The sequence below is a fragment of the Phyllobates terribilis genome, unplaced genomic scaffold, assembly GCF_046119375.1.
Source record: "Phyllobates terribilis strain yellow unplaced genomic scaffold, ASM4611937v1 Scaffold_4__5_contigs__length_816908805, whole genome shotgun sequence".
Classification (NCBI taxonomy): Eukaryota; Metazoa; Chordata; class Amphibia; order Anura; family Dendrobatidae; genus Phyllobates; species Phyllobates terribilis.
In genome coordinates, this window is record NW_027362764.1 from 463,293,680 (window position 1) to 463,870,395 (window position 576,716).

Sequence of the window (576,716 nt, forward strand, 5' to 3'; positions counted from 1 at the left end):
TATGTCATGAAAAGTATAATAATAATGATAATAAAGAAGAGTTTTAGGGTAAAGAAGGTTATAGAGGTTTTGAAGTTGTGTCAACCTACAAGAAAAAATGGTTTGTAGGTTACATCTCAATATGTGGTTAAAGATTTGTAAGGCTTACACAACTTTTGGATATTTTGTTGTTTTGGTTTTATTTTTTTTATGCAAATTGCATCTTCAGAGAAAAAGAGGACTTGAACTCTATAGCGCCACTTATTGGAAGCAGCAATCCTACAAGTCACAATCAACCCTTTAACGAGTCGTGCAATATGACTTAGAATAAAAGGCAAATCAGAATCTCAATTTGCAGACATGGTGTTTCGGGCTGTTGGCCCTCATCAGTGCAAAGTATGAGAACTGATTAGGCTAGGTGAGAGGCTCTGGACTGAGGTCTAAGGGGTAATGTTTCTCCTTGTGGAGAGTGACATACCGGCTCTGGCATGCCAAGGTAAGGAGGCTTATTCGCAATGCAATGCTCCTCTGGGAAATGTAATATTTTTTTATGTTAACTTTGGGCAGAATAGCAAAGTGTTTTTTCAGCTTGATAACAAAAAAGGCAAGAGAGGTCTATTGGGTAGAGTTGGCACAAATCAATTAACATGAACTGCCTTAGAACTGCCTCCTACCTCCCAGCGTCTGTGGTTCTTTATTGTTTAGCCTGCCTGGCATGATATCATCGCAGCATCGTGCCAGGCCAACTAATCAAAAAAAGAGCCGCAGAGGCTGTCAGGTAAGATGCAGTTGTCAGAGGTCCCATCCAGTAGCCAGAGATTGCTAACGTGGCCTATGGACTAAGTTCTGTGAATCGATTTGCACCAATCCTAATATTAGGATTAAAGAACAGAATTAGCTATACTCATCTCGGGTATTCGTTCAACATTCCAGCGCTGCTGCTCCAACTGTCTCTGCTGGATGCAAAGCGATGATGTCTCAACCACCAAACTATTGACCCTGTAGCCAATCAGTGGCCACAGCAATCAGGTGACTGGTGGTCGTGATGTCATCTCTTTCAGTCTGGTGGAGACCTTTGGGATAACTGCTCTGACATGGAAAGCAGTTTCCTGGGTATAGCTTCTTTTGTTCTTTTTTCCAGATTCCTTCCCCCTGTCACTTTTTTTTAAAGCTGTAAAACCCTTTTAAAAACAGACTAGGTATAGATTTAACATCACTTAAACTAAAATATCATAAAAATATTAGTAAAACAAAGAGGACCAAAGAAAGAAAAGTCAGATAGAAAGTCAGGACAATATTTATGAAGGTATTGCACGAATGTGATAAAACTCTGCACATCAGGTCTCCCAGTTTTTGGCAAGTCACAGATTTCTCCAAACTTCAGTTTTTAAAAATATCTAAAATTGTTTAAAACTCCAGGCTCTAAGTGTTCTATCTGTAATGCAGCTATAATGTTCACCTGCTCTAGTGCTGTCCCAAAATGTTCAGCTACTGGCAAGAAGTATTCATTTACATTACAAGTGTACTGAATGTGCGAATTTATCCTGATTCAGATTTTTTCTATCCTTAGCTATAAGGCTATGTTCACACACGTTGTGTTTTTTTTCTGCTGAAAATCTGCTGCTAACTTTTCTCTGGCAGGAAAACAGCTGCGGAAAAAACGCGCATATTTGCTGCATATCTACTGCGTATTTTGCTGCGTATTTTTGACCACCCATTCACCTATGGGTGAAAAACGCAGCAAAATACGCAACACAAAATACGCACGTTTCTGCTGAAAGAAGTGACATGTCACTTCTTTCAGCGTTTTTCTATTCACTGAAAATACACAGCAAACAAAAAACAACATGTGGGAACAGCGAATTCTGCTTTCTCATACACTTTGCTGGTACTGCCAGACTCAGCTGAAAAAATCTGCTGCAAATACGCATCAAAACACAACATGTGTGCACATACCCTAAATATAATTTAAAGAGGTTAGCCTAGAATCACCTATCTGCACGTATGCAGCTGGCTGCACTGGAGGTCGCAAACTATGCACTCTCGACTGCTCTTCTCCAGAGAATGTCCGATCCACTATTTCTGGACAAAAACCTCCCTCAGGTAAAAAAGAAAAGAAAAACTTCACCCTGGCAGTGCAGGGCTATAGGTCTCCCTCAGGAATAGAAAACTACACTGAAACCACACTGAGGCGTATAGAGAGGTTCCTCCTTTTGTTCTGTAGGCTTCATGTTCCTGGGGTTGGATCCTCTCTCTCTGACGATGTTGTCAAGGTGTAAGGAAAATATAGTTTAATGAGGTTAGCCTGAAATTACCTATCTGCACTTACAGTATACAGCCGGCTGAAATAAAGCATCAAATAATACTTCCCTCAGAAGCAGCAAATATCACGATGCGAAAAAAAAACAATGCTTCCCAAATGCCTGGTAAGAAGGAACCTGCGCCTCACCCACACTTTGAGAAATATTGTCTTAGAACAATGCATCCTACATATACGTGTATGTATGTATGTATTTTTCATGAATTAATGAATGACTATATATATATATATATATATATATATATATATATATATATATATATATATATATACAGTGGTGGTCAAAAGTATTGGCTCCCCTGCAATTCTGTCAGATAATACTCAGTTTCTTCCTGAAAATGATTGCAATCACAAATTCTTTGGTATTATTATCATCTTTATTTAATTTGTCTTCAATGAAAAACACAAAAAGAATTGTCCTAAAGCCAAATTGGATATAATTCCACACCAAATCTAAAAAAGGGGGTGGACAAAAGTATTGGCACTGTTTGAAAAATCATGTGATGCTTCTCTAATTCGTGTAATTATCAGCACCTGTAACTCACCTGTGGCATCTAACAGGTGTTGGCAATAACTAAATCACACTTGCAGCCAGTTAACATGGATTAAAGTTGACTCAACCTCTGTCCTGTGTCCTTGTGTGTACCACATTGAGCATGGAGAAAAGAAAGTAACCAAAGAACTGTCTGAGGACTTGAGAAACCAAATTGTGAGGAAGCATGAGCAATCTCAAGGCTACAAGTCCATCTCCAAAGACCTGAATGTTCCTATGTCTTCCATGCGCAGTGTCATCAAGAAGTTTAAAGCCCATGGCACTGTGGCTAACCTCCCTAGATGTGGACGGAAAAGAAAAATTGACGAGAGATTTCAACGCAAGATTGTGCGGATGGAGGATAAAGAACCTCGACTAACATCCAAACAAGTTCAAGCTGCCCTGCAGTCTGATGGTACAACAGTGTCAACCCGTACTATCCATCGGCATCTGAATGAAAAGGGACTGTATGGTAGGATACCCAGGAAGACCCCACTTCTTACCCCGAGACATAAAAAAGCCAGGCTGGAGTTTGCCAAAACTTACCTGAGAAAGCCTAAAACGTTTTGGAAGAATGTTCTCTGGTCAGATGAGACAAAAGTAGAGCTTTTTGGGAACAATCATCAACATAGAGTGTACAGGAAAAAAAAAGAGGCATTCAAAGAAAAGAACACGGTCCCTACAGTCAAACATGGCAGAGGTTCCCTGATGTTTTAGGGTTGCTTTGCTGCCTCTGGCACTGGACTGCTTGACCGTGTGCATGGCATTATGAAGTCTGAAGACTACCAACAAATTTTGCAGCATAATGTAGGGCCCAGTGTGAGAAAGCTGGGTCTCCCTCAGAGGTCATGGGTCTTCCAGCAGGACAATGACCCAAAACACACTTCCAAAAGCACTATAAAATGGTTTGAGAGAAAGCACTGGAGACTTCTAAGGTGGCCAGCAATGAGTCCAGACCTGAATCCCATAGAACACCTGTGGAGAGATCTCAAAATGGCAGTTTGGAGAAGGCACCCTTCAAATATCAGGGACCTGGAGCAGTTTGCCAAAGAAGAATGGTCTAGAATTCCAGCAGAGCATTGTAAGAAACTCATTGATGGTTACCGGAAGCGGTTGTTCGCAGTTATTTTGGCTAAAGGTTGTGCAACCAAGTATTAGGCTGAGGGTGCCAATACTTTTGTCTGGCCCATTTTTGGAGTTTTGTGTGAAATGATCCATGATTTGATTTTTGCTTCATTCTCTTTTGTGTTTTTTCCTTGCAAGCAAATTAAATGAAGATAATAATACCAAAGAATTTGTGATTGCAATCATTTCAGGAAGAAACTGAGTATTATCTGACAGAACTGCAGGGGTGCCAATACTTTTGGCCACCACTGTATATATATATGTATATATATATATATATATATATATGTATGTGCATATCCCACACTGTTAATTATACAGATACAGACATTTATATGCTGTACAGCTGGATCTTCTTCAATCACTGTAAGGTGCTGGGGTGTAACGTTTGTACAAAAACAGCAGCCATAAGGGTTGTGGGGTTGTGCATAGGACTCATTGCCTGGAGGTGCTAATGACATCTATTGCTGCTTCCTTGAGGTTTTGAAGCCTGCAGGTAGAGCGTACTGCCAATACTCTTCCTCAATTACTGCATGAAACCTGGAATAGTTAATTTACTGGAAACCTAGCCAGGCCCAATATATTATCAGAAATCATTGGGCTGCACACAACAGTACCAGGTGTACTGCCATCATGGCAGAACAATCAAATCTATACCTAATTGAAGTAAGGCTATGTGCCCACGATGCAGAAATGCTCAGGATTTTTTCCTGAGTGTTTCTGCATCTCCCTGGCAGAAAAAAACGCATGCGCATTGTACATGCGTATTGTACATGCGGATTGTACATGCGTTTTCCTGCCAGGGACATGCGGATGTGAAGCGTTCTTCACATGCATTTCCGCATGCGGGTTGACAAGCGCTTTCCAAGCGATTTTAGCATCACTTGGAAAGTGCTTGACAACTTGGTCACACTATATAAATCCATGCAAACAGCATGGATTTATATAGTGTGACCCGAGAGAATGTCAAAAAATAAAAAATAAATCTATACTTACCCTCTGATGGCCCGCGCTGTCTTGCTTCACGGTCCCGGCTGCCGGCAGCGGTACACTGAAGGACCTGCCAACGTCAGCGTCGCGTTACCCGTCACATGACTATGACGTCAGCGCGCAGGTCCTTCAGTACATCGCGAACTGCCGGCAAGTGAGGAGGAGCGCACCGGGGGCCGTCAGAAGGTAAGTATATATTTATTTTTTATTTTATTCTTTTTTTTAAAGTTTTCTATGGTACCCAGGTCTGGAGGAGAGTCTCCTCTCCTCTAGACCTGGGTACCATCCGCACATTAGAACGCATGGAATGTGCATCTACATCTACAGTGATGCGTAATCCATGCGATCTAATGCAAGTCAATGGCGGCGAAAACGCATCACTTCCGCAAAATAATTGGTAGTGCTGCATTTTTTTCCGCAATGATAATCCGCAGCGGAAATTTCCGCAGCATGTGCACAGCACATGCGGATTATCATTGGGGAACATGGCTGGCCTTCTACCAGGCGTTTTTTAAGCATTTCTGCAGCGTTTTTGCCGCTGCGGAAATGCTTAAAAAACGCATCGTGGGCACACAGCCTAAAACCTCAATGAACTTTAGAACCTTTATCAAATAGTGCTGAGGCTTTGTACATTTGTAAATGCGGAGGCTTTATAACCAAGAACTGACAGACTGTATTGTTCTAGTATTGCTGTAGCTTGTAACTAGACTTGTGAGTAGTTCCAATCCAATACGTTTTTGACATTTCATTCAGAGATTGTTATTCTCTATTTATTATCTGCCATTGATTTGCTTACTTTTTGGAGTAGTAAATATGTAATTTGTATCACTTACAACAAGCTCAATAAAGAAATGTGAACTTCTCCATTCATCTCCTTACAACCAAACCCTATTCTACAGAGGTGAGCTTGCCAGAGGTGGGACCCAGGCATTTATGGTACATGCCTGATATGGATTTGTTCAGTAGTGCACAATTAAGTGTGTGATTCTCTGAACTATTTTGAAGAGCCAAACATGGCCAGTATCCTTCACAATGCCAAGTGTTTCCATTCTAAAGAGTTGCATTAGTCATCCTTATTGTCACCAAACAAAGCTATTGACAACAATGAAACAAGTAAACTACAATTGAGATAATGTAAATGATTGGCTGAATTGTTTGCATGTTAACCAGGTGGCCACTACACATGTGGTGTTAATGTTTAATGGCTACCATTCACTTGTTTCTAAAACCTTATTCAAAACAGGCTGAGTTTATATGTAATACAATAGATATCACTTTATGGATTTCAAGGAAATATTGAGAACATTTTAAAATTATTAAGAGGATATCATCAGCGGAATTTCATGGTTGGATTTTCAAGAACTGTTGAGTAAACCTGAGCGAAGAAGGGATGTAATATCTTCTTTACCTTTTGGAGGGTACAGTACACCACAAGCATGCTACCCTAAACTGCTGCGATCTACAGAATATTGGCTATACAGGAATAATAATTCCCAAGGAGGAAATATATCTCCAGAGACCATGGAGCAAACATCCTCCAGAGCAGGGGTGGGGAACCTCAGGCCCATGGGCCGTTTATGGCCCTCTATGACCTTTTATCCGCCCCCTGGGCAGATTCCCAGGGATCACAGTGCTTGGGTCGGCAACTGTATTTTGATGGCCACCAACCCATTAATTTCTTCTAGCTCTTCCAGGACCCATTGAAGCACAGGCAGGTGCGAAACGGCCATCATCCTTTCCAAGTGCTCCATCCTTCTCTGCAGCCAGTTTTAACATGTTGTTTTGAATAAAATTCTGGATTTTACAGGACCGGTGAGTGCCACTTTTTTTCTTTATATACTATTTCATGGACTTGATTAGGTGAGCACACGGTACCTTTAGGCTTGAGTGCTCTGTCCTAATACTATTTTATACAAAAAACACATGGGTTGTTGGTGCCAGCTTCTTTTTTTATTGCATATATATGTGTGTTTAGGCTTTATAGGCACTGAGCAGTGTGTTTCCACCTCGGCTCAAGCTTTTCGTTATGGAGCCTGATGAAGACCTGGTAGAAACACATAGCTCAATGTCAATAAAGTCCATAAACATGTATAATCTTATGGTTGCCACTTTTGATTTCTGTAGATCTGAGATTCCTGGTGGTGGTTTTGAGAGCCTCTGTAATTCCTCTAGCTGGTGAACACACAAATTGGCCAATTTGTGTGTTATGTACTTTCATTTTATAAGTATAGACTATACAGCAGCCATGCAGTCGGACAGCATGATGGCTCAGTGGTTAACATTGTAACCTTACAGCGCTGGTGTCCTGGGGTCAAACACACCCATGACAATATCTGTAAGGAGTTTGTATGTTCTCCCCATGTTTGTGTGGGTTTCTTTCTACACTCCAAAGACATACGGATAGGGATTTTAGATTGTCAGCCCCAATGGGGACCGTGATGATATCTGTAAAACGTAGTAGAATTAATGGTGCTATATAAGTAAGTAAAAATAAATGAATAAATGCAGTTTATATTTCACATATTCAATGTTTTCATACATTTTCACACATACCGAGTGCTGTTGAACTCCTTGGATTAAACCTACCTATATCTGTGATCAATGACATATGTAATGTTTCAGATAGACGTCTTTGGAAAAAACATAATGTGAATATAAGACAAACTGAACATATGGTCCCACATACAGAAGTTTGACTGAATCAGTTACATCTTCATTGATTAGCTCCTCTGCTTACAGAAAAATCTGCAGAAAATGTTGAAAGGTGAAAGGCTTTGGAGGCAGTGGAGTAAACAGTTTTGAATTTAGAAGAAAAATATGTGCTAGAAGAAAACAATCTCTCCATGAGAGGTTCACAGCGACCAAGGTGCATTATAATCACTGTTGCAGAAAGTCAAATATACGAATAGGCTTCATACAGAATTCTCCACTCATGAGCTGAACATATAGGTCAAACACATTCGGCTTTTTAGTTGTATAGGGCATGCTGACATTTTCAAAAGTGTACGTTAAAATCACTGCAAAAAATGAGGCTGGATTAAAAAATTCACTGAGGCATAGAAGCAAGGTGAACTTTTGACTGTCAATCTACCACCCTCACGCTCTTAACTCTTAATTCTGAATTCCACAGTATAGAACAGTGAACAGTTCCGGAGAACATGGAGTTACATATCTGAGCTCCTTCTTGTAATATTAATCTCAATTCTGACAGTGGCACAAAGGGGTCAGAGGTTCCTATAGATAGTTCTGCCACTTCAGAGTGATTGATAGGAAGTCTGAACACACTTGACGTGTGCGGTGTCTCTTGTTTAAACAGAATTCATAGTGGTATCCAGCAGTAAGGTTCACTGAATATTTACGAGTCATTTTACTATCACGTTTATGATGCATTTGGTGTGCTCTAATATATCTTACATACTATTATTTTTATACATGTATTACTATTTTTATTTAGTACTTTAGCTACAATTAAACTAAATTAGGACATATAATAGTTTTGTGCACTGTATATTAATGCCAAAATATATTGATGTGAATGTCTAACATGACTAGAAGATTGCACCAAATGTATAATGCCAGGTGCGTCGTGTCATTACAGTTGGTGCAATGTGCGCCAGTTTTTCCAGACAGTAATCCCTCAAGGATGGAAAGAATAACAAGCAAATACATTTTGGAACAAATCAAGCCAGACATGAAACTCAAAGTAAGGATCACCAAGCTACGACTTTTCTAATTTGGACACATCATATGAAGACAGCAATCACTAGAGAAGGACATCCTGGTCGGAAAAATAGAAAGAACAAGGCGAAGAGGAAGACCAGCAATTCGATGGCTTGACTTGATATTATCAAGATAACGGTGGAGAAGATCCTGCTGGACCTATCTAGGCTTGCACAAGATCGATCTTCCAACAGATCATCCTTCCAGTCGCCATGGCTCAAGATCAAGCTGAAGGCCATTAAAAAAAAATCATCTATAGTAATTAGTATGTGTTGCCCTCTAAGTAAATAGATAAAACATCTTTACAAAAGCTCCCCATGTGGAAAGTATATTATCATGCCACCATATAAACTGTTTTAATAAGGTTAGTGCTATTCCTTCTATGTACACCAACCCAGAAAGACAAAACAAAGCCGATGGCTTAACCGTAGTTTGCAGTGTTAAATTCTGACAACTAGTGATTGCCAATGTGATTGGTTGCGGTTCATAACTCAATCAATGTTGGATTTCTGCTTGTAGGTTATGTTACATACAGCTTTGCCCACATAGACTTTAGTGTCAATCATGTTTGACTTGTGAACTGTCGTAACCTGTCTACAATTTGGCCATAATTTTACAGCCAAACAACAGCTTTAAGAAAGTCATGTGACAGCAGATGGGAAACAAGTCAATCAAATGTTTTTGAGTAACTTTTCTAAGAATTGCTGTCGCGCAACCAGGAGCCATCCAGCATTAGAAAAACGTGTCTGTTTTCTCCCATGGTACACTGATCAGCAACCTGATAAAAATTGTAGTTTCTCCATGTGATGCCTATGTAAATACGTTTATGCCCCCAAAAAAGCTAAAAGTATTCCAGAGGTGAGCATAGGCCTAAAAGTATTAACATACATTTTTCTGGCTAATATGGTATCACAATATAGTTTCTATTGTACATCATCCATGTGATGCCAAAACAGGTCAGAATTCTCGAGACATTGACTGAGAGTGTCCTGTGGTTTCAGGCATCTTAGAAGATTATCACCTCTTCACAGAATACTTCATAACTTACTGATCACTGGGGGTCTACCCACTTCCATGATCCCAAGAACAGTGCTGTGAAATGCCCTGTTAGAATTGAGCAGTGGCCATAGATGCTCTATTCTAACAATGCAATTTAAGAGCTCAGTTTTCGGGATGAATGAGGGCTCCAGCAGTCGGCCACCAGCATTCAGCAAGTTATCACCTGTGAAAGGGAGCAGAGCCCGGCTCTGGAGCTGAGACACATGCGTATAAGCTATATTCCATATCAGTGAATAGTTCACTACACTGAGATGCAACATGGAGAAATCAAGTGTCCACAAAATTGGGTTATAACTGTGCAATGTTTTTGGGGACTTCCTCCTTCTTTAATCTTAAAGAAAGAGGAGATTCCCCAAAACATCAAGCTTGAAAAGGGGGAGATCCTGCAAAACATCATGCTTGAAGAAGGGGGAGGTTTCCTGAAATGTTGCACAGTTATGTGGACGCTTGATTCCTCCATGCAGCCTCGCCTTATCTAGGGTGAACTGTTCCCACATTCAGAATACAGTGAAGCCTGGAAACAAAGTGCACATTGGGCGATTATGGTGAAAGAAAATACCCAATGTGCACTTTGTTTCCATGCTTTGCTGTATTCTAAATAACCAATAATTAGATGTATGTGCAATAATTAATATGAAGCATTTTTTAAAAAAAAAGAAGCTAAGAAGTTCTCTACAAATGTCTTCTATTTAAAATGAGTTGCACCCAGGATGCCAGTTCAACAACTATAAAGAAGAAATAATATTCTAAAATGTACTCTTATTAGTAATAATAGGGGTTATTGCTTACTTATTTTCATTAACACTATACATATTCTAGACTAAAAAAAATAGGACATGTAATGAGTTTAACATATTATTTGCTTCCAGCAATAAGCTTCTGGAATGAAGCAAAAAGTTGATCTCTGGGCCTTGATATCATACTGTGCAGCCTACAATTTCAGGAACAAAGCTATGCCATATTTTGCCAACCACACGTGCCAGCACTCCTACTAGGCATGTGTTATATAAAACTTGCTAATGAAATTAATTCAGAATAAAATAATTAACAATTCTATAAAATGTAACTGAATTTACACGTTAGGTTTGACATTTCCTATTTTGCAGCGTTAGCAGTTTGCTTTGTTATGGGCCATTTTACCCATGGCCAGTTAGCCGGCCGCAGTGATGTTACACACATGTAAAGAATTGTTTTGCATCCATTGTCTGCATGTATATAAAATATTCCTATTAATCCACAACTCTCCAACTCTGTAATATCTAAGTGATGAACATGAGCTAGTAAATTTTTATATTATTCGGGACCTCTATTATGGCCTGTGATGAGAAAACAAACCAGAGCAGCACTTGCCAGAAAACATGAGGTCAGCATGACTATTCTGGGGAAGCACAATTCTTATTCTTTCCAAAGAGACTTAATGTTCTTCAATTGCTAAATAATGGATATTGAGTAATCTCAGCCAATTCACAGTGCAACAAAAGCCTTTGTAAATTGAAATAAACGGCAATTTATTTGCACATTCATTTTATACTTAGCTTTTTGTAACTATAGTGGTACCTAAAAATTGAAAATTCTTTTTTTTCTTTAATATTAAAAATTAAATTAGAGACCTCAAAGGGAAATTATTGACTCATTACTAGTTGGTGAAATTTCAAATGTAGCAAAAGCCTCCAGCTAAGTTCATCAATGAAGAAAATATTCTCCTAGATTTGCAACAAAGAACATTTTGTCATGTCATATATACACGACACATGTCTCATTCAGTAGCACAACATCTGATGACATGGTGTCCATACAATTACAATAGATATAATATCATGGTAACACAGCCCAGCGCCTACATCAGTGGAATATACAGTAGCCCAGAAATACTCAGCCACCCTGAATTACGTAAGAAGTATAAGCGAACGATTGCTGATCACACACTGGGATTTTATCGATACTATGTTATTTTTAGACAGTGAAATCTTAGGGGCAGAGTCATCAGATAGTTTGCAGCAGAAAAGTGGTAATTTTGCAATTTTTTTAATGAAATCCACAGTTTCTCAAAAATGTTATGACTTAGTTGTTTTCATGCCAGCTCCAGCAACTTAAAAAAAAAATTGGCAGCGCTTTACTGAGGGGCGCAGGGGCGCAGCCCGCCAAATACCATATTTTTCGGACTATAAGATGCACTTTTTTCCTCCAAAATTTTGGAGGAAAGTGGGGGGTGCGTCTTATAGTCCAAATATATATGCATACTATGGCTGTGGGTGATGGGCGGTGTGAGGGGAGCGGCTGCGGGGGATAAGCGGGGCACAGGAGGCAGCAGCCACCTGCTGGAGCCTACACTGTGCTCGCTGCGTAAAAAAATAAATATTGACTGCTCCCCACGCCCATGACCGTGGAGAACAGTGAATATTCATTTTCCTTAATAGCGTCACACTGTACCCGCAGCGCGGCTCCTGCTGCGCTCGGCGGTCATGTGTGCCCGCTATTAAAGACCATGAATATTCACTACAATACACTCCCATGAGTTGTAGTGAATATTCATGCTCTTTATAGCGGGCACATGAAACCGCAGAGCCACAGTAGGAGCCGCGCTGCGGGTGCAGTGTCCGCGCTATTAAGGTGAGTGAATGGCCACTGCTCCCCAAGCACACAGTCCCGGCCATATATACCAGGATGGGGGATATTAACATAATTGGGGGACATTACCCCTGTAACAGTGTCAGCAGCAGACCCCCTTCCCCTTAACAGTGCTTCATGACCACATTTTTTGCTTAACTTTTTTTTCTATTTTCCTCCTCTAAAACGTAGGTGCGTCTTATGGTCCGGTGCGTCTTATAGTTTTAAAAATACGATAGATTATAATTTGCTCTATGAAAGTGACAAAAATTAGAACAGATATGTACTCCAGGCTATGATTGCACAACACATCTGAGGCTGGTGTACTACTGCTGAAAGATGATCCAAATTCATTAAGAAATACATGCCTCTTAATTCATTGGGCACATCAATACTGGCTTACAAAATTCCAATTTTCATTAATCGGCCCCTTTGACTTGACTTTGGCTTAACCGCTTCTTGATATCCAAAGTATGTGTACTTTGCAGCGGTCAAGGAGTTTTCATAAAGCATCAGATACAGTTGAAGCCAGAAGTTTACATACACTATATAAAAAGACACATATGCATGTTTTTCTCAATATCTGACATGAAATCAGAATAAACTTTTCCCGTTTTAGGTCAATTAGGATTACCATCATTTTTAATATTTGCCAAATGCCATAATAGTGAGAGAAAGAGAACGTTTTATGGCATTTTTATTACTTGCTGCAAAGTCAAATGATAACATACATTTCATTAGCATTTGATGCAATTGCCCTTAAACTGAATGACCTGGGTCAAACATTTGGGATATCCTTCCACAAGCTTCTCACAATAGTTGGTCGGAATTTGGGCCCATTCCTCCTGACAAAACTGGTGCAACTGATCCAGGTTTGTAGGTCACCTGCCTTTTTAGCTTTGCCCATAAATTTTCAATAGGATTGAGATCTGGGCTTTGTGATCACTAATCCAAATCATTGACTTTGTTATCCTTAAACCACCGTTTTGGCAGTATGTTTCGGGTCATTGTCCATTTGAAAGATCCATTTCCGCTTAAGCTTTAACTTCATGGCTGATGTCTTGAGATGTTGCTTCAGTATTGCCACATAATCTTCTTTTCTCATGAAGCAATCTATTTTGTGAAGTGCACCAGTCTCTCCTGCAGCAAAACAACCCCAAAACATGATACTGCCACCGCCGTGTTTCATAGTTGGGATGGTGTTCTTAGGCTTCCAAGCTTCTCCCTTTTTCCTCCAAATGTAACGATGGTCATTATGCCCAAAAAGTTAAATTTTAGTTTAATCAGACCACAGGACATGTCTTCAAAAATTAAGGTCTTTGTTCCTGTGTGCATTTGCAAACATTAAGCTGGCTTTTTTATGTTTCTTTTGGAGTAATGGCTTCTTCCTGGCAAAGTGGCCTTTCAGCCCATGTTGACACAGTACTCGTTTCACTGTGGTTGTTCACACAATCTTACCAGCTTCCGCCATCATCTTCACAAGGTCTTTTGCTTTTGTTCTTGGGTTGATATGCACATGTTGGACCAAAGTGTTAGAACTCTCCTGCTAGGTTTTTTTTAGTTTGCTGGTCACATGACCATTTTTGCCTATTTAATCCGGCTCCGCCCTCCTGGCCTTGCTGGACTTCATTGTATTTACTACTCTTGAGCTAGCTTGGTACTCTGTTGCCGTTCTCTGTTAGTTTTGCTAGGTCTTCTGACCTCTATGCTTTTTGTTGTGTGTTTGTCTTTGACTGCTACTATTTCTGCTAGGAGGTGTCCAACTTATCCCAGTCCCTAGTTCTTGTAGGGATCCCTCCCTCACATCTATAGGTCTTCGTACAGACTAGCCGAGGACTTTAGCGGGTCTGATCGCAGGATCAGGTTCCCCGTTACATTGTAGGGATCTAGTTTAGTTCTATTGTAGGGACAGATCTCCTGTCTTTCCTTAGTCCCTGTAGCAGATCATAACAGTAAGTCCAGCCCTAAAAGAAAAAAAAAGAAAAAAAAATTTCTCTAAGGAAAGACCTCCAGTTTTCCATCATGGTCTCGGTTCAAGATTTGGCTCAACGCTTGCAGGGACTCTCTCTGGAGGTGGCCAAGCTCCAACAACACGTGAGTAGCTGTTCTGGAGCACATTTTGTGGAACCAAAGGTACGTCTGCCTGATTTATTTTTTGGCGAACAACAAGATTTTTTTTCTTTTAAAAATGCTTGTTTATTGTATTTTCGTTTGAGACCCGGATCCTCTGGTGATGAATCACAGTGCATAGGGTTCATAATGTCACTTTTGCGCAAAGATCCTCAGGGATGGGCCTTCTCTCTCCAACCTAGTGATCCGTGCTTTAGATCAGTGGATAGTTTTTTTTCTGCTTTGGGTTTGTTGTATGATGATCCTGATCGTGTCTCATCTGCTGAGTCTGAATTGAGAAGTTTGAGGCAGGGATCAGGTAATGTGGAAAAATATTGTTCTCACTTCCGTCGGTGGTCTGCCCAGGTGGGGTGGAACGATTCAGCTTTGAAAAGCTTGTTTCTTGCAGGGCTAGGTGAAAGGGTTAAGGATTTACTGATTGCTTATCCCACACCTGGAAACTTGCAGGAGGCAATGCAATTAGCTATACGGGTGGACAGGAGACTGCGTGCAAGGGTTAATGAGAGCAAATCCTCTGCTATGTCAGCTCCGAGTCCTGAGAGGGTCTGTGCTGACAATGGAGAGCCGATGGAGATTGGGGCGATGGCACCCCGCTCTCAGGAAAAAGACCGCAGGCTTTCTGAAGGCTTGTGCTTCTATTGCGGAAATTCTGGTCATTTTATTAAGAACTGTGTGCTTCGTATGAAGAAAGAAAAAAAAATGGTCAGTCATGCACGTATTGCCTGTTTAAATTCTAAGGGAGTATTCCTATCTGCCACTACTGCTGCTCAGGATGAATTAATTGAATTTCGGGTATTTGTGGATTGTGGTTCTACTCTGAATGTGATTGATGGGGGATTCTTGGAAAAACTTAGATTAGAACCTAAAACTTTGTCATCCCCTATTGCTGTGGTTTCTGTTGATGGCTCTCCCTTGAAGAGTGTTACTCATAAGGTCTGTGAATTTCCCCTCACTATTAATGGTATTCATCAAGAGAATTTGGATTTGGTGGTATTGGATAATTTGCCTTCTCCAGTAATATTGGGGTTACCCTGGTTAAAATTGCACAATCCTGTACTGGATTGGTCTACCAATGAAATTAAGTCCTGGAGCCCTAAGTGTTATGACAAGTGTTGTAACGGACGTATTGCTGCGGTGGAAAAAGGGGAATTACCTGTACCTATTCAGGATTTTTGGAGAGTTTTTTCTGAGGAGGAGTCACAAATTTTGCCTCCCCATAGAGACTATGATTGTACCATTGAATTTGTCCCTGGAGCGACTCTTCCTAAAAGTCGTTTATTTAATCTTACTATTCCTGAGAGAAAGGCTTTGGAGGAATACATACAGACAAGCTTGGCCGCCGGTCACATTAGGCCTTCCAAGTCTCCTGTGGCTGTTGGATTTTTTTTTGTAAAAAAAAAAGATGGCGGTTTACGTCCTTGTCTGGACTTTCGTGAGATTAATAAAATTACTGTACGCAATCCTTACCCACTGCCATTGATTCCTGATTTATTTAACCAGTTAGTGGGGGCCAAGTGGTTCTCTAAAATTGATCTCCGGGGGGCATACAATTTGTTGCGCATGAAGGAGGGTGATGAATGGAAGACTGCTTTTAACACTCCTGTGGGTCATTTTGAGAATCTGGTGATGCCTTTTGGTCTTACCAATGCTCCAGCATTTTTTCAGAATCTTATTAATGACATCCTTAGACCTTTAATCGGCAAAAATGTGGTTGTGTATTTGGATGACATTCTGATTTATTCGCCTGATCTGGAGTCTCATTGGCGGAGCGTACGTGAGGTATTACAGTTATTAATGGACAATTCGCTTTTTGCTAAGCTGGAGAAATGTGAGTTCGCTGTACAGAGAATTAGTTTTTTGGGCTACATTATCTCCAGTGAAGGTTTTGAGATGGACCCGGTTAAAGTTCAAGCTGTGCAGGAATGGCCTAGGCCTATTGGTTTGAAATCGATACAGAGGTTTTTGGGTTTCGCCAATTATTACAGAAAATTAATAAAAAAAATTTCTATTATTGTCAAACCGCTGACCGATCTCACCAGGAAAGGTGCTAATGCGGTTCAGTGGACTTCTGAGGCCATTGAAGCTTTTGTGTTTCTAAAGGAGAGGTTCACCTCTGCTCACATCCTTATGCAGCCTGATGTGACTAAGCCGTTTTTGGTTGAGGTTGATGCTTCTTCGGTGGGGGTCGGTGCGGTGTTGTCTCAGGAAAACAAGGATGGAGTACATCCCTGTGCTTTTTTTTCAAAAAAATTTTCTGAGACTGAACTTAATTACGATATTGGTAATCGGGAATTGCTGGCGATTAAACTCGCATTTGAACACTGGCGTCACCTCTTGGAAGGTGCTGAATTTCCCATTCAGGTTTTCACTGATTATAAAAATCTGATCCAACTTGATGCTGCCAAGCGCTTGAATGCCCGTCAGGCTAGGTGGGCACTTTTTTTCTCGCGGTTTAATTTTTCCGTTACTTACATCCCGGGTACCAAGAATGTTAAAGCGGATGCTTTGTCTCGCAGCTTTTCTCCCATGGTCGGTGTTGAGGAGGAAGAGGAGAGCATTTTACAAGAAGGTGTTGTGATTGCTGCTTTGGACTCCGTTTTGGAGGATGAGATTCTTAAAGCTCAAGAGAATGCCCCATCTAACACTCCCCATGGGAGGTTGTTTGTGCCTAGGACCTTTAGGAGAGATTTGTTTGTTGAGTGTCATGAGTCTCGGTTGGCAGGTCATCCAGGAATTTCTGAGACCAAGAGACTTGTGGGTCGCAGTTTTTGGTGGCCTGGATGGCAGAAGGAAGTCATTAAGTGGGTGCGCCAATGTACTGTGTGTGCTAGATCCAAGTCTTCACATGCTCCTGCTGCGGGGTTGCTTTGCCCTCTGGAGGTTCCTAGTGCACCTTGGACACATCTGGCTATGGACTTTATTACTGACCTTCCCCCCTCTGAAGGTTTCACGGTCATCTGGGTGGTCGTGGACCGTTTTAGCAAGATGTGTCACTTGGTTCTCTTCATCAAACTGCCTTGCGCTAAGACACTCGCTAAGGCCTTTGTCAAGGAAATTGTCAGACTACATGGTGTTCCTACTGACATTGTTTCTGATAGGGGACCTCAGTTCGTGGCTCGTTTTTGGCGTGCCTTTTGTGACAGGTTGGGAGTTCATTTGTCGTTTTCATCCGGATATCATCCTGAGTCTAATGGCCAGACAGAAAGGAAGAACCAGGATGTTGAGCAGTTCTTGCGTTGTTTTGTGGCAGACAATCAAGAGGGGTGGTCTGAGTTTCTGCCACTTGCTGAATTTGCTCTGAACAATCATACATCTTCTTCTGCTGGTTGTTCGCCTTTTTTTTGTTGTTCTGGGAGACATCCGTCTTTTGGGTCATTCTCCAAATTGGTTTCGGCTGTGCCTGAGGAGGAGAGTTTTTCCAGTGATTTGGAGAGAGTTTGGACGGATGTGCGTGGTAATCTTCAGGAGGCTAACAAAAAATCTAAGAGGTAATTTGATAGGAAACAGCAAGAGGTTTTGTTTGCTGTTGGTGACATGGTTTGGTTGTCCTCTAAGAATCTGCGATTGAGGATTCCTTCTAAAAAATTGGGTCCCAAGTTCGTAGGGCCCTTTAAGGTGCATCAGATAGTTAACCAATCTGCTGTTAGGTTGGAGGTTCCTACGTCCTGGAAGATTAACCCGGTGTTTCATGTTTCTCTGTTGAAAAAAGCTGATGTGTCGGATGGTGACGCCTCTGCCACTGTTGCTCCGGTGGTGGAGGACGGGGAATATGAAATTTCCCGCATCCTAAATTCTAGACGGTATAGAGGGAGTTTGCAGTATCTCGTCGCTTGGAAGGGTTTCGGACCTGAGGATAACTCATGGGTGAGGGCGGATGATGTTTCTGCTTCCAGACTTGTCAGAGCGTTTCACAGAAGGTTTCCTGGTAAGCCTGGGCCTAGGGGATCCGGAGGATCCTCTTAGAAGAGGGGGTACTGTTAGAACTCTCCTGTTAGGTTTTTTTTAGTTTGCTGGTCACATGACCATTTTTGCCTATTTAATCCGGCTCCGCCCTCCTGGCCTTGCTGGACTTCATTGTATTTACTACTCTTGAGCTAGCTTGGTACTCTGTTGCCGTTCTCTGTTAGTTTTGCTAGGTCTTCTGACCTCTATGCTTTTTGTTGTGTGTTTGTCTTTGACTGCTACTATTTCTGCTAGGAGGTATCCAACTTATCCCAGTCCCTAGTTCTTGTAGGGATCCCTCCCTCACATCTATAGGTCTTCGTACAGACTAGCCGAGGACTTTAGCGGGTCTGATCGCAGGATCAGGTTCCCCGTTACATCGTAGGGATCTAGTTTAGTTCTATTGTAGGGACAGATCTCCTGTCTTTCCTTAGTCCCTGTAGCAGATCATAACACAAAGCATGTTCATCTCTGAGACACAGAACCCGTCTCCTTCCTGAGCGGTATGATGGCTGGACATTCCCATCTTGTTTGTACTTGAGTATAATTGTTTGTACAGATGAACGAGGCACCATCAGGTATCTTGAAATTGTACCCAAGGATGAACCAGACTTGTGCAAGTCCACAATTCTCTTCCTGATATCTTGATTTCTTTAGACTTTCCCATGATGCTACACAAAGAAGCAGTGTGTTTCAGGTGTGCATTAAAATACATCCACAGGTGTGTCTCTAATTAACTCAGATGTTGCCAAAAAAATCAGAAGCTTCCAAACACATGACATCATCATATGGGTGTAACATACCTGGCGGCGTCCTTGCATGGTGGTCCATCTCCCACTGTGCAAGAGGGCGCACTTGATCTCCTGTCCAGAATGTCTCTCTGGCTTCCCTCCATGCTGTCTGTTTGTGTCTGTCTCTGCTGCTTAAGGGCGGCGCCCGATCACTTCCTGTCTTTTGTACCTGCTGTGGGTCACACCCCTTGTGCGTCCTCAGCCTATTGCTGTCTGACACTTGGTATATAGCTCAGCAGCTCCCTTCTATCCCTGCCTGAGCATATGTGTTTCTTTCAGTGTGTGCTTGCACTCTGAAGTTGCCAGGTCCCGTTCCTGTTTCCCTGTCCGCCTTTCCTGGAGGCTGTATTTCCAGGCCTGTCTGAACTGTGTCCTGTATTTCTCCTGCCTTGCGGTGTCAGCTCCCGTGTCTGAACTGTGTCCTGTTTGTCTCCTGCTTTACGGTATTAGTTCCCGTGTCTGAACTAAGTCCTGTATTTCTCCTGCCTTGCGGTGTCTGCTCCCGTGTCTGAACTGTGTCCTGTATGTCTCCTGCTTTGCGGTATTAGTTCCCGTGTCTGAACTTAGTCTTTTCTGTGTTCTCTTGTCTGTCCTGTCTGAACACGCTCCTAGCCTGTTCCTCCCGCCTTCTAGGGGCTGATTACCTAGACCCGCTCCTGTATCCCGCTGCAGTGTCGGTCTCCTCCGTACACTCAGTTCCAGTCTGAACTCTCTCCTATCCTTTACCTGTTTTGTCTATGTCCATTCCCTTCCTTTTCCTGCAGAGTCTGAACTCGTACCTAACTCCTGCCAGTTGTCTCTGTACTTCCGTTTGTGAGTTTGTGGTCCACTCGCTACTTCACTGCAAGTACCCTGTGGGTGTCTGGCTCTGTCTTTCCCTTCCTGTCTGTTCCGTGTGAACAGAGTCCTGTCCTGCCCTGCTTCTGCCCGCTGCTCCGGCAGTCCTGTCCTGCCCTGCTTCTGCCCGCTGCTCCGGCAGTCCTGTCCTGCCCTGCCTGTACCCCTCTGCCTGTAATGTTCCTGAGTCCCAGTGTGTACTGGGCCCTATCCTGCCTGTATTGTTCCTGAGTCCCAGTGTGTACTGGGCCCTATCCTGCCTGTATTGTTCCTGAGTCCCGGTGTGTACTGGGTTCTATCCCGCCTGTGTTCCTACCTGCTAGTGCCTCCTGCCTGCACTCTAGCTGTGCTTGCCTTTACCCCCCTGCCTGCATACCCGCCTGCCTGCATACCAGTCGTGCCTGCCTATACCCTCCAGTCTGTGTGCCTGCCTACCAGCCTGTTCCTGTATTCCCTGTGTGGGTCAACAGCCGTGTCCGGGGTCTGTCCTGGAGTAGCACCTGGTCCCTCTGCTCGGTTCCTCCTTGGTGCACTGGCGTCGTATGCCGTCGTGCGACCCTGGTCGGATCGGGTGAATACTTAGTCACGCCCCTCCAGGCATACACTCTCCGGCACGGTCCAGTGGAATCACTACCAATCACACGCACACGCCGCTTAGCCCGGGCGTGTGCATAACAGCATGCTCAGGCCATGGTTCCCGTTGAGCCCCACGGCCTTCGCTCTTTGAGAAGTTTTTCCAGCGAATATATGCATTAAAATAAATAAATAAATTTTTTTTCCCTTAGCTGAGTTCCAGGCGAATTACGCACCGTCCAGATGGATCTATCAGCTCTCGTTCCTGCGGATCCGCCACGTTACTATGGGGATCCAAGACAGTGTCGTGCATTTGTGGAGCAATGCATGCTACACTTTAAGGCCTACCCTCTTTATTTTCCTTCCGATTGGGCTAAAGTGGCCTTTATGATGTCTTACCTGGCGGGGGATGCCTTGGAATGGATCAACCCCCTATATGAGACACAGGATCCGATCCTCCGGGACCTAATGGCCTTCCTGGTGGCCTTTCTAATGGTCTTCGATGATCCTAACCCGGAGGCTCCTGCTGAAGCTTCACTTCCCAATATCCCGGAGCAGCCCCAATGGGTAATGTGTGTGGGTAGCGTAATAGTTCTCCAGCCCAATGAGACTACTGCCCACCCAGAATCCTCACAGGGTGACTACGCTTTCCGGAATACTTCTCCCAACCTCAAGAGGCAGTCCAGACGTGCTAGACTTAGAGGCAAGCAGTCACGCCTGGGTCTGTCCTCCCTGAGACCTCCTGAACCCTTCGGGGTGCTACCTGGTAACGAAAGGACAGAGACTCTCCTATACTCTGTACCTGATACCTCGCTCGCTTCGTCCAGTGAGTCCAACCTAGTGTACTCCGAAGCAGAGGTTACTCCCGAGTCTCTACACCCCTCCGACCAGGCGGAGGACCTCCAGTTGTGTTCAGAACCCTTCGGGGTGCCACCTGGTGGTGAATGGACAGAGACTTTCCTATACTCGGTACCCGATACCTCGCCTGCTTCCTCCAGTGAGTCCGACCTAGTGTTCTCCGAAGCAGAAGTTACTCCCGAGTCTCTACACCCCTCCGACCAGGCGGAGGACCTCCAGTTGTGTTTAGAACCCTTCGGGGTGCCACCTGGTGGTGAATGGACAGAGACTTTCCTATTTCCTGTACCTGATACCTCGCCTGCTTCCTCCAGTGAGTCCGACCTAGTGTTCTCCGAAGCAGAAGTTACTCCCGAGTCTCTACACCCCTCCGACCAGGCGGAGGACCTCCAGTTGTGTTTAGAACCCTTTGGGGTGCCACCTGGTGGTGAATGGACAGAGACTTTCCTATTTCCTGTACCTGATACCTCGCCTGCTTCCTCCAGTGAGTCCGACCTAGTGTTCTCCGAAGCAGAAGTTACTCCCGAGTCTCTACACCCCTCCGACCAGGCGGAGGACCTCCAGTTGTGTTTAGAACCCTTCGGGGTGCCACCTGGTGGTGAATGGACAGAGACTTTCCTATTTCCTGTACCTGATACCTCGCCGGCTTCCTCCAGTGAGTCCGACCTAGTGTACTCTGAAGCAGATGTTTTCTCTGAGCCTCTGTACTCTTCTGACCCGGCGGAGGACCTCCAGTTGTTTCCTGAATCCTCCGGGGTACCACCAGATAACAAAGAGACAGTGACTTTTCCTCATTATGTACCTGATAACCCGTCTATTTCTTCCTGTGAGCTTGACAAGATGTACCTCGAAGCAGAGATTACCCTCAAGTCTCTGTTCCCCTCCAACCCAGTGAACGACTGGTCCTCGAATTCCCTGCGGAAGATTCTGGCAGGCCTGAAGAAGAGGGGGCGTAAGGGGGGAGGTACTGTAACATACCTGGCGGCGTCCTTGCATGGTGGTCCATCTCCCACTGTGCAAGAGGGCGCACTTGATCTCCTGTCCAGAATGTCTCTCTGGCTTCCCTCCATGCTGTCTGTTTGTGTCTGTCTCTGCTGCTTAAGGGCGGCGCCCGATCACTTCCTGTCTTTTGTACCTGCTGTGGGTCACACCCCTTGTGCGTCCTCAGCCTATTGCTGTCTGACACTTGGTATATAGCTCAGCAGCTCCCTTCTATCCCTGCCTGAGCATATGTGTTTCTTTCAGTGTGTGCTTGCACTCTGAAGTTGCCAGGTCCCGTTCCTGTTTCCCTGTCCGCCTTTCCTGGAGGCTGTATTTCCAGGCCTGTCTGAACTGTGTCCTGTATTTCTCCTGCCTTGCGGTGTCAGCTCCCGTGTCTGAACTGTGTCCTGTTTGTCTCCTGCTTTACGGTATTAGTTCCCGTGTCTGAACTAAGTCCTGTATTTCTCCTGCCTTGCGGTGTCTGCTCCCGTGTCTGAACTGTGTCCTGTATGTCTCCTGCTTTGCGGTATTAGTTCCCGTGTCTGAACTTAGTCTTTTCTGTGTTCTCTTGTCTGTCCTGTCTGAACACGCTCCTAGCCTGTTCCTCCCGCCTTCTAGGGGCTGATTACCTAGACCCGCTCCTGTATCCCGCTGCAGTGTCGGTCTCCTCCGTACACTCAGTTCCAGTCTGAACTCTCTCCTATCCTTTACCTGTTTTGTCTATGTCCATTCCCTTCCTTTTCCTGCAGAGTCTGAACTCGTACCTAACTCCTGCCAGTTGTCTCTGTACTTCCGTTTGTGAGTTTGTGGTCCACTCGCTACTTCACTGCAAGTACCCTGTGGGTGTCTGGCTCTGTCTTTCCCTTCCTGTCTGTTCCGTGTGAACAGAGTCCTGTCCTGCCCTGCTTCTGCCCGCTGCTCCGGCAGTCCTGTCCTGCCCTGCTTCTGCCCGCTGCTCCGGCAGTCCTGTCCTGCCCTGCCTGTACCCCTCTGCCTGTAATGTTCCTGAGTCCCAGTGTGTACTGGGCCCTATCCTGCCTGTATTGTTCCTGAGTCCCAGTGTGTACTGGGCCCTATCCTGCCTGTATTGTTCCTGAGTCCCGGTGTGTACTGGGTTCTATCCCGCCTGTGTTCCTACCTGCTAGTGCCTCCTGCCTGCACTCTAGCTGTGCTTGCCTTTACCCCCCTGCCTGCATACCCGCCTGCCTGCATACCAGTCGTGCCTGCCTATACCCTCCAGTCTGTGTGCCTGCCTACCAGCCTGTTCCTGTATTCCCTGTGTGGGTCAACAGCCGTGTCCGGGGTCTGTCCTGGAGTAGCACCTGGTCCCTCTGCTCGGTTCCTCCTTGGTGCACTGGCGTCGTATGCCGTCGTGCGACCCTGGTCGGATCGGGTGAATACTTAGTCACGCCCCTCCAGGCATACACTCTCCGGCACGGTCCAGTGGAATCACTACCAATCACACGCACACGCCGCTTAGCCCGGGCGTGTGCATAACAATGGGCAGTCCAGAATTGGCATAGTAATCTTAGTGTATGTAAACTATTGACTTTGAAGTAAGTAGTAAAAATGCCTTAAAACATTCTCTCTCTCTCATTATTCTGGCATTTGGCAAATATTAAAATTTATGGTAATCCTAATTGACCTAAAACTGGAAAGGTTTATTCCGATTTCATGTCAGATATTGAGAAAAACATTCATATGTGTCTTTTTATATAGTATATAAAACCTACAAAAGACAAAAGACAAAAATATATCTCATACCCTACCATCATTATATATAAATGTAAAGCAAAGTTGCATAATAAATATAGGGTACTTAGTGAACTATTTTTGATCAAAAAAAGTATACAAGCCGTCCCACCAGCGGCAAGGTGACCCTAAATTGGGACGGTACCTATACTGCCTATATTAAAAACCTTACTGTATATCAAAGTTGAAGCAATGCATATAAAAGGGTAGACAAATAGGACCGGGTCCCAACTCCAGACCACCCAGGCCCGTGGTAAGCTACATATATACCAGTCAGCTCAACAAAGGGGATGCCACACCCTTAAATTGCACAGAATGCAAACAAGACAAAAAAACAGGCAATGTGAACTGAGGTCTAAGATGGTAGACATGCAAGAAATAGGAGCATGTTCACACTAGCAAAAAAGAAACAAAACCTACAAAAGACAAAAGATAAAAATATATCTCATACCCTACCATCATTATATATAAATGTAAAGCAAAGTTGCATAATAAATATAGGGTACTTAGTGAACTATTTTTGATCAAAAAAAGTATACAAGCCGTCCCACCAGCGGCAAGGTGACCCTAAATTGGGACGGTACCTATACTGCCTATATTAAAAACCTTACTGTATATCAAAGTTGAAGCAATGCATATAAAAGGGTAGACAAATAGGACCGGGTCCCAACTCCAGACCACCCAGGCCCGTGGTAAGCTACATATATACCAGTCAGCTCAACAAAGGGGATGCCACACCCTTAAATTGCACAGAATGCAAACAAGACAAAAAACCAGGCAATGTGAACTGAGGTCTAAGATGGTAGACATGCAAGAAATAGGAGCATGTTCACACTAGCAAAAAAGAAACAAAACCTACAAAAGACAAAAGACAAAAATATATCTCATACCCTACCATCATTATATATAAATGTAAAGCAAAGTTGCATAATAAATATAGGGTACTTAGTGAACTATTTTTGATCAAAAAAAGTATACAAGCCGTCCCACCAGCGGCAAGGTGACCCTAAATTGGGACGGTACCTATACTGCCTATATTAAAAACCTTACTGTATATCAAAGTTGAAGCAATGCATATAAAAGGGTAGACAAATAGGACCGGGTCCCAACTCCAGACCACCCAGGCCCGTGGTAAGCTACATATATACCAGTCAGCTCAACAAAGGGGATGCCACACCCTTAAATTGCACAGAATGCAAACAAGACAAAAAACCAGGCAATGTGAACTGAGGTCTAAGATGGTAGACATGCAAGAAATAGGAGCATGTTCACACTAGCAAAAAAGAAACAAAACCTACAAAAGACAAAAGACAAAAATATATCTCATACCCTACCATCATTATATATAAATGTAAAGCAAAGTTGCATAATAAATATAGGGTACTTAGTGAACTATTTTTGATCAAAAAAAGTATACAAGCCGTCCCACCAGCGGCAAGGTGACCCTAAATTGGGACGGTACCTATACTGCCTATATTAAAAACCTTACTGTATATCAAAGTTGAAGCAATGCATATAAAAGGGTAGACAAATAGGACCGGGTCCCAACTCCAGACCACCCAGGCCCGTGGTAAGCTACATATATACCAGTCAGCTCAACAAAGGGGATGCCACACCCTTAAATTGCACAGAATGCAAACAAGACAAAAAACCAGGCAATGTGAACTGAGGTCTAAGATGGTAGACATGCAAGAAATAGGAGCATGTTCACACTAGCAAAAAAGAAACAAAACCTACAAAAGACAAAAATATATCTCATACCCTACCATCATTATATATAAATGTAAAGCAAAGTTGCATAATAAATATAGGGTACTTAGTGAACTATTTTTGATCAAAAAAAGTATACAAGCCGTCCCACCAGCGGCAAGGTGACCTTAAATTGGGACGGTACCTATACTGCCTATATTAAAAACCTTACTGTATATCAAAGTTGAAGCAATGCATATAAAAGGGTAGACAAATAGGACCGGGTCCCAACTCCAGACCACCCAGGCCCGTGGTAAGCTACATATATACCAGTCAGCTCAACAAAGGGGATGCCACACCCTTAAATTGCACAGAATGCAAACAAGACAAAAAACCAGGCAATGTGAACTGAGGTCTAAGATGGTAGACATGCAAGAAATAGGAGCATGTTCACACTAGCAAAAAAGAAACAAAACCTACAAAAGACAAAAGACAAAAATATATCTCATACCCTACCATCATTATATATAAATGTAAAGCAAAGTTGCATAATAAATATAGGGTACTTAGTGAACTATTTTTGATCAAAAAAAGTATACAAGCCGTCCCACCAGCGGCAAGGTGACCCTAAATTGGGACGGTACCTATACTGCCTATATTAAAAACCTTACTGTATATCAAAGTTGAAGCAATGCATATAAAAGGGTAGACAAATAGGACCGGGTCCCAACTCCAGACCACCCAGGCCCGTGGTAAGCTACATATATACCAGTCAGCTCAACAAAGGGTATGCCACACCCTTAAATTGCACAGAATGCAAACAAGACAAAAAAACAGGCAATGTGAACTGAGGTCTAAGATGGTAGACATGCAAGAAATAGGAGCATGTTCACACTAGCAAAAAAGAAACAAAACCTACAAAAGACAAAAGACAAAAATATATCTCATACCCTACCATCATTATATATAAATGTAAAGCAAAGTTGCATAATAAATATAGGGTACTTAGTGAACTATTTTTGATCAAAAAAAGTATACAAGCCGTCCCACCAGCGGCAAGGTGACCCTAAATTGGGACGGTACCTATACTGCCTATATTAAAAACCTTACTGTATATCAAAGTTGAAGCAATGCATATAAAAGGGTAGACAAATAGGACCGGGTCCCAACTCCAGACCACCCAGGCCCGTGGTAAGCTACATATATACCAGTCAGCTCAACAAAGGGGATGCCACACCCTTAAATTGCACAGAATGCAAACAAGACAAAAAACCAGGCAATGTGAACTGAGGTCTAAGATGGTAGACATGCAAGAAATAGGAGCATGTTCACACTAGCAAAAAAGAAACAAAACCTACAAAAGACAAAAGACAAAAATATATCTCATACCCTACCATCATTATATATAAATGTAAAGCAAAGTTGCATAATAAATATAGGGTACTTAGTGAACTATTTTTGATCAAAAAAAGTATACAAGCCGTCCCACCAGCGGCAAGGTGACCCTAAATTGGGACGGTATCTATACTGCCTATATTAAAAACCTTACTGTATATCAAAGTTGAAGCAATGCATATAAAAGGGTAGACAAATAGGACCGGGTCCCAACTCCAGACCACCCAGGCCCGTGGTAAGCTACATATATACCAGTCAGCTCAACAAAGGGGATGCCACACCCTTAAATTGCACAGAATGCAAACAAGACAAAAAACCAGGCAATGTGAACTGAGGTCTAAGATGGTAGACATGCAAGAAATAGGAGCATGTTCACACTAGCAAAAAAGAAACAAAACCTACAAAAGACAAAAGACAAAAATATATCTCATACCCTACCATCATTATATATAAATGTAAAGCAAAGTTGCATAATAAATATAGGGTACTTAGTGAACTATTTTTGATCAAAAAAAGTATACAAGCCGTCCCACCAGCGGCAAGGTGACCCTAAATTGGGACGGTACCTATACTGCCTATATTAAAAACCTTACTGTATATCAAAGTTGAAGCAATGCATATAAAAGGGTAGACAAATAGGACCGGGTCCCAACTCCAGACCACCCAGGCCCGTGGTAAGCTACATATATACCAGTCAGCTCAACAAAGGGGATGCCACACCCTTAAATTGCACAGAGGCAAACAAGACAAAAAAACAGGCAATGTGAACTGAGGTCTAAGATGGTAGACATGCAAGAAATAGGAGCATGTTCACACTAGCAAAAAAGAAACAAAACCTACAAAAGACAAAAGACAAAAATATATCTCATACCCTACCATCATTATATATAAATGTAAAGCAAAGTTGCATAATAAATATAGGGTACTTAGTGAACTATTTTTGATCAAAAAAAGTATACAAGCCGTCCCACCAGCGGCAAGGTGACCCTAAATTGGGACGGTACCTATACTGCCTATATTAAAAACCTTACTGTATATCAAAGTTGAAGCAATGCATATAAAAGGGTAGACAAATAGGACCGGGTCCCAACTCCAGACCACCCAGGCCCGTGGTAAGCTACATATATACCAGTCAGCTCAACAAAGGGGATGCCACACCCTTAAATTGCACAGAATGCAAACAAGACAAAAAACCAGGCAATGTGAACTGAGGTCTAAGATGGTAGACATGCAAGAAATAGGAGCATGTTCACACTAGCAAAAAAGAAACAAAACCTACAAAAGACAAAAGACAAAAATATATCTCATACCCTACCATCATTATATATAAATGTAAAGCAAAGTTGCATAATAAATATAGGGTACTTAGTGAACTATTTTTGATCAAAAAAAGTATACAAGCCGTCCCACCAGCGGCAAGGTGACCCTAAATTGGGACGGTACCTATACTGCCTATATTAAAAACCTTACTGTATATCAAAGTTGAAGCAATGCATATAAAAGGGTAGACAAATAGGACCGGGTCCCAACTCCAGACCACCCAGGCCCGTGGTAAGCTACATATATACCAGTCAGCTCAACAAAGGGGATGCCACACCCTTAAATTGCACAGAATGCAAACAAGACAAAAAACCAGGCAATGTGAACTGAGGTCTAAGATGGTAGACATGCAAGAAATAGGAGCATGTTCACACTAGCAAAAAAGAAACAAAACCTACAAAAGACAAAAGACAAAAATATATCTCATACCCTACCATCATTATATATAAATGTAAAGCAAAGTTGCATAATAAATATAGGGTACTTAGTGAACTATTTTTGATCAAAAAAAGTATACAAGCCGTCCCACCAGCGGCAAGGTGACCCTAAATTGGGACGGTACCTATACTGCCTATATTAAAAACCTTACTGTATATCAAAGTTGAAGCAATGCATATAAAAGGGTAGACAAATAGGACCGGGTCCCAACTCCAGACCACCCAGGCCCGTGGTAAGCTACATATATACCAGTCAGCTCAACAAAGGGGATGCCACACCCTTAAATTGCACAGAATGCAAACAAGACAAAAAACCAGGCAATGTGAACTGAGGTCTAAGATGGTAGACATGCAAGAAATAGGAGCATGTTCACACTAGCAAAAAAGAAACAAAACCTACAAAAGACAAAAGACAAAAATATATCTCATACCCTACCATCATTATATATAAATGTAAAGCAAAGTTGCATAATAAATATAGGGTACTTAGTGAACTATTTTTGATCAAAAAAAGTATACAAGCCGTCCCACCAGCGGCAAGGTGACCCTAAATTGGGACGGTACCTATACTGCCTATATTAAAAACCTTACTGTATATCAAAGTTGAAGCAATGCATATAAAAGGGTAGACAAATAGGACCGGGTCCCAACTCCAGACCACCCAGGCCCGTGGTAAGCTACATATATACCAGTCAGCTCAACAAAGGGGATGCCACACCCTTAAATTGCACAGAATGCAAACAAGACAAAAAACCAGGCAATGTGAACTGAGGTCTAAGATGGTAGACATGCAAGAAATAGGAGCATGTTCACACTAGCAAAAAAGAAACAAAACCTACAAAAGACAAAAGACAAAAATATATCTCATACCCTACCATCATTATATATAAATGTAAAGCAAAGTTGCATAATAAATATAGGGTACTTAGTGAACTATTTTTGATCAAAAAAAGTATACAAGCCGTCCCACCAGCGGCAAGGTGACCCTAAATTGGGACGGTACCTATACTGCCTATATTAAAAACCTTACTGTATATCAAAGTTGAAGCAATGCATATAAAAGGGTAGACAAATAGGACCGGGTCCCAACTCCAGACCACCCAGGCCCGTGGTAAGCTACATATATACCAGTCAGCTCAACAAAGGGGATGCCACACCCTTAAATTGCACAGAATGCAAACAAGACAAAAAACCAGGCAATGTGAACTGAGGTCTAAGATGGTAGACATGCAAGAAATAGGAGCATGTTCACACTAGCAAAAAAGAAACAAAACCTACAAAAGACAAAAGACAAAAATATATCTCATACCCTACCATCATTATATATAAATGTAAAGCAAAGTTGCATAATAAATATAGGGTACTTAGTGAACTATTTTTGATCAAAAAAAGTATACAAGCCGTCCCACCAGCGGCAAGGTGACCCTAAATTGGGACGGTACCTATACTGCCTATATTAAAAACCTTACTGTATATCAAAGTTGAAGCAATGCATATAAAAGGGTAGACAAATAGGACCGGGTCCCAACTCCAGACCACCCAGGCCCGTGGTAAGCTACATATATACCAGTCAGCTCAACAAAGGGGATGCCACACCCTTAAATTGCACAGAATGCAAACAAGACAAAAAACCAGGCAATGTGAACTGAGGTCTAAGATGGTAGACATGCAAGAAATAGGAGCATGTTCACACTAGCAAAAAAGAAACAAAACCTACAAAAGACAAAAATATATCTCATACCCTACCATCATTATATATAAATGTAAAGCAAAGTTGCATAATAAATATAGGGTACTTAGTGAACTATTTTTGATCAAAAAAAGTATACAAGCCGTCCCACCAGCGGCAAGGTGACCTTAAATTGGGACGGTACCTATACTGCCTATATTAAAAACCTTACTGTATATCAAAGTTGAAGCAATGCATATAAAAGGGTAGACAAATAGGACCGGGTCCCAACTCCAGACCACCCAGGCCCGTGGTAAGCTACATATATACCAGTCAGCTCAACAAAGGGGATGCCACACCCTTAAATTGCACAGAATGCAAACAAGACAAAAAACCAGGCAATGTGAACTGAGGTCTAAGATGGTAGACATGCAAGAAATAGGAGCATGTTCACACTAGCAAAAAAGAAACAAAACCTACAAAAGACAAAAGACAAAAATATATCTCATACCCTACCATCATTATATATAAATGTAAAGCAAAGTTGCATAATAAATATAGGGTACTTAGTGAACTATTTTTGATCAAAAAAAGTATACAAGCCGTCCCACCAGCGGCAAGGTGACCCTAAATTGGGACGGTACCTATACTGCCTATATTAAAAACCTTACTGTATATCAAAGTTGAAGCAATGCATATAAAAGGGTAGACAAATAGGACCGGGTCCCAACTCCAGACCACCCAGGCCCGTGGTAAGCTACATATATACCAGTCAGCTCAACAAAGGGTATGCCACACCCTTAAATTGCACAGAATGCAAACAAGACAAAAAAACAGGCAATGTGAACTGAGGTCTAAGATGGTAGACATGCAAGAAATAGGAGCATGTTCACACTAGCAAAAAAGAAACAAAACCTACAAAAGACAAAAGACAAAAATATATCTCATACCCTACCATCATTATATATAAATGTAAAGCAAAGTTGCATAATAAATATAGGGTACTTAGTGAACTATTTTTGATCAAAAAAAGTATACAAGCCGTCCCACCAGCGGCAAGGTGACCCTAAATTGGGACGGTACCTATACTGCCTATATTAAAAACCTTACTGTATATCAAAGTTGAAGCAATGCATATAAAAGGGTAGACAAATAGGACCGGGTCCCAACTCCAGACCACCCAGGCCCGTGGTAAGCTACATATATACCAGTCAGCTCAACAAAGGGGATGCCACACCCTTAAATTGCACAGAATGCAAACAAGACAAAAAACCAGGCAATGTGAACTGAGGTCTAAGATGGTAGACATGCAAGAAATAGGAGCATGTTCACACTAGCAAAAAAGAAACAAAACCTACAAAAGACAAAAGACAAAAATATATCTCATACCCTACCATCATTATATATAAATGTAAAGCAAAGTTGCATAATAAATATAGGGTACTTAGTGAACTATTTTTGATCAAAAAAAGTATACAAGCCGTCCCACCAGCGGCAAGGTGACCCTAAATTGGGACGGTATCTATACTGCCTATATTAAAAACCTTACTGTATATCAAAGTTGAAGCAATGCATATAAAAGGGTAGACAAATAGGACCGGGTCCCAACTCCAGACCACCCAGGCCCGTGGTAAGCTACATATATACCAGTCAGCTCAACAAAGGGGATGCCACACCCTTAAATTGCACAGAATGCAAACAAGACAAAAAACCAGGCAATGTGAACTGAGGTCTAAGATGGTAGACATGCAAGAAATAGGAGCATGTTCACACTAGCAAAAAAGAAACAAAACCTACAAAAGACAAAAGACAAAAATATATCTCATACCCTACCATCATTATATATAAATGTAAAGCAAAGTTGCATAATAAATATAGGGTACTTAGTGAACTATTTTTGATCAAAAAAAGTATACAAGCCGTCCCACCAGCGGCAAGGTGACCCTAAATTGGGACGGTACCTATACTGCCTATATTAAAAACCTTACTGTATATCAAAGTTGAAGCAATGCATATAAAAGGGTAGACAAATAGGACCGGGTCCCAACTCCAGACCACCCAGGCCCGTGGTAAGCTACATATATACCAGTCAGCTCAACAAAGGGGATGCCACACCCTTAAATTGCACAGAGGCAAACAAGACAAAAAAACAGGCAATGTGAACTGAGGTCTAAGATGGTAGACATGCAAGAAATAGGAGCATGTTCACACTAGCAAAAAAGAAACAAAACCTACAAAAGACAAAAGACAAAAATATATCTCATACCCTACCATCATTATATATAAATGTAAAGCAAAGTTGCATAATAAATATAGGGTACTTAGTGAACTATTTTTGATCAAAAAAAGTATACAAGCCGTCCCACCAGCGGCAAGGTGACCCTAAATTGGGACGGTACCTATACTGCCTATATTAAAAACCTTACTGTATATCAAAGTTGAAGCAATGCATATAAAAGGGTAGACAAATAGGACCGGGTCCCAACTCCAGACCACCCAGGCCCGTGGTAAGCTACATATATACCAGTCAGCTCAACAAAGGGGATGCCACACCCTTAAATTGCACAGAATGCAAACAAGACAAAAAACCAGGCAATGTGAACTGAGGTCTAAGATGGTAGACATGCAAGAAATAGGAGCATGTTCACACTAGCAAAAAAGAAACAAAACCTACAAAAGACAAAAGACAAAAATATATCTCATACCCTACCATCATTATATATAAATGTAAAGCAAAGTTGCATAATAAATATAGGGTACTTAGTGAACTATTTTTGATCAAAAAAAGTATACAAGCCGTCCCACCAGCGGCAAGGTGACCCTAAATTGGGACGGTACCTATACTGCCTATATTAAAAACCTTACTGTATATCAAAGTTGAAGCAATGCATATAAAAGGGTAGACAAATAGGACCGGGTCCCAACTCCAGACCACCCAGGCCCGTGGTAAGCTACATATATACCAGTCAGCTCAACAAAGGGGATGCCACACCCTTAAATTGCACAGAATGCAAACAAGACAAAAAACCAGGCAATGTGAACTGAGGTCTAAGATGGTAGACATGCAAGAAATAGGAGCATGTTCACACTAGCAAAAAAGAAACAAAACCTACAAAAGACAAAAGACAAAAATATATCTCATACCCTACCATCATTATATATAAATGTAAAGCAAAGTTGCATAATAAATATAGGGTACTTAGTGAACTATTTTTGATCAAAAAAAGTATACAAGCCGTCCCACCAGCGGCAAGGTGACCCTAAATTGGGACGGTACCTATACTGCCTATATTAAAAACCTTACTGTATATCAAAGTTGAAGCAATGCATATAAAAGGGTAGACAAATAGGACCGGGTCCCAACTCCAGACCACCCAGGCCCGTGGTAAGCTACATATATACCAGTCAGCTCAACAAAGGGGATGCCACACCCTTAAATTGCACAGAATGCAAACAAGACAAAAAACCAGGCAATGTGAACTGAGGTCTAAGATGGTAGACATGCAAGAAATAGGAGCATGTTCACACTAGCAAAAAAGAAACAAAACCTACAAAAGACAAAAGACAAAAATATATCTCATACCCTACCATCATTATATATAAATGTAAAGCAAAGTTGCATAATAAATATAGGGTACTTAGTGAACTATTTTTGATCAAAAAAAGTATACAAGCCGTCCCACCAGCGGCAAGGTGACCCTAAATTGGGACGGTACCTATACTGCCTATATTAAAAACCTTACTGTATATCAAAGTTGAAGCAATGCATATAAAAGGGTAGACAAATAGGACCGGGTCCCAACTCCAGACCACCCAGGCCCGTGGTAAGCTACATATATACCAGTCAGCTCAACAAAGGGGATGCCACACCCTTAAATTGCACAGAATGCAAACAAGACAAAAAACCAGGCAATGTGAACTGAGGTCTAAGATGGTAGACATGCAAGAAATAGGAGCATGTTCACACTAGCAAAAAAGAAACAAAACCTACAAAAGACAAAAGACAAAAATATATCTCATACCCTACCATCATTATATATAAATGTAAAGCAAAGTTGCATAATAAATATAGGGTACTTAGTGAACTATTTTTGATCAAAAAAAGTATACAAGCCGTCCCACCAGCGGCAAGGTGACCCTAAATTGGGACGGTACCTATACTGCCTATATTAAAAACCTTACTGTATATCAAAGTTGAAGCAATGCATATAAAAGGGTAGACAAATAGGACCGGGTCCCAACTCCAGACCACCCAGGCCCGTGGTAAGCTACATATATACCAGTCAGCTCAACAAAGGGGATGCCACACCCTTAAATTGCACAGAATGCAAACAAGACAAAAAACCAGGCAATGTGAACTGAGGTCTAAGATGGTAGACATGCAAGAAATAGGAGCATGTTCACACTAGCAAAAAAGAAACAAAACCTACAAAAGACAAAAGACAAAAATATATCTCATACCCTACCATCATTATATATAAATGTAAAGCAAAGTTGCATAATAAATATAGGGTACTTAGTGAACTATTTTTGATCAAAAAAAGTATACAAGCCGTCCCACCAGCGGCAAGGTGACCCTAAATTGGGACGGTACCTATACTGCCTATATTAAAAACCTTACTGTATATCAAAGTTGAAGCAATGCATATAAAAGGGTAGACAAATAGGACCGGGTCCCAACTCCAGACCACCCAGGCCCGTGGTAAGCTACATATATACCAGTCAGCTCAACAAAGGGGATGCCACACCCTTAAATTGCACAGAATGCAAACAAGACAAAAAACCAGGCAATGTGAACTGAGGTCTAAGATGGTAGACATGCAAGAAATAGGAGCATGTTCACACTAGCAAAAAAGAAACAAAACCTACAAAAGACAAAAGACAAAAATATATCTCATACCCTACCATCATTATATATAAATGTAAAGCAAAGTTGCATAATAAATATAGGGTACTTAGTGAACTATTTTTGATCAAAAAAAAGTATACAAGCCGTCCCACCAGCGGCAAGGTGACCCTAAATTGGGACGGTACCTATACTGCCTATATTAAAAACCTTACTGTATATCAAAGTTGAAGCAATGCATATAAAAGGGTAGACAAATAGGACCGGGTCCCAACTCCAGACCACCCAGGCCCGTGGTAAGCTACATATATACCAGTCAGCTCAACAAAGGGGATGCCACACCCTTAAATTGCACAGAATGCAAACAAGACAAAAAACCAGGCAATGTGAACTGAGGTCTAAGATGGTAGACATGCAAGAAATAGGAGCATGTTCACACTAGCAAAAAAGAAACAAAACCTACAAAAGACAAAAGACAAAAATATATCTCATACCCTACCATCATTATATATAAATGTAAAGCAAAGTTGCATAATAAATATAGGGTACTTAGTGAACTATTTTTGATCAAAAAAAGTATACAAGCCGTCCCACCAGCGGCAAGGTGACCCTAAATTGGGACGGTACCTATACTGCCTATATTAAAAACCTTACTGTATATCAAAGTTGAAGCAATGCATATAAAAGGGTAGACAAATAGGACCGGGTCCCAACTCCAGACCACCCAGGCCCGTGGTAAGCTACATATATACCAGTCAGCTCAACAAAGGGGATGCCACACCCTTAAATTGCACAGAATGCAAACAAGACAAAAAACCAGGCAATGTGAACTGAGGTCTAAGATGGTAGACATGCAAGAAATAGGAGCATGTTCACACTAGCAAAAAAGAAACAAAACCTACAAAAGACAAAAGACAAAAATATATCTCATACCCTACCATCATTATATATAAATGTAAAGCAAAGTTGCATAATAAATATAGGGTACTTAGTGAACTATTTTTGATCAAAAAAAGTATACAAGCCGTCCCACCAGCGGCAAGGTGACCCTAAATTGGGACGGTACCTATACTGCCTATATTAAAAACCTTACTGTATATCAAAGTTGAAGCAATGCATATAAAAGGGTAGACAAATAGGACCGGGTCCCAACTCCAGACCACCCAGGCCCGTGGTAAGCTACATATATACCAGTCAGCTCAACAAAGGGGATGCCACACCCTTAAATTGCACAGAATGCAAACAAGACAAAAAACCAGGCAATGTGAACTGAGGTCTAAGATGGTAGACATGCAAGAAATAGGAGCATGTTCACACTAGCAAAAAAGAAACAAAACCTACAAAAGACAAAAGACAAAAATATATCTCATACCCTACCATCATTATATATAAATGTAAAGCAAAGTTGCATAATAAATATAGGGTACTTAGTGAACTATTTTTGATCAAAAAAAGTATACAAGCCGTCCCACCAGCGGCAAGGTGACCCTAAATTGGGACGGTACCTATACTGCCTATATTAAAAACCTTACTGTATATCAAAGTTGAAGCAATGCATATAAAAGGGTAGACAAATAGGACCGGGTCCCAACTCCAGACCACCGAGGCCCGTGGTAAGCTACATATATACCAGTCAGCTCAACAAAGGGGATGCCACACCCTTAAATTGCACAGAATGCAAACAAGACAAAAAACCAGGCAATGTGAACTGAGGTCTAAGATGGTAGACATGCAAGAAATAGGAGCATGTTCACACTAGCAAAAAAGAAACAAAACCTACAAAAGACAAAAATATATCTCATACCCTACCATCATTATATATAAATGTAAAGCAAAGTTGCATAATAAATATAGGGTACTTAGTGAACTATTTTTGATCAAAAAAAGTATACAAGCCGTCCCACCAGCGGCAAGGTGACCCTAAATTGGGACGGTACCTATACTGCCTATATTAAAAACCTTACTGTATATCAAAGTTGAAGCAATGCATATAAAAGGGTAGACAAATAGGACCGGGTCCCAACTCCAGACCACCCAGGCCCGTGGTAAGCTACATATATACCAGTCAGCTCAACAAAGGGGATGCCACACCCTTAAATTGCACAGAATGCAAACAAGACAAAAAACCAGGCAATGTGAACTGAGGTCTAAGATGGTAGACATGCAAGAAATAGGAGCATGTTCACACTAGCAAAAAAGAAACAAAACCTACAAAAGACAAAAGACAAAAATATATCTCATACCCTACCATCATTATATATAAATGTAAAGCAAAGTTGCATAATAAATATAGGGTACTTAGTGAACTATTTTTGATCAAAAAAAGTATACAAGCCGTCCCACCAGCGGCAAGGTGACCCTAAATTGGGACGGTACCTATACTGCCTATATTAAAAACCTTACTGTATATCAAAGTTGAAGCAATGCATATAAAAGGGTAGACAAATAGGACCGGGTCCCAACTCCAGACCACCCAGGCCCGTGGTAAGCTACATATATACCAGTCAGCTCAACAAAGGGGATGCCACACCCTTAAATTGCACAGAATGCAAACAAGACAAAAAACCAGGCAATGTGAACTGAGGTCTAAGATGGTAGACATGCAAGAAATAGGAGCATGTTCACACTAGCAAAAAAGAAACAAAACCTACAAAAGACAAAAGACAAAAATATATCTCATACCCTACCATCATTATATATAAATGTAAAGCAAAGTTGCATAATAAATATAGGGTACTTAGTGAACTATTTTTGATCAAAAAAAGTATACAAGCCGTCCCACCAGCGGCAAGGTGACCCTAAATTGGGACGGTACCTATACTGCCTATATTAAAAACCTTACTGTATATCAAAGTAATATACAATATAGGCAGTATAGGTACCGTCCCAATTTAGGGTCACCTTGCCGCTGGTGGGACGGCTTGTATACTTTTTTTGATCAAAAATAGTTCACTAAGTACCCTATATTTATTATGCAACTTTGCTTTACATTTATATATAATGATGGTAGGGTATGAGATATATTTTTGTCTTTTGTCTTTTGTAGGTTTTGTTTCTTTTTTGCTAGTGTGAACATGCTCCTATTTCTTGCATGTCTACCATCTTAGACCTCAGTTCACATTGCCTGGTTTTTTGTCTTGTTTGCATTCTGTGCAATTTAAGGGTGTGGCATCCCCTTTGTTGAGCTGACTGGTATATATGTAGCTTACCACGGGCCTGGGTGGTCTGGAGTTGGGACCCGGTCCTATTTGTCTACCCTTTTATATGCATTGCTTCAACTTTGATATACAGTAAGGTTTTTAATATAGGCAGTATATGTACCGTCCCAATTTAGGGTCACCTTGCCGCTGGTGGGACGACTTGTATACTTTTTTGATCAAAAATAGTTCACTAAGTACCCTATATTTATTATGCAACTTTGCTTTACATTTATATATAATGATGGTAGGGTATGAGATATATTTTTGTCTTTTGTCTTTTGTAGGTTTTGTTTCTTTTTTGCTAGTGTGAACATGCTCCTATTTCTTGCATGTCTACCATCTTAGACCTCAGTTCACATTGCCTGGTTTTTTGTCTTGTTTGCATTCTGTGCAATTTAAGGGTGTGGCATCCCCTTTGTTGAGCTGACTGGTATATATGTAGCTTACCACGGGCCTGGGTGGTCTGGAGTTGGGACCCGGTCCTATTTGTCTACCCTTTTATATGCATTGCTTCAACTTTGATATACAGTAAGGTTTTTAATATAGGCAGTATAGGTACCGTCCCAATTTAGGGTCACCTTGCCGCTGGTGGGACGGCTTGTATACTTTTTTTGATCAAAAATAGTTCACTAAGTACCCTATATTTATTATGCAACTTTGCTTTACATTTATATATAATGATGGTAGGGTATGAGATATATTTTTGTCTTTTGTCTTTTGTAGGTTTTGTTTCTTTTTTGCTAGTGTGAACATGCTCCTATTTCTTGCATGTCTACCATCTTAGACCTCAGTTCACATTGCCTGGTTTTTTGTCTTGTTTGCATTCTGTGCAATTTAAGGGTGTGGCATCCCCTTTGTTGAGCTGACTGGTATATATGTAGCTTACCACGGGCCTGGGTGGTCTGGAGTTGGGACCCGGTCCTATTTGTCTACCCTTTTATATGCATTGCTTCAACTTTGATATACAGTAAGGTTTTTAATATAGGCAGTATAGGTACCGTCCCAATTTAGGGTCACCTTGCCGCTGGTGGGACGGCTTGTATACTTTTTTTGATCAAAAATAGTTCACTAAGTACCCTATATTTATTATGCAACTTTGCTTTACATTTATATATAATGATGGTAGGGTATGAGATATATTTTTGTCTTTTGTCTTTTGTAGGTTTTGTTTCTTTTTTGCCAGTGTGAACATGCTCCTATTTCTTGCATGTCTACCATCTTAGACCTCAGTTCACATTGCCTGGTTTTTTGTCTTGTTTGCATTCTGTGCAATTTAAGGGTGTGGCATCCCCTTTGTTGAGCTGACTGGTATATATGTAGCTTACCACGGGCCTGGGTGGTCTGGAGTTGGGACCCGGTCCTATTTGTCTACCCTTTTATATGCATTGCTTCAACTTTGATATACAGTAAGGTTTTTAATATAGGCAGTATAGGTACCGTCCCAATTTAGGGTCACCTTGCCGCTGGTGGGACGGCTTGTATACTTTTTTTGATCAAAAATAGTTCACTAAGTACCCTATATTTATTATGCAACTTTGCTTTACATTTATATATAATGATGGTAGGGTATGAGATATATTTTTGTCTTTTGTCTTTTGTAGGTTTTGTTTCTTTTTTGCTAGTGTGAACATGCTCCTATTTCTTGCATGTCTACCATCTTAGACCTCAGTTCACATTGCCTGGTTTTATATAGTATATGTAAACTTCTGGTTTCAACTATACAAACGGCATGGACAAGGAGACGGCTCAGAAACTGAACTGGTGCCATCAGCAGTAAGTGTCAGCTGTACATTATAACTAATACTCGAATGCAACAGCGGTGATCAGTGCTAGCACGCATCATGGTGGGTTAACCCCTTACGTGCCGTGGTCAATCGCTACGAGGACATATAGATGGCTTTGAGAGGGAGGGGGCTCCCTTTTTCACTCCATCAGCACACCGATGCCAAAGGTTGTCATGGCAACAATGATATCTTAGTCTGCCGTGAACAGTAAGCAGGCCTCCTGTTCATGTAAAACGGATGGGTCTAAAACCCTGCAATACTTAAAGGGGTTTTGCAATGAACAAAGAAAATTGTAATAAATAGGTCTTGAAATTAAAAAGTTGAAAAATATTCCTATGCTGAGATAATCTTATAAATGTGCCTGTTAGAATCTATGCTGTTTTACTATCGGCCATCTTGTTGTGCTTTGCTGGCTTCTAGTCTTTTCCGCTGGTGCTGGGTGTCTTGGTCATGTGATCTCTTCACTCTTTATTACTCAGCAGCTGTCTCCCATTCCCCGCTGGACATCAGTGTTTGTTACGCTTGTGCTCTGGCTAAGTTGCCTTGTTAAGTTCTTTGTGCTTCGGACAATTAATATCCTGGGACTTCTTGTTCCACCAGTTTTGTTCCCTTTAATCTTCGTTTCTGCAACTAACTTTTCTGTTAAGAGGTCTCCTGTTTTTGCTCCCAGTCCTTAGATCTTTTAGGGATCCCTTTCCCCTTCCTTCAGATCTTTGTTTGAGTTCAGTGCAGGAGTTTCGGTGGGGCTATTCACAAGGAATAGGGCACCCACTCCAGTGTAGGGTTAAGCTGAGTCTCAGTGCAGGGATAGCTTTTCCCTCCTATTCCTTATTTCTAAGTTGCAGAACATAACAGTATGTCCAGCCCCGTTTAAAAAAAAAGAGTTGTTTTTTTTTTCGTTTTATTTTCTCCTTTCCTCTTCCAGAGTTTTCTTCAGTAAGTACCAATAAGGAGCTTGCACAATGCTTGAAAGGATTGACTCTGAAAGTGGCCGGTCTTCAGCAGTGCGTGAGTAAATACCCTGCAGAACACTATGAAGAATCTAAGGTAGGATTACCTGAGTGTTTCTCGGGGAAACGACAGGATTTTTTTTCATTGTTTGTTGTATTTTCGGCTCAGATCTAGATCTTCTGGGAGTGAACTACAGCGTGTAGGGATTATTATGTCTCTATTGCAGAAAGAACTTCAAATCTGGGCATTTTCCTTGTCTCCTGATGATCATTGTCTGAGGTCTGTGGAGGCATTTTTTGATGCCGTGGGTTTGCTGTATGATGATCCTGATCGGGTTACATCAGCTGAGGCAGAGCTCAGTCGTCTCAAACAGAGTTCTCTTGATGCTGAGAGTTATTGCACCCTGTTCAGACGATGGTCTGCAGAGGTCAGGTGGAACGACTCTTCACTCAAGTTTCAGTTTCTGGCAGGCTTGAGTGAAAGGGTTAAAGATTTGCTCATTGCATTCCCTGCACCTGATACTTTGCAAGTTGCCATGCAGTTAGCTATCCGTGCGGATAGAAGGTTGAGGGCCAGACAGAATGAGGAGAAGTTTCCTGTATTGCTGGATTCTGTTTCTCACGATATTCCTGCCGACACTGGGAAACCTATTCAGGTGGGGGCAATGTCATCCTGTTCCAAGGAGAGGACAGGAGGTTCTCTGAGGGACTTTGCTTGTATTGCGGTAAGCTGATAATTTTTTAAAGCAATGCGAGGTTCGCTTAAGGAAAGTAAAAAAAATGGTCAGTAGAAATAACACTCCCGTTCGCATTCTGATTTTACATTCTGCTGGGGTGTTTTTTCCTGGTAATACCACCTGTCAGGGTCATTCGATTGAGCTTCAGGTTATGGTGGATTGTGGTTCTGCACTTAATTTGATTGATCAACAATTTCTTGAAAAGTATAAGTTTGATTCTGAACCTTTGTCGTCTCCTTTTCCTGTGGTGGCGATTGATAATACTCCCCTGGAGCATGGGAGCATTCTTCGAAAGGTCTCTGGGTTTCCGCTTACTATGAATATGGAACATCAGGAGCAGATTGACTTATTTGTACTTGCTAAGTTGCCTTCCCCGGTCGTCCTGGGGTTGCCCTGGTTAAAAGTGCATAATCCTTTGCTGGACTGGTCGTCTGGTTCCATAAGATCCTGGGTACAGGGGTGTTATGGTAAGTGTTGTAATGTTCACATTGTGGCTGTTGTGAAGGGGGAGTTACCTGAACCCATTCAGGATTTTTGGAGGGTTTTTTCGGAGGTGGAGTCGAATGCTTTACCATCTCATAGAGATTACGATTGTGCTATTGACTTTGTCCCTGATGCTAAGCTCCCTAAGAGTCGGTTGTTTAATCTGACAATTCCCGATAGGGAGGCTTTGAAGGAGTACCTTCAGACTAGTTTAGCTGCAGGTCACATAAGACCCTCTAAGTCTTCTGTGGTGGTTGGGTTCTTTTTTGTCAAAAAGAAGGATGGGGGTCTTAGGCCATGTCTGGATTTTCGGGAGATTAATAAGATCACTGTGCGCAATCCTTACCCGTTACCACTTATTCCAGATTTGTTTAACCAATTGACCGGAGCTAAATGGTTTTCTAAGATTGACCTTCGTGGGGCATATAATTTGCTGCGGGTGAAGGACGGAGATGAATGGAAGACAGATTTTAACACCCCTGAAGGTCATTTTGAGTGTTTGGTGATGCCTTTTGGGCTTACTAACGCCCCTTCATTTTTTCAAAATTTCATCAATGACATTCTGAGACCCTTGATAGGTAGGAGTGTTATTGTTTATCTGGATAACATTTTGATTTATTCATCGGATCTTGAGTCTCATTGGCAGCGAGTCCGCGTAGTTCTTCAGATACTGAGAGATAACACACTCTTTGCTAAATTGGAGAAGTGTCAGTTTGCTGTCCAGAAAATTAGTTTTTTGGGTTACTTTGTCTCTTGTGATGGTTTTGAGATGGAACCGGTGAAAGTTCAGGCTGTGCTGGAGTGGCCGAGGCCAGAGGGTTTGTAGTCCGTACAGAGGTTTTTGGGGTTTGCCAATTATTACAGGAAATTCACAAAGAATTTCTCTGTCATCGCTAAACCCATTACTGATCTCACCAAGAAGGGTGCTAATACAGTCCAATGGTCCACTGAGGCTATTGAAGCTTTTGAGCATCTCAAGGAGAGGTTCAACTCTGCTCCTGTTTTTATCCAGACGGATGAGACCAAGCCATTTTTGATTGAGATGGATGCCTCATCTATAGGCGTAGGGGCAGTTCTGTCCCAGGAGGGTGAGGATGGGGTGCATCTCTGTGCTTTCTTTTCAAAAAAAAATTCTGAGACAGAGCTCAACTATGATGCTGGGAATCATGAGTTGTTGGCTATTAAACTCGTGTTCGAGCATTAGCGACATTTTTTGGAGGGGGCTCGACATCCTATACAGGTTTTCACTGATCATAACAATTTGATGTATCTGGACGCAGCTAAACATTTGAATGCCCATCAGGCTAGGTGGGCACTGTTTTTTGCCCGGTTCAATTTTTCCGTAACCTTTGTCCCGGGGACAAAGGATGTTAGGGCTGACGCTTTGTCTCGTAGTTTCTCTCCAGTGGTGAATGCTGAGAGGGAGGAGTGTATTTTGCAGAGAGGAGTTGTGGTGGCCGCATTGGATTCAGAGTTGGAGAATAGCATCCTAGGAGCTCAGAGTGCGGCACCAACTAACACTCCGTATGGTAAATTGTTTGTGCCTAGAACCTTGAGGAGAGCGTTGTTTGTTGAATGTCATGAGTCTCGGTTGGCGGGTCACCCAGAGATTTCGGAAACTAGGAAGTCTATCGGTCGGAGTTTCTGGTGGCCAGGGTGGCAAAGGGAAGTCATCAAGTGGGTGCGTCAGTGTTCTGTGTGTGCTAGGTCGAAGGCCTCTCACGCTCCGGCTGCGGGATTGCTGTGCCCCTTGGAAGTTCCTAGTTCGCCATGGACGCCTTGGACACACCTTGCCATGGATTTTATCTCCGATCTGCCTTTATCGGATTGTTTTTCTGTCATCTGGGTTGTTGTGAACCAGTTTAGTAAAATGTGTCATCTGGTTCCATTCAACAAGTTACCTTGCGCCAAGACTCTTGCTAAGGCTTTTGTGAAGGAGATTGTCAGGCTCCATGGTGTTCCCACGGACATTGTTTCCGATAGAGGACCACAGTTTGTGGCTCGCTTTTGGTGTGCTTTTTGTGACAGATTGAAAATTCATTTGTCATTCTCATTGGGGTATCATCCAAAGTCCAATGGACAGACTGAAAGGTAGAACCAGGATGTCGAGCAGTTTTTGAGATGTTTTGTGGCAGACAATCAGGAAATGTGGTCAGAATTTCTACCACTTGCGGAGTTTGCCCTTAATAATCATACTTCTTCCTCGGCTGGTTGTTCTCCTTTTTTTTGTTGTACTGGCAGGTATCCATCTTTTGGTCCATTTTCCAAAGTTGGGACTTCTGTACCGGAGGAGGACAATTTTTCTGGTGATTTGGAGAGGGTTTGGACCACTGTACATCTGAACCTTAAAGAGGCTAACAGGAGATCAACAATGTATTTTGACAAAAAAAAGAAAGGAGTCCTTGTTTGCTGTTGGGGATATGGTTTGGTTGTCCTCTAGCAATCTTCGTTTGAAAATTCCTTCTCAAAAACTGGGGCCTAAATTTGTGGGTCCTTTCAAAGTGGTTCAGATTGTCAACTCGGCAGCGGTGAGGTTGGGCATTCCCTCGTCCTGGAGGATTAATTCTGTGTTTCATGTGTCATTACTTAAGAAGGCGGACACGCCTGATAAGCAGGCAAAGCCTACTGTTCCTCCTGTTGATGAGGACGGTGAATTTGAGAATTCTCGCATTTTGGATTCTAGGTGGCATAGAGGAAGATTACAGTATCTTGTGTCCTGGAGAGGTTTCGGCTCCAAGGATAATTCCTGGGTGAAGGCCGAGGATGTCTCGGCCTTAAGGCTAATTAAGGCTTTTCACAGGAGATTTCCTGGTAAGATCCGAAGGATCCTCGTAAAAGGGGAGGTACTGTTAGAATCTATGTTGTTTTACTATCGGCCATCTTGTTGTGGTTTGCTGGCTTCTAGTCTTGTCCTCTGGTGCTGGGTGTCTTTGTCACGTGATCTCTTCACTCTTTATTACTCAGCACCTGTCTCCTATTCCCCACTGGACATCAGTGTTGTTACGCTTGTGCTCTGGCTAAGTTGCCTTGTTAAATTCTTTGTGCTTTGGACAATTGATATCCTGGGACAAATTGTTCCACCAGTTTTGTTCCCTTTAATCTTCGTTTCTGCAGCTAACTTTTCTGTTAAGAGGTCTCCTGTTTTTGCTCCCAGTCCTTAGATCTTTTAGGGATCCCTTTGCCCTTCCTTCAGGTCTTCGTTTGAGTTCAGTGCAGGAGTTTCGGTGGGGCTATTCACAAGGAATAGGGCACCCACTACAGCATAGGGTTAAGCTGAGTCTCAGTGCAGGGACAGCTTTTCCATCCTATTCCTTAGTTCTAAATTGCAGAACATAACAGTGCCCCTGCTGTGTACTGTGTAATGGCTGTGTCTGACCGTGTACAGAACATGGTCTGATCATACACAGCTCCTGGGCAGGGGAGGAAGGATTATTTCTATGAGGTAAAGCTTTTGCTGCTTGCTTTTAAAAATGTTTTGCCTCACAGAAAGCAGCCTGAAGGGCATAAAATGTAAACGTTTGAAAATTCCAAATTGTTTTTTTTACACATTTCAGATATTTTCATAAATAAATGCAAATCATATCAAACAAAATGGACTACTAAGGCATCACTTAGACGTCAGTGATTTTACTGGCACACAAAAACCAGACCAAGCTTCGTCTGTATTTTGAATCAGATTTTCATCAGTGTATCAGTTTTTACCATCAGTGCTTCATCAATCATTTGCTCATATGAAAAAATAAAGAAACTGCAAACCTCCAATTTATTGCAATGTTAATCATGGATGGACAACACACGAATGCACCTGTGTGCTGACCAGATTTTGACGGATCCATAGACTTGTAAGGGTAATTTTGATCCGTGATTTGCATCAAATAAGGACACAGTTCTCAAGGACAAGTGAACAGCACCATAGATTATAATGGATGCATGTTCTATCTGTGAAAAACAGGGCTCGAACACGTACATGAAGTCTGAATGAGGCCTAGCATAAAGTACAATGTCTCATGAAAAAAAAAAAATCTCAGAATAACTGGAAGAAACATTCTAAAGGTATTACCACATAAAGTGACCTATTAGATTTGACAAATGGGCTCAGTTAGGAAGATCGAAATTGACTTTGGCAGTAAGGGGTTAAAAAACAGCAAATGTATCAAAGTGGTTCATGCTGTTTGATAAATCTGGTGTTTTTTAAGACTGTCTATTCTAGGTTTATACTGCTTTTTAATTTACTTACTTTGTAGCAGAAATGTATTCCACAATTCTGGTGCATTTTTTGGTGCACGGTGTTGCACAATAGGCTTTTGTGGCGCCCCTGCGAGTTCAGTCGCCACAGAGGTACTGCATCTCACCCAGAGGTGTGGTGCCCCACTCTCAGGTAAGGATGAGGTACTGCCTGGGACCCACCCACCTGCATCAAACACTACACCATTCCAGACCAGCAGGCAGGGGCAAGATGCAAGTGTACAATGCTGAGCCTTGCCCCCTGGCTGGAAGGCGGGGAACCAAGTGAGGGGGAACCATGTAGTGGGTGTGGGTGGAGGAAGTAATTCAAGGGAGCACCTTCAGTAGGAGTATAAGAAGGGAACCATCTTGAAGGAGACAGGTCAGTCTGAGGAGAGAGTCAGAGGAGAGTGAGTTGGGAGCAGGAGCTCTGTAGGAGATCTGCTGAGGGGGAGCAGGCCTAGTCTGGGAGGAGAACAGGAGAACAGACTGAGAGAGGACGGGAGCAGAGGGAAGGCTCCAAGAGGAACAGAGGGGATCCCAGGGTCACGGGAAGTGCAGGAAGGCACCCGTGCGCATGAATCTACATGGACGTGGAGGGATCAGGCCGCAGAGGGGACCGGCCCCTAACTAGTGGAGAACTACAAGGCTCAGCTAGATAACCGGAGGCTACTGTACTTTCAAGGTGCAGTTGCTCAAAACCACAATTATATCGCCAAAAAGGTGGCAGCATAGGATCCAGGGGACTGCAGGTCACCCGACAAGATCCGAGGCTGCTGGCTTGGGACACTGATTGTGAGGTGCAGGGCAGGAGGGTGAGAGCCAGCGCAGGAAGACGACAGAGGAAGGCACATAGAACGGAGTCCGGTTAAGTACTCCTGAGATACTTGAGAGATTGCTGAACCCCTTCCTTGGTGAACGCAGGACGACGTGGGAGGTTACACATTGGCGCTGGTAACCTGGAGTCTTGAACAACTGTGAGTAAAACCTTGAAGACTGCACCCCACTGTGTCCTAGAATTATTGCTGCGCCATCACCAGCCCTGCACTACACAGCACCAGCAACCTCTACCTCACAACATCACTATTTCCTGCCCTGGGGCTAAGCTCTGCCTGTGGAGAGCTGAACCAACTCTGCTGCGTCACCATCAGCTCCAGAGGATCTGCACCGCAGCGGCGGTCCTATATAGCCGCATACCACAGGTGGCGTTGTGGCACCCCAGGGGTCTGGTTTCCACAGTAATAGCAGTATTACGTCTGTGAGCAGGTGGGAGGTCTCCTGGGCAGGAATCCTAAGCATGCCACACCTCCTGCCCAGTCCTGGGAGGGGAAGAACTTCCCCTACATAAACTGGGGCTGAGGCAGGGTTAGAGAGAGGAGTTCCAGACAGAGACGGAGTCTGGTCTGGACACCCAGAAACAGGGACAGAGAGACATCAGGAGCTCTGTAGGAGCCAAGGAGAAGCGCCAGGGGCTGGAGCTGTGCAGAGCTCGCCCTGGGAGAAGGTACTAAAACCGGACACAGGAGTCCGAGGCTGTGGGGACTAAGATATACCCAGCAGCAGAATCCATCCGGCAGGGGATTCCAGGTCCTCTGGCCATAAAAGCCCGGAGGCTCAGTCACAACGAAGGGACCAGCACCGCCATCCCGGAGCGGAGGCTAACAGGAGGCCCCAGGTCACCAGCCATACGGGTGAGCACCACACGGTATACCCAGGGACGTGGGCTACTGGTAACCGCCGAAAGCAGGGTAGCCAGGAAGGGTACAGACTAACGGGAAGGCCTACAACTCCACCTGGCCAGGGGAACTCCGGCTTGCTCGCAGACTAACCAGGCCCCAACTACTAGCCAGTACTCCCGGGGGAATTTGCCTTGTACCATCAGTAAAGGCCCTGAACTGTACCCTCGCGTCTCCGTGCTTCCTTGTCGCACCGTTAGTGCTGGGACATCCACACCATCACTCCCAACATCACCCACATCCGCTGCCCTGAGGCCATACCTCTCCCGTTGGGGGTTATATCAACATTGCTGCACACCTATACCACCGGCCTCAGCGGTCTGCCCTGCAGCGGCGGTTTCATAACCGCATTCAACGGGTGGCGTAGTCGGACACTAATACCATCATACCAATAACTGCCACTTAGTTTGACCACCCTGGGCGCGGACCGGGTCACCGCCACACGAAGACTACTACCCCCATCGGATCCGGCTCCGGGTATCCCCCGCGCGCACGCGCGCCGCACTACAGCACTGGCCCAGGGGGTGAGTCAACTTTGGCGTAGTCGGCAGGATTACGTGCCCGCAACCACCGGGTACTGCGTGCCTGAAAAAGGAGACTTTTATACTTACCTGTGGTGAAGTTTCCCGCCGTCCGGAGTCGTTTCCCGCCATCTGGAGCCGATTCCCTCCATCCGACGCCATCTTCTGCCTTCTTCCCGCCATCCGTGGAGTTTTCCCGCCATTGGACACCATCCTGAGGGCGCCGCGCGGGAAGAAGAGGGGCGTGGACTCCGAAAGCCCGCGAGAACTGAAGCCCCGCCTCACGTCCGGACGTTGCGTAAGGTCCTGGAAGGAGCCCAGCAGACGCCGACGTCACAGGAGCGCGACGGAAGGTCCTCAACCCTGACGATCCACTGCGGAGCCGCGGCCTACGGAAGAGGATCATCGCAAGGTAGGCCACGGTCCACTAGGGGGGAGGAGGATGTCGGATACGGAGGAGAGCTTCACCGCCTCAGCCGCCGCCAGCGCCACCGCTGCTGCGGTCATGCCTTTCACCATGCCCTATATCCCGGGGGCAGCCTGGCTACCCCAGTACTCAGGGGAGTCACATACCCTAAATGACTTCAGAGAAAGGCTGGATAGCCTCTTCCAGGTGTATCCCCTCACGGAGGCGCAAAAAGTGAGCATCCTGGTGGCCCAATTAATCGGGGCAGCCCAAAGGGAGGTAAAGTCCTGGCCACCTGGGAGGAAGAGGACTGTCAGAGACATACTAACCCGGCTGAAAGACACATTTGACACCCGCACCTCAGCCGAAATAAAACTAAGATTTTATGGGTGCAAACAACGGGCACATGAGAGTATAAGAGACTATGCTCTAAACCTACAAGAGGCCCTGAGAGCCATTAAGCAGGCAGACCCTGACAGCGTGGGAAATGAAGATAAGCTGTTGACTGAACAATTCATTGAGGGTCTACTGTGCAATGCCCACCGGACCCAGTTGCGGGCAATGGCCTTACAGGACCCTGACCTGGACTTTGCACAGTTCAAGGACAGAGCCATCCGGGTGCTCCGAGAACCGGCACCAGGTGGCGCTGTGACCCACAGGCGCCCTGCTATCACTTATCACCAGGAGACGGCGCCCTTGTCTGCAAGACCTGTGGGAGCTGATGCGCAGGCTTTAAACAGTGACCCGGCTACAGACCTGCACCATCAGGTCCAAGAGCTAACTAAAAGCGTTGCCGCGCTAACCCGAACTGTGTAGTCTTTACAGGTTTCTACTGCAGGAAAGATCGAGCTGGCATCCGGACCGGAGGACATCCCGTGGCGCCGACCAAGGAGGACCCCACCGGCCAGAGGAAGACCCAGCGATCGATACAACGAGGACGGACGACCTATTTGCCGCCGCTGCAATCAACCCGGACATGTGGCAAGGTACTGTCATTTAAACGGGCACAACCTGGGGTAGAGGGCCAACCCCCAGGCATAAGACCATCAGGCCCATCAAACTGGCGTGATAAATACGTAGGGGGACGTCCAATCTTGCCTGTGGTACTGGATGGCATTCCTATGAGTGCCCTACTAGACACTGGGTCACAGGTCACCACCATCCCGTACGTGCTCTTCAAGCAGTACTGGAATGATTCGGACATAACCCGCTACCCAGACGACGACCTGAGTATCATCGCCAGCAATGGTCAGCCCGTGCCGCAGGTGGGATTCAAGGAGGTGACCATTAAAATCGGTAAAGTCGAACTGGCGGCACAAGGACTGATTATAGTGGACATAGACCGTCATGAGAGTCACCCTAGAATCACCCTGGGAACCAATGTAATTGAAAATTGTCTTGCAGAGGTGATTCTCATTTTACAGCAGGTTGCCAAGAACGCCAGTTCCGGCCAGCAGCGTGTGCTCCAAAAAGAGATCCGGGCACTGATGAAGCGGCAACAGGTGGAACTATCTGGTGGTGAGATAGGTAGCGTGAGAATGTGTGACCCGTTCCCTATTGCCATGCCCCCAAAAAGTGAGATGATGATTTGGTGCCGGGCAGCTATTGGTCTAAGAGGTAGAGACTACCAAGCAATGGTAGAACCCGTCTACTCAGACAGTAGGCCCACCATTTTGACAGCACGGGGGGTGGTCGATGTACGCCATGGGAGGGTGCCCGTTCGCATCATAAATATCGGTGAGAGAGAAGTACACCTGCCCCGGTATGCCACGCTAGCTAAATTGTTCACCATAAACCAGAATTCTGTACAGGCCGTGGAACCCTTGCCTCCATCTCAACCAGAGGAAGGTAACGGCTCTAAGAAACCAGTGGAGGACTGGTGTCAGCAACTACATCTGGGTACTGACTCCACTCCCTCACACCAGAAACAAGGAGTCTATCGGGTGGTTCAAGAGTACGAGAGAGTGTTTAGTAAACACCCGTTAGACTTCGGGCGAGTAAAGGGGGTAGAACACCACATCCCCACGGGAGACCATCCTCCCATAAAGGAGAGATACCGACCCGTACCCCCTGCACACTACCAACACGCCAAGGGGATGGTTAGAGACATGAAGGAGGCTGGGGTAATCAGGGACAGTTGTAGCCCCTGGGCAGCTCCACTAGTCTTAGTGAAAAAGAAGGACAACACTATGAGAATGTGTGTAGACTACAGGAAGGTCAACCGTATCACACACAAAGATGCGTACCCGTTACCAAGGATAGAAGAGTCCTTAGCTGCATTAAAATCTGCTAACTTCTTCTCTACTTTGGATCTCACTAGCGGGTACTGGCAGGTTCCTGTAGCAGAGGCAGACCGAGAGAAGACCGCATTCACCACCCCGATGGGTCTCAGCGAATTTAACTGTATGCCGTTCGGGCTCTGCAACGCACCAGGAACCTTCCAACGGTTGATGGAATGCTGTCTGGGACACCGGAACTTCGAGACGGTCCTGTTATACCTGAACGATGTCATCGTCTATTCCAAGACCTACGAGGACCACCTGAAACACCTGGCAGAAGTGTTCGAAGCTCTGGCAAACTACGGCCTAAAGGTGAAACCCTCCAAGTGTCACCTCCTGAAACCAAAGGTGCAATACCTGGGACACGTGGTGAGTGCTGACGGAGTGGCTCCTGACCCTGATAAGATCACCGTGATTAAGGACTGGCCAAGACCCTCCAGCATAAAGGAAGTGCGGCAGTTCCTCGGGTTGGTAGGCTACTACCGAAGATTCATTCCCGGTTTCACCAAAATGGCAGCCCCTATGCAGGACCTCCTGATAGGTCAATCTCGAAAAGCCAGAAACCAGAAGCCGCCCTTCAGGTGGGAAAAGCTGGAAGAGGAGTCCTTTTGCCAGCTGAAGATGGCCCTCATGGGGGATGAAATCCTGGCATATCCAGACTACAGCCAGCCCTTTATCCTCCACACGGACGCAAGTAACATCGGGCTAGGAGCCGTGCTGTCCCAGATCCAGCAAGGAAAAGAACGAGTAATCGCTTACGCTAGCCGAAAGCTACGACCCACCGAGAGGAACCCTGAGAATTATAGCTCATTCAAGCTGGAGTTCCTGGCAGTAGTGTGGGCAGTGACCGAACGTTTCAAGCATTACCTTGCCTCCTCCAAATTCATCGTGTACACGGATAACAACCCGTTGACACACCTGGACACTGCAAGGCTCGGTGCTCTGGAACAGAGATGGATGGCTCGCCTGTCCAACTTTGAATTCACCATCAAATACCGGGCAGGACGCTCAAATGCCAACGCGGATGCCCTGTCTAGAATGCCGAACTTACCGGACGTAGGGGAAGATCCAGAAGATCTGGAAGAAGTTGAGCTCCCTGCGTTCCACCGTCATGGGATTACCCTGTATTCCCACTGTGTGAAGGACAGGCGCTCCGCGACGTTCAATCCCTTGCCCCACTACAACTGGGCGGAGACGCAAGACAGTGATCCTGCAGTCCGTCTGGTGAAGGAAATGCTGAGCCAAGCCGATGCCAGTCTGGACCCAGACGCCCCAGAGGAGACTAAGCAACTGTGGAAGGAGAAAAGTAGGCTGTTCCTCTACAGGGAGAAGTTGTGCCGGAGAATGGTTAACTCTCGAACACATGAGTTGACCTGGCAGGTAGTGGTCCCCAGACGAGACGCGGCTATGATTCTGGAGGCGTACCACAACGGAGCAGGACATTTCGGGTGGAAGAAGCTGGAGTTCTTATTGCGTGAACGGTTCTACTGGGTAGGCATGAGAGGAGCCATCGGAAGGACCGTGCCAGCCAGAAGACTCCCTTGCAGCCCATCATCACCCGACAGCCACTGGAACTGGTAGCCCTGGACCATGTGAAACTGGCTCCAAGCAGATCTGGGTATGTCTACGCCCTCACAATCGTAGATCATTACTCCCGGTTCCTGGTGGTGGTCCCGGTCAAGGACTTAACGGCTCAAACAGCAGCTAGAGCCTTCCAGCAGCACTTCTGCCGTCCACACGGGTACCCGGACCAAGTGCTGACAGACCAAGGGCCAGCCTTCGAAGCGGAAGTCTTCCAGGAGTTCTGCAACCTGTATGGCTGCACGAAGATAAGAACAACGCCCTATCACCCACAGACTAATGGACTCTGCGAGAAGATGAACCAGGTGGTGATAGACCTCCTGAAAACATTGCCCCTGGAAGAACGTAGTCTGTGGCCTGAGAAGCTGCCTGATCTGGTGGACCTATACAACCACATCCCTGTAGGTTCTACCAACTGTACCCCGGCTTACCTAATGAGAGCGAGGCCTGGTAAGCTGCCTATTGACCTGGATATGGGAGTCCTGACGCCCAAGGACACCTCGCCAGAGGCAGACTGGGATACAGGACGGCAGCAGCAGTATCGGAAAGTGCAGGAGAGCGTGGAGCGAAGTCTGTCTCAAGCTAGAGAAAGGCAAGAGAGGGCTTATAATCAGTATGCTCCCGCTGTTCCCCTGGTACCTGGAGAGCAGGTCTTGAAGAGGAAAAGACGGCTCCACAAGTTGGACGACCAGTGGGAGAAGGACCCGTACACCGTACTGCCATCAAGCCATGAGAACCCAGAGATTTGCGTGATCAGTAAAGATGGAGGAGAAACCACAGCCGTTGTCTCCAGAGACCACCTGAAGAAGTGTCCCGAGCAGCTGCAAAACCCTGAAGAAGAAGATCAAGAAAACCCTCGACCCGCAGAGGAAAGGGAAGAAATGATCAGGACTGTACTCGGAGACTTCCCCCGGTCTTGGACACAAGTAAACGGTGTTGTCGTGGTACCCGTCCTCACCTTTCTCCAGCCAGCCCCGCAAGTGCCTACAGAGGAACCAGTAGAGCTGGAAGAGCAGCCGGCCCAAGAGGCAGAAGAGTCCACGCCAGCAGTACAGGAGGATCAACCCTCTGCTAGTAGTGAGCCTGCCGTGCCCCTAGTGAGCCAAAGAGTGCGCAGAAAGCTGCCCAGCCTGCCCATAACACCTCCTACACCCTGTAGTGCAGGACCAGTTAGTGAGCTCCGTAGGTCCACTAGGGTTACCAGAGGCCAGATGCCCGTACATTGGAGAATCTAAGTTGGCTAGTTGCTTTAACTATTTTATGTTTACCTGTTTTGTTGTAGCCGTTGCTAATTATGTTTTTCAGTTACAGATTTCTTTATATGGACTGACAGGTTATGGACAGTGAGTAACCGGAACTCTGTTGTAAATATGTTTGGAGCGTAACCCAGGAATGGACTAAAGACTGTGAAAGACTCGGGGCAGGACAGACACCTACCTGGTTACGGCTCCCTGTTCTTTGGTGAAATGGACACCCTTATTGCTTCCCGGTTACGGACACGCCGTGATCATCTCATGTATTTAATTGTTATTGTTTATACCCTGTTATGTTTAGTCCGGGAGTACTAAATTTCACTAGGGGGGAATGTGGCACCCCAGGGGTCTGGTTTCCACAGTAATAGCAGTATTACGTCTGTGAGTAGGTGGGAGGTCTCCTGGGCAGGAATCCTAAGCATGCCACACCTCCTGCCCAGTCCTGGGAGGGGAAGAACTTCCCCTACATAAACTGGGGCTGAGGCAGGGTTAGAGAGAGGAGTTCCAGACAGAGACGGAGTCTGGTCTGGACACGCAGAAACAGGGACAGAGAGACATCAGGAGCTCTGTAGGAGCCAAGGAGAAGCGCCAGGGGCTGGAGCTGTGCAGAGCTCGCCCTGGGAGAAGGTACTAAAACCGGACACAGGAGTCCGAGGCTGTGGGGACTAAGATATACCCAGCAGCAGAATCCATCCGGCAGGGGATTCCAGGTCCTCTGGCCATAAAAGCCCGGAGGCTCAGTCACAACGAAGGGACCAGCACCGCCATCCCGGAGCGGAGGCTAACAGGAGGCCCCAGGTCACCAGCCATACGGGTGAGCACCACACGGTATACCCAGGGACGTGGGCTACTTGTAACCGCCGAAAGCAGGGTAGCCAGGAAGGGTACAGACTAACGGGAAGGCCTACAACTCCACCTGGCCAGGGGAACTCCGGCTTGCTCGCAGACTAACCAGGCCCCAACTACTAGCCAGTACTCCCGGGGGAATTTGCCTTGTACGATCAGTAAAGGCCCTGAACTGTACCCTCGCGTCTCCGTGCTTCCTTGTCGCACCGTTAGTGCTGGGACATCCACACCATCACTCCCAACATCACCCACATCCGCTGCCCTGAGGCCATACCTCTCCCGTTGGGGGTTATATCAACATTGCTGCACACCTATACCACCGGCCTCAGCGGTCTGCCCTGCAGCGGCGGTTTCATAACCGCATTCAACGGGTGGCGTAGTCGGACACTAATACCATCATACCAATAACTGCCACTTAGTTTGACCACCCTGGGCGCAGACCGGGTCACCGCCACACGAAGACTACTACCCCCATCGGATCCGGCTCCGGGTATCCCCCGCGCGCACGCGCGCCGCACTACAGCACTGGCCCAGGGGGTGAGTCAGCGTCACGAACATTATATCTAAAAACTTCATTCCCCTATTACTTTATTCCCCTTTTATTGACCGCCCTGGGTCACGGACCGGGTCACTGGTCACTGCCACTGTGACATCCCCCAGCATCGACCGGCCCGGCTACCGAGTACCCCACGGCCCAGGGGGCGCGTCACTTTTCCAATAAACTTCTTTCAGCATAGCCATGCTCCCCCTCTTGTCGGACATGGAGAAAATAGAGAAATATAGGAAATGACTAAAACACATAATACATATGGTGTAAGCCATGAAAGACACATAGGGTGGTCTTCTAATAATTGGAAATACTGTATGTGTTTTAAACTTCAAAACACAATAAACCTTGCAGTACAAGAAAGCTACATGCTCAAGAAATCTAGGGCAATTTGCACCAACAAAACTGTGTTATAACACCTATACTGGGATCTGCTGTCACATTTGGCCTTTTGTACATGGAGCTAACTACCAAGTATTTCTTGGTACATCCTTTTTGGCAAGGGTGGGAAAATGGGGTTGAAAAGATAGGGAAAGTTAATTTTATTTTTGCACAAAATGTATGACAAAGGAAAAAATGGCAATGGAGACCGATGGGGTAGTGTAAGGGTAGTGAAAGTGCACTTGGGGACACTTTTAAAGTTTTCCCAATTTTTCACACTGACTGACCTTCACTTCTTAAAGTAATGATGGCCACTCATTTTTCTTTACTTAGCTGCTTTTTTCTTGTCATAATACAAATTCTATAAATCTATTCAGTAGGACTATCAGCTGTGTATCCACCAGACTTCTGCACAACACAACTGATGGTCCCAACTCCCAACCCCATTTATAAGGCAAGAAATCCCAATTATTAAACCTGACAGGGCACACCTGTGAAGTGAAAACCATTTCCGGTGACTACCTCTTGAAGCTCATCAAGAGAATGCCAAGAGTGTGCAAAGCAGTCATCAAAGCAAAAGGTGGCTACTTTGAAGAACCTAGAATATAAGACATATTTTCAGTTGTTTCACACTTTTTTGTTAAGTATATAATTCCACATGTGTTAATTCATAGTTTTGATGCCTTCAGTGTGAATGTACAATTTTCATAGTCATGAAAATACAGAAAAATCTTTAAATGAGAAGGTGTGTCCAAACTTTTGGTCTGTACTGTAGATGCATAAATATGAAGACAGCACTCCTCTTTGAAAAAAGTTATTTATTAGCTCATAAGAGCTGATGCGACGTTTCGGCTCCAAACGTGAGCCTTTTTCAAGCCCTTGAGAAAGGCTCACATTTGGCTTGAGAAAGGCTCACATTTGGAGTCGAAATGTCGCATCAGCCCTTATAGGCTAATAAATAACTTTTTTAAGCTTTTTTTCAAAGAGGAGTGCTGTCTTCATATTTTTGCATCTATTTAATAGGTTTGGTATTTCCCTGGAGGACTTGTACCCATTAAGTATTGTATGTTTGCTGGTGCTGCTTCTTCTTTTTATATATATATACATACAAGTATATATATATGTATATATATATATATATATATATATATATATATATAAATACATATATATACTGCTCAAAACTAGTTTTGAGCGATACCTTCCGATATCGGGAAATATCGGATTGGATCGGACCGATACCCAAAAAGTATCGGATATCGCCGATTCCGATACCGGAAACCAATGCAAGTCAATGGGACAGAAATATCGGAATGAAAATAAACCCTTTCTTTCCTTGTAGGTTAATTCTACATGAAGGAAAACAACTAAGAATAATGTAGAATGTATTGAGGGAGGTGGGGGAGACAATAAAGGCATAGAGGTTTAGCCCAATCAAATGGAATAGCAGGAATTAATATTTTTTTTAAGACGTTCTGAGTTACGGAAATATTGACTATGTTAAGTATTTTTATATTTTGTCAGATATTTATGTTTCACTAGTTCCATGCTCTTCACCTTCTTTTTTACTTCTCCCATACTTTCTCCTTCATCATCCTCAGCATCAGCATCTTTTTCATCAACTTCTTCTTCACCTTCTTCATCTTCTTCTTTTTCACCTTCTTCGTATTATTCTTTTTTTTTACATTCTTCAAATTCTTCTTATTCAACTATTATTCTTCTTCATATTCTACTTCTTCATCTTCTTCATATTCTTCTTCTTCATCATATTCTTATTTGTGACAGGCATTCCTGTAGTTGCTATCTATAAAAGTTTGAACATTACACCTTTCGTTCTGCCCGTCACAAAAGATTTACAACAGGATTTGTCCTCGTTCAGTTTGGCCTGCAGCAGCAGGTCTTTTCCAGGGGCACCACGAGGAGGAACGGACTCACCCCCATACACTGCTTAGTCATCTTCTGCTTATAATTTAGATATTATCTTTTGCTCTGATTTTTTAGTCTTATGCTTAATGTTCTTCCGCTTTTTGTTCTGCAGCTTCTTGTACTTCTGCTTCTTGGTTTTATGTCTCTTGTTCTTCTGTATCTTGGTGGTTGTCTTCTCTTCTTTGTCCTCTTGGTCAACTTCTTCAGGGTCATCTTCTTGGTCTTCTTCGGGGTGGTCTTCAGGGTCGTCGTCTTCGGGGTCCTCGTCTTCAGGGTCCTCGTCTTCGGGGTCCTCGTCTTCTTCGGGGTGGTCTTCAGGGTCCTCGTCTTCTTCGGGGTGGTCTTCAGGGTCCTCGTCTTCAGGGTCGACGTCTTCGGGGTCCTCGTCTTCTTCGGGTTGGTCTTCAGGGTCCTCGTCTTCAGGGTCCTCGTCAGGGAGATCCAGAGTGATTACCAAGAACCATTTCCAAAAGCTTGAACTTGGAAATGTAGCAGAAGGTACAAGAAGGCTGAGGAACTACCGAGAACCAGCTGACGGTACTGGAACCCGGATGGGTAGCAGAAGGTACAAGAGCCAATGGAACTACCGAAGACCAGCTGACGGTACTGGAACTCGGTTACTAAGCAGGAGGTACCTGTGCCAGAAAGCACTACCAAGGACCAGCAGACGTTGGTGGAACTTGGATACCGAGAAGGAGGCACCTAATCCAAAGGCACTACCGAGAACCAGCTGACGGTACTGGAACCCGGATGGGTAGTAGAAGGTACAAGAGCAAATGGAACTACCGAGAACCAGCTGACGGTACTGGAACCCGGATGGGTAGCTGAAGGTACAAGAGCCAATGGAACTACCAAAGACCAGCTGACGGTACTGGAACTCGGTTACTAAGCAGGAGGTACCTGTGCCAGAAAGCACTACCAAGGACCAGCAGACATTGGTGGAACTTGGATACCGAGAAGGAGGCACCTAATCCAAAGGCACTGCCGAGAACCAGCTGACGGTACTGGAACCCGGATGGGTAGCAGAAGGTACCCATGAAAAAAAAAGTTTCAAGGCCGCAAGCCGGCCGCAGTTACCAAAACCCACAGTCCTACAGGGGGTGCTTGTCCTATTGGCACTATGGAACCAGCCTTCATTGCCAGATCCCGCAGCCCACATAGGAGTCACCTAAACTGCAGGCACCATAGAGTCGGCTAACCCGACCGCAACACGACAGGACAACGCATTGGAGGCAAAGTGACGTTGACACTACCCGGAAACAGCTGGCGTGCTGGAGCCAGGCTGGGCAGGAGGGAGTACCCGTGCCAAAGACACTGCTAGGAAACAGCTGGCGGTGCTGAAACCCAGGGTAAATACTAAAAACAGAGGAGCCAGAGGTGTAATTGGAGCAGGTTTTAAATCAGTAGTACAGTGGATGTGGACAAAGCAGGAGAATTTACCGGACACACAGCTGGGGAACAGCTGACGTTACTGAACCCCAATAACACTGGAGCAAGCGTAGACGGCACTTCCGAGCGCCAACTGGCGGTGTTGGAGCTCAGGGATAATACTGAAAACAGAGGAGCCAGAGGTGTAATTGGAGCAAGTTTTAAATCAGTAGTACAGTGGATGTGGACAAAGCAGGAGAATTTGCCGGACACACAGCTGGGGAACAGCTGACGTTACTGAACCCCAATAACACTGGAGCAAGCGTAGACTGTGCAGACGGCACTTCTGAGCAGCAACTAGCGGTATTGGAGCCCAGGGTAAATACTAAAAACAGAGGAGCCAGAGGTGTAATTGGAGCAACTTTAAAATCTGTAGTGGTGAGAATGTGGACAGAGCAGGAGAAATTGGCGTCCGCACAGCAGGGGAACAGCTGACATTACTGAACCCCAATAACATGGCAGCAAGTGTTGACTGTGCAGACGGCACTTCCGAGCGCCAACTGGCGGTGTTGGAGCTCAGGGATAATACTGAAAACAGAGGAGCCAGAGGTGTAATTGGAGCAACTTTAAAATCTGTAGTGGTGAGAATGTGGACAGAGCAGGTGAAATTGCCGTCCGCACAGCAGGGGAACAGCTGACGTTACTGAACCCCAATAACATGGCATCAAGTGTTGACTGTGCAGACGGCACTTCCGAGCGCCAACTGGCGGTGTTGGAGCTCAGGGATAATACTGAAAACAGAGGAGCCAGAGGTGTAATTGGAGCAACTTTAAAATCTGTAGTGGTGAGAATGTGGACAGAGCAGGAGAAATTTCCGTCCGCACAGCAGGGGAACAGCTGACATTACTGAACCCCAATAACACGGCAGCAAGTGTTGACTGTGCAGACGGCACTTCCGAGCGCCAACTGGCGGTGTTGGAGCTCAGGGATAATACTGAAAACAGAAGAGCCAGAGGTGTAATTGGAGCATCTTTAAAATCTGTAGTGGTAAGATTGTGGACAGAGCAGGAGAAATTGCCGTCCGCACAGCAGGGGAACAGCTGACGTTACTGAACCCCAATAACACGGCAGCAAGTGTTGACTGTGAAGTTGACGCGCCCCCTGGGCCTGCGTTGTGCAGGGGAACCCGGAACCGGGCCTGTTGTAGAATGCTGGGGGTTGTAGTCTCCGTGTGGCGGTGACCCGGTCCGTGCCCAGGGTGGTCAAACCAGTGGCAGTCTTAATGTATAGCAAATGTCCGACTACGCCACCCGTGGATTGCGGTCAGTGGGGACCGCCGCTGCGCTGCCGACCGCTGAGGCTGATGTTGTCTGCGCAGCCGAGTATGGGATAACTCCCCACGGGAGAAGTATTGCCTCAGGGCAGCTAATGTGAGAGATGATGGGAGTGATGGTGTGAGGGTCCCAGTGCTAATGGTGCTGGTGCGGCAAGGAATCACAGAGATGTGAGGTGCAGTTCAGGGTCTTTACTGATGGTACAAGGCAGACCCTCCCGGGAGTACTGGCTAGTATAAGGGGCCTGGTCAGTCTGCGAGCAAGCAGGAGTTCCCCTGGCCAGGTGGAGTTGTAGGCCTCCCCGTTTATCTGCACTCTTCCTGGCTATCTTGCTGTCAGCGGTTACAAGTAGCCCACGTCCTTGAGTATACCGTGTGGTGCTCACCCGTATGGCTGGTGACTTGGGGCCTTCTGTTAGCCTCCGCTCCTGGATGGCGGCGCTGGTCCCTTCTTTGTGACTGAGCCTCCGGGCTTCTATGGCCAGAGGACCTGGAATCCCCTGCCGGCTGGTTTCTGCTGCTGGGTATATATCAGTCCCCACAGCCTCGGACTCCTGTGTCCGGTTTTAGTAACTTCAGCCAGGGCGAGCTATATCTCTGCTCACAGCCCCTGGCCTTCAGCTGCTGCTCCTACAGAGCTCCTGTTGTCACTTTCCCTCTCCAGGCTCTGTCTGCTCTGCTTGTTCTGCAGGCTCTGTCTCACCTAATCCCGCCCCAGACCCAGTTTATAAGGGCAGATTCCTCCCCTCCCAGGTCTGGGTGGGCCGTGTTGCATGCTTAGGGCTCCTGACCAGAGAAACCTCCCACTTGCTCTCAGACATAATATCTCTATTACTGTGGCAACCAGACCCCTGGGGTGTCACACAGACGGCACTTCCGAGCGCCAACTGGCGGTGTTGGAGCTCAGGGATAATACTGAAAACAGAGGAGCCAGAGGTGTAATTGGAGCAAGTTTTAAATCAGTAGTACAGTGGATGTGGACAAAGCAGGAGAATTTGCCGGACACACAGCTGGGGAACAGCTGACGTTACTGAACCCCAATAACACTGGAGCAAGCGTTGACTGTGCAGACGGCACTTCTGAGCAGCAAATAGCGGTATTGGAGCCCAGGGTAAATACTAAAAACAGAGGAGCCAGAGGTGTAATTGGAGCAACTTTAAAATCTGTAGTGGTGAGAATGTGGACAGAGCAGGAGAAATTGCCGTCCGCACAACAGGGGAACAGCTGACGTTACTGAACCCCAATAACACGGCGGCAAGTGTTGACTGTGCAGATGGCACTTCTGAGCGCCAACTGGTGGTGTTGGAGCTCAGGAATTACAGTTCAGGTGGTAGAAACATGAACACAACAGGAGACCTGGATACTGTTGCCAACCAATTATTTATTCTGGAAGAGGACTGGCAAATTCATGAGAGATCCAGGCCTTGTTCATTTTGAGAAAAGTAAGCCGGTCAACGTTATCGGAGGATAGTCGCATGCGACGGTCTGTTAGTACACCACCTGCGGCACTAAAGACGCGTTCCGATAATACACTAGCAGCAGGGCAAGCTAGCACCTCCAATGCATACTGACTAAGCTCTGGCCATGTATCCAGCTTACAGACCCAAAACTTGAAGGGAGAAGAGCCGTCTGGGAGTACACTAAGAGGGCAAGACATGTAGTCTGTCACCATCTGACGGAAACGTTGCCTCCTGCTGACTGGAGCCGTCTTTGATGGTGTAGACATTTGTGGCGGCGGGGACACAAAACTTTGCCACATTTTGGCCATACTGGTCTTGCCTTGTGCTGGGGCGCTGCTTCTGCTCCCTCTTTGTGCAGAGCTTCCTCCACTGCCTCGACGCACTGAGCTGCTTTGTAAAGCACTAGCAGCACTGCTCTCGGTTGGAATGGAGAACATGATGGAATGCACCAGTGCGTCTTGGTACTCCCGCATTTTACGCTCCCGGTTCAACGGTGTTATGAGGCTTTGTAAGTTGTCCCGGTAGCGAGGATCTAGGAGGGTGGACACCAAATAATCAGCCGTGTTGAGAATGTGGGCGATGCGGTGGTCATTTCTCAGGCATTGCAGCATGAAATCAACCATGTGCTGCAGACTGCCAACTAGCCAAGAAACACTGTCCCCTGCTTGAGGCGTGATCTCTGCCTGCTCTGCATCACCCCAACCTCGCTCTAGATACTGACTACTAGAGCATTGTGTACCTCCCTCCTCTGGACAGATGTCTTCCTCATCCATTGACTCCTCCTCATCCTCCTCACAAAGTGTCCCATGCCTAGGCCTTTGTGAGGAACCACATTGCGCAGACTGTAGAGAAGCAGATGGCATTTGTGACTCCTCATCCTCCACCTCTTCCAAAACCTCCTCCCTTAGTGCTTGCAGTGTTTTTTCAAGCAGGCAGATAAGGGGGAGAGTCATGCTGACTAGTGCATCATCTGCACTCGCCATCCGCGTGGAATAATCGAAGGCACGCAAAACGTGGCAAATGTCCTTCATAGAGGCCCACTCAGTGGTGGTGAAGAGTGAACGGCGCGCACTGCGACTTGTTTGCGCCTGCTGCAGCTGGTACTCCATTACTGCTGCCTGCTGCTCACACAACCTCTCCAACATATGTAACGTTGAATTCCACCTGGTGGGTAGGTCACATATGATGCGATGTTCCGGAAGATGTAATCGGCGCTGCAGAGCTGCAATGCGTGATCTTGCGTTGCTGGAACTCCGCAAGTGAGCGCTCTCTATGCAGACCTTGTGAAGCAGTGCATCAAGATCCGGATAGTCCCTCAAAAAACTCTGCATGACCAAGTTGAGCACATGTGCTAGACATGGGATGTGGGTGAGGTTGCCTAGGCCCAGAGCTGCCACCAGATTTCGGCCATTGTCACACACTACCATGCCTGGCTGGAGATTCGCTGGCACAAACCACACGTCGCTCTGCTGCTTGATGGCATTCCAGAGCTCCTGCGCTGTGTGGCTTCGATTCCCCAAAGAAATTAATTTTAATACGGCCTGTTGACGTTTGGCCACGGCTGTGCTCATATCGGTCATCATAACAGGTAACCGTTCACGGGTCGATGTGGAGGTAGACCATGACGGCTCCTGCAGCGCTGATTCAGAGGAACTGGAGTATGAGGAGGAGTCAATGTGTACAGACTGGATTCCTGCAATCCTTGGAGTTGGCAGAACACGTACAGCGCCACTCTCAAGATCTGCTCCACAACATTTACCCAATGGGCAGTGAGCGAAAGGTATCGTCCCTGTCCATGCTTACTGGTCCACGCATCGGTGGTCAGGTGGACCTTGCTACTGACGGCGTTTTGTAGCGCATGTTTAATTTTTCCCTCCACATGATGTTGCAGGGCAGGGACGGCTTGCCTGCTGAAATAAAAGCGGCTGGGCACGATGTATTGTGAGACTGCCAATGCCATAAAGTTACGGAAGGTGTCAGTCTCCACCAGCCTGAATGATAGCATTTCAAGGGCCAGTAGTTTAGCAATGCCAGCATTCAGAGCCTGTGCTCGGGGGTGGTTTGCAGAGTATGGGTGCCTTTTCTCCCATGCCTGTGCTAACGATGGCTGCAGACTGGCCTGGGAGTGTGAGGATGACTGGGAAAGTGGTGCTGTGGGTGGAATTACACTGTGTCTCTGTACAACAGTGCCAAAGATTCTTCCATGGCCATCCTGTGAGGAAGCCGAACCAGCTGTGTGTGAGCTGGAGGAAGAGGCTACAACACGAGCTGAAGAGGTGGTAGGTGGCGCTGTAGGTTGGCCTAGGTCTTCAGTGTATTTTTGTAACTCCACCACGTGCTTGGTCCGCACATGTTTCCACATATTTGTGGTATTGAGGTTGCTGACACTTTTCCCTCTTTTCACCTTCTGATTACACAGCTTGCATTTGACAAAGCAAATGTCATCTGCAACTGTGTCAAAAAAGGACCAGGCACTGCAAGTCTTGGGAGCGCCCGCTTTGGATTTTGGAAGAGCCATGCTCCTAATGGGTGCCGAAGTGGAGGCTACAGGCAACCAAGTCTGCCCCCTCCCTCTCCCTCCTTTTTGGGCTGTTCGGGGAATCTCTTCCTCAGAGCTGCTCCCACCACCTTCCTGTCCCTCACACCATGATGGGTCAAGGACCTCATCATCTGCACCACCCTCTTCAAACAACTGCTTCTCCTGGGTAGTCTCGACAGCACAGTACGCACCAGAAAGTGGCACCTGAGTCTCATTATCAGATGCGTACTGAGGTGTGCTGCTGACCATAGGCACTGGCCCACCCGCCTCTTCAGATTCAGAGAGACAAAACGGTTGCGCATCACTGCATACTAACTCTTCTTCAAATTCTCGAATTCTGCTTGGCTGGCCCCCTCTTTCCAAGCCAAGAGATTCAGAGAACAGAAGTAGAGATGGCTCCTGTCCAGGGCTCTCTGACTGACTGGGCAATTTGGCAGGTGGTAAAGAGACAGATGGGTGCTCTTCAGTGCTCAGGACCTGAGAGGATCTGGAACTAATTGAAGTCGATGCGTTAGCTGCCATCCATCCGACAACGGCTTCAATTTGGTCCTCCCGCAGCAGTGGGGTACGGCTAGCTCCTGCAAAGCTGCGCATAAAGGACTGTTCCCTGGTAAAACTGGGGGATGCTGAGTCACTGGTGCCCGCAGCAGGCACAGAATCCCCACGTCCTCTCCCTGCAGGCACAGAATCCTCACGTCCTCTCCCTGCAGAAACTCCATGCCCACGTCCACGACCACAACCACATGCCTTACTCCCTGCCTTCTTCATCTTGGTAGACTGATAAAGATAGGCAGAAAAGTACTAAGGGCTTAGTGTGCTTATTCCTGAACAGCTGCTAACAGGTATAAGAAACACTAATTTTATAAAGTGTGGACTAGACTTTAATATGAGCTAATGTGGCCTACACAACTGTAAAGTGGAGTGTTTGATGAACTTTATTTAGGCTTTTTTTGTCACAAAAAGACACTGGATGTGCCCAAAGATGTAATACCGATAGTATCACAAACTTTTTGTAGCTATTACAATGTAGGAAGGTAACCTACAATGCAATAGATGAGGCTACAAAAATAGGCTAATACTAATCTGGCTGGGGCTGCAGGGCACAATGCTGCAGAAAGGCTCCTCTAACTACTCCTATATAGTGTGTTTGGAACCAATGTATCTGAATACGGATGGAACCACCACACTAATAGGAGAAATCAGGATAAATTATGAATTGGCAAAAAAGGACAATGTATGAGGCAGTGACACACGCTGAGTGCACTACAACCAGACGTGGCTGAAGCACACACTACAGGGTGAGCTGCACTCACACACACAGACTTTGCAGACAGCGGTGAACAGTGCAGATGCAGAGCACTGTGCACTAGCGCTGCAAGACAAAAAAAATTTCTCTATCTACTCCTATATAGTGTGTTTGGAACCAATTTAGCTGAATACGGATGGAACCACCACACTAATAGGAGATATCAGGAAAAATTATGAATTGGCAAAAAAGGACAATGTATGAGGCAGTGACACACACTGAGTGCACTACAACCAGACGTGGTTGAAGCACACACTACAGGGTGAGCGGCACTCACACACACAGACCTTGCAGAAAGCGGTGAACAGCACATAGAACTGTGCACTAGCGCTGCAAGGCACAGCGATTTATAAAGTAGCTTGGGTAAAGCAGAATAGACCAAATAGGTAGCTAAAACTGTCCCTCAGAACAACAGCGTCCTATCCCTAACTGAATTCACAGTAGAGTGAGCTCAAAATGGCGGCGGCGGCTTTTATAGTGCATCATGACATCATTTCAGCAGCCAATCACAGCCATGCCATTAGTTAAGATGCCTACATGCCTAACAGGATGTGCCCACACTTCTTAGGATCCTCATTGGCTGAATAAAATGAAACTGGCTCATTGCATTATGGGAACTTCCGATTCAGGTATACGATATTGCAAAAGTATCGGAATTAAGTATCGGAATTCCGATACCGCGAATATCGGCCGATACCCGATATTTCAGTATCGGAATGCTCAACACTACTCAAATCATAAATGAAACACTTAAACAACACAATGTAACTCTGCGTCAATCACACTTCTGTGAAATCAACCTGTCCAGTTATGAAGCAACACTGATTGTGAATCAATTTCTCCTGCTGTTGTGCAAATGAAACAGACAGCAGATAAAAATGATAGGCAATTAGCAAGACAACCCCTATAAAGGAGTGGTTCTGCAGGTGGTGACCACAGACCATTTCTCTGTTCTCATCAGACTGTTGCTTTGGTCCTTTTTGCATTTTGTCATTGCTCTCATCCCTAGAGTTACAGTGGCATGAAGCGGTGTCTACAGTACAATCCACAGAAGTTGCTCAGGTAGTGCAGCTCATCCAGGATGGCACATCAATGTGAGCTGTGACAAGAAAGGTAGCTGTGTCTGTCAGCACAGTGTCCAGAGCATGGAGGAGATACCAGGAGACAGACCAATACACCAGGAGACGTTAAGGGGGCCATTGGAAGGCAACAACCCAGCAGTAGGACTGCTACCTCCGCCTTTGTGCAAGAAGGAACAGGAGGTGCAGTGCCAGAGCCCTGCAAAATGACCTCCAGCAGGCCACTAACATCCATGTGTCTGCTCAAACTGTCAGAAACAGACTCCATGAGGGCCCGACGTTCACAAGTGGGTGTTGGGCTTACAGCCCAACACCATGCAGGGCGATTGGCATTTGCCAGAGAACCCTAAGATTGACAGATTTTACATTGGCACCCAGTGCTTTTCACGGATGAGAGCAGGTTCACACTGAGCACATGTGACAGACGTGACAGAGTCTGGAGACGTTGTGGAGAACATTCTGCTGTCTGTAACATTCTCCAGTATGACCGGTTTGGCAGTGGGTCAGTAATGGTGTGGGGAGGCATTTCTTGGGAGGGTTGCACAACCATCCATGTGCTAGCCAGAGGTACCCTGACTGCCATTGGGTACCAGGATGAGATTCTCAGATCCATTGTGAGACCATATGCTGGTGCTGTGGACCCTGGGTTCCTTCTGATGCATGACAATGCTAGGCCTTATGTGGCTGAAGTGTGTCAGCAATTCCTGCATGATGAAGGCATTGATGCTTTGGACTGGCCTGCCCATTCCATAGACCTGAATCCAATTGAGTACATCTGGGACATCATATCTCGTTCCATCCACCAACACCACGTTGCACCACAGACTGTCCAGGAGTTGACTGATTCTTTAATCCAGGTCTGGGAGGAGATCCCTCAGGAGAACATCCGGTGTCTCATCAGGAGCATGCCCAGGTGTTGTAGGGAGGTCATACAGGCATGTGAAGGCCACACAAACTACGGAGCATCATTTCCTTGTCTTGAGGCATTTCCACTGAAGTTGGATCAGCCTGTAATTTGATTTTAGACTCTGATTTTGAGAATCATATCAAATCCAGACCTCCATGGGATATTAATTTTTGATTTACATTGATCATTTTTAGGTTTTATTGTTCTCAACGCATTCCACTATGTAATGAATAAAGATTTGCAACTGGAATATTTCATTCAGTGATATCTCGGATGTGGTATTTTAGTGTTCCCTTTATTTTTTTGAACAGTGTATATATACATATATTTAGAGAGAAACAGAGATACACACACTGTAGATACACAGTGTAAATATTTAAATGTTTTTTTTCCCCAACTCAGTGTCATTAACTTGCATTCTGTATATTGCCCATAGGCAACCGTGTTAACTTTTTCAGGCATATCTCAGGTCGATGGATAAGAGATAAGAGAGAATCTGTAGTAAGAGGGAATGATCCACTGTGTCGAAGGCAGATGACAGGTCTAGGAGAAGGAGGACAGAGTAGTGTCGCTTGGATTTGGTGGTTAGTAAGTCGTTGGTGACTTTAGTCAGGGCAGTTTCAGTAGAATGGTGCAGTCAGAAGCCAGATTGGAGGCGGTCAAAGAGAGAGTAGGAAGAGAGGTGGGAGGACAGTTCAAAGTGGACATGTTGTTCCAGAAGTTTTGAGGCGTAGGGGAGGAGTGATATGGGGCAATAGCTAAACAGAGAGGATGGGTTGAGGGATGGCTTTTTGAGGATGGGTGTGATCGAGGCATGTTTGAAGCATGAGGGGAAAACACCAGTTGTTAGTGACAGGTTGAAAAGGTGGGCTAGGGTTGGGATGAAGACTGTGGTGAGGTTAGGCATGAGGTGGGACAGGATTGGGTCAAGTTCACAGGTGGTGAGGTGTGATTTGGAAAGTAAAGAGGAAACTTGATTTTCCGTAATGGTGGAGAAGCTGGTTTTGGAGGAGGAGGATTGAGTAGGTGTGAGGAGGGGCTGGGGGGACTTTAGGCAAAAGCTTTGTCTGATGGTGTCTATCTTTTGCTTGAAGAATGAGGCAAAGTCTTCGGCTGAGATGAGAGGAGAGGGAGGAGGCGCTGGGGGATGGAGGAGAGAATTGAAAGTGTTGAATATTTGTTTGGGGTTGTGTGACAGGGAGGATATGAGAGATGAGAAGTATGTTTGTTTTGCAGCAGTAAGTGTGGACTTGAAAGTAGTGAGGGACTGTTTGAATGCGATGAAGTGCTCATTGGAGTGAGACCTTTTCCATCTACGCTCAGCAACCCTGGAGGCGCATCGCAGCTCTTTGGTTAGCCTGGTGTGCCAGGGTTGCCTGTTGATTGTGCGAGCTTTGGTATGTGTGAGGGGGCGACCGAATTAAGGGCTGCAGCTGTTGTGGTAAAAATGGCAGCAAAATCCGCGTCATGTAAGGAACTGATGTCTGTAAGAGGGAGGAGGGATTCAGAGAGTGAGTGTAGATCAAGGTGTTTAAGATTTCTGCGAGGGTACACAAGTTTGTGGAGTGGGGATTGTTGCCCTGGAGAGGAGCGGGTGGAGAATGTAAGTAGGTTGTTTTCAGAAAGAGGGAGAGGTGAGTTGGAGAGGTTAGATAGGGAACAGAGGCGGGTGAAGATGAGGTCCAGTGTGTGGCCATCTGTGTGAGTGCGGGCAGAAGACCATTGAGCAAGGTCGAAGGAGGAAGTGAGGAATAGAAGCTTAGAGGCAGCTGAGAGGGAAGTGTCAATAGGGATGTTGAAGTCACCCATGATGATGGTGGGGATGTCAGCGGAAAGGAAATGAAGTGGTGAAATGGTCTAGGAAGGTGTTGACTGGTTCTGGAGGACGGTATATGATGGCCAGTTAGAGGTTGGAGGGGGAGTAGATGCGCACACAGTGCACCTCAAAAGAGGGGAGAGTAACAGTGGGGGGCAGTGGGATTTGGGTGATGGAGCAGTTGTCTGATAGGAGAAAACCTACTCCTCCACCATGCTTGCCATTGGGGCGGGAGGTGTGGGAAAGGTGGAATCCACCATATGAAAGTGCAGCTGGAGAGCGAGAGTCAGAGGGGGTGAGCCAGGTTTCAGTGATGCCGAGGAAGGAAAGTGTAACGGGTCTGGGAGGTGGAACCTCTGTGCAACTATACAAGGGGGCAGTCCTTGTAAGGAAGCGGGTGGCTCCCAGGGAAGACGGGCAGGTAGTCACGGCAAGTGACAGGGACAGTCTCTGGGTAGAGGGGCAGGTAGTCACGGCAAGTGACAGGGACAGTCTCTGGGTAGTAGGACGGGTACTCACGGCAAGTGACAGGAACAGTCTCTGGGTAGAAGGACAGAAGGCAGGTGGCTGGTGAGTGCTCCCAGGTGAGCGGGCGAGAGTCTCTGGATGGGCAGGTGGTCACGGCAAGTGACCGCAGAGCCTCCAGGTAGGCTAGCAGACAGGTAGCAGGTGAGCGCTCCCAGGTGAGCAGGCAAGAGTCTCTGGACAGGCAGGTGGTCACGGCAAGTGACGGCGGAGCCTCCAGGTAGGCTAGCAGACAGGTAGCAGGTGAGCGCTCCCAGGTGAGCAGGCAAGAGTCTCTGGACAGGCAGGTGGTCACGGCAAGTGACGGCGGAGCCTCCAGGTAGGCTAGCAGGCAGGTAGCAGATCAGCGCTCCCAGGTGAGCGGGCAGGCTGGTCCATAGACAGACTGACAGGTGTCGGAAGGCAGACCGTCGGACCGCAGGCTAGCAAGCAGGTAAACGGATATCAGGCAGGTATCAAGCAGGAATCAGGTAACTGGCTGGTAACTGGTAACGGGACCTGAGGGCTGAAGCAGAGTGAAGGCTTTGCAACAACATTGCTCGGGCACCTCCATTTTGGAGGAGGTGCCTTATATATGGGAGGTCCTCCGGCAATTGGCCGGGGACTCCTTAGGACGGCGCGCGCGGTCCCTTTAAGAGAGGGGGAGCGCGCGCGCGCCCTAAGCACACTGCCGGGGAAGGAGCGCGTGCCGGAAGCAGCGGGGAGAGAAGCGCTGGAGGACGCCGCGCCAGGAGCGGGGAGGTGAGAGGGACGGCATCTCTGCCTAGTACGGGGCAGAGACGCCGATGCTACAGTACCCCCCCCCTTTAGGCACCCTCTTTTTTTGGTCAGAAAGAAATTTTTCAAGGAGAAGCGGGGCGTTGATGTTCTCCCTGGGTTCCCAAGTTCTCTCCTCAGGACCAAACCCCCTCCAATCTACCAGAAAAAAGGTCTTTCCTCTTACCCTCTTGGAGGCCAGAATACTCTCTACCTCAAAGACGTCATCAGCGGAAACCGGAGCAGGAGGAGCACCTGGATTATTGGAAAAAGAGTTAAAGACAACGGGTTTGAGGAGAGATACGTGGAAGGAGTTGGGAATCCGTAGGGTGGCCGGGAGTTTTAATTTGTAGGCCACAGGGTTAATTTGCCTGAGGACTTCGAAGGGATCGATGAATCGAGGGCCCAGCTTGTAGGAGGGTACTTTGAGCCGCACATGTTTGGACGAGAGCCAAACCTTGTCTCCCGGATGGAATTGAGGCGGATCCAGACGTCTCTTATCAGCATATCTCTTCATCCGCTCAGAGGACAGAAGAAGAGCGGACCTGGTACTCTCCCAAATAGTAGAAAATTCGCTGACAAGAGACTCCGCAGCAGGGTTGTCCACAGAAACGGAGACGGGAAGCGGAATCCGGGGGTGCTGGCCATAGACAATAAAGAACGGGGACTTGGAAGAGGATTCGCTCTCGTGGTTATTATAAGAGAACTCGGCCCAAGGAAGGAGGTCCACCCAATCAGAATGGTGGGCATTAACAAAGTGCCGGAGATAGCTGGTAAGGATCTGATTGATCCGCTCCACTTGACCATTGGACTGAGGGTGGTAAGCGGAGAAGTCCAGGGTGACGTCCAGCAGTTTACATGTGGCTCTCCAGAAGCGTGAGGTAAACTGAACCCCTCGATCCGACACGATGTGGAGGGGTAGGCCAAGGAGACGGAAGATATGGTGAATAAAGTCCTTAGCCAGCTCAGGTGCAGACGGAAGACCAGGCAGGGGAATGAAGTGGGCCATTTTAGAGAAGCGGTCCGCGACCACCCAAATGACAGTACACCCAGCAGAGACAGGAAGATCGGTAATGAAGTCCATAGCGATGTGTTGCCACGGGGCAACGGGTATGGGAAGCGGCAGGAGATGACCAGCTGGTAAGTGTCTGGGAATTTTGTTGCGGCCACAAGAAGAACAGGCAGAGACGAAGTCTACCACATCCTTACGCAGGGTAGACCACCAGTAATGCCGGAAAATGAGTAGGAAGGTCTTCTTTTGGCCGGCATGGTCAGCTAGTTTAGAAGAATGACCCCAGCGAAGAACCCTCTCACGGTCTGGAGGCGCCACGAACGTCTTGCCGGGTGGAAGACGAGTCAAATCCAAGGGGGCCACATTCATCACCTTGGAGGGGTCGATAATGTGCATAGGCTCCTCCTCTTGGTCGGAGGACAGGAAGGATCGGGACAAGGCATCAGCTTTGACATTTTTGTCCGCCGGGCGGAAATGAAGGATGAAATCGAAGCGGGCAAAGAACAAAGACCACCGGGCCTGACGTGGATTAAGTCTCTGGGCATTTTGGAGATATGCCAGGTTCTTGTGATCCGTATAGATGATCACCGGTTATAGAGCCCCTTCAAGCAGGTAACGCCACTCCTCCAGCGCCAATTTAACGGCAAGTAGTTCTCGGTCTCCTATGGAGTAATTGCGCTCAGAGGAGGAGAAGATTTTAGAGAAAAAGCCAAAGGGTACCATTCTCCCGGAGGAAGACTTCTGGGTGAGCACAGCTCCGGCTCCAGAGGAGGAGGCATCAACCTCCAGGAAGAACTGTTTGTTGCAGTTCGGACGGTGCAGCACAGGGGCAGAGGAGAAGGCTTGTTTCAGGGAAAGGAAGGCCTCCTCAGCTTCGGATGACCATACCTTGGGATTTGCTCCCTTACGGGTGAGCACAGATATGGGCGCAGTCCGTGACGAGAAGTGAGGAATGAAGAGACGAAAGTAATTAGCGAAGCCCAGGAATCGCTGTATCGCCTCCAAGCCCTCCGGACGAGGCCACTTTAGGACAGCAGAGAGCTTCTTGGGATCCATTCGCAAGCCTGTCTGGGAGATAACATAGCCCAGGAAAGGAAGAGAGGTCTTCTCAAAAAGGCACTTCTCGTATTTAGCATAGAGGTGGTTCTGCCTGAGCCTAAGCAGGACCTGACGAACATCCCTCCGGTGTGTGGGAAGATCCGGAGTTAAGACCAAGATGTCGTCCAGGTATACCACCACGCAGGAGTAAAGAAGGTCATGGAAGATGTCGTTGACCAGTTCTTGGAAGACGGCGGGAGCATTGCAGAGACCGAAGGGCATCACACGGTACTCATAGTGTCCGTCCCCGGTATTAAATGCTGTTTTCCACTCGTCTCCCTGACGGATAAGGACCAGGTTATACGCTCCAAGTAGATACAGCTTGGAGAAGATCCTGGCGCCTTTAAGACGATCAAATAACTCAGAGATGAGCGGAAGGGGGTATTTATTTTTAACCGTGATCAGATTGAGTCCTCTATAGTCAATACAGGGGCGTAGCGAGCCGTCTTTCTTTTTGACAAAGAAGAATCCGGCTCCAGCCGGGGAGGTAGATTTTTGGATAAATCCCCTAGCCAGATTCTCTTCAATGTACTCAGACATGGCCCGGGTCTCGGCTGCAGACAACGGGTAGATACGCCCACGGGGAGGAGTGGTGCCAGGTACCAGGTCGATCGGGCAGTCATATGGCCTATGGGGTGGCAACGTCTCTGCTTCCTTCTTACCGAAGACGTCCGCATAGGGCCAGTAAGGAGTCGGGAGACCTGGTAAATTAGCTGGAGTTGGCGAAGGGCGAGCTGGGCGGACCAGAACCAGGCAGGTCCTATGGCAGTCTGGACCCCATCGGAGTACTTCACCGGATCGCCAGTTCAATACGGGTTCGTGTGTCTGGAGCCAAGGTAGACCTAGCAACAGGGAGTGAGAAAGTCCGGACAACACATGGAAAGAGATTTCCTCAGAGTGCAGCATTCCCACCTGCAGGGTTATGGGTTCAGTGACGAGCAGGATGGTCTCCGAGAGAAGTCTTCCATCCACGGAGGCGACTGATAATGGTTCAGCCAGGGACTTGGTAGGAATACGGTATCTCTCTAGCAGAGACAGGGAGATGAGGTTTCCAGCAGCTCCAGAATCCAGGTGGGCGAGTTCAAAGTGACGGTTTTCTCCCCAAGCAATAGAGACCGGTAAAGTCAGAGACGGAGAGGGCTTACTTTTATCTAGGACGACCTCTCCGAGCGGTCCTAGACACTGGCGTTTCCTGGCTTCTCCGGGCAGGAACGGATGAAGTGCTCCACACTGCCACAATAGAAACAGCTTCCCTCGGCTCGGCGAGATTCTTGGCGAGATCTGACCATCTTGGTCTGGTCGATCTGCAAAGGTTCAGGCGAGAGCGCCCGCGGAGTGACCGATTGAGAGGCAGGTCTCAGGGAAGTAGGAGCAGAGCAAGAAAAGTCTTTTTCCCAGGTAGTCTCTTTGGCACGTTCTTGGAACCGGATGCCAATCCGGGTAGCTAGTGACACCAGGTCATCCAGAGTGGTAGGAATGTCCCGACCAGCTAACTCGTCCTTAATCCGACCGGAAAGACCCTCCCAGAAGACGGACACCAGAGCTTCATTTTCCCAGGCAAGCTCAGAAGCGAGGGTGCGGAACCGTATGGCATATTGGCCCACGGTGAGACTCCCTTGGCGGTGACGTAGCAGAGAGGAGGCAGAAGAGGTTTTCTGTCCAGGTTCATCGAAGACTTTCCGGAAAGCAGCGAAGAAAGACGGCAGGTCGGACACCAGGGGATCCCCTCTCTCCCACAGGGGATTTAGCCATGCCAGTGCCTCCCCAGTGAGATGGGACATGATGAAGGCCACCTTGGCCCGGTCGGAGATGAACTGGTATGCCAATAGCTCAAAGTGCAGGGTGCACTGGTTTATGAAACCCCGAGCTAAAGTAGGTTCGCCGGCAAAGCGTGGAGGTGCCAGAAGCCGAGGTCCATAGTCGGGTACCAGGAAGGGACTGGATTGCGGTATCGCAGGAATGGGCACGGCTGGACCAGAGGTAGACATAGACAAGTCACACAATGCACCTAGACGAGAGTTAACGGACCGTAGATAGGACAGTACCACCTCCTGCTGAGTTTTCTGACGTAAGACTTCCTGGTGCAGATCGGAGATCTGGGGGCCACCGGGTTCCATGGCCCGAGCAAACTGTAACGGGTCTGGGAGGTGGAACCTCTGTGCAACTATACAAGGGGGCAGTCCTTGTAAGGAAGCGGGTGGCTCCCAGGGAAGACGGGCAGGTAGTCATGGCAAGTGACAGGGACAGTCTCTGGGTAGAGGGGCAGGTAGTCATGGCAAGTGACAGGGACAGTCTCTGGGTAGTAGGACGGGTACTCACGGCAAGTGACAGGGACAGTCTCTGGGTAGAAGGACAGCAGGCAGGTGGCTGGTGAGCACTCCCAGGTGAGCAGGCGAGAGTCTCTGGACGGGCAGGTGGTCACGACAAGTGACGGCAGAGCCTCCAGGTAGGCTAGCAGACAGGTAGCAGGTGAGCGCTCCCAGGTGAGCAGGCAAGAGTCTCTGGACAGGCAGGTGGTCACGGCAAGTGACGGCGGAGCCTCCAGGTAGGCTAGCAGACAGGTAGCAGGTGAGCGCTCCCAGGTGAGCAGGCAAGAGTCTCTGGACAGGCAGGTGGTCACGGCAAGTGACGGCGGAGCCTCCAGGTAGGCTAGCAGGCAGGTAGCAGATGAGCACTCCCAGGTGAGCGGGCAGGCTGGTCCATAGACAGACTGACAGGTGTCGGAAGGCAGACCGTCGGACCGCAGGCTAGCAAGCAGGTAAACGGATATCAGGCAGGTATCAAGCAGGAATCTGGCAGGTAACTGGCTGGTAACTGGTAACGGCTTTGCAACAACATTGCTCGGGCACCTCCATTTTGGAGGAGGTGCCTTATATATGGGAGGTCCTCCGGCAATTGGCCGGGGACTCCTTAGGACGGCGCGCGCGGTCCGTTTAAGAGAGGGGGAGTGCGCGCGCGCCCTAAGCACACTGCCGGGGAAGGAGCGCGTGCCGGAAGCAGCGGGGAGAGAAGCGCTGGAGGACGCCGCGCCAGGAGCGGGGAGGTGAGAGGGACGGCGTCTCTGCCTAGTACGGGGCAGAGACGCCGATGCTACAGAAAGTTTGCTAGTGGTGAAAAGATCATGGATGTAGGAAAGTTTGTTACAGATGGAGCGAGCGTTCCATAGAGCTCCTGTTAGTGCGACTGCGGAAGCGGGGGCTGGGCGGATGTGTATGAGGTTAGAAGGGTTGTGAGAGTTTGTGATGATCGTGGATAGGAGGTGGAAGTGACTGTGGGGATGTGGTGAGGAGGGCCAGGATTTGGAGAGATGTTGCCAGCAGTGAGGAGGAGAAGAGAAAGTGTTAGTAGGTGGAAGCAGGAGAGAGCATGAGGTGGCTGTCTGTGCTTAGAGACACAGGATTGAATGTTGAGGAATAGTTCAGAGGAAGAGGTGAGATGAATGGGGAGGATGGAGGGAGAGATGAAGAGTTCATTTCTGGGTGTAGGGATTAGGGGTGGTTGTAAAAAGTGAAGGATTAAGGGGTTGAGAGTGAAAGCAAACACAAACATTGTTTACAGTATTAAGAATCCAGTTCCCTTCAGGTTCAATTCAGGTATAATTCAGATCTCACACTTAAGTAATGGGACACTTAAGGTGATGGACTGCCATTGCCCTCTTTTCCAAGTCCATGACACTCACAAAGATAGTCGAACATATCTTCTTATATTTGTTGCCATAGACCATAACGGAGTGGCGGAATGCACATGCGACAAGCTGCTCTACTCAACCACTGGCTGCATCTTGTAGCTAGTGGTGAACATAGTCACATCAGTGGCACCAACATAGATCTAACAATTATCCAGTGCATATCCATTAAATAGGTCATCATTTATGTAAACTTGAATACCTGTGTTTAAACAGGAAATCTAAAATTAGCATCTGAATCTTGTTGGTTAGGCAGCATATGACTTAGATTCATGTGTTGCACAATGAGCAGTTTAAATCCCTGACAAGTGCACAGAGAAACACACAGTTCTCATTTTTAAAACAGCCAACTAAGCAGAAGTGGTGCTCATCAAACACGCTCTAGTTTCAGATTCTGAATACCAGTTATTGCCATACTTGGGAATTTATGTGGAGGTTTTGCAGAAATTTAAATGATCTGTCAGTGGCACTGGATAAAACAAAGGCTGTGCAAATAACACTAGTACAAAAGTTTTCTATTAGAGATGTATAAATCAAGTCTGTTATAAATACAGTGCCTTGAAATAGTATTCATACCCCATGAGCTTTTCCACATTTTTTCACATTACATCCACAAACTTAAAAGTTTTTCATTTTAATTTTATCTGATTTACCTACACAAAGTAGCAAGTATTTGTGAAATGTAAAGGAAATGATATATGGTTTTCTAATTATTTTAAAAATATCAATTTGTGATAAAATTCTGACATGCATTTGTATTCACCCCCTTGATGAATACTTTGTAGGACCACCTTTCGCTGCAATTACTGCTGCAAGTCTTTTGGGGTACATCTCTACCAGCTTTGCACATCTAGAGGCTGATTTTTTTGCCCATTCTTCTTTGTAAATCAGCTCTAGCTCAGTGAGATTGGATTTAGAGCATCTGTGAATAGCAATTTTCAAGTCTTACCACAAATTCTCAATGTGATTTAGGTCTGGACTGTGACTCGGCCATTCACACACATGAATATGCTTTGATCTAAACCATTCCATTGTAGCTCTGGCAGTATGTTTAGGGTCATTGCCCTGCTGGAATGTAAACCTACATCCCAGTCTTAAGTCTTATACAGTCTCTAACAGGTTTTCCACCAGGATTGCCCTGTATTTAGCTCCATCCATCTTCTCATCAACGTTGACCAGCTTCCCTGTCCCTGCTGAAGAAAAGCTTCCCCACATGATGATGCTTCCACCACGTTGTTTGATGGTGGGGATGGTGTTTTTAGGATGATGTGCAGTGTTTGTTTTCCGCCACACATAGCGTTTTGCATTTAGCCCAAGATGTTCTACTTTGATCTCATCTCACCTTCCTCCACATGATTGCTGTGTTCCCTACATGGCTTTTTGCAAACTGCAAACAGGATTTTTTTATGGTTTGCTTTCAAAAATGGCTTTCTTCTTGTAACTCTTCCAAAAGCCAAGATTTGTGGAGTATACAATTAATAGTTGTCCTGAGGACAGATTCTACTGAGTTGTAGATATCTGCAGCTCCTCCAGAGTGACCAAAGGCCTCTTGGCTACTTTTCTAATTAGTTTAGGATGTCAGTTTAGGTGGATGGTAATGTCTTAGTAGGTTTGCAGTTGTCGCATATGTCTTCCATTTTTGAATGATGGATTGAACAGTGCTCTGTGACATGTTCAAAGCTTGAGCTATGTTTTATAACCTAAACCTGTTTTACTCTTTTCCAAAGCTTTGTCAGCTTTCTCCACACCTGTCTGGTGTGTTCCATGGTTTTCATGTTGCTGCTTGATCCATAATGTTCTCAATCAAATATTCGAGGCCTTCAAAGAACAGCTGTAGTTATACAATACCTCCCAGCTTTTGAAGAAGAGAAAGAGGGACAGATCATGCAAATTTTGGTCACACCCCTGGTCACACCCCAATCCACGCCCATTTACCATTTCTTTCTCCCCTGGCAGGAGGAGTTGTCAGAGGGGTGCTGGTAATGAGGGGCATTCAGCAGACACCCGAGACTGCAGAGCGCAGACCCAAATCAAGGACTGTCCACTGTATCCAGGACAGTTGGGACTAGAGATAAGCGGATGGATTCTTGGGTCTCTGGTCCAGCATCCAGGTCAGTGCTACCTGGCGGCTGGACGGGAGGCCGCAAATCTCTAATGTTCCAGTGTCCCCGGCTGCTTTTGATCACTCGGGGCAGCGCAACGTCATCTGTGCATCTTGCTCTAGTTGGGATCTGTGGATTATTTTTTGTTCCCTCATTCACAGTCGGAGGCGCCAGAACTTTCTCATCTTTATGTAGCTTTACTATACGACATCTTGCTTTTTTGTGCCTGTAAGGCCGTGTTCACATGTCCCAATCCTGATATGCATGGCCGCCTCATCCCCATTCCTGGTATGCATGGCCCCCTCATCCCCAGTCCTGGTATGCATGGCCCCCTAATCCCCATTCCTGGTATGCCTGGCCCCCTCATCCCCAATCCTGGTATGCCTGGCCCTCTCATTCCCAACCCTGGAATGCCTGGCCCCCTCATCCCCAACCCTGGTATGCCTGGCCCCCTCATCCCCAACCCTGATATGCATGGCTTCTTCATCCCAAATCCTGGTATGCATGGCCCTTTCATCCCAAATCCTGGTATGCATGGCCCTTTCATCCCCAATCCTGGTATGCATGGCCCTTTCATCCCCAATCCTGAAATGCATGGCCCTTTAATCCCCAATCCTGGTATGCATGGCCCTTTCATCCCCAATCCTGGTATGCATGACCCCCTCATCCCCAATCCTGGTATGCATGGCCCCCTCATCCCCAATCCTGGTATGCAAGGCCCCCCTATCCTGGTATACATGGACCCCCATCACTGCACACATGAAAAAAATAGACACTTCTACTCACCTTCCTTCCCTCTGCTCCAGCGCTGTGTCCTATTCTTACAGCAGCAGCTCACCTCAGCATCTGAGCAGCGCATGACATTACTGCCATGTGCCCTCAGACCCTGATGTGAGTTGTAGGGGTATTCACTTCTCTCCATGCCGGGAGTATGGGCGTGGAGAAGAGTGAATAGCCCTCAAAGCAGGACAGTCCCGCGGAAAACGGGACGATTGGGAGCTATAGTTATACTGAGAATAAATTACGCACATGTGGACACAATTAACTAATTATGTGACTTCTGGAAACAATTGGTCACTCAGGATTTTATTTAGGGGTATCAGACTACAGGCACGTCATAATTTTCAGATTTAAATTGTTTAGATATTTAGAAAACCATGTATCATTTCCTTTACACTTCAGAAATACTGTCTACTTTGTGTTGGTATATCACATAAAATCACACTAAAATACAAAATAAGTTTAAGTTTGTGGGTGCAACCCATGTATTCCAAGTCACCACCAATGCACACGCATAAACGAGTTTCGGACTATGAGTCCTCATTCATTCGCAATGAGTAAGTACTAAGGACTCATAGTCCGAAACACGTCTGTGTTATTTATGCCGTGTGGATTGTTGGTGACTTGGAATACATGGTTTTATATTTAAACTTACAATAAAAGAATTTGTTTTTACTTCATCCGGATGCTGGATTCCCTCCTCCCTTTTTCATGGCTACACTGTGGCACAGCAGTCTTTTAAGGGCAGCGGAGTTGAAAATTTGGGTAAGCTGACGTTCTTCGTTAATTCCCTAATGAAAAAATGTGAGAAAGGTCATGGGGTATGAATACGTTTTCAAGGCACTGTATATGGAGAATGAATTGTAACTTTTGCATTTTAAAACTTGTAGGTAAACAAGAACAATGTCAGATTTACATCAAAGCAGCTGAAAATGTCACCATTTGTGCACCACAAAAAAAACAAACAGAAATTAAGTTTTCTCTTTACAAATCAGTTCTAGAATTGCTGCTATTGATGCATTGATTATGTACTATATGTGAACGATCTCCCACTGATGTAGATATAAAGCACAAGTAAACGAATGTCATGCATTTGATTTTAGTAATTCGATGTAAATATTAATTAGAGAAATATTTTTGCTAATATTTTTAATGGTGTGCTATTTATTATTTATATTAAAACCTATTACTAGGTAAGCCATATTGCAAGCACACCCTGTATTGTGTGTATGGACCAAGGCTTCCCAAACCTTTTCTACTTGAGCTTATCTAGCTAATCCATTGTGATGCTGGGGGCACAAAGCAGCACCCAAATTACCTCTGTCATAGCACCAAAGACTGTATAAGTAATAACTCCTAGCATTATCATCATCTAATACCAAACTGAGTTTATTGACAAACCAATGTGGTCGACTATTAAGGGTGAATTTACACACACAGAATATACAGTGCATTTACTGTCCCTGACAGAAGTTATGTCGCTTATCCATGTTATGTAAATAAAAGCTTATAACCTGACGTTAAATTTATCCATTGGTTTTATAAATTACTCTTTTGAAAGCTGAAACCCTCCCAAATTTGGTTTGGGTTAAGAAAATAATTTGGCATCAATGCTGAAATATTGATCATTTAATGAACACAGAATGGTCAGATTTTGGCAAGACAAAAGTTTTGTCGCCCACAGAAAGTAATGTGATATTCAAACAAATAATTATCTTAAAATACAAATATATGTTGCATAACATTGGTGAATGAAGTTGTGCTGTTATTAGAGTCATATTTAATATTTTGTGTGACTTCCATGAGCTTGAAGGACTGCATCCATGCGGTTCAACAAAGATTCATACAATTTATTAATGAAGTTATCAGGAATAGCAGAGAATGCAGTCTTACATGCCTTCCAGAGTTCATCTAGATTCTTTGGTTTTGTCTTCCAAGCTTCCTCTTTCATCCTACCCCAAACATGCTCAATGATGGTCATGTCTGGTGCCTGGGCTGGCCAGTCCTTGAGCACCTTGATCTTTTTTGCCTGGAGGAACTTTGTTGTAGAGATGGATGTATGAGATGGAGCACCATCCTGCTGCAGAATTTGACCCCTTTTATGATTTGGAATGTAAGAGGTAGCTAATACTTCTTGATATTTTAGGTTATTGATATTGCCTTCCAGCTTGCAAATGTTTTGCACACCCCCATACTGAATGTAACCCCAGACCATGATCTTTCCACCACCAAATGTAACTGTTTTCTGGGTGTATTTTGGATCCATACAGGCTCCAGTAGGTCTCCTGCAGTATTTGAGGTGGCTGTGGTGTAATTCTACTGAAGATTCATCAGAGAAATCCACCTTCTGCCACTTTTCCAGCGTCCATCTGTTTAGCAGGCTGTGGGACTTTGCAAATGCTTTTTATTTGCCTTTTGTTTAGTGTTGGCTTCTGGGCACTGATTCGACCATGGAGGCCATTTTGAGACAGAATCCTACAAACTGTTCTAGTTGACACAGGGACTTGAGGTGACAAGACCTGTTGGAGCTCTGCTGCAGTGGAAGAGGGGCTTGCTTTGGATTTTCTAACCAACAAACGTTCCTCCTGAGCAGTTGTCTTGCCGGGTATGCTGGACCTGGGCTTGTCAAACACATCTCCAGTCTCTTCAAATCTTTTTTAAAATCTTTGTACTTGATGCTGAGACACATTAAAGGTGCCAGCCACCTCTGCAGTGGATCTGTCTTCAGCCTCTTGATAATCAAGGCTTTGGTCGCAGGGTGGATTTTTTGGCATGTTGTCAGAGCTCAAGTTGCAGTTAAAGTGAAGGTCTGGGGTGCTGGGTTTCTTTTTATACACACCCAATAATTAACTGATCATTTACTGAGCACTGGTGAGGATGTAAACTAGGAATTGGGTGCATTATATCACCAGGCGACAAAACTTTTGTCTTGCCAAAATCTGACCATTCTGTGTTCATTAAATGATCAATATTTCAGCATTGATGCCAATTTATATTCTTAACCTAAACCAAATTTGGGAGGGTTTCAGCTTTCAAAATAGTAATTTATAAAACCAATGGATGAATTTAACGTCAGGTTATAAGATTTTATTTACATAACATGGACAAGCGACATAACTTCTGTCAGGGACTGTAGACTAGGTTTTAAAAACGTTATGCAATTACAAAGGAAGGGAATTAATCCACAGCAAGTGAATTTGTATGCAAGTCGCAATTTTCACAGTCGATGTCTCCCTAGGCAGGTTTTGTCAAATACAAAATCTAGAATAAAATATGCATCAATGCATACAGGTTTTGAAGTGGATTTCATGAGGTAAATAGGTTGCATGTCTTACAGCCCCTGACCAGAGATCAGGGTGTGGCAGGGAAGAAGCCTTATCTAGACCACCAGAGCACAAAGGAGATGGTAGCAGCTTGTCCACCTTCTAATAATAATAATGGGATGTTTCCAAACCTATATAGTAAGTGAAATACAGAAAAATCAGATTACAGCCCCATATACACATTACATTTAATCTTGTAGTAATGTCCCCATTCTGGTCCTCATCTTGTAGTAATGTCCTCATCCTGGTCCTCATCTTGTAGTAATGTCCCCATCCTGGTCCTCATCTTGTAGTAATGTCCTCATCCTGGTCCTCATCTCGTAGTAATGTCCCTATCCTGGTCCTCAACTGAAAAATCCTAGAGGTTAGGACCATCCCGATTGTGGTACACCTTGACGCTGGTAGAAAGGCTTTTACGTTTGTTTTTTTTTTAATCAAAAATGGTGCTTACTAAGTACATTGTTATTTATGTGCACTATTGATTTTACTTATTTACTTACAGCAGGGTATATGTTTATTTTGTTTCTGTCTTGGGTTTTGTCTATTTGATGGCCAGTGTGAACATGCTTCTATTTTGAATGCATACCAACTTATACTTTATTTCATTTTTTTTCAGTTGCCATATTTTTCGGACTATAAGACGCACTTTTTTCCTCCAAAATTTTGGAAGAAAGTGTGGGGGGGGTGTCTTATAGTCCAAATACTATATACATGGCTGTGCATGGTGGTGGGTGTGGGGGAGCGGCAGCGGGGGATCAGCGGGGCAAAGGAGGCAGCAGCCACCTGCTGCAGCCTACGCTGTGCCCGCTACTAAAGAAAATGAATATTCCCTGCTCCCCACGCCCATGGGAAGCCCATGGGCATGGAGAGCAATGAATATTCATTTTTCTTAATAGCCGGCACACTGAAGCCGCAGCACGGCTCCTGCTGCCGCTCTGCGGTCTGTGTGCCCGCTATTAAAGCTCATGAATATTCTCTACAACCCACTCCCATGGGTTGTAGTGAATATCCATGGTCTTTAATAGCAGGCACTCTGACCGCAGAGCGACAGCAGGAGCCGCGCTGCGGTACAGTGTGCGCGCTATTGAACAGACTGAATGGTCACTGCTCCCCACGCACAGAGTCCCGGCGTGGGGAGCAGTGACTATTCCAGCACAGCATCTCACACTGTGTGAGGGCGCATGGCAGGGAAGCCATGCGCGCCCTGCCATGCGTGGCTCACACAGTGAGAGTGTCGGCAGCAGAGTGGGACAGTGCTGGAGGAGAGAGGAGGTGAGTATGATTGTTTATTTTATTTTTTGTAGGCAGCGTGATGGGGGCTCAGAGAGTGCCATGCATACCAGGATGGGGGCTAAGAGTGTGCCATGCATACCAGGATGGGGCTCAAGGGATGCCATGTATACCAGGGTGGGGCTCAGAGGATGCCATGCATACCAGGATGGGGGCTCAGAGGTTGCCATGAATATCAGGATGGGGGCTCAGAGGGTGCCATGCATACCAGGATGGGGGCTCAAGGGGTGCCATGCATACCAGGATGGGGGCTCAGAGGGTGCCATGCATACCAGGATGGGGGCTCAAGGGGTGCCAAGCATACCGGGATGGGGGCTCAAGGGGTGCCATGCATAACAGGATGGGGGCTCAAGGGGTGCCATGCATACCAGGATGGGGGCACAAGGGGTGCCATGCATACCAGGATGGGGCTCAGAGGGTGCCATGCATACCAGGATGGGGGCTCAGAGGGTGCCATGCATACCAGGATGGGGGCTCAAGGGGTGCCATGCATACCAGGATGGGGGCTCAAGGGGTGCCATGCATACAAGGATGGGGGTTTAAGGGGTGCCATGCATACCAGGATGGGGGCTCAAGGGGTGCCATGCATAACAGGATGGGGTATCAAGGGGTGCCATGCATACCAGGATGGGGGCTCAAGGGGTGCCATGCATACCAGGATGGGGGCTCAAGGGGTGCCATGCATACCAGGATGGGGGATAAAGGGGTGCCATGCATACCAGGATGGGGAATCAAGGGGTGTCATGAATACCAAGATGGGGTATAAAGGGGTGCCATGCATACGAGGATGGGGGATCAAGGGGTACCATGCATACCAGGATGGGGATGAGGGCCAGGTATACCAGGATGGGATGGGAGCCACTTATACCAGGAAGGAGGGGCCATACATACCAGGATGGAGGATATTAACAGAATTGGGGGACATTACCCCAATACCAGTGTCAGTAGCAGACCCCCTCTTCCATAACAGGGCATCATGACCACATTTTTTGCTTAAATTTTTTTTCCTATTTTCCTCCTTTAAAACCTAGGTGCGTCTTATGGTCCGGTGCGTCTTATAGTCTGAAAAATACGTTAAGTTTCAGTTTCTGCATTTAGTACAGGTAAGGGTGTAGCCTCCCTTTCTTTGAGCTGAACATTATGTGTATATAGCTTCCTATTTTGTTGAGTACTCCTATTTGGGACCCAGTCCTGCTCGGCCCTTATTCACATTGACGTCACTTTGATTAATGGTAAGGTTATAATACCAGAGGTCAGGACCATCCTGATTTATGTATACATTGTCACTGGTAGGATGGCTTTTACGCTTTTTTTTTTACCAAAAACAGAGTTTAATAAGTACCCTATGTTATTTATATGCACTACTGCTTTTACTTATTTACTAACAGCAGGGTATATATTCATTTTGTTTCTGTCTTGGGTTTTGTCTGTTTAATGGCCAGTGAAAACATGCTCCAATTCTGCATGCATACCAACTTATGCTCCAGTTCATTTTTTTCGGTTAAGTTTCTGGTCCTAAATGTCCCGATCTTGGTCCTCGTCTTATAATTATGTATCCCATCCTGGTCGCCATCTTGTAGTAATGTCCCCATCTTGGTGCTCATCTTGCAGTAATATCCTCTATCCTGGTCCTCATCTTGCAGTAATGTCCCCATCTTGGTCCTCGTCTTATAATAATGTCCCCCATCCTGGTCCCCATCTTGTAGTAATGTCCCCATCCTGTAGTAATGGTAGTAACGTCTCCATTCTGGTCCCCATCTTGCAGTTATTTCCCCATCCTGATCCCCATTTTGCAGTAATGAAGCCATTCTGGTCCTGATGTTGCAGTAATGTCCCCATCCTGATCCCCATTTTGGAGTAATGACCCCATCTTGGTCCTCATGTCGCTCTTCACATACACATAATTAAAAATAAAAACCTGACCTGACCTTGCTCCTTCTTCTTCTCCTCCACAGCCGGGCAGCGCATTGCACCTCCTCTTCTCCTCCACAGTTGGGGGTTCAGTCATCGTTCTGAGAATACACCGCAGCCGCTGTATCCGCGCCCCCGGCACTGACTGACACTCCTTCTGCATTGGGGCTCAGCTGTCAGTCAGGGCAGGGGGCATGGTTACAGCGCCTGCTCTGTATTCTCAGGGCGATGACTGAACTTGCGGCGCCCCCTTGCTCCTTGGTGACGGAGCCATTTTCTGTAATGATACAGATGGAGTCACAGTATGCTCTGTCGGACATCAGTCAGACAGTTGCCTGCATCTTGGTGCCCAGCACTAATAGGCGTATACGGCCAAAACTTATGTCCGACAGAGTACACTGTGACTCCATTTGCATCATTATCACCCTGATCCCGTTTTGCGGGGGTTCAACGGAGACGCTGAATGTATGCCAAAATGCCATGTGAACATAGCCTAAGATTGCAAAGACCGAGTGTGAATTTCCACAGTTGAATTAATTGAGATGTTACATATCTGTCTAAAATCCATAACCAGCTTCGTCAAGACAAAGAAGCGTGAATAATTGATTTAATTATGTCTGTGCATACACTTATTGGGAAGAGTACAAATTACTGTTGGTCTGCAGTGAATAATCTTGTACGTTATACTCACATAAGGATTACAGGTAAGATGAAACCACATAAGAGATCTCAGAAGTTAATGACTAATTTGCTGTGCATTTTAATGAATCTATCATACATTTCATCATTCACTGATAATAATATTTACTCAGGTTCAAAGGGCGATTAACATCGGTAGTTAATTCAGGCATGGAAGGCATACATTATTTAGCACCATTTATCTGTGTTAGGTCTCATAATTATGGCATGCAAGGAGATGCGCTGTGATTCAATTAATTCTTTATCACAAGGCAGGGACTCTGGTGGGATATATATAAAAGCATGTGAATCTGAATACTGTATCAATGTTTATCTCCTGAAGCCACAATATCTGGCCTGGCGCTGTAACTGAGCAAATATGACGACTTCACCACTTTCCATTTACAGAGCGAATGTGTCAAACAATATTGTGCCATCTATTAATGTCGTGCATGGGTAAACTATCTCGGTAATAACACACTGTGAACCCCCAGGACGCCTCGCTTTCTGTTCTTTCACTGAACCATTGCCAATTACAACACATATGAGGATTCACTTCTGGAATTGATAACAACTGATAACAGTAAGAGTATCTTGGCTGCAAATCCTTGCATTTCCAAGATAGCAAATGGCTGGATCTCACAGTTCACTTCCAAGCAACTTAAAGCTATGGTTATATGGGAATACCATACAAAGAAAACGTTTATAAAAGCATAGGATTCTTAGTTTCAATTATAAAGATGCGGATGCTCCAGGATAAAAACTGAAAAGACGCAAGAAGTATATGACCCTGCAAAAATATGCCCTGCATCGTGTACATTTCATGAGATTGTGGATAAGCAATGAATATTACCAGCTGTCACAGCAAACAAAAAATATCACAGTGTTAAGATGGATAAAACGTAGCACCATAGACCCCATTTAATCCTTTAGTTCACCAAACCCCTTTTCGCCTGGACGATTTTCCATTTTTGCATTTTCATTTTTTTCCTCTTCTTCCTTAGCCATAACTTTTTTTCTATTTATTTTTCTGTCCAAAAAGCCATTATGAGGGCTTGATTTTTGCAAGATGAATTATAGTTTTTTTTTTAACAATACTTTTTATTGAAATTTTCACTTTATACAACTGTATTCCAACTATTGGACTCTGGATACATTAAGGTACATCTCTCGCAAAGGTAACATCGTTGATCAATAGTATTATTCCGGATTTTTGAATATCATGTTCAGTGAGAAAAGAAAAAAAACAAAAAAAAAACAAAACAGAAAACAGTTTAACAGAATAATCCCCAACTGCCCTCCCTCATCCCAGACATACAGGAATACCTATGTACAGCGACCTTGTTAGTTCTGTCTTTATTTATTTCAGTGTCTTATAGCTCCTCTCACCTATGCGACACGTTCTATAGCTTCCTTCCCTTCCACATTTGGATCAGCAATTTTTAACCTCCCCAATGTTCCACTCATGTCTTCTACTATATACCAGCTAGTACACAGAAATGGCTTCACAGCTCCTTGAATTTCCTCATTTGTGTAATACTTCAATAGAAAACCCCTCCACTTTGTCATGAGTGCTTTTACATTTGTTTCCCTATCACGCTCGACTTCCAGCTTTTCCGTGCGAAACAGGGCTTTCAATTGGGCTATGATTTCGGACTTGGAATAGAGTCAGACAACCAATGTTTTAATAATCTTCTTTTAGCTATTAAACACAATGTATGGAACATTGGGGCCAAAACATTCCCACCCTTCTGCTGTGCATTTTCTTCAGTACCCCAAAAATGAAAAAGAAACGGTAGCGGATGTAGATCTATATTGTGGACGCCTAAGTTCTCTAGTATATTTTTTGTATCCATCCAAAATTTTTGCACTTTGGGGCAGCTCCACAGACCGTGCAGTAGGGTAGAACTTTTGAGCTTGCACTTTGGGCAGTGTGTCAGGCGGTCTATCATATTTTTGGAAACTGGTATATTAAAGGCTATAATTGCTCTATGCATAATTCTGAATTGCGTGTCTCTCCAGGTCTCACCCAATATGTTTTTACGCACCGCCTGCCAACCTAATAGAATTTTTTCCCCAATTTCTACCCCTTCTATTTGACTTTCCCAAGACCCAAATATTTGTTTCACATCTGCCCTCACAAGGATTTCTTTAATACCTTTATATATTGCAGAAACACTGTGATGCGAACTTGCCCGGTTTAGCAGCAGGGTATCCATTGCATTCCTTTTTGTTTCTTCCCTGACATTTATCAAGTGAACCATCACTGTCTTTCTTATCTGTTCAAATTGTAGGTATTGTAGCTTTTAAGATTAAATTTTGAGATGGTCTCCTCTTCAGATAGCCACCTGTTTTCCTTCTCATGTAGTAGGTTAGCAACCTTATATATCCCCTTTATTTTCCAATCTTGGAAAAGCTTGTTTTCCCCTATTTGTCTTAGTGCTGGATTAATCCACAGAGGCTAGTCCCTAGATATTCTCCATGATAATTTTAGTCGCTTTCTAATTTCCTTCCATGTTGCTATCGTGTCCCGGTATATTATTGAATTCTTAATTTTGCTAGGTAGTAAATTTAAAGGTGTATGTAGCAGGGCGACTAAGTTCCAGGGCCCTGCATAATGTTTTTCCAGGTTCGTGTCAGAATATTTACTAGTATCTTTCAACCAGTCTATTATGTGTCTAGATATGCATGCCAGATTGTACCCTCTTATGTCTGGTAGATTGGCACCTCCCTCATTCCTTGCTGCCATCAATGTTTTCAGTTTTATCCGAGGTCTCCGACCCTTCCATATGAATTTCCTAATAGAAGAATTTATCCTTTTAACATCTACATGTTTTAAAAGAGTTGATATAGTTTGCAGCGGGTACATGAGTTTTGCAGTGCTCATCATTTTTATTAGGTGTATCCTACCTAATAGGCTCAGGGGCAAGTTTTGTCATCTTTCTAGTTCTTGCTGTATTTTAGATATAATTGGGGGAAAGTTTAAGTTACACACTGACTCTGGTCTCCTACCCAGTTTGATGCCCAAATAGGTTATGTATGCTCCTGCTATCGGTATATCATGCAGCTCTTTTCTCACTGTGTGCCCTCTTCCTTTTTCTTTTAATTCCAGTATTTCACACTTATTTTTGTTTTGCGTAAACCCTGAGCATTTCCCAAAAGCCTCCAGAAGTTTGAACACTCTTGGTAAATCTCTTTCTACCTCTGCCATATAAAGTATTATGTCATCCGCAAAGTACGAGGCCTTAATCTTCTCGTCTCCTATTTTCAGCCCTTCAAATACTTCATACTGCTGCAGATAGCATGACAAAGGTTCAAGTGCTAAATTACATATAAGTGGCGACAAAGGGCAGCCCTGGCGTGTTCCTTTTTCCAACAGGAAGCTAGCGGAAAGGTGCCCAGGGGTTTGAATTTTCGCCATGGGATTATTGTATAGGGCTTTTATAAGGTTTCTAAATTTGCCCATCACCCCCATTTTGTCTAGGACTTGTTTTAACCAGGACCATTTCACCTTGTCAAATGCCTTCTCTGCATCTAATGTAACTAAGGCCGGGTCTTTACTCTTATTGTCTCCATTCCTTACTGTGTCTAATGCTAGTAATGTACGCCTGATGTTTGTGACTGCGCTACTGCCCTTTACAAAGCCCACTTGTGCTGGTGACACTAGTGTCGGGAGTATTTCTGCTAGCCTGTTCGCCATCAGTTTGGATATAATTTTAATATCCTGATTTATCAGGGATATAGGTCTGTAGGCCGCTGGATCCTCCCCATCCTTCCCTTCTTTTGGTATCAAACTTATATAGGCCATGTTGGTTCCCCCCTACAATTCATTCACCACCCTGTAACAACTCGTTATACCATTTAGTCAAAATAGGAGCTACTTGATGGGATGACCTTAAAAAATCGCCTGTGAACCCATCAGGCCCAGTGGCTTTACTGCCCGGTAGACCTCCAATAGTGCTTTTCACTTCTTCCTCTGTTACCGGCGCATTTAACATGTTCAGTTGTGACTCAGTTACGGCAGGCATTTTAATTTTGCTGAGGAAAGTCGTTCCCATACCCTCCTCGCAGCCATCTTCTGAGTATAAAGCAGCATAGATTTCCCTTAAGACACGGCTTATCTCTCTGGGATTATCTACAGCTATCCCCTTCTCGTTCTTAAGTTTCGGTATGCCTTTCCTCCCCTGTCTTCCTTTTGCTAAGTTTGCCAGTAGCCGTCCCGCTTTATCCCCAAACCTCCTTAGTTCAATTTCCATTTGTGACTTCCTAAATCCTTCATTCTTCTCCGCCCATTCATCAAAGTTTTTTTTGGCCTCCTTCCCATCTTCCCTTGCCCTTTCCGTTTTTAATTGTTGGAAGAGTACGTACTTTCTCCTCAGATCACCGCTAACCTCTTCGTATTTTGTGCTCACTTTTTTCTTCAGTGTATGGACATATGCCATCAGTCTCCCTCTCAGAATAGCTTTCCCTGCTTCCCAGAATGTTTGTGTCTTTAATTTGTCTGATGAATTGTGGAAAGTGTATTCCTCCCACCATTGCTGTAGTGTAATGATAAAATGTTGCTCTCTAAGAAGAAAGGCAGGGAATTTCCATATATAGTCTGTCCCTTTTGGGTATTTTTCTAGGAGGTTTATCGAGGTTGGCGCATGGTTCGAAATAACCAGTTCCTCTATTTTAGTCTCCCTGCACCTATATAGCAATTCTCTACTGACAAGAAGATAGTCAATCCTGGACCAAGTCTGATGCGGGTGGGAAAAGTGTGTGAATTCTCGCTCAATGGGGAATTCCATGCGCCATACGTCTGATAAATCTGTGTCGGCTATCAAGTCAGCTAGCAGAGTTGATTTCCCATTCGGTCTAAGTTTTGCAGCCCCTAAACTTTGTCTGTCCTCCTCCTCACAGTGAGTATTGTTAAAGTCACCTCCAATTACTATTTTCTTGGTCGTATTTTGCAGTAAACTAGTGAGCAGATGTTCGAAGAATTGTTTCTGGTTTGCGTTTGGTGCATAAGCATTAATTATACTCAGCTCCCCCTCATTCCCTTCAAGCTGTAGCATTATATACCTTCCCTCTGCGTCGTGTTCTACCTGTGTCACTTTGTATGTAAGGTTTTTGTGCAGCAATATTAACACCCCCGCCTTCCTCCCTTCTCATTCCGATCCATAAGCCTCCCCCACCCACAGTTTTTTCATTCTAAACAAGTCTTCCTTCCTCAGATGGGTTTCCTGCAACAGTGCTATGTCTGTTTTTAACTTTTTTAAGTGTCTTAGAACCATCATTCTCTTGGTTGGGGCTCTGAGCCCCTTTACGTTCCACGAGACTATCCGCATACTATGTGTTTTATCACTTCTGGATTATAGATTGAACTGACACTCCTTAATACTTTTGTTCCTTCCTGTACTTGAGCAGCATTCTGTATGTCTTTCCCTTTAATAAACCTTCCCTTAACATTAACATATAACAACATATAAACAAACAATGACGTCTTCATCTTTGTGACCTCCTTTTTTCTGGCAGCTTCTCCCCATATGCTCCTCCCCGGCATTTTGTTATTACTAAATCATGTTTCTGCTCTTTAAATGATCACCCCCTCAAGTCAGAAAAATCAAGAGAGTCCATGGGTTGCCAGATTTTTTGAGATCTCTCTTTCTTAAAATGTTATACCCTCCCATATGGTCCACTAATCTTAACCAGAGTCCGCAGCCGGGGATCCCCTAAGATTTTGGGGCGATCTTAGTCTTTGGGTTTGCGCTGCTGACTTCCGTCCCACAGATTCTTCATCCGCCTCTGCGTCCTGTTCCGTTCTTCTCTCCCGTCGTGGCGAAGCCCTTCTCCTTTTCTTTTGGTCCATCTTTTTCAACCATCCTGGAAACATACTCCTCTGCCTCCGCCGGGTTCTGAAAGCTCTTTACCAGTCCGTCCGCCTGCCGTACTTTCAGGGTGGCTGGGTACACAAGCTGAAATTGGATTCGGCCATGGAATAGCTTTGAGCAGCAGTTGCTGAACATCCTCCTCCTTTTAGTGACCTCTGCGGAGTAATCATTAAAGATAATAATTTTGTGGCCTTGGAAGTTTAGCGGTTCTTTACGCCTTCTGAAGGCACGCACAATAGCCTCTTTATCATTAAAATCTAGGTATTTGGCGATGGCTTGCCTGGGTCTCTGATTCGTTTCTGGTTCTGTGGCAGTACTTGGCCTAGGCGGCCCTATTCTGTGCGCTCTTTCCACTCTCATTTTTGACGCTAAGCCCAGAGCTGATGGCAGATCCTCCTCAAATAGCCTCTGAAGTTGTCCAGGCTTTATCGCTTCAGGCAGGCCCACTACGCGTACGTTGTTTCTGCGTGACCGGTTCTCTAGGTCCTCAATGCGGTCAGCCATAATGTACACTTGTTTCTGCAGTAGGTTAACATCCTTTTCTATGTGCTCAGTTTTATCCTCCACTTTCCTTGTTCTGTCCTCAGCTTCATCCAGTCTCTGCCCATGCTGTGTAATGTCCTCTTTAAGGGCTGCCAGTGACTGCTGTATTGTGCTGGCTAGAGAGGCAGTGATCTCTGGGACAAGGTGTTTTGCTACTTCTTGTGCCAAATCCTTATAGTTCATGCTGTCAGAGTTTATTGCACCAGCCACCAGTGATAGCTTCTCACACTGATCTGCTTTTCTGATCATTTGGCAATGATCTACCTCTCTGACACCAGCATCAGCTTGCATATCCTCCCCTGAAACTGCCTCGCTCCCCCTCTCCATTTGCTGTGAGTGTTCAGTATGCTTGCCTTTATCAGCGTCGGCCATCTTATCTCCTCTTTGCTCTCCACACTTCTTGCCTGTTACCGGGATTTTACAGCCACTTCTGAGGATGTACCGGTCCATGTGCAGCCAGGTACTTTCACACTATCTTCAGGACCCTCTGCCCAGCGTCTCTGTATGTTTTTATGTGCCTGAGGGGGTGGTAATCACCGGGGCTTTGCAGAGCTCTCAGTCTTCAATCCTCCTTAGCCAGGGCCGGATCCGGAAGTCCCATGAATTATAGTTTTAATGACACATTTCATTTTATTACTATACAATGTAAAGGAAAACAGGAAAAATATTCAAAATGCAGTGAAATTGTGCAAAAAATGAAATTCTGTAATTGTCTTTTGGGGGTTTGTTTTGACGGCGTTTATTGTGCAGTAGAAGTGACCTGTGAGCATGATTCTCCATGTCAGTACGAGTATGGTGATACCAAACTTGTAATCTCTGATAGCAGTATATACAGAGCAGGCCTGGGGAGGGCGTAATGATCCACACGTCCACTGACTGCCTGCAATGCGATTGCAGGGTGCCAATGGTCTGCTGAAGACTACCATGCCTACCATGATGGTGCTCATATGAAAACCAGCCTGTAGCTGCTGTTTATTGGAGAATGTGATTTTTACTGTATGCTGCAATACTGTGATACTGCAGTATGAAGTACGAATGATCAGATATTTTTATTTAGTTATTTTTTGAAGTGGCAAAAAAAAATGTGCTTGTGTCGCCATTTTCTAAGGGACTTGAACCAGCAATCATCTAATCGTTTGTGCTACATACTGCAATAACACAGTATTACAGTATGTAGTAAAAATCAGGTCTCCAATAAACAGCAGCCACAGGCTGATCTTCATAAGGGCATCATCATGTTAGGCATTGGAGTCTTCAGCAAACCCAAAGCTCAAGGCTGCCATAGCAAACCATTGACACCCTGATCACATTGCAGGCAGTCGGTGGATGTGTGGATCGGTGTCCCTCCCCAGGTCATGCAATGTAAGTACTGGAAAAACCTATGACGTAACAGTATGTGATGTGTCATGAAGGGGTTAATCTCCCAAGGGGTTTGGATTTTGATGCTATAATCCAATTATGGCTGCATGTAAAAAAATAAAAAAAATTAAAATTGATGGCATTATGATCAACTCACAATTAAGTAGGTTTTCAAAAAGTACCGGGATATTACTCTTTAAAATTCTTTTCTGGGCCCTCGATACCCTGTTCTTTGCTAGATGATTCGTTTCATATTGGCATCACAGATGACATCATTGAGCTGTATTCTTAATAATAGGGCATGGTGGGGATAAGAGGAGAATTTGAAAGGTACATACCTTGGCTCAGATAACAAAGCACTGGGATATCACGGCACAAAACTGTATAACTTGACAACTGCCTATAAAATGTTAATCCTTAAAATAAGATAACCTTCTGTGACAAATCATCAAGATGGTGCATTATGGATTATGATAACCTTCGTCACATCTGTACGTTTTTGTTTCTATTTCAGGCACCTACATTACTATTTTTTGGGTTAAATTCAATATCGAGAAGAGTAGAAGGTAAAACAGTTTTGTGTGTCATCGTTCAAATGAAGCATTAACTATAAAATCTCTTTTACTATTAAAATCCACTTTCAAGTTTCCATTCCATCCAGCGATGGTCCATTAGGTATCTTCACTGTACATAAAGGGTAATAACTATGTAACAGATTGTCATATTCCATTTCCTTAAAGGTAGGAAATATTCTTAATAGATATCACTAATCTTAATGGAATACCGCACTATAAATCTAATTGTCTTTTTTTGTCTACAAACTAAACTAGGAAATGAGAACCTACCCTAACGGGCCACATACACAATGGATAGCTGTCGGCGCACATTGGTTTGGCCGATCACTCAGCCGGAAGCTCTCTTGACTCCTCCATACACAGTAGTGCTCGCTACGCTTACTCCGGTGTTCTTTTTGAGAGAGCCAATGCCAGAATCCTCTGACGACGGCTTATCTCACTGAGAACAAAAGGATCAGAAGTCCGAAAATCGGACATGCTGGATCCTTATTTCCCTTGACATCGTCTGTTGTGGGAGATTCCCATACAAATTGAACTGTCGGCCGAACCTGTTGTTATCAGTGGGTTCAGCCGACATTAGTGTAATGTGTATGAGGGCCTTAAGTCTAACATATATGACTCCCCTGTATGCATAAATATCCTTAAAGGTTAACAGCAGAGCTCACTAAGCCAAACTTTATACAACTTTATTCTATCATAACAACTATGCATGCTTCCTCTAAAACATATTCTTTTTATTATTAAGACACAGATATAGTAATATATATAATAGACAGATGTAATCCTGGTCTCTCAGAGCTTCATATACTGTCCCGTTCCAAAGATTTCAAGGAAAATAAGATAAATCCAAAACATGCAAAAGCAGTGAGGTATTGATCTCACGTTGTTGCGTTGTGCTATGAGTGGGTACAGCACCACGGAAAGCGATAGATCATCAGGGGGCTTCTAGTCACTGTAGTCCGAATGAGGGAAACGTACAACTCACTTTTCAATCAAAACGTAATGTCACATGTGATATTAAGGAAAATAAGTTGCAAGTGTCATGTCGATCAGGAGATTGAGGTAGTATGTCAGCAGGGTAAGGAAGGACTGGAAGAAATCGTTTCTCTCTGACCACTCTCTATTATTAGTGGGTGCAACAACATCAGGACCCACATTACTTTGTTTTAATTTTACACTCTATTTTTATTGTTTTCTTTAAAAAAAAAAACAAAAAAAACAAAGATTATATAGTATACCTAAGTTAGGAAGGTATCCAACAACATACATACCGGCCAAAAAGATAGTATACTCAAGACACTATGCATAAAGAACCTCTAAAAAGGACCTGTCATCACGTTTAAAAGGGCCAACGTTTTCACTATTATTTTATTCCCTCTCCTCGGCTGAATATGTCGTCGTTTTTCTTTTTTAATTCTGCCACATGGTTCCAGAGATATGGGTCTTGTTATTTATTGCTAATTCTTATGGTGTTTATTAAGTGGGGGCGTGTCTTTAGACTCCTATGCAACGCCCCCTTGGTAAAAAAACATAAAAATTAGCATATTGGGTACCTAAATAAAAAGGTCCATATGTATGGAACAGTATGGCGGATTAAAAAAAAGAAAAACAACAAAATACTCAGAAGATCAGTGGGAATAAAATAAAGGGAAAAACTAGGGTCTTTTGATCTAGTGAAAGGTCCTCTTTAAACTAGAATTGGTTAAGAATACTCGCATGTGGCAGTGGCAAGGGTTTATAGGCTACGACAGAGACGTTCAAGCAGTTCTTAGAATGTCAGGACACGGGACTTTCTTGATAAAAAAAGTGTTTAGAGTGGACCCATGGTGGCAGAGTTTTGAGGGTGATTAATCACTTGCTTAGCCCTAAGGGGGCAGATTATATTCCGAGCACTTCTCACGATGACCTTTCCACAATAATTTTACCGGACTGTTAAAAGTCAACCAATGACTGGCATACAGAGGCTACTAACATAACAGGACTAAACAACAATGTCACACAAATGTGTATATATTACAATTTTGGTAATAACTCTGGTAACAAGCCTCAGCTGCCAGGCCTGTGATGTATTTTTTGGTAGGTGACACACCCTGAGGCCAGCAATGATCATAGGGGTGATATATTTGTCATGAAGGGTAATATGTCCTGCTTTCTTCACTTGTCATCCTACTTCCACTGTACACTAGTAAAGTGCAGTTCTTCCATTAATGTACATTGATTAACATAGAACACTGTGTTTGATGTACATTTCTTTCACTCGAGGCTATACTGTAAATTTGCTACTCAAGCCATGTAATTAATGAAAAGCATCCAGCAATTCAATGCTGGCTTCAGCTGAGTGAAGAAACCGGGCAATCTAATGAATAGAACTAAAGAATGAGGTTAAAATAGAAGGCGACTAATTAATTTGCTTGGCTGTCAATTCTGTCTACACCAAGGCTTTTAAGGCTTTTTTTTCCTTATTCCAAAGATGATCCGTTTTATCCAGGAGTAATCTGCAGACTCTTGAAAGCGGTCCACATTTCATGAGAAACTATAGCATTAGTGTATATTTTCATTGATTTATTTACTAGGAATGGATGAAGAAAAATGTTATACATTGTGACGACACCATGGAGGTTTTTTGGAGTTATTATTTAAAGAGAGCTTGACAGCTGACACGTGCTGCTCGATCCACAGGCAGCATGCATCAGACACTGGCTGTGTGATTTCAGCCATGTATGTTGGACTCTGAAGCGTTTTGGCATTTCAGAAGAAAACATACTGTAAAAGCTGCAAGGGACCAAGCCGCATGGAAGATTAGTTGGACAGGTGGGTCCTTGGCTGCTTCTCCCCACCCACTGCCCTAGAGGGACATGTCTCTCCTGTTACACGTGCAAAGGGAGAAACCTGTCATTCCAGGAGAGTGGGTGGAGAGAAGACGCCGAAGACCCACCTATTCAACTAATCATCCATGCGGCTTTGAGTCCAGGCTGGCTTTCAAAGTATGTTTTTCTCTGAAACACCGCAGCATTTCAGAGTCAAACATACTTATCTCAGATCATACAGCCAGTGCTGGATATATGGATTGGGCAGCACATTTTAGCTGTCAGGTTCCCTTTAAAGTGGAATTTGTCACCAGATTTCATAACAAAAACAGCATACATTATAAAATAAATCTTCTAGATCTGATGAGGTTGGTGTACTTACTATGAAAATCAGTCGCAATTGCTGTACAATCATGATATTAAAATAAGCAGTTCCAAGTAGAATTGCCCATTTCCACATCAGAATTGAGGACTTTTAAAAAGAATTATACACCCATTCTGGTGTGGATTTTCACAGTAAGTAGACCAACCTCATCCAGTCTCGTATAAATCTGGCAAGAGATCAGGTATAATATGAAATATTAATCAATTAACTAATTAGGTATAAGTCAGCTCAGCAAATATGGAGCCTAATCAGAAACCAATTTGTTTTTGCAAATTAAATATTTTACTATTTGATGTGTTATAATTCTGCAAATAATAACTGGCTAGCAATGTCTATTGGACTCTTTTAGGGAGTGTTTTTGAGATGTGTATATAGAGATTTTAGCTTTTGCCATATGCCACATCAACGTTTGGCTGTCAAATTTGTCATGTAACCCTTTTAGTATTTTTTTCTTAAAGGAAACAGTTCACCATACATTAGAATATCATTGGTGTTATTCTAAAAAGAAATGTCGAATATATGAGCCACTTTTAAGGGATGCAATATATTTTTGTATCCTACACTGCCAGCATAAATTAAAATGCAAGTGTTGCAAGCACTGACGAGTAGGTGGTAAGCAACAAGTAAGTGTGGGGCAACTCTCTAGACTTACTCACTTGGGCCCCTCAAAGGCATTCCATGATAGCAGCCCTGCGGACACAGTTTTAGAGTTCCACCAAATTGGTGAAGCCTCTTTATGCTTAATCATATTTTTTTATCAAGTACAAAATATTGGGGAGATTTATTAAACTAAATTCTGTCACAAAATGAGCAAAGAAAATGATTTAGACATGCTTGTAACCTTGTTTATTATGGATTTAGACACTTTTTGTTCAATAAGGGAGGGGGGGGCTTAGCCAGAAATGGTTGTGGTTTAACAAAAAAAGGGGAATGGCTTATCATGTGACATCATGTGGCAAAAATTGCACCAACATTTCTGGCACAAAATAAGCAAATATAGAATAGACAGTCTGAAGATGCACAAAATGTATCATCCAGTATGAGGCACTTTGCAATTTGGTGCAATTTAAGAATGTCTAGTCTAAGTTTAGAAAGTGGATAGGGTTAGTTAATCTGTCCCATCGTGTTATACCAGGGGCGGACACAGACTGTAGTGGGCCCCTGTGCAAGAAATTTTTGGGGGCCCCCCCCCCTGCCCTTCATAAGGCAACAAAGTTATGTAAACATAACCCCCCCATGTGCAGCTCTCATCCCCCCCATGTGCAGCTCACCCCCCCGTGCATCTCTCATCCCCCCCGTGCATCTCTCATCCCCCCCCCGTGCATCTCTCATCCCCCCCATGTGCATCTCTCATCCCCCCCATGTGCATCTCTCATCCCCCCCATGTGCATCTCTCACCCCCCCATGTGCATCTCTCACCCCCCCCCATGTGCATCTCTCACCCCCCCCATGTGCATCTCTCACCCCCCATGTGCATCTCTCACCCCCCCATGTGCATCTCTCACCCCCCCATGTGCATCTCTCACCCCCCCATGTGCATCTCTCACCCCCCCATGTGCATCTCTCACCCCCCCATGTGCATCTCTCACCCCCCCATGTGCATCTCTCACCCCCCCATGTGCATCTCTCACCCCCCCATGTGCATCTCTCACCCCCCCCATGTGCATCTCTCACCCCCCCATGTGCATCTCTCACCCCCCCCATGTGCATCTCTCACCCCCCCCATGTGCATCTCTCACCCCCCCATGTGCATCTCTCACCCCCCCATGTGCATCTCTCACCCCCCCATGTGCATCTCTCACCCCCCCCATGTGCATCTCTCACCCCCCCATGTGCATCTCTCACCCCCCCATGTGCATCTCTCACCCCCCATGTGCATCTCTCACCCCCCCATGTGCATCTCTCACCCCCATGTGCATCTCTCACCCCCCATGTGCATCTCTCACCCCCCCATGTGCATCTCTCACCCCCCCATGTGCATCTCTCACCCCCCCCATGTGCATCTCTCACCCCCCCCATGTGCATCTCTCACCCCCCCCATGTGCATCTCTCACCCCCCCCCCATGTGCATCTCTGATTCCCCCCACTCCTGGTTAATTAATTGTATTTAAAAAAAAATAAAACTTGTTATACTTACCCCCATGCGATCCCTGCAGAATCCTGGTGCTCGTCAACGTCGCTGCCACCACGTTCTCCTGACGTTCGGCCATGTGACGGTGCCACATACATAGCCATCAGCTTTTGTTTTGGCCAAAAGATTTTTAAAGCCGCCACCACGACAAGGTAGACTCTTCTGGCCGGGCCCTACTCTAACCTATTAAAATTTTCTTAAAATATCCAATACTCTTTTTAGATATATGTTTATTTAGTTTTCTTTAAGGGAATGTGTCATATACATTTTTTTTTAAAATGACCAATAATACCACATACAGGGAATACCGCCACACCATGACCAGACCACATATTACCACAACATAATGACCGAATAATACCACACAGAAGGGAGAAAAACTGCCACACCATGACCAGACCACATATTACCACCACATTACTAATATTACCATAAGTGTCATTATACACGGGAGCTCTATACATGGTATGTATAATGTAAGTGTCCAGGTAATCTAGTGATCACCAGTGACATTATACACAGGAGCTCTGTATATAGTGTCAGTGTACAGGTAATACAGTGATCACCAGTGACATTATACACAGGAGCTCTGTATATAGTGTACAGGTAATACAGTGATCACCAGTGACATTATACACAGGAGCTCTGTATATAGTGTACAGGTAATACAGTGATCACCAGTCACATTATACACAGGAGCCCGGTACATAGTATATAGTGTAAGTGTACATGTAATACACTGACTCACTGGTGACGTCTCTAGGTGAAGTCCTTCAGCTACGCTTTTCTCCTTCATCCAGCACAGACCGCCATCACGTCTTCCAGCCAGGACTCGTCTCTGCATAAAATAACACAGTTATCTAGAGCACATTCCCCAACTTCTACATTACGCAGCTGAATACAGACGTGCATCCACCATCAATATATGGTTAGTTATTACGCCACCTACCATTCCAAATATAAATTGTAATCCACCACGGTGCCCCCATTAACTGTAAATAGGCACTCAATATATAATTTAATTAGAACCTCTACTCTTTCCGCCAATTTGTTACCAGTTACACTCCTGCATCCGCAAAGCCCCCTACTCTATGCCTCCTGCTCCCCGCATTCATTATTTATATGCACCCCCTGCCCCAATTCATTATATCATGTCCGTGCTCTCCCCACCCCATCATCATTTATCATTTACTCTCCCCCACCCCACATTCATTATGTGCAGCTCATTATCCCCCTACTCCCAATTCCCCCATGTGCAGCTCTCAAACCCCCCCATGTGCACATCTCTCACCACCCTCCCCCACATGTGCACCTCTCTCATCCCCCTCCCCCACATGTGAACCTCTCTCATCCCCCTCCCCCACATGTGCACCTCTCTCATCCCCCTCCCCCACATGTGCACCTCTCTCATCCCCCTCCCCCACATGTGCACCTCTCTCATCCCCCTCCCCCACATGTGCACCTCTCTCATCCCCCTCCCCCACATGTGCACCTCTCTCATCCCCCTCCCCCACATGTGCACCTCTCTCATCCCCCTCCCCCACATGTGCACCTCTCTCATCCCCCTCCCCCACATGTGCACCTCTCTCATCCCCCTCCCCCACATGTGCACCTCTCTCATCCCCCTCCCCCACATGTGCATCTCTCATCTCCCCCCCCACATGTGCATCTCTCATCCCCCCCCCCACATGTGCATCTCTCATCTCCCCCCCCCACATGTGCATCTCTCATCTCCCCCCCCCACATGTGCATCTCTCATCTCCCCCCCCCACATGTGCATCTCTTATCTCCCCCCCCACATGTGCATCTCTTATCTCCCCCCCACATGTGCATCTCTTATCTCCCCCCCACATGTGCATCTCTCATCCCCCCCCCACATGTGCATCTCTCATCTCCCCCCCCACATGTGCATCTCTTATCTCCCCCCCCCACATGTGCATCTCTTATCTCCCCCCCACATGTGCATCTCTTACCCCCCCCACATGTGCATCTCTCATCTCCCCCCCCACATGTGCATCTCTTACCCCCCCCACATGTGCATCTCTCACCCCCCCCACATGTGCATCTCCCATTCCCCCCCCCCCACATGTGCATCTCCCATTCCCCCCACTCCTAGTTAATTGTGTTTTAAAAAAAATAAAACTTGTTATACTTACCTCCATGCAATCCCTGCAGAATCCTGGCGCTCGTCCAAATCGCTGACACCAGGTTCTCCTGACTTATGGCCATGTGACGGCGCCGTCACATGACCGGAAGTCAGGGGAATCATGAAGGCGCTGCCACGGCAGCGCAGCGCAGCGCTGAGATGTCCCGGACCCGGCGCTTAGCATGGGGCCGGGGGCCCCATGAGGCGAGAGATGCACAAGAGGGGGGCCCCCAACGGGGCTCCGAGGGGGCCCCTACCGGCCGGGCCCCATACTGGAGTCATGCCCTGATGGCGGCCCTGCTGGAGGCTGGAGGGGCCCCCTCTCCCTCGGGGCCCCCGTTCAATGAACCGGCTGCACGGGCGGTAGTTCCGCCCCTGTGTTATACCTACCAACAATTATTACCATTCCAGCTGGCAGCACGGTGGCTCAGTGGTTAGCACCATTGCTCTAAAGCACTGGGGTCCTGGACTCAAATCCCACCAAGCACAACATCTGTAAGGAGTGTGTATGTTCTCCCCGTGTTTGCGTGGGTTTCCTCCGGGGTCTCCGGTTTCCTCCCACACTCCAAAGACATACTGATTGGGAATCTAGATTGTGAGCCCCAATGGGGACAGTGATGATAATATCTGTAAAGCGCTGAGGAAATTATTGGTGTTATGTAAGTAAAATAAAAAAACCGGCAGCTTGTCTCAGAGCCCAAATGGGAAAATATCCAGTGCAATGGTTGCATTTTTTTTTGCAGCAAAGTCTATTCAGACCTGTATATGGTGGTAAAATATAGTATATAGAATTAATACATTAACCAAATAGTGGCAAGCCAATCCTGAGTTATGGCAGATGACCTATAATATGCAGACATACTTTTTATCCATACATTCTGCTCAGATGTAAGAATTTCAGAAACAAAGATAAAAGACAAACCTCAAAAATAAAAATAATGCTATTGTTTAATCATCAACATATAAAAGTTCAAACAGTACAATATATAAATGCAAAACCATGTACCTTTATTATTAACACCCTTAACAACTGTTACAAGTATACAGTACATATGACAATCATATTGACCTCCACTGAGTTCCATCATTCAGGTCACATTGCCTTTAATAAATTATACCCAGCAGCATTGTATGTGCTATGCAATGTAAAAAGACATAACGCAAACGGAAGCTGAGGAACATACAAAAACCCCATGACGTACACTGATCAGCCATAGCATTAAAACTGATTGATGAAGTGAATAACAAATTAGGCAGAAAGTAAACATTCATTTATTGAGGTTGATATATAGGATATGTTGAAACATGGGCAAGTCTAAGGATTTTAGCAACTTTCATAGTATCGTAATTTTTAAGGTTGATTGTAGACATAAGTCCATCGAGTGCAACCTTTACACTAAGGCCATGACCGCACTATCAATATTCGATCAGTATTTCTCAGGACTGGGAGCCAAAACCAGGAGTGGGAGTCTTGACAGACTACAAGACTTGGCCAGGGAATCTCCAAAATGGCAGGTCTCGCGGGGTGTTCGTGGTTTGAAGTGGTTAGTATCTACCAAAAGTGGTCCAAGAAAGGATCACTGATGTATGGAAAATGAGTGGTCACTCGACCGATTCCACTGATGAGCACCTGGAATTTACTGTAGATTGCTTAAAGGGAATCTGTCAGAAGGTTTTCGCCATGGAATCGGAAAGCTGCATGATGTAGGGACAGAGACCCTGATTCCAGCTATGTATCACTTACTGGACTGCTTGATGCTGTTTTGATAGAATCCCTGTTTTCTCTGCTGTAGATGTAGTGGTCAGAATGCTGAGCCCCGTGTAACCCCGCCCACACTACTGATTGGCAGCTTTTTGCGCACACTGTGCATTGTCAGTAAGCTGCCAATCACTGGTGCGGGCGGGGTTAGATAGATTAGCTGGACTGTCTGGCACGCGATGCCTAGTCCTGCAGTGATAATCTCCAGCTGATAAAACATTTAATATATTGAAACTACAGCACACAGCCCAATAAGTGACACATCTCGGCCTCAGGCAGTATGCCCCTACATTATGCTGCTAAGATTAAATAGCGAAAACCTGCTGACAGATTTTTTTTTTTAAAGTTATTACTGGATGCCTTCAGAGAGCTTGTGGTAGTCAGATCTTCACCAGCCACAGCTGTTTTGACAGCGCAAAGCGGCCTCCATAATATAATGGCTGACTGATCAGCGTACATCCTTTATGTAGACAAGCAGTGTATTGGACCCATTAGGTAATGATATTATTCTAGCGCCACACCAATCACCAATCCTATGGCAAGCATGTGCTCGGCAGAGTTAGACATTTGGACCATGGGGCTACTGGAAAGAATGAACTGCAGTCCAGCATTAGGCTAGGGCTCCATGGCCCCAGAGTGCCCCACAATTCACCACTTTCCTGCAACTCCCCAACCACCAATGGAAAAAAAAGCAAGATCCACCCATGAGTAATACTGGAATTTTATGGCAACATGTGGGTGACTCCATGCTGATGTAGTGGCCTAGCTTTATATTTTGCCCTTGTGTCTGTAAGGATACACCAGGCTTCCATTCATGGGTTCCTCATAGGCACCTGCAACATTAACAAACAAGGGTGATGGAGTTCTTCTCTCTTACAAGGTGAAATAATCACCAGTCCTCACATGGAGGAATGTAAGAGCATAAACTACTTCCACAAATGCCCCCTCCTCCGCTAGGCACACTACTTATCAGCTGGGATGGTTAGGGCACATTATCGTACTAGTGATAGGTCAGATATCTGGAGTCTAGGTGCTGGCATCGAGCAGTGCACTTGGTGTATCCATTCTAGGCTGAGTGATAATGGACGGAGGAGCTTGTTGACTGTCAGGGATCGTGGTGCTTCTTTTTTCTTCTAAACGCTATCTTCTTGGATGTCATCCAATAGACCAAACCACTCAGAAGCATCAGGAATATGGTCATAGACATCACAATGACATAATGGCTGATACTGAAAAATGAAAATATACAGATTAGTAACTGCATTACAAGGGAAAGACATTCAAATTGGATATTTAAAGGGCTCCGCAACTTTATCTTTATTTTAAAGGGAATCTGTCACCAAGTTCTTGCTACCTAATCTGAGAGCAGCATAATGAAGAGACCCTGATTCCAGAGATGTGTCACTTACTGGGCTGCTTGGTGTAGTTTTCTCAGCAAAAGATAATCACTAGAATACTAGTTGGCCCGCCCGCTATCAGGTAATTCAACTACGCCTCCACCACCTGATTGGAAGCATTCTGCCTATGCACAGTGCACACAGAAAGCTGCTAATCTGTGGTGTGGTCAGGTTATATAGAGTTCAGCATTCAGAGAACTGGTAGATCTGCAGCAGATAAAACCGTTTTTAATCAAAACTGCAGTAAGCCCCCCGAGTAAGTGATACATCGCTGGAATCAGGGTCTCTGCCTCTACATCATGATGCTCTCAGATTAGGTAGCAAAAACTCAGCAATAAATTCCCTTTAACAAATGTGTTTGGAATATGATTGTGCCACATTTACTAATATATACGTATCACAGATTGTCTTCCTGTTCTTGTCAGTGCAGCCTTCCTCACAGACTGCACAGCTCATCTGTCCATATAATGGCTGCTCATGGAGGAGCATCTGCCCAGTCCATCAACCTCCTCCAATTAAAAAAACCCTCGCATGAGCAGGCTGCCCTTCAATAGGAGGAGGCTGATAAACTGGTCTGGTCACATGAAGGTCCATAAGCAGCCATTCTAAGATTGAAGTGATGGTCAGTCTAAGAGTTGGCAGCACTGACAAGTGCAGGAAGAGAACCCATAATACATATACAGTACAGACCAAAAGTTTGGACACACCTTCTCATTTAAAGATTTTTCTGTATTTTCATGACTTTGAAAATTGTACATTCACACTGAAGGCATCAAAACTATGAAATAACACATGTGGAATTATATACTTAACAAAAAAGTGTGAAACAACTGAAAATATGTCTTATATTCTAGGTTCTTCAAAGTAGCCACCTTTTGCTTTGATGACTGCTTTGCACACTCTTGGCATTCTCTTGATGAGCTTCAAGAGGTAGTCACCGGAAATGGTTTTCACTTCACAGGTGTGCCCTGTCAGGTTTAATAAGTGGGATTTCTTGCCTTATAAATGGGGTTGGGACCATCAGTTGTGTTGTGCAGAAGTCAGGTGGATACACTGCTGATAGTCCTACTGAATAGACTGTTAGAATTTGTATTATGGCAAGAAAAAAGCAGCTATGTAAAGAAAAACGAGTGGCCATCATTACTTTAAGAAATGAAGGTCAGTCAGTGTGAAAAATTGGGCAAACTTTGAAAGTGTCCCCAAGTGCAGTTGCAAAAACCATCAAGCGCTACAAAGAAACTGGCTCACATGAGGACCGCCCCAGGAAAGGAAGACCAAGAATCACCTCTGCTTCTGAGGATAAGTTTATCCGAGTCACCAGCCTCAGAAATCGCAGGTTAACAGCAGCTCAGATTAGAGACCAGGTCAATGGCACAGAGAGTTCTAGCACCAGACACATCTCTTCAACAACTGTTAAGAGGAGACTTTGTGCAGCAGGCCTTCATGGTAAAATAGCTCCCAGGAAACCACTGCTAAGGACAGGCAACAAGCAGAAGAGACTTTTTGGGCTAAAGAACACAAGAAATGGACATTAGACCAGTGGAAATCTGTGCTTTGGTCTGATGAGTCCAAATTTGAGATCTATGGTTCCAACCACCGTGTCTTTGTGCGACGCAGAAAAGGTGAACAGATGGACTCTACATGCCTGGTTCCTACCGTGAAGCATGGAGAAGGAGGTGTGATGGTGTGGGGGTGCTTTGCTGGTGACACTGTTGGGGATTTATTCAAAATTGAAGGCATACTGAACCAGAATGGCTACCACAGCATCTTGCAGCGGCATGCTATTCCATCCAGTTTGCGTTTAGTTGGACCATCATTTATTTTTCAACAGGACAATGACCCCCCAAACACACCTCCAGGCTGTGTAAGGGCTATTTGACCAAGAAGGAGAGTGATGGGGTGCTACGCCAGATGACCTGGCCTCCACAGTCACCAGATCTGAAACCAATCGAGATGGTTTGGGGTGAGCAGGACCGCAGAGTGAAGGCAAAAGGGCCAACAAGTGCTAAGCATCTCTGGGAATTCCTTCAAGATTGTTGGAAGACCATTTCCGGTGACTACTTCTTGAAGCTCAACAAGATAATGCCAAGAGTGTGCAAAGCAGTCATCAAAGCAAAAGGTGGCTACTTTGAAGAACCTAGAATATAAGACATATTTTCAGTTGTTTCACACTTTTTTGTTAAGTATATAATTCCACATGTGTTAATTCATAGTTTTGATGCCTTCAGTGTGAATGTACAATTTTCATAGTCAAGAAAATACAGAAAAATCTTTAAATGAGAAGATGTGTCCAAACTTTTGGTCTGTACTGTACATATCACTGACTGTAAGCAAATGATCTGGACAAAAAACAGATGTCCATAAGTGGTTTAATAAAGCCCTTGCTAATGCGATATGTGCAGAAACAGAACACTGGTATATGAAAGGAAATATTACATCATCTCCACTAATGCACTGCTTTATACTGTTGCACCATATTCACATGTAGCATATACAGTATAGTACCACAAAATCATGTAATTCTTATACCTGACCAACAAAATGTAGTCCATTAATGTTATCATCTATTCAGAACCAGAACAGTGTCACATCAGCTTTCTAGTAGACCACGCCATTAGCTCCTATAGAGCCTCTCAGGCTTTACAAAGGGTTAACTGTCTAAATGAGCTGTAATATTGCCATGTTGTGATATGTATTAACCCCTTTTACAACCCAAGGTGGTTGGCACGTTAATGACCAGGCCAATTTTTACAATTCTGACCACTGTCACTATATGAGGTAATTACTCTGGAATGCTTCAACGGATCCCCCTGATTCTGAGACTGTTTTTTCGTGACATATTGTGCTTCATAATTGTGGTAAAATTTCTTCGATATCACTTGCGTTTATTTGTGAAAAAAACAGAAATTTGGCGAAAATGTAGAAAATTTAGCAATTTTCAAAATTTGAATTTTTATGCCCTTAAATCAGAGAGATATGTCACACAAAATAGTTAATAAATAACATTTCCCACATGTCTACTTTACATCAGCACAATTTTGGAACCAACATTTTTTTTATTAGGGAGCTATAAGGCTTAAAAGTTGACCAGCGATTTCTGATTTTTCCAACAAAATTTACAAAACCATTTTTTAGGGACCACATCATATTTGAAGTCACTTTGAGAGGTCTTTATGACAGAAAATACCCCAAAGTGACACCATTCTAAAAACTGCACCCCTCAAGGTGCTCAAAACCACATTCAAGAACTTTATTAACCCTTCAGGTGCTTCACAGGAATTTTTGGAATGTGGAAGGAAAAAAATGAACATTTAACTTTTTTCACAAAAATGTTACTTTAGACCCAATTTTTTTTATTTTCACAGGGGTAACAGGAAAAAATGGACCCCAAAATGTGTTGTGCAATTTCCCCTGAGCACGCAGATACCCCATATGTGGGGGAAAACCACTGTTTGGGCGCACGGCAGGGTTTGGAAGGGAAGGAGCGCCATTAGACTTTTTGAATGTAAAATTTGCTTGAATAATTGGGGACGCCATGTTGAGTTTGGGGACCCCCTGATGTGCCTAAACAGTGGAAACCCCCCACAAGTGACACCATCTTGGAAACTAGACCCCTCAGGGAACTTATCTAGATGTGTGGTGAGCACCCTGAACCCCCAAGTGTTTTACAGAAGTTTATAACATGAAGCCGTGAAAATAAAAAAATCTAACTTTTTCCACAAAAATTATGTTTTAGCCCCAATTTTTTTTATTTTTACAAGGTTAAGAGGAGAAAAAGGACCCCAAAAACTTCTGTGCAATTTCTCCTGAGTACGCCAATACCCCATATGTGGGGAAAATACAGTGTTTGAGTGCACGGCAGGGTTCAGAAGGGAAGGAGCACTGTGTTGTGTGACTTTTTGAATGCAAAATTGGCTGGAATCGAGAGCGGACGCCATGTCGCGTTTGGAGAGCCCCTGATGTGACTAAGTAGTGGAAACCCCCCACAAGTGACCCCATTTTGGAAACTACACCCCTCAAGGATTTTATCAAGTGAACATTTTGAACCCAGAGGTACGACACATTTGATAACATTAGGTCATCATATTGAATAAGTTGTCATTAGTCTTGAGCGCAAGTGCTCTCTACTTGAGTTTGCATCAGGTACTCAGGTATGCACCATATATCGTGCATGCTTGAGTGACATGCTCGAGTGCAAGCCCGCACGTTTCACGGTTATTAGACACAAAAAAAAAACATGTGGGGATCGCTCGTGCATGGCAGGCAATCCCCACAAGGTTTATTTTGGCCGCGAAGCATATGGGGCGGAGACTCGAGCACCCGCGATACTCAATGCATACCCGAGCACCCGATGCAAACTCAAGTAGCAAGCACTTGCGCTCAACACTAGTCGCCATATCATCTTTTTTTTTTTTACTTTTAAAAAAAATCCCAACCCTAACCCTAACCCCAACCCTAACCCTAACCCCAACCCTAGCACAACCCTAACCCGAGAGTTTATTTTTTACGCCGTTCCTCGTGCGGTATAAGTGATTAGACTACTTTATTCTTCGGATCAGTGCGATTACAGCGATACCAGAATCATATCGGGTTTTTATGATTGACAGCTGTCACACAATAAAAGACATTTTTTTTTGTAAAATCTAGTTTTTGCATCGCCATATTTTGAGAGCTATAATTTTTCCATATTTTGGCCGACAGAGTCATGTGATGGCTTGTTTTTTGCGGATGAGTTGACGTTTTTATTGGTGCCATTTTCAGGCACGTGACATTTTTTGATCGCTATTCCGATTTTTGGGAGGCAGAATAAGCAAAAAACAACAATTCAGGAATTTTTTTTTTATGCTGTTCCGCCTGTGGTAAAATTGATAAGGTAGCTTTATTCTCCGGGTCAGTACGTTTACAGCGGTATCACATTTATATAGTTTTTCTATGTTTTGGCGCTTTTACACAATAAAAGCTATTTTATAGAAAAAATTATTTTTTTGCATCGCTTTATTCTGAGAGCTATAACTTTTTGATTTTTCGGATGATGTAGCTGTATGGCGGCTTGTTGTTTGCGGGACAAGATTACGTTTTCAGCGGTACCATTTTTATTTATATTCGTCTTTTTGATCGCGTGTTATTTCATTTTTGCTTGGCAGTATGATGATAAAGCATTGTTTTTTGCTTCGTTTTTTATTTATTTTTTTTTTACCGTGTTTTAAAGGAGTTAACTAGTGGGACAGTTTTATAGGTCAGGTCGTTCCGGACGCCGCGATACCAAATATGTGTACTTTTATTGTTTTGTTTTTTTTAATAATATTTATTGATGGGTACATTATATTTTTATTTTTGGTGGATTAATTCTTTTATTTTTATTTTTTTTATATATTTTTACAATTTTTTTTTTTTTTTTCACTTTCTGACACTTTTTTTACTTTTATTCTTTATTCTATGGGACTTTCACTTTTTTTATTCTGATTGCCTGTATAGCATAGGGATGGAGCACCATCCCTGTGCTATACAGGCTGTCAGCGCTGCAGATTCAGAAGATATTTTGGTCATGCACTGCGCATGACCAAAATATCTTCCTGCTGTCTGGTGACCCGGATGTTATCATGACGACATCGGGTCGTCATGGCAACATCCGGAAAGCCGCGGCAGACAGCGCTGGAGGCTGGCATGAGAGGTGAGTATCACGATCACCTCCCCTTGCCACTGCAATGCTGCAATCGACTTCAATTGCAGCATTGCGGGGGTTAATGTGCCGGGAGCGGTGCGGGACCGCTCCCAGCACATAGCACCGGGTGTCAGCTGTGACAATCAGCTGATACCCGGCGGCGATCGCGCCCGCACAACCTGTGTGCGGGCGCAATCGCAAAGACGTACTAGTACGTGTCTGCCTCTTAAATCCCAGGGCACAGATACGTATTTGTACATCTTGGGCTTTAAAGGAGTTAAAGGGGTTGTCCAGGATTGGCCCCTGACTGCAGACTTGTGAATCCTCACAGCTTAGCGCGCACGGTCAGGGTTCTCTGGTACCGATGAATTGAGTGAGGCTGTGCACATCTCGGAATGTGACCAGGAGTATGCATATCATATACCTGTGGTCACATGACCACTATCTCGCCAATGGTACCAAGGAATCCTGACAGCATGCACTGTGCACACTATAAGGATTAACACGTCTATAGTCACATAAAGCGATTGCAGACTTTCGTGCCAAACCACTTTAACATAAAATACATTTTCATTATAGAACTGGACACAAGTGCTGTTGGAGACTTTAAGGGTATGTAGTCAGTGTGCACAGAGTATACAAGAACTATGTAGTGATGTGACTGCTTAAAATAAAGCTACATACATCTTTAAAAAAATAATGATTAAAAAATAGTCAAATCAAATTAATAAAGTAAATATTATTTATTAGGACTTGAGTGGGCAGAATACTAAATTAGTAGAGAAAATAAGAGAGCAGAAAAGGTAAGGAGCTGACTGACTGTAAGCAAATGATCTTAACAAAAAAGAGATGTCCATAAGTGGTTTAATAAAGCCCTTGCTAATGCGATATGTGCAGAAACAGAACGCTGGTATATGAAATAAATATTAGAACATCTCCACTAATGCACTGCTTTACACTGTTGCACCATATTCACATGTGGCATACAAAGTACTGTACAAAAGTTTAAGGCAGGTGCGGAAAAAAAAACTGCTGAAATCCAATGGCCGGAGGAGATCAAGCAAGGAACCGAAAGCAGTAAGAGAAGTCCTTGGAGATAGCAAAGGAGTTGTAGGAAACACTCTGGAGATGAGTGAGAACAATCTGGATAAGACAGTTCAGGAGCTGGAGACTGGAACTAAAACTAAGGTCACGGCCCCACTATCAGTATTTTTTCTCAGGAGTGGGAGCCAAAACCAGGACTGGGTGATAATTACAGAATTGGTGACTTGTTTCTATTATACCTTTTCTGATTGTTCCTCACCTGGTTTTGGCTCCCACTCCTGAGAAAAAATACTGATCGAATACTGACCAAATACTGATAGTGGGGCCGTGGTCTAACAACTAAAAACACTACTCAAGCAATGAGTGAGGGATCTATGTGCCTTTACGTAGGCCCAAACAGGAAACAAGATGGATTCCACAGGTTCAGAATCTGCCATTTTAGTAAAGGGCACTTGCAAAACACAACACCAGCTTCCAGTGGTAAGGAGTGGAAATGCAGCACAATTATCAAAGTGAACAATAGCTGCCACTAGTGGTCAAACTGCAGAACGACAACAGGAATCTTGACAGCTGCAAAGTAAGAATTATTTAAAAAAACTGAAGTGTTAATAGTTTATTTTTATCAATTAACACAATGCAATGTGAATGAACAAAAGAGAAATGAAAATAAAATCAATATTTTGAGTGTACACCCTTGGCCTTTAAAATGGCATCAATGCATAAATTCTCTTAGGTACACTTAGGGTATGTGCACACGGTCAGGAAACGCAGCGGATTGGACACAGTGCACATGTGCTGCGTGCAAACCGCAGCGCTCCACATTACAAGCAAAGTGGATGGGATTTCAAAACATCCCATGCCCACTATTCGTCTCCGTGCACCTGCAGATCACCCATGGACATGTAGTGCGTCTTTCCAGAACGCAGCATGTCAATTTCTCTTGCGGAGATGCTGGTCTCTGCAAGAGAAATTAGATCAGTATATTGATTGTGGTGAATCTGCATGATTCAATGAACACGTAGATTCACCTGTGTGCAGCGCTTTGGACGCAGCATAAAGTATACTGTGTTCAAAGCGCTGACAGTACGGATAGTGTGCACATACCCTTACAATCAGTTTTTGAAAGAATTCAGCAGAATTTGGAGACGTGACCATAGATCTTCTGTGCATGTAGGTTTGTGCAAATTCTTCCGTTTCTTCTTGTTAATCCCACATAAACTCAATGCTTAGATCAGGGCTCTATGGGGGCCATATAATCACTTCCAGAACACCTTGTTCTTCTTTACCCTAAAGACGGTTCCTAATGATATTGGCTGCCTCTTTGGGGTCGTTGTTCTGCTGCAGATATATTTGGAGCCAATCAGAAGCCTCCAAGATGATATTGCATGATGGATATGTATCTGTCTGCATTTCTCAGCATTGAGGACACCATTAATCTTGACCAAATCCCCAACTCAATATGTTAAAATGCAACCTCAAACTTACAAGGATCCTCCACCATACTTCACTGTTCTTGCAGACACACATTATTGTACTGCTCTCCAGAGGACAAATGGCCTTCTGTTACAAATATTTTAGTGGTATCTAAAGATAAACATTTCTCCTTGTGGAGAATGATATGCCTAGCCAGGCATGCCAATGTGAGGAGGCTTGTAAGCCTTGCACTGTTGCTCTGGGAAATTAAATATGCAAATTTCCTCTTCAGCGAGGAAGAGGACTAGAACTCTAGTGCCACCTATTGGAAGTAGCAATCCTTAATGTCAATATCAATGCTTTAACAAGCCTTGCTGTATAACTTAGGATAAAAGCCAAACACTGTGTCTATAAACTGAGATTTTACTTAGGCTTTTATCTTAAGTCATGTGATAAGGCTTGTTAAAGAGTCAATATTGACTTTTAGGATTGCTGCTTCCAATAGGTGGCACTAGAGTTCAAGTCCTCTTCCTCTCTAAAGAGACAATTTGTATAGACAAATATTTTAAATTTTGATTCATCACTCCAGAGCACCTGCTGCCATTTTTCTGCATACCAGTTCCTATGTTTTCGTGGTTACCAAGTCAAAGGCATGGGTTTTGGAAGCAATTCTTCCATAAAGACAACTTCCCGCCAGACATCTCTAAACAGTAGATAGGTGTAGCTTGGCACCACTGGTTTCTGCCAGTTCTAAGTTAATGGTACTCTGCTGGACATCTTTCGATTTCGAAGGGAAGTAAGCATGATGTATATTTCATCTGATGCACTGTTTATTTGGCCAACAACTGTGACTATGGTCCTCAACCTTATCCAATTCTTGGTGTCCACAATGCTGAGAAACACAGGAAGATACTTATACATACTTATTAGTATACACAAAAGATAATGATATTGCATGATGCATAAGTAAGTATATGATTGGCTCCAAATTTATTCTGCAGCAGAACAATGACCCCAAACATACAGCCAATGTTATTAAGAACTATCTTCAGCGTAAAAAAGAACAATTAGAATTTGCACAAGCCTACATCCACAGATTTGTGGTTAGTTCTCCAAGATGTTTGGAATATCCTCCTTGCTGAGTTCTTCCAAAAACTGTGCGCAAGTGTACCTAGAGCACGTGATAAACTCTGGCCCGCAGGCTTATCACATTTGGCCTGCGGGGAAATATCTGCAGGCTGATAACATTTGGCCCGCGAGGAAGGCAGTCCTTCCAGCCCCGTCCTGCTGTCTGAAGGAGCTGCGTCAGAGACAAACAAGTGCCCTGTGCACAGTGACTGTAATACTACTTGCCAGCACTTCTTCAGACCGCCCACTGCACTGTCCAATCGGAGAAGAGAAGTCCCAGCAGGTGACAAGACAAGAGATGCTTCTGTGTAAGGATAGATAAGACCTTTCCTCTGTACATCCCCATATGACCTCAGCTTGCCTCTGCTTGGAAGGAGGGGTGGGAGATTTGTACTGGCTCCTGCCACTGCCATTCAGATAACACACCAGGGATTCCTCACACCTACTGCTCTCCTGGGCTGAAGATTACAGCTGCTGTAGTTTTTGCTTTCGTTTTCATTCTCATACCACTTCTTTTTTCCTTTGCTACATTCCTGAGGCTTTTTAGGTCAGTCTTGTCAAATTGCTAGTGTGCTTAAGGGTATGTGCACATGATGCAGAAATGCTCAGGATTTTTTCCTGAGCGTTTCTGCATCTCTCTGGCAGGAAAAAACGCATGCGGATTGTACATGCGGTTTCCTGCCAGGGACATGCGGAAATGAAGCGGTCTTCACTTTCATTTCCGCATGCGGGTTGACAAGCGCTTCCCAAGCGATTTTAGCATCACTTGGAAAGTGCTTGTCAACTTCACACTATATAAATCCATGCAAACAGCATGGATTTATATAGTGTGTGAATGTCAAAAAATAAAAAATAAATCTATACTTTACCCTCTGATGGCCCCCGGTGTCCTGCTTCATCGGTCCCGGCTGCCGGCAGTGAAGACTGTAGGACCTTCCGACGTCAGCGTCACGTGACCCGTCACATGACTCTGACGTCAGCGAAGATCCTTCATTCAACCGCGAAGTGCGCGGGAAGCCGGCAGGACGCAGCGCGGGCCATCAGAAGGTGAGAATATATATATTTTTTATTTTATTCTTTTTTTTTTAATGGTACCTGGGTCTGGATGAGAGTCCTCTCATCCATACCCGGGTACCATCCGCACATTAGACCGCATGAAAAGCGCATCAACATATACAGTGATGCGGATTCCATGCGGTCTAATGCAAGTCAATGGCGGCAAAAGAGCAGCGTTTCCGCAAAATTAATTGACATGCTGCGGATTTTTGACCGCAGCGTTTACGCTGCGGAAAAATCCGCATCATGGGCACAGCACATGCGGATTTCAATTGGGGAACATTGCTGCCCTTCTACCATGCGTTTTTCATGCTTTTCCGCGGCGTTTACGCAACTGCAAAAACGCCGCGGAAACGCATGAAAAACGCATCGTGTGAACTCAGCCTAAATGTTACTTGTATTCTTCAAGATCCAAAATTCGCCATCTTCAAAGGCACCATAGAAAGACACCCAGCATAATCCCTCCCCTTCCTCCTCCTCCTCTCTCCCATACACATGTTCTGTAGCAAAGCACACTACAGGAGGAAGCAGGTCCTGCATAAAGTAAATAGAGTGGAGTTGCGTACCTAAATACTAGTATATTGCACAAGGCTGGAAACAGTCTAGTCAGGTTCTGGCCAGGAGTTTGTATATCGGTTACTTACGGTCACGTGACCGTCGTTTCCGGAACTGACCCAGAAAACTCCTCACAGCACAAGTCTGTAGTCACACAGAGTGACTGCAGACTTTTCATTTTAGACCGGACAACACCTTAAAACCCCTTCACAACATATGACGTACATGTACATCGCACATGCCAAAAACTCTGGCTTGCGGCAGTCCCCCCCCAATCATACTGTATGGAGGACTATGTGGTACCCATCATACTGTATGGAGGACTATGTGACTGACACCCATTATTCTGTATGGAGGACTATGTGACAGACGCCCATTATTCTGTATGGAGGACTATGTGGGGCCCATTATTCTGTATGGAGGACTATGCGGGGCCCATTATTCTGTATGGAGGACTATGCGGGGCACATTATTCTGTATGGAGGCTTATGTGGGGCCCATTATTCTGTATGGAGGACTATGTGGGGCCCATTATTCTGTATGGAGGACTATGTGGGGCCCATTATTCTGTATGGAGGACTATGCGGGGCTTATTATTCTGTATGGAGGACTATGTGACAGACGCCCATTATTCTGTATGGAGGACTATGTGGGGCCAATTTATACTGTATGGAGCACTATGTGGGGCCCATTATTCTTTATGGAAGACTATGTGGGGCCATTATTCTGTATGGAGGACTATGTGTGGCCCATTATTCTGTATGGAGGACTGTGTGGGGCCCATTATTGTGCATGGAGGACTATGTGGAGCCCATTATTGTGTATGGAGGACTATGTGGGGCCCATTATTGTGTATGGAGGACTATGTGGGGCCCATTATTCTGTATGGAGGACTATGTGGGGCCCATTATTCTGTATGGAGGACTATGTGAGGCCCATTATTCTGTATGGAGGACTATGTGGGGCTCATTATTCTGTATGAAGGAATATGTGGGGCCCACTATTGTGTATGGAGGACTATGTGGTACCCATCATACTGTAGGGAGGACTATGTGGGGCCCATTATACTGTATGAAGCACTATGTGGGGCCCATTATACTGTATGGAGCACTATGTGGTGCCCATTATTCTGCATGGAGGACTATATGGGGCCCATTATTCTGTATGGAAGACTGTGTGGGGCCCATTATTGTGCATGGAGGACTATGTGGAGCCCATTATACTGTATGGAGGACTATGTGGTGCCCATTATTCTGTATGGAGGACTATGTGGGCCCATTATTCTGTATGGAAGACTGTGTGGGGCCCATTATTGTGCATGGAGGACTATGTGGAGCCCATTATCGTGTATGGAGGACTATGTGGTGCCCATTATACTGTATGGAGAACTATGTGGGGCCCATTATACTGTGTGGAGGGCTGTTAATAAATATCAAGATTGGCCCGAGACTTTGTCCAAGTTTTTTATTTTGGCCCTCTCTGTATTTGAATTTGACATCCCTGACCTAGAAGAAATTATAATTTGATGCTGTTTTGAAGGCAAAGGACGATCACTCCAAATATTGATTTGACTTAGATTTCACTTTTGTTCATTCACTTTGCTTTTCAGAAATTAATGAAAATAAACAATTTTAAAATGTCAATTTTTTAAAGCATTTTTCCACACCTGCCTAAACCATTTGCACAGTACTGTATGTTGTACAAAATTCACTTAGATGTGAAGGTATGCTGCAGTTGTTTTCCAGGTTTGCCATGAACTTAACGCATTTTAACATAAAATGTAAACTCTGTAGCAAATCCGCATGTGACACAGACCACCACTGCTATGTGTGAATATGGCTTTACTGATCAGTGAGTATCAATGAATGGAACGTGATACCATGAGAAATGTTGTGTTCCATTCAATGGACCTCTGCACCTAATCACTGATATCATTACTGCTGGTCCCTGGTAAGACCACCATAGTGCTAGAGCATAGGAAAAGTAAACCAGTTACAAATAATGGGTCTATGTGGGTTTACACAAACACAAATGTTTCCATTTACCAACAGCAAATAGAGTTCTTAAAAATTAAGTAGACTTCATTCACTTTTTTTTTACATAATGCCACTATAAATGATGACAATAGAAGATTGTAATCAATGTTATACTCGCGACACTAGTGGTTGTTGCTTATTTCTGTATCAGTATCAAGAGACATTTACAATTTGTTTCTGTTCAGAAAGGTCATTTTTTTATACCCAACACTGACAAATATTTCTCATTGTGCTACAAAAGCCTTTTCAAATGGGAGAGAAACTTGTTATCAAGCAATCTGCGGGCACAGAGCCACATGAAAGGTCACTGATATAACGTTGACTTTATGGATATATACAATTATATGCTAGCCAGTCTTTCCATGGGAGTTAATAACCTTCTCAGAACCTTGGACATCCAAAACCAAAACAGTTGAGGGAGATGGAAGGTCAATGCTGTACAACACCATAAATGTGAAATGAAGGTTTTTATGGAGTCGGATAACTGAGGGAGGTCAAAGGCTAATCAAACAAAAATTGCCCTGACAGCACACTTTCCATTTCCTTAAGATGAAGGACACCAAATTATCTGAGATGACTTCTTCTAGACATGAGCCTTTTGTAATGGTAATATATCAATTAATTCGCTCTACTGGTTAGTTTAGCATTTTCTTGGAAGTTAAAAGGTTTCATTGTCCCTCAGCTCTTCAATTTCAGATAGGTGGCTTAAAGAACAAATGGATTTTAACTTATTATATGTTCACTGGGTTCCTAGCACTATAAAGTGTTAATTATGGTCCTAATAAATAAATTATCCAATTAACTTACTGGTAAAGCCCTCCATCACCTAAGACGTTTAAGGATGGTTATAATTCTCACCAAAATCCCATTCCCTCCCATGTCAGACAATTGTAGATCTAGGAAGCTGGGATATTTGGGGCTATTTGGAGTCTGATACACAATGGCAATTTTCTTTCCATTACTAATATAAGATAGCTCTGCATGTTAAAACATAACCATTGTGTATATTTCAAAAATCAAAAATACACATGAAAATAAGAAGCTTTGTAATATATCTTATCAGAGTAATCGGCTTCTTTCTCCTGCTGGACTGATCATTCATTCTCAATTTCGGAGGTTAAAATCAATACTCAGTGAAGACAGAATTTCGCATTACCGACTAGATATGACAGTCGGTGCTTTTAAAATTTTATTTTAGGGAGAAACTAGAAGCAGGCATGCTGTTGCAAGTTCTCCTAAAGTCAAAGTTAGAGTTTTTCATAGAATGTTATGAGCATCAACTGCCATCTCCTATCTAAGTAGTGGGAAAATCTGTATTCACTGAAGACAGATTTTACTCAATTGGAAATTCTGAGAATTAATGATCAGTCCAGGAGGAGAATGAAGCAAACTTCTTTTTAAACAATAAGTTTTTATTAGAATTTTTCAAACATAAAGGAAAAAGGACATCAGATACATCACATACAATATTTAAGGCCCCGTCACACTTAGCGACGCTGCAACGATCCCGACAACGATACGACCTGTCAGGGATCGTTGCTGCGTCGCTATGTGGTCGCTGGTGAACTGTCAAACAGGCAGGCTCACCAACGATCAGGGGAGCAGCGACATCGTGGAAAGAATCTTTCCACGATGTCCTGCTCCTGGTTACGAGCCTGCTGAAGCAGGAGCAGGCTGGTAACTATGGTAAACATCGGGTTACTAGGGGCACACGCGCTCCTAGTAACCCATTGTTTATCATGGTTACCACTCTGCTACAGTGAGCGGGAGGTTACCGCTCACTTTAGCCGGCTCGTAACCATAATAAACAACGGGTTACTAGGTGCGCGTGTGCCCCTAGTAACCCGATGTTTACCATAGTTACCAGCCTGATCACTGCTCCCACTGGTCACACACAGCGATGTGTGCTGACCAGCGGGAGAGCAACGACCAAAAAATGGTCCAGGACACTTTGCAGCGATCAGCGACCTCACAGCAGGGGCCTGATCGTTGCAAAGTGTCACACATAGCGACATCGCTGGTGAGGTCGCTGTTGCGTCACCAAAACCGTGACACAGCAGCGATCTCGCTAGCGATCTCGCTATGTGAGACGGGGCTTTTAGTGTACAATAATGCTTCTGATAGCAAGTAGCAAGGAAACTTTAATGTCATGAACCTGAGGAACAATAGAGGAAGGGTAGTAGGATATCAGCCAATCTCTCAAATGTGGAAGGGAGAGGAGGGGGGGGGGGGGGGGGAGTAAACCAGGGAAGGGTATATTGTCCAAAATGGATACCGTCAGGAATTATACATAGAGAAGGAACTAAGTCCAGTTTCTACAAAAGCAAGAAGTGTGGAGTAATGGTAATCATGAACATATTATACTCAAGAATCTTGGTTAAGAAAAAATGCTTTAACTTCCGGCCATGCAGACCTTTTTTTAAAACGTCCCATGACAGAATCATTTCATAGGAATTATATGAATCGACTCTCCACCAGATGTCATCCGTTGATGGAGCAGAGTGGGATTTCCACTTAGAAGCAAGGGCTAGTCTGGCCGCAGTTAATATAAAGGAACAGAGCCATTTATTTTTGTACGGGAGATCGGTAATGCCTATGTTCAGTAAGGCTAATGCTGGATTCATTGGGATGTCAGTTCCAGCACAGTATGATAATATCTTATATATCTCCTTCCAAAAGCAATTTAATTTAGAGCAAGACCACCAAGAATGCAAGAATGTGCCGGTTTCTCCACAATTTTTCCGGCATAAAGGGGATGCTCCCTGGGAAAGGTGAGCTATACGGTTTGGGGGTAAATACCAACGGAGTTGGATTTTTTTTTGCAATTTCTAGGTGGTTTATGCAAGACGAACCTTTAATGGGCCAGGACAGAGCTAATTGCCATTGTTCATAAGTGAACGAAGTGCCCAAATCTGATTCCCATTTAACCATGTACGGGAGCTTAGTATTGTCAGAGGGAGAATTTAGATAATTATATGCTACCGAGACACCCCTGGAGAATCCCTTCTACCCTAAGATAAAATGTTGCATTGTGGATGGAGCCAGTCGAGACATAATTGCTGGAGAAGAGGATAAAAAACTCTTCAGTTGAATATAGGAAAAGAGAAGATTGCTGGGGAGTTGATATATGGAAGAAAGTTCATCAAACGTTTTGATAGAACTAGCTGAAAACATAGACTGCAAATTAGGAATGCCGTGATCTTCCCAATGATGGAATTGGGAGAATGGGACCACCAAATCAACGCTCCTAAACGAGATATATTTCAACGGAATGTGTATAATCCTTTTAAAAATCAACTCTCTCCATATTTTAAGAGCGTGTATTATTGTAGGGAGAGAGCAAGTTTGAGACCCCGGGAGCAGAAATGAAGAAGACTTCTCTAATAGGATAAGATATATTCAGATTTAAGATAAAAAAATAAAACAATGAGTATTATGTAGAAAAATGTGAGTACTATGTAACAACATCCTTTTGAACCAACTGATTTCTTAAAGGATCTAGAAAATGTTTGTGAAGGGGTCTGGCTCCCACAGACAGATGAGGAGAAGAAAACACAATCTTCATGTGAATAAGTTGTAGTAGATGTAGATGATATGAGGCCAGGTCATAGGAGTAAGTAGAACAGTTATTGTCAATTGGAGACAGGTCTCAGGCTGGTAAGATATGACAACTTAAAAAAAAACAGAGAAAGGTGTAGGATGTTCCTTCAGTATAATCCTTTTGCAAAAGTATACAAAGGTGGTAATGCACTAAACTGTCAGTAAGGTAGTATGAACCTTGGGTATTGATGCGTTTTTACCAATACATTTGAATTGATGAATAACACTGCAAAAACACTGAAAGAATTTAAATCCTGCACATTTGAAAAAAACCCTAGAAAAAAATCATGGGCGTATGATATAGTGATGTTTATTTAGGGAGACTGCAGCTTTCTCTTATATATGCCTTTATGCTACATATGCTACTACATAATTTATATGACTCACAAAAGAAATTAGGGCAGACTTTCATTTCAATGAATTATAATATTTACTTCTGTACAGCTCCAGATAGCCTGGAATGTGTGGACAATGCAAAGTACTGGAAAAGGATGGCAAAACCAAGAATGTTTCTGGGTTATGTTGGTGAATGTTTGATGAGGAATTTCATTTTTTTTTAACATGCAGCCTCCACCTAAGTTCTTACATGACCCACTTTCTTTCGTGAGTATTCATTAAATGGGAAAATGAACGAAGCAGGAGCATGTGTAAAAGACAGGAGACTATTAGCACAGAGTACTAGATGCTGACAGCTATTATTACACTGTAATTCACTACCACTTCCCTACATTAGTGTCGGAAAGGGGAAAGAACAGTGATAAAGCCGAATGAATGACCAGCAGGCTTTGTGCACGTCTTGTATAAACCACTTTTAAACAACCACTTGTCAGCTCTATACAACTTAACTATTTCTTCTCAGGAAAAACACCAATGAAGTGAGGATAAACACATAGTCCCGATTCATCAAGACCGGCACTTTTCACACCAGTCTACATAAGGGGGGTGGGGTGGAGTGCGAGGCTTCTGATTCATTAAGAGGCTCACATCTGTTATTGGATCGGTCAAGGCTCTAAGTGGCGTGCACCTCAGCCCCTGCTAGAGTACGATCTGTGGCGTAGCAAACTCCACCGCTCCTCATGAATTTGATGAGTGGGAGACACCGTGCCCCTTCACGCCCCAGCTCAGCCTACTCCGTTGGAGCAGAGTAAAAACAGCATGAAAACGCCAAAATTCACAAACATTTTGCGACTTTTCAAAGTATTGTGTGCCAGAATATTGCCATGAAAGCTTTGATGAATCAGGCCCAAATAGTTACAATTCAGCACACAACTGGAAACGTCCCAGCAGTCATAATAGGTTTCATTTTTTGCTTTCCTCTAAGACTGTACCTTGTTCCAATGTCTAACCAGCTTCCATAATCTTTAACCAAGAAGAAAAAGTGCTGCAAAAAGAACACAAAAACACATTATTAGAATAACCATAAGAATATACTGAACATAGGAGGCTGGAAGATGACCATGCACATTACTTAAACACACTCATTTTTACCAGGAAAGGATGATGATCACATGTATTTGGGGTCTCTCAGATGATCCTTTCATCCAACAGGAGATAAGCATATGACTGGTAGTGGCTTATTCTTTACTCCCCACTGGGTGTAGAGAGAGAAAACCTATCACTAATGTGCATCACCTACCCACAGCATAGGTGATCAGTGTATGATCGGTAGGATCCTGACAGCTGGAGCGCCCACCAATTGAGAGAACAGGGGTCCTATGCCCCCTGTGAATGGAGCCATAGTTTGCTTTGTCACACATAGGCACTACCACTTTCACCGAATAGTATAGAGCTTTGATAACTAGGGATGAGCGGACCCATGGAAGTTCGGGTTCTCGTACCCCACCTTTATTCAAAAAAAGTTGCAACTTTGCAACGGACTTCCGGGTGAAGTCCATGTTTGGCATTTAGTTCCGGACACTAACTATCAGGAATAAACGTCATCTCTAATGATAACACATGCACACTTCAGTTCTATTCACAAGGGACTTTGGTATCGCCATTATCAGGATCACTGAGGATTCCAGCAGTTGGATCATTTAGCACCTATTTTGTAGATAGGTGATGAATGTTGTTTGTGGGATAACCTCTTTAATTGAGCACATAAAAATAAGACAAACTAGAAGATTCCATATGTATATAGTGGATACACACATCAATAAATCTGTATTTTATCAATCTCCATGCTGTTCATTAGCTTGTACCCATAACAGTGGCATGTAGAAGTTTGGGCACCCCTGGTCAAAATTACTGTTATTGTGAACAGTTAAGCAAGTTGAAGATGAAATGATCTCTAAAAGGCTTAAAGATAAAGATGACACATTTCCTTTGTATTTTAGGCAAAAAAAAAAAATTGTCATTTTTTTATATTTTAAAAATTATAAAAAGGAAAATGGGTTGATGCAAAATTTGGGCACCCTGCATGGTTTGTACCTAGTAGCATCTCGTTTTGCAAGTATCACAGCTTGTAAACGCTTTTTGTAGCCAGTCAAGAGTCTTTCAATTTTTGTTTGAGGGATTTTCATCCATTCTTCCATGGAAAATTCTTCTAGTTCTGACTAGGTGTGTCCAAACTTTTACATGCCACTATAGTTTCACTTTGGCTACTGAGCCTAATAATAGACCAGCATGCCCAGATGACTCTCCCAAGTCAGAAAATAAAACAGATAAGAAAAAAATAATCTATTGGTTAAATATTAAAAAAATAATATGGCTGATATATTTCCTTTAATGCATGTAATACAAAAGATAGTTACAATATTCCATAAAGCCTCAGAAACCGCCTGTCAGTGAAATCTATCATTTTAAGTTAATAAAATATTACATTTCACTGGAGCAGTCTTCACAGAGTACCTGTCACCAGATCTTTAGGCTGCTCTGCATTATTATCCTATAGCAATGCCCCCTTAGCATAGACCATAAATATAAAAAGACCCATATCTCTGGAACCGTATGACGGATTTAAAAAGCAAAGAAGAAAAGTCATACTCATGGGTGCACAAAGAATAAATTGAGGGGAGAAACTGGGCACTTTTGACCAGGCGAAAAGTCCTATTTAAAAAGATGAACATTTTATATTTGGATAGTTGTTTTTTTTTAGATTTCACAATTAACAATAAATGATCAACACGTTATTCCTGAAATATGTGTAAATACATCTCTGAGTATAAATATATATATATGTGCAATTTCTTGCCTGCAGATATTTGTCAGGTAGTTTATATTGCTTTTCCTTCCAGACTGAAAAAACCCTCAGTGATGATAGTGTAACAAATCCTGAAGCATGCCACAGGGAAATGCATTTAAATGGTTTAAATGAACACTAAGCTCTAAATTACCATACTCCAAAGTTGGAAAATTATCCACAGTACACAGGCATTCCTGGCTCTATCAATTATAAAGTCATAAAACCCTCAAAGATAAGTAATTATTTTTAAATGTGTTCTCTGTAGATTACGGTTATACTGATGCTAACCTAATCTCAGATTGGAATATAAATGTAGCAACCATTATATGTTTTAAATATTTGTACAAGATAAAGAAATCAATATATTGAGAGTTTACCAAAATCCTGTAAACAATTATTTAAGCATGTGTCATCATTAAGATGTCTCTGTGGAATTATTTTGAAGGGATTTAAGGAGTTGTCCGTTTACAAAAATATATATCTTTGGATAAGTTCTTAATATAAATACATAAAAGTTACTATATCAATTGTATTTGCAAAGATGCCCTGATGTTCAGATCTGCCGTCTTTGCAGATTCGATAACTTCACCTCCAAATTGGAGAGCGTTTCCTGTTCTGCACATCATCAGCGCTGTGTGAAGGGGGCTAGCTGCTACATGTCAGAATCTAAGTCAACCAACCCACTTCTTTGTCTGCTGATATCATAAGATGGGGACAATTTCCTTAATGCAAGTATATTAATAAATTTTACAGTGGTGTGAAAAAGTGTTTGCCCCCTTCCTGATTTCTTATTATTTTGCCACTTAAATGCTCCAGATCACAAAACAAATGTAAATATTAGACAAAGATAACACAAGTAAACACAAAATACAGTTTTTAAATGAAGGTCTTTATTAAGAGAGAAAGAAATCCAAACTTAGGCTATGTGCCCACGTTGCAGAAATGAAGCAGAAAATTTCTGCTTCATTTCTGCAAGTCCTCTCCCGGAAAAACACATGCGGAATTCCGCACGCGTTTATCGCGCGTTTATCGCGCGTTTTCCACATGCGGAATTGCCTTGCGTTTTTTATGCATTGGACAAAGGCAATTCCGCTTGCGGAAACGCAAAATTAATTGACATGCTGCGGATTTTTGAACGCAGCATAAACGCTGCGGAAAAATCCGCAGCATGTGCATAGAACTTGCGGAATCCCATTGGGGACCATGGGGTGTGGATTACCAAGCGTTTTACAAGCGTTTCCGCTGCGGAAATTCCGTATCAAAAACGCTTGTAATCCGCAACGTGGGCACGCAGCCTTACAGGGCCCTGTATGAAAAAGTGATAGCCTCCCCCTCTTAAAACATAAATTAACTGTCGTTTATCGCGTCTTTGGGAAGCTGAGTTCATTTCCCTAGCCACACCCATTCCTGATTACTGCCATACCTGTTCCCTATCAAGAAATCACTTAAATAGGACCAGTCTTACATAGTGAAGTAAACCAAAAGATCCTCAAAAACTAGACATCATGCTGCGATCCAAAGAAATTCAGGAACAAATGAGAAACAAAGTAATTGAGCTCTATCAGTCTGGAAAAGGTTATAAAGCCATTTCTAAAGACTTGGGATGCCACCGAACCACAGTGAGAGCCATTGTCCACAAATAGCGAAAACATGGAACAGTAGTGAATCTTCCCAGGAGTGGCAGGCTGACCAAAATTACCCCAAGAGCGCAGCGTCAACTCATCCAAGAGGTCACAAAAGACCCCACAACAACATCCAAAGAACTGTAGGCCTCACTTGCCTCAGTTAAGGTCAGTGTTCATTACTCCACCATCAGAAATACTCTGGGCAAAATGGCATGCATGGCAGAGTTCCAAGACAAAAACCATTACTGAGCAAAAAGAACATAAAGGCTTGTCTCAGTTGTGCCAGAACATATCTTGATGATCGCCAAGACTTTTGGGAGAATACTCTGTGGACTGACGAGACAAAAGTTTAAATTTTTGGAAGGTGTATGTCCCATTACATCTGGCGTAGAAATAACACAGCATTTCAGAAAAGGAACATCATACCAACAGTAAAATATGGTGGTGGTAGTGTGATGGTCTGGGGCTGTTTTGCTGCTTCAGGACCTGGAAGACTTGCTGTGGCAAATGAAACCATGAATTCTGCTGTCTACCAAAAAATCCTGAAGGAGAGTGTCCGGCCATCTGTTTGTGACCTCAAGATAAAGTGCACTTGGCTTATGCAGCAGGACAATGATCTAAAACACACCAGCAAGTCCACCTTTGAATGGCTTAAGAAAAACACAAATTAAGACTTAGGAGTGGCCTAGTTAAAGTCCTGATCTTAATCTGATTGAGATGCTGTGGCATGACCTTAAAAAGGCAGCTCATGCTCGGAAACCCTCCAATGTGGATGAATTACAACAATTTTGCAAAGATGAGTGGGACAAAATTCCTCCAGAAAGTTGTAAAAGACTCATTGCCAGTTATCGCAAATGCTTGATTGCAGTTGTTGCTGCTAAGGGTGGTCCACCAAGTTATTAGGTTTAGGGAGTAATCACTCTTTCACACAGGGCCCTGTAGGTTTGGATTTCTTTTTCCCTCATAAATAAAGTCCTTCATTTAAAAACTGCATTTTGTGTTTACTTGAATTATCTTTGTCTAATATTTAAATTTGTTTTGTGATCTGAAACATATAAGTGTGACAAACATGCAAAAGAATAAGAAGGGGGCAAACAGTTTTTCACACTACTGTATGTATTTCTATTAGTAACACATGTAAAGTTATTTCTTTTTTTTTCATTTTACACCTTAACCACCAATATGCTATTTTACTAACCTGCCAGCGGTAATCTACAGTAGACCTTGCTGCATCCGCTACGATCGGAATTAGGACTAATCATTGCCATTCAACTCCCCATATGCCTTTCAGTAGTGACAGCAGCATCTAGATGATTAACAGGCAGCCCCTATGACCACATCTGCACCCTGTGATGTGTGGTCCCTATATTTGTCACGACAACCTATAGTTAAATAATGGCGGGGTCTGCTCGATATGCTGGCCTCTTAGAATGTTGGCAAGAGGCCAGCATTTGCTTGAAAAAAAATATATTTCTTTTACATTTCATTCATACCACTTTGTGTTAATTACCATGAAGTACCTGAAAGGTTAACAAACTTTTTACCATTTTGAATACTTTGAGGGGTGTCATCTTTAAAATAGTATCATTTTTGGGGGTTTTCCAATATATATGTCCCTAAAGATCACTTTAAAACTGAATAGGTCCCTAAAAAAGAATAGATTTAGTAAATTTCCTAAAAAAAAAAAATGAAAAATTGCTGCTATACTATTAACGTTTCTAAAATACTAACAGAATAAAAGGACATGGGATAAAGGGAAATGTTATTTATTAACTTTTTTTGTGTAGTAAGACTAAAGGTATAAGCATTCAACGTTTGAAAACTGTTAATTTTTCGAAATTTTTGAGAAATTTCAGATATTTTTTAGAAGTAAACAAATTGTATTGACTAAAATTTACCAGTGAAATAAAGTCCAATGTGTTAGGGATGCAAAACTGAACTGAAATAGCAGTGGCCCAGTTAAACTGGTGCTACTTCCAATAAGGTGAGTGCACAGAAATGCCTTAGTGTGACTGTGGATTATAAGAAGGGGACCTTCTGCAAGATTACAGAAAAATCAAGAAATATAAAACCACACATCTTCGATGCCTCACTTTCCTAAATGCTACTCTTTTGCCTCTTTAAGGGGTTGTCCGATACATAGAATGTCCTGTATAAATATACAGTTGAAACCAGAAGTTTACATACACTATATAAAAGACACATATGCATGTTTTTCTCAATATCAGACATGAAATCAGAATAAACCTTTCCCGTTTTAGGTCAATCAGGATTACCATAATTTTTAATATTTTCCAAATGCCCGAATAATGAGAGAGAAAGAGAATGTTTTGTTTCAACTTTGTGTTTTCATAAAAAAGACATTGTCATTCATTTTGCAAATAAATGAGGTAGAGTCAGAGTGGAGAGACAATGATATGGAAAATAAACAGTAACAGTAAAGGGAGTAAATATATAACTCTAGAGTTCTCTCTTCGATCTTGAAGTGAAACGTAGGATGTAAACAGAGCTCCACATGGCAAGGTGAACATTCCTCACAGGTACACAATATCTGTCATTATTACAGGTTAGTGAGAACATAGCAATGAACTTCCAAACATAGAAGGGTTATAGACGGAAACGTTCTCTAAACAGGTCCCATAATCCCCATATTTTTTCTAAACCATCTCCAGTGTTGTGAAGGTTAGCAGTCATTTTTTCCATAAGGTGGATGTCACTTATTCTAGCGTAAAGGTCAGAAATCGCGGGGGCAATGGGTTTTTGCCAGAATAACGGGATCAAACATTTAGCAGCCGTCAGTAAATGCAGTAATAATTTACTTTTTGATTTTTCTAGTCCTCTGGGGGGGGGGGGGGGATTCAGCATATATATATGTGGGTCTAGGGGTATATAAACCCCATATATAAACCCCAAGGACGTCACTTAGTAACCAGTAGTAGTATGTGATACCAGTGCATCAGGATCTTTATCTGGTTTTCTTTATAAAGGGTGTTGGCAGAGGATTTGTAGGACCGAGACCAAATCATTTGCCATTGTTGGGTAGTTAGCGTATGGCCTAGCCAGCTTTCCCATCTGGACATGTAGGAGTGTTGGACATTAAGTAATGGGGTTGGGGTTTGCAAAATAGAATATATGTCTGAGATTAGTCCCTTGGTCGAAGGGATGCCGGCGCATAACTGCTCAAATCTAGATGGGGTGAGGGATTCAGGTGGGCCAAAATTAGATCTGAAATAGTGGATTATCTGCTGGTATGAGTAGAATAAGGTGCGTGGTAGTTTGTATTTATCAGCCAGATCAGTAAAAGGTTTAAATTTCCTGGTCAGAGGGTCCACCAGATCCTTAAAACAAAAAAGACCTGCATTTGCCAAAGTGGCAACCATTCCTGCAGAGAAGAGATATGGTAGATGTGGATTATACAGGAATGGGGTCATGAAGGATGAATGGGGCGCTAGCTGAAATTTCATCCTCGAGGACCTCTAAATCTCCCAGGTGAATGCCATAGGGCCTAAAAGTGCTGTTGTGGGTATGTCATTAGGTGGACCCCATATCAGGGACGCCGGGTGATAGGGGGCCAAGCACAGCTTTTGAATTTCCGTCCATTTATTGTAGGCGAGAAGTTTTGACCAGGAGGGGATATGGCGCAAGTGGGTCGCGTAGTAATATTTAACGATATCAGGGCAATTTAATCCTGCTTGCGATTTAGGGGCACATAGTACCGATCTAGGAATACGGTGGCGGCCGGAATGCCAAATAAATCTTAATATCATGGATTGGATTGTTTTAAGCGTACTCATCGGTATTTTAACTGGGATAGTTTCAAATAGGTATAAGAATCTGGGCAATATAGACATTTTAATTGAGGCTATTTTTCCCAGGAATGAGATTGGTAAAGAGGACCATTGTTTAAGACGTCTCTCGGTATCTCTAATTAATGGGGGGAAGTTTGCCTTGAACATTTCTCCATATCTAGGGGTGATACATATACCAAAGTATTTAATGGAGGACAAACCCCAGGCAAATCTATATGATTGCTGTAGGCAAGTGAGTCTCTGTTCCGTGATGTTAAGTGGTGGAGCTTCAGTCTTTCCCGAATTTATTTTATATCCAAACAGTTTAGAATAGACATCCAGTGTCTTTTGCAAATTAGGGAGAGATATTAAGGGGTTCGTCAGGGGCAGCATAAAGTCGTCAGCAAAGAGGGTAATTTTAAAGTCTTTGCTCCCAATCCGGATCCCAGTGATGTCTGGGTTAATACGGATCTGGGCTGCCAGGGGTTCAATGCTGAGTACATAGAGTAAAGGGGAGAGAGGACATCCCTGGCGAGTCCCATTACTTATGGGGAGACGTTGGGAGTGGGCATGAGGCAGACGGACAGTTGTTTCAGGGCAAGAGTAGAGAGCTGTAAGGGCGGTAACAAAGGGCCCCGACAGGCCAAAATGGCGTAGGGTAGAAAACATAAATGTCCAATCCAGCCTATCGAAGGCCTTCTCTGCGTCTAGGCCTAGAAGAAGTGCCTCGTCACCTCTTCTATTCACCACATCTATCAAGTCCAGAATGCGTCTCGTGTTATCTCCTGCCTGACGGAAACGCACGAAACCCACCTGATCTTTATGAATTAACTGCGGGAGCCAGGCATTCAATCTCTCCGCTAGGATTTTTGTAAAAATCTTAAGGTCAGAATTCAAAAGACTGATAGGTCGATAGCTCGAACATTCCATAGGGTCCTTGCCTTCTTTGGGGATTACCGTGATATATGAGTGGAGCATAGCGGCAGGGATTGGACCTCCCTTTAGAAAACTGTTAAATAAAGCAGCCATATGTTGTGAGAGTAGGGACACATAGGTTTTATATATAAGTACGGAAGACCATCTGGCCCAGGGGTTTTAGAGGTAGGTAGGTTTTTAATCATTTCTTCAATCTTCTCAGTCGAGATTAATCTATTTAAATCTAACAGTGCGTCAGGGGAGAGTTTAGGGAGACGGCATGAGGTCAAAAAGTCTCCCAAAAAAGCGTCTGCAGGAGGAGAGGAAGGAGGTATAGTAGGGGGTAGGGAATAAAGGGCAGAATAGTAATCGTAGAAGGCACGAGCCATCCCATCAGGGTCCTAGTTTATTAGTCCCTGGGAGTTTCTGATACCATATGGGGCATTCGTGTACGCTTTTTCCTTTAACTGTCTCACCAAAATAGTATGAGCTTTGTTCCCATATTCATACTACTTTTGACGGGAAAAGCGTAAGAGCTTTTCCACCTTTCTCAGGGACAGGTCTTTCAATTTAGTTCTGAGATCTATCACTTCCTTCAGATCTCTGAGGTTGGGTCGCGCAATGAGTTTGACTTCAGCGGATTTAAGCTTAGCTTCGTAGAGAGAGTGTTGCAATTTAGCATCTTTTTTCAGACGGGAGGCTAGCGCTAAGCATTCTCCTCTGAAAACTGCTTTATGCGCTTCCCACAGAGAAGTGAGTGAAGGGGCTGTAGGTGTATTTTCAGCAGAATAATGTAACAGGGAAGTCTTCAGGATGTCATTCGTCATGTTATTTGTCAGAAGGAATTCGTTAAGACGCCAGTGTGTAAGTTTCGTCCGGGTGGATAAGATCTCAAGATCCATCGTCAGGGGGGCGTGGTCAGACCAAGAGATAGTCCCTCTAGTCACCCGCTTCAGGAATCGTAGCGTCATCACGTTACCAAAAAAGTAGTCTATTCGACTATGGGACTGATGAGGGTGAGAGTAAAATGTAAATTACCTAGCTGTCGGGTTATCTACTCTCCACAAGTCGTAGAGTCCATGTTTACGTAGTAATCTCCGGAATTGCAAAGAGCCGTGTACACTTCTCCGAAGTGAGTCAGGGGTGGGTCGAATGTAGAATCTCTCAGAGTGATCAGAAAAAGCAAGATTAAAATCCCCACCAATAATGTGCATGCAATTCCGGTCAGGATTGAGTTTATTCAGGACAGAGGTGAGGAAGGATATCTGACCGGTATTAGGGGCGTATATATTGCATAAGAGAACCTGGATACCGTCAATGTCTCCCATACGTATTATGTATCGTCCTAGTGGGTCTAGACAAGTAGTCCGGATCTGGAGTCTACAGTGCTGGGAAATCAGGACAGCTACCCCTGCCTTTTTCGATTGTGAGGACGCCGAGTAAGCTCAGGGGAACCAGTTTTGTGCAAATTTAAATGTTCCAGTGTTAGTCAAATGGGTCTCTTGTAGAAATATGACCTCAGCGTTAGATTCCCTCATTTCTTTCAGGGCAAATCTCCACTTAATAGGGGAATTGAGACCTTTAACATTCAAAGTGAGTAATCTAATCATATTTGAAGTTAATACGACCCTGCGGTGGAGGTTTACGTTTCAATTGGGAAGTCTCTCGAATTTCTACTATCGTATTTAGAGGAACTCTCGATACAGTAACATAGTTGACGTATTTAAAACCTAGAGGGAAAATAACATGTATAGAAATAACCAAGTGTAGTAACATTACAAATATAGTTGTTAACCAGGTACCAAGCAACTTTGGACCGAGTACAAGAGTAGGACCTTTGGATTGGAAAATCCTAGCATAGACGGGTTATAAATATTCTGCTACCCCTTTTTAGGGGGGTGCGAATAATTAGGGTCCGTTCTCCTATCGGGGGATAGACAAGTCACCACTGGGAGTAACAAAGGAAGAAATATGTTCTAATGGGTTCTTCCACCCCAGGGATGTTAACAGGATCGAGCCCACCAGTATGGGGAGATAAGGTATAGCTCAATAATGGAGACCCCTCCAGGAGGGAGGGAAAGGGAAGGGTGGTAGGGTTAGAGAATGGAGATAAAGAGGCAGGAAGAGGAAAAAAAAAAGGGAGGGGTTAAGGGATGGGGAGTAAAGATAAGGTAGAGAGAGGGAAAAAAAAAAAAAAAGAGGGGAGGGGGAAAAGGAGCGGGGGGAAGGGAGGAAAGAGGAAAAGGAAATAAAAAGAAAGGGATAATATAGGGGAAATTTATGCAACGCAGGTGACATCCTGAAAGAGAAAGAATTGGATGAGTAAAACCATTACTAAAGTTGCAGTTTTCAGGCGCTTCTGTTCACGTTTCCCGCTCGTCTTTTCCTCAAGGAGACCGACTGCCAGGTTGGCCGGAGGGGCGCGCAGAACGTTGGAATCATCCAGTCCGGTAGATCCGGTGCGTCAAGGTTGAAGGCTTTACAGAAAGCAGGCAGATCTTCCGGTATCTCAGTGTCACATCCGTGGTGCCCTGTCGTGCCGACAAGCAAAATGGAAAACCCCATTTGTAGGGAATGTTTTTGTCTCGTAATAGATTAAGGAGGGGTTTCAATGCACGGCGACGCTGAAGTGTAATCCAAGACAAATCTTGAAAGAGATCGACCTTGGTTCCCTTGAAAGTAGGCTGTTTGGAAGCATATGCCTTGGCCATTATTTCCTCTTTCAGGCGAAAGTCAGTAATATGACAAATAACGTTTCTCGGGGTTCCTTTGAGATTTTTTGCTTTCAGTGCTCTATGGGCTCTGTCCATAGATATAGGCTGGTCCAGAGGGCGGCGGAGAATAGAGTTGAAGATTGTTTGGAGGGTACTCACTACATCCTCTTTTTCACGGACTTGGTCTTCGACATGACGCTGTAAGTCCCCAATAATTTTTGTCTGCGAGGTCACCATAGATTGCAATTGGCCAATGACCTGTCTTGCAGCGGTGTGATCCTCTTATAATTGGTGGAACCTGTGGGACAGTTCAGCTACCTCTTTGCGCACTGCTGCAACCTCAGTGCGACAGGCGTTTTTTACTTCTTGAACAAGATTTTGAAAGTCCTTTTTTGTAGGGAGATGTTGAATGAATGCCCACCAATCCTGAGGGGGTTGCATTGGGGTGGAGGAATTAGTGGCTTGGAGAGGGGGTGTAAGATCACAGATATAAAGAATGTCTAAGAGGGACTCATGTTGCGAAGTAATAGCCTCAGTGCCAACCTCTCCATCTTCAGACGCAGGCCAGCGTTGGGGAGTCAGTTTAGGGGCTTTAGGTCCTCTCTGCGGCCTGGCGGGATCCAAGAAAGCCCTCTCCAGCTGATGCAAAGAATGGGCTTCCCCTGACAAACCGGGGACAGGAGAGGGAAGCAATGGTGGTCTGGGCTCAGATGCTGAGGCACGGGCCACAGCAGTAGTATGGCCAGGGGGATAGCACACTCCCATCCCGGGGCTGCTATTTGAGGCGACCGATCCACAATCCCAGCAGGGATTTCCCCCGGAGCCTCCCTCGGCCCCCCCATTAGATTCCATGTTCGGGTGGAGATCCATCAGATAGCGTGGGGGGGGGGGAGGGGGGGTCCATTCTCACCTCCGGCGTCTCCATCCAGTCGGCATGTGATGGTGCAGCAGCCGAATCCAGACCCTCGGAGCGCTGCGGCAGGCTCTGTCCCCGCCAGTCTCTCTGCTCTCCCCCCGCCGTCTCTATGTTACAGGCGGGAGATCAGACGAAGGAGAAGGGCGGAGCCATGGCGTCCCGCGCCATCTTGGTGGACGAGCGCAGCGAGGACTCACCATGTTGTCCCTCAGCTTCTGGAGGGTAGCCTCCCTCCGAACCGGTCTGCGGGCCACTGGCCCGGAAGCAGCGAGGCTCACCGATTTAATGGTGAGTGGCAGGCAGATTGCTATCGGGATCCGGGTGATCTGTCGGCATGTCAGTGCCGCTGTATGGCGGGGACGGCGGGGAGGTTCCCCGGGCCTCCTGTCTAAAGAAGTCGTCCAGGGTCAACGGCGTCGGCGCCTCTGGGCCCTTGGGGGTCTTGGGCTGCCGTTTTTTCCCCATGGTCGGCGAAGTGCTGAAATTAAAAGTGCAAATTTAAGTTCTGGGGTATGGAGCTCTCCTCACCCATGTCTTCCCATGTGGACTTCCGGTCACGCCCCCTCAAAAGAGAATGTTTTAAGACATTTTTATTACTTACTACAAAGTCAAAAGTTTACATACACTAAGATTACTATACCTTTAAACAATTCTGGACTGCCCATCTAATGATGTTGTGTGTTTGGAAGCTTCGGATAGGTTTTTTGGCAACATCTGAGTTAATTAGAGACACACCTGTGGATGTATTTTAATGCACACCTGAAACACACTGCTTCTTTGTGTAGCATCATGGGAAAGTCTAAAGAAATCAGCCAAAATATCAGGAAGAGAATTGTGGACTTGCACAAGTCTGGCTCATCCTTGGGTACAATTTCAAGATAACTGAAGGTGCCTCGTTCATCTGTACAAACATTTATACGCAAGTACAAACAAGATGGGAATGTCCAGGCATCATAAAGCTCAGGAAGGAAAGGTTCTGTGTCCCATAGATGAACGTGCTTTGGTCCGGCATGTGCATATCAACCCAAGGACAAAAGCAAAAGACCTTGCGAAGATGATGGCGGAAGTTGGTAAGATTGTGCCAATAACCACAGAGAAACAAGTACTATATCAACATGGGCTGAAAGGCCACTCTGCCAGGAAGAAGCCATTACTCCAAAAGAAACATTAAAAAAAACAGATTAATGTTTGCAAATGCACACGGAAGCAAATACCTTAATTTTTGGAGACATGTCCTGTGGTCTGATGAAACTAAAATTGAACTTTTTGGGCATAATGACCATCGTTACGTTTGGAGGAAAAAGGGAGTAGCTTGGAAGCCTAAGAACACCATCCCAACTGTGAAACACGGGGAGTAGCAGCATCATGTTGTGGGGTTGTTTTGCTGCAGGAGGGACCGGTGCACTTCACAAAATAGTTGGTATCATAAGAAAAGAAGATTATGTGGTAATACTGAAGCAACATCTGAAGATATCAGCCAGGAAGTTAAAGCTTGGGAGGAAATGGGTCTTCCAAATGGACAATAACCCAAAGCATACTGCCAAAATGGTAATATAGTGGCTTAAGGATGTTAAGGATGTTTTGGAGTGGCCATCACAAAGCCCTGATCTCAATCCTATTTAAAATTTATGGGCAAAGCTGAAAAGGCAGGTGAGAGCAAGGCGACCTACAAACCTGGATCAATTACACTAGTTTTGTCAGGAGGAATGGGCCCAAACTATTGTGAGAAGCTTGTGAAAGGATATCCCAAACGTTTGACCCAAGTCATTCAGTTTAAGGGCAATGGTACCAAATACTTATGAAATGTATGTAAACTTTTGACTTTGCAGTAAGTAATAAAAATGCCTTAAAACATTCTCTCTCATTATTCTGCCATTTGGCAAATATTAAAAATTATGGTAATCCTAATTGACCTAAAACAGGAAAGGTTTATTCTGATTTCATGTCAGATATTGAGAAAAACATGTATACAGTTGTACTCCAAAGTTTACATTCCCCAGCACAATTTTTAATTACTTGGCCTTGTTCCAGAGAATATGAATGATAATAAAAAAAATTTTCTCCACTCATGGTTATTGGTTGGGTGAAGCCATTTATTGTCAAACTACTGTGTTTTCTCTTTTTAAATCTTAATGACAACCAAAAACATCCAAATGACCCTGATCAAAAGTTCACATACCCCAGTTCTTAGTACCGTATATTGCCCCCTCTAACATCAATGACAGCTTGAAGTCTTTTGTGGTAGTTGTGGATGAGGTTCTCTATTTTCTCAGATGGTAAAGCTACCCATTCTTCTTGGCAAAAAGCCTCCAGTTCCTGTAAATTCCTGGGCTGTCTAGCATGAACTGCATGCTTGAGATCTCCCCAGAGTGGCTCAATGATATTGAGGTGAGGAGACTGAGATGGCCACTCCAGAACCTTCACTTTGTTCTGCTGTAGCCAATGACAAGTCGACTTGGCCTTGTGTTTTGGATCGTTGTCATTTTGGAACGTCCAAGTACGTCCCATGCGCAGCTTCCGGGATGATGTGTGCAAATTTGCCTCTAGTATTTGCAGATAATGTGCTGCATTCATCTTTCCTTCGACTTTTACTAAGTTTCCTGTGCCTTTGTAGCTCATACATCCCCAAAACATCAGCGATCCACCTCCGTGCTTTACTGTAGGAATGGTGTTCCTTTCATCATAGGCCTTGTTGACCTCTCTTCAAATGTAACGTTTATGGTTGTGGCCAAAAAGTTTAATTTTGGTCTCATCATTCCAAATAACGTTGTTCCAGAAGTTTTGAGGCTTGTCTCTGTGCTGTTTCGCGTATTGTAGACGAGATACTTTGTGGCATTTGTGCAGATACCGCTATTCACATTCACTGATTTGTGCAGTAATGGCTTTCTTCTGGTGACTAGACCATGCAGCCCATTTTTCTTCAAGTGCCTCCTTATTGTGCATCTTGAAACAGCCACTCCGCTAGTTTTCAGAGAGTCCTGAATTTCAGCTGATGTTATTTGTGGGTTTTTCTTTGCATCCCGAACAATTTTCCTGGCAGATGTGGCAGAAATTTTTGTTGGTCTACCTGATTGTGGCTTGGTTTTTACAGAGCCCCTGATTTTCCATTTGTTAATCACAGTTTGAACGCTGTTGACTGGCATTATCAATTCCTTGGATATTTTTTTGTATCCCGTTCCTGTGTTATACAGTTCAACTACCTTTTCCCGTAGATCCGTTGACAATTCGTTTTGCTTTCCCCATGACTCACAATCCAGAAACGTCAGTGGCTGGATGAAAGATGCAAGAGTCTGTCTGGATCCCTCAAACTCACTCAGCTTTTATGCAGATACACTGATTACAAGCAAACAGGTCACAGGTGAGGATGTTACCTTTAGTAGCCATTCAAACCCATTTGTGTCAAATTCTGGGCATGTTATCAGGTCAAAATCACCAGGGTATGTGAACTTTTGATCAGGGTCATTTGGATGTTTTTGGTTGCATTAAATAATGACAATAAATGGCTTCACCCAACCAATAACCATGAGTGGAGAAAACGTTTTTTTTGTTATCATTTATATTCTCTGAAACAAGGCCAAGAAAGGAAAAATTCTGCCGGGGTATGTAAACTTTTGAGCACAACTGTATGTGTCTTTTTATATAGTGTATGTAAACTTCTGGTTTCAACTGTATATTTTTAACCATGAATAGTTTTTAGTAGCTTAGAAATTCTTGACTTTGCAAAAAAAAAAAAAAAATACATTTTTGTGGTGCCATTTTTCAAGACCCATAATTATCATGCTGTCTGTGTGAGGGCTTGTTTTTCACTTTATTATTTCGGGTACGTAAAACATTTTGATAGCTTTTTGTTGGAATTATTGGAGAAGATATGGAGACCAACAAAACAACTTTGGTGTTTTGCTTTGTTTTCTTAATGTAATTTACCATATTGGTTACCATATTTTTCTGACTATAAGACGCACTTTTTTTCCTCCAAATTTTGGGGGGTAAATGGGGTGTGTCTTATAGTCCGAATGTACCCATTATAATTATAGTGCTCACTGTTTTGTGGTGTGGGAGCGGAGGCGGCAGAGGCATCGGAGGCGGCTGGGACGGCGATGCAGCAGGGTTACACAGCAAGGTGCGGCGGCAGCAGCATGTCTGTGGGCGCCGCCATGAATTCACTATGGCCACGCTAGACAGGAGGAGATGGTCAGTCTCCAGTCCACATCACATGCTGCAGTGACGTTACAAAGAGGCAGGGCCAGGGATGACTGCGCGCTGTGCCGGTCTGTGTTGTCCTGGCCCTGCCTCTTTGTAAAGTCACTGCAGCATGTGATGTGGACTGGAGACTGCCCATCTCCTCCTGTCTAGGGCGGCCATAGTGAAGTCATGGCGGCGCCCACAGACATGCTGCTGCCGCCCCTCCTTGCTGTGTAACCCTGCTGCATCGCCGCCCCAGCTGCCTCTGACCATGGTGAATTGATGTCATCGCCGCAGATCTTAGGCAGCTTCATGAAGTGTGACCCCGCTCCCTGCCTATCGTGGGTCCAGAGCAAGAGAGGCAAGCATTATAATGCTGAAGTGAAATCAAGCACATTAAACACTGTACCACTCCTGTGGCAAACTATAACTCCCAGGAGTTATAGTTATCCTCAAGGCAACCACGTGACATACTGTAAATGTGGTGAACAATAACGCTCAGCATGTCATAAGAGCTGAAGGACATGCTGAGAGTTATAGTTATCCTCAGGGCAACAACATGACATAAATTCGTACCTATGGGATCTGAAAGAGGACCTACAATACGTGGCTGAAGTCATACAGGCAGTACCTGCCACAATGTTTGCTTCAAAAGTTTTTTCCCATTATTATCCACCTCTAAAATCTAGGTGTGTCTTATGGTCAGGTGCGTCTTATAGTCCGAAAAATACGGTAAATATTTTTATAATTTTATAGATTGGAATTACCAATTTGAAAATACTATTTTTTGCCTAATTTTTTACATTTATTTTTAACTGGGAAAAAGGTCGTGATTTAAATTTTTTACTTTTTTTTTTTTTTTTTATTTCTGCAAACTTTTTTTTACACTTTATTTTTTAGTCCCCATGGGACATTTGATCGCCTGTACTATATATTAAAAATACATCAGAACTGCAGTACATAGTGAAAATCACAATCTGCTATGCAGCACAGCCTGTGGCTGGGATCCTCAGGAGTAGCAAGATGTCTTAAACTGGGGTATTCAGTAGGCCACCAGCTACAATGGATATCCATTAGCACTCTAAGATCATGTGGAGGTGTTTGATGGGCACTCGAATGTATGTGCCACAATGAATGCATGACTAAAATGCCACTGTCATAGATTGACAGCGACATTTGAGGGGTTAAACAGAAGCAGTCAAGAGCTAGATCTCTTATCGCTGCTGTTAGAGGCAAGTGCCGGCTATACAATTTTGCAGACAACTGCCCTGTGGAGTGGGCAAAGCTCTTGGACCTGTAATAGTACACCATGGAGCCAGAAGAGGTTAAAGAAAAATTTTGAAAAAGCAAAGGTTGCATTTTAATTATGGGAGATAAATAAGAGGGTTGTCCCTTTTCACTTAAAGAGGACCTATCATATCCATACATATTATGGTATATTACAGTAAGGAGACTGTAGATATAAATAAGCATGAAATAAATTACCTTTGGAAGAATTACCTGCGTTATAAAATGAGAGAATCACAGTTATGGGAGCAGCCATCTTGGGATTGGCAGCTCAGCGTGCTGTGTTCTGAGACACGCCCCCAGAGGCTGGCTACTAGGCAGCGCCTCTGCTAAGCAGCAGTGTAGTGACCCTAAGAGCTCATTTAATCAAATGGTTGTAATAGAAAGGGGGACAATCTATATAAAGGGGTCTCCTGTCTATATATACTATGTGCAGAGCCAGAGAGAGGACTACAGAGTAACCACAGCATGCGTCACCCATATCTGCTAATAAAATCCACATTTACATCTCCTGGCTAGAAATGGAGCAAGTTGAATAATAGAGTTGAAGCAGCGCTCCAGTGGAAATAAGTGAAAAAGGCCGATTTTATCCATCCAGATCAGATGGGGGAATAAAGTCTATATCACTTATTTTCAGTGAAGTGCTGCTTCTATTCTATTTTTTCCTAATTTGAAGGTTTTTGGCTGGTTGCTGATAATTTTCCATATACACTGCATTGTGAAAGTATTTGCCCCCTTGAACTTTTCTACCTTTTGCCACATTTCTGGCTTCAAACATAAAGATATAAAATTCTATTTTTGGGGGGAAGAATCAACAAGTGGGACACAATCGTGAAGTGGAACGAAATTAATTGGATATTTTAAACTTTTTTAACAAATTAAAAACTGAAAAGTGGGGCGTGCAATATTATTCGGCCCCCTTGAGTTAATACTTTGTAGCGCCACCTTTTGCTGCGATTACAGCTGCAAGTCGCTCGGGGTATGTCTGTATCAGTTTTGCACATCGAGAGGCTGAAATTCTTGCCCATTCTTCCTTGCAAAACAGCTCGAGCTCATTGAGGTTGGATGGAGGGCGTTTGTGAACAGCAGTTTTCAGCTCTTTCCACAGATTCTCGATTGGATTCAGGTCTGGACTTTGACTTGGCCATTCTAACACCTGGATACGTTTATTTTTGAACCATTCCATTGTAGATTTAGCTTTATGTTTGGGATCATTGTCTTGTTGGAAGATAAATCTCCGTCCCAGTCTCAGGTCTTTTGCAGACTCCAACAGGTTTTCTTCAAGAATGGCTCCGTCCATCTTTCCATCAATTTTAACCATCTTCCCTGTCCCTGCTGAAGAAAAGCAGGCCCAAACCATGATGCTGCCACCACCATGTTTGACAGTGGGGATGGTGTTTTGAGGGTGATGAGCTGTGTTGCTTTTACGCCAAACATATCGTTTTACATTGTGGCCAAAAAGTTCGATTTTGGTTTCATCTGACCAGAGCACCTTATTCCACATGTTTGGTGTGTCTCCCAGGTGGCTTGTGGCAAACTTCAAACGAGACTTTTTATGGATATCTTTGAGAAATGGCTTTCTTCTTGCCACTCTTCCATAAAGGCCAGATTTGTACAGTGTACGAATGATTGTTGTCCTATGGTCAGACTCTCACACCTCAGCTGTAGATCTCTGCAGTTCATCCAGAGTGATCATGGGCCTTTTGGCTGCATCTCTGATCATTCTTCTCCTTGTTCGAGATGAAAGTTTAGAGGGATGGCCGGCTCTTGGTAGATTTGCAGTGGTGTGATACACCTTCCATTTCAATATGATCGCTTGCACAGTGCTCCTTGAGATGTTTAAAACTTGGGAAATCTTTTTGTATCCAAATCAGGCTTTAAACTTCGTCAAACAGTATCTCGGACCTGCCTGGTGTGTTCCTTGATCTTCATGATGCTCTCTGCACTTGAAACAGACTATCACAGAGCAGGTGCATTTATAGGAGACTTGATTACACACAGGAGGATTCTATTTATCATTACCAGTCATTTAGGACAACATTGGATCATTCAGAGATCCTCACTCAACTTCTGGAGTGAGTTTGCTGCACTGAAAGTAAAGGGGCCGAATAATATTGCACGCCCCACTTTTCAGTTTTTAATTTGTTAAAAAAGTTTAAAATATCCAATAAATTTCGTTCCACTTCACGATGGTGTCCCACTTGTTGATTCTTCCCCCCAAAAAATAGAATTTTATATCTTTATGTTTGAAGCCAGAAATGTGGCAAAAGGTAGAAAAGTTCAAGGGGGCCAAATACTTTCACAATGCACTGTATCTTTCTATATAGCAAAAAAAATGGCAGGCAGCACTCCAAAAGGTCTTTGAAAAAACATGGACTTTATTAGCCCGGTGTGGCGATGTTTTGTTTGCGCACAACCTTCATCACTGCTTGATCACTGAACCGCAACCGAAACGTCGCCACACCGGGCTAATAAAGTCCATATTTTGTCAAAGACCTTTTGGAGTGCTACCTGCCATTTTTTTGCTACAATGTCTATAGTTATGGATATCTGTTTGGGGGCCTTGCACCCGATATTTTGAAGATATGGTGCTGTTCCAATTTTGACTCTCTATATCTATAGATTTATATATAGCGCAACTTTATGTAACTCCACATTATGTTTGAGCCCCTCTGTCCATATAACACACGTATGCTTATATATGCAGAAGTCTCTCTTTTTATATATAAACATGTATGTGTACACAAATATACCTGTGTAATATATAGAAGTTTATATATTACACAGGTATATTCACATCTCTATGAGATACATAAACATATATATATATGCGTGTGTATGCATATATATAGATATATATATATATATATATCTCTCAAGAGAGCGCTACATATACATGTATTATGTAGACAGAGACTCAACCATATTGTGCAGTTACATAAAATACCGCTATCTTTAGCTTTCTCTCTCTCTATATATATATATATACATACATACGCACACATTTTATATTATATTATATATATATACACACGCATATATTATATATGTAGCATCGGCGTCCCTGCCCCCTGCTAGGCAGGGACGCCGTCCCTCTCACCTCCGCGCTCCTCACGTGGGCCCCTCCAGCGCTCCTGTCTCTGTCGGCGCAGCTGCGTCCCTGCCCCATATCAGACAGGGACACCGTCTCTGAGCCCCGGCTCCTGGCACGGCTTCTCCCTGCGCTCCGTTCCCTGCTGTGGCCGGCGCGCGTTCCTCCTACAGCAGAGTGCTTAGGGCGTGCGTGCACTCCCCCCCCCTCTTAAAGGGACAGCGCGCGTCTTCCTAAAGAGTCCCCGGCCAATGGCCAGAGGACTTCCCACATTTAAGGCACCTCCTCCAAAATGGAGGTGCCCGAGCAAAGTTGTTTGCACTGTGTCTGATCTGTGCTTCAGCCCTCAGGTTCTGCTGCTAGCCTGACTTCTCGTCCTGCCTGCCAGCCTGTTATCTGCCCATTACCTGCCGAGCCTGCCAGCCTGCTCACCTGGAGCGCTCACCTGTTATCTGCCTGTTACCTGCCTTGGCTATCTGTCCGCTCAACTGGGAGCATCCGCCTGCCTTGTCTGTCAGACCGCTCACCTGGGAGCATCCGCCTGCCTTGTCTGTCAGACCGCTCACCTGGGAGCGCCCACCAGTTACCTGCCAGTTACCTGCCTTGCCTGTCTGCCTGCTCACCTGGGAGCGCCCACCTGTTACCAGCCTCTTCTGTCTGCCCGCTCACCTGGGAGCACCCACCTGTTACCTGCCAGTTTCCGGCCTCGTCTGGCTGCCGGCTCACCTGGGAGCGCCCATCAGTTACCTGCCAGTTACCCGCCTCGTCTGTCTGCCCGCTCACCTGGGAGCACCTGCCTGTTTCCTGCCAGCCTGCCTGGAGACCCTGCCGTCACTTGCTGTGACCACCTTCGGGTAAACCTAAAGCCTGTTACTTGCCCTGCTTTCTTGAACTGTGCCCACCTGTCTGCTACCAGAGACTTCCGCCTGCTTGCCGTGTCCATCCGCCATACCGGTCAGTCCCAGCCATCTGACCCGTGGGAGCCACCTGCTCTCTTACAAGGTCGTCCCCAGAGTAGCACCTGGTCCCTCTGCTCGGATCCTCCCTGGTCACGGTGTCGTTTGCTGTCGTACGACCAGGGTCGGTTCGGGTGGATACTTAGTCACGCCCCTCTGGGTCCCTCCTTGCACCTCGGCACAGAGGTTCCACCACCCGGACCCGTAACAATATATATATATACACATAAGCGCATACACATATATATATATATATATATATATAAATATATTATATATACACACACACAAACCTACATATACAGTATAAATACACATATATATGTGTGTATATATATATATATATATATATATATGCGTGTATGTGTGTATATATATATGCATGTGAGTATATACAGTACAGACCAAAAGTTTGGACACACCTTCTCATTTAAAGATTTTTCTGTATTTTCTTGACTACCTCCTTTTGCTTTGATGACTGCTTTGCACATTCTTGGCATTCTCTTGATGAGCTTCAAGAGGTAGCCACCGGAAATGGTCTTCCAACAATCTTGAAGGAGTTCCCAGAGATGCTTAGCACTTGTTGGCCTTTTTGCCTTCACTCTGCGGTCCAGCTCACCCCAAACCATCTCGATTGGGTTCAGGTCTGGTGACTGTGGAGTCCAGGTCATCTGGCGTAGCACCCCATCACTCTCCTTCTTGGTTAAATAGCCCTTACACAGCCTGGAGGTGTGTTTGGGGTCATTGTCCTGTTGAAAAATAAATGATGGTCCAACTAAACGCAAACTGGATGGAATAGCATGCCACTGAAAGACGCTGTGGTAGCCATGCTGGTTCAGTATGCCTTCAATTTTGAATAAATCCCCAACAGTGTCACCAGCAAAGCATCACCACACCATCACACCTCCTCCTCCATGCTTCACGGTGGGAACCAGGCATGTAGAGTCCATCCGTTCACCTTTTCTGCGTCGCACAAAGACATGGTGGTTGGAACCAAAGATCTCAAATTTGGACTCATCAGACCAAAGCACATATTTCCTCTGGTCTGATGTCCATTCCTTGTGTTCTTTAGCCCAAACAAGTCTCTTCTGCTTGTTGCCTGTCCTTAGCAGTGGTTTCCTAGCAGCTATTTTACCATGAAGGCCTGCTGCACAAAGTCTCCTCTTAACAGTTGTTGTAGAGATGTGTCTGCTGCTAGAACTTTGCGTGGCATTGACCTGGTCTCTAATCGGAGTTGCTGTTAACCTGCGATTTCTGAGGCTGGTGACTCGGATAAACTGATCCTCAGAAGCAGAGGTGACTCTTGGTCTTCCTTTCCTGGGGCGGTCCTCATGTGAGCCAGTTTCTTTTAGCGCTTGATTGTTTTTGCAACTGCACTTGGGGACACTTTCAAAGTTTGCCCAATTTTTCGGACTGACTGACCTTCATTTCTTAAAGTAATGATGGCCACTCGTTTTTCTTTACTTAGCTGCTTTTTTCTTGTCATAATACAAATTCTAACAGTCTATTCAGTAGGACTATCAGCTGCATATCCACCTGACTTCTGCACAACACAACTGATGGTCCCAACCCCAGTTATAAGTCAAGAAATCCCACTTATTAAACCTGACAGGGCACACCTGTGAAGGGAAAACCATTTCCGGTGACTACCTCTTGAAACTCATCAAGAGAATGCCAAGAGTGTGCAAAGCAGTCATCAAAGCAAAAGGTGGCTACTTTGAAGAACCTAGAATATAAGACATATTTTCAGTTTTTTCACACTTTTTTGTTAAGTATATAATTCCACATGTGTTAATTCATAGTTTTGATGCCTTCAGTGTGAATGTACAATTTTCAAAGTCATGAAAATACAGAAAAATCTTTAAATGAGAAGGTGTGTCCAAACTTTTGGTCTGTACTGTATATATATGCATGCGTGTGTATATATATATATATATATATATATATATATATACACACACATGTGTGTATATATACACTGCTCAAAAAAATAAAGGGAACACTTAAACAACAGAATATAACTCCAAGCAAATCAAACTTCTATTAAATCAAACTGTCCACTTAGCAAGCAACAGTGATTGACAATCAATTTCACATGCTGTTGTGCAAATGGAAAAGACAATAGATGGAAATTATTGGCAATTATCAAGACACCCTCAAAAAAGGAGTGGTTCTGCAGGTGGGGACCACAGACCACATCTCAGTACCAATGCTTTCTGGCTGATGTTTTGGTCACTTTTGAATGGTGGTTGTGCTTTCACACTCACGGTAGCATGAGACGGACTCTACAACACACAGAAGTTGCTCAGGTAGTGCAGCTCATCCAGGATGGCACATCAATGCGAGCTGTGGCAAGAAGGTTTGCTGAGTCTGTCAGCGTAGTCTCCAGAGGCTGGAGGCGCTACCAGGAGAAAGGCAAGTACACCAGGAAACGTGGAGGGGGCTGTAGGAGGGCAACAACCCAGCAGCAGGACCGCTGCCTCCGCCGTTGTGCAAGGAGGAACAGGAGGAGAACTGCCAGAGCCCTGCAAAATGACCTTCAGCAGGCCACAAATGTGCATGTGTCTGCACAAACAGAAACCGACTCCATGAGGGTGGTATGAGGGCCCGATGTTCATAGATGGGGGTTGTGCTCACAGCCCAACACTGTGCAGGACGCTTGGCATTTACCACAGAACACCAGGATTGGCAAAGTCGCCACTGGCGCCCTGTGCTCTTTACAGATGAAAGCAGGTTCACATCAAGCACATGTGACAGACATGAGTCTGGAGACGCCGTGGAGAGCGATCTGCTACCTGCAACATCCTTCAGCATGACCGGTTTGGCAGTGGGTCAGTAATGGTGTGGGGTGGCATTTCTTTGGAGGGCCGCACAGACCTCCATGTGCTCGTCAGAGGTAGCCTGACTGCCATTAGGTACCGAGAGGAGATCCTCAGACCCCTTGTGAGACCATATGCTGGTGCGGTTGGCCCTGGGTTCCTCCTAATGCAGGACAATGCCAGACCTCATGTGGCTGGAGTGTGTCAGCAGTTCTTGCAAGATGAAGGCATTGAAGCTATGGACTGGCCGGCCCGTTCCCCAGACCTGAATCTGATTGAGCACATCTGGGGACATCATGTCTCGCTCCATCCACCAATAGACTGGCACATGGAGGCCACACACAATACTGAGCCTCATTTTGACTTGTTTTAAGGACATTACATCAAAGTTGGATCAGCCTGTAGTGTGTTTTTCCCCTTTAATTTTGGGAGTGACTCCAAATCCAGGCCTCCATTGGTTAATAAATTTGATTTCCATTGATGATTTTTGTGTGATTTTGTTGTCAGCACATTCAACTTTGTACAGAACAAAGTATTCAATGAGAATATTTCATTCATTCAGATCTAAGATGTGTTATTTGAGTGTTCCTTTTATTTTTTTGAGCAGATTATATATGCATGTATATATACACACATAAATACATGCACACACTGCATACAGGTGTACAGATATATAGAAATACCCACACTTCACATATACAGTTAGGTCCATATATATTTGGACAGAGACAACATTTTTCTAATTTTGGTTCTAGACATTACCACAATGAATTTTAAACAAAACAATTCAGATGCAGTTGAAGTTCAGACTTTCAGCTTTCATTTGAGGGTATCCACATTAAAATTGGATGAAGGGTTTAGGAGTTTCAGCTCCTTAACATGTTTTTAAAGAGACCAAAAGTAATTGGACAGATTAAATAATTGTAAATAAAATGTTAATTTCTAGTACTTGGTTGAAAACCCTTTGTTGGCAATGACTGCCTGAAGTCTTGAACTCATGGACATCACCAAACGCTGTGTTTCCTCCTTTTTGATGCTCTGCCAGGCCTTCACTGAGGTGGTTTTCAGTTGCTGTTTGTTTGTGGGCCTTTGTCTGAAGTTTAGTCTTTAACAAGTGAAATGCATGCTCAATTGGGTTGAGATCAGGTGACTGACTTGGCCATTCAAGAATATTCCACTTCTTTGCTTTAATTAACTCCTGGGTTGCTTTGGCTTTATGTTTTGGGTCATTGTCCATCTGTGGTAAGAATAAACGACCAATCAGTTTGGCGGCATTTGGCTGTATCTGAGCACACAGTATGGCTCTGAATACATCAGAATTAATTCGGCTTCTTCTGTCCTGTGTCACATCATCAATAAACACTAGTGACCCAGTGCCACTGGCAGCCATGCATGCCCAAGCCATCACACTGCCTCTGCCGTGTTTTACAGATGATGTGGTATGCTTTGGATCATGAGCTGTACCACGCCTTCGCCATACTTTTCTCTTTCCATCATTCTGGTAGAGGTTGATCTTGGTTTCATCTGTCCAAAGAATGTTCTTCCAGAACTGTGCTGGCTTTTTTAGATGTTTTTTTTTAGCAAAGTCCAGTCTAGCCTTTTTATTCTTGATGCTTATGAGTGGCTTGCACCGTGCAGTGAACCCTCTGTATTTACTTTCATGCAGTCTTCTCTTTATGGTAGATTTGGATATTGATACGGTTACCTCCTGGAGAGTGTTGTTCACTTGGTTGGCTGTTGTGAATGGATTTCTCTTCACCATGGAGATTATTCTGCGATCATCCACCACTGTTGTCTTCCGTGGGCGCCCAGGTCTTTTTGCATTGATGAGTTCACCAGTGCTTTCTTTCTTTCTCAGGATGTACCAAACTGTAGATTTTGCCACTCTTAATATTGTAGCAATTTCTCGGATGTTTTTTTTCTGTTTTTGCAGCTTAAGGATGTCTTGTTTCACCTGCATGGAGAGCTCCTTTGACCGCATGTTTACTTCACAGCAAAACCTTCCAAATGCAAGCACCACACCTCAAATCAACTCCAGGCCTTTTATCTGCTTAATTGAGAATGACATAACGAAGGGATTGCCCACACCTGTCCATGAAATAGCCTTAGAATCAATTGTCCGATTACTTTTGGTCCCTTTACAAACAGGGTGGCACATGTTAAGGAGCTGAAACTCCTAAACCCTTCATCCAATTTTAATGTGGATACCCTCAAATGAAAGCTGAAAGACTGAACTTCAACTGCATCTGAATTGTTTTGTTTAAAATTAATTGTGGCAATGTCTAGAACCAAAATTAGAAAAATGTTGTCTCTGCCCAAATATATATGGACCTAACTGTATATACACTTGCACTGCACACATATATACACATGGTGCATATATATATATATATATATATATATATACACATAGACACTGCATATATGTTTACATACGGTTCTCATATGCACCATACACTCATGCATGCACTTTTCACATATATGCACACATTTCACACATGTATACACACAATTATACATACACTGACCATATGAAATATATAACAACCCTCTTTTCTGGCACATATCTTCCTCAGCGTTTAGCTTCTGTTGCTGGCAACATCTTTCTCCTTTCAAGGTGTTTGTGGTGACAGTGGGCGAGGGGCACAAACAATCACTACAGGCTTCATTGTTGGACAGTGTGAGCAAGAGAACTGGGAGGTGAAGGAGGAAACACAAGAGTAGTCTCCAGCTCACTGCCTGGTGACTTTTGGAGCACAGCACAGCACATACCCACAGCTGCAGGCTGGACTGACCACATGCACCTCAGTCACAGTGCCTGGGCTCAGATTGGCAAACTGCGTTCACTTTCCTTGATGCATTGCATCATGGGAGAGTGATGTCAGCACAGCAGAGAAGGGGGGATTCCCCTCCCTGGAAGTCGGCTCAGTTGAGTGGAGGCTCCTGCCAAGAAAGGGAGTTTTTCTCTCACTTGGTATATGCCTTGTTTATAATGTTTTGGTCAAACAATAATGGTTACATCTGTATTTAATTTAAATAATAAAAAATTTAGCGATAGTGACGAAATTTAAAGCGCACCTAAGTACAGTTGGGCATAAGAAAACACACCAGGCCGTACTAACCTTCCTCAGATCCACCGCTGAGTTTCCGACACTGCTCCTAGTGTCTGGCATTGGCTACAATGGTGATGTCACATCAACAGCACAGCAGCCAATCAGTGAGCTCAGCAGCTCCACCACTGTAGACAGAAAGTCCTGCTCACTAATTGGCTTCCACGCTGTCGTCATGATGTCAGCGCCTCAGCCACTGCCAGAACACGAGAACAGCAGTGGAGACTCAATAGTGGACCTGGGTATGGTGAATACAGCACAATATGTTTTATTTTTATCCCAAACGGCGCTCAAGAACAAACATTAACTTAAAGACGACAACCCCTTTAACCCCTTTACCCCCCAAAGTGGTTTGCACGTTAATGACCAGGCCAATTTTTACAATTCTGACCACTGTCACTTTATGAGGTGATAACTCTGGAACGCTTCAACGGATCCCCCTGATTCTGAGAAAGTTTTTTCGTGACATATTGTACTACATGATAGTGGTAACATTTCTTCGATATAACTTGCATTTCAGGGTTAATGTGCAGGGAGCGGTGCGGCATCGCTCCTTGCACATAGTACTGGGTGTCAGCTGTGACAATCAGCTGACACCAGGATGCGATCGTACCGGCATAGCCTGTGTGCGGGCAAAATCGCCAGGGCATACTAATACGTATCTGGTCCATAAGGCCCAAGGCGCAGATACATATTAGTATGCCTTGGGCCGGAAAAGGGTTAAAGGATCTGGCATTTGGTTCTAGCAAAGAACTGCAATGCATTATGGAGTCTGACTTGACCAACGCTTGTCTGGCATTGATCAGGTCTTATAAATTCTTACTAGAAAATTTAGAGGTAGAGAAACCTGTCATCTGATTCATGCTGCCAGAGCCAGGGGCAGCATAAATCAGTCTGTCTGCACAATTGTAGCCAGGTACATAGCATTTCAGAGAGTACATACTTTGAAAAGTTGACTGAGGACTTTATGTCACAGACGCTTTGTCTGAGGCTGGTCAAGGCAACTTCTCCCTGCCGTGAACCCTATGGCTGACATGTCTTTCCCTATGCATATACATTTACTCACATTCACAGTCACAGTCTAGGGGAGCTGGTTGGCAAGAAGCTGCCAAAAACATGCACATTATACAGATTATTCAAAGTATATTTCCTCTGAAACACCACAACGTTTCAGAGTAGAACATTCCTGGGCAGAGACAGATGGCCATATTTCTAGTGCGAGGATTGCATCGTAAACCTCGTATTGGCTGTCTGCTCTCCTGACCTGAGCTTGACAGCTACATAGAAATCCATCACGCTGTCATGCTCAGGTCAGGAGAGGTGCCCAAGAGTCTGTTCAGTGCGATGTGATCCTCCCACGAGCTATACAGCAGTCTGTCTCTGCCCTAAACCTCGTATTGGCTGTCTGCTCTCCTGACCTGAGCTTGACAGCTGCATAGAAATCCATCACGCTGTCATGCTCAGGTCAGGAGAGGTGTCGGCCAGTCCATTCAGTGCGATGCGATCCTCCCACGAGCTATACGGCAGTCTGTCTCTGCCCTTAATGTCAGATTCTTGTAGCCTGAATTAGATGACAGGTTCCCTTTAACGTACACAATTATAAAAGTATAATAAATAGAAATGTCTAATTACTTCTTTAACACTAATATAAGAATGTGTGCACCTTCACTGCAAATATTCCTTCACTAACACCTCACTTCTTTTCTTTGCAAAAAAGCAATGTAAAAATATTGATTCTCCTTTTAAAACTGCCTATTCCACTTTCATAAGATACATGCAGATTGAGAATCAGTCCAAATTATGTTCGAAAATATTTCCTTCAACATAATGAAAACGAAATACAATTGAAATGCCCTCCTGGACCTTTGTTCTTGCAACACAGTATTTATGGACCGAGACTGATTAGAAGAATTTATTGAGAGAGTTTCAGCTTGCGCTCGTCCAATTCTACAAAACAAACACAAATGCCTCCATGCACTAATGTTCTGAATATTGTCAAATGAAATATTGCCTTCTGGCGTTACTGGCGCAGAATATCAAACTGGGACTTACCAGAGACATAATGTCCGATATCACAAGAACAATGAGAAACAAGCTGAAAGAGACAAAGCAAAATATTACTTCTGCATATAAAGACAGTGTGTAAATCTCTATACTGTGCACATCACTGGCTACAATGGTGACTGATCCTCAGCCGTAACACACAGAGGGGCGCTGGCATTACACTAGGGTAGTGATATCGGTCATGGTAACTCATACATTAATGAATAATTCAATAATTACTACACAAAAATCACTCATCGTACGGCGTTAATATTATGAAGGGCTGACATCAAAAATTGCTTTAAAAATGTAGAAGTATCCATTATTAGTTAGAGCAATAATGAAACTTCAGTCAGTCTGTTCTACTTACAAAGATATTGGCTTTTTTTCCATTTGTGACAACCGGAAGTGCAGCCATACAGGTTGTAGCCTTTGAGCTCTTCAGAAAATGATGGTAAATTGTCATTTTATCGGCATGTATCAATAAGGCCACATGCACACATTCAGTATTTGGTCAGTTTTTTACATCAGTATTTGTAAGCCAAAACCAGGAGTGGGTGATAAATACAGAAGTGGTGACGTTTCTATGATACTTTTCCTCTGCTTGTTCCACTCCTGGTTCTGGCTTATAAATACTGAGGTAAAATACTGACCAAATACTGAATGTGTGAACCTGGCCTAAAAGTTGTAGCATCAGATTATGGGAAACAAATGTGAAAGTGACAACCAATATGGCTGCCTTTCTTCTAGTCATATTGCCAATACGCCCAAGTTTTGGGTGAAAATAGTCTTATGTACAGTGAAACCTTTTTGAAATGACCTAAATAGCTGGAAAAATGGTCTTCAAGAAATGTTCTTTAATAAAAAGGATGGTCCTCCAAAACAAGGCAGCTTATACACATAGGAAAACATGGACTAGATCGGGAGTGGTCTTTTAATAAAGGTGGTCATTGGCTGTATGTGCATTGCTACACGACCTAATAGTGATTCTTGTAAATTAATCCGCCGCACTTATAAAACATGCATTCCAGATTGTTAGATGAGGGAACCTCACCTCATACAGATAGAAAGAGAATATAATGAAAATAGGTGGCACCATTACTCTAGTGTCTGACACGATACCTGAAATAGTTAAATATTGCATACAAATACAGCAATAATTAAAGTAAGACATTACCAATATGCATATAAAGCTACCATTCTGTTCTATCATAGCGGTTAGCTGTATTAAAGGGGTTGTCAACTACCTGGACAACTCCTTTTCACATGACATCATCCCCCTTGTAAAATAAAATAACTTATACTCACCTCCCAGTAATATTGGCACTGAATCTCCAGGGCTCGCATGACATTGTTATACCAAGTGAGCCTTGTAGCCAATCAGTGACTGCTAATCGGCTGCTGCGCTCTCACTAATTTCACCTCTCCGAGTAAAGTGAGAGCGCAGCAGCCCAATAGCGGCCACTGACTGGCTGCCAGGCTCATGGGCATACCAATGGTACATGTGCTCAAGGGGACCTGGCAGCGGTGCGGGAGATGAGTATATGTTATTTTCATTTTACAAGGACGACTTCATTTAAAAAAAAAGTTATCCATGTAGTGCCTAACTATTCTACCTAGATTAGTTACCCAATTCCAGAATGTCGTCCCTTCGTAAAGAAATGCAGAGGAACAATCACAGGCAGCAGGAATGAGAGTGCGGATATATCGATGGGGAAAAAACCTCATAGCTTCTGGAAGAAGGGGAGGAAAAAACAAAAGCGCAAAAACAAAAAAGAAAATCACCTGATCCTTACTGGGTTAAGGCGCTGTGCACTAAGCTGGCTGTGGCCAGTTGTCACTGAAATTTATTGTTTTAGAGTTAACATTCTTCCTTTGTCAGCCATCTTACCCAGAAAATGACACCCTCAGGAGGTCAGCAGCTGGGTGGCGCAAAAGAATAAAGGCTTTGTGTAAAATCCACTCTAAAGAGGTTAGGAGGGCCGGGGTTTGGTGCTTTGATGGGGCATGGATTAACTGAGAAGTGGGCAGGGCTGAGCCAAGGAGCGCTACCAGCTAATAGACTGTGCCGGTGTCTCACCTGCAGAAGAAAGCTGGGAAGTATGACAATGGGATTCCTGGTAAGTGTGTAGGAGGCTTGTAATTAGTGATGTGTGCCGTGTTAATGTCCAATGTATGAGTGCCATGTAAAGTATGTGGCATGTGTCTATTGTATGACTGGCATGCATGTGGTATATGTCTAGTGTATGATTAGAATGTGTCTAGTGCGTAATTGGCACGTACGTGGCAGGCGTCTGGTGAGTGACTGGCACGTACGTGGCAGGCGTCTGGTGAGTGACTGGCACGTACGTGGCAGGCGTCTGGTGAGTGACTGGCACGTACGTGGCAGGCGTCTGGTGAGTGACTGGCACGTACGTGGCAGGCGTCTGGTGAGTGACTGGCACGTACGTGGCAGGCGTCTGGTGAGTGACTGGCACGTACGTGGCAGGCGTCTGGTGAGTGACTGGCACGTACGTGGCAGGCGTCTGGTGAGTGACTGGCACGTACGTGGCAGGCGTCTGGTGAGTGACTGGCACGTACGTGGCAGGCGTCTGGTGAGTGACTGGCACGTACGTGGCAGGCGTCTGGTGAGTGACTGGCACGTACGTGGCAGGCGTCTGGTGAGTGACTGGCACGTACGTGGCAGGCGTCTGGTGAGTGACTGGCACGTACGTGGCAGGCGTCTGGTGAGTGACTGGCACGTACGTGGCAGGCGTCTGGTGAGTGACTGGCACGTACGTGGCAGGCGTCTGGTGAGTGACTGGCACGTACGTGGCAGGCGTCTGGTGAGTGACTGGCACGTACGTGGCAGGCGTCTGGTGAGTGACTGGCACGTACGTGGCAGGCGTCTGGTGAGTGACTGGCACGTACGTGGCAGGCGTCTGGTGAGTGACTGGCACGTACGTGGCAGGCGTCTGGTGAGTGACTGGCACGTACGTGGCAGGCGTCTGGTGAGTGACTGGCACGTACGTGGCAGGCGTCTGGTGAGTGACTGGCACGTACGTGGCAGGCGTCTGGTGAGTGACTGGCACGTACGTGGCAGGCGTCTGGTGAGTGACTGGCACGTACGTGGCAGGCGTCTGGTGAGTGACTGGCACGTACGTGGCAGGCGTCTGGTGAGTGACTGGCACGTACGTGGCAGGCGTCTGGTGAGTGACTGGCACGTACGTGGCAGGCGTCTGGTGAGTGACTGGCACGTACGTGGCAGGCGTCTGGTGAGTGACTGACACGTACGTGGCATGTGTCTGGTGAGTGACTGGCATGTGTCTGGTGAGTGACTGGCACGTACGTGGCATGTGTCTGGTGAGTGACTGGCACGTACGTGGCATGTGTCTAGTGAGTGACTGGCAAGTACGTGGCATGTGTCTGGTGAGTGACTGACACGTACGTGGCATGTGTCTGGTGAGTGACTGGCATGTGTCTGGTGAGTGACTGGTGTATATGTTATGTGTGTCTAGTGAAGGACTGGAATATATATGTGGTATGTGTCTAGTATGTCACTGGCATGTGTCTAGTATGTCACTGGCATGTGTCTAGTGTGTGACTAGTATATATGTGACGTGTGTCTAGTGAAGGACTGGAATATATATGTGGTATGTGTCTAGTGTGTGACTGGCATGTGTTTAGTGTGTGACTAGTGTATATGTGACGTGTGTCTAGTGAAGGACTGGAATACATATGTGGTATGTGACTAGAGCCTATCTGATATGTGTGGTATGTGTTTCATGTTTTACACTGCCGTATCCCACATTGCTTCTGCTTGCGCAGGGGTAGTGTCACTGACACGTTCCCTTTGAAGGGAATCTGTCACCAGGTTTTTACTACATGTGTCTGGTGAGTGACTGGACTGGGATGTAAATGACGTGTCTAGTGTGTGACTGGCATGTCTGTACTGAGTGACTGGCACGTGTCTAGTGGGTCACTGGCATGTGTCTAGTGTGTCACTAGTGTATATGTGACGTGCGTCTAGTGAAGGACTGGAATAAATATGTGGTATGTGTCTACTGTGTCTAGGCCTATCTGATATGTGTGGTATGTGTTTCATGATTACACTGCCGTATCCCACACTGCTTCTGCTTGCGCAGGGGTAGTGTCACTGACAGGTTCCCTTTGAAGGGAATCTGTCACCAGGTTTTACTACCTCATTTAAGAGTTGCATAATGTAGGAAAGGAGACTCTGATTCCAGCGATGTGTCACTTAGTTTACTAGGTGTAGCAATTGTGACACAATCAGAGCGTTTAGATGTAGCGTCTAGCAGAGCTCAGTCCACCCACACCGTAGCTTTCTGTGTACATTATATATAGACAGTGAGCTGCTTATCAGACGAGGTGGTATGGTTGGACCAGGGATTCCTAGTAAGTAAACAGCAGCACACAGCCTAATAAGTGACACATCACTGAAATCAGTTTCTCAGCTGCTACCTCATGCTGTCCTCAGATTACATAGCAAAAACCTGCTGACAGATTCTCTTTAACTCCCCCATCTTGTATTTCTGGGTTGTGAAAAACATGAAATCCAAGCTACACTACGGCAATCTACAGTAATTGGCACACTTTTTTTCTATTGGCAGACTAACTTCCATTTGATACGCTAATAAAAACAAGCATGTTATCAAATAATCATCTGGCCATGCAGTTGTCCTGGGAGAAAGATGAGCACTGGCCAATATTTCCATTTTGAATGAGCTGCCATTCACCTCCCAGGCACAGCACCTGACTATTAGCTCTCATCGCTCCTTTCAGGTTGTGCCTGCTGTGCTTGAACCATGTAACTGCTGTGACACCAACCGAATGCATCCAGATACATTGTAGGCCGCTTCTCCATGCAATCATAGCCACACATAAAGCTAAACACACTCCGCTGCTAGAATGTTTTACATCATAATAAGGAAAGCTGTTTCATTATAGCAATACGGGATAAGATGGACGAAGTCCACAGGCAAACACAGTTGTCGCATTATTACGTTACTAACCTTAGCATAATGGCTATTCTCATCCAGATATTTGATATTCTTATAGAAATATTATAGTTACTTAAAGCGAACCAGTCGCTCAATATATGCTGCCCAAACTACAGGCGGCATGAAGCACTCTGGAACAAGCGATAGTAGTATGGATGAACAAAAACAATTTATTTTTTAATTTTATTTTTTTAAGGTGTTCACTGAGAAAGATAAATAAGCACATAATGCTAAACAATGCTTCAACCACAGTTTTTTTTCCAGATTAAATCATTTTTTATTGTAAAACCTAGGATTTTTGGGAGGGGGGCTGTCTTCTTTGACTTCAGTAGTGCTGTAAATTACAATATTTTGTCAGTGCTTGAGATCTGATTGGCTATACTATATTGCAGACCTGAAGGTTTTAGTCAGGCCTCCAGTTAACATAGCAGACTATCAGCATTCCACATGATCACGCTGTGTGACAGAGGGAAAACTGACCTTCTGCCAAACTCCTCATGTGCCACAGTAACTATTAACAGTGGCATATGAGGGGTTAAACTGCTAGGATAGGAAAGAATACTGGTCCTAGCAGTTACAGCACGAGCCCGGCCGCGTACAGCACGAGCCCGGCCGCGTACAGCACGAGCCCGGCCGCGTACAGCACGAGCCCGGCCGCGTACAGCACGAGCCCGGCCGCGTACAGCACGAGCCCGGCCGCGTACAGCACGAGCCCGGCCGCGTACAGCACGAGCCCGGCCGCGTACAGCACGAGCCCGGCCGCGTACAGCACGAGCCCGGCCGCGTACATCAGTCTGGTTCCTGCAGCTAATTGCACTGGTACAAAAGCTGTTCTGTACGAACAGCATGACAGATACAGTGCCTACAAGTAGTATTCAACCCCCTGCAGATTTAGCTGGTTTGATAAGATGCAAATAAGTTAGAGCCTTTAAACTGCAAACGAGAGTAGGTTTTATGAACAGAAGCATAAATCTTACAAACCAAAAAGTTATGTTGCTCAGTTGAATTTTATTAAATTTTAAACATAAAAGTGTGGGTCAATTATTATACAACCCCTATGTTTAATATTTTGTGGAATAACCCTTGTTTGCAATTACAGCTAATAATCGTCTTTTATAAGACCTGATCAGGCCGGCACAGGTCTGTGGAGTTATCTTGGCCCACTCCTCCATGCAGATCTTCTCCAAGTTATCTAGGTTCTTTGGGTGTCTCATGTGGACTTTATTCTTGAGCTCCTTCCACAAGTTTTCAATTGGGTTAAGGTCAGGAGACTGACTAGGCCACTCCAACACCTTGACTTTTTCCCTCTTGAACCAGGCCTTGGTTTTCTTGGCTGTGTGCTTTGGGTCGTTGTCTTGTTGGAAGATGAAATTACGACCCATCTTAAGATCCTTGATGGAGGAGCGGAGGTTCTTGGCCAAAATCTCCAGGTAGGCCGTGCTATCCATCTTCCCATGGATGCGGACCAGAAACAGCCCCACAGCATGATGCTGCCACCACCATGCTTGACTGTAGGGATGGTATTCTTGGGGTCGTATGCAGTGCCATCCAGTCTCCAAACGTCACGTGTGTGGCTGGCACCAAAGATCTCGATCTTGGTCTCATCAGACCATAGAACCTTGAACCAGTCTGTCTCAGAGTCCTCCAAGTGATCATGAGCAAACTGTAGACGAGCCTTGACATGACGCTTTGAAAGTAAAGGTACCATACAGGCTCGTCTGGAACGGAGACCATTGCGGTGGAGTACGTTACTTATGGTATTGACTGAAACCAATGTCCCCACTGCCATGAGTTCTTCCCGGAGCTCCTTCCTCGTCGTCCTTGGGTTAGCCTTGACTCTTCGGACAAGCCTGGCCTCGGCACGGGAGGACACTTTCAAAGGCTGTCCAGGCCGTGGAAGGCTAACAGTAGTTCCATAAGCCTTCCACTTACGGATGATGCTCCCAACAGTGGAGACAGGTAGGCCCAACTCCTTGGAAAGGGTTTTGTACCCCTTGCTAGCCTTGTGACCCTCCACGATCTTGTCTCTGATGGCCTTGGAATGCTCCTTTGTCTTTTCCATGTTGACCATGTCTGAGTGCTGTTCACAAGTTTGGGGAGGGTCTTAAATTGTCAGAAAAGGCTGGCGAAAGAGATCTTTAATCCACACATGTGAAGCTCATTATTCTTGGTGCCTGAACTACTTCTTAATACTTTAGGGGGACCAAACAGAATTCTTGTGGTTTGAGGGGTTGAATAATAAATGACACTCTGAATTAACTTTTAACGTTTTAAAAAAAAAAAAAAAAAAAAAAAAAATTTGCTGCAGTGCATTTCCCACTTTCAGGCTGATCTACAGTACAAATGTCACAATGCCAAGTTAATTCCGCATGTGTCAACCAGCTAAATCTGCAGGGGGTTGAATACTACTTGTAGGCACTGTATATCCATCACAAAGTGACATTAGCTTGCTACAAATATATACAGGTGGATCTCACTAAATTAGAATATCATCAAAAAGTTAATTTATTTCAGTTCTTCAATACAAAAAGTGAAACTCATATTATATAGAGTCATTACAACCAGAGTGATCTATTTCAAGTGTTTATTTCTGTTAATGTTGATGATTATGGCTTACAGCCAATGAAAAAAGTGATTATCTCAGTAAATTAGAATACTTTATAACAACAGCTTGAAAAATGTTTTTAAAATCCAAAATGTATGTTCAGTAAATACACTCAATACTTGGTCGGGGCTCCTTTTGCATGAATTATTTTATTAATGCGGCGTGACATGTAGGCAATCAGCCTGTGGCATTGCTGAGGTGTTATGGAAGCCCAGGTTGCTTTGATAGCAGCCTTCAGCTCGTCTGCGTTGTTGGGTCTGGTGTCTCTCATCTTCCTCTTGACAATACCCCATAGATTCTCTATGGGGTTAAGGTCAGGCGAGTTTGCTGGCCAATGAAGCACAGTGATCCAGTTGTTTTTAAACCAGGTATTGGTACTTTTGAATGAAACTTCCATCTCCAAAAAGCTTGTTGGCAGAGGGAAGCATGAAGTGCTCTAAAATTTCCTGGTAGACGGCTGCGCTGAATTTGGTCTTGATAAAACACAGTGGACCTACACCAGCAGATGACATGGCTCCCCAAACCATCACTGATTGTGGAAACTTCACACTAGATCTCAAGCAGCTTGGATTGTGGCCTCTCCACTCTTCCTCCAGACTCTGGGACCTTGATTTCCAAATGAAAATTGGAACTCTGGGACCTTGTGGAGTGTCAATGACAGCCTTCTGGACATCTGTCAAGTCAGCAGTCTTCCCTATGATTGTGGAGCCTACTGAAACAGACTAAGGGACCTTTTTAAACGCTTAGGAAGCCTTTGCAGGTGTTTTTTGTTAATTATTGTAATTTGCTGAGATAATGACTTTTGTGTTTTCAACGGCTGTAAGCCATAATCATCAACATTGACAGAAATGAACACTTGAAATAGATCACTCTGTTTGACATTACTAAATAATATGCAGAATATGCCTGTTATCACATTGTTTTTATACTACGTTATCATATTATTTGATATTACATGCTATTGGCGCAATCACTAAATTCCATCAGTACTGCTTTCCAAAAACAGCAGCATGTGTCCTGATAGAGGCGGACAGCTCCATATAAAGTAGCCAGAAATATTTAAAAAACAAGCTCCTGTTATTTTGGATACAGTTTTGTTATTGATACAAATAATCGTGGTAGATTTACATTATAATTCGGCATGTCATTGCAGGAAGCAGTGCTTCTGAGGACTGAAGATACCATCTGGTTTACAAAGCACATGTTCTCCACACACAGCGAAAAAAGTGTACAAAACAAGGCGGATTGTCTTCTCTGCATACAAAACAGAGGGATGAAGCAGCCGCACCAACAATCCATGTATGACTGGGTTGACAGGAATTGACTCATATTTCATGTACTATCAAACTTAGATGAGAGTCGCACAAAATATCATGAAGAGTGCATTCACCCAACATTAGTCATGGTGTGGACAACAGACCTTTTCAATAGTGCAAGTATTTTTTCCTTATTTAAATGCATGCATTTTTTACTTTAAATTATTTTACCAATTGGTTTTCATGAAAAATTTTGCACCATTGGACTTCGCAAGCTTTTGTGTTGGCCAGTTATTACTGGCTGCAGAATGAATTAACTGAGGAGCCATCAGCGAGCTTGTTCGGATAGAGTTTGTAAGTCTCGATTCACATTTGTATATCTGCAGACGTATGAGTTGGACGTATGCAACAAAATCAACTGCGTGCCATATGTCTAAGTACATGTACCTGAATTTCGACATATACATTGAATGTATGTAATATATCTATGTACTTTTAAAAAAAAAAAAAAATAATTACATTTTTTATCTTTTCTCAACTAGTTTATATTGGTATAGACCGGAAAACAGAAAACATATATTTTAGACTTATTAAAGTATTCCACTATAAATTTCAATATGTCTTCTATTGAGAATAATAGGGGAGTAAATTGTCTTTCATACATTTTTTTGGAACCTCAAGCTAAGTTTTTCCATTAAAAAAAACCCTGCAATATGATGTAAACTGAACAAAACCGAATAAAAAAAACACACATTTTGGTTTTCACAAAGTTTTCTCTTTCACTGTTTTTAGATCTTTTAGTCAGATGTCTCTATGGTTACTGAAGAACCGCTCTTATAAACTTCTGTGAAGCACTCCGAGTTCAAGGTGCTCACCACACATCTAGATAAGTTCCCTGAGGGGTCTAGTTTCCAAAATGGTGTCACTTGTGGGGGGTTTCCACTGTTTAGGCACATCAGAGGCTCTCCAAACACAACATGGCTTCCGCTAATTATTCAACCAAATTTTACATTCAAAAACAGTGGTTTTCCCCCACATATGGGGTATCTGCGTGTTCAAGAGAAATTGCACAACAAATTTTGGGGTCCATTTTTTCCTGTTACCCTTGCGAAAATAAAAAAATTTGGATCTAAAGCAAAAATTTCTACATTTCTGTTTTTTTCAGTGAAGATGGGGGCAGTGTGTACTTTAATGAGAAAAAAAATGAACTTTTTAGAATTTACCAAATGGCTGCAATGAAACAAAGAGTGAAAAATTTAAAGGGGTCTGAATACTTTCCGTACCCACGGTATGACGCCAGAGACTTTGGAAAGTCTTTGTTCACATCTTGATTAAAATAAAACTCAAATTTGAAATGAAAGTAACATTAAAAATGAATGTGTAAATTAACAAAGAAATATAGTTGCCTTCATTGTAAGTTTATATGTGTGTGTCAAGTCTGTGTACTGTCCACACGGACCCGTAAAGTTTCACTGATCCATTCACACATCTGTTTTAAAAATGGATCCAAGTGTCTAGTCGGTAAGATTTTAAGGGGCCAAGTCTGATCCACAAAATGGATAAGAATAGGCTTGCTCTATGGAGATAATTATAAAACAAATGAAACCAAGAAGACATACACAGTACTTCAGTGTTCTACCCTTGCGCCACGTTCAGATATTCAGTATTTGGTCGGTATTTTACATCAGTATTTGTAAGCCAAAACCAGGAGTGGAACAATCAGAGGAAAAGTATAATAGAAACACGTCACCAGTTCTGCATTTATTACCCACTCCTGATTTTGGCCACAAATACTGATGTCAAATACTGAACGTGTCCTCAGTCTGCAAATTCTGCATATTCATATGGCAGTCTTCTAGAAATCCTTCAGAGGACACATTGGTTAATCTGCTGACCAGATCTCTCTTCAGCTGGTGGCCATTTGAAGTCTCTTTCCTAATGGCCCCCACATTGCTCTACAAACAGTATAATGGTCCCCACATCCAACATAGCCCTCCAAACAAATAGTATATTACCCCCCACTTAGTCCTGCAAACAGTATAATGGTCCCCACATAGTCCTGCAAACAGTGTAATGGGCCTCACATAGTCCTCCATACAGAATAATGGGCCCCACATAGTCCTCCATACAGAATAATGGGTCCCACATAGTCCTCCATACAGAATAATGGGTCCCACATAGTCCTCCATACAGAATAATGGATCCCACATAGTCCTCCATACAGAATAATGGATCCCACATAGTCCTCCATACAGAATAATGGGCCCACATAGTCCTCCATACAGAATAATGGCCCCCACATAGTCCTGCAAACAGTATAATGGCCCCCACATAGTCGTGAAAACAGTATAATGGCCCCCACATAGTCCTGCAAACAGTATAATGGCCCCATATATTCCTCCATACAGTATAATGGGTCCCACATAGTCCTGCAAACAATATAACGGCTTCTTCACATAGTCCTAAAAACAGTACAATGGCCTCCATATAGTCCTGCAAACAGTATGATGGGCCCCACATATTCCTCCATACAGTATAATGAGCCCCACATATTCCTCCATACAGTATAATGGGCCCCACATATTCTTCCATACAAGATAATGGGACCCAAACAGTCCTCCATACAGTATTATGAGCCCCACATACTCCTCCATACAGTATTATGGGGTCCACATAGTCCTCCATATAGTATTATGAAGCCCACATAGTCTTCCATACAGTATTATTGGCCCCATATAGTCCTTCATACGGCATTATGGGCCCTATATAGTCCTCCATACAGTATTATGGGCCCCATATAGTCCTCCATACAGTATTATGGGCCCCATATAGTCCTCCATACAGTATTATGGGCCCCATATAGTCCTCCATACAATATTATGGGCCCCATATAGTCCTCCATACAGTATTATGGGCCCCATAATACCTACATACAGTATTATGGGCCCCATATAATCATCAATACATTAATATGGGCCTCATATAGTCCTCCATACAGTATTAGGAGTCCCATATAGACCTCCATACAGTATTAAGTGACCCATATAGTCCTATATACATTATTATGGGTCCCATATAGTCCTCCATACATTACTATAGGTCCCATGTAGTTCTCCATACAGTATAATGTGCCCCACATTAGAAATAAATACTCACCTCTCCCTGTTCCCCCCGCTGCTCCGGTCTATGCAGCGCATCTTCTGACCCACTGCACAGCTCAGCACCGAGGGCGCACTGTAGTGACGTCATTACGCCCTCTGCGCTGAGAAATCACAGAGCTGAGACGAAGAGGTGGAAGAGGGAGGGTCAGTTGATGGCTCCCTCTCCCATCATTGATTTTAACTGTATCGGCACCAGGATGCCGATACAGCTGAAAGTATGATGCCGGGCGGGAGGAGGCTCAGGGCCAGCACTGGCACCGGGTCCCCCGACTCACAGGTTCCGTAGTGGCCACGTGGTCTGCCACCGTTAGTGGTACGCCACTGGATGAAGGGTAAGTAAAGCTCAGTTTGTTTTTTTTAATCCTACCTAACCCTGGGGGCAGAAGTTTTTTGAAAGCCGACAACCCCTTTAAACTTGTCAGCTAGTCAGTGTTAGAATACCAAAATAAATAACAGAATTATAAGGAACATTATTAAGCCAAAAGGTAGAAAACTAGATAAATATAGCTACTGTAATGCAATCCGTGTGTTCAATTCTCAGTGCAGTAATGTGGATGAACACATGAATTCCTGATAAGAAATGTCGCCTTAGTATTCAGTCATGAGATGTGCAATGTTTATAAAGCTGTAGTGGAAGATTAAATAAAATAGTCTAGCAGGATATTAGGTTCTGAAGGATTCCACCCTGTAACCTCAATCTACAAAGGCAGGACTGTTTCTACTGAGCATCTAATGCCTACTTTCTTTGACTACATAATATTTATCTCCCCGCTACACCACAAGCTGCTGGAAACAGCAGGACTCTTCCAGATCAAATATACCTTTATCTGGCCAGTGAGGCTCTGACCCAGCCTGCTATAATACCTTCAAACAATAGTGTGTGCCACCTGCCTTGTCCACGTGTTAAACTAAATTACGCTTTTATGGACATTGCCTTTCCTTTCTGGGGAGGCTGGTCCCTTGAGGACATGGTAAAACTACTAGAGAACATGATCTTCTACATCTATGGAATGCTACTTGTTTTAAAGTGCATCTATAATTCCAGGAGACTCTCCCGGTCATGTGTACATGAGGAATAACACTATCTCTGGCAATTATATGACTTGCAAAGTTGACAAAAAGATTGGCCTGACCCTGGAACAGTGGTCACATCGGTAGTCAGTGCCAACCTCCTCCTACCTGCCGGGATTGCCAGAGCTTCTTGTGATCAGCAGGCCCAGCGCAATGTCATCTTTGCAGCATGATGTCACAACGAGCCTACCAATTAGAGGCATTAGGTATGATGGCAGGTAGGAGGAGGTTAACAAGTCTCTGGTCCAGTGTGCATGAATTACCAACCCCGCTGCTGGACCAGTGAATCTTTTTGTTCATTGATTGTTATTCTGCATTCTTCACCAGTTTTCCCATTGATAGGCTCTCTTAACTTTTATCTGTCTCTGTCCTAATGGATAGAAACTAGATGCTATGATGTCTACCATACACAATACAAAGTGACATTCCTGCTTTTCTACATAGCATGCTCTCAAAAGCATCAGTATTTAGGAAATTACAGCAGTACTGAGCAGCGTAGCTGTAAATCCAGCACTGGGGTGGGGTTTACAGTTACAAGAAAGCAGCAGTATTGTCTGTGTGTGAAGATGTGCCTTTCTCCCTCACTCTGCTCCTCAAACATCCTCTCTTATCCCCTTTTTCATGGAATTCAATAAGCAGCATGTAGAGTAATATGATCTCTGAATGAGAGGATGGATTTTAGCTGTATTACAAAGTTTCTTATATTCACTTGTTTTATGGATTTATGCAGTCTGCAGAAATGTCAGTTAAAAGACATTGAAAGCATGGTCTAGTAAAAAGTGAATGTCTTCACAAACGTTGCCTTTTGAGCTATTTCTCCTACAATTTAATTTAAAAAAGTAGGGTTTTTCACATTATATTCAAATGTGTATGAGTTATCTTGGTCCAGTATCAGCTGGATTTCCAATAGACAAAGTAACAGTAATGATTATAGTATCCAGTGTGACAGGTATCTCTTTATCAAGGACTGTGCTCTTTTATGAATTAATAAATATTTATATTCCCTATGAAACAATAGTTCTGGTTTATCTTTCCTTGTAACCCTGCCTTATGCCATTTCACTGTTATTCCTCCGAGAAATGTATGACAACTGGGTGTTACTATTCGTCTGATCATTTATTGAACACTGTCAGATTGAGAAGATGCATAAATAAAGTTATAATAAAGATATTTTATGGCTATGTGCCCACGTTGCATTTATGAAGCAGAAAATTTCTGCTGCATAAATGCAAGTCCTCTCCCGGAAAAACGCATGCGGAATTCCGCACGCGTTTATCGCGCATTTTTCACGCGTTTTCCACATGCGGAATTGCCTTGCGTTTTTTATGCATTGGACTAAGGCAATTCCGCTTGCGGAAACGCAAAATTAAATGACATGCTGCGGATTTTTGAACGCGGCATAAACGCTGCGGAAAAATCCGCAGCATGTGCATAGAACTTGCGGAATCCCATTGGGGACCATGGGGTGCGGATATACATGCGTTTTTCAAGCGTTTACGCTGCGGAAATTCCGCAGCATATACGCTTGAAAAATGCTACGTGGGCACACAGCCTATCGGGCACTTATCCCAGGTGCAAAGAATCCATACTATTTAATTGGTTTATTTACTTGTTTTATTAGCCCATGTATTGAGTTCTTCGGGAATACATTTCTCAATTTGGAACAAGGCCCAATGAAATGATCTGATTTTCATGTATTTCTTGCACTTGAATCAGATCCACTAACAGTTGAACACAATAAGGATCACACAACCCAACAAGGTGAGAGCAGAAGTAGGGGATCTATGTCGGGATTACCAATCCCTCACTAGAAATACTACATATTAAGTGTTTTCTCTATTTATGTCTTCTTCAAACAAATAGATTGTGTAAAAGCCAGCTGTCCTGTTACTGAGCTCCAGCACCATGCCAGCATCCTCCTCCTGCCTCGGCCAGCTCCCTCTATTCTTCTGTGTGTTAGGTTACCAGGGTAATACAGAACATGGCTGGGATACCACTTTCTTTATAGTACGGCGCAGGCCACGGGGCACTTGGTGCCAAACTCATCTCTGCTATATCGATGAGTCAATCTCTCATGTTCTGCTTACAGCTCTGCACTGGACTCTATGACAAATTCAGCTCTGCTATACTGCTGTCAGCTGTGCATAGGATTTTGTGATAAACTCAGCTTCGCTACATCGCTGGCTCATATCCTGCTGTTCTTCCGTCAGCTCCGTATTGGACTTCTGTAAATTCAGCTCTGCTACTTTGCTTTGCGGGTTCAGTCCTGGTTTAGAACCTCCTGTGTAAATCAGCTCTACTCCAGGTTCCACATTGAGGAGTCTCCTCTGGTTCCTTGTCAACTACAACTGTATTGCCTGTTGCCATTTTTTCAACTTTCCTTCATCAGATCCTTTTATTTAGTTTGCTTTTCCGATCACCAGTCTCTTATTGCTGACTCCATTGTTCCATCTGGATTCCCATACTGCAGCATCATCATCATCAGTCTGGGCTAAATGATAACTGCTCATTCAGATCGAGGGCATAACATATCCATTTATTCATCAATGTAGAGACTTCCCTTGTTCCATAACTGTTATATCATGGGAATACAAGTATTTACCCAAACAAGTAGATGTGGAGATTTTGGATTGCTATGCAAACTCCTGTGTCCTATATTTCACTGTGATTATTTTGTGAATATAGTTAGTTATGATGACTTTGTGCATCTGCATTAAAATACTACACTATTTTACATATTATAAAGGAACCTGTTGGACTGCACGAATAGTATAATATGGAGTACTAAATTAAGTATTAAATATGGAGTTCACAAAACAGTGGAAACGAGTAATGTATTAGAAATCTGGAAGTTCCCTGCATTGTCAAGTGGTGCTGGGCCTTCTTCACTCTCATGACTGGCAGAAGCCCCAAAGGTCAGACCCCAACGATCATAAGTGACATATCCTAGCAATACGCAATTACATCATAAAAGGTATGTGCACATGTTGAGTATTTGCAGCAGATTTTTCAGCACCCAAAAGTATTGCAAGAAATAAATGCAGCATAAAACACATGCGGTTTTGACGCTTTTAATGTGTTTTTACCCCATTTATTTAAATGGGTAAAAAGCGCTGAAAGAATTGATATGTGGATTTGAAACCCCAAAACAATATTTCTAATCTGCATCAAGGAAAAAATAAGCAGCTTATGCATGAGATTTCATAAATCTTATTCAATTTGCTGGTACTGCAAAAAAAAAATAGAAAAACATGCAAAGAAATACAGCATATGAACAAGCCCTAAAGTGGAAAAAATTATTTTAGAAATGGCTTTTCAAAGGTAACCAACTCTTTTTAGATACTCCTCCTGTGACAGGGTCTTATGTAAATTTTATCAACCCCTTTTAAACATGTATTTAGCAGTTACACAAAGTAATTTTCTTCAATGAACCATAATTTTTATAAATCTGATTTCTGATGTGTACTTTCTTATGTATGTTACAAATATCCATATATAACGTAAGCTGTCTCCTGGCTTCCTCCATCATTTCTACTATCTAAACTACTGTATTAGATACCTTTTCTAAATTTCTGTCTTCTACCGTTAGCTCCTTTTATAAAGGGAAAATGAAGATATAATTGTAGTGAAGTTAATTACACTTTATGATCACAAGTGCAAGAGAAACACATTAAAAAGGTAAATTATATTCTTAAAGAATAAGTATTTTGTCTCGGATAGTCAGCAATAAAGTCACTATTTGGCAAAAAGGATCTCCATTTTAGTTTGGATCATCTGTAAATCTAAGTAATAGCTTTCTTGCTGTTTAGAAGTGCGCAGTTTAAGAGAGTGATTTCAGTAGTATGGCTAGTAATTCTGGTAAAGAATTAGACTACAGTGAGATAATGTATCCTTTTGGAGCAAATCAATGCCAGGCAGAGCTCATCATCTAGCTCAAGTTTTAGAGTAATACTGGGATTAAGCGTGCCGGCCCCGGCCATCAACCATGCAAGCTGGTTGGTTGTCATTTAATGGCCTGTTTAGACAGCACAACCCCAATAAGAGGAGCACAAAATGACCATTAAAGGGAACATGTCAGGAACTTCTACACCACAAACCCATTTATATGTCTGTTGCCCTTTAAAAGATAACCAAGGTGATCTCTTTATGACCCCAAAGCAATGCTCCAGCGAGAAATCTTGTTTTGAAGTTCTGTATACAGTGCCTTGAAAAAGTATTCATACCCTGTGATCTTTTCCACATTTTTTAACGTTTCACCCAAACTTATAAGTACAGTATTGTATTAGGATTCTATGTTCTACACCAACAGAAAGTAGCAAGTATTTGTGAAAAAAACAATACATGGTTTTCTACAAATTTTAAAAATATAAGTCTGAAAATTGTAACGTGCATTTGTTGAATACAAATTGTAGTTGCCCTTTGTACCCCTAAAGAAAATCCTGAATGACCAATTGCCTCCAGTAGTCATATAATTGGCAAACTGAGTCCACCTGTGTGTCATTTATTCTCAGTATAACTACAGCTGTTCTGTGAAGGCCTCAGAGGTTTGTTTGAGAACAATAGGGATCAAACAGCATCATGAAAATGAAGAACCACACAAGACAGGTCAGGGTTAAAGTTGCAGAGAAGAGTAAAGCAGGGTTAGGTTTAAAGGTAAAAAAAAAATATAGCCGGAGCTCTGAACATCTCATGGAGCACTGTTCAATCTATCATCCAAAAATGAAAGGAGTTTGGCACAACTGCAAACCTACCAAGACATGACCATTCACCTAGACCAGTGATTTTCAACCAGTGTTCTGCGGCACACTAGTGTGCCGCGACACATGGTCGGGTGTGCCGCGGGGAAAGTTCCCCAAACTATGGTGCCCCCTGTGTTTTGTTTCCCGGCAATGCGCTCGATGCGCAGTCACGCCTTCTTACAATGTAGGAGACGTGTACAATAACACATGCGCAAGCTTTGAACCTCGCGCGACTTAATGACGTCACCGAGGCCGGCGCGTCATCCTGAGAGCGGAGAGACTCTCGCATTTGCCCGCCGCCAAGGTAATGCCCGCCAATAATGCCGACTATATGAGCTTTTGCCTGAGTATATGAACTGTTGGCAGAATACTCAGCATATGAGCTGGTACTTTTAGTACTCCAGCAGTATACTGCATATAACAATGAGAAATGTAAAATGAGAAATACTATAGTCATGAGGCTGGAGTACTACAAGTACCAGCTCATATGCTGAGTATATGAGCGGGCACTTGTACTCTGGCCTCATGGCCATAGTACTTCTCATTGTACCCCTTTATATTGCAGTATATGAGCCACATAATAATCAGCACCATATACTGTGGCGCTGTACAGTGCACATCACCACAGTATATGATGCTGATAATCATGTGCTCATATACGTGGGACTGTATTTATGAGGTTACATGGGATTGAATATATGAGGGGGTTATCCTTTTTGATTTCACTTTTTTAAAATAAATAATTTATTGAAAGGACTTCTGCCAGGCATATTTCACTCTTGAGGGCTAAAAAAGTAGCTCTTGTGGTGGTAAGAAGCTGATTTAAAACCCCCAAGAGTGAACTCCGTGAGAGTTGTATGTATGGAATAATAAATGATATTAGTACCATTCTTCAGCAGTCATGTCCTGCTTGAATTGACTCTAGTGGCGTAGCACTTGGCAGCCGGCTCTATTCTACTTATAGAGAAAGCTGAGTGCTACGTCACTAGTGTCAATTCAAGCAGGAAATGCAGACCGTAGTAATATAAGTTATTATCACACACATACAGCTCTCGCGAAGTTCACTCTTGGGGGGTTTAAATCAGCTTCTTGTCACCACGAGAGCTGCTTTTAAGCCCTCAGGAATGAAATATGCCTAGCAGAGGTCCTTTAAGTGTGGCAGATAATGTAATACTCTTCTATTTTAGTGTGTGGCTGCGCACACTATCTCAGCAGTGATGGAGAAGTATTTGAGAATGGAAAAGGCAAATGTCGAACAGGACCCTGGACACAATTCTAACCCAAATGAAGGCCCTAGTATGAGAGTTCGACAAAAGAAAAAAGACAAGTCGGTGAGCTCAAGGCAATACAGCGAAAGCTATCTTTCATTTGGATTTACTTCCACTGGGGATGCGACAGCACCAACACCACTGTGCTTGGTGTGTGGTGAGAAGCTTTCCAATAGCGCTATGGTGCCAAGCAAACTTAAACGCCATCTCCAAACGAAACACCCTTCCGTTCAAAATAAACCGATGGAGTATTTTGTACGCTTACGTACAAACAATGAGAAAGGGGCAACTTTTTTGAGAAAAAGCACAAAGGTAAATGAGAGAGCCCTCAAAGCTAGCTACCTTGTTGCTGAACTCATAGCTAAATCGAAAAAGTCCCACACTGTGGCAGAAACATTAATACTACCAGCTTGTAAAGCTATTGTAAATGAGATGCTTGGCCCTGAAGCAGCTAAAGAGATAGCTAAAGTGCCTCTCCCTGATAACACAATTGCCAGACGGATTGATGACTGGTCTGCGGACATTGAAACAGTTGTTTTGGAAAAGGTGCGCATCAGTAAGAAATTTGCCTTGCAACTTGATGAGTCGACATTATCAGTGGACATTGTCAGTTGTTGGCCAATGTGCATTTTGTGGATGGTGAAGCCATTAGAGAAAACTTCCTATTTTGCAAGGCACTGACAGAAAAATCAACAGGAGAGGCAATATTCCAAGTCACATCGGAATATCTTGATAAAAGTGGACTTACATGGGAAAACTGCACAGGTGTCTGCACTGATGGAGCCGCAGCCATGGTCGGGCGCATCAAAGGCTTTGTAAGTAGGGTTAAAGAAATAAACCCAGATGTTCTTGCTACCCACTGTTTCTTGCACCGTGAGGCCCTCATTGCAAAGACCTTACCAGCAGATCTAGCTCCTGTGTTGGATGATGTTGTGCGCATAGTGAACTTTGTGAAGACGCGACCTTTGAGATGTCGCTTATTTGCGTCTTTGTGTACAGAAATGGGAGCGGAACATAAAATCTTATTGCTCCACACGGAGGTCAGGTGGCTGTCACGCGGCAAAGTGCTGGCCCGTGTGTATGAGTTGCGAGAGGAACTTAAAATATTTCTTACAAACGAGAGGTCCGATTATCCAAAGCTGCTTGCAAGTGATGAGTGGTGTGCAAAGCTGGCATACCTGGCTGATATATTTCAATATCTGAATGAACTAAACACACGGATGTAAGGTCGAAATGAAAACCTGCTTACAAGCACTGATAAAATGAACGGATTCCGTTTAAAGGTGCAGCTCTGGCAACAACATGTGCAGGGTGGCAACCTTCAGATGTTCCCACTCACCGAGAAACTGCATGATGACAATACTGCTGCAATGTGCGAAGCGATTGGCAGACATTTGAAAACTCTTGAGGAGAAGTTATCGTTCTATTTCTCTTCAGCCTTCACAGAATGCCTTGACTGGGTTAAGGACCCATACAGCTCATTATCCGTTGCTGGAAAGGACATGACTTTAAAGGAGCAAGAGGAACTCGTTGAACTGAAGCAAGATCGCGGTTTAAAGCTAAAGTTTGCTGATCTTCCTTTGGACAGTTTTTGGTTATCTGTTGCCAAGGAGTTTCCCATTCTGGCCAACAAAGCTATGTTGACATTGCTCCCATTTTCAACCACATATCTATGTGAGCTGGGCTTCTCAAGCTTGACTGCGATAAAAAATAAAAACAGGGAGAAACTGAGAACTGTTGAGGAAGAGCTTTGTGTGTGTCTTTCCACCATTCCTGCCAGGATATCCCTTTTGTGTTTATCGAAACAGGCCCAGGTTTCACACTGAGTGAGTAAAATAAATTTAGAATCTATATTATTAACTATATGTATAATATGACTGTTTTAGTGTCATTTTGTGCTATTTTGGTTGGTGGTGTGCCCCAGGATTTTCTAAGTATAAAAAGTGTGCCGCGGCTCAAAAAAGGTTGAAAATCACTGACCTAGACGGACATCCCAAACTATGAGGGCACTAATAACAAAAGCAGCCAAGAGGCCCATGGTCACTCTGGAGGAGCTACAGAGATCCTCAGCTCAGGTGGGAGAATCTGTCTACAGGACAACAATCAGTCAAATACTCCTCAAATCTGGCCTTTATGGAAGAGTGGCAATAATAAAGACATTTTTTGACAGCAATCTATAAGCAGTTGCGTTTGCAGTTTCCAAAAAGCCATGTAGGGGACACAGTTAGCATGTGGAAGAAGGTGCTCTAGTCAGATGAGACCAAAGTAGAACTTTTTAGGCTAAATGCAAAACACTGTGTGTGGCGGAAAATGAATTCTGCACATCACCCTGAAAACATCATCCTCACAGTCAAATATGGTGGTGGCAGCATCAAAGCATATTCATGTGTTTGAATGGCCCAGTAAAAGTCCAGACTTAAATCCCAATGAAAATCTGTGACAAGATGTGAAAATTGCTGTTCATAGATGCTCTCCATCCAATCTCATTGAGCTAGAGCTAGTGTGCAAAGAATGGGAAAAAATTTCAGCCTCTAGATGTGCAAAACTGGTAGAGACATACCCCAAAAGACTTACAACAGTAATTGCAGTGAATGGTGTTCCTACAAAATATTGACTCAATGGCTGAAAACAAATAATTATCACAATTTTCATATTTATATTTTTAAATATTTAGAAAACCATGTATCATTTCCTTTACACTTCAGAAAAACTTGCTACTTTGTGTTGGTATATCACATAAAATCAAAATGTGACTGATCCCATCAATTCAGTGACCTGCCTCCTTTTAAAAATTCCATGCCGCCATCATTGTGTGGGCAGTGCATGCGCAGAGAGAGTCGGCGTCCCGTGTGCTCTGAATTGAGCCAAAGTCTCGATATGCGTATGTGCTGCCTCCAGCGCCATTTTATTGAAGTCCTGCATACAGGACGCAGACTCACACTGAGCACGATCTGCCCACACAATGATGGCGGCAGCGGCGTGGAATTTTAAAAAGGCAGGATACTGAACAATCAGAGGCTGCATATTACATCACTTCACATATATGTCCTCTACTTAACATTGCGCACACTAATGAAGGTCGCATTTGATCAAAATGTTTGTGCCTTTGTACTACTTTCTCATCATTAAATATTCAATATTATCTGAGTTTATTTGAGTGCCAAGTTTATCTTTACATTGGCTTTGGACCCTACTTGAGCACCAGCAACTTCCAGGCAGGAGTGCCGTAGTTTGTCTATAATAATAACAATAATCTTTATTTTTATATAGCGCTAACATATTCCGCAGCGCTTTACATACATTATCGTCGCTGTCCCCATCGGGGCTCACAATCTAGATTCCCTATCAGTATGTCTTTGGAGTGTGGGAGGAAACCGGAGAACCCGGAGGAAACCCACGCAAACACGGGGAGAACATACAAACTGCTTGCAGATGTTGTCCTTGGTGGGATTTGAACCCAGGACCCCAGCGCTGCAAGGCTGCAGTGCTAACCACTGAGCCACCGTGCCGCCCACTACTGAATAATCAGTGACCTGCACAAGAAGCAGAAGGGTCTGGTGGAGGGGCCAGAGAACCAGAAGACCCTGCCCCTACGTCCCGCCCCGAAGCACAACGGAGCACAGAAGACGTCATTTTATGAAAACTTCACAAGGTGAGTATTCAGCAGCCACTGAGCAGATCCCTTCACATCAGTTATCAGATGACTCAGGATCACAGCACAATTATAGCCATGCCTTTAGTTTATAGGGCTAAATCCTGCTGACAGGTTCTCTTTAACCATTGCAACAGTCCAGACAGCCCTACACAAATGACTAACATGAAGACGACATTTTAGCCTAAATAATCTCTAGAATATTTACATTAGGAAAATTTGTTCAACAATGCACTACTATCGTAAGCGCCCGAATATGGATGTCAAAGTTACAAATTATACAAGCTCTAAACAGAGTAATTATGAATGCTTAACACATAATATATACAGTCATAAGAAAAAACAGGTACACCCACTTTGAATTCTATGGTATTATGTATCAAGACATTTATCAAACATTTGGATACAGCCTCAGATGAACATGTGACAAATTAAAAAATTAAATACACGCCATGAATCAATAGCTTTTTATATTTCCTTGAGCAGCAATGAAATAAAATAATCATCTATATGTCTCTCACATTGTTTTTGAGTCATTTTGTCCCACTCTTCTTTACAACGTTTATTAAGTTCTTTGAGGTTTGTAGACATTAATTTATGCACGGCTCTTTTATAGGAATTTGTCATGAGGATTAAACCTCCTAAGACATCTATATGGACATATAGGTAATAGGAAGCTGAATAAAATGACATTTTGATATCTGCGATCCGATGTCTTATGCCAGAGATATCCTCGTTTTTCTTATGTCAATGAGCTTTCCAGGCTACGGGGCGGACACTGATCTACATGAGAATCTGACTCCAGAGATTATTTGACATGAAGGGGGCGTTACCAGTGTGAGACATGTAATGCCTGACAGTCTGCTCTGCTGATATACATGTCCTACACTGGCAAAGACCCCTGTGGGCACCTGTGTGATGTGACCTCCAGAATAACCACCAGTTAGGTGGTCAACAGAAGCGCAGAAGTGAGTGAAACGGCCATCGCTTTAGCATCTCCATCTCCCCAGTTATATCTTGGTCTTAGGCTTGGTCTACACATTGACTTTGGCCGGGATAGTCGTCCACCTGCTGCTACATCGTGATGCTATAATAAGTGAATGAAGTCGCATACACATTACCGCGACAAGCAAGTCACAAAAAATCCAACTGAGTCTGACTTTTTGTGATTTATTTGTTGTGGTCGCAGTATTGTAGATGTCACTATGCAACCACATTCATTTCCACAGCACGGCGATGTACCGTAGCATCAAGTGGACGACTGCCGTGGCCAAAGTCACTGTGCAGCCCTAGCCTAAATTACTCTAAGAATAAAAGAAGATGGAAGGGTCTGGTGAGGGCCACGGTTTTTTACTCAAAGGAGAATTGAGATTAACTGAATTGTTTGAAGTTTAGCGCAACCCCGATTAACCCCTAGAGGACTGCACATAAAAGGTTACTTGATAAAACAAATCTCCACTTAAACTAATGCCGGTCATATGTTTTTCATGGTACATTTATAATCATATTGGGAGGAAGTCATGAGTATGAATAATATTTCCATCATAAATATTTAGCCCTGGGACACTAAACTAGATAACTACTGTGCATTACCAATGGCTGGCTTTTCAAGTACCTTTTAGAGGAAATCTGGGCTGAGATCTGAACGGTTTCAAATGAGCACATCACCAAAATGAAAGGGATGAGAATCTGTAAAACACAAGGGTGAAAGTTAGAAGAGAAATCTTCTCAAAGCTTTATTGCAAGGGCTCTCGATCGACTCTAACTCGTCACTGAATGACGGGGCAGGTTCTCATTGTTCTGCATGAATAATTTACCACATTAGAAATATTTCAAATTAATGTGCCCTTCTTCAACATATTCATAGTTACACAGACACCAGAATGAATACAGGAATTTAAGCTCTTTTATACGCACTGATTAATGCATGAGAAGACACAATTTGTGGCTTAAGAGAAAGTATGCATTAGATTCCTAAAGAATGAGATGCAGGCGAAGGAAAACCTCTTATCCGAATCCTTCAATCAAGACCTATAGTAATCCCACAGTAAATTTCTATACTGTTTCCTTAGAATAATTTCATAGGTTTTTTTTTTTTACAAAGGTTAGTAGGAATAGCAAAGTAATTTGAAATGTAACTTCACTCTGGACACCATTTTTATTGTATTTTCAAGTGGAAATAATCCCATGTAAAGCAGAGTACAGCCTGCATCCAGACCTTTACTCACAATTCTGAGGGCCTCCAAGCCATTGTTCATTGCTGGATTAATATCTGAACATAGAAACGAGTAGCCAACATGTTCCACCGTTCTTCTTAATTACAAAAGCCAAAGCATGAACATAATATCCCTTATTCAACACAAGTGACAACGTAAGAACATTCTTCACCAATGGAAAGTCTCCTAGATGATCCATGAGGGAACACCTAAGATTGTATTCTGACAGAAAAAGTAAAACGTAATGGAAAAAAAGGAATGGAATTATACTATATTTGATATTAATTACCTTTCCTTAGGAAAGGACAATAAATATCAGATTGTGGAAGTTGGCACCCCCATAATCACCTCCTTCACATTCATACAGTTGCTGTGATTTGTACTACAAGCGCTATCCTATTTAAAGGGGTTTTCCCATAAATAAAGTAGATTTTAATCAATAGATCTTGGAATAAAAATAAGTTCCACAATTGGTTGTGTTAAAAAAAATGTTCCTGTGCTGAGACAATCTTATAAATGTTCCCCTGCTGTGTACTGTGAAAGGCTGTGTGCCCACGATGCGTTTTTTAAGCGCTTCCGCAGTGGCAATAACACTGCAGAAAAGCTTAAAAAATGCATGGTAGAAGACCTGCCATGTTCCCCAATGATAATCCGCATGTGCTGTGCACATGCTGCGGAAATTTCCGTTGCGGGTTATCATTGCGGAAAAAAATGCAGCACTACCAATTATTTTGCGGAAAAGCTGCGTTTTCACCGCCACTGACTTGCATTGGAACACATGGATTACGCATCACTGCATCTGTAGATGCGGAATTCATGCGTTTCAATGTGCGGATGGTACTCGGGTCGGGAGAAGAGGAGACTCTCCTCCGGACCCGGGTACCATAGAACCTTTAAAAAAAAGAATAAAATAAAAAATAAATATTATATTTACCTTCTGATGGCCCCCGATGCGCTTGTCTTCGCTTGCCAGCAGATCGCGGTGGACTGAAGGACCTGCGCTGACGTCATTTAGTCATGTGACGGGTCACGCAACCCCTGACGTCGGCAGGTCCTTCAGTGTACCGCGAGCTGCCGGCAAGCCAGGAAGGATGGAATAAAGACTCCGGAGCCAATCAGAAGGTAAGTATAGATTTATTTGTTACCATTCTTTACGGTCACACTATATAAATCCATGCCGTTTCCCTGGCAGGAAAAAAGCATGTACAATCCGCATGCGTTTTTTCTGCATTTCTGCATCATGGGCACATAGCCTAATGGCTGTGTCTGACTGTGCAGGAACATGGTCTGATCATACCACAGCTCCTGGGCAGGGGAGGAAGCAAACGACAATACAGACATTACAGCAGGGGATCACAGCTGATTCTTTTTGTGAGGTAAAACATTTCCCTGCCTGTTTTAAGCACTGCTTTACCTCAAAGAAAGAATCAGCTGTGATCCCGTGCGGTAATGTCAGTATACTTTTTTGCTCATTTCCTCATTTGTTGAATATCTCCACCAGGCCCTCCGTCTCCCGATGGTATACCGATGTCCAGAGCTGTGTAATCTGGAGAGCTTTACACAACTCCTTCATTACCTTGGACATAAAGGGAGTTCCCTGGTCAGCCAGGATCTCCTTTGGCAGGCCTGTCCGGGAGAAAATATGTACTAGTTCTCTGGCTATACTCCTGGCGAAGGAGTTTCTCAGTGGTACTGCCTCCGGATACTGAGTGGCAAAGTCTAGCACTACCAGGATGTATTGGTGTCCCCTGGCAGACTTAACCAAGGGCCCGACAAGGTCCATGGCAATCAGGTCAAATGGGACCTCTATAATAGGTAATGGTACTAGAGGGCTTCGGAAGTGGGACACGGGAGCAATTAGCTGACAGGTGGGGCAGGACCAGCAGTAATTAACAATCTCTCTGTGACATCCAGGCCAGTAGAACCTTTGCAGGATGCGCTCTTGGTTTTTTTTTACTCCCAGATGCCCACCCAAGATATGAGAATGGGCCAGGTCTAACACCCTACGCTATAGGGACCCGGCACCACCAACTACTCTACCACTTCCCCTCTTGGACTAGTCACCTGATAAAGTAGTTCCTCATTTAGTGTGAAATATGGGAACCTGGTGTCAGCCCCCAGCTCTAGAGAAACCCAATTTATCAAAGACACATTATCAAATGCATTTTTCAATGTGGGATTCTGCATCTGAGCAGTTCCAAAATCTCCCCCAGAAACCTCAGGAATCTCGGCCTCTTGTGTCACCGTCTCGTCCTAGTCACTGGCAAGGACACACAGGGGGGAATTTATCGGCCTCAGACAGCGTTGGGGATTCAACATTGTGGAACCGGCTCCTTCCTGAATCACATGGTATGCCTGCTTTCTGCCATAAGTCCCAGAACAGGCTAAAGTTCTGCCCTATTATTACTGGGTGTAGCAGGTCTTTAACTACTCCCACCTCATGGGACTCAGCGCTGCAGTTAGTTTTTATAGCCACTCTGGAAACATGGTAGTCTTTGGTGTCCCATTGAATACAGCGGACACCCACGTTTTTCTCGGGAATCAACTGGTGGGGGAGTGTGGCCCTTATCAGAGTCACCAAACTCCCTGAGTCCAAGAGTCTTGTCACCAGTATTCCACTTATTGTTACGGGACATGCCTGCGGGCCCCTCACCGGGCTGACAGTCCACACTGCAGGCTGGATGGGCATACTACGAACGGCGCCTCCCCACGCTTCAGTCCATCTGTTCGAAGGACAAAGGAAAACGGGCGGCTATGTGTCCAAGACCGTGACATCTCCAACAGGTCAAGTCCTTACCAGCAACTTTTGGCAACCCCTCAGCGACCCCTTGGGACCTCAAACTCTCCCAAGTGGTGGCTTTACTACCCCTCTTTTGAGATTCAAGCTCCTTCTAAATACCCCAGTACGGGCATGCAACACCTGGTAAATTTTTACTAGGCCTACCATCTGCATTTTGGGGGTCCCCCTGGGCAACCCAGGTCTGCACAGGGAGTGGATAAATCTGTCCATTACGACCCGCTCTACCATCTGAGCTGGGGTGGAGGCCTCCGGCTGCAATCATTTTGATGTTTGATTTTGATATCTGATCATGTCCTAAAATGGACACTGTACCCTAGGCATCTCTCCTTCTCCCACTCATTGGTAACCCTCATTTTCAACATGAAAATTCTTAAGTGGTCTTTTATTGGTGGTACTCTCAAAGTATAACATCTATTAAACACTTGGTCCACTTAGAGGAACGTCGTATGTACACAATAGAGGAGATGCAGTCTAAATACCCTACCGTCATATTCCCTTCTTTCTAAAATCTACAAAGTAAGATTTAATATACATAAGGGGGCCTTCATTTTAAATGATCGTGGCAAAAACGCCAATTAAAGAATGCATGGCTAGTAATTACCACAAGCCTACTCAGCATTAAATATAATAATAGGAGAAACAGAGTACATATGGGCATAAAAACAATATAGCTTTATTAGATATCAAATATAAAAAGGGCCACGACAGGTGGCGACATGAAGTAGTAATAGATTACAAAATGCAGCACATAGTCATATGAATACAGGATATATATACTTTGAGAAAAATTTCCTCAGGAAAAAAGAGGAAAAGGGGGCAAGCACAAAAGGATATAAGACACACCATGCAAATGCACCGCTCCATACAAGTGTACGGGTAAATATGCAGTGTCAATGTAAATATCAGATGTCGCTTACCAAACGCAATAATAGATAAAAGTAAGAGACAGGCCAAGGACCAGGAGAGACAGAGATACCAGGTGGCCCTAATTGGAGCCTCGACGCGCGTTTCGCCCCTGGATAGAGGGCTTTCTCAAGAGGCATTTAAGTAATAAAGATACTAGAACATCTTTCTGAGCAGGAGTGGAGACCATGCCTGCTTAGATGGTTCACTAAATCTAATTTCTCGTCTGGCCAAATAGCCACCAACTACAAATTCATACATGTTCCCCTGGATTATGAGTAATACCAGTTTCCACTAACAAAATGGCAGATCGAGGATCCTAACTTGTCCTGCAGCACCATTCTGAAAGATCTAGATCAAGCACACAAATTCCTCCCTTCAGCTCGCTTTATAGAAATGAGGCTGAAAATCTGTCATAGATCCTATTTAACCCATCAAAAAGGTCAGAGAATGGGGCTCCTCCATGTGTTTTAAGTACCACTCCCCTGAAGTCAATTTGTTCTATTGTTTGTGGACATGCCCGGTCAATCAGCCCTTTTGGGTCAGAGTGCGACAATTAACAACCCCGCATGTGACAAACTTTTCTCCTGATGAGCCTCTATGGGTCATCTTTGGATATTTAAAGCCAGATAATTATACATGCTCTCCAGGGGCCCGTAAACTACAACATTTGGTTGCACCAGCCGGTATTAAAGCCATGCTGCAGGTATGAATCCACAACCAAGCTCCTCCTTTCAAGATCTTTCTAGACAAACTGTCGTTTCTGCTTCAGATGGATTGGGCTGAGGCCTCCTTGTATAAGGAGGGAAGGGTGTAGTCCTTTTTTGAAACTTGGGAAAGTTTCATCTCCCTGCTTCCACAACGCATTCAGGATGACATTAAAACTTGTTTTCAACCAACAGTGTGGTATCAAGAGCAATTATTATTAGGAGAAGCGCCTATATAGAAATATTCTTGGGAGAACCACTGTGTGGAGATGCTTCTGGGTGTTGGAGGTCTGCTCTGGTGTCGGTGGGTCCTGCACAACTCTTAAAGAGAGTTTAAGGTTATACACCCATGTTGGGTGATTAATATGCAAGAGATGTACCTGTTTCAGACATTTCCTCATTTCTCCTTTCCCTCCCTCCCTCCGAGTTTTTAGTTTATTTTCCTTTTAAATCAATGTAATTGTGCCTTGAATAGGTACTTTGCTACCCACCATCTCATAACAGCATATCATACATATGATAGTAGGCTTTGGTTAATCATTGTCATTAGTATATATGCTTTGGGTAATATTTACATTGATGTATGTACATTTTTCTATTAAAAAAAACAAGGTTTAAAAAAAAATATTCAGGATTATTAACTTTTTGGATTGACTGACAGAACTTTAGTTGTTCAATAATAAAATAATTCATCAAAAATACAAATTGCCGAATAATTGTGAACACATTGTATATGAGAATAACCATACAGCCAACATGTAATATGGTATAATTTTTAACTGAAAGTACTGAATAACTTATTGAAGAAATGTGATTCATAGTGTCTGAATGTAATGTGATAATTATAGCTGGATTTAACTATTAGAGGAAGAATGATACTACAATTTAATCAGTTATACTGAAATACACTGCTCAAAAAAATAAAGGGAACACTTAAACAACAGAATATAACTCCAAGTAAATCAAACTTCTGTGAAATCAAACTGTCCACTTAGGAAGCAACACTGATTGACAATCAATTTCACATGCTGTTGGGCAACTGGAATAGACAATAGATGGAAATTATTGGCAATTATCAAGACACCCTCAATAAAGGAGTGGTTCTGCAGGTGGGGACCACAGACCACATCTCAGTACCAATGCTTTCTGGCTGATGTTTTGGTCACTTTTGAATGTTGGTTGTGCTTTCACACTCGTGGTAGCATGAGACGGACTCTACAACCCACAGAAGTTGTTCAGGTAGTGCAGCTCATCCAGGATGGCACATCAATGTGAGCTGTGTCAAAAAGGTTTGCTGTGTGTCAGCGTAGTGTCCAGAGGCTGGAGGCGCTACCAGGAGACAGGCCAGTACAACAGGAGACGTGGAAGGGGCCGTAGGAGGGCAACAACCCAGCAGCAGGACAGCTACCTCCGCATTTGTGCAAGGAGGAACAGGAGGTGCACTGCTAGAGCCCTGCAAAATGACCTCCAGCAGGCCACAAATGTGCATGTGTCTGCACAAACGGTTAGAAACCGACTCCATGAGGGTGGTATGAGGGTCAGAAGTCCACAGACGGGGGTTGTGCTCACAGCCCAACACCGTGCAGGACCCTTTGCGTTTGACACAGAACACCAGGACTGGCAAAGTCGCCACTGGCACCCTGTGCTCTTCACAGATGAAAGCAGGTTCACACTGAGCACATGTGACAGACGTGACAGAGTCTGGAGACGCCATGGAGAGCGATCTGCTGCCTGAAACATCCTTCAGCATGACCGGTTTGGCAGTGGGTCAGTAATGGTGCGGGGTGGCATTTCTTTGGAGGGCCGCACAGCCCTCCATGTGCTCGCCAGAGGTAGCCTGACTGCCATTAGGTACCGAGATGAGATCCTCAGACCCCTTGTGAGACCATATGCTGGTGCGGTTGGCCCTGGGTTCCTCCTAATGCAGGACAATGCCAGACCTCATGTGGCTGGAGTGTGTCAGCAGTTCCTGCAAGATGAAGGCATTGAAGCTATGGACTGGCCTGCCCATTCCCCAGACCTGAATCCGACTTAGCACATCTGGGACATCATGTCTAGGTCCATCCACCAACGTCACGTTGCACCACAGACTTTTCAGGAGTTGGCGGATGCTTTAGTCCAGGTCTGGGAGGAGATCCCACAGGAGGACCATCTGCATCCTCATCAGGAGCATGCCCAGGCATTGTAGGGAGGTCATACAGGCACGTGGAGTCCACACACAATACTGAGCCTCATTTTGACTTGTTTTAAGGACATTACATCAAAGTTGGATCAGCCTGTAGTGTGTTTTTCCACTTTAATTTTGGGGGTGACTCCAAATCCAGGCCTTCATTGGTTAATAAATTTGATTTCCATTGATGATTTTTGTGTGATTTTGTTGTCAGCACATTCAATTTTGTACAGAACAAAGTATTCAATGAGAATATTTCATTCATTCAGATCTAGGATGTGTTATTTGAGTGTTCCCTTTATTTTTTTGGGCAGTGTATAATTACACAATCAAAGAAAGTCACCCTCCTACCTTCCACATCATCAAGGCGCCCATCACAAAAGGGTTAAACACAGTAAGGAAGCAATATACAGAAGCCGGGTCAAAACTGAGAAAGAATTAAAAAAACAGGTAGAATAGTGACAACCATGGAACAAATACTTATAAATAATAATTATAAAATTGCTATAAATAAACTCTAAATTTACCTTCAGCACAATATATGGGTATTGCACTTACCTAAAAACTTAATGTAGAAGAAAATAAAAAAAGTAATGACTAAACTATGCTTCAGAAAGACCCGCTTAAAGTGATTGTTCAAGGTCAACAATTACTGGACCAAGATGGTAAATGCCATAAAATAAAAAGATGAGAATTAGTTACCTGTTGAATTCCCATTGCCCCAGCGCTCCCTGCAGGTTTCTGTGTATATTACACTTGAAGAAAAGATGTCATGTCCTGCAGAAAATGAATGGAGCAGCAGCGCCAAAGCGCTCCATTCACACTAAGGGCAAAGCACCTTCATTCTGATGATGGTTGGGGGTCCCAAAAGTTGGTCCCTAAGCATCAGACATTTATCCCTTATTCTGTGAATAGGTGGTGGGTGGTAATTGAGGTACAACCCCTTTAACACGTTACCATGTCATGATGCATATATCAGTCATGAACCGGTGCCAGTTCCCACACCATGACAGATATGCCATCATGATAATCTGGGGAGTACTGCCCACTTTATTTACAAAATTATAGAATTCTAGCTGGAGACCGGCTGTACTGCACAGCCAGACTCTTGCTGCAATTGAACAGTACCAGAGTTACCTCTAGTAATAGTATAACCCATTGGACCTGTCACCAAGAAGAAAGTGGACAGTTTTTGAACATTGGACTTATTTTGTTCCCACTATTCACATGAGCATTCTGCCTCTTTTTGTTTTAATCAGCCAGAGCTATGGTACAATTTTTTTTATTTTTACCAAGGGGGCATTGCTCACAGATTCTCTGTTAGCGTGTGTTTAGACTGCTCTGCATTATTACCCTGTGAGTCACGCCCCCTAGGTAAAGACTATTAAAATAAGCACTAAATAAAAAGGCCGGTATCTCTGGAACCATATTGAAAAAAAAGATAATAATAATAATAATACTCAGGGGAGCAGCTGGTATATAGTATTTGCAAAAAGTGGCCACTTTTGACATGGTCACAGGTCCTCTTTAAATGCAGCGATCAAAAGGAACTGTAGTGCCCAAGATGTTTCACAGATGAAGGAGGATCACTGTCAATCCGTTGCCCCCATCGACATGATCACAGAGTGTCAGTGATTAACCATAACAAGCCTGGGGCTTAACAATGGCCCTCAGGCGAATGGCCCTTAGGTCTGCCATCAGTATCTGCCTATTAAGCCATACCAGAGGCGTGGCATAATAGGTTATAGTATAGCACTGACAGGTTATAGTGCTTTGGAATACTATTGTGTGAATAAACTGAAATGTACTGCATGTAACATAATTCTGCAAACAATTTCAAATTTTTAAACAATTTGAAAAAAGAAGAAAACCAATTCTTCGCTATGAACACATTTTTGCTTTGAAATGCTCTCTCAAAGAGGTTCTCCAAGAATGTGATAAAAATGGCAGCAGTCACATATTTCAAGCTGCAACCCATCTTAGTCACATGTCAGAATGGATTGTGATCTGAAGAAACACCTCTGAAAACATGTCTCAATTGTTAGAGGAGCAGCATCGCAAACAAACATAACTGATCTGCTCACTCAGCCAAAAAGTAGGAGAACAAAAAAAAAACCTTCTCCTCGGCTGACTGAACACAATAGGCTGGATGGAAACAAAAGCCCATTGTGATCAGTCAGCTGAGAAGTTTTTTTTTTCTCCTACTCTGGCTTAGTGAGATCAGTGTAAATACTTTTATGCCCAAAAATGACACAAGTATTCTCGGAGTGATACATTTATTGGCTAACCAGAAACAAATATATATATATATATATATATATATATATATATATATATATATATATATATATATATATATATATATATATATATATGCAAGCTTTCAGAGCTCAGAGGCTCCTTCTTCAAGCAATATTACAAAATGAATTGATAATACAAAAGGCACAACATTTAAGTGATGTTACAGCAAGACATTTGTTCATGAGGTGTAAGGGGTGATGCCTCCTAATGATAAGTCAAAGAGATCAAATTTAAGGGTTTTTAGTTGCAAATGGCAACTCTGTGGGAATGTTTAATCATCTGGAGACCTTGTGGAGGTGTGAATAGAATCCATGCAGTGAGTCATAAATCCAGGTGTTAGATTGAGTCCTGTTGTTAAGGAATTGAACATTCTAATCAATTTGAAGTCCCAAAATTTTCTCTCTCTGTCGCCCTTGAAATGACCTTAAAGTATTAAAACTTTTAGATCTGACAAACAGTGTCCCGGGCCAGAGAAATGTTTTCCCACAGGCGTGTCCAGTTCATTCTTAATTGTGTGTCTGTGTAAATTCATTCTCGTTTGCAGTTTTTGCATAGTTTCTCCAATATAAACTCCTTCTGGGCACCTTGTACATTGTATCATGTTCATCACATTGGAGGATGTACATGAAAAGACATCCATGATTTTGTAGTCCTGATATGTGTTAGGTATGCAGACTCTATTTGATGGTAATAAGTGGGTACCAGTTTTGCATTTTTTTGTTTTTACATGGGAATGTGCCCGTCACTGATGGTGATGAGAGAACACTTCTGACAAGGAGATTCCTTAAGTTAGGGGGCTGTTTGTAGGAGAGAAGTGGTAGTTCTGGGAATATTTCTTTCAGTTTGTGGTCTCTGTGGAATATGGGTTGCAGATCAGCACTAATTTTCCTTAGGGTGTTTTCACATTGCGATCTGTGTCCCCGTCGGGGCATACGTCCTAAATCGTGGAAGGTCAGCAGATCATCTGTTGAGCCTGTCCAGATTATTAGCATTATTAGCATCAATGTAGCAGAAGTAAGCTAGAGGTTTTATAGAGCAAGATGACAAAAACTCCTCCTCTAGGTATGTTCACTCACGATGCTGTTCCTCTGACATCGACACACATTTGTTGAGCAGTGTTTCTTCAGGTTACAAGTACAACCTGTCCTGACACGTGATTGTGATGGGTTACAGCTTGAAATGTGTGACAGTGACCATTTTAATCACATTCACAGAGAACCCCTCTGGATGTACATTGCAATGTTCATTATTTAATTAAATATGTTCATTTTTCATTACTAAATTTCATTTCTGTACAGAGACTCCATTAACAATTTTAACCGTTATCTAAGGCTAGGTTTACATTTATGCGATAATGGAAGCCACTGCATTCTGTTGGATCTGTTGAATGATATGAAAAAAAAAATTCCCAATGCAGAACAGAGCCTAAACAGTGCAAAAATGATTCACCTCGTCCCCCGAGTACATATACCGCAATTCTAATTCACAGGAAAGTTCCTACAGAACATCAATATTCTTGTGGAGGAACAGAAACCTGTTACTTGGTTATAAACAGAAAGCATGGAAAGATTTGCACTAAGTATTTCTGATAGTCCAGTAATTATACTGTATAATAACAAGATAAAAAGGTTGCAATAACGCCTGCAGCTCTGGTAAAGAATCAATAGGCTCCTCTCTTTTATCTCATACTGCTGGTATTTGACACTACATTAGACCAATAATGGATTCTAAACTAAGAGTTTCATTCCTGTTCACATTTTGTTTTATCTTATTTTTTTTTTACAATACCTGTTAACTGACGCTATATTTCCAGTCCCAAAAAAAGCTGTGACTATAAAGAACATCTAACAGAACATTAAGGAAAATTTGTATTAAGCAGAGGCAGCTGACGCAGCCCAAAAGTAGCCTGTGCTATGACTAAGACAGCTATATTGTATTATCCCCCTGACACTGATAAGTGGCCAAATAGAGGTAATTATTTACCGGCCATCACTTCCCTCACCTCCACCGCAGTGTAGTGGGAGATGGAACATGTTTTATAGAAATCGTTACAAGAACATCATTTATAGACGGAAAGTTACAAACCAAAGAGATTATGTGCGTGCTGTGTCTTTAATGGGGAAATACAATATGTGTATTTTAATTAAAAGATCACTTCTAAGAAAACCCCACAAATAAAAGAATAATTATTGAATGGCTAAAATAACACAATGTGAAAACAAAAGCTTGAACACTATGACTTGTAACTGCATTGGAAAAAATGTTAATTATATTTACACAGTCATGATGGGGGGAGTTATTGGTGGTCTTATTACAACTAATCTAGAATTTTCTATATTCATTGGAAAGCAATAATTCTATTGGTTGTTATGGTTTAGCAAATATACTTTCCCATAGAAATTCTCACTTGTAATCAAGATGACTTGTGTCAGTGCAGTCCCAAGGCGTATAAGTAATAAAATATAAAGCAGAATATACCAGGGAAGTTGTATGACAGCAATAAAGAAATTGAAGATAATTGCAAGTCTGCATAGCACAGCTTCTTGTAGACAACGAAGGTTAGTGCCAAATTTCTGCCCCTCTCTGCATTGGGCTAACGTTTGCACAGTGCCTGTGAAATGCATGCTGCTGCATAGGGCTAGGATTCTCCTAGGCTTTGGACTTTCGCAGTCTTGCACCCTGATCTCAATTAAGTATTAGCCACATAACCATAGACTTTGATACAGATATGATTTGGTTAAACATCCTTAAGATGAGCCGGTCACCAGAGCTGGTGTCTGCACACATGGTGATGCCCATGAGCAGAATATTCTTTTCTAAAAAGTAAGTTATAAGTAGCATGGAGAAAAAAGGACGCTGCAATAATGTGGACTTGGTCAGTGACTTGGAATGATGTCTGTATCTGGAGGTTCTCTTAATATTTAAATGGGTGTTCTCAAATTTTTGCGTTGCTTTAATTAGTTTGAGAACATGAAAATGAGCAAGTTTGCAATTGACATTTTTTTTCCATCTTTTGCAATTGACATTTTTTTTCTATCTGCTGTCATTCTCCTGCAATAAGAGATTTTATCTTTTATAGTGTACAGCTGGTTTCCATGGAGTCTGTCCTCTAGTGACTGGCTGAGAGTGCTCAGTAGTTACATTCCTGGAGAGGGGTTAACTCCTAACATACCAGTCAGCTCTCTCCAGCACACTGATTTCAATATAACACTTAGATGATCACCTCCCTCCTCTCCCTTTCATTTTCTGAAGAGATAGTTATAAAATAACCAGCTTTCACAGCAGGTTTGCTAATCACGGGTCTCTGGTCTCCTAGTCTACTGTCTGGACCTCTGTGCTTGTTCAAATGCCCTATTAGTTCTATGTGTAAATAATGTGATTAGTACACGACTGATAAATCATATAACTATTGAGGTTACCAAAAAACTGGGCACTTACTCGCCATTGATGTTTCCAAGCTGATTTTGTAATTATAAATAAGCAGTCTAATAATAATAAAAGAATGTGGCAAAAGCATGAAAAAACCCACAACATACAGTACAGACCAAAAGTTTGGACACACCTTCTCATTTAAAGATTTTTCTGTATTTTCATGACTATGAAAATTGTACATTCACACTGAAGGCATCAAAACTATGAATTAACAAATGTGGAATTATATACTTAACAAAAAAGTGTGAAACAACTGAAAATATGTCTTATATTCTAGGTTCTTCAAAGTAGCCACCTTTTGATTTGATGACTGCTTTGCACACTCTTGGCATTCGCTTGATGAGCTTCAAGAGGTAGTCACCGGAAATGGTTTTCACTTCACAGGTGTGCCCTGTCAGGTTTAATAAGTGGGATTTCTTGCCTTATAAATGGGGTTGGGACCATCAGTTGTGTTGTGCAGAAGTCAGGTGGATGCACAGCTGATAGTCCTACTGAATAGACTGTTAGAATTTGTATTATGGCAAGAAAAAAGCAGCTAAGTATAGAAAAACGAGTGCCATCATTACTTTATGAAATGAAGGTCAGTCAGTCTGAAAAATTGGTCAAACTTTGAAAGTGTCCCCAAGTGCAGTTGCAAAAACCATCAAGCGCTACAAAGAAACTGGCTCACATGAGGACCGCCCCAGGAAAGGAAGACCAAGAGTCACCTCTGCTTCTGAGGATAAGTTTGTCCGAGTCACCAGCCTCAGAAATCGTAGGTTAACAGCAGCTCAGATTAGAGACCAGGTCAATGCCACACAGAGTTCTAGCAGCAGACACATCTCTACAACAACTGTTAAGAGGAGACTTTGTGCAGCAGGCCTTCATGGTAAAATAGCTGCTAGGAAACCACTGCTAAGGACAGGCAACAAGCAGAAGATACTTGTTTGGGCTAAAGAACACAAGGAATGGACATTAGACCAGTGGAAATCTGTGCTTTGGTCTGATGAGTCCAAATTTGAGATCTTTGGCTCCAACCACCGTGTCTTTGTGCGACGCAGAAAAGGTGAACGGATGGACTCTACATGCCTGGTTCCCACCGTGAAGAATGGAGGAGGAGGTGTGATGGGGTGGGGGGTGCTTTGCTTTGAGGCATACTGAACCAGCATGGCTACCACAGCATCTTGCAGCGGCATGCTATTCCATCCGGTTTGCGTTTAGTTGGACCATCATTTATTTTTCAACAGGACAATGACCCCAAACACACCTCCAGGCTGTGTAAGGGCTATTTGACCAAGAAGTAGAGTGATGGGGTGCTACGCCAGATGACCTGGCCTCCACAGTCACCAGGCCTGAACCCAATCAAGATGGTTTGGGGTGAGCTGGACCGCAGAGTGAAGGCAAAAGGGCCAAGTGCTAAGCATCTCTGGGAACTCCTTCAAGATTGTTGGAAGACCATTTCCGGTGACTACCTCTTGAAGCTCATCAAGAGTGTGCAAAGCAGTCATCAAAGCAAAAGGTGGCTACTTTGAAGAACCTAGAATATAAGACACATTTTCAGTTGTTTCACACTTTTTTGTTAAGTATATAATTCCACATGTGTTAATTCATAGTTTTGATGCCTTCAGTGTGAATGTACAATTTTCATAGTCATGAAAATACAGAAAAATCTTTAAATGAGAAGGTGTATCCAAACTTTTGGTCTGTACTGTATATTAAGATATACTAGTTAAACATCAATTTCACTATAAAAATACTGTATATATTTTCCATTATAGACATTATTCCACACACAGAAAGGATACCAAAAAGAAAGCTCTCCGAGTGTCATCCAGATTCAGTTGTCGAAACTGAGTTATATCAGCGCTGCAGGAGAAGTCAATACAGTTAAGCTGTGGAGGAAACAAGAGAAAATCAATGTGATGTGTCATTCTAGTCACTTTTAATAAAGGCATATGAATTCTGCTCTCAGTAAACCATGAAACGGACATGTGTCAGTTAGAAGAACCAAGAAAAAGGACGTTCAATTCAGCAGTGAAGATGATGGAAAACGTCATGAAGAACAGTGTGAGAGATCCATCACATCAGAAAGATAAAAACTGGACATCTAATGCAGGAATCTGGTCACAAGTTTATTGTCACTAGGTTTTGTGAACATAAAGTTAGAATACGAGCTTTGTATATATTACACCTGACTAAAATATGCCCTGTATTAAGCAGTAGTATAGCCGGTGGGAAGTCCGGGGTGAGAGGCCCCACCGTGGTGCTCATGCGGTTTCCTGTCACATCTGAGAGATAACTAGCCTGGTGGACTCGTCATGATTTGGAGTCAGAGGAGTATTTTATTTTGCAGCCACTAATGGCACTATCACTTTTTAAAAGCACTTGGGAATTTGTAACTTTAAAATGGAATTAAGAACATTATTACATTTGTGGAGAATTTGAGAAGTTACGGTAATTTATTTTATTTTTTTGGGGTGAGGCGACTACTATTAGCTGGGTACTCAAGGGACATCATTATTTTGGGGGGCACTCAGAACATTACTAATAGTTAAGAAGGCATTATTACTTTTCAGGGGACAATATTACTTATTTAATAAGCTCTTAATAGAAATCTACTGCTGTATAAGAGGTACTCAGGGCATTATTATTTTATGAGGGGACACTAAGGACACTGATACTTTATACTGGGGCACTTAGGACATTATTACTTTATAAGTGCAATCTGAAGATTTTACTTTGTAAGGGGAACTTGAAGCTGTTATGACTTCTCTGACCTTGATCTGTCCCTGCCTGACCGTGGAGGTTGGCACCTCGGGATAACGCAATGGCGCCCCCACTCGATGGCGGCTCACCCTGAATGTCCTTAGCAGCTCCTAGTATCACTAAAGTAGCACGTAAGGAATAAAGGAATCACACACATAACAAATGCAACCAACTTAAGCTATAGTAGTGTGAATGAATCCAACAAGGACTATAACTAGCAGGAAACACCAGCAGGCGAAGGAATATAAAGCTGCACCCGAAAGGTGATAGGGCAGACAAACTGAGTAAATGAAAACCACTTGTTACCCAAAACCAACAGGAAAAAAAGATAGAACTAAAACACCCAAAGAAAAGGAGTATCTGATGTGGCTCAGCGGCAAGAGACGCAGACCACAGAACACAGGATCAATGGCTCGAATCCAGACACATGACAGAAGCATTATTATTTTGCAAGAGGTATAAATGGAATTACAACCATTAAAAGGGGCACACATGGGGATTTTACTTTATAACATCTGGGGGACAATATAAGCATTATTATCTGCCATCATCGTTTTCAGGGACATGTCTCTATAACACAATTTTTGGAGTAATTATAGTAATAATATCAATGATTTTGAAGCCCAGAATTTGAGGGCATCGTGCCACACTGGACTTACAGTTATGGAGTGAGATGGAACAGCAACAGGTGTAGAATTGGGAATAGCAGCAGGATGGGAAAATTGTGAGTTGGGAATAGATGGGTGGTGTTGGAAATAGGAGAAGTCTAGTGTCTCTGTGTTGCAAACTCGGCAGGCAAGTGGTGGCTGCAAGAAATCAACATGGTGATCTAAACCATTTGGAAAAGATGTGAAAAGTGACTCCCATCAGAAAGGATGTCACATATAAGTCATTATACTTGACTGTACAGTAATCTCTAAAGTTTGAAGCACTTTTATCAACCACTATAAGGTCAATTTATAATGGCAATATTGCTCTTGGTGTTTGTATCGTGGCTCATTTTTATTCGATAAAAACATTGTCATCTGCTGAGGTGCCCAATTACCCAACTAAGACTAGGATGCACCTCTGAAGTTATAAACATGTTACCAGAGTAGGTGACCTGCTCATATTTGTTTCGCTCCCCTGAACTGTACCCTTAGTTACGCCTCTGAAGTAATAAACCATATAGAGCGCACTGGGTAATTTCTACAACTCCCATAGAGTTGTATAAAGCAGCTGGAGCGCATGCTGAACATTGTAACAATGTGAATGTATATACAGGAAAATTGTCTGCAACACTTCCACACTACAATGGACGAACGACGTGACTCCATATGCCCTTATTAGTGAGATGGAGACCCCTGTTACCTAATGTTTATCACCTACTATTCTGATGATTAATCATGATTATTAAAGGAAACCTCCTATAATTGGCTTCCCTTGAAATTTTCCCTATTGTAAACTCCATAACAGTGAACAAAAACACTTCACTACCTGCACAGCAATAATTCACAACCTGGACAAAATTTCCATTAAGGATACTTTTTTTTTTCATTCAATTTTCTAACAAAAAAAGAATCAATGGCTGACAAGTTGCCGTTTTTTTCGGACTATAAGACACACTTTTTTCCTCCAAAGTTTTGGAGGAAAATGGCGGGTGCATCTTATAGTCCGAATGTTAGGGGGTGGGGGTGTGTATATATATATATGAATATTCATGCTCCTTAATAGCGGCACACAGTGTATCCGCAGCACAGCTCCTGCTACTGCCGGGCGATCGCGTGTGCCCGCTATTAACCCCTTCAGGACCCAGCCTATTTTGACCCTAAAGACCTTGGCATTTTTGTCAATTCTGACCAGTGTCCCTTTACGAAGTAAAAACTCTGGAACACTTCAACGGATCCTAGCGATTCTGAGACTGTTTCTTTGTGACATATTGTGCTTCATGTTAGTATTAAATTTAGGTCGATAATATTTGCGTTTATTTGTGAAAAAATCAAAAATCGGGCAAAAATTTTGAAATTTTCAAATTTTGAATTTTTATTCTGCTAAACCAGAGAGTGATGTGACACAAAATAGTTTATAAATAACATTTCCCACATCTCTACTTTACATCAGCACAATTTTGGAAGAAAAAAAATTTTGGGGTAGGAAGCTTGAAGGGTTCAAAGCGCATCAGCAATTTATCTTTTTTCCAGCAAAATTTACAAAACCATTTTTTTTAGTGACCACATCACATTTGAAGTCCTTTTGAGGGGTGTACATGACAGAAAACACCCAAAAGTGACACCATTCCAAAAACTGCACCCCCTCAAGCTACTCAAAACTACATTCAAGAAGATTATTAATCCTTCAGGTGCATCACAGGAACTAAAGTAACATGGAAGAAAAAAATTAACATTTTAATTTTTCTAACAAAAATTTTCTTTTAGCCTAAATTTTTTAATTTTCACATGGGTAACAGGAAAAAATGCATCCTAAAATTTGTTGGGCAATTTCTCCTGAGTACACCGATACCTCATATGTGGTCATAAACCACTGTTTGGGTGCACGGCAGGGCTCAGAAGGGAAGGAGCGCCATTTCACTTTTTGAATGGAAAATTAGCTCAAAAGTCAAATTTTTGTGAAAAAAAAGTACTTTTTCATTTTCACAGATCAATTTGTGAAGCACCTGGGGGTTTAAAGTGCTGACTATGCACCTAGGTAAGTTCCCTGGGGGGTCTAGTTTCCAATATGGGGTCACTTGTGGGGGTGCTCCAATGTTTAGGCACACAGGGGCTCTCCAAACGCAACATGGTGTCCGCTAACAATTTGAGCCGATTTTCCATTCAATTTGTTAGCGGACACCATGTCGTGTGGGTGGTGAGCATTTTGAACCCCCCCAAGTGCTTCACAAATTAATCCGTAAATATGAATAAAGAAAATTTTTGTGGAAATTTTTTTTTTTTTTTTTACGAATCAATTTGTGAAGCACCTGGGGGTTCAAAATGCTCACCACCATCTAGATAAGTTCCCTGGGGGGTCTAGTTTCCAAAATGGGGTCACTTGTGGGGGAGCTCCAATGTTTAGGCACACAGGGGCTCTCCAAACGCAACATGGTTCCAATTTGTTAGTGGACACCATGTCGTGTTTGGAGAGCCCCTGTGTGCCTAAACATTGGAGCTCACCCACAAGTGACCCCATTTTGGAAACTAGACCCCCCAAGGAACCTAACTAGATGCATAGTGAGCACTTGGAACCCCCAGGTGCTTCACAAATTGATTCATAAAAATTAAAAAGTTTTTTTTTTCCACAAAATTTTTTTTTCATTTTTACGGATTCATTTGTGAAGCACCTGGGTGTTCAAAATGCTCACCACCCATCTAGATATGTTCCCTGGGCTCAAATTGTTAGCGGACACCATGTTGCGTTTGGAGAGCCCCTGTGTGCCTAAACATTGGAGCTCCCCCACAAGTGACCCCATTTTGGAAACTAGACCCTCCAGGGAACTTATTTAGATGGGTGGTGAGCATTTTGAACCCCCAGGTGCTTCACAAATTAATCCGTAAAAATGAAAAAAGAAAATTTTTGTGGAAAAAAATACTTTTTCATTTTTATGAATCAATTTGTGAAGCACCTGGGGGTTCCAAGTGCTCACTATGCATCTAGATAGGTGCCTTGGGGGTCTAGTTTCCAAAATAGGGTCACTTGTGGGGGAGCTCCAATGTTTAGGCACACAGGGGCTCTCCAAACACGACATGGTGTCCGCTAACAAATTGGAATCATGTCACATTTGGGGGGTAGGAGGCCGGCAGCATCAGAGGGGGTGATCACTGGGGCAGAAAGGTGAGCAGGAGCCGGCAGCAGCAGGGGGTGATCACTGGGTTTGCGGGGGGGGGGGATGATCACTGGGATGGGGGGATGATCACTGGGATGGGGGGTTGTTCACTGGGAGGGGGGGTGATCACTGGGAGGGGGGGTGATCACTGGGAGGGGGGGTGATCACTGGGAGGGGGGGTGATTACTGGGAGGGGGGGGTGGTCACTGGGACGGGACGGGGGGTGGTCACTGGGACGGGACGGGGGGGTGGTCACTGGGACGGGACGGGGGGGTGGTCACTGGGATGACGGGGGGGGTGATCACTGGGATGACGGGGGGGGTGATCACTGGGATGGGGGAAGATCACTGGGAGGGATGGTGGGTGATCACAGGCGCAGGGGATTCACAGTGAGCCTGCTGCTGCCTGTGATCACCATACACCGGCAGGCAGAAGGAGAGCACCAGCCGGTGGATGAAGACGTGGGAGAGGGAGCGGAGGTCGGAGTGCAGGTATGAAATTAGACTGGGGTGGAGGAGGGGGGGTGGAGGGGGTTGGACAGGGGGTCGGGGGAGTGTGGGCTGGAATCAGACAAGGGGGGGTAATATTACCGGCGGAGGATCGGCGGCGACGGATCAGTGGCGGCGGCAGCAGCAGATCAGTGGGTGACCAAGCTCCACAGCTTTCACGGACGGGAGGAAGCTGTGGATCTTGGTCAGCCACTGTAAAAACGACACCCTCCACATCTGATTGGAGGGCTAGCGTCACATGGACACTAGAGCCAATCAGATCTGGGAGGGGGGGGTCGTGACAGAGCTGACACTCCCCCCAGCCAATGGCTGATGCTATATGCATCAGGCCATGCCCAGATCATAAATATTTCACCTATTTCCATTGGTGAAATATTTAATTCATTCCGATTGGCAGTTTCACTAAAGTGAAAGTGAAACTGCCAATCGGAGGGGTCCTAGGCACGGGGGGGTTAATCCACCCCCCGTGGGGTCAACTACAGGTTATCCAGTTGCAGTAGCAACTGTGACACCTGAGCGACCCCTCTCGCAGGCGCTGCAGTGGCGCGATCCCTCCATGTCACAGACGCTGTGACATGGGTCGAGAACACACCGATTTCCATGTCACAGATGCTGTGATACGGGTCGGGAAGGGGTTAAAGGGCATGAATATTCACCCCCTCTCCAAGCCCATGGGCGTGGGGAGGGGGTGAATATTCATGCCATTTAATAGCGAGCACACAGGATCATCACGCGATCACCCAGCAGCAGCAGGAGCCGCGCTGCAGCTACACTGTGTGCCGGCTATTAAGGAGCATGAAGTCACTGCTCCCCGCGCATACAGTCCCGGCTTTGAGAGCAGTGATTTCCGGCAGCTGATCTCTCCTTGTGAGCCGCGCATGGCAGTGACAGCATGCGCGGCTCACATGGCGAGATCAGTGTGGGCAGACAGGACGCAGCGCTGAAGCAGAGAGAAGAAAGTAGGAGTGTTTATTTTTTTTATGTGCATTGTGATGGGGATTAGGGGGACCATGCATACTAGGATAAGGATGAGGGGGCATACATACCAGGATAAGGATGAGTGGACCATACATACCAGGGTAAGGATGAGGGGGCCATACATACCAGGATAAGGATGAGGGGCCATACATACCAGGATAAGGATGAGGGGGATCATAAATACCAGGATAAGGATGAGGGGGCCATACATACCAGGATAAGGATGAGGGGCCATACATACCAGGATAAGGATGAGGGGGATCATAAATACCAGGATAAGGATGAGGGGGATCATACATACCAGGATAAGGATAAGGGGGATCATACATACCAGGATAAGGATAAGGGGGATCATACATACCAGGATAAGGATGAGGGGTATCATACATACCAGGATAAGGATGAGGGGTATCATACATATCAGGATAAGGATGAGGGAGTCATGCATATCAGGATAAGGATGAGGGGGTCATGCATACCAGGATAAGGATGAGGGGGCCATGCATACCAGTATAAGGATGAGGGGGCCATGCATACCAGGATAACAATGAGGGGTGCCATGCATACCAGTATAAGGATGTGGTGTGCCATGCATATCAGGATAGGGATGAGGGGTGCCATGCATACCAGGATAGGGATGAGAGGTGCCATGCATACCAGGATAGGGATGAGGGGTGCCATGCACACCAGGATAGGGATGAGGGGTGCCATGCATACCAGGATAGGGATGAAGGGTGCCATGCATACCAGGATAGGGATGAGGGGTGACAAGCATACCAGGATAAGGATGAGGGGTGCCATGCATATCAGGATGGAGGGGTGCCATGCATAGCAGGAAGGATGGGGATGGGGGCCAAGTATAATAGGAAGGGGGTGGCATATCTACCAGGATGGGGGATATTATCAGAATTGGGGGACATTACCCCTATACCAGTGTCAGCAGTAGACCCGCTCCCCCTTAACAGTGCATCGTGACCACATTTTTTGCTTACATTTTTTTCTATTTTCCTCCTCTAAAACCTAGGTGTGTCTTATGGTCTGGTGCGTCTCATAGTCCGAAAAATACGGTACTTGAAGTAGAAAAGGAATCCGTCATCCAAGACAATTATTTACAGCAATTGCTAACATTTGTTAATGTGAACAGAACATTAGCCAATCCAAACTGGACAGGCTGGTAATTGTGACAGTGTAAGATTTGGAGGATTGCTTTGCAACATGGCAAAAATTGTTTGCATGTTGAAAATAAGCAGCTTGGTGCAGTTTTTTTTAATCTGTAAAAGTGAAACATTACAATGCACCAAGCCATTAATGACCATAGTGTTTTATTGTTTTCAGCGGTTTACAATCCACTTTGTTTTTTTCTAGACATACACACAATAGAGATGTCCTATTTACAAGGTATGACACATACTATCATGACATTTGATCTCATACAGATTAGGTTAAACAGAAGATGAATGATAAAATTAAAGCATTGGAAGGAGATAAGGTTAACTATATTTTTGTGAGAATTTGTGTTCTACTAATTCTATAGTTTTACACATCGAGATAAAATTAAAAAAAAAAATCAGGTTCTTAAAAGGTGTTAAAATTCAGAAAATACAACCTCAGAGAAACAAAATCACATGACAAATTACATTGTGTCATTATGTAGGCCAAAATGCAGAAGCAGAGTGAGAAAAAGTAGGTACAACCTTCCAACTTCCATAGGAATTAAGAAACTAAAAAGTAGCCAGGTTGTTTATCTGCAAGTATGACCAACTCTATAAAAGCAGAAGTTTGGGAATTTGCTGGCCTGGCGCATTCAGTCATGTGTGTTAATGCAATGCCAGAGAGGAAAGACATCATCAATGATCTTAAAGAGCACCTGTCAGAAGGACTGCGCTTAGTAAACCACATACACTGTCAGGTGGGCACCGTTACACTGAGTAAAATGATACCTTGGTTGACGAAAACAGTCCTGTGGTTCTTGTGTAATATTTATTTTCATTTCTGACATAATGATATGCTCGTGCTTCAGGCGGCCTTTGGGGAGGGGCTTTATCTTGTGCTCTGCTTATGTATTCATACTTCTGCCTTCTGACAGGTCACTGTGCTTTCAGTGACCTGCCTACTATTTTACATACTGCCTGTGTAATTTGTGTGCCACACATGAAATTTGCCTGCACCAAAATGGCCCCCGCTGCCCGCGCAGTATCATCTCTCGGTAGGATCCTGATTGCAAGTTTGTAGGGCCAATATTTACTATTAGAGGCACAATGTTTTTTATCACCATATTATGTAGGGACTATAAGATAGGCTGAAGCATAGCTTTTTTTAAAAAAAAAAAAAAAAAAACAGTACCATGACCCCTTTAGGTGCGTTTCTTCATTGAAATCAAAATAAACTTATTCAAAGAGAATGAAAAGGTTATTTGGATTTTTTATCAAAATATACTTTAAAATTGACAGCAATTCCTTCAACATTTAGGCCCTCTGTAAATGTTCACAAATTTTGTCCCATAAAAGGTACCTGCTATAGTACAGTAAATAGCCAACAAGGGAACATCTATGCAGCAGGAAAAAAATAAATAAATGTGAGCACGCCATGTCTTCATGCACAATCAAGCGAATTAGCCTCTTAGAATGGGGCAAATCCTCATGCTGATCCACATCATATCAAACTGCATATCTGTGGCAGAAAACTGGATTGTTGTTGGACTGAAAGTGTTAATCTGGATACTCTAATATTTAATCACGTTTGATTGTTATGAATGTATCTAAAAGGAATTCGGATCCTTTAACTTTATATATATTTTAGACGGACTTAAAAAAATGCATTAAACAGAACAGCCAGTATAACATTCTGTCGACCATAGAAATGGTTAATAAAAAAAAAGGGGGAATTGATTTTAGAAATGAGCAATCAACACTCGGAACAAAATCTGAAATGTGTGATCACTAACATTCTCTATTTACCATTTTTGCAAACGTAGGATCATATGAGGAACAGCTGTATGAGCATGATTGTTGTGAAGAAGACTAAAGGCAGCGTGGCATAAATTTACTAAAATTATGTTTTAAATGAAAAATAGGGATAAATATAAATAGTGGCATATTTATAGCCGCTACCTATTCGTTTCAAGTTTTCTCTTGTTAATCATTAGAGATGTGCAAATCAATTCAATGCAAATCCAATTTGTGTTGAATTTTTACAAATTTTCTAAACCTGGCAAATTTGAACAATATGCCATTGACTCTGCATGAAAATACTACCGCCCACAATAACTGCAATTGAAGGTCTCACTGAATTGCTACCTCCAAACCACACTACACTATTATTTCAGTGACTTTTGGCTGAAGACCACAATCCATATCTACATGTAAAATAGAAAAACATTCTAAAATCTGCAAAATCACATTACTCCAATAATTACAGATGAGATTTTTTTGTAATGTGATAAGGTTTTTGTTTAATTTATTTTTTTCAATTTACCATAATCACCATCTAAATTAAAGAAAAAAAAATCAGAAATCATGCAATTTCTACACAAGCCCATCTAATACTAGACTACACATATATACTTCCTGACAGACAGGACTGCAATGAAAGGTATCTCTATATACAGTAGATGACACATGATCAGCCGCCGATCTTGACGAGGGGGCGTATAGAAGTCAGACGCTCCGGATTCATTTAGCAACTTTTTAAAGGGCTTTAAACCCGAATTCTGGCAAAATAGTTTTGATAAATCAGGGCCATAGTTCTTACATGTCAGGTAACGCCTGCTTTTCATTAAGATAGGCTCTTCTTCAGATAAACTACTCCCACATTGTTAGGCAAGGTGTAAAAAGTGTCTAAAACATATAACTAAGAAAAACAGTTATTGGGGGCATGTAGCTTGAATAATCTCCACCATTGTGCATGGGACAATGAAGGATGCAGCTACTTTTGTACTTTGTTTTTTCATTGTTGCATTCCAAGAGCCATAATTCTTTTTTTTCCCATGAACATAGCACATGAGGGCTTGTCTTTTGCAGGATGAGTTGTGTTTTCGAGTACACACAATGTTTTATATTCTTAGTCTACTGATACAGGGTGACTTTGCCTGCGCTGTCAAAGATCGCTCTATGCTGCTGCTACATTTTACCATAATGTAGGTGTATGGGGTTGCGTTGGGACACAACAGCTGTGACAAGCAAAATCCAAAAATTCCAACTGGTTCCCACTCTTTGCGACCCCATTGACCTGCATTACTCTGTGATGTAGTAGCAGCAGAGCTTTGGGAATCTCTGGAGGAGTGACCTGTGTTGGGGCCAAAGTTGCTGTCTAGCCTCAGACATTCTTAAGGTCTTTTTAATTGGAACAATCATGATTGTTTGACCACTTTTTATTCAGTGTTAAAGCATGTTTTATGAAGTCACAGTGCCTGTGCTGGGGGAATTCATAAGTCTGCAGTCACACACAGAGACTGCAGACTTATCAGTATTGATCGGACAACCCCTTTAACTAATCGGCACTACAAGAGTGAAGAATGGGTACTAACCAAAGCATTTAATGGGTTAAAAGGTCAGGATCAGAAGTTTCTCTGTCAATTCCTACTAGGCTCCTGCTATTCATTGCACAGGCTCAGCTTTTGTACCCTTGTGAATCCATTATGGACATGTATAGCATGACACCTTCTGAGACCGCATTCTATGACGTACATTTACATGCATTAGGGGATAACATGATGTGCATTTTTTATAACACAGTGTCTACGATTATTTGGTTGTCAATAATGGCTGTTGTATGAATTCTCCAATATAATCCGAGCAATAAAGTATTACATATTAAGGAAGAATGCATTCATTTCTGTGTATTTCCAGGTGCAAATTGATAAAAAATCTCGTTCGTACCCATATGTAAATAGACGGGCTATAGTAGGCTACAATCTTTCTCAAGATTTCCCACTTTGTCATTCCAATAAGCCGTAAAGAATATGAGAAGATCACTAGAAGGCAGTGAACATTTGATATTCTGCAGGCCTACACCCTATAACGTGACCTTTATGAAAGACCAGAAAGCCAATGATCTCACAAGTAAACAAACATATTGAACGGCCTGAAGGTGAAACTAATAAAGGTGTTTGCTTCTTTCTTAGAAGTGCCTAAGCTATGAGAACCACAAAGCTATACCTAAAACCAGTGCAAACAAATACTTAACAAAATGTGAGAAGTGAAATCAGTCTAGAATCACTCCTTACTGTAGCACCCTGGGCAGAAACTGGAAAAGCTGCATCACCAAATCCATATTATTTGCAATGGTGACAAGTAAATTCCAATCAATTCATCATGGGAGAACTTCAACATCGGATCAAAGCACTTTCACTCTACATAGCCACTTTCATGTTTTAGTTTTTCAATTAGTCATTGTGTATACTGGTATATGTTTGGCCTCTTGCTTATAGTACAATCATACAGTTTCTAGTTTTTGCTAATTTGTGTTTTTTCATTTTTGAATTTTAAGCTTATGTATGCTTCCTTTGAATTGACTAAAATAGTAAAAGTTAATATTGTTTCGGAGCATTGCAAGTTATCTTTCTTATCATAACCTCTTACATTTCTGGGACTTCTCTACAGTACCTAATAATCTGATATCATCACATGTATCATTTTAAAAAATGATACATGAAAGATGCCAGGCATCTGCCTGTCCAGGATCAGGCAGCATCTATCAGCTGACAGGTTCTGCTTAAACGGGATATCCGGGACTTCACAAAAAAAAGTCAGTGCCTCCCCCCTGTGTTTTATGGGAAGCTCACAAGGCAGTGATGAGGGGTCACTTCATTATGGAGGGAACTAGAATTAAAAAAAATACTAACTATTTACATTCTAGACTCGCCTCTCAACTTAAAAGCTAGGGAAAAAAATTGGTAGCTCCACCGTCTAAGAGAACCCTGAGAAAGTTGATTGCTACTAGAGACAGGATGAAAGACTTATCTATGCGAAAAGACGAGAAGTTACCTCTCTACTTCAAACAAAAATATTATGAGAAAGGTAATACAGCCCATACGCTTCTAGCTAGCCAACTGAAGGATCACTCTGTGACTTCAACCCCTCAGGCTCTCAGAGAGGAGAAGGGTAGAATTCAGTATAACCCTTCTAAAATATCAGAACTATTTTATAACTTTTATAAAAATCTATATAACCTCCAGGAGACCCTCCTGACGAATCAGAAACGACGGGCCCACTTATTGAATAGTTATCGGACTAAACTTAAATTATCAGTCCTTTCTCCAGAGGCAGTGAGATCCCTGAATAAACCAATAACTGATGAAGAGATTTTGGAAATCTTAAGAGACCTTGCGCTGGGTAAGTCTCCGGGACCAGATGGCCTGACTTACCTGTATTCTAAAACCTACAGTACAGACCAAAAGTTTGGACACACCTTCTCATTTAAAGATTTTTCTGTATTTTCATGACTTTGAAAATTGTACATTCACACTGAAGGCATCAAAACTATGAATTAACACATGTGCAATTATATGCTTAACAAAAAAAGTGTGAAACAACTGAAAATATGTCTTATATTCTAGGTTCCTCAAAGTAGCCACCTTTTGCTTTGATGACTGCTTTGCACACTCTTGGCATTCTCTTGATGAGCTTCAAGAGGTAGTCACCGGAAATGGTTTTCACTTCACAGGTGTGCCCTGTCAGGTTTAATAAGTGGGATTTCTTGCCTTATAAATGGGTTGGGACCATCAGTTGTGTTGTGCAGAAGTCAGGTGGATACACAGCTGATAGTCCTACTGAAAAGACTGTTAGAATTTGTATTATGGCAAGAAAAAAGCAGCTAAGTAAAGAAAAACAAGTGGCCATCATTACTTTAAGAAATGAAGGTCAGTCAGTCCGAAAAATTGGGCAAACTTTGAAAGTGTCCCCAAGTGCAGTTGCAAAAACTATCAAGCGCTACAAGGAACTGGCTCACATGAGGACCGCCCCAGGAAAGGAAGACCAAGAGTCACCTCTGCTTCTGAGGATAAGTATATCCGAGTCACCAGCCTCAGAAATCGCAGGTTAACAGCAGCTCAAATGTCACACAGAGTTCTAGCAGCAGACACATCTCTTCAACAACTGTTAAGAGGAGACTTTGTGCAGCAAGCCTTCATGGTAAAATAGCTGCTAGGAAACCACTGCTAAGGACAGGCAACAAGCAGAAGAGACTTGTTTGGGCTAAAGAACACAAGGAATGGACATTAGACCAGTGGAAATCTGTGCTTTGGTCTGAGGAGTCCAAATTTGAGATCTTTGGTCCCAACCACCGTGTCTTTGTGCGACGCAGAAAAGGTGAACGGATGGACTCTACATGCCTGGTTCCCACCGTGAAGCATGGAGGAGGAGGTGTGATGGTGTGGGGGTGCTATGCTGGTGACACTGTTGGGGATTTATTCAAAAATTGAAGGCATACTGAACCAGCATGGCTACCACAGCATCTTGCAGCAGCATGCTATTCCATCCGGTTTGCGTTTAGTTGGACCATCATTTATTTTTCAACAGGACAATGACCCCAAACACACCTCCAGGCTGTGTAAGGGCTATTTGACCAAGAAGGAGAGTGATGGGGTGCTACGCCACATGACCTGGCCTCCACAGTCACCAGACCTGAACCCAATCGAGATGGTTTGGGGTGAGCTGGACCGCAGAGTGAAGGCAAAAGGGCCAACAAGTGCTAAGCATCTCTGGGAACTCCTTCAAGATTGTTGCAAGACCATTTCCGGTGATTACATCTTGAAGCTCATCAAGAGAATGCCAAGAGTGTGCAAAGCAGTCATCAAAGCAAAAAGTGGCTACTTTGAAGAACCTAGAATATAAGACATATTTTCAGTTGTTTCACACTTTTTTGTTAAGTATATAATTCCACATGTGTTAATTCATAGTTTTGATGCCTTCAGTGTGAATGTACAATTTTCAAAATCATGAAAATACAGAAAAAATCTTTAAATGAGGCGTGTCCAAACTTTTGGTCTGTACTGTATATGGACAAATTGACTCCTCGCATGTCTAAGATGTTTAATTCCTTCATGGAACGTTCACCTATCCCTGATACCCTATCTCATTCTTATACTCTTAGTATTCATTCCCAAGTCAGGCAGAGACAAGTTAGACTGCTCTAATTGTAGACCTATTGCCCTCCTTAATTCAGACCTGAAAATATTCACTTGCCTTCTGGCCAATAGACTTAATTACTGGCTCCCACAATTAATACATAAGGATCAGGTGGGATTTGTCCCTTTCTGTCAGGGGGGGCAACACCAGGAGAGACGTTGATTTGATAGATGTGGCAAATAGAAACAAAAAACAGGCACTTCTCCTAAGCCTTGATGCACAGGAGGCCTTTGACCGCCTTAACTGGTCTTTTATGTTTGAGACGGTAGGAGTATTTGGAATATCTGGATCATTCCTCACTGCACTAAGGGCACATTACAAATCCCCTTCTGCGTCGGTCAAACTATGTCTATGCTCATCTCCTAACTTTAAAATAGCTAATGGTATCGTCCCTCTTATTCGCATTATGCATTGAACTATTAGCTGTGGCTGTTCGCAACAATCCCAATATCTCAGGGGTGGATGTTAAAGATAGGTTGGCTCCTATTCACCCGAACTCCTTTCTATGGACAGCTCACCCTGTCAAGATACAACTCCCCTCCTGGGGCCCATTCAGTTCACAAGAGAAATTTGGCTAACCAGTAATAAGAGGTTTGGGCTTTTCAATTCACCAATGATCTCTTTCATCTATCAACCACTAATTCCCAATAGTCTGGACTCTGCGATGGTCCACCTGTGGATTACAGTGGATCTGTTTAGATATGCGGATGTAGTAGATATAGATTCATTTGAAATTTTTTCACTCGATTATATGAAATCTAAATTTTCACTAACCAATGGGGAATGTTTTCAATTCCTTCAAATTAAGCATTTAGCATTCTCTCTTTTTGGTTCTATGAAGGTCTCTAGCTTGATAGATTTTGAAAACCTAAGCAGGTGGGGACCATCAACCAAGGGATTGATTTCTGACATTTATAGAATTCTTAAAACTCAAATGCAGATCCTCCGACTAAACACTCCTATATGGTAAAATGGGAGACCCTATCAAACAAGGAAATTTCGCCCCGGTGTTGGCAGGCTATCGAGAATAAGGCAGCTAAAACCTCCATATGCACTTTGTATAAGGAGAACCAATACAAATTCCTGATGTTCTGGTATCATACTCCGGAACTCCTGCATGAGTTCAATCCTCAGTTTCTGGATGTCTACTCGCGTTGTGGCTCCTCAGGGGGCTCTCAGTTTCACATCTTTTGGACTTGTCCTATACTTGCAAGGTTCTGGGATTCAGTTAAATCTCTTCTACAAAGGGTTCTATTTGCTGAAATTCCATTAGACCCATTAATTTATTTACTGAACATTTCCTCTAAGGGGATGGGCAAGAACTCTGCTCTGCTTCTTCTGCACATGCTAATGGCGGACGGTGATTGATAGCACTCCATTGGAAACAGAATAGCCCTCCCTCCAATCAGGACCCTGTGAGTAGAATCTCTGACATTAGGAGAATGGAGTACATGACCGCTATTTTGAATGCTAAAGTGAACCTTTTTTACACTATTTGGGCTCCCTGGGACTATTTTTGGGCAAAACATAATAGCTGAGACCTTAACTCCACCCTTTTCCCTTCCCTTTTTTCCCTTGTCGTGTAAAAGTCTTTTGTCTATTTGTCGTTTCTGACACATGATGTGTACTATTAAGGGGTTGGATGGCTTGCATAATTTTGCAATCATTGCCTGGGAGCTCTATTTGGGAGGGTGGTTGGGACCTCTAAAGGTTTTCCATTGTATTATACTGTATATTCTGGAAACCTCCTGCTTATTCATGCATTTTTTATATTATCTAACCCAAATGTTCACTATGTTATATGTTGAATGTTAAATTCTATATATTTCAATAAAAATTACAGTTTAAAAAAAAAAACAAAGTCCCTAAGCACTAACAGGCAGGTAGTTGCTACCTAGCTGTCTGTTGTGCCCAAATCCAATCTTCGCCGGCACAGACTTCCGCTGACATCACGTCAACAGAGCAGCAGTTTGTCTTCCTGTTGACAGGGCGGGACTACTGGTGCCATGCTGATTGACAGCCGGCTCTCTGCTGCCTAATTGGGGGAAGCCGTCTGTCAATCAGCATGACACCAGTAGTCCCGCCCCATCAACAGGAAGAGAAACCACTGCTCTGTTGACAGGGAGCAGCTGAATTTCCGGCAGGAGCAGTCAATGACCGGTGACGGGTACAACAGTCCTCTGTTGGTAACTACCTGCCTGTTAGTGCTTAGGCACATTTTTTTTAAAGTCCCGGATATCCCCTTTAAGCATGACTGGAAAACAAAGAATTATTACTATGCTCAAAATTCCCTCTCATTTTGGTGGCCAATATTTGTCATGCTGACTATTCCCCCAATGTTTTCTCACTGTAGAATATTTTGGAGCAATAGAAATGATTATTTTTTATTACATACAACGCTTACCTTTTGCTTGAATGAAAGCCCTTGTTTTACTAGAGTTTCCTGCTCTATAAATATCCACACAAACATTAGACATGACAGCGCCACAGGGAAAAGGGCTTCATACCTACGTTACACAGGAGAAAGTGGAAAGGGTGAGCGGCTTACAGTGGAGTGATTAAGAACAACAAAGGAGGACTCCTACCAACAGCGAAAATTCTTAAAGTTATTACTCTATTTATAAATAATATCACAAACCTATAAATAGAAGATAAAAAAACAACATTAACAATATAGCTCAATTAAAAAATATTCAAGCCGGTTTCCTAATGCGTGATGATTGTTCTTTGTTTGCCTTTGTTTAACTTTCTATCATATCAAAAATGCAATCAAAATCATAATTACATGTATTATTTTCAATCTGGTCAAAAATCAAAGGTCCAGCCAAAGAATTAACTGTTATAGCCAACATCAATATACTAATTAAAGCTTGATGACGTTTAAACTTTGTATACGCTGTTATATGCATAAGAGTTAGGGAAAAAGTCACTTGTCTGTGGGTTGTGTCTGATATTGCAGCAAAGCTCTTGTATAGGGCTAAGCGGCAATACAAGATACATAGCAATGCGGTGTCTTTTTTTCATACAACTTTTTTTTCTATTCAGAGTAAAAGATAAGGACATTTTTAGAGGTATTTTTTCTTACCTAAAGCATGGATAAAACCCATTTTTGCAATTGAGTTTCAATAAAAACTTTGAATAGTTTGCCTCCTGCATTCTCTATCTATTAATGTACAAAATAAGTTAACTGTGAATCTGTCAGTGAGCTCATTCTGACAGCAGCATTTGTAGCTCTATTTTGTCTTCTTTCAGAGTCCTCTAAGCTGTTTTATGACCACATCAAATTTCTGCTCAACTTTCATATGGTCATAAAACAACATAAAGTAGCTCTGGAGAAGAAAGATTTACAAATTCTGCTGTCAGAGTATGGTCACTGATGGAGCCACAGTTAACTCATTCTGAAGCCAGCAGTGTTTAACAATACATAGAACCTGTAGAAGCCAAAAGGCTCAAGATATTAAATTTAACACTATTACAAAAAAAGATTTGAAGCACAAAATACAACAATTGAAGTAAAGAAAAATGCCAGAGAAATGTCCGTATACTTTAAAATTTAGGCTACACAGAGACTTTGTAACAAGACATTGTAATTTTAAATTTCAAGTAACAATTATGGTCCGTAGGAATAAACGGAGTTACACGTGCAATATATCTGAGATTTAATAATAATAAGGCATTGACTAAAAGAGTTGTCCACTACTGGACAACCCCTAAGTAATGGGACCAGGGAAATGTAAAAAGTACAACATTGATACCTCCTGAATCATCGGCGCTTCTCTTACACCGTGCTTCACCCCCATCAGGTTTCCAGCCATCAGCACTCATCAGGGGCATTCACAAGAGCACTGAAGTTAATGTGGCCACTGATTGGCTGGTTTGCTAAAATTTAGCGTAAAGCTATGTTCACACTAGGCGTTTTTTCAGCATTTTTTTTTTTCTGCAGCAAAACCGGATCTCTTGGCAGGAAAGCAGCTGGGTCAAAAACGCAGGTTTTGGTGCGTTTTTTCAGGATCCCAAAGCTCAGCTTTGCTTCCACCACAGAAGCATGAACACAGGTCACCAATGCAAGACATATGTGAAATCATATTAACAAGAATTACAAATGTAACAGTGGGAGGCGGTGAATTGTTCAGGAATAGTTTTTCTAGGATACTGGTAGTGCATTGAGTTTGTAGGACACTATTTATTTTCACACTATGGTCTGCCATTGAGTTGCTCAGAGATTGTTTAATTTCCCACCTCCGTGTGCCACAGGTATTGTTCAATCTCTCACCTAGTTCAGCCAGTGTTTACACTTTACACACATCTAATTTAATTAAACTGTTCTAATCCAAACTGCCATATCAGGTGACCAAGACAAGATGGTAAAATCACAAAAATAAATGAGTTTCACATACTGCTGTACTTTTTTTTTCACTAAAAACGCAGCAAAACCTGATAAGCTATGTTCACACTAGCCGTTTTTTTCACCACCCATTACTTTCAATGGGTGAAAAACGCTGAAAGAAGTAACATCCTCTATTGAGCAAACAAACATGCAAAGCACAAAATACGGATGACACAAAAACCAATCTGTGTGCATGAGATTTCTGAAATCTCATAGACTTTTCTGGTACTGTAAAACGCAGCAGAAAATTTGCATAAAAAAAAAATCCTGAAAAAACACCAAGTGTGAATATAGCCTAAGATGGAAGAAATCAGAGCACGGCATGTACTGTAATAGTGCAGCTGATCCAGGAGTACCATTTTTTCTTCAATTTCCCAGACTACTTAATGAAGATTCATCCGGTAGTGGACAATCCCCTTAATGTTTAAGTGGCTGATGGAAACAGGTTAGTACTAAAAACCCAATTTAAGATATGTGACACTTCAAGTTCAAGCTGTCGTGCTACAAAAACTCTGTGTGTAGCCCCAGCCTTAGTGCTTCAGTACTTTAGTTTTAAATCAGCAGTATCAGTTAACAGACTTGACATTTCTGAAGGTTAAATCCTATAAATTTGGAAAATTTGATTAATTTTGAAGGTGGGAAATCAAGGCACTCACTGGTCCAATCTATACTGTAGTTTGTTTCAACTATATAACAAACTAGACAAGAACTGTCAGTTTGCAGTGTTTGATGATTACTATTTTGCTAACCAATTGATTAAACACTTATCGAATGATCACAATTTATATACTACAATAAAGGGTTATTCCCAAAATCACAATGTGGTCTTATAATAATGTAAATCTGCTATTTTGCACATATCATCAACCAAAGGATGCCCCTCCAGGCTCTATTTACCTACAGTTGCCATTGATCTGCCAGCTGGCTTTCAACATAGCTCTGCTATTCTTCACCGACAAATGAGCGTATTCTATGTTTAGAATAAACGCTATACTTCTGTGCACTGTATAGTCTTGTGCACAACACTGCCTGAATGATTTTATGTTCTGCCATCCACATCAACATAGCTGCAAGTGTATTTTACATAATTGTTTTGTTAGCTGGTTTCTTGCAGTACTCAACTGTCCTGTACTCTGCTTTGTCTCCACTATTGAGTTTTAAATAACAAAACACAGCGCAGTTCACAGCTGAGACAAGCAGGGCTGGGCTGTGTTTGATGCTAGATGCAGATAGAGCAGTGATGTGAAACTGCAAATGCCAGTCTGTTGATGCATATGGCAGAAGATAATCCTTTGGCATATGCATAAATAGAGGAGAATTAGCAATTTCATATAACTGACCTGTCGCAGAAGGCATAAAACATAGTTCAGACTTGTTTGTCTTAGTCGGCCCAGCTATTTCAAGCTCTGTATTCAATACAGAGCGGAGTGGAGTATGGGACAGTTGAGCTCTGCTGGAAACTAGCTATGATATAAACACACACATGCAGCTATGTAGATGTCAGTAGAAGAAATCTTTCAGGCACAGTTGTGTTCAGGTTCATAGAGGGCACAGAAGCATAGTGTGTTTTTTAAATGTAGATTAGCTTGATGATTGGTCAAATATCTGTTGTGGAAGCAATAAAACTGAGCAAAGTATATTTCAGCTTAACTGGAATCCAGAGCTGTTTTACACATTCATCAGTCAGTTGGCATCCAGCACAGCTCAGTCATCAACTCAAACAGGTCAGGCTGGTCAGGAGCACACAGTGGAAGGAGGGAGTGTTCTGCAGAACTGAAGAGAAGCAGGGTGCTGCTTTGAAATGTACTTAAAGCTGTGTAAGAACAAGACTGCCCATTTAGCTATGTGTAGCTGGATGCACAGATGGTCAATGGATATGAAGAAAGAAAACAAAGGTACAAAAAATAATTTTTATGTTGGGCTTGGTCTGCATGTTAACAATAAGTATGCATTTCCTGCGCTTTGTGAAAAAGAATGTGATTGTGGGAATAACCCTAACACCTTGTACTGTGAAGGTAATAAAATCTAGAGTAAATTACCTAAATGTTTGCCAAATCAAACACCAAATTTGATCGCAAGATTGAATTTTAAATCTACAATACAACTCAAAATAACTGAAAAACATTACCCTGTACTAAGCAGAAGATAGGAGGACATGAAAGAAAGAAAAATGCTCAGGAGCCGCTGGAACAGGAACGTGGAACTGAGTAATGGCACAACTAAGGAAAAAGCTGAAAAAGAAAAGAGAGTGGTATTATTAGAACCCATCACATTTCATTACATCATCCCTGCCAAACATTATGCAGATCGGCAATTAAACAAAAAGCAGAGCATAAATCTCTGCGTTCTGCCCGTTATCCTTGTTTACTTGTGCTTACCCCGAGCCAAGTGGCCTGATCTGATAGAAAACATACGGGAAATCAGATAAATGCTGTAAAGTTCTTTCGTACCTTTCTCAGACATGAAGACAGAGCTGTCTCATTCAATAAAAAATTCCTAACAGCAAGAGGCATACCACATTCGGTTTAATGTGATTACACCATGTTTCTGCTCGCTAATTGCTTTTAACATCAGCAATAAGGTGCGGTAAGGACACCCTGCCTGCTGAGTGGCAGCAGAAGGATAGACTCATGTTATTTTTGGAAAATGTACTTAAAAAGGCACATAATTCAGATGAGACAGCACAGCATAAATATTCTCTGTGCCTAGATGTCCTCATAAAAGCATTCTTGATTTTAACTCTCTTTTGAACAAGCTTTGATAATGTCATTTCTTAAAGGTGTTGTGTAGTTTGGAATTCTTACATTGTGAATACCCATAAACTCCGTTGACCATGGATTGGCTTGCTGCCTAAAACACTCCGTTCAGCCTATTATGTGGGGAATTTGAAGAGGAAATACTAATTATAACAGCAGGTCATGCACCTAAATCAATGATCTGTGATTGATGTCTATCGGGTCTCTGTATCCACAGAATAGGAAGACCCACTTGTTACTTTCCACTTCTCAAAGGATAGCAATACTCCAACTCATAAATAAAGGTGGTCATAACATCACTCCCATTAGCCTGTAGATTATGTACACATTTCCTATGCTGGATCTGAAATTAAAATAAACCTCTTACATACTACAATATCTTCCATATTAGCAAGATATACAATATTCATTAGGGAAATCCTGGCTTTGGGGTAATAGTACATGTTTGCCACAAATCTGCTTTATAGAACAATTGTAAGTATTCTACAGCAATTTGGTGAAATCTAGGATATGTTATCCATGAACAGTAATATTAAACAGAAAATCAAGCTTCTTAATCTATTGGCGCATTAAGTAATACACATGGGTGACCACTGTTCTGTTCACTTCTATGGGGCTGATGGAGATGGCTTCGTAATATCCATATCTAATATAGAGGTCAGGCATGAAAACTACACTCTATTCACACAGAGGTGTCTTAGACGTTTGTTCCAGTAATTAGTGAGGATTCCATTGGTTGGACAACCAACAATTATACATATATCACCTATCCTGTCGCCCATAAGACCTATTTCAGGGGTCAGAATAGTTAAGTCTAAGGCTCCTTTTTCACAGCTCACTTTTTTCGGTATGTCTTTTTAGATCAGATCGTGATACAGTAGAATAACGGAACAATCTCCAAGGAAATATTAGTTAAAGGGAATCTATCAGCAGGTTTTTGCTATGTAATCTGAAGGAAGCAGGAGATAGAGGCAGAAACACTGAATTCAGGGATGTATCACTTGTCAAAGTTCGTGCGGTTTACTAACTGTGAAGGATTTATCACTAAGAGATTAACAATGCTGTCTACACTAGTCCAGCCACGCCCCCTTCTGTGATAGGTAGCTCACTGTCTATAGACTTTATACACAGAGAGCCTAGTGGGTGCGGGGTTTGCTTTCTCAGCTCTGCTTCATTGCTACATCTAAAAGCTCTGATTGTGTCAGAACGGCTGCACCCAGTAAACTAAGTGATGCATTGTTGGATTCAGCTTCTCTTGTCGAATGACAGATTCCCTTTAATGTGTCTTTCTCATATCACTCATGTGTAGTGTTGAGCGATACCTTCCGATATCGGGAAATATCGGATCGGATTGGATCGGACCGATACCGAAAAAGTATCGGATATCGCCGATTCCGATACCGGAAACCAATGCAAGTCAATGGGACATAAATATCGGAATTAAAATAAACCCTTTCTTTCCTTGTAGGTTATTTCTACATGAAGGAAAACAACTAAGAATAATGTAGAATGTATTGGGGGAGGTGGGGGAGACAATAAAGGCATAGAGGTTTAGCCCAGTCAAATGGAATAGCAGGAATTAATATTTTTTTATTATGTTCTGAGTTACGGAAATATTAACTATGTTAAGTATTTTTATATTTTGTCAGATATTTATGTTTCACTACTTCCATGCTCTTCACCTTCTTTTTTACTTCTCCCACACTTTCTCCTTCATCATCCTCAGCATCTTTTTCATCCACTTCTTCTTCACCTTCTTCTTCTTCACCTTCTTCGTATTATTCTTTTTTTTACATTCTTCATATTCTACTTCTTCATCTTCTTCATATTCTTCTTCTTCATCATATTCTTATTTGTGACAGGCATTCCTGTAGTTGTTATCTATAAAAGGTTGGACATTACACCTTTCGTTCTGCCCGTCACAAAAGATTTACAACAGGATTTGTCCGCGTTCAGTTTGGCCTGCAGCAGCAGGTCTTTTCCAGGGGCACCACGAGGAGGAACGGACTCACCCCCATACACTGCTTAGTCATCTTCTGCTTATAATTTAGATATTATCTTTTGCTCTGATTTTTAGTCTTATGCTTAATGTTCTTCCGCTTTTTGTTCTGCAGCTTCTTGTATTTCTGCTTCTTGGTTTTCTGTCTCTTGTTTTTCTGTATCTTGGTGCTTGTCTTCTCTTCTTTGTCTTCTTGGTCAACTTCTTCAGGGTCATCTTCTTGGTCTTCTTCGGGGTGGTCTTCAGGGTCGTCGTCTTCGGGGGTCCTCGTCTTCGGGGTCCTCGTCTTCTTCGGGTTGGTCTTCTGGGTCCTCGTCTTCGGGGTCCTCGTCTTCTTCGGGGTGGTCTTCAGGGTCCTCGTCTTCTTCGGGGTGGTCTTCAGGGTCCTCGTCTTCTTCGGGGTGGTCTTCAGGGTCCTCGTCTTCAGGGTCATTGTCTTCGGGGTCCTCGTCTTCTTAGGGTTGGTCTTCAGGGTCCTCGTCAGGGAGATCCAGAGTGATTACCAAGAACCATTTCAAAAAGCTTGAACTTGGAAATGTAGCAGAAGGTACAAGAAAGCTGAGGAACTACCGAGGACCAGCTGACGGTACTGGAACCCGGATGGATAGCAGAAGGTACAAGAGCCAATGGAACTACCGAGGACCAGCTGATGTTACTGGAACTCGGTTACTAAGCAGGAGGTACCTGTGCCAGAAAGCACTACCAAGGACCAGCAGACGTTGGTGGAACTTGGATACCGAGAAGGAGGCACCTAATCCAAAGGCACTGCCGAGAACCAGCTGACGGTACTGGAACCCGGATGGGTAGCAGAAGGTACAAGAGCCAATGGAACTACCGAGGACCAGCTGATGTTACTGGAACCCGGATGGGTAGCAGAAGGTACAAGAGCCAATGGAACTACCGAGGACCAGCTGATGTTACTGGAACTCGGTTACTAAGCAGGAGGTACCTGTGCCAGAAAGCACTACCAAGGACCAGCAGACGTTGGTGGAACTTGGATACCGAGAAGGAGGCACCTAATCCAAAGGCACTGCCGAGAACCAGCTGACGGTACTGGAACCCGGATGGGTAGCAGAAGGTACCCATGTAAAAAAAAAGTTCAAGGCCGCGAGCCGGCCGCAGTTACCAAAACCCACAGTCCTACAGAGGGTGCTTGTCCTATTGGCACTATGGAACCAGCCTTCATTGCCAGATCCCGCAGCCCACATAGGAGTCACCTAAACTGCAGGCACCATAGAGTCGGCTAACCCGACCGCAACACGACAGGACAACGCATTGGAGGCAAAGTGACGTTGACACTACCCGGAAACAGCTGGCGTGCTGGAACCAGGCTGGGCAGGAGGGAGTACCCGTGCCAAAGACACTGCCGAGAACCAGCTGACGGTACTGGAACCCGGATGGGTAGCAGAAGATACAAGAGCAAATGGAACTACCGAGGACCAGCTGACGGTACTGGAACCCGGATGGGTAGCAGAAGGTACAAGAGCCAATGGAACTACCGAGGACCAGCTGATGTTACTGGAACTCGGTTACTAAGCAGGAGGTACCTGTGCCAGAAAGCACTACCAAGGACCAGCAGACGTTGGTGGAACTTGGATACCGAGAAGGAGGCACCTAATCCAAAGGCACTGCCGAGAACCAGCTGACGGTACTGGAACCCGGATGGGTAGCAGAAGATACAAGAGCAAATGGAACTACCGAGGACCAGCTGACGGTACTGGAACCCGGATGGGTAGCAGAAGGTACAAGAGCCAATGGAACTACCGAGGACCAGCTGATGTTACTGGAACTCGGTTACTAAGCAGGAGGTACCTGTGCCAGAAAGCACTACCAAGGACCAGCAGACGTTGGTGGAACTTGGATACCGAGAAGGAGGCACCTAATCCAAAGGCACTGCCGAGAACCAGCTGACGGTACTGGAACCCGGATGGGTAGCAGAAGGTACCCATGTAAAAAAAAAGTTCAAGGCCGCGAGCCGGCCGCAGTTACCAAAACCCACAGTCCTACAGAGGGTGCTTGTCCTATTGGCACTATGGAACCAGCCTTCATTGCCAGATCCCGCAGCCCACATAGGAGTCACCTAAACTGCAGGCACCATAGAGTCGGCTAACCCGACCGCAACACGACAGGACAACGCATTGGAGGCAAAGTGACGTTGACACTACCCGGAAACAGCTGGCGTGCTGGAACCAGGCTGGGCAGGAGGGAGTACCCGTGCCAAAGACACTGCCGAGAACCAGCTGACGGTACTGGAACCCGGATGGGTAGCAGAAGGTACAAGAGCCAATGGAACTGCAGAGAACCAGCTGGCGGTGCTGGAGCCCAGGGTAAATACTAAAAACAGAAGAGCCAGAGGTGTATTTGGAGGAGGTTTTAAATCCGTACTACAGTGGATGTGGACAAAGCAGGAGAATTTGCCGGACACACAGCTGGGGATCAGCTGACGTTACTGAATCCCAATAACACTGGAGCAAGCGTTGACTGTGCAGACGGCAGTTCTGAGCAGCAACTAGCGGTATTGGAGCCCAGGGTAAATACTAAAAACGGAGGAGCCAGAGGTGTAATTGGAGCAAGTTTTAAATAAGTAGCACAGTGAATATGGACAGAGCAGGAGAAATTGCCGTGAACACAGCAGGGGAACAGCTGACGTTACCGAACCCCAATAACACCGCAGCAAGTGTTGACTGTGCAGACGGCACTTCCGAGCGCCAACTGGCGGTGCTGGAGCCCAGGGATAAGAATGAAAACAGAGGAGCCAGAGGTGTAATTGGAGCAACTTTAAAATCTGTAGTAGTGAGAATGTGGACAGAGCAGGAGAAATTGCCGTCCGCACAGCAGGGGAACAGCTGACGTTACTGAACCCCAATAACATGGTAGCAAGTGTTGACTGTGCAGACAGCACTTCCGAGCGCCAACTGGCGGTGCTGGAGCCCAGGGATAAGAATGAAAACAGAGGAGCCAGAGGTGTAATTCGAGCAACTTTAAAATCTGTAGTAGTGAGAATGTGGACAGAGCAGGAGAAATTGCCGTCCGCACAGCAGGGGAACAGCTGACGTTACTGAACCCCAATAACATGGTAGCAAGTGTTGACTGTGCAAACGGCACTTCCGAGCGCCAACTGGCGGTGCTGGAGCCCAGGGATAAGAATGAAAACAGAGGAGCCAGAGGTGTAATTCGAGCAACTTTAAAATGTGTAGTACAGTGGATGTGGACAAAGCAGGAGAAATTGCCGTCCGCACAGCAGGAGAACAGCTGACGTTACTGAACCCCAATAACACGGCAGCAAGTGTTGACTGTGCAGACGGCACTTCCGAGCGCCAACTGGCGGTGCTGGAGCCCAGGGATAAGAATGAAAACAGAGGAGCCAGAGGTGTAATTCGAGCAACTTTAAAATGTGTAGTACAGTGGATTTGGACAAAGCAGGAGAAATTGCCGTCCGCACAGCAGGAGAACAGCTGACGTTACTGAACCCCAATAACACGGCAGCAAGTGTTGACTGTGCAGACGGCACTTCCGTGCGCCAACTGGCGGTGTTGGAGCTCAGGGATAATACTGAAAACAGAGGAGCCAGAGGTGTAATTGGAGCAACTTTAAAATCTGTAGTAGTGAGAATGTGGACAGAGCAGGAGAAATTGCCGTCCGCACAGCAGGGGAACAGCTGACGTTACTGAACCCCAATAACATGGTAGCAAGTGTTGACTGTGCAGACAGCACTTCCGAGCGCCAACTGGCGGTGCTGGAGCCCAGGGATAAGAATGAAAACAGAGGAGCCAGAGGAGTAATTGGAGCAACTTTAAAATGTGTAGTACAGTGGATGTGGACAAATCAGGAGAAATTGCCGTCCGCACAGCAGGAGAACAGCTGACGTTACTGAACCCCAATAACACGGCAGCAAGTGTTGACTGTGCAGACGGCACTTCCGAGCGCCAACTGGCGGTGTTGGAGCTCAGGGATTACAGTTCAGGTGGTAGAAACATGAACAGAACAGGAGACCTGGATACTGTTGCCAACCAATTATTTATTCTGGAAGAGGACTGGCAAATTCATGAGAGATCCAGGCCTTGTTCATTTTGAGAAAAGTAAGCCGGTCAACGTTATCGGAGGATAGTCGCATGCGACGGTCTGTTAGTACACCACCTGCGGCACTAAAGACGCGTTCCGATAATACACTAGCAGCAGGGCAAGCTAGCACCTCCAGTGCATACTGACTAAGCTCTGGCCATGTATCCAGCTTACAGACCCAAAACTTGAAGGGAGAAGAGCCGTCTGGGAGTACACTAAGAGGGCAAGACATGTAGTCTGTCACCATCTGACGGAAACGTTGCCTCCTGCTGACTGGAGCTGTCTGTGATGGTGTAGACATTTGTGGCGGCGGGGACACAAAACTTTGCCACATTTCGGCCATACTGGTCTTGCCTTGTGCTGAGGCGCTGCTTCTGCTCCCTCTTTGTGCAGAGCTTCCTCCACTGCCTCGACGCACTGAGCTGCTTTGTAAAGCACTAGCAGCACTGCTCTCGGTTGGAATGGAGAACATGATGGAATGCACCAGTGCGTCTTGGTACTCCCGCATTTTACGCTCCCGGTTCAATGGTGTTATGAGGCTTTGTAAGTTGTCCCGGTAGCGAGGATCTAGGAGGGTGGACACCCAATAATCAGCCGTGTTGAGAATGTGGGCGATGCGGCGGTCGTTTCTGAAGCACTGCAGCATGAAATCAACCATGTGCTGCAGACTGCCAACTGGCCAAGAAACGCTGTCCCCTGCTTGAGGCGTGATCTCTGCCTGCTCTGCATCACCCCACCCTCGCTCTAGATACTGACTACTAGAGCATTGTGTACCTCCCTCCTCTGGACAGATGTCTTCCTCATCCATTGACTCCTCCTCATCCTCCTCACAAAGTGTCCCCTGCCTAGGCCTTTGTGAGGAACCACGTTGCGCAGACTGTAGAGAAGCAGATGGCATTTGTGACTCCTCATCCTCCACCTCTTCCAAAACCTCGTCCCTTAGTGCTTGCAGTGTTTTTTCAAGCAGGCAGATAAGGGGGATAGTCATGCTGACTAGTGCATCATCTGCACTCGCCATCCGCGTGGAATAATCGAAGGCACGCAAAACGTGGCAAATGTCCTTCATAGAGGCCCACTCAGTGGTGGTGAAGTGTGAACGGCGCGCACTGCGACTTGTTTGCGCCTGCTGCAGCTGGTACTCCATTACTGCTGCCTGCTGCTCACACAACCTCTCCAACATATGTAACGTTGAATTCCACCTGGTGGGTAGGTCACATATGATGCGATGTTCCGGAAGACATAATCGGCGCTGCAGAGCTGCAATGCGTGATCTTGCATTGCTGGAACGCCGCAAGTGAGCGCACTCTATGCGGACCTTGTGAAGCAGTGCATCAAGATCCGGATAGTCCCTCAAAAAACTCTGCACGACCAAGTTGAGCACATGTGCCAGACATGGGATGTGAGTGAGGTTGCCTAGGCCCAGAGCTGCCACCAGATTTCGGCCATTGTCACACACTACCATGCCTGGCTGGAGATTCGCTGGCACAAACCACACGTCACTCTGCTGCTTGATGGCATTCCAGAGCTCCTGCGCTGTGTGGCTTCGATTCCCCAAAGAAATTAATTTTAATACGGCCTGTTGACGTTTGGCCACGGCTGTGCTCATATCGGTCATCATAACAGGTAACCGTTCACGGGTCGATGTGGAGGTAGACCGTGACGGCTCCTGCAGCGCTGATTCAGAGGAACTGGAGTATGAGGAGGAGTCAATGTGTACAGACTGGATTCCTGCAATCCTTGGAGTTGGCAGAACACGTACAGCGCCACTCTCAAGATCTGTACCCGGCTCCACAACATTTACCCAATGGGCAGTGAGGGAAAGGTATCGTCCCTGTCCATGCTTACTGGTCCACGCATCGGTGGTCAGGTGGACCTTGCTACTGACGGCGTTTTGTAGCGCATGTTTAATTTTTCCCTCCACATGATGTTGCAGGGCAGGGACGGCTTGCCTGCTGAAATAAAAGCGGCTGGGCACGTTGTATTGTGGGACTGCCAATGCCATAAAGTTACGGAATGTGTCAGTCTCCACCAGCCTGAATGATAGCATTTCAAGGGCCAGTAGTTTAGCAATGCCAGCATTCAGAGCCTGTGCTCGGGGGTGGTTTGCCGAGTATGGGCGCCTTTTCTCCCATGCCTGTGCTAATGATGGCTGTAGACTGGCCTGGGAGTGTGAGGATGACTGGGAAAGTGGTGCTGTGGGTGGAATTACACTGTGTCTCTGTACAACAGTGCCAGAGATTCTTCCATGGCGATCCTGTGAGGAAGCCGAACCAGCTGTGTGTGAGCTGGAGGAAGAGGCTACAACACGAGCTGAAGAGGTGGTAGGTGGCGCTGTAGGTTGGCCTAGGTCTTCAGTGTGTTTGTGTAACTCCACCACGTGCTTGGTCCGCACATGTTTCCACATATTTGTGGTATTGAGGTTGCTGACACTTTTCCCTCTTTTCACCTTCTGATTACACAGCTTGCATTTGACAAAGCAAATGTCATCTGCAACTGTGTCAAAAAAGGACCAGGCACTGCAAGTCTTGGGAGCGCCCGCTTTGGATTTTGGAAGAGCCATGCTCCTAATGGGTGCCGAAGTGGAGGCTACAGGCAACCAAGTCTGCCCCCTCCCTCTCCCTCCTTTTTGGGCCGTTCGGGGAATCTCTTCCTCAGAGCTGCTCCCACCACCTTCCTGTCCCTCACGCCATGATGGGTCAAGGACCTCATCATCTACACCACCCTCTTCAAACAACTGCTTCTCCTGGGTAGTCTCGACAGCACAGTACGCACCAGAAAGTGGCACCTGAGTCTCATCATCAGATGCGTACTGAGGTGTGCTGCTGACCATAGGCACTGGCCCACCCGCCTCTTCAGATTCAGAGAGACAAAACGGTTGCGCATCACTGCATACTACCTCTTCTTCAAATTCTCGAATTCTGCTTGGCTGGCCCCCTCTTTCCAAGCCAAGAGATTCAGAGAACAGAAGTAGAGATGGCTCCTGTCCAGGGCTCTCTGACTGCCTGGGCAATTTGGCAGGTGGTGAAGAGACAGATGGGTGCTCTTCAGTGCTCAGGACCTGAGAGGATCTGGAACTAATTGAAGTCGATGCGTTAGCTGCCATCCATCCGACAACGGCTTCAATTTGGTCCTCGCGCAGCAGTGGGGTACGGCTAGCTCCTACAAAGCTGCGCATAAAGGACTGTTCCCTGGTAAAACTGGGGGATGCTGAGTCACTGGTGCCCGCAGCAGGCACAGAATCCCCACGTCCTCTCCCTGCAGGCACAGAATCCTCACGTCCTCTCCCTGCAGAAACTCCACGCCCACGCCCACGACCACGACCACGACCACGACCACATGCCTTACTCCCTGCCTTCTTCATCTTGGTAGACTGATAAAGATAGGCAGAAAAGTACTAAGGGCTTAGTGTGCTTATTCCTGAACAGCTGCTAACAGGTATAAGAAACACTAATTTTATAAAGTGTGGACTAGACTTTAATATGAGCTAATGTGGCCTACACAACTGTAAAGTGGAGTGTTTGGTGAACTTTATTTAGGTTTTTTTTGTCACAAAAAGACACTGGATGTGCCTAAAGATGTAATAACGATAGTATCACAAACTTTTTGTAGCTATTACAATGTAGGAAGGTAACCTACAATGCAATAGATGAGGCTGCAAAAAATAGGCTAATACTAATCTGGCTGGGGCTGCAGGGCCCAATGCTGCAGAAAGGCTCCTCTATCTACTCCTATATAGTGTGTTTGGAATCAATTTAGCTGAATATGGATGGAACCACCACACTAATAGGAGATATCAGGAAAAATTATGAATTGGCAATAAAGGACAATGTATGAGGCAGTGACACACACTGAGTGCACTACAACCAGACGGGGTTGAAGCACACACTACAGGGTGAGCTGCACTCACACACCAGACCTTGCAGACAGCGGTGAACAGTACAGATGCAGAGCACTGTGCACTAGTGCTGCAAGACGGAAAAAAAATTCTCTATCTACTCCTATATAGTGTGTTTGGAACCAATTTAGCTGAATACAGATGGAACCACCACACTAATAGGAGATATCAGGAAAAATTATGAATTGGCAATAAAGGACAATGTATGAGGCAGTGACACACACTGAGTGCACTACAACCAGACGGGGTTGAAGCACACACTACAGGGTGAGCTGCACTCACACACCAGACCTTGCAGACAGCGGTGAACAGTACAGATGCAGAGCACTGTGCACTAGTGCTGCAAGACGGAAAAAAATTTCTCTATCTACTCCTATATAGTGTGTTTGGAACCAATTTAGCTGAATACAGATGGAACCACCACACTAATAGGAGATATCAGGAAAAATTATGAATTGGCAATAAAGGACAATGTATGAGGCAGTGACACACACTGAGTGCACTACAACCAGACGGGGTTGAAGCACACACTACAGGGTGAGCTGCACTCACACACCAGACCTTGCAGACAGCGGTGAACAGTACAGATGCAGAGCACTGTGCACTAGTGCTGCAAGACGGAAAAAAATTTCTCTATCTACTCCTATATAGTGTGTTTGGAACCAATTTAGCTGAATACAGATGGAACCACCACACTAATAGGAGATATCAGGAAAAATTATGAATTGGCAAAAAAGGACAATGTATGAGGCAGTGACACACACTGAGTGCACTACAACCAGACTTGGCTGAAGCACACACTACAGGGTGAGCTGCACTCACACACACAGACCTTGCAGATAGCGGTGAGCAGCACAGGGAACTGTGCACTAGCACTGCAAGGCACAGTGATTTAGAAAGTAGCTTGGGTAAAGCAGTATAGAGCAAATAGGTAGCTAAAACTGTCCCTCAGAACAACAGCGTCCTATCCCTAACTGAATTCACAGCAGAGTGAGCTCAAAATGGCGGCGGTGGCTTTTATAGTGCATCATGACATCATTTCAGCAGCCAATCACAGCCATGCCATTAGTTAAGATGCCTACATGCCTAACAGGATGTGCCCACACTTCTTAGGATCCTCATTGGCTGAATAAAATGAAAATGTCTCATTGCATTATGGGAACTTCCGATTCCGGTATACGATATTGCAATAGTATCGGAATTAAGTATCGGAATTCCGATACCGCGAATATCGGACGATACCCGATATTTCAGTATCGGAATGCTCAACACTACTCATGTGTCATTTGCAAGCAGCCTTATGATATTTTAGCAATCAGGGTCAATTCAACTGGGAAACTGAAAGTCAGAAATTATCAAAAGAGATTTTTGATCATCCATTGAGTCTACAACCTTGGACCTTCTCTGATAACTAGAAATGAGCACCAAAATCTTCTTGACAGCACTTACAGATTATAATCACCAGAAACCACTGGCACAGCAATTTAAAGAAATATTCTTACAAAGAAGTGGAGTTTTGTTCAGAATGTTAAGAGTTTGGGAACTTTGATGTAACTGACCTGATATTCTGACATGTACACATGACAATTTAAAAGACAAGGTGAAAAAAGTATACATGATCTCGACTCCAATCCGTCATCCAAACATATTGATCTAGAGGAGGGCTAAAACCCCTATGTGATGGATGCCAATTGCACTATATTAGCAGAATAATTTCAGAGTCCAAATTAATCAACCATCATAACATTATGTTGTAAGGAGTTCCGGAGTCTCACTGCTCTTACTATAAGATAGCTGCATCCTTCTTAGAAACATAGTATATTGATGGCAGAAAAATACTGCATTGCCCAACTAGCCTGTCCTTATATTATTTATATATTTTTTTTTTTTTTTGTCATAAGACAGATATGTTTCTCTCATGGAAGTTTATATTAATTTACTGATGATTTTCCAACCACATCCATTGGTAGGTTGTTCCAAGCATGTACTACTCATTCAGTAAAATAATAATTTCTCACATTGATTCTGTAACAGTGGTGGAACCACTGTGCCACAGTCCGAGGTGAGCCTGATGGGGTGTGACTTATTGAACTCTTCACTGGAGCACCTGATGGTGGGGTTACGCTTAGCTCCCGATGGGCACCAGGTGCTACTCCAGGGCATATCTCGGACGCACGGCAGCTGACCCCCAAGGGACAGCTAGCTTGAACGGCCCAGTAGGAGAGTACAGCTGGTACAGACAGGCACAGAGGGAACACAGGAATCGAAGATGATGGCGGGTACGGCTAGTCGGCAGATAGGCACTGGCAGGTGCAGGCTGGTACAGCTGGAACACAGATAGGCACTGGCAGGTACAGGTTGGTATACAGATGGGTACGGCAGGTGCAGGATGGTATATAGATTGACACTAGCGGGTGCAGGCTGGTATGTCGAAGAGCACAGCAAATGTAGGCTGGTATACAGATGGACACTGGCGAGTGCAGGCTCGTATGTGGAAGAGCACAGCAGGTGCAGGATGGTATATAGATTGACACTAGCGGGTGCAGGCTGGTATGTGGAAGAGCACAGCAGGTGCAGGCTGGTATACAGATGGACACTGGCGTGTGCAGGCTGATATGCAGACAGGCAGACACAGCTGATATACAGGCAGACGAGCAAGGCTGAAATACAGGAACAAAAGGCATGTACGGACAGATAGGTACAGACTGGTAGTTTGGCTGGTGGGTACAGGGGACCTTACAACTAGCAAGAATGTAGGGAACTAACTATACATGTTGCACAGGCATCTCCCAATCAGGTGGAGGTGCCTTAAATAATAATAGTCTCCCAATCATTAGCTGGGGACACTTTAGAAGGTCCCTTTCAAAAGGAGGGAGTGCACGCGCCCTAAGCACAGTAACCGGGATATGCGCACTATGCGCAGACCCCAGGCAGCAGCCAAAGCAGGAGAAGGAGGAGTGCGGGACGGGGGCCGAGGCGGTGAGTGAGTTGGTGTCCCAGCCGGGTTAGGAGACAAGCATGTAGGGACGCCGACGCTACAAATTCTAACCTTGTAAGATGGATAAAGTTGCAAAGATAACTTTGTAATATACCACTTTTCTCAAGAATGGAGGGATTTTTAATTATATAGTTCACTGTTCATTGCTCAGGTTACCGATCACCTCTGCAATCTCAAAGGTGGCTAGATCCTAGGCAACGAGAGTGCGCTTGCACACTCTTTGCTTCATCGGCTGAAATGGTGATCTGAAGCCAATCTCACGATGCTACAGAGATAAAGCTGCCTCTGCTGGCCCCATTATTATTATTTATTTATATAGTGCCATTGATTCCAGACATCACTTACAGTAAACAAAACAAAACAATGATAGACTGATACAGAGGGAAGAGGAGCCCTTGCAGGCTTACATTCTACAGGAACGGGGAAGAAGACAGGAGGTTCGGGAGCCCCCATGGGAGACCGCAGTTTGAGAAAGTGGCATGACCATGCAGCTGAGCTGAACTGTAAATTATTAGGTGAGCACTGCCGCCTCAGGCAGGCATGAAAATCCCTTTAAAGACCTTCCACAATTTTTGAAGCTCATTTATGGATCGTTATATTTTACTTTACATTTTATCAATATATTTTTGTAAGCGAGGTCTCTAGAACTGAGTAAAGTATCCCAAATGTAGTCTCATTATAGCTCTAAAGAGGGGGATCACAATCTCTTTGTACTGTTTAAACAGTAACGCAAGCATTTGAATTTCCATACTGCCTTGCCATACTATTCACTTAATTTAAACCCATCAGAAATCAGTAAATCTTCTACTCAGAAATTCTGGATAACACCCAACTGCCAATACTATACTCTGTACATTTTATTTCCCTTGGCAGCAGCTGCCTGGCACTTCAGTAAAGTTGAGTTTACTGTTAACTAACACATCCAAGTCTTTTTCATTCACATTTTACCCTGTAATTTACTATTTAGTATATAATTGTTCATATTGTTTATGCGGACATAAGGCAAGATCTAACATTTATTTACATTAATCTTAATTTGCCATTTTTCTGCCAAACTTTTCATGTTCCCCAAATAATCCCTCTCTATTCCTTAATCAAGCTCTGTAAATTATTCCACACATTTTAAAAGAAGAGGACCCAATACTGACCCTGTGATAACTCCACTAAGAATTGTGACCTAATCAAAGTATTTTGCATTAATAATGACCCTCTGTTTCCTATAACACAGCCATTTGCTATCCCATTTACACATATGTAGAGGCATTTTCTTAGGGTGGGTCATAAAACCTTTTAAAGTGAATCTATCAGCATGATTTCACATCCAAAACAATTCGTGTGTGCATGTAGATCTTTCAAAGACAAGTCCATCAATACCTTTACATGGCCAGTTGGATCATCCATTACTGAGAAATCAGCATTTGAATAGATATGCAAAGGGTTATGGTAGATCTGAAGCTTCTGTCACTCCAGCTGTATTCCCCACCAAGAGCTGCCTCTTCATGCTTGCTAGACAGCTACTGCCTAAAGTCACAAAGCATAAAGGCTGTCCATGAAGAAGGAGGAGGTGGTGCTGGGAGGGGAAAAGAGCTGGAGTGACTTCAGACCTACAATAGCTCTTCAGCCTTACATATCATCATATAAATTCAAATGCTGATTTCTCAGTAATGGAGGACCGGACCGACCATGTAATGGTATTGCTGGACTTGTCTTTTAACCCCTTAGTGACCAATAGACGTCTTTTTACTGACCTGCGATATAAGAGACTAGCGTTCCCCGACAGGTGACAATCCTGTAACTGTCACATGTACACTATAGCTGACAACTTGCTGCATCAACCACGATCAGTGTTGGCACTGAAAATGGATGTTTAACCCCTTACTTAGATTCTGCCGTCAATAGTTACTACAGAATCTTAATAGTTAACAGAGTGTGGGGGCTCCCTCTTTAACCTCATCGGCACCCTGAGATCTTGATTGTGTGGTCCTGATGTTTGCCATGACAGGTAATGGCCAAATAACAGCTTTAGAGTCTGCCGGTCTGTTCAGAAGTTATCAAAATTTAGGTGGTAAAAATATGCAAATTGCCTCTTCAGAGAAAAAGAGGACTTGTACTCTATAGCACCACCTATTGGAAGTAACAATCCTACAAGTCACAATCAACCCTTTAACAAGTCGTGCAATATGACTTAGAATAAAAGGCAAATCAGAATCTCAATTTGCAGACACGGTGTTTCGGGCTGTTGGCCCTCGTCAGTGCAAAGTATGAGAACTGATTTGGCTAGGTGAGAGGCTCTGGACTGAGGTCTAAGGGGTAACATTTCTCCTTATGGAGAGTGACACACCAGCTCTGGCACGTCAAGGTAAGGAAGCTTATTCGCCATGCAATGCTCCTCTGGGAAATTTAATATGCAAATTGCCTCTTCAGAGAAAAAGAGGACTTGTACTCTATAGCACCACCTATTGGAAGTAGCAATCCTACAAGTCAAAATTAACCCTTTAACGAGTTGTGCAATATGACTTAGGATAAAAGCCAAATCAGAATCTCAATTTGCAGACACGGTGTTTCGGGCTGTTGGCCCTCGTCAGTGCAAAGTATGAGAAGTGATTTGGCTAGGTGAGAGGCTCTGGGCTGAGGTCTAAGGGGTAGCGTTTCTCCTTATGGAGAGTGACACACCAGCTCTGGCACATCAAGGTAAGGAGGCTTATTCGCCATGCAATGCTCCTCTGGGAAATTTAATATGCAAATTGCCTCTTCAGAGAAAAAGAGGACTTGTACTCTACAGCGCCACCTATTGGAAGTAACAATCCTACAAGTCACAATCAACCCTCTAACGAGTCGTGCAATATGACTTAGGATAAAAGCCAAATCAGAATCTCAATTTGCAGACACGGTGTTTCGGGCTGTTGGCCCTCATCAGTGCAAAGTATGAGAACTGATTTGGCTAGATGAGAGGCTCTGGACTGAGGTCTAAGAGGTAACATTTCTCCTTATGGAGAGTGACAATCAGTTCTCATACTTTGCACCAATTTGGGTTCCGGTACCCTGCTCTGCCAACCCTTCACCCTGTATCTCCTGGGCATATGGGGTTCCTTCTGTCCTCGTGTCTCTGGGCCTTTCTCTGTGTTCCTTGCTTCCTTTCTCCTCTGTTTCAGTTCCTTTCTTACTTTCCTTTCTGTTCCTTCTTCTCTCTCTCAGGCTCCAGCCTTCTGACAAGGCCTGCCTGCGGAGCAGAGCCCATGCAGGGGCTCTGCTTCCTGTCTTCTCCTCTCACTCTTAGCTTCTTCTCTGCACTGCACTGACCACTGTTCTAAGATGATGCCCACCTTTTATACCTCCTTCTGACACCCGAGCCCAGGTGACTAGCAACCAATGGGCTCCTACCTATGCCCAGAGACCCACCCCTATCTGCTCCTACACCACTTGGCTTTCCTCCCCCTCCCCACTCCAGCCAGGAACAGATGCTGTCGTGCCTGCACTTCTGTCTAGTGGGAGCACCGTTGAGCTGTCCCTCGGAAATGGGGTGTGTGTGGTGCATGCAGCTTACTGAGTCCTGGTCCACACTCCATTCTTACCCGGGAGTGGAATATCACACCTCTGGACTGAGGTGCAATACCCCTGTAGCAGCCGAGCCCTCGGGGTGCTACATTATTACTACATAAAGTGACACTTGTCAGATTTAAAAAAATTGGTCCGATCACTAAGGGGTTAAAGAGCTTCATGTACATATAAATGGTTTGGGGTATGAAATCATACTGACAGACAGCAAGCCATGTAGTTCTTTATGTAACAAATATTTAACATATGGTGTAGACATGCTAAAATCACCTAAAAACAGATTTAAAAAGCAGTGTTTTATCACTTCATCTTAGAAGTTAGAATGAGAGCAGAAATCTAAAAATGCCAGCACCGAACATTAAATGTTTGATTTGTTCCTAAATCAAGTACAGTATCATTATCCTCTTATACCATCAGCCTAGTGCCTATTAATATTCATGTGTGTACTAGACACTTCTTTTAACCATAGTGTAGACTTTATTCCTATATCTAGAGACATAAAAGAGCACTGACAATAGCAGGAGTGATAATACCGGGAATACATCTTTAAGATCTTCACAGACCAGGCTTTGCTTTAAGCTATCCAGATGCAGAAACACATTATGGGTTCACAATGCAATATTACTCGCAACGTCTGTTAACCTCCAGGCGCTGGTTGACCCTGTATCTAATGCATATCCAAGAGCAGCTGATTCAGTGCTTTGCGTTACAACCAAATACAATTTCAGATATGGCGATAGAATCAACCTCCAACGGGAAACACATAGGACTCAGATTCCATTAATAATTATTATATCATTTCAGAGATTAAATATATATATTTTGTACTTATCCCTGGCAGAAAAAAAGCAACTCTTTTTTTATAGTTTTGATATATGACTTGTATATGGTGCATAGTTTTGTTGGGAGTTCAGTTTGTAAAATATTGGTTATTAATTAACAATAATGTAAATCTAATCAATGCATGATGAGGACTCACTTACCTAAAATGGCCCAACTAACAATTTGGTTCAGCAATGGTAGTCCTTGTTTGGCAGCAAGGCTGGAGTGGGTGGTGCTGACTACACACATGGAAACTGCAAGACCTATTGTCTGAAAAATAAATGGGAAACATTGGTGATGCAGAAAACAAAATCTAGTGCAGAAAAGATGAAAAAACGCTTTCTTTCGTATTTTATTTAGTATTATTTTTATTTTTATTAAGAACCATAAGGCTATAAAATGATTGTTTTGTTGCTTTTTTTTTTATTTTCCAGTGACTAGTTTAACAGCAATCTCAAAACAGGAGAGCATTTTTTTTACATTATTCCAATTTAAAAATGGTTGTCAGGGACTTTTATATTGATGGCCTATCCATAGGAAAGGTCATCACTATCTGATTGGTGAGGGTGCAACCCTACCGAACAACTGTTCCCAGTGCAGGCTGGATGTGCTCAGTTGCGGAGCGGAACTACATAGCTCTGTCAAGGGCGCAGTGGTCGTGAGTAGGGGGCGGATGTGCAGTACCCCGCCATGGCCACTATGCAATCACCCGAGCTGTGCTATGTTGCTCCACAACTAATCACATCCGGCCACTGCTGGAACTGGGAGCAGCTTATCGGTAAGGGTGCCGGGTGTCGCACCCCCGATCCTAAAAATTGGCCATCAATATAGAAGTCCAAGACGAATACTTTAAGAATTGTTTTATCTGTGTCAACTAACAGAGAAATGTGATACTAAATCATATTCACAATCAATTTCTATCAATTGTAAAGAATGCGTACGTTTACTGATAATTATCGATCCTTTCGTAAATTGAAACAAAGCAATAACCAATCATTCAGAGACAAATTATTGCTACATGCAGACATGAAGGATTGCTATACCTCAGGAATTCTTTCTTCTTTTTGCTACTTGAGATTCATTTGAACAGAAAAAAACTTTTTTTTTTTTTTTTTTAGAACGAGACAAATAGTGATACATAGCAGATCAACACTGTAGACCTTGGATGTGACTGTAAGCCGGCTTATTATGTGTGCCAGGCACAACACGGCAGTTGGCATCATAAAGGAGAAATTGACAGATTCTAACATTTTAGTATCCAACGTTTCTGCTAACAAAGCACTATTCCCTGCAGTAATAATAGTAATAGCTTGGGAAAAAAACGTAAAACTTTGAAAAAACCTACATTTAAAACATTTTTAAAATACTTCAACTCTGCAAAATATAGAAGTCACACTACATATTTTACATTAGGGGAAAAACATTTCTCACAGTGTTTTTGAGGAGCATTTTTATTCATTGAGGAGTACAGAATCATATCTATAGGATCCACCATTCGTGTAATAACATAAACCCATCTATAGCACCCTGTTCCCTCTACAGAATAATTACATAATCGCATCTATAGGCCCCACTAGCATAAAAATAATATAACTGATATAATTGTATCTCAAGACCGCTCACATTATATTAACAAACACATCTATAGGCCCCATCACCAGTATGATAATACAATCACATCTCTAGGACCCCCACACTACAATAATAAACACATCTATAGGCCCCACCAACAGTATAACATAATCACATCTCTAGGATCCCTATACTACAATAATAAACACATATATAGGGCCCCATCTCTAGTATAATAACATAATCACATTTTTAGGACCGCCACCCTACAAAAACACATCTATAGGCCCCATCAACAGTATAATAACATAATAACATCTCTAGGACCCCCATACTACAATAACAAACACATCTATACGCCCCATCAACAGTATAATAACATAATCATATCCCTATGACCCCCATACTACAATAACAAACACATCTATAGGCCCCACCAACAGAATAATAACATAATCACATCTGCAGGACCCCCATACTACAATATCAAATACATGTATAGGCCCCACCAACAGAATAATAACATAATCATATCTCTAGGACCCCAATACTACAATAACAAACACATCTATAGGCCCAACAAACAGAATAATAACAATCACATCTCTAGGATCCCCACACTACAATAACAAACACATCTATAGGCCCGACCAACAGAATAATAACATAATTACATCTCTAGGACCCCCATACTACAATAAAAAACACATCTATAGGTCTCACCAACTGTATAATAAAATGGAAAGGCCACCCACAGTATAATAGGCCCTCCCAAAGTATAATAGCTATAGGCCCCCCATTGCTTAATTCTATTCATAGCCAATCCCCCCAGTTTACAGCATAATCTCATTATCCAAAGCAGCCCCATAGCATAATTACATCCATAGACCCCCCACAGTATAACAACATGCGCAGACCTCCCCCACACAGTATAATCTCATCCATAACTCCCCACGCTAAAATTATATTCATAATCCTCGCCTCACAGTATGATTGCATCGATAACACCCCTACATTATAATTATATTTATAGGCCCCCATCACACAGTAAAATCACCCCGCCACCCCATAGTGATCTCACCTATAATCTCCCCCCCTCTGCTCCTCTGTGGCGGGCAGCATCACGTTCTTCTAGCGGACGTGCATACAGCGCTATATGTCGGATATAGCAGACGTAGTGAGTCACAGGTTGCATTGGCGACCATTCTGGAGCACTGTCTAATGTGTATTAATACGCGTAAAACTCTTTTTAGAAGGGTAAAATAGCCCTTGCCCAGGCATTACTGCAATATGACATCTATAACTAGGGCTCCACAACACGACTGTGCTCAATCGTAGGGATTGGCTTTGTACATACACAGCATGAATTAGGCACAAGACATCGCCTGTGGCTATAAACTGCACTTCTTACGCTAAAAGTAGAATTTTCAGGTCAGGTCCATAGAGGGTTTTAGAGAAGCAAATCTATTTCGTATCTGATTTCATGGGAACCTTTACACCAGAAGCAGAAGTTTAAAAGCAATTAATAAACTTAGCGGCTGTATTTCTCAGAGGCAAATATATGACACCATTACATGATGCGGCATCGTTTCATAGAAGTGATTAACCCTAAATAGATGGGGAAAGTAGAGACATCATTTTTCATTTGCAGATGTTGAGAACATTTTCCTAATAGCAAATTCCTTTAATTCCTGAGGCAACGATCAAAATGTCAGTCTCAACAGATAGAAAAAGGTCAGCTATGATCTGATAAGTCTTTGTTATGAGAAAGTGATTAACGCAAACCTCTGGTATTCCCTGATCAATTACAGTTCATTAGAAATCATCAGACTCCCAATTCCTCTGTACAGTGAATTTCAAAGAAGCAGCAGCACAACATGCAATCCGAAGCAGCGGGAACACCGTGGGCCAAACAGCTTGAATGGAAAAAGTAGCGCCTAGCACTCATACTGGGGGACTATCAATGACCCACTTTCCAACGCCCTTCCAATTTCTTTCTCAAACTTTCATGTTTAGCCTTTCCCCGCAGAATATTCTCCCATATGGATTAGTAGACTCTTGATCTCTTTTTTATCAACTTTCCATTAATGGAAAAATGTATCCTTTATTTTAATAAATTAAATGTATTAAATGTAACCTTGACCATCCTTTACTTCATAATCCTCAACAGATCACATATAACACATACACAAACTACAATAAACACACTGCACATGCTGAAACACTTCTCCATCCCCATCAAATTTCTCCTTATCTTTTTCAGAGTTCTGAAAAAAGCTGGTCCCATAGCCAAGAAGGGTAGTAAAAGAACACGAGAAACTGTACTTTCTGATCTATTCACCCACTGCTCCAGCGCCATAGTATGGGACTGTAAAACGATGAGGCCAGTGATAGCGTGTAGCAGTAGGGTACATAGGACATAGTCATAGCAGCCAGGTACATGGGAAGACCTGCAGCGGCAGCTGGGGAATAAACCAATAAATACAGCTTCTTTTCCAACTTTTTTTTACCATTCTTGGCTATGAGCACATTTTTTCCTATCTTGGAAAACCACTTGAAAAACTTTCAAGAACATAATACATCGAAAGGACCATAAACTACTGAACAAAATAGAATTGAACTGCTGTAAATTTGTATCATTGCTCTTACTTTTGCCTTCTCTCATATGTCCCATAATATTCTTTAATATCACATTGAACTGCAGTGTTGTAAATTTGTATTACCACCTCTTGCTTCTGCCCCCTCTCATACACTCCCTCTCATATACCCCATTGTTATAACATACTTTAATATGACATTTTTTCAGTAACATAATCGCAATCTTGCAAGGAGCTGCCTAGTCATTGTTATTTCTGTTAAGCACATCAGACGGCACCTATCTCGCCCGACCTGCTCTGATAACTGCTGATGCTGTGGGTTGGTGATTTTGCAAGATTTATAACAGCCACTTGTCAGGAGTTGAAAGAGAGGTGGAGGGGAAGGGCGTTGAGCTTCTAACTGCTGAATAGAAATCAATGGGATGGAGAGAACTGACTGGAATGTAAGGAATTAACCCCTCTCCTAGAAGGTAACTACTGTGCACACTTGGCCAGGGTCTGTGCAGGCACTAGTGACCGAGCTTCGTGGAAACCTGCTGTACACTATGAAAGATAAAAGTTCTCATTGCAGGAAAATCACAGCAGAGAGAAAAAGCAAGTCAATTGGAAACTTGCGTATTTTCATGTTGTCTAATTAAAGCAATAACTTGAGAATACCGATTTAGTTGTCTCGAACAGCACCCAAGCAAATGAGCATAAGTGCTCAGCTCCTTCACATAGCAAATAAAATGACTTTTATTATCCTTCCTCACTGTATGTTAATCGACACAGTCTGGCCCGATTGGCATCGCTGGTCTGTGTTTGGCACCTCCTCTATATTCACATTCACCAGCCTTCCTGCTTTGATTAATGTCTACTACGTTATCCAAAGAGTCTGTTGCACCTGCGCAGCACCTGTACTTTACTGTGCATGTGCAAGAACTAAACAGACTGTGGATGATGTAGGAGATGTCAATCAAGACAGGAGAGAGACGATTTTGAGACAGTAAGTGACGCCCATTAGACTGAAGCACGGAGACATTGTACCGCTATAGCCAGTGCTCTTGCATGGTTTCCCCTCCATTCAGGGACGCTGACATACTCACCGCCGCGCCCGCACGGTCACCTCCCCATGTCCGACACATCTCCCTGCTCGTTGCGTACTGACTTCCGGCGGTGCACATAGTGCGCGCTTCCCTGCTCTTCAAGGGGCAGCGGGAGCGCATTGTAAATGCCCCCAGCCAATAGCTGGGAGGCATCTAAGTATAAAAGGAACCCTCCCCATTAGGGAGGTGCCTGTGTAGTAGTGTGTGTGCAACTGTATGTTGACAGGTCCCTCTTCCCGTGTAGTTGAGAGTTGGCCCGAGTGCCTGGTCCTTGTGTGGCCAGGGCCTGATCCTGAACCCCTAGTCCTTGGGTGGCCAGGGCCAGAGCCCTAAACTGCACCTGGCAGTCTCTGAACTTGAAACCGCTCCGGCAGTACCTGAACCTTGTGAAGCCGCACCAGCGGTACCTGACCCCTGTGAAGCCGCTCCGGTGGTACATGAGCCCTTTGAAGCTGCTCCGGCGGTCCGTGAACCCTGTGAAGTCGCTCCGGCGGTACCTGAACCCTATGAAGCCACTCTGGCAGTACATGAACTCTGATAAGCCGTTCCATTACTAGAACCTGAACCTTGAGTTAGTCCTGGTTAGCGTTCCTGTGTCCATACTGGCTGAGCCTGTTCCAGTATCCGAATCCAGCCGTCTGTGAGTACGTGTTAATACACATGCGTCACCTGCGAGCGTGACACACGTCCGGTTTTTATGGGCATTACAGATGAAAAGTAGCAATACGAGTCTATGGGTCCGTAAAAATCACGAAGAGCACACAGATAGCATTAGTGTGCAATCCATGTGCAGCCCGAATAGGACTGCAATGAATAGGATAAGCTTTATAATTTATTAATCCAAAAGTGACAATCAGTGATGTGATGGTAAAAACCAACACATGGACCAAGCACTGATGAAACTCTGATCTAATAAACTGATGACATTCAGACCATTTTTTTGAGCATGTGAACAAAGATGGACAACTGAATAAGGGTGTATTCAGTGAAGACAGATTTTACTGGTGAATTAAGAGCGGAAGATCAGTCCTGTAGGACAAATAAGAATATTTCTATTAGATATTTAACAAAGTTGCATATTTTCATATGTACTATTGATATATGAAATTAAAATTAAAACAAAGGTTATTTTTCAAAGGGCATCTGTAAGTAGGATCAACCCTTTTAAGTGGTCTATATGGGCATGCGAGTCATAGGAGGCTTAATAAAATGATATCTTGATATCTGTGATCCGATGTCTTATTCTAGATACATATGTTTTTCTTGTATGTAAATGAGCTTTTCAGGACTCAGTCACACGATCGTATAACACGGCTGAGTGCTATGTGATGTTTTATCGGAAAGCACTCGGCCCAATCTTATACTAAGAGGCAGTGCAGGTCTGAGATTTTTTCTCATGCCGATGCTGCGAGGGGCTCCGATATTCGGATCACGCCCACCCATACAAGCCCACAGGTGTGTGTGAAACTGACACAGGCAATGGAGATGATGGAGAAATTAATTCTCCATCTTCTCCACACCTGTGCTCCAATTCTCTCATGCGGGAGAATCAGATCACACTAAGTTGACACTCGGATCAAACTGTGACAGAGTTTGATTCAAGTGACATTAGAATAATAGGCCTGATTCTCCCACATGAGATAATCTACGGCCGTGTGACCACAGCCTAACTAACAGATCTGCAGGTTCCTCTCAGCTTCCATCTCCCAGATGGCCCGTGTTGCAATACAGCAGAGCTGTGAGAGCTGCAGCAAATGTGTTTGTAAGGAGACAAAGTTCAGTTCTCCTGTTCTGTGTTGGTTACTTGTCTCACACTGGTAACTCCCCCTTTTATTTAGGATAATCTCTGGAGGCAGATTCTTAGGCAGATCAGTGGCCAGCCCAAAGACCTTACCAGCTCATTTACATATTGGAAATACATGGATTTCTCTGGAATAAGACAACTTGAGAGGGTTGTGACTACTTTAACATTCCCTTTAAATGTCCCATAATAATGAAAATTTTTAAATTTGGCAACTATCAGAACTATTCAACTCATAATATGGCAAGCTGACACTACCTGGTGCTCACTTTAACATTTGTGCCCTGTGGATTCCATTATTTATGCTGAAGTCCATGTGAATAAGAACGGATTACTTCATCTACAGTATGCCACAAACTATTAGTTCATGTTCACACATGGCACATACATTGCAGATTTTAAGTCCAAATTAACAAAAGAAATTCCACAGCTTATTACCTTAGCTGCAAAGTGGATTAGATCTGATCCACATGCTACCCAAAAAATCCGCCTAGGATACTGACCTGCGCTCAAGATTTTAAATTTAAGTGAAGATTTTCACCTTAGATTACCCCATAGCAAAACAACACGTGAATCTCATGGGGAATTTTGCTACAGATTTGTTGCAAAATCCGTTGAAAATTTGTATGTGTTAATGTACCCCAAAAACAGATGTTATGTATCAAACTGTGAAAAAACCCCAAAAAATCCTCTAGCTGAAATAAACTCATCATACACAATATATTTCCAGTGCAGGTAAGAAGAGTTGGACTTTTTACTGGTACAAGACTCAATGACATCTTTTCTCAGAAAAAGCGTTGATAGGAGTCTTAATATAAAAAGAACATAAAAATCCATAATCTCTGAGGATTGGGAAATATGGCGACTCATGGATTTTTCAGTTATGCTGACCTGACAGATGTGCAATCTGAAATCTTTCCTTTCAACAGCTCGGTCTCTTTTCTTCGAAACCCACCAAAGAGATGCCAGGGAAATGAGTAGTGCGAGGAGTCCAGCGCAGGTGCTGTGTGAACAAGACAAGCAGCATATTAATCATCCCATTCAGCAATGCAACCATGCCATCCATTCACATCAGACTAGCAGAGCATGGAGGGTGCATGTCATGGACAGAGCAAAAACTGCTTACTGCCAGCTGTCAGGTATTACTTATCAGGTAGGAATATGTTCATACATTTCATTCAAAACCTAGATGCCCCTATTAGAAGCAAGTACGCTTCAGCAGAGGATATGGTCACGTAATCAGAGTACTTATAGACAGCAATTATTCTCTGTGGTCACCGCCGACAGGAGCATGTGGGGGATATTGGCCGAGTGAAGTAGCAATCACTAAAATTTACTTTGATTAGGCCATATGAAAAAGATGATGTTCTCATTTAAAAGGGAAAACCACTTTATTATAACAAAAGAGATTAATTAAAGTGCAACTAAACTTTTAAATAATGTAAAAAGTTACTTTAAAGAGAGTTTGTTAGCAGTTAGGAGAGCTTTATGAAATAGGGGCAGAAACCCTAATTCCAGTGATGTGTCACTTTACTGGGCTGTGTGTTGTTGTTTCAATGAAATCAGTGTTTTATTAGCTTAGCAGGAAATTATCACTACGGGGCTAGCTGTCTCTTGCCATGTTGTTCTCTTGCACTGTGTAAACCCTCTCCTACCATTGATTGGCCGCTTTCTGCCTATGCACAGTGTACACAAAAAGCTGCCAATCATTGGTGTATGTGGGGTTATACAGAGCTCAGCATTCAGATTTTTTTTTACCAAAGTGACAGTGTGTAGATCAGTGATGCATCACTGGAATCAGGCTCTCTGCCCCTACATCTTGCTGCTCTCAGGTTACATAACAAAAACTTGGCAACAGATTCCCTTTAAAGGGAATTTCTCAAGTCCCTTTTAAGCACTATTGATCCAGGAACTGAGACCCCTAATGAAAGTTCAGATCCAGGGGCAGAAACAATCAGCTTAAGCATGAGTGTGTACAGGGCTCAATAAAAAGTCAACTGGTTCATACATCACTGTGTACACACTCATGCATAAACCGAGTGCTTCCGCACCATAGCTTGGGTAGTCAACCTCTGATCAACAATATTTTAAAGGGGCTACAGTATATAAAAAATTGTTGAGATTGTATAAGGGTTTTTTGTTTTTTGATTTTTTTTAAGCAGCTGCTTAAAGTAACATCTTGAAATTTTTGCTAAATACAAAAACATGTATGTGATAAAGAAAATAATCAGTATAGCTATTATAATCTATGCGCTGCCGATATTGCTTAGCTCAATAATTATGTTCCTATTATTGAATTCAACTGTCCAACTGTGCAGAGGATTTGAAAACAATGATTTAGAATACAGATTTCTAGTCTATAAGTGAAGGACAAATGTGGACTTTGTTATCTGTATGAGAACTGTGTGTTGATCTTTTGAGCATAAAAACGATCCTTGAAATTCTGGAAATTGTTTATATATGGCTATGTTCACACCTTCAGTATTTTACATCAGTATCTGTAAGCCAAAACCAGGAGTGGGTGATAAATACAGAAGTGGTGACGTGTTTCTATTATACTCTACCTCTGATTGTTCCACTCCTGGTTTTGGCTTACAAATACTGATGTAAAATACCGACCAAATACTGATAGTGTGAATGTGGCCTAAAACTGATTCTTCATAATGTGCAGTATTATTTCGGTTGGGCATGTGCAAAAGTCTCATGGGTGAGTGTCAAAATGTTGACTTAAATACTGCACCCTATAGAGGGGGCAAGCCTGACCTTTATCACTATGGTATTGAGTCCCTGTGCATGTATTTCTTTCATCTCTTATCTTTAACTATCGCTTTTTAATAGCAAAGTTTTTTCCAAATAAATTTCCCTTTTACTCAAATCACCTGTGAAAACCAGATCTTTTCTAGGAAATACAGATTTCCATCTAAAATGTTAGTAAGTTTAAATGTTTTCTTTAAGTCAATGAAAGTCCTAAAAGCAGTGTACCTAAAGCATGGCACAAAAAAAGCAATGTGTGCTGAAAAAAACATAGGATGCACCTCTACACTGTGTTCAAAAGTGCAGGGTGGGCCATTTATATGGATACACCTAAATAAAATGGGAATGGTTGGTGATATCAACTTCTTGTTTGTGGCACATTAGTATATGGGAGAGGGAAAACTTTTCCAGATGGCGACCATGGTGGCCATTTTGAAGTTGGCCATTTTGGATCCAACTTTATTTTTTTGAATGGGAAGAGGGTCATGTGACACATCAAACTTATTGAGAATTTCATAAGAAAAACAATGGTGTGCTTGGTTTTAACGTAACTTTATTCTTTCATGAGGTATTTACAAGTTTCTCTTTTTTCAGAGCCATTGACATGACACAGAGGTTAACACGTGAGGAGCGGATAGAAATTGTGTTGATGTCTGGTGAATGCAGTACTCGGGTCATTGCAGCAGATTTCAATGCAAGACACTGTACGAGACCACCTATCTCCCAAGCTATAGTTAGCAAACTGCTTGCCAAATTTTGTGAAACAGGTTCAGTGTTGGATTTGCCAAAATGTGGACGCAAGAAAACTGTCACTAATGAAGAAACATCAGTGGCTGTCCTAGCTTCACTCAGCAAGAGCCCACAGCGTAGCACTCGCCGCATGTGACTGGAGAGTGGCATCAGTCGAACATCCCTTCGGCAGATATTAGCTTTTCACAAATGGCACCCTTACAAAATCCAGCTGCTGCAGCATCTCAACGAGGATGACCCAGATCGGTGCACTGAATTTGCAAAATGGGCAAAAAAAAAAATTGGAATAGGACCCTCAGTTTACACAGAACATTATGTTCAGTGATGAGGCAAACTTTTTTGTGAATGGTGAAGTTAACAAACAAAACCACTGCTATTGGTCTGACACTAACCCACAGTGGATAGATCCCTCCAAGACTGTTGGAACACAAAAATTTATGGTATGGTGTGGTATATGGGGTACAAAGGTAGTGGGGCCATTCTTCATCAATGAAAACCTCAATGCCACTGGATATCTGAACTTGCTACATGATGATGTGTTGCCCTCTTTATGCACTGCAGATGGCACGTTCCCTGAGTTTGGTGCACCACTACATTATGGGTGTCAGGTCTGAGCATTCCTACATGAACAGTTTCCTGGAAAGTGGATTGGTCGTCGTGGGCCAGTTGAATGGCCACCAAGGTCTCCCAATCTGACCCCCTTAGACTTTTATCTTTGAAGGCAATTGTCAATGCTGTGAAGATACAAGATGTGCAGCATGTAAAACAACGGATACTGTGCTAGCATTTCTTCTGCGATGTTGCGATCAGTGTGTCATGAGTGGGAGAAGAGGGTTGTATTGACAATGCAACACAATGGGCAGCACTTTGAACACATTTTATAAGTGGTCATAAACTTGTAAAAAAACTCATGAAAGAATAAAGTTACGTTAAAACCAAGCACACCATTGTTTTTCTTGTGAAATTCTCAATAAGTTTGATGTGTCACATGACCCTCTTACCATTGAAAAAAATAAAGTTGGATCCAAAATGGCCGACTTCAAAATGGCCGCAATGGTCATCACCCATCTGGAAGAAGTTTTCCCCCTCTAATATACTAATGTACCACAAACAGGAAGTTGATATCACCAACCATTCCCATTTTATTTAGGTGTATCCATATAAATGGCCCACCCTGCATTATGAAAATTGGATTTAAGTGTCAGAAATATATAATTTTTTGTTTTTAAAATACACTCATGGATGGTTTTGTGTCTCAGAGCTCTTTGGATCACTGAAAGCAATCTGAAACACCTGTGATAATTAGTTTGCCAGATGAGCTCTATTAAAGGAAAACTACTTAGGAAGGATGTTCCACATTATTAAACAGGCCAGAGTTTTCAAGCAATATGGGAAAGAAAAAAGATCTCTCTGTTGCTGAAAAGCATCAAATAGTGCAATGCCTTGGACAAGGTATGAAAACATTAAATATTTCAGGAAAAATTAAGTGTGATCATCATACTGTGAAGAGATTGGCGGCTGATGCAGAGCACAGACAGGCTCGTGCAGATAAAGGCATAATGAGGAAGGTTTCTGCCAGACAAATTCATGGGATTAACCACTTCGCACCAGAGCCTGTTTTTGCCTTCGTGACCGGGCCAATTTTTTCAATTCTGACCACTGTCACTTTATGAAGTAATTACTCTGGAAAACTTCAACGGATCCCCCTGATTCTGAGATCGTTTTTTCGTGACATATTGTACTTCATGATAGTGGTAAAATTTCTTCGATATCACTTGCGTTTATTTGTGAAAAAATCGGAAATCTGGCGAAAATTTAGAAAATTTAGCAATTTTCAAACTTTGAATTTTCATGCCCTTAAATCAGAGAGATGTGTCACACAAAATAGTTAATAAATAACATTTCCCAGATGTTTACTTTACATCAGCACAATTTTGGAACCAACATTTTTTCTTGTTAGGGAGCTATAAGGATTAAAAGTTGACCAGCGATTTCTCATTTTTCCAACAAAATTTACAAAAACATTTTTTTAGGGACCACATAATATTTGAAGTCACTTTGAGGGGTCTTTATGACAGAAAATACCCAAAAGTGACACCATTCTAAAAACTGCACCCCTCAAGGTGCTCAAAACCACATTCAAGAACTTTATTAACCCTTCAGGTGCTTCACAGGAATTTTTGGAATGTGGAAGAAAAAAATTAACATTTAACTTTTTTCACAAAAATGTTACTTTAGACCCAATTTTTTTTATTTTTGCAGGGGTAACAGGAAAAAATGGACCCCAAAATTTTTTGTGCAATTTCTCTTGAGCGTGCTGATACCCCATATGTGAGGGAAAACCACTGTTTGGGCACACTGCAGGGTTCGGAAGGGAAGGAGCACCATTTGACTTTTTGAATGTAAAATTTGTCTGAATAATTATCGGACGCCATGTTGCGTTTGGAGAGCTCCTGATGTTCCTAAACAGTGGAAACCCCCCACAAGTGACACTATTTTGGAAACTAGACCCCTCAGGGAACTTATCTAGATGTGTGGTGACCACCTTGAAGCCCAAGGTGCTTCACAGAAGTTTATAATATTGAGCTGTAAAAATAAAATTTTCACATTTTTCCCACAAAAACGTTTTTCATCCCTTAATTTTGCATTATCATAAAGGTAATAGGATAAATTGCACCATGAAATTTGTTATGCAATTTCTTCTGAACACGCTGATACCCCATATGTGGAGGCAAACCACTCTTTGGGCGCACGGCAGGGTTTGAAAGGGAAGGAGCGCCATTTGACTTTTTGAATGTAAAATTTGTTTGAATAATTAGCAGATGCCATGTTGCATTTGGGGAGCCCCTGATGTGCCTAAACAGTGGAAACCCCCCACAAGTGACACCATTTTGGAAACTAGACCCCTTAGGGAACTTATCTAGATGTGTGGTGAGCACCTTGAACCCCAAGGTGCTTCACAGAAGTTTATAATAATGAGCTGTAAAAATAAAATTTTCACATTTTTCCCACAAAAACGTTTTTCATCCCTTAATTTTGCATTATCATAAGGGTAATAGGATAAATTGCACCATGAAATTTGTTGTGCAATTTCTCCTGAACATGCCGATACCCCATATGTGGGGGAGATCCACTGCTTTGGAGTACGGCAGGATTCGGAAGAGAAAGGAGCGCTATGTTGGCTGGGATAGGTGGCAGACACCATGTCACATTTGAAGAGTCGCTGACATGCCGAAACAGCAGAAACCCCCACAAGTGACCCCATTTTGTAAACTACACCTCTCAAGGAATTCATCTAGGGAAGTAGTGAGTATTTTTTAATTTTTAAATTTATACCATTGGGCAGTGAGAAAAAGCATAATTATATATTTACTACAAAAAAATGTTTTACCCTCAGATTTTACATTTTCACACAGGGCAATGGGTACAAATTGTGCCGAAACGTGTCACGCAATTTCTTCTAAAAGTGGCAATACCCCATATGTGGCTGTATCGTACCGCTCAGCCATACGGCGAGATCCGGGGGGGACGGAGTGCTATTTGACAATTGGAGAACAAATTATTGTAGAATAGGCATTTGGATTTGGGAGCACAAAATTTTCTGAATTTCTTTTCGGGGGCAAGGGCCATTTCGCTTTTCCAGAGCCTTTCTGCTACCAGTAACTTGGAAGTCCCTTATATTTTTAACAGATGACGGACCTGAGTGGGGACTAGCTTTTTTTGAAGACTGAGTTGAAGCTTTTATTGGGAACATTTTACATAACATTTATCCGGCGCTCTAGGCTGAGCACTTACATCGGGGTTTCCATCTAAATTTCCAAGTGATATAATTCAGATGAAACCCCTGCAGGATCCATTCACTGTAATGAGGCAACAGAGTTACTCTGGACTCCGTCTGGCCTCTGTTTAGCGGTGTCCTTTTTTTCAGAAGTGCACAAAACTGTGGCCAACCGCACTTTTATGCACGCCTAAAACAAATGACACCGTGGGATCCCAGGCCAGACGGCATCCACAGTGCCTATATCTGCCTCATTACAGGGAATCTTCCATCATGGGTTCCGGCTGAATCACATATTTCAGAGATTTACACGGAAACTCTGGTGTAAGCGCTTAGCGCAGAGCGCAGGATAAATGTGAGCAGAGCATTACTGCGATCTTTGGGGGACATAATAAACAAATCAGTAGCAGGTGAAGAATTGGTTTTATTTATTTTTTACGCCGTTCCTCGTGTGATATAACTGATTAGATTACTTTATTCTTCGGGTCGGTGCGATTACAGAGATACCAGATTTATATCAGGTTTTTATGACTGACAGCTGTCACACACTAAGAGATGCTTTTTTTTGCAAAATCTAGTTTTTGCATCGCCATATTTTGAGAGCTATAATTTTTCCATATTTCGGCCGACAGAGTCATGTGACGGCTTGTTTTTTGCGGGACGAGTTGACATTTTTATTAGTACCATTTTTGGGTACGTGACATTTTTTGATCGCTTTCTATTCCGTTTTTTTGGGAGGTAAAATTAACAAAAACCAACAATTCAGGAATTGTTTTTTGAGGTTTTTTTTATGCCGTTCTGCGTGTGGTAAAAGTGATCAGGCAGCGTTATTCTTCGGGTCAGTAAGTTTACGGCGATACTACACTTACTGTATATTTTTTTTATGTTTTGGCGCTTTTACACAATAAAACAATTTTATAGAAAAAATATTTTTTTTGCATTGCTTTATTCTGAGCGCTATAACTTTTTTATTTTTCGGCTGATGGAGCTGTATGGCAGCTTTTTTTTTGCGGAACAAGATGATGTTTTCAGCGGTACCATTTTTATTTCCATTTTGCTTTTTGATTGCATTTTTTTCCACTTTATGTTTGGCGATATGATGAAAAAGCATATTTTTTTGCTCCGTTTTTTATTTATTTTTATTACGGTGTGCACAGAAGGAGTTAATTAGTGTGACAGTTTTATAGATCGGGTTGTTTCGGATGCGGCGATACCAAATATGTGTACTTTTTTTGGTTTTGCATACATATACGGATTTATTGGTTTAATATTTTATTTATTTATTTTTATTTATTTTGTGATTTTTTTTAACAGTTTAAAAACATTTTTTTTTTACATTTTTACTTAGTCCCTGTATGGGACATTAATTTTTATTTTTCTGATCACTGATCTCATGTAATGTAATAGACATGTATTACATTACATGAAATCTTTGCTGACTGTTTCACAGTCAGTGTGTTCTGCCAGGCTTCAGCTGCAGGCTGAGCCTGGCAGGACACCATATATGGCAGATCTGGAGGCGGTCATGTGACCTCCAGCTGCCATAGCAACGCCAGGTCCTGGAAGATATCAGGGGTCGTCGGAGAGGTAAGTAAGATGACCCCCTCTCCTCTGTCTATCTTCTATATGCCGCGATCACTATAGATCGCGGCATATAGAACATAGCAAAGGGTTAACATCATTGGGACCTGATCCAATCAGGTCCCGATGATGTCCCCTGTCAGAGCTAACGCTCTGCACCGGAATCGCAGCGCTTGCAGGACCCTGGGGGGCCTGAGCGCTGCGGGACCACCCACCGTTTTTAAACGTCAGCGCTGCACAGAGCCCAGCAAGCGCCGACGTTTATCTACAGTGGGCGGTCGGGAACCGGTTAAGAGAGCAGATGCTAAAATACCATTATAAAGGAGCAAACAAGTATTTGAAGTTGCTGGTTCCTTTGGAGTTCCGCGAACCTCAAGGAGTAGGATCCTCCAGAGGCTTGCAGTTGTGCATAAACGTAGTATTAAACAGCGCTCACAAGAAATTAGAAATGGTTCCAGTGGGCCCAGACATACACGAAGATTTATTTTAAAACAGTCAACTGATGTTTGCTATGAAAACCTGGATGGTCAAGAAGGATGGAGTAGTGGATGGTTAGTGGATGGCCACAATGTCCCAAAAAGGCTGTAATGTCAGGTATTGGGCCGCAATCATAGGGAGAGAGCTGGTAGGGCCCTTTAGGATTCCTGAAGGTGTGAAAATGACCTAAACAAAGTATATAGTTTCTGACTGAGCACTTTCTGCCATAGCTGAAAAAGAAGAACCATGCCATCCGTAGCAAGATCATCTTCATGCATGACAATATAACATCTCATTCTGCAAAGAATACCTCTGAGTAATTGTCCGCTATGGGCATAAAAGGAGAGAAACTCATGGTGTGGCCACCATCCTCCCCTGACCTCAACCCTATTTAGAACCTTTGGAATATCCTCAAGCAAAAGATGTATTAGGGTTAGAGGCAGTTCACATCAAAACAGCAGCTCTAGGAGGCTATTTTGACATCATGCAAAGAAATTCAAGCATAAACTATCCAAAAACTCACATGTTCAATGGATGCAAGAATTGTGAAGGTGATATCAAAGAAGGAGTCATATGTTAACATGTAACTTGGCCTGTAAAGATGTTTTTGATTGAAAACGCTTTTGATTTCAGCAAGTGAGACCTCTTAAGGCTGCAAATCCAACAAATTACCATTTTCACTCCTATGAAATGTTTGGTAACTCTGTTGTGCATAATAATTTGAGACAGTGCATTTTGAGTTTTTTTACTTCTGAAAAAAATACTGTTATCATTGGGAGATTTGTCCAATAAAATGTGATTTGTACTCTAACAGTTGATTTGAAAATTGTACTGACTCATTTCCATCGACCATTTAGGAAAATCTGATAAAAATAGCATTTGCATCATAATTTGGAACACGATATAAAAGCCGAAAAGCACAATCCAAGCTTTAAAAAAAAAAAAATAAAACATCCCAAAACCATGATCTTTGTAAACCTGGACTATTTATGGTCCCAGCTGGGGGCACATTGTCTCTCACATGCAGTTGGAAGGCATATCGCTGTATGGTGCTTGAGGACCAGAATTTGTACCTATCCCAATATCTGTTCCAGCTGCACTCCAAGAACAATGCCAGGAGGCAGTACAGGACATTAGATATAAGCCTGCAGCTGCCCGCAGAGCATTGCGGCTATGTATTCATACATTTATTAAAACCATAAATACATTTTCCTGCTAAAAATAAGCATATGGGCTCAAGAACATATTTCATATTGTATAAATATAGAAGCCAGGTCCATTTTCTTGTCTAAGTGAACTTTTCAGATACTATTTGTTCTAGCCTCGCATTGTCCTGAAGGATTATCAAGCTAATATTGGAGCACATGACATTTGTTCTGACAACTGGAACCAAAGCCGTTCATATTATTAACAAGCTGAGCAGGGTTCTACAAAGGATGACAAAGTAATCTCCAATTTGTTATAGCTTATTTTTTGTCCTTAGTGGTAAGCACATGGGTTAAGGGGGAAGATGTGCAATATTTCAAATGGGAAGGCATTCTCTGAAGTATTTGCTGACCTTAGGTATATGGTTCATTGCTTCTTATAATGAAAAATGGAGACAGCTATTGTGAATGAAAAAAAAGTATATATCTCCATCTCTTCCATAATGAAAATGAGATAAAACATGTGAGCCATTCGCCTGTTAAGAGCAGAGGCGAGTGCACTGCTGATGCAATGCTTGCACATTATCCATTTTCCAAGTCCAGAGACATGTACTTGCCAAGGTTTCTTTTGGGAATAAAATGCTATACACCAATGTAAAGGCGGTATCAGTGAACTATGACGAAAAGAAGTATTAAAGTGGTTGTCCACTACTAGGACAACCCCTTCTTGTTTTAAATGTTTGGCCCAGATAAAATAAAAAAGCTTATACTCCCCTCCCGTGCCGATGCCGTTCCAGCGGTGTCGGCACTGGCGGGCCCGGGGCTCTGGTGCGGTTGTTGGGACATGTGATACCTGGCGCCCAATCAGCACTGGAGTCACTGTCCCCATCTTCAAATGTTTTGAACATGAAGAGGAAGTCAGAGATCAGCTTACCAAGGTCAGCCTAGTGCTAAACAATGTCTTATCGGAGAGCACTTGGCCAACTGGTTGTCTAGTGAAATTCACCACCAGAGAAATTCATCATACATCTATAGTTCTTTCAGATCTGAAAAATTAAAAGTTGAATCCAAGATGGTGGCATTCAGGAATTTCACCATTTTGGTGACATGGGCTTTCCTTACTTTTGAGATACCCTTCATTATGAAATCACTCTCAATGGTCCAAAAGGGGATGTTCTCCAGCACCAAAGGAAAGTAGTTAAAACTTAGCCTTTAATCATATAGGATAAAAACAATGGGAGAACGTGTAGATATTAAAAAAAAGAAAATCCATAATGTTTACGTGTTGCGTGTAGAAAAACCCTTAATCATATCTATCAGCTATTTTTATCCCATATAATTAAAGGCTAAGATTGAACCACTTTCCTTTGGCGCTGGAGAACATCCCCTTTTGGACCATAGCGAGCTACTAGACCTGGAAGCCAGACCAATGCATATTCCGTGCACTACACCCAGACCACAGACGGGACACTTATCTCTAACATATAATTAGTCAGCTGAATTGACATTTTTATATTTTTTTTTATTATGAAAAGCATTAATCAATAATTTTCCAATAGCAATATTAGCATAATGAACAAATGATCTGCAGAATACAAACCTGTACAAACCTGTTTCCGCTTTGTCTTGTTCAGCACTCGGTGGTGATGGCCTTTAAATCCTTTACAGCAAATTTCCTTTATATACAGATTAACAGAGTTGTAAAACCAGCTTTGTGCTGCTCATGCTTGATTGTTTGCTACAGGGCAAACAATTGTACTATATTCACTTGTGATAAAATAAACGGGTATATCTATAGCATGAAATAAAAGGGCCACTTCAGTTATCACAATAAACCTATTTTATACGGTTATGCTTTTAATACACTTGCCGGGAAAGCACTCTGCCCCCGTTTTCTTTTTTTACAATCTGTTAGCAGCAAGGATTCTGCCGTGTTCGTGAATCCAATTCGTCACTTGCGCAGTACTAATATTGATTTGATTTTTTTTATTTGGGGAGGTGGAGAGGGAGTTTGGAGCTAGCACATTTACAGAGCATGGAAAAATGTACAGCAATAATTTCATTCATCTCAGTAAATAACAGCATTATGAAGTGACTGGTAGCGCAGAGTATGGAAACAAGCATTAAGGAATTTCCAATAACGTTTCCTTCCATTAACCTCTTAATTCCTAGGACATGTTTTCATCTGAGAAATGTGAACGGAGATCTTATATTCTCAGCACTTTTTTGGATTCCAGTGGTCAGAATCTCACTGGTTACACAGTTTTTTTGTGGATTTTGGAGCAGATTCTACTCTAAAATCCACATAAAAAGCGATCCAAACACCATCCATCCTGTAGTGTACATGGTGCTGTTTATTTCCACATGTGGAAAAAAGCTTTCCATATGCCCCATACGCCAAGGGTCCGATCTATCTAAGGGGCAGTCCGCTACTTTATATCAGATCAGTGGGATCATATGAATAGATGAGGATCTGCACCATCTTACTGCGGCCAACATGTAGCTGACAGAGCCATGCAGAAACGCTACACAACTGAGCACATCCGGCCTCCGGCGGAATAGTGAAAAGCTGATTGGCTGGGGTGCTACGCCAATATGGGTTATTTTTAGTGGCGTAACTTACTGCAGAAACTTACTCCAGCCCCGGACTGGAGTAACAATTCTACCAAAGGTGTATTGCACTTGTAAGATGCACCTCTTAATGAATAAGACGCATCTTACTCCAGCGGACCTATTCAGAAAGGGTGCTTTCTAACTGAATTATTCATCACGTTCAGTGGCCCCGTCGGCGCATATGCCTACATTCTGTTCTGTGGGGGGTCCGGACACAAGACCCAACGGGACTACTGAACGTGGCGAAGCATTCAGAATGAGAGCACTCTAAGACAGGTGGGCAAACCACCAGTCTTAATGAATCGGGGCCTCAACCAGTGTCAAAATTGACTTCAAAAACTATACAAAAAAAAACGTTTTTTTTGCACATTTTTTGATGATACCAGATGTACCCAAACTAGAATGAATTATTACTCAAAATGAAAGACAAAGCTTCACAAATATTCTCAATACATGCAGGATCGTTACTCATCAGTTCCAATAAACCCCACACAAGCATTCTCATGGCGAAAGCGGGGATATAGGCTTACTATACTTCTAAGGCTAGTGAGCAGCCCCCTTCAACTCTCAGCTTAATCGACAGTATATCCTGCAAATGCATTGTAGTATCCTTTAATGAAGGTACGCTTTCCAACACAAGTATCAAATATCAATCCAAAAATTCAGATGGTGGTTTTGTAGTAGGTATGCAATCTTCAACTACTGGATAACCTGGTAGGCCCAATATCAGAAAAAAAACCTGCATTCCCCACCTTCCCCCTTGGTAATAACAACTTCAACTTTGCTGTATATTTATTTGTAGGGTCACCTTTAGGACCATGTATATACACGCTGTTCAAAAAAATAAGGGAACACTTAAACAACAGAATATAACTCCAAGTATATCAAACTTCTGTGAAATCAAACTGTCCACTTAGGAAGCAACACTGATTGACAATCAATTTCACATGCTGCTGTGCAAATGGAATAGACAATAGATGGAAATTATTGGCAATTATCAAGACACACTCAATAAAGGAGTGGTTCTGCAGGTGGGGACCACAGACCACATCTCAGTACCAATGCTTTCTGGCTGATGTTTTGGTCACTTTAGAATGTTGGCTGTGCTTTCACACTCGTGGTAGCATGAGACGGACTCTACAACCCACAGAAGTTGCTCAGGTAGTGCAGCTCATCCAGGATGGCACATCAATGCGAGCTGTGGCAAGAAGGTTTGCTGTGTGTCAGCGTAGTGTCCAGAGGCTGGAGGCGCTACCAGGAGACAGGCCAGTACACCAGGAGACGTGGAGGGGGCCGTAGGAGGGCAACAACCCAGCAGCAGGACCACTACCTCCACCTTTGTGCAAGGAGGAACAGGAGGAGCACTGCCAGAGCCTTGCAAAATGACCTCCAGCAGGCCACAAATGTGCATGTGTCTGCACAAACGGTTGGAAACCGACTCCAGGAGGGTGGTATGAGGGCCCAACGTCCACAGATGGGGGTTGTGCTCACAGCCCAACACCGTGCAGGACGCTTGGCATTTGCCACAGAGCACCAGGACTGGTAAAGACGCCACTGGCGCCCTGTGCCCTTCACAAATGAAAGCAGGTTCACACTGAGCACATGTGACAGAAGTGACAGAGTCAGGAGACGCCGTGGAGAGCGATCTGCTGCCTGCAACATCCTTCAGCATGACAGGTTTGGCAGTGGGTCAGTAATGGTGTGGGGTGGCATTTCTTTGGAGGGCTTCACAGGCAGCGATATGCTCGCCAGAGGTAGCCTGACTGCCATTACGTACCGAGATGAGATCCTCCGACCCCTTGTGAGACTATATGCTGGTGCGGTTGGCCCTGGGTTCCTCCTAATGCAGGACAATGCCAGATCTCATGTGGCTGGAGTATGTCAGCAGTTCCTGCTAGATGAAGGCATTGAAGCTATGGACTGCCCCGCCCGTTCCCCATACCTGAATCCGATTGAGCACATCTGGGACATCATGTCTCGCTCCATCCACCAACACCACACCACAGATTTTCCAGGAGTTCGCAGATGCTTTAGTCCAGGTCTGGGAGGAGATCCCACAGGAGACCATCCATAACCTCATCAGGAGCATGCCCAGGCATTGTAGGGAGGTCATACAGGCACATGGAGGCCACACACAATACTGAGCCTCATTTTGACTTGTTTTAAGTACATTACATCAAAGTTGGATCAGCCTGTAGTGTGCTTTTCCACTTTAATTTTGAAAGCTACTCCAAATCCAGGCCTCCATTGGTTAATAAATTTGATTTCCATTGATGATTATATACTTAACAAAAAAGTGTGAAACAACTGAAAATATGTCTTAAATTCTAGGTTCTTCAAAGTAGCCACCTTTTGCTTTGATGACTGCTTTGCACACTCTTGGCATTCTCCTGATGAGCTTCAAGAGGTAGTCACCGGAAATGGTTTTCACTTCACAGGTGTGCCCTGTCAGGTTTAATAAGTGGGATTTCTTGCCTTATAAATAGGGTTGGGACCATCAGTTGTGTTGTGCAGAAGTCTGGTGGATACACAGCTGATAGTCCTACTGAATAGACTGTTAGAATTTGTATTATGGCAAGAAAAAAGCAGCTAAGTAAAGATGGCCAAGCACTCCTTCTCTACGATGGCATAGTTTTTTCACAGGAAGAGAGTTTCCTACTCAGGAACAGGACTGGATGTTCATCCCCATCTATTTCCTGGGACAACACAGCTCCCAAACCGACCTCGGAGGCGTCCGTCTGCACCACGAACTCCTTAGTGAAGTGAGGCGCGACTAAGATCGGCTGTCCACATAGGACGAGCTTCAACTCCTGGAATGCCATCTCCGCTTCCAAGGACCATTTGGCCATCGATGTCTTCATGCTCTTAAGACGATCAGTCAGGGGGACGGCTATCATGGCAAAATTTGGGATAAATCGTCGATAATACCCACAATTCCCAGAAACGCACGAACTTGCTTCTTGGAGTTCGGTTGCGGACAATTTCGGATAGCCTCCACCTTATTTATTTGCGGCTTTATTTCGCCCCTTCCGACGACGCAGTCCAAGTACTTTGCTTCTTCCTTCCCAATGGCGCACTTCTTTGGCTTTACCGTAAACCCTGCCTTCCTTAGCGCATCCAGTACCGCCTGGACCTTCTTTCTGTAAATGACTTTCCCAATCCGGGCTGAATATTACGATGTCATCCAGGTAAGCTGCGGCGTAATTCTTGTGAGAGGCTAGTATCCAGTCCATGACCCTCTGGAAGGTAGCTGGGGCTCCCTGCAGATCGAACGCATCCTAGTGTACTGAAAGTACCCGTCAGGAGTAGAGAAGGCTGTCTTCTCCTTGGCAATTGGGGACAAGAGAATCTGACAGTACCCTTTCGTTAGGTCCAGGGTGGTGATATATCTGGCTGACCCTAGCCTATCAATAAGCTCATCGAAGCGAGGCATAGGATACGCGTCGAATTTTGACACCTCATGCAGCTTCCGGTAGTCATTACAGAACAGCCATTCTGCATCCAGCTTCAGCACCAGGACAAGGGTGCTGGACAAGCCGCTTTTTGACTCTTCAGTGACGCCTAGGCTCAACATTCTCCTCACCTCTTTGGAGATCACCTCGCAGTGGGCTTCAGGAATCTGATACGGCCTTTGATTCACCCTCACATGTGGCTCTGACAAGATTTTGTTTTCGACCACCTGCGTACAACCTGGCAGCTCTGAAAACAGGTCCCGATTCTGCTGAAGCAGCTCTCGGCACTGTTACTTCTGGGCCGGTGATAGTGTCTCTGCCATCGTGACATCCCCGACTCGGGTTTCCGGATGGGGACCCATGCATGTGGCTACCACCGGCTCCCTGTATCGCCAAGGCTTGAGCAGGTTAACATGGTACATCTGATATGGCATCCTTTTTCCTGGTTGGTGGACCTTGTAATTGACGTCACTCAACTTTTCGATCACCTCATATGGCCTTTGAAACTTAGCCAGAAATTTACTTTCCACCGTGGGGATAAACATCAACACCCGATCTCCAGGTCTAAACTGCCTTAGTCTCGCCCACGGATTGTAGACCCTGGCCTGGGCCCCTTGTGCTTGAAGGAGTCACTCTCTTACAATCGGCATTACCCTCGCGATCCGGTCTTGCATCTGGGCCACATGCTGGATGACGCTCCGGTGGGGTGTTCCATCAGCTTCCTAGGTCTCTTTCACAATGTCCAATAGTCCCCAAGGGTGCAGTCCATAAAGCAACTTGAAGGGTGACAACCCCGTAGAGGCCTGGGGAACTTCCCTAATGGAGAATAGCAGGTAGGGGAGTAGGCAATCCCAGTCTCGGCCATCCTTCTCCATGACCTTTTTAAAGCATAGACTTTAGGGTCTTGTTGAATCTCTCAACCAGGCCGTCTGTCTGTGAATGTTACACAGACGTCCGGAGTTGGGTAATTTGCAGAGCTTTACACAACTCGCTCATCACTCTCAACATGAATGGAGTTCCCTGGTCCATCAGAATTTCCTTTAGCAGGCTCGTTCAGGAGAAAATATGGACTAGTTCACGCGCTATACTACAAGCAACCCCACATGGTTCAGGAACAAACACAAGCTCTCTTCAGGAGCTAACTTTTCCAGACACTGAACCCTGAATGCCTCAGCTGGCTGAGTATTTAAACTCCCCAGACCACACCCTGAGGCGGAGATATGGTGAATGGCCTCCGGTCGTTCACAATGGCCATTCACAACAACCACTCCCAAATTAACTTAACCCCTCTCAACAAATAACATGCTAGAGGAAACTTAATGGTTTTAGTTCACTGAAGCTAATAGCCTCAGGAAAACATATCTCCCCTCCAGCACTTTAACAGTGACTTTCTCACAATATACAGTACAGACCAAAAGTTTGGACACACCTTCTCATTTAAAGATTTTTCTGTATTTTCATGACTATGAAAATTGTACATTCACACTGAAGGCATCAAAACTATCAATTAACACATGTGGAGTTATACTTTACAAAAAAGTGTGAAACAACTGAAAATATGTCTTATATTCTAGGTTCTTCAAAGTAGCCACCTTTTTCTTTGATGACTGCTTTGCACACTCTTGGCATTCTCTTGATGAGCTTCAAGAGGTTGTCACCGGAAATGGTTTTCACTTCACAGGTGTGCCCTGTCAGGTTTAATAAGTGGGATTTCTTGCCTTATAAATGGGGTTGGGACCATCAGTTGTGTTGTGCAGAAGTCTGGTGGATACACAGCTGACAGTCTATTCAGTAGGACTATTAGAATTTGTATTATGGCAAGAAAAAAGCAGCTAAGTAAAGAAAAACGAGTGGCCATCATTACTTTAAGAAATGAAGGTCAGTCAGTCCTAAAAATTGGGAAAACTTTGAAAGTGTCCCCAAGTGCAGTTGCAAAAACCATCAAGCGCTACAAAGAAACTGGCTTACATGAGGACCGCCCCAGGAAAGGAAGACCAAGAGTCACCTCTGCTTCTGAGGATAAGTTTATCCGAGTCACCAGCCTCAGAAATTGCAGGTTAACAGTAGCTCAGATTAGAGACCAGGTCAATGCCACACCGAGTTCTAGCAGCAGACACATCTCTACAACAACTGTTAAGAGGAGACTTTGTGCAGCAGGCCTTCATGGTAAAATAGCTTCTAGGAAACCACTGCTAAGGACAGGCAACAAGCAGAACAGACTTGTTTGGGCTAAAGAACACAAGGAATGGACATTAGACCAGTGGAAATCTGTGTTTGGTCTGATGAGTCCAAATTTGAGATCTTTGGTTCCAACCACTGTGTCTTTGTGCGACGCAGAAAAGGTGAACGGATGGACCCTACATGCCTGGTTCACATTGTGAAGAATGGAGGAGGAGGTGTGATGGTGTGGGGGTGCTTTGCTGGTGACACTGTTGGGGATTTATTCAAAAATGAAGGCATACTGAAGCAGCATGGCTACCACAGCATCTTGCAGCGGCATGCTATTCCATCCGGTTTGCGTTTAGTTGAACCATCATTTATTTTTCAACAGGACAATGACCCCAAACATACCTCCAGGCTGTGTAAGGGCTATTTGACCAAGAAGGAGGGTTATGGGGTGCTACGCCATATGACCTGGCCTCCACAGTCACCAGACCTGAAACCAATCGAGATGGTTTGGGGTGAGCTGGACCGCAGAGTGAAGGCAAAAGGGCCAACAAGTGATAAGCATCTCTGGGAACTCCTTCAAGATTGTTGGAAGATCATTTCCGGTGACTACCTCTTGAAGCTCATCAGGAGAATGCCAAGAGTGTGCAAAGCAGTCATCAAAGCAAAAGGTGGCTTCTTTGAAGAACCTAGAATATAAGACATATTTTCAGTTGTTTCACACTTTTTTGTTAAGTATATAATTCCACATGTGTTAATTCATAGTTTTGATGCCTTCAGTGTGAATGTACAATTTTCATAGTCATGAAAATACAGAAAAATCTTTAAATGAGAAGGAGTGTCCAAACTTTTGGTCTGTACTGTATATATACACACACACACACACACATATATATTTACATTTTTTTTCAGATAGTTTTACTATCTGTAGCTGTTCCTTTTCATTTTAAAATTAATTATAAAATTGAATGTCCTGCTCTCCAGTTAGGTAATATGATCATATGGTGACCCATTGAGAATCACACGGTTTTATGTTCTCTGGAGGGTAAAAGTCACCATTTCAGTTACCAGAACTTCCTGAAACAAATATCATAGTTGATGATGAAGATTACATAGCTAGTTTCTAGAGTTGGGGAAATTAATTGAAGTGCAATTGCATTCTACTCGAATTTTAATCCTTACTCAAGATTCCACATTGCAGATTTTTTGTAATTTATTCCACGCAAATTCAGCAAAATGGTGGTCGGCAAAAGGTTAACAAGCAAAAACAAAAAAACGAATACTTATCTGACTGGTCATCTCATCTTTTCATTCTCCCCCCATATGGTTCTTAGTTCATCTGCTTACCACCGCCGCAGGCTGCATCTAAAAGCTAGTTTGGGACTTCCAGTCGTAACTAGGCCCAGGACAACCCTGCGCAGGGTCATCCTAGGCCTAGTCATGGCCAGAAGTCCAGGCCTAGCATGAAGATGCAGTGTGAGGCGGTAAAACAATGCACCGAGAACATTATGAAGGACAGTGAGCAGCAAAGATGTGTAGCCCCCAGAGAAAAATAAGGTACATTGATTTTGTGCAGAATAAATTTGACGCAAATCAAATTTTCCCGGTAAAATCCGGGTGATTTGGCGAATTCGAATCTCATCAGAAATGCTCGTCTCTACCAAAATCACATAGTTACAATGTAGGAGCTCACAGTTCAGTCTCCCTCACTATATAATTAGAATCTATTTTATTTCGGAGAACATATAGGAGGGGCTAATCACAGTATGCCCTCAGAAAATAGAGATGGTAGTGGCTCGAGCTGAACATTTGATGCTGCACTGATGTATCATGGGATTTAGAGCAGAGGATGGAGGAATAATATGCAGGATGGAGAAATAAGATGCAGGATTAAGGCTGGGAATCAAGGTGATATCTGACAAAAAAGAAGCTGAACAAGAAGGAAGTACACCATGTATAAATGAAGTGTAACAGGTGTTCAGGTGGGGGTGCAGTTACTGTATATAAGAAAAGTTTTAGGGTAAGTGCACACGATGCAGAAATGCTCAGGATTTTTTCCTGAGCGTTTCTGCATCTCTCTGGCAGGAAAAAACGCATGCGGATTGTACATGCGGTTTCCTGCCAGGGACATGCGGAAATGAAGCGGTCTTCACTTTCATTTCCGCATGCGGGTTGACAAGCGCTTCCCAAGCGATTTTAGCATCACTTGGAAAGTGCTTGTCAACTTTACACTATATAAATCCATGCAACCGGCATGGATTTATATAGTGTGTGATGTCAAAAAATAAAAAATAAATATATACTTTACCCTCTGATGGCCCCCGGTGTCCTGCTTCATCGGTCCCGGCTGCCGGCAGTGAAGACTTTAGGACCTTTCGACGTCAGCGTCACGTGACCCGTCACATGACTCTGACGTCAGCGAAGGTCCTTCATTCAACCGCGAAGTGCCCGGGAAGCCGGCAGGACGCAGCGCGGGCCGTCAGAAGGTGAGAATATATATATTTTTTATTTTATTCTTCTTTTTTTAATGGTACCTGGGTCTGGATGCGAGTCCTCTCATCCACACCCGGGTACCATCCGCACATTAGACCGCATGAAAAGCGCATCAACATATACAGTGATGCGGATTCCATGCGGTCTAATGCAAGTCAATGGCGGCAAAAGAGCAGCGTTTCCGCAAAATTAATTGACATGCTGCGGATTTTTGACCGCAGCGTTTACGCTGCGGAAAAATCCGCATCATGGGCACAGCACATGCGGATTTCCATTGGGGAACATTGCTGCCCTTCTACCATGCGTTTTTCATGCGTTTCCGCGGCGTTTACGCAACTGCAAAAACGCCGCGGAAACGCATGAAAAACGCATCGTGCGAACTCAGCCTTAGGGTTTCTTTAAAGGCTCAAGTTGTCTGTTGCTCTCAAATGTAAATAAAAAAAATAAATAATTGAATAAACAAGCAAACAAAACCAAACAAAGAAGCAAAAAATATCAGATTATAAATGATCCAAGATTATTTTACGCACAATGGAATAACCATCAGGAGCTCAATCAAAGCAAGAAAGTTGTTTCATTATTGAAATAACATCCTTTTTCCCCCCTGACGCCACAATCGCTCACGTGCCTGACAAGGCTCACTGAATCAGTGCATACTAAATGTGATATAAAGCTTTTAAGAAGACAATGTTGATCTTACACCAGAGTGATATTGGGCTCCCTTCCAACAACAGGCATCAAGGGAAACACCGCCAGCAGCAAGCATAAGAGAACCCAACTCACAGTTGTTATCTGCAAAAGGACAAAAAAAATAGTAAATATCGGTAAGAGCACTGTGGGAGATCATGTATTCAAGGAGAACTGACAGAACAGCAAAATCAATCCTACTGTTTTCTAAGCATGGTTCTGCAGGGAAAGCAAGCGAACGGAAAAGAAAGCTTTACAACAACACGTAGTATAGGCTGCTAATAATATAGTCTAGGACACGTAACATTTAGGAAACCAAAAATGGTAATTTTGTCGGGATGAATGTCTAACTGGACCTGAAAAGGAGTCTCTTATAAATAAACTAGACATTCAATGAACTGTTTTAACATGTATTATAGAACTACTTGGAACAGTAAAGGTTCACACAATGGTTCAGACAAATTTTTTTATACCTTTCCTTTGATCCACAACTTCATCAGCACTGGCCAAAAAGCAAAAAACACCAAACCAACAGTAAGTACCCAACGATAGAAGAAGCTTAGAACCTAATGGCAGAAAAAATAATATTGTCAAATTCTATTTTAAAAATGTACAAGACTTTATAAGACTGTATGATATATTACATTTGATAATGTTGATACCAGCAAGAAGCAATTATATTAATTGAGTAGTAAACTGAATATTTGCACACTAATGAATGGGCCTGAAATGTAATTTCAGATGCAGTAAATGGACAGACAAGGCACTGTTCTGGGAAAAACGCCAAATTATATTTCCAAAATATTTAACAATACAGACATATTTGGCTTCTTTAAGATAAATGCATACAACTTCTTAAAGCTAAGCAAAAGAATGTAGTAATTCTCCTGAAGCAGCATTTTATGATGACACTAGTATCCTACCTCATGTAGCCGTATTATGGCTCCAATGAAATCTCATCATCGGTTATACTATACTAAAGACCCCCAGAGTACACTTATTTCCCTAAACCCCAGACCAATTTCCAAAATTAAACGGCCATTCTTAGGCACTAGCGGCAGCTAGTGGAGTGGGTGCTGAGGCAATGGAAATGAGCTGTGTGTACATCTATTGGGGAGTGAGTGGTAGACATGGAACACTTATACTGAACTGAGTCAATGATAGCTAAAGACCAAGATGGATCGCTTCCATTTGCTGCTATTTGTTACCATGGGTTTCTTTAAAAGAAGAGAGTTCTGGTTTTCAATGGTTGGCTACATAAACATACCAGGGTATTTAAAGTTGCAAAGCTACTGGGTTCCTTTCCCTTTGGAAATAAATAATATAATATATAGTATAAAAGAGTAAGTTGGTGCTTTGCGTACCTCACTCCTCCACAACCTTCTTTACTCTCCCACCTCCTTTTTATTTTACACTTAATCTTTCCCTTCTTTTCCTGTACCACCTCCAAGCCTATACACCTGTATCCCCCTCTTGTTCTCTTGTCTTTTTACTCTCTTAATTGTTCTCACTTGTAACTGTAGATGTTTGGTTAGAATTGTTGATGGGGTACATACCCAATTATGTACATTTTACACTTGGGCAGTGCCTCATGGATACAGCAGAAGAAATCCTAATGCACATTGGGTTCTTCATCTTCTTGTTAATTTTGTTGCATACAGATTGTCTCATGTATTGATACTTATAAATTGTTTCTGCTATATTGCTTTCTATATCAGTAATAAAACTTTAAAACCTTTAATAAAAATTGCTTTATATAAAAATATATGATTCATCTTTAATTTTTGTTATGAACACAATATAGCATTAAAACAAGCGGAAAGGGAGTCAAGTAAGAGTATGTTGCTAAACAAGTGATACAGCCAGAGAAACATCTGTATCATATGATCACTTCTTTCAAAATGGCCTCACCTGTACCCACAGTTACCAAAAGACCCAAAATTGCTGAGACTGTCCCAAATATTTGGAAACAGGAAATCAAAGCATATCTCAGTCAAAAAAAGAGCACTATTCCATTTACTTCATCCAAGCAAGACTATTACGGCTTGCTTTTGAGCAGTACTTTGGACAGTACAGGGTCTTTATGGGGTTGTCCACTACTTGGACATCCCCTTCTTAAATGTCCAAGTCCCTCGAATAAAAAGGAAAAGCTTATACCCCCCTCCTGAACAGACACTGGGTCTCCTAATGCTCGCATGACACTGTTATGTTACGTGATTGCTGTAGCAGGTCAGTGGCCACTAATGGGCTGCGGCACTCACGTAACATAGCAAAGTGATGCAAATGACGGGAGCTGGGACATGGCGCTGACATCACTGGAACAACACCGTTGTTGGAGGAGAGTATAAGCTTTTCTTATTTTACTCGGGCATCTAAGAACAGGTTGTCCAACTAACAGGCGACCCCTTTAAAGAATACCTATCACCAGTTTGGGGCTGCCCTTTTTATTGAAGAAAAGAGTGGGCCACGTCAGACTTGGGATTTCACTAAATATCACCTATTAACAAAAATGTTCACATTATTAGAGAATTTAACATTTTGTAATCGCTTACTAAAAGATGCATCAGAGCTGGGTTAGTGAAAAATACAAGATCTCCCGATAATATGTCAGATCTTTGAACCACTTTTGTTAATAGATGATATTTCGTAAAATCAAGAGTCCGAGGATGAACACTTTTTTCTTACATAAAGATGGCAGCCCCAGGCCAGTGATGTCATCCAAGTGCAGGCCAACATATCCAAGGAATAAGAGAATACAGAAGATGAGGATACTAAGTTCTCCATCTTCTCCACACCTGTGATATGATTCTCTCATGCAAGAGAATCGGATCACACTAAGGTGACACTCAGATCAAACTCTGAAAGAGTGTCATTAGCATAATCGACCAGATTCTCTCGCTTGAGAGAATAGGTGGCCGTGTGATCCCTTACCTAAATATCATTATGTTAGCAAGTGAGATGTTGACAGGCATGCTGTACCCTAGAAACTAATGTTAGGGCAACTCACTAGTGAAGCTGAACTCACTGGTTTCTTATGTCAACATAGTTCTATGTGACTCCTTGGAAAAAGAAATTAATCAATGTCATCATTCGAATTTCACTCACCAGTGTTTCAACCCCCATGATAACCATAATAAGATATGCCAGGATTCCAAGTGGCGAAACAGTCGTAAGATACATTCGGAATTCATGGATAATCCAAAACCTAAATGTCAAAATAAAGGAGCATGAAAAAGCAATTCTGAGGCCAATAACATAAAAAAAGAAAATAGTAAAAAAAAGAAAATGGTAAAATAATGTGTCTGATAAAGAATGAGACGAAGGATTGCTTGACTGACCTGTTCAGATATATACTTTTAGAAATGGGTGAAAACATATAGGACATGCATACCAGCAAGTTTAACAAACACCTACCTAATGCAGAATGACTGAATCAATCCTTAGCAGCTATGTATTATTAATATGTTTAATCTGGAGGAAAAGCAGTATCATGAGGCCTGCAACTGCCTAAAAAGACCGGCTGATCTAAGCAAAACTCCGAGCTTTGGGCTCATGCCACGAAGATTAAATTAGTTAATAAGTCTTACAGAAGACTTGTTCTACTCAAGGTGTTCATAATGTTTAAAAAGCAAAACCGCCATGGTGAAGAGGGAACAGGGATTCAAATATTGAGCTGGCAAGTACATGAAATCTCCACTGAGGTACTATATTTGGTCTTGCTGTAAAAATTTACACAAAGGTCGAACATCCCCAATGGGTAAAAATTCTGATTATATCATATTTATTTATTTTCACAACTGGAAAAGGAATGATTCGATAGTTAATCCATTTTAAGCAATTTTTTAGAAGAGAGGGTCCCAACTTGGAAAAATGCAATGCATGGGTTAAAATCTTAAATGTCCCAACTAGATTCAGAATCAGGGTTTTAAGGATGCAGAGATAACAAATGTTTATTTTATTCATTTTCAGAATGGGAAAAGAGGGAGATTCAACCTTTTAGCTTTCTTAATTGGTTTTTAATATTTTGTACATTTTTTAACTATTTTCTTTAAACATTTTTTAGCGTAGCTAGAGGACTTCAACCTGCCATCAGCTAGCTCTGATTGCTTTTGTTAGAGTCAGGTACCAGCTGTATACTACAGCCAGAACCTGCACTATGTGGAGTGGGGTCAACTTTGGAATAAATCGGGAAAGGGGCTAAATTATCCTCGACATTCATGGTTACATGAATGTCCAGTCACCGTGGTTGGGCAGCACGGTGGCTCAGTGATTAGCACTGCAGCCTAACAGCACTGGGGGCCTGGGTTCAAATCCCACCAAGGACAACATCTGCAAGGAGTTTGTATGTTCTCCCCGTGTTTGCGTGGGTTTCCTCCGGGTTCTCTGGTTTCCTCCCACACTCCAAAGACATATTGATTGGGAATCTAGATAGTGAGCCCCAATGGGGACAGTGCCGATAATGTCTGTAAATTGTCTGAATTGTAAAGCTAAGGAATATGTTACTGCTATATGAATAAAAAGATTATTATATTATTATTATTATTATTGTTACACCCAAAGGCTAAATCCAATATAGACCCAACACTGTCCACAGATGAGAGTTAGCTGCAGTCCATCAATTCCAGACAATCTCAGTTAAGTAACCTAAATGCTTCACTTGAGCAAATCTTTCCCCTGATATTTGATAGAGTACAGCATATCAGTGTAGGCAAAACACATAAAATGGACACACCTTCTCATTTAAAGATTTTTCTGTATTTTCATGACTATGAAAATTGTACATTCACACTGAAGGCATCAAAACTATGAATTAACACATGTGGAATTATATACTTAACAAAAAAGTGTGAAACAACTGAAAACATGTCTTATATTCTAGGTTCTTCAAAGTAGCCATCTTTTGCTTTGATGACTGCTTTGCACACAGTCCCGGCGTTGGGAGCAGTGACTTCCGGCAGCTGATCTCTCCTTGTGAGAAGCGCATGGCAGTGACGTCATGCGCGACTCACATGGAGAGATCAGTGCGGGAAGACAGGAAGCAGCGCTGGAGGAGAGAAGAAAGGTGAGTAGGAGTGTTTATTTTTTTTTATGTGCAGCATGATGAGGATTAGGGGGACCATGCATACCAGGATAAGGATGAGGGGGCATACATAACAGGATAAAGATGAGGGGGCCATACATACCAGTATAAGGATGAGGGGCCATACATACCAGGATAAGGATGAGGGGTGCCATGCATACCAGGATAGGGATTAGGGGTGCCATGCATACCAGGACAGGGATGAGGGGGCCATGCATACGAGGACAGGGATGAGGGGTGCCATGCATATCAGGATAGGGATGAGGGGTGCCATGCATACCAGGACAGGGATGAGGGGTGTCATGCATACCAGGATAAGGATGAGGGGTGCCACGCATACCAGGATGGAGGGATGCCAGGTATATCAGTATGTGGATGGGGACAACGTATAAAAGGAAGGGGGGGGGCATATATACCCCCGGGCCCGATACAGGAGCACAAGTGCTGCGGCGATGGCGCGCGTCCCCTTAGGGAGGGCTCTGCGTGCCCCCTCTGGCACGTACGCCATAGGTTCGCCAGCAATGATCTAGGCTTTTAGTTGAGATGAATCTGTGCTGCACTTTATGTACATGCTCAGAAGTGACGCAGGGCTGTGGAAATGAAGTTGGAGTCAGGGAAATTGAGGAGTCTGAGTCGGTGGTTTGGCTTACCAACTCCACAGCCCTGGTTAAATGGAATCTGTCAGGTGATTTTTTTTAGTATAATACTAATAGTATCGTGAAATAGGACTTGGGCAGCACTTTCAGGATATGTAACTGTTTATTACTGTATTGGGTTTCTTGCTGTAAGCACTGGAGAATTTACAGCCGCATACCTGTGGTCAAGGATATGTAAATCCAAAATGAATATGCATCCCTACCCACACCCATAATTCCACCCATCCCTCTAAGTCAGAGTCAGTGATATTCATTTTGGATTTACTATGCACTGATCACCACGCCCATATCTCAGCACCAACGTCAGTGCTAGTAAAAATCCGCCCATCCGCAGCTAATCATCCACCAGATGAAACATACAGATGCTCTGACCTGGCACCTATGCAGCGATCCCCTGCACAGTGTTGCTGTTTTATCAGCAGGAGATTATCACCGCAGGACTAGGTATAAGGTGCAGGCGAGTCAGACTAATCTCAATAACCCCGCCCCCACCACTGATTGGCACAGTGTACACAAGAAGCTGCCAATCAGGGGAGTGGGCGGGGTTATACTCAGCTCAGCATTATGACCACAGCTACCCTCTACAAAAGATAAAACAGGGATTCTGTCAAAATTACACCAAGAAGTCCACTAAGTGATACATCGCTGAAATCAGGATCTCTGTCCTTACATCATACAACTCTCAGATTACATAGCAAAAACCTGCTGACAGATTTCCTTTAACTGCATATTGCTAATACAGTGAACTCAGTACTAACGGTAAGGTTTGGAGCTCTTTATTTCAGAAAAAATGAGTTTTGCATCAGGAGATTAAAAAGGTACTTTCTACATATGGTAATCCTCAAACATTTGATGCGCCTTTATTGCTATAAGAAATGGTATATACAGGAAAGTGGAAATTTCATAGCCAAAAATTATTGTAATGATTGAAACAAATATACTTGTGAAATACAAATTTAATGCAGTTATTAACAAAAAGAACGTGATCATGCCCAAATTTACCAGTTTTAAAACGCAGCGACATAAAACATTTTCAGCAGTAAATTAAAGGGAACATGCAGTCATATATGTGGTAAGCATATTATAAGGCAGGGGGAGCCGAATGGACTGAGAAATAGTTTTGTAGAAAAAGTTTCAGAATAATTTGTAATTCATTAATTTAAAATACTGCTGTGTCGAGCAGGTGGATAGGTCAGTGATTGACAGCCGTCCTTGTAGAAGTGCATCCAGCTGTCAGTCACTGAATAAAGCTGTCTACTTGACTCCTAAAGAGCAGGAAATAAAAAGAATCTTTTCTCACAAGACAATATAACCATTTATTCAGCTCTTCTGCTCTCTAACCTGCTGCCCACAGACTGCACTGATTGTCAACAAGACAGGTTCCAATTATGTCCAGTAAAACCATTCAATTTTTTATTTAATTTTTTACATTAAATGTGCATGAGTGAATTGATCTGACAAATGCAAGTATGTAAAATATTACTAGAGACTGACATTTAGACTGGTCCTAGATGTGACCGGAATGTAACAGAGAAGCCTGAGCCCCAGGAAGATGCTCTTTCACCACATTATACATTGTTATCCTCATGTGCTAAATGCCCTCATTTAACTTATGCTATTGTGATTAAACCCCGTGTTCAGAGCTTCAATCATCTATTATTATACCTAATGAAAGGATTCCCCTATAATGAACCTTTGCTGTATGTCCAGGGACTGCATTGTCAGCAATTCTCCTGTGTCTCTATCACTCAAAGTTGTAGATTTCCATTCTCCATTAATAGACTGTGAAAACTATAAGACAGTATTTTAATGATGTGTAGATCAAGATCAATAAATTTTACATCCTTTTGGAAGAGTCCTAAATCATGTGCTATTAACCCATTAATGTAAAAGACGTAGTTACTTACCGGTAACGGGATTTCTCGGAACCCATGACGGCACCACGGAGAGAGGGGATCCGCCCTTCAAGGACAGGAAACCTACAGATAAAAGGGCAGTGCCTCTCTCCCGCATCAGTTGGTTTACAGAGCACCGAGAGGACCGCCAGGTTAGTAACACAAATAATTACATTTCTATTATATATATATATATATATATATATATATATATATATATATATATATATATATATACACATATACATATACACACACACACACATATACACATATATATATATATATATTTTTTTTTTTTTTTAAAAAGGAGCTTGCCAGACACACCCTGTGACTATACAAAGGCAACAACCAAATGTGCGCACCCATGTGTGAAGGGAGGGAATGTACGGGTGCCGTCATGGGTTCCGAGAAATCCTGTTACCGGTAAGTAACTAAGTCTTTCTCTTTCCCCATGACGGCACCACGGAGAGATTTGCAGAGAAGTGTAGATTAGGGAGGGACCACCGCTTCCAGAACCCTTCTGCCAAAGGTAAGGTCTGAAGACGAGGTTAGATCTAGCCGGTAGTGTTTAAAGAATGTGGAAGGAGAAGACCAGGTCGCCGCTGTACATATCTGTTCGATAGAAGCCCCAGCCTTCTCCGCCCAGGAGGCTGCCACTGCCCTAGTCGAGTGAGCCTTTAGGCCAGCAGGCACGGTTTCCCCGCTTGAGGAGTAAGCCAGGGAGATGGCGTCCCTTATCCACCTTGCCAGGGTGCTCTTGGAAGCCTTCCATCCCTTCAGAGATCCCTGGAAGCACACAAAGAGAGACCTATCCTTCCTACACTCTCGTGTGGCCCCTAAGTATTGCATAATGCACCTCCTGACGTCTAAGGTGTGAAGGGCCTCTTCCCCCTTGTTTTTTGGGTCTGAACAAAAGGAAGGGAGGGTGACCTCCTGTGACCTGTGGAAGAGGGATCCCACCTTAGGAAGGTACGCTGGTTCAGTCCTAAGTGTCACCCTATCTTCTAGGATTTGCGTAAAGGGGGGCCCTGCTGATAAGGCTTGTATGTCACTAATCCGACGTGCCGATGTGAGGGCTAGTAGAAGGGACGTCTTAAGGGACAGGATTTTAAGAGACGTGTCCGCTAGAGGTTCAAAGGGACACCTGGTCAGAGCCGAAAGCACAAGATTTAAGTCCCAAGGAGGAGCATTCCGGGAGGGGATGGGCCTGGACCTATGGGATGCCCTGATGAACCTGGAGACCCATCTATCCCTAGCCTGGTCGCAGTTATATAGGGCTCTCAGAGCCGCCACCTGAACCTTCAGAGTGCTTGTGGCCAACCACTGCTCCAACCCCTTTTGTAGAAACTCCAAGATAGCAGTAATGGGGGCCTCCCCCACTACTTCCGACCCCGTGAAAGAAAGAAATCTTCTCCAGGTTTTACCATAGAGTTTGGTAGTTACGGGTTTCCTACTCTGCAGTAAGGTGGAGATTAAATTGGGGGAGAACCCTCTATCCCTCAAGAGGGCCCTCTCAAACTCCAAGCTGTCAGGTGCAGGTTTGTACCTGTGGGTGAAGGACTGGTCCCTGGGACAGCAGATCCGGAACTTCCGGAAGGACCCAGGGGTCGGAGGTGGACATTATCCTTAGCAAGGAAAACCAAGGCCTCCTTGGCCAGAAGGGGGCGATCAGAATCATGTTTACCTCGTCTTCCCTGACCTTCCTCAGAACTGCCGGAATGAGAGTAATCGGAGGAAAGGCATACGCTAGCTGGTGGTTCCATGGGATCGAGAAGGCATCTAGCACCGCTGGGTTCCCCCTGGGGTCGATCGAGCAGAACGTGTCCACTTTTTTGTTTTGCCAGTTGGCGAATAGGTCTATTGAGGGGTGCCCCCAAACCCTCGTGATTTTGTTGGACACTAGCCTGTTCAGCTCCCACTCGCCCTGTCTCAGCTGGGTCCTGCTCAGGAAGTCCGCTGTGACATTCTCTGTCCCTTTTATGTGGAGTGCCGATAGAGACTCTAGATTGTTCTCTGCTACCCGGAGGATGGAACTTGACACCCGTAGAAGAGAATGGGACCAGGTACCCCCCTGGTGATTTAGGTATGCCACCACTACCCTGTTGTCCGAAAACACTCTCACTTGGTGCCCTCTTAGCGTGTCTAGAAATTCTAAGAGGCCATACTTCACCGTCAGAAGTTCCTTCATGTTGGAGGATACCCCTTCCAAATCCTTCGACCAGATCCCCTGAGCCACTTGGTCGTTTAGATGAGCCCCCCACCCCCTGGGGCTTGCATCCATCGTTAGTATCTGAGAAACTGGTATTGTCCATGGCACGCCTCTGCCTAGATTGTCCCCCTCTGTCCACCATGTCAGGGAAAGCAAAGTTTTTGATGATAAGGTCAGCCGACCTTCTAAGTGCCCTCTTAGTGACCTTTCCGCCCCCAAGATCTCCCATTGTAAGCCCCTGGTGTGCAACTGAGCCCAGCGGACCTCCGGGATGCAGGCAGTCATGGAGCCTAGGAGGGACATTGCTCCCCTCAGTGTCATATCGGGATGGTTCTTCACGTAGGACACTCGGGCCATCATGCTTTGGATTTTCTCTGCCGGGAGACGGCATTCCTGACTCCTTGAATCTAACAGGATACCCAAGTACTCTTGCACTTGATCTGGTTCCAGCCTGGATTTTTTCAGATTCAGAAGCCAGCCTAAACTCGTCAAGGAACCCATGACTTTTGCTAGATGGTCCTTGCAATGGCTGAACGAGTTGCCTATAATAAGTAGATTGTCCAGGTACGGGACTATTAGGATGTTCCTCTCCCTCAGATGGGCCATAACCTCTGCCACCACCTTTGTGAAGACTCTTGGGGCTATTGCTAATCCGAAGGGGAGAGCCGTATATTGGTAGTGCCTTATTGTGCCCCTTATCGGTATCGCTACCCTCAGGAATTTTTGGTAGTCTCTGTGTATGGGGACATGATAATACGCGTCCTTCAGATCCAGGACAGCCATAAAACAGCCTGGGAACAACAATTTCACAGATGTTTTTACTGACTCCATCTTGAACTAATGAACTTTCAGAACCCTGTTCAATTTCTTTAGATTTACAATAGTCCTGAATGATCCAGCCGGTTTCTTCCTGAGGAATAGAGGGGAGTAGAACCCATCGCCTACCTCCTGAGCTGGGACTGCCTTGTCCACTAGGCCTAGAACCTCTTGTTCTAGAGCCAACTGCTCTACCCCTGAAGACCTCACGGGGGTTACTATGAAATTTGGACGGGGAGTGGAGAGGAACTGGAATATTAGCCCCGATTTTATCAGGTCTAAAATCCAGCTCACGTTTGATATTTTTACCCAGGCCGGGAGGAAATGGAGAAGCCCCCCCCCACCTGGGGCTGCCTTTCATTGGGGGCGGGTTTCCTATTGTCACTAGGGGCCTGTTAAACATAGACCCCTTGGCTTTTCTCTGCCTCCTGTCCTCCCACCTGTCCTGGTCTTTGGGGGTCTCCTTCGCATGAATTTCCTACTCCGAAAAGATTTCCAAAAAGAAGTACCGGAGAGGACCGGGAAGCGTTTTTTGTTATCCTGGCCTTGTCCAGGATATCATCCAGAGTAGACCCGAATAAGAATTCCCCCTCATAGGGGATGGAACACAGCCTAGACTCTGTTTGGAGGTCGCCTGGCCAGCATTTGAGCCAGAGGGCCCGCCTAGCTGCGTTTGAAAAACTCCCAGCCCTAGCTGCCAGCCTGACAGAGTCGGCTGAGGCGTCAGCCAGAAAAGCCGCTGCGCCCTTCATCACTGGGATGGAGTCTATTATATCATCCCTTGAGGCTTTATCCTTCAACTGCGCTTCTACCTGGTCTAGCCAGACCATCAAAGATCTGGCCGTGCATGTGGCTGCCACCGCGGGTTTTAACCCCCCCCCCCGCCGCCTCCCAAGCTCCTTTCAAAAAGGAGTCCGCTTTCTTATCCATAGGGTCTTTAAAACCCCTTAATTACCGGGGACGTATTAGTACGCATATTTGCGTACTGCCCGTTCAGTGTGGGCTGCTGCGCTGAGCCCTCACTGAACGGAGCACATGTCAGCTGATTCTTACAGCTGACATGTGCCCGCAACAGCCGCGGGTGGAATCGCGATCCACCCGCGGCTGTTAACATGTTAAATGCCGCTGTCAATCTCTGACAGCAGCATTTAACGCGCGTTTCCGGGTAGCGCGTCATAAGCCCCGCCCACTGGCGACCCCGTCACGTGATCGCGGGTCGCCGATGGGTGGGCATGACAACCCAGGGTCTGCAGCAGACGCCTGTGGTTGTCATGATCTTGTCGCTATGAGCGCCACCTAGTGGTCGGCGCTCATAGCACAGGACCATTTCTGCTGTATGCAGGGGACCTGCTCGTCCCCTGTATGTAGCACAGGCGATCGGATAGTTGCTGCTTCTAGTCTCCTATGGAGACTATAGAAGCATGCAAAAAGTAAAAAAAAAAAGTTTTTAAAAATATAAAAAAAAATAAAAAAATACAAAAGTTTAAATCACCCCCCTTTTGCCCCATTCAAAATAAAATAATAAAAAATAAACCCCACATAGACATATTTGGTATCGCCGCGTTCAGAATCGCCCGATCTATCAATATAAAAAAAGAATTAATCCGATCGGTAAACAGCGTAACGAGAAAAAAATTCTAAACGCCAGAATTAATTTTTTGGTCGCCGCAAAATTGCAATAAAATGCAATAACGGGCGATCAAAACATCGGATCTACCCCAAATGTTATCAATAAAAATGTCAGCCCGGTGCGCAAAAAATAAGCCATAAACCTGCCCCAGATCACGAAAAATGGAGACGCTACGGGTCTTAGAAAATGGCACTATTTTTTTTTTTTTTTTTTTACCAAATTTTGGAATTTTTTTTCACCACTTAAATATAAAAGAACCTATACATGTTTGGTGTCTATGAACTCGTAATGACCTGTAGAATAAGAATGGCAGGTCAGTTTTAGCATTCAGTGAACGTGGTAAAAAAAATAGATAAAAAACAACTGTGGTATTGCACTTTTTTTGCAATTTTACCGCACTTGGAATTTTTTTCCCGTTTTCCCGTACAGGATATGGTAAAACTAGTAATGGCGTTGAAAAGTACAACTCGTCCCGCAAAAAATAAGCCCTCATATGGCCATATTGACCAAAAAATAAAAACGCTATGGCTCTGGGAACAAGGGGAGCAAAAACGAAAATGCAAAAACGGAAAATGCTCCGGGGCTTAAGGGGTTAAGCACCCCCATGTCCTCAAATGGCAGGGAAAACTTTCTAGAGGCCTTGGCTATCGCGACTTCAATTTTAGGCGCCTTCCCCCAGAAGGAGCACACAGGGTCCTCAAAGGGGTATTTTCTTTTGGGTGACAACCACCCTTTCCTCTCTGGTTTTCTCCATTCCCTCTTAATCAGAGATTGTACTTGATCATTAAGAGGGAAGGATCTCTTTTTCTTCTGTCCTAGGCCACTAAACATTATGTCCTGGTTAGACTTTTTAGGGTGAGGATCCACGAACCCCATAGTAGACCTAACCGCCTTAATCAAGGTATCGGTTCCATCTATAGGGAAACAGCTATGACCCCCGTCCCCTGAAGACGACGAAGACGATGAATCGGATGAATCGGAGACTACTCCCTCCTCGTCTGAACCACTGGACTCCGGCACCGGGGATAGGTGTCTAGTTTTCCCTTGTTCCCCCCCCCCCTTCTGCAGGTACTTAAAGGTGTCCTCCACCTGAGATTTAATCAGGGATCTGAGTTCGGAGGCAAACTTAGGGGTCTCCTCACAGATAGTTTGCTCGATGCATGAGTTGCACAGTCTCTTTTGCCATGCAGTGGGCAGATCCGCTGCACAAAGCGCGCAGGCCCTGTGCTTGGACTTGCCCGTACTCTTCCTTCCCTGAGAAGAAAAGAGAGGGGGGTCTCAAGTTACAAGTGAGCTTTCACGAAGATCACTTATCGACCCGCAGTAAGAGGGAATACCGAATTTGAAGAGGAACCCGTTCCAGTAGCTGGGTCCTTCATCGAGCCTGACGCCGCGCTGGAGTCCTTGCCACGTTGTGAAGACCTGCCAGAATGCCCGCTTCCTCCGTCACCTTGCCGTGAAGGGCCGCTGGAGGATCTTTTCATACGCTTCCTCTGAGGCGATGGTGAGTGGGGGTGCAGGGACTGCACCTCCTGGGGCTCCTGCTCGCTCATAGCTGCAGAGTGCCAGAGAATGCCCGGAAGCACTTCCCCTGTGCTTCCCTGGCCATTTAAATTCTATAGGGGTCCGCCCCCCCTTCTGGCCTGGCACCTGCGGCTATCAGGTGAGCCCTTCCACCCCCCCCCCCCGCTAGGCCACCGATGTACCATTAGCGAGGGGAGCGCCCCCCCCCCCCCATGTGCGGGCAGTTTACCGTCACTACCGTGCGCGCGCGCCCAGACGCTCCGACTTCTCCAGGCAGTCGTCCGGCGCAAGCGCTTCGCGAAGCCCAGGCAAGCCTCCGACCCGGGCCCCGGGGCTCAGGCCTACTCACTAACCCGAGCCCCGGAAGCCCCGCCATACTCACCACCTGGGCCTCGACGCCACCGGAGACCACGGCGATCCAGTTCTTTGCCCTGTCGCGTCTCCCTGCCACCCTAGAGGCCAACTGACCCCAGCGGTGGCGCTACAGGACACCGCACCAGCCGAGGCAGGGAACCCCCGCTGCCTGAACCGGTCTGGCCGGGCCTGGTAAGTTCTCATTTTCTTCTTTTCTTCATTCCTTTTCAGGAACTTCCATCCGTATGTCCCTGTCAAGGAAACCAACTGATGCGGGAGAGAGGTGCCGTCCTTTTTATCTGTAGGTTTCCCTCTCTCCGTGGTGCCGTCATGGGGAAAGAGAAATGACGTACCTGGGATGCGCAAGTATAGAGAGAGCTCAGGAGTTGAGCTCCCTCAAAGGGAATCAGTCAGCAGGTTTTTGCTACCTCATCTGAGAGCAGCGTGGTGTAGGCAAAGAGAAGCTGAATCCAACAATATATCACTTAGATTACTGGGTGCAGCCGTTCTGGCACAATCAGAGATTTAGGATTTAGCAATACAGCAGAGCTGAGGAAGCTAATCCCGCCCACACCAGGCTCTGTATATAGGATGTCTATAGACAGTGAGGTGCTCATCACAGGAGGGGGCGTGTCAGACCACAAGGTGCTGCTGTGTCCCAGCAATAATAAGCTCCTGGTGCTAAAACAATCAATGCAAGCAAACAAAACCACAGAGCTGGATAAGAGATGTATTGCTGAATTTTGTGTTTTAACCCCTACCTCATGCTGTCTTCGGGTTACATAGCAAAAACCTGCTGACAGATTTCTTTTAACGTGCAGTAGATGCCAGGTGTGCTATATATCTGGAATCTGTGACTATCAGCTGGTAGTGGAGCTGAGGTCCAATTACTGATCACCATTTGGATTCCGCTTCCAATTTCTGAGAGCAGCATTTAAACGGAGTGATTATTGTTGACACCAGGCCCCACTGGCCCCCATGACGTAATCGCGTTGCACCGAAATGTTATCATGGCAGCTGGGGAAGTTGAAGGTTCCCATGGCTACCAATTGGGTTCTCCAGCGAAGCTCAGCCGTAGGCTCAGATTCATTGGAGAATGTGCTTTTTTATATATAGTATACTATATACACTATGCAGTATATAGTATAAGTGATCAGACGATCACATGTTAAAGTTTCTTAAGAGGTCTAAAAAATAAAGCAAAAACATGTTTTTACAAATATTAAAACAAATAAAAAAAATAAATATAAAAATTTGAATCACATCCCCCATTAAAAACCCCCCAAAAAAATAAACATACGTGATATAGCCATATCCTTAAAAGTCCTCTCTATCAAAATATAAAATGAATTAACTAATACGGTAAACAATGTAAAAAGGAAAAAAATCTAAATGCCAGCATCATTTTTTTTTCGATCACCACTCTTCCCTAAAGATCCCCCAGGAAAAATTAAAACACATACTAAAAAATTTTTTTTGTAGAAACGAACCCCAAAAGTCAATGGCGGAATATTTTTTTTCACCATTTCATCCCACTTGGAATTTTTTTTCAATACTTTGTATGGTAAATTGAGTGGCATAATTAAAAACTAAAACTCGACACAAAAACAAGCCCTCGGCACTCATAGCTACGTTAACGGGAAAATATAAATGCTAATGCTTTTGGAAGAAGGGAAGGGAAAATGCCAAACGTGAAAACTAAAATTGGATGTGGAGTCAAGGGGTTATAACGAATGAGTATTTTTTTATAGGTTGGATATTATTAAAGGGTTCTATGGGAGAAAAAAAATACAAAATACAAAAAATAAATGATTACCATACATTTTTTACCTTTGGAACCCAATAGGTCTAATTTACTAAAATTAATTTGTTTTTAGACAGTGTAAATTTAGATTAAGTAGTCTTATAATACACCAAATTTATCCCAATGGTTCATGTTGGATGATGCATTTGGTGCATGTTAGGATTGTTTTGTTTACATCAGATATTCGTTGGCTTACTTTGTGCAACAAATTTGCGTCAAAATATTTACGCATTTTTTTGGCGCATTAAGTCACGTCTCTTTCATGTGAAGCCACCCCTCTTTGTAAAACAAGGCAAGGAAAGTGTCTAAAACACATGATAACTGTGGTGAAAAACATGAACCATGCTAGAATTCAGATGCATAGTAAAATACCCCTCAGTGTGTTCACCAGCTGAGATATGGCTCCCTGGAGGTGGTCTTGTTCACTATATATGGTCTATGTATAAAGTCTGGACTTATGACAACTCTCCTGCCACTCAGAGAGTGCTCGGAGTAATAAATTAATTGCTACATATTTTTACATTATTTAAAGATTAAATGCGTGAACTATAAGGGCTTTGTATAGGCATTGTAGCGTCGGCGTCCCTGCCTCCTGCTAGGCAGGGACGCTGTTCCCCTCACCTCTCTGCTCCGTGCCCGGCGGCTTCCTCCCGCTCTGCTTGCAGCGCCCGCTCTCCCCCGGTCACTGTGCTTAGGGCGCGCGCGCGCTCCCCCTCTCTTAAAGGGGCCGCGCACGTCGCCCTAAGGAGTCCCCGGCCAATGGCCGGAGGATCCCTCCATATATAAGGCACCTCCTCCAAAATGGAGGTGCCCGAGCAATGTTGTTGCACTGTTCACTACTCTGCTTCAGCCCTCAGGTCCCGTTGCCAGTTACCTGCCAGTCACCTGCCGGTCTCCTGCCAGTTTGCTGCCTGATTCCTGCCTGTCATCCGCTTTCCTGCTTGCTAGCCTGAGGTCCGACGGTCTGCCTTCCGACACCTGTCAGTCTGTCTATGGACCAGCTTGCCCGCTCACCTGGGAGCGCTCACCTGCTACCTGCCTGATAGCCTACCTGGAGGCTCCGCCGTCACGTGCTGTGACCACCTGCCAGTCCAGAGACTCTTGCCCGCTCACCTGGGAGCGGTCACCTGCTACCTGCCTGATAGCCTACCTGGAGGCTCCGCCGTCACGTGCTGTGACCACCTGCCAGTCCAGAGACTCTTGCCCGCTCGCCTGGGAGTGCTCACCTGCTACCTGCCTGATAGCCTACCTGGAGGCTCCGCCGTCACGTGCTGTGACCACCTGCCAGTCCAGAGACTCTTGCCCGCTCACCTGGGAGCGCTCACCTGCTACCTGCCTGTTAGCCTACCTAGAGGTTCCGCCGTCACGTGCTGAGACCACCTGCCAGTCCAGAGACTCTTGCCCGCTCATCTGGGAGCGCTCATCTGCTACCTGCCTGTTAGCCTACCTGGAGGCTCCGCCGTCACATGCTGTGACCACCTGCTTATCCTGAGACTCTCGCCTGCTCACCTGGGAGCACTCATCTGCCATCTGCCTGCTAGCCTACCTGGAGGCTCAGCCGTCACAGGTCGTACCTGCCCGTTTACCCAGAGACTGCCCCGGTCACTTGCCGTGACCTCCTGCCCGTTTACCCAGAGACTGCCGCGGTCACTTGCCGTGACCTCTTGCCCGTTTACCCAGAGACTGCCCCGGTCACTTGCCGTGACCTCTTGCCCGTTTACCCAGAGACTGCCCCGGTCACTTGCCGTGACCTCCTGCCCGTTTACCCAGAGACTGTCCCGGTCACTTGCTGTGACCTCCTGCCCGTTTACCCAGAGACTGTCCCGGTCACTTGCTGTGACCTCCTGCCCGTTTACCCAGAGACTGTCCCGGTCACCTACTGTGACCGCCTGCCTGTCTTCCCTGGTCGCCACCAGCTTCCTTACAAGGACTGCCCCCTTGTATAAGTTGCTCAGAGGTTCCGCCTCCCAGACCCGTTACAGTTTGCTCGGGCCATGGAACCCGGTGGCACCCAAGCTCCCTCGCTCTCGGACCTCTGTCATGAACTGTCCAGACAGAGGTCCCAACAGGAGTCCATCCTGGGTCACCTGCGGAAAGTCAATACTCGCCTGGACACTTTGACTGCCCCACCAGCAACCACCAATACCATAGTATCCTGCTCTGGAATCCGGCTTTCTGCACCTCCTCGCTTCGGAGGTGACTCCGCTCAAGCTCGGGGCTTCATTAACCAGTGCACCCTGCACTTTGAACACCAGTCCCACCAGTTTAATTCCGACCGGGCCAAAGTAGCCTTCATCATGTCCCATCTCACGGGAGAGGCACTGGCTTGGCTAAATCCTCTATGGGAGAGAGGAGACCCTCTGGTGTCCGACCTCCCAGCCTTTCTCACGGCTTTCCGGAAGGTCTTCGACGAACCCAGACGGAGGACTTCATCCGCCTCATCTCTGCTACGCCTCCGTCAAGGGAGTCTCACCGTGGGCCAATATGCCATACGGTTCCGTACCCTTGCTTCGGAGCTGGCCTGGGATAACGACGCCCTGGTGTCCGTCTTCTGGAAGGGTCTGTCCGGCCGTAATAAAGATGAACTCGCTGGTCGGGACATTCCTACCACTCTCGACGACTTGATTACACTTGCCACCCGGATAGACATCCGGTTCCAGGAGCGCGCTAGGGAGGTCACCCGTGAGAGGAGGATTCCACGTCTAGTCCCTACCTCTCAGAGACCCGTCACTCTCCAGGCACACTCACCTGAGCCTATACAGGTCGACCAGACCAAGATGGTCAAGACCCGTCAAGACTTACGTCGTGCCGAGGGGAGCTGTTTCTACTGTGGCAGTAAGGAGCACCGGATCCATTCCTGTCCTGAGAGGTCGGGAAACGCCTGTGTCTAGGATCGCTCGGAGAGGTCGCCCTAGACAAAAGTAAACCCTCTCCATCCCTGATGCTGTCTGTTTCTTTCTTCTGCGGAGAGAACCGCTATTTTGAACTGGCTCAACTTGACTCTGGAGCTGCTGGAAATCTCATCTCTCAATCCCTGGTAGAAAAATACCACATTCCCACCAAACCTCTGGCCGTACCTTTATCTGTCGCCGCCGTGGATGGGGGCCTCTTACCACATCCCATCCAACTCATCACCGAATCTCTGACTCTACAGGTGGGAATGCTGCATTCTGAGAGCATCTCCTTTCATGTTCTGCCTGGACTCTCTCACGCACTATTGCTTGGCCTGCCTTGGCTCCAGAGACATGCACCCGTGCTTGATTGGCAGACTGGAGAGGTCCTTCGCTGGGGACAGGACTGCCATAAGACTTGTCTAGTTCCCGTTCGTCCTGCCCGTCCTTCTCCTACCCCAGCCAATCTGCCCAGTCTTCCGGTTCCCTATTGGTCTTATGCGGATGTCTTCAATAAAAAAGAGGCAGAGACTTTACCTCCTCATAGACCATACGATTGCCCAATCGACCTGGTGCCCGGCTCTACTCCTCCCCGTGGGCGAATCTACCCTTTGTCCGCTGCTGAAACCCGGTCCATGTCTGAATATATTGAGGAGAACCTGGCCCGGGGATTTATCCGGAAATCTACCTCCCCGGCGGGAGCAGGCTTCTTCTTTGTCAAAAAGAAGGACGGCTCACTCCGTCCATGTATAGACTATAGAGACCTAAACCAGATTACTGTGAAGAATAAATACCCCCTTCCGCTTATTCCTGAATTATTTGACCGTCTGAGGGGGGCTAGAATCTTCACCAAACTGGATCTCCGTGGGGCGTATAACCTGGTCCGTATCCGTCAGGGGGATGAGTGGAAGACGGCATTCAATACCCGGGACGGCCACTATGAGTACCTTGTGATGCCCTTCGGTCTCTAACGCTCCCGCCGTCTTTCAAGAGTTGGTCAATGACATTTTCCGTGATCTTCTCTACTCCTGCGTGGTGGTGTACCTGGACGATATCTTGGTCTTCTCTCCGGATCTTCCTACTCACCGGAGGGACGTTCGTCAGGTCCTGCTCAGGCTCAGGCAGAACCACCTCTACGCTAAATATGAGAAGTGCATCTTTGAGCAGACCTCTCTTCCATTTCTGGGCTACATAATCTCTCAGACAGGTCTACAAATGGATCCTGAGAAACTGTCTGCCATCCAGAAGTGGCCCCGACCAGAGGGGTTGAAGGCTATTCAGCGGTTCCTGGGCTTCGCCAACTATTACCGCCTGTTCATACCGCACTTCTCTTCCCGGACCGCCCCTATCTCTGCTCTCACCCGTAAAGGTACGAACCTCAGAGAATGGCCGCCCGAAGCAGAGGAGGCATTTCTTTCCTTAAAACAGGCCTTCCTCTCCGCCTCGGTGCTGCATCGTCCGGACGGCAACAAACAATTCTTCCTAGAAGTTGACGCTTCCTCCTCCGGAGCTGGGGCGGTACTTACCCAAAAATCTTCTTCCGGAAGAAAGGTAACCTGCGGCTTTTTCTCCAAACTTTTCTCCTCTTCTGAGCGCAATTATTCTATAGGAGACCGAGAATTGTTGGCCATTAAGATGGCACTGGAGGAGTGGCGTTACCTGCTCGAGGGGGCTCTCCACCCGGTAATAATTTACACTGACCACAAGAACTTGGCATATCTCCAGAGCGCCCAGAGACTTAACCCGCGCCAAGCCCGGTGGTCTTTGTTTTTTGCCCGCTTTGATTTCATTCTTCATTTTCGTCCGGCTGACAAGAACATCAAAGCTGACGCCCTGTCCCGATCCTTTCTGGTGTCTGATCTTGAGGAGGAGCCTAAACACATCATCGATCCCGCCAGAGTAATGCAGGTAGCCCCCGTGGGCCTAAATCGTCTCCCTCCCGGTAAGACGTTCGTAACGGAGTCCGATCGGGAGAAGATTCTACACTGGGGTCACTCGTCTAAGCTAGCTGGGCACGCCGGTCAGAAAAAGACCCTCCAGCTTATTACCCGGCACTACTGGTGGCCTACCCTGCACAAGGATGTAATTGACTTTGTTTCTGCCTGTGTGTCCTGCGCCCGCAACAAAGTTCCGAGACACCTGCCTAACGGCCGCCTTCTTCCTCTGCCTGTGCCTGCTGCCCCGTGGCAACATATAGCTATGGACTTCATAACAGATCTCCCCGTCTCTGCCGGTTGTACGGTCATTTGGGTGGTCGCTGACCGCTTTTCTAAAATGGCTCATTTTATTCCCCTGCCAGGCCTCCCGTCTGCTCCCGAGCTAGCTAAAGACTTTATCCGCCACATCTTCCGTCTCCATGGTCTGCCTCTCCACATCGTGTCGGATCGTGGGGTTCAGTTCACCTCACGCTTCTGGAGAGCCACATGTAAACTGCTCGACGTCACCCTGGACTTCTCCTCCGCTTACCACCCACAGTCTAATGGTCAAGTGGAGCGGATCAATCAGAATTTGACCAGTTACCTCCGGCACTTCGTTAATGCCCACCATTCAGACTGGGTGGATCTCCTACCATGGGCTGAGTTCTCTTACAACAATCACGAGAGCGAATCTTCTTCTAAATCCCCGTTTTTTGTAGTCTTCGATCAGCATCCTCGGATCCCTTTTCCTGTCTCCACTTCTGTGGACAACCCGGCTGCGGAATCTCTCGTTAGCAAATTTTCCTCCATTTGGGTGAGTACCCGATCCGCACTCCTTCAGTCGTCCGAGCGGATGAAGAGACACGCCGACAAAAAACGCCTGGATTCCCCACAATTTCGTCCCGGAGATAAAGTCTGGCTCTCATCCAAATATGTCCGGCTCAAGATTCCTTCCTATAAGTTAGGGCCTCGGTTCATCGGCCCACTGGAGGTTATCAAACAGATCAACCCGGTGGCCTATAAATTGAAACTCCCGGCCAACTTACGGATCCCTAACTCCTTCAATGTATCTCTTCTCAAACCCGTGGTACTTAACTCCTTTTCCAAGTCTACAGGTACGCCTCCTGCTCCGGTTTCTGCTGAAGACGAGTTTGAGGTAGAGAACATTCTGGCCACCAAAAGGGTAAGAGGAAAGACCTTTTTTCTAGTGGATTGGAAGGGGTTTGGTCCTGAGGAGAGAACATGGGAGCCCCGGGAGAACATCCATGCCCCTCTCATCCTTGCTAAATTTTTGTCTGGCCTAAAAAAGGGGGGGCCTAAAGGGGGGGTACTGTAGCGTCGGCGTCCCTGCCTCCTGCAAGGCAGGGACGCTGTTCCCCTCACCTCTCTGCTCCGTGCCCGGCGGCTTCCTCCCGCTCTGCTTGCGGCGCCCGCTCTCCCCCGGTCACTGTGCTTAGGGCGCGCGCGCGCGCTCCCCCTCTCTTAAAGGGGCCGCGCGCGTCGCCCTAAGGAGTCCCCGGCCAATGGCCGGAGGATCCCTCCATATATAAGGCACCTCCTCCAAAATGGAGGTGCCCGAGCAATGTTGTTGCACTGTTCACTACTCTGCTTCAGCCCTCAGGTCCCGTTGCCAGTTACCTGCCAGTCACCTGCCGGTCTCCTGCCAGTTTGCTGCCTGATTCCTGCCTGTCATCCGCTTTCCTGCTTGCTAGCCTGAGGTCCGACGGTCTGCCTTCCGACACCTGTCAGTCTGTCTATGGACCAGCTTGCCCGCTCACCTGGGAGTGCTCACCTGCTACCTGCCTGATAGCCTACCTGGAGGCTCCGCCGTCACGTGCTGTGACCACCTGCCAGTCCAGAGACTCGTGCCCGCTCACCTGGGAGCGCTCACCTGCTACCTGCCTGATAGCCTACCTGGAGGCTCCGCCGTCACGTGCTGTGACCACCTGCCAGTCCAGAGACTCTTGCCCGCTCACCTGGGAGCGCTCACCTGCTACCTGCCTGTTAGCCTACCTAGAGGCTCCGCCGTCACGTGCTGTGACCACCTGCCAGTCCAGAGACTCTTGCCCGATCACCTGGGAGGGCTCATCTGCTACCTTCCTGTTAGCCTACCTAGAGGCTCCGCCGTCACGTGCTGTGACCACCTGCTTATCCTGAGACTCTCGCCTGCTCACCTGGGAGCACTCATCTGCCATCTGCCTGCTAGCCTACGTGGAGGCTCAGCCGTCACAGGTCGTACCTGCCCGTTTACCCAGAGACTGCCCCGGTCACTTGCCGTGACCTCCTGCCCGTTTACCCAGAGACTGCCCCGGTCACTTGCCGTGACCTCTTGCCCGTTTACCCAGAGACTGCCCCGGTCACTTGCCGTGACCTCCTGCCCGTTTACCCAGAGACTGTCCCGGTCACTTGCTGTGACCTGCTGCCCGTATACCCAGAGACTGTCCCGGTCACTTGCTGTGACCTCCTGCCCGTTTACCCAGAGACTGTCCCGGTCACTTGCTGTGACCTCCTGCCCGTTTACCCAGAGACTGTCCCGGTCACCTGCTGTGACCGCCTGCCTGTCTTCCCTGGTCGCCACCCGCTTCCTTACAAGGACTGCCCCCTTGTATAAGTTGCTCAGAGGTTCCGCCTCCCAGACCCGTTACAGGCATATTCCTTACACATCAGTAAATGACTTGAAGTGATAAATCTCCTGTATTTTGGGGTAAGCCACATGTACAGCACACTGATTAAATACCAAACAACAAGAACAACAGATGTCACGACACAGCTGTTGGGTGACCAGGGATCAGGGGCTCCTACCTTGACCCTAAAATTAGGGGGTGCCCTAGCTCGCCCTATTCCCCAGGATACCTCTGAAGGTGAGGATGCTGAGGCCTCCGCCCTTGCCCTAACTCCTGAGTTAGCCCTCTGCTTGTTCTCCTCCCCACCCAGGGAAGAGGAGCGCTGCTGTGCACCGAAGTACACCTACCCGACAAACAAGGCAACACGGACAGGGATAAACAGAAAACTCCAGGCACGCAAAATATTCTCTCACATATAACAGAGGGAACCACCGGGGTGTGTAGGTAGGGGGAAAAAAACAAAATTGAGAAGGATAAGGAATAACCACGCAAACAAACCAGGTAACAGTCACAAGTTATTCCTCCCAAACTCTTTCTCATAGAAAGCCTCACTCTCGTTAGCCATGCAGCAAGTGCTAGTTCTGACAATGACTTAGTATCAGAAGCTAGGTTATAAAGGGAAAGGGAGTGGCTAACCGAACTCAGCTATAGGAAAGACTATAGGAATCTATATAGTCTTTATAGTTTCTAGTTTAGTCTATATAGTCTTTATAGTTTCTAGTTTAGTCTATATAGTCTTTAGTCTATATAGTCTTTCTGTGGGAAAGACTAGAAGCAATGGGATGAAACTGAATGGGAGGAGACACAGATTAGATATTAGAAAAAACTTTTTGACTGTTAGGGTGATCAATGAGTGGAACAGGCTGCCACGAGAGGTGGTGAGTTCCCCTTCAATGGACGTCTTCAAACAGAGGCTGGACAGACATCTGTCTGAGATGATTTAGTGAATCCTGCTTTGAGCAGGGGGTTGGACCAGATGACCCAGGAGGTCCTTTCCAACTCTACCATTCTATGATTCTATACAGCTGTGCGCACAGGAAAATCCAACATGGCCGCTTAACCGCTGTTCTGCTGTAAGAAATAAATACATTTAAAATGACGGAGAAGTGCTTCTTCTCGGAGTTGGAGCAGGAGCCCTCTGGCGTCGAGGTCTCCTGGCTCCAACCTGTCGCAGTATCCCCGTGACAACAGAATAATTTTTCTTGGTAACTCATGTGAATGCAACTTACTCTTTTGAAGCAGCATACCAGATATGGATAGGTAATAGACAATAGACATAATATGTCCATGGACTTGACTGAATAATCAGGAAAAAAATCATGGACAACCCAAGAGATCCAAATCCATATCTCACATGTGGTGATGGTATCTAGAAAAAAAACGCAAATATTACGGAAAAATATTAGCACCATTATATTTTATAACCCGTGACTTTAAATCACAACTGTTATGCGACTATGTGGTCTACGACCAGTGCCTGCTCAATTTTGGCTCTTAATGTCACTGTAGAAGTAGACTATGATTTAGGCAATTTGTTGTACATTAAAAAGCACAAAGCAAAATATCAGTGAATTTCAGTTTTAATTCACTGCCTAACATAAAAATATATAAATTTACGATTTTACTCAAAGGCAGCATTTCTGTAAAAAAAAAAAAATCTAATTCATGTTGCATACAAGAAAATCAAGCTTGAGCAGTAGACAATATAATTTATGACATAATTTAGTTGTTAAATAATAATTATTTGCATACATTCAATCTGAACATAACACATTGCAGCGAGTGGTTACTTGTTATCTGTAAACTTGCAGGACTAACCTTCTGAACACTCCGGATGAATGAAGAATGAACATCATTTTCTTCTGGCTTGACAATTCCCCGTTGTAAGTGGATGTAAATGATCCACAAACAGTTGCCAGTCATCTTAATGTGCAACTTTTTTCATAAATTAAAATGTAGAAAACTTACAACAAATAGAAGTTACAGAACATATACACCTGAAAACTTATGGGAGCATGTGTGAGACTGTATATAAAAACAAGTATTTTCATAACAGCCTATTCCAGAATCTTGCTAAAGGGTTTGTCCGAGCAAAATAACTGTGCCCTGGTGAGTGGATATGTAAAAAATAACACTCTGCCATACTCGTCTACCAGAACCCTTCTGTATCCAGTGCAGGCTGGTCTGTGCAGAGACAGGAAGTGGTGAGGTCACCATTCCAACAGCCACCAAACCGCTGCAGCCTGTGAGTGGCTGCAGTGGTCAGGTGACTTTGAGCAGAGAATAATTATAAAACATTCAATGACACACTGCTCAAGTCACTGACCGCTGCAGCCAATCACAGGCCACAGCAGATGGAACAGTAACATCACCGTTCCTGCTTTGTTTTGGGCAGATCATGGAGAAGCCTAGATCAAAGTAGGTGTCAGTAGGCGAATATGACAGAGTTTGTTATTTTTTTCCGTATCCAGACCATAGGCAAAGTTTTATTTTTGTCAAACAACCCCTTTAACTTCTGCTGTCAAGCCATTCTTATTACACTGTGTGCAGAATTATTAGGCAAGTTGTATTTTAGAGGATTATTTTTATTATTGATCAACAACTATGTTCTCAATCAACCCAAAAGACTCAGAAATATCCAAGCTTAATATTTTTGGAAGTTGGAGTGGTTTTTTTTTTTACATTTGGCTATCTTAGGAGGATATCTGTTTGTGCAGGTAACTGTTACTGTGCTGAATTATTAGGCAACTTAATAAAAACCAAATATAATCCCATCTCACTTGTTTATTTTCACCAGGTAAACCAATATCAGTGCACAAAATTTAGAAATAAACATTTCTGACATGCAAAAACAAAAACCCCAAAAATTAGTGATCAATATAGCCACCTTTCTTTATGATGACACTCAACAGCCTTCCATCCATAGATTCTGTCAGTTGCTTGATCTGTTTTCGCTCAACATTGCGTGCAGCAGCCACCACAGCCTCCCAGACACTGTTCCGAGAGGTGTACTGTTTTCCCTCCCTGTAGATCTCACATTTTATGATGGACCACAGGTTCTCTATGGGGTTCAGATCAGGTGAACAAGGGGGCCATGTCATTATTATTTCTTCTTTTAGATCTTTACTGGCCAGCCATGCTGTGGAGTAGTTGGATGCATGTGAGTTCATCTTTGACGATACCAGCCCATACCAGTACCCCACCTCCACCTTGCTGGCGTCTTAGTCGGAGTGGAGCTTTACTGATCCAGCCTCTGGCCCATCAAGAGTCACTCTCATTTCATCAGTCCATAAAACCTTTGAAAAATCAGTCTTAAGATATTTCTTGGCCCATTCGTGACGATTTATCTTATGTTTCTTGTTCAAAGGTGGTCGTTTTTCAGCCTTCCTTACCTTGGCCATGTCCCTGAGTATCGCACACCTTGTGCTTTTGGATACTCCAGTAACGTTGCAGCTCTGAAATATGGCAAAACTGGTGGCGAATGGCATCTTGGCAGCTTCACGCTTGATTTTCCGCAGTTCATGGGCAGTTATTTTGCGCCTTTTTTGGCCAACACGCTTCTTGCGACCCTGTTGGCTATTTGCCATGAAACGCTTGATTGTTCGGTGCTTCAAAAGTTTGGAAATTTCAAGACTGATGCATCCCTCTGCAAGACATCTCACAATATTGGACTTTTCAGAGCCCGTCAAATCTCTCTTCTGACCCATTTTGCCAAAGGAAAGGAAGTTGCCTAATAATTAAGCACACCTTATACAGGGTGTTGATGTCATTAGTCAACACCCCTCCTCATTACAGAGATGCACATCACCAGATTTACTTAATTGGTAGTTAGCTTACAAGCCTATGCAGCTTGGAGTAGGACAACATGTATAACAAGTATCATGTGATCAAAATACTCATTTGCCTAATAATTCTTCACACAAATTCTAAGGCTCATTTTGAGTTTGCCAAAAAACGTGGGAGACCAAAATTGAACATTTTCACCACCAAGGTAAACGGTATGTTTGGAACCAAACCAACACAGCTCATCACTCCATGAACACCCAGAACAATCCCATAGTGAAACATGATGGTGGCAGCATCATGACGTGGGAATTTTTTAAGCAGCAGGGACAGGGAAAATGGTCAGAGTCGAAGGGAAGATGGATAGTGCGAAATACAGGGATATTCTTGAAAAAAAACTATTTAAGTAGGTCAGTGATTTGAGACTGGGACAGAGGTTCACCTTCCAACAAGACAATGACTCAAAGCATACTGCAAAGCAACACTCAAGTGGTTTAAGGGGAAACGTGTAAAGGTTTTGCAGTGGCCTAGTCAAAGCAAAGACCTTAGTCCAATTGAGAATCTGTTGTCAGACTTGAAGATTGCTGTTCATCAGACGAAACCATTTAACTTGAAGGAGGTGGAGCAGTTTTGCCTTGAGGAATGGGTAAAAATCCCAGTGGCAAAATGTGGAAAGCTCAGAGACTTATCCAAAACCACTTGCAGCTGTAATTGCCGCAAAAGGAGGCTCTATAAAGTACCTAATTTAGGGGGTAAATAGTTATGCGCACTGAAGTCTTCCATTATTTTGTCATATTTGTTGTTTGCTTCACCAAAAAAAGAAAAACAAATGTTCACAGTTGTAGGCATGTTCACAGTTGTAGGCATGTTCTTTACATGAACTGATGCAAACTCTCAACAACAAGAAAACAACAACAGCAGTGAAATTCCAAGTTGTGAGGTAGCAAAACACAAAAAATGCCAAGGGGGATGAATACTTTCGCAAGATATATCTATATCTATCTATCTATCTATCTATCTATCTATATATATATATATATATATATATATACACACACACACATATATATTTATTGGTTCCCCTATCGCTCAATGTTCAATCTATTAAGTGCCTACTACTAAAGCTATGTTCCGATGTGGGTAGCTGTTGCAGATTTTCAGTAGGCAATTACAATACAGGTAAATGGAGTTCAAGACCCCATTCACACATAACAAAAACAAATCTGAGAGAATTTTAGGCAATTCTGATGGTCTCCTTTTTAATTTCACAAAACTGCAGCTGCATTTTTTTTCTTCACCTGATCCTCCTATCAGTAATTAGCATTTCTGAGGTCACATGTTTTTGATGAGTGAGGACACAATCTAACGGAACAGCAATGTTAATTCTTTGAAAGCGCTCACAAGCTTTTATGGGCATTGTGATTTCTTATCTGTGATGGAGGACTCTGCTTCACACACATACACAGATAACAGCCTGACAAGCCTAGTAACAACCAGGAGAAGGATGATTGACAGTGAAGCAGAGCATTCATGGCAAAGTACAGAATAAAAAAGGGGAAGAAAACTGCTTTTCGTAAGGGAGAAATTCACATGATGCTAAAAGGGATGGCTTCAGAAATTCCTTTATTAAAAGCAGGGCTTCAATGCCCTATAAAAGGGTTGTCCATGCGAGAACATTTTATTTTTATTAATCAGCTTAGAATTGCCAATCTAACCCTACTGATCCCCTGCTGCTCCCATTCCAAAGCTTCTTGGGCCTCTGCCAGTCTCTACTTTCTGATCACTCTCAACATACAGGAAATGACGGCTCAGTTACTCACTAGCCATAATTACAAAAGTGGTTCAGGTGTGAAGATAGTTATTTAAAAAGGATATTTTAGGCACTGGACCAACCCTTTAAAGCTTTTTGCCATGTTGGGTGCGTCAGGAGGCAAACAGAAAGCATTTTACTTTAAATGTCCATGTCGGTTTATGTCGGTTTATTACTTCATAAACCAGGCAAAAGCAAAAGGAATACAAACAGCCTTTAGTTCAGGCAAAAACAAAGTAAAGAGTCCTTAAGGCAAAGCCTCTGGTTAGCCAGTCCTGTGGGCACACACGCTGGATAGCATCCAGTTCACTGGCTCAGTCGGGAGACCACAACACATAGGAGGCCTTTTCCCTCCAAACATACAGACCATGTGCCAAACAACGGCTTCCATTTTATACCTTAACCACACCCAGAGGTTAGGTATGTGGGTAGCTAGACCTGCCCATCTCTCAAACTACCCGTAACCCGGTCCCAGGTGCACCAAACAGTCCTCTTAGTGCTTACGTGCACTAGAACAACATTCTGGGTTACACCATAGATGACTGCCATCTCTGTGATACATACCTTCCATCTACAATGTGTCTGTTAGCCACCTTACATGCCTTTTATCTGCATGTTTTCTACAAGTGTTCACACCAAAATATACCATAACTATCTTCTCTGATTATTGCATGTTTGTTGCATTTTTTCTTTTGAACCTTTCCTTTATTTGATGTGCTTTTGTGCACATTTGAAGGAGCATTTTTTTAATAATTTTTTTTTATTTTTTAGTACAGAAAAGCTTTTATTCTGCACTTTAAAACACAATTGTACTTTTTTACATATGTTATAACATGCAATTTTTTAGGCTCCCCATAGAAGCATATAAAGAAAAAAACACACCAAAAGACGGACAGTTCAACAGCATCTTTAGGCGGACAGTGGGCATGAGTTTTCAGGAAAATCACATCCACTTTGCTTGGACAGTTAAATGCAGCATATTTTCTACTCAAAAAAAGCAGCAGGAAATATGCAGTATTTACGCTAAATGGGAACATGACCTTACAGTACAAAAAAGAATATGCATAAAAACACTGAATCGATTCTGCACCAAAAACGCATAAAAAAGGGAGAATGGGGATGGATATAAAAGCAGCAAAAATGCATTAATCAGAGAAGATTGCAGGACACCTGCAGAAAACATGCAGATAAAAAGCAGCAAGAAAAATGCAGCATGTAAGTTACATGTCAACACCTGTCAACACTGCACATTTCGCATCTGTTGTCTTCTAATTGTCTCAGTAGTGCAGTCTCAAGTTCTCAACAAGTAACTAGTGAACTAGTCACCTCAGAAAACTTAGGGTTAATCTGCAAGTAAAAAGTATTTACAATCCTGCCTGCCCGCAGTACTAAAAGTGCGGCTACCACGAAAAAATTAACTTGTTCCCTCCGGGGAGCAGCCATTTTCCAGTCGTAAGGAAGTGCACGGAGTAGCTACAGTCACTGCTCATTATACACACAGTGGGGGCTCTAATACAGCAGCTGATCCATGTACTCCCCCCATGTCTGGAAGCCGGCGGCTCACGGGAGGGAATCATTTTCTCCCAGTAGCCACACTTTCAGTAAGGTGGCCAGGCAGCATTGTAATACTTTTTATCTGCAGATTAACTCTATATTTGCAAGTAAATAGCGTTTTCCAAGGTGACCAGTTCCACCGTTAATAAGTGAATAGCGTTTTCCTAAGAGACATGTTCCCTTTAAGTAATATCTAAAAAAAGAAAAAAAAAGTTGACTTTTTTTTCAATAGAATTCTCTTTATATTTCTAACGCACACTAAAGGGACATTTTCAAATGTCATCTTCTCGGTCTTTTTGTAACTTTGCTCCTCTTTACCTTCACAAGAGAAAAGTGCATTACACTGAGCTATTGTCCTGTAATCGGATTCTTTAAAAAGCTTTCTGCTGGTTAACATTTTCATCCATCTGCCTTATCTTGTCATCTGTACCCATTTATTTTTAAAGACTGTAGAGGAGGCAGGAAAAAACAAAAAAAACATTCGGAAGCAGCTAACCTAAACTTTTCACACAGTAAATTGAATATTGAAGATTGCACGTTCAGGATTTGAAGCAGAAATTTCTGCAGCATTTCTGCATCTCCTTGGCAGGAAAAAACCTAAGTTTTGCCGCGATTTTGACACGTTTTTTGAAGCGTTTTTGTACATCAATGAATGATGTTTGGAGATAAAATAAAGTTATTTGAAAGGGAACGTGGGACATTGCTTTAACCCTTGGATTAACGTCAGAACTGGGGTGAGTATATTGGTTAATTTAAGAATGTGTCTGTTGCATTTCAAATAAAGTGTTTACTCTGTGTCTGTATGTTCAATTAAAGTCAATGGGCCGCGGAAAAGAAAACGCTGCATAGAGTAGTACCCAGGTTGGCTGGGGAAGACTACTACTCCCATCATCCAGTCCCGCTGATAACAGTAAGAGTGGCACGGCTGAAGGGAGTAGTAGTCTCCTCAGCCGAGCCGGAACTGTGCGCGGTGTAAACTGTGTGACGTGTGGTGTCTCACCCACATGACTGTCAAGGATTACTCGTTATATTCACCTCCCCACGATTCCTATAGCAGAATTGATCATATCCTACTGCAAGATCACGCTTTGTCTTGGCAACCGGAGGCAGATATGGAAACTATGTTGTGGTCTGACCACTCCCCGGTATTTTGCTCCTTAACCCATCCCTTCTCTTTCCAAACCAATATGGTCATAGAAACCAAATGAATCCTTGTTACTGGATCCAGACTGCACCTAGCATGTGACTAATACTATAACTCATTTTTAACAAGATTGCAAAAACCAATATAATTTTGATCCCACAATAAAATGGGAGTCCTTGAAGTGTGTACTTATAGGAGTCTTCATAAACCATGACTCCCATTTGAAACATGAACAGGCACATAACCTCACCCTGACTCTCCGCAAACGTGCCCTTTCTATAGCAACACTTGGAGACCTACTAACAGCTTGATCAAAAAATAAAACATTTGCTGGAGCAAATTCTATGAATACAGCAATAAATATAGATGTGTGTTAGCTAGAGCTTTGAAAACCCAACAAGCCCAAAACCATATCCCAAAAATCAAATTCAGGCCAAACATTACATACACTAGAAAATATGTCTGCAGAATTTCACAAACACTATACTCAACTATATAATTTAGATGGCCCCCTAGATAGTAGACCCTCTCATAATGGTCCAGTACATAGAACTGAGTCTTCTTTACCCCAAACACAAGCTACATCTTCAGACTCTTTTGTTGATGAAGCCCTTGCTGATTGATTCCAAATTGACATTGGTGGTCCAGTCACTTGCAAGTGGTAAGAGCCCTGGCCCCGATGGCTTTACCGTTAAATTCTACAAGACCTTCCTTCCTCTTCTCTCTCTCTCTTCTGATAGGGGTTCAATCATGCCTAAAGTACTAACCCCTTTTCCCCATGCCATTGAGGCTCAGGTGAGTGGTCCTTCCTAAACAAGTGATCAAGTTCCAGATCTATCTTGTTGCTGAATATTGACTTGAAAATATGTGCTAACATATTGCCAAAGAGGTTACAGCCTTTGCTCAGGAACAATAAGGTGAAGTTCCTTCCAAAACAGGAGGCTAACAGTAACACCCTAAAGACTATTAACCACTTCACACCCAGGCCATTTTCCGTTTTTCATTTTCGTTTTTTTCCTCCCCTTTTTCCAAGAGCCATAACTTTTTTATTTTTCCATCAATACAGCTGTTTGAGGGCTTATTTTTTGTGACATTCTGTATTTTTGAATGAAAAAATTAATTGTACCATACAGTGTACTGGAAAATCAGAAACAAAATTCCATGTGCTGTGAAATTGCAAAAAAAAGTGCAATTCCACAATTGTTTTTTGTTTTTTTTTTATTTACTATATTCACTATATGGTAAAACTGACCTGGCAATATGATTCTGCAGGTCAGTATAAGTACGCAGATACCAATCATACATAGTTTGTTTGTTTGCTTTTATATTTTAAATGGTGGAAAAAAAAATCTCAAACATTCATTAAAAAAACAACTTGTGTTACTATGTTACAAGACTCGCAATGTTTTCATTTTTTGGGATATGTAGCTTATTTTTTGTACCCTGAGCAGATGTTTTTACTGATACAACTTGAGTAGATAAGATGCCTCTTATTGCATTTTATTACAATGTTCGTAATTTTTTTATTTTTTCTTCGTTACACTGTTTACTGATCGGATTAATTTAGGTTATATTTTCATAACAGCGATACCAAATAAGAGTAATTTTTAATAACTTACTTTTTAAAAAAACTTTTTACCGTATTTAATAGTCTTGAAGCTGCGATCATCCGATCGCTTGTGCTGTACATGGGCCGGCGCTCACAGGTGAATCATAATGACAGGTAGTACAGGGGTCATCAGTAGACCCCCAGCTCTCATAGCAACCCATTGGCGCCCCGTGATCACGTCACGGGCACGCTGATGGGATCGTGGAAGGACACGTGCCTGTCGGTGCATGTCCATAGGGCAGCCTGAGTATAAATGTTCTGCTTTCGCAGACTATGTTCTGCTGTATATATTACCCACCCAGACACATCTATTTCATCCATCATTGGCAGAACTAAATCATTTTGGTGCTTGGTCTAATTTCAAGATTAACACATCTAAATCTGAAGCACTCAACGTTTGCCTAACACCATGCAGAGATCCATTCTATCTACAGTAATTTTTCTTTCTTCTGGCCATCTCAAGCCATAAAATATCTAGGAATCCGTATAAATAGAGATCTCACACACCTATTTGACCTTAAAGGGAACCTGTCACCAGTTTTGTCATATATGAACACTAAATATGATCTTATTCAGCACCTGTGCTGCATCCATAAATGCTCATATAACCCCCTGTATACCACACAAAAACCTTTTTAAGTTGTCCCGTGCTGTATGGTAATCGGGTCGATCTGGTCCGATGGGCATGATTTCTGCCCTCCCCACGGCTTCTGTTCACCGTCCTTCTTCTTTAATTGACGTGGAGGACGCCTTTGCGCCATCCACATTGCCAGTTGAAATCTTGAGCCTGCGCACAGAAATTGTGTCTCGCGCCTGCACACCATGCTTTGACCTACTGCGGGCACAAGCACACTTATGTTTTTGGCTGTCCCTATCGTAGGGCAAAGCAAAGTGCGTAGGCGCGTGCCGCAATTTCTGTGGCAAGACACAAGATTTCGCCCGGCAATGTGGAGGAGGCATCCTCCGCGTCAATTAAAAAAGGAAGACGGCGAGCAGCAGCCGGGGGCGGGTAGAAACCACACCCATCGGACCGGACCGACCCGATTAAGGGACAACTTAAAAAGGTTTTTGGGGGTTTTACAGGGAGAGTCAGGGGGTTGAATGAAAATTTATGGAATGCAGCACAGGCACTGAATAAAGTCATAGTTATAGTTCATATATGACAAAACTGGTGACATATTCCCTTTAATGTCAAACCCTTGTTAGAAGAAATTAATAGAGACCTAAACTCATGGACTGTGAGGTACACTTGATGGTTTGACAAAGTAAATATATTAAAAATGAACATTTTGGCCAAACTTTTATACCTCTTCGAGAACATACCTATAGAAATTCAATATGCAGTAGTTTTCTTAAATTCATATAGTCAAGTGGACGCCCACACGCTCACACATTAGTGGAGATGTTTTAGTCAGACCCAAGCAGATGGGCGGTCTTTATCATCCAGACTGCATAAAATACTACATAGCGGCATTCTATGCCAAAGTATTCAATTTTTTCTATCATCAGCAGGAGAAACTCTAGGTCCAGATAGCACAAACTGCCCAAAAGCTCTAACCACCCTCTCCTGGTGCTCGCACCACTCTACCTTTTCTCTCAAACACATCATTTAGCACACATTTCACTGTTCTGGTGTTGAGACATGGCAGCAAGAATATTTGTCTAATATGTCTAATCCCATCGGCCCACTGTTTCCAATTTCAGATAACTTAGCCTTTCCACAAGGATCATCTTCTAATCGATTCCTGGGAAGAAACAAATATCACCCTCATCATCTTGTACAAATTTTATCCAACACCTCCCTAATCTTAGTGAGAGATTTCAAGGAGCTCCTATTCCTTCAAGAGCCAATTATGACTACAGACAGCTACAATACTTCTATTTCAAAATAAAGAAAAGGTTACAACTTCATAGGGATCTTACAAACTTTGAAAGATTGTGTCTCTTGTCGTCGTCCCCCCCTTCTCACTCCATCTGTTTGCTTTATAAATACATCATTATCCAAACATCTGGTGGCAGACCATTGTACTGTTCTGCGTGGGAAAAAGTACTGGGAAAGTCTTTTCATGACTCGGAATGAACCAAATGCTTCCTACTTGCCCATAAGGCTTCAAATTGCAACCAAGGTCCAAGAGACTTACTTCAAAATTATTTCTAGATGGTACCGTGTACCGGCGTTGTTGCATAAATGGTACCCTGCGGTATTGGACAGATGTTGGAAGTGTGGAGTTGAGAAGGGATGAAGAGACCATGAGAAACATATGGAGAAGTTATCCTACAATAAAATTTGTTGGACTCGGATACTCTTACTCATCAGGAAAATGACCGGTCCATCTATCCGCAACTCTCCCGGGGCTCTTTTGCTTTTTATATTCTCAACATGTTTTACCAGGTATAAAAAGTACTTGATAGGCTACCTCAAACAAGGGAGCTAAAAAATGTTATTCCTCATCATTAGAAGACTAACTCTTCTCCTACTCTAGAGGAATGATTCTCTGAGGTCTCCCTCCTCAACAGAATGCCACACTTGATTGCCCTACCACCTGCAGATGTAGATAGATACAGCATGATATGGTGAGATTGGATTGAATATCATGAGTCTGTTGCATACTGAGACACTCTAAACTGACTAACCTCTCCATCTTCTTCGGGTCATGACCCTACTTTTCCATTTTTTTCACTGCACCGGTTCGTTCTCACCCACAATGAAAAATAATCACATAGGGTTTACATACCTTTTCTATTAAAATGTACATGTAATACTAACCCTTTCTCTTTTTCCCATTCATCCTTTTCCCTCACTCCTATTATCCTGTATTATTGTGTAAATTCATCTGAGAGTATATATCTGTTGCTATCTATTTTTTCTTCTGTTTTTCCTTTTTACCTTCTATTTTGAAAATGTTCTGATGTTTGAAAAAAAAAAAACACTATTTTCCAACACTTTATATTATTATTAGTAATCATCAGAACATTGCATCAAACACACAATTTTTGGAAATCAAAATAGGAAACTAATGCTTAAAATATTTAATATATTTCAAAATTTATGTTCTGGTAGAAACTAGCAGCATGAAAGAAATGTTCCACATTACATCTGAGAGAATAAAAGCATTTCTAGTAGAGCAGAATGTTATGCTAGAAGTTGTTGCAATGTTTGCCAAAAACAAAGAAACTAACAATAATGAAAATGGAAATTTGGCAAACAACCCAAACCCGACAGAGGGCTTTTGTGGCTTGTGACATTTTCAATTTCACCACTCATTTCTTCCTACTCCTAAAAAGACATGAGGGTATCCAGTACAGTATGCTTACACCTAAAGAGCATGTGTCTGCAAATCTACAAAAATACCATCAAAGGATCATCTGTAACGTAAAAAGTATAAAATATTTAAGAATATCAAAGTAAGTTTCCATTGATTCAAATACAGTTCACACTTTCTGCTGGTGCCAATAGAATATTCATATCTGAAAATATATTTATATTTTCATCTTTTTGTTTGAGGGATTTTCATCCATTATTCTTGGAAAATCCTTCCATTTCTGTGAGATTCCTGGGTCGTCTTGCATGCACTGCTATTTTGAGGTCTAGTCACAGATTTTCAATGATGTTCAGATCAGGGGACTGTAAGGGCCATTGTAAAACCTTCAGCTTGCGCCTTTTGAGGTAGTCGAATGTGGATTTTGACGTGTGTTTAGAATCATCCATATGTAGAAGCCATCCTCTTTTCAACTTCGGTCTTTTTCACAGATGGTGTTATGCTTGCATCAAGAATTTGTTGAAATTTCATTGAATCCAGTCTTCCCTCTACCCGTGAAATTTTCCCTGTGCCATTGGCTGCAAGACAACCCTAAAGTATGATTGACCCACTCCCAGGCTTAATGGTTGACAACGCTCTTTTCCTGAAATTCTGTGCACATTTTTCTCCATACATACATTTGATCATTGTGGCCAAAGAGTTCTATTTTTACCTCATCGGTCCACAGACTTGTTTCCAAAATGCATCGTGCTTGTTTAGATGTTCTTTTAGGCTATGTGCCCAAGATGCAGAAATGCTCCGGATTTTTCCTGAGCGTTTCTGCATCTCCCTGGCAGAAAAAACTCATGCGGATTGTACATGCGGATTGTACATGCGTTTTTCCTGCCAGGGACATGCGGATGTGAAGCGTTCTTCACATGCATTTCCGCATGAGGGTTGTCAAGCACTTTCCAAGCGATTTTAGCATCACTTGGAAAGTGCTTGACAACTTGGTCACACTATATAAATCCATGCAAACGGCATGGATTTATATACTGTGACCGAAAGAATGGTAAAAAATAAATATTATACTTACCTTCTGATGGCCCCCGGTGTCTTTGTCTCGGCTTGCCGGCAGCTCGCGGTAGATTAAAGGACCTGACGACATCAGCGGTTCGGTGACCCGTCACATGATTAAATGACGTCACCGCAGGTCCTTTAGTCTACGGTGAGCTGCCGGCAAGCCGAGACAAGGACACCGGGGGCCATCAGAAGGTAAGTATAATATTTATTTTTTATTTTATTCTTTTTTTACAGGTTCTATGGTACCCGGGTCCGGAGGAGAGTCTCCTCTTCTCCACACCTGGGTAACATCTGCACATTGAAACGTATGGAATGCGCATCTACAGATCCAGTGATGCGGATGGCATGCATTCCAATGCAAGTCAATGGCGGCGAAAACACCGCGCTTCTGCAAAATAATTGGTAGTGCTGCGGATTCTTCCGCAATGATAATCCGCAGCGGAAATGTCCGCAGCATGTGCACAGCACATGTGGATTATCATTGGGGAACACGGCAGACCTTCTACCAAGCGTTTTTTAAGCGTTTCTGCAGCGGAATTGCCGCTGCGGAAACACAAACGCATAGTGGGCACACAGCCTTACATAGTCTGACACTGAATTTTATGGTGAGAATGCAGGCGAGGTTTTCTTCCGATGACTCTTCCATGAAGGCCATTATTTGTGCAGATGTCTCTAAACAATAGAACAATATATCACAACTCCAGAGTCTGCTAAATCTTTTTGAAGGTCTTTTGCAATCAAGCAGGGGTTCTGATTTGCCTCTCTAGCAAGCCTATGAGCAGCTGACACTGAAATTTTGCTTGGTTTTCCAGACTTTATCTTAACCTCCACTGTTCCTGTTAACTGTCATTTCTTAATTACATTTCCTACTGAGGAAAGGGCAAATTGAAAACACTGCCATCTTCTTTTTTTATAGCCTTCTCCTGCTTTGTGGGCATCCACCATTTTCATTTTCAGAGTGCTAGGCAGCTGCTTAGAAGAACCCATGGTTGCTGTGTTTTGGCCCAAGGTTATAGGAAGCTGGGTTTTTATAAAGCTGGAAAACTTACATTACCTGGCCTGTCCTATTGAAGATAGTGAACAAGCCATAGCCCTAACAGGCTAATTAAAGTCTGAAACCTTGGTCAAAATGATCTGAGCACATAAATCTCCAAGGGTGACCAAACTTGAGCATTGGCCCATTTTCCTTTATGTAATTTTTAAAATGTAAAAAATTACAATATATATTTTTTTGCCTAAAATATAAAGGACATAATGTCATCTTTAACTTTAGGCCTATTAGAGATCATTTCATCTTCAACTTGCTCAACTGTTCACAATAACAGTAATTTTGACCCAAACTGTTACATGCCACTGTATGGTCAGCTTGTGTGCCTGCTCGATTCACCCGCAACATGTACATTACATGCCAGGAAACGGGTGAATAGATTTATTAAACCTGATGAATCTGGTGAACTTACTTTGAAAATTGAATTGATATAGAAAGAATTAAAAACTGTACAACTTTCCACATTAAAATAAAAACAGCTTTTCTGAAAATCACATTACCGCTTTAAATTCACAAATTAAAAAATAAGAAAAAAAAAGATGCCATCTAATGAAGTCCTCCTATGTGTTAGTGTGAAAATGTTCATAAAAATGTTTCAATGCCCCTGAATCACAGCTGTCTACAAGGGCGAAGATCGTTGTTAGAGAACAGCAGAGGTCTTTATTTAGAAAGAAAAGTCAATAAGCATTATTTTCATTTAGAAGCCAAGTCAGGTACACAGACTTAATTTCTACTTTTCAAGAGTAACATACTTTCTTACTATTTAGTAAAAGAGAAAATGTGGAGTAGAAACTACATGTATTAACCATGGTAATTGCTGTTCTACAGAAATCAACATGGTCCCTTTTGATATTTGACACAAGCAGTAACAAGTAACATTATTATTATCAACAAGAGATCCTAATATATTTTAAGCAACAATTAGTAATAACTACAATAAATAAACATTAAATATTTAAATACAGCCCAAAATTGGGCATTTTTTGCCTCATTAACAATAACTGATAAGGCTAACGGAAAATTCCCACCATTTTTCTTGTTAGGCGCACTTTGAAAAGTCTATTTCTGCCTGCACAATACACATCTCACAAAATAATAAGTCAACCATCATTATTGAGCTGGTCTGACTTCATCACTACTGAAAAGTACTAACATCCAATCTGTTACATGCTAGTCACATTGCATCAGAGGCAGGGTGTATTAATAGTGTAACTGGACTTTCTTTTTCTACCAATCAATAGTAAAGGTATTATCATCAGAATCGGTAGGACTCCCAACTGTTAGACACGCAGAGATCAAATATTATCACTTATCCTATGGACAGATCATAAATGTACTTAGTAGGACAACCCACTTAAAGGGGTTGTTGTGACGCTGAGTCACTTCTCACAGGCAAGCCGTGAGTTGGGATAGACAAGGAGTCCGAGGTCAAAAGCCAGGAAGGTACATCATAAAAAGAGCGAAGAGACAAAGGAGTAGTCAGGTCCAAGGTCAAAATACAGGAAGATAGTGGATCAGAACAAAGAAGTTAAAAAGATGGATAGTCTGAACGAGTTCCAAGGTCAGTCAACGAAAGATCAACAAGCCGAACACAAGGCAGAGAGAGACAACCACACAAAATCTGAATGTACATCTGGCAGAGGTCTGGGACTAACAGCCCAGCTAAGTAGCAGAGCAATCACCTGTTACAATGAACATTTGAAGACAGCCAGCACCTCCCAGTCTCAGACTGGACGGCCAAGCTGTCATTTAAAACACCGACAGCTCAGCACACCCTGCACCAGACTGGACACTGAGCTATCAAAGTACTGACTGCTTCCGCACGTCAGATGAAAGGCTGAGCCATCAGTAACTGCATCCCAGACACACTGAGGGGTGGAACCATGACAGTTGTCCACTACTAGGACAAGCCTTGTTCGATCTAATTTTTTGCCCTTGTTAAAATAAAAACACATATTCACCTCCCGTGCCAGTGCTGTTCCAGTGATGTCAGCACTCACATTCCCAAGGCTCGCATAAAGTTGTTATGTCACGTGAGACCGGTGCCCAATCAGTGCTGGCATCACGGTCTTCACTTCTGGACGTTCAAGTAATCAAGAGGAACTGAGAGGTGAGGCTGGCCGTTCACTCCCTCTTGATTACTTATACGTCCAAAGCCGGGAACAGTTATGCTGGAGCTGACTGGGTGCATGGGTCACGTGACACAACAACCTCATGTGTTCCCCGGGAATTTCTGCAAAAGTTTGAACCATAAAGGGTCAGGTTAAATGCTGCGTACATTAGTTTATGGTGAAGCAATGGGTGAGAAAAAGGAAGCTGCTAGAGAGAGAAACACAAAAATAGTGCAGCTGCTTTCTAGCATTATACCCCATCCCAGTGCTCGCCGCACAGCTACACTGCTCAATATTGCTAGTTTCACTGCTATACTGCTCAGTACTGCTGTATAATGTCATCAATGCTACTGCTTATGAATGTGTGCTACAAATAAAATAGGGAGTATAATGGGTTAATGCTTCTTATGTTTAAGAGTTAAATACTTAAACACCAGGTTCATTTTCAAATAATACCTCCCTTGGGCTGAAAAGAGCCATAAAAAAGGGAGATGGGTGAAAACGAAAAAAGGAAATGTGCAACAACACGACTCCTGAGATCATATAATAAAAGGAGAAAAACACATCAGTTTGATTGGAAGTAGAAAAATATACATCTTTATTAATAGCATAATTAAAAAATAGTATATTAAAAATTGATGGACCAACAACAGAGGTTCATCAGAATACACCAACAATTAAAGAAAACTCCAAATACCCAAACATAAGGACAAAAACAATGTCCACAATGGTCCTTTCTCTCGCCACAGTCCACATAAATCGTTCATCTTGAAAACTCCTATGTTTTTCTCCATTTATAACATGATCTCAGGAGTCGTGTTTCCTTTTTTTTGTTTTCGCCCATCCCCATGTTTTATGGCTCTTTTCAGCCCAAGGGAGGTAAAAACCTTCCCAATTTGCAATCCTTATGACAGTATGTACCTTTGTTTACCCGTGTGGTGAAAAGTACCCCCCTATTCTATTTTAATATTATTTTTCTTGTTTTTGTCCTTATGTTTGGGTATTTGAAGTTTTCTTTAATTGTTGGTGTATTCTGATGAACCTCTGTTGTTGGTCCATCAATTTTTAATATACTATTTTTTAATTATGCTATCAATAAAGATGTATATTTTTATACTTCCAATCAAACTCCTATGTTTTTCTCCATTTATTTTATGTTTAATAGTTGCATATAAGGTCAGGGCAGTGTAAGTTTCTATTGGCAGCACCCCAAATTTCACTCACTCCCAAGCTAATGCAACATATAAATATATGCATGCATCATAATGCTGTACAATCATGATTGGCTTAGTTCCCTGCAATGAGGCTGAGCTTTTGGTGTGTCATATAACAATATTTTATTTTTATTTATTTAGTCACTTATATAGCACCATCATATTCCGCAGCGCTTTACAGATATTATCATCACTGTCCCCATTGGGGCTCACAATCTAAATTCCCTATCAGTATGTCTTTGGAGTGTGGGAGGAAACCGGAGAATCCAGAGGAAACCCACGCAAACACGGCGAGAACGTAGAAACTGCTTGAAGATAAAGTTTACAAAGCATTGGGCACCAGAAAGGAACTTACTGCACACAAAGATGCTTTCGTGTCCAAGTCTTCCTCTCCAACGTGTAGTTTTATCTATTAGAAATCTGAGTGAATCACGAGACAGATAATTCCAGTCTGATCCTAAATTTATCACTCTGAAATTACTTGATGCTGATATCCAGGAATACACCATATTAAAAGCCTAACAATCGGAAGGTGGTGAGAAACATTTGTACACCAACAAAACCACAATAAGAACCATTAATTCTTGCACACTGTTTCCCTTATGATTTTGGTGTCTGTAAGTTTGACCTGTTTTTGATCTGTATGCAAGGCCGGCGTCAGCAGCCGGAGCCCTGAGCAAGCATAATTCTGTATGGAGGACTATGTGGTGCCCATAATACTGTATGGAGGACTATGTGGTGCCCATAATACTGTATGGAGGACTATGTGGTGCCCATAATTCTGTATGGAGGACTATGTGGTGCCCATAATACTGTATGGAGGACTATGTGGTGCCCATAATACTGTATGGAGGACTATGTGGTGCCCATAATTCTGTATGGAGGACTATGTGGTGCCCATAATTCTGTATGGAGTACTATGTGGTGCCCATAATCAGGGCTGTGGAGTCGGTAAGCCAAACCTTCGACTCAGACTCCTCAATTTCCATGACACCAACTCCTACTCCAACTTTGACTCCACGACTCCCTTATACATGGCTCATGTTTAAGTGATAAATTTATGGTAGGACACATTTTTCTCAGCTAAAAGTCTAGACCCTTAGATCAGGAATAGGACACATTTATAGGACATTTCATAACTTTCCCAAATTCTTATGAAAAAATATTCCTCCAAACTGCATTGAATTACTGTACCCAATTTATTATATATTTTAGGAGTCGGAGTCTGTCCATTTTACACCGACTCCACCAAAATGGGCACCGACTCCGACTCCACAGCCCTGCCCATAATACATATGGAAGACTATGTGGGGCCCATAATACTGTATGGAGGACTATATTGCCTGGTCTAAAATGAAATCTTCTGAATTCCCCCAGACCACGCACTGTGCGCTGCGAGGATTTTCCGGTTTCTGAGCTATTGTAGAATTTACAATAGATATCACTCATACAACGGAAGAAGTAAGTGAAATCTTTGGTATTGTACTATACCTAAATTTCTCTGCGGTATCTGTGCATCATGAATCATGGTATGTGTTAAAGGGGCCCACTGAGACTCTTTTGCCCGGGGCCCACGAAAACCTGGTGCCGGCCCTGGCTGTATGAATGGGCTTGCTTACCAAATCCTTGTTTATTCTTGTGATCTGGGAACAAAGGCTTTGGATTCTGATCTGGAAAAAGATCTTAGAATCCTGAATCATGTAAGTCCTGAATATTAGACCATGCCAGCTGAGAATTTTTTGGTGATCTGTATAGAGATCAAGAAGCGAGATCAAGATAACCGATCAAAGGCTATGAATATTTTTAGTATACAGGCATACTGAGAGAGAAGGAGAAGAGGCAGATACACCAACCAGAGGATCCAGAGAGATTCAGAACGTCCCAGTAAACAGATTGCAAATGGCCAAAGCACTGCCCACAAGCCACTGGATCCCTATGCAGTTCCAAACCGCCACCTCATAGGATGTTGGCAAGCCAAGTGACCTTTCTACTGATATCTTCCAAATGCTAAAAAACTAAGACCATCTGCTACAACCCAAATCTAAATCAAAGGAGGACAACAGAGCAGTAATAAAATCATCACTGATTCCAGCACACCTTATATTAGACAATGTAGCGGTGGGCTTGTGGGTGGAGGGTATACACACGAAGAGGAAAATTACCAAACCACTCACATTCAAATTTCATGACATGCAAAAGCTTACGGTGATATAGCCAACAATTGCCCTGTCAATCTACTTGTGTCACATATTTTGGATACGATACAAGCTGTTATTGAATATTCGCCGAAGGGGTACAGGTGACAAACGTCTTGTCAAAGAACTTGCAGTCCTGACTGCAACCCTAATACTTTCCAAATCTTTGCTGGATGTAACACTCACGCAGATACAACCCACACTATGGACTTCTAGCAAGGCAGACATTGGGATTATTTCAATTCTGCCTGTTAAGGTGGAGGTTAAATACTTTACCTCCAGCAAAGAAAAAGACTGGGAAGTGATCAGCAATGTTGCTAACAGATTTGTACACGGCTGCATCATTTGTGGCAGGTAAAATAGTAAAGGTATCCATCAGGTGCACCCCAAGACCAAGACCAGACTATCCGTTTCAACAACCGTAGAGGGACTACATGCAGCTGCACAAGTATGTAAATAAGTATGTATTGGTGTGTGTTGACCTTTCCACTGGAGATCAAGAATAACAGACTGACACACTTCACTGGGAAAATACTTCAGAGTATATTGAGTGACCTGGGCATCAAACAAACTTTCCAGCCCTGAGCAGTTTCAAGGTGGAGAGACTAAATGGCACACTGAAGTAAAAGATACAGCAATCCATGCTGGATACTGGGAAGCCCTGGAGAGAGTGTCTTCCCGTAGCACTGTATTCAGTGTGCAGTCATGTGACTAGATGAGTCCAAAATAGAACTCACCGTGTTTGGAGGAAGAAGAAGGCGGAGTTCAATGCAAGAACACAATCCCAACTGTGAAGCATGGTGGGGGAAACATCATACTTTGGGGTGCTTTTCTGCAAAGGGGACAGGACGACTGCACCATATTGAAGGGAGGATGGATGGGGTCATGTATGGCGAGATTTTGGCCAACAACATCCTTCGCGCAGTAAGAGCATTGAAAATGGGTTGTGGCTGGGACTTCCAGCATGACAATGACCTGAAACACACAGCCAGGATAACTGAGGAGTAGCTCCGTAACAAGCATTTCAAGGTCCTGGAGTGGCCTAGCCAGTCTCCAGACCTGAACCCAATAGAAAATCTTTGGAGGGAGCTGAAACTCAATGTTGCCCAGCAACAGCCCCGAAACCTCAAAGATCTGGAAAAGATCTGTATGGAGGAGTGGGCTAAAATCCCTGCTGCAGTGTGTGCAAACTTGGTCAAGAACTACAGGAAACGTCTGACCTCTGTAATTGCAAACAAAAGTTTCTGTACCAAATATTAAGTTCTGTTTTTCTATTATATCAAATACTAATTCCATGCAATAAAATGCTTTTATGTAAAAATCATACAATGTGATTTTCTAGATTTTTTTTAAGATTCTGTCTCTCACTGCTGAAGTGTACCTACGATGAAAGTTACAGACCTCTCCATTCTTTGTAGGTGGGAAAACTTGCAAAATTGGCAGTGTATCAAATACTTATTTTCCCCACTGTATATAAAATATCTAAAAAAAATAAAGTAAGCAAACTGTAATAGAGGAAAAGAAGACCCTGCCCTCATGGGCTTACAATCTACAGAGTGTTAGGGAAGGAGACAGTAGGTCAGGGGATGGGAATATATACTAATTTGGCCAATGACTTATACAAGTCAAATTTACACCACACCACACAGGGTTCCCTCTTCCAAGGCAGGTATATAAATTGGAACATCTTCTTCACTTCCATGATTTGGTTGAAGCATAACATAATTTTAACCCCTTCACCCCGCAAGGATGTTTGCACCTTAATGACCGGGCCAAATTTTACAATTCTGACCACGGTCATTTTATGAGGTAATAACTCTGGAAAGCTTCAACGGATCCCACTGATTCTGAGATTATTTTTTGTGACATATTTTATTTCATTATAGTGGTAACATTTCTTCGATATGCCTTGCGTTTATTTCTGGGAAAAAAAACAAATTTGGCAAAAATTTGGAAAATTTTGCAATTTTCAAACTTTGAAATATTATGCCCATAAATCAGAGTGATATGTCACACAAAAAAAGTTAATAAATAACATTTCCCACATTTCTAATTTACATCAGCACAATTTTTGAAAGAACTTTTTGTTGTTAGGAACTTATAAGGGTTAAAAGTTGACCAACGATTTTTCATTTTTCCAAAAAAAATTTACAAAACCATTTTTGTTAGAGACCGCATCACATTTGAAATGACTTTGAGGGGTCAATATGACAGAAAACGCAACACCATAAATTGCTGTTCATCAAGTCAGCGTAGGGTAACATTAATTATTCACAAATTGCCAAAGGCAAATAAACCCTATCTAAGGACTGATTCAAATTTAACTTTTATTATCTTACTATACACTAAAGGAACCATTAAAAGCTGTATATGTGCTGAGACTTACAGGTACACGCCTTCCTACTATTTCAATCTGGTGTTATACCACAGTTCATTCATTAGTCTCATTCATAGTCTCCTATCTATGGTGTAAGGATATGATTGGTGCGGCCGCTACCTATAACATTCTACGGAACTGAATTCACCATGTACACTGATTAATACTAATAAAAAACCCTAAGCCTCTCCAACATGTTTCACCAGATACACTGGCATCATCAGGGGTTTGAGGCTATATGTGTGAGCACCTGGAATGCCTGTTATTTTAAAGGCTAGGTTCTGATGTAATATTCCAGTGTACCAATCGGATTTGTTAACAATAGAGGCCAATGAGAGATGATATCATCCGAGGTCAGGTGTAACCAATAGGAGCCATTGTCATGTTAATCCATACCAACTACTTGTTCATTCAAATCTACACTTCCCAATCCCCGCATGGCTCACTCAAAATATGCACCTCCGGTATATTTCATTCGTACTATACCCTTTTTTTAGCCCACGTCCAGGAAATGCCGATCAACCTCCATGTCCCTCTGTGAAAAGATTCTCCTACCAATCAACAATACTCGGTGAGGACGTCACGTTACATCTGACATCGGATGATATCATCTCTCATTGGCCCCTTTTGTTAACAATTCCGATTGGTAGATAGGAATATGACTTCAGAACCTAGCCTTTAAAAGAACAGGCATTCCAGGTGCTCACACATATAGCCTCAAACCCCTGATGACGCTAGTGTATCTGGTGAAACGTGTTGAGGAGGCTTAGGGTTTTTTATTAGTATTAGTCAGTGTACATGGAGAATTCAGTTACATAGGATGTTATAGGAAGCGGCCGGACCAATCATACCGTTACACCAGAGATAAGAGACTATGAATGAGACTAATGAATGAACTGTGGTATAACACCAGATTGAAATAGTAGGAAGGCGTGTACCTATAAGTCTCAGCACATATACCGACTAATGCAGCTTTTAATGGTTCCTTTAGTATAGAAAGTTAATAAAAGTTAAATTTTAATCAGTCCTTAGATAGGGTTAATATGACAGAAAATACCGAAAAGTAACACCATTCTAAACACTGCACCCCTCAAGGTGCTCAAAACCACATTCAATAAGTTTATTAACCCTTCAGGAGCTTCACAGGAACTGAAGCAATGTGAAATGAAAAAAATGTAAATTTAACTTTTTTTCCCTAAATGTTTCCTTTGACCCAAATTTTTTTTATTTTCACAAGGGTAACAGGAAAAATGGACCCCCAAAATTTAAAGTGCAATTTCTCCTGAACATGAGTGCCATTTGACACAGTGTGTGTGTGTGTGTGTGTGTGTGTGTGTGTGTGTGTGTGTGTGTGTGTGTGTGTGTGTGTGTGTGTGTGTAAAATAACAAAATTTTATTCAGGTGTGTGTGAGTGTTTGGTGTAAACTTTTTATTTAAAAAGAGAAAAGAAAATCCAATTCTGTCAACTAATCTAAATTATTTTTTTTACTCTCTTTTCACACAAAAAAACAAAACAAAAGGAAAAAAACAGGCAGAGGTCGATCAATGATGTGTTGCTGATCAGCACTCGAAAGCTGTAGCACGGACGTGATTCTTTTTTCTGCGTGCTCTGAGACTAACCCTAACTAGATTTAGTAAAAAATATTGTAGTAGATGATTATTACTATGGTATATTTTTACGGTCCCTAAAAACAGCAACAACTGGAGGTTGAGCACTGTTGTGCGTCAGTGATCAGTGCTCGACGGCTGTAAGACGGACACATGGATGTGATTATTTTTTTCCTTGCGCTCTGAGACTAACCGTAACTCATAATTTCGTAAAAGATACCGTAGCAGACAACGATTACTGCGGTATAATTTTACCCTTTACTATTTGATCCTATTGGGGTGGATTAGGAAAGATCAGGCAAGGATCAGGGATTAGGGAACTCTTCTTTTCAGCAAAAGCACAGGCAGCAAAAGCACAGGCAGCAGCAAGTTTGATGCACAGGCTTCTGTGGCACCAGAAGGCCTAGCACGACGCACGGAGGGACAAAGTGACCGGCCTGAGCAAATCCGAAGCTAGAATGAGGAAGTACAAGGGCGGTCACCGTGAGGTCAGATCGCCTCTGTACGCTCTGACAGGTGCAATCAATGTCATCATTGATCACACCAATCAGAGCTGGCCCTGGTGATACCAGCATTGCTAGACTCTAGCCTATGATCGGTGATATTACAGCACCGATTGTGGGCTGGCACCGATTGTGGGCAGAATCTGATTGCCTGAATCACTGAAAACACTGTGATTGGCTGTTCAGAACTGAACAGCCAATCACAGCGATCATAGTTGCAGGGGGGTGGCGACACCCCCCCCAGGACGCCGCGGCCATGTGCCCTGCTTGAAGAAGAGGCCAGGAGCTGATGTCGGCATGCACGTGACTGGGGGTGCATGGCAGGGACATCATGCGCTCCCGTCATTTGCATGCTGAAGTCAGCTGCCGGCTTCAGAAGAGGACGCCGCACGGCGAGGGAGAGGAGGGAAGGTGAATAGAATTTTTTTTTCTATGCATTAAAGAACAACAGCAAGATGTGGGACATATACCAGGATGAGGGGATATATATACCAGGAAGGAGACCAGGATGGGGGACATTATTACATAATGGGTGAGGGGGAGCAATTTGTATGTCCTAATAGGATTTAGAATGCTTTAAGGGCCCATACATCTGACCAACATGGGGGGGAATGGGCTAGGTTGTGTGTATGCATCCCCATGAATTTAATCACAAACTTTGTGTATGTAATATATATTATAGGTATTCTTCTCTGATTTTATTCCATAAATTTGACAAAAGATCACAACATCAGGGAAAAATAAGTTGTTGTTTTTTTTTTATTTCACATGCAATAATTTTTAAGTTAATAAAGTTTTTACTCTTAACTCTGTATTTGTTCTAACAACATGGATACCAAATAAGCAGAGGATGGTAATTTTTTGTGTGTCTAGTATATGATGCAAAATACATTGGAGCATTTTAAGTATAAGAAATATGGAATCTATGTGATTATACCTGATCACAATGTCATGACTAAAGGTCATCTATTTATATTTCTCTTACACTTGGATTTGACAGGCATGGTTCTAGATCGCTCTTTATCCCCCTCCTCCTTCTCTCCACTACACCTACTAAAGCTTTGGGGTGCTATACATATGAAAATAATTTTTTATTTCACAATAAATGTTGTTCTATACTCTCTTCATTATCATTTATATAATGTGATCTTATGCTTTGTCAGCTGTTATTGACGAGATATTTGATTATGTAAATTCTTTATGTATGTTATTTTTCTTACAATTTTTTTCCTTTGTTTTTACAAATTAATGGAAACCTAAAGGAAAACAATAAAAATACAACTGAAAGTAAAAAATTCTTACAATATATTGTATGGGGCAAAGTTTGGAACAAGTATATTTATGTCAGGTATTGTTAAAAATAGGGGAACCCAAGTGGGAAGAGATGCTGCTAGATCCCAAAAATATTAGACACCACTACATTACCTTTACTTTCAGAAATTGCACCAGCAATTTTCAAAACTATAACTATCTCCATGGTATCAGATATCAGCATTTGCAGTGTCTGTACCAGAGCCAAAGTAGCGTAAGCTTGCTCTGAGCAGTACATTTTATGTTACAGTGTAATAAAAGGTATATAATATTATAATTCGTGATGAGCGAACGTGCTCGTCACTGTGCTCGACGAGCTCGGTGAGTATTTCCAGGTTGCTCGGACGGGAACTTGGGTCCCCTACCTGCATGTTTGACGCTCTTTAGAGAGGCAATGAACCTGCAGGGATTGCCTGCCATGCACTGTAATGCCACAGCCATGTTGGTTGTGGGCATTACAGTGATTGGCTGGAAGCACAGCATCATCAGGTGTATATAAGACCGATCGCCGCCATGCTCGTCACAGTCTACACCAGAATCAGGCAGAGTAGGGAGAGCTGCTGCTGCGTCAGGGAGAGATTTGCTTCTTCATAGTTAGTATAGGTATTCCACAATATATATATATATCCAACTGAACTAACAGTCCTTCTGAGGACTAATCCAGCTGCATACATTCAGTGGTGATAGCAGGAGTTAGGCAGGGAGGCAGTGTATGTGGCAGACTGCAGTGCATATAGTGCAAGAGGGTCCACTGAACGTTCCTGCTGCTGCTGTTTTTACAGATATTTGTAGACATAGCCCCAGATATCAGGGGTCAGGGAAATTTTTTTTTATCTTAATCCTGGTTATTTGCTTAAAAAGCAATCCAGAATACAACATTTTTTGCTATATTTGCTTGTTCTCACTGCAGAATAAAGCCAGATCTGTTCCATATTTCAGCGATAAAAATCCAGAAACATAACACCTATAAGAGTGTTGCAAAATCAGACATTTCTTCCATTTTCATTCCGCTGCAGTGTGTCGTTAAAGCTATTCACATTAGGTGTCTGTGAAGGGTTGTATTAGCAAATTACAGGCCTGCTATTTAAAATTGTGGTTCTCTGTCAGGCGTATCACATATAACTGCGTTCCAAAATCAGCCATTTCTCGTGAACGAGGAAAATATTGTCCTCCATTAAAAATGGGTAAGGTGCGTGGCAAGGGATGGGGAAGTGGACGTGATGGTGATGGTGCATGAAGAGGCCGAGGCTGTGGGCAAGCTGAAATTGTGCTACAACAAACACCCACATCTTGTCGCTCAACCTTCCTGTCCCAATTAATAGGGGACCGTAGAACACCACTATTGAACACAGAGCAGTGTCAAAAGATTATTGGTTGGATAGCAGATAATGCTTCCAGTCACTTAGCCACCACCACCACCACCCTGTCTTCCACACGGTCAAGTCTCAGTTGCCGTGAGTCTGGACCGCATATTCCTCACCCTGATCCTCCTTCCTCTCACCATGCCGAGTGCCTGGAGACAACTGATCCCACACTTGGACACTCCAAAGAGCTGTTCATTTTTCCATTCGTAGATTCGGGGTTCTAGCCCCGCCAGCTTCAAGCGAGTCAAGTGGAGAACGCGTGTAGTGATGCCCAAATATTGGAGCAGCCACGGTCGCACGAAGGCAACGGTGGGAAAGTGCAATTACTGTCGCAAGAGGTGGATGATGATGATGAGACAATTGCCAGAAAGTCAGGAGGAGGACCAGGGTGCGGAAGAGGAAGGAGGTGGATGATATAGTAACTGACCCAATCTGGCAGGGGGACATACAGAGAGAGGACAACAGCACACAAGGGGAGGGAGGCGTAGCACCAAAACAGGCAGGAAGAAGTAGTGTGGTGGCCGCAGACACAAGGCGGGAAAGTGCTCCTCGTAACGCCAACATGACGGAAGTTGCCGGTACAACTGTTAGGTCTTCCCGAATCTGGTTATTTTTTAAAGACTAAGATAACCCGAAAAAGGCCATTTGCACCACCTGCCAGGTCAGCATCAGCAGGGGTAGCAAAACTAGCAGCCTGACCACCACCAGGATGATCAGGCACATGGCAGCAAGGCACCGGACTGAGTGGGCCGAACCCCAGGGTCCAGCAACAGTGTCTGCGGGTAACACCACTGCTTGCTCCGCTGATATGCTTGCACGCCAATCCCCTGTCCATGGCGCATGCCAAGATGCCTCCCTCTCTGCACCTGTCGTTGCACACACTTAACTAGCACAAACAGAAGGCAAGTCCACGTCCTTGTCCCAGTGCAGCATTCAGTTGTCCCTAACCAGTCCTTAGAACGCAAGCGCAAATACGCAGCCAACGCCCCACAGGCCACACTATTAAATTCACACATTTCGCGAATGCTTGCGCTCGAAATGTTGTTTTTAGGCTCATGGAGACGGAAGCTTTCCGCAATCTCATGGCGGCGGCCGTCCCTCGGTACTCGGTCCCCAGCCACCACTTTTTCTCCCAGTGTGCGGTCCCCACATTACACGAGCACGTGTCCTACAACATTAGACGTGCCATCAACAACGCAATTATTGGGAAAGTCCACTTAACCACGGACTCGCAGACAAGTGCTTGTGGGCAGGGACGGGACATCTCGCTGACGAAACACTGGGTTAATATAGTGGAAGCCAGTACCCAGTCAGACCTTGGGACGGAACACGTCCTCCCGACGCCGAGGATTGCAGGACTTGGGTCAATCAGGGTTGCCCCTACATTCTAAAGCTTGTACACCTCCTCCTCCTCTCCAGCCTCCATCTTTGAAATGACGATATCAGTCGCAAGCTGGAAGCACTGCAGCACTGCCTCGGCCAAGAGACAACAGGATGTGCTGAAGCTAATATGATTAGGTGACAAACCACACAACGCTGAAGAGTTGTGGACAGCTCTGAAAGAGCAGGCAAATCTGTGGCTGACACCGCTGAGCAGGAACCTGGTGGCGGCTCTGAGACGAGGCGAGCTCACACACGCACCATGCCTGGGCCCATGTGCTTAGCCTCGTGGTTCAGCGGTTTCTCAAAACCTACCCGGATCTGTTGGATCTGCTTGTCAAAGTACGCCGCCTGTGTGCCCATTTTAGAAAGTCAGCTACAGCTTCCTCCGCCCTTGCCGTGCTTCAGCAGCGTTTGCAGCTTCTGGCTCACCGATTGATCTGCGATGTCCCCACGCGTTGGAATTCTACATTGCAGATGTTGGGAAGGATTTCTGAGCAGAAGAGGGCAGTTGTTGATGCTGGTAGTCAACAAGGCCGTCGGTATTCAGGTCAGACTCCACACATAAAACCTCAGGAGTGGACATAGATGTCAAACATATGTACCATCCTCCAAAACTTTGAGGACTCCACCAAGATGGTGAGCGGTGATGAAGCCATAATTAGCGTCACCATCCCGCTTCTCTGTCTTCTGAAATGCTCTCTGCTCACAATCAAAGAGGATGCATTGCAGGCGGAGCACGATGAGATGGAGCAAGGAACCATACAGGCTGATTCCACACAGCTCAGCCTCATCTTATCCCAACGTGGATTGGGTGACAATGAGGAAGAGGAGTTGGAAGAAGAACAGGAGCTAGTTTACTGCGCTATAGACGGTACTACCTGCACAACTGTCATACCATCTGTTCAGCATGGATGGCCTGAGCACAGGGAGGAGGAGGAAGAGGTGGAGGAGATCATGGTCAGTCGTCCTCTTGGTGAGGACACGGAAGTCTTGCCTCTTTGCAGTCTGCCACACATGGCTGAGTTTATGTTACACTGCCTTTCCCGTGACCCTCGCGTTGTCCAAATTTTGGGTGACAGTCATTATTGGTTGGTGACACTTCTAGACCCACACTACAAGAAGAACTTTGTCTCTTATTGCCTTGTAGGACAGGCCTAATAAAATGGTGAAGTACGAGAAGGCCCTTGTTGCGGAATTATTAAACAAATTCCCATCTGAAAATGCTGGCGGCAGAGGTCACAGTTTGTTGGACAACCAAGGAGTACAGGTGAGAGAGACACAAATGTCAATAGAACAGAGGAAGAGGAACACTGTCAAAGTTCTGGAAGTTTTCTCAGACCCTCCCATCGCACAAGCCCTGATGCGCGGGGATACTCTCTCTCGGAGGCAAAAGTTGCGGAAGATGCTGAGGGAATACCTTGCCAACCGTACCAACATCATCCGTGATTCCTCTGTGCCTTATAATTATTGGGTACCCAAGCTGGACAAGTGGCATGAACTGGCTCTATATGCATTGGAGGTCCTAGCCTCCTCTGCCGCTAGCGTTTTGTCAGAGCGGGTTTTTAGTGCCGCCGGCGGAATTATAATCAATAGGCGCATCCGCCTGTCAACTGAAAATGCTGACAGGCTGACTCTTATAAAAATAAGGATTGGGCCAGACTTCTCAACACCACCGAAAGACAGCAGCGTAACAAACTCAAATACTGTGTCTTTTTTTTTGGGAGGTCTAAGTCTATTCCCAAGCACCTCTGTCTTCACACCCAAACATGGGTATACACTTCTTGATTTTGTCTATGTGCTCTTGTCCTCCTCCTTCTCCACATCCTCATCCTCCACCACCATATCAACCATATCAACATATCTACGTGTCTTGCAAGGGGCACTGGACTTGCTCCAAATTTTTGGCACCCGTTGCTTCACTGCATAGGCAAACACTGTAGGAGACACACTTTCTAATAATGGGAGCATTTTTTGCAGGAGGCTCTCCGACCTCTACATCTCTTGCAAGGGGCATTGGAGTTCCTCCAAATGTTTGGCAGCTGTTGCTTCACTGCATAGGCAAAAAGTATGGGAGACACATTTCCTAATAATGGGAACATTGTTTTCAGGAGGCCCTCTGACCTCTACGTCTCTTGCAAGGGGCATTGGAGTTCCTTTAAAATTTTTGGCAGCCGTTGCAGTCACTGCATACGCAATAACAGTATAGGAGACCCACTCGTTAGTTAATAATAGGAACAAAAAAGCATAGCCAACTGCTGGCCCTTTAAGAATAGTAAGGGCCGCCTAATGGCCCTATAAAAATAGTCTTTGTGACTTTCAGAGTCCCTCCATCATAAATGAAACAGGATGTGTCTGATGAGGTTTCACATACCACATGGCCAGATAAGGGTGTAAAATGTTAAAATGACATTTCCCGGTGAATGCATTTGTCTTGGTTGAAAGCAATGCAAAAGTGCAAAAACGCGCTACGTCTGAACAAAGCCCAAGGTGTGGATGAGCATTTTTGTTTTTGGTTATTTATTTTGCTTTATATACAAGTCATTATCCTAGAAAGGATACTCCTTAACATATTTCCCAGGAAAATCCATTTTGGTTTTGTTTTTGTATGTTTTATTGTGAGTCCGTAAAAGTGGCATAATACCTCTGACAACATTGTTGATAGCAGTGACCTGGTTGTCAGAAAAGCTTCCAGGGGTCTTCCCCATGCTGTTTCCATGTAATTTGAGCACTGTTCCCATCGATTTGGGCAATTTTAAGGCCCTCTGCAGAAAGCAGGGGGAAGCCGCCGGAAAAATGCTCGAGTTTACCATAGACTTACATTGGGCTCATTACTCGATCTGAGCACTCGAGCATTCCAATTTGCTCGACTCGAACAACGAATACCCGATCATTTTAGTGCTCGCTCATCACTAGTTATATTATAACAATTATAATTAAACAAGGTATAATTTTTTTTACTTTTGAAATTGCTGATTAAATTTTTTTTTAATGTTTAACTATTGCATACGGCCCAGCAAATGTTTTGCTGCAGCCTGCGGAGCTGTCCGGCAGATGCTGCTCCCTTTCTATACTCAAATGTATTCGCATCTTTCAGACGCGAATACATTTGAACACAGGTGCCGGAACTGGGGCAGAGGAGCGCTCATCACTCCCGGCCCTGACGTGTAGCGGAGTGAAGAGGTCAGCACGCAGCTAACGTCATCACACTGCTGCTGGCACCTTAGCACCGAAGCGCCGCAGAGGAGAAGAGACGGCGCAGCCCATAGTAAGCGCTCCATCAAGGAGCCAATAACTGAATGAATTATCACGGTTGATGAGGGGTTAATGTTACAGTGAGGGCACATAATGGGGGTGACATACAGATGCTTCTCACAAAATTAGAATATCATCAAAAAGTTTAATTATTTCAGTTCTTCAATACAAAAAGTGAAACTCATATTATATAGAGTCATTACAAACAGAATGACCTATTTCAAGTGTTTATTTCTGTTGATGTTGATGATTATGGCTTACAGCCAATGAAAATACAAAATTATCTCAGTAAATTAGAATAGACAAAAAAAACACCTGCAAGACTGGTGGCTTAACAGATGTCCAGAAGGCAGACATTGACACACTCCACAAGGCGGGTAAGCCACAAAAGGTCATTGCTAAAGAAGCTTGCTGTTCACAGATTGCTTTATCTAAGCATATTAATGGAAAGTTGAGTGGAAGGAAAAAATGTGGTAGAAAAAGGTGCACAAGCAACCGGGATAACCACAGCCTTGAAAGGATTGTTAAGAAAAGGCCATTCAAAAATTTGGGGGAGATTCACAAGGAGTGGACTGCTGCTGGAGTCAATGCTTCAAGAGCCACCACACACAGACATATCCAGGACATGGGCTACAAGTGTCGCATTCCTTGTGTGAAGCCACTCATGATCAATAGACAATGCCAGAAGCGTCTTACCTGGACCAAGGAGAAAAAGACCTGGACTGTTGCTCAGTTGTCCAGGTGTTGCTTTCAGATTAAATGAAATTTTGCATTTCATTTGGAAATCAAATGGAAGAGGAAGAGTGGAGACGCACACAATCCAAGCTGCTTGACGTCTAGTGTGAAGTTTCCACAATCAGTGATGGTTTGGGGAGCCATGTCATCTGCTTGTGTAGGTCCACTGTGTTTTATCAAGACCAAAGTCAGTTGTCTACCAGGAAATTTTAGTGCACTTCATGCTTCCCTCTGCCGACAAGCTTTTTGCAGATGGAAATCTCCAGCAGGACTTGGCACCTGTCCACACTGCCAAAAGTACCAATACCCAGGGCTGTGGAGTCGGAGTCATAGTCAGTGTCCATTTTGGTGGAGTCGGAATCGGAGTCGGTATAAAATGGACCGACTCCAACTCCTAAAATACAGTGGGTACGAAACTATTCAGACCCCTTTAAATTTTTACTCTTTGTTTCATTGCAGCCATTTGGTAAATTCTAAAAAGTTCATTTTTTTTCTCATTAAAGTACACTCTGCACCCCATCTTGACTGAAAAAAACAGTAATGTATAATTTTTTGCAAATGTATTAACAAAGAAAAACTGAAATATCTCATGGTCATAAGTATTCAGACCCTTTGCTCAGTATGGAGTAGAAGCACCCTTTTGAGCTAGTACAGCCATGAGTCTTCTTTGGAATGATGCAACAAGTTTTTCACACCTGGATTTGGGGATCCTCTGCCATTCTTCCTTGCAGATCCTCTCCAATTTCATCAGGTTGGATAGAGAACGTTGGTGGACAGCCATTTTCAGGTCTCTCCAGAGATGCTCCATTGGGTTTAGGTCAGGGCTCTAGGCCAGTCAAGAATAGTCACAGAGTTGTTCTGAAGCTACTCCTTTGTTATTTTAGCTGTGTGCTTAGGGTCACTGTCTTGTTGGAAGGTGGACCCGCGGCTAAGTCTGAGGTCCAGAGCACTCTGGAAAAGGTTTTCATCCAGGATATCACTGTACTTGGCTGCATTCATGTTTCTTCAAATTGCAACCAGTCATCCTGTCCCTGCAGCTGAAAAACACCCCCACAGCATGATGCTGCCACCACCATGTTTCACTGTAATTTCCTTAATAACAGGCACACTGTGCCCGCAGCGCGGCTCCTGGTATGTATGGCACTCTTCATCCCAGTATGTATGGCCCCCCTCATCCCGGTATGTATGGCACTCTTCATCCCTGTATGTATGGCCCCCCTCATCCAGGTATGCTTGGCACCCCCTGATCCTCTTCACTCTGCACAGAAAAAAAATAAACTTTCACACTCACCTCATCTCTACTCCAGGGCTGTGTTCCGCTCTGTGCCGGAATAGTCACTGCTCCCCACGCCGGGACTGCGTGCATGGGGAGCAGTGATCATTCATTTTCCCTGATAGCACGCACGCTGTAGCCGCAGCAAGGCTCCTGCTGCGCTCGGCTGTCAGTGTGCCCGCTACTAAAGGCCATGAATATTCACCACTCCCATGGAGGGGGCCAGGGATGAAGGGGGCCATGCATACTAGGATGAGGGGGGCCATACAGTACAGACCAAAAGTTTGGACACACCTTCTCATTTAAAGATTTTTCTGTATTTTCATGACTATGAAAATTGTACATTCACACTGAAGGCATCAAAACTATGAATTAACACATGTGGAATTATATACTTAACAAAAAAGTGTGAAACAACTGAAAATATGTCTTATATTCTAGGTTCTTCAAAGTAGCCACCTTGAGCCTTGATGACTGCTTTGCACACTCTTGGCATTCTCTTGATGAGCTTCAAATGGTAGTCACCGGAAATGGTCTTCCAACAATCTTGAAGGAGTTCCCAGAGATACTTAGCACTTGTTGGCCCTTTTGCCTTCACTCTGCTCACCCCAAACCACCTCGATTGGGTTCAGGTCTGGGGACTGTGGAGGCCAGGTCATCTGGTGTAGCACCCCATCACTCTCCTTCTTGGTCAAATAGCCCTTACACAGTCTGGAGGTGTGTTTGGGGTCATTGTCCTGTTGAAAAATAAATGATGGCCCAACTGAACGCAAACCGAATGGAATAGCATGCCGCTTCAAGATGCTGTGGTAGCCATGCTGGTTCAGTATGCCTTCAATTTAGAATAAATCCTCAACAGTGTCACCAGCAAAGCACCCCCACAACATCATAAACTTATCCTCATAAGCAGAGGTGACTCTTGGTCTTCCTTTCCTGGGGCGGTCCTCATGTGAGCCAGTTTCTTTGTAGCGCTTGATGGTTTTTGCAACTGCACTTGGGGACACTTTCAAAGTTTTCCCAATTTTTCGCATTGACTGACCTTCATTTCTTAAAGTAATGATGGCCACTCGTTTTTCTTTACTTAGCTGCTTTTTTCTTGCCATAATACAAATTCTAACAGTCTATTCAGTAAGACTATCAGCTGTGTATCCACCAGACTTCTGCACAACACAACTGATGGTCCCAACCCCATTTATAAGGCAAGAAATCCCACTTATTAAACCTGACAGGACACACCTGTGAAGTGAAAAACATTTCCGGTGACTACCTCTTGAAGCTCATCAAGAGAATGCCAAGAGTGTGCAAAGCAGTCATCAAAGCAAAAGGTGGCTACTTTGAAGAACCTAGAATATAAGACATATTTTCAGTTGTTTCCCACTTTTTTGTTAACTATATAATTCCACGTGTTAATCCATAGTTTTGATGCCTTCCGTGTGAATGTATAATTTTCAGTCATGAAAATACAGAAAAATCTTTAAATGAGGTGTGTCCAAACTTTTGGTCTGTACTGTACATACAGGGATGAAGGGGGCCATACACGCAGGGATGAAGGGAGCCATACACACAGGGATGAAGGGGGCCATACATACAGGGATGAAGGGGGCCATACATACAGGGATGAAGGGGGCCATACATACAGGGATGAAGGGGGCCATACATACAGGAATGAAGGGGGCCATACATACCAGGAAGAGGAATGAAGGTCCCATGCATACCAGGAAGAGGGATGAAGGTGCCATACATACCAGGATGGGTGTGAGGGGGGCCATACATAACAGGATGAAGGGTGTCATACATACCAGGAAGAGGGATGAGGGGGCCATACAAACCAGGATGGGGGATTGTGGTGCCATGCATACCAGGATGGTGGATTGGGGTGACATGCATATCAGGATGGGGATGAGGGCCACGTATAACAGGAAGGAGGGGGGAGGGCATATATACCAGGATGGGGGATATTAACAGAATTGGGGGACATTACCCCTATAACAGTGTCAGCAGCAGTCCCCCTCCCCCTTAACAAGGCATCATGACCACATTTTTTGCTTACATTTTTTTCTATTTTCCGCCTCTAAAACCTAGGTGTCTCTTATGGCCCGGTGCGTCTTATAGTCCGAAAAATACGGTACATTTCAGTAGGCCAACATTTCGGATTTTAAAATCATTTTTCAAGCAGGTGTTATAAAGTATTCTAATTTAATAAGATAATGACTTTTGTGTTTTCATTGGCTGTAAGCCATAATCATCAACATTAACAAAAATAAACACTTGAAATAGTCCTGAGGAGATAATTTGCATATTCCCACTGCATTTTGGGATAAGTGAAGAGTCTCCGCGAGCTCAAAGAACACTGGGTTTTGGCCGTTGGAGCTGAAAGGAGGACATCGGTAAACCGCGCGCCTGCCGACGTGCAAATTTTGGAGTGTTTTTCACTGTTTTCAGAACATTAACAATAAGAACATGGAAGAGTCCAAGAGCCATTTGGTGAACTGCATATCCTGCAACAGGTTCACAGACTTGCCAGTGGAAAAGCCAAACTTCACATGCCAGAATTGCAAGCTTGTGTCCTTGTTGGAGGAAAAGTTGCAAAATCTAGAAGAGAGGTTAACTACCTTGAAAATCATTAAGGAAAGTGAAGAGTTCTTAGACAGAGCAGAATTAGCTCTTCATGATACAGAAAGAGAAGAAATTCAAACTGCACCTCACGAAACAGGAGAATGGAAGCATGTGACCCAGAGAAGCAGGAGGATCGAGAGGCAGTCAGCACCCATACTGCTCAGGAACCAGTACCAGGCTCTCACACAAGAGAACCATGAAGAAATACAGCAAGATAAGACTTTGCCCACAATGAATAACCTTGTAAGCCCTCAGAATTCTCCTGGATGGAGAAAGAAAAATGTTGTGAAGAAAAAACGGAGAGTGGTGGTCATGGGGGATTCCCTGTTGAGAGGAACAGAGGCCGCTATCTGCAGACCAGACATAACCTCAAGAGAAATGTGCTGTCTTCCAGGTACAAAAATTAAAGATGTGTCTGACAGGATATCAAGACTCTTCAGACCTACAGATCACTACCCATTCCTGCTAATACATGTGGGGACAAATGACACCGCAAGAAAGGACCTGGAAACCATCTGCAGTGACTTTGAAAACTTAGGCAAGAAAGTGAAAGAATAGGGAGTGCAGGTGGTCTTCTCATCCATCCTCCCAGTGGATGGCCATGGAACAATGAGGTGGAATAAGATTCTACAGGTGAACAACTGGCTACGTCGATGGTGCCATCAACAAGGATTTGGATTTCTGGATCACGGAATGAATTACCTACACGATGGACTACTTGCTAGAGATGGGGTGCAGCTTATGAAGACTGGAAAACATGTATTTGGAAGTCGCCTTGCTACACTCATCAGGAGAGCTTTAAACTAGAACAATGTGGGAAGGGAAGCAAAAGGCCAGAAAAAGCCATACAGCTGACAAATATTATTGAGATCTCTGCTACTGGAAGTGGAAAGGAAGAACAAAGACAAAACAATTTAAATAATAAAAATATGGGAGGAAGAGAAACCAATCACAAACTAAAATGTTTTTATACAAATGCACAAAGCATGGGCAACAAACAAGGAGAATTGGAACTACTAATGCAGGAAAAGGAATATGATGTCATTGGAATCACTGAAACTTGGTGGGACGATACACATGATTGGAATAAAAGGCTAAAAGGATACAACTTATTTGCAAGAAACAGACTTGATAAACGAGGAGGAGGTGTCGCATTGTATGTTAGAAAAGCGTATATCTGCACAGAGATTGAAGCTTCAGAGACTGGGAGTTCTGTGGAAACTGTTTGGGTAAGAATACAAGGAGAGAACAACGGAAAGGACACCATTGTAGGCATTTACTACAGGCCACCTGGGCAAGCTGAAGATATGGATGAACTCTTTATATATCAAATGACCAAGTTCTCAAAAAAATATGACGTAGTGGTCATGGGAGATTTCAACTATCCAGACATTTGTTGGGAATCTCTCTCAAGTAAAGCTAACAGGTCAAGCAAATTCTTATCCTCTCTTGCGGACAACTTTATCTTCCAAAAGGTAGGGGAGGAAACAAGGGAATCAGCTACTTTGGATCTAATCCTTATAAAGAGGGAGGAAATGGTTGAGGAGGTAAAAGTGGCTGGGACCCTAGGAGGCAGCGATCATGCTATTATAGAATTTTGGATAACTAGAGGAGGAAGACATGGGAAGACTCAAACTTCAAGGTTAGATTTCAGAAAGGCAGATTTTAAGCGACTCAGAAAGAGAATAGGAGGGATCCAATGGCTGGATGTCCTTAAGGACAAAAATGTCCAGAAAAGATGGGAAATTTTTAAAAATTAGATTCTCAAAGCACAATCGTTAACAATCCTGAAAAGTAGTTAGAATGGGAAGCATTTAAGGAAACCAGGATGGATGAACACAGAACTTAAACACATGCTAAAAAGAAAGAAAGAAATGTTTATCAAATGGAAAGAGGGAGGCATATCTAAAGAAGACTATAATGCAGTCTGCAGAACAGGCAGGGCACGTATCAGGTTAGCTAAAGCGGACAATGAATTAAGGCTTTGGAAAAAATACAAGAAAAACTATGCGACATAAAGCCCCACACTATAAGTCAAAGTGTAAAAAGTACAAATCTTTATTGAATATATATCACTAAAAAATCAATTAGGTTACATTACGGAATTTAGAGCACAAATGATCATGTACAAAATTGGAAAAACGGACATCTCAAAGCCCCCAGCATAAATGACCCAACATAACTAGTTATAGTTCCATTTCTAAGCTCTAAACATAGTCTCAGTTTGTGTATATTTCCTCATATATAATAGGCTAATTAGCCAAACAGACTGCCATGTGAAGCAGTGTATACAGGATCAGTTTAAGCAAAGCACATCGATACCTCAGTGTAAGGTGTAAGCGGTGGGCCACCAGCTAGAGGGTGAGTGTCCACCCCAACACGCGTTTCGGTGAGCCTTCTTCAGGGGTATGCCCATTCTCCATTTATCCATAAGTCCTCCCATTGCGGCAATACACTAATGATATGATGTGGACTCTTCTGTGGTATGTTGTAATGAATTAAGGCTTGCAAGAGATGTCAAAAGCAATAAAAAAGTATTTTGGGGGTATGTCAAGAGTAAAAGAAAAGTCAAAGATGCTATAGGATTTTTACAGGATGAAAATGGTGAAATGGTAAAAAAGGATGTTGAGATGGCCGAACTTTTTAATTCCTATTTGGCATCAGCTTTCTCTCAGAAAGAAAATGTAACATCAACTGATCTTCACTGTCCTATTAAAGGAATAGAAGAATCCAGGTTATCTGTAAACAGAAAGATTGTGAGCGAATATTTAGCTAACATAAATGAGTTCAAGTCTCCAGGTCCAGATGAATTACACCCCAGAGTACTGAAGGAGACCGTAGAAGAAATTTTAGAACCACCATAATCTTTGAAAATTCTTGGAGAACAGGAGAAGTCCCAGAAGACTGGAGAAGAGCAAATTTTGTTCCTATCTTCAAAAAGGGGAAGAAGGTGGACCCAGGGAACTATAGGCCGGTGAGTCTGACTTCTATACCAGGAAAGATCTTTGAACAAATTATTAAACAACATGTATGTCAGTACCTGGATAAGAATGAAGTGATTAACCAGAGTCAGCATGGGTTTGTAACTAACAAGTCATGTCAGACTAACTTAATTTCCTTCTATGACAGAATCACTGACTGGGTGGATCAGGGAAATGCTGTAGATATAGTATATCTTGACTTCAGCAAAGTATTTGACAAAATATCTTACACCATCCTTATTGAAAAAATGACAAAGTATGGAATGGACAAGGCAACTGTTAGGTGCATTCATAACTGGCTTAGTGATCGGACTCAAAGAGTGGTCGTAAATGGCTTCACATCCAGTTGGATGAATGTCTCAAGTGGAGTACCACAGGGCTCTGTCCTGGGACCTGTATTGTTCAACATCTTTATCAATGATTTAGATGAAGGAATTGAGGGTAAACTGATTAAATTTGCTGATGACAGAAAGCTAGGAGGGATACCTAATACTAGAGAAGAGAGAGAGAGGATTCAAAAAGACCTAAATAAACTGGAGCAGTGGGCTGCAACTAACAGAATGTTTTTTAAGAGGGAAAAATGCAAAGTACTACATCTGGGCAATAAAAATGAAAAAAGCATATACAGAATGGGAGGAATAGAGCTAAGCAACAGTACATGTGAAAAAGACTTAGGTATACTAATAGATCATAGACTGAACATGAGTCAACAGTGTGATGCAGCAGCAGAAAAGACAAATACAATTCTGGGATGTATTAACAGAAGCATACAGTCTAGATCACGTGAAGTCATTATCGCACTTTACTCCTCTTTGGTCAGACCTCATCTGGAATACTGTGTCCAGTTTTGGGCACCACATATTAAAAAAAGACATTGACAAACTGGAGTAAGTTCAGAGAAGAGCGACCAGAATGGTGACCGGTCTGCAAACCATGTCCTATGAGGAACGGTTGCAGGATTTGGGAATGTTTAGCTTGCAAAAAAGAAGACTGAGAAGAGACTTAATAGCTGTCTACAAATATTTCAAGGGCTGTCACATTGTAGAAGGATCATCTTTATTCTCATTTGCACAAGGAAAGGCTAGAAGTAATGGGATGAAACTGAATGGGAGGAGACACAGATTAGATATTAGAAAAAACTCTTTGACCGTTAGGGTGATCAATGAGTGGAACAGGCTGCCACGAGAGGTGGCGAGTTCCCCTTCAATGGACGTCTTCAAACAGAGGCTGGACAGACATCTGTCTGAGATGATTTAGTGAATCCTGCTTTGAGCAGGGGGTTGGACCAGATGACCCAGGAGGTCCCTTCCAACTCTACCATTCTATGATTCTGTATATATTATACACAAAAACATATTCACACAGGAATCATTGAGCAAGAAATATAATTCTGAAAATATTTCTAGCGTAGTAAATAAACTCACCCTACAATGGCCTGAAGAATCCTGGTTTACACTGGTGTTAGTCTTCACAATTATTAAAATGACATACAAAATCCAGCCAGTAAACCCCATGACAACACTTATGCCAAGGAAGAATCGGTCGTAGGTATGGTAGTAGGCAAGTCCTTCTAAAGCCAAATCAATCAAAGTTCTGCAAAGATCCATCTAGATGAAAAAATAAGAAGAGCATTATGTTACATTACACAACATACAACTCATATCCCATGACCAAGACTAAAGATATCTTAAATCCTAGCGGATCTTTAAATTGATCTCTGTAATTATCTTGTGAGCACCAGTACCCTGGAACATCTATGGGATCAATGAGAATAAAATAAGAGCAAAAACTGTTCATTTTTGACCTGGTGGTAGGTACTCTTTAACCCTTTAAAAGCTGCAGTTAATAGAGACTGTGGCATCTTAGGAGTTTGACAAAAGGAGGGAGATTTCCAAAGGTCGCAAACGGGCCTGTGCGGGTAAGGGGCCCGCCGACGCCAGCACAAACTTCAACTGGATGTGCATCATTGGACGCACTTTCACATGAAGTGTATTGTGGTGCAGAGACCTGTCAGGTCCGTGCGTGGCAATACACGCTGCTGGCCAATCAGAGGTCAGCAGCTGGCTTAGGCGTGTACGTGATGGTGCTACATGGCAGTAAAATTCATGCACTCCCGTCGCTGCACTTAAAGCAAAAATGAGCCAGTTGTTTGGGGGAGAGGAAAATTAAAAGCAGGTACTGCTACTAGTTTCAAAGCTTCAACAAAACAGCAAAGGTCAAAATACAAATTAATTTATAATTAACTGCATAAATAAAGACAAAATAATTCAATGACCTATGATGTGCAAATCTCTGGCCCTGGCATATTTGCCTGAAGCCATTGGGCAGCAACTAGTTAAGCACAGGTTCAAATCTAATTTGATGACATTAAATGAATGTTTTTCGTTATAAAATTCCCAAAGGAAAGTTTTTGTAGATAGAGGAAAGCATCAGAAATATATATACATATATTGACCAATCCTGTCTAAGGGAAGGATAGCTGGCTGTGTTATCCTATTAAGTCAGCTTTCCTTTAACTTTCTATGTGGAGCAATTTGCAGTTCTGTGAAAGCCCAGATAAGCAGCGCACAGCATAAGCCAGGCTTGGGAACTGCTTAAATAAATACTTTCTTGGGAAATGGTAATCCGACTGCTGAAAAAACAGATCACAAATAACTATTTTTTCCATTGAAAACTGGGAATAGGTGGTCATCTTCACTGATAAATGCAGCCTCTCTAGGCAGTACTAGGACTGGTATTGCTCTTGGCAATGATTTCTCACAGCAAACATATGGGCACCATTAGGGCTTACATCCCGATATCATTTATGTGTGCCATATTAGAAATAACACAACGCTGGGCACTGATCGGGTGCTAGCATATCTATAAGACATCAGACTAGGGTGTCAAGGACCCACCAGTAACATTGAATCTGGGGGTCACTGCTTAGCTACATAAATAGATCACATTACCCTCATTTTTTAAATGACGAGATACTGCCTTTGTCTATATATTGAATTGTGCCAACTACTGCTCATATCAGGAGGTGGGGGTATACTAGGGGAATTCACTTGGTCTCTTTGGGCCAGTCTGAGCCTTTATCTATATATCCATCACTAGGACTCTCCCATTGCATTCAGCTTTGTACCTGTTCTTCCAGAGTTTACAACAAATCATCTGGGTGAAACTGTATAACCTAATTATCCTGGTTTATTAAAGGGAATCTGTCAGCAGGCTTTAACCACCTAATTTTGCAGCAGAATATAGACAAAGAATCTAATTCCAGCGATGTGTCATTTACTGAGCTACTTGCTGTAGTTTTGATAAAATCACAGTTGTACCAGCAGGAGATAATCACAAGAGTAAAGCCCCCGTCTCACATAGCGAGATCGTTGCTATGTCACGGTTTTGGTGACGCAACTGCGACCTCACCAGCGATGTCGCTATGTGTGACACTTTGCAGCGATCAGGCCCCTGCTGTGAGGTCACTGATCGCTGCAAAGTGTCCTGGACCATTTTTTGGTCATTGCCCTCCCGCTGGTCAGCACACATCGCTGTGTGTGACCAGCGGGAGCAGCGATCATGCTGGTAACCATGATAAACATCGGGTTACTAGGGGCACAAGCGCACCTAGTAACCCGTTGTTTATCATGGTTACGAGCCTGCTAAAGTGAGCTGTAACCTCCCGCTCACTGTAGCAGAGTGGTAACCATGATAAACAACGGGTTACTAGGTGCGCCTGTGCCCCTAGTAACCCAATGTTTACCATGGTTACCAGCCTGCTCCTGCTTCAGCAGGCTCGTAACCAGGAGCAGGACATCGTGGAAAGATTCTTTCCACGATGTCGCTGCTCCCCTGATCGTTGGTGAGCCTGCCTGTTTGACAGCTCACCAGCGACCACATAGCGACGCAGCAACGATCCCTGACAGGTTGTATCGTTGTCGGGATCGTTGCAGCGTCGCTAAGTGTGACGGGGCCTTACTAGTAAACCTGCTGCCAGGTAGTCCTCTATATCCATGAGTCCTATAGCCCCGTCGTCACCACTGATTGTGCATAGGCAGAGAGCAGCCAATGTACACAGAAAGCTGCCAATCAGTGTTGTGGGGGGGTTATAAATGGTGCAACATTCAGAGAACTGCTAGATCTGCAGCAGATGAAACACTAATTTTCATCAAGACTGCAGCAAGCAGCCCAGTAAGTGACATCAATGGAATCAGGGTCTCTGTCCCGACATGGTGCTGGTCTCAGATGGGGTAGTAAAAACCTGCTGTCAGATTATTTTTAAGACATTATAAGACCTTTAACCCCTTAACCTTGGGATTTTCGGTTTTTGTTTTTTGCTCCCCTTCTTCCCAGAACTATAACTTTTTCCATCAATATGGCCGTGTGAGGGCTTGTTTTTTTCAGGATGAGTTGTACTTTTGAACAACACCATTGGTTTTACCATACAGTGTACTGGAAAACAGGGAAAAAATTCCAAGTGCTGTGAAATTGCAAAAAAAGTGCACTTCCACAATTATTTTTTTTTTTTTTTTTACCATGTTCACTAAATGCTAAAACTGACCTGCCATTATGAGTTCATATATACAAAACATGTACAGGTTCTTTTTTATGGTGAAGAAAAATTCCAAAGTGTAAAAAAAAAAAAGCCATTTCAGAGACCCATAGCATCTCCATTTTCCAGGATCTGGGGCAGGTGAGGACTTATTTTTTGTGCGCCGAGCTGACGTTTTTATTGATAATATTTTTGGGTAGATACAATGTTTTGATCACCTGTTGTTGCATTTTATTGCAATGTTGCTGCGACCAAAAAAAGTAATTCTGGTGGCAATACCAAAACGTGTATTTTCTTTTTATTATTCTAATTAGTTTATAAAATAATACAGTCAAACCTCCTTGGTCTCGCTGCACTCAGCATGATCACTGTGGCGATACTTCGAATTTTTTTGCAGAAACAATAATACAGTTTTAATCGACCATCTAGAAGCTGTCTCCATATACACACATATCAGATATGTTCTTGTCAGACTTTTTCTACCCAATCAAGGTAAGTGTTGATGGACATACTGAAGCAAGTGAAAGGACAAATATTGTGGCTTTAGTCAGCATAAATACGTCCTTCGATAACATATTAAAGCAGAATCATATGGTTAATGAAGAACAGAAGAAAAATCACATGTCACTTTCCCTGTGTGATACAAATTGCTACGTCTAGTTCTGAATGCTCTGGTAATTTGGTGCTAAAGAGATTTGCACTAGGAGTTTTCATATGATTGAAATGCCAATCTTTACAACAAAGGAAACACAAGGACACATAAAAGACATTACTCAAATAAGAAGCTGTCGCTGCCTCTTGATTATACACTTACGGCTTCTTTGTAATTTCCCCCATGGATGTAAGATCTTGTTCTCCTCACAATGTCAAGTTGCTGAGACTCAGAAAGCGACCTGTAAATACAAACATTTGTATAAAGGAGCCAGCATGAGGAGTACTTAAAAGGCATAATGATATATATATATATATATATATATATATATATATATATATATATATATATATATATATATATATATATATATATACACACACATACATATACTTACATACAGTGCTGGCCAAAAGTATTGGCACCCCTGCAATTCTGTCAGATAATACTCAGTTTCTTCCTGAAAATGATTGCAATCACAAATTCTTTGGTATTATTATCTTCATTTAATTTGCTTGCAAGGAAAAAACACAAAAGAGAATGAAGCAAAAATCAAACAATTGATCATTTCACACAAAACTCCAAAAATGGGCCAGACAAAAGTATTTGCACCCTCAGCCTAATACTTGGTTGCACAACCTTTAGCCAAAATAACTGCGAACAACCGCTTCCGGTAACCATCAATGAGTTTCTTACAATGCTCTGCTGGAATTGTAGACCATTCTTCTTTGGCAAACTGCTCCAGGTCCCTGATATTTGAAGGCTGCCTTCTCCAAACTGCCATTTTGAGATCTCTCCACAGGTGTTCTATGGGATTCAGGTCTGGACTCATTGCTGGCCACCTTAGAAGTCTCCAGTGCTTTCTCTAAAACCATTTTATAGTGCTTTTGGAAGTGTGTTTTGGGTCATTGTCCTGCTGGAAGACCCATGACCTCTGATGGAGACCGAGCTTTCTCACACTGGGCCCTACATTATGCTGCAAAATTTCTTGGTAGTCTTCAGACTTCATAATGCCATGCACACGGTCAAGCAGTCCAGTGCCAGAAGCAGCAAAGCAACCCCAAAACATCAGGGAACCTCCGCCATGTTTTACTGTAGGGACCGTGTTCTTTTCTTTGAATGCCTCTTTTTTTTTTTCCTGTACACTCTATGTTGATGCTTTTTTCCAAAAAGCTCTACTTTTGTCTCATCTGACCAGAGAACATTCTTCCAAAACATTTTAGGCTTTCTCAGGTAAGTTTTGGCAAACTCCAGCCTGGCTTTTTTATGTCTCGGGGTAAGAAGTGGGGTCTTCCTGGGTATCCTACCATTCAGTCCCTTTTCATTCATACGCCGACGGATAGTACGGGTTGACACTGTTGTACCCTCGGACTGCAGGGCAGCTTGAACTTGTTTGGATGTTAGTCGAGGTTCTTTATCCACCATCCGCACAATCTTGTGTTGAAATCTCTCGTCAATTTTTCTTTTCCGTCCACATCTAGGGAGGTTAGCCACAGTGCCATGGGCTTTAAACTTCTTGATGACACTGCGCATGGAAGACACAGGAACATTCAGGTCTTTGGAGATGGACTTGTAGCCTTGAGATTGCTCATGCTTCCTCACAATTTGGTTTCTCAAGTCCTCAGACAGTTCTTTGGTCTTCTTTCTTTTCTCCATGCTCAATGTGGTACACACAAGGACACAGGTTGAGTCAACTTTAATCCATGTTAACTGGCTGCATGTGTGATTTAGTTATTGCCAACACCTGTTAGGTGCCACAGGTAAGTTACAGGTGCTATTAATTACACAAATTAGAGAATCATCACATGATTTTTCAAACAGTGCCAATACTTTTGTCCACCCCCTTTTTAGGTTTGCTGTGGAATTATATCCAATTTGGCTTTAGGACAATTCTTTTTGTGTTTTTTTCATTGAAGACAAATTAAATGAAGAGAATAATACCAAAGAATTTGTGATTGCAACCATTTTCAGGAAGAAACTGAGTATTATCTGACAGAATTGCAGGGGTGCCAATACTTTTGGCCAGCACTGTACACACTACCGTTCAAAAGTTTGGGGTCATTTAGAAATTTCATTATTTTTGAAAGAAAAGCACATTTTTTTTCAATGAAGCTAACATTAAGTGAATCAGAAATACACTCTATACATTGTTAATGTGGTAAATGACTATTCTAGCTGAAAACGTCTTGTTTTTATTGCAATATCTACATAGGTGTATAGAGGCCCATTTCCAACAACCACCACTCCAGTGTTTTAATGGTACATTGTGTATGCTAACTGTGTAAGAAGGCTAATGAATGTTTAGAAAACCCTTGCACAAGTATGTTAGCCCAGCTGAGAACGGTTTGGCTGATTTGAGAAGCTATAAAATTGACCTTCCTTTGAGCTAGTTGAGAATCTGGAGCATTACATTTGTTTGTTCTATGAAACTCTCAAAATGGCCAGAAAAAGAGAACTTTCAGGTGAAACTCGACAGTTTATTATTGTTCTTAGAAATGAAGGCTATTCCATGCGAGAACTTGCCAAGAAACTGAAAATTTCCTCCAACGGTGTGTACTACTCCCTTCAGAGGAGAGCACAAACAGGCTCCAACCAGAGTAGAAAGAGAAGTGGGAGGCCCCGCTGCACAACTGAGCAACAAGACAAGTACATTAGAGTCTCTAGTTTGAGAAATCGACGCCTCACAGCTCCTCAACTGGCAGCTTCATTAAACAGTATATGCAAAACGCCATTGTTAACGTCTACAGTGAAGAGGCGACTTCGGGATGCTGGCCTTCAGGGCAAAGTGGCAAAGAAAAAGCCATATCTGAGACTGGCTAATAAAAGGAAAAGATTAATATGGGCAAAAGAACACAGACATTGGACTGAGGAAGATTGGAAAAAAGTTTTATGGACAGACGAATCAAAGTTTGAGGTGTTTGGATCACACAGAAGAACATTTGTGAGAAGCAGAACAACTGAAAAGATGCTGGAAGAGTGCCTGATGCCATCTGTCAAGCATGGTGGAGGTAATGTGATGGTCTGGGGTTGCTTTGGTGCTGGTAAAGTGGGAGATTTCTACAAGGTAAATGGGATTTTGAATAAGGAAGGCTATCACGCCATTTTGCAACGCAATGCCATACCCTGTTGACAGCGCTTGATTGGAGCCAATTTCATCCTACAACAGGACAATGACCCAAAGCACACCTCCAAATTATGAATGAACTATTTAGGTAAGAAGCAGGCAGCTGGTATTTTATCTGTAATGGAGTGGCCAGCGCAGTCACCAGATCTCAACCCCATTGAGCTGTTGTGGGAGCAGCTTGACCGTATGGTATGCAAAAAGTGCCCATCAAGCCAACCCAACTTGTGGGAGGGGCTTCAGGAAGCATGGGGTGAAATTTCTCAAGATTACCTCAGCAAATTAACAGCTAGAATGCCAAAGGTCTGCAATGCTGGAATTGCTGCAAAGGGAGGATTCTTTGACGAAAGCAAAGTTTGAAGGAGAAAATTATTCTTTCAAATAAAAATCATTATTTCTAACCTTGTCAATGTCTGGACTATATTTTCTATTCATTTTGCAACTCATTTGATAAATAAAAGATATGAGTTTTCATGGAAAACACAAAATTGTCTGGGTGACCCCAAACTTTTGAACGGTAATATATATTACACAGGTAAGTGGGAACGTTTCTATCAGTACAACCAAAACGAATCAATCTGATGGTCGGGCACATCTACACTGGGTCGTTGCATCTTTTTTTTTTATATCATGCAATGTAAAGCTTAGTGTACCAAAATGTTCATGTGCAGATATTGTGAAAAGAAGATCAATCTTGCTGAGGTTTTAAGAGCTTTACTCAAAGTATAGTAACAGCTGGGTAAGAGTTTTCCAAAATAGCTCATGGTTTAGATATGGCCATGCTCAGAAAAGAAAATAAATATCATGGCTTATCCAAGGGCAACTTTCACATTTAGACATCACATTACAATGCAACTTTAAAACTATAAATATAAAGGGGTTTTCCATTATTCTTTATCTATTGTCCGCAGGCGCAGGTCAGTGTAAAAAATAGAAAACAAAAGAAAAAGCAGTGCTTTACTTACCTTTCCCAGATGCACCTCTCAGTCTCTATCACGGCCTGAGTCTTTGTTGTTTGTCTGCCTTGATGACGTAACATTGACAGTGCTGCAGCCAATCACGAGCTCAGCAGCTCGTGCAGACCATGCAAGAAGCTGAGCTTAGTGATTGGCTGCAGTGGTATCGATGAGACTTCAGTGATACAGACAAACAACAGGGAACAGGGCAGTGGCAGAGACTCAGCGCTGGACCCAGGTAGGCTATGTGGAGCTCAGATTGTCAGTTTTTTTATACTAAACTGCGCCTGGAGACAATAGTTTATTGAAAATTAAAAACCTGTTTAATAACAAAGAAAAGCATCCTGAACTTGTCTGGAAACATGTCAAAATTAATAAAAAAAATTGAAAATATTAAAAAGATAAAATAAATGATTTATACTTCTCTATAGAATACTTACACCTTGATACAGACAGAAATAGATAGTAATTTATCATTGTTCAAACATATCAATTTTAGCTATGAATACATCTATTAAGCATTTCTAAATAAAAGATAAAATAGACCATTTTCTACAAACATCAATTGAAAGTGCAAGATTTTAAAGATTACATCTTAAATCTCATTTTCTCCACCTCCTCAGCTGTTCTGTTCCAAATCACAGAGTTAATCAAAATCCTATTTGAGTGGTAATGATTTCTTTTTACAGTGTAGTTAGACTTTCACACTTTAAAGCATTTATTACCTTTTTGCCAGAATGCATGTTTCCAATAATTACACAAGCTGTTACTCTTTCTTTTATACAGGACACAAAAGCAATGTTCACACTGGATTAAACTAAACTGATAGATTAACCATGGATACAAAAGCATATTACAATATATAGTAACAAATTAAAATTCTGAACCTCATACTATAAGGTGACTTGTATGATCCCTCATTTTAAATGGGTCCTCCCATGATTTATGGACGGCTGTTAACAAGTGCTATAATGTAGTTGACATTTTTCATCATTGTTTGCTTCCTTCACCTATGTGCAGGTGCTAATATGTGCTACTTGGGGCTTTAGACAAACTAAATCTCCTTCCCCTTCTGGCAGCTGACAACGTACTTCTTAATTCTTCGGGAGCAGAAATATTCTCACCCATACTGCCATGGTACAATACAGGCTCTGCTCCTTACCTGACAAGTAGGGTTGGAAGCCATTTTTGTTGGCTGCTCTGCAGTAATCACTATGCAGAGGACTGGCTGTCAGAAGAGTGCCTAAGCATTGGTGTCCATCAGCACTCGGACAATTAGATAGACATGCACATTGGTATATATACACACATGAACAAAATTGTTGGTACCCTTCTGATAAAGTGAGAAAAACTCACAAATGTCATTGAAATAACTTGAACTGACAAAAGTAATTTCAATTTCAATTCATTGAATATCAACTAACGAAAATGGTTTTGAATTGTGGTTCAACAGAAAAATAATAAAAAACATTAATGATACTGGGCTGGACAAAAATGATGGAACCCTTATCTTAATATTTTATTGCACGACCATTTGAGGCAATCACTGCAAACACTTTCTGTGACTCTCATTTTGACTTTTGCATCTGTCCACAGGTATTTTGGCCCACTCCTCATATGCAAACTGCTAAAGCTGTCTCAGGATTGAAAGGAGCCTTCATCAGATCTCCCCTCTGTCAATCCCTTCACTGGCTCCCCATTGCCCAAAGGCTCAAGTTCAAGACCCTAACCCTGGTATACAAAGCCATCCACAACCTGTCTCCCCCATACATCTGTGACCTAGTCACCCAATACTTACCTACACGCAACCTCCGTTCCTCACAAGATCTCCTTCTCTACTCCCCTCTTCACACAATCGTATACAAGATTTCTCCCATGCATCCCCCCTACCCTGGAACTCTCTACCCCAACATATCAGACTCTCGCTTACCGTGGAAACCTTCAAAAGGAACCTGAAGACCCACCTCTTCCGACAAGCCCACAACCTGCAGTAACCACTGCTCCACCATACCGCTGCACGACCAGCTTTACCTTTACCTACTGTACCCTCACCCATCCCTTGTAGACTGTGAGCCCTCATGGGCAGGGTCCTTGCTCCTCCTGTACCAGTCGCTGACTTGTATTGTTCAAGATTATTCTAATGGTTTGTGCTATGCATACCCCCCTTTTCACATGTAAAGCGTCAAGGAATAGATGGCGCTATATTAATAAATAATAATAATAAATTGCATAAAGAAGCACTCCTCCCATCAAAGTTTTCATCCTCTTGACATATTACAGTCATTATATTATATAGCACTGTGTATTTACAATTGCTAATTTTGCCATTCTACCCAGATAATTCTTCTGTTTTCCATTAGGTCTATGGCATCAAGTGATTAAAAACTGATTAGTTGAATCCTTCTAAGCTCTATGTAGAAACGGAAGGTCAATTTTCCCTGTATGTCACTGCAAAAGTTCCTGGCTAGGAGAGGAGGTCAGGAGTTGAAGAGGGGAATGATTTCTTCAGGGAAAAGAGACTTCCTGTTTCTACACAGAGAGAAAAAAAAGAGTAGAATTTACTGGGTAGAAAGGCAAAATTAGCAATTGTAAGTACACAGTGCTATATAATATGATGACTGCAATATATTAAGAGGGTAAAAACTTTGATGGGAGGAGGAGTGCTTCTTTCAGGCACTGTAATAAAAATTCATCTTCTACGTATGCTTTTTTAGTGAATGCAAAGATGGGTATGTTTGCAAATCTTTCTCTAAAGCACCACTAGTCTTGATATTCGTTCAAAATAATGGCACAATCAAAAACCAAACTGTGCCTCCACGTCCGCGTGAGAGTCTCATTTAGAAACACACAGCACAGACTATACCTTCTGCCACTTTCGGTCTTCTTGTGGGGTTGAATACAGAGCCCAGAGGAAAAAGAAACTGTGCTTTTTCGACCCATACACAGGGACTGTTTAAGCATGGCAAGGAACCTTGTGTACAGGTCGAAAAAGTAAAAAAAAAACTGTCATGTTCAATAACACGGTTAATCTGCAGATTAACAGCATTAGGAAGGTGCGTGGCCGATCTATTGAATGTGGGGTACAAGGGAGAAAATTATTTTTTTTTCTCCCAGGAGCTGCCAGCTTTCAGTCATGCATGCGTACTCTGAACAATTACAGTCACCGCTCACAGCACTGACAGCGGCAGCGGCAAGCACACCTCGGCACTGATAATAGCCAGCTGTACACTGATGCACTGCTGAGCTTGCTGTCAGTCAGTGCTGGGGTGTGTTTTCAATCACTGATCAGAATGCTAATTAACCTGCAGATTAACCCTATATCTGCAGATTAATAGCGTTATCGACCTGACATGTTCCCTTGAAACAAAAAAAATCTGGAAAGAATATCTGTCCTGGATGGACTGATATTGTCAATCGTCCATCTCTATGGTTGAAGACTTGGGCTTTGTATCAGCCTTCCACTGTCAAATAAGGCAATTACGTGTCATCCAGGTTTAGTGCAAAAAAACAATAAAACTGTTAATGGAGGAAAAAAAAATCATATCTGTTTAATTTACTGTGAAAGCATTTTCACATATATATCTATATCTATAAATCTACAGTTGCAGCCAGAAGTTTACATACACTATATAAAAAGACACATATGCATGTTTTTCTCAATATCTGACATGAAATCAGAATAAACCTTTCCTGGTTTAGGTCAATTAGGATTACCATAATTTTTAATATTTGTCAAATGCCAGAATAATGAGAGAGAGAAAATGTTTTAAGGCATTTTTATTATTTACTGCAAAATCAAAAGTTTACATACACTAAGATTACTATACCTTTAAACAATTCTGGACTGCCCATATGATGATGTCATGTGTTTGGAAGCTATTGATAGCTTTTTTGGCAACATCTGAGTTAATTAGAGACACACCTGTGGATGTATTTTAATGCACACCTAAAACACATTGCTTCTTTGTGTAGCATCACGGGAAAGTCTAAATAAATCAGCCAAAATATCAGGAAGAGAATGGTGGACTTGCACAAGTCTGGCTCATCCTTGGGTACAATTTTAAGATACCTGAAGGTGCCTCATTCACCTGTACAAACAATTATACACAAGTGCAAACAAGATGGGAATGTCCAGCCATCATACCGCTCAGGAAAGAGAGGGGTTCTGTGTCCCAGAGATGAACGTGATTTGGTCTGACATGTGCATATCAACCCAAGGACAAAAGCAAAAGAACTTGTGAAGTTGATGGTTGAAGCTGGTAAGATTGTGTCAATATCCACAGTGAAACGAGTACTGTATCAACATGGGCTGAAAGGCAACTCTGCCAGGAAGAAGCCATTACTCCAAAGGAAACATAAAAAAGCCAGATTAGTGTTTGCAAATGCACACAGGAACAAAGACCTTAATTTTTGGACACATGTCCTGTTGTCTGATGAAACTAAAATTGAACTTTTTGGGCATAATGACCATCAATACATTTGGAGGAAAAAGGGAGAAGCTTGGAAGCCTAAGAACACCATCCCAACTGTGAAACACGGGGGTGACAGCATCATGTTGTGGGGTAGTTTTGCTGCAGGAGGGACTGGTGACTTCACAAATAAGATGGCATCATGAGAAAAGATTATGTGGCAATACTGAAGCAACATCCCAAGACATCAGTCAGGAAGTTAAAGCTTGGGCGGAAATGGGTATTCCAAATGGACAATAACCCGAAGCATACTGCCAAAATGATAAAGTGGCTTAAGGATAACAAAGTCAATGTTTTGGATTGTCCATCACAAAGCCCTGATCTCAATCCTATTGAAAATTTATGGGCAAAGCTGAAAAGGCAGGTGCGAGAAGGCAACCTACAAACCTGGATCAGTTACACCAGTTTTGTCAGGAGGAATGGGCCCAAATTCTGACCAACTATTGTGAAAAGAGAAAGAGAGAGAGAGAGAGAAATTTATATATATAGTGCTTAGAATAAATGAGTGCACTGCAGCAGATTCGTCAGAAAACCCTTTAGTTTCCTTTCAGAATCAACATTTTCCATGAGATTTCATACTACAAAATACTCCCACAAATATAGGCCATTGATTGCAAACAAGATTTTGTTTACACACCCAAAAAAGACATTTTCCGGAAAAATTAATTCAAGACTATATTACAAAAATGAGTACACCCCAATGAAAGTCTCAGGATCAGAGCTAAAGATTACAAAATTCTAATTAACAACAATTCAACCATACCCAAGTCTAATTATTCATTAACGGGAAACTGTCATGGGAAAAAACCCTAGTAACCTAGAGATATGAGGTTAATCTGCAGGTTAATAGCGTTATGAACCTGTCCGGCACTGGCCACTGGCACTTAAACCCCCACTGCAGGGAGGAAACAAACTTTATTCCTCCTGGTAGCATTTTGGCCTCAGTCATGGAAGTGGCACCGGCGCAGTTTCAGTCACCGCTGTGTATAGAGAGCAGCGGCTGTAACCACGCCCCCGGAACTGATTGACAGCAGTTCAGCATTAGGGCCAGTTGTCAGTCAGTGCCGGGGCACAGTCACAGAAACCACTCTCTATACACAAAGGTGTGACTGAACCTGCGCCACCCCCTGTGGCTGAACGCGGAAAGCTATCGGGAACAATAACGTTAATTTCTTCCCAGCAGCGGTGGTCTAATCCTGGCACTTGAAAGGTTCAGAAAGCTATTAACTTGCAGATTAAACCATATCTGCAAGTTAATAGCATTTTTCATGTGTCAGGTTCCCTTTAAACAGGTGTCCAGCATACAGTGGACTATAAAAGTTACTTAGCAAAGAAAACCTCTTCCCATTTCATGCTGTCAGCAATGGCACTGCATGGAAGAGAAATGTCCCAAGACCTGAGAAAGAAAATAATTTCTTATGGAGAATTCTGAAGAGACAAATTGAGCATCCCTATCCATCTAGCATCCAGGATATAAAATATGTCATTCTTGAAGAAAGGAAAAAAATGCTGCAATACGTCACCAACTTGTTCATTCCATGCCTAGAAGACTTGGTGTTGTCCTTGAAAATCATGGAGGTCATGCAAAATACTAGATGTAGTTGTCTTTGATGTGGGGTGTATACGTTTTTTGCATTATCAAATTTGAGCAAAACTGAAGATTTTGTAAAGAAAGTTATATTATAATTTCATGTTATGGGTTAAAAAAAAATGTTCCATCAAGCTCAGTCTTGTCCAAATTTTGGAAATAATTTTTACGTTCACTGAGATATTGATTAAAATCTTGCTTTTCAAAGGGGGAGTACTCATTTATGCTGAGCACTGTGACTATAGATATATATTTCTTCTAAATAGAAGAGACTGTGTATTGGGCGTAAACTACCGTAAGTTCCATTCAGTAGTACAGATTTATTATGTGCAGAACGTTTCAGTTCTACACTTAATATTTTCAGTTATTAAAGAACTGCATTAAATATGTCCTTCAGTTGTCATCAAACTAAGAAACTGATATACCTGAGAAGCAACTGAACAGCATTTGTGACAGCTGAGAAGAAGAGGACAACTCAATAACTTGTATTTACTGGTGATTTTTCATAAACCTCACACCTTCCAGATGTCAATTACTCAAAAACCCATTCATCCTCCCCTGGTCTTCTGTGTGAAGCTAATAAGCATGTGTCATGATCCGAAACAGTATATGAACTTGGCATGGCATTTTGCTGGTTCATAAAGGATGAGGTGAGAAAATAATTAAAATGAATTAAGAGAAACAGACAATTTTGATTTTTTTTTCCAAGCACCTAAAACAACGAACAAACTAACAAAAGTGAAAAAAAAAACACATTTCAATCTGTTTTTCCTTGATCATAACTATCTACGCTGCATCATTGAAGCCCAATGTTACAAGCAACATTTGAAAGGCATCTGAATGGGTTGGTGATGAACTGGAGATAGTGTAGCGGCCTCCAGAAACCTCACTGCCTCAGCAGCTCGCGATTCCTATCTGTCACCAGTAAGGAGAATAGGCAATCAGGATCGTACACAGCACTTTTCAAACCAAAACAAAGAAAACAGCTAAAAGCTGCAAACAAAACAAATGTCTCAATGTCCTCCATGGCTCTTATGTTACAGATAAGTCCCTGGATATTCTGCTTAGGCTAATGACAAAGAGGGGTAATGATGCTAAACAATCAGAGGCAGCTGTCTACTGTAGCAGAGCAAATGGAATGAAACAGGACTCAGATGTGCTAAACACCAAGAAGTAAGAAACTGAAGACACAACTTCAACCACTTACTCAATAGTCACTAGTATCTTAAAGGTCATTTCAATTCACAATAGATTTCTATCCTATTCATAGCACAGTGTAAAACAATAGTCTGGACTCAACTACAAATGAGCATAACCTGGTTTGCAGAAACAGTTGGCTAAGGCTCTGTTCACATATGTGCTCTTTAAATCTGTCAGCAGGTTTTTTAGACCCCAAAGTAATGTCATCACAGTAACGTCCCTGTAATGATAATGACTTCTATACCTTATATTATAAATCCATGTCATGATCCATTTGCGAATTATTATGCAATACAGTTCACAAGTGTAGGGGCTTGGCCTGTCCTTACAGCTGCCTGGCCTCTCTCCATCTTTATCCTCCTGGCACTGGTCTTATGCCATAGATTGACGGGTCACTCGTATCTGTGACCTGCTACCTCTGCTGAGATTCTGTCATTCCTGGGGAAGGAGCATGCGTAGATGGATCGTCCTACTTTCACCATGTTATCGGGACGTTACTGAGCATACGCTGCCCCCGGAATGACTGTGCCTGCGCGAGATGTCAGCCGGGGAAAGAACAAGACAGGCCGAGCACAGGCAAGACGGTCCATGGCGGAGCAGGCCCCACAAATTCATGAAAAGTTACACCAGAAATGTGACATTTTTGGCAAGACACATGGAGGTGCATGCCACTGAAAAGATGTGCCAAATTCATTTAGTTGCATGCGTCTGTTAAAGGGAATCAGTCATCAGGTTTTTGGATGTGTATGAGAGCAAACTAATGTAGGTACATAGACTGATTCTTGGTGCAGTTTTGATAAAATCTCTGTTTTCTCTGTTGCAGATTTACCAGTTCTCTGAATGCCGAGCCCTGTATTACCCTGCCCACAGCACGCACTGATTGACAGCTTTCTGTGTACACTGTACACGGGCATAAAGCTTCTATTCAGTGGTGGGGACAGGGTTACATAGAGCAGAAGGACTACATGGCACAAGACAACGAGTTCTCTAGTGAGAATTCACAGCTGATAAAACACAGATATAATAAAACTACAAGCAGCAGCCCAGTAATTGATACATCACTGGAATCAGGGACTCTGCCCTTACATAATGCTGCACTCAGATTAAATAGTAATAATCTACTGACAGATTCCCTTTAATGAATTTGGTGCATCCTACTCCGAATCATCCCTTCATTAAGATTGGCATGTACAACACCAGTTTTAATGAATCGGGACGCCAACAGAATACACCTCAAGTAGTGTACTGTATTACACCCATTCTAAATCCATAGCCGTTAACATGGAATTGGTCTCACCGTTGCAATTACACACAATTAAAACACCATACACTCTTATGAGAAGGCTTTCTACAAAATTTGGAGTGTATTTCTGGGAACTGGATAAGAAGGTCTGGCTTGCAATCTTCGTTCCAGTTCATCCCCAAGTTGTTTGATAGGGTTGAAATCAGTGCTCTGTACACACCAAACTACCCTAACCAAACATTTATGGACCTTGCTTTGTGTACTGGGGCAGTGTCATGCTGAAACATAAGCATACAATACTCCTTTACTGGAACAAAGGGCTTAAACCATACCCTAAAAAGCAACCCTATAGTCTCATCCCAGCATTTAACATTATCCTGGCATTCAACAAACCCATACTACAGATAGATACATGTAATCTGTCATGCTACAGAACGTTTCCACTGCTCTAAAGATAGCTTTACGTGGGCTGCCAAGTTTCTGTGGTTCCTAAATACTTCCATTTTTTAATAATACCACTAACAGTTGATTGTGGAATATTTAGCAGGGAAGACATTTCACAAACTGACTCATTATAAAGATGGCATCACCTTACAGTACCACGCTCTAATTTAGTGAGATCCTTATAACGACCCATTCTTACACAAGTGTTTATTAAAGCAGATTAAATGGTTAGTAACGGGATTTTATACACATGGGGTAATAGGATTGAATGAAAAATCTGAATTCACGTAAGTGTCCCAATACTTTTGTCCATGTAGTGGAAAGTCATCAAAAAACAATCATGAGAAAATTGGTAGGAAGAAAATAACAAAATAAAGAGAGAAAAGTGAAAAACTGTGCAAAATCTGCAACATTGCGAGAAAGCATTTTATGAATTTTTAATAGTCCTATGCATACCATTAAACCTACGGATGGAAAGGAAGGCTCGTAATGTATGCAACTGGTCACCAAGAACAGTGGATGGTAATAGATTGTGACAGTAACTGTTAAAGAAACTGTGAAGAGTCTATACTTTTTCATTAACTTGGTGTAAAAATTGGATATGCAGAAGTTGAATTAATGGACATTTCATGGTAAATGAGTGCAAAAAAAAAAAATATTTTATAATGAATATGGTTAATGCAATTTAGACAACGACAAGGGAGTTCTCATTCCTGTATTGAATAAGTACCAAGCTGTCAAAGTACAGCTTCTAGAAGCAAAAGTCTGCAGAACAAGGAATATGCTACTTTATATAAAAAGACCAAAAAAGTCCATATATGATACATGTAGAAACAAAAACTGACCACACCTCTTAATAGTGTGAACAGGTGAAAGATGCTGTGACTGTATCATATATAAACCGAAGAAAACAGCAGTACACTATATACACCAAGATGTATGTGAAATATAACCTGCATGACTGCTATATGGAATATACTTATAAAATGAAGGTACAAAGTGCACAAATTGGTAAATTCATTTGTGTCCACCAGCCAATTTGTGCGCTAAGTCACTTTATTTTATAAGTATATTCTATATCAGGGTTTCCCACGCCAGTCCTCAAGGCCCACCAACAGGACATGTCTTCAGGATTTCCTTAGAATTGTACAGGTGATAATTCCATCCCCTGAGCAATACTAAGGAAATCCTGAATACATGACCTGTTGGTGGGCCTTGAGGACTGGAGTTGGGGAGCCCTGTTCTATATGACAGAAGTGTAGTGTAAATTTCACTTAGACAATGCATACAAACGCATATTTGGGCATTGGATAGTCTGTTAGCTTGGCTAATTACCTTTACTATGCATGTTTAATAGCTTCAATTCGTGAGGAAGTTTGTTTGAATCTTTTATTGGGTTCTCCGAGAATAAGATAAAATGGCGTCTCTGATATAATTCAAACTGCAGCTTGTCCTTGTCACAGACTGAAGACATATAGCTCCAAAGACCTGCGTCTCAACTGACGGGCTCTATCACACATACCTCAGTCAGCGGCGGGGAGCAGGGCTGTGATAGTTGAAGAAATATAACAATTCCTTGTTGATCACAATGGAGATTCAACCTCCTCAGTGTTTTTTTGTTTTCCAGTTGGGCACAGTCGGTCTCCATGCACCGCTAAAAAGCTGTCTGCCTGACGAAGGAGCATGAAGCTTCTCCTCACCAAGAACAACATGGGTTAAAACACATTTCTTCACATATCACAGCCGTGCTCCTGGCCTCCGACTGAGGTATGCGTGATACAGCTCGTCGGTTGAGAAACAGGTCTCATGAGCTGTATGCTTTCAGTCTGAAGCCCCTCCTGACATGTGATTAGGACGGGCTGCAGTTTGACTTCTATCAGGGACACCATTCTCTCTCATTCCTGCAGAACCCTTTAAAATATCTTTTGGCTTATGAAATAGCTTGTTGTACTCTACCCTTAGATATACATGTTTATAGTGCACAAGTCACTTCACTGGTCATTTCATTTTGTCTACTCTGCTTTACATTGGTAACTCCTGCTACAGATATTTTTTTTTTTCACTGAATTGGCTATATTAATATTTATTTCTTTATTTTAATTATTTACAATAAAATTAGATTTTTTGCATAGATTCTATATTGTTGGATTTATTGAAATATCAAGAGAAGTCTAGGTAAAATTTTGCAACTCTGATCTATGGACACTTGTTGGCATCATTAATATACTTTAGCGTATACAGAGTGCTGTATATCTTGATTTGTATATGATACCATCACAGCAGCTTTCACTCCTGCTCCATTCTGGTAGGAGGTGCTGGTCAGTTTTTGTTTCTATGTACAATACATTTGGAAGCAGTGACTGCCTTCTTAGTAAGCTTACCATTTCTCTCATCATAAGGCTGTTATTAATTAGCATTGGAGCTCGCCTGCCCTTTTAATTTGTAGGCTTCTGACTCGGGAGAGGCATGTCAGATAGTAATGGTTAGGATCTCAACAAACAAAGGTCACCTTGTTGTAGCTGGTGGGCACACATATAAAATGGCCAATTTGTGCACCAAGTACCTTCATTTTATAAGTATATTCTATATAGCAGTAATGCAGTTTAAATTTCATATATTCAATGTTTGCATACATCATAGCACTTATAGAGTGCTACTGCACTCACTCTGTTGTTTGAATAGAAAGTTGCGTAGAATGGCACAATCCAGGAAAGCATGGTGGTGCAAAGAAGTTACCCGTGATCAACACAATCTGAAATTTTTAAAATATAAAATACATCATATTTCCAGTGGAGAATCATTTTAATATTAAAAAGAGACATACTGCTAGTAGACATGCATAGATTGTAGAGATGAGCAATTTGATTTCTGCTGTCCTGCTCTAGCGACCATTCTGGCTCTCTTTGGCAGCTAATCTTCACTCTACACCAGGCATCCTCAGCCTAGCCTCCTGGGTGCATCTAGTCCTTAAAGGGGATACCTGGGACTTTAAAAAAAAAAATGTGCCTAAGCACGAACAGGCAGGTAGTTGCTACCTACCTGCCTGTTGTGCCTGGCGCCGTTCTCCACCAGCACAGAGCGGTCACAGACTTCCGCTAATGTCATGTCAACAGAGCGGCTGTTTATTTTCCTGTTAAAAAGGCGGGACTACTGGTGTCATACAGGTTAACAGCTGGCTCGCCGCTGCCTAATTGGGGGAAGCCGTCTGTCAATCAGCATGACACCAGTAGTCCCGCCCCATCAACAGAAGAGAAACCGCTGCTCTGTTGACACGTAGCAGCTGAATCTCCGGCAGGAGCGGTCAGTGACTGGCGCCGGGTACAGCAGGCAGGTAATTGCCTCTGTTAGCAACTACCTGCCTGGTAGTGCTTAGGCACATTTTTTTTTTAAAGTCCCGGATATCCCCTTTAACCAGGCCCAACAACGCAATGACATGTGATGTGGTGCCTAGTAAGCACCAGAGGCGCCTAGGATTCCGGGGGGCACAGAATTGAAGACCTGATGCTGCAGAGGACAGAACTGGATTCCAAACCAGGGCAACATTAATTAAATTGTTCATTTCTAATAGGTTGACAGAATTTAATGTTAATATACCAACAATACTTTAGGCACTACAAAAGGACAAATAAGATAGAAAAAATACTGCATAATTTGCTACATTGTTGCTTTCAAATTAGCGTATAAATAGTGCATTTATGAACAGAACATCACACAAGCAAATAAATAAAGCTGTACAGCTAAGGTTTAGTAAATGTAGAAAAGCCTGGCTTGTATAGCATTTTGACTAATGTGAATAAAGAGAGAAAAGGAATATAAGTCCATGAAAACAACCCACACAGGCGAGACAATGTAACAGCATTGAGCTGAAATCCATCCAACTTCCCCAGCCGCAAGGGTGCTGCCAATAACAGGCATGCAATCTTCTCTTTTTATAACCCAAATTAATTATTAGCAATACATTTTGTTAGGTACATGGACATTTTACTATTTTGTCATCTGATCTACTTGGTAATTCTTTAAAATTAAAATGTAAAACATTTGTATGTTATGAAATCTATGGATAAATCACATGCTGTATAAAGAGAATGTTAAACTGTAAGAAATGTGAGAATGAAGGTAAAAACCACTGGAGGTTAATTAAGCTGGTAATACCAATCTATGTACTTGCTGTTAACAAACAGTTACAGAAATAAAATGACCACACAGAGTCGTTAGAGGTGAGCAAATTATAAAACCATTTAAATAATGTGACATATTAATGTATATTACCACTCACTACAGGAGAAAGAATTACCCTTGATACGCAATAAAACCATACTTATTCTACAGGATCTATTCTAAGTCTACAGGTTTATTCTTAAAGCTTAACTGTCGTTTATTCCATAAATCAATAGCACACATAAAAATAAGCAACTTTGTAATATTTCTTATCAGAGAGATTTGCTTCTTTCTCTACCAGAATTGATCATTCATCACAATTCACGAGTAAAATCTATGTTCAGTGAAGACAGACTTTCCCATTACTGAAATAGGAGATGGCAGCTGCTACAGATAACATTGTGTCTAGATAGGAGGGGGAGGAGGAGGGAGGAGGGAGGAGCTCAGTATCTAGCTCCTCCCTCCTCCATCTGTGAACTAAAAATTAAAACAACGGTTACTCTTTAAGATTCCAAAATTATAACTGCATATTTCTTTTTATTCAGATACTGTAACTATTCTGATCTTGAGGAACTTCTAACTATTCATTATTCCTTCACTTCTAGTTCATTGACAACTTATAAATTGAAAAGAAACTATTCAGACAAATTGCCCATCCAAAATCCAAATCTTGGACCATTGGCGTTGTATATGTGGCAGTATAAAGCCTTTCTCACATTTTTCCCTGGTTTGCATCTGCAGGTACCCCATGTTCTACCCTAGCCTAGTGTCTCCTTGTGTCTTTCATAGCTGTTTGGAGCAGGGTCTACCATCTCTTATCCCTCTTGGGCTCCACTCATTCTCATCACTAGCAACTATGCAGAGGAACACTTCACATATTGGCATTATACCACTTTATTCCACCCTCCCCTTCTTTCTAAAAACACAACTCATCCCCTGTTTCTTTCATCATTTAAATTTTACCATTTATCTCGCCTGCATTACCCCGTAATGGTATTTCAAATTTACTCTTGGCTGCTTTCCTCCCCATACCAGTCCAGTAATTAAATAGGTTATCCAACTTATCAATCAGTGGCTGCAATGGTCACATGCGCAATTACTGGAATCACGGTCCCCATTACTGTGCAGCGATGCCAATAGTATGGCACAAGACCAATGCAGCTGTCAAAGACATGAAGCACCTCGGGAGCTTTATAAACAGTAGTTTGTTTTAGCTGTTGTTTTTTTAATTGCTACAGTGGATACCTCCTCTAGCCGTGCACCCAGGTGGAAAACAGATTTTGGTTCTCGTCTGGGTGATTCGGATGGTCAACTTATTTGAAAAATTGAGGCCAAGTGTTCAGGCAACAAGTCAATTCTTGAGACCTAGTATAAGGTACCTTGGTGGTGGTACCATTGTACCCACTCACTTTATCAATTCAATGCTTAGGTACTTATTTTTCTGCTTTTGAGGGGGTCTTGCCTGTTGTACTCCTTGCTTACCTGGTGGTCCTGACAACTAGTGAGTTGAGTTTGGGTTAGAGTTTACCAAATGATTAGGATAGTCACAGGCTTAGATATAAAGAAAAGACTAGCAGTAAACCCTACTAAGCAAGAATATAAAGTTCCGCCCCAAGCAATTACTTTCGGAGTTTCCTGGTCTATGATGAACATAACATATGTTTTCATATTAGCAGACACCAATGCAAAGTTTATCCAGATATAGTCTCCTTAACAGACATATTTCTCCTCCAGGCAACACCACAGACCATCTCATACATAGGTATTTATAGGAGAAGAACCTTCCACTGCTGGGAGTTCTGCCCCCTCCCCCCACTCTCTTTTTTTTTCTTAATTTCTGCTTTTCTTTATCTTACCCCTTTTGTCTTTTTTTTCTATTGTTTGGGGGAGTTAAGGAGCATTTCAACTGCAAGATAATAGTGAACAGGTTTTGTTAAAACACTCTTGTGATCTCATGTTAGCTCACTTTTTGAGAGAGCAAATATGATATTATATCACAAGAGTGTTTTAAGTCTAATGAGCAGCTCAAGACCCCAATACACAGACTAACATCCAGTGTCAGACTGGGGAGCTAAGGGCCCAGCAGTAACCAACTCCAGGGCCAAACTTTTCACCTACATGCGAATGTGATATTATCCTCAATCACAAATTTATAGAGCAATGAACTGGGTAGATTGGTAAATTAATAAGATGTTGCCTTTGTCTGTACATAGTGATTCAAGTATACAGTGGGTACGGAAAGTATTCAGACCCCTTTAAATTTTTCACTCTTTGTTTCATTGCAGCCACTTGGTAAATTCTAAAAAGTTCATTTTTTTCTCATTAAAGTACACTCTGCACCCCATCTTCACTGAAAAAAAACAGAAATGTAGCATTAAAAATGAAAAACTGAAATATCACATGGTCATAAGTATTCAGACCCTTTGCTCAGTATTGAGTAGAAGCACCCTTTTCAGCTAGTACAGCCATGAGTCTTCTTGGAAATGATGCAACAAGTTTTTCACACCTGGATTTGGGGATCCTCTGCCATTCTTCCTTGCAGATCCTCTCCAGTTCCGTCAAGTTGGATGGTGAACGTTGGTGGACAGTCATTTTCAGGTCTGTTCAGAGATGCTCAATTGGGTTTAGATGTAAACAGACAGTCACTCTGCATCTGACTGTAGAAGGTCTCTGCGCTTGGCATTACAGACGCCTTCTTAATCCTTATTCCTTTTGGATCCAGCGACGACCTCCCTCCTGCTGCTGATTGACATACCCTTGTCTCGAAGGTAAAATACTCAGTTTGCATCAGGGAATCGCCGGTGATACTTCTATGAACCTTTGTGCAGGCTTGAAGCACTAGCAGTTGGCTAGCTTCTTCTCTGGTGCCCTTGGAGGACAGTTGGCATTTCTACTCTGGTGTCTGCTCAAGCTAAGTTTATCCCCTTTGTTTGTCTACCTTGTTGTCTTTAGTATGTAGTGGGGCCTGACCAGTGCTCACACCTTCCCCTCCCTATCGATTGCCAAGCTCTAGGGACATCCAGGGTTTAGGGTCCTGCTTGGCGATAGGTGTGGAACCTATATAGGGACGGTAGGGTAGGAAGGCTTATATTAGATCTGCCTAGGGGTCTCCACTCCCCTCTTTCCCTAGTGTTTGTGCTTCCTCCCCCTCTTCCCTTTGTGTTGCACTTAGTCTTTCCCACACCTTGCCTGACATTAAGTTAATGTGACATCACAGCTGAATTTTAATCAGGTGAATTTTAATCAGCTAAAAGGATATTCGCTTCTGTGACATCACAAGTGAGCTAAATAAAGGTAAAGACATCACAAGACGATATCAGATAGATGAGCTCCTGTGACATCACCACTGAGTATGCATCAGGTAATGTCTGTGACATTAGAACTGTTTCATTCAGGTACACTATTGACAAGTGGGTTTTAGTCAGGCAAATCATTGTGACATAAAAATTGTGAGTCAGTCTTGTAAGCTACTGTGATTTCGCAGCTAATATCAGTCAGGCAAGTGTAAGTGTAGTCTTCCAATGCTGTCAATTTAAGCTAATGACTGCTCCTTCCCCCATGCTCTTCCTTAAGGCTGGATTCAAGAGGTTGTCCAGGATTGTGATTGCAGACTCGCGAGTTTATGACAGTGTGCAGGGTATATGTGGTCACAATTCCCTGGTATTGCTGGCGCAAGCACGTGGTCACATATGTACGTGATCACGCACCGACTAGTCTCATACGGCTTCTCTTAATTCATTTTTATCAAGAGAAGTCAAACACATCTAGTCGGCATGTGACCGCAAGTAGGGTCGCACTGGCAATACTGATAACTCCTTGAACACATTTTATTGCAGTATCTTCTTTATGTTCTACAAATTAAAAACCTGTAGACAAACTGATATCTGTTTACATATTTTTTCAATCACTTATTGACTTCAATGAAAAGAAAATAGAATGATGACTACTCAAAGATATGAATAAATAAACACTTTTAGGAACGGCATTTTTTTCTTACTTAAAACATGTTGCAGAAAGAACTTATTGCAAACTTAGTCTTAGGGAGAATTTAGACGCCCGTAAAACATAGTCCGTGTATAGACTGCGATGCATGGACTAATCACGAGCCTCCTGACCTGAACTCAACTGCCGCATATACAGTACAGACCAAAAGTTTGGACACACCTTCTCATTTAAAGATTTTTCTGTATTTTCATGACTATGAAAATTGTACATTCACATTGAAGGCATCAAAACTATGAATTACCACATGTGGAATTATATACTTAACAAAAAAGTGTGAAATAACTGAAAATATGTCTTATATTCTAGGTTCTATAAAGTAGCCACCTTTTGCGTTGATGACTGCTTTGCACACTCTTGGCATTCTCTTGATGAGCTTCAAGAGGTAGTCACCGGAAATGGTCTTCCAACAATCTTGAAGGAGTTCCCAGAGATGCTTAGCACTTGTTGGCCCTTTTGCTTTCACTCTGCGGTCCAGCTCACCCCAAACCATCTCGATTGGGTTCAGGTCTGGTGACTGTGGAGGCCAGGTCATCTGGCGTAGCACCCCATCACTCTCCTTCTTGGTCAAATAGCCCTTACACAGCCTGGAGGTGTGTTTGGGGTCATTGTCCTGTTGAAAAATAAATGATGGTCCAACTAAACGCTAACTGGATGGAATAGCATGCTGCTGCAAGATGCTGTGGTAGCCATGCTGGTTCAGTATGCCTTCAATTTTGAATAAATCCCCAACAGTGTCACCAGCAAAGCACCTTCACACCATCACACCTCCTCCTCCATGCTTCACAGTGGGAACCAGGCATGTAGAGTCCATCCGTTCACCTTTTCTGCGTCGCACAAAGACACGGTGGTTGGAACCAAAGATCTCAAATTTGGGCTCATCAGACCGAAGCACAGATTTCCACTGGTCTAATGTCCATTCCATGTGTTCTTTAGCCCAAACAAGTCTCTTCTGCTTGTTGACTGTCCTTAGCAGTGGTTTCCTATCAGCTATTTTACCATGAAGGCCTGCTGCACAAAGTCTCCTCTTAACAGTTGTTGAAGAGATGTGTCTGCTGATAGAACTCGTGTGGCATTGACCTGTTCTCTAATCTGAGCTGTTGTTAACCTGCGATTTCTGAGGCTGGTGACTCGGATAAACCTATCCTCAGAAGCAGAGGTGACTCTTGGTCTTCCTTTCCTGGGGCGGTCCTCATGTGAGCCAGTTTCTTTGTAGAGCTTGATGGTTTTTGCAACTGCACTTGGGGACACTTTCAATGTTTGCCTAATTTTTTGGACTGACTGACCTTCATTTCTTAAGCTGATGATGGCCATTCGTTTTTCTTTACTTAGCTGCTTTTTTCTTGCCATAATACAAATTCTAACAGTCTATTCAGTAGGATTATCAGCTGTGTATCCACCTGAATTCTGCACAACACAACTGATGGTCCCAACCCCATTTATAAGGCAAGAAATCCCACTTATTAAACCTGACAGGGCACACCTGTGAAGTGAAAACCATTTCCGGTGACTACCTCTTGAAACTCATCAAGAGAATGCCAAGAGTGTGCAAAGCAGTCATCAAAGCAAAAGGTGGCTACTTTGAAGAATCTAAAATATAAGACATATTTTCAGTTGTTTCACACCTTTTTGTTAAGTTTATAATTCCACATGTGTTAATTCATAGTTATGATGCCTTCAGTGTGAATGTACAATTTTCAAAGTCATAAAAATACAGAAAAACCTTTAAATGAGAAGGTGTCTCCAAACTTTTGGTCTGTACTGTATGCCTATGAAGCTGTCAAGGTCTTGGCAGGAGACTCGCAGTCAGTCCATGCATCACAGTCCATACACGGACATCTGAATTCACCCTTAGCACTCATGCATAACAGATGTCATAGAGCTGCATGAGATATCCACCTTCAAATGCTTTCAATTTTATATGGAGACATAAGTTTTTTTTTGTTCTACCGGAATCTACATGAATCATAAAAAAAAAAAAATGTGACAAGATATGTCAGACTCCGCAAGAACATTTGGGTCACATTGTTAGATTATACCACTCGCAAGGGCTTCAATAAAACGGGTTACTGATCATTTTCAACATATTAACAACATATGCCATAACCATGGGGCTCCATTTATCGAACGTCGTCTTTTGTAGAGAATGAGCATCCGCTGCTTCTTTTCTTGACACTCCAGAGAAAAAGAGTTGATGGAGCCACACATAGGCGCAGCTATCTGCCTGGTCTATGAAAGTTATAAAAATAGTCAAAGGTTTCACACCCCTCATGAAATACAATGAGGAAAGCCATATGTATGCACAATAACCTCTTCCTCTTTGGAAAAATGAACAGAGAGGAGTCACGAATATGGTGGTTCCAGAGATGGCTGGCTGGGGGCCACATCTGCCCTCTAGCTAAAAGCTGTGCACCCCTGACCTAGGGAACAATATCTCCAAGTCTATATAGACCAACATAGATTTTGTAGACTTTTGGAGACACACAGGCCACATACAACAGTGAATGTGTCCATAGATAAACATGAATGTTACAGCATAGCCAAGACAACTTCTGAACATGCTCATTAAAAAGATTTATATGACCTACTCTCATTCTGTACACTCTTTTTAAAGCCCCCTGTAAACTTTAGATAGCTGTAGCCCAAATGATTTTGGCCAATCGCTCGGCTGACTGTTATCTCCCCCGGACTCTCCTATGCACAGGAGCTCAGCTCAGCTGGCCAAGCTCCCCTGTGTTCTCTGTCAGAGGCCGATCGCACGGCTGACGGTTATCTCCCTCGGACTCTCCTATGCACAGGAGCTCAGCTCAGCTGGCCAAGCTCTCCTGTGTTCTCTGTCAGAGGCCGATCGCACGGCTGACGGTTATCTCCCCCGGACTCTCCCATGCGCAGGAGCTCAGCTCAGCTGGCCAAGCTCCCCTGTGTTCTCTGTCAGAGGCCGATCGCACGGCTGACGGTTATCTCCCCAGGACTCTCCCATGCGCAGGAGCTCAGCTCAGCTGGCCAAGCTCTCCTTTGTTCTCTGTCAGAGGCCGATCGCACGGCTGACGGTTATCTCTCCCGGACTCTCCTATGCACAGGAGCTGAGCTCAGCTGGCCAAGCTCCCCTGTGTTCTCTGTCAGAGGCCAATCGCACGGCTGACAGTTATCTCCCCAGGACTCTCCCATGCGCAGGAGCTCAGCTCAGCTGGCCAAGCTCTCCTGTGTTCTCTGTCAGAGGCCGATTGCATGGCTGACGGTTATCTCCCCCAGACTCTCCCATGCACAGGAGCTCAGCTGGCCAAGCTCCCCTGTGTTCTCTGACAGAGAACCGCAGCCAGACATCTCTGAGGGTTATCTTTCAGAGAACAAAAGTATCTGCAGGCTGAAATCAGGCATGTCAAATATTTCTGTCTCTTGACATCATCTATTGAGGGACAGTAAGATGACCACCATACAACAGTAGACTGTGGGCCAAACCAGTAGACTAATGTACATGAGTGCCTTAAGTGCTTCTGTTTGGTAATTTATATCAGTTTAATTAATCTGCTAAATTTCAATGGAGATGTAGCTTAGCCATATTGTTATTTTGGGAGAAAACTAGGGCTTGCCAAATCTAAATCTAAAGAGTAATATTCACCTCCAAACTTGTTGTGAACAAGAAAATCTTTGCTATCTAAATACTGGTATCTATAAACTGGGTATGAAGCCAGGGCTAGTTCAGCTATGACATTCTCTCTTAAAAAGGTGTTCTAGCGACTAAAAGTAGTGGTCATGGGAATAGGTGCAGTCATGACGTATTTCCTTCAGAGTCTGAAACTATGCTGACATCTGTAAATAGAAGTCAAGGGGAATGGAGCGGGCAACGTTCCTGATCATGTCCCTCACCAGCATGTTCACACCTACTTTTCATTCTAAGGCAGTAGAAAAAGAAGCAGGGAAATGAGCAGGGATATCTGCAGGAGAGTAGTAATTTTAAATGAAAAAACACCAATGTTTAATTAATGCTCAGGAGGGAACAGAAGTTTCCAGTCAACAGGTTTAAAAATTAATTGGGAGTAGTATTGTTTCCAGAATTTTTTTCCACTCTCTCACTACCCATCTCTCAAAAAATAAATCAATTCTAAACGAGATGCGGACTGGACTATACACAAAACATCACTAATTTATTAGCCAACAAAAGGGAAAACTTATTACGCATGTACCAGTTGTCTGCTGAAGTGGTCTATAAATGACGTCAGAGGCATCATCCACATTAATCAAGGAAATAGAAGCGGGCTAAGAATAAATATTCCTGGAAACTCGAAAAATTCAAATATGCCAAGCGGAGACTACGCAGATAATAAGCAGAGGACAAGTTTTCCAAATGTAATTTTTAAGGTATACAGTGGGAAGGGATTATAAAAGTACAAGATGAATATCTCCACCATTAAATATGTCCTTTTAAAGGGAATCTGTCACCAGATTTTTGCTTCCCCCTTTGAGAGCAGCATGATGTAGTGGCAGAGACCTTATTCCAGCGATGCATCACTTAATGGGCTGACTGCTGTCATTTTGAAAAAAATCACAGTTTTATCTGCTACAGATCTAGCAGTTCTCCTAATGCTGAGCTCTTTATAACCCCGCCCACACCACTAATTAGTAGCTTTCTGGCCATGTACAGTGTGGGCAGCACGGTGGCTCAGTGGTTAGCACTGCAGACTTGCAGTGCTCTGGTCCTGGGTTCAAATCCCACCAAGGACAACATCTGCAAGGAGTTTGTATGTTCTCCCCGTGTTTGCGTGGGTTTCCTCCAGGTTCTCCTGTTTCCTCCAACACTCCAAAGACATCCTGATCGGGAATGTAGATTGTGAGCCCCAATGGAAACAGTGCCGATGATGTCTGTAAAATTGTCTGAATTGTAAAGCGCTGCGGAATATATTGGCGCTATAAATAAAAAGATTATTATTATTACACAGAAAGCTGCCAATGAGTAGTGTGGGCAGGGTGATACAGAGCTCATGAATGACTACCTGGCAAGCTGTTTACTAGTCCTCTAATGATAATCTACTTGTGATAAAACAGTAATTTTATCAAAACTACACTAAGCAATACAGTAAGTGATGTCACTGGAATCAGGATCTCTGTCTCTACATTATGCTGCTCTCTAGGCAGCAAAAACCTGGTGAAACATTATCATATTTTCTATTTGTGGATGCCGGACCTTCATCCATTACTTGGAAACCGACCCAGCGGACCCAACAAGCCACTATCGTTACCTTGGACTGGTGAGCTGATGAATTACTTTCTCTATATGTCAATGATAAAAGTAAAAGCTGGTAACAGGTTCCCTTTAAGGATTTAAGCAGGAATTTTCCATTTGTGGAGGTAGTGGGATACAGATTATTTCACCACCATTGAGCCTAAAACAAAGATGTAGTAATGAAAAATCAAGCAGAAAGCCAAAGATTCTTATCGACCAGGCACTTTCTCAATATTTCTCAAAGTTTCTTTACAGCAGAGTGACAGAAGCAAGTTTTCCAAGCTCGGCTGTTGGAATGAACTCTGGGGAAGTCGCAGTTATAACTTATCTTAGCAAATGATGCACAATGTGGCCAAGCAACAGCTTAAAAGTAATAGAGTCAGCGAGGCATGCACTCTTAAAATTGAACTCGCTGCCTGCGAGCTGACGGATTACTTTCAAGGTCTAAACAATTTAAAGCCATTTAAAAGAACTATGAAGGAACATGGTCCACCAACTATTTGGTCTTTCCAGTATTTGATGCGGATGTTTGAAGCAAACTATTGTGATAAATCACAATATCTGAAAGTAATAAAATGCCAGATAAATTAAATGATCTGACTGCTTTGTTACTGGTGAAATAAAAAAACACATCATGGCCAGTAAACAATATGCTAGTAAAACCATACTTTCTTAAAAGATCAAGAAAAATATTTCACATGAGAATTTTTTTTCTATATTGTTCAACCCTGTATAAATCATACAGGTACTTATCCGTATACTGAATTTTATTGGGGGAAAACCACTTTGAAATTGTGGAAAGGAAAATGGCTTGTGAGCTGAGAATATGTGCGCTCGCTGAGCAGTTCATCCTGGATGATCATGAAAGGCGTCTATCCTGGTACTTTCAAGCCTGATTGACAGTAATACATTGCGGTAAGCAGGGGGCTCAGATAAATCAGCATAAGAGTTCACACTCATTATTTACAGAGCAGAAACTGCTTAAAGAGTAACCGTCATTTTAATTTATATTTCAGAAATCAATAATACACGTGAAAATAAGAAACTTTGTAATGTGTCTTATTAGAGAAATCTGCTTCTTTCTCCTCCAGGACAGTTCTTTCTCAAAATTCTAAATTCTCTGATAAAATCTGTATTCAGTGAAGACAGATTATTACTGTACAGAGATAGGTGATGGCAGCTGCTACTGGTAAGATTCTATGCAGAGAGAAGAGAAAAGAAGGAGGAAAAGGCAAAAGGCAGAGCTCCTCCTCTTACCTACTACACAGAATCTTATAAAACCTAGCTGCCATCTCCTATCTCAATTATTCAAAAATCTGTCTTCACAGAATACAGATTGTACCCGGAAAAAGAGAACTTTGAAAACAACTGATCCGTCCTGGTGAAAAAAGAAGATTTATTTGATAAGATATATTACAAAGTTGCTTATTTTTATGTGCACTATTGATTTAGGAAATTAAAACGAAGGTTACTTTTAAGTCTCCAATCAAAACTAAGGGTTTTTTATAACGTCTCATGGTTTTTGTAGCGTTTCTGCTTCAAAAACTCACCAAAAAATCTCAGTGTGAAGAAATCCTAAAAGTGATGACAAGTTCATTACAAAATTATGAAATTAACCCCTTCACAACATCTACCGTACATGTACGGCACATGTCAGGAGCATGTCAGGAGCAGGTGTATGAAGTCCAACCCATACTAGTCATACAACTGCTCTAACACACAGCCAGGATCCGTGTTCCTGTTCTTTACTATAGAAAGCAATGCTGTGGTATCAGACCATTGCAGGTTAAAATTTTCTGACGATATTAACTCTATCTTTATGGTAAACTACATAAAAAAATAAAATAAAAATGTCACATTTATTATTTTTGGTTCATGCCTACTGCGAAAAAACAAATATTAAAAGTGATAAAAAACATATGCCCACAAATGGCAATGACAAACCACAGCTTGTCGTGCAAATAAATAATCCTACAACTTAGTCTCCAAAGATAATATTGTAAATAAAAAAAAAATATATATATATATATATATATATATACACATATATACATACATATATACACACACACATATATATATATATATATATATATATATATATACACACACACATACACACACGCCCACACGTACACACACGTACACTCAGTGGCTTGCGAAAGTATTCACCCCCTTAGCATCTTACCTATTTTGTTACATTACAACCTGTTATCTACACGAAAATGATTCCACTTTGAATACTAATCCCTAAAAGACCAAGCCCTCGTACAAATCTGTTGCCAAAAAAAAAAAAAAGAGTAGGACTACTAGAAGGTGACAATAAAAAAAAGTTAAATAAAAGTGGTTTGTCATAAAGGCAAAAAAAACTGGCAAGGGTTAAAGAAGCAGTGTGGACACAATACACATGTGGATACCGGACATTGGACAGGATTTGTTGCCCGGTATTTGCACATTTTCCATTTGAAGAATACTTTGGCTTTGTAGTCTCTTTTTCATCTAATACGTTTTTGTTTTTTTCAGATAGCTGTATTGCAAATTGGGCTATTTTGCATGTATATTTTTTTTTATCCCAACCCTGTTTTCTGGTCCTTTGTGAGAAGCAACATATACTGCTATCAAGTGCTGGGGTTTGTGTGAGTTATATTTAAGGGATCAAGAAATTATTTTTCTGTCGAAAAGGTTTTCTGCCATTTGGTCCCGATATAGATTAAAAATAGACATGAGAAAAACAGATATACAATCTCACTATGTATCTCAAATGCATTCAAAAGCAAGCAGCTTTTAAATGTTAGTTTTATAAGCATATCCAACAATAAGACCAAAAAATTAGGGATAGATAAAATGGCAAAAATAAAATGCAGTAACAAAGAACAATCGCCAAAGACGAAACCCTTTGCATCACATCTGATATTGCAGTGATAAGTGAGTGAATATAGTTATTGAGTTTGCAGTGGAAATGTTAAACCATCAACATGATAAGTTCCTCATTTTTTAACAAAATGAGAATTGTGGCAGATACAATGACCAGTATCGTGTGGATATCGATCATGTTAAGGATGACAATCTTGTATTCAGAAAAAAGCCCGAGATACTGAATTAATTTAATGACGTATCTATGCTCATCTTCTGAAATCAATAGAACATTTGTAAGTATGCTAAAATATTATTTAAACCTCTATTTACCTTATCTTCATGACAAAAATTAATTCATGAATAATCTCAGTCATCTTAAGACCATCGCTGAAAACGTAGCCACAATCACAATGTGAAAAAAGAAAGAATCTAACTTTATGTAATCTTATTCTTCTAAAAAGTATTGTGCTCTACATTGTCGGGTTACATAATAACAGGCCCATTCCTGGAAGTATTTAGAAAGTAATGCAACAATACGATAACAGCACATATATGTAATGCTTTGTTAAAAAGAATAAAAGCTACAGACAACAGACACTGAATCAGCCACCAAGACTCAGTGCTGAACCCAGGCAAGGTAAATAAAGCAGTGGGGGGGGGGCTCTACTACTAAAAATACCTATAGGAAAAACTTTTCTGAAAGGGGACAACCCCTTTAAGAGCATTTACCCTTAAAGGGAATCCTTCAGCAAGTTTCTTTTCTATGTAACATAATATGCAACATAATATAGTGGCAGAGAGCCTAAGTCCAGTGATGGGTCACTTATTAGGCTGTGTGTTTCTGATGCAATAAAATCAGCGTTTTATCAGCAGGAGATTATCACTACAGGACTAGGTGTCTCATGCCTTCTAGTCACTTGCTCTGTGTAACCCCGCCCCTCATTACTGATTAGCAGCTTCCTGACAATGTACAGTGTACACAGAAAGCAGCCAATCAGTGATGTGGGAAGGGTTACACAGAGCTCAGCAGAGCAGTACTAGATCTGCAGCAGAGAAAACAGTGATAGTATAAAAATGACAGCATGCAGACCAGAAAGCTGCCAATCAGTGGTCTGGGTGGTCTCAGCCCCTACATCATGCTGCTCTCAGGTTATAAAGTAAAAACATGGTGACAGATTCCCTTAACGCGACCAATTCATGTGCAATAAATACAGGTAACATAGGTCAGATGTCTGCTTATGTCAGGCTGGCAGAAAGTTCATTCAGACACTTTATGATTATTTAGCTTTCTTTGAGATCTGAGTGACAACCAATATGAAACCGGTTACAGCTCCCACAAGGATTGTCACTCAGCTGTCAGTCTCCCATTCACCTGTGTAACAAGGCAGAATTTCCTTTTACAAATCTGGAAAACTAGATAACAAAAACAAGTATATTCACTGTTGTCCAAGTGTCCGGGAAATGCCTAAAATCTTGGAAAGCAAAACGACTTCTTGAATGAGGATAATGAGACTATATCTACAAAAAAAACTTCCTACAAAGTCGTTGATAGTCATTACTACAGATATATTTATAACCTTGTGTACACCTTCTTTTCTGCTGCGGACCCCATTTTACTTAGTTGAAATTAATTCTAAACCCCTTCTCTTCCAAAACAAATAACATACATGGTAATGGCGTGTCAGGGATCACCACACAGGGATGACACCGGGGAGATCACCCAATATCTCACCATGCCGTCACGCTGTCCATATTTAGTCCGGAGTCGCGAGAACGCGATCCAGACTACTTGCTACGTGGATATTGGCAAGCCATCAGTGACAGTATGGCATCACACCTCTGGGTTCCAAAGCCTGGAATCCGTGTCTACGCCCTCAATACCGTCACTGTCAGCTTCACGGTAGCCCAATTATCAACACTATTCTCTGCCACCACCGTCCGGATTTGAAATATAATACAGGTCTGGCCAGACGCCTGTGTTTTGGTAGCGTATATGGCTTCGGGGAAGGGAACGATTACAGGACAAAAGAAACAGAACTATTAAATTTTAGATTTAATCCAAAAGGGAGGCAGTGTTTAGGAAAAATATATACAAGGATGTTACAAAGGAGACATTAAAATACATAAGCAGTTACATAAAATAAACAGGATTAAAGAGGAAGCTTACACTATACGATCGCAGAGACTATTCAATACAGGTGGAGGAGGGGCTCCCAGTTTGATTATGCTGCTATCGAACAGGACCCGTTGCTTATAATCCTTATATCCCCCTGGCAATGAGTGCTCCTGTCTTCTCCATGGGTTCTCTTATACCTAAGGGGAGATCTGGCCATACGCCCCCTGTGGTGACATCATGTGGGCCTGTCTCCAGCCTGTACATTTTTATTAAAAACGCTAACTTCTGCAATAACTCATTGCTCGTTGATCGCAGAAGCTTGCAAAAGACGCCATTTTTTCCCTTATGCTTTTATCTTTATTTAGAGACCACACATTGCATAGCTGCAGTCTGCTATTCTGGTGTTTTTGCGCTACAGCTCTGTGATTCGGCTTACAGACATGAAAAACTATGGATACATTCCTGGGCTGATTCTGTCACTAGAAATATAGGTCCCATTATTGCCGGACGTATGGAACTCACAATATTTCATATTTCGTTTCGTAGTCGGATTGACTGGAGATTTCTTTGTTAAGCTCGGGAAAGAAACTTTCCCAGTTACAAGCAAATTAGTGCAATCCTGAAAGTAATTACCCCCCTGCATGTGCCAGGGACAAGAGCTTGCTTTTTAATGAAGTTATAACACACCTTGGCTGGCATTTGTTTGTGTAGGCCATTTCTCAGGCTTGTGTTAATTGGGGCTTTTGTGCTGAGCAGAAGGGGAATAAAGGAGGGGGTGAACATCTATGTCAGGCAAATATGGAAGAACATTTTTCTGACATTAATATTTCCCTGACATGGCGTATGATGATTATGCCAGAAATTTTTTATGTTATTACAGAAGAAAGGACAACTAATCTTTTCAGGGAAATACTGGCCTATATTTGTGAAGTAGATTATGCCAGTTTTTGCAAAAACTAAAGCCGACAAAACTGCAATTTGCACAAACATTTGCACCATGCTTGTAAAAACGTTGAAAAAGTGGGCATATCAGAAGGGGGAAAGATGGCAATGGAAAGTATGTTCTGCTACTGCCACAGATGTCTGGGAGCAGGTTACTCCCTTCTCCCCATAACGAAACATGCACACTCGGCTGCGATGAGCAGTCGTCAGGAACAGCTGTCAGATGAAAAAGGAGTATGGCCATCCTTAAGGGTTATTCCCCTCTCAGTGGAGACAATATTAATTCCACCCAGGCACTGACCACTAGAGGATGGGCTGCAGAAAAAGCCAAAATCAGCTGCGCTACAATGATTTCATAACTATTCATTTCTACTGGCCTTATGGAAAGTGTAGTCTAAAAATAAGCTTAGTAGTTGTTGAAGTTTTTAGGCTAGAAAGCAAGAGGGAGTGCATTAAAGAAGCACTCCAGTGATTTTTTTTCCTTCTTGCACCCCCAACCTGATTATCATGCTCTGAACTTGTGTTATAAAGGTGCATTTATTTCCCTTAAGTCCACACTAATTTTTGCTTTTCTTCAGGCTCCATCTTACCCTTTATTACTCTACGTTTTACTATAAATCTCATGATGGATCAGCACAGCATCACATGGGCACATAGGTTCAGTAACATCTCTCTGCTGGGAGGATGCTGCTCTTATCCTGTCCTCTATATGTCCCTAAATAATCCAGGAGATCAGTACAGTATACAGCGCTGAAAGCTGAACTGTGAATCACATCATTACAACTGTAACAGAAGCAGTCCAATCAACATCAGTAACGGTGATAGACTTTTTTGCATACCCCAGTGAATAGGTTATGTGGTCAAGTCCATGGAGTTTTATCATACAGGAAGTTTATATGAGATGGTGACCCCCACTCCTTTAGATAAATAAAAGGCATGTAATCCAGAGAGATCACATGACCCAACTGAACACAAGGAATCTGATAGAGAGGAATATCTAGCTAAGGCAATACAAGCTGAGTAATATAAAGTGTGAGACTATTTGCAGAATAAATAAAAAAAAAAAAAAACTCTGGAGTGTTACTTTAGTTTAACCATAATTGACCATTAAATTCCCTGCCACTCTAGCACTGCCAGTCTAGTGGTCCTCATTAGTTGTCCAGAAACACTAAAATGACTGCTACTGCCAATTACAGTCCTCAGCGGCCATGAGCAAATAATTCTGCCATCATCACTAAGTGATTAGCTGTAGTGGTCATCAAAGGAAGCCTGAACTTCGTAATTGTAGACCAGCTAACAAATACTGGCAGGACCACCAGATTGGTGGAGGATTTACAGGGCAAGTATAATTAGTTTATTTTAATTACATTCCCTGCTTTCTGGCCATTTTTTCAAAACTCTTGAGCATGGAGTATAAATAATCAAATATATTTTTCAGAAACCAGAACAATGAAGTTAATTGTGTACTTGTAAATATGTAAGAATAAATGTGTCAATAAATGTGTCATTATAACATTGATGACGCAAAAAAAATGAAAGCAATATCACCTACCTAAAAGGTGAAAACAGGAATGGCAATGTAGTTTGTTTTTTCTGCACCATTTTGACCTAAAGGAAAAAAAGTAAAACTATTTTTCTCAAAAGCAAAGTTTATATTTAAGAGACCCAACCTAACCTGAAACTTACATTACACAGTGTAAGGGAAAAACACAATAAAGTATAAAATATAATAGTATTGCCAATGGAAATAAATCAGATGCTTGCTATTATTTTTTTATGTCCCCGGCTAAACCTTATTGTGAGTAACATAAAAAGACATCACAGATGTAAATGAAATTACAATACACAAAAACTAAAGGCCCTGCCACACAAGAGATTAAAGTTCCCTGAACCTGCCAATTTGTGTAAATCTGATCAACCAGGTAATGTGTATGGGGGTATTTGTGTTTGTTTTATTCCAGCAGCAAGTGTTTCTGCTACATCATCAGTGCTGTGAGCTCCTCACAAATCAAGTCAGTGACCTAAGAGCACCAGAGCTCATGTTTCACTAACTTGATTTATGATGAGCTCACGGGACCTGGTTGCAGGGAAGAAACACTTGCTCCTGTGATAAAACAAACAGACAAGGGAATTTGTTCACTCACATAAAACAACTGAGAGTCCATTCACCAGTATATACATCAAAGCTTTCTTTCCTGGCAAGCAACTGTATATGCACAAACATGAACTGCAGCAAACCCACATGGTCGGACACAGCAAATTACACAATACACTGCATGGGTACATTTATAAGACTATCTGAGCACAGGAACATTTTTTAAAACACATTCAATAGTGGAACTTAATATTCCAAAGTCAATTGATTAAAGAGAACCTGTCATCAGTATCGTGAATGATAAATTAAAGGTATGGACATAAAGGAGCTGTTCTACTGTTAAATAGGTACTTTCAATGTAGAAATCCACAGCCTGGTTATTCTTTAATCATAGTTAGAAGTTTGGGTGCAATAAGCTGTTTGTGCATCGGGGCGGGTCTTTGGGGCAGGACTTTGAGTAGGGTCTTCGTTTCTGACTCTCTGTTAAGGCCCCTCAGCTGCTTCTGGTGTTCGTAATTTTCACCTGAAGGGAATCACACTAAATTGGACAGACTATTTAATATACACATGTGTTCACTGACAACATACCCCTGACGAAGCTGCGGTCTAGCAGCGTAACGCGTAGGGTCTCTGGTGCCAACAGGTAACTATGTCATTTTATTATTTTTGACTTTTCCCTTGACCACTTAGGAGTGCCCGCTTTGCCATATATGGCTTTTACTCATTATCCTATATTGTATATCAGGTGGGATGATATGTTTTGATAAACGCTGATATTATACGGGCCCCTAGTTCTAGTAGATTACTACTCCCACTCATTCCTTCATTCCTTGATTTATTATGATGTATGGTTTGATTACTTGGGGGTGTTTGGTTCATCATCTATATTTGGTCTAGTGGCGCTGTGCTACCCTTTACTAGGGCGACACAGCTTGGTCAATAAGCATTATTGTATTATGAGATAGTAAAAATAAAAATGATACCTGTGGCCTAAGGGGGGTTTATTGCTTTGGAACACTATTATTATTCCTCCCCCATGAATATTGCTATGCTTTGTCTGTTTTTAATTGTTTTTATCTTTTCTTGTGTTGTCAGTGTGTAATCATGCAATAAAGACTTTTTCATTTTTCTAATATTGGGTGTGCACGGTTGTATATCCTGAGTCTTTTTTCTTCCTTATTATATCATATAACTATATCAGGTTACTGTAGCACCCCGTAACATTTACTATTTCATAGCAGTGCCCACCTTTTTGCATAGGATATGGTGTTCGTATCTTCACACGGTTTAAAATGTTGCAATGGAATCGTCCTAGCGCTTGTGCACATTGATCTGGTTGCAGGCTTCAGTAAAATGGCACAGGTGTCGCACATGAAGACACTGACCTCCCGGAGGTCTTCAGGAAAATGTCGCCGATCTTTATCATTGAGCTGAGATTTAAATTTACACATGCGCCAACACCGGAGCAATGTTATTGGAGCCAGCAACCAGATCAATTGGCACAAGTGCTGCCCGCGGCTAGGACGGTGCCGACGCAAAATTTAAAACAGTATGAAGATACGAACACCTGAGGCAGCTGAGGGGTCATGGTAGAGCCAAAGACCCTACCCACAACCCCACACTGATGCACGAACAGCTTATTGCACCAAAATTTCTAAAGATGATTAAAGAATAACCAGGCTACGGATCTCTACAGTGAATGTACCTATTAAAATCAGTAGAACAGCGCCGTTATGTCCATATCTTTAGATTATCATGCCTGATCCTGATGACAGGTTCTCTCTAAAATGCACTTTAGTCATGGGACAACCACTTTAAGTGTTTTCATGACATAATTTTATTCAACCTTTTTTTTACATCTTATGATTAAAATTAACAAGGATTTCAATGTGTGGATTCATTATTATTTAATGTAATACATTATTTTTCATGCCTTGTACGCAATGCTATGCACGAGTGACATAGCTGTGCTTCCCCACATGCAGAAATGTCTTTATATATGATGAATATAGGTCATGCCATTTGCAGCAAGAATATGCCAGTAGCATTTTTTAGGGTTAAGGTCTTCTTATTGGTAGATGTATTAGAATATTTGCTTACCTTGTACTGCTCCAGAATTTGCAAAGCATTCGTAAGCATGCTCTCTGCTTTAAAGAGATTGCTGCTGTTAATATACTCCACAGGCAAAATTCCCTGCAAGCAATAACAGTTCACTTCATTAATCACACTTCTTAGACAGTAAAACCAGCAAAATTTTACAATGGAATCAAACAAAAGAGGAAAAAGATCTAAAACATCAAATGGATGCATACACAAGAAACAATATCTTACATTAATGAAATTAAAGGAAAGCTCTACTTTCAAGTATCTTTTCAGAATAATCATCTTGTGCGTATGTGAGGAATAACACTATTTTTGTCCATTATATGACTTTTATCCTATATTTTGACTAATTTTCTGTTTTCTAGTTGACTCTGAGCTGGTGGGAGGAGACTATCTGCTATTATGTCACCCGTACACTAAACACATAGAAAGAGGGTCTTTTTTATTTTGTAGCATACAAACAGAATCAACAACATGGAGGGGAATATATAGTACAGCAGTAATGAGAGATTGTAGCTGTGAATCCAGATTTGGGGAGATTTTGAGGTAATTAATTACTTGATAGAGAAGCTTCAGCATGGATGGGTTTCTTTATCTGTTTAAGTGCCTCTCCCTACTTCTCACTCCAACTCACCTCCCTATAGACTTTGATAAGCTCTGTAACCTGACACCTCACTGTGCTGGCAATCTGTCTTCTGTTGACCAAGATAGATTTTAGCAATTTTTCAAAGTGAATGGTGAGTTCAGGAGGAAAGTAGAGAAGTGGCTTATCAGTGAAGAAAGTAGCAGATTTTTCTGATAAAATACCTTACAAAGTTTCTTATATTTACCTGTACTATTGGTTTACACAAAGTTTGTTGAACGTGCAATTCTCATTTACAGTAAAGTATTATATAATAGATTTCTTTTAACGTTTTCTTTCACATCTATTTTAAATAGTACGAGTAAAGAGGCGCTGGTAGGCTAATCAATTTGTAGCAGCGAATTTGGGAGACACAAACCACTATGTGTCAGTAAATGAAGATACCAATATGACAAGTAGTAATTCGCGCTTAGGGAGCAGGATACAGACACGGAGAGAGGGGTTGGAAGTAAAAAGTGAGTCTTTATTATTTATTAGAATATCAAGACATAAAATGTAAAAAGTATAAAGGATATATATAGAATATCTAAGAAGGGGTTTTTTTTTGAGTAAGGGCTAAAAAGGGGGGGATAAAAAAAGGGGGTCTAGAATCTAAAAAACACATACTAAGGTGTGTATAGTGAAACAATGGTCCTGAGGAAACAATATTGCTGGGTTCAAATAGATCCTCTGTGGAGCTCAGAGTAGGAGGACCTGTAAGGAAAAGGAGTGGGTGGTTAGGATATTTTAAGATATTTTAAAAATGGTGGTCCTGGGGGAGTTGTATGGGGTGGTATGAGTGGACTTATACCTGATCAGATGAGTAGAGATGATCGGGTGGGTCGTCCCGGGCAATCCTCAGGTTAATACCTATGGTATCATATATGATGAGTAACTGGTGTGATACGGTATTATGATACAATGTAGAGGCCTTAGTACCTGTGTATGGGGTCGTGCTCCTGGGTCCAATTAGTCGATCACGTAGTAGGGATGCGGCTTATTGGGGGGTTATGTTAACCTGCTCAGTGGCTGGGTTCCAATGAAGGCGGTACCTCTGAATGATAGCAAGAAGATAGGTAAGGCAAATGAGAGGGTGGTGGGTTGGGTATACTGGTCTAAATGGGGGGAAGATGGAGGTTACCTTGCTTACGTCGTACTCAGATATGTTGTGGTTGGTTTGTAAATGGCCCAGAGGAGTCTGGTATTAAAATAGCCGTGGGGTTCCACAAGTGGTATTTATATCACCTGTAAATGGGAATACAATATTATAGTATTGGGCAGAGATAAGGACCAGGAGGAAATAAATGGTTGATGATTACCTGAGTCGCTGGGTATTTAAGTGCTATTCTATTATATTCCTGGTGGGATAATAGTGAGCTGTTCGTGGTTTATAGCCTCTGATCCAATATGTCCAGTGGGGCACGGAAGTGGATGGTAACGTTTTTGAGAAGTCGTCCCTGGTTGGGGTAGATAGTACTGGGGGGAGGTCAAGGAATAAGATTAGTTGTCAGAGGGAGACGGTGCAACATGCAGTATACTCACAGTTAGGTGGCCTTACGTGGGTATAGTAGCGATCGGTCGTACAGGGTGTACCGCTGTCGGTGGTACAGGGTGTACCCCTGTCTGATGGGGCGGGCAGGAATGTCCTGGATCCGGAGCGAGAGCGGAGTCCGGCCGGTGACTACCGCTTCCCGCGTCTCCGGATGTAGATGCAAGTGTGCTCCCTGCAGAGAGCGCTTGAGGACCTGGGTCACGTGACGCCACGTGATGCTTAGGATACGGTGGCTGTAGTGGGGCAGTCTCCAACGCGTTTCGAAAGACACGGCTTTCTTCTTCAGGGAAGGCCACCTAACTGTGAGTATACTGCATGTTGCACCGTCTCCCTCTGACAACTAATCTTATTCCTTGACCTCCCCCCAGTACTATCTACCCCAACCAGGGACGACTTCTCAAAAACGTTACCATCCACTTCCGTGCCCCACTGGACATATTGGATCAGAGGCTATAAACCACGAACAGCTCACTATTATCCCACCAGGAATATAATAGAATAGCACTTAAATACCCAGCGACTCAGGTAATCATCAACCATTTATTTCCTCCTGGTCCTTATCTCTGCCCAATACTATAATATTGTATTCCCATTTACAGGTGATATAAATACCACTTGTGGAACCCCACGGCTATTTTAATACCAGACTCCTCTGGGCCATTTACAAACCAACCACAACATATCTGAGTACGACGTAAGCAAGGTAACCTCCATCTTCCCCCCATTTAGACCAGTATACCCAACCCACCACCCTCTCATTTGCCTTACCTATCTTCTTGCTATCATTCAGAGGTACCGCCTTCATTGGAACCCAGCCACTGAGCAAGTTAACATAACCCCCCAATAAGCCGCATCCCTACTACGTGATCGACTAATTGGACCCAGGAGCACGACCCCATATACAGGTACTAAGGCCTCTACATTGTATCATAATACCGTATCACACCAGTTACTCATCATATATGATACCATAGGTATTAACCTGAGGATCGCCCGGGACAACCCACCCGATCATCTCTACTCATCTGATCAGGTATAAGTCCACTCATACCACCCCATACAACTCCCCCAGGACCACCATTTTTAAAAAATTTTAAAATATCTTAAAATATCCTAACCACCCACTCCTTTTCCTTACAGGTCCTCCTACTCTGAGCTCCACAGAGGATCTATTTGAACCCAGCAATATTGTTTCCTCAGGACCATTGTTTCACTATACACACCTTAGTGTGTGTTTTTTAGATTCTAGACCCCCTTTTTTATCCCCCCCTTTTTAGCCCTTACTCAAAAAACCCCCCCTTCTTAGATATTCTATATATATCCTTTATACTTTTTACATTTTATGTCTTGATATTCTAATAAATAATAAAGACTCACTTTTTACTTCCAACCCCTCTCTCCGTGTCTGTATCCTGCTCCCTAAGCGCGAATTACTACTTGTCATATTGGTATCTATTTTAAATATAATTATTATTGTTGAGCGAGCACTAAAATGCTCGGGAGCTCGAAGCTCGGGCCGAGCTCGCCATGATACTCGGGTTCTCGACCCGAGCAATGAGCCCTATGTTAGTCTATGGGAGACCCGAGCATTTTTGCGGCGGCACCCCCGGCAGTCTTTTAAAAGCCTAACAAGTGCCCAAAACGATAGTGACAGTGCTCAAATGACATGGGGACAGCATGGGGATCGCCCCAGGAAGCATTTCTGACCCCCAGGTCACTGCTGTCAACAACGTGGTCAGAGGTATTAAGCCACTTTTAAGGGCTCACAATAAAACGTTCAAAAACGAAACGGAAACTGCTTTCCTGTGAAATATGTTAAGGAGCTTCCTTTACAGGGTAAAGACTTGTGTATAAGGTAAAATAAATAACCCCAAAAAAATACTCCTCCACACCTTGGGCTATGTTCACAAGTAGCATTTTTTATGCGTTTTTGCACTTTTGTATTGCTTTCAACCGTGACAAATGCATTCACTGGGAAATGTCATTTTAACACTTTACAACCTTATCTGGCCATGTGCTGTGGGGAAGCATGGGGAAGACCCCTGGAAGCATCTCTGACACCCAGGTTCACTGCCTAAAAGAGTGCCAATCAGAAGTAATCCTTGCCGCATCAAAAGATGCAGACTTGCAACTATCCCCATGCAAGTTCTTGTCCCAGGGCAGTGTTTAATTATACCTCCCCCATTCCTTGCAATGCAAGCGCAAGTATGCAGCCTGCCACCCACCCACCCCCAGGCTGCAATACCATACTGCTTGCTTGCTTGCACTTAAAATTGGGCCTTTTAGGCATGTGGAGGCGGAATCTGGCCACCACGTCATGGCTGCGTTGGCGGCCTGGTATCCATACTCAGTCCCCAGCCGCCTGGCGGCCGGGTGTCCACACTCAGTCCCCAGCCGCCAGGGGGCGGCCGGGTGTCCATACTCGGTCCCCAGCTGTCCAGCGGCCGGGTGTCCACACACGGTCCCCAGCCGCCTGGGGGCAGCCGGGTGTCCATAAACGGCCCCCAGCCACCCCTATTTCTCCTTGGAACATCCCCCCACACACTTTTCTTAGCCCGGCCTGCTTTAGGGCAGCATTGGACGAGCCCATCAGAGAACCAGACTCCTACGGTGGGCCCTGGCTTCTCCACCAGGGGAGTAGAGAGTGCCAAGGTCAGGACCATGATGATGATGATGATAGTAGTTACCATCTGCTTTGTTTTCTTGGAATGCAAGCGCAAGTGTGCAGCCTGCCACCCACCCACCCCTAGGCTGCAATGCCATACTGCTAGCTTGCACTTGAAATGGGGCCTTTTAGTCTGGAGGAGGCCGAAGCTGGCCACTACCTCATGGCTGCTTGGGCAGTGAGGTATCCATACTCAGTCCCCAGCCACCCCTATTTGTCCTGGTGTGCCTTATACATAAGATTAAGCGCGCATACCAAAACATTACCTGTGCCCTCCCCGGTGCATTTAGTGGGAAGGACAGCCTATTCCGCTGTAGTGTGTGCATGCCAAACCCCTGTTCATGGTACAAGTGAAGATGCCTCCCACCCTGCACCTGTCGTTGCAGACTTGCAACTATCCCCGTTCAAGTCCTTGTCCCAGGGCAGTGTTCAATTGTACCTCTCCCATTCCTTGCAATGCAAGCGCAAGTATGCAGCCTGCCATCCACCCACCCACCCACCCCCAGGCTGCAATACCATACGAATTGCTTGCTTGCACTTGAAATTGGGCCTTTTAGGCATGTGGAGGCGGAATCTGGTCACCATGTAATGGCTGCGTTGGCAGCCTGGTATCCATACTCAGTCCCCAGCCGCCCGGCGGCCGGGTGTCCACACTCGTTCCCCAGCCGCCAGGGGGCCGGGTGTCCACACACGGTCCCCAGCCGCCTGGGGGCAGCCGGGTGTCCATAAACGGTCCCCAGCCGCCCCTATTTCTCCTTGGAACATCCCCCCACACACTTTTCTTAGCCCGGCCTGCTTTAGGGCAGCATTGGACGAGCCCACCAGAGAACCAGATTCCTCCAGTGGGCCCTGGCTTCTCCATCAGGGGAGTTGAGAGTGCCAAGGTGAGGACCATGATGATGATGATGATAGAAGTTAGCATCTGCTTTGCTTTCTTGGAATGCAAGCGCATGTATGTAGTAGCGGCCAGGCCTGAGGTGGTCAGCATTTTGGCACATATCCTACCTCCTCCGAGGATTGCTGGATGTTTTCCTGCTACTATCCCAGTTCTATGACTCCCGTTAAAACAAAGCTTCAGGTGATGAATGATGGATGAGGTAGTGGCAAGGGAGAAAGAGCAGGAGGAACAGGGACCATTCACATCAATATCAGGCCAGTCAACCACATAGGTCTTGTAGGATATGTTTCTGTAACAAAATGAGCGGTTCGGCTACACAGTTATAGGGCATACAGTGAGTGCAATGCCTACCAAAAATTTTGAGGCACTCCAATGCCCCTTGGAAAAGACATGGAGGTCAGAGGGCCTTAACTAAACCGTTTTTTCCATTTATAGCAACTGGGTCTCCTGTACACTGTTGGCCTAAGCAGTGAATGGAAGGCTTTCGAAAAATTATGAGGAATTGCAATGCCCTTTGAGACAGACGTGGATTACAGCGTACTAAAAACCTTCTACCCATTATTGGGGAGTGGGTCTCCCTTAGTTTTCGCCTTTTCATTGAAAAGCAAAAGCAGACTAAAATTAGGAGGAAATGCAATGCCCGTTGGAAGAGTCGTGGAGGTTAGAGGTAATTAAAAACAACATTTCAATGCCCCTTGGAAGAGCTGTGGAGTTCAGAGTGGCTTAAGAAGACTCTTTTAATGCCCCTTTGAAGAGACATGGAGGTCACAGTAGCTTAACAAGACGGTTTTAATGCCCCTCGGAAAAGATGTGGAGGTCCCAGTAGCTTAACAAGACGGTTTGAATGCCCCTTGGAAGAGACGTGAAGGTCACAGTAGCTTAACAAGACGGTTTTAATGCCCCTCGGAAAAGTGGTGGAGGTCACAGTAGCTTAACAAGACTGTTTTAATGCCCCTTACAAGAGCCATACAGTACAGCATATTACAAACATTATTCCCATTATTGGGGAGTGTGTCTCCCATAGTCTTTGCTTATGCCTTCCAAGCAAAAGCTACCAAAAATTAGGACGGAGGAACTTGCAAAGCCCCTTACAAGAGCCATGCAGTACAGCATATTACAAACATTATTCCCATGATTGGGGAGTGGGTCTCCCATAGTATTTGCTTATGCCTTCCAAGCAAAAGCGGCCAAAAATTAGGGCGGAGGATCTTTCAATAATGGCAACACGGACCACGGTCACCCTGGTGGTATAGTGGTGGTGGAGGCTGAGGATAAGGAGAAGAACATAAAACAGCCAAAATGAGGAAGCGTATACCCATGCGTGGGTGTGAAGCGGTGCATGGGAATACACCTCCCGAAAAAACACAGTGGATTTGACTTTATGTTACTCTGCTGCCATTTGGTGGTGATAAGAAGTCTGGCCCAATCCAGCCCTTCTTCATTTTGATAAGGGTCAGCTTGTCAGCATTGTCAGTTGACAGGCGAGTGCGCTTATCAGCGGCACAAAAAACACGCTCTGATAACACGCTAGCGGCAGGGCAGGCCAGGACCTCCAAGGCGTACAGAGCGAGTTCATTCCAAGTGTCCAGCTTGGATACCCAATAATTAAAAAGCACAGAGGAACCACGGAGGACGCTGGTATGGTCGGCAAGGTACTCCCTCACCATCATTTGAAACATTCCACTCCTTGTGAGAGTACCCCGCGCCTCAGGGCCTGTAAGCTGGGCAGGTCTCAGAAAACTGTCCCAGAATGTTGACAGTGTTCCCCTGCCTCTGCTGGATTGGAGTTACCTCTCTCTCGCTTGTACGCCTTGGTTGGTCAACGAACTGTGACCTCAGCCGCTAGCGTGTTCAGATGGGAACTTTTTTAACAGTTCTGCAGCAAGGGCCTTCTGGTACAGCCCCATTTTTGTACACCTCTCCACCTCAGGAATAAGAGAGAGAAAGTTCTCCTTGTAGCGGGGGTCTAAAAGTGTCACCAACCAGTAATGACTGTCACCCAACATTTTGACAACACGAGGGTCACGGTTAAGGCAGCGTAACATAAAGTCAGCCATGCGTGCCAGACTGGTAACGGGCAAAACTTCCGTGTCCTCACCAAGATGACGAATGACCATGCTCTCCTCCTCCTCCTCCCCTCTGTCCTCAGGCCACCCAAGCTGAACCGACGGTATGACAGTTGTACAGGTACTACCGTCTACAGCACATGATACAAGCTCCTGTTCTTCCTCCTCCTCCTCTCCCTCATTGTCCCCCAATGCACATTGGGATGAGATGAGGCTGGGCTGTGTGTAATCGCCCGCTACGGCTTCTTGATCCATCTCATCATACTCTGGCTGCAATGCCTCCTCTTTAATTCTCTGCAGAGAGCGTTGCAAAAGTGGAATGCTGACGCTAATGATGGTGTCATCGCCACTCACCATCTGGGTGGACTCCTCAAAGTTTGTCAAGATGGTACAGATGTCAGACATCCAGGTCCACTCCTGAGGTCTTATGTGTGGAGTCTGACCTGAATATCGACGGCCTTGTTGCAGCTGGTACTCCACAACTGCTCTCTTTTGCTCACAAATCCTTTGCAACATGTTGAGGGCAGAGTTCCAACGTGTGGGGACATCACACACCAGTCGGTGTGACGGAAGCTGCAAACGCTGCTGCAACACAGCAAGGGCGGCGGAAGCTCTAGCCTACTTGCGAAAATGAGCTGACAGGCGGCGTACTTTGACGAGCAGATCTGGCAACTCGGGGTACGATTTAAGAAACCGCTGAACCACGAGGTTAAGCACATGAGCCAGGCATGGTACGTGTGTGATCTCGCCTCAGAGCCGCCACCAGGTTACGGCCATTGTCACACACGACCATGCCTGGATGTAGGATCAGCGGTCTCAGCCACAGATCTGCCTGCTCTTTCACAGCTGTCCACAACTCACAAGCAGTGTGAGGTTTCTCACCTAAGCTTAGGAGTTTCAGCACAGCCTATTGCCGCTTGGCGGAGGCAGTACTGCAGTGCTTCCAGCTTGTAACTGATGTGTTGATATCTGAGATGGAGGCTGAACATGAGGAGGAGGAGGAGGATGATGCGCAGGAGTTGTACACTGTGGGGGCAACTCTGACTGACATAGGGCCTGCAATCCTCGGTGTGGGGAGGATGTGTTCCGTACCAAGGTCCGACTGGGTCCCGGCTTCCACTATGTTTACCCAGTGTGCCGTCAGGGAGATGTACCGTCCCTGGCCACAAGCACTTGTCCACGTGTCCGTTGTCAGGTGGACTCTCCCAGTAACTGCGTTGTTGAGGGCACGGCAGATGTTTTGGGACAAGTGCTTGTGTAGTGCGGGGATGGCACACCGGGCAAAATAGTGTCGGCTGGGGACCGAGTACCGAGGGACGGCCACCGCCATAAGGTTGTGGAAGGATTCAGTCTCCACCAGCCTAAAAGGCAGCATTTCCAATGCAAGCAGTCGTGAAATGTGCGAATTTAGGACTGTGGCCTGTGGGGCGTTAGCTGCGAATTTCCGCTTTCGTTCAAAGGTCTGGGATATGGACAATTGAACGCTGCGGTGGGACGTGGACGTTGATGCTGTTTCTTGAGAAACTGCCATAACAAGTGAAGACTGAGAGGAGGGGGCATCTTTGCATGCAGTATGGACAGGGGATTGCCTTGCACACACAACAGGGGGTTCTATTACACGCACAACAATGGAAGAAGCAGTGGTGACACCCGCTGACACTGGTCATGGACCCTGGGGTTCGCCCCACAAAGTCGGGTGCTTTGTTGCCATGTGCCTGATCATGCTGGTGGTGGTCAGGCTGGTAGTTTTGTCACCCCTGCTGATGCTGGCATGGCAGGTGGCACAAATGGCCTTTTTGGGGTTATCAGCAGAGTCTTTAAAAAAATTCCAGACTCTGGAAGACCTACCGGTTGTACTGGCAACGTACCTCATGTTGGTGTTACGAGGAACGGTTGCCTGCCTTCTGTCTGCGGCCACCACACTGCTTCTTCCTGCCTGTTGGGGTACTCTGCCTCCCTCCCCCTGTGTGCTGCTGGCCTCACTCTGCATGTCCTCCTGCCACGTTGGGTCAGTTACTAGATCATCCACCACCTCCTCCTCTTCCACTTGCGCACCACGATCCTCCTTCTCACTTCCTGGCAATTGTGTCTCGTCATCGTCCACCTCTTGTGACAAATTGCCAGCGTCGACTTCCTCTGGCCGTGGCTGTTCAAATATTTGGGCATCGCTACATGGGATCTCCTCTTCCACCACTTCAAGCGGAGCAGGCGAGGGGCACAAATCTGGAAATGGACCAATGAACAGCTCTTCAGAGTGTCCAAGTGTGGGATCAGTTGCTGTCTGACGACACTCGGCATGGTGGGAGGAAGGAGCATCAGGGTGAGGAGGAGTATGCGGTCGAGACTCACGGCTACTAAGAGTCGACCGTGTGGAAGACAGGCCGGAGGTGGTGGTGCCCAGGTAACTGGAAGTATTATCTGCTATCCAATTAATAACCTGTTCACACTGATCAGTTCGCAATACTGGTGTTGTTATGTGCTTCCCTAGTAATTCGGTCAAGAAGTGGAAGCGAGAAGATGTGGCTGATGGTTATGGCACATTTTCACCTTGGCCACGGCCCAGTCCTCTGCATGCACCATCACCAGAACGTCCAGTTCCACGTCCCTTGCCACGCGCCTTGCCCATTGTAAAGGAAGTAAAATAGCTTACACTCGCACTATCAATGGAAATAGGGTAATAAAAAGTAGATTAGAAAAGTGGAAGAGGAAAACCACAGTTCTATTTCTCTGGCCTACACCCGACTCTTTTAAACAATCTGAACAATCAGGGAGAAACTATTACTGTTTCTGTACGGAAAAAATACCAAAAGCTGAATAATAGAGATTTCTTACTGTGGAACAGCAAAACCACAGTTATAATTGACTGGTGTATACCAGACTTTTTTAAAATACATATATTTGCGGCTGAACAGTGAGCGACACACTCAAACTGTTTTTTTTTAGATACAAATGGCCCAAAAGTGGATAATACAGAGGTTTGAACCATGGAACTGCAAAACCACACTTGTATTTCTCGGGCCTACACCAGACTATTTTCAACAGATATATTTGTGTCTGAAAAATCAGAGACACACTTATTTATTTTTTTTTTTTTTGGGGGGGGGGGACCAAAAGGTTAATAAGATGGGTATTTGTACAGTGTGAAGGAGGAAAAAAAAAGAGGATTTAGATGAAAAAAAAGGATTTTTCCTGGCCCCCGAGACCTGGAGCTAAGTCCAGCAATTTCAGCAACAGGAGCACACAGGACTGTAATGCAGCGTTTTCTGGTATAACCACTGCGTCTCCTATACGGCCTGCCTGCCTGATATCTGGGATGGATATTAGTCCTGAGAAGGACTGTTTGTTTGATCTGGCAGCCTTTACAGACCCTACACTAACTATTTTGCAGGATCTCGGTACCAGGGTTTCAAATGGTTCGGGCTGATAGAGAGAGAGTTAGATGCGGCAAGAAAAAAGGTGGAGGAGTGATACTCTACATTAACAACAGATGGTGCAATCAGGGGCATGTAACTGTTAAGGAGAAACATTGCTGTCCAAATATTGAACTGTTAGCAGTGGGCCTCAGGCCTTACTATCTGCCTAGAGAATTCACTCTTGTTATTGTAGTTGTGATGTATATACCACCATCTGCGAACCCAGAGGCTGCTGGGGATGTGTTGTCAGGGGTGATGGCCCGGCTTCAGACTAAACACCCAAACTCTCTAACTGTAATTTCTGGGGATTTCAATCGAGTAAAGATCTCATCTGCAATACCAAAGTTCTATCAATATGTCAAATGTCCTACACGGGACAACAACACACTGGATCTCCTCTTTGCTAATGTTAAGAATGCTTATTCATCGGCTGCATTACCCCCTCTGGGGAAATCTGACCACAACCTCATACTATTGTCTCCTGCTTACCAACCAGACATGCGCAAACAACCAGTGACAATTAAAAAGATAAGGAAGTGGTGTCCAGCAGCAGAGGAGGCATTACAAGACTGCTTTGATTGTACAGACTGGGAGGTGTTGTGTACCATGAAAGAGAATTGTGATGTTAATGAGATTACTGGCAGAGTTACTGATTACATCAACTTCTGTATGGACATTGTAGTACCTGTTCAAGAGATTCGGTGTTATGCAAACAATAAGCCATGGATTACAAAAGAGTTGAAACATTTACTAAACATGAAAAAACTGGCTTTTAAAAGGAAGGACAAGGAGGCATTGAAAATTATACAGCGAGACCTAAAGGGGAAAATTAAGATTGCCCGTGAGGCATTCAGAGTTAAATTAGAAAATCAATTTGCACAAAAAAGCTCCAGAGAGGTGTGGGCTGGAATGAAGCTAGTGACTGGGTTTAAGGCAAGGTCGGAGCAGGGGGGTGGTGGACTTAGAATGGCTAATGAAATGAATGAGTTCTTCAATAGATTCAGCAATAAAGGTGCGGTAGCAGCAGGGAAGGGGGAGGAGGCCAGGGAACAACTAGCTAAATTAACAGGGGGTGAAATAGATCATTTCTCGGTCTCCAAAAATGACGTGAGGGACCAGTTTAGTAAGCTGGCCATTGGCAAAGCAGCAGGGCCTGACGGTCTCAGTCCACGTGTCCTCAGAGTGTGTGCAAATGAGTTGTGTACTGTCTTCCAGCATCTCTTTAACCAGAGCTTACAATCAAAGAGAGTACCAGTGCTATGGAAGACTTCCTGCCTGGTGCCGGTTCCCAAGACTACCTTCCCGGCTTCCCCGGGGGACTATAGACCGGTGGCCTTAACATCGCATGCGATTAAGTCCTTGGAGAGAATAGTACTTGCTCACTTGTGTCCGAGGGTGATGGCGCATACTGATGCTCTTCAGTTTGCGTACCGGCAGGGACTGGGGGTGGACGATGCTGTAGCGTATCTGCTACAAACAGTACATTCCTTTTTGGACAATGATGGAACCACAGTGCGTGCTTTGTTCTTTGATTTCTCTAGTGCGTTCAACACATTACAGCCACTCTTACTGCGTGGAAAGTTGATTAAAATGGCGGTGGATGAGGGACTTGTGAATTGGATAATTGACTACCTGTCGGATAGGCCACAGTTTGTTAGGTGGGGGACGGCTACATCAGATAGTGTACTGAGCAGTGTCGGAGCCCCGCAGGGAACAGTGCTGTCGCCATTCCTCTTTACATTGTACACAGCTGACTTTCAGTATAAATCAGACCGTTGTCACCTCCAGAAGTACTCGGATGACTCTGTGATAGTTGGCGGTATTGGGAAGGACCAGGATGAAGAGGAATATAGAAGGGTGGTTGCAGACTTTGTAGTATGGTGCCAGGCTAACCATCTAGAACTAAATGTTAAGAAAACCAGGGAGTTGGTGATGAGCTATGGAAGGTGCAAGAAGGTATGCCTACCTGTTACCATTGACGGTCAGGATGTGGAGATGGTGGACAGTTTCAAATATTTGGGGGTTTACCTGGATAGCAAGCTAGACTGGAAGTGCCACATGGAGAAGGTCTACAAGAAGGGGATGAGTAGATTGTACTTCCTAAGGAAGTTAAGGTCGTTTAATGTGTGTGGCAAAATGCTTGAGGTGTTCTACCAATCCATTGTGGCTAGTGCCACCTTTGCGGCAATAATTTGCTGGGGTAACAGTGTGCGTGTTGCTGACGCCAACAAGCTCAACAAACTTATCAAGAAGGCTAGCGCGACGGTGGGCCTACAGCTTGGGACTTTTGAAGAGGTGGTAGAGGATAGGATTAAGAAGAAGTGCAGAGCTATAATGGGCAACAACACACACCCGCTTTATGAACTGTTTGCGAAACAGAAGAGCACATTCAGCAATCGCCTAATACAACTAAGATGTAAAAAGGAAAAATACAGGAAATCGTTTGTTCCAACAGCTATGGCGGTGTTTAACAAATGTCTGAAAAGCAATGTCTAAAGCATTCCAAATGTTATGTTATTATATGTGTCATGTTCGAGATCTGTGTTCTGCTGCTGTGATACCGCAATTTCCTCCGGGATAAAATAAAGTATATCTTATCTTATATATCTCTCCCTAAATCAGCAGCGCTGTCCCTACACTATCTGATTCGCAGCGACTGTGTCCAAGATGGCGGCGCCCGGTTTTAAATACTCGAGGTGACGCTGTGCGGCAAGCCAATCACTGTAATGCCCACAAACAACATGGCTGCGGCATTACAGTGACTGGCCGGCAATCCCTGCATGTTCATTGGCTCTGTAAAGAGCGCCAAACATGCAGGGCGGAGACCCGAGCTCCCGCCCGAGTAACCCGGAAATGCTCGGTGCTCGCCGAACATCCCGAGTAGCGTGATGCTCGGGCGAGTACCGAGCAGTGTCGAGCATGCTCGCTCAACACTAGTAATTATATATCATTTTAATCAGAATCATGTTTATTAAACAATCCTTTTCCATTTTTTTTAAACATACATTCAGATACAATAACAAAAAAAAGTTACTTTCAGAGCTTCAAGCAGAATAACTATTATAATCAATTCACATGAACTAGAGTCTAAGCAATAGCAAACACTAGGTTAAAACGGAGATACACTACAATAGATATGTTTTCCACTGAGTCAGTTGATAGGAAGCAAGAACTCGTCCAAAGTTTTATCCCAGAGTACGATAGAGGACGAGAGACTAGGGGTTTCTAACCATGCCCCCCTCAAATCCTATTATATTTATGCAGTGCATTCCTTTTCAGACATATATCCCTTTCTAAATGTATGATATTGCTCATTACGGGTTTCAATTCTCCAATAGTCGAGGGAGTAGCATCTAACCAATAATGGGCCAACAGTTTCCTAGCATGAAATAGCATGCTTAAAATGCCTAACGCAACGAGGACCTAGAGTCTACTCCTTCTTATAGGAGGCCCAAGATGCAGATCCTAGGATCTGGTTGTATCTAAATATAATAAATTACTTAATACCAAAATGTCCTTCCAGTATTCTTCAATACCCACATGATCCCATACCATGTGAATAAGGCATGCATCCTGAAAACATCAAGGGCATAATGTGTCTGACCTAACTTCTGCATTACAAAATAGATTTGGGTTCTTGTAAACCCTATGAAGGAGATATAGTTGAGACAATCTCTGACTTTCAGATAATGACAGAGTAGGTGTTTGCTCTAAAATATCTATCCATTGGCTGGCTGGCAGAGGTTCCCACGTCCTTTTCTCACTCTATGTTTAGTCTTTAAGGGAAATTTATTCAAATAGGAGAGCAAAAATTTCCTATATAAATTAGATATGAAGCCTCTACAAAATTCTGACCTAACTAGTAAATTGATAGTAGAACTATGTTCAGTGTTAATTAGTTAAGTTTGCCTGTCTTCTATATGCGTGCGTCAGCTGTAAATATTGATAAAAGGATTTATGCAAAATCGCAAGCTCAGATTCAATTTGTTTAAAACTCTTAAAAGACATTATTATGTAGTACACATGTGGTCAAAATTGTTGGTACCCCTCATTTAATGAAAGAAAAACCCACAATGGTCACAGAAATAACATGAATCTGACAAAAGTAATAATAAATTAAAAATCTATGAAAAGGAACAAATGAAAGTCAGACATTGCTTTTCAACCCTGCTTTCACAGAATTTAAAAAAAAATTAAACTCATGAAATAGGCCAGGACAGAAATGATGGTACCCCTGAAAATAATGTGGCAAAAGGGACATGTTAAATCAAGTTGTGTCCACAATCTTGTAATCAGTCAGTGGGCCTGGATATAGGACTACAGATACTCACTGTGCTGTTTGGTGACAAGGAGTGTACCGCACTCAACATGGACCACAGGAAGCAAAGGAAAGCGTTGTCTCAGGAGATTAGAAAGAAAATTATAGACAAGTATGTTAAAGGTAGAGGTTATAAAACCATCTATAAGCAGCTTGATGTTCCTGTGATTACAGTTGCTCATATTATTCAGAAATTTAAGATCCATGGGACTGTAGCCAACCTCCCTGGACGTGGCCGCAGGAGGAAAATTGATGACAAATCAAATAGATGGATAATACGAATGGTAACAAAAGAGCCCAGGAAAACTTCTAAAGAGATTAAAGGTGAACTTCAAGCTCAAGGAACATCAGTGTCAGATTGCACCATCCGTCGCTGTTTGATCCAAAGTGGACTTCATTGGAGACGAACAAGGAGAACACCATTTTTGAAAAAAAAAAATCATAAAAAAGCTAGACTGGAATTTGCCAAACTACGTGCTGACAAGCCACAAAGCTTCTGGAAGAATGTCCTATGGACAGATGAGACAAAAATGGAAGTTTTAAATTAAGAGTACCGTCATTTCTGTCCAGGCCTATTTCATGAGTTTATTTTTTTTTTAAATTCTGTGGAAGCAGGGTTGAAAATCAATATCTGACTTTCATTTGTTCATTTTCATAGATTTTTAATTTATTATTAATTTTGCCAGATTCAAGTTATTTCTGCGACCATTGTGGGTTTTTCTTTCATTAAAAGAGGGGTACCAACAATTTTGACCACGTGTGTAGCTGGGAATATTAGATATACATCCCTTTCCTCCCAAACTCCAAAATCTAGAAGCTTTTGAATTTCAGGTAAGAGTGGATTATACCAAAGAGGAGAAATAAAAGCAAGGGTAAGACGCTTCACTCTGTCTGAAAACTTTCCACTTCCAGGAAACCCACAAGAAATTGCCACCGTGTAACTTCCGTTACCAAACGGCCTCCTACATCATGCGACTCATCTTTCCCCATCCCCTAAAATGTAGTTACTCACTAGTTTCTTCCATAGTCGCCACCTCTGATTTGAGTGCAGCGCTGGTCCTCTGCATCTATCTCAGCCGCCTCTATACCATCTATGAAAGAAGGCATCAGCAGGGAAAGGAGATAGAAGCAGTGAGTAAATCCAGTGCTGCCCCACAGCTTTTAGCACCACCACCAAAAGAATAGTCATCAAGGGGCAGTGATGATGTCACTCACTTCTATCTCCGCCCCCTTACGACATCTTGTTTCATATATGCTACAGAATCAGCAGAGACAGAAGCAGAGTGCTAGCGCTGCATTCAACTCTCCCACACCCAGGAGCCAGGACGTCTTCAGAGTAGGGCGACGAAGCAAGAAACTAGTAAGTAACTGCAACACTGCACCCTGTAATGTCCTGTTCCAGGAAGGGCAATAGACACTGCAGGGAAGTGACCGCAGCCCCAGTCTACTGTGATGTCCTATTTGAGACTCCTCTCAAACGAAATGTCACAGTAAGTACAGTAAAAAAAAAACATTTAGAAATTAGCTCGAAAAGGATTTGAAAGAGTGGAGATTGGGGCCAAGTTGCTGGGTATTGACGTCATGTAGATTTTTGTATGCGCAGTATGTAGGGATGTCCTGAGTGGGGTGACAAATTTTAACAGAGAAGGAAAGAAGATTATGGTTAGAGATGTGGTTAGAGAACGGGAACAATTTTTAAAATTAATACTAAGTTAGCAGTATTTTTGGTACTGAGCTTTGGTATTATTTTTGGTAAGAAGAATGCCACCAACTATACCAGGAGTCAAAATCACCAGAACCACAAACAATATAGAACCTGATGCAATTAACTAATATATTTTGTTTCGAGAACAGACAAATCAACAAACAATAATAGGAGCCATAGAAAAATACAATGCACAGCAATATTTTCTCTCAGATTTCAACTGGTGCCTGCTATGAGAGGCACCCAATGTGATGTAGGTCAAATGATGTAAAAATTATTCTGCCCTGTGGAGCTGGATTTATTTTATTGATTGTTATTTATATATTCTAAAGGACCTCAAAAGTGCTGAAAGGTTGTACTTTTTCCCATTCTGAACTGTAACCTGTAACACTGCCTGAGTTAAATACACAAAATTTAATGTCTTTATTTATACAAGCATGTACCTCTGTATAAGACAGGTCAGCAATACCTTTACATGGTCAGTCCATTACGCCATTTTCAAGCAAGTGTTTGAATTGATATGCAAATGACTATGGTAGAGCTAAAGCCTCTGTCACTCCAGCTCTATCCCCACCCAGCAACGCCTATTGCTTCTTGACTGACAGCCTCTATGCTGTGTGACTTCAGGCAAAGGATTCGTAAGACAACGGGAGGAGGTAGCGCTGGATGAGGAATAGAGCTGGAGTGACAGAGGTTTCGGATCTAAAAATAGCTTTTCGGCCTCATTTGCATATAAAGTTAAACGTTGATTTCTCAGTAATGGAGAAATGTAATGGTCAAGTAAAGGTATTGCTGAGCATGTCTTTGAAAGAGCTACACGCACATATAAATAGTTTGGAAGGGTGAAATCCAGCTGACAGATTGTATTTAAGGATGGTGAAGTTCTAGAGCGGAGATCTTTTAACCCATTTGTAATATAAAAAAACAAGACAGATACCATATATTATCCAACTTATAAAGTGAGGTCAAGACAAGCATGTTACATTCTTTCCTCCTTGTAAAGCATTCCTTTAAACAGCAAATCACAAAATGAAATATACTATTATTTATACTTGTAGGAAACACATACAAAATTCCCATTTACTTTCTTCATCACTTCTAACTCTATATGCTAAGAAAGCAGCATTCCCTTGTTACGCACTAAGTCTTTTCTTAGCAGCATATGTCATTACTGCTAAATCCAAAATCTCCAATGAAAGCATAGCAAAAATCATAAAGTGCATTTTACAGAATCCATCCAGAGTAAACCAGCAGAGGGATTATCATTTATTAATAAGGTAACAGCATGTTCCACATTGTTATACCAGTTATACACTTACTGTACAAAGCCCCAGTTTCCCATTCAGTAACCTCTTATACACATCAGCAACAATATCCCATGAGACATGCACATTAGTCAGAGACTAATGCATCACACAGTAGATTACAGGCTTTATCATCAGTCCTCTGTACCCAGGAGGTTAAATAATAAGGGAATTCTATATTATGGTGCAGAAAAGCTGGTAGCATGTAAATGATAAAAAGACCATGCACACCTTAGGCTAGGTAGACATATTGTGGTAAAGAGACTTGCTCGGCTCTCCGGAGGCAGACACAGGACACACGGTTTGGGTAAACTTCCTGCGGGTTTATTGTGTGGCATAAACTCCAACAGCGTCCCATAAAAATAAACAGTCCCTCTTGGGGTTAACGGGAAAACAAAAGATGAAATATAGCCGGCTGCAGATAGTCCTGTGAAGTTTCAGCAACACCAGTACTCCGGTGTTGCTCTCTGGCATCAGCCACACACAGCCTGGAGACTTCAAGCTCCAGGCCACACACTCCACCCAGGAAAACAAACTGACTGAACATTTAAACCCTGTTCAGCCACACCATGAAGGGGAGGTATGGGGAATGACTTCCCTCCCATCTCTATGTCATTCCCATAAAACCACACCCTTTTAAAGAGGTAACCCCCAGAATAAATTTCGTAGGTCTTAGTTCACACAGGAGAGCATCCTGAGTGACACATACTTCACCTCGCATATAAAACCAGTGACTCTGTCACAATATATAGAGTGCTCTCCATTGATCACTGCTTAGGGTTTCCAGGCAGTGATTCACTATTTTTGAGGCTGACAGAGGAACTTCGGCCTCTGTCCGAGCAATGTTTGTCTCTTTCAGTCGTGACCAACAATTTTGCGCACCTCTGGAAAAAACCAACACTGCTGGGACGGAGACAAGAAAGTCCAAAGTGACTCAGCTGGCCCATAAATAGTGAATGTCTCTGTTCGGGTTTCCACTGGGAGTTCTGTTTTTCGTGGATTCTGATGGAAACCCCGACAGTGTATGTGTAAACCTTGCATTACCGCGCACTGTCTACAGAACAGAGCCTAAATCAGAGAACACCAATGAGAATGTATGTGCCATACATCGCCACTTCAAGTATGCACAAATCATTCCCCTCTTCAACTCCTGACACAGATGCTACCTCCTCGACTTGTCATTGACTTTTGCAGTGACTTATGACTCATACGGGGAAAATTGACCTCCTGTTTCTATCTAGAGCTTAGAAGGATTCAGCTAGTCAGATTTTAATCACGTCATAGACCTAATGGAAAAGAGAAGCATTACCTTGGTAGAAGGGAAAATGAGCAATTGCAAGAACACAGTGTTATATAATATGATGACTGACTGCAATACAGTGGGTACGGAAAGTATTCAGACCCCTTTAAATTTTTCACTCTTTGTTTCATTGCAGCCATTTGGTAAATTCTAAAAAGTTCATTTTTTTTCTCATTAAAGTACACTCTGCACCCCATCTTGACTGAAAAAAACAGAAATGTAGAAATTTTTGCAAATTTATTTAAAAAGAAAAACTGAAATATCACATGGTCATAAGTATTCAGACCCTTTGCTCAGTATTGAGTAGAAGCACCCTTTTGAGCTAGTACAGCCATGAGTCTTCTTGGGAATGATACAACAAGTTTTTCACACTTGGATTTGGGGATCCTCTGCCATTCTTCCTTGCAGATCCTCACCAGTTCCTTCAGGTTGGATGGTGAACGTTGGTGGACAGAAATTTTCAGGTCTCTCCAGAGATGCTCAATTGGGTTTATGTCAGGACTAGAGATGAGCGGTGTTCGACTAGAACTGTTCGCCAATCTCAAATTCGAGCTGTTTTGGGCGGTGTTCGAGTTGTTCGACGAACCCGAACGATTTGCAAAAAATTCGGCTGTTCGAGGTTATGTTCGATAACTGTTCGTGCACCAAAAGCGTGTCCTGCATGTCTGGCGCTATTTAGAGCACCAATCATGCAAGGATTGTCTGCCACTCACTGTAATGCCACAGCCATGGTGGTTGTGGCATTACAGTGATTGCCCAAATCGATGGGAACAGTGCCAACAGTGAAACATGAAAAGCCGGCAATTCAGCAGCGGCATACACCGGTACCCGACAATTTAGAACCGAAAGAATAGAGCTTCACACATAGATTAGATAGATATAAACATGTCAGCCACATATATACGAAGTACAGTGAAAGTGCTGCTTACTGTACTTGTCATTTAGTGTAAAGGATTTATCAAAAAAAATAATAGTGTTTTCATGCACCGTCTCTTTAAAAAAGCCGGCCGGCAATTCAGCAGCGGTACCCGACAATTTATAACAGACAGAATAGAGCATCATACATAGATTAGATAGATAGAAACATGTCAGTCACATATATATGAAGTACAGTGATAGTGTTGGTTACTGTACTTGTCATTTAGTATTAAAATAAAGGATTTATTATTAAAAAAATTGGCGTGGGGTTCCCCTTAATTTTAGGCTCTAGCGGAGGTTAAGCAGACGGCTGGGGCAGATGTTTGAAGCCTGGGAAGGGGGTAATACCCACGGAGCTTCCCAGGCTACTAATATCAGCCCCCAGCTGAATACATAGCCTTTACTAGCTATTAAAATGGGGGACCCCCCAAAAAAAATGACGTGGGGTCCCCCCTAATTTAATAGCTAGCAAAGGCTAGGCAGACAGCTGGGGGCTGATATTAATAGCCCAGGAAGGGAGCCATGAATATTGGCCCCCTCCCAGGCTAGAAACACCAGCCGTCAGCCGCCCCAGAAATGGCGCATTCATAGGATGCGCCAATTCTGGCACTTAGCCTCGCTCTTCCACGCTGCCCTGGTGCGGTGGCAGGGGGTAATAGGGTTGGGGTTGATGTCAGCTTATAATGCCAGCTGACATCAAGCCCAGGTTAGTAATGGAGAGGCGTCTATAAGACACCCCCATTACTAACCCCATAGTCAAAGTTAAAAAAAACACAAACACCCAGAATAAAGTCCTTTAATTGAAATAAAGACACAATCCTTTATTGTTCTAAATTAAACCATACTTACCGTCACGCCCATTCCAGCTGAAGCCAACGATCTCCTGCAATAAAAGAAAAATAATAAAGCAACCTCATCCTTACCTTTCCATGGTTCCCACGACAGCTTCAGCTCTGCTACATCGAGATGACAGGCTGGACCGCAGCAGAACGCTGCCATCCAGCCTCTCATCCCGCAGACACTGAGAAGCGCAGGCTTACTTGCGCTGCTCAGCGTCTCTCTGTGACGACATCCAGATGAGCCGAGTTCATGTCCAATGAACTCGGCTCACCTCATGCACGTCACTGACAGCGTGGGAAAATTCTCACGCTGAAGCGGTGAGTGCAGGAGAATTCTCCCACGCTGTCAGTGACGTGCATAAGGTGAGCTCATGTCCAATGAACTCAGCTCACCTCCTGCACGTCACTGACAGCGTGGGAGAATTCTCCCGCACTCAGCGCTTCAGCGAGAGAATTCTCCCGCTGAAGCGCTGAGTGCAGGAGAATTTTCCCACGCTGTCAGTGACGTGCATAAGGTGAGCTCATGTCCAATGAACTCAGCTCACCTCCTGCACGTCACTGACAGCGTGGGAGAATTCTCCTGCACTCAGCGCTTCAGTGTGAGAATTCTCCCACGCTGAAGCGCTGAGTGCAGGAGAATTTTCCCACGCTGTCAGTGACGTGCATGAGGTGAGCCGAGTTCATTGGACATTAACTCGGCTCATCTGGATGCCCTCACAGAGAGACACTGTGGAGCGCAAGCAAGCCTGCGCTTCTCAGTGTCTGCGGGATGACAGGCAGGATGGCAGCGTTCTGCTGCGGTCCAGCCTGTCATCTCGATGTAGCAGAGCTGAAGCTGTCATGGGAACCATGGAAAGGTAAGGATGATGTTGCTTTATTATTTTTCTTTTATTTCAGGAGATCGTTGGCTTCAGCTGGAATGGGCGTGATGGTAAGTATGGTTTAATTTAGAACAATAAAGAATTGTGTGTTTATTTCAATTAAAGGACTTTTTTCTGGGTGTTGTGTTTTTTTTAAATACTTTACTAGAAATTCATGGTGGTCATGTCTAATATTGGCGTGACCCCATGAATTTCGGGCTTAGGGCCAGCTGATAATGCCAAGCTGGCCCTAACCCCTTTATTACCCAGTGAGCCACCGCATCAGGGCCCTGGATGAGTTGGGTACAGCGCCAGAAGATGGCGCTTCTATGAATGCGCCATTTTCCGGGGTGGCTGCGGACTGCAATTTGCAGCGGGGGTGGCCCAGAAAGCTTGGGCCTCCCTGCGCTGCGGATTCCAGCCCCCAGCTGCCTAGTTGTACCTGGCTGGACACAAAAACAGGGCGAAGCCCCACGTCAATTTTCTTTAAATTATTTCATGAAATAATTAAGAAAAAAAGGGCTTCCCTATATTGTTGTGTCCGGCCAGGTACAAATAGGCAGCTGGTGGTTGGGGGCAGCCCGTTCCTGCCTGCTGTACCTGGCTGGACACAAATATAGTGCGAAGCCCCACGTCAATTTTTTTTTAATTATTTCATGAATTTCCTGAAATAATTTAAAAAATTGAAGTGGGGCTTCGCACTATATTTGTGTCCATCCAGGTACAGCAGGCAGGAACGGGCTGCCCCCATCCACCAGCTGCCTATTTGTACCTGGCCGGACACAACAATATAGGGAAGCCCTTTTTTTCTTAATTATTTCATGAATTTCATGAAATAATTAAAAAAAATTGAAGTGGGGCTTCGCACTATATTTGTGTCCAGCCAGGTACAGCAGGCAGGAACGGGCTGCCCCCAACCACCAGCTGCCTATTTGTACCTGGCCGGACACAACAATATAGGGAAGCCCTTTTTTTCTTAATTATTTCATGAATTTCATGAAATAATTAAAAAAAAAGTACGTGGGGCTTCGCCCTATTTTTGTGTCCAGCCAGGTACAACTAGGCAGCTGGGGGCTGGAATCTGCAGCGCAGGGAGGCCCAAGCTTTCTGGGCCCCCCCCCCGCTACAAATTGCAGTCCGCAGCCACCCCGGAAAATGGCGCGTTCATAGAAGCGCCATCTTCTGGCGCTGTACCCAACTCATCCAGGGCCCTGGTGCGGTGGCTCACTGGGTAATAAAGGGGTTAGGGCCAGCTTGGTATTATCAGCTGGCCCCAAGCCCAAAATTCATGGGGTCACGCCAATATTAGACATGACCGCCATGAATTTCTAGTAAAGTATTTAAAAAAAACACAACACCCAGAATAAAGTCCTTTAATTGAAATAAAGACACAATTCTTTATTGTTCTAAATTAAACCATACTTACCATCACACCCATTCCAGCTGAAGCCAACGATCTCCTGCAATAAAAGAAAAATAATAAACCAACCTCATCCTTACCTTTCCATGGTTCCCACGACAGCTTCAGCTCTGCTACATCGAGATGACTGGCTGGACCGCAGCAGAACGCTGCCATCCAGTCTGTCATCCCGCAGACACTGAGAAGCGCAGGCATGCTTGCGCTCCTCACTGTCTCGCTGTGACGGCATCCAGATGAGCCGAGGTCATGTCCAATGAACTCAGCTCACCTCCTGCACGTCATTGACAGCGTGGGAAAATTCTCCTGCAATCAGCGCTTCAGCGTGAGAATTTTCCCACGCTGTCAGTGACGTGCATGAGGTGAGCCGAGTTCATTGGACATGAACTCGGCTCATCTGGATGTCGTCACAGAGAGACGCTGAGCAGCGCAAGCAAGCCTGCGCTTCTCAGTGTCTGCGGGATGAGAGGCTGGATGGCAGCGTTCTGCTGCGGTCCAGCCTGTCATCTCGATGTAGCAGAGCTGAAGCTGTCGTGGGAACCATGGAAAGGTAAGGATGAGGTTGCTTTATTATTTTTCTTTTATTGCAGGAGATCGTTGGCTTCAGCTGGAATGGGCGTGATGGTAAGTATGGTTTAATTTAGAACAATAAAGGATTGTGTCTTTATTTCAATTAAAGGACTTTATTCTGGGTGTTTGTGTTTTTTTTAACTTTGACTATGGGGTTAGTAATGGGGGTGTCTTATAGACGCCTCTCCATTACTAACCTGGGCTTGATGTCAGCTGGCATTATAAGCTGACATCAACCCCAACCCTATTACCCCCTGCCACCGCACCAGGGCAGCGTGGAAGAGCGAGGCTAAGTGCCAGAATTGGCGCATCCTATGAATGCGCCATTTCTGGGGCGGCTGACGGCTGGTGTTTCTAGCCTGGGAGGGGGCCAATATTCATGGCTCCCTTCCTGGGCTATTAATATCAGCCCCCAGCTGTCTGCCTAGCCTTTGCTAGCTATTAAATTAGGGGGGACCCCACGTCATTTTTTTTGGGGGGTCCCCCATTTTAATAGCTAGTAAAGGCTATGTATTCAGCTGGGGGCTGATATTAGTAGCCTGGGAAGCTCCGTGGGTATTACCCCCTTCCCAGGCTTCAAACATCTGCCCCAGCTGTCTGCTTAACCTCCGCTAGAGCCTAAAATTAAGGGGAACCCCACGCCAATTTTTTTAATAATAAATCCTTTATTTTAATACTAAATGACAAGTACAGTAACCAACACTATCACTGTACTTCATATATATGTGACTGACATGTTTCTATCTATCTAATCTATGTGTGATGCTCTATCTTTCTGTTCTAAATTGTCGGGTACCGCTGCTGAATTGCCGGCCGGCTTTTTTAAAGAGACAGTGCATGAAAACACTATTATTTTTTTAAATAAATCCTTTACACTAAATGACAAGTACAGTAAGCAACACTATCACTGTACTTATTATATATGTGACTGACATGTTTCTATCTATCTAATCTATGTGTGAAGCTCTATTCTTTCTGTTCTAAATTGTCGGGTACAGATGCTGAATTGCCGGCCGGCTTTTTTAAAGAGACGGTGCATGAAAACACTAATATTTTTTTTAATAAATCCTTTACACTAAATGACAAGTGCAGTAACCAACACTGTCACTGTGCTTCTTATATGTGTGACTGACATGTTTCTATCTATCTAATCTATGTGTGATGCTCTATTCCTTCTTGTCTAAATTGTCGGGTACCGGTGTATGCCGCTGCTGAATTTGCCGGCCGGCTTTTTTAAAGAGAGTGTCTTCTGAGCAGTTTGTCAGCTTTTGGACACCTTTGCAGGTGTTTTCTATGTGTTTCTATGTGTTTTTGTTTGCCTGCCATTGGTTTTAACGGTGTTCGACGGTGTTCTAAGGTGTTCGACGAACAGTTCGACGAACAGTTCCTCGAACATCCCGGTGTTCGACGAACCGAACCGAACCCGAACACTACGGGGGTGGCTCAACACTAGTCAGGACTCTGGCTGTGCCAGTCAAGAATGGTCACAGAGTTGTTCTGAGGCCACTCCTTTGGTATTTTAGCTGTGTGCTTAGGGTCATTGTTTTGTTGAAAGGTGAACCTTCGACCAAGTCTGATGTCCAGAGCACTCTGGAAGAGGTTTTCATCCAGGGTATCTCGGTACTTGGCCGCATTCATGTTTCCTTCAATTGCAACCAGTTGTCCTGTCCCTGCAGCTGAAAAACACCCCCATAGAATGATGCTGCCACCACCATGTTTCACTGTTGGGATTTTATTGGGCAGGTAATGAGCACTGCCTGGTTTTCTCCACAACTACCGCTTAGAATTATCACCAAAAAGTTCTATCTTCTTCTCATCAGAACAGGGAATCTTATTTCTCATACTCTGTGAGTCCTTCATGTGTTTTTGAGCAAACTCTATGCAAGCTTTCATATGTCTTGCACTGAGGAGAGGCTTCCGTCGGGCCACTCTGCCATAAAGGCCCGACTGGTGGAGGGCTGCAGTGATAGTTGACTCTGTGGAACTTTCTCCCATCTCCCTACTGCATCTCTGGAGCTCAGCCACAATGATCTTGGGGTTTTCCTTTACCTCTCTCACCAAGGCTCTTCTCCCACGATTGCTCAGTTTGGCTGGACGGCCAGGTCTAGGAAAACTTCTGGTGGTCCTAAACTACTTCCATTTAAGGATTATGGAGGCCACTGTGCGCTTAGGAACCTTGAGTAATGCAGAAATTCTTTGGTAACCTTGGCCAGATCTGTGCCTTGCCATAATTCTGTCACTGAGCTCGTTGGTTATGTCCTTTGAGCTCATGATTCTCATTTGGTCAGACATATACTGTGAGCTGTGAGGTCTTATATAGACAGGTGTGTGCCTTTCCAAATCAAGTTCAATCAGTTTAATTAAACATAGCTGGACTCCAATGAAGGAGTAGAACCATCTCAAGGAGGATCACAAGGAAATGGACAGCATGTGACTTAAATATGAGTGTCTGAGCATGTCTTATGACCATGTGATATTTCAGTTTTTCTTTTTTAATAAATTTTCAAAAATGTCTACATTTCTGTTCTTTTTCAGTCAAGATGGGGTGCAGAGTGTACTTTAATGAGAAAAAAATGAACTTTATAGAATTTACCAAATGGCTGCAATGAAACAAAGAGTGAAAAATTTAAAGGGGCCTGAATACTTTCCGTACCCACTGTATATTAAGAGGATACAAATTCTGATGGGAGTGCTTCTTTAAAGTTTGTCACATAGCAGCTTAAACTATCCCTTTATTTAACATCTGCGCTGCTTTCCCCAAATCCTTATATAGCCCCCTGACTCTCCATGTATAGCCCCGAAAAACCTTTTTATCTTACGCTGTATTCTAATCGGGTCCATCCGGTCCGATGGGCATGGTTTCGGACTCTCAACCCCTCCCCCCGGCTACTGCTTGCCATCCTTGAAGTAGATGAAGCCTGCTGCGCCATTCTCATTGCCGTGAGAAATCTTGCACCTGCGCAGACAGACCAGGTCTTGCGCCTGCACAGTATGCTTTGCCCAGTTTGCAGTTGGGCAAAGCATACTGCTCAAGCAAAGCCGAAAAACAGAAGTGCGCATGCACATTTCTGTTTTGTAGCTTTGCCTGCAGTTGGACAAATCATACTGCACAGCCACTAGACGCGATCTGTCTGTGCAGCCGCAAGAATTCTCACAAAGAGGATGAGGAAGCAGGAGGCAGCCGGGCTAAGGGGTGGAGAGTCCAAAGCCACGGTCTTCGGGCCAGACGGACCAGATTAGAATACAGAGCGGGAGAAATTAAAAAGGTTTTTCGGGGCCATGCAGGGTGAATCAAGGGGTTATATAAGGATTTGGGGAAAGCAGCGCAGACGCTGAATAAGGGGATAGTGTAAGCTGCTATGTGACAAAATTGGTGACAGGTTCCCTATAAGGTATAACATAGTAAAATGATTTTGCCCAGAGCTTTCCTTTGAAAGCAAACTTAGCAACACAGATTATATATACAATTTCCACAGAATATATAATTAGTGTTTAAAGGACTCCCAAATAAAAATGTATCTTTTAGAATTCCCTTTAATATGGAAAACATTAAGAAATTTCTTACTGTCTGGATGATTTTGTTGCTTTCCTTTTTTTCTACCCTTCTCCAAGAGCCAAACTTTTTAATTATTTTCCGTCAACAGGTATATTTTAGCTAGACTTCATGGGAGAACAAAAATGGCAGTGATAAAAGGTGAGATGAGTGTGTGATATGATCACAGCACTTAAAAGCAGCTGACAGATTGAAAACAGCATTCAAGTGATTAAAACAGCACAATCGCTGCTGCTATAGGCAGGTTTCAGCTGTATTAAACAGCCGGCATCCAATGTGTATGGAGCAAGCTCAGCAGTTGAACAAGCTCCAATTACCCTCACTCGATATATGACGTACATGTAATAGTGATCAATTAATCATCTACTAATGATGAGTGGTTTAAAGGGACATACCTGAATATCTGGTCCTCAGCACTGGCAACATAAAGGTATTGCTGGACTTGTCTTTAAAAGAGCTAGATAAGCATATAAATAGTTTGGCATGTGAAATCATATTGATAGATTCCCTTTAGACTTAGGCTATGTGCCCACGTTGCATTTATGAAGCAGAAAATTTCTGCTTCATTTCTGCAAGTCCTCTCCCGGAAAAACGCATGCGGAATTCCGCACGCGTTTATCGCGCATTTTTCGCGCGTTTATCACGCGTTTTCCACATGCAGAATTGCCTTGCGTTTTTTATGCATTGGACAAAGGCAATTCTGCTTGCGGAAACGCAAAATTAAATGACATGCTGCGGATTTTTGAACGCAGCATAAACGCTGCGGAAAAATCCGCAGCATGTGCATAGAACTTGCAGAATCCCATTTGGGACCATGGGGTGCGGGTTACCAAGCGTTTTACAAGCGTTTCCGCTGCGGAAATTCCGCATCAAAAACGCTTGAAAAACGCTACGTGGGCACACAGCCTCAGCAGCAATTTTTCATATTTTTAAAAAACTTTCAGAAGCCAACTTTTTAGGAAATTATTCAATTATCACATGCATTTGAGTGAGCTATATACTAGAAAGCCCCCAAGTTAGTAGTTACCCCATTTAAAGTGCACCTTTTATAGTTTTAAAAATAGTATTTAGAAAGTTTTTTGTTTTTTTAATCATTTCAATGTTTGAAAAGTATTGAAACTACTGGAATGTAAACAATATAAATCCTTTTGCATGGATTTATATTGTGTGACCAACTTGTCAAGCACTTTTCCAAGTGATTCTCAAAATTGCTTGGAAAACTGCTTGAAAAAACGCATGCGAAAACGCATGTAAAAACGCTGAAAAAAACGCTTCTCTCTGGCAGAAAAAAAGCATGTAAATCTGCATGCGTTTTTTTCTGCCAGAGAGAGGCAAAACGCTCTGCATCAAATCTGCTACGTGGGCACATAGCCTAAGCCTAAGGACGAAGTTTAAAATATAACTTGCAAGCTTCCTTGAACACAAAAATCTTGTCCCTACCTCCTGAAAACCTGTCAGGGAGGGCAATTTTAGGTTCAAGCTGGACTGGCCTACCGCAGAAACCCCAACATTAAGGACCTGCAGCCGCTGCTGCTGAACCTCAGAGCGGAGGTCAGTCACCTCCAGAGACCACTTCCGCAGCTGCTCTGCCAGCATTGCAACAGGATCCATGAACCAAGGGAGAAGGAAAAAAAAAAAAACACACACACAAAAAAAAAAAAAAAAAACACAGAAAAATCCACGTGTCACTTTTTTTTTCTTTTTTATGCAAGGCCGGTGATAATGTCACACAAGGTGAGGGAAAGACTAAGTGCACAACAATGGGAAGAGGAGAAGGGAGCCCAAAAACTAGTGAAAGGGTGAGTGGAGACCCCTAGGCAGATCTAATATTACCCTGTCTACCCTAACAACCCTATATAGGTTCCACACCTATTGCCGAGCAGGAACTTAAGCCCTGAATGTCCCTAAAGCTTGGCCCTAGACAGGGAAGGGATGGGGTGAGCACTAGTCAGGCCCCACTACAAACTAAAGACAACAAGGTAAACAAACAAAGGGGATAGGCATAGCTTTAGCAGACACCAGAGAGATAACGCTAACTGTCCTCGAAGGGCACCAGAGAAGAAACTAGCCGACTGCTAGTGCTCCAAGCCTGCACAGAGATACATAGAACTATCACAAGCGCCTCTCTGGAGAAACTGAGAGTTTTTAATTACCAAGCACGGGTGTGTCAATCAGCAGTAGAATGTGGAGGTCGCTGCTGGGTCCTAAAGGAAGGATATAACTATACTACAGAGATGAGAGGATCAAGAAGGCGTCTGCAATGCCAAGCGCAGTGACCTTCTACAGCCGGATCCAGAACAACTGTCTGTCACACCTAACACACTCATGACATTAGCTTGATGGTTGTCACAAATAATTTAGAGATTCGTGGCAGTTCTGGTTATTCTGTAATTTAAATGTATTTTTTTTTGTTTTGGTCCAGCAAGGGTTAATGTTAGTCTCTTGCTGGCAGCCTTTTGTTAGCGGTCAGCTGATGTTGGTTGGTGCCACTCCCACATCCCTTAAAATAGCCACATGATCCATCAGCAGACCACCGGTTATAGTTCATTCTATGCTGACCTCTTTGAAGGAGCCAGTCTCTGGAGAAGCTGAGGTGTTCGTTGCTATTGCAGCGGTGAAGTTTTCTGTTGGAGAGATAAGAGTATTTTATGATGTTATCTTCCCATTGTTTGCCTTCCCTTCCTTCCCTTCCTTGTGTTGTCCTTTTGTAGTGGTGAGACTGGTGTCTCGCTGGCCTGCGCACTAGTCAAGTTAAGTCCAGGGCCTGCGAGGGCTTAGGCATGTGATCGATACGATAGAGGAGCTTAGGGACAGACACATGTTGGTGTCAGGAGATCTCCCTTCCCTAGTTCCCTACTGCTAGGGCCCTCCTTCCTCCTCTATCTCCCATTGCATCCGTGTGTTGACACTGGTACTTCTCTGTGGGAATGAGCTTGTCTCCAACCAGCCTGGAATATTTCCAGTGAATTATGGCATGCCATGGTTTGGTAATAGCAGCCAGTACAAGAAGTGAAGCCATCTACAATTTCCTTCTCATGAATTTTATTTGGTAGACTTGAGTGGCTGCCCAAATATTAGTTTCTCACAAAGAAACTGAAGACGCTGAGTGGCAACAGGTGCAAGTTTCTCCATAATGACCTGTTTGTTAGATATCAAAGGGAGAACAGAGAGGGCAGCATGGTGGCTCAGTGGTTAGCACTGCAGCCTTGCAGCGCTGAGGTCCTGGGTTCAAATCCCACCAAGGACAACATCTGCAAGGAGTTTGCATGTTCTCCGTGTGTTTGCATGGGTTTGCTCCCGGTTCTCTGGTTTCCTCCTACACTCCAAAGACATACTGATAGGTAATGTAGATTGTGAGCCCCAATGGGGAGAGTGCCGATAATGTCTGGAAATTGTCTGAATTGAAAAGCGCTACGGAATATGTTGGCCTTATATAAATAAAAGGATTATTATTGTATAAAAGCAGCAAAAGATTTAAAAAAAACTATATAAATGTGGTATTGCTGTAATCGTACTGACCCGAAGAATAAAGCTGCTTTATCAATTTTACCACACACGGAATGGCTTAAAAAAAAAAAAAATAAATAAATAAATAAATTCCTGAATTGCTAGTTTTTGTTCATTCTGCCTCCCAAAAATCTGAATAGAAAGCAAGCAAAAAAAATGTATGTACCTGAAAATGGTACCAATAAAAACAACAACCCGTCCCAAAAAAACAAGCCCTCACATGACTCTGCCGGCAGAAATCTAGAAAAATTATAGCTCTCAAAATATGGAGATGCAAAAAAAAGCACCTTTTAGTGTGTGACAGCTGTCAAACATAAAAACCCGATATAAATCTGGTGTCACTGTAATCGCACAGACCCGAAGAATAACGGCATAAACAAAACAACCAAAAAAAATAGAACAAATTATTGAACTGCTGTTGATTTGTTCATTCTCAAATAAGTGCTCAGTGTAGAGCACAGGATAAATGTTATCCAAAATGTTATGTAAAATCTTCAGCTCAATCCACAAAAAAGCCCCCACTCCGGTCCATCAAATGTTAACGGAAATATAGGAATATAGGGTGCTTCCGCGTTACTGGTAACACAAAGGCTTTGTATAAGTGAAATGGCTCCTCATCCTCCAAAAGAAATTCAGCAAATTCTGTGCTTCCAAATCCAAATCCCCCCTGCCTTCTGAGCCCCACACTGTGCCTAAACTAAATTTAGTGTCCAAATGTTAGGCATTTTTGTAGCAATGAGAGCCTGCTTACTTTACAGGTGCATGACTCCAGAAGCATGAGCTGAGCACAATGTAAGGGCACTACAATGGCAGTTTGCAATTTTCACTCAGCAATGGAGTCAAATCATCACTACACCTGTGGATAAATTCCCAAAGAGGTATAATTTCCAAAATGGGGTCACTTGATGGGGGATTCTGCTCTTCTAGCACTTTGGTGATCTGTAAATGGAGTCACCAAGCTATTCTAGGAAAATCTGTTCTACAAGAGTCAAACAATGTTTCCATTCTTTAGTCACATCAGGGGGTCTGCAAACACAATGTCACAACTCTGTTGTCAGGTATACTGGGACCAATGGCTCCTTCCCTGTTCCTAATGTTAGGGAGCACCCTAGCTAGCCCTGTTCTCCAAATTACTTCTAATCGTGAAGAAGCCAGGGCCACGTACCTTGCTGAGCTCCTGAATCTGCCCTCAGTCTGTTCCCTCCCCCTCACCCAGAAAAGAAGGGAGTAGTAGTATATGGCAATACACCAACCAGACTAACAAGGTAATAAAAACAGGGATAAAGGAAAATACCAACCATGCAAATTTGCACACACAAACAATAGAGGAAAACAAAAGGAGAGTGGAGGATGGGGGAGAAACCAAAGTAGGAGAGGATTTTCACACTACCAAAACCACGCAACAGTTTTAGATAAATCCACCAAACGCCTTCTCTAACAATATCTCTCTACCAACTCTTGAACCATGCAGCAATGAAGCTAGCTCTGGCAATGCCTGCTTGCCAGGGTTTAGTATATATAAGAGAGGGGAGTGGCCAACAGTGAACAGCTGAAAGCCTTAATGCAGGTAAGTTTCCAGGAGCACTCAACTGAGCAGATTAAACCCTGCACTGCTAGAAGAAACCTGCACCATTTAATATGAAGGAGAAGTGCTTATAGTCAGTGCAAGAGTAGGAAAAATCAGATGGCGCAGTCTTTTCGTTCCGCTCTGTCGCAGTAGACCCGTTACACGCGACATCGAGTTCGCTATCTATTCCAGTCAAATTTGTACTACAAAAGTCAATTGGCACTCCTTCCCTCCAAGCTCTCTAGTGAACACAAAAAGTAGTTTTCCGCCACTTATGGCGTATCAGTGTACTCAGGAGAAATTGCACAACAAATTGTATAGGCCATTTTCTTCCGTTACCCTTGTGAAAATGAAAAATTTGGAGCAGAAGCAACATTTTTGAGGGAAAAATGTATTTTTTTAATTTTCATAGCTCAATGTTAAAATATTCTGTTTAGCACTTGTGGGTTCAAGGTGCTCACTACAGCTCTAAATAAACTTCTTGAGGGGTCCAGTTTCCACTGTTTAGGCACATCAGGGGCTATACAAACACGACATGACATCCTCTATCGATGCCAGCCGATTTTGCACTCCTAAAGTCAAAAGTCAAAACTCCTTCCCTTCCAAGCCCTGACGTGCGTCCAAACAGTAGATTTTCCCCACATATGGGATATCGGCATACTCAGGAGAACTTGCATAACAAAGTACCCAGTCCACTTTCTCCTGTTACCCTTGTAAAAATACCAAACTTGGAGCTAAAACAACATTTTGTGTGAAAAATTAAAATTTTCATTTTTTTCTTCCACGTTACTTTAATTCCTGCGAATGCAACTCAAGGGTTAATAAACTTCCTGAATGTGGTTTTGAGCATTTTGTGGGGTGCAGTTTTTAAAATGGTGTCACTTTTGGACATTATCTGTCATATAGGACCCCAAAGTCACTTCACATGTGATGTGGTCCATAAAAAAAATGGTTTTGTAACTTTTATTGGAAAAAGGAGAAATTGCTGGTCAACTTTTAACTCTTCAAACTTACAAACAAAAAAAAATTATATTTCAAAAATTATGCTGATGTAAAGTAGATATGTGGTAAATGTTTTTTATTAACGATTTTGTGTGATATAACTATCTGGTTTAAGGGCATAAAAACTAAACGTTTGTTAACGTTTTGTAAAAATAACTACACATTACCACAGAATTCAAGGGGTATGAGATTCCGATAAGAGCTGACATCAACGGGGTCACATCCGCCTAAAAAAAACAAAAAACAAATAAATATAAAATTATGAAGTTTTACATATAAATAAGTCTAACCAATATTAATAAGGCTAAGAAAACAACAATTTGAAAGGTTTTTATTCAAATTCCTTTTATGATATTTCTAAAATAAGATATCTTACCACATATAGTTAATTAAAAATGGACCACAAATATTTTGCTTGTGGCTATTAATATGATACCTTATCACATTCTCATTTCTTTAAGGCTGCATTTATACTGTGTTTTTGCAGCACCAACCATCATGGTAAAAACACAATTTTTGAGGCGATTTTCTAATATTACGGCAAAGGGGACATTTTTTTTTTGACCCGGTTGCAAGAAAAATTTATATATATATATATATATATATATATATATATATATATATACACACACACACTTTTATGATTGTACACTGTTATAGGCAGCAACGTTATTATATGGGGAACCTCGAGAGTCTGACAGCTTTGTATGAAAAGCTGAAGACACTTATTTCATTCTGACATCTAGTCACCAAAGCATTAACAGAAAATTAAGTATCAAAAGAGCCCATGGTGATATATTGAGAGAAAACACAAAAATCAATCAAACAAATGGAAGTTGTGCAAAGGAAAAGCAAAATCCATAGACTTGGACAAATAGGAAGGACTTACATGCGAGTTTGATGTCTGTATTACAGCACAAAGGCACAGCCATGCCAACCCTGCTTTCTAATCATTGAGCAGTGCTCACCAGCTACTCCTCGCCTCTTAAAGAATAGACTGATCGGTACTGACATCTCGGGAGATGACAGCTTCTAATAAGGTGTGCAGCTTCGCTATTTAATGAGAATAAGCCAGAGATCGGCACAGAAAAAGTCAGAAAGAATATTACTACATTTTCTGTGTGGAATAATACAATTCCGAATAAAAAAATTTTTTTGTTCTGCTAAAATTAAAAAAATAAAAAATAAATAATAGCCCAATTTTGGATTTAAACTTAAAGTCCCATTTTGCAAATCTGACGTGTAAATTTACATTTTTAGTGGATTTACTCCTCCTTGTCCAGCATCCACATCGGTACTCCATGGTACTCAGTCTAAAGACTTGGAAACTTCCTCATCCAGCACACGAATGCCAGCACTACGCATTAGGACTCAAGCAATGTCATGACACGCATTCGTCCTATATGTCACGGGACCTCTGAAAACGCCAGGGGAACCTAGGATGCCAACATTTGACAGGCGACTGAGGAAGTTCACAGGACCATGGTCCGGTTGCCACACAATACCAACATGAAAGACACAGCCGACTCCCAACAGAAAAGGCTAAGATTATTTAATACCATCTCTGCCTTCCCGATGCTATGTTTAGTGTCGGCGCTTCCTCCTCCGAATCCAGTGAGCATATGATCACTGGGTGTAGGGAGAGAGCAGGAGCTTTTGGGGTCTAGGAGACCCATTTAGTTCTGATATGCATGCAAGATGCTGAATTTCCTCTGTAACTGAGGCTAATAAACCAGTTGCAGAGGAAATTCAGCAATAAAAAGATGTATTAATCCTTTACAATTCAATCCCACCCCAAGGTATTTTATGAATTTATGGGGAACACAGTGTGTGTAAAATAAATAAAAGAAAAAATATATAAACACCACAAGTCCGAACTGATGTTTCTAGCCCATGTCCCTTTGAAGATAAAAATGTTTTATAACAGTCCTTGTTTGTTTCTTTTTTTCACCATTGTGATCTACTGCTTGCTTAATGCAGACTTCCATTAATGGCAGACCTGGAGATCATTGTTAGTCCTACAGCTGCCAAATCAACTACCAGGGTCATGTGATCACATCCTGAAAGAGTTGGAGGGGTGTAACTAGGTGACAGAGGAAGGTCCTCCACCTGTCAACCACTTAGATGCTGTAGTCACTAAGGGAATTTTTCCACTTTTTTTTTGCCTGTACTTTGGAGATAAAAATAATTGTAGGTTTCCGGTTTCATTAAAATTTTTACATAGTTTGGCTTTTACAAGCTCTTTGTTTCCCTGCTCCTTAAACAGAGATGAGAGGGCCTCAGTAAAAGAAAGTTAAAAGTTACTAAATTAGAATGCGCTCACTGGCTGTTTCTCATTTAACTCATTCTGCAGCTAGCAATAGTCAGTGCAATACAGAGGGCATAGAGGGCAATCGGTGGAAAATCTTTTTGGTCAATACATCCCAACAAGCATGAAAGGCAATGAGATTCATGCTGGAGCCATTTTCATCAAGCCTTACTAAAGTCTAAATGTTTCAATAATACAGCGGAGGTGTATCAGTATAACTAGGCAGATTTGCCGATGGATAGCCAGGCTGGATGTCACCGGCTTCTAGCAAAAAGAAAGACATAAAACACCAGACACAAAGAAATATTACTATTGCTAGTGTGCAGTGAAATAATGGCCTAGCTCAGTTATTTTTTTCAAAGAGATTTCGCTCAATAACTTTGCCTTACACATTTACTGAAGGTAAAAGGAACCATGAGAAACATTATGAGAAAGCTAAAAGGAAATAGAAATAGAAAAGATAATCCAGACCATTGTGTATAGTGAAGCCAGTCTAATCGAGTAAAGATGTTTAATCCATTAGGAACAATGCCTAATGGGTTAAACATCTCAAAAATATACATCACACCTCTCTACGGAATAAGTGAGAAACGTTTGTGAGATAGGACTGTCACCGATCACTCTAAAAGGGATCCTGAGACCCCTATTCCGCCGAACCTGCGTGGCCACAGTGATGAGGAGTGTAAGCGGAGCACTGGTTCATAACACGCACACAGCCGCTCCATTCAAAGTGATGACATGCGGCATAGTTTATGTGGGAGACAGAAGTTAGTATCCAGACGTGCAATACTGAAAATACTTACATTTTATTGCGTACATTCAGAAGTTTGTGAATCACGTACATGTTCTAAGTGTGATTTTCACGGATAGGACACGTATCAATTACAATCTATGGGGCTGTTCGTGTTTTTATACAGGCCTTCAAAAAAATTCTTGGAACCCTGTGTCTTTGATTCGAGAAATACAAATCACCCATATAAAGTTAGGTCCAGATATATTAGGACAGTGACAGACTCAGCGTGATTTGCGCTCTACATGCCACTATTTTTTATTTAAAATGAAACAACTGAGATGCAATTGAAGTGTAGACTCAGGTTTAATTAAAGGGGTTGAACAAAAATATCCTGTGAAACCATTTTTCTACAAAGCCTCTTCAATTCAGGGGCTCAAAAGTAATTGGTCAAATGAACTTTACCGGTAATAAAATGTTCATTCTTAATACTTTGCAGAGAATCCTTTGCAAGCAATGACTGCCTGACGTCTTCAAGCTATGAACGTCACCAAACACTGTGTTTCCTCCTTTGTTATACTTTGCCAGACCTTTACCTGTGGCGGACTTCCGTTGTAGCTTGTTTGTGGGTCTTTATAACTTATGTTTTGTCTTAAGTATGTGAAATGCTGCTCAATGGGGTTGAGATCTGCTGACAGCAGAATATTCCACTTCTTTGCCTTAAAAAAAACTCCTGGGTTACTCTTGCAGTATGTTTTGGGTCATTGTTCATCTGTACTGTGAAGCGCCGTCCAATCAACCTTGATGCATTTTGTTAAATCTGAGCATAAAGTATGGCCCTGTACACTTCAGAATTCATCCAGCTGCTTCTGTCTACAGTCACATCATCAATAAACACTAGTGACCCAGTGCCATTAGAAGCCATGCATGCCCATGCCATCACACTGCCTCCACCATGTGTTACAGAGGATGTGGTGAGCTTTGGATCATGAGCTGTTCCAAGTCTTCTCCATACTTTCTTTTTCCCATCATTCTGGTACAGCTCCATCTTAGCTTCATTTTTCCAAAGAATGTTTTTCCAGAACTGGGTTGGCTTCTTTAGATGCTTTTTTGGCAAAGTCTATTCTGGCCTTTCTATTTTTCAGAGTGAGTAATTGTTTGCAACTTGTGGTGAACCCTCTGTATTTGCTCTCATGAAGTCTTCTTTTTACGGTAGACTTAGATACTGAAACAAATACTTCCTGGAGAGTGTCCTTCACATTAGTGGATGTTATTAAGGGATTTTTCTTCACCATTGAAAAGATTCTGCAATTATCCACCGCTATTTTATTCTGTGGACATCTAGGACTTTCTAAGTTCCAAGCTCACCAGTGCATTCATTTTTTTGCAAAATGTACAAAACTGTTGATTTGGCCACTCCTCACATTTCCGCTGTCTCTTTGATAGATTTCTTCTTTTTTTCAGGCTAATGATTGTCTGTTTCACTTCCATTGAGAGCTCCTTTGACCGCATGTTGTGGGTTCACAGCAACAGAAATGCAAATGCTACACCTGGAATCAGCTCAAGAACTTTTACCTACTTAAATGAAGATGGATTAATGAGGGAAAAGCCCATGCAGCCCATCAAAGAGCTTTTTCAGACAAATGGCAATTACTTGTACTCTGCTGATAAGAGGCAGCTGTAATTCCTAAACCCTTACTCCAATTAGGATGTGAATACCTTCAAATTAAATCTGAGAGTCTGCACTTTAAGCCCATATTAATTATTATTTAACTGTATCTTGAATGTGTTTTGGTAAATAGCTAAAATGCCATACTTGTGTCACTCTCCAACTATTTCTGGACCAAACTGGATGTGTAATAGTCCAAAGATATCACACACAGCACTCGAATGACGTAGGTGTTGAATCCAAGTGCACTCCGATTTTAACATTGTAATGAGTTGGAGAAGCATAGCAATGATTTTTTGTTTTTTGGGGGCATATAAGAAAATGAGTGATAATGAAAACTTACCAAAGACTGATTAAAATTTGATCCAGCACACTAAATATCACTCTGCTATTTTCACATATGAAAATCAATGATGTCTGAATAAGCCCTAAGAAAGAAAAAACACTCTCGTACCTGGTTGACATCAAGTCTTTTCAAGCTCGACAAATTCCATTCTGAAAATAAAAGACACAGGTTAGCCTTTATTATTATAAAGACTGTTATGGTTAATATCTTACATCTTTCTTTGATTATTATTTAACCACTTCACAACCCAGCCTGTTTTCACCTTCCTGACCAGGCCAATTTTTTTTTTTTTTTAATTCTGACCAGTGTCACTTTATGTCACTCTGAAATGTTTAAACATATGCCAGTGATTCTGAGACTCTTTTTTCGTGTCATCAAGTACTTCATGTTATTGGTAAATTTTGGTTGATATAATTTGTGTTTATTTATGAAAATATAAAAAAATTGGCAAAAATCTTTTAGTTAAAAGTGACTTTGAGGGGCCTATATAGCAGAATATACCCAAAAGTTGACACCATTTTAAAAACTACACCCCTCAAAGTGCTAAAAACCAGATTCAAGAAGTTTATTAACCCTTTAGGGGCTTCACAGAAATTAAAGCAATGTGGAAGGAAAATGTTACTTTTTCATACAAAAATATTGCTTTACCTCCAAATATTGCATTTTCAAAAGGGTAACAGGAGAAAATGGACCATGCAATTGTTGTGCAATTTCTCCTGAGAACGCAATACCCCATATGTGGTGGAAAACTAAAGTTTGGACACATGGCAGGGTTTGGAAGGGAAGGAGCAACATTTGACTTTTGGAGCGAAAAACTGGCTTGAACTGGCGTTGAGAGCCCATGATGTGCCTAAACAGTGGAAAATCCCCACAAGTAACCCCATTTTAGAAACTACACCCATAAAGTAACTTATTTAAAAGGAGAAAATGGACCATACAATATGTTGCTTGATTTCTCCTGAGTAAACCGAAATCACCGAAATCCCATGTGTGGTGGAAAACTAGTTTTGGGCACATGGCAAGGCTCGAAAGGGAAGGAGATCCAATTGAATTCTGAAGCGCCATTTTGACTGGAATAGATTGCGGATTCCATGTTATATTTGAAGAGACCCTGACATGACAAAACATCAGAAACCCCCACAAGTGACACCTTTTTGGAAACTAAATCTCTTGAGGAATTTATATAGGAGCATAGTGCACATTATTAAACCTCAGGTAATTCACAGAATTGTATAAAATTGGACTCAGTCAATGAAAAATGACCGTTTTTTTCCACTAAATTGTTGCTTTTGCCCCAATTTTTCAATTTTCAAAAGAGATAATAGGACACAATGAACAGTATAATTTGATATGCAATTCATCCCGAGTACTTCAACACCCCACACAACACTCCACATGTTTTGGACAACTACTTGTGAGGCACAGAGCAAAGCTCAGAAGGGAAGGAGCACCATATTAGAGCTCTGATTTTGCTGGAATGGTTTGAGGGTGACATGTCACACTGGCAGAGCCCCTGAGGTGCCAAAAGAGAAGAACCCCCATACATGACTCCATTTTTCAAACTATACCTCTCAGGTGCAGTGATCATATTGACACCATGAGTATTACACAAAATTTTATACTACTGTGTGGCGAAGAAAAAATAACTACATTTTTACCACAAAAATTTAGTTTTAGCCCAACACTGTACATTTTCACATGAGGAAATTGGTAAAAATGGCACCAAAATTTGTCCCACAATTTCTGCTGAATGTGCCAATAGCCCAATTGTGGCTATACAGTACCGCTTAGCCACATGGTGAGACTCGGAAGGGAAGGAGCGCTATTTGACTCTTAAAGAAAAAATGTTTGTGGAATAGTTTGCGGACTGGATACATAGCACCCCTAAAGTGCCAGAAGAGCAGAATACCATAGCAGATCTGATACATACCTGCATGCTGTCTACTGTAGACACTAATTATGCAACACTAGTTTTGATTTTGCATGCTGGGTGTATCATATCCCACAGTGTTATTACCAGCTGTATTGTATATGAGAGATTTCCTCTCACTTGGGCCCTATTTACTTGATTGATTGATTGCATTCCAATATCATGTATATGAAGGGGTTAATGACTCATCTATCTACAGTGGGTACAGAAAGTATTCAGACCCCTTTAAATTGTTCACTCTTTGTTTCATTGCAGCCATTTGGTAAATTCTAAAAAGTTATTTTTTTTCTCATTAAAGTTCACTCTGTACCCCATCTTGACTGGAAAAAAAATGTATGTAGAAATGTAGAATTTTTTGCAAATTTATTAAAAAAGAAAAACTGAAATATCACATGGTCATAAGTATTCAGACCCTTTGCTCAGACACTCATATTTAAGTCACATGCTGTCCATTTCCTTGTGATCTTCCTTGAGATGGTTCTACTCCTTCATTGGAGTCCAGCTGTGTTTAATTAAACTGATATGACTTGATTTGGAAAGGCACACACCTGTCTATATAAGACCTCACAGCTCACAGTGCATGTCAGACCAAATGAGAATCATGAGCTCAAAGGAACTGCCCAAGGAGCTCAAAGACAGAATTGTGGCAAGGCACAGATCTGGCCAAGGTTACCAAAGAATTTCTGCATTACTCAAGGTTCCTTAGAGCACAGTGGCCTCCATAATCCTTAAATGGAAGAAGTTTGGGGCCACCAGAAGTCTTCCTAGACCTGGCCGTCCAGCCAAATTGAGCAATCGTGGAAGAAGAGGCATTAAGAGAGAGGTAAAGAAGAACCCCAAGGTCACTATGGCTGAGTTCCAGAGATGCAGTAGGGAGATGGGAGAAAGTTCCACAGAGTCAACTATCACTGCAGCCCTCCACCAGTCGGGCCTTTATGGCAGAGTGGCCCAACGGAAGCCTCTCCTCATGGAGGACTCCCAGACTATGAGAAATAAGATTCTCTGCTCTGATGAGAGGAAGACAGAACTTTTTGGTGATAATTCTAAGCGGTATGTGTGGGGAAAACCAAGCACTGCTCATCACCTGCCCAATGCAATCCCAACAGTGAAACATGGTGGTGGCAGCATCATGCTATGGGGGTGTTTTTCAGCTGCAGGGACAGGACGACTGGTTGCAATTGAAGGAAACATGACTGCGGCCAAGTACAGAGATATCCTGGATGAAAACCTCTTCCAGAGTGCTCTGGACCTCAGACTTGGCCGAAGGTTCAGCTTCCAACAAGACAATGACCCTAAGTACACAGCTAAAATAACAAAGGACTGGCTTCAGAACAAATCTGTGACCATTCTTGACTGGCACAGCCAGAGCCCTGACCTAAACCCAATTGAGCATCTCTGGAGAGACCTGAAAATGGCTGCCCACCAATGTTCACCATCCAACCTGATGGAACTGGAGAGGATCTGCAAGGAAGAATGGCAGAGGATCACCAAATCCAGGTGTGAAAAGTTTGTTGCATAATTCCCATGGAGACTCATGGCTGTACTAGCTCGAAAGGGTGCTTTTACTCAATACTGAGCAAAGGGTCAGAATACTTATGACCATGTGATATTTCAGTTTTTCTTTTTAAATAAATTTGCAAAAATTTCTACATTTCTGTTTTTTTCAGTGAAGATGGGGTGCAGAGTGTACTTTAATGAGGAAAAAAATGAACTTTTTAGAATTTACCAAATGGCTGCAATGAAACAAAGAGTGAAAAATTTAAAGAGGTCTGAATACTTTCCGTACCCACTGTATGATAGGGATATTACACCTGTGCTTTTTTCTGTGAGCCGATGCATATATCCTTGGGATATTGATGTATTTGAACTTCTATATTTAACATATGATTTGACTGATTGGGGCAGATGCTATACATGTTCTATGTACTTTGGGGTATCCAGTTTGACATCCATTTCTGCTTTTTGTCTCCTTTTTAACCTTCTTGAAATGCATGTTATGTACTATATGATATTTAATAAACTGATTTTGTTTTTGATTCTGGCTGTGATGCTCCATGTTTGATGTAGGAACTTATGTTTGTCAGGAGTGCCTTTACACAGAGTCCACTTATAGGTTTTCTCCATCAAGTAACACTATTTTGGAAATTACCAGCAGGCATATTGACAATTTTGACTCTATGGGTATTTTCCAGAAACAAGCAGCAATGGATGTTGCTGTGTGAAAATATCAAATCCGCCATTGTAGTGTCTGTACGTTGTAGTGCCCAGTATGTTGTAATGCCCAGTACATTATGCCCAGCTTGTGCTTTTGGGAACTCTCATCGCTACAGAAATGACAAACGTGAATGCTGTGTTTAGGCACACTTTTGGGGCTCAGAGAGGAGGGGGCATCAGGATTTGGGAGTCCAGAATTTGCTTGATTTCTTTTGGGGATCGAGGAGGCTTTTTTCTGGATTAAATTAAAGCTTTTATTGGGAACATTTTACATAATATTTTGGATCACATTTATGCTGCGCTCCATGCTGAGCATTGAAATCGGGGTTTCCATCTAAGGCCACGGCCCCACTATCAGTATTCGGTTAGTATTTTATCTCAGGAGTGGGAGCCAAAATCAGGTGAGGAACAATCAGAGAAAATGTATAATAGAAACTAGTGTACCAATTCGCCTTAATCTCCAAATGACTTGATTCAGATGAAAACCCTGACGAGTCCCTTCATTATTATGTGGCAGTAGAGTTGCTCTGGACTACGTCTGGCCTTTGTTCAGTGGTGTCCTTTTATTCAAACGTACACAAAACTCTGGCCAATGGCGCTTTTGTGCCCCCTAAAAGGGCAGACACTGTCAAATCATAGGCCAGACAGCATCCATAAAGTCTCCATCAGCCTCATTATAGGGAATCTTCTGCCTGAGGATTGGTCTGAATCACGTATTTCATAGATTTACACTGAAACCCCGGTGTAAGTGCTCATCGCAGAGCTCAGCATAAATGTGAGCCGAGCCTTACTGCGATATTTGGAAGACAGGATGAAGAAATCTATAGTAGACCAAGAATTGGTTTTATTTATTTTCTACAATTTTCTTCGTGCGGTATAAGTGATTAGATAGAGTTATTCTTCAGGTTGGTACAATTACAGCGATACCAAATATATATTTTTTTTATGTTTGGCTGCTGTCACACACTAAAAGACACTTGGGGTTTTGTGTTAAATTATGTCGAATTTGCCTCTTTTTCTCATTTTTTGTGTTGTTCCAAAAAACACAAAATAAATAAACGTGTATAATAAAACATGTGTAATTGCAATAATTTTCTGGAACAATTTCAAGGGTGTCAACACTTTCAACCATGACTAAATACATACAGTTTTGCTCAAAAGTTTACATACCCCGGCAGAATTTTTCCTTTCTTGGCCTTGTTTCAGAGAATATGAATGATAACAAAAAAGCTTTATCTCCACTCATGGTTATTGGTTGGGTGAAGCCATTTATTGTCAAACTACGATGGTCAGGTAGACCAACAAAAATTTCGGCCACAACTGCCAGGAAAATTGTTCGGGATGCAAAGAAAAACCCAAAAATAACATCAGCTGAAATTCAGGACTCTCTGAATACTAGCGGTGTGGCTGTTTCAAGATGCACAATAAAGAGGCACTTGAAGAAAAATGGGCTGCATGGTGGAGTCGCCAGAAGAAAGCCATTACTGCGCAAATGCCACAAAGTATCTCACCTACAATACGCCAAACAGAACAGAGACAAGCCTCAAAACTTCTGGAACAAGGAGTTCACTTGGAGTGATGAGACCAAAATTTTACTTTTTGGCCACAACCATAAATGTTACATTTGGAGAGAGATCAACAGGGCCTATGATGAAAGAAACACCATTGCTATAGTAAAGCAAGGAGGTGGATAGCTGATGTTTTGGGGATGTGTGAGCTACAAAAGGCACAGGAAACTTGGTAAAAGTTGAAGGAAAGATGAATACAGCTCGTTATCAGCAAATACTGGAGGCAAATTTGCACTCATCAGCCCGGAAGCTGCGCATGGGATGTACTTGGACATTCCAGTATGACAACAATCCAAAACACAAGGCCAAGTCGACCTGTCATTGGCTACAGCAGAACAAAGTGAAGGTTCTGGAGTGGCCATCTCAGTCTCCTGACCTCAAAATCATTGAGCCACTCTGGGGAGCTCTCAAGGGCACAGTTCATGCTAGAAAGCACAGGAATTTACAGGAACTGGAGGCTTTTTGATGAAGAAGAATGGGTAGCTTTACCATCTGAGAAAATAAAGAACCTCATCCACAACTACCACAAAAGACTTCAAGCTGTCATTGATGTTAGAGGGGGCAATACACGGTATTAAGAACTGGGGTATGTGAACTTTTGATCATGGTCATTTGGATGTTTTTGGTTGTCATTAAGATTTAAAAAGAGAAAACACAGTAGTTTGACAATAAATGGCTTCATCCAACCAATAACCATGAGCTTTTTTGTTATCATTCATATTCTCTGTAACAAGGCCAAGAAAGGAAAAATTCTGCCGGGGTATGTAAACTTTTGAGCACAACTGTACATATGTATGTGTGTGTGTATATGTGTGAGTATGTATATGTACAGTACAGACCAAAAGTTTGGACACACCTTCTCATTTTAAGATTTTTCTGTATTTTCATGACTATGAAAATTGTACATTCACACTGAAAGCATCAAAACTATGAATTAACACATGTGGAATTATATACTTAACAAAAAAGTGTGAAACAACTGAAAATATGTCTTATATTTTAGATTCTTCAAAGTAGCCACCTTTTGCTTTGATGACTGCTTTGCACACTCTTGGCATTCTCTTGATGAGCTTCAAAGGGTAGTTACCGGAAATGGTCTTCCAACAATCTTGAAGGAGTTCCCAGAGATGCTTAGCACTTGTTGGCCCTTTTGCCTTCACTCTGCGGTCCAGCTCACCCCAAACCATCTCGATTGGTTTCAGGTCTGGTGACTGTGGAGGCCAGTTCATCTGGCGTAGCACCCCATCACTCTCCTTCTTGGTCAAATAGCCCTTACACAGCCTGGAGGTGTGTTTGGGGTCATTGTCCTGTTGAAAAATAAATGATGGTCCAACTAAACGCAAACCGGATGGAATAGCATGCCGCTGCAAGATGCCGTGGTAGCCATGCTGGTTCAGTATGCCTTCAATTTTGAATAAATCCACAACAGTGTCACCAGCAAAGCACCCCCACACCATCACACCTCCTCCTCCATGCTTCACGGTGGGAACCAGGCATGTAGAGTCCATCCGTTAACCTTTTCTGCGTCGCACAAAGACACGGTGGTTGGAACCAAAGATCTCAAACTTGGACTTATCAGACCAAAGCACAGATTTCCACTGGTCTAATGTCCATTCCTTGTGTTCTTTAGCCCAAACAAGTCTCTTCTGCTTGTTGCCTGTCCTTAGCAGTGGTTTCCTAGCAGCTATTTTACCGTGAAGGCCTGATGCACAAAGTCACCTCTTAACGGTTGTTGTAGAGATGTGTCTGCTACTAGAACTCTGTGTGGCATTGACCTGGTCTCTAATCTGAGCTGCTGTTAACCTGTGATTTCTGAGGCTGGTGACTCGGATAAACTTATCCTCAGAAGCAGAGGTGACTCTTGGTCTTCCTTCCCTGGGGAGGTCCTTATGTGAGACAGTTTCTTTTTAGCGCTTGATGGTTTTTGCAACTGCACTTGGGGACACTTTCAAAGTTTTTTCCATTTTTTCGCACTGACTGACCTTCATTTCTTAAAGTAATGATGGCCACTCGTTTTTCTTTACTTAGAATTTGTATTATGCCAAGAAAAAAGCAGCTAACAGTCTATTCAGTAGGACTATCAGCTGTGTATCCACCAAACTTCTGCACAACACAACTGATGGCCCAACCCCATTTATAAGGCAAGAAATTCCACTTATTAAACCTGACAGGGCACACCTGTGAAGTGAAAACCATTTCCGGTGACTAGCTCTTGAAGCTCATCAAGAGAATGCCAAGAGTGTGCAAAGCAGTCATCAAAGCAAAAGGTGGCTAGTTTGAAGAACCTAGAATATAAGACATATTTTCAGTTGTTTCACACTTTTTTGTTAAGTATATAATTCCACATGTGTTAATTCATAGTTTTGATGCCTTCAGTGTGAATGTACAATTTTCATAGTCATGAAAATACAGAAAAATCTTTAAATGAGAAGGTGTGTCCAAACTTATGGTCTGTACTGTGTGTGTATATATATGATAGATAGATAGATGTAGATATATAGATATATATATATATATATATATATATATATATATATATATATATATATATATATATATACATACACACACACATATACAGTGGGTGAAGTAAGTATTGAACATGTCACCAATTTTCTAAGTAAGTATATTTCTAAAGGTGATATTGACATGAAAAAATAAAAAACACACTGGCGCTTCACACAGGATATAAAAGCTGCTGGTGGTAAGCAGGCTCTGTGTGTATCTGCCTGAACAATGTAATAATAATAAAACCACAAATACTACCGCGCTACGTACTTTCAGAGCTGGTGGCTCTGACTAGATGGATGTAGATAAATACCAAAAGAGAAAATTAAAGTGCAACCCAAATGGATATCCTACTTCTAACTGCCCCCTCAGTGAGGATACACACATAGATCCTAGCTACAATCAACAATGGCTCTATGAAAAAGAAACAGAGAGAAAAGTGGCAGCACTTACTCTGAGACGTATGAGCTACTTCCGTAGAAAGGTGTGTTGATAAGGCAGGCTTTGCAGAATCACAGCCATCAGCCAGCCAGACCGAGCGCAATAGTTCAGCAGTTGATGCGCGCTGTTAACATACGTCCGGCTGGGTCTGTACTGATGAGCCGGCGGGGAAAAGCGGGACGTATGGTAACAGCGCGCATCAACTGCTGAACTATTGCGAGAGGAGCGCAAACAGGTTTTTTTTATTTTTAACTTTTTTATTTCTTTTTTTCACCTCAATGGCTGCGAATTTGCAGCGTAATCGCGGTAGAAATGGTCATGCTGCGTTTTGGAACGCAATGCGAATTCGGCGCGCTAATTAGTGCATCATGTGCACAGCACATCTGAATTCACATTGCTTTACATGGCAGATGGTTTTACAAGCGTTTTCGCGGTCGTAAAAACGCTACAAAAACGCTACGTGGGCACATGGCCTAAACACTCTTGAACATGCTTTTAGTTCTGCAATGGAGTTTTGTGTGGTGAGCGTGCATTCTTTGTTTTCTTTGAAACAATTGTACCTGCTAATTCCAGGGCTTTCTGTAGCTCTCCACATGCTTGACAGCCAACTACCAATTAAGTAAATCTGGGGATGTGCATCTCTGTAATGAGGAGGGGTGTTGACTAATGACATCAACACCCTATATTAGGTGTGCTTAATAATTAGGCAACTTCCTTTCCTTTGGCAAAATGGGTCAGAAGAGAGATTTGAAGGGCTCTGAAAAGTCCAAAATTGTGAGATGTCTTGCAGAGGGATGCATCAGTCTTGAAATTTCCAAACTTTTGAAGCGTGATCACCGAACAATCAAGCGTTTCATGGCAAATAGCCAACAGGGTCGCAAGAAGCGTGTTGGCCAAAAAAGGCGCAAAATAACTGCCCATGAATTGAGGAAAATCAAGCGTGAAGCTGCCAAGATGCCATTTGCCACCAGTTTTGCCATATTTCAGAGCTGCAATGTTACTGGAGTATCAAAAAGAAACAAGGTGTGCGATACTCAGGGATATGGCCAATGTAAGGAAGGCTGAAAAACGACCACCTTTGAACAAGATACATAAGATAAAACGTCAAGAATGGGCCAAGAAATATATTAAGACTGATTTTTCAAAGGTTTTACGGACTGATGAAATGAGAGTGACTCTTGATGGGCCAGAGGCTGGATCAGTAAAGGTAAGAGAGCTCCACTCCGACTCAGACGCCAGCAAGGTGGAGGTGGGGTACTGGTATGGGCTGGTATCATCAAAGATGAACTTGTGGGACCTTTTCGGGTTGAGGATAGAGTGAAGCTCAACTCTCAGACCTACTGCCAGTTTCTGGAAGACAACTTCTTCAAGCAGTGGTACAGGAAGAAGTCGGTATCGTTCAAGAAAAACATGATTTTCATGCAGGACAATGCTCCATCACATGCATCCAACTACTCCACAGTGTGGCTGGCCAGTAGAGGTCTAAAAGAAGAAAAAATAATGACATGGCCCCCTTGTTCACCTGATCTGAGCCCCATAGAGAACCTGTGGTCCATCATAAAATGTGAGATCTACAGGGAGGGAAAACAGTACACCTCTCGGAACAGTGTCTGGGAGGCTGTGGTGGCTTCTGCACGCAATGTTGATTGAAAACAGATCAAGCAACTGACAGAATCTATGGATGGAAGGCTGTTGAGTGTCATCATAAAGAAAGGTGGCTATATTGATCACTAATTTTTTTGGTATTTGTTTTTGCATGTCAGAAATGTTTATGTCTAAATTTTGTGCACTGATATTGGTTTACCTGGTGAAAATAAACAAGTGAGATGGGATTATATTTGGTTTTTATTAAGTTGCCTAATAATTCTGCACAGTAATAGTTACCTGCACAAACAGATATCCTCCTAAGATAGCCAAATCTAAAAAAAAACACTCCAACTTCCAAAAATATTAAGCTTGGATATTTATGAGTCTTTTGGGTTGATTGAGAACATAGTTGTTGATCAATAATAAAAATAATCCTCTAAAATACAACTTGCCTAATAATTCTGCACACAGTGTAGACTTATGGGAACAATTCCTTGTTCTCAACTCTTGAAACTTTCACTTTATATATTATATTGCAGAGACAATGTGACATAACAAATGACCCTGGCAGTTACCTAGGACATTTCATTCTGGTTTGCAGTCTGAACATGCATTAAGATTCACTGGCCTCTTGTCCTGTTTCAAAATATAAATTATCCGTAAGGCTGCTAGAAAAGCAGAGTATCCTACAAAGGAGAATGCTGCTCTATGGGGAACCTGTCTTTTTGAAAATGGCATCTGATCTGTCTGCAGGCAGGATGTTATAAAGCAGGAGGAACTGATCTGATTGATATCTTCGTGGGAATATTTCAGTAAAACTTTAATTTTATTAATTGAAAACCCTGTTGTCTGTATGTATATGAGTCTAGTGGGTGGTCCTACCCAGTGATTGCCAGACTTCCTTGTGTGGCTGGGAATGTAGACATAGCTGTCAATCACTAGTAGGACCTCCCTTTGGACTCCTTTGATTACAAACACCAAGGAATTTAATGAATGAAATGCAAGTTATACTGAAACAAACCTATTTTGCTCAGCTTCTCCTCTATATTATGCTGCCCACATATCATACTGCATGTACATGACAGGTTCCTTTTAATATTCAGCTCCTGAGCCAAAATAAATTGTGTATTCAGTATTCATAATATATAAGAAGCAAAGAAATCCTATTTTGCTAAAGCAGACCTTGTTTTCTATAGACCGTGTTTTGGCATTTTTTTTTAAATCCACTCAGTATACAAGTCAGATTTTATTGTAACTGTTATCTGTACAGTAGCCATATAATTTCTCTCTGACTACAAAGTCCTTTAGAGCTGGTTTCTTCTTCCATTAGGAGCAATATAAGGTTTCAATAATAATTCAGTATATAGTTATAGACAAAGCAATAGTCAATGTTACTGCCATAGCGTGCTGCTATGACAGTGTGGCACGCTCGCTCAGTTATTTGGCATTAGGGAGCCAAACTATGAACAATCATTAATAATTAATAAACTTTACATATGAACAATTGTAGCAGCAAGCGAAAATGTATGGATTTGCAAGAGGATGTAATACGTCTTAGTACTGAGGTGCAGTACAGGCTACGCCATGTGCAGTACCCAAAAGTGTCTGCACACCTCAGTATGAAATTGTATCCACACACAAGTATACTAAGCCAAGCAAATGGCTTCAACCAGACTCATGGGTGGGAACACATAATATAAATGTACCATAAGGACATGCTTAAACAATGTTCTGGGGGGTCGGTTTGGCAATTCTTTCCAAAACTGCAGTATACAAATTGTCTCTTCAGAGAGGAAGAGGACTAGAAATCTAGTGCCATCTACAGGAAGTAGCAATCCTAAAAGTCAATATCGACTCTCTAACAAGCCTTGACACATGACTTAGGATAAAAGCCAAAACCAGAATCTCAATTTGCAGACACTGTGTTTCGGGGTACTGTCCCTCGTCAGTGCAAAGTGTGAGATCTGGATACTGACATAAGAGGGAAGTCCTTTTAAATTCTCATCATCTGTATAAAGTATTCTTCAGGAAGTCATAGGAATTTGCACATTCCTGGACAAGGGATTTGGAATGTTAGATCTCAGAGGAAGAGTCGCGCAAAATGCATTGGGTTTACTCGCAATCTGCCTTTAGCATGTCATGCCCAAGGAAAGAAAAATAAAATATAATGGTTTGTACTGGGGTGAACGCCAGCAAGGAACTGCATCTGCTCCCGATGTAAGTAACCATGCGATATTCATTGTGACCTCCCAGGCTGTTTTTCTTTTTAGCCCATTTGGACTAATCCTGTTTATGCATCTTATGGGGTCCATCATTTAATATGCTTGGCTGTACTGACTACTGTTTATATATTTATTTAGTATAATGACTTGAATTTTGAATACAGCTATTTCGTAGTTTCTATTTGTTCATCAAGCATTTGCACTTTATGTATGATCTTTGGATCAATTTTGGACTACTTGCTGGCAGTCTGGGTGCTATTACCTAATGTGGATTATGAACTATAATGTTCCTTGCTCGTGTCCCTGTGTTTTCTGTCATTTTAATTTTTATTAGTTCCCTGTAGCTGTGATTTTCCTTTTCCCTTTCTATAATTACGAATTAATAAAAGTTTACAATTTTATATATTCTTGTGGATCCTGATTCGAAGTCCTGTCTCTCTGGTTTTCTTCTGGTTATGTAACATGTCTAAAATTTTATACATATTTTTTCTTGGATTAAAGAAGATTTGCAACATGAATCTTACATCATTATTCATAGGCACTGGACAATTATTTTACTATCATTTCCTTTTTTTCTTTGTGTACTATAAAAATCTAAAAAATACAGTGAATGTAAAAAAAAAATCATTAATGAAAAACCCCTTACATACAGCCAATGTCAAGGAGACCTGATAGAAACCAGATCATATACTCCTTTAAGAGGACCTTTTAAAAAAAATTTCATGCTGAACTTGACATAGTGCTGCAGAGTAAAACATGGTTACATAGGTCTATCAAGTTCAACCTTTTTCCACCAATTGTACATTTTGTTTTTAATTTTGCCTCTCTGCTACAGAGATATTAGCAATCAAAGAATTTGGCACCTGATGAGTTAACTTTTGATAAGTCCAAGTGGGTGTTATCAGATAGCATCTCATACAGGGAGAAGTACATGCCTCCAGTAAAAAGTATCTAACACCCACACCTGGACTTAACAAAAGTTAACTCGTTAGGTGTCAAATACATTACTATTTCGCTCTGCAGCAACTTTTACATCCTGTTTCCAGATCAACATGAAAAGGTCCTCAACATCAGGAAAGAAAAGCTGTAAAATTATGAAAATCACAGGATCAATAGGCATGTTACAGATATACAAACGAAAAATTGGACAGAAAATCCTTAAAACTTCTCAATTTACTCAGTATTGAGTATAAGCACCACATAACACAGAAATACACGCACTTACACACCTTAGCATGCTATCAATGAGGTTATTAATGGTTGTCTAAGGAATGTTCTGTAATACTGAATGCACTTGAGCACACTAATCAGCAAGGTCCACTGTTGGCAGCTCCCTTTTCATTTGGCAACCAATGAAGTTCCAGATGTGCTAGACGTGAGACAAGTCTGGAGATGTTGCAAGATAGGAGATCACGTTTTGACCAAGCAGGCTGCTCACAGTAGCATGAGTAACATGTGTTTCATACTCCCTCATGAAGGCCTTTGCATGGCATTACCCACTTGGGTCTACAGACCAATCTCTGGCTGTCACTGCATCCAAGACAAAAGATTAACTCATTGCGCCATTCTTTGATATTGACAAAACCACATGGGCAAAGGGAGCTGCCAGTGGTGGATCTTGATGATTTGCATATGCAAGTGCAATCAGTGTGGCAGAACATTCTTCAGACAACTTTTAATAACCTCATTGATAGCATGCCAGGCGTGCAAGTGCTGTTCATCGTTGTGGCGCTCATACTCCAAAGTGAATAAATCAAGATGTTTTGAATATATAGATGCATATCTTTTAACATGCTACCGATCCAGTGATTTCTATAATTCCACAACCTTTCCTCATTGGTATTGTAATTTCATTGTGAAGTTTAAAATATACAAAAGGGCATGAAGGTTTTTCGATATGAAAGCTCAAGCTAAAATAACTATAAATGTGTCATTTATTATATTGAAAGCTCTTCACATCTTTCCTTTTACTAGAGAGCTCATACCTGCTGAAACGGTGTCTGGCAGAAGATTTTCTCTTGCATGTTGTACTCCAGCTCCCCAAGCAACTAGTGGTGTCAAGGTTTCAGAAGGATGACCAGCACCATGGGACCCTAGGAAAATGTAGAGACATCTAAAAGCTGCCAATCATTGGTAGTTTACCTATAACAGTTTAACCTGGTACGTCATATGTCGGGTGATAATGTACAGAGCAGGCTCAAAGGCTGGGCCCATACACCATACCCAGAAGGTGCTGGCTGTGATGTACAGCCGACATCTTGCTGTAACTGCAGCAACTGGAGCTCTCTCTCTGATCGCTGCTGTCTTAACCATTTAAATTTCACAGTCAATCACAGACAAGGGCATTTAAATAGAGCAATAGGAGAATGTTATTTTACATAGGAATTAATTTGCAAATTGCATTGGGAATACAGGAAAGCTGACTCTGCAGTATTTTTTGCTCTAAAAAAATTTACAATAAAAAGCGATCAAAATGTTGTTTTCTACCCAAAAAAATGAATCAATGAAACAGTCAGCCTGCCACACAAAAAAACAATCCCTCATATATAGTGATGAGCGAGCACTAAAATGCTTGGGTACTCGTTGCTCGGGTCGAGCAAATTGGAATACTCGGGTGCTCGACCCGAGCAACGAGCCCTATGTAAGTCTATGGGAAACTCAAGCATTTTTCAGGCGGCTCCCCCTGGCGGTCTGCAGAGGGCCTAAAAATTGCCCAAATCGATGGGAACAGTGCTCAAATGACATGGGAACAGCATGGGGAAGACCCCTGGAAGCATGTCTGACTCCCAGGTCACTGCTGTCAGCAACGTGGTCAGAGTATTACACCACTTTTACAGACTCACAATAAAACATACAAAAACGAAACCAAAATGCATTTTCCTGGGAAATATGTTAAGGAACATCCTTTCCAGGGTAATGACTTGTATATAAGGCAAAATAAATAACCAAAAACAAAAATACTCCTCCACAACTTGGGCTATGTTCACACGTAGCGTTTTTGATGCAATTTTGCATTTTGAATTGCTTTCAACCAAGACAAATGCATTCACCAGGAAATGTCATTTTAACATTTTACAACCTTATCTGGCCATGTGGTGTGTGACACATCATCAGACACATGCATACAGTGCTGAAAAGACATGAGAACAGCATGGGGAAGACCTCTGGAAGCATCTCTGACTTCCAGGTCACTGCCTAAAAGTGTGCCCATCATAAGTGATCCTTGGCGCATGCGAAGATGCCTCCCGCCATGCACCTGTCGTTGCAGACTTGCACCGTCCATGTCCTTGTCCCAATGCAGCGTTCAGTTGTCCCTACCCCATTCCTTGGAATGCAAGCTCAAGTATGCAGGCAGCCACCCACCCACAGGCTGCAATACTATACTGCCAAATTTTTGACAGGCTCGAGGAGGCGGAATCTTTTCACAACCTCATGCCGCCGGCGGCCGAGTGTCCATACTCGGTCCCCAGCAGCCACTATATTTCCAGATATCGCCTCCGCCTTCCACAAGCACGGGTCCCACAACATTACCCGTGCCCTCCCCAGTGCACTTACTGGGAAGGACCGCCTAACAACAAACACGTGGACAGGTGAATGTGGCCAGGGACGGTACGGAGCCAGTCCACAACTTTTTTTGCTAAGAGTTGTATTTAGCTAGGTGAAAGGACTGGCATAGAAGGAAACCGTATGAGCCCTGCGTGTCATTTCTCCCAGGAAGTCCTATAATTGAGCTTGTTGCAGAAGCAATGGCAGCCCGTCCAACATCAACTCGCACTTGTCGGTGGTGCTTTGACACACACACACACACACACACACACACACACACATTTCTTTGCGCATTTAATTTCTTGAATACAGAATTGGACAATGGCCTGATCAGTAATGCGTTTTGGGAAATAACATGCATAAGCATGGCTGATCCACATTAAAAAAGCAGCCATAGAGTGTCCGGAAACCTTCCCCCACACTTTTCTTAGCCAGGGCTGCTTTTCGGCAGGGTTGGACGGGCTCACCAGAGAACCAGAGACTCCTCCGGCAGGCCCTGGCTTCTCCTTCAGGAGAGTTCATAGTGCCGAGGTGAGGCAATGATGATGATAGAGGCCCCCCATCTGCTTAGTTTTCTGTTACTTGGAATGCAAGTGCAAGTATGCAGCCAACCACCCACCCACAGGCCGCAACACTAAACAGACAGATTTCTGGGCAGCTCTTTGCACTTGAAATATGGCCTTTTAAGCTCATGGAGGCGGAAGCTTTTCACAACCTCATGCCGGCGGCGGCCGGGTGTCCATACTCGGTCCCCAGCCGCCACTATATTTCCCGGTATCGCCTCCGCCTTCCACAAGCACGGGTCCCACAACATTACCAGTGCCCTCCCCAGTGCACTTACTGGGAAGGACCGCCTAACCACAAACACGTGGACAGGTGAATGTGGCCAGGGACGGTACGGAGCCAGTCCACAAGTTTTTTTGCTGACAGTTGTATTTAGCTCGGTGAAAGGACTGGCATCGAGGGAAACAGTATCTACCCTGCATGTCATTTCTCCCAGGAAGTCCTCTAAAGCTGCTTGCACTTGAAATGTGGCCTGAACATTACTGCTGGTACTTTTCTGTGGGAATTTGCTTGACTCCTACCAGACTGGAATATCTCCAGCAAACTATGGTACGACGCCATGGTATTATTAGCACTGCCCCCAGTACTAGTAGCGAAGTCATCCCCAATTTCCTTCTCAGGAATTTTATTTGGTAGACTGAGTGGCTGCCCAAATACATTTTCTCACAATGGAGCTGAAGATAGAGTGGCAGTAGGTTTAAGTTTCTCCAGCCTGTTAGATATTAGAGGGTGAACGGCAGCACATTGGATCAGTGGTTAGCACTGAAGCCTTGCAGCGCTGGGATCCTGGGTTCAAATCCCAGCAAGGACAACATCTGCAAGGACTTTGTATGTTCTCCCCATGTTTGTGTGTTTTTCTCCTCAGTAAAAATGCAGCCATAGAGTGTCCGGGAACCTTCCCACACAGTTTTCTTAGCCAGGACTGCTTCTCAGCAGGTTTGGACGGCCCCACCAGAGAATCCTCTGGTGTGCCTTGGAATCTACCTCAGGAGAGTTCATGATAGCGCTAACTTTGCAGCTGCTATGGGGCTCTTGAGCGGGTGAGAAAGGTTAGCCCTCAGAATCAAATCCTCTGGTGGGCACAATGGTTTTCAATCTGAAACAGCTTCTCAGTGGGAGTTGCATTTCACCACAGCCATATTCTTTAGCTCGGTGAAAGGACTGGCATAGAGGGAAACCGTATCTACCCCGGCTGTCATTTCTCCGTCACCAGGTTCCGCCCATTGTCACACACGACCATGCCTGGCTGTATGTTCAGCGGTGAGAGCCACAGATCAGGCTGTTGTGTTACAGCTTTCAACAACTCTGCAGCACTGGGCAGTTTGTCAATTAAGCATGTTATCTTCAGCACAGCCTGTTACCGCTTGGCCAAGGCAGTGCTGCAGTGATGTCAGCTTGTGACTGATGTGATCATTTCGGAGATGGAGGAGGAGGTGCATGAGCTGAACAATGTGATTACATTGAGGTTAAATTGGTGACACTGTTTTTTATACTAAAGAAAGATCCTATTGTTTTGTTTTTTTAAGTTATTTTTTAAGACAAATGCATTCACCAGGAAATGTCATTTTAACATTTTACAACCTTATCTGGCAATGTGGTCATCAGACACATCCTTTTTTATTTATGATGGAGGGACTCTGAAAGTCATAAAGCCTATTTTTACAGGGACATCAGACGGCCCTTACTATTCTTAAAAGGCCAGCAGTCGGCCCTAGCTATTCTTAGAGAGCCATCAGCCGGCTATGCTTTGTTGTTCCCATTATTAACAAGTGGGTCTCCTATACTGTTATTGCATATCCAGTGACTGCAAGGGCTGCCAAAAATTTGGACGCAACCCAATACACCTTTGAAGAGACAGAGGAAGGTCTCAGTAAAAAAAATGTTCCCATTATAAAAGAGCGGGTCTCCTATAGTGGTAATGCCCATGCTGTGACTGCGAGAGCTGCCAAAATTTGGGAAAAACTCCACTAAGAATTTAAAAGACACAGAGCAGGGCCACAGTAACAAGGTACGACATGTTCCCATTAGAAAGGACAGGGTCTGCTATACAGTTATAGGGTATGTAGTGAGTCCAACGGCTGACCAATTTTAAGAAAAACCCCACTAAGAATTTAAAGACACACAGAGCAGGGCCACAGTAACAAGGTACGACATGTTCCCATTAGAAAGGAGAGGGTTTGCTATACAGTTATAGGGTATGCAGTGAGTCCAACGGCTGACCAATTTTAGGAAAAAAAAACAATAAGAATTTAAAGACACACGGAGCAGGGCCACAGTAACAAGGTACGACATGTTCCCATTAGAAAGGAGAGGGTCTGCTATACAGTTATAGGGTATGCAGTGAGTCCAACGGCTGACCAATTTTAGGAAAAACCCCACTAAGAATTGAAAGACACACAGAGCAGGGCCACAGTAACAACAAATTCCCATTAGAAAGGAGAGAGTCTCCCATAGAGTTGGCCTATGCAGTGAATGCAAGGGCTGCCAAAAATTTGGAAGCACTTCAATGCCCCTTGGAAGAGACGTGGAGGAGGGCCTCATAAAAAAATGTTCCCATTAGAAAGGAGCGGGCCTCCTATACTTGTAATGCCCATGCACTAAGTGTATGGGCTGACAAACATTTACCCCTGGGGGGGTATACATGATCATACAGTATAAAAAAAATTTTTCACGGGCACCATAAACACCCTTTAAAAAATTATGTGGGTGTTGCATCACGGACCACAGTCACCCTGGTGATATGGTGGTGGAGGATGAGGAGATGGAGGAGGACAAGAGCAGATAGACAAAATCAGGAAGCGTATACCCATGTGTGGGTGTGAAAAGGTGCATGGGAATACACCTCCCAAGAAAAGACACTGGATTTTAGTTTATGTTACGCTGCTATCATTTGGTGGTGTTGAGAAGTCTGGCCCAATCCAGCCCTTGTTCATTTTTATAAGAGTCAGCCTGTCAGCATCTTCAGTTGACAGGCTGATGCACTTATCAGTTATAATTCCACCAGCGGCACTAAAAACCCGCTCTGATAAAACGCTGGCGGCAGGGCAGGCCAGGACCTCCAAGGCGTAGAGAGCCAGTTCATTCCACATATCCAGCTTAGATACCCAATAATTATAAGGCACAGAGGAATCACGAAGGATGTTGGTACAGTCGGCAAGGTACTCCCTCACCATATTCCCAAACTTGGCACTCCTTGTGAGAGTACCCCGCGCCTCAGGGTCTGTGCGATGGGAGGGGCTAAGAAAACTCTCCCAGAACTTTGACAGTGTTCCCCTGCCTCTGCTGGATTGAAGTTGTGTGTCTCTCTCGCCTGTACTCCTTGGTTGTCCAACGAAGTGTGCCCTTTGCCGCCAGTGTTTTCAGATGGGAATTTTTTTAATAGTTCCGCAACAAGGGCCTTCTGATACTGCCCCATTTTTGTAGACCTGTCCGCCTCAGGACTAAGAGATATAAAGTTCTCCTTGTAGCGTGGGTCTAGAAGTGTCACCAACCAGTAATGACTGTCACCCAAAATTTTGAGAACGCGAGGATCATGGGAAAGGCAGCATAACATAAACTCTGCTATACGTGCCAAACTACTAACAGGCAAGACTTCCGTGTCCTCACCAAGAGGATGACTGACCATGCTCTCCTACTCCTCCTCTCTGTCCTCAGGCCATCCATGCTGAACAGACGGTATGACAGCTGTGAAGGTAGTATCGTCTATAGTGCATGAAACTAGCTCCTGTCCTCCTCCTCTTCCTCATTGTCACCCAATCCACGTTGGGATGAGATGAGGCTTGGCTGTGTGTAATCACCCTGTATGGTTCCTTGCTCCATCTCATCGTGCTCCGCGAGCAATGCATCCTCTTTGATTGTGAGCAGAGAGCGTTTCAGAAGACAGAGAAGCGGGATGGTGATGCTAATTATGGCGTCATCTCCGCTCACCATCTTGGTGGAGTCCTCAAAGTTTTGGAGGATGGTACATATGTCTGACATCCATGTCCACTCCTGAGGTCTTATGTGTGGAGTCTGAACTGAATACCGACGGTCTTGTTGATGCTGGTACTCAACAACTGCCCTCTTCTGCTCACAAATCCTTCCTAACATCTGCAGTGTAGAGTTCCAACGCGTGGAGACATCACACACCAGTCTGTGAGCCGGAAGCTGCAAACGCTGCTGAAACACAGCAAGGGCGGCGGAAGCTGTAGCTGACTTTCTAAAATGGGCACACAGTCGGCGTACTTTAACAAGCAGATCCGTTAACTCAGGGTAGGATTTGAGAAACCGCTGAACCACGAGGTTAAGCACATGGGCCAGGCATGGTACATGTGTGAGCTCGCCTCAGAGCCGCCAACAGGTTCCGGCCATTGTCACACACGACCATACCTGGCTGTAGGTTCAGCGGTGTGAGCCACAGATCTGCCTGCTCTTTCAGAGCTGTCCACAACTCTTCAGCATTGTGCGGTTTTTCACCTAAGCATATTAGCTTCAGCACAGCCTGTTGCCGCTTGGCCGAGGCAGTGCTCGAGTGCTTCCAGCTTGTGACTGATTTGGTGATGGAGGCTGAAAAGGAGGAGGAGGTTGAGGAGGATGAGGTGCAGGAGCTGTAGACCGTGGGGGCAACCCTGATTGACCTAGGGCCCGGGAGGACGTGTTTCGTCCCAAGATCCGACTGGGTCCCGGCTTCCACTGTTAACCCAGTGTGCAGTCAGCGAGATGTACCGTCCCTGCCCACAAGCACTTGTCCACGTGTGCGTGGTTAGGAGGACTTTACCGGTAACTGCGTTGTTGAGAGCACGGCTAATGTTTTGGGACACGTGTAATGCGGGGACGGCACACCGGGAGAATTAGTGGCGGCTGGGGACCGAATACCGAGGGACGGCCGCCGCCTTCAGGTTGCAGAATGCTTCCGTCTCCATGAGCCTAAAAAGCAACATTTCGAGCGCAAGCAGTCGTGAAATGTGAGAATTTAGTAGTGTGGCCTGTGGGGCGTTGGCTGCATATTTGCGCTTGCGTTCCAAGGACTGGGGTATGGACAACTGAACGCTGCGCTGAGAGAAGGACGTGCTTCCTGATGCTGCTACTTGAGAGTGCGCAACGACAGGTGCAGGGCAGGAGGCATCTTCGCATGCACCATGGACAGGGGATTGGCTTGCATGCACAACAACGGAAGAAGCAATGGTGACACCCGCAGACACTGTGCCTGGACCCTGGGGTTCGGCCCACAAAGTCGGGTGCTTTGCTGCCATGTGCCTGATCATGCTGGTGGTGGTCAGGCTGGTCGTTTTGCTACCCCTGCTGATGCTGGCCTGGCAGGTGGTGCAAATGGCCTTTTTGGGGTTATCGGCAGAGTCTTTAAAAAACAACCAGACTCGGGAAGACCTAACAGTTGTACTGGCAACTTCCTTTGTGTTGGTGTTACGGGTAACGGTTGCCTGCCTTCTGTCTGCGGCCACCACACAGCTTCTTCCTGCCTGTTGGGGTGCTCTGTCCTGTCAGTTACTATATCATCCACCACCTCGTCTTCCACTTCCGCACCCTGGTCCTCCTCCTGACTTTCTGGCAATTGTGCCTCATCATCGTCCACCTCTTGTGACACTTTCCCACCGTCGCCTTCGTACGACCGTGGCTGCTCAAATATTTGGGCATCGCTACACGCGATCTCCTCTTGCCCCGCTTCAAGTGGACCGGACGAGAGGCCAGAATCTATAAATGGAAAAGTGAACAGCTCTTCAGAGTATCCAAGTGTGGGATCAGTTGTCTCTGGGTACTCGACATGGTGGGAGGAAGGAGGATCAGGGTGAGGAATATGCGGTCCAGACTCATGGCTACTGAGACTTGACCGTGTTGAAGACAGGGTGGTGGTGGTGGTGGCTAAGTGACTGGAAGCATTATCCGCTATCCAACCAATAACCTTTTGACACTGCTCTGGGTTCAATAGTGGTGTGCTGCGGTCCCCTAGAAATTGTGACAGGAAGGTCAGGAGAGAAGATGTGGGTGTTTGTTGTGGCACAATTTCGGCTTGCCCACGGCCTTGTCCTCGGCCTCTGCGTGCACCATTACCATCACGTCCAGTTCCCCGTCCCTTGCCACGTGCCTTGCCCATTTTAAATGGAGGACAGTATCTTCCACGCTCACTACAAATGCCTGAGTTTGGAGCGAACTTATGTGATCCGTGTGACGGAGAAAACAGAGTTTTAAATACCTGGCCTGTAGGTAAGTAGTTTGAACAGCAAACTGGTGTGAATTGCTTCAATGACGCACTAAAGGAAATTTTTAATGGAGGCCAGAAATGGCAGTATTTTCTGACAACGTATATGTGATCCATGTGACGGATAAAACAGAGTTTTAAATAGCTGGATTTCAAGCGCTCTAATATGGAAAAGACCTGGCTGTATTCTGTAGTGCCAACAAGCAAATGGCGCAGAAAAAATAGTGTTCTCTGGATTACTTTTTAAGCAAATAATGAGGATTAAGATCCAAAGAAAAGTATTCCTGACCCCTGGGACCTGGGCCTTTGTATAGAAATATCTAACAGCAGCAGAAGGCAGAATTGGAATGGAGCCTCCTGTGCTATATGCACTGCAGTCTGCTATATACACTGCCTGCCTATACACCCTGCCTGCCTGATATCTCTGCAGATAGATTAGTCCTCAGAAGGACTGTTTGTTAAGATGGATATGTGTAATGTACGGTTTTTCTCCCTACACTACCTAATACACAATCAAATCTCTCCCTGAAACAGCAGCACCTCTCCCTACACTGTCTGATCCGGAGTGACTGTGACGAGCATGGCGGCGCCAGGTCTGATATAGACCTGATGACGCTGTGCGGCCAGCCAATCACTGTAAAGCCCACAACCAACATGGCTATGGCATTACAGTGCATGGCAGGCAATCCCTGCATGTTCATTGGCTCTCTAAAGAGCGCCAAACATGCAGGGAGGGGACCCGAGTTCCCGCCCGAGCAACCCGGAAATACTCGGCGAGCGCCGAGCATCTCGAGCAGTGAGATGCTCGGGCGAGGACCGAGCACTAGCGAGCATGCTCGCTCATCACTACTCATATACTGTATTTTTCGGAATATAAGATGCACCGGACCATAAGACGCACCCCAAATGTTGGGATGGAAAAAAAATATATAAATATATTTTTTATAAGATGGTGGTCCGTCTTATAGTCCGTAGTTATCTTACCTGGGGGATGGTGGAGGCATGGTCCCTCAGAAAGCCGGTGGTGGCAGAAGTGGAGCAGTGCTGTGGGCACTAAGTGGGAGAAGGGGGTGCCCCAGCAGCAGGGGGTTGCGGTGGTGGCTGAGCGGGATCGCAGGAAGCAGGGTCCCTCCCTCAGGAACCCAGTGGCAGCAGAAGTGGTGCACTCCGCTCTACCTGACCGCCGACACTGGCCCAGCAGCATCTCACCGCTCCTGCAACCGCCGGGTTCCTAAGGGAAGGACCCTGCTTCCTGCGATCCCACTCCACCACAGCTCCCTGGTAAGCTACGTTCGGAACATAAGACGCACCCCCCATTTTCCTCCCAAATTTGGGGGGGGAAGTGAGTCTTATAGTCTGAAAAATACGGTACATCAACAGGGAAAAAAAAATAGGGGTCTCAGAAATTGGTGACTTTTTAAAAAAAAAAAAAAAATACTTAATTTTTTTTCACCACTTAAAAAAAAAAAAAAACACAACACATAGTTGGTATCATCATAATTTTACTGACAGAGAATTACATTGTCTGGTCATTTTTAGCACCCAATAAACACTGTAAAAAAATCTCAGTCAAAAATCACATTTGTTTTTTGCCATTTCACCGCACTTCTATTTTTTTCCTATTTGCAAGTGCATTGTATGGTAAAATATACAAACAGTCCGCCTTAAAACTACAACTCGTCCCACAAAAAACAAGCGCTTATTATCGCTATGATGATGGAAAAATAATAGAAAAAATAAGTTATGGCTCTTCGAAGAAGAGAAGGGGAAACAATACAAAAAGGGTAAAAACGACAAAAATACCCAGTCAGAAAAGGGTTAAAAAAAAGTAATACAGTAAATGAAACTTAGGTAAATCTATGAACCTTATGCAGTATTTGCTTCTGCGAAAGCTGAGTAACAACTAACATGGTGGCTCAGTGGTTGGGATTGTTGTCTTGATGTATTAGGGCCCAGGATTCACAGCGCTACATATAGTCTCCTTATATTTCTGTGGGTTTCCTAATAGTATTGCAGTTGTCTCCTCCAATCCAAAAGAATCATTGGAAGATAAATAACTGCCTAAGAAAATGACCCTAGTATGTGTTAGGCCTAATTCACATTTCCATGTCTGTAGTACGTGTGGCATATGTTTTTATCACGGATACCATATGTACCCATTATATACTATGCTGCTATGTACATGTCCGTGTTTTTCACTGACTGTGTTCATGCAAACGAAGACATGTCCGTTTTTTTTCTGGCAGCATGGACGACAGGAGCCAATACAAGTCTATGGGTCTGTGAAAAACACGTACAGCACACAGATGCCATCCATGGGCCATCGGTGTTAACACTGCAAAGTATCGGAGAAGATATGTCATTTATTTCTTTCTTTAACCATAACGGAAAACCACTGATGACCACACTGATGGTAAAAACGGCACACAGACTGTACACTGATGGTAAAAACGGGCACACGGACTGTACACTGATGGTAAAAACGGGCACACGGACTGTACACTGATGGTAAAAACGGGCACACGGACTGTACACTGATGGTAAAAACGGCACACAGACTGTACACTGATGGTAAAAACGGGCACACGGACTGTACACTGATGGTAAAAACGGGCACACGGACTGTACACTGATGGTAAAAACGGGCACACGGACTGTACACTGATGGTAAAAACGGGCACACGGACTGTACACTGATGGTAAAAACGGCACACAGACTGTACACTGATGGTAAAAACGGGCACACGGACTGTACACTGATGGTAAAAACGGCACACAGACTGTACACTGATGGTAAAAATGGCACACAGACTGTACACTGCTGGTAAAAACGGCACACAGACTGTACACTGATGGTAAAAACGGGCACACGGACTGTACACTGATGGTAAAAACGGGCATACGGACTGTACACTGATGGTAAAAACGGCACACAGACTGTACACTGATGGTAAAAACGGGCACACGGACTGTACACTGATGGTAAAAACGGGCATACGGACTGTACACTGATGGTAAAAACGGGCACACAGACTGTACACTGATGGTAAAAACGGGCACACAGACTGTACACTGATGGTAAAAACGGCACACAGACTGTACACTGATGGTAAAAACGGGCACACGGACTGTACACTGATGGTAAAAACGGGCACACGGACTGTACACTGATGGTAAAAACGGGCACACGGACTGTACACTGATGGTAAAAACGGGCACACGGACTGTACACTGATGGTAAAAACGGCACACGGACTGTACACTGATGGTAAAAACGGGCATAAGGACTGTACACTGATGGTAAAAACGGGCACACGGACTGTACACTGATGGTAAAAACGGGCATAAGGACTGTACACTGATGATAAAAACGGGCACACTGATGATACACTGATGGTAAAAACAGGCACATGGACTATACACTGATGATAAAAACGGGCACACGGATGATACACTGACAGTAAAAACGGGCACATGGACTGTACACGGATGGTAAAAACGAGCACACGGACTGTACACTGATGGTACAAACACGGACTGTACACTGATGGTAAAAACGGGCACAAGGACTGTACACTGATGGTAAAAACGGGCACAAGGACTGTACACTGATGGTAAAAAAGGGCACACTGATGATACACTGATGGTAAAAACGGGCACACGGACTGTACACTGATGGTACAAACAGGCACACGGACTTTACACTGATGGTAAAAACGGGCACACTGATGGTAAAATCGGGCACATGGACTGTACACTGATGGTAAAAACGGGCACACTGATGATACAATAATGGTAAAAACGGGCACACGGACTGTACACTGATGGTACAAACGGGCACAAGGACTGTACACTGATGGTAAAAACGGGCACACTGATGATACACTGATGGTAAAAACAGGCACACGGACTGAACACTGATGGTAAAAACGGGCACACTGATGATACACTGATGGTAAAAACAGGCACATCGACTAAACACTGATGGTAAAAACAAGCGCACGGATGATACACTCATGGTAAAAACAGGCACATGGACTGTACACTGATGGTAAAACCGGACACAGGGACTGTACACTGATGGTAAAAACAGGCACATGGACTGTACACTAATGATAAAAACAGGCACATGGACTGTACACTAATGATAAAAACGGGCACACTGATGATACAATGATGGTAAAAACAGGCACATGGACTGTACACTGATGGTAAAAACGGGCACATGGACTGCACACTAATGATAAAAACGGACACACTGATGGTAAAAAGGGACACAGACTGTACACTGATGGTAAAAACGGACACGGACTGTACACTGATGATAAAAATGGGCACACGGACTGTACACTGATGGTAAAAAAGGGCACACGGACTGTACACTGATGATAAAACCGGGGACACGGACTGTACACTGATGGTAAAAACGGGTACACAGACTGTACACTGATGGTAAAAACGGACACGGACTGTACACTGATAAAAATGGGCACACAGACTGTACACTGATGGTAAAAAAGGGCACACGGACTGTACACTGATGGTAAAAACGGGCACAAGGACTGTACACTGATGGTAAAAACGGGCACACGGACTGTATACTGATGGTAAAAACAAGCACACTGATGACACACTGATGGTAAAAATAGGCACACGGACTGTACACTGATGGTAAAAACGGGCACACGGACTGTACACTGATGGTAAAAACGGCACACGGACTGTACACTGATGGTAAAAACGGGCATAAGGACTGTACACTGATGGTAAAAACGGGCACACGGACTGTACACTGATGGTAAAAACGGGCACACGGACTGTACACTGATGGTAAAAACGGGCACATGGACTGTACACTAATGATAAAAACGGACACACTGATGGTAAAAATAGGCACACGGACTGAACACTGATGGTAAAAACGGGTACACGGAATGTACACTGATGGTAAAAACGAGCACACGGACTGTACACTGATGGTAAAAACGGATACACAAACTGTACACTGATGATAAAAACAGGCACACTGATGATACACTGATGGTAAAAACGGGCACACGGACGGTACACTTATGGTAAAAGCGGGCATACGGACTGTACACTGATGGTAAAAATGGGCACACTGATGATACACTGATGGTAAAAACGGGCAAATGGACTGTACACTGATGGTAAAAACAGGCACACTGACTGTACATTGATGGTAAAAACGGGCACACTGATACACTGATGGTAAAAACGGGCACACTGATGATACACTGATGGTAAAAACGGGTACACGGACTGTACACTGATGGTAAAAACGGGCACATGGACTGTACACTGATGATAAAAACAGGCACACTGAATACACTGATGGTTAAAACAAGCACACTGATCCAAAACAATGATGAATCCTGTGCCGTTTTTTCACATATGCGTTTAAACACAGACGTGTGAAGGAGGTCTTAGGGAAATTAGATTGGAAATGAACAAATGCTGATGATCTCGATACAGCGATACAGAATACGATCATGCAATATAAGGATGCATTTCCCTAGCTTGAAATCCTGGAAGACAAACCTAACTCATCGAATTGTGATGTAATTCCTCCAATGGCTAATAGAAGGAATGGTTGTTCAGAAAACCGTGTTGAAGTCTCTGAGGGAAATGTAATAGCTATAAAGCTTTAAACAGCAAAAATAAATCCCTTAAAGGGTTACTCCCAACATTGCAAGTTATCACTATTCACATGATGGGCGACAACATTGTCATGTTTACCCTGTGGTCGCACTCCCACTGATCTCAAGATCAAAGCTATAAACTGCCCCATCAGGGAGAAGCGGAGACCACACATGCGACACTGCTCCATTTATTCTCTATGGCCCCGATTTATCTAAGTAATATCGATAGAATTCTGGTGTAAAACTGCTTTGAAAAGTCACAAAACTGCACAACTCAAAGTTTTCACATGAGTTTCTCCCAGCTCTACCATAATGGGCGCAGCTGGGGCAGGATGGGGCGCAGGTGGGTGTAATGCCACAGCTTGTTTAATTCATCATGGGCTGAGGCGATCCTTATGCCAGAAATCTTACTCCAGTCGGAGATTGGAGTAAGATGTGCGGCAAGCACACGCCACTAGTCAGATGCGCCTGATTCATTAAAAGATTACCTACAAAAATGTCAGGGTTAGAGTGGCCATAGTAAAATGTAACCATAGCCACTATACTCCTGACATTTTTGTAGGCAACTTGTTTCCATCATGAGGGCCTTTATATTATATGATTAATTGTAGGTTTTCATGATTCATTTAGAGCTGTGCACCTCTTAATGAATCAGAAACATTTGACTTTAAGACCCGTCTCAGAACTATCCCCAGTCTTGACGTATCAGGGCTTATGTGTCTACAGGAGATAGTCAAATATAGCGTCTCTATTGATGGGTAACTTTCATTTATGGAATTAATCCTTTAAAGTAAAACAGATACAGCTAGGAAATATTATATATGGCACCTCTCATCACACATACAATTATAATCGAGGTGGAAGAGGATTCATCCAGGACTCTGAATATATTAACTATAGCCATGCCATCCACTTCTCTCTTGAACTTTGCTACAAGTGGTGCTGACTATGGGGACTTCTGCAATGCAGCTTTCTTTGCCGGACAGATATTCCTGATATCTGCGATACTGATCGTGGAAGCTATCACACAGATCGAGATACTTATTCATGGACAATTCTCATGTGACCGATTCTTTTTTTTTTTTTATATACAAAGCATTGCAGAAAATACAGAATAATACATAGCCATGCACAGATGTACTCACCCCAGTCTGTCATGCCGTGGTCAGAGGTGAAGATGAAAGCTGTTTTATCATCATTTCCATAAAAGTCTTCAATCAGGGTTACCATCTCTTTGACTCCTTCATCAACTTTCTTCACATTGTCTTTGTACTCGCTTTTTGGGAATAGATCAGAAACACACTCATTGTAATGATAAGCAGCGAAGAAATGAAAAAAAGACAGGAAAGTGCAATAGGTTCCATTTTCCCATACACATTTGGAAAGAAAGCTAGTTATTAATTTTCTGTCTCATGGAGAGATCTGACAATGTCTGAAGACGCGAGTGACCTTCACGTCACATTCATTCGCCTGAGACCATTTCATTTCATTTCATGAACAATGCAGCTAAGTCTCCAGAGGCGCAAACACCTCGTGCTAGAGATCTGGGGGAAAACACAACGCAACGTACAGATGTTCTGCAGATTTGATGCATTTCGGAAAAGCACTGAAGAAAACTATTTAAGGAACTTTTTAGGACATAAAAGAGGTATTCCAGGAGGCCCCATAGACTGAGGCCAGGATAACTTCGCTTACTGATGATGGTCACGTATTTTATTCAAACGGTGTGTGTAAAACAGAATATTTTATCTGTCGCGTCTCACATACACATATCAAGCAAAATGCGCCAGAATTCTGGTCCAAAATGTGTGAAAAATGATTGGTGTAGACCACCAAATATGATAAAGGTCCAAAACACTGGTGTAAAGTAATAGAATAAGGTAATATTACCAAGAGGTGGCATAAGGAGGAGAATACATCTAAAATGTCTAACAAGATTATCACACAGCAATAAATGGGGCTCTGCCAGTCTTTGCTGGCTTTATATAGAATAACTGGAACAGCATTATTAGATTTCCCCCACTGTTACGTCTTATGGACCTATGTTTGGGGTTCATCCTCATGTGAATGACACTTGGGTATTTTGGATGATGCATAAGATATCATCCATAGCAGCAAACAAAGGTTATATATAAAAAAAAGCTGAAAATGTACTAGAGTACTATGAAAAAAAACTTTACGAAAGGTAAAAAAATAAAATCCAAACTTTAATTTAACCCCTTTCTATCACAACAATTTTACTTTTTTGCACTTTAGTCTTTTTTCTCCCCTTCTTCCAAGAACCATAACCTTTTTATTTTTCCAATGACATAGCCATATGGGGACTTGTTTTTTGTGGGGGATGGTGTGTGCGAAAAAAATGATTAAGAATGCTATCAAAAATAGAAGTGTTAATACTTTATTTTTCATCAATTAACAAAATGCAAAGTGAATAAACAAAAGGAGAGGTCACGCCAAATATTGATTCGATTTAGATGTCTCTATTGTTCATTCACTTCGCATTTTGGTAGTTGATAAGATATTAGAACTTCTATGTCAATTCTGTCATTCATATTTATTTATCTTTATGGCGTTTCAAGTATGGGTTAAATAATTATATTTTGATGATGGACACTTTTATGGACGTGGAGACATCAAATACAGAAGTGACCATCTTTTACGGTAACCAATCAGCAGTATGCAATGGCATCAGAGGTATCAGGGGTATGGGCGACATAATGGACCCTCCAGATGGACAGGTTAAATGCTTCTGCTAGACACTGACAGTAGTTAAATTGCATTGGTCGGAGCTAGCTCCGTTCGCTACTGATAGATGTAGGTTATAGAGGTAACACACAGCCGGCATCTACCATGTATGGAGCGGGCTCAGCTCCCGTTCCTACACCATACATCCACACCTGACAAATAACATAAAAGCTTGATACAAGTTGGGAAGGAGTCAAAAGATTAGCTTAGTTTTGTAAGCAATCTATTTACTGCTTCATTGCCTCTAAATGAAAAAAATGATCTGGATCAACTTGGCGATTAAATTAATATGAAGAGTTACTCCCATATTACAAAGTGATGATATATCTTCACTAGAATAATCCATCACTATATGATCTCTGTAATTCTCACCGATCCCTTCAGAGAATAAAGGTGGCTCTGATTTAGCCCTCTGCCCCCTTCACAGGAGTGGTGTAGGACACTTACAGTGCCTACCTCTCATCTTTTTACCAACATATATCCCTCTACTACTGTAGCGCAATGTGTGCAATGTTATAATAGCTGAACACTTCTTACTAATCTGCCATTTGTGCAGTATAGTTACTAACGTCATTACAGTCCGATTATTGTCAAGTGCACATACTAAGTACATACCGTGAACCTGGTCTGTGAGCATGCCCATTGGTATCCAATCCAAGGAGATGAAGAAAGAAAACTACTTTCTCTTCATTAAGCTTGTGTAACGTGGTTTGGTTCCTTTGAGCAGACCTGAAAAAAAACTAAAAGGGACATTTTCTTTGTATATCTGCATTTTCCATGGCTACATTTATCTATATATCTATATAAATAAAAATGTAAATATTTGTTTGTTCAAAATCTTAAATCTCCGAAAGTTCTTCACCGATTGCTTTGAAATTTTAACACAACGTTTCATTCGAATTCACGCATGTTTTTATATACCTACTATGTTTTTATATACCAGCTATTGGACGTAAAAGCAACAGCGAGAGGGGGGTGTTACGAGCTCAGTCCCAGGCTGACTCTCCCCGGCCGCCCGGCATTCTCCCCCCCTTAGTGACATTACATTCATAAACCCTTCTCCCTCTCCTTCATTCAACCCAGCCCCTGCCTGTGCTCTGCTCCTTTAGTATCCCCAGTGCGGGTTGGGGGGTGGGGGGAGAGGAATGATCGATCATTGCAAGATTTACATGGAAATATCAGACTATTTGGGAACGCATTAATATTGCTTGCAGGAGATTTCATGCAAACGTTACCTGTAATTCCTCGATTGACACCAGCGGACAAAATAAATGCTTGGCTGAAATACTCTACTTTGTGGCGACACGTAACGACGTTAAAATTAACTACAAATATGCATGTCCAGCCGCAAAACGATCGATCAGCTGAAAAATTCTCACATCAATTGCTGGAAATTGGGAACGGAAAGGTGCCGGTTGATCTGACCTCAGGACGAATTTCATTGCCTCATAATTTCTGCAATTTAGTGACGTCAAAAGAACAATTGGTTGAAAAAATATTTCCCAATATTCAAACCAATTATAAGAATCACGATTGGCTGAGTGAACGAGCTATTCTTGTGGCCAAGAACAAAGACGTCTACGAACTTAATATTATTCAGTCTAACATTCAAAGCGAGGCAGTCACATACGAGTCCACCGACACTGTTGTGGAAGCCGATGAAGCGGTTAATTATCCAACATAATTTGTGAATTCACTCGATCTGCCAGGGATGCCACCGCACGTACTGCAATTGAAAATCGGCGTGCCAATTATCATGCTGCGAAATATCAACCAGCCAAAGCTTTGCAACGGCACGCGGCTTGCAGTAAAACAATTAATGAGCAACGTCGTTGAAGCAACAATCTTGACAGGACCTTTCAAAGGTAAAGATGTCCTCATTCCTCGCATTCCTATGATTCCAACGGAGATGCCATTTCAATTTAAGAGATTGCAATTCCCAATTCGATTGGCGTTTGCAATCACCATCAACAAAGCTCAGCGCCAATCTTTAGAACTGAAATGTGCGGTTTACATCTAGACACGGATTGCTTCTCACATGGACAATTATATGTTGCTGTTCTAGAGTCAGCAAACCAGACAATCTCTATATCTACACAGACAATGGAACAACAAACAATAATGTATACCCACAAGCATTGCGTAATTAAATATTTTAGAAACGTGCGCTTTCTCTTTTCTTTTTTTCCATGTAACCAGACTGAGCCACAGCAACGCGTGACCGGGTACAGCTAGTAGAAAATAATAATATATAATAGTTTTGACAGTGCTATAATGTATCATTTCCTATCTGGCTTACCATTTATTCCACTTTTCTGGAGCACTTAGTGTGAGAACTCTGGAATATCTGGACTCACCTTCACATGGTCAAAAACCCAAGCATCCAATTTGGTGGCATCTTCAGATGCAAAATCTTCACTTTCTGCCAAGTAACAATGTGTATAAACATGGTCGCCACTAGCGCCTGAAAATAAGCACAAAGAAAGTTTTCATTTACTACACAGCTCCAGTTTTTAACAATTTCATGATGGCTATGACAGATCTGTATAGATCGGTTTTGTAACAGATCAATTAAATAATGATTCATTTTACAAGTTATTTACTTGGTAAAAAAAGAGCAGCAGACAGCATAATGATGTGTTCGAGAATAGAAGCAGAGCCTTAGAGGACCTGTCATATGCTCAAAAAAAATGTAGTCAAATAACTGAGTTCAGCCTCTCTTTTCCGTTTTGTGCTGCATCACTCCATTGCAGAGATATTCACATTTGTTGCTTTAGGAGCGCACTATGTGAAATCTCTACGTGTAGACCAACTGGGCATTTCTTCAGTCTTCTCTGGGTGTGTGTGTTTTCATCCCTCACTCCCAGAGAATGCCAATTATAATGAAAGGATAACAACCACTTGGTCTTAAAGAAAATTAACTTATTGGGAGCCAAATACTTTAATTGCCAATTTCTATGCAATTAGCTGCAGCCACTAATACATTGTGTCTAGTTCAACATGAAAAAATTGGTGAAAGGACTTCTTTAAATTCAATCTGGTGGAGCCATGCATCAGCTAGATTTTTTGCCCATAGTGCAGGAAAAAAAAAAGAAGTGCTTCAAGCCAATAGTCTGGACTTTCTGACCCATTCCTGCCATAGTACTTCTTTTCAATCTAGACCATGAATGAGTACTTTTAAAATGTAAAACTTCCCCCACTCCAATCTCCCCGTATAGTCTAAAAGTGCATACCTTTAGCAAACATGGGTAGGATATCTGGGCTACCCCAGCTCCAAGTGTAGGTACTCTCATTGAAGACAGAATCGAATTCAACTGGATTTTCCTTCCAGCCTACAGAATAATAATAATAAATAATATAATGGAAATGTGATATACACAATTATATACATATTTATATGAAATAAGAAGCTTAAAGTAAAATAAGCATTTTGGAGGATTTGGTCTGGTTTCCTCAGTTTCCCACAGCCATCACTATGTAAATGTTAGGAATTATTACAGCCAACAATTACTTCTGTACTAGCATTGTCTACATAATTCATCATACCACTTTCCAGCAGTGACATCCCGATTTTCATTTTTGGAAAGGTCACGGGTTTCAGATGCAGGAGACTTCATGACTATTATTTAAAACTAAAGAACTCCAGACCTTCATCTTCCTATCTCAGCAGCCTGTTATCGCAGACAAGTCAGTGGACTTGGAGAATAAAATCATGGCTAGAACTTTTCAGACGTCTTCTACAGACAAGCACTGGTGTGCTAATGGTTGAAAAAGTATGCACTAAGTACTAGAATAGGGAATTATTAATTGGAACAGATGCACTTTGGTTACACAAAGCCTAATAAATAGAAGAGATGCAACCTAAAAGACACATCGTGGCAATGGACCTGGCTTATCAATGCTGTCTAAAAGAGAAAGAAAACTATTTATTGCCCGTAGCAGCCAATGAGAATTCAGCTTTCATGTTATTAAACTTCTCTGGTGAATGGAAGGCTGCTGAGGTTCATAAGGTCTGTTTTATCTTATAGGCAGCATTGATAAATCTGCCATCTGTGTATAGAACCTAATAGTTGTTTTGTACAATAAAAGCACTTTATGTTAATAACTATATATATTATTTTAGGATTACATATATGAATCGATTTTAAAACCAACAGAACAGCGTTAGGCCTTCTTCACACAGCCATGTTTCCAGTACATGTGGTATCTGTTTTTTTCAAGGATACAAGTACCGAATATACTCAATGGTGCTGTGCACGTGTCCATTTTTCTCCATCAGCACGGATGACAAAGGGCCAATACAAGCCTATGGGTCCAAGAAAAACACATACAGCACATGGATGGCATCAGAGTATCATCTGTGTGCTGTCATTGTTTAACACTGCAAAGTATAGGGAAGCTTCGTCATTAATTTCTTTTCTTTATCCATGCCGGAAAACCTCTGACGACAACTGATGGTAAATAGCACAGAGAATTTTTTAAATGATTGCTTGTATTTAATTATTTACAGTACAATAGTTCACCGAAGTCCTGGGTAGAATAATATAAAGCGAGAAGTTGTATTTATGTTTCGACCCGTCCTGGGTCTTTTTCAAACATTGCTTTAAAGGGAACCTGTCAAGTCCCCCATGCCCTCACCTATGTATGATTTAACTCCCTGCCTAACCAGCCCTGTATAACATAATTCAGCTATATCAATGCTTTAAAAAAAGCATTTATAATGTCCCCGTTTCCTATGCCAATGAGGGCTTTGACTAGTCAATGGAGCGTTAGTTCCCCTGACAAGTCAGCACTCTTTCTATGTTATCACCAGCTCATGCAAATCTGCGCATGACCGGAAGCCATCTTCTAAACTTCCGGACGTGCACAGAGCGCGCCTCTGAAGCCTGGAAGCGTACACCCGGCTACAGAGGTACAGTGATGCTGCTGGAATGAGCGGCGCGCATGCGCAGATTTGCATGAGCTGGCGATGATGCTGCTCGTGCAAATTATGTTATCACGTCCACAGGGGCATGATAACATAGAAAGAGTGCTGACCCCATTGACTAGTCAAAGCCCTCACTGGCATAGGAAACAGGGACATTCTAAATGTTTTTTAAGCATTTATATAACTGAATTATGTTATACAGGCTCGTTAGACAGGGAGTTTAATCATGCAGAGGTGAATGCTGCTGGACTGGAGGGCATGGAGGACCTGACAGGTTCCCTTTTATCACAATGATAGGGTGTACTGCGCAGAACAGGCTCCAGCATGTACACTATCTTTGTGATTAAAGCGACGTTTGAAAAAGTCCCGAAACAGTTCGAAACGTAAATAAAACTTGTCGCTCTATATTCTTCTACCCAGCACTTTGGTGACATATTGTACTGTAAATAAATTAATACAAGCAATCATTTAAAAAATTCTCAATGCGAGTGCGGCTGATTTCCTGCTATTTGACTTAATTTGGATTCTCTAGTTCAGCCCGCACACCTCTGTACCTAACGCTGAGTGGGCACCTTATTTCTCTAGTAAGGTGGCAGCTGAAAAGGTCGTAGACGGGAGGTACGTGTCCCCAAGGTGCCAAGCCTCAGTGATGTAGAACCTGGAGAAGTAGGCTCCAGCACACATAGTGCTGAGAGGTATTTTACTGGGCCCGGATTATGGGTCCGAGTTTTACGAGCAGCTGAAAGAGCTGTGGGGGAGGGGGGTGGGGGAATCGGCTGCTCACTTACCTCCAGTCCAAGTCTTGAAATGTCCTGATTTAAGGCGGCTGGTGTTGTCTCACTTTGTGTGTTTGCAAGGTGAGGGAAGAGGCCTTGCATGTGCTGTTCAGACCATTTAAATGGCTGAGCCCGTGCTTTATATGGACTGGTTATTTCTGATTTTTGTTCGGTTATATCTTTTGTACCTGGAAGAGGCTGTTTTATTTTGTTATCCTGAATGGCTTATGGACATTTAATAAACCGCCTGTTTGTTTGGACCAATGAACTGCATCACTGGGTGTGAACCAGCGTCTACCACAGAGCCGATCCCTCACACTCTCTACACTGATGGTAAAGACGGTCACACGGATGACACACAGGTGGAAAACACTGATGACACCGGTACCAGTTTTTCACATACTTGTTTTATATGGATGTGTGAAGGAGGCTTTAAAGGGGTTTTCCCATGAACAAAGTTAATTTTAATCAATAGATCTTTCAAACCTAATAATTTTCACAATTGGATGTGTTAAAAAATATTTCTGTGCTGAGATAATCTTATAAATGTGCCCCTGCTTTGTACTGTGTAATGGCTGTGCCTGCGCAGGAAAATAGTCTGATCATACCACAGCTCCTGGGCAGGGGACAAAAGAGTATACAGACATTGCAGCACAGGATCATAAATGATTCTTTCTTTGAGGGAAAATATTGCTTAAAGGGGTATTCCCATCTCCAAGATCCTATCCCAATATGTAGTAGGTGTAATAATAATAACGTTAGCAAATACCTCCAATTAGAAATGTAATATAGTATTTTTGATTCGCTATGTCTCTTTCCTCATGTGCAGGCAGTACAGGACCTTAGGCATCCATAGTTACGACCACTAGCAGCTAGCTAACTAACGGTCAGTTTATCAGTGGACGTAACCATGGATACCCAAGGTCCTGCAATGCCTGCACATGAGGAAAGAGACCTAGCCAATCAAAAAAACTGTACTGCATTTCTAATTGGAGGTATTTGCTTATATTATTATTAGGATAAGCTAATGTGGTACCCAAACAATTGTACAAAAAATAGCAGAGGGATAAAAATTAACCTTTATTAGAAACGTTTAAAATAGACCCAAAGTGCAATTGTGCATCCAAAAGTATAAGATGTACCGTATAGTACTAAATGGTATAATGAAAAACCAAAAAATAGGAAATATGTTGCCCAAAAAAATGGGACAATCCTATATAGGTACAGTCAAAGGGTCCTATGAGATACCCCCTCACAGGTAAGCTGGTAGAGTCTTATAGGTAGTAATAATGATATAATCCACCAACAGACCATACCCTTTCTAGCATAATTCCCACCCGACAGTAAACCATATCAATTACAGCCACACTATTAATAGGCTTACATAACAACACATGGCCATAGGGAATAGTACAGGCTAACTTAGTACATGTAAGATCAGCCAAACATATATATATGCACAAAGACAATCAAATTACGTCTGTGGTTAACTAAACCATGTAACCACATAAAAATTATACCACCATATACTCGTGGTGTCAAAAGTACATCATACGATCATAGAGGAAACCTATTCAACTTATCTGATCCTCCATTGATGAAGGTATGAGAAGACATATGTAGGCGGGCTCCCGACGCGTTTCCCTTTTGTCATCAGGGGAGTAAATATGCCCAAATTTATGCCCCCATTCGCTTGAATATGTTGGACGGTTGATTTATTTCCAGAAATGATCATGGTGCTTCTTATACACATGCTGCACGCTAGACCCAGCGGTGCACTTCCGGGTATGACGTAATATCCTGTGCGCGGTCACAAATGAGTGACAACATCCAGTCAGTGGAACGCACATGGAGCGCACCATTCCCGCGCATGCACATATGGTATTCAATAGGAATCCTCTTCCATACCACATGGGGGCGTATGGTAAATACACGCTCATCATGGTGACGCTCCGGATGCAGAGCTCATTACGATATATCCGCATCACAGAGTGATCCAGTGAACTCAAAGCACAAAATCGATGAGATCACTCAGGATCACATACCACAGAGTAAAGTGCAGTACCTGGTCACAGTATTGAAATAGATACATACAGTGGTGGCCAAAAGTATTGGCGCCCCTGCAATTCTGTCAGATAATACTCAGTTTCTTCCTGAAAATGATTGCAGTCACAAATTCTTTGGTATTATTATCTTCATTTAATTTGCTTGCAAGGAAAAAACACAAAAGAGAATGAAGCAAAAATCAAATCATTGATCATTTCACACAAAACTCCAAAAATGGGCCAGACAAAAGTATTGGCACCCTCAGCCTAATACTTGGTTGCACAACCTTAAGCCAAAATAATTGCGAACAACCGCTTCCGGCAACCATCAATGAGTTTCTTACAATGCTCTGCTGGAATTGTAGACCATTCTTCTTTGGCAAACTGCTCCAGGTCCCTGATATTTGAAGGGTGCCTTCTCCAAACTGCCATTTTGAGATCTCTCCACAGGTGTTCTATGGGATTCAGGTCTGGACTCATTGCTGGCCACCTTAGAAGTCTCCAGTGCTTTCTCTCAAACCATTTTATAGTGCTTTTGGAAGTGTGTTTTGGGTCATTGTCCTGCTGGAAGACCCATGACCTCTGAGGGAGACCCAGCTTTCTCACACTGGGCCCTACATTATGCTGCAAAATTTGTTGGTAGTCTTCAGACTTCATAATGCCATGCACACGGTCAAGCAGTCCAGTGCCAGAGGCAGCAAAGCAACCCCAAAACATCAGGGAACCTCCGCCATGTTTGACTGTAGGGACCGTGTTCTTTTCTTTGAATGCCTCTTTTTTTTCTCTGTACACTCTATGTTGATGCTTTTTCCCAAAAAGCTCTACTTTTGTCTCATCTGACCATAGAACATTCTTCCAAAACGTTTTAGGCTTTCTCAGGTAAGTTTTGGCAAACTCCAGCCTGGCTTTTTTATGTCTCGGGGTAAGAAGTGGGGTCTTCCTGGGTATCCTACCATACAGTCTCTTTTCATTCAGACGCCGACGGATAGTACGGGTTGACACTGTTGTACCCTCGGACTGCAGGACAGCTTGAACTTGTTTGGATGTTAGTCGAGGTTCTTTATCCACCATCCGCACAATCTTGCATTGAAATCTCTCGTCAATTTTTCTTTTCCGTCCACATCTAGGGAAGTTAGCCACAGTGCCATGGGCTTTAAACTTCTTGATGACACTGCGAACGGAAGACACAGGAACATTCAGGTCTTTGGAGATGGACTTGTAGCCTTGAGATTGCTCATGCTTCCTCACAATTTGGTTTCTCAAGTTCTCAGACAGTTCTTTTGTCTTCTTTCTTTTCTCCATGCTCAATGTGGTAACATCAAGGACACAGGACAGAGGTTGAGTCAACTTTAATCCATGTTAACTGGCTGAAAGTGTGATTTAGTTATTGCCAACACCTGTTAGGTGCCACAGGTAAGTTACAGGTGCTGTTAATTACACGAATTAGAGAAGCATCACATGATTTTTCACACAGTGCCAATACTTTTGTCCACCCCCATTTTTAGGTTTGGTGTGGAATTATATCCAATTTGGCTTTAGGACAATTCTTTTTGTGATTTTTCATTTAAGACAAATTAAATTAAGATAATAATACCAAAGAATTTGTGATTGCATTCATTTTCAGGAAGAAACTGAGTATCATCTGACAGAATTGCAGGGGTGACAATACTTTTGGCCACCACTGTATATGTACGCAGGAACACTGAGGTCAAGGGATGCAATAGATAGAACAAAAAACCTGAGGAATATAGAAAATGATCATGTGGGGGCCCGCGAGCTCGCATGGACACGACCAGAGGATATGTAAGAACAAGGTGGGAAAAAGGGAAAAGTATGAGGAGGACCTATCATAGCCCTAGATTAAAGCTAATATAGTGGCTGGCCCTACGTAACACAGAGGTTGGCACCCTATGGGGAACGAGATTGGCGCTCCCACTCGTCGGCGGCTGGCCCTACTTTACTTAGTCCCTGTAAGGCCCTCAGATTACAAAAAAGAGATGAAGGATAGTTGTTCATTGAGACCATGTGGTTGCAATGTCTTAAGCCAAAAAATCCATTTACATTCTTTTTGTAAAATCCTTTGGTCCCAATTTCCCCCTCTTTCAGAAGGTTTTATCCTGTCCATTCCCATAAACTGGATGTATCTGACATCTCCACCGTGCATATTATTAACGTGATTAGATACCGGAGTGTCACGTTTGTTAACAATGTCACGAACATGTTCTCTAATTCTCTTTCTAAACTCACGTTTTGTCTTGCCCACATATTCCATGCCACAGCGACACGTGGCCTTGTATATTACTCCGGTGGTGCGACAATTGATGAAATGTCGTATGGTGTATTCCTTCCCAGTCACATTTCCAAAAAAGGTCCAGCCCCTCGTCACGGACTCACAAGCTCAACAGTTTCCACACTTATAGCAACCCTTGGTTTCATTGCCCAGCCATAATGGATCAGGGGTCTCCTTGAAAAAACTATGTACCAGCCTATCCTTGAGTGACCTGCCTTTACAAAAAGTGATTTGAGGAAAAGGACCTATCGCCTCTCTGACGTCTGCATCCATAAGCAAAACAGGCCAGTGACGTTTGAGAATCTCTCTGACCTCATTGGCCCCACTGGAGAAAGTGGTGATAAATCTAGAGATATCCACCTCTTCTTTAACAGTCTTGGGGGTCAATAGAGACTTACGATCTTTTACCAATGAGTTATTGTAGGCTTCTGAAAGAATGTTTTTGGGATAGCCTCTCTCAACAAAACGTTCACGTAGGTCATTGGCCTGTTTTTTAAACACATTAAGGTCAGAACAATTTCTACGTATCCTCAAATATTGTCCTTTTGGGATTCCTCATTTTAGTGGGCCAGGATGACCACTCTCCCACTTCAAGAGAGAATTAGTGGCCGTAGGTTTTATATAATTGCTTGTGCTCAATTCACCATTTTCTTTTCTCTGAATGCAGACATCGAGAAACGGCAGTCTGTTATGATTACACTCATACGTAAATCGTAGGCCGATATCATTCGTGTTAAGTTGTGTAACAAAGTCACCAAAGAGAGATTCAGATCCTCTCCAAATGACGAATATGTCATCAATATATCGTAGCCAGATGACGACTCTGTCACTCAAAGGAATGGCAGGTTCACAGAAAACCTTTGTTTCCTCCCACCAGCCCAGGAACAAATTAGCATACGAGGGGGCACAAGGGCTCCCCATCGCAGTGCCCCTGAGCTGGTGGAAGTACTTTTTATCAAAAAGAAAGAAGTTTCTGGTGAGGCAAAATTTAAGGGAACGTAGAACAAAGGTGTTGTGTCTACTGAATTGACGACCTCTAGTACCTAGGTAATGGTCCACCGCTTTAAGACCCGTCGCATGTGGAATGGATGTATATAATGCTTCTACATCAATGCTACATAAAATCATGTCAGATTCAAGGCAGACCCCATCCAGCCTACTCAATAGGTCTGTGGTGTCACGAACATGCGAGCTCAGGGACCCCACAAATGGTTTAAGTATACGATCAAGATAAATGCCCAAATTTTGTGTGAGACAGTTAGTACCCGCCACTGTAGGTCTACCCTTCAGGGGATTGCAACCCTTATGTATTTTGGGCAGACAATAGAAAGTAGCCATAGTCGGATACTATGGACAAAGAAAATCCCTTTCTTTATTATCCATAACTCCAGTGACAACTCCCTCATCAACCAAAAGCTTCAGCTCCCTTAAAAGACCTGTTGTGGGATTAGTGGCAACAACTTCATAACTTGTACGATCTTTAAGTAGTGTCATACATAGATCTCTATAGTCAGTGGTATTCATGACCGCTATATTCCCACCTTTATCAGATTGTTTGATAGTAATCTTAGTGTCATTTTCAAGACCACAGAGACTCTGCATTTCAAGTTTCGTGAGATTATTCCTGGAAGTAGGTTTTGTAGAGGGTAGATCCATGATATCCTTCGTAACAAGATCAAGAAAGACATCTATAGATCCAGGATCACTAGATTACGGAGGCATACTTCTACTTTTGTTTTTGAGGGTTGTGAAGGGACCATTCCCATCAAGATTACAGTTGCTATCTCTCAGATGGTAAAGGAATCTAACATCTTGAAGTAAATCCTCTGAAATACCCAATTCAGAACAGGTTCTCCTATTCTCCCGATAAAAATGTTTTTTCTACCTTAACTTCCTGATGAAAAGATTAAGGTCCTTAATGGTTTCAAAGTGATTCAAATCAGTAGTCGGGACAAAGGAAAGGCCTTTACTTAAAACACACATTTCTGTGCAGTTAATGGGCCTGGAGGATAGAATGATAACCTGGGATTCGTACTGTCCAGGAGAGCTACTGTGGGGTTGGTTAAAGTGGGAGTTGGGAGATAAATATTCTCCAGAAGAGGAGGTAGCAGTCTTTAACGGCCACTGCTGGAATTTAGACGGTTGCGCAGAGGATAATTGTACTCTAAAAAACAGTCCCTTTGAGGGGGATCTCCTACCACCTCCTCTATTGCCTCGATTACCCCCTCTTCCTCTCCCTTTACCCTTAGAATGTCTAGATCGAACCTCTGAATCAGAGATCTCAGTCTCAGAAGAAGAAATGTCAGTCTCAGGTCCCCTCTGAGTATGTCCTATGGATATAGAGTATGCTTTCTTATCCATGAACTCCTGAAGGTCTCTACTATACAGTCTATGTTTTCGTTCTTTCAGATGAAACTGACATTTCTCTAGACCATTTTGGAGACCTATCTCCTTGTTTTGGAATTCAGGTTCTGCTGAAAAATTTTTTGCAATTTCGATTTGTTCCTTAAGAGATTCGTTCAAATTATGTAAATTCACTCTTTCCTCCTCTAACAAAAGCTTCATAAGTCTCAAGGAACTTTATGTTGCTTCCTTTTCCCACTTGATCAATAAATTTGGATTTTTGTAATGATAGCCTGGTGACAGAGCAATCCTAAGATGGCGTTGTACAATGCCCGACTTAATATAATTGTCCAGGCTCTGCACCTCCCACCAGGATACAATCTGATCTCTATAAGTCTTAAGCCCCCGTCTCACATAGCGATATCGCTAGCGATATCGCTGCTGTGTCATGGTTTTGGTGACTCACCAGCGACCTCACCAGCGATGTCGCTGTGTGTGACACTTTGCAACGATCAGGCCCCTGCTGTGAGGTCGCTGATCGCTGCAAAGTGTCCTGGACCATTTTTTGGTCGTTGGCCTCCCGCTGGCCAGCACACATCGCTGTGTGTGACCAGCGGGACCAACGATCTGGCTGGTAACTATGGTAAACAGCGGGTTACTAGGGGCACGCGCGCACTTAGTAACCCGCTGTTTACCATGGATACCACTCTGCTACGGTGCTCGGAGGCTCCCGCGCACCGTAGCAGAGTGGTATCCATGGTAAACAGCGGGTTACTAGGGGCACACGCGCACTTAGTAACCCGATGTTTACCATAGTTACCAGCCTGCTCCTGCTTGCAGCAGGCTGGTAACTGGAGCAGGACATCGTGGAACGATTCTTTCCACGATATCGCTGCTCCCCTGATCGCTGGTGAGCCTGCCTGTTTGACAGCTCACCAGCGATGTATTAGCGATGCAGCAACGATCCCTGACAGGTCGTATCGTTGTCGGGATCGCTGCTGCATCGCTTAGTGTGACGGGGCCCTTAGTAAGGTCACTCTGTGATGCGGATATATCGTAATGAGCTCTGCATCCGGAGCGTCACCATGATGAGCGTGTATTTACCATACGCCCCCATGTGGTATGGAAGAGGATTCCTATTGAATACCATATGTGCATGCGCGGGAATGGTGCGCTCCATGTGCGTTCCACTGACCGGATGTTGTCACTCATTTGTGACCGCGCACAGGATATTACGTCATACCCGGAAGTGCACCGCCGGGTCTAGCGTGCAGCATGTGTATAAGAAGCACCATGATCATTTCTGGAAAGAAATAAGCCGTCCAACATATTCAAGCGAATGGGGGCATAAATTTGGGCATATTTACTCCCCTGATGACAAAAGGGAAACGCGTCGGGAGCCCGCCTACATATGTCTTCTCATACCTTCATCAATGGAGGATCAGATAAGTTGAATAGGTTTCCTCTATGATCGTATGATGTACTTTTGACACCACGAGTATATGGTGGTATAATTTTTATGTGGTTACATGGTTTAGTTAACCACAGACGTAATTTGATTGTCTTTGTGCATATATATATGTTTGGCTGATCTTACATGTACTAAGTTAGCCTGTACTATTCCCTATGGCCATGTGTTGTTATGTAAGCCTATTAATAGTGTGGCTGTAATTGATATGGTTTACTGTCGGGTGGGAATTATGCTAGAAAGGGTATGGTCTGTTGGTGGATTATATCATTATTACTACCTATAAGACTCTACCAGCTTACCTGTGAGGGGGTATCTCATAGGACCCTTTGACTGTACCTATATAGGATTGTCCCATTTTTTTGGGCAACATATTTCCTATTTTTTGGTTTTTCATTATACCATTTAGTACTATACGGTACATCTTATACTTTTGGATGCACAATTGCACTTTGGGTCTATTTTAAACGTTTCTAATAAAGGTTAATATTATTATTACACAGACTACATATTGGGATAGGATCTTAGAGATGGGAATACCCATTTAACAATATCTAGTGAAATTGTTTCACCTCACAGAAACAATCATTTCAGATCCCATGCTGTCTTGTCTGTATACTCTTTTGCTTCCTCCCCTGCCCAGGAGCTGTGGTAAGATCAGACCATGTCCCTGTACGGTCAGACACAGCCATTACACAGTACACAGCAGGGGCACATTTATAGGATTACCTCAGCACAGGAACATTTTATTTAAACACATCCAATTGTGGAACTTATTATTATTCCAAGATCTATTGGTTAAAATGAACTTTGTCATGGGAAAGTGTCAAAAGCGTGTACTAGCTAATAATTGAAGAACATATGGCAAACAAATTACTATGATTTAAAAATATTTTTAAAAAAATTCTTTACATACCTTTCGCAACTGCACTGACATCCTCATAAAATCCAGCAATGAGTGCAACATGTCCTGGTCTGGACTCTGTAGGAACTCGAGTGTGAGAAACTCCCCAACTACCCTTAGTATGTATTATGTTTCTGAAAAGACCAGAGAGGGTAGTACACATTAATAATAAATCAGTAACAATGAATATACAAGGTGATTATCAAATAAAATACAGTAGGGAATGACCAATGTTATCAGATCCTGAATCCCTACTGTAGGCAGAACTATTCCTTCTCCTGCCTACCCACAAGGATACTTCCTGGATTCCTCACTAGTCCTTCTTGACACACAGGAAATGACTCCGCAGCCAATCAATGGCCACAGTGGGGATTGGATGCAGCAATCACATGTCCCTGTGCCAGGACATCATAGCTGCAGCAGGAAGTGCAGACCGGCGAGGGGCTGCGCAGTACAGAAATGAGAACGGTGGGTGATCAATATGATAAATGTTGCTTCTTTAATTTATAGTTCAATAGGTTTGAATTAACCGTTCAGCAAACATTAAACATGTATACGTAACAATAAATCCTAATCCTAGAGGGATGCTTCTTTTAACCCATCCTGCTTTTTTTTTTACCTTTCTTAATTTCCTTTTTATCACAGTGATCAACCCTTTAAGCTGGACAAAAAAATTAAATAAATGTTTGTCAAGCGTGTCAACTAGCTCCTGTGTGTGCTCAGATGGCAAATGTCAGAAGAAAGATAGATTGGGCATGTCAGAGTCGATCATGCCTGATCCTCTGTTCTTGTGGGAGATAAGCCACAGATGGGGGAATCTGACAATAGCTTTTCCTCGCTACACTGAAAATATGAAGATGTGGCCAGGTATTGTGGAACAGGGGGAAAAAAAGTGGGCAGAACGCCATCTCATCCTAAGACTAACATCCTCTATAATATGATCCTCCCACTCCCGTGTCCAGGACTTCTCTCGTGCTGCACTAGTTTTCTGGAACGCACAACCCCAGACAATCTGGTTAATTCCCAGTATACACAGTTTCAAGTGTGCCCTAAAAACACATTTCTTTAGAGTGGACTATCACCTCACTGATTAACTTTTCCCAGTTCTCCCTTCCATACACTCAGTAGCACTTTGTATCTGTACTTGTACACATACTGGCTGGTGACCGATTCATGCAGCAGTAGTTGAATGCTCCTATTGATTATACTGATGGCTGGACCATATATGACAAGCACTTTCATTTTTACCCCTATTTCCCCATAGATTGTAAGCTTGCGAGTAGGGCCCTCACTCTCCTTGGTATCTGTTGAAATATATGTTACTCGGTCATGTCTTACCTTGTTTGCACAAGTCCCCTCTGAATTGTAAAGTAACACAAAATATGTTGGCACTTTAAAAATAAAATTATTATTATTATCTGTGCTTCCACAATGTATATATTCTTGGTACCAGGAAGCAATCAAAAATTATGAATTTAACATTTTATTTAGATTTAGAACTGTTGTACAAAGGTTATGCAACCAGGAATTTTCCTTATTGCTTGAAAAAAATCTGCTAAACCAGAGAGGATTTTTATGAAAAAAAAGAATAATGAAATCTTAGTCTCAAAGTTTAACCTCACCTAAGATAAGGGGCTCTAGGAAGACCATGTTCATCCAACTCAAAGAAGGTGTCGGCTCTCAACCCATCAGCCACAAACAGAACCAGTCGTTTTGCAGGTGGTGGGAGCAGCGTACGCTGTGGCGTCATGCCATGGACAAGTGGAGAGGTAAAATAGATGTCAAAAATGGATATGAAGAAGACAAGGTGGACAATCAAGCCAACAATGAAAAACAGTAGCATCCTCTAGAAAACGATGCGCCGACACTGCCTGCAAATGAAAGAGACAATTCAATGCACAGTATTGTTCCTGATATTACCACATATAAGAGTCCTGAACAAAGAAATCACGTTTTACAGTTAGAAGTTTTAGAGCATATCCACGCCAACAGACTCTAGTACAGGCCACGAAAAACAGACCCCCGAACGAATAATACTCACTCATGTGAATCGATTTGCTGAATACTGTCCATATACACGGCTGTGCTCACATTCTCATCACTGGATATTGGACCTACTATTCATAACTGCGCATTAAAGGAGTTTTCTGGGACTAGTTTATTTCTTTACAATGGGCCTACGAGTTAACAGGCAGGTATCCGCTAACTATCGGCTTATCCTACCTGGCGCTGGCTCAGAGCGGTCACTGACTGGTCCTGCTGGGGATTCCGCAGCTTCATGTCAACAGAGCAGCTTTTCCTCTTCCGGGCTGCTGTGTCAACAGGGCGTGACTGCAGGCATCAAGCTGCTTGACAGCAGCTTCCCGCAGTTAGGCAGCAGGGAGCCAGCTGTCAATCAGCATTGGCAGTCACACTCCGTCAACGGAGCAGAAAAGAAGAGAAGCCACAGAATTGCCGACAGAAACGGTTTGTGAGCGTCCTGAATCGGCAGAGAGGGCAGGTAGTTAGCAGTAAAAAAAATAATAGTACTGGATAACACCTCTAATTCTTGGGTCATAAAGTCGCTGATGGTACAGCTCACGTTACTTTTCTGTGTGCCAATTACCATTTCTCTGGAATTATATACATAAATGGAAATTATATATTACTATGAGTCCAAATGGCCTCCTCCAATTATATCTAGTAGCCAACTGCAATATGCCACAAGCTTCTGTTTATCCTCCTTTAACTCATGCGCAACTGACATGGTGTGATATCGGGTGATACTGTTGTTACTTTTTTTTGGGCATCAGATCCTGTGCTATCCTGCATCACACAGTCTATACTGCTTTTTGCTGGAATGGGAAGGTTCAGAAATTGACCAGCAAAACATGTTATGCTCCTGTGAATGAGCCTATATGCTTATAGGTCGCCACCATCACTATTCTTTGTTGAATCAAATCCAGCATGGTGGTCACAAGTACACAACACAACTGCCCTCCGCAAAGATAGCACTGGTGTTGGCAGGGAAGGATACAATGACCGTCATTCATTTCTTGAAGGGGTGGCACACCCTTAGAAGAAAAGTCTGCAAATCAATCAATGCGACAGCCAAATTGTGACAGTGTGGGAAGTGTACATTGTCACGATTCCCTGCAGGTGAACGATCAACTGGATGTACTGTATGTGATTTGCATACTTGGGTCATATGCAGACTAGTCTCATCCAGCTCCATCAATAAAAGGGAATTGAGAGAAGTGCAGTAGTCTAGTTGGCAGGTGACCACAAGTATGCAAAATCATATACATGCAGTTACTTCATGACACAGCTGCAGGGGAATACAGGGAATCATGACACATTTTGTGATGCACAGTCTACAGTCATAGAGTGCAGACTTTTCTCCTTATACCAGAAACCCCTTTAACCTCACTGACATCATGCTAAGATGTCTAATTGCGTGTATTTCTACTCATACTCAATACTGAATAAATCAAGATGTTTTGAACATTTTGTATCCATTTTTTCATCATTTTCGTGTCACTAAAGGAAATCTATCAGTAGGTTTTTGCTATGTAATCTGGGGGTAGCATGAAATAGGAGTTGAGACACTGATTTCAGGGATGTGTCACTTATTAGGCTGTGTGGCGTTGTTTCAATAAAATGAGTGTTTTATCAGGAGATTATCACTGCCAGATAAGATGCCTGTGTGCTTTGTCCAACTTCACCCCCAGCACTAATTAGCAGCTCACTGTCTATATACAATGTACACAGAGAGGCTTGTGTGTGGGCGGGGGGCAGCTTTCTGAGCTGTGCTACATAAAAAAAAATCTGTTTGCATAACAACTGCAGCACCCAGTAAACTAAGTGATACATCGCTGGGATCGGGGTCTCTGGTTATAAATTATGCTGTTCTCAGAAGAAGTAGGAAGCACCAGGAGACAGATACCCTTTAACACGTCTATCGATCTTGTGATTTCTAAAATTTCATGACTATTCCTTCTTGGTGTTGCAGTTTCATTGTTTAGAGAGGTCTATATTTTCGGGCAGTAAAGCAAGAAGCAGTGATACATAAAATAGATACTAATCCACTGTATATTGCTTAGAAGTTTTCCATCTATAGCATCACTTTTGGACTGAAATATGCTCCATACGATTATGAATGCAGTATAGATGCATCTGTGTTTAGCTCAGTACTGCCACCAGGTGGTCCTTTCTATTACTACACCTACGACTATAAAATCTTGTCAGATTAACAGACAAGTAATATCCCCTAATGCACAATGTAAGCATGTACGCAGATACTTCACGCGGAGTGAAAATCAATAACGGAAATGTGGTCCTCATTGGCAGCAGCCATCTAAATGATTTACCAAGACCTACTCTAAACAACAAAAACATTGACAAACGCATATTATAACCCCACAAATGCAGGACTACAGCAATAAAAGAGCGTCCTTAAAATCCATTTACTGTGCATAATATTATACGGATACATTTGAGGTTGCACAGGCCACAGATGATTTATTAGGTCATGAAAGAGAGCGCTGCCTAACAAATAAAGCAGAGAGGGACCAGCAGCACGGCAAAATCCTGAAAAATTATATATTCATCAGATCCTCCTACATAATTCAAGCCTGGTCCTTGATTTATCTGACTGACTTCCAGATTTGACATCAATCTGCCCAATTTATCCTCAGGGATTATGAAGATCACATTCCACGTTGTCATCCCCTGTATAAATTGCTTGTGGTAACCCGCTATAAAACCATTTCATTATGTATGACCCTAGATGAAGAAAAGCCATAGATCAGCAACGCATGGAATAGCAATCTGCTGCTGTGTAACACTCGGCCACGGTGGCATAATACCCGCAGCTTCCCTCCGCCGCAGCCACACAGGGAAAGAGCGTCAGAATCAGAACTTATCTAAATAGAGGTTAGAAAACATTTCAGGGGTTTTAGCTATCCTTTACCTCTTCAAAAGTGGCCAGTTTTGGCCTATTCATTCCCGGGTATTTCACATCTTTCTTTTTTTCAAATTCCACAATAAGAGCCCAGAGATTTGGACCTATTTATTTAGCGCGTATTTTTGTTCTTTACACAAGGGCGTGGCTCACCAGATTCTCCCAGGGGCGTGGCTCACCAGATTCTCCCAGGGGCGTGGCTCACCAGATTCTCCCAGGGGCGTGGCTCACCAGATTCTCCGGGGGGGGGGCGTGGTTTGCAGGATTCTCCCCCGGGGGGGCGTGGTTCGCAGGATTCTCCCCTGGGGGGGCGTGGCTCACAGGATTCTCCCCTGGGGGGGGCGTGGCTCACAGGATTCTCCCCTGGGGGGGGTGGCTCACAGGATTCTCCCCTGGGGGGGGCGTGGCTCACAGGATTCTCCCCTGGGGGGCGTGGCTCACAGGATTCTCCCCTGGGGGGGCGTGGCTCACAGGATTCTCCCCTGGGGGGGGCATGGCTCACAGGATTCTCCCCTGGGGGCGTGGCTCACAGGATTCTCCCCTGGGGGGGCGTGGCTCACAGGATTCTCCCCTGGGGGGGCGTGGCTCACAGGATTGTCCCCGGGGGGGCGTGGCTCACAGGATTGTCCCCGGGGGGGCGTGGCTCACAGGATTGTCCCCGGGGGGGCGTGGCTCACAGGATTGTCCCCGGGGGGGCGTGGCTCACAGGATTGTCCCCGGGGGGCGTGGCTCGCAGGATTGTCCCCGGGGGGCGTGGCTCACAGGATTCTCTGCATTATGACCCAATGAGCACCGCCCCTCGGTAAAGACTAGAAAAATCATCACTAATTAAAAAGGTACATATCTCTGGAATCATATGGTAGATTTAAAAAATAAACAATGGCATACTCAGGGGAGCGACAGGAGTACAATAGGAGCAAAAATTGGCCACTTTAGTCAAGGTAAAAGGTCCTCTTTAAATTTAAAAAAAGGCCCATTTAAAATTTTTGCTTATTTTATTCACTTACTGTGTATAGCGCCATCATATTCCGCAGCGCTTTACAGACATTATTGTCACAGTCCACATTGGGTCTCACAATCTATATCCCCTATCAGTATGTCTTTGGAGTGTGGGAGGACATCGGAAGAAATGCAAACAAACATGGGGAGAACATACAGACTGCTTGCAGATGTTGTCCTTGGTGGGATTTGAACCCAGGACCCCAGCGCTGCTAAGCAAGAGTGCTAACCACTGAGCCACCATGCTGCCCTAAATTATGCTGGAAACATGTGATCTGGTCATCCATGGCACATTTAGGGCCCGTTTACACTTCACAGATTAATCTGTTTGCCAATTCAATGTGCTTTTTTGCTAGAAGATTCATGGAACAAAACCAGAGCTAGTTTTTTGTTTTGATCAATGGGGGTCAGGGTACTGAGACCCTTTTCAATTGCTTAAATGCAGGGCAGAAGTGCTCATCCAAGTGTCCCTTTGCACATATGCTGAAAGTGAGTCCACAGGCTTTCTACTGAAACGGTCCTTAGTTTTCGAGGAAAGAAGCTTCTGCCCCTTAATTTTAGCAATGAAAGAGAGAAAACTGACTGGCACTTCCAAAACAAGAAATAGGTGTGAACAGGTGCTTACTAGGAGCAGCCATCTCCATATACAACTAACAAACAAAGTAGCACTCTGCAACGCTAAGTATGCGAACGTGAAATATATGAATAGCATTACTTCTCTAGAAAATAGAAATAAATGAGAAATCTTAGCGTATAAATTGGCCAATTCATGTGTACCCGGTAGCCGCGAAAAGGCGTTTCTCTCTTAGAGAGGTCTTCACATTGATAGGGTCCTGGTATTTTAAGAAACTCCTTATTGCGGCTACCAGGTACACATGAATTGGCCAATTTATACGCTAAGATTTCTCATTTATTTTTATTTTCTACAGCAGTAATGCCATTCATATATTTCATGTTCACATACTTAGCGTTACTTTACGTTCGTTACTGTAAGAGCAGTGAGACTATGGAATTCTCTGCCGCATGATGTTGTAATGAGTGATTCACTGTTAAAATTTAAGAAGGGCATGGATGCCTTTCTTGAAAAGTATAATATTACAGGTTATAAATACTAGATTCCTTGATAGGGCGTTGATCCAGGGAACTAGTCTGATTGTCGTATGGAGTCTGGAAGGAATTTTTTTCCCCAATGTGGAGCTTGGTGTTTGCCACATGGGTTTTTTTGCCTTCCTCTGGATCAACATGTTAGGCTATGGGTTGAACTAGATGGACTTAGTTTTTAAGGTTGAAGGAAGACTATGTTACTATGTTATCAGTTACCAAGGCAAGACTGAGCTTATGAAAGACCTACTACAACCCAGAATAGTTCATCACAAGCCATGAACTGATAACGCTGAATTCCCTGTTAAAAAGTCAAAGTTGCCATTGAAATATTGGTCATCTCGGCTGATGTTGGCTGCCACCAGTTCTTTTACCCTCCTAATCTCAAGTTTTTCCAGCCCTTCCCTGACAGAATCACAGTTTTCCAGTTCCTAGATGCAACCTGGCAAGCAGTTTGAAAGAAGCGCATTATTTCAAATGGAGCCTTGGAGCAGCAATAGCGCCGCTCATAGGCAAATATGGCAACATCAGGTATTTGCAAAAATATTTATTTAAAAGTTTTAAATTGATGGACGAATTATACATTGTAGTGGACCACCTCTTTAACCGCTTCACGACCGCCCACTGTATGTAAACGTCAGCACTGCCTGGGCTCTGTGCAGCACCGACGTTTAGAAACGGTCAGTGGTCCCGCAGTGCTCAGGACCCCCAGCGTCTTGCAAGCGCTGCGGGTGCAGTGCAGAGCAGTAGCTCTGACAGGGGACACCATTAGGTCCCAATGATGTTTTAACCCTTTGCTATCTTCTAGATGTTGCGATCCCTAGCGATTGCGATATTGTCCACTCACCTTTCCGACGGACCCCATGATGCCTGATAGGACATGGCGTTGTCATGGCAGCCAGAGGTCACATGACCACCTCCAGGTCTGCCATGCACTGTGTCCTTCTAGGCTCAGCCAGCAGCTGAAGTCTAGCAGGAGATATTGATAGTTTAAAACGGTCAGCTCTCATGCAATGCAATACATGTCTATAGCATTACATGAGAACAGTGATTAGAAAAATAAAAATTGATGTCCCTTACAGGGACTAAGTAAAAATAAAGTCTAAAAATGTTTTCAAACTGTTAAAAAAAAAAATGAAAAAAAAAAAAAAAAAAAAAAAAAAATCACAAAATAAAAATAAATAAAATATTAAACCAATAAATCCGTATATTTATGCAAAAACAAAAAAAGTACACATATTTGGTATTGCCGCGTCCTGTCACACTAATTAACCCCTTCTGTGCACACCGTAATAAAAAAAAAACGGAGCAAAAAACTATGCTTTTTCATCATTTCGCCAAACAAAAGGTGGAATAAAATCGATCAAAAATACGAGTGGAAATAAAAATGGTACCGCTGAAAACATCATCTTGTCCCGCAAAAAAAAAAGATGCCATACAGCTCCATCAGTTGAAAAATAAAAAAGTTATAGCTGTCAGAATAAAGCGATGTAAAAAAAAATATATTTTTTCTATAGTTTTATTGTGTAAAAAGCGCCAAAACATAAAAAAAACTATATAAGTGTAGCATCGCTGTAAACGTACTGACCCGAAAAATAACGCTGCCTGATCACTTTTACCACACGCAGAACAGCATAAAAAAAATCTCAAAAAACAAATCCTGAATTGTTGGTTTTTGTTCATTTTACCTTCCAAAAAACGGAATAGAAAGCGATCAAAAAATGTCACGTACCCAAAAATGGTACCAATAAAAACGTCAACTCGTTCCGCAAAAAACAAGCCCTTACATGACTGTCGGCCAAAATATGGAAAAATTATAGCTCTCAAAATATGGTGATGGAAAAACTAGATTTTGCAAAAAAAAGCGTCTTTTAGTGTGTGACAGCTGTCAATCATAAAAACCCGATATGAATCTGGCATCTCTGTAATCGCACTGACCTGAAGAATAAAGTCGTCTAATCAATTATACCGAACGAGGAACGGCGTAAAAAAGAAAAGCAATTTTTCACCTGCTGCTGATTTGTTTATTATGTCTCACAAAGACCGCAATAAGGCTCGGCTCACATTTATCCTGCACTCTGCGCTGAGCGCTTACACCGGGGTTTCCGTGTAAATCTCTGAAATACGTGATTTAGACAGAACCCCCAGCAGAAGATCCCCTGTAATGAGGCAGATGTAGGCACTGTGGACGCCGTCTGGTCTGTGATTCCACGGTGTCAGGTTTTTTTAGGCGTGCATAAAAGTGCGGTTGGCCACAGTTTTGTGCACTTCTGAAAAAAAAGAACACCGCTAAACAGAGGCCAGACGGAGTCCAGAGTAACTCTGCTGCCTCATTATAGTGAATGGATCCTGCACGGGTTTCATGAATTACATCACTTGGAAATTTAGATGGAAACCCCGATGTAAGTGCTCAGCCTAGAGCGCCGGATAAATGTTACGTAAAATGTTCCCAATAAAAGCTTCAACTCAGTCCTCAAAAAAAGCTAGTCCCCACTCAGGTCTGTCATCTGTTAAAAATATAAGGGACTTCCAAGTTACTGGTAGCACAAAGGCTCTGGGAAAGCGAAATGGCCCTTGCCCTCCAAAAGAAATTCAGAAAATTTTGAAATTTGAAATCCAAATGCCTCCCTCCCTTCTGAGCCCCACAATGAGCCTAAACTACATTTAGGGTCCACATGTTTGGCATTTCTCTAGCGATGAGAGTATGTCTAATTTACAGGTGCATGTCTCCAGAAGCACGAGCTGGGCACAACGTACTGGTCACTACAGCGTACTGGTCACTTCAACGGCAGTTTGAAATTTTCACTCAGCAGCATCCACTGCTGCTTGTTTCTGGAAAAGACCCATGGAGTCAAAATCGTCACTACACCTTTAGGTAAATTCCCAAAGGGGTATAATTTCCAAAATGGGGTGACTTGAGGGGGAATTCTGCTCTTCTAGCACTTAGGGGCTGTGTATGTGGAGTCCGCAAACTATTCTACAATAATTTGTTCTCCAAGAGTCAAATAGCACTCCATCCCTCCCGGGTCTCGCCGTATGGCTAAGAGGTACTGCACAGCCACATATGGGGTATTGCCATGTTTAGAAGAAATTGTGTGATACATTTCAGCACCATTTTTACCCATTGCCCTGTGTGAAAATGTAAACTCTGAGGCTAAAACATTTTTTTGTGGTAAAAATATAATTATTTTTCTTCACTGCCCAATGGTATACATTTAAAAATTAAGATGAATTCCTTGAGAGGTGTAGTTTACAAAATGGGGTCACTTGTGGGTGTTTCTGCTGTTTCGGCATGTCAGTGACTCTTCAAATGTGACATGGTGTCTGCAACCTATCCCAGCAAACATAGCGCTCCTTTCTCTTCCAAGCCCTGCCCTGTGCCAAAGTAGTAGTTTTCCCGCACATATGGGGTATCTGCTTACTCAGGAGAAATTGCACAACAAATTTCATGGTGCAATTTATCCTATTACCCTTATGATAATGCAAAATTGGGGGATGAAAAACATTTTTGTGGAAAAAAATAGAAAATTTTCTTTTTACGGCTCAGTATTATAAACTTCTGTGAAGCACCTGTAGGTTCAAGGTGCTCACCACACATCTAGATAAGTTCCCTAAGGGGTATAGTTTCCAAAATGGTGTCACTTGTGGGGGGTTTCCACTGTTTAGGCACATCAGGGGCTCCCCAAATGCAACATGGCGTCCGCTAATTATTCAAACAAATTTTACATTCAAAAAGTCTAATGGCGCTCCTTCCCTTCCGAACCCTGCCGAGCGCCCAAACAGTGGTTTTCCCTCACATATGGGGTATCTTCGTGCACAGGAGAAATTGCATTACAAATTGTGTAGTCCATTTTTTCCTGTTACCCCTGTGAAAATAAAAAAATTGGGTCTAAAGTAACATTTTTGTGAAAAAAAAAGTTAAAATGTTCATTATTTTCTTCCACATTCCAAAAATTCCTGTGAAGCACCTAAAGGGTTAATAAAGTTCTTGAATGTGGTTTTGAGCACCTTGAGGGGTGCAGTTTTTAGAATGGTGTCACTTTTTGGTATTTTCTGTCATAAAGGCTCCTCAAAGTGACTTCGAATATGATGTGGTCCCTAAAAAAATGGTTTTGTAAATTTTGTTGGAAAAATGAGAAATCTCTGGTCAACTTTTAACCCTTATAGCTCCCTAACAAGAAAAAATGTTGGTTCCAAAATTGTGCTGATGTAAAGTAGACATGTGGGAAATGTTATTTATTAACTATTTTGTGTGACATATCTCTCTGATTTAAGGGCATAAAAATTCAAAGCTTGAAAATTGCAAAATTCTCTAAATTTTTGCCAAATTTCTGATTTTTTCACAAATAAACGGCAGTGATATCGAAGAAATTTTACCAGTATCCTGAAGTACAATATGTCACGAAAAAACAATCTCAGAATCAGGGGGATCCGTTGAAGCGTTCCAGAGTAATTACCTCATAAAGTGACAGTGGGCAGAATTGAAAAAATTGGCCTGGTCACGAAGGCAAAAACAGGCTCTGGTGCAAAAGGGTTAATGGTTCAAGTTCGCACAGAAGAAATAAAGAGCATGTGCTTGAGATTCTAGACTGTAAAGTGCAAAATTTCTTATCCTTGAAAAACTGCGAAAAAAAGACAGGGCAAAAATGAAGGGTGTGAACAAGCCATAAAACTAATAAGTCATGTTCACCCATTGCGCTATTGCAGCTTTTTTTTTCTGCTAATCTCTTCCATATGTGTCAGCATCAAACGCAATAATCTTCTCCGCTTATACGGTATTGCTGCGATTTCCCTTTTATTTGATGTTTTTGGTTCATATTTGAAGCAGTATTTTTCAATGCATTCTTTTTAGTACAGACAAGTATTTCTTTCTATGTGTTTTTCAGGCTCCCCATAGAGGCCTATAGAGAGAAAACACAGGATATTTCATGAAATCACATCCACTTTGCCATCTGGCATATGCGGCACTATTGAGAAGTACTTGTGATTAACACCAACCACTTTTGGAGAGCACCTTTTTATATTTACCATTGATTTTATTATTATTTACTGAGGACTTTTTTTTCTATTGTATAAGTCTCAGGTTACAACAACCGCACATAGTAATATACAGTCATTTAATGCACCTAAAGTTGATGTGTGATTTTAGCTTGTGTAACTGTGTTCCTGAGAGAGGCATGTAATAAGATGTGGTGCACATGTAGCACCTTATTAAAAAAAAAAAAACCCTGAGTATCAATATAAAGGCTGTTTAATGATAACCTACAATCACAGCTCCATTATAATGAAATGTTGTGCACTACTGACAACTGTGCACTAGGTGGCAATATAACACAAGCTAATGGGAGAGTAGCACAGGCACACAGGGCAGATACATTCATCAGCCAGAGAGCCTTAGGGAAGAATGGAGTTTCTGCTGCATTATTTGCAACAAGTCATTTATTATTCAGTTTACAAAGTCCAATAATGCTTGGGGAAACAGCAATAGCAGAAGAGGAAGAAACTGGATTTATGAATCACTGAAGCTTTAGACATTTAGCAAACATGTCACTAAAATGCTCATTTAGCTTAGACAGCATTAAGAAAATACACAGAACCACATATATGTAAGGGAGCTGTGATGCTAGTCACTACTCACAGACACGCCGTGAGGTGGGGAAGTCAAGGAGTCCAAGGTCAAAAGCCAGGAGGGTACATGATAAACAGAGGGGTAAGGCAAAGGCGTAGTCAGGTCACAGTCCAAGGTCAGAATTCCAAGAAGGTAGCGGATCAAGACAAAGGGGCTAGGCAAACAGATGGTCAAAGGCAAATCTAAGGTCGGTCAACAAAGATCAAAATACTAGAACTCAAGCACAGAGCAAACACACACCACACTGAGCAGAGCTACAACTGGCAGACAGCTAAATAGCCTGGGAACCATTCCGAACTGGAGACATCTGAAGGAAACCAAGCACGCCCAGACCCTGATTGGGCGACTAGACTGTCACTCACCATACTGACAGCTCAGCATGCCCAAGCCTCAGATTAGACGACTGAACCATCTATTACAATATTGACAGCTCAGCACACCCCTACCCCAGATTGGACAGCTGAGCTGCCACTCACCACGCTGAGAGGAGGAATTGTGACAGCAGCAATCTCAATAATTCCAAGTCACAGTAACCCAAATGCTGCCATTCAGGAGATGTTCACATGGGGTGGATATTTTGTGAAGCTCTTCTGGTTTCATTAGGCTAGGACTACATGGTGGCACTACCACAGTAAGCCAAATTGCAGACAGATCGCATGGGCGTTGCAAATGGTATGCAACATTGAAGACTATGAAGGCAAAGTCACGTGTAACAGTGACATTAATGTAGGATGCTGGTGACAAGACAACCCCAAAGACAATCATTAGATGTGGCATCTTCATCAACCAGTGCGACTTATTCAGTGTAGAAACAAGGTCTGTGCTATTTTCTTATATGATTTGTGTTTCAATTCCTGCCAATATTCAACAAAACAGCTGCCAGTGAATAGAAACAGTAATTATTCCTACTCACAATCTAAACTAACTTTTAGAAATGTTTGGCCTATTGCAAACCCTGATCATGTGAACATACTGTATCGGACGTTAGGTAGACTCCATCCCCTCCGTTACACTGTACTTTGTTGAACTTTATTGCAGACTCCATAATGGAAAGTCTGCACTGTGTAAACCTGCCTAGCTGCAGAAAAAGTACAGTGCTGCTCACCATTATTGGCACCCCTTCATTATTTTCATAGACTGTACAATATATTTAGAAATAAATGAAAATGTACCAAAGTTATAGCCTCTGGATTTTTTAATTAGTGGTCCAAAGTAATACAACAATAAAACATTGTTTTCAACTTCCATGTTGCAATTTCAAAAAAGAAACAGAATAAACAGCATGTGCCGCAATAAAGGCACCTCTAATTAATACTTGGTTGCACACCCTTTGGCAATGCTGATAGCCTCCAAACATATCTTGTAGCCATCTATAAGCTTCTTGCACTTCTCTGCAGGAATTTTCTCGCACTCTTCCTTTGCAATTTGTTCAAGCTCTTGAATGTTTGCAGGGTTCTTTTTCCCAATGGCAGATTTCAGCTCATCCCAAAGATTTTCAATGGGATTGAGGTCAGGACTCATTGCTGGCCATTTTAAAACAGTCCATTTTTTCTTTTTCAACCATTCTTGTGTGCTTTGGGTCATTGTCTTGCTGGAGGACCCATGATCTTCAACTCAAACCAAGTTTTCTTACACTTGATAGGACATTTATCTCTAAAATCTCTTGATAATGCTCTGATTTCATGATTCCTGTGATACGGTCAAGGCCTCCAGTACCGTATGCAGCAAAGCAACCCCACAGCATTATGGATCCTCCACCATGCTTAACTGTTGGTAAGGTGTTCTTTTACTTATAAGCTTCATTGTGCCGTCTGTAAACAAACTGTGGCTTTGCATTGCCAAAAACCTCTATTTTTGATTCATCTGTCCACAGAACATTTTCCCAGAAGGATTGTGGTTTGTCAAGTTACTATTTGACAAAGATCAGTCGTTCCTTTTTATGTCATTTCTTTAGTAATGGTTTCTTCCTTGGCATTCGCCTATAAAGCTCTGCTTGGTTTAGTGTGCGGCGTATGGTACTTGTTGAAACCATGACCCCAGACAGTTTCAGGCTGGCCTTCAGGTCTTTGGATGTTTGACGTGGTGTTTTTTTGCACCAACCTTCAAATATATCTCTTGTCAATTTTCCTCTTTCCCCCACATCCAGGGAGGTTCTTGATGCTTCCACGATTGGCAAACTTTTTAATAACATTGCGAACTGTTGAAACTGGGATACCAAGGTCTTTGGAGATGGCCTTATACCTTTTGGAAGTCATGTGTTTGCTAATAATAGCAGTTCTGATGCCCTCAGACAGCTCCTTTGTCTTCACCATTGTGACAAAGGAACAGGGCCTACCAAGTGGCTTTTTAAAACACTGAAGTCATCATTCATTGACTAATTCATTCATCGCACATGGACATCGACAATCACAGGTGAATCTCTTTTGTGATTTACCACAGGTGAGTCAAAATGTGTTTCCATACTAAATTTATGTAAAAGGTGCCAATAATAGTGGCACAGCAAGTTTTAGTTTTTTTTATTTTTCCCTCCCATTGTTTTTTGTTTTAAATTACTGTTTTATCATTTGCTCTTTTGTATTTAACAGGAGTGCTCTATACAAAAACACTGTTTCACGTGATTCATTTTTTTCACATTATGTAATTCATAGCAATGAGCAGGACTGTATCCAGGCTTTTACTGATTTTTGCTGCAAAAGTTTCCATTCTTCCACTTTTCTTATCTTGATATGCGGGAATCTGTCTCTGGGTTTTTGCTAATCCCATCTGACAGCAGCACGAGACCATGATTCCTACAAAATATTACTTATTGGGTGGCAGTTTTGATTTAAATACTGTTTTCTCTGCTGCAGATTTAGCAGTTCCCTGAATGCGGAGTTCTGTATAACCCCGCCCACACCACTGATTGGCAGCTTTGTGTGTTCATTGCGCATAGGCAGCCAATCAATGGTGGGGGCGGGGTTATACAGAGCTCATGAATATGGAGGACTACCTGGCAGGCAGCAGGTTTACTAGTCCTCATCTCCTGACGATAAAATAGTGATTTTAGTAAAACTACAGCAAGCAGCCCAGTAAGTGACACATCGCAGGAATCAAGGTTTCTGTCTCTACATTATGATGCTGTCAGATTAGGTGGCAAAAACCTGGTGACAGATTCCCTTTAAAACTATACAAATCTAAAATGCAACCTAGACGACCTTTGGGAGCCTCAGCAAAAAGCATGTTATCCTTTGTAGACACTTTTAAGAATAAGAAAATCACTTCAGTAGCAATTTCTATTCATTCCTATCATCCACACCAGCCTTCTAGTATGATACCCACCTGCAGACCTAACATAGGGACATTACATAGGATACACCAGAGAGTAGGCCAATACATCTCTAGCCATACTGGTGTATATAGAGGTGCATGAAGCAGATAATGAGGACCCCACAAATGGTGGCTTGGCAGCTATAGCAAAAGTAAGACTCCCAGCATGCTCAGTAGGGTTTTATTTGATTTATTTTAACATGAAATAATAGTACAGCAAGGGTAACCAAGCTCACCCTCGGCCTTTTTAGGAAATAAGGTGTTTTGGTGGAATTATCTCCATTCATCATTGCAGTATATCTCAACGTGAAAAAAACGCTATTAACCTGCAGATATAGGGTTAATAGCGTTCTTTACCTTCCTGGCGCTGACACTTAGCGCCCCGCTGCTGTGCAGTAAGGAGGAGCGAGGTGCTCAGGACCCTCATCCAAGCGATCGGCTACAATACATAAATAACAAAAAAATAAAAATCTTGGCAATTTTGTGTTCGAGAGGTACTTGGCTTCAGCAGCCAGTTATCGGCCACGTGCTGCACTACTGGTACCAGCACTCTGCACAGCCATGATGCCAGCAGTGCCGCACAGACCACAGATGGGCTGAATGCTGAACGCCTGTACACAAGCAGCATGTGGGCTGGGTGGCAGAGGATCACACAGACAGGAGTGTGCTTTTATTATTTTCATAGAATGGATAACCGATGAGAAATACCCAATACATAATAAGAGACATTGGACAAGAAGTCACTGTGGTCAGAACTGCATAAACATAGAAGAAAATCTGCACTGTGTGAATAAGAATCAGCATACTCCTGTTCACTCCCAGCCATCAGCCACCCCTGCCTGACTTCAGACTCACAATACACAGCAAAACGCCTGTCCTTGTAGTTATAGCAACCAGCCCAGCTCAGCTCCATGCACTGAGACTGGGTGTAATGGGACACTGCTGACAGATAGTGCCTGAGGAGCCAGCACTGGCCTGCCTCATACCCATCCTGCCTCATATGTCGCCGTCAGCCCCTGTGTCCACGTACAAGAAATGACGCCTCATCCACTCACCCTCATCGGCTCACGTGCAGCTTTCACACCGCTTCTCCTGTCATTCGTTGTTTCCTGGTCACTCTGTGATGACGTCATGAAGAAGCAGAGCATGTCGGGAGTTGTGGTTTCCTCTGTTTCCCGTCTCCTTGAACATATTGATAGTGGCTGGAGCATCTGCGCTGTACAGTCCTGAGACACTTGTGTATGCGGGCAAATGCTGTTCCGTCTGCCCATATGATATAATGTACAGTGATAGGCAATACAGGGGCTGCCCCCTTATTCCCCATCTTATCAGGGTATGTCAGTGTACAGACAGCCTTTACATGTCAGGGTGAGGTGTGCAGCAATGAAATCTCGTCCATGGATCACAGGAAAACTATTACAAAGCCTCTGCCACTATCATAAAACTGGCTTCACCATGTAGTCTCAGCCTACTGTAGCCTACCATAACCCCAGCCCACCGTAACCCAGCGCACTGTAACCCCAGCCCACCGTAAACCCAGCGCACCGTAACCCCAGCCCACCGTAACCCCAGCGTACTTTAACCCCAGCGCACTGTAGTCTCAGCTCACCATAGCCACAGCCCACCGTAGCCCCAGCACACCATAACTCCAGCCCACCATACCCACAGCCCACTGTAACCCCAGCCCTCCGTAACCTCAGCCCACCGTAGTCACAGTCCACTGTAACCCCAGCCCACCATAGCCACAGTCCACTGTAACCCCAGCCCACCATAGCCACAGTCCACTGTAACTCCAGCCCACTGTAGTCTCAGCCCACCGTAGCCCCAGTACACCATAACTCCAGCCCACCATACCCACAGCCCACTGTAACCCCAACCCACTGTAGTCCCAGCCCACCGTAGCCCCAGCCCACCATAATCCCAGCACACCGTAGTCACAGTCCACTGTAACCCCAGCCCACCATAGCCACAGTCCACTGTAACCCCAGCCCACCATAGCCACAGTCCACTGTAACTCCAGCCCACTGTAGTCTCAGCCCACCGTAGCCCCAGTACACCATAACTCCAGCCCACCATACCCACAGCCCACTGTAACCCCAACCCACTGTAGTCCCAGCCCACCGTAGCCCCAGCCCACCATAATCCCAGCACACCGTAGTCACAGTCCACTGTAACCCCAGCCCACCGTAGCCACAGTCTACTGTAACCCCAGCCCACCGTAGCCACAGTCCACTGTAACTCCAGCCCACTGTAGTCTCAGCCCACCGTAGCCCAAGCACACCATAACTCCAGCCCACCATACCCACAGCCCACTGTAACCCCAGCCCTCCGTAACCCCAACCCACTGTAACCCCAGTTCTCCGTAACCCCAACCCACTGTAGTCCCAGCCCACCGTAGCCCCAGCCCACCGTAGTCACAGTCCACTGTAACCCCAGCCCACCGTAGCCACAGTCCATTGTAACCCCAGCCCACCGTAGCCACAGTCCACTGTAACTCCAGCCCACTGTAGTCTCAGCCCACCGTAGCCCCAGCACACCATAACCCCAGCCCACCATAGCCCCAGCCCACCATACCCACAGCCCACCGTAACCCCAGTGCACTGTAGTTTCAGCTCACCATAGCCACAGCCCACCGTAGCCCCAGCACACCATAACCCCAGCCCACCATACCCACAGTCCACTGTAACCCCAGCCCTCCGTAACCCCAACCCACTGTAGTCCCAGCCCACCGTAGCCCCAGCCCACCATAACCCCAGCCCACTGTAGTCCCAGCCCAATGTAACCCCAGCGCACCGAAGCGACAGCCCACTGTAACCCCAGCCCACCGTAGCCACAGTCCACTGTAACCCCAGCCCGCCATAGCCACAGTCCACTGTAACTCCAGCCCACTGTAGTCTCAGCCCACCATAGCCACAGCCCACCGTAACCCTAGCCCCTTGTAACCCCAGCCCAATGTAACCCCAGCCCACCATACCCACAGCCCACTGTAACCCCAGTCCACTGTATTCCCAGCCCACCGTAGCCTTCGCTGTGTACTTGTCACTGATACATGGAATCCACTGCCAGGTTGGATGTTACATGTTGTGGATTTTCCATGTGGATTTGCGTATGGAAAATCCACAGCGTGGTACATTACCAGGTAAGTTAGCCTCTGTTCCCACAAAGAGTATTTTTGAGGTTTTTTATGTTGCAGATTTCATTATGTAAATTAGGAGACTTGCTTTTTTATAATATGCATTTTTGACTCTGCGGTTTTTGTCTCTTGTCGGTATGTTATGGTTTTCTTAAAGCTGCTTTGTTTTTTATACTTCCTGGTATTTGGTTTTTCACAGAACTTTATTGATATAGTCGTGTGCAGATTACATGGGTTTTTATTGTGGATTTCTGTAGAAGAAACACACTAAAAATGTTTTTTGTACCTGCAGATTTTTTGCATCTAATAAAAAAATAGGGAAAAATATGCACATACAACTCAGCGTACCCATAAGAGAAATTGACATGTTGCCAGATTTGGGATTCAGACAATTCTTACTGATTCGGGGAAACAGTTGTTAAAATTATGGTTCCCCAAACTGGCAAGATGCCCCGATCCGGTAGTGAAGACTGGGGGCTCACCAGTAACAGCGCTGGTTTCAACTGAATGTGCATCAGTTGAAATGTGTTGAGGCTCACAAAGCCATCAGCTCCCTGCACCGCAATAGTTAAAATGGCTGCCTATCAGAGGCCGGAAGCTGACGTCTGCCGCAGGCGGCATATGACTTCATTGCCATGTGCCCCCCCAGCTGCGCCACATATGGAGCAGTAGAGGAGGCCACGGGAGTGCAGACGGTTAAAAATAATCTTTGTTTTCAATGTTGCAGAAGAGCGGCAGGATGGGGGACATTAATAAATAAAGAGACCCAGGATGGGGGGACATTACAGGAAGGGCCAAGGGTGGGAGACATTATCAAATTTAGAGGTCCAGGATGGGGGACATTACAGGAAGGGCCAAGGATGGGGGACATTATCAAATATAGAGGTCCAGGATGGGGGACATTATTAAATAAAGAGACCCAGGATGGGAGACGTTACAGGAAGTGCCCAGGATGGGGGACGTTATCAAATACAGGGGCCCAGGATGGGGGACTTTATTAAATAAAGAGGCCAAGGATGGGGGACATTATCAAATAAAGAGGCCCAGGATGGGGGACATTACAGGAAGGGCCAAGGATGGGAGACATTATCAAATATAGAGATCCAGGATGGGGGACATTACAGGAAGGGCCAAGGATGGGGGACATTATCAAATATAGAGGTCCAGGATGGGGGACATTATTAAATAAAGAGACCCAGTATGGGAGACGTTACAGGAAGTGCCCAGGATGGGGGACATTATCAAATACAGGGGCCCAGGATGGGGGACGTTATTAAATAAAGAGGCCCAAGATGGGGGACATTACAGGAAGGGCCAAGGATGGGGGACATTATCAAATAAAGAGGCCCAGGATGGGGGACATTACAGGAAGGGCCAAGGATGGGAGACATTATCAGCTATAGAGGTCCAGACTGGGGGATATTATTAAGTAAAGAGGCCCAGGATGGGAGACATTACAGGAAGTGCTCAGGATGGGGGACACTATCAAATACAGGGGCCCAGGATGGGGGACAATACAGGAAGGGCCAAGGATGGGAGACATTATTACAGAAAAGGGCCAGAACAGAGGACAATATTACAGGAGATTGAACATTATTACCGTATGGGGGCCAGGATGTAGGACATTATTACAGGAAGGTGCACGGGAAGGGCCCAGGATGGTGAAATTATTATAGTAAGGGTCCCAGGATCCAGGATGGGGACATTATTGCTGGATGGGGGACATTATTCCAAATAGGGGTCAGTATTGGTGACATAATTACAGCATGGGGGCTAGAATGAGGAGCATAGATTATTAGTTTATGATGGCAAGTGAGAGACATAATTACTGCAGGGGCCAATTAGGAGACATTATTGCTGCTGTAATATATTTTACTTTTGAGGATACTGTTTTCCATGGGAAAAACAAAATGAATGTCTTGTTACTGTGCATGGCAGCACTATGTCTCTCTTTTTCTTCATCTGGCGCAGTGTAGAAGTTAGTGAAAAAATGCTCTAGAAGCGAGCAGCTATAGATGTCTGTGTGTCATTTTCTGAGGAGACGAGTCCTGGAAGGAAGAAATGATGGTGGTCTGCGTTGGATGAAGAAGAAAAGGTAAGGTGAAGGACTTCAACTAGAGACGTCACTGGATTACCTGTACACTATATACAGAGCTTCTGTGTATAATATCACTGGTGATCACTGTATTATCTGTACACTGACACTATATACAGAGCTCCTGTGTATAATGTCACTGGTGATCCCTGTATTACCTGTACACTATATACTATATACAGAGCTTCTGTATATAATATCACCGATAATCACTGTTGTATCTGTATACTTATACTATATACAGCTGGTATGTCACTGGTAATGATGTTAGTGTTATTTGTAGCTGGCGCCCCTGCATGATGTCCCATTCTCTCCCATGCAGGGACGCTGTCTTACTCGCTGCCGCAGGCCTCGGCGTGGTTCCTGGTGCACTCCCTGTTCTCGGTTCCTGTATGTGCCGCAGTTGCCGGTGGCATCAAGTGCGCGCACTCCCCTGCTCTTAAAGGGGCAGCGCGCATATGCTAAATGCCCTCAGCTTGTTGCTGAGAGGCATTTTGCATAGGTAGCTGCAAAGTGGTTAAGTGACAGGACCATTCTTCAGGCTCACTAATTTATACATACAAGTATAAAGAAAAATGCTGGTGGCAAAGCCCCTCCAAAAAAAAAATTTCAAAAAGGATGCTCTAAAAGTCAACATGTGCAGAGAGATCCGCATTGAAAGCTCTGTGTGAACATACCACTAGGATATGTTGGATCTCAAAATCTAACGTGAACTTTGGATTTTTGCTGCAGATATCCCATAGGTGTGCAGCAGGTCTTCTGTGCGGAATCTATGGAAATTAGCAGCACGCTTCTTATTTACATGCCTGGTCTTTTTTACAGTGCGGAAAAAATGTAAGCAGCAATTTTCTGGATCATGTAAACGGTGTGGAAATCCCACTCACATGGAAATGATGTGAATTGTTTGCAGACTTCACATGGATTTCATCACAGAATATCGTCAAATCCGACAAATGTGAACGAACCCGTAGGCGATTGCATGAGGAGCAGTTCTTCATTTTAGCTTCACAATCTCCAATTTATTGTTGGTTTCAACTTTCCAATTTAAATTAATAAGGAGAATTGACAGCAGAGGTGAGATGAAATCTGGTATTGTGTTCACCTGTGTATTAGTTCTGTGTGCATTCACCCTAATCACGTGAGAGCGTAGAGACATCAGCACAGCTATTCCTACCTAGCAGTCTCTCTACAAACTCTCACCAGCATGGCACCAGCACCTTCCAGTATCCTTATATAATGCTAACGTGGTAGGCTAAGTTCCTACAATGAGTATTTCGTGCATTTTTGATACAGCAGATTTATGCACCAATTAGCTAATTTAGGCTATTAGATTTTTTATTGCATTTATAGTGAGGTGTTTTTTTAATGAATTTTTATTACTTTTTTCAACTACATTTTTTGTCTCTTTTAGGTACATCATGTTTAAGATAAAACTACTTTGTTTTGTAAACTTCCTGTTTGTTGAGTTACTTAGCATACGAGCTGTGATAAAACTTTATTGATAAAGTCATGGGGGGATTACATGCATTTTTACTGCTTTTCTTTTGCGGAAATGCACTTAAAGCGAATATCCTTGTTTTATCTGTGGATTTTCCACATTTCCTTTAAAGGGACTCAGTCAGCACAGAATGACTCTTCAAACCAGGTAAAGGCCCTCGGTGCATCATGGCAGGGCCAATCGTTTAATTACATTTCTCACCTGCTTGTTTTCCATCTATATCCACCTTCTCCCACTTTGATTAACAGCTCTGGCTTCATAGAGCCAGAGAAAGGCAGAGATAGATGGAAAACAAGCAGGTGGGAAGGTGCATTTAAATGTTTTTCCACATCATTATGTACAGAATACCTGTACTTGGTTTGAACAGTCAGTGTGTACTGACACAGTCCCTTTAAAGGGTGTTGTGCGGCTGTGTTCACACTGTGCGGTAATGAGGCAGTGACCCAGTAAAGTTCAACTCAGATGTCTTTATTTTCCAAAAACTCACAAAGAAAAGGCAAATGGTATCATCCGGATCACAGCCCGCCATCAAACAGTCCATCTCCAATACCCATTGCCGTGGTTGACTGCACCGCCGTCTCGCCCCGAGGTGGGCCAGGAGTTTTGCTTTCCTTGGCTCTGTGTTAGCTTCACACAGACCTGCTCTGCAGCTTGCAAACAAAGTACTGACCCACCCAAACCTTTGCTACAGATTTTTAATTGGAATCTGTGGCCATGGGCCACTTGTAAGACTCGGCTGAAGGGAGTGAACCGCCCCACTGCCACCTGTAGTTCACTCCCAAAGTAAAAGCCCATGCTGGGTTTTCTTAAATATAACTTAGCCAAATAGTTTGACCAAGTCCAAACTTTACTTTTATTTTGCACTGCAGCCACAGCTATTTCTGTGATTGCATTGCACTCCAGCGGGTTCAATATGACTCTATGGGCATCCTGGGGGATACATACCGTCCCTCGCATATGATCCCCCTCACTGCCTCACAAGGGGTTCTCCAAGAATTAAATAAAATGGTGTCCGTGGTATAATTCAAACTGCAGCTTGTCCCATACAGCTCCTAAGACTTGCGTGCCAACTAAGGGTATGTGCACACATTCAGGAATTGAAGCAGAAATTTCTTTAGCGTTTTTGTCTCTCCCTGGCAGAATAAAACGCATGCGGATTTACATAAGTTTTTTTACGCGTTTTTACATGCGTTCTTTTAAGCGGTTTTTGAGCATCAATGAATGATTTTTGGAGCTAAATAAAGTTATTTGGTGGGACATTGCTTAAGCCCTTGGATTACCATAAGAACTGGGGTGAGTATATTGGTTCATTTAAATGATTTAAGAATGGGTCTGTTGAATTTCAAATAAAGTGTTTACTCTGTGTCTGTGTGTTTCTTTACTTTGTTTGGTCATGAAAAGGTCTGATTGACACCTTGACATCACCAAACAAAAGAGCTAGGTGTCAGCTAGTCCCATTCACCCAGTTAGCATTTCTATTCATGTAATTTATGCGACTGCTGTGAGCTGTTTTTTTAACCTGGGAAGGTGCCATTAGGCAAACATTTCCCTGGCCATAATTAACATCTCACAGCTGGTTCATTAGCCGATACATCCCCCAATCAGCACTCAGCAGTGCTTTGGACACAACGTATTTAGGTTGCGTCCCAAACGCGGTGTTCTAATGCCGCACTTTTGTTATCAGTACATGTGAATCCACCACATATAATGACACTTCAATAGGTCAAAATCTGCAGCGGAGACTAGCGTGTCTGCTACAGAAATTGACATGCTGTGGGTGAGTTTGGGTACATGGCCACGATCAAGAGCCACTGCATGTTTGACGCTGCGTGTTTATACAGCATCAAACCTGCAGCATTCTGATGATGCGGCATAGTGGATGGGATCTCTAGAAATCCCATATCCGCTATGCGTGCATCAGAGGCTGCGAACCACCACGTGGACACTGACATGCGGCACATCTTTCAGGACCGCAGCATGTCAATTTCTCTTGTGGAGTCGCTAGTCTCCGCAACAGAAATTTGACCACTAGAATGTATAGAATGCGGTAAATCCACATGGTTCAGTGAACACATGTGGATTTACCTGCGTTCAATAGAATGCAACATTTTGGACGCAGCAAAAATTTGCGTCAAAAATGCTGCTACGTCTGAATTATGGCCACAGAGCCTAAAATTAAAAATAAAAATGGTGTAGGCTCCCGCGTCATTTTTCTAACCAGCAAAGGGAAAGCCGACCGCTAGGGGCTGATATTAGTAGCCGCGGAAGGGGCCATTAGCCAACAATGTTCCATGGCTATTAATATCAGCCCACAGCTGTTTTTTAGCCTTTACTGGCTAGATTACAGGGGGACCCCAGAAAAAAACTGACATGGGGTCCCCTATAAAATCTAACCAGCAAAGGCTAAACTAGACAGCTGCGGGCTGATATTAATAGCCATGGAAGGGGCCATGAATACTAGCCCCCTCCATGGCTATTAATATCACCCCTCAGCAGTATATCCATAAGATGTGCCAAGTCTGGCGCTTTGCCTCTGCTCTTCCCACTGCCCTGTAGCAGTGGCGAGTGGGGTAATGGGGTTGGGGTTCACGTCAGCCTTGTATTGGCAGCTGACGAGAAGCCCAGGTTAGTAATGGAGGGCGTCTATCAGACGCCCCCATTACTAACCGCGTGGTAAAATGGTCTCCGCTTCTTCAATAAAAGACACGGCCAGAATAAAATATTTTAATGAATTAAAACACACACGGTTCTACAATTTTATTTATTACACACCTCGATCTCCTGAAAAAAACGTAAAAAAACAAACAATATTCCTCACCTGTCCGCCGTCAACAACGCAGTCCGCGTAATGCCAATCGTCCCACGACTATCCGGGTCAATTCTACAGCTGTGACATCAGAAATCACGAGAGAGGATCGCCGCCGGGGACCAGGAGGACACTGGGGGCCGCTGGACAGGTGAGTATAAAGGTTTTTTCTTTTATTATAACATTTTTATTCTTTTTTTAACTACCGCAGGTACGCGGGCTGGGAAGAGCAGACTGCTGCTATCAGCCAGAGCAGCGGTCAGATGAGAGGAGTAGCAGTCTCCTCTCCCGACTCGGGTACCAGCCGCAGCGCGATTTAGGCACGATTTTGCACCTATTGATTTTCATTAAAACGCAGCAAATCTTCATGTATAGATATTATACATGTGGGTTAGCTGCGATTCAATGCAAGTCAATGGGCGCAAATTCACCAGGGAATCGCGCCTGAATTGGTTATGCTGCGTTTTTTGCCACAATGATAATCCAGAGCGGAAATTTCTGCATCATGTGCACAGCACATGCGGATTAGCATTGCTATACATGGCAGACCTATTACCAAGCGGTTTTAATGCGCTTTGCGGAAAAACCGCCGTGGAAACGCATTAAAACCGCATCGTGTGCACTCAGCCTTACAAGAGCTTTATCACACATACCTCAGTTGTCAGGGAGCATGGCTGTCATATGTGAAGAAATATAGCTCTTCTTCGCTGAGCACAAAGGAGGTTATCTCCAGCTTCATCCTACTCACTATTAGTTTTCCAGTTGGGTGCAGTCAGTCTCTGTGCACTGCTATAAAGCTGTCAATGACAGAGGAGGAGGTTGAAGCTTAAGATCCCCTCTCCGAGCACAACGTGGGTTTATTTCTTTACATATCTCAGCCGTGCTCCCGGCAGCCGATGAGGTATGTGTGATACAGCTCTCGTCAGTTGTGACACAGGTCTCATGAGCTGTATGTCTACAGTCTGCAGCCCATACTGACATGTTACTAGGATGGGCTGCAGTTTGATTTATATCAGGGATTTCATTTTATCTAATTCTTGGAGAACGCATTTGAGTCTATGGGGAAAATCCACAAAGTAAACACATATTTGCTGCAAGAGAACGTGACATGTTGCAGATTTCCAAATTGCACACCAGGTCAATGTTGGCAGATTTAAAAACCAGCACAGTGGGCATGAGATTTACACAAATCTTATCCATTTTGCTGGAACTGTACTCAGCAGAAAAAAAACACACCAAATACTCATCATGGGAGCTGAACCTTAGGCTCGTTGCAGTCGAGCATATGAAATATCATCCAGAAAACTAGGACGATTTTCATCCGTGTTTCCGTTTTTTCAGTCCGTGTGCAATCCATTTTCATACATTTACATTAAAAATTAAAGTTATCAAGTACATTTCTATTATAAACCAAGGAAACTGTATCAGTAAAATTCAGATGCCCACGAGTATGTCCCATGTGGGGTCCGATTTTTTTACGCACCCATAGACTTGAATTGGTAAGCCTCATCCGAGTGTGAGTGAGTCTCATAAGTGCATGATGCGATTTTTTTTTGTCACGGACAGTTGGGCCGAGAGAAGAATGATTAATTGAATAACGTAGATCAATGTGCTGTCTGTTGGCTAGCCGATAAAAATTCTGATTTATACACTCGTCAGCATGAGCCTTTAGGCTGGATTCACACATCCATATGTCACGTTCCAATCACGGGTGTTGTATTCTGAAATCCGCAACTTCCCACTCGCCTATGGAGCTGCACAGTTTGGGTCAGGAGACCCACAGCAGGTCCATGCATCGTGGTTTGTGCTTGGAGCATGACACACAGATGTGTGAATACAGCCTTATGCAGTGCTATGTAGATATTGTCATCGCTCATAATCTAAATTCCAAAGAAACCGATCAGTAAAGGTGTTTTTTGTTTTGGAGTGTAGTAGAAAGCCGGAGCTTTTGGGTAAATATGGGGAAGACATATAAAGTTCATGCAGATGTTGCCCTTGGCTGGATGTAAATATCATTTACGTAAGTGAAGAGTATCATTCTGCAGTGGGTTACAGCCTGACAGCTCACCTTACTATTCACAACTATTGTGTGCATTCACTAAACTTTATAATACAACTGGTGAAGTAACAAGTCTGCAGGAATAACTAGAAAAACCTGGCATTCAGAAACACACCCAGTGCTCCACCTAACAGCAACATGTTATATGTCACATAAAACTGTAACAGCGCTCAGCAAGTTTTATCATTACACAATGAATAACTCCTGTACATGGTAATCTTCTACCATTAAATCAAGATCAAAACAAAGCCAGGTCATTCTCGGCATGATCCAGAAAACTGCCATTAAAGGGGTTGACCAATACTTTGATACTGGTGTTGGACACCCAGTACCCCCACAAACTGCAGTTTGCAGGGAAGCCACCGGATTTAACAATATAAGGACTGTGCGTTCTATCATCCCAAACACAGGATCTAGAAAAAGACTTAGTTACATGAGGTTTTGAGGGTGATTAAAGAACTAAAAATCGATAACGGCCCAGACCCTGATGGTTCCTCCCCCAGGTTTTACAAATTATTCAAGGAATAACTAGCCCCAACTCCATTACAATCCCTCAATTCCATTAATTAATATAGATCTCAAGATATATTCCAAAATGATAGCTATTAGGCTACAACCCTTAACCTCAGACATCATTCACAAAGAACAGTTGGGCTTCGTCCTGGGAAGGGAGGCCAGAGACAACTGTTAGAACCTTGCTGTTAGGTTTTTTTTCCTTTGCTGGTCACATGACCTTGTTGGCCTATTTAATCCTGCTCCGCCCTTCTGGCTTTGCTGGACTTCATTGTATATCTACTTTCTAGCTAGCCTGTGCTCTGTGTCTTGCTCTGTTAGTTTGCTTGGTCTACTGACCTCTATGTTCTATATATTTTGTTTGTTCGTCTGTCTGCTACTATTTCTGTTAGGAGGTGTCCCATATTCCTCCCAGTCCTTAGTACTTGTAGGGATTCCTCCCCCACATCTATAGGTCTCCGTACAGACTAGCTTAGGACTTTAGCAGGTCTGATCGCAGGATCAGGTTCCCTGTTACATCGTAGGGATTCAGCTGAGTTCTATCGTAGGGACAGATCTCCTCTCTTTCCTTAGCTCTGGTAGCAGAACATAACAACAACACAATTAAAACCTTCACCATCATTGACAGAGTGCACACTTGGGGTATCCCGGCCTGCCTAATTTCCGTAGATGCTGAAAAAGCCTTTGATAGGGTATACTGGGATTTCCTGAGGGCAACACTAAAAAAGATTGGCTTGGGGAACAGTATGTTATTACGTGTCATGTCCCTTACACCTCTCCTATGGCCCAAGTTAGGGTTAACAGAGGAGTCTCATCTAGACCCTTCACGATATATAATGGCACACACCAGGGGTGTCCTTTGTTACCTCTCCCCTATGTTCTAGAAATGGAGGCCGTGGATAATGCTATTAGAGCCAATCCGCCATACCAGGTAGCAGAATTCATAAGATGTCCATCTTTGCAGATGACCTATTATATGTTACTACTATGTAAATCTAAATGTGGGGAACAGAGCGCACAAAAGGATACCCTATGGAGGGAGAGTCGGACAGTGCTGGTTACGCTCACCTGGTGGAGTTGTGACAGACACAACTCCTATGAACGCATGAATAATAATGATAATTTTTATTTTTATAGCGCCAACATATTCCGCAGCACTTTACAATTTTAGGGGGGACTTATACAGACAATACAGAATAAGCATATCTCATATCGAAAGGAGTGAGGGCCCTGCTCGCAAGATTACAGTCTATGAGGAAATGGGGGAGACACAAAAGGTAAAATGTGCATATATTGTATAATGAAGCCTTGATATACTAAATAGGATAAATAATAATAAATGAACTGGTCAGCAGCCAGTAAGTGTACAGTCCAGACCGAGGCTATTAAGTGCATGGATGGTATGAACCTGAAATTGAAGAACAGTTTAATATGGGCCAAAATTGGGACAGTTAGATAGTGATTCGAGGCGATAGGCCAGTCTAAAGAAATGGGTTTTTAGGGTCCGCTTGAAACTGTGGGTATTGGGAATTAATCAAACTGTCCTGGGTAGTATTATGGATCTGGCTGCTGGAACCTCTGTGCTGAGATGCAAGGAGGGACCAGAGGGGCATAACTAAGTGCCAGCCCGGACCGACCCTGGCCACACGGCGGCTTAGTCGACTTCGTGAACCAAGGAGGGACCGGGAAGGTGAACCAGGTGCCACTCTAGGACCGACCTTGTGTGAGAGCAGGCGACTCCCACTGGTCAGATAACTGAAGCTGATAGGTACAGTGGATGAGCACAGCAGGTGGTCTGACAGGTGATCCGGGTAGACAAGCAGGCGGGCACGGCAGGTAGCCTGACAGGTGATCCAGGTAGACAAGCAGGCGGGCACGGCAGGTAGCCTGACAGGTGATCTGGGTAGGCAAGCTGGCAGGCACGGCAGGTAAACTGACAGGTGATGCAGGTAGACAAGCCGGGGGGCACGGCCGGTAGACAGACAGGCGGGCACTGGAACCTGAGGGCTGAGGAGAGTGTTAGCACACAAACAACAATCTTGCACAGGCACCTCCATTTTGGAGGAGGTGCTTTAAATAGGAGTGGTCCTCCGGGCATTGGCCGGAGACTCTTTAGGACGGCGCGCGGCCCCTTTAAGAGGGAGGGAGCTTCGCGCCCTAAGCACAGTACCCGGGAAGCTGCGCGCGATGCGCACACCCCGGGCAACTTCATAGGAGCCGGAGGACGCCGGACCGGGACTGTGGTGATGAGGGGAACGGCGTCTCTGCCCGGCAGGAGGCAGAGACGCCAACGCTACAGTAGCCCCCCCTTTATGCCCCCTCTTCTTTAGGCCCGCAACAAATTTTTCTAGAAGACGAGGGGCATGAATGTTCTCCCTAGGCTCCCAAGACCTCTCCTCAGGACCAAACCCCTTCCAATCCACAAGAAAGAAAGTCTTTCCTCTTACCCTCTTGATGGCCAAAATGTTCTCTACCTCAAAGACGTCCTCAGCGGAGACGGGAGCTGGAGTGGTACCTGGATCGTCAGAGAAAGAATTAAGGACAACCAGCTTGAGATGGGACACGTGAAAGGAATTGTTGGGAATCCGTAAGGAGGCCGGGAGTTTCAGCTTGTAAGCCACTGGATTTATTTGGTTCAGAATCTCGAACGGACCGATGAACCGCAGACCCAACTTGTATGATGGTATCTTGAGACGGACATATTTGGAGGAAAGCCAGACCTTCTCTCCCAGACGGAATTGAGGCAGATCCAGACGTCTCTCATCAGCATGCTTCTTCATCCGCTCGGAGGACTGAAGGAGCGCAGATCTAGTGTCTTCCCAAATCGCAGAAAATTTACTGACGAGAGACAGGATTGTCCACTGAAGAGGAGACGGGAAACGGAATCCGGGGGAGTCGACCGTAAACCACAAAAAACGGAGACTTAGCAGAAGACTCATTCACATGATTTTTATAGGAAAACTCGGCCCAGAGCAGGAGCTCAACCCAATCGCTATGGTGAGCGTTGACAAAGTGCCGAAGAAAACTGGTAAGGATCTGATTAATACGTTCCACTTGACCATTGGACTGAGGATGATAGGCCGAAGAAAAATCCAAGGAGACATACAGCAGCTTGCACGTGGCTCTCCAGAAGTGAGAAGTGAACTGAACTCCTCGGTCCGAGACAATGTGGAGGGGTAAGCCGTGGAGACAGAAGATGTGACGGATGAACTCCTTAGCCAGCACAGGTGCAGATGGAAGACCAGGCAGAGGGATGAAGTGAGCCATCTTGAAGAAGCGGTCAGCGACCACCCAAACGACAGTACAACCGGCCGATACAGGAAGATCCATGATGAAATCCATTGCAATATGTTGCCACGGAGCGGAAGGCACGGGAAGAGGAAGAAGACGACCAGCTGGAAGGTGTCTAGGTATCTTGTTACGGGCACAAGAGGAACAAGCCGCGACAGAATCCGCAACATCCTTGCTCAGGGTGGGCCACCAATAATGCCAGGCAATGAGCAGAAGCATCTTCCTCTGGCCGGCATGGCCAGCCAGTGTGGATGAATGACCCTAGAGTGAGACCCTCTTCCGATCCTGAGCCGCTACAAAGGTGTCTTACCAGGAGGTAGATGAGACAGGTCAAACGGAGTAACAGTCATTATTCTGGAGGGGTCAGTGATGTGTAGAGGCTCCTCCTCTTGGTCGATAGACAGAAATGAGCGGGAAAGAGCGTCGGCCTTAATGTTCTTGTCTGCTGGGCGGTAATGAAGGGTGAAACAGAATCGAGCAAAGAACAAAGACCATCTGGCCTGACGCGGGTTTAGTCTTTGGGCGGTCTGCAAATAAGCGAGATTTTTATGGTCAGTGTAGATGACCACCGAGTGCAGGGCCCCCTCAAGCAAGAAGCGCCACTTCTCCAGCGCTAATTTGATGGCCAGCAGTTCTCGATCTCCTATGGAGTAATTGCGCTCGGACAGAAAGAAGAGTTTGGAGAAGAAACCACAGGTCACCATTAGCCCGGACGAGGATTTCTGGGTGAGCACTGCTCCGGCCCCGGAGGAAGAGGCATCAACATCCAGGAAGAACTGTTTATTGCAATCCGGACGGTGTAGCACTGGAGCGGAGGAGAAGGCTTGTTTAAGAGAAACAAAGGCATTCTCCTCCTCGGGAAGTCCACTCCCTGGGATTTGCTCCCATACGGGTGAGAGCAGAGATGGGAGCTGTCCGGAGAAATGAGGAATGAAGAGGCGGTAATAGTTAGCGAATCCCAGAAACTGCTGAATAGCCTTCAACCCCTCAGGTTGGGGCCACTTTAAGACGGCAGACACCTTCTCGGGATCCATCCGCAGTCCGGTTTCAGAGATGATATACCCCAGAAATGGTAGGGAGGTCTGCTCAAAGAGGCATTTCTCATACCTGGCATACAGGTGATTCTTCTGGAGCCTCAGCAGGACTTGACGAACATCCCTCCGGTGAGAGGGCAGATCAGGGGAGAACACCAAGATATCATCCAGGTACACCACCACACAGGAATACAGGAGATCTTGGAAGATGTTGTTTACTAACTCCGGGAAGACGGCTGGAGCATTACAGAAACCGGAGGGCATCACGTGGTATTCGTAGTGACCATCCCGAGTGTTGAATGCCATCTTCCACTCGTCTCCCTGGCAAATCCGGACTAGATTGGACACCCCATGAAGATCGAGATTAGTGAAGATTTTTGCGCCTTTTAGGCGGTCAAACAGCTCCGAGATGAGAGGCAGGGGGTACTTATTTTTGATGGTAATCTGGTTTAGGCCCCTGTAGTCGATACAAGGACGAAGAGAGCCGTCTTTCTTTTTGACGAAGAAGAATCCTGCTCCAGCCGGAGAGGTGGATTTCTGGATAAATCCCCTAGCAAGATTTTCTTCAATGTAGTCAGATATGGCATGGGTCTTGGCCAGCGACAAGGGGTAGATTCGCCTGCGAGGAGGTGAAGCACCAGGTATTAGGTCGATGGGGCAATCATACGGCCTATGAGGTGGTAGTGTCTCTGCCTCCTTTTTATCAAAGACGTCCGCATAGGACCAGTAGGGTGCTGGCAGGCCAGGTAGGTTAGCCAGAGTAGACGGGGGTCGAGCAGGACAAACCGGAACCAGACAGGTCTTATGGCATTCCTGACCCCAACGAAGCACCTCACCTGAGCTCCAATTCAGGACGGGCTCATGTCTCTGTAACCAGGGTAGACCAAGGAAGAGGGGATGAGAGAGACCGGACAGTACGTAAAAGGAGATCTTCTCTGAGTGCAGCATTCCCACCTGAAGAGTTACCGACTCAGTGACCAACAAGATGGTTTCAGGGAGAAGCTTTCCATTCACAGAGTAAATCGCTAAAGGATCCGCCAGACGTATGGTAGGAATCAGAAAACGCTCCACAACGGCCTGCTGAATGAGATTCCCAATGACTCCGGAATCCAGATGGGCAGTCTCGAAGAAGCGGGTCTCACCACTGGTAACAGAAACGGACAGAGTCAAGGGCGGAGAGGAAGAACTCTTGCCTAGGACGACCTCTCCGAGTGGTCCTAGACACTGGAGTTTCCTGGTCTCACCGGGCAGGAGCGGATCTGATGCTCTATATTTCCACAGTAGAAGCAACTCCCCTCTGCGCGGCGGGGCTTCTGGCGAGACTTGACCATCTTAACTTGGTCAATTTGCATGGGCTCTGGAGAAGACACCCGGGGGAGTGCTGGTTGCGAGACTGGACTTTGGAAGATTGGAGCGAGGCGAAGAGGCTTCCTCTCACGGGTCGTCTCCTTAGCACGTTCCAGAAAACAGATGTCAATCCGGGTAGCTAATGACACCAGGTAGTCCAGGGAGGGAGGTATGTCATGAACCGGCTAGCTCATCCTTGATCTGTCCGTAAAGGCCTTCCCAAAAGGTGGACACCAGGGCCTCATTGTTCCAGGCAAGTTCAGATGCAAGGGTTCGGAAACGCATGGCATACTGTCCCACAGAGAGACTCCCTTGGCGGAGTCGGAGAAGTGAGGAGGCAGTAGAAGATTTTCGTCCAGGCTAATCGAACACCTATCGGAAAGCCGCGAGGAAAGCCTGGAGCGCGGACACCAGAGGATCCCCTCTCTCCCACAGAGGGTTAAGACACGCCAAGCCCTCTCCGGTGAGGTGGGACATGATGAATGCCACCTTGGCCCGGTGGGAGGTAAACTGGTGTGCCAGGAGTTCAAAGTGCAGCGTGCACTGATTTATTAAGCCCCGACATAGGAGAAGGTCACCACCAAAACGTGGAGGCGCAGAAAGTCGGGGTTCGAAGCCGGGTGCCACAGTGCCACCGGGTGCCGCTAGGTTAGAGGCGGACACAGTCGGGGTGGACAGCGCGTCCAGGTGGGAGTTGACTGTCCGCAGATAAGACAGGATAGTGTCCTGCTAGGATCTCTGGCGAGAGACCTCTTGATACAGGTCTGAGAGTGAAGAAGCCTGGGAGCCACCGGGTTCCATGGCCTGTGCAAACTGTTACGGATCCGGGTGGTGGAACCTCTGTGCTGAGATGCAAGAAGAGACCAGAGGGGCGTAACTAAGTGCCAACCCGGACCGACCCTGGCCACACTGCCGCTTAGTTGACTCCGCGAACCAAGGAGGGACAGGGAAGGTGAACCAGGTGCCACTCTGGGACCAACCTTGTGTGAGAGCAGGTGACTCCCACTGGTCAGATTGCTGAATCTGACAGGTACAGCGGATGAGCATGGCAGGTGGTCTGACAGGTGATCCGGTTAGACAAGCAGGCGGGCACGGCAGGTAGCCTGACAGGTGATCCAGGAAGGCAAGCAGGCGGGCACGGCAGGAAGCCTGACAGGTGATCCGGGTAGGCAAGCCAGAAGGCACGGCAGGTAAACTGACAGGTGATGCAGGTAGGCAAGTCGGCGGGCACGGCAGGTAGACAGGCTGGCGGGCACTGGAACCTGATGGCTGAGGAGAGTGTTAGCACACAAACAACAACCTTGCACAGGCACCTCCATTTTGGAGGAGGTGCTTTAAATAGGAGTGGTCCTCCAGCTATTGGCCGAGGACTCTTTAGGACAGCGCGCGCGGCCCCTTTAAGAGGGAGCGCGCGCGGCCCCTTTAAGAGGGAGCGCGCGCGCGCCCTAAGCACAGTGCCCGGGAAGTTGCGCGCACCCCGGACAGCAGCAGGGGAGGGCGCCGGACCGGGACCGCGCCGGTGAGGGGAATGGCGTCTCTGCCCGGCAGGAGACGCCGATGCTACATGAAGTGCATTTCAAAGAATTGGCGCAGCACGCGACAAATCTTGGAGACGGGAGTGGGAAGTTTGGATTATGGAGGATTTTAGTTTTAAGTCATTGGCAGAACGGAGGGCACGGGTGGGATGGTAGGCTGAGACAAGGGAGGAGATGTAGGGGGGTGCTGAAGCATGGAGTGCTTTGTGGGTAAGCGTGATAAGTTTATATTGAACTCTATATTGGATGGGCAACCAATGCAATGAATGGCACAGGGAAGAGGCATCGGTGTAGCAATTGGCGAGGAATAAGATCCTGGCTGCTGCGTTAAGGACGGATTGGAGAGGGTAGAGTTTAGTAAGAGTGAGACAGATAAGTAAATAGTCGAGACGAGAACCATTTATTTTTTTCACTTGAAAAAGACACCAGTACGCCGTTGAAACTCATTGTGAATAAAAAGCCTTTTCATTATCATCATCATCTCTGAAAAATCTATTTACTCCAGCAGTGCAGCCCACTTACGTGTTCAACCAACTGGATCCAACTTCCCCAATAATCTCTCTCCCAGTGATATTGGTGGAATTGAGATGTTTCTCGTCCCTATCCAACTTTAAGGTTAATGTTTTGAAGTCAGAAATCCTCAGTGTAAACTTAACATTTCCTTCTTTCCCTTTAAAAGAAACCAAATTAAATATTTGGGTATACTTATCCCAGCCGATACAGCTCAGATTTACTCTCTTAATTTCCTACCTTTACTCCAAAACATAGAAGGGGATTTGTTGAATCCATTGTTGTCTCTTGGTTTGTACGATTAACATTCTGAAGATGGACATCTTACCAAAGATTCTCTATCTATTCCAGACGATCCTGTACAACTTCCCTAGATCCTTTTTTCATAATCAAGCCGTTATCATCTAAGTTTGTTTACGGCTTATTAAAGTCCAGGCTTTTCCTCTCCGTTTTGACATGGCCTAGGGTGATCGGTGGTACAATGGTTCCAGACTTTTTGATATACTATAGAGCTTCAATTCTCAGTTGTATTTTGAATATTATCATAAACCCCTCTAAGGCTGAGTTCACACGATGCGTTTTTAATGCGTTTCCGCGGCGTTTTTGCCCATGATGCGGATTTTTCCGCAGCGTAAACGCTGCGCTCAAAAATCCGCAGCATGTCAATTAATTTTGCGTAAACGCGGTGTTTTCGCCGCCATTGACTTGCATTAGAACGCGCCAATTCCGCAAGACTGCATTTGTACTTGCGCTATTGGCGCGTTCTAATGTGCGGATGGTACCCGGGACTGGATGAGAGGAGTCTCATCCACACCCAGGTACCATTAAAAAAGCTGTAAAAAAAGAATAAAATAAAAAATGAATGTATACTTACCTTCTGTCGGCCCGCGCAGCGTTCCTGCTTGGTTCCCGGCACTTTGCAGTGAGTTGAAGGACCTGCGCTGACGTCAGAGTCATGTGACGGGTCACGTGACGCTGACGTCGGCAGGTCTTTCAATTCAAAGTTGCCGGCGAGGGAGAACGGATTGAGTAGGACAGCGCGGGCCATCAGAGGGTAAAGTATACATTTATTTTTTATTTTTAACCATTCTCTCGGGTCACACTATATAAATCCATGCTGGTTGCATGGATTTATATAGTGTGACCTAGTTGTCAAGCACTTTCCAAGTGATGCTATCGCCTGGAAAGCGCTTGTCAATCTGCATGCGGAAACGCATGTGAATCCGCATGTGGATTCACATGTATTCTGCAGGAAAAACGCATGCACAATCTGCATGCGTTTTTTCTGCCAGGGAGATGCAGAAATGATGCAGAAATTTTCTGCTTAATTTCTGCATCGTATGCACATACCCTAAAAGAATCTTGCCTGAAATAGAGGAATCCATTAACTACACTTCTCTTACCAGACTCCTTTGGAGTGTACATTCCTTTCGGTCTATAACACCCCTCCTCCCCCCTGTCTCCCTTATATCGCTCGCTACTATCTATTTTAGACTCTATATTATATAATACTAGCTAATGAACCCGTTCTATGCCCGGGTGGCGAGCATTTTTATTGGTATATGCTCTCCCATCCTGTTACGTGCTACCCCCATCCTGTTAGGTGCTGCCCCCATCCTGCTATGTGCAGCCCTCATTCTGCTATGTGCAGCCCCCATCCTGTTGTGTGCAGCCCCAATCCTGTTATGTGCAGCCCCCATCCTGTTATGTGCTGCCCCCATCCGGAGGCCGGGGGAGGAGTGTTGCGCCAGAGTACGCGTGTGCCCATACCGCGCTGTCCGGCACCAATGTGTCTTCACTGAAATGGCTCCGGATAGCGCACTATGCGCATGCAGCAATTCCGACGCTGTACTCCTCCCCGGACTCCGGCTAAAACAGAGGTGTCGGGGCAACATTCCTTCGGATCAGGTATGAACTTATAGCGCCGGAGCTCGCGGTATGCATTCAGTGTCTACGCATACCACGATCTCCGGTGCCATATACTTCTCTTACCTGTAACGGCTGGATGCGTTCTTCTGTCTGGAGCCAGACTGCGCAGGCGTGTCGTGTATGTGCAGTCTATAGAGGCTTCGGAAAGAAGGATACATCCCTGGTTATATTATAGATGTCCCCCAATTCTGTTAATATCCACCATCCTGATATATATGCCCCCCATTCTTATTATAAGCGGCCCCCATCCCGGTATGCATGGCACTCCTGATCCCCATCCTGGTATGCATGGCAATCCTCATCCATATCCTGGTATGCATGGCACCCCTCATCCCTATCCTGGTATGCATGGGCCCCTCATCCCCAATCCTGGTGTGCATGGCACTACTCATCCCTATCCTGGTATGCATGGCCCCCCTCATCCCTATCCTGGTATGCATGGCCCCCCTCATTGTATCTTGGTATGCACGGTAACCCCTCATTCGTATCCTGATATGCATGGCCCCCCTCATCCCCAATCCTGGTATGTATGGCCCCTCATTCGTATCCTGGTATGCATGGCCCCTCATCCCTATCCTGGTTTGTATGGCTCCCCTCATCCCCAATCCTGGTATGCATGGCCCTCTCATCCCCAATCCTGGTATGTATGGCACTCCTCATCCTTATCCTGGTATGCATGGTTCCCCCTCATTCCCAATCCTGGTATGCATAGCCCCTCATCCCTATACTGGTATGTATGGCACCCCTCATCCCTATCCTGGTATGTATGGCCTCCTCATCCCCTAATCCTGGTATGCATGGCTCCTCATCCGTATCCTGGTATGCATGGCCCCACATCCCTATCCTGGTATGCATGGTATCCCTCATCCCTATCCCGGTAAGCATGGTACCCCCATCCCCAGTCATGGTATGTATGGCACTCCTCATCCTTATCCTGGTATGCCTGCCACCCATCATCCCTATCCTGGTATGTATGGCCCCCTCATCCCTATCCTGGCATGTATGGCCCCCTTCATTCCTATCCTGGTATGTATGGCTCCCCTCATACTCAATCCTGGTATGTATGGCACCCCTCATCCCTATCCTGGTATGTATGGCCCCCTTATCCCCAATCCTGGTATGCATGGCACCCCTCATCCCCAATCCTGGTATGCATGGCACTCCTCATTCTTATCCTGGTATGCATGGCATCCATCATCCCTATTCTGGTATGTATGGCTCCCCTCATCCCTATCGCAGTATGTATGGCCCCCCTCATCCCTATCCTGCTATGTAAGGCCCCCCTCATACCCAATCCTGGTATGCATGGCACCCCTTATCCCTATCCTGCTTGGTATGGCCCCCCTCATCCCCAATCCTGGTATGCATGGTACCTCTCATCCCCAATCAGGGTATGCATGGCACTCCTCATCTAATCCTGGTATGCATCGCATCCATCATCCCTACCTGGTATGTATGGCCCCCCTCATCCCTATCCCAGTATGTATGGCCCCTCATCCCTATCCTGGTATGTATGGCCCCCCTCATACCCAATCCTGGTATGCATAGCACCCCTCATGCCTATCCTGTTTTGCATGGCCCCTCATCCCGATCCTGGTAAGCATGGTACTCCTCATCCCCCAATCCTGGTATGTATGGCCTCCTCATCCCTATCCTGGTATGTATGGCCCCTCATCCATATCCCGGTAAGCATGGTACCCCTCATCCCTATCCTGGTAAGCATGGTACCCCTCATCCCCCAATCCTGGTATGTATGGCCCCTCATCCCCAATCCTGGTATGTATGGCTCCTCATCTGTATCCTGGTAAGCATGGTACTCCTCATCCCCCAATCCTGGTATCCATGGTACCCCTCGTCCCCCAATCCTGGTATGCATGGTACCCCTCATCCCCAATCCTGGTATGTATGGCCCTCTTCATCCATATCCTGGTATGCATGGCCCCCCTCATCCCTATCCTGGTATGTATGGCACCTCATCTGTATCCTGGTAAGCATGGTACTCGTCATCCCCCAATCCTGGTATGCATGGCCCCTCATCCGTATCCTGGTATGCATGGCCCCTCATCCCTATCCAGGAATACATGGTACCCCTCATCCCTATCCCAGAAAGCATGGTACCCCCCATCCCCAATCCTGGTATGTATGGCACTCCTCATCCTTATCCTGGTATGCCTAGCACCCATCATCCCTATCCTGGTATGTATGGCCCCCTCATCCCTATCCTGGCATGTATGGCCCCCTCATCCCTATCCTGGTATGTATGGCTCCCCTTATACTCAATCTTGGCATGCATGGCACCCCTCATTCCTATCCTGGTATGTATGGCCCTCTTATCCCCAATCCTGGTATGCATGGCACCCCTCATCCCCAATCCTGATATTCATGGCACTCCTCATCCTTATCCTGGTATGCATGGCATCCATCATCCCTATCCTGGAATGTATGGCTCCCCTCATCCCTATCCCAGTATGTATGGCCCCCCTCATCCCTATCCTGGTATGTATGGCCCCCCTCATACCGAATCCTGGTATGCATGGCACCCCTCATCCCTATCCTGCTTTGTATGGCCCCCCTCATCCCAAATCCTGGTATGCATGGCCCCTCTCATCCCCAATCCTGGTATGCATGGCACTCCTCATCCATATCCTGGTATGCATGGCATACATCATACCTATCCTGGTATGTATGCCCCCCCCTCATCCCTATCCCGGTATGTATGGCCCCCCTCATCCCCATCCTGGTATGTATGGCCCCCCTCATACTCAATCCTGGTATGCATAGCACCCCTCATGCCTATCCTGTTTTGCATGGCCCCTCATCCCGATCCTGGTAAGCATGGTACCCCTCATCCCCCAATTCTGGTATGTATGGCCTCCTCATCCCTATCCTGGTATGTATGGCTCCTCATCCGTATCCTGGTAAGCATGGTACTCCTCATCCCCCAATCCTGGTATGCATGGTACCCCTCGTCCCCCAATCCTGGTATGCATGATACCCCTCATCCCCAATCCTGGTATGTATGGCCCTCCTCATCCCTATCCTGGTATGCATGGCCCCCCTCATCCCTATCCTGGTATGTATGGCCCTTCATCCCTATCCTGGTATGTATGGCACCTCATCCATATCCTGGTAAGCATGGTACTCCTCATCCCCCAATCCTGGTATGCATGGCCCCTCATCCCCATCACGCTGCACACACACAAAAAAAACAAACACTTCTACTCACCTTTCTTACTTGTGCTCCAGCACTGCCTCCCGTTCTGCCGGAGGCCGGGGGAGGAGTGTGGCGCCGGAGTACGCACGTGCCCATACCGCGCTGTCCGGCGCCATTTTGTTGAAGACACACTGTAAATGTGTCTTCAGTAAAATGGCCCTGGATAGCGCGCTATGCGCTGATTCTGATGCCGCAGTCCTCCCCTGGTCTCTGGCCAGAACAGAGGCGCCGCGGCAACACTCCTCCGGCTCAGGTAAGTATGTAAGTATGGCGCTGGAGATTGCAGCATGCGTTCAGTGTCTATGCATACCGCGATCTCCGGCACCATATACTCCTCTTACCTGTAATGGCTGGATGCATTCTTCTGTCTGGAGCCAGACTGCGCAGGCGCATCGCACATGTGCAGTCTATAGAGGCTTCGGACAGAGGGACGCATCTACCGTTATATTATAGATGTATATACTCTATTTTGGTCCTATCAGTGATGGACAGCTATCTCCGTATACAATTTTATACAAATCAATGTTTTAAGTCAATGACAGCCCACTGGACCAAAATATCGCAGAAAGAGCATAGGTTTAAATGATCAAAATACTGAATCTTTTCTCACAAATTAATATATGTGAATCTACTCAGCTCTCCCTGCTCTATAACATGGTACCTGCAGGTCGGACTGTATTTTTCTGGTGGCAGGTTCACTTTAGGCCACGTTCAGTATTTGGTCAGTATTTTACATCAGTATTTGTAAGTCAAAACCCGAAATGGGTGAACAATGCAGAAGTGGTGACGTATTTCTGTCATACTTTTCCTCTGATTGTTCCACTCCTGATTTTGGCTTACAAATACTGATGTGAATACTGACCAAATACTGAATGTGGCCTTAATGGTATGTTCACACATTTTTTTCCAGACGGATTTGAAGCAGATCTTCTCTGAAACTCCCCTGAAAAAGAGCCAACAAGATGCTCAAAAGAATGAACATATTCATGTCTATGTTAGAACGACTTGCAGTTCAAATGTTCAGTCTTTTCATATAGCCAGAGGTGAGATTAAAATTTTTAACAGGTTCCTTGTTTGTGTTTGGAAACCACACCCATTTAAAAAACCCACTCCTATTTGAATTCCACGCCCATTTTGATAGCCAAGCACACTTTCCTCAATCACAAAATACAAGTAACAATAGCTAAAAGGAAAAGCACTTTCCCCTTCTTACATTACCTATACCTTCATTTACAGTGTCATTGCCTCCTCTCAAGTACACATTGTTCAAGTCACACTGTCAGTCACTTCTTAGTATGGCGTACCATACTTAAAGGGGTATTCCCATCTCTAAGAACCTATCCCAATATGTAGTTGGTGTAATAATAATATTAGCAAATGCCTCCAATTAGAAATGTAGTATAGTTATCCTGATTCGCTATGTTATTTACATCATGTGCAGGGCATTGCAGTAGCTTAGGTATCCATGGTTACTACCACTAGCAACTAACTAACTGTCACTCTGTCAGTGGTCATAACTATAGATACAGTGGGGAAAATAAGTATTTGATACACTGCCAATTTTGCAAGTTTTCCCACTTACACTGCTCATCTGGATTCCGGAGCCGCTGGGAATCTCATTCAATAGGCCATTGTGGAGCGTTATCAGATTCCTACCAAACGTCTGGCTGATCCTTTAGCGGTTTCCTCTGTGGATGGAAAGCTTCTCTCTGAGACCATCTTGTTTGTCACGGAGCCTGTAACTCTTCAGGTGGGAATGCTACATTCGGAGAAGATCTCCTTTTACGTGCTGTCCGGTCTCTCTCATCCCCTCCTGCTTGGCCTGCCTTGGTTAGAGAGACATGAGCCCCTCCTGAATTGGAGCTCAGGTGAGGTGCTCCGTTGGGGTCAGAAATGTCATAAGTCTTGTCTGGTTCTGGTTCGTCCTGCTCGACCTCCGTCTACTCCAGCTAACCTACCTGGCCTGCCGGCCCCCCTACTGTTCATATGCGGACGTCTTTGATAAAAAAGACACTACCACCTCATAGGCCGTATGATTGTCCCATCGACCTAATACCTGGTGCTTCAACTCCTCGCGGGCGAATCTACCCCTTGTCACTGGCCGAGACCCGTGCTATGTCTGAATACAAAGAGGAGAATCTTGCTAGGGGATTTATTCAGAAATCCACCTCTCCAGCTGGAGCAGGATTCTTCTTCGTCAAGAAGAAAGACGGCTCTCTTCGTCCATGTATCAGCTATAGGGGTCTAAACCAGATTACCATCAAAAATAAGTACCCCCTGCCTCTCATCTCGGAGCTGTTTGACTGCCTAAAAGACGCGAAGATCTTCACTAAGCTCGATCTTCGTGGGGCATACAATCTGGTCCGGGAGACGAGTGGAAGACGACATTCAACACTCGGGATTGGCTTGAGTATAGCGTGATGCCCTTTGGTCTCTATAATGCTCAAGCCATCTTCCAGGAGTTAGTAAACGACATCTTCCGAGATCTCCTGTATTCCTGCGTGGTGGTGTACCTGGATGATATCTTGGTGTTCTCCCCTGATCTGACCTCTCACTGGAGGGATGTTCGTCAGGTACTACTGCGGCTTAGGAAGAATCGCCTGTACGCTAAGTACGAGAAGTGCCTCTTTGAGCAGACCTCCCTACCATTTCTGGGATATATCATCTCTGAGACCGGACTGCGGATGGATCCCGAGAAGGTGTCTTCTGTCTTAAAGTGGCCCCGACCCGAGGGGTTGAAGGCTATTCAGCGGTTTCTGGGATTCGCTAACTATTTTTGCCTCTTCATTCCTCATTTCTCCTCCCGGACTGCTCCCATCTCTGCTCTCACCCGTAAAGGAGCAAATCCCAATTCCGAAGCGGAAAATGCCTTTGTTTCTCTTAAGCAAGCCTTCTCCTCTGCTCCAGTGCTACATTGTCCCAATTGCAATAAACAGTTCTTCCTGGAGATTGATGCCTCTTCCTCCGGAGCAGTCCTCACCCAAAAATCCTTGTCTGGGCGAATGGTGACCTGCGGTTTCTTCTCCAAACTCTTCTTTCTGTCCGAGCGCAATTACTCCATAGGAGATCAAGAACTGCTGGCCATCAAATTAGCGCTGAAGGAGTGGAGCTACTTGCTTGAGAAGGCTCCGCACTCGGTGGTCATCTACACTGACCATAAAAAACACCCTTACTTGCAGACCGCCCAAAGACTAAATCCGCGTCAGGCCAGATAGTCTTTGTTCTTTGCTCGTTTCTGCTTCTTTCTCCATTACCGTCCGGCAGACAAGAATATTAAAGCTGAAGCTCTTTCCCGCTCATTTCTGTCTACCGACCAAGAGGAGGAGCCTCTACACAACACTGACCCCTCCAGAATAATGACTGTTGCTCTGTTTGACCTGTCTCATCTACCTCCTGGTAAGACCTTTGGAGGATCGGAAGAGGGTCTTACTCTGCGGTCATTCGTCCAAACTGACTGGTCAAGCCGGCCAGAGGAAGACGCTTCTGCTCATTGCCCGGCATTATTGGTGTCCCACCCTGCACAAGGATGTTGCGGATTTTGTAGTGGCTTGTTCCTCTTGTGCCCGTAACAAGATACCTAGACACCTTCCAGCATCTTCCTCTTCCCGTGCCTTCCGCTCCATGGCAACATATTGCAATGGATTTTATCACGGATCTTCCTGTATCGGCCGGTTGTACTGTCGTTTGGGTGGTCGCTGACCGCTTCTCCAAGATGGCTCACTTCATCCCTCTGCCTGGTCTTCCGTCCGCACCTGTGCTGGCTAAGGACTTCATCAGTTACATCTTTCGTCTCCAAGTCTTACCCATCCACATTGTCTCAGACCGAGGAGTTCAGTTCACTTCTCACTTCTGGAGAGCCACGTGCAAGCTGCTGAATGTCTCTTTGGACTTTTCTTTGGCCTATTATCTTCAGTCCAATGGTCAAGTGGAACGTATTAATCAGATCCTTACCAGTTTTCTTCGGCACTTTGTCAACACTCACCATTGCGATTGGGTAGAACTCCAGCCTTGGGCCGAGTTTTCTTATAACAAACATGTGAGTGAGTCCTCTGCCAAGTCTCCGTTTTTTGTGGTTTAAAGTCGACACCCCCGAATTCCGTTTCCTGTCTCCTCTTCAGTGGACAATACTGCCGCGGAGTCTCCCGTCAGTGAATTTTCGGTGATTTGGGAAGACACTAGATCTGCGTTTTTTCAGTCCTCCGAGCGGATGAGGAAGCATGCTGATAAGAGACGTCTGGATCCGCCTCTATTTCGTCCGGGAGACAAGGTCTGGCTTTCCTCCAAATATGTCCGTCTCAAGATACCATCATACAAGTTGGGCCCGCGGTTCATCGGTCCTTTCGAGATTCTGAACCAAATAAATCCAGTGGCTTACAAGCTGAAACTCCAGGCCTCCTTACGGATTCCCAACTCCTTTCACGTGTCGCTCCTCAAGCCTGTTGTCCTTAATGCTTTCTCTGACGATCCAGGTACCATTCCAGCTCCAGTCTCCGCTGAGGACGTCTTTGAGGTAGAGAACATTTTGGCCATCAAGAGGGTAAGAGGAAAGACTTTCTTTCTTGTGGATTGGAAGGGGTTTGGTCCTGAGGAGAGGCCTTGGGAGCCCAGGGAGAACATTCATGCCCCTCGTCTTCTAGAAAAGTTTCTTGCGGGCCTAAAGAAGAAGGGGCGTAAAGGGGGGGCTACTGTAGCGTTGGCGTCTCTGCCTCCTGCAGGGTACAGACGCCGTTCCCCTCACCACCACGGTCCCGGTCCGGCGTCCTCCAGCTCCACTGATGTAGCCCGGGGTGCGTGCACCCCGCGCAGTTCCCCGGGCACTGTGCTTAGGGCGCGTGCGCTCCCTCCCTCTTAAATGTGCCGTGCGTGCCGTCCTAAAGAGTCCCCGGCCAATGGCCGGAGGACTTCCCCTATATAAGGCACCTCCTCCAAAATGGAGGTGCCTGTGCAAGATTGATGTTTGTGTGCTAACACTCTCCTCAGTTCTCAGGTTCCAGTACCCACCAGCCTGTCTGTCAGCTGTGCCGGCCTGCCTGTCTATCTATCTGCTGTGACCACCAGCCTGCCTATCGGCTGTGCTTGTCTACAAGCATCACTTGCCTGTCTACCAGCCGTGCTCATCCGCTGTGCCTGTCGGCCTCGGCCATCAGTCCCGTGGGAGTCATCTGCTCTCACACAAGGTCGGTCCCAGAGTGGCACCTGGTTCACCTTCCCGGTCCCTCCTTTGTTCATGGAGTCGACTAAGCCGCCGTGTGGCCAGGGTCGGTCCGGGTAGGCAATTAGTTACGCCCCTCTGATCCCTCCTTGTATCACAGCACAGAGGTTCCACCACCCGGATCCTTAACAGCGCCAGGCTGGTGTGACCTGAATTTGTTGCAGGACATCACTCTCTGTACAACGATCATGTAAGTTCAGTGGCCCAAAGTAATTTAAACCCTTAAAACCACCAGTTACTTATTCAAATCTATGAAAATTGGCTATTTTCCCATTTTAATGCCAGTTGTGATGCCCAGAACTCACTTGGGCCAGGATGGAGTGACCTCAGTACGATGCAAGGCATCACTATGTATGTAATGGTAGCGTGAGATCAGTGGCCCAAAGTCATTTAACCCTTTGTTGCCCATTTTTGTGCTAGTATAATAATTTTTGGATCTGCTTTTAACTGTACTCATCCCAGGGCACCTCGCTGCTTTGTATTTTATCATTGTGATTTTTTGTTGTTAAACCAGTAAAGACTTTCCAGAATAAGAACCCAACTTCAGCATCAGAGGGCTGCATGTGATGGGGGGCTGCACGTGATGCGACTAATCGTTCCAGCACCTTGGGATCTCTATAAGCAGTTATCGCACTGATGCCCCATTATTATTATTAGGACCAGGATTCCAGCGGGTTTCTCTGCTGTCAATCATAGATCTGATGACGGGCGGGTCAGGGCACAGCAGGAGGAGTGCCAGGTGTCATTGTGGGCAGCAGCCTCCTCCCAGTGTGTGGAGTAGGGAAGTTGGCTCCCAGTCCTCCTCCTCCATCTCCGCCTCATTACAAGATGGCGGCCCCTGCAGCAGGTCCAGGCCCGGGCGGCTCCTCAGCCGTTACTCCCGGGAGCTCCGCCGCCCTCGTGGCTCCGAGTACCAGCAGCAGCAGCGTGAACCCCTTTCTGAGCGACTCAGAGGAAGAAGCTGAAGAAGAGGAGGAGGAGGAGGAAGAAGAAGATGAGGAAGATGTGTCTCCACTGGACGCCCGACCTGTTCCTTCCCTCACTGCCCGGTATCTGCTGGACGAGGGCGAACCTGCCTTGCTGCAAACCGCCGGGCCCCGACTGACTGTCCTCTCCGGGGAGCCCGGGCGAGTGCCGCTGGACGCGGTGGCGGCGCAGTTGCTGCGGGATCAGCTGCTGCTCACGGCTCTGGAGCTGCACACCGAGCTGCTGGAGACCGGCAGGGAGCTGCCCCGGCTCCGGGACTACTTCTCCAATCCCGGCAATTTCGAGAGACCGACTGCGGGGGCCCCGCCCACAACCGGCATCAGTAATCCCAACACCGGCGGACAGCTGAGTGAGTGACCGGGGCGGGGAGTGTGGTGTGCCACTGTCATCAGTCAGAAGGCTGCTGCATACATTCTCATTATACCATATAGTGTGTGTGTGTGTCCTGTCACAGTCCTCGCACTGTGTGTGTGTGTGTGTGTGTCCTGTCACAGTCCTTGCACTGTGTGTGTGTGTGTGTCCTGTCACAGTCCTTGCACTGTGTGTGTGTGTGTCCTGTCACAGTCCTCGCACTGTGCGTGTGTGTGTCCTGTCACAGTCCTCGCACTGTGTGTGTGTGTGTGTGTGTGTGTGTGTGTGTGTGTGTCCTGTCACAGTCCTCGCACTGTGTGTGTGTGTGTGTGTGTGTGTGTGTGTCCTGTCACAGTCCTCGCACTGTGCGTGTGTGTGTCCTGTCACAGTCCTTGCACTGTGTGTGTGTGTGTCCTGTCACAGTCCTCGCACTGTGTGTGTGTGTGTCCTGTCACAGTCCTCGCACTGTGTGTGTGTGTGTCCTGTCACAGTCCTCGCACTGTGTGTGTGTGTGTCCTGTCACAGTCCTCGCACTGTGTGTGTGTGTGTGTGTGTGTGTGTGTGTGTGTGTCCTGTCACAGTCCTCGCACTGTGTGTGTGTGTGTCCTGTCACAGTCCTCGCACTGTGTGTGTGTGTGTGTGTCCTGTCACAGTCCTCGCACTGTGTGTGTGTGTGTGTCCTGTCACAGTCCTCGCACTGTGTGTGTGTGTGTGTCCTGTCACAGTCCTCGCACTGTGTGTGTGTGTGTGTCCTGTCACAGTCCTCGCACTGTGTGTGTGTGTGTCCTGTCACAGTCCTCGCACTGTGTGTGTGTGTGTCCTGTCACAGTCCTCGCACTGTGTGTGTGTGTGTCCTGTCACAGTCCTCGCACTGTGTGTGTGTGTGTCCTGTCACAGTCCTCGCACTGTGTGTGTGTGTGTCCTGTCACAGTCCTCGCACTGTGTGTGTGTGTGTCCTGTCACAGTCCTCGCACTGTGTGTGTGTGTGTCCTGTCACAGTCCTCGCACTGTGTGTGTGTGTGTCCTGTCACAGTCCTCGCACTGTGTGTGTGTGTGTGTCCTGTCACAGTCCTCGCACTGTGTGTGTGTGTGTGTGTGTGTCCTGTCACAGTCCTCGCACTGTGTGTGTGTGTGTGTGTGTCCTGTCACAGTCCTCGCACTGTGTGTGTGTCCTGTCACAGTCCTCGCACTGTGTGTGTGTGTGTGTGTCCTGTCACAGTCCTCGCACTGTGTGTGTGTGTGTGTCCTGTCACAGTCCTCGCACTGTGTGTGTGTGTGTGTCCTGTCAGTCCTCGCACTGTGTGTGTGTGTGTGTCCTGTCAGTCCTCGCACTGTGTGTGTGTGTGTGTGTGTCCTGTCAGTCCTCGCACTGTGTGTGTGTGTGTCCTGTCAGTCCTCGCACTGTGTGTGTGTGTGTGTCCTGTCAGTCCTCGCACTGTGTGTGTGTGTGTGTCCTGTCAGTCCTCGCACTGTGTGTGTGTGTGTGTCCTGTCAGTCCTCGCACTGTGTGTGTGTGTGTGTCCTGTCAGTCCTCGCACTGTGTGTGTGTGTGTGTCCTGTCAGTCCTCGCACTGTGTGTGTGTGTGTGTCCTGTCAGTCCTCGCACTGTGTGTGTGTGTGTGTCCTGTCACAGTCCTCGCACTGTGGTGTGTGTGTCCTGTCACAGTCCTCGCACTGTGTGTGTGTGTCCTGTCACAGTCCTCGCACTGTGTGTGTGTGTGTCCTGTCACAGTCCTCGCACTGTGTGTGTGTGTGTCCTGTCACAGTCCTCGCACTGTGTGTGTGTGTGTGTGTGTGTCCTGTCACAGTCCTCGCACTGTGTGTGTGTGTCCTGTCACAGTCCTCGCACTGTGTGTGTGTGTCCTGTCACAGTCCTCGCACTGTGTGTGTGTGTCCTGTCACAGTCCTCGCACTGTGTGTGTGTGTCCTGTCACAGTCCTCGCACTGTGTGTGTGTGTCCTGTCACAGTCCTCGCACTGTGTGTGTGTCCTGTCACAGTCCTCGCACTGTGTGTGTGTCCTGTCACAGTCCTCGCACTGTGTGTGTGTGTCCTGTCACAGTCCTCGCACTGTGTGTGTGTGTGTGTGTCCTGTCACAGTCCTCGCACTGTGTGTGTGTGTGTGTGTGTCCTGTCACAGTCCTCGCACTGTGTGTGTGTGTGTGTGTGTCCTGTCACAGTCCTCGCACTGTGTGTGTGTCCTGTCACAGTCCTCGCACTGTGTGTGTGTCCTGTCACAGTCCTCGCACTGTGTGTGTGTCCTGTCACAGTCCTCGCACTGTGTGTGTGTCCTGTCACAGTCCTCGCACTGTGTGTGTGTCCTGTCACAGTCCTCGCACTGTGTGTGTGTCCTGTCACAGTCCTCGCACTGTGTGTGTGTCCTGTCACAGTCCTCGCACTGTGTGTGTGTGTCCTGTCACAGTCCTCGCACTGTGTGTGTGTGTGTCCTGTCACAGTCCTCGCACTGTGTGTGTGTGTCCTGTCACAGTCCTCGCACTGTGTGTGTGTGTCCTGTCACAGTCCTCGCACTGTGTGTGTGTGTCCTGTCACAGTCCTCGCACTGTGTGTGTGTGTGTGTGTCCTGTCACAGTCCTCGCACTGTGTGTGTGTGTGTGTGTCCTGTCACAGTCCTCGCACTGTGTGTGTGTCCTGTCACAGTCCTCGCACTGTGTGTGTGTGTGTGTCCTGTCACAGTCCTCGCACTGTGTGTGTGTGTGTCCTGTCAGTCCTCGCACTGTGTGTGTGTGTCCTGTCAGTCCTCGCACTGTGTGTGTGTGTCCTGTCACAGTCCTCGCACTGTGTGTGTGTGTGTGTGTGTGTGTGTGTCCTGTACAGTCCTCGCACTGTGTGTGTGTGTGTCCTGTCACAGTCCTCGCACTGTGTGTGTGTGTGTGTCCTGTCAGTCCTCGCACTGTGTGTGTGTGTGTGTCCTGTCAGTCCTCGCACTGTGTGTGTGTGTGTGTCCTGTCAGTCCTCGCACTGTGTGTGTGTGTCCTGTCACAGTCCTCGCACTGTGTGTGTGTGTCCTGTCAGTCCTCGCACTGTGTGTGTGTGTCCTGTCACAGTCCTCGCACTGTGTGTGTGTGTCCTGTCACAGTCCTCGCACTGTGTGTGTGTGTGTGTGTGTGTCCTGTCACAGTCCTCGCACTGTGTGTGTGTCCTGTCACAGTCCTCGCACTGTGTGTGTGTGTCCTGTCACAGTCCTCGCACTGTGTGTGTGTGTCCTGTCACAGTCCTCGCACTGTGTGTGTGTGTCCTGTCACAGTCCTCGCACTGTGTGTGTGTGTCCTGTCACAGTCCTCGCACTGTGTGTGTGTGTCCTGTCACAGTCCTCGCACTGTGTGTGTGTGTCCTGTCACAGTCCTCGCACTGTGTGTGTGTGTCCTGTCACAGTCCTCGCACTGTGTGTGTGTGTCCTGTCACAGTCCTCGCACTGTGTGTGTGTGTCCTGTCACAGTCCTCGCACTGTGTGTGTGTGTCCTGTCACAGTCCTCGCACTGTGTGTGTGTGTCCTGTCACAGTCCTCGCACTGTGTGTGTGTGTCCTGTCACAGTCCTCGCACTGTGTGTGTGGTGTGTGTCCTGTCACAGTCCTCGCACTGTGTGTGTGTGTCCTGTCACAGTCCTCGCACTGGTGTGTGTGTCCTGTCACAGTCCTCGCACTGTGTGTGTGTCCTGTCACAGTCCTCGCACTGTGTGTGTGTCCTGTCACAGTCCTCGCACGTGTGTGTGTGTCCTGTCACAGTCCTCGCACTGTGTGTGTGTCCTGTCACAGTCCTCGCACGGTGTGTGTGTGTGTCCTGTCACAGTCCTCGCACTGTGTGTGTGTCCTGTCACAGTCCTCGCACGTGTGTGTGTGTCCTGTCACAGTCCTCGCACTGTGTGTGTGTCCTGTCACAGTCCTCGCACTGTGTGTGTGTCCTGTCACAGTCCTCGCACTGTGTGTGTGTCCTGTCACAGTCCTCGCACTGTGTGTGTGTCCTGTCACAGTCCTCGCACTGTGTGTGTGTCCTGTCACAGTCCTCGCACTGTGTGTGTGTCCTGTCACAGTCCTCGCACTGTGTGTGTGTCCTGTCACAGTCCTCGCACTGTGTGTGTGTCCTGTCACAGTCCTCGCACTGTGTGTGTGTCCTGTCACAGTCCTCGCACTGTGTGTGTGTCCTGTCACAGTCCTCGCACTGTGTGTGTGTCCTGTCACAGTCCTCGCACTGTGTGTGTGTCCTGTCACAGTCCTCGCACTGTGTGTGTGTCCTGTCACAGTCCTCGCACTGTGTGTGTGTCCTGTCACAGTCCTCGCACTGTGTGTGTGTCCTGTCACAGTCCTCGCACTGTGTGTGTGTCCTGTCACAGTCCTCGCACTGTGTGTGTGTCCTGTCACAGTCCTCGCACTGTGTGTGTGTCCTGTCACAGTCCTCGCACTGTGTGTGTGTCCTGTCACAGTCCTCGCACTGTGTGTGTGTCCTGTCACAGTCCTCGCACTGTGTGTGTGTCCTGTCACAGTCCTCGCACTGTGCGTGTGTGTCCTGTCACAGTCCTCGCACTGCGTGTGTGTGTCCTGTCACAGTCCTCGCACTGTGTGTGTGTCCTGTCACAGTCCTCGCACTGTGTGTGTGTGTCCTGTCACAGTCCTCGCACTGTGTGTGTGTGTCCTGTCACAGTCCTCGCACTGTGTGTGTGTCCTGTCACAGTCCTCGCACTGTGCGTGTGTCCTGTCACAGTCCTCGCACTGTGCGTGTGTCCTGTCACAGTCCTCGCACTGTGTGTGTGTCCTGTCACAGTCCTCGCACTGTGTGTGTGTCCTGTCACAGTCCTCGCACTGTGTGTGTGTCCTGTCACAGTCCTCGCACTGTGTGTGTGTCCTGTCACAGTCCTCGCACTGTGTGTGTGTCCTGTCACAGTCCTCGCACTGTGTGTGTGTCCTGTCACAGTCCTCGCACTGTGTGTGTGTGTCCTGTCACAGTCCTCGCACTGTGTGTGTGTCCTGTCACAGTCCTCGCACTGTGTGTGTGTGTCCTGTCACAGTCCTCGCACTGGTGTGTGTGTCCTGTCACAGTCCTCGCACTGTTGTGTGTGTGTCCTGTCACAGTCCTCGCACTGTGTGTGTGTCCTGTCACAGTCCTCGCACTGTGTGTGTGTCCTGTCACAGTCCTCGCACTGTGTGTGTGTCCTGTCACAGTCCTCGCACTGTGTGTGTGTCCTGTCACAGTCCTCGCACTGTGTGTGTGTGTGTCCTGTCACAGTCCTCGCACTGTGTGTGTGTGTCCTGTCACAGTCCTCGCACTGTGTGTGTGTCCTGTCACAGTCCTCGCACTGTGCGTGTGTGTGTCCTGTCACAGTCCTCGCACTGTGCGTGTGTGTCCTGTCACAGTCCTCGCACTGTGGTGTGTGTGTCCTGTCACAGTCCTCGCACTGTGCGTGTGTGTGTCCTGTCACAGTCCTCGCACTGTGCGTGTGTGTGTCCTGTCACAGTCCTCGCACTGTGCGTGTGTGTGTCCTGTCACAGTCCTCGCACTGTGCGTGTGTGTGTCCTGTCACAGTCCTCGCACTGTGCGTGTGTGTGTCCTGTCACAGTCCTCGCACTGTGCGTGTGTGTGTCCTGTCACAGTCCTCGCACTGTGCGTGTGTGTGTCCTGTCACAGTCCTCGCACTGTGCGTGTGTGTGTCCTGTCACAGTCCTCGCACTGTGTGTGTGTGTCCTGTCACAGTCCTCGCACTGGTGTGTGTGTCCTGTCACAGTCCTCGCACTGTGTGTGTGTGTCCTGTCACAGTCCTCGCACTGTGTGTGTGTGTCCTGTCACAGTCCTCGCACTGTGTTGTGTGTGTCCTGTCACAGTCCTCGCACTGTGTGTGTGTCCTGTCACAGTCCTCGCACTGTGCGTGTGTGTGTCCTGTCACAGTCCTCGCACTGTGTGTGTGTGTCCTGTCACAGTCCTCGCACTGTGTGTGTGTGTCCTGTCACAGTCCTCGCACTGTGTGTGTGTGTGTCCTGTCACAGTCCTCGCACTGTGTGTGTGTGTGTCCTGTCACAGTCCTCGCACTGTGTGTGTGTCCTGTCACAGTCCTCGCACTGTGTGTGAGTCCTCGCACTGTGTGTGTGTCCTGTCACAGTCCTCGCACTGTGTGTGTGTCCTGTCACAGTCCTCGCACTGTGTGTGTGTCCTGTCACAGTCCTCGCACTGTGTGTGTGTGTCCTGTCACAGTCCTCGCACTGTGTGTGTGTGTCCTGTCACAGTCCTCGCACTGTTGTGTGGTGTGTCCTTCACAGTCCTCGCACTGTGTGTGTGTGTCCTGTCACAGTCCTCGCACTGTGTGTGTGTGTCCTGTCCCCAGTGCTGTCGCACTGTTGTGTGTGTCCTGTCACAGTCCTCGCACTGTGGTGTGTGTCACGTCCTCGCACTGTGCGTGTCTGACGTCCTCGCACTGAGAGATAGTCCTCGCACTGTGTGTGTGTCCTGTCACAGTCCTCGCACTGTGTGTGTGTCCTGTCACAGTCCTCGCACTGTGTGTGTGTCCTGTCACAGTCCTCGCACTGTGTGTGTGTGTCCTGTCACAGTCCTCGCACTGTGTGTGTGTGTCCTGTCACAGTCCTCGCACTGTGTGTGTGTGTGTCCTGTCACAGTCCTCGCACTGTGTGTGTGTGTGTCCCTGTCACAGTCCTCGCACTGTGTGTGTGTGTGTCCTGTCACAGTCCTCGCACTGTGCGTGTGTCCTGTCACAGTCCTCGCACTGTGCGTGTGTCCTGTCACAGTCCTCGCACTGTGCGTGTGTCCTGTCACAGTCCTCGCACTGTGCGTGTGTCCTGTCACAGTCCTCGCACTGTGCGTGTGTGTGTCCTGTCACAGTCCTCGCACTGTGCGTGTGTGTGTCCTGTCACAGTCCTCGCACTGTGCGTGTGTGTGTCCTGTCACAGTCCTCGCACTGTGCGTGTGTGTGTCCTGTCACAGTCCTCGCACTGTGCGTGTGTGTGTCCTGTCACAGTCCTCGCACTGTGCGTGTGTGTGTCCTGTCACAGTCCTCGCACTGTGCGTGTGTGTGTCCTGTCACAGTCCTCGCACTGTGCGTGTGTGTGTCCTGTCACAGTCCTCGCACTGTGCGTGTGTGTGTCCTGTCACAGTCCTCGCACTGTGCGTGTGTGTGTCCTGTCACAGTCCTCGCACTGTGCGTGTGTGTGTCCTGTCACAGTCCTCGCACTGTGCGTGTGTGTGTCCTGTCACAGTCCTCGCACTGTGCGTGTGTGTGTCCTGTCACAGTCCTCGCACTGTGCGTGTGTGTGTCCTGTCACAGTCCTCGCACTGTGCGTGTGTGTGTCCTGTCACAGTCCTCGCACTGTGCGTGTGTGTGTCCTGTCACAGTCCTCGCACTGTGCGTGTGTGTGTCCTGTCACAGTCCTCGCACTGTGCGTGTGTGTGTCCTGTCACAGTCCTCGCACTGTGCGTGTGTGTGTCCTGTCACAGTCCTCGCACTGTGCGTGTGTGTGTCCTGTCACAGTCCTCGCACTGTGCGTGTGTGTGTCCTGTCACAGTCCTCGCACTGTGCGTGTGTGTGTCCTGTCACAGTCCTCGCACTGTGCGTGTGTGTGTCCTGTCACAGTCCTCGCACTGTGCGTGTGTGTGTCCTGTCACAGTCCTCGCACTGTGCGTGTGTGTGTCCTGTCACAGTCCTCGCACTGTGCGTGTGTGTGTCCTGTCACAGTCCTCGCACTGTGCGTGTGTGTGTCCTGTCACAGTCCTCGCACTGTGCGTGTGTGTGTCCTGTCACAGTCCTCGCACTGTGCGTGTGTGTGTCCTGTCACAGTCCTCGCACTGTGCGTGTGTGTGTCCTGTCACAGTCCTCGCACTGTGCGTGTGTGTGTCCTGTCACAGTCCTCGCACTGTGCGTGTGTGTCCTGTCACAGTCCTCGCACTGTGCGTGTGTGTGTCCTGTCACAGTCCTCGCACTGTGCGTGTGTGTGTCCTGTCACAGTCCTCGCACTGTGCGTGTGTGTGTCCTGTCACAGTCCTCGCACTGTGCGTGTGTGTGTCCTGTCACAGTCCTCGCACTGTGCGTGTGTGTGTCCTGTCACAGTCCTCGCACTGTGCGTGTGTGTGTTCCTGTCACAGTCCTCGCACTGTGCGTGTCCTGTCACAGTCCTCGCACCTGCGTGTGCGTGTGGTGTCCTGTCACAGTCCTCGCACTGTGCGTGTCCTGTCACAGTCCTCGCACTGTGCGTGTCCTGTCACAGTCCTCGCACTGTGCGTGTCCTGTCACAGTCCTCGCACTGTGCGTGTCCTGTCACAGTCCTCGCACTGTGCGTGTCCTGTCACAGTCCTCGCACTGTGCGTGTCCTGTCACAGTCCTCGCACTGTGCGTGTGTCCTGTCACAGTCCTCGCACTGTGCGTGTGTCCTGTCACAGTCCTCGCACTGTGCGTGTGTCCTGTCACAGTCCTCGCACTGTGCGTGTGTCCTGTCACAGTCCTCGCACTGTGCGTGTGTCCTGTCACAGTCCTCGCACTGTGCGTGTGTCCTGTCACAGTCCTCGCACTGTGCGTGTGTCCTGTCACAGTCCTCGCACTGTGCGTGTGTCCTGTCACAGTCCTCGCACTGTGCGTGTGTCCTGTCACAGTCCTCGCACTGTGCGTGTGTCCTGTCACAGTCCTCGCACTGTGCGTGTGTCCTGTCACAGTCCTCGCACTGTGCGTGTGTCCTGTCACAGTCCTCGCACTGTGCGTGTGTCCTGTCACAGTCCTCGCACTGTGCGTGTGTCCTGTCACAGTCCTCGCACTGTGCGTGTGTCCTGTCACAGTCCTCGCACTGTGCGTGTGTCCTGTCACAGTCCTCGCACTGTGCGTGTGTCCTGTCACAGTCCTCGCACTGTGCGTGTGTCCTGTCACAGTCCTCGCACTGTGCGTGTGTCCTGTCACAGTCCTCGCACTGTGCGTGTGTCCTGTCACAGTCCTCGCACTGTGCGTGTGTCCTGTCACAGTCCTCGCACTGTGCGTGTGTCCTGTCACAGTCCTCGCACTGTGCGTGTGTCCTGTCACAGTCCTCGCACTGTGCGTGTGTCCTGTCACAGTCCTCGCACTGTGCGTGTGTCCTGTCACAGTCCTCGCACTGTGCGTGTGTCCTGTCACAGTCCTCGCACTGTGCGTGTGTCCTGTCACAGTCCTCGCACTGTGCGTGTGTCCTGTCACAGTCCTCGCACTGTGCGTGTGTCCTGTCACAGTCCTCGCACTGTGCGTGTGTCCTGTCACAGTCCTCGCACTGTGCGTGTGTCCTGTCACAGTCCTCGCACTGTGCGTGTGTCCTGTCACAGTCCTCGCACTGTGCGTGTGTCCTGTCACAGTCCTCGCACTGTGCGTGTGTCCTGTCACAGTCCTCGCACTGTGCGTGTGTCCTGTCACAGTCCTCGCACTGTGCGTGTGTCCTGTCACAGTCCTCGCACTGTGCGTGTGTCCTGTCACAGTCCTCGCACTGTGCGTGTGTCCTGTCACAGTCCTCGCACTGTGCGTGTGTCCTGTCACAGTCCTCGCACTGTGCGTGTGTCCTGTCACAGTCCTCGCACTGTGCGTGTGTCCTGTCACAGTCCTCGCACTGTGCGTGTGTCCTGTCACAGTCCTCGCACTGTGCGTGTGTCCTGTCACAGTCCTCGCACTGTGCGTGTGTCCTGTCACAGTCCTCGCACTGTGCGTGTGTCCTGTCACAGTCCTCGCACTGTGCGTGTGTCCTGTCACAGTCCTCGCACTGTGCGTGTGTCCTGTCACAGTCCTCGCACTGTGCGTGTGTCCTGTCACAGTCCTCGCACTGTGTGTGTGTCCTGTCACAGTCCTCGCACTGTGTGTGTGTCCTGTCACAGTCCTCGCACTTGTGTGTGTGTGTCCTGTCACAGTCCTCGCACTGTGTGTGTGTGTGTGTCCTGTCACAGTCCTCGCACTGTGTGTGTCCTGTCACAGTCCTCGCACTGTGTGTGTCCTGTCACAGTCCTCGCACTGTGTGTGTCCTGTCACAGTCCTCGCACTGTGTGTGTCCTGTCACAGTCCTCGCACTGTGTGTGTCCTGTCACAGTCCTCGCACTGTCGTGTGTCCTGTCACAGTCCTCGCACTGTGTGTGTCCTGTCACAGTCCTCGCACTGTGTGTGTCCTGTCACAGTCCTCGCACTGTGTGTGTCCTGTCACAGTCCTCGCACTGTGTGTGTCCTGTCACTGTCCTCGCACTGTGTGTGTCCTGTCACTGTCCTCGCACTGTGTGTGTCCTGTCACTGTCCTCGCACTGTGTGTGTCCTGTCACAGTCCTCGCACTGTGTGTGTCCTGTCACTGTCCTCGCACTGTGTGTGTCCTGTCACTGTCCTCGCACTGTGTGTGTCCTGTCACTGTCCTCGCACTGTGTGTGTCCTGTCACTGTCCTCGCACTGTGTGTGTCCTGTCACTGTCCTCGCACTGTGTGTGTCCTGTCACTGTCCTCGCACTGTGTGTGTCCTGTCACTGTCCTCGCACTGTGTGTGTCCTGTCACTGTCCTCGCACTGTGTGTGTCCTGTCACTGTCCTCGCACTGTGTGTGTCCTGTCACTGTCCTCGCACTGTGTGTGTCCTGTCACTGTCCTCGCACTGTGTGTGTCCTGTCACTGTCCTCGCACTGTGTGTGTCCTGTCACTGTCCTCGCACTGTGTGTGTCCTGTCACTGTCCTCGCACTGTGTGTGTCCTGTCACAGTCCTCGCACTGTGTGTGTCCTGTCACAGTCCTCGCACTGTGTGTGTCCTGTCACAGTCCTCGCACTGTGTGTGTCCTGTCACAGTCCTCGCACTGTGTGTGTCCTGTCACAGTCCTCGCACTGTGTGTGTCCTGTCACAGTCCTCGCACTGTGTGTGTCCTGTCACAGTCCTCGCACTGTGTGTGTCCTGTCACAGTCCTCGCACTGTGTGTGTCCTGTCACAGTCCTCGCACTGTGTGTGTCCTGTCACAGTCCTCGCACTGTGTGTGTCCTGTCACAGTCCTCGCACTGTGTGTGTCCTGTCACAGTCCTCGCACTGTGTGTGTCCTGTCACAGTCCTCGCACTGTGTGTGTGTGTCCTGTCACAGTCCTCGCACTGTGTGTGTGTGTCCTGTCACAGTCCTCGCACTGTGTGTGTGTGTCCTGTCACAGTCCTCGCACTGTGTGTGTGTCCTGTCACAGTCCTCGCACTGTGTGTGTGTCCTGTCACAGTCCTCGCACTGTGTGTGTGTCCTGTCACAGTCCTCGCACTGTGTGTGTGTGTGTCCTGTCACAGTCCTCGCACTGTGTGTGTGTGTGTGTGTGTGTGTGTGTCCTGTCACAGTCCTCGCACTGTGTGTCCTGTCACAGTCCTCGCACTGTGTGTCCTGTCACAGTCCTCGCACTGTGTGTGTCCTGTCACAGTCCTCGCACTGTGTGTGTCCTGTCACAGTCCTCGCACTGTGTGTGTCCTGTCACAGTCCTCGCACTGTGTGTGTCCTGTCACAGTCCTCGCACTGTGTGTGTCCTGTCACAGTCCTCGCACTGTGTGTGTCCTGTCACAGTCCTCGCACTGTGTGTGTCCTGTCACAGTCCTCGCACTGTGTGTGTCCTGTCACAGTCCTCGCACTGTGTGTGTCCTGTCACAGTCCTCGCACTGTGTGTGTCCTGTCACAGTCCTCGCACTGTGTGTGTCCTGTCACAGTCCTCGCACTGTGTGTGTCCTGTCACAGTCCTCGCACTGTGTGTGTCCTGTCACAGTCCTCGCACTGTGTGTGTCCTGTCACAGTCCTCGCACTGTGTGTGTCCTGTCACAGTCCTCGCACTGTGTGTGTCCTGTCACAGTCCTCGCACTGTGTGTGTCCTGTCACAGTCCTCGCACTGTGTGTGTCCTGTCACAGTCCTCGCACTGTGTGTGTCCTGTCACAGTCCTCGCACTGTGTGTGTCCTGTCACAGTCCTCGCACTGTGTGTGTCCTGTCACAGTCCTCGCACTGTGTGTGTCCTGTCACAGTCCTCGCACTGTGTGTGTCCTGTCACAGTCCTCGCACTGTGTGTGTCCTGTCACTGTCCTCGCACTGTGTGTGTCCTGTCACTGTCCTCGCACTGTGTGTGTCCTGTCACTGTCCTCGCACTGTGTGTGTCCTGTCACTGTCCTCGCACTGTGTGTGTCCTGTCACTGTCCTCGCACTGTGTGTGTCCTGTCACTGTCCTCGCACTGTGTGTGTCCTGTCACTGTCCTCGCACTGTGTGTGTCCTGTCACTGTCCTCGCACTGTGTGTGTCCTGTCACTGTCCTCGCACTGTGTGTGTCCTGTCACTGTCCTCGCACTGTGTGTGTCCTGTCACTGTCCTCGCACTGTGTGTGTCCTGTCACTGTCCTCGCACTGTGTGTGTCCTGTCACTGTCCTCGCACTGTGTGTGTCCTGTCACTGTCCTCGCACTGTGTGTGTCCTGTCACTGTCCTCGCACTGTGTGTGTCCTGTCACTGTCCTCGCACTGTGTGTGTCCTGTCACTGTCCTCGCACTGTGTGTGTCCTGTCACTGTCCTCGCACTGTGTGTGTCCTGTCACTGTCCTCGCACTGTGTGTGTCCTGTCACTGTCCTCGCACTGTGTGTGTCCTGTCACTGTCCTCGCACTGTGTGTGTCCTGTCACAGTCCTCGCACTGTGTGTGTCCTGTCACAGTCCTCGCACTGTGTGTGTCCTGTCACAGTCCTCGCACTGTGTGTGTCCTGTCACAGTCCTCGCACTGTGTGTGTCCTGTCACAGTCCTCGCACTGTGTGTGTGTGTGTGTCCTGTCATAAAAATGCCTTAAAGGGGTTTCCACTTCTATTTAAAATATACCAAAGTGTTTTTATGATGAAAAGCAGCTTCTTTGTAATTACCTCCCTCTGCCTGTGAGCGGCGCTATCACTGGCCGCTCACAGGCATCACGTGACCTCTGGCTGCAGCCGGCTCTGACATCCACTAACGTCACAACAAGTCCAGGCTGCAGCCGGGGGTCCCTCTTCCGCATTCCACTGTGGCTGCCCGGTTGTGGGCGGGGTTACCCCACCGCGTCATACCCAGAATCCACTGCGCGCTCTCCCTCTCCCCATTCATTGGGAAAGCGCGCGGTGGATGCTGGGTGTGACGTGGGGTAACCCCACCCACAGCCACCGTGGGGACCCCAGCGCTGAGTCACGCCTCAATAGATGGGACATTAGACAGGATGTCAGCGGGGGTTGCGTGATTCCTATGAGTGTGCCAGTGATAGCGCCTCTCACAGGCAGAAAAGGCAGAGGGAGGTAATTAGAAAGAAGCTTCTTTTCATCATAAAGCTTTGGCATATTTTAAATAGTACTGGACAGCTCCATTTAAACATTCTCCCTCCCTCATCATTCTGGCATTTGGCAAATATTAAAAATGATGGTAATCCTAATTGACCTAAACCAGGAAAGGTTTATTCTGATTTCATGTGAGATATTGAGAAAAACATCCATATGTGTCTTTTTATATAGTGTATGGAAACTTCTGGCTTCAACTGTAGGTGAGATTTCCTCTGAGATGTCTTTTTCTAACCTCTCATTGAATTAGTGACTTTCCATCACATGTAATAATTTAGTTGCTCGCCTTTAAACTGACTCTAACTTCCAAATGGATAGAAGATGTATGTGATTTATGGATGTGTGAATGAGGCCTAAGACAAACCCCAGGAGTATGTCAGTTTCTCTGTGTTATAGGGTATGGTATGTGTCAAAATTACTGTCACTGAGACCGAGGCCTCTCAAATGCCTCCTGGAAGAAGACTTCTATCCCTTGTGCGGTATAATATGACACAGACCTGGTCAGGACTAGACATTTTGCAGGGCCTAGTGCTAGATTTGAGAGCTCAGGCCTATGGGTTGACATCTGATGTGATCTTTTGTTATGTGGTAGATACACTTGAGAAGATCACACTGAGCCCTCGACTTTACGCTTCCACTGGTTTCCAGAGTCTTTTTTTAGAATGTTATATGTTTGGTAAAAATACTGAAAGTGTTAACTCGCTCAGTAGATCCTTCTCAGTTTGGACATTGGTGGTCTGAGATGCCAGACATACTCTTCTCATGTGATGCCTCTGATTTATCAGAAGATGTTTTTCAGAATATATGAATGAATTCCCTGTTGCATAATAGTATATTATAAAATCAGACTTTGGCCGTCCACAAATCAATCAGATTCATTAGGGGAGTGTTCTCCACTGGACAATATAGACTGTATTTGACATCCAATATTCAGCTGTCCGTTCTTGCTGGATAAAATAATTTCTGCACCTTAATTAAATTAGGAAAGATCTTATTAAGGGCAGAGACAGACTGCCGTATAGCTTGTGTGATGATCGCGTCGCACTGAACTGCCTGGCCCGGCACCTCTCCTGACCTGAGCATGACAGCGTGATGTATTTCTGTGCAGCTGTCACACTCGGGTCAGGCGAGCAGACAGCCAGTACGAGGTTTAGGGCAGAGACAGACTGCCATATAACTTGTGCAATCATCGCATCGCACTGAACAGACTCTTGGGCACTTCTCCTGACCTGAGCATGACAGCGTGATGAATTTCAATGCAGCTGTCAAGCTCAGGTCAGGAGAGCAGACAGCCAGTATGAGGTTTACAATGCGATCCTGGCACGAGAAATATCTGCTCTAACAGTGAAGCTGGGGGGAAATGACATGGGTACTGTCATACTGCTCTTCCAGTTAGTTGCCAATCCATCCTTTAGGTGAGTAGCTGAATTCTGAGGCACACTGCCAGGTTCTGATTGTTCACATCAGATAAATGTCAGCTGGTTTCAATGCCTAATCCTCTGTGCCTAGGTATGGATAATGGGCCCACTTGTAAATTACCCCTCAACCTTTTTAAATAAACGTGCAAGCTTGGTCCGTCTGATCTTGCATGTTTATACGGTATTGAGGGGATTAAGTTGTTGGCTAAACTCGATAACTCTTATCTGTATTCGAAGCATGATCAGCTGACTAATATTACACAGTCTACTTTCTAGAGACACATCGCCAAAAAAACACCGTCTTTTTTTTAGTGAAGTTGTCAAGCACCCCCTAGCAAACAGTCTGTCTCAGATGGCCCAGTCCAGGATTGCGGAGCAAGGAGGCTTATTCCCTTTTTATGGTTTATCTGCAGATGTACCGTAATCTATGAAAAAAACAGGTGTAACTTTGGAACTGTATTCCGTTATTTATCTTGTACTTGGAGATGGAAATGCCCCTTTAAGTTCTCCATCTTCTCCGCACCTGTGATATGATTCTCATGCGAGAGAATTTGATCACACTCAGATGACATTCTTCTCAAAGTCTGATAGATTGAGCCGAATGTCATTAGCATAATCGAGCCGATTCTCTCACAAGAGGGAATCGATGGCAGTGTGAGTGAGCCCTAATCCTGAGTTTTAGGCCACTGCCCCACTATCAGTATTTGGTCAGTATTTTTCTCCTTCCCCCATGATGGCACCACGAAGAGAGGGGATCCGCTCTTCAAGGACAGGAAACCTACAGATAAAAGGGCGGTGCCTCTTTCCCGCATCAGTTGGTTTCCTGTCCTTGATGGGACCCTACAGTCCGGAGGAGGCATACCTGCGGGGTGCCAGAAGATGGACATCGTGGGATGCCAGGCCCGGCCAGTCCGATCCAGGCAGCGGGGGTCCCCCTGCCTCTGCTGGTACGGTGTCCTGAAGCGCCACTGCTGAGGTCAGTGGGCCTTTAGGGTGTGCGGAGGGGGGTCTGGACGAAGAGGAGGCCGCCAGGACTGTGCTACACCCCCCTGGTTGCGGAGGTGAGAGCGCGCCCCCAGATGACGCGGCGCCGCAGTACATGACTGGGTAGCCAGTCTGCGCAGGCGTGAGCGTCCTCCCCCGCACGCACACGCGGGGGCGCCCCCGGATGACGCGGCGCCGCAATGCATGACTGGGTAACCAGTCTGCGCAGGCGTCCCCCCCCCCCCCACAGGTGCGGGGGAGGAAGGGGGGGGGGGGGTCACTACAGGCACTATGGGAGGGACTCCCAGTGCCTTAAAACACAGCGGAGGACACCAGTATTTGCTCTTCTGGGCTCTGGCACGCTGTGTGAAAAAAAAAAAAAAAATATATATATATATATATATATATATATATATATATAATATATATATATATATATAATATAAGAAAGCGCAGCAGCACTCCATTATGGCCAAGATACATAAAGACAATAAAACCATTTAATTTAAACTGTGTTATTACTCAATAAGCTTTACTTACAAAAAATGGAGGTTCTTAGCGCATAAATTGGCCAATTCATGTGTGCCCATCAACCGCTGCAAGGTGACCTCCCATCTGATGGGTACTACTCTGCCTACATGCCTCTCTTGGGCTACAAGCCTATAACTCTGGACAGAACATGTCACTTCTGGGCTAAAACACCTACAATTTAAATGGGCTGGTAGAATAGAATATACATGTTCTGTCCAGAGTTATAGGCTTGTAGCCCAAGAGAGGCATGTAGGCAGAGTAGTACCCATCAGATGGGAGGTCACCTTGCAGCGGTTGATGGGCACACATGAATTGGCCAATTTATGCGCTAAGAACCTCCATTTTTTGTAAGTAAAGCTTATTGAGTAATAACACAGTTTAAATTAAATGGTTTTATTGTCTTTATGTATCTTGGCCATAATGGAGTGCTGCTGCGCTTTCTATATGTATAATGTATGTGACCAGGACCTACCTGAGGAGCAGCAGCTACATCCTCAGTCGCCACCGCCAACCCAATGGAAAAAGGGACCGGAAGAGACAGGGCGCCAGGACCAGAGTGGAAGCGGGCGCTCTGGCAAATCGTCGCAGCGCAGCAAGGACTCCACCTCGGCATCTTCCAGGTGGACTCCGGCTACAAAGATGGCTCCACCTCCTGAACCGGTACCTGCTCTCCCGTCTGGTTGGTAAGTAAGCTTCGTGAAAGTCCACTTTGTAACTAGGGGCCCTTGCTCTCTCTCTTTTGTCTCCCGTAGGGAAAAAAGAGTAAAGGGAAAACAAAAAATAGGACTTGTGCATTATGCACTGAAGCCTTGCCCACTACTTGGGAAAAGAGACTCTGCAGCTCCTGCATTGAGCAGACTATATGCGAGGGAACCCCGAGATTTGCCTCTGAATTTAGAGACCTTATTAAGTCGCAAGTTGCAAACACTATTAAATCTTTTCAGGGCAAAAGATTAAAGAAAACTAAAAACATATCCCCCGAGTCCACGTCTAGTAGTTCTGAGGATGGCGGAGATTCGGACACTTCCACCTCTTCCTCCTCCTCTTCTTCATCTACAGATAGAGGAGGTCGGAGCTGTTTTCCCATTGAGGAAACAGCCTCATCAAGGCAGTCAGGTCTACCATGGGTCTAACAGATCCCCGGCCCAAAAAATCCATACAAGACATGATGTTCAGCGGGCTAGAACAGAAAAAGAGGAGATCTTTTCCACTCAACGAACATGTTCATTCGCTGATTATGAAAGAGTGGAAAAGACCGGAGAGGAAGGGCTTCCTTTCCCCTAAACGAAAGTACCCGTTTGAGGACCCCATATGTTCCTTTTGGGAGAAAGCACCGAAACTGGATGTCGCCATAGCCAAAGCCTCAAAAAAATACTCCCTTCCATTTGAGGGTATGGGTGTCTTAAAAGACCCCATGGATAAAAAGGCAGACACCTTCTTAAAGGGTTCCTGGGAAGCCGCTGGGGGGGGGTTAAAACCTGCGATAGCTGCCACGTGTACGGCCAGATCTCTAATGGTCTGGTTGGACCAACTAGAATCACAGCTGAGGCAGAAGATATCCAGAGACACAATCCTTGAAGCCATCCCGATAATGAAAGGGGCAGCGGCCCTTCTGGCAGACGCCTCGGCGGACTCAGTCAGGTTAAGTGCTAGAGCGGCAGGGCTTGCTAACGCGGCTAGACAAGCCCTCTGGCTCAAATGTTGGCCCGGGGACCTACAAACTAAATCCAGATTGTGCTCCATCCCCTGTGAGGGCGAGTTTCTATTTGGGCCTGCCCTTGATGACATCCTGGAAAAAGCAGGGGATAATAAGAAACTGTTTCCTGTCCCGTCTAATACTGCTTACTGGAATCCTTTTCGGAGTAGAAGATTTATGCGTAGGAAGCCCCCTAAAGAGCAGGATAGGTGGGAAGACAGGAGAAGGAAGACCAAGGGATTCCTATTTAACAAGCCCTCCAGTGATAACAGAAAGGCCCCCCCAATGAAGATTTGCCCTGGGTGGGGGTAAGGCTATCAAGTTTTCTCCCTGCCTGGGAGCTAATATCCAACAGCTCATGGATTCTGACCCTAATACAATCGGGCCTGAAACTCCAGTTCTTCAAAGTCCTTCAGAGAAACTTTATTATAACCCCCGAAAGATCTTCACAATGGAAACAATAAAATCTTCAATAAAAATGCTGTTTCCTGGTTGTTTCATGGCCGTCCTGGAATTAAAAGATGCTTATTATCACGTCCCAATACACAAGGACTACCAGAAGTTCCTCAGGGTAGCTGTTCCTATGGGTGGAGTGGTCAAGCACTACCGATATACAGCCCTCCCATTCGACATCGCCGTAGCCCCAAGGGTCTTCACCAAGTGGTTGCAGAGGTGATGGCTCATCTAAGGGAGCAGAACACCCTGGTCGTCCCATACCTAGACGACTTCATGATAATAGACAGCTCCTTCCTAGACTGCAAATCCCATCTGGAAAAGGTCATGGATTCCTTGACTCGCTTAGGGTGGCTTTTTAATCTGGAAAAGTCCAAGACAGAGCCATGCCAGATACAGGAGTACCTAGGCTTCATACTGGATTCAAAAACTCAGTGTCGTCTCCCCTCAGGGAAAATTCAAAAAATCTTAAACCTGATATCACGGGCAAAATCCCACCCGTCTGTGTCCCTTCGGAAGGCCATGTCCCTGCTAGGTTCCCTGACAGCTTGCTTTCCGGCCGTTCAATGGGCTCAAATACATACCAGGACCCTTCAGTGGGAAATCCTAGAGGCAGAAAAAGCACTAAAAGGGCGTTTAGAAGGGCTGTTAATGCTATCTGTAAAAACCACACTTTCCCTAGAGTGGTGGGGGAACATACACAATCTGGCCCGGGGGATTCCTTGGACAATCCCGACACCGCAAGTCCTGACCACCGATGCAAGCCTTGGGGGCTGCGGGGCCCACCTCAACAACCTGGTAGTTCAGCGGATCTGGACAGTACGCCTGAAACTAATGTCCTCAAACATGAAGGAGCTCCTAGCAGTAGAGCAGGCACTCCGGGAGTTCATGCACACACTACAAGGACATCACGTGAGGGTCTTCTCAGACAACCTAGTAGTAGTGGCATACCTGAACCACCAGGGGGGTACACGGTCCCATTCCCTAATGCAGACGACAGAGGTCATCTTTCACTTAGCCGAGGAGAACTTGCAATCCCTATCCGCTCTACACATAAAAGGGGTAGAAAACCGCACCACAGACTTTCTGAGTCGGACTCAGTTGAAGCAGGGCGAGTGGGAATGAAGTCAGGCAGTTTTTCGGCAGATTGTACAAAGGTGGGGCCGGCCCTCCATAGATCTGTTTCCAACAATCAGAACAAAAAAACACGCTCTTTTTGCTCCCTAGATCCCAAAGGGAACCCGGTAGCCGTGGATGCCTTTATGATCCCATGGAATTACCCTCTAGCTTACGCTTTTCCTCCGACCACTCTGATTCCAGCTGTTCTGTGGAAAATCAGAGAAGAGGAAGCGAGGGTAATCCTAATAGCCCCCTTTTGGCCAAAGAGAGCATGGTTTTCATGGCTGAGGAGGTTGTCAATCTCCGATCCATGGGTTCTCCCAGAGTTCCCGGACCTTCTTTCTCAGGGTCTATCCTCCATCCTCAGGTGTCAAGCTTACACTTGACAGCCTGGAATTTGAGAGGGCTCTTCTGAAAGACCAAGGTTTCTCCTCAAATTTGATCACCACACCACTTCAGAGTAGAAAACCAGTCACCACTAAACTATACGGGAAAACCTGGAAGAAATTCCTTTCAGTCTCAGGTTCCAGGTTGGGTGGGGAGGTTCCATTGACAGCTATCCTGGAATTTTTACAGAGGGGTTTGGAGCAGGGCCTGGCCACAAGTACCTTAAAAGTTCAAGTTGCGGCCCTGGGAGCGCTCTATAATTTTGACCTAGCCAGGGATAGATGGGTATCTAGGTTTATTAAGGCATCAGCTAGATCCTGTCCTATCCCATCCCGAAATACTACACCCTGGGATTTAAACTTGGTCCTTTCAGCCCTAACGGAGGCACCTTTTGAACCCCTGTCAGAAGCATCCCTAAAAACTCTCTCTAAAAACAGCACTCTTGGTAGCTCTCACATCCGCACGTAGGGTTAGTGATATTCAGGCCCCCCCTTCACACAAATCTTGGAGGATAGGGTTATTCTGATAACTGACCCTGCTTATCTACCAAAAGTGGCGTCAAGATTTCACAGGTCCCAGGAAATCACCCTCCCTTCTTTCTGCCCTAACCCTAGGAACACGAAAGAGAAGGTCTTGCATACACTAGATGTCAGAAGGTGCCTAATCCAGTATCTAGAGGCAACACAAGAGTGTAGGCAGGATAGTTCTCTCTTTGTCTGCTTTCAGGGTCCTCGTAAGGGGAAGAAGGCTTCTAAGGGCACGCTGGCCAGATGGATAAGGGAGGCCATCACATTATCTTACTCCTCACGTGGAGAAGCTGCCCCGGAGAAACTGAAGGCCCACTCAACAAGAGCGGTGGCAGCCTCCTGGGCGGAGAAGGCCGGTGCTACGATAGAGCAGATATGTAGAGCGGCAACCTGGTCTTCCCCCTCTACCTTCTTTAATCACTACCGGCTAGACTTAACCTCTTCTTCTGACCTTACTTTCGGGAGAAGGGTTCTGGAAGCTGTTGTCCCCCCCCCTAATAAGTCACTTTTCTGCAATTCTCTCCGTGGTGCCGTCATGGGGGAAGGAGAAAGACGTAGTTACTTACCGGTAACGGGATTTCTCAGAGCCCATGACGGCACCCGTACATTCCCTCCCTTCATGTGTGGGTGCGCACGCTTATTAGTTAATTGTTGTAGCCACGTGGTGTGTCTAGCGAGGTCTTAAATTGTAAAATTTTGCGTTACTAACCTGGTGGTCCTCTCATGCTCTGTAAACAACTGATGCGGGAGAGAGGCACTGCCCTTTTATCTGTAGGTTTCCTGTCCTTGAAGGGTGGATCCCCTCTCTCCGTGGTGCCGTCATGGGCTCTGAGAAATCCCGTTACCTGTAAGTAACTACGTCTTTTCTCTCCAGGAGTGAGAGCCAAAACCAGGTGAGACACAATCAGAGAAAAGGTAGAATAGGACCAATTCTGCATTTATCACCCACTCCTGGTTTTGTCTCCCGCTTCTGAGAAAAAATACTGACCGAATACTGATAGTGGGGCCGTGGCCTTATGCTGTATTAGGCTACTTTCCCAAGATGAGCTTTTGGTGAGTTTTTGATGTTGCAGATTTTCTGCACCTATTTAAATTAGGTTACGGCTGTGTGCCCACGATGCGTTTTTAATGCGTTTCTGCAGCTGCGGAAACGCATTAAAAACGCATGGTAGAAGGGCAGCAATGTTCCCCAATGATAATCCGCATGTGCTGTGCACATGCTGCGGAAATTTCCGCTGCGGATTATCATTGCGGAAAAAACGCAGTACTACCAATTATTTTGCGGAAGTGCTGCGTTTTCGCCGCCATTGACTTGCATTGGAACGCGCCCATTCCGCAAGACTGCATCTGTACTTGCGTTATTGGCGCGTTCTAATGTGCGGATGGTACCCGGGTGTGGAGGAGAGGAGACTCTAATCCACACCCAGGTACCATTAAAAAAATCTGTAAATAAATTAAAAATAAACGTATACTTACCTTCTGGCTTCCCACGTTGCGCTCCTCCTTGCTTCCCGGCACTTCGCGGTGGATTGAGGGACCTGCGTCAGTCATGTGACGGGTCACGCAACGCTGACGTCGGCAGGTCTTTCAATCCACCGCTGTCGGCAAGGGAGAACGGAGTGAAGCAAGACATCGGGGGCCATCGGAAGGTAAGTATACATTTATTTTTTTTATTTTTAACCACTCTCTCGGGTCACACTATATAAATCCATGCCTTTTGCATGGATTTATATAGTGTGACCTAGTTGTCACAAGCACTTTCCAAGTGATGCTAATCGCTTGGAAAGCGCTTGTCAATCCGCATGCGGAAATGTCAGTGAATAACGCTCCATTTCCGCATGTCCCTGGCAGGAAACCGCATGTACAATCCACATGCGTTTTCTTCTGCCAGGGAGATGCAGAAACGCTCAGGAAAAAATCCTGAGCCTAATTGTGTTATTTCATTGTAATTTTGTGTGTATCTTTTTAACATGCGTGTTTGATGCTGCGGTTTTTGTTGGTTTGGTGTGTCATACTTTAAAGCTGCTTTTTTTTAAGGTACGTGCCCACAATTCGTGCTATCAGCGTTTTGGACACAGCTCTGCGCTGCTTTCTACATTAGAAGCACAATGGACGGGATTTCTATAAATCCCATGCCCACTGTGCTTCTGTTTGACACCGCGTCAACTTGCCAGCGGTGCGGGTTTACTAGCCGCAGCATGTCAATTTCTGTTGCGGAGACTTTAGTCTGCACAACAGAAATATCCACAATGGAACTTATAGGGTGCGGTAAATCCGTGTTGTTCAAAATTTTGATTTACTTAGGTGCAGATTACATCAGTTTTTGATGCTTTTCCGCTATGGAAACGCACTAAAAACACATGTGCGTTTTTTGCTGCAGATTTTTCTCATCTAATAAAAGTCTATGGAGAAAATTCGCACAGAAAACTCAGCGTACCTGCAAGAGAAATTGACATGCCGTGGATTTGAAACGCACCGCAGGTCAGTTTACACTGCACTAAAAAGCCCAGTGGGCTGGAGATTTCTATAAATCCCATCCGCTTTGCTAGAACTGTAAGACGCTGAGTTCTTGATGCAGTGTCAAAAATGCACCAAAAGCTCATTGTGGGAATGTAGTCGGAGAATCCACCATTCTGGTGAATGTTATTGGAATCGGTGAACACGTTTTTTGCACTTCCCTGGGAGCTGTCTGAGATTAGAAAAATAGGCAAATGTAAATGTCCAGTTCTCAGACAGCACGCCAACTGAATAAGGTCCTGGTGATCTTACATTCTGCATTATTCAGTGTTTGTCAATGGAATATGTTTCTAATCTTTATATTTACCTCCATCTGTTTCATTCACTCGGATATCACAAGGAACAATAAAGTTGATCTATTCACGCATTCATCATTAAAAACATGGATCCAGTGATATCCTTGAGACTTAGAGCATGTCCTATTCTGAACTGTGTTCGTGGATCACTTTAGGCCATACAAATCAATGGGGATCTGTGAAACACAGATGCAAATCGGAAGACTTCCCCTTTGCCTCCGTGCTTCATGGATCTGTTGCTTAATAATAAACTTGAATAATATGTGAGCTTACGTGGGGTTTTTTTTTGGCTTGGGATTAAATGCACCTCTTCTGTTGGGAAAAAAAAAAACCCAGATGGAACAAGGTTGACATCTGAGAAAAAAATGGTCCATTTCTCACAGGTGGTAAAATTCACGCAGATGTCTGAATGTAGCATTGCATATAGCCTCCTGCTATGTACCATATATTGTCATACTGCACTAAACATTTATTAGTGGCCGAATCTGTACTCTATGGAAAATAGCTGTAGTGCGGTGCAATATCAACCCAATGGAGACCACAGCAGACATACGGCAAGCGGGCTGTGCTAAACATTGTGGAGAAGCCGCATTAATTACTGTACATCACGTGACGAAATGACTGCGCAGGAGGAACACGCAGCAGAGCAAGCTCTGTGCAGGGAATACAGCAGCAGAGCAAGCTCTGTGCAGGGAATACAGCAGCAGAGCAAGCTCTGTGCAGGGAATACAGCAGCAGAGCAAGCTCTGTGCAGGGAATACAGCAGCAGAGCAAGCTCTGTGCAGGGAATACAGCAGCAGAGCAAGCTCTGTGCAGGGAATACAGCAGCAGAGCAAGCTCTGTGCAGGGAATACAGCAGCTGCTTACTCTGGAGAGGGCAGATTTGTGAATGCAGCGCTGGATCGATAAGAAGTGGGATGTAGATAAAAAAAATTATTAATCTTTTTATGTAGAATTATTCTAAATTTTAAATAGTAAAATGACCTTCAAAGATGAAAATCTACAAAGCTGTAGCCACTCCATCTGAGATTTTCTGATGAGTTTTTGACATTTGGAAGTAAAAAGGCTTAGATGTTACCAGAGAGGAGTCCTGGACTCTCCTCCATTTACATTACACTGGATGCTTTGTGCCATTTGTCCTATGAATAAATTGACAACTAGGCTTTTAATTTCTCTTGTCTGAAGGGATTTCAGCACTTATTGGGACAGTGTATAAGGTAAGGAGTCGGGACACAACCCTAATTGGCAGGACAGGTCTTTGGGGCTAGACAATAAGGTTATGTGTACATAGGACGTTTCCATCTGTGGATTTTCTCGTGAATTTCGTGCTGTAAAGCCTCTCCTTTCACCATATGCATTGCAAAGAGTGAAACCAGTGGTAACATCTGCAGCAGAAATGGACATGCTGCAAATTGCAAGACTGCATAGATGGATATTGTCCGCAGCGTGCGCTTGAGCGTTCTTAAAATTCAGTGCTATTACTGCAATATGTAGTTGTTTTTTTTTTCTGAACAATCCATTGTGTATGTACCACATCTGCACATAGCCGCCTGAGAGTATCAGATCGCGTGGTGCTCTTTATGACTGCCACTGTTTGTTGGGACATTTAAATTCCACCGAGATTGGCCAAGAGTTATTCTGATGAGATTAAATTAGTGAATTGCTGTCTATTTATTTAATTCCTCAATTTGGTACTTAAACTAGTGCTTCACATTAAAGGTATATCTAGGCTATAGTGTCTGAATCAGCTGCGCCCAACTCGGTAGATTTCCCACAGAGAAGCCATAATTCACTTATCGTGCGCTTTACTTGCCTTTGACCTTCTGTATCTATACAGTATAGATGACATACTGTCATTTTATCTTTTTTCATAACCGTATATGTTAATATTTTTCCAAATTCCCCAAAATGCTCAGTAGACTTGTCCTGCCTATAGTGAAAGCTGCTATGTATGGTAGATTGCATAAAGGATATTCTGCAAAAATATATAACTCCCCCCCCCAACCTGCAACAGAAATAAAAACCTTACAACCGCACAAATTTCCTTATCCCCTGGGATCCTGGGCTTGGCTTATATTTGCAGCGTTGGCGTTTCGTCACCTGTATACCGCACAGATGACATCTCTTCAGGTCGGCGAATCAGATGCCGCGTCAGGAAACCGGAATGTCACGCAGATCCTGCCCATAGACCTGGATCCACTCCTCCTTAGTAAGATGACATGTGCAATGCTGCTTATGTGTGATGAAGCTCTAGATTTCATTGCATTTCCTAACCCATAGGCAGGATATTCTGAGAGATTTGCAGATTTGAGTGAATGGAATATTTTGGGCATGATGTTATTGAATTGTTAGATTTTCTAGATTAAGAAAACGTCATTGCTATTTGAAATTCTGCATTTTTCTTAGATTTGATGGGACCCATTATTACACATCACATCCAGGGTGACAAGCGAATTCTGTTCTGTTGTGAATAGCGCTGTGGGGACAGTGCTGGTACACACGTGAATGAGCTTGCTATACCAGCACATATAATTTAGTAGATGGCCTGCACTCTTCTGTACCAGGTGGCATTATACTACAGGAGTCTCAAAACTCTATGCTAGATCACTTTTTTTAACACTATGTAAATTGCAAGTACTAATATTTTGTGATCTATATAGTGGATGTGATATTGTAACGATGAGACAATTCCTTCTATGCAATACCTTTTAAATGGGGCGAATTGTTTAAACTTTGACTCTTAAAGCGCACCTGTCAGCAGAATTATGCTCAGTACACTACATAATGTGTAATCTTACTTTTAGCTTGGAGATAATGATATGCTCGTGCTCCGGGGCAGCCTGTAGGGGGCGCTCTATCTGGTGCTCTGCTTACATATTCATCTGTATGCTCTTATGACAGCTCACTGTGCCTTCACCGACCTGCCTCCTATTTTACATAATACATCTACTAGTACGGGGCAAGGTAAAATAGGAGGCAGGTCAGTGAAGGCACTGTGAGCTGTCATAAGAGCATACCGATGTAATCAGAGCACCAGATAGAGCGCCCCCTACAGGCTGTCCCGGAGCACGAGCATATCATTATCTCCAAACTGACAGTAAGATTACACAACATTCACAGGACTTATTTCATCAACCAAGGTATCATATGAATCAGTGTAATGTCACCCACCTGACAGTGTATGTAGTTTATTGAGCACAATACTGCTGACAGATATGCTTTAAGGGCGCAGTTAGACGGCCGTATAACTTGGATGACTATCGCATTGCAATGCTCGGAGTGGCCGGTGGCTCTCCTGACCAAAGTGTGATAGCTGCATAGAAATACACTTTGGTCAGGAGAGTTGCCGGCCCGTACGAGCATTGCAATGCTTTCGTTGTCGAAGTTATATGATCGTCTGACTGCTCCCTTATATGCTCTACAAGTCACTAAAAGCTCACAAAGCACTAAAAAAAGGAACAGATTCTAATATATATAAAAGCTAAAAAGCTTCCTCTTACATCTGCTTCGCTTGGGCTCACTGCTTCCACCCAGGATTTAAAAAAATATTGGTTGTTTAAAACTTCTTGTTGGCATCTTGAAATGCTGCAGTTTTCACACGGACACCTGAGCCCTCACAATTTGCTGCCACTTTGTGCTTGTTCACATGCTGCTTGTTTTTCAGTGTTTTTGCTGTGGAAAGAACGCAGAGTTTTACAGTATCCGAGAGGGAATGAGCTTTCTGAAATCTCATGCCCATGCAGCTAACATGGGGTCACTCGGTTCCCCCACCTCTTCCTCACTGCAGAGAGATTAAAGAAGCCCACAACTTTTTATTATCCCCCCCCTCCCCCCAATGTATTCAGCTGGTGCCCAAAGGGTTTTAGTAATTACCTTTAGCTTTCCTCTTTGCCTGTGAGCGGCGCTATCGCTGGCTGATCACAGGCATCACGTGACCCCCGGCTGAGGTCATGTCATTGAGGCGTGACATCAGTGACGCGGTCCCCACGGTGGATGCTGGACTGTGGGTGGGGTTACCAGAACCACTTCACACCCAGGATCCACAGCGCACTTTCCCAATGAATGGGGAGAGGCAGAGCGCACGGTGGATGCTGGGTGTGACACGCGGGGTAACTCCGCCCACAACCCATCACTCACCTTGGAATACAGAAGAGAGAGACCCCCGGCTGCAGCCTGGACTTGTCGTGACGTCAGCGGATGGCAGAGCCGGCTGCAGCCGGGGGTCACGTGGTGCCTATGAGCGGCCAGTGATAGCGCCACTCACAGGCAGTGTCTGCAATGTAAGGTAATTACAAAAACCCTTATGGGCATCGGCTGAATAGATTGGGGGAATAATAAAAAGTAGTGGACAACTCCTTTAATGCAGATGTCACAGAGCATGCCCACTACATTCTCCCATAGAAGAACTGGTGAAAAAAAGAGCACTGTATATTTGTGAAGAAAAATAAAATGGTATATCAATTTCCCTTTTAATCCAGAGAATCCACATTTTAGCATTCAGGCTGTCATCTAGTTCGGTGTTCCTTACAAAGTAATACAATATGTAATTGTGGTCAAGCCCTGGTAATGGCTGCTTGTTCCGGAGCAGAGCACTTTGTAGATGGAGATCCCTGAGGAGATTCTCCTAATTGTATGTGAAGTCCGTCAGCAAATCGAGTTTATAGGTGTCATTTAGGTGCTGCTTTTTCAGGAACCCCTGCGTAGATTTGGCCAGATCTCAGATTAAACCATATTCATCTGTCATTAGATTTAATGGCTTTTAGATGACTGCTACATTCTGGAAATTAAAACAAGGCACACAAGGTAGAGTTGTCAGATTATATGACAAGAATGGGGGAAAAAAGACAGACCTACAGTCGGTGTCACTGTTTTGGTGCCTCTGCACTAAGACCAAAACAATGTTTCTGCTATTCCCTTGTATTAAAGGGAGTCTATCAGCAGGTTTTTGTTATGTAATCTGACAGCAGCATGAGGTAGGAACAGAGACCCTGATTCCAGCAATCTGTCACTTAGATTACTGGGTGCAGCAGTTGTGATAGAATCACAGTTTTCTCTGCAGCAGATCTAGCAGAGCTCAGTTGTTGAGCTGTGTATAACCCCCTCTTCACTGTTTTCTGTGTACATTGTATAGTGATCAAGAACTGCTAATCAATGTTGGGGGGTGGTTGAACCAGAATGCACGAGGCCAGTTGTCCTGTAGTAATAATCTGTTGATAAAACACTGATTGTATTGAAACAGCAAAACATAGTCCAGCTAGTGACACATCGCTGAAATCAGGGTCTCTGCTCCTACATCATGCTGCTCTCAGACCACATAGCAAGGACCTGCTGACAGATTCCCTTTAGAATGATCTAGGTGTTACAGAATAGACTGTACACAGACATACCGCTGTTATATATAGATTTTCCTCACCACTAAAAGATGCAGCCAGTAATGTTTTATCATGCACAGAGGTTTGTCTAGAAACGTCTGGAATTTCTTGTTGATGTTAATGTGGCTTCGTTACATTTTTAAAGGGGTCGTGCAGAAATAAAAAATAGTTTTAATGTGTTTCAAATGGACTAGTTATTAAACCTCTGTTCCATCTATTCTTTATGGGACTGCTGGAAACAGCCAAGCGCTTTATGTAGCCATCGCCGGATATTTCTTAGAATAAATGGAAGAAGGATACACCTGCTTGATCTTTGCTCTATGCCAATGGATTAATAAATTATCCTGTATCAATCACCTGTTATTGTATTTCCATTAGCAAAACTGCCCCAACATTTAGCTATCAACACTGATTTTGGGGTCCAGTCTGTGCAGGCTGAGTTCAGGCGGGCGTATTTCATGGTCTGTACAGAGACCGTAAGGCCCGGATTGACCGCGGGTCTCCCGACTTGAATTTACAGTCTTATATACACCTACTAGGCTGCAAGTTGGGGTCTGGAGGCCCGTGGTCAGTCCAGGCATTGTGGTGTGTGTATACAGACCATGAAATACGCCCGTCTGAGCCTAGCCTTACTGCTATTGACTGAATCCCGGGATGGCGCTGATCTTCTGGCAGCTTTTATCTAGCTGGGTAACCCGTGCTTTCTTTATCCCATTATAAGTTGTCCATGGTAAATTTAGCAGAGAAATCAGGGTAAGACTCTTGGGCATTAAGTATTTTAATAGAGTTCATTTAGATGAGTTATTTTTGGCTATGCTGCCAGCGTGAACAGCTTTTTACGCTTTTTTTGGAATCGTTATTGCAAAATTTTGGTTAAAAAGATAAATTGTTTTTGAGGTGTCTTAGAAGACAATGGCAGCCGAGACCCAGTAGTTCATTATTGTGATTATAGGCACATCACACAGGAAGTAAGGTGACCACTCGGCAATATGCCATATATCCCACTACTGTGCTGACAGTGGGGTCAGTAATGGGAATGGAATGGAATGGAGTTATTGTGTGGTACATGCAGGATTCCCATCTCTGCTTGTGGGTGGGAGTGGGTCATGGAATAAACAGTCCAGAATTGGTTTTCATTATTCAGCCAAATAATTTAGATTGTTTCCAGGTCCATTAACAATCAATTAGAAAACTGCCAATTTGCTGTTTCTGCACCAGTCTCTTCTCGTTGGGGCTATAGATATAGCGGAGCAGACAGCGCTACATTGTTTCCATAACAACCATTTACTTCTGTGAGACTTCTGAAAATAGCACGGCACATCCCACTTGGCTGTTATGCCGGCCTGACCACGTTGTCTCGTGCATAGACATATTCCCACCTCAGCCTTAATTGGTAGTAATGCCCCTTTCAGCGCAGTTACTTGTGACTGTGTATACTTATTAGTATATAAAATAATGGGGCATATTTATCACACTAATTGCAACAGAATTCTGGTGGAATTTGCTCCATAATCTGTCTTTCATGAGCGGCACCATATTTATCATGTGCTACGTGGTTAACTGTGGGACAATGTAAGCCAACTAATAGGTTGTGTTGACATGGACTAGAGTCGACAGTCGTAAAATTAGACCGATTTATCAAACTGCACGAACCACTTTGATAAATTTGGGAAAACAAATGGTATCCACTGTTAGGTTCTTCTGTTTAAAGACATATACTTTGTATTTATTCATATGAAAGAAGCACAACCCCAACATCATAAAGCACCATAAAGAGTTAAGAATAGATAAACGTATTGCGAACCCTTGTCCCAGATAATTGGGCAATGTAAATGCTCCTTGAAGACGATCTGTTAGAGAAGGGTCCGGTTTTGACTCTTTATTTTATTCCTGCTGTCTGTATAGACAAGTAAGGAGTGTTCAGGCACAAAGTCCTCCATGCCTGTGTAAATAGCAGTGCATTTCCTTCTGTGCCGGGCATATTAGGAGTGGATGCAATAATACACCTTATCCACAGGCAGAGCTTTCCCTGAATCGCTGCCTCCTTATGAAAGGCTAGGTATCTGCTGCATCTGTATGTTATATTAACCTCTGTTCTGTTGTATCCTGTTTTACATCTCTAAATTTGACAAAAAAAAAGCACAGTACCTTTTCAACCGGTTGCAAAATGGTGATGTAAATTGAGCCTAACAAACATCCTAGTATTCCCTCGCTGTGGGCCACGGATTCTGTCCAGATTTAAGCTTGGATCCCGTGACCACAGAATCGGCAGATGTTACAGAGCTTTAATGCAAGGGAATGGGGTTTTCTTTGTATCCATTCATATGCTTTGGAAAAAAATCAGTGTGGAATAATTGACAATGAAATTCAAAATGGAACACATGGTCATTATTTGCACAGAAAGCTGTATTTGTAGTGACTGGTGTGCTTGGCATTGCAGCCTTGTTATATACAACTGAATGGCACAAAGCTGTTAAGCTGCTACTAAAAGTACAGGACTGTGTACACAATGAAGGTGACTGAGCTCGTAGTAGTGCTTAAGGACTGCCGAAAAGCTGATTTCATATACATACCTGCACAGCCGTGTCAACTGTTAAGTGGTTTCTGCCGCTTTTTGCAGATCAGCTGCTATTCAGATGGATGTGTAGCCACTATACAGGTGATGGAGCAGTGCTGCTCAGCACCACAACTGCTTACGTCTGGCCACCGGCGCAGCTGGATGTCGAACAATCTGATATTGATGACCTGTCAATATCATAGTAGTGAAAGCCCCTTTAAATATAAATGTAAGTATAAAGAAGACAAGCAGTGGTTTTGCAGTTCAAAAGAGATGTCATCTTTCAATTAATCCCTCACTTTATAATGATATTGAGATGACTCTGTTCACTCTTTCCCATTCTACACACCAAAGTCAGCCTAGTTTGTGTTCCATCTCAGAATGTGAAAATGTCAGTTTTTGGACATGTGTATATGGATATGTGCATTAAGAAATCAACATATTTGTTCTGAATAAAAAAAAATTAAATATGCAGTTTCTTACTGTAAACTGATGAGCAATAATCACAAAGTTGTGATAACTCCTCTTTCCATACTGAATTGTGAAGGGTTTTTATTTTTAAAGACAAGTTTAGTTTTTATGTCTGTCCCATGAGGATAACTTGGAGGCAACAGAGGTATGATTCATATTGTGAAAATTAGGATGAAAAACAACAGCAAAAAGAAAAATCACATTTTATTGAACTAAGGTGATAAAAGATACAGAGAAAATTTTAGTAATCAGATGTGCTATAAGAAGTGTTGAATAATTTGTGGAAATTCATTTAAAGGGAACCTGTCAGAAACCTCTTCACACTAAGTTTTTTTTTTCTCATTAAAGTACACTCTGCGCTCATCTTGACTGAAAAAAACAGAAATGTAGAAATTTTTGCAAATTTATTAAAAAAGAAAAAGTGAAATATTACATGGTCATAAGTACAGACCAAAAGTTTGGACACACCTTCTCATTTAAAGATTTTTCTGTATTTTCATGACTATGAAAATTGTACATTCACACTGAAGGCATCAAAACTATGAATTACCACATGTGGAATTATATACTTAACAAAAAAGTGTGAAACAACTGAAAATATGTCTTATATTCTAGGTTCTTCAGAGTAGCCACCTTTTGCTTTGATGACTGTTTTGCACACTCTTGGCATTCTCTTGATGAGCTTCAAGAGGTAGTCATCGGAAATGGTTTTCACTTCACAGGTGTGCCCTGTCAGGTTTAGTAAGTGGGATTTCTTGCCTTATAAATGGGGTTGGGACCATCAGTTGTGTTGTGCAGAAGTCTGGTGGATACACAGCTGATAGTCCTACTGAATAGACTGTTAGCTGCTTTTCTCTTGCCATAATACACATTCTAAGTAAAGAAAAACTAGTGGCCATCATTACTTTAAGAAATGAAGGTTAGTCAGTGCGAAAAATTGGGCAAACTTTGAAAGTGTCCCCAAGTGCAGTTGCAAAAACCAGCAAGCGCTACAAAGAAACTGGCTCACATGAGGACCGCCCCAGGAAAGGAAGACCAATAGTCACCTCTGCTTCTGAGGATAAGTTTATCCGAGTCACCAGCCTCAGAAATCGCAGGTTAACAGCAGCTCAGATTAAAGACCAGGTCAATGCCACACAAAGTTCTAGCAGCAGACACATCTCTACAACAACTGTTAAGAGGAGACTTTGTGCAGCAGGCCTTCATGGTAAAATAGCTGCTAGGAAACCACTGCTAAGGACAGACAACAAGCAGAAGAGACTTGTTTGGGATAAAGAACACAAGGAATGGACATTAGACCAGTGGAAATCTATGCTTTGGTCTGATGAGTCCAAATTTGAGATCTTTGGTTCCAACCACCGTGTCTTTGTGTGACTCAGAAAAGGTGAACGGATGGACTCTACATGCCTGGTTCCCACCGTGAAGCATGGAGGAGGAGGTGTGATGGTATGGGGGTGCTTTGCTGGTGACACTGTTGGGGATTTATTCAAAATTGAAGGCATACTGAACCAGAATGGCTACCACAGCATCTTGCAGCGGCATGCTATTCCATCCGGTTTGCGTTTAGTTGGACCATCATTTATTTTTCAGCAGGACAATGACCCCAAACACACCTCCAGGCTGTGTAAGGGCTATTTGACCAAGAAGGAGAGTGATGGGGTGCTATGCCAGATGACCTGGCCTCCACAGTCACCAGACCTGAACCCAATCGAGATGGTTTGGAGTGAGCTGGACCGCAGAGTGAAGGCAAAGGGGCCAACAAGTGCTAAGCATCTCTGGGAACTCCATCAAGATTGTTGGAAGACCATTTCCGGTGTCTCCCTCTTGAAGCTCATCAAGAGAATGCCAAGAGCGTGCAAAGCTGTCATCAAAGCAAAAGGTGGCTACTTTGAAGAACCTAGAATATAAGACATATTTTCAGTTGTTTCACACTTTTTTGTTAAGTATATAATTCCACATGTGGTAATTCATAGTTTTGATGCCTTCAGTGTGAATGTACAATTTTCATAGTCATGAAAATACAGAAAAATCTTTAAATGAGAAGGTGTGTCCAAACTTTTGGTCTGTACTGTACATTGGGACGTGAAGATGCACTTACAGCTCCTGAGCCTCACACTGTATTCCCTGCCTACTCACTTCAGGTAATACTCAGCGTGAGGCTGAGGAGCTGTAAGTGCATCTTCACGTCCCAATGTACTTCCAGACATATAATTTCAGAAATTCAAAATTCAATTTCTTGTTGCTGGAGCGTCGCTCCTGGGTTATAAAAGGATTGCATGTAATACAAAAAACAGAGGCGCACCCTGAGAAGTACCCGGTGGTCTATTGAAGAAATGTGTTGAGGTGGGGGATTATCCGCTCACCTGGTGGGGTTGTGCACCCTTGCACAACACTGGCAACGGCACGATATTGAGGGGCTTCAGGCTGCTGCAGGACCGCTGCCCCATCCTCCTTCCCGGTGAGGTCATGTGGTACGGAGGCCAGGTCACCTGACGTCCACGTCGCCGGATAAACGTCATTTAAGGTCCTAGAAGGCTCTTGAGAGCTCACGAACAGCTCCAAGCAACTCCAGCCACAATCCCAAGGTTGGGAAAGGCAAATTTTGAAACAATTTGTCGTCAGGAATGGAGCGCTAGGTAGCAAGGAGACTCTCAGAGTAAGAAAACCCCCACCTGAGGAAGACAGCAGGCCGCTGTCGAAACCCGTAGTGATTGTGTAATAAACAGGTATAACATCTCCTCTCTGAGAGTCTCCTTGCTACCTAGCACTCCGTTCCTAACCACAAATTGTTTGTTTCAAAAATGAAAGGATCACAGTCATATAAATGGTTTGGGGGTGTAGAAGTTTGACAGGTTCCCTTCAATAATTTGTATGCTCCGGTGAGTTCTAAATGAATGAGTAACCCATTATTTGGCGCTCCTAGGTTTCAAGTAGTGTTAGTGCTTACGTTTGGCAGATTCGTTGCAGAACTTACAGTAACTGAAAATCCATTTTCTACATGAGGCTTGTTCTAACAATCTATATCACACAGAACATATTTTTTTCATGTGACAGATTTGTGCAGCAAACGATCTGATATGAAACATTCTGAAAAGTGCATTTTTGTCAGCTAGTTACTATGGGACTGCAGCTTGTCTGTACAATACTCTGTGTATGTATAGTATAAAGACGATTCCTAAATAATTGATTACTAGAACATGGAATGGGTGAGCTTCATTTTCACGTCAGAGGTTATATGCCTGATTTGGGTGAAGGGGTTAATATGCTAATGACAAAGGTAGAAGCTTTGTGGAGTGTTAGAGAATGCTACAATGTAATAAATAACACTAGCCAAACAGACCATGTGTAATCTGTATAGCCTTGTGGAATGTCACTAAGGATTAGGATTATGTCCCCTTCCAAACCATGAAGTTTTTAGCTGAAAGTGAAGCCCCTGTAAACAGTCTTGACTATAAGTTTTCTATACATTTCTGTTAACAGTTTATATGCCCATCTATGCGGGTGCATGGTAACAGACTACTTAAATACTTTGGTTAGGTGATCAATAAGTAGAGGACAGAAGTATGCGTGCTGAATAAGAATACTAAGTTTGTAGTTTACTATGGATACACATAGGTCTGTATAGCAAAATATTAGTAAACAATATCGACAGTCCCTTTAATGGGTGAAAAGGTCTATTGCTCACTTTTTTTTTTTTTTCTGCTGTGTAGTATAAGAATTCAGATTAATAATCTGCCCACTAAAAGCAACAAATACCTTATGGAAGAAATGTCAATGACTGTTTCCACTTTTAGGAAGTGGACCCCAGAGACATACAGGCAGCACTCACTGGAGCCCACTCCTTGCTGCTGCTCCTGCCTGTCTTTTGGCTGCAGTGGTAACATCTCATTGAACTGCAGCCAATCACTCGGTTCAGCTTCTTATGCAATGTACATCAGCATAGCAACTGAGCTGAAGTGATTGGCTGCAGCTTGATGTGAGCTGTCGATATCACCGCTGCAGCCAAAACACAGAGCGGAGCAGCGGCAGGAAGCCAATGCTGGAAAGGTAAGTACTATCTCTCAGTGTAAAAAATAAAAATAAAAAAATAGTGTAAGCCATCAGAACCAGCCAACTTTGTCATCAGAAAGATTGCATTATGAATCAATAAACATTTTAACATAATCATTTCTCTAAATGTTGCCATGAAAATGACAGAGTAATGTAGTGACACAGACTTGTGTGCACAGAGCCCTCCATTTAGATCATCATCACTGCATGTATGTACGGTTGTGACATACATGTGATTATGCAGAGTGAAGTATTTTCTCTTGTGCTTTCCATCATAGAAAACCTGATGCATAGCTATAACCAGCAGTCAGATTTTAGCTTCTTTGGTGGAGCGCCTACAAAGATTACAGTATATATTGTACTTGGTGATGCAGAGGTCATTCGCTTGTGAATCACAGCCCACGTTGGTTCCATATCTGATTCAATTAATTACAATAATCAATTGTGTACTTAAAGGGAACGGGTCATGTTGTAGTTGGTATCTGATCTGCAGGCAGGATGTTATCGATCAGGAAGAGCTAATCAGCTTTATTATACATTTTTCTGTATTAAGTGTCGGTAAAAGTTGCATTTAATTTATTTAAATCCCTGATGTTTGTATGGATAGGAGGCCAACGGGCAGTCCTACTAGTGACGGAGTCTTCCCTGTATGCCTGTGCATGCGGATGTAGCTGTCAATCGCTATTAGGACCGCCCACTGGACTCCTATCCATACAGTTGTGCTCAAAAGTTTACATACCCCGGCAGAATTTTTCCTTTCTTGGCCTTGTTTCAGAGTATGAATGATAACAAAAAGCTTTATCTCTACTCATGGTTATTGGTTGGCTGAAGCCATTTATTGTCCAACTACTGTGTTTTCTCTTTTTGAATCTTAATGACAACCAAAAATGTCAAAATGACCCTGATCAAAAGTTCACATACCCCAGTTCTTAATACCGTGTATTGCCCCCTCTAACATCAATGACAGCTTGAAGTCTTTTGTGGTAGTTGTGGATGATGTTCTTTATTTTCTCAGATGGTAAAGCTGCCCATTCTTCTTCATCAAAAAGCCTCCAGTTCCTGTAAATTCCTGGGCTTTCTAGAATGAACTGCGCCCTTGAGATCTCCCCAGAGTGGCTCAATGATATTGAGGTCAGGAGACTGAGATGACCACTCCATAACCTTCATTGTTTTCTGCAGTAGCCAATGACAGGTCGACTTGGCCTTGTCTTTTGGATCCTTGTCATGTTGGAACATCCAAATACGTCCCATTCGCAGCTTCTGGGCTGATGAATGCAAATTTGCCTCCAGTATTTGCTGATAACGTGCTGCATTCATCTTTCCTTCGCCTTTTACTAAGTTTCCTGTGCCTTTGTAGCTCACACATCCCCAAAACCTCAGCGATCCACCTCCGTGCTTTACTGTAGGAATGGTGTTCCTTTCATTATATGCCTTGTTGACCTCTCCAATTGTAACGTTTATGGTTGTGGCCAAAAAGTTCAATTATGCATGTACAAAAGAGGACCTCTAAATGGGACAAAAGTAACCAGATCTTGCTCTTGTTATTGCTGCTGCTCCCAAGTATCTGATTTTTTTTATATATCTGACATATGGCTCCAGAAATGTGGGTCTTTTTAATTTAGTGCTAATTTTTATTGTCTTTACCAAGAGGGCGTTCCTCCCAGGATTCCCCGTGGGCATGTCTTTAGACTGCATTATTACTCTGTCAGCAACACCCACTTTATAAATACCATAAAAATTAGCACTATATAGAAAGGCCCGTATCTTTGGAACCATAGTTATGCAGATTTTTAAAAAATAAACAAAAAAAACAGACTTCATATTCAGGGGAGCAACAGAAATAAAATAGCCAGTTTTGACCTTGTGCTTGTGGCAATGATGGTATTATGTCATAAATGTGTCCTGATTCTCTACATTACACTGCAGCTGACCTGAGTGTTATCTGTGTATGGTACAGGTAAAGCCAGGTACACATCAGATCTCTGGGACAACAAAGCCAAAAACGTCCTCTGATGGACCTCTCCTGCAACGATCAGTTGTCTGATGCCCCCATACACACAGAGGGTCGGCCAAACCCATTGATAGCGGCAATTTTCAACCGACAGTTGCCCAATGTGTATTGGGGCTTTAAGCAATGTTACAAGGTAAAAGAAAAAGCTTTACTTGCATCATAAATTCATTGCTTCTCAGCTCCAGTGATCTGCCCCAATGGCAAGTTATGCTGGTGACCTCTGAGGCCAGTGATTGGCTGCAGTGGACAGGTTGCACATGATATTATTCACTTCTGGTACCGACAGGGAACACTGCATTAGCCTAGGGCAGATTTAGTAAAATCTTGGAAAATCCTTTAAGCAAAATGTCAGTAAATGATTATAGATGCTGGCTCCTGTAAGCCCACATACTGTGGTGTAGTACACTTTTATTAGTCAGTCCCCTCTACAGTTCTTGTTATTAGGCTGATAAGACAGACGTTCACCCTGCAGACTCATTCACTTCAGTTAAAGTTATTGAAAATAGCAAAGACACTTTAAAAAGTAAATACTGGACATGAATATCTACCGATGGTGCACCTACATGAAAAGATGCTGACCGTCTTCAATAGGACCACTGTTTTTATGGAACTTTAAGGGGTTCTCTGAGAGTAGGAAAAAATGAATTAAGAAAATAATCTTGTTACACTGACTGAAGCATGTCCTATACTGTTAAAAAGAATGTCAGCAGGTTTTTGCTATCCCACCTGAGACTAGCATGATGTAGGTGCAGAGAGCCTAATTTCAGCGATGTATCACTTACTGGGCTGCTTGCTGCAGTTTTGATAAATTACTTTTATCTACTGCAGATTTAGCAGTTCTCTGAAGGCTGATCTCTGTATAATCACACACACACATCACTGATTGTCAGCTTTCTGTGTACACTGTGCATAGGCAGAAAGCTGTCAATCAATGGTGGGGGCAAAGTTATACAGAGTTTATGAAGATGGAGGACTACATGGCAGAAGATATACTCTAGTGATAATCTCTTGCTAATAAAGCTACACTAATCAGCCCAGTAAGGGATACATCATTGGAATCTGGGTTTCTTCACCTACATTATGCTGCTGGTAAGGTGGCATAAACCTTGTGACGGATTCCCTTTAATAATAGGACAGGTGTTTGAGCATGTGCAGTAGGAAGGCCCGCTGCTGTGACCTGGAGGTAACCCATCCCACATACTGCCAACTATCTCCAGGTCACAGCTGTGCAGTGTCCTACTGCACGTGCTCAGACACCTGTCCTAGTAACATTCTATCAGTGTAACAAGGGGGCTGCCGTCTGAATTCTATAGAGGTTACCTCCCTAGGGAAAACTATTGTGATTTCCTAATTTAAGGTGTTTAGGGGTGTATTTCTGATGACATTTATATCTATTGATTGTAGAGAGCACCTTTGAAAGGGTTTTCCAGGTGCTTTAACAAATACTCTCAATCTCAGTCAGGTACTCTGGTGGTCACTGTGTTTTTTGTTTACAAGTTGCCGGTTGGTGACCCCTGCAGCCAGTCGGTGGAGTCAGTAGTCCCAGGTCCTGTACTGCTGGCATGGCCGCCCTGCTGATCTCCCTGCTTTCCTCTGCCCTGCTCTGCTGCAGCACTGTGCCCTATATTTTCTGTTCCATAGTGAGATGCACACTGTATCAAGTGCTGGAGAAACAAGAAAAAATGTAGCACAGCAAAAACACCACATGCTGGTTACCATGGAAACTGCCAGCCTAGGGCCAGGGTTGGTAGTGCTGGCATATTGTGTGGGTGTCTTTACTGAACAGCGCCTTTTTTCATTTTTTTTGTAGCTTATTGCATACTTTGATTAAACCTTTGTGTACAAACACCAGTTTACACCTAGCAAATATTATTAATAAAATCGGTACTTTTCTTAATAATCAAGAATGTTTCCCTTCTGCATTTGTATGGAAGATGTGAAGCGTGAATATGTAATTTGCTTTCCAATATTTACCCATCATGCTGCTCTTCCCAGCTATTATGGGGAAATGTAGCCCTGTCTGAGTGCGAATCTGAATATTTTTATTCCATAGAATATTAAAGTCGATGTGCTGTGTTTTCACATGGTTGTGATTGATTTTTGGCTCACCAGGTGTCCTCTTCATTTCAGATCGCGCGGGGAGCATTAGCACTCTTGATTCGCTGGACTTCGCGCGGTACTCTGATGATGGAAATAGGGAAACGGATGAGCGGGTCGCAGGTGAGTAACATCAAAATGGATAAATTGTCCAATTGATAAATGCATTTTTTGGCTTGTTTTGAATATACCATTTAAATATCTTAGATGTCAGCCGGAGTCTCGGCAGCTCCTTTTCCAGCTTGAATTCGACTCAGGAGAGCGTTTCCAATGTCCACACATGACCCGTGCGATGTGTTAGGGGGCTGACCGACGGCATATTTCAGAAGCTAATGGCCACCTCCTCTGTCTGCGTCAGTCACGACTGAGGATGGGCTGGCCTAGCTATTGGAATCCTCACTCAGCCAGCCTCGGATAATGTGCGAGCATAGGAAATGCTGGAAATGAACCCGCTGGAACTGGCACTGCTATTGGAACACCTCTTTTTAATATTGTGGACAAACCCTTTAATTACACTTTTTTTCACCTTTACCCATGACTGCACCAGAGGGGGGCTCCACCTCCAAAGGCAGGAAACAGCAGATAAAAAGGCAGAGCCTCTCTGTGCGTGTCATGGTTTCCAGTCCTTGCAGGTAGACCGACAATCCCTGGGCTGCGAGGGTGAAGATTTACTTAAAATGCATACATATACATTTATATATTTCTTATATTTTACTTACATTTGCAGCTGTCACTTTATTTTTCCAGGTTTCCTCTAACGCACCTGCTCTGAGAAAACCTAATTTACTCCAGAAGGTGTCCAACATTTTTTATATAAAAGGTCCCTAACAGCAAATGCTTTGAAAAAATAACCATTACCATGCTATTAAATGGCCTTCTGTACTACCCCTGCCACACTGATGGTCTCTTCTGGTCCCTATTTCCTTGCCTGTAGTGATGCGGTCCATGTGCGCCCCATCATCACTGCAGGGTACGTACCCGCAGACCTGCACTGACCATCGGGGTGATGGTGCTGATGCAGCCGGGTATATAAAAGCTGAGCTATGGTCAGTAGATTGCTGGATGGCCACATTTCGTTGACTGTAATGATGGGGAATATATTACCTGAATAAGCAGAACTTGTAATTGCAGCTTCTTATTTCAGTCTTTCATAAAAGTCACATGCAACTTTCCTTCGAGTAGATATTCTGCAGTCGTCCTGACTGTCACTTTCGATATATCCAGCATAGTTCCACCCAAATATTTCATTATACCATGTTAGTTTGTATCACTATGATACTTTGTATGAAAGTTTCTGCCATGTGTATCTGTATACTCCACATGGATTCTTTTAGCTCTTGTACTTTGTGCATGTTCTATGACTGTACTTACAGAATGCAGAAAGATTGCCATAGTAAGAACTACAAGAAACATATAGGAAATATCATCTATGAACAAGAAACATGCAGCAGAGTGTTTGTTATCGTTGGCCTTCCTCTCACCCTCCAAACATTACTTTTTTTTGTCTGACCATTGCCATTGGTTTCTTGCAGTCTGACATAGTTTTATTTGTTTTTTGTGTCCTCGCCTATTTTTGGTCGTGTTTCATGCTGCAGTGTTTGTGCGTTTTATATGTATATATTTTTTAATGTCTTATTTCAATTTTTCCAATTCCTTTTATACAGACTTTTTTCTTTTTCTCATTGCCTTCATTATTGGCTTGATTATGCATCTCATTTTCTTGAGGATCAGGATCTAATCCAAACCAATGTGAATGATTTAATCTTTGTTATATTTTTAGAATTAAATTAATTATATGAAATTAAAAAAAATCAATACTTACGATCTCATAAAGATTATAGCAGAAAAATATTGCACTAATATGTTGTTCTACATGGGCACACAAGATGCGCAGAATGGCGTGTCTTATTAGTTTATAGATCAACTGTGTTTTGGCCTAAATATGCTGTATGTCTTCTGAAATGTCGCAGTACAAGCACTTGCAAGGTATGTACACACTGTCTTTATCAGGCGGATTCTGCCTGCGACCCACCAGAAAAAGTACTACACCAAACAGGTGTAAGCCGTCAATATGTCACATATGGAATAGTGAAAAAACAACCCATGTGTTGTAAAGCCATCACGAACGGCGTCCACAATGCGGATGAGGAGTTCACTGACGCCAGCGCAAACTTCAACTCCAGATCTTGCCCCGGGGCCCATCGGGCTCTAGTTACACAATTGGTAGCCACCACTATCTCATATATGAATGAAAAAAAAAAAGCCTCAAAAACGACCTCCAGTGTTTTCCTGACGCTTCTACTTCAAAAACTGTGATTTACGCAGATTCCTAAAAGACGTCATGTGCACATTCCCTAGAAAGGACCTGTCACCAGGTCTGGAGTGGCCAAGGTTTGCTCCTACTTTGTTCCCGCTGCTCTTTGGAGTGTTGTGTTTTTTTGTGTTTTTTTTTTTTTATAAACTCGCCATATGTTTCCAGGGATATGAGCCTTATCATTTAGTATTAATTTTTGTGGTCTTTACCAAGGGGGTGCGGCTCACAGGATTCCATGGGGACTTGTCTTTGGGCTTCTCTGTATTATTACTCTGAGCAATGCCCATTGATTAAGACCATAAAAATTGTATTAACTGAAAAGTCCCTTATCTCTAGAACAATATGGTGAATAAAAAAACAAAACAACAAAATGTTCAGCGGAGCAGCAGGAATAAAATAAGAGAAAAAAACGAACCACTTTTGACCTGGTGTCTGGTCCTTCTTAAATAGAAAATTTACAAGGAAGACATACAGATGTTGTCTATGGATCTGATCCTCTTCTGCTCTTCCACTGTAGGCTTCAGCCAATGCCGGTCAAACAGGCCTCCAATCCCACAGTGCTGTAGCCTGGCCAGCCCCATCCGAGAGACCGGCGACGGGTGCTACTGAATGAGGCAGAACACTGATTGCTGTTGCTACATCTCTAGCTGTTTTTGATGTCAGAACATGTTCTCCGAATTTGGCAGGGAGTTGGTCATCTGCACTGTGGGTAATGGGAGGCTGTTTTGGTGGCATCAGTTGAAATCTTCTGCTATTACATGTCTGATTTGTTGACAGGACATGAGGACAATCTAAAACTGATATGGTTAGGATAACGCCACCCTTCACATAACCACATGTGGCTCCCAAGCCACAGGTTTAGGATCTTTGCCCTAATCTATACATTATACCACCACACTACACTAACACTCCAGCATATTACTACACGACGCCCATTAAAACATTATCTGCTGTGGTAGGGAAGTGGGGTCACAGGCCTGAAACTCTGAGAGACCGCAACACCAATAAAGCAGTGAGAGGGGTTTAATCTTCCTGTTCAGCATCCGGACTGTCAGAAGATGGCATGGTCACTGAACAGGCAAGAGATCAGCTTGCAGTAGTCCTGCACGGACATGCTCCCCTTCCACAAAATGAACCATTTCTTGGCATGCCAAACAGTATCTTTACAACAGTTCATAAGGTGCAAGACCTCCTGCCCAACAGAATGAACCCCGTGGGGAATAGTCTGTAATCTATGTTCCAGGGTGTCCAACAGGCCCTGTGCAAAGAGGCAATCCCAATGACATGCATATATATTTCCTTCTTGAATGGGCACCTTGGGCTGTACCGGATTTGGACAGGTTCCAGGTGTGTATGAATGACCAGATGGGCACTCCGCCCTGGATTGCTCTGCACAACAAGTCCTTATGCCGCATACAGTCTTTGTTTCCGTGGGTGGCCCTGGAATAGACTCCATAAAGTTCTTATCTTTGAAGAGCCTGTGGATGGTTTTCATTTATGTCCCGTGTGGACGTTCCGTTATATATTCAAATCTGGAACAATTTACGGTACAAGTGATTGGGGTTTTCCACCAATATTGATCCATCCTATTGTTAAGAGCAAAATCACCAATGCAAATCTATGGGTCTGTGAAAAAAACCAATCCATGTGTTGTCTATTTTTCATGGCCTGTTTCATAGGAGAAGCTTGAGAACCCTCCCACCAATTTATTTTTCCACCAGAGAAAAACTGATGGTAAAAATACACACTGACCAAACTCTAAAACTCTGAACAAATACACCGAAGAAACTCCGACTAATATTTGTGTATGAGAATAGGCACTGACGTGTGAAGGAGCAATTGGGCTGTTCCTCTGTGGCTGGAGCGAATAACAACTGATCTGGGGCATGCATGGTGTCGAACCATAACAGATCCAATATTGATGCCTTCTCCTTAGGATAGGTCCTTGATAATCCTATCTGTAGAACACAAGTAAGTGTTTGATTTCCATTTTTGAGTGTAGTGTAGACTAAGAAGCCATAGTGTCCCATCTACAATAAAAAACGACTGATTAAATCTCCAGAATGTGCGTTTGCTTGTTTTCCCCTGTGCCTAAACTTTGTCAGACAGCTTGAACTGTGAACTTGGTTTGGCTAGATTCATTTCCACAGAAGAAAAGGACACCCGTGGTTTTGCGAAGCCAACTCTGCTGCATGCTTTCATGAGATCCATTAGACTGCATGCTTTCTGTTTCAATACAAACTGTATATATATTTTTCCACACCCATCCTTGCTTTTTATTTTTATTTTTGTTTCCCTTTTCTTGGTTGGATGCCTGTGTGTGTTTAATCCAAAACCCTGTCCAGTCCTGGAGTTTGAGCTACGGAAAGCCAAGGAGACCATTCAGGCCCTCAGGGTCAACCTTACACTGGCTGCAGGTGGTGTACATACGATTTTCTTCTTCCTAGTTTTCTTAATTCACATTACTAACCGAGGTAACACATATGGTTGATCTTATAAGAGTGCCAATTTGCTTAATTTCTGTGTTGCAGAAAATGAAGTTCCTTTGCAGGAACGCAAGAATTATAAATCAAGTCCTGAAATTCAGGTATGATGTATTTTGTTCTATATTTCACATATAAAATTTCATAACATGGTACAATATAAGGTGGTTTTCAAAGCAATGCCTATTACACAGGGGCGACTTCTTTTTATTAGATATTTCTTGTGGGTTTTCTTAATAACTTTCAGATACGTTTCATGTTAGAGACTGAGCAGTCGATTACCTCCTTGCAGATGTTCAATATTCTTGCAGTTTCTAATCTGTGCCTAAAGACTAGCCGAGACTCATTAGCTTTCTTTAGGCTGACCTAAGACACTTCCACAAGTTGGTGGGTAATGTACAGCTAGCTACTTAAGGAGGCATCAGACAGGTTTGTCCTGAAATTTATCCCTCTTCGCACAATAGGCTGAAACTGCACTTGTCAGCTTTGCTGTACAGACTGGGACAAGGTTTGCTGAAGGCATAGGATTTACAGATGTTTTCCCATATTTATTATTATTGCAATATCCCATCACTTTCTGATTAGTGTGGCTCCAGGGTCTGGGGCAATCACTATCCTGGTTAAGCCGTGCAGCTCCTTCATTGCTTTTCCCAGCTCAGAGACCCCGAAGGCAGTCGCTGTACAGCACCTCTCCACCAATCCACTGTACACGGATCTGCAGACCCACCCTATTCAAGTGCAAATACCTGTACAACTGGGTTGGCGAAAGAATCTTACAAGACATTAACGCTATATACTTTTTGTTCTTGTATCACTGGGGGTCCCAGAGGTTGTTCCCCACTGATCATAAAGTGATGGCATTTTCTACCCATGTCACTACTTTTAATGTATGTTAATATACGGCACAATTGGCCTCCATGAAAACCTCAGATTATATGTCATTAAAGGGGTTATCCACTACTGGACAGCCCCTTATTAAAAGGGCTCAACAAAAGAGGAGGCTAATGGACTGATTGAGTCACATGCTCTTAAACAGCAGCCATGTTACAGACCGAAGTGTTGGTCAGTTTGTGAGGAAAGCTCCACTAACTAGAGAAAGTGGCCGACCTTTAAAGAACTCTATATTTTACTAATAGAGCACACGTGTCAAACTCTGGCCCGTGGGCCAAATCGGGTCCGCAGGGTGGTCTTATTTGGCCTGCGACAACAGAACTGCCACCCCTATGTGGGGCCACTATACTGTATGGAGGACTATGTAGGGCTCATAATACTGTATGGAGGATTATGTGGGGCCCGTAATACTGTATGGAGGATTATGTGGGGCCCGTAATACTGTATGGAGGACTATGTGGGGCCCGTAATACTGTATGGAGGACTATGTGGGGCCCGTAATACTGTATGGAGGACTATGTGGGGCCCGTAATACTGTATGGAGGACTATGTGGGGCCCGTAATACTGTATGGAGGACTATGTGGGGCCCGTAATACTGTATGGAGGACTATGTGGGGCCCGTAATACTGTATGGAGGACTATGTGGGGCCCGTAATACTGTATGGAGGACTATGTGGGGCCCGTAATACTGTATGGAGGACTATGTGGGGCCCGTAATACTGTATGGAGGACTATGTGGGGCCCGTAATACTGTATGGAGGACTATGTGGGGCCCGTAATACTGTATGGAGGACTATGTGGGGCCCGTAATACTGTATGGAGGACTATGTGGGGCCCGTAATACTGTATGGAGGACTATGTGGGGCCCGTAATACTGTATGGAGGACTATGTGGGGCCCGTAATACTGTATGGAGGACTATGTGGGGCCCGTAATACTGTATGGAGGACTATGTGGGGCCCTTTATTCTGTATCCTGGTTGGCCCACGACTTTGTCCAAGTTTTTAATGTTGGCCCTCTGTGTTTTGAGCTTGACATCCCTGTACTAGAGGCTTGGATAACACATGCTGGTAGCTCGATAGGGCTCTGAATGCTTATTCCCTCTCATGCTCTGGTCAATGGGGGGAAGAGGGCAGGACACGATCACTTCCTGGACACTGTAATCTATGGCATTTCTCTGTCTATAGTTTCCTATTCATTTCAGCTGTCATCATACACGCCTATGTATTGTCTATATAGACCATGCAGCTTTGATCTCCAATCTTCTTTAGGGACAACATACAAAAGAAAAACTTTAGCATATATTTCTATTGTACAGACACAAATTTAAATAATAAAATTATCATCTTAAATGAAATCTGTCAGCAGCGTTTCACCCCCAAGCTGTGCATGTAGCACTTTCAAAGTCCAGCCATACCATTACATGGCCAGTCCATTCCTCAATTCCTGTGAAATCAGTGTTTGAACTGATATATTATGTGGCTGAAGAGTTATTTATAAATCTGAAGCCTCTGTCACTCCAGCTCTATTCCCTGCCCAGTGCCACCACCTCCTGCTTGTCTGACAGCCTCTGTGCAGTAGGACTTGAGGCAAAGGAGCTACAAGTCAAGCTTTAGGAGGCGTTACTGGGCGGGTAATAGAGCTGGAGTGACAGAGGCTTCAGATCTACAAGTAGAGCTTCAGCCTAGTTGCATATCAATTCAAACGCTGATTTCTCAGTAACAGAGGGACGGACTGGCCATGTAACGGTATTTCTGGACTTGTCTTTGAAAGAGCTTCATGCGCATATAGATAGGTTTGAGGGTGTGATTCTGCCAATTTAAAGCCCTTTTAAAAAAATTAACCTTTTTAGTTTTAAAGCATTTTTTTTCAAATGTGCTTCAATTAAAAGTGGTGTCTTTATATTAGTACAGCTCCTTTAATTCACAGAAGCACTGGTACTCAAGCACAGATCAGTGCTATAAAAACAGCAAAAATGGAGGCAGCACTCAAAGGGCCCAAGGGAAAAAATGTGGAGTTTCATTCACTCATCAGGGGGAATACTTTCACTTAGACTCGTAGAGTGCTGCCTCCATCTTTGCTGTTATACTCAGAGGATGTTTTTGGCTGTGGCCCTAGAAGGGATTGCACCCCTGACTGAAGACTACACTGCTGCTTTTTGTTTACTACAGAAAGCATTTTTATGCCACGACCCCACCATCAGTATCTAGTCAGTATTCGGTCAGTATTTTTTCTCAGGAGTGGGAGCCAAAACCAGGACTGGGTGATAAATACAGAATTGGTGACTTGTTTCTATTATACCTCTTCTCTGATTGTTCCTCACCTGGTTTAGGCTCCCACTCCTGAGAAAAAATACTGACCGAATACTGATCAAATACTGATAGTGGGGCCGTGGCCTTTGGTGTACACTCTATCTTCATCAGTCTTATGGACTTTAAAAGTGTTCATACTTTGCTGTGCTTTGCTCTTGTAATCGGTGAAGGTCCCTGTGTAGAGATCACAAATCATCTAAACCTTATCACCCATGCACAGGATAGCTGTTAAGTTTTGATTGAGAGCAGTCCTTTAAAAAGAATGTATAATCGAAAGAAAAATTATTTTTTAATGGTATAAAATGAGAAATTATTTAAAAAGTTTTGATATTTTCCACTTTTAAACACTAGGGGGAGCAGCTGCTAACATTTTCCATGAAAATCTAGTGTAGTGCTAGCTCACATTACGACTGCAGTAAATGTGGGCGGGATCTGATCGCATGTGTCTGACATGACTCCTCCCCTTCTAGGTGCTTCCCAATAGGAGGAGGGGTAGGATACACTTTAGGATCAGTCGAGATCACCAACAATATAATGCTTATGACCCATGCACAGAATAGCTGAGAAGTTTGGATTATGGCCCCTTTAATTTTTCCATTGCTTTTTTTGTAGATGTTCTGAGTGTTCATAAGACAATGGTTTACAATAGTTTGTACACCTGTGCATTAAAGCATTTGGTTTTCTTATTGTACAGACCTCATTGTTACATTGCTGCCCTTGTTATATATTACAAATGTAGCCTAGATCTTTTTAGTTGTTTCTCTTAGACTTGAGGTGGCACATAATACTTTATTACTTAATACAGACAACTTGTAATTCAGTCAGGACATCCTAACAAAGGGAATTAAATGTGCAGGGTCAGATCTGCAGTGACTGCAATATATAGTCTCACTATGGGCAAACATAAGGCAGCACACAGCAAGCGCTGAGATAAATGTGGATATGAAATATATGGACTATTTTGAATTAGACTGCTATTTAGAGATTTGAGTCGAATTGCATGACTCAGTCCAGCAGCCATGTCAATAATCTGTGGCTACTGGACAGAAGCCCTCGGAGCCGCCACTTGCCTAACAGCATCCCTAGTTCCTGGTTTGATTAGCCAGCCTAATGCAACGTCATCGTTGAGGCCGGCAAATCAAAAGAAGATTGTTGTGGCAGGTGGACGTAGAGTAGAAAAGATGGTGCATCCCTGAGAATAGAATGCAAAGTTGTTCTCCGCCAAAAGGAAGGAGGCAGTCCCTGTACGGCCCACCAATGGTGGCTAACCTGTAAGTCTAGATGCAATGCTTGAAACTTGACTCAGTTATAAGCATTGATTTGTAACTTCAATAAAATCTTGTCACGTCCCATTGAAAATAAAAATAGCTGATATGAGCAATCTATTATGACCTGATAATTATTGGCATGCGGAACATTTTATTAAGATAGGAGCGCTTTATACAGAGCAGACTGATCCACTGTGGCTGCATATATTACTAAAACTTTCCATAAAGAGGCTTTCTGATTTGTTTTGGATCAGGATTTTCTATGTCGGATAGATGTCATTCATTGGTTTCCTGCTGATTTATGCTGTCTGATCCACAGGCCACATGTATCCAGCACTGGATGTATGATCGACTCTGAAACGCTGTGGTGTTTCAGAGAAAAACATGCTTCAAAAGCCACTGGCATTCAAGCTGCACAGGAGAATAGTTGGCCAGGCGGGTCCCGGGCGGCTTCTCCCGACCCACTCCCTAGACTGACAGGTCTCTCCCTATATACATGCAGGCAGAGACAGGTCACTCAATGGGGGGAGAAGCTGCCGAGGACCCAGCTGCCCAAATAGTCTCCTGTGCGACTCGGTAACTGACTGCTTTCAAAGTATGTTTTTCTCTGAAATGCCGTGTTTTAGTGTCAAACATACCTGGCTAAAATCATGCATCCAGTGCCTGATACATGTTCTCTGATCCACAGGCAGCATTTATCAGCCATTAGGTTCACTTTAATTTTACTCACTTTTTAAAGGGAATTTGTCAGCAGGTTTTTGCTATATAATCTGAGAGCACCATAATGTAGGAAGAGAGACCATGATTTTAGTGATGTGTCACTTACTAGGCTGTGTTTTGATGTTTCAGTACAATCCTTATCTACACTACAGGACACTGGTCTCATGCCTCCTAGTCCAACCACACTCCAGCACTGATTAGCAGCTTTCTCACTATACAATGTACAGAGACAGCTGTGGTGTGTGCGGGATTATACACAGCTCAACCACTGAGCTCTGTTAGATCTGCTGCAGAGAGAGCGAGTGAATCTACCATAAGTGCTGAGATCAGGGTCTCAGTCCCTATCTCATGCTGCTGTTGGATTTCATAGCATAGGTCTGCTGACAGATTTTCTTTAACAACTAGGCTCACACAGGCAACATCGTGTAGGAGGGTAAGTTGATTGGTGGCTTGTTGTTATTTACCCAGACTATTAAATTGCTCAAACAATGTGAATAAATGGACCTTATTAATCTAACTCTTCTTTTTGTCTAGGAGCCTATAAAACCTCTTGAAAAAAGAGCACTCAATTTCCTTGTCAATGAGTATTTATTGAAAAATAACAACAAACTTACTTCTATAACCTTTTCTGATGAGAATGATGACCAGGTAAGGTGCTCTCTTTCATTCATGTGAGTTTCTCATTAAAGGGGTTGACCAGCCTTATGATATTAATGACCTATCCTTAATACAGGTCATAAGTATCAGATCGGTGGGGCTCTGACACCTCATACCCCCTACCAATCATCTGTTTTCAGCTTCGGCAGTGGTCGGATCTCCGGCGTGAACCGAGCTGGAACAATATATACCGTATATGTGCAGTGATTGTAGCAGGCAACTGCAGCTCCGCTTATTCAATTTGTGTGCGCCAAGAAAAACTCCAGACGTACAAGCTAAAATGTCCTTTTAGCCTTTGTTAGGCCAGTATACTTTGGATTCCACGCAATATACTTCGCTGTGCCATATAAAGGTATACAGTAATAAAACCTTATTTGCCATGGGGCCATATGGATGACTTATCCTATACAGTGAGAGACGGCACAGCCTCCTGTAGGAAGTGTACGTCTGGACATTCTCTGCATGTACATCAGACGGAGAGCAATAGAGGCATATATACATCAGTCTGAGAGCAATAGAGGCATATATACATCAGTCTGAGAGCAATAGAGGCATATATACATCAGTCTGAGAGCAATAGAGGCATATATACATCAGTCTGAGAGCAATAGAGGCATATATACATCAGTCTGAGAGCAATAGAGGCATATATACATCAGTCTGAGAGCAATAGAGGCATATATACATCAGTCTGAGAGCAATAGAGGCATATATACATCAGTCGGAGAGCAATAGAGGCATATATACATCAGTCGGAGAGCAATAGAGGCATATATACATCAGTCGGAGAGCAATAGAGGCATATATACATCAGTCGGAGAGCAATAGAGGCATATATACATCAGTCGGAGAGCAATAGAGGCATATATACATCAGTCGGAGAGCAATAGAGGCATATATACATCAGTCGGAGAGCAATAGAGGCATATATACATCAGTCGGAGAGCAATAGAGGCATATATACATCAGTCGGAGAGCAATAGAGGCATATATACATCAGTCGGAGAGCAATAGAGGCATATAGTGTCAAATACTGCTGTCACTTTGTTTCACGTTAAGTAAGAGTGCGTGTGTGTACATTAGAAAATGCAATAGTGCCTTCTCTTTTAGATATTTTATTGCAGTATCAATATATTTTGGTTTTCCTTTTTTAGGACTTTGAACTATGGGATGACGTAGGGTTAAATATCCCAAAGCCTCCGGAATTGCTGCAACTTTATCGAAACTTTGGCAGCCATCAAGCTGTAGTAAAGGACACAGCAGATGCAGCAGTGAGTGTAGATGAGGATGATCTGCAGCCACTTCCGAGAGCTGAGAGGTCGGTCGTGGATCCAGTACCTGTACAGGTCAGAAATTGGACTTCAGAATGCATCAAGGAACTATGAAATGTTTCCCTAGTCCCTATCCTGTTTAATAGATATGCAACTTCTGCATCATCAGCCACACTAAAGCATGTTCCTGAAAGCATAACAGATTTTTTGACTATAAGATGCACTTTTATTAGCAACAAAGTATACGTCCTATAGTTCGGAGGCAGCTTTCTATGATGGAGAAGAACGCTGATGCAGCATGTTTCACAATCATTTGGAGAACTGCTCTCTCCACTGGTCTGACACTGATCTATCTGATCAGTGCAGGGCAGGATAGAGAGCTACCAGGACCTGCACATCACTAAAGCTGCGTGTATGCTACCACTCCTAACTAACCTTTAGGTTATGTGATCAGTCACATGCCTGAAAGGAACTTGTGTGTGTGGTGACGGAGCAGCTAAGCAGTGTGTGTGTGTGTGTGTGTGTGTGTGTGTGTTTTTTGTTTTTTTCTGCTGTCTAACCCTTTGATGCGCCTTATAGTAAGATGTTGCCTATATTCTGAAAAAATATGGTAATATTGTTTTTCTCCGCATTAAGGAAAAAAAAACTGTTGAAATGGGAGGGCCATAGATAAAGTGCTGACTATATCTTATAGTAATTGTCATTTTATAAAAGTTTTAATATATGACAGGGGCTGCAAGGTGTTGCTGATGGGTGGGGAACCAGGTTCTTAGACCCTCTCCAGTCAGTGAAAGTAGCACTCTGAAGTTCAGAGCTACTGCATTAGCTGCGTGCACCGAGCTGTCTATGGGTAGATAGTAAGTATATGGGTCTGTACAAAGCTCTGAGAGTGAAGGTATAGACCTGAAGACAGCCCTGTCTGTGCCGCTCATGTAGGATCTGCGGACTTCAGAGCGCTATTTTGACTGATCGTGGGGGTCTTGGGAGCTGGCCCACCAGCAATCAGCAGCTCTGTGCAGCGCCATATGTGAAAACTTGTATATAGTGACAGTTACACTTTAATCATTAAGGGGTTAAAATATTTATATCCAGATAATAATGACCTTTTTGTCTTGTTATGCTTTTCCTTTTTTAGCCATCAGCATTAGTACAGGAATTGGAAAATAGAGTCCGGCAATGTAATGACGAGAGAGAAGTTTTGCTGGATCAAATAAGGCTCCTCCAAGGGTATGTAATGCTGCTGCTGAGCAACGAATGCGTCTAACATTTAAAGGGTTTTTCCCACCAAAGACCACTGGATAGATGGTCTAAATATTGTCTGACGTTTTAAGATCCCACCACTGGGACAGCAGTGATCCTCCCTGGACCGGGCTGAATAGAGAGGCATTGCTGCACATGACCGATGTGTCTTATGGGACTGATGGAGACGGCGAAGCATTGCACTTGACTATCTATTTTTGTCCTATAGACACTGAAATATTACCAATTAACTTGCGGTGACCTTCATATCCTACAAGGCTTCCCCAGACAGGTACAGGAAGCACAGATTTAGGCCAATGAGTGTTTGACTTATATTTAATAAATTTCTCTATATTGTCCAATAATGTAATTTCTTCCTGTCTGTATAGGGCACGAGTGCTGTAGATTGGAGTAACCTGTTTCCACTAATGAGTCTTTGTAGAGCCTCTGTACATGCTCTGTTATGCCCAATACTTCTGCTATTTTGGAGCTTTAATAGTTAGATTTCAGTTTTTATTCTCTATATTGCCTGTAAGGCTATATATTACACCACAACAGGTAACAAACCTCAGAAAGAAAAAAAAAATAAGCGAAAAATCAACATTAAAAATACCTTATTTGTATGTACAGCTCCTATACAAACCTGTCTGTCTCCATAGTAACAGACAACAAACGCCCTGTAGAGTGTGAGCTACGTCTGTCCTTCTTCCAACAGTCACACACTTCTTAGTAACCTACTGAGTGCAGGGGAGAGAAAGTGTCACTGCTGAATAAGCTTATACAGAGCTTGTTGTCTGTTACCATGGAGATGCACAGGTCTGCATAGAGCTGTAGACACACACTAATTTTTGATTTTTGCTTCATATTTAATGAAAGGATTGTTTTTTAAAGGTGTACAGGGGTTATCTAGCATGTAATTATGAAACAAAGGGTTCATAGTGAGTTAAAGCAATTGTCCCCTTACTGATCCCCGGCACGTCTCAGTCACTGCAGTTATTCAGTGGGATCGGCTGTGTAATGACGTTATTACTATAGTAGGAAGTAGACTGGGAAGGAAAGGGTGGGGTCGGAGAGGTAACTATAGCTTCCTATGTAGTTTTTAAATAATCTAAACCCATTCGGAGCCAAAAAATTCTTATTAGTCAGACATCCTCTTTTAGGAAGTAACGATATTTGCTTGGTGACTGGACACCGCTAACATTTTACTTTGTGCTGATGTGTAGAGCTGTCAGTAAGGTAGACCAATAAGAAGACAAATCACTTCAGTTTAGGATGAAGTTGGATGTGTTTATTATTTAGTGAGCAAAAAGATTCATGCCACCCTGGTTTGATGTCTAGCCCTGTCCTCCGTGACCGTCTTCACTTCTGTGATCGGCATCTTGGGTTCCTCTAGTATTTGTAAGGCCCTGCGCTGTCATGATCTACCTGGCCTGGATTAGATGCTGGGCCAGGACAGCGGCAATCTTTTTACTCAACTGTGTTAGACATTTAGAAAATAATGAAAACATTTGTAAACCTGTGAGAAATAATCTGGCTGATTGCAAAATCAGATATTGCTGTAAACGCTCTGCCGGTCACCAAATGTAAAGAATACAAGAAAGCAATGATTTGGAAATCTCTTATATGAATATTTTATTGCCAGCAGAACTTAGAATACATATCAGAGGGTGAAAGTTAGACATTTTTCCATTTCATTATTAAAAAATCACTCCGTTAGAAATTGCCAGCAAAGCATCTCAAAAAAGTTGTAACCAGGCCATGTTCACCATTGTGTAGCATTCTCTTCTCGTACAACAGTCTCTACAGTCTGGGAAGTGAGGAGACCAATTGTTGGCGTTTAGGAAGAGAAATGTTGCCTCATTCTTATCTAATGTTGGATTCTTTGCGTCGCCAACAGTCCTGGGTCTTCTTTGCCAGATTTTTCGTTTTATAATGCATCAGATGTTTTTTATTGGTGAAAGGTCTGGACTGCAGGCGGAGAATTAATCACCCAAACAATTTTTGTTGCGGATGCAGTATATGGTTTAGCATTGTCTTACTGAAGTATGCAAGGCCTTCCTTGAAATAGACATTGTCTGGATGGGAGCATGTTGTTCAAAAACAGGGATGTCAAACTCAAACACACAGGGCCAAATTGTTAAACTCGGACAAAGTTGCAGGCCAACCAGTGTGCAATACAACCCCTGGCAAAAATTATGGAATCACCGGGCTCGGAGGATGTTCATTCAGTTTTTTAATGTTGTTGAAAAAAAGCAGATCACAGACATGGCACAAAACTAAAGTCATTTCAAATGACAACTTTAGGGCTTTAAGAAACACTAAAAGAAATCAAGTTTTAAAATGTGGTACTCAGTAAGGCTATGTGCCCACGATGCAGAAATGCTCAGGATTTTTTCCTGAGCGTTTCTGCATCTCCCTGGCAGAAAAAAACACATGCGGATTGTACATGCGGATTGTACATGTTTTTTTCCTGCCAGGGACAAGCAGATGTGAAGCGTTCTTCACATGCATTTCCGCATGCAGGTTGTCAAGCGCTTTCCAAGCGATTTTAGCATCACTTGGAAAGTGCTTAACAACTTGGTCACACAATATAAATCCATACAAACGGCATGGATTTATATACTGTGACCGAAAGAATGGTAAAAAATAAATATATACTTAACTTCTGATGGCCCTCGGTGTCCTGCTTCACTCCGTTCTCCCTTGCCGGCAGCGGTACACTGAAGGACCTGCTGACGTCAGCGCCGCGTGACCCATCACATGACTAGGACGTCAGCGCAGGTCCTTCAGTCCATCGCGAACTGCCGGCATGCGAGGAGTAGCGGACCGCTGGCCGCCAGAAGGGTAAGTATATATTTATATATTTATTTTTTTTACAGTTTTCTGTGGTACCCGGGTCCGGAGGAGAGTCTCCTCTCCTCTAGACCTGGGTACCATCCGCACATTAGAGCGCATGGAATGTGCATCTACATATACAGTGATGCGTAATCCATGCGATCTAATGCAAGTCAATGGCTCCGCAAAATAATTGGTAGTGCTGTGTTTTTTTCCGCAATGGAAATTTCCGCAGCGTGTGCACAGCACATGCGGATTATTATTGGGGAACATGGCAGGCCTTCTACCATGCGTTTTTTAAGCGTTTCTGCAGCGTTTTTGCCGCTGCGGAAACGCTTAAAAAACGCATCGTGGGCACACAGCCTAAGGGTAATTTTTTTCAGACCAAGCAGAGGGAAAAAATTATGGAATCACTCCAATACATCACTAGTATTTTGTTGCACCACCTCTGGCTTTAATATCAGCTTACAGTCTCTGAGGCATGGACTTAATGAGTGACAAACAGTACTCTTCATCAATCTGGCTTCAACTTTCTCTGATTGCTGTTGCCAGATCAGCTTTGCAGGTTAGAGCCTTGTCATGGACCGTTTTCGTCAACTTCCAACAAAGATTTTCAATTGGATTGCGATTCGGACTATTTGCAGGTCATGACATTGACATTATGTGTTTTCTTTCAAGGAATGTTTTCACAGTTTTTGCTCTATGGCAGGATGCATTATCATCTTGTAAAATGATGTCATCATCCCCAAACATCCTTTCAATTGATGGGATAAGAAAACTGTCCAAAATATCAATTTAAACTTGGGCATTTATTGAAGATGTAATGACAGCCATCTCCCCAGTGCCTTTATCTGACATGCAGCCCCATATCATCAATGACTGTGGAAATTTGCATGTTCTCTTCATGCAGTCATCTTTATAAATCTCATTGAAAAGGCACCAAACAAAAGTTCCAGCATCATCACCTTGACCAATGCAGATTTGCGATTCATCACTGAATATGACTTTCATCCAGTCATCCACAGTCCACGATTTCTTTTCCTTAGCCCATTGTAACCTGGCTTTTTTCTGTTTAGGTGTTAATGATGGCTTATGTTTAGCTTTTCTGTATGTAAATCCCATTTCCTTTAGGCGGTTTCTTACAGTTCGGTCACAGACATTGACTCCAGTTTCCTCCCACTCGTTCCTCATTTGTTGTGCATTTCCTGTTTTGGAGACCTATTTCTTTAAGTTTCCAGTCTTGACGCTTTGATGTCTTCCTTGGTCTACCAGTATGTTTGCCTTTAACAACCTTCCCATGTTGTTTGTATTTTGTCCAGATTTTAGACACAGCTGACTGTGAACAACCAACATCTTTTGCAACATTGCGTGATGATTTACCTTCTTTTAAGAGTTTGATAATCCTCTCCTTTAATTCAATTGACATCTCTCGTGTTGGAGCCATGATTGGTGTCAGTCCAGTTGGTGCAACAGCTCTCCAAGGTGTGATCACTCCTTTTTAGATGCAGACTAACAAGCAAATCTAATTTGATGCAGGTGTTAGTTTTGAAAATGAAAATTTACAGGGTGATTCCATAATTTTTTCCCTCTGCTTGGTCTGAAAAAAATTACCCTTACTGAGTATCACATTTTTAATCTTGATTTCTTTTAGTATTTCTTAAAGCCCTAAACTTGCCATTTGAAACGACTTTAGTTTTGTGCCATGTCTGTGATCTGCTTTTTTCAGCAACATTATCATAATTTTTGCCAGAGGTTGTATAATGGATAGGCCCCACATAGTCCTCCATACAGAATAATGGGCCCCACATAGTCCTCCATACAGAATAATGGGCCCCACATAGTCCTCCATGCAGAATAATGGGCCCCACATTGTCCTCCATGCAGAATAATGGACCCCTCATAGTCCTCCATGCAGAATAATGGACCCCTCATAGTCCTCCATGCAGAATAATGGGCCCTACATAGTCCTCCATACCGAGTAATGGGCCCCACATAGTCCTCCATACCGAGTAATGGGCCCCACATAGTCCTCCATACCGAGTAATGGGCCCCACATAGTCCTCCATACCGAGTAATGGGCCCCACATAGTCCTCCATACAGGATAATGGGCCCCACATAGTCCTCCATACAGGATAATGGGCCCCACATAGTCCTCCATACAGAATAATGGGCCCCACATAGTCCTCCATACAGGATAATGGGCCCCACATAGTCCTCCATACAGGATAATGGGCCCCACATAGTCCTCCATACAGGATAATGGGCCCCACATAGTCCTCCATACAGGATAATGGGCCCCACATAGTCCTCCATACAGGATAATGGGCCCCACATAGTCCTCCATACAGGATAATGGCCCCACATATGGTTGGTGGTTATGTTGTCACTGACCAAATAAAACCATCTTGCGGGCCAGATTTGGCCCACAAGCCAGATTTTGGCATGTATGTTCTAAAACCTCTATATGATGCTCAGCATTGATGGTGCCTTTCATGATGGGTAAGCTGCCCATACTATAGGCACAGATGCTGCCCCTTACCATCAGAGACGCAAGGTTTTGAACTGTACACTGACAAGCAGCTGGATGGTCCTTCTCCTCTTGAGTCCACAGGACACAGCGTCCATGGTTTCCATAAAGAAATTTTGATTCATCTGATCACAGAACAGTTTTCCATTTTGCCTTGATCCATTTGAAATGATCTTTGGCCCATAGAAGACGGCAGCGTTTCTGGATTGTTAATATATGGCTTCTCAGTTTGATAGTTTAATTTGCATTTGTGGACTGCACGGCGAACTGTTTATATAAAATGATTTCTGGAAGTGTTCCTGATCCCATGCAGTAATTAGCACGACTAAATTATACCTGTTAATAAAGTGCCGCATGATTGTCCGTATTTCACGAGTATCCAATATCTGTCTTGTTCCTTTTGCAAATTTTTTTCTCTCCAGAATCTCAATCTTTTGATATTATACTGTGGGTGGTGGGAAATTCAAAGTATTTGCAATTTTTCATTGAGTAACTTTTTTTTTCTGGAATAGTTTGCCAATTTTTACATGCAGTTGTTCATAGTTGGTGAACCTCTGACCATCTTTGCTTCTGAGAGACTCTGCCTCTCTAACATGTTTTTTTTATACATAGTCATGTGACTTGGTTGAAAATCGACCCTCCAGGTGTTTTTCATTAGCACCTCTAATTTTTCCAGTCTCTTCCTGTCCAAACTTTTTTTTTTTTAGATGTGTTTCTACCATCAATTTCTAGATGAGGGTTTGTTTTTTCAAATGAAAAGAAGAAATGTCTAATTTTCAACTTCTGATCTGTGTTCTAAGTTGTATTGTGAACAAAAGATGGCTATAAGTGATTTCCAAGTCCTTGCATTCTTGTGTTTTTTTTACATTTTACACATCGGCACAACATTTTTGATATTGGGGTTGTAGCTAGGAAGTTTTGTTGTTTGTGCTAAAACATTTCATTTTGATTTTAGAGAAATAGAAACTCTGCGATCGAGCCATGTACCAGAAGTTACTCCCTCATCCCAGGGGGCTCCTCCTGCCAGACTCCAGAGCCAGACTTCAGAAGAAAGCGACCACTACATAGATATCAGAACAACAGAAAGTGTCACGAAATGCGAAAAAGCTGAAGAATGTCAGGCTGTGCAGGACACCAAAACAGATTTTCCGCTGTCGCAAGAAATTCCACCTAGCCCTGACCTGTCAAAAATTAGCAAGAAAACCCTGCTGTATACACCTCCTCTCAAAGATGGGGTCCAGTTTGATCAGCCCAATCGGTAAATTCCTAATTGAATTTAAAGTTTGAAAAAAAACCTGTTAAAACCGTTTTCCACTCTCATCTGATCAGTAGACTGCACGAGCCACTGAGCTCGGTGATTGGCTGAAGGGGTGATGCACAGGGTCAATGTGACGTCTTTGCTGCAGCCAAAACACCCAATATCTAAGCAGCATCTGGGAGTGTGAGCACCTGCTTGGTTTGTTGTTTTAGGTATATAGGAGCGTTTTGGGTCCGATTTCCTTTATAGCTGCTGCTGCTTGAGTGATCACAAACTTTGTCCTAATGCACAACATAATCTATATTTGGTATTAAAGGGAATCTGTCACCACTTTGAAGATATCAGACCTCTACTATGGCCATACGGGGTGTAGAAAAGTAAATCTATACATACCTGTATGGCCCATAGTAGAGGTCTGATTGCAGAGAAAAGCGCTTTAATCAATTCTATTATATACAGGCTTGGTGTCCGGGGAACGCCAAGCAATCCCCGCCTATGTGCTTGTTATTCCCCCAAATCCATGCCTGTATGCTTAATTATCATATCCCTCCCTCCCCTACACGTCACAGGGCCCTGTGATGTGCACTGTGCTCCCTGACTTCCCGGGCATGCGCAAAGCGCCGCTCACATAAAGCGCGCTTTGCTTCACCCCAGCCCATCTCCCAGTGCTCTGCACCGCAGGTCTCTATTGCGCAGTTGCCGGGAAGTGACAGTGACTCCCCAGCGCCTGAGTAATAGAACCCTGCGGCGCAGTGCACCATTTTGGACCCAGCTTTATTTTTTTCAATGGGAAGAGGGTCATGTGACACATCAAACTTCTTGAGAATTTCATAACAAAAACAATGGTGTGCTTGGTTTTAACGTAACTTTATTCTTTCATGAGTTTTTTACAAGTTTATGACCACTTATAAAATGTGTTCAAAGTGCTGCCCATTGTGTTGGATTGTCAATGCAACCCTCTTCTCCCACTCTTGACATACTGATAGCAACATCGCAGAAGAAATGCTAGCACAGGCTTCCAGCATCCGTTGTTTCAGATGCTGCACATCTTGTATCTTGATGGTATGGTGTGGTATATGGGGTACAAAGATAGTGGGGCCATTCTTCATCAGTGGAAACCTCAATGCCACTGGATATCGGAAATTGCTACATGATGATGTGTTGCCCTCTTTATGCACTGAAGATGGCACGTTCCCTGAGTTTTTCCAACAAGATGGTGCACCACCACATTATGGGTGTCAGGTCCAAGCATTCCTACATGAACAGTTTCCTGGAAAGTGGATTGGTCGTCGTGGGCCAGTTGAAAGGCCACCAAGGTCTCCCGATCTGACCCCCTTAGACTTTTATCTTTGGGGTCATCTGAAGGCAATTGTCTATTCTGTGAAAATACGAGATGTGCAGCATTCTCAATAAGTTTGATGTGTCACATGACCCTCTTCCCATTGGAAAAACATAAAGCTGGGTCCAAAATGGCCGACTTCAAAATGGCCGCCATGGTCACCACCCATCTGGAAAAGTTTTCCCTCTCCCATATACTAATTTGCCACAAACAGGAAGTTGATATCGCCAGCCATTCCCATTTAATTTAGGTGCATCCATATAAATGACCCACCCTGTATAATGGTGTATATATGACTCCAATTCGCAAAAAAAATTAGTATATGAAAAGTTTCAGCCAGCTCACCTGTGCAATCCGAAGTATGGAGCACAGAAATTCGTCCTGACCAGACGTCAACAATACTGAAGAAAACAAAGAGGTATCCAGCTCCAGGATCCGAGGAAACAGGAAAATTTTAAAATGGCAGCTTTATTAGAAAATATTCATAAAAATGACTCCATCCAAAATGAAGGAATGAATAAATAAAACTGAGGTGCAGTGGAATAGCTGTTACTAGGACATTTTCTGCAACGAGGGCAAAGTAAAGTGCTGTAATGTGCATGCGCCACCGTCCCTTGGCCTTTCCGTGCGCATGCGCAGAACAGTACTTTGCTCTGCCCTTGTTAGGGCAGAGAGAAGTGCGCCTGTGCAGGAGCGCAAAGGGGAACACTGTTAATGATACTGTTAATGATCTAGGATGAGTCCTCCACACGAAGCAGAGAAGTAGGACAGAGTCGCAAGAAGAGAGGAGGCACCGGACCAACACCAGCGACTCCAATCGGACCGCGCCGTCCCATAGGTGAGTATAATTAAAGGTGTTTTTTTGCCTTACAGGGTGCATTGGAGTCATACATACACCATTATAGAATGCCGTCACATGGGGCTGAAAGGTGGTGGCCGTAAGTAATATGGGAAAATTCTGGTGACAGGTTCCCTTTAATTAATGGTCATTGTTATAGCAAATAACTTTTAGAGTGATTTTCATCACAATTGTGAAAACCCCATGTACCAGCTGCAGGGTCATGTTTGGCTGATGTGCCTGATAGTTCTTCATATGGATCTTACTCTGCATGTACAGTACTAACAATGCTCCCAGAGAGTCTCATCAGCATTTCAGCAGCAGCTGTAGGGGGTGCACCTTACATTTATGTACACGATCAGCAGCAAGTAACTTTCTCTATCTTTTCCAACAGGAAACTGTCTCCAGCCTTTCATCAAGCTCTTCTTTCTTTCTGCCGCATGTCGTCTGACAGTCGTTTAGGCTCAGAGGTGAGAAACCTTTGTATGTTTTTATATATTTGTTACCTATTTTTCAGTACTTACCCGCTAAATGACTGATCAGCCTGGGTGTTCTTTTTTATAAATTTGCGGCAGTTAAGTTCATTATTTTAGTGCGTTACAGGGTGGGGGGGTCTTTCTTTTAATATAAATCTCCCTTTAGGATATATGTAGAACACATATATGTATCTATATGTAGATTTGAATCAAAGCTGACAGTAAATGCCTGATTTGCAGGTGTCCAGGATTGCAGACAGTGAGAATGGGGTCATGCTGATGCTGGGCCGCTGCTTGCCTCATATTGTCCCAAATGTGCTGCTTGCAAAGAGAGAGGTAAACCACTTCCATTTCACTGCTTTATAATTAGTTTCCAAGCTGTATGTGGAACATTAATTCAGTTGACAGTTTTATTTTTGTGCATGCATCTGCTTCTAGAAAATGGTTATGCATCTCTGCCAGGTGAGTTAGTAGCACAGCATGACATCCCCGGCATATCCCCCCGTGCTTTCCAGAATATAGTACCCGTGTCCTTTCCGTCTGTCCATCAAGCAGTGACAGTAGTGAGAGTATTCCGATCATCTTGGTCACATCCACTTCCCGCATATATGTCCTAAGCATATATGAGAACCGAGTCCTAGCTGCATTCTTGTTGCTAGTATTTCTGAACATCTCTGTGTTGTTGCCCTTCTGTTCATTGTATTGCCGAGTTTGTCCAGTCTGGCTAATGGAGCCGAAGTCCAATTACTATGCTGTAATATATACATGTCGGGGACCATTTTTCCCTTTTACACACAACCTACTTATTAATGAAATGTATTTTTACAGCTTAATATAAAATCCCTAACATCTTTTGCTAGGTTGTGTTCACACTCTGTAAGTATGGTGCAGTTTAGTTCAAGCATTGCAAGGGAGGATATGTATAATTTAGTTTATGCCCTCTCCTTGTGGTGAAACGTTAGATTCAGTATGATTGCAGCTGTAATAGGGATGCTAAAATGTTGCAGCTCGATGGCTGTGCCACCATGGGCCCCTGTGTAGTCCTTGCATTGGCCACATTGGAGCTACAGTGACTAATTAAAAACTGTAGTTGAGCTCTGCTGTGATGCAGGACGTGATGTAGATCTCTTGTAGACCACTAGGCGGCGCACAGAAATATACCTCAATCACATATTTTATTAATAACTATTAATGGACAAATAATATTAGTAGAAAAGACCACCAACAAATGTTTTTTTTTACTGGTGTATAAGTAATAATAGTGAGTTATTTCATAAGAATTGAAGGTAGGGGAGGGTTTTTTTCAGGAGCTGTTACAGCTGTAATTAGAGATACCATAATCCCAAGATACACTGGAAAACATAACACATGTATTATTATTCATGGATGTAAAGAAAGGGCCATATTTGTCCCTTTTTCTCCATAGTCCCTATATTTGCCCTTACCTAACTGTGTAGGTTGGCACCTGGAGGGATGCAAAATGGCGGTTAGGTAGGGGCAAAGATAGGGGCTAAGCATAAAAAGGACATATAGGAATAATAATACATGTGTTCTGTTTTTCCATGCAGCTTGAGAATTATATAGTTGTAAAAAAATCCCCCCCTTCTATTCTTGCTAAATAAATCACTATTTATACTTCTACACCAGTGAAAAAGTGTTTTGTTGGTGGCCTTTTCTACTAATATTATTTGTGTCCTTTAACAGTTATTAGTAAAATCTGTGATTTTTCGCATATTTCTGTGAGCAGTCTGGTGTACTATACTTTAAGCATTGGATATGCTGTGAGTGATTTAGGTCACTAGGTGGCAGCACAAGATGGCTCTATGTATTACTATACATGGCCAGGCAGCGGTTCTGATTGGTTTTGGACAGGTTATTAGAGACAATCTGCTAATTTTTGTTTTGTGTTTTTTGGATGCAAATTTGAGATCTCCTGAAGCTAAACTGTAAACTTTAGTTTTGATTTTTTTCAAAATCACTACAACATATCCCCTGGGTTAGTCTGTCAGTAGCTCAAAAAGGTGACCGTAAATGTTACAATCATTGTCTCTTGCTTCCCCTTATCAAGCTGCTGTTACTTTTCGTCTCCTGTATAAAGGGAATGTGCCACTTAATTTTGTGAAATCTAAGACTAACTAGTAAACCATATATATTTTCTCTGTTTTTTTTCTGACCTTGATTGTATATTTTTTCTATCCATGATTATGGGGTCTGTCATGTTGTCTAAGCTTCATTTAGAAATGTGCTTTACAGCAGCGACATGAACCACAGCCAGCTAGTGACAAGCTCTGACTTATTGACTTTTATATATTGTGAAGGTGTGGGGATGCTCTGTGTCCATCACTTGTGGGGATGCTCTGTGTCCATCACTTGTGGGGATGCTCTGTGTCCATCACTTGTGGGGATGCTCTGTGTCCATCACTTGTGGGGATGCTCTGTGTCCATCACTTGTGGGGATGCTCTGTGTCCATCACTTGTGGGGATGCTCTGTGTCCATCACTTGTGGGGATGCTCTGTGTCCATCACTTGTGGGGATGATCTGTGTCCATCACTTGTGGGGATGATCTGTGTCCATCACTTGTGGGGATGATTTGTGTCCATCACTTTTTTTGTTAATGGTGGATCATATGTAGCTGATAATCCTGCCTGTAATGTTAAGGAGTCTGTTGAAAACTTGTATTCTGTATAGATCATTTATCAGACTAACATTAAGCTTTAGTGGCCTGGGTGAAAATTGCAAGATTTTTGGATTTTTTTTAATATATTTATAGTGGTATGCAAATAAAAATGTGTTAGCATAAACATTTGATTTAAACAGGTCCTTTACGGATGACACATGCCGGCTTTCCTGGTGGCGTAGGGCAATGAGGTGGATTAGTATAGTTTTGACTGATGCCTTTTGGTAGTGAATGGCTGGCAGTCTTACCCCCTCAGGATCCATTGCCGCCTCCCCCGTATGCAGTGTGCTTATGGTGTTCTGCTCACATTCCCACACTAATCCTACAGATGTGTGCAGGCATGTACAGAGAGGGCTGGGATAGTTCATCATTCTGTTTGGGATGGCATTAGGAGAAAGTATCAGAACAAGTATTCAGACCATTACAGCTTGCCAACCCAGAGCCTGCTACTAAGCGGGAAAAGACCCTGCCCTTATAGTATAGTCTTACACAGAAGTACAGACTCTGAAAGGGAATCTGGCACCAGATTTTTGCTAGCCAATCTGAGAGCAGTATTTTATGTTCCTGATTCCAGGGATGTGTCACTTACTGGGCCGCTCATTGTAGTTTCAATAAAATCAGTGTTTTATTATTGGAAGTTTATCACTAGAGGACTAGTTATCTTGTGCCTTGCTCTGTTTAACTGACCAACACCACTGATTAGCAGCTTTCTGCCTATGCACAGTGTACACAGAACGCTGCCAATCAGTGGTGGGGGCGGGGTTTTACAAGGCTCAGCATTCAGGGAACTGCTGGATCTGCGGCAGATAAATAGGGATTAATCAATAGTGCAGCACCCAGTAAAGTAAGTGATACTTTGCTTCAATCCGGATCTCTGCTCCTGTATCATGCTGCTGTCAGATTACATAGCAAAAGCCTTGTGACAGATTCCCTTTAAAAACCACAGTTTAGAATTTGGAGGGTCTTTTTTCCTGCGTTTTGTATAGATGTTTATGAAAGCTAGATTCTATAACTCTTACATATACAGTACAGACCAAAAGTTTGGACACACCTTCTCATTTAAAGATTTTTCTGTATTTTCATGACTATGAAAATTGTACATTCACACTGAAGGCATCAAAACTATGATTTAACACATGTGAAATTATATGCTTAACAAAAAAGTGTGAAACAACTGAAAATATGTCTTATATTCTAGGTTCTTCAAAGTAGCCATCTTTTGCTTTGATGACCGCTTTGCACACTGTTGGCATTCTCTTGATGAGCTTCAAGAGGTAGTCACCGGAAATGGTTTTCACTTCACAGGTGTGCCCTGTCAGGTTTAATAAGTGGGATTTCTTGCCTTATAAATGGGGTTGGGACCATCAGTTGTGTTGTGCAGAAGTCAGGTGGATACACAGCTGATAGTCCTACTGAATAGACTGTTAGAATTTGTATTATGGCAAGAAAAATGCAGCTAATTAAAGAAAAACAAGTGGCCATCATTACTTTAAGAAATGAAGGTCAGTCAGTGCGAAAAATTGGGAAAACTTTGAAAGTATCCCCAATTGCAGTTGCAAAAACCATCAAGCGCTACAAAGAAACTGGCTCACATGAGGACCGCCCCAAGAAAGGAAGACCAAGAGTCACCTCTGCTTCTGAGGATAAGTTTATCCGAGTCACCAGCCTCAGAAATCGCAGGTTAACAGCAGCTCAGATTAGAGACCAGGTCAATGCCACACAGAGTTCTAGCAGCAGACACATCTCTTCAACAACTGTTAAGAGGAGACTTTGTGCAGCAGACCTTCATGGTAAAATAGCTGCTACGAAACCACTGCTAAGGACAGGCAACAAGCAGAAGAGACTTGTTTGTGCTATACAACACAAGGAATGGACATTAGACCAGTGGAAATCTGTGCTTTGGTCTGATGAGTCCAAATTTGAGATCTTTGGTTCCAACCACCGTGTCTTTGTGCGACGCAGAAAAGGTGAACGGATGGACTCTACATGCCTGGTTCCCACCGTGAAGCATGGAGGAGGAGGTGTGATGGTGTGGGGTGCTTTGCTGGTGACACTGTTGGGGATTTAATCAAAATTGAAGGCATACTGAACCAGCATGGCTACCACAGCATCTTGCAGCGGCATGCTATTCCATCCGGTTTGCGTTTAGTTGGACCATCATTTATTTTTCAACAGGACAATGACCCAAAATACACCTCCAGGCTGAGTAAGGGCTATTTGACCAAGAAGTGGAGTGATGGGGTGCTACGCCAGATGACCTGGCCTCCACAGTCACCAGACCTGAACCCAATCGAGATGGTTTGGGGTGAGCTGGACCGCAGAGTGAAGGCAAAAGGGCCAACCAGTGCTAAGCATCTCTGGGAACTCCTTCAAGATTGTTAGAAGACCATTTCCGGTGACTACCTCTTGAAGCTCATCAAGAGAATGCCAAGAGTGTGCAAAGCTGTCATCAAAGTGAAAGGTGGCTACTTTGAAGAACCTAGAATATAAGACCTATTTTCAGTTGTTTCACACTTTTTTGTTAAGTATATAATTCCACATGTGTTCATTCATAGTTTTGATGCCTTCAGTGTGAATGTACAATTTTCATAGTCATGAAAATACAGAAAAATCTTTAAATGAGAAGGTGTGTCCAAACTTTTGGTCTGTACTGTATATATCATCGGTCATGGTATAGTAAAATCCTAAATATATCCTGTTCTTTTTCAGCCCTTGAGGCAATCACACAGCTAACCTTCTTTGCATCTTTTAGTTCTTTTTGTTCCTCTATTTTTCGGTCTCTTTCTTTGCTTCCTCTGATCCATTCTTGTTTTTGGCTAAAATAATAACCTCTGAACTTGGCTTTTGTGTAACAACCTTTGTACTCCCACAAAGTACGGGCACAAGGTTTATGCTCATCAACCCATATGTTCCAGTGACTTTACTTTTCAATCGGTGTATGTCAGATTAAATGTGAATTATTTGTGGTGTTTTCTGCTTCGGTTGTATTTATACTTCTGCTTTTTCTTCCCTTGATAAACAGGAATTGATTCCATTGATACTGTGCACCGCTTGCCTCCACCCAGAGCCTAAAGAGAGAGACCAGCTCCTGCATATTCTGTTTAATTTAATAAAGCGTCCAGACGATGAGCAGAGGTATGGTTTCATTCATGGCCTGCTCTACAGGGTGGACACATAAATGGTGTGGACACAATGATTGTCCCTGATCGCTCATCTAGTATGATGTACATATGAACAGGAGCAGCCTATTTTTCCCACTCTTCTTCCTTTCTTGGCAGATCAGCAGGAGGGTTACACACCGCATCTATTAGGGTTTTGTGTTAAAGTGTAACTGTCATTATGCAAGTTTTTATACATAAGACACTGCAAATAGCTGCTGATTGGTGGGGGTTTGGTTCCTGAGACCACCACTAATTGCACAAAATGCCACTCTAAAGTGCAAAGCTCTTGTCTGCAGCCTGCACATAGCACTGTGGGGACTCAATAAGTCTAAGGATCTGTATATCCACCTTCCTGAGCTGTGTATGGACTCATAGACTTACAGAATAGTATACAGGCTTAATAGTAAGTCTGTGGGTCCATACACAGCTGTGAGAGATGGAGTGCACAGACCCTAAGGGGCTGTGCAGACAGTCAGGAGCCCCGACACTGCGGAATAGCCACGCGGCTTCCGCTCATTATGCAAATGAGTGGTGCCATTTTTTTTTTTTCACATGCGGACTTTCCTCATAGATGATAATCAATGGGGAAAGTCCACATGCGGACCCACAAAAGAAATTGACATGCTGCAAGTCTGAAAGCCGCGCCGCATGTCAGTTTCTGTGGGTGATCCATAAGTGTACAGAGACGCATAGTGGACATGGGATTTCTGGAAATCCCATCCACTATGCTGTGACATCTGGATGCTGCGGGTTTGATGCTGCATAGACACGCAATGTCAAACCCGCAGCAGCTCCTAATCGTGGGCACATACCCTTAGACTTATTATTGAGTCCATACAGAGCTCTGTACAGGATGCATACAAGAACTGTGAACATCCGAGTGGTATTTTCTGTGGTTGTGAGGGTCTTGGGACCGGACCCCCCATAGATAAGCAACTATTTGCAGTATCTGTTATATATTATATATAATTAGCACAAATCCCTTTCTACACACAAACCGAAAACGTTAGTGTACTTGCCTGCTATTGAGCCCTGGGGGGGCACCAGCACAAAAAGAACAGTCTAAAAGACTTTGGCATAATGTACATTAAAGGAACTGTCCAGTTTATTAAACCTATTCCATGCACTTTATTAGGATGCTCCTCTCTTGGCCAGATTATAATGAGATTCTCTTGGCCTGGCGGACCTTTCCTGTCTGCTTGCCACAGACAACCAATTCATGAGAATGCTTAATTTCTCCTTTGTTGGTGCCAAAACTTTTTCCCCACAGTTTACTACTGATGGGGGTTCCTGTAGGGGGACACTGTTAGATCAGCTTTTTGACTAACAAATGGTGCTTGTCCTAAGCAGAAAATCCCTTTAAATCTAACATACTAAATTTATTGCTAGGTCCACATGCTGAATACCTCACACGTTTTTTTTTCTTCAGTGGTCCCTTTAAGTTTTTACAGTCCTCCGGACACCAATAAATTCGTTGGGCTTGGATCTGCTAGTTTGCTAAGTAAAGAACAATTCTCTATAATTGGTTAGGAGATGCATCGTGAAAGTGGGTCTTCAGTATCCGATCTTTTATAAATAATATGTATGCGATGTGTTCTGTCTGTCTTTGTCTTGCTGTAGGCAGATGATTTTAACCGGATGTGTGGCTTTTGCTCGCCATGTTGGACCAACTCGAGTTGAAGCAGAACTTTTGCCACAATGTTGGGAACAAGTAGGTATACCATTTGGCTGTTAGTCTCTGCAGGCTAAGGTTCATCGAACTTTGCTTCTTGATACATGTCCCTTATATTGACTAAGGTGTATAATTCCATGCCTTTACAACTCTAGGAGCGGCGGATTAATCTTTTACAGGTGCATCTCACTAAATTAGAATATCATCAAAAAGTTAATTTATTTCAGTTCTTCAATACAAAAAAGTGAAGCTCACATATTGTATAGAGTCATTACAAACAGAGTGATCCATTTCAAGTGTTTATTTCTGTTAATGTTGATGATTATGGCTTACAGCCAATGAAAACACAAGTCATTATCTCAGTAAATCAAAATAATTAACAAAAACACCTGCAAAGGCTTCATAAGTGTTTAAAAAGTTCCCTTAGTCTGTTTCAGTAGGCTCCACAATCATGGGGAAGACTGCTGACTTGACAGATGTCCAGAAGGCAGTCATTGACACACTCCACAAGGTCCCAGAGTTCCAATTTTCATTTGGAAATCAAGGTCCCAGAGTCTGGAGGAAGAGTGGAGAGGCCACAATCCAAGCTGCTTGAGGTCTAGTGTGAAGTTTCCACAATCAGTGATGGTTTGGGGAGCCATGTCATCTGCTGGTGTAGGTCCACTGTGTTTTATCAAGACCAAAGTCAGCACAGCCGTCTACCAGGAAATTTTAGAGCACTTAATGCTTCCCTCTGCCGACAAGCTTTTTGGAGATGGAAATTTCATTCTCCAGCAGGACTTGGCCCCTGTCCACACTGCCAAAAGTACCAATACCTGGTTTAAAAACAACAGTATCACTGCGCTTGATTGGCCAGCAAACTCACCTGACCTTAACCCCATAGAGAATCTATGGGATATTGTCAAGAGGAAGATGAGACACCAGACCCAACAATGCAGACGAGCTGAAGGCCGCTATCAAAGCCATCTGGGCTTCCATAACACCTCAGCAGTGCCACAGGCTGATCGCCTCCATGCCACGCCGCATTGATGCAGTAATTGATGCTGCTCGACTAATCCACCTGTCCCCCCGCTATTCCCCGGCCTCTCCTCTCTGTCAATCTCTTCACTGGCTCCCCATTGCTCAGAGACTCCAGTTCAAAACCCTAACCATGACATACAAAGCCATTCACAACCTGTCTCCTCCATATATCTCCGACCTAGTCTCCCGTTACATACCTGCACGCAACCTCCGATCCTCACAAGATCTCCTTCTCTACTCCCCTCTTATCTCCTCCTCCCACAACCGTATACAAGATTTCTCCCGTGCTTTTTCCCTACTCTGGAACTCTCTACCCCAACGTATCAGACTCTCACCTACCGTGGAAACCTTCAAAAGGAACCTGAAGACCCACCTCTTCTGACAAGCCTACAACCTGCAGTAACCACCGCTCCACCATACCGCTGCACAACCAGCTCTCCCCTCACCTACTGTACCCTCACCCATCCCTTGTAGATTGTCAGCCCTCGCGGGCAGGGTCCTCGCTCCTCCTGTACCAGTCGCTGTCACATTGTGTTCAAGATTATTGTAATTGTTCTTGTATTATACCCCTTTTTCACATGTAAAGCGCCATGGAATAAATGGCGCTATAATAATAAATAATATAATAATATAATAATTGATTCAAAAAGGAGCCCGACCAAGTATTGAGTGCATTTACTGAACATACATTTCAGTAGGCCAACATTCTGGATTTTAAAAACATTTTCCAAGCTGTTATAAAGTATTCTAATTTACTGAGATAATGACTTTTGTGTTTTCATTGGCTGTAAGCCATAATCATCAACATTAACAGAAATAAACACTTGAAATAGATCACTCTGTTTGTAATGACTCTATATGATATAGGAGTTTCACTTTTTGTATTGAAGAACTGAAATAAATTAACTTTATGATGATATTCTAATTTTGTGAGATGCACCTGTATGTAGATGCAGATAGTATGGAGTGTTGTCATTCTGTGGCGCTGTCTGCTCTCCCGATACGTCTATTTTAGTACATACTTCTGTTCTGCATGTAATGGAGCCTCTCTTATAACTCTGCATTGTCCCATTCTGAATATATTGACATCTAGGTGTTACTAGTTGGGGGCATGTCTGAAGCTGTCTAGTCAGTCATACTGCAGGGACAGACACCTCACAATAAATGTCAGGGAGGAAAACACGTGTTAAAATAATGTATCCCATAATTTTTGGTATAGTTTTCACTGCATGATGTGAATAAGCCCTAACCATGTTGTGCAAAAGCAAAAACCAAGATTAACTTTTTTTTTTAAAGAGCAATAAACTTACATGTGTCTCCAATTCAAAATTGTATTTTTAAGACTAATGGAACGTGTTAAATATCAGCCATGCGGACTTGTACATGGCTATGCATACTGAATACTGAAAGGGTTTTTTCCTGACTCTAATAATTTCTGCAATGTAGTGAGGCAAAAAAAAATGCCGGGTCCTCAAGACTCGAAATAGCTGGAGACTCAATGGGTTAAAAATATCTGAAATACTGCTGCAATCTGCATTACTGTACATACTTGTACGTTTGTGTCATTCGATGTATTAGTGTGAACATACAAGGCGTATGTAGAGGTCATCTTTATTAGTTTATTCCATCTAAAATAAGATGGATTCAGTGGAGGCTCCTGCAGATAGAAATGCCACTTTAGTTATTTTTTGTTTTAGCTGCCTACTAGGCCCTCACAGAATTTTTTTTCATCTTCATTTCTATTCATTGTTAACGATATATTTGTTATGCTGTCTTCCAGATCAATCACAAATACCCGGAAAGAAGACTGCTTGTGGCAGAGTCATGTGGAGATCTAGCGCCGTACCTCCCTGTAAGTGTTGCTACAGCTCCTACCTTAAGGGGCTCTCGCTCCGCGTATGGCTCGTGGGCTCTCGCTTCGCGTATGGCTCGTGATGGCTTAGTGATAAGTTGTGTTCTGCCCCGCCACAGGTAGTTGATAAGGACAGGTAGAGTTAATGGTTGGGACTAGCACAGAGTGGAAGGGGCTAAAGTTAAGAGACAGAGACAGTTTCCTGTCAGGAAGGCAGATAGGGACCAGCTTGCAGCTAGAGCAGACCTTTGCTCTGACTAGTCAGCAGAGCCCCATGAATTGGGTGTCCCTAAAGTGAGCGGAGACTGAGGCAAAGGATAGTGTGATCCAGAGGAGTGAGTGATTCTCCAGAGATTAGGTCTGGGATAGGAAGCCTAGTGAGACGGTACGGAGTTATCTAACAGTCAAGTGATGGAGCAGTGCTGAGAAGGAAAGCAGGACAAAGAGAGAGTGCCCCGTGAGGTAGTTCCAAGGCGTCTGCAAGCAGAGAAGCTAAGTAACTGCCATTTCCCTAAGGGGAAAAGGACATCGAACCGCGGATTGAGGAATTGGACTCGCTTACCGGTACTGTCATAGGAGACCAGGGAAGCTCCTGAAGTGTTGTGCTGGGTGGTGGAGAAGCTAGAGAGAGGCCAACTGAAAGAGAGCGGAGTGAGCTCAGGAAGGAATGGAATGTGTACAGTGGGGGAAATAAGTATTTGATCCCTTGCTGTTTTTGTAAGTTTGCCCATTGACAAAGACATGAACAGTTTATAATTTTAAGGGTAGGTTAATTTTAACATTGAGAAATAGAATATTCAAAAAAAATTCAAGAAAATCACATCGTATAAATTAAATAAATTTATTTGCATTTTGCAGTGAGAAATAAGTATTTGAACCCCTACAAACCATTGCGTTCTGGCTCCTACAGACCAGTTAGACACTCCTAATCAACTCGTTACCTGCATTAAAGACAGCTATCTTACATAGTCACCTGTATAAAAGACTCCTGTCTACAGACTCAATTAATCAGACTCTAACCTCTACAACATTGGCTATAGCAAAGAGCTTTCTAAGGATGTCAGGGACAAGATAATAGACTTGCACAAAGCTGGAATGGGCTACAAAACCATAAGTAAGATGCTGGGTGAGTGAGAAGGAGACAACTGTTGGTGCAATAGTAAAAAAAATGGAAGAAATACAAAATGACTGTCAATCGACATCGATCTGGGACACCATGCAAAATCTCACCTCGTGGGGTATCCTTGACTATGAGGAAAGTGAGAGATCAGCCTAAAACTACACGGGGTGAACTTGTTAATGATCTCAAAGCAGCTGGGACCACAGTCACCAAGAAAACCATTGGTAACACATTACGCCTTAAAGGTTTAAAATCCTGCAGTGCCCGCAAGATCCCCCTGCTCAATAAGGCACATGTGCAGGCCAGTCTGAAGTTTGCCAGTGAACACCTGGATGATTCTGTGAGTTATTGGGAGAAGGTGCTGTGGTCAGATGAGACAAAAATTGAGCTCTTTGGCATTAACTCAACTCGCCATATTTGGAGGAAGAAGGATGAGTACAACCCTATGAACATCATCCCACCCGTGAAGCATGGCGAAGGAAACATTATACTTTGGGGGTGCTTGTCTGCAAAGGAGAAATGACGACTGCAACGTACTAAAGGGAAGATGGATGGGGTCAAGTATCGCGAGATTTTGGCCAACAACCTCCTTCCCTCAGTAAGAGCATTGAAGATGGGTCGTGGCTGGGTCTTCCAGCAAGACCATGACCCAAAACATACAGCCAAGGCAGCAAAGGAGTGGCTTAAAAAGAAGCACATTAAGGTCATGGAGTGGCCTAGCCAGTCTCCAGACCTTAATCCCATAGAAAACGTATGGAGGGAGTTGAAGCTCTGAGTTGCCAAGAGACAGCCTCAAAATCTTAATGATTTAGAGATGATCTGCAAAGAGGAGTGGACCAAAATTCCTCCTGACATGTGCCCAACCCTCATCATCAACTACAAAAAATGTCTGACTGCTGTGCTTGCCAACAAGGGTTTTGCCACCAAGTATTCAGTGTTGTTTGCCAGAGGAATCAAATACTTATTTCTCACTGCAAAATGCAAAAAAAATATCTAAATTATACAATGTGATTTCCTTGATTTTTTTTTTTTTGAATATTCTATCTCTCAATGTTAAAATTAACCTACCCTTAAAATTATAGACTGTTCATGACTTTGTCAGTGGGCAAACTTACAAAAACAGCAAGTGATCAAATACTTATTTCCCCCACTATATGAAGTTGTTCTACGTTTTAAGAGAAATGTCCATGAAGTGGACCCGCTATCCACTGTACATACTCCTCCCCACGTTCTTGTTCAGTAAAAGACATTTTGTTTTTGAGTGGTGGTCTCCCTCATTGAACTGTATAACATCTGGTCATGGCCAGCCGAAGTCACTGGTATCACGTATTCTGTTGGCTTAGTGCCCTTACAGTTAAAGCGCACACACCCAGCCAGGACACCCATTTTGCTGTAGAGTGCCGGGGTGTAGAACACTAGTACCTCGCCCACAGCTACCTCCACGTTACTGGTTCAGATCAACACATCTATGGTGTATAATGTCTGTTGCAGCTCATCCCCGTTAGGTAAAAAGTGAATGAAGAGCAGGCATTCCCATCTCTGTGCTGTCTATTTAGGAAATTACTGCAGCTCATCTCCTCTCCCCATCAACAGTGGATTGCAAGTTACTGATATATCCTGCCTTCTCAGCAGCTTTCCTCTTTATATGCTGTAAGTCACATAATGGCCAGTATTGGTGTTATTTCTCATGTGCACACTGGACAGCTAATTCTGAAAAATCACTTTGAAAGCACAGTTACTTTTTTTTATATATTATCAAGTGACACCAAATCTCCTTCCTCACATTTCAAATGATCCTATTATTGCAAATTAGTCTGACTGTTTAGATTTAAATAACGCCAAAGGGCTTGGAATCAACTACATGTTCCTTTTTGGTTTTTTTCACACGCTTTTATTTTTGTAAGCCGGGAATATAATGCTAATAGTCTGCCAAGTGTTTGGAGACCAGATTATTATTTTACTAATTGTTTACCATACGGTTTGCATCAGCCCATGTGAAAGAGCCTTTATATCCGTGCCAATCAGCAGAAATCTGTCTTGCATAGCCAAAGTTTTAATTTTTCCACTCCCATGAATCCCATTTTTGCTCAACCCCTTTTAGCATATATCATGACAATTTATTATAGTGGAGTCATAAAAGGATATGGACTATGGAAATCTTTGGGACAAACTCCCCTTCAGCAGGAGCTCACTGATGGATACTCAGTTAATTCACTATGCAGGGAAGCGAAGAGCCTGTTAAAGCAAAAAAGTCCTCCCTACAGAGGAGTGGGCCCCGCCGAGTCCTCCCTACAGAGGAGTGGGCCCCGCCGAGTCCTCCCTACAGAGGAGTGGGCCCCGCCGAGTCCTCCCTACAGAGGAGTGGGCCCCGCCGAGTCCTCCCTACAGAGGAGTGGGCCCTGCATAGAGGTGGTGGTTCTTTTGTCGTGGGCCAAATAAAACTACCCTGCGGGTCGGATTTGGCCCACGAGCCGGTGTTTGACATGTATGATCTATGTAGAAACAAATATTGTCTTCTAAGGTGTTTATATCCTTTGAGAGGCCAGCGTTTTTTTTTTGTTGGTTTTCTGCTCCGTGTCTAATAAATTGTATTACCTTGGAAGATCAGAAACCACAAAGTATCAAATATACAATGAAGAAAGACCTTTCATAGGGGCACAGATTTCTGTGATCAATTAGATTGATTGTACGAGCAATGGAAATACTCTACAAATGGTCCCTCAAGGTTTAATCTATAAGTTAGATGGATAACCAGATAAAATGACTGTCTCAGAATGCCAGGTGACATGCTAGTTGATGGGACCGCTAGCCACATCTGGCTCCCGAGCTACAGGTTGGGGCTAGTGTATGTATCAGCTGTAAGCCAACTCATTGCTTCTCATGGGTAATGTTTCTTGAAATGATGGTAACAAATAGCAAGCAGTCAAGACTGTATGGGGAGAGACAGGTGCGGCAGTTAAACATTGGCACAGTTCATAGATGGGGAGTTTAACTGCAGGGTGTACACAGAATCAGCCAATCAGTGCTGTGGGCGGGGTTACTCAGAGCTCAGCATTTACAGAGCTGCTAGATCTGCAGCAGAGATGTCAGGGATTTTATAAAAAAAAATGACAGCAAGCAGCCCAGTAAGCAATAAATCACTAGAATCCGGGTCTCTGCCCTTACATCATGCTGCTGTCAGATGGGGTGGCTAAAACCTGGTAACAGATTCCTTTAAAAGGGAAATCTAACCCTAGAATGTAAACTAGATGCACTTGACTATTAATTCTTCGCTTACTGGGATTTCTGCTCATTTTTAAAATATATAGTGTTGTGGAAACCCTGCGAAGAACACACAGGTTAATCTTCTGCTGTCCAATTCCAATTTAGGCCTGGGAACAGCTGAGGGGGCAGAGCTTAACCATCTGTGTTCTGTACTACAAACAGGCCAGAGAGACTTGGTCCTGCTGCAGCCAGACACCGAATAGTGAGGAAGACGAGGAAGGGGCAAATGACTGAGCACCTGGGACACCTAATGAATAGTTCTCATACTGATCAGTTAATTATTAATTGTGATAAAAGACCATTTTATGCTTTTATCTGCATTATATATTTTAATAGACTTGTAGACAAATAACGGTGGAGCCGAGTAGAAAAGAGGAAGGGATTTCGTATCCGCATGTGTAAATTGCACAAACCTATGTGCATGGAAAGTATATCTATGACAGTAGTAAATGAACCATTTTCTATATTAAGGAAAATAATTGTATGTAACGTAATAAGAATAGTCTGTAATACATTAACACAGAGAATATGAAAGTGTGAGATTGGAGGAGTACAGTGTGCCGGGTCACGCAGTGGTGGCTAAGCCTTGTATTCAGCAATGCGACTTTATTAGTATTAGTGGAACCATATCTTCTCTGCAGCAGAGGGCCTTTTCCCTGCTTAGCTTGGTCAGCTATTCCATGTGCTTTATCTCATTAATACCAGCAAGCCATGAGGAGTTGAGAATTTCCACAGTTTGGGAATGCAGTCTTTGTCAATGTTAAAGGGGTATTCTCAAGTTTGAAAGTTTTTTTTTTCCCTATCCATGGGATAATTTTCCAATCGCTGGTAGTGCAACTGCCGGGCCCCCCCCCCCCCCATGATCCCCACTGCCACTCTATTCAATCTAGGAGAGTTCCCGCAAGCTCGCTGCCTTGGGGTAGCCCTTGACTCTGATCTCTGCTTCAAACCACATATCCAAGCTCTTTCCACTTCCTGCCGACTCCAAATCAAAAATATCTCCTGGATCCGCACATTCCTCAACCATGAATCTGCAAAAACACTAGTGCATGACCTCATATCTCCCACCTCGACTACTGCAACCTCCTGCTCTGTGGCCTCCCCTCTAACACTCTCGCATTCCTCCAATCTATCCTAAACTCTGCTGCCCAACTAATCCACCTGTTAACCTCGCTATTCCCTGGTCTCTCCTCTGTCAATCCCTTCACTGGATCCCCATTGCCCAGAGACTCCAGTTCAAAACCCTAACCCTGGCATACAAAGCCATCCATAACCTGTCTCCTCCATATATCTGTGACCTAGTCTCCCGTTATTTACCTGCACGCAACCTTCGATCCTCACAAGATCTCCTCCTCTACTCCCCTCTTATCTCCTCTTCCCACAATCACATACAAGATTTCTCCCGTGCATCCCCCCTACTCTACCCCAACATATCAGACTCTCGCTTACCGTGGAAACCTTCAAAAGGAACCTGAAGACCCACCTCTTCCGACAAGCCTACAACCTGCAGTAACCACCGCTCCACCATACCACTGCATGATCAGCTTTACCTTTACCTACTGTACCCTCACCCATCCCTTGT

The 576,716-nt window shown here is 43.7% G+C and overlaps 2 protein-coding genes and 1 long non-coding RNA gene across 6 annotated transcripts in view; 2 read left to right on the top strand and 1 right to left on the bottom strand.

Annotated features, from left to right (window-relative positions):
• Positions 1–94,040: 94,040 nt before the first annotated feature.
• On the top strand, positions 94,041–163,590 carry LOC141265496 (uncharacterized). Its single transcript, XR_012320107.1, has 3 exons — positions 94,041–94,247; positions 95,661–95,712; positions 162,229–163,590. It is a non-coding gene; the product is annotated as an uncharacterized lncRNA (long non-coding RNA).
• Positions 104,121–467,809, bottom strand: PIGN (phosphatidylinositol glycan anchor biosynthesis class N). The gene is made up of 29 exons (XM_073678652.1): positions 467,724–467,809; positions 452,314–452,562; positions 450,704–450,825; positions 439,172–439,270; positions 438,296–438,402; positions 436,554–436,678; positions 434,339–434,469; positions 419,213–419,320; positions 404,866–404,906; positions 399,872–399,931; positions 365,626–365,718; positions 362,983–363,038; positions 329,277–329,355; positions 325,353–325,535; positions 284,965–285,104; positions 263,439–263,538; positions 260,807–260,899; positions 260,347–260,438; positions 239,329–239,440; positions 231,544–231,652; positions 213,424–213,526; positions 209,313–209,415; positions 192,536–192,622; positions 189,108–189,163; positions 185,370–185,445; positions 177,838–177,911; positions 153,480–153,522; positions 124,169–124,221; positions 104,121–106,178 (listed from the first exon to the last, which is right to left on the bottom strand). Exons 2-29 carry the CDS (start codon positions 452,532–452,534, stop codon positions 106,055–106,057), a joined length of 2,790 nt encoding a protein of 929 aa, XP_073534753.1. The 5' UTR covers positions 452,535–452,562; positions 467,724–467,809; the 3' UTR covers positions 104,121–106,054.
• Positions 467,810–497,616: 29,807 nt separating this feature from the next.
• Positions 497,617–576,716, top strand: part of RELCH (RAB11 binding and LisH domain, coiled-coil and HEAT repeat containing) — a 175,672-nt gene continuing 96,572 nt past the window's right edge. For 3 of the 4 annotated variants that reach the window (XM_073678653.1, XM_073678655.1, XM_073678656.1), the window contains exons 1-13: positions 497,617–498,180; positions 537,972–538,061; positions 542,598–542,669; positions 542,784–542,839; positions 548,461–548,574; positions 549,738–549,929; positions 550,990–551,081; positions 557,412–557,714; positions 560,286–560,361; positions 560,608–560,703; positions 566,068–566,180; positions 567,827–567,917; positions 570,679–570,750. In XM_073678653.1, the coding sequence (XP_073534754.1) occupies positions 497,673–498,180; positions 537,972–538,061; positions 542,598–542,669; positions 542,784–542,839; positions 548,461–548,574; positions 549,738–549,929; positions 550,990–551,081; positions 557,412–557,714; positions 560,286–560,361; positions 560,608–560,703; positions 566,068–566,180; positions 567,827–567,917; positions 570,679–570,750 (1,875 nt within the window). In that variant the 5' untranslated portion in view covers positions 497,617–497,672. The remainder of the gene's footprint in view (positions 498,181–537,971; positions 538,062–542,597; positions 542,670–542,783; positions 542,840–548,460; positions 548,575–549,737; positions 549,930–550,989; positions 551,082–557,411; positions 557,715–560,285; positions 560,362–560,607; positions 560,704–566,067; positions 566,181–567,826; positions 567,918–570,678; positions 570,751–576,716) is intronic. The other variant, XM_073678657.1, reaches the window with a different exon arrangement.

Bases quoted from the DNA above. Each gene is read 5' to 3' on its own strand.
- PIGN (XM_073678652.1), bottom strand. From the start codon at position 452,534: ATGCTACTGTTTTTCATTGTTGGCTTGATTGTCCACCTTGTCTTCTTC. The intron at 285,105-325,352 runs GTGAGTTTATTT...TTTTTTTTCTAG, and splicing joins ATTCTTCAGGCCATTGTAGG to ATACCATCACCACATGTGAG. The intron at 185,446-189,107 runs GTATTGTAAAAA...ATTCTTTCTCAG, and splicing joins AATATAGCGTCAGTTAACAG to TTTTGACCCGGCTTCTGTAT.